This window comes from Ambystoma mexicanum, chromosome 2p, assembly GCF_040938575.1.
Source record: "Ambystoma mexicanum isolate Mex_15411 chromosome 2p, UKY_AmexF1_1, whole genome shotgun sequence".
Taxonomy (NCBI): Eukaryota; Metazoa; Chordata; class Amphibia; order Caudata; family Ambystomatidae; genus Ambystoma; species Ambystoma mexicanum.
The window spans coordinates 1059580388-1060087693 of NC_090923.1; the positions used below are offsets into that span (position 1 = coordinate 1059580388).

Here is a 507306-nt window from a genome sequence, read left to right on the forward strand (position 1 = left end):
CCCGGGTGAAAAAGAAAGAACCGTCGAATCAACTTAGGAGCATGAACACCAGAAGCAGGTTCCCAGGACCGTTCAGCAGGCGAGTAGCCCTTCCAATCTACCAAAAACTGCAATTTACCCCTCCTGTAACGAGAGTCACAAATATCTGCCACTTCATATTCAGATCCAGTAGCAGTGAAGACCGGAGGTGGAGGAGGGTTCCCCGATCTCCGAAAACGGTCTGGAACGACCAATTTGATTTGAGATAAATGGAACACTGGATGAATCCGAGACCAGGAAGTCGGTAGGGCGAGTTTGATCGCAGCAGGCCCAACCCAGGATAAGACTTTAAAGGGTCCAAAATATCTAGGAGACAATTTAGAAGGTACAAGATGCCGGGGAAGGAATCGGGATGCCAGCCAAACAGAATCTCCTGGGATGATAGTAGGGGCTGCCCGACGATGCTTGTCTGCGTTCCTCTTAGCCCGATCTTGAGCCTCTTGAAGAGACAGTCTAGCTAGCTTCTGTCCCTCTTGAATATCCGAGAGAAGAGTGCGAACACCAGGGCAACAGGAAGCAGGAATAGAAATGGTAGGTACAAAAGAAGGGTGATACCCATAAGAACAATGAAAAGGACTGGTGTGAAGAGCAGAATGTTTGGAGTTGTTGTAGGCAAACTCCGCAAATGGGAGCAATTCTACCCAATTGTCTTGAGCTGCTGAGATGAAACATCTCAAATATCCTTCCAAGGTTTGGTTTAATCTTTCCGTCTGCCCGTTAGTCTGGGGGTGGTATCCGGAACTTAAGGCTCTCTTGATTCCCAGAATGTGACATATTTTCTGCCAGAAAAGAGAGGTATATTGGGGGCCTCGATCTGATACAATGGTATCTGGGAGTCCGTGTCGAGAAAAGATTTCGGAAAGGAATATCTTTGCCATATCCGCTGCTCCAGGCAGTTTCACTAACGGGGTAAAATGTGCCAGTTTGGTAAAATAATCGATGGTGACCATGATAGTGGTCTTATTCTCAGAAGGAGGTAGGTCCGAAACAAAATCGGTGGAGATAAACTGCCAAGGTCGGTCTGGAATAGGCATTCTAGAAAGTAAGCCCAGAGGAGACATCCGAGGAGACTTAGACTGAGAGCAGATAGTGCAGGCTGCAACATAATCACGGATGTCTGCCTTTACTTCCGGCCACCAAAAATGTTGTTGAACAAGCTCCAAGGTTGAGGCGTATCCTCGGTGGCCAGCTGCTCGGGAGTCGTGACACATTTGTAGAACTTCCTGTTGTAGTGACGGAGTGGGAAGTAGAACCTGAGTTCCTCGAAAATAATAGCCCCTCTCTTCAGTGAGCTGATGATTAGCGGTGATTTCCTCACATAAGAGTTTGTTCTGATTTGTAGCACTCAGTACTTCTTGAAGAAAATCAGTTAGGACTGCGATAAATCGTGCTGTGGGGAACATCCTTTCAGAACAGAAATTAGAAGTTGGAGAATCTTTCCGAGAAAGAGCGTCGGCCCTTAAATTATGTTTTCCAGGAAGAAAGGTGAATTCGATCCGAAAGGGAAGAAAGAAATAGGCCCAGCGGGCTTGTCTACTGTTGGTGGTCTGGGCATTCTGGAGTACTCTGAGATTTTGGTGATCGGTTCGGACTTTGACAGGGAATGAAGATCCAAACAGCAGATGTCTCCACTCTTCGAACGCCCGTTTAATAGCTAAAAGCTCCTTCTCAAGAACTGAATAATTCAGTTCTGCTGTGTTGAATGTCCTAGACAGATACGCGACGGGTCTTTCTTCCCCCTGGTCAGAGAGTTGTAACAGCACAGCTCCCATAGCGTATTGAGAGGCATCAGTCTCCACTATAAACGGCTTGGTCTGATCAGGGGTGATCAAAATAGAGGCAGAAGTGAAAATTTCTTTCAGAGTTTGAAAGGCACTTTGGGCTGCTTCGTTCCAGAAGAATGTGACGTTCTTCTTTAGTAATTGTGTGATGGGCAGAATGATTTCAGAAAAACAGGGGATACATTTCCTGTAGAAATTTGCAAATCCTAGAAATCGCTGGATGTCTTTGACACAGGAGGGAATGGGCCAATCTAAGACTGCGGACACTTTCTTTGGATCCATAGATATGCCCAGGCTAGATAACACGAAACCTAGGTAAGTAACTTGCTCTTGGTGGAATACACACTTTGAGGCTTTGCAATAGAGATGGTTTGATTGGAGTCGACCGAGAACTATGTTAACATGATTGATATGGTCTTTCGGGTTGGAGGAATAAACAAGAATATCGTCCAGGTATACGATCACAAAATTAAACAAGATGTCAGCGAACAAGTGATCCATGAATCGTTGGAACACTGCTGGTGCATTCACTAGACCAAACGGCATCACATGATATTCAAAGTGTCCGAACGGGGTGCGAAAAGCTGTTTTCCATTCGTCCCCAGGAGCTATTCTGATGAGGTGGTAGGCTCCTCTGAGGTCGAGTTTAGTGTAAACAGAAGCCCCCTGGACTGCCTCTATAATGTCGGATATTAAGGGCATGGGGTACTTATCAGGAATAGTAATCTTGTTGAGACCTCTGTAGTCAATGCAGGGGCGGAGTTCCTCAGAATCTTTTTTGGGAATAAAAAAAAGAGAAGAGCCCGCTGGGGAGATCGACTCAGAGATTAGACCATTGCGCAAATTGGCCTGGAGATAGTCTTTTAGGACTGCCTTTTCCTTTTGGGACAAAACATACATTCTGCCAAAGGGAATGGGTTGTTCTGGAAGAAGGTTAATATGACAATCGTCCCTCCTATGAGGAGGTAGAGTGGCAAATATGGGATTCTCGAAAACAGACTGAAACTTTCGATGACACAGTGGGATGATCTCTAGTTGGTTTATGGTGGGCCCGGTTGGAAGGTTTGACACTTCAGTTGGAATGTGAACACCCACTGACTCCTGGGACAAACAATGATTTACATAGAACTCCGACCCTAGGAATAAAGTACCCGCTGACCAGTTAATATAAGGGTTATGGAGTCTTAACCATGGGAGACCCAAGATAACCGGGAAGTGAGCGGCTTTAATAAGGTCAAAAACCAAAGTTTCTTTATGATTGGCGACCATACAAGTAATCGGTTCGGTCTGTTCCTTGATCGGGCCGGAGCTCAATGGACTTCCATCCACTCCTTGGATGGGAGTAATGATGGATTTGGAAACAAGTTGTATCTCGTGTTTCGTGGCCCAATTATTGCCCAGGAAATTGCCAGCGGCTCCACAGTCAATCAAGGCTGGTCTGCCCGCCAACACTCGTTCTGAAAGAATCATAGATAGAGATACCACCACCATGGTTTGGCAAGTAGCTGTGTCAAGCGACATTCCCATTCGATATGGGGAAATAGGATTTGGAGCCACTACCGTTCTTCCCCTTAAGGTAGGGCTTTGAAGTTTCCCGATTTAGGATTTGGGGTACGTCGTGGAGGAACCAAGTGACAATCCTTCAAAACATGAAGTGAAGAACCACAATACATACACAGTCCACCGTTCTTTCTTCTTTCTCTTTCAGAGGCGGATAGAGGTCCCCTCACAGCTCCAATCTGCATGGGCTCTTCATTTTGGACGTGTGGTTTATTTCCTGTCGGATAATATTCACTAAAGGATCGGGTACCCTTGCTCTTTTTCCGTTCATAGGATCGTTCCTGCAACCGGTACTCAATTTGCATGGTTAGCGTTATCATGTCTGCTAGATTGGCTGGGCGAGGAACCTTAGAAATCTCGTCTCTCAGCTCGTCAGTTAATCCCCTACGAAAAAGAGTTAGAAGACCCTCATCCGGCCATCCCAATTCAGACGACAACTGCTTAAATTGGGTGATATACCCTAATAGGTCCTTTCCGCTCTGTTTTAAGTCAAGGAGTCTTTCCTGAGAGGATACCGTGATTTCTTTTCTCCCAAACATGGATTTTAGACTGTTAGAGAAAGCAGTATAAGAATCAAGGATTACATTGTTTGAGGTAACCAAGGGCGTGGCCCATGCCAATGCGGGCCCGGATAAGTGAGAAATCACAAACCCCACCTTATCTTTGTCCGTTGGGAAGAAACGAGGTTTAAGTGTAAACTGGACCGTACAGCTATCAAGGAATTCTTTGAGCTTGTAAGGGTCGCCATCATACATTATCGGAAGTAATGTGGACGGGGGAGTATCGGAAAATGCTCTAGCAACTTGTTGTCGTAATCGTACATTGTCTTGCTTAAGTGATTGTACCTCTAAAGACATGGCCTGCATAGCGGCCATTAGTTGCTGCACTTGTTGTTCCATATGGCTTTCGTCTGTCAATATTATGGGCGTCGCTTACTGTTATTTAATGGAATTACGACAGTAATGTCGATACTGTTTCCCACAATAATTAGCAAAACGTGAAAAATCTCACCTTGACAGATCGAGTAGACCGCCAGGAAACAACCAAGTGCAGCTGTGAAAGCTACCCTAGGACAGCCCTGTCCTCTCCGACCCGGAGTGGGATTAACCAGGGGAGAGAACATGGTAGCCAGGGAAACCCTCGATGGGGAAGAAAACCCTGGTAGAATCCGGAAGTGTTGTGGATCCGGATGGTTGATGAATGTCTTCTACGAGTGGCTGTGGGCAGGAAGGCTTCGTCTGGATGAATGAAAGGAAAATTATCAGAGTAGTAGCGTAAATAAGGGAATAGGAAGTGGAAAGTACATGGCACAGTAAAAGGGTTCTCACCAGCGGAGTGAAGGAGAGGATGATTGATTTAGGGCTTAGAAGGAGAAGAGATCGGGAGATGAGAGCTCTAAAAGAAATAATACTTGGGTCAGAATCTGAATCGGGAGCGACGGAACGGAGTTCCGAGTGTATGGCACTTACAGCTATTGGGTGTTTCAGCAAGGATGAAAGCAGGGCTGGCGTAATCGTGACGCCGATGGATATCTGGGCTTGATGAGAAATCCCGAGAGATAGCGAGACCGGAATGGGAGCGAGAGTCTGGAGATGAGAGCTTGAGAGACAAAAAAGGTTACAGGGTTAGTCGAAAGGCAAATGGTAGAGGCAGAGATGTTGAAATCCCTAGAGGCGAACTCACGGAGCGTCTGTAGAAACAGAAGCGACGCGAGGAGTTGCCGGCTTCCGTGTTTGATAAAGGATCACGTGAGCAGGCCGGAACGTCTCGGAGAAACGTGAAGAGTCTAGACCGCTACTTTCAGAACAGAAGTCATCTTGAGAAGGATTCTCGGGAGTCACGCAGAGAAGAGTACCACACAATCGATTGCGAGCCCATAGTGACCACCTCCCACAATGTGTAACAGGCTGAGTTTGAATGGTTCCTACGGTTCTATGGTGTCACGCACAAGCGTATCAACCCCTGCTGACCCGTCCAAATGGCGATGTGGAATGATTCATGAGGACACTAAATAAAGCCTTCAGGATCGCTGCCGACAAGGAGCAACCCCTGGACCTCGCTCTAATATCGTTTCTAATGGCATACCGAACAACACTGTATGCATCTACTGGGATGTTGCCGGCCAAGGCCTTTATAGGGAGGAAGGTTGCATCGCTCATCCCCAAACACCACTCCGAGGGAATTTCAGTACCAAACTCTGCGAGGTGAAGAGAGCGCCAGGAGAAGGCTAACAGGCACGAGTCGGTCATGCAGAGGCTGGGTGGTGATCCAGTGGTGGTCGGTGACTCTGTACTGGCAAGAACGAAGAACCCCATCCACAGGTTGTGCCTGCCACACGAGACTGCACCGTGGACAGTCGTGAGCAGAAAAGGATCAATGGTGACAGCATGAGGTCGCAAGTCAATGACCAGAAACTCTAGCTGGTTCCGATGAGTGCCGCCGCCCCTGGCATCTGGTGAGGAGGACTTAGACGCCCTGAACGAACACTGGGATGAGTCGCCCCTCAGGCCTGTGCCGGACGATTCTCCGGAGACGGGGTGCCCAGGAGGTGGCTCAGAAATCCCAGAGAGAATGTACCCCAGCGAATGGAGCCTCGACTCCCAGAGAGACTCGAGGACTATAATCTAGAGGCGTAACCAGTACCAGAGGCGCTGAAGCATATCCTTTAATTGTTGTTGTTTATGGTTTGTTTGGGGAGAGGTTTCATGGGATTTTGTGATGTGGGCCATCACGTAGTGCACGTGACGACCCAAATGTGCTAAAGAATAAAAAGAGGCCCTGCCCAGGCAATGGCAGGGATTTCTCGATAGTAATGGTACCCAGATGTGTTTCACTCTTGTGCTCTACAAACACGTTAATAAGCAGGTACTGAAATATTGAAATTAAAGTTAATCCCGAGTGGGAGGCCAATGAACGCAAATAACAAGATTTATGACAAATTCACAGGTTAACAGAGCTGTATTTTCCCGGACTCTGTTAGATTAAGGTCAAATCATCGTAAAACTACTGAACTGTTCCCCCTTAATGAAAACCGAGCTTTGATTTTTCATTGAAATCTCACTTATCGTCCCACACTGTGGAATGATTGTGGATGTTCCACCTGTAACGATGGAGTGACTAGGTCCAATGGAGGAGACTTGGATAGGGCAGTGAAGTAGCCTGTCATAGCCTCTGAAATGTTAAACTTTGTGAAGCTTTTCAACATATGTGCCCCTTTCAAGGGAGGGGGAGCGTTAGCAGCCACTGAGAAATGTGGACCTTCAGACACATAGGTTCTGGCACTCAGCTGAAATTGTGAGTGGGACTGAAGGTATTGGGGTAACATCAAACATCAGAATCCGCAAGGAGTCAGCCCTACTTGTTCCTGTGCTGGAAACATGGGCGGCTGTGTGGGCCGGGAGGTGGGGGAAGAGGGTTGGCTCTTTGATGTTATGTTATGTTATCAGGACTTCTAGAGCGCACGTACACCCGGAGGCATCTTGGCGCTGAGGAGGCGGGCAGAAAGGAGCGCAGCTAGAAAAGCAAGGTTTTTAATCCTCGACGAAAAGCAAGATGATTAGTGGTGTCGCGTAGCGGGAGTGGAAGGTCATTCCACGTTCTTGCTGCAGCGACAGAGAAAGCACAATCGCCCTTATGGGCCAGCTTGAAATAAGGTACAACCACCCGCCGGGTGGTAAGAGAGTGGAGGGTGCGTGAGGGCTGATAGGGAGTGAATTTATTTTGCAGATATTCTGCTCCAGATCCATAAAACGTCCGATGAACTATACACATGGACTTGAACAGAATGTGCTGAGCAACAGGGAGCCAGTGAAGTTGTTGCAATAATGGGGTCATGTGGGCTCCAAAAGGAGGGCGGATGATGGAGCGGTCTGCAACGTTTTCAAGCAGCTGCAGCCGGATTGATGGAGAGGAAAGACCCATTCTGCCTTTTTTAGCCATGTGTGTCAACCCCCACCCTTTACAGGAGCACTCTAGTCTTTTGCAGAATTGGTATGTAGCCCGTGGCCCCACGAGGCCTGGCTAGTGGGAATAAATGATGGCCCTCTGAGGGAACACCCAGAAAGGCTGACGCAGACACCAGAGTAATAAAAGCATTTTAACTAAAGTGTAATGTAGTGTGTTTATTTATGTGTATGTTTTATTGTGGACTAAACCATCCAGTCCACCATACAGCTGGATGGAATGTTACAAGAAGAATAGAAAATAATTACCCTGCCCAAGAATTGGATGAACAGAGGAGAGAGAAAGAACCCTGAAGCGTTTGAAAAGAGACAGTTGAAAAGGACAGTTAAAAAGTAAAGAAGGAGAGAGTGCCTTACCTGGGGGGCTCGGTGCCTCAAGTAGCCCTCTGTGGCCTTAATCCATTAAACGGCATCAGCTGGCGCATTGGGAGTCCCTACAGAGACTGTTAGCAGGGGAGCCAACCTGCTGTGTCAGTGGCTGCTCGTCTGTGCGCCCAAACGCCCCCCTCATGGCCAGCGAGGCGGGCCCGTCATCAAAGAAATCCTCACAGGCTGTGTATGCCAGGAGCACCCCAGGAGGGAATGCAAAGTCATGCAGCCGAAGCTCGCTCCAGCCCACCGGGTGGGGTGGTAAAGATGGAATGGAAGTGTGGGCGGTGAAGCCCCAGGTCGCTCCATTGAGCGGCCCAGGTGGAGAAAGCCCAGGCTAATCGAGTGGCCAAAGATCTATTGGGCCGCGGGAGCACAGTGAGCGTGGTGGCATCCCATAGCAGGGATGCTGCCCAAAAACAAAATGACACCCGGGCCACCTTGTGAAGTCAAGTGGGTCCCCAACCCAACTGGGGCTCGCAATTGAATAAAAAACACTGCGGGTCACAGTGGTGATGTCGGGTGCACCCCCTGGCAATGGGGCCCACCCAGAGTATTATTCACACCGTGGGTGCAGCATGAGGAGGGCACCAGGTCCCGTTAGAAGTGATCAGGGCAACACTGAAGCAGGAAGAAGGTCCTGGGCCCCATCAGGAGTCAGCACAGGACAGTCTCAGTTTTCAGCCGGACTACCAGCCAGTCACCACTCAGGAACATCTCTGCCCTCAGCCAGCCAATGCCACTAAGTCAGCGCTCATGGACAGAGCTTAAGGTACTGTGAAGGTGTGGCTGTCTGCAGCAGTCACCCCACTGTGACATAGTGTGTTTTGTGTTTATGTAGTGTGTGCAGATATATGTATGTTCTGTGTACAGTTATTTATGGCTAAGCAAGTTAAATGTAGGGGAGATTAGGAAGTTGGCCAATACTTAGGGGGAATGTTAAGTAGAAATAGGAAGTTATATAGATGCCCATTAGTTTAAGAAGGAGGTATAGGAGAGGCCATCTTCTGACCTCACACTCCATGTGGGGTGTACCTGAGGTAGGAAGGGGATGGGCTGTGACATGCTCATCCTTAGGGTCCCTGAGACCCCCCCTCCCCAAAGAAGGTGAGCTGACATAGCCGGTCGCCGCTCAAATGAAGCTCACGCCAGGGGAACCGCAGGGTTCAAGTTTTAAGATTAAATGTGTTCAATGAAGAGGGGTCCCGATTGGGATCTCTATTTTAAAAATCCACTCTTGTGTCTGGTGTCTGTGTCCAACCTACCCAGCGGGCTGGGTCTTGGGGGTGGGGGTTCTGGTATACATGGGAACTGTCCACCTGATATGTAACTTTTTTAAAATGTATTCTTCTCTTTGTTTCTTCTGTATGTTTGTCTGACATATGTTTATTTTTTATTATTTATTATTTATTATGTTAATGGTAAAGTTAATGTCGAAGCTATTTGTAAAGGTCACCGTGACCACCGGAGTGGTCCCCAGGCACTCTGGCGGATCTGAAAAGGAGGGTGTAAAAAGAGGGCTGTGGGGGGCTTATTAGGCTGTAGTGGGAATAGGAGATTGAGAGTTGTGATGTCCTGTTGGCAGCTTCAGTTTGATTTGCACCATTCGCTGAATTTAGGTGCAATTATCAGGTTGGTACGATTCCCATGTGCTGTTGTGCCAGGTTATGTATTGTTTGTATGTTGTTGCAGTGTGGTGAAGTACGTGTGGATTTCTGTGCAGAGAAATGGTTGTATGAGTTTCTTGGGTTAGCTTTTTTTTCTTTTCTTTTTCCATTTCCTTCTTCTTCTTACCTCTTTGCTGATTTCACAATTCTAAGTTTGCTAGGCTTCACAATTCTCTCTAGTGGTGGCGCATGCCAAACCTCCATTGTATTTAGGAGCAGCGTGTGGTAAACTTCACAATTCTGTCTAAGTGTGATACCTGCTAAACTTTACAATTCTGTCCTGGAGCGTCACATGCCAAATTTCACAATTCTGTCTGGGAGCGGCGCATGCTAAACTTCACAGTTCTGTCTAGGAGTGGCGCACACTAAACTTCACAATCTGTCCAAGTGTGGTGCCTGCTAAACTTTACAATTCTTTCCAAGTGTGGCACATGCTAAACCTCACTGTTCCCTCCAAGAGAGGCACAGGCCAAACTCCACAACTCTGTCCAGGAGCGGGGCATGCCAAACTTCACGGCTCTGTCTAGGAGCGGTGCATGCTAAACTTCACAGTTCTGTCTAGGAGCGGCGCATGCTAAACTTCACAATTCTGTCGCTGTGGTACCTACTTAACTTCACAATTCTAAGTGTGATACATGCTAAACTCCACAACTCTGTCTAAGTGTGGTACATAAGTTGGGACAGTTGTTCAATAGAAGTGGGTGCTTGAAGGCTATACGCTATTGGCTGGTGGGGAGATGAGATAACACTGACTAACTTTTCCCCTAGAGGTGAGAGATGGCTAGGCAGCACAGTTGACAGCTCAGTGAGTATATATGGGACAACATCTGATCAATAGGAATGGGTACATGCAGGCTGAAATCTAGTGGGGGTTGGAGGGGACAGGTGGTAATGAGAGAGGTGGGCCAGTTTGGTGGGGTACAGTGATTGCTGTGCCTCCTGTCCACACCCCACCTACTTTGTCGCTGCTGGTTGACGGCAGCCTGCTTCTCCTACTGACAACAGCCAACACCATCTAGAGCTGCTTTTGGAGCTGCCCCTTACCTCGGGGGCTCTTAGCCTCAGGGGCTACAATGGGCAGGAGCTGCTCTGGATTGTTATTTGAGGGTAGGGGGGGGCAATCTGGGCTCAGGGAAGGTGAGGGAGCCGGCGATTGAATGAGGAACAGAAAGAAAGGTTGTAAAGGGGCTGGGGGACAAGCAGAGAAGGGAATCAAACTCACCTGAACTCCCAGGGCTGGCAAACGGAGTTCAGGTGGGGCCAGCCCCGAGGCATTACTTGCAGTAGCAAGGTCAGCGGGCAACTGGGGGGGGGGGGGTTTGGGGAGAGGGAAAGATCAGGAAGGAAAAGGCATGAGAAGAGAGAGAGAGAGAGAGAGAGCATGGGAGAAAGTGCAGAAATAAATGGAAAAGAAAGTGTAAGAAACAAAAGAAAGGCTGAAAAAGGGGTCCGGTGACAAGCAGAGAAAGGAATCAAACTCACCTGACCTCCCAGGCCTGGTAAATGGTGTTCAGGTGGGGCCAGCACGGAGGCATTGCTCGCAGTAGCGAGGTTAGTGGCCAAATGGGGTGTGGAGGGATCGGGAGGGCTATGGGGAGGGGACAAGCTCAGAAAGGAAAAGGCCTGAGGAGAGGGAGAGAGAGAGCGCAAGAGAAAGTGCAGAAATACATGAAAAAGAAAGTGTAAGAAAACAGAAAGAACGGCTGAAAATTGTGGTCGGGGGACTAGAAGAGAAGGAAATCAAACTCACCTGAACTCCAAGGGCTGGTAAATGGAGTTCAGGTGGGGCCAGCGCCAAGGCATTGCTCAATGTAGCGAGGCCGGTGGCCCAATTGGGGGGCTATGAGGAGGAGGAAAGATCAGGAAGGAAAAGGCCTGAGGAGGGGGAGAGAGCGCCAGAGAAAGCGCAGAAAAAATGGAAAAGAAAAACAGAAAGAAAGGCTGAAAAGGAGTTCGGGGGACAAGCAGAGTAGGGAATGAAACTCACCTGAACTCTTATGAGAAGGTCCCTTATTACGGACTCGAAGTCCGAAATGCATTGGACATATTCCCTATTTCTGTCTCCTAAAAAAATCATTATTTTAAGGAAAAGGAAAGAGATGTTTGGATATATGTTGATGCAGTAATGGGAATGAAATTAAGAACACTTGTTAGAGTAGCAGCAAAAGTGTGCTTTTTGCAAAAAGGATAAGGTTGGACTACAGGTTTTTCCCTTGGTCCTTGATTTACATATACACTTCTCAGTCCTACCTTCCCTCTATGGCTTCTCTATCTTCACCCCTACCCATACCTGGTAGCTTCAAAGCATTCCAGTGATCAGCACCCTGATGTGAGGCTGCCTTCATTAGGTCACTGCTGCCTCTGAAGCACTGTTCCCAGGAGACTTCTAGAGAAAGGTTTATATGTCATGTAGGGAGTTGTTTAACTTCCTATTGGAGAATCAAAGGAGACAGCATCCTGCCTTTTGTTTCACAAGGGGCCTGTTGAGAAACGCATGCACATTCGATTGAGCCCTGCTCGCATAGTTGACACTGGTGTGATATCAAATTGACGTGGTGTCCTAAATGTATGCTCTTATCACTCAGCATGCCACAGCCAGGCATACCTTATTTTCAGAGATGAACCTGCCACCAGACTGATGAAAACAGACAATTAATATATTTTAGATCAGAGGTGCATAGATTTAAATGCTACCTCTGCCTGCCGGGACCTTGTGTCCCAGCAGCTGCCGGGAAGAATAGGTGAACTTTGAACATGCCCTGTGCCAGTGCAGAGCTGGTCTGGTCATATCAGTACCCAGGTTACAGCAAGGCACCTGTGTGCACTATAGTTTTGGCATGGAGAATTTTGAAAGGTGGGCAGATTAGCAGACCTCCCTTTCACAAACATAATTACCTGCATAATTTTATATTGGTACAAGTCAAAGAAGCTTGGGCTTTCACAATCTCGCAGATGGAAATCAGTCACAGCCTGGCAATTATGCTTTGCAGATGCAGTTTATTTATGGATTCCTATGAAATCCAACAGGTCTTTAGTATGTGCAAAAGTGCGATGGATTCCATAGGAATCCAGTGTTTTTACACCTGCATGAAAATGTCATGCATACGTGAAACGAAACACACTGACAAGATGAAAGAGGTCTGCCCGGCAGAGAGCTCATCTCTGCTCCATGCCCCTCCTCTGCCTTGGCACTGCAGAAAAATCGGGCACAGCAGGAAATGGAGGCATACAATCATTACACCAGAGTTAGCTGTTATGTGCTATGGGTTCCCTTGCATGCAATTTAAAACATTCATGAGACACAAAGGAGAAGAAAACAGTAAAAGCAAAGCAAACCTGCTGTTACGCTTTCAGTTTCCTTGCCGTCTTGTAAACAAGTAAACACTGGCTGCAAATTATGCTTTGCAGATGGCATTTACTAATGGATTCTAATGGAATCCTCCTGTATTTGAGCAGGAATCCATTTGTTTGATAAAAATCTCATGCAGATGTAAAACGAAGTGCTCCCACAAGACGCTTGGAGTCAGCACAGCGCTCTATGCTCCTCCTCCACCTTGTGTATACACGAAAATAGGCCAGAGCGGTAATGATGATGTAAAAGCATTCCACATCGCTTTTAGGCCTCTATTAAATGCACCACCCATTTTAAAATAAGACTGCTAGTCAACTTCAGAAAATTGAAACTGGCCTGCATGTTCTCACTTGAAGTATGTTGTTGATGGTGTACGCAGCTGCCAAGAGCTGAATCCAGACACTGCTGGTCTAAGGTAGAGGCAGAGTATGTACATATATGTAGTATAGTCCAAGGATGTGTCTATGTGTATTTTCACTGAAAAACTTTAGTTAAAGTGTAGTTAAGTTAAATGGATTTAGTGCAACAAAACCCTTGCAATTCAGCGCATGTAGGAAGTTATGACCAGTTTAGCTCGGCGGGTTCCCGTTGCATAGCCCATGAGCACATACATATTATAAGAGAAGGGCTTCACAGTTGTTAGGCAGAATTTTCAGAAATGTGCTAATTCCCTTCTACCTTAGAGACCCCCAGCTCTTTTGCTGGACTTTAGGGCTTTTCATTTTTATCCTGGAGAAAGTGAGACCTTTTTCCAACTCTCTCATGTATTTTTAATTGATTTGAACATTGTGTTTCTTTTGACTTTGGAGTCTGACAAGCTCCATAGGTATCATCTTTTTACATTGTTTCACACAGCACCTTCCGTGCAGTGACACCGAGAAGTCTTCCAGATTTCCCAAAGGTTTAAAAATCTTCTCTTGGTTAAACTACTGCTTCCAAGATCAGTGAAGTGAAATTGCTCAGTCACTCTACCAACTTGTGTAGTAAATGCGTATACCAAAGGTTGGGTTAACTACAGGGTACTGCATACAATCTTGCCTAACAACAGTGACATGCTAAAAGGCATTATGGGGTACAAAGCATTATGGACATGCATGTGCTGAATTTGAAGGGTTTTGGTGTGTTAAATCCTTAACTAAGGTTTTTTCAGTGAATATATTGAGGGCATTGAAAGGGTACACTCTTTGTAAAGAGAATCCGATAAAAGCAGGATGTGCAATCAGTTTAAATACATTTGTGTCTATCTGGGACAGTATTCTAGGAATTTTGCACCAGTGCAAGAGCAATTAGTACTAATGAAAAAATTGTCCTTATGAAAAAAGCATATGCTTTTAACAAGTTAAATAAATATAAAAGAAGGAAAGAATATGTTTTTTGCACTAGGGATTTTTTCCCCCTAGTGCTACTTTCAAATGGGCGGGTGCAAGGTTTGTGTAATGAAGCCCCTGTTTTAAGTGAAGAGCGTGAAGCGTGAACCGATAATCTGCATTGGGCTGGTCACAATGACCAATTCTGTGCATTGGGTATATCACGTTGCTCTGTATTCAATTTCTACACCTAAACTGTGTGTTTAGGTTTCCATGGCAAAAAGAAATCGGTCACCTTTTAACAGTGCTCAATTCAGGCTTTCTTAAGAGGTTCCCGAAAAGGCAAACAATGAGGCTAAGTGTCTTATTTGAGACAATAGTTCTCCAGCATAGATATCTTTTTGCCGAGACACCAGTTTAGAGTAATTGTCAACTGTCAGGGCAGACCAACAGCAAGGCCTTGCTTCTAATCTTGCAAATCTGAGAAGGGCCCATATGCAGGAGGAAATAGTAAACAAACGATCAAATTACGCGGCATCATCAGCCCTCGGGTGGTTTAAACCGCATTCTTCTCAACAAAATGAAGGCCTGCTCTTGTTCAGTAACAGAAAAAAAGATCTATGCCAAGAGGGTTAGTTACTCTTGCAGAGACAAGTGAAAGGCCGTTTAATTAATCAGGGAAATGCAAGGACCCCAGTTCGCTGCTATGTTGTGGGTACAGGAACGGCTGTACGTTTCCAGCTCCTGCATACATGTATCAGGTATTAATTTATGGGAAAACCCGGGATCCTGTCACCCCTTTTAACCAATAGCAATCTTCTCTCTTGGGGGAGAGAGGCGTTTCGTCTTCATGTTATGGAGAGAGCAATGTCAGTGAGAGAGGGCTTAGTGTCCAGGCCTATTACATCCATGGCATTGCCGTGGAAGTCTGACCTGTAGGATTTATAGGGGAGCGCACACCATATGCCCGTTCACCCTTGGGTCTTCCTGAGGAGACTTTGCCTGCAACGGGGAGAGGAGCCGTCAGACCACGTGCTCATTCAATTCCTGCCCTCTTTCTCTTGTAGCATCATCTCTAGTAGTGAGGGAGGGGTGGTTAAATTAGTAAATACTTTTTCTCACATTTCTCCATTGTGACAGACACCACAAATAAGGACACTCCTTATGAAACAAGAATTAAAACAGAGTTTACATTATAATTTAAAAAAAAAAAAGAAAAATCGTATACATAATCTATAGCAGCTTTTAGAACCACTACCATTAGATTATCGAAAGTGCATGTGCAACAGACTGGACGACAGAGCAAATAACTTCCTCAGTATTAATTAGCACATCCAGGTCTAGGAGGAGAGCACAACACACCAACCCCAGGATTCCAGATTGTTCTAATAAAAATTCTGAAGAATTTCCATAGCAGCGTTCTGTTTCCTGGGGTGGCCGCTGTTTTTCTATCAAGGGCCCCCGCCTCTGGAATTCCCTTCCATTCAATTTGCGCAATATTGATTCTATTGCTCTCTTTCGGAAAAAACTGAAAATCTGTTTCAGTGAGTCTTCTGCTATGGTAGTTGGATAGGAAAGTAACATCTGCACCTAGATGCAGGCTTCTGCTTGGTTCCGTAAGGATATGCGCAATATACATTCTCAATCAATCAATCAATCAATTAGCCTTTGGCCAATTTGTAATACCATACAGTAGCACGAAACTAATGTTTGTGTCAAAAAGTTCCTGGACTACTAAATCATACACACCCCAAACATAGTATTGCTGGGCCTCATAATATGCAGCATCCCGACACACACTCTAGAAACAGTAACCCCCTCCCCAACCCCAAAGGGTAGATGTTTATCTCTTCAATATTTGTTAGTGGGACACAAAAAAGGGACTTCTGCCCCGATGTAAATGCAACATTTTACTTCTGTCAGATTTAATGTGAAGTGGTGCAGATACATGTATTATTTGGGCATGTTTGAGTCCTCTCAGTATTCATGCTCCTTCGTTTGCCTTGTCTTTCTCCTGCAGAGTTCTCCTCTAGGCCTAGGTATTTCAGTCTGTATGGCCTTTCGTGTCTTGGCCTCACTCGTTCTGGCAGAGTGGCTCCAATGATGAGTGGTAGATTCACTCTGAATCTATGCATTTCTTGCTCTCTAGAGAGAGAACCCCTCTAGTAGAAAAAAAGAAGTTCAGTCTGTGCTCATTTGTTCAATGGCCTCCCTGAAGAGAACCCCTTTGAGGGCCACTGATGTTCATTCTCCATGCTGATTCAATCCTTGGGTTTGGCTGGGATCACCTCAAGTTTCACTTTGCTCTGCCTGCTCATTCAATAATGAGCTAATCCATCTGGAAAGATTACTCATCGTGAACAGAGGACCGCTAAGGGATCCCCAACTCCAGTTCCTGAGAGCTATATTTGTACCAGTTGTTCAAGATAACCACCGACTATGTAAAAACCTTGCTTTTACATTCGCTATTGATGTTTATTCTTTGTGGATATCCTGAAAACATGGCACAGATTCGGCTTTTGAGGTCTTCCCTCTGCAGGGATCCCATCTAGAAGTGAGAGCCGAGTTCAATCTATGCCCAGCATTCAATTCACCAGCTTGGAATGAGTGGGGAGAGTGTTCTTTGCCTCTTTGCCCATTGTCGGCTGTAATCACATCTGTTTGCTAAAGGGCTTACAGCCTTCCAATATGGTCAAACACTCAAATCAAATCAAAACCCCTTCATGAGGCTGGAGGAGACAAATTTACCAAGCCTCATCAATGCCAGCATATAAAGGGCGAAATGAGGGCAAAACCTGTAGTGGCACGTTTTCATTTCCCGTAGAGGAGAGCAAGCAGCTCCTCGTTCTTATGGCTTCTATTGTGGATATCAACAATGATGAAGGAAATTACTTGTCAGTTTTATTCAAAGATATACAGAAATAATTATCCTGTAGCCCTCATTCAATGGGACACATAGTGCCTTGAGCTTACTACATGTCAGGAGATGAAGGTAGGATGGAGTGAGAAGGGAGGAGAAATATAAAACTGTCACAAACTATCCCCCTCAGTAAATTTAATTCTACAACCCGAGGTGTGAAATATGTTATGTGGTGTAGAGAATGAAGAACGTTAAAAAGGTACACATATAAACATATGCCTGCAAACTATGAGATGTATATTACATGGTGTGCGGTAGTGGCCATGTAGTTATGGTTCAGTTGCTCATCTCATAGGAAGAGCACTTTTTGGACGGCTTATAACTTCGCTCCCCCTGGACGAATCCTCACCAAACTTTGCAAAAAAAGTATATGGGCCACTCTAAATTATTTTTGCAAAGTTTGGTGAGGTTTGGTCAATTGGTCAAGGGTGGGCAAAGTTATAGAGGGGTCCCAAAATGTCTTTTTTTCCCATAGACTGAATGGAGAAAACATTTCTGTCGCACCTACAGCCCAAACGGCTGGACGGATTTTCACCAAATTTGCGGTAGGAGCAGCGGCTTGGTCACGAAAGCGTGCTTTTGTAAATTTGGTGAAAATCCATCCAGTTATTTTTTTTCAAACGACCAAAAAGTAGGTCCAAAAAAATTAGTGATATCTATGTCCGCTCTGCGGACAGGACACCGATCGGATAATCGGCTTGCGTCATGTCCGCAGACACACTACGTGTTCGCTGATTGGTTGGAGTGAAGCGTGAGGTCCGTAAGATTGTTGGCAATGGCCACCATCTTGGATTCACGGGCAGCGGCCGGTGTCCGCAGACATTGCGGTAAAAACATATTAAAAACACAACATTGCACTTGTCAAACTTATCAAATAATCTCTGGGGACGTGAGGGGTGATGAGGATGGCATGGAATATGACTGCAAGAAGCAAAAAAACATGTGTTTTTCGCCACGAAAGTCCACAAACAGTTTGGATGGTAGCGACCGGTCCTGTGAAGTTCACAGGCACCTCTGCATTACTGGGTTTGTGAAAAGCAGTTCTTGGATGGCTTATAACTTTGGCACCACTTAATGAAACTGCATGACATTTTGCAATTATATTCCTGACCTGATCCTGAATGTGTTTACAATGTTTGGTGGGATTCTGTCAAGAGCGGGCAAAATTAGAGGGGGGGGCATCAAAATAATTTAAAGGCTTATAAAGTAGGTGCAATTTGACAAATCTACACTTAATTTGGCAAACTGATAATAGATCTAGATATAACTGTTTTTGCAAAGTTTGGTGGGATTTTGTCAAGAGGGGGCAGAATTAGAGGGGGGTTCCAAAATATTGTAAAGGCTTATAAATGTGGTGCCATTTGACAAATCTACACAAAGGTTTGCATAAAGATTATAGATCTAGATACAAATGTTTTCGTAAAGTCTGAATGGATTTCGTCAAGTGGGGTCTAGGTTATTTGACGATTGTATGTGCATACATTTGACACTTTTGAAAAATAAAACATGGGTGGATTTCCAGAAAGCTTGTGTAAGGAGCATTGAGAAGGATCTGAAAGCATGGTTTTGCAAATGTGCCTGTGTTTTATTTTTTGACAAGTGTCATAATGTAGGTACAAAAAATAGTGATATACCTTTGGTGACTGAGGTGTAGCCTGTGGCCATGGGCAGTGGCCAGATTGTGCGGGTCATGGAATAAGGTCATGATCCGGACAATATGGCTTCTGGCCATGACCACGAGGGACAAAACATGGGGTTGAATTGGCCATGTCCACCTGGGACTGGCTTTGTAGTAAAGTTATTCGAAATTGGGATAGATTTGAAAAGGAAGAAAAATGTGCTTGTGGTGATATGGTCATAGAGTTATCTTTTTGCCTTCTGCAGGCTGGCATGGAAAGTGAAGAGGGGCCCTGTATGGAACCCTCCCTTCCCTTTCCATGGTGGCCATCTTGGAAAAGGATTTTCCTTCCTACACCGAGACGCAGGAGGCATCCCGCTGTAGGAAGAAAAATCCTTTTTTTTAGCACCCCGGATTCCAGCTTTGGGTACCTAGGGTGCTAAAGGCCTTCATACCCCATTACAGAGGCTGGAATGGGGGGTAATGGTCAAGAGACCTCGCTATCCACCCTTGCTTCGCTTGGGCTGATAACTTGGGCTGCCGGGCCGGTATCCACCGTTCCAGTCCCTGGAACGGAGAATGAACGCCACAATATTTCCATTAGCATAACACAAAATTCAAATGGAAATGTTGGAAAATCTTATTGAGTCTATGTCCTTTACTGAGAAATATAAAGTAGATGGAGTCTATACGTTTTTTTTAGTTCTATTTTTTAACTGTGAAAGGTAGTTCCTAAAGGAACATTTCTTTTATTGTTTTTGGATGTATTTGTTTTTGGCAGGTGAGCTAAGAACGAAAGGTGGGGAGGGAAATAAGGGAAGAGGTATGAAGCACTCATATGGAGAGGTAGGTGGACAGGGGAAAATGTTGCGCGAGTGTTATTTCTAAGGTGGGGTGTTTCTCATGCTCCTTGATGACAGTAGTGGTGTTGGCTCTTGGGGAGGAGGGATGGCATTAGCTGATGCCATTTTAAGATAAATGGCAGTTTTGCTAAAAGTATGTACTGTGTACTAGATTGTTAATGGATAATGAGTAGGAATAGGTGTTGGAGCTGTGCAATGGAAATTTTGAAGTAGAAAGTTCCTAGATCAGTAGCAAATGCAGTTCTGAACTGTCCATGAAGCACAGATCTTATCGCGAAGTGCAGCCGGGTTCTCGGACACGTCATCATGCCGCGTCCCAGCGTATGGTCATGTGGCACTGTCTGGAAGGTCCTCAGTGAAGTCAAATGTTCGTAGAAGTCTACGGTTGCAAAATCAGTTGAAATAGTTGCAAAAAGTGCATAGAAGAGTTACAAAGTGATGCTAGAAGGTGGACAATGGCAGTTTTAAGGTGACATTTTGTAAATTAGAAACAAATATTGCTATATTGGGTAAGTATGATATTAGTAAGTTGTAGGAAAATAGCATGCACTGGTAAAAACCCATGAAATTCACTAAAAAACTTTGTAAAAGGGACGTTATGGTTACAAGTAAGCTAAGCAACCATAACTCGCGCCACCACCGTGCACTGCTGCTAAGACTAACACCCAGAACATCAAAGATGACCTCACAAATGTCATTGGGTTGATCGGGAGACCTATCATGAACTACTTGATCTATTAAAGAATGTACTCATCTAAAATCATTGTGTTGGAGTGTTGCTGTTAATACAGAAACCTAATCATATATAAACATAGGCAATGACTGCAGCATGCACCATAGAAGTACAATATGTATAATCTAGTAATTCCGGATAGTACAATAATGAATGCTAACTTATCAGAGCTTTGAGTAATGTTAAACATGTAATAACTAGCTAACAATTCAAGACTTACAACACTTGTGCTAGTACAAACAATACATCTGAAGAACCACAATTCATACTAATCAGAGACACATACAGGGAAACTAAAGTAAGGAAGAAAGAAACGGCATCATCAGGAAATGTTAATAACATTGTACTTTATCTTCATGAATACAAATTAATTCTGTGTTTGAGGCCTGTTCATTTCCCCATGAATGTGCACCAAGAGCTGAGACCAAACCCTAAGGAAAGTATTTTAAGAACATATGACAAGGTTCACGTCTAGATATATAGCACCTTTTCAATTTTAATATTCTGACTGTCAGTGAACAAAGCCACCTGGCCTATATATGTTAATGAACAAAAACAAGTGGCTGTTACACTTCGGCAGAGAAAAGCTTCCCTGCGGAGTACTTCTCATTCACATGCTCCTTTGTGGAACAGATATAGGTTGCCATGGCGCCTGTACAAGCTACGGCGGAACCCGTGTCAGCTGACACGTCTCGAACGTGAAGGACGTACAACAAGACACGCCCCCCATACGGGTTTAAAACTGCCGTCTTCCAGAGAGCTTGTTGCTGCTAATTAGTGTTTCTTACTATTTGCGGTTACGTCCGTTTTCCTTCGTGAAACCTTTGTCACAAAATCCCGACTTGATATCCTGGTTCCGACCCACGCTTGACATTTGGATTGGTACGTCTTCTACTCTATTGGCACTTCTTACAGACCACTACTGTATCGACCCAGACTGCTCCTGGACTGCCTTTTCTCCTTCCTTATCATTGCCGTGTTCTCCTGGTATTCTACGTGGAACGCTATTTGGATTGTCCTTTCCTGCTCCTGCTGCCTTTGCAGCTCATTCGCCAGTGGCTACTTGGAACACCTCAGTTGCTTCCATCCTCGTCTGGAAAGTGTGTGTTTCAGGTAACCTGCTGTGTTTGTTTATTGCTATTCCTGCCAGCGCCATCTTTGACTATTGTACCTCAATTACATACTGCTCTGTTGGTATTTCTCTCTACTGGATTTTGGGACATTCATTGGACTACAACACTCGGTGAACTTATTTTCAAAGTGCATACTGACGCTTTCCTGATCCTGCACCAACCCGGCTGTAGTGCGACCCTCGTGCCGCCCGGATTTACTTCCCTGTACTAACTTACCTGTTTCTTATTTTATCCTGTCGTTTTCTCCAATCCTGGTAATCGTTAACCTTTGAGAGTCCCACAATTCAGGTCTGTTGTTTTGGCTAATAACTCTATAGGAAGAGTCCATTAGACCATTTTCACTCATTTGGTTTTAATTCTTTACTTGTAGGTCCATCCCGGGGAAAGCTCCACTCCAATCCTTGCCTACGTATTTTCTGTCCAATATTGTTGCTTGATTGCTTATTTGTTCCTCTCAGCACTGTTTAATATATTTGTATTCCTTTGCAGCATTGGTATTGGTGGTGCGTGTTCTCCCCGCTCTTTTATTCAACTGACACCTCTGCCTGTTCCAATCGAAACAGCTGAGATGTATGTTGAAAAGAAGAGCCCCTCTTTGAGGAAGCCTGAGTCTTGTACTCAGGGGAGCTGGAATTGGAGGCTGAATATCGATTCCTGTACACATATCGACTCCAAGGTCATCTATCTATCTTCCTGACATGTTTACGGAGCGGTGAGTAACAGAATTAGCAGCCTTAACAATGTCCACGGAGGCCAGTGATGCTCTGAATCAGATCGTGCAAATGGTCACGGATCTGCGAACCGACTTGACCAACGCACAAGAGGCATTACGTCAACGTATGGATGCTATCCAGGCCTTGGTAACAACCCCAGCCTCACAGGTATCAGGCACTGGTGCTACAGCTTCGGGGTCCGGGTTTCCAGCTCCCACGCAGGAATCAAACCCTATCATGCTTACCACCCAGTTTCCTCTGGCTCCTCCTGTGTGATCCTAAACAATACAGGACCTTCATTAATCAATGCAAGCTGCACTTCTTGTGTCGTCCTGCTTCATTCCCTACTTCCACGACTAAGGCGGCTTTTGTTTTGTCACATTTGGGTGGCACAGCTGCCGCCTGGGCAAATCCATTGTTAGAATCAAATAGTCATGTCATCTACAATTGTGATGCCCTTTTAGCTATGATGAGTAAAGTATTTGATACATGTTATACTACTCAAGCTACCGACCTGGAACTGTTGAAGCATCGACAAGGGAACAATTCTCTATTGGTTTATTTGGCCCGCTTTAATCAGCTGGCAGCAGAAACGGATTGGCCCGAAGAAAAGAAGACTGCAGTCTTCTACCAAGGTCTCTCGGACTAACTAAAGGTCATTCTCTCCACAGTCCCAGTGGTCCCCACAGCATTCGTGGAAATGCTTGATTTAGTCCTTCAGATTGATGCCCGTAAATCTGAAAGGCATGGAGAGAATAAACCCGCCCTATTTGCCTCAGCCCCTGCGGATGCATCATCCTCAACACTTCCTGCGCCAGAACCTATGCAGATTGGTGTGGTTAGAGGTCCACTCACGCCTGCTCAAAGAGAATACCGTAGATCGCATAATCTTTGCATGTATTGTGGGGCCTCTGATCATTTGCTGCCCGAATGTCCCAAAAAACCTAAGAGAAAGGCGGGAAACGCAAATCCCGACAGTAGATGGAGTCCCTACGTCGGGAGGACCACCTTTGAACTCTCAGATACAGAATCAGGTTCAGCTGGTCCGCCTTCCTGTTACATTTTCTTTGAACCATGGTGGTTCGTTTCAGGCAATGGCAGTGATAGATTCGGGAGCAACCGGTAACTATGTTGACCAATGATTTGCCTCTATTTCAGGCATACCGCTAATTCGCAAAACCGTACCTGAAACTGTTAATGCGGTGGATGGTTCGATCCTTGTCTCCGGAATGATAACCCATCAGACGGTTACATTGCATATGAGCACTGATGAAGGGCATACAGAAGTGATATCAATCGATATTATCAAAGCTCCGGCCTACAAAGTCATCCTGGGTATTCCATGGCTGCAGTTCCACAATCCTGTCATTGATTGGTCGACATATCAGATCCAGTTCCCTTCCAACGTTTGCAATACCCAATGCACTTCATTGCATGGAATCAGCCAGGGTAGCCCTGCCAGGGTATCCTCTACCATACATATAGGAGCCATATCAAACAACACTGTGTCCACGGTTCCTTCTCATTATGCAGAATATTTGGACGTATTTGACAAAGGGATGGCAGAAACCCTACCTCCACATCGGGCCTATGATTGTCCGATAGACTTGATACCAGGGATAAAGATACCTGCTGAGAGGGTGTTCTCACTCACTCTCAAGGAAGATGCAGTACTCAAAGAGTACGTAGATAAGGCTCTTGCCATGGGGTTTATTCGTCCTTCAAAATCCCCAGTTGTGTCCCGCTCTTTTTTGTTCCAAAGAAAGAAGGGGATTTACGTCCCTGTATTGACTATCGCGCCTTGAATGCAGCTACCATAAAAAACCAGTACCCCCTTCCCCTGATCTCTGTTCTCCTTGATCAGTTGGGACCCTCAAAAATATTCACTAAACTCAATCTCAGAGGGGCCTACAATTTAATACATATGAGAAGTGGGGATGAGTGGAAAACTGCATTTAAGACACGTTACGGTCTATTTGAGTACTTGGTGATGCCCTTTGGGCTCTATAACGCCCCGGCCACCTTCCAGGCATTTATGAACGACATATTCCATGACATCCTTGATCAGTACATGGTAGTTTACCTGGATGATATTCTGATCTATTCGCAAAATCAGACGGACAATGTACTACATGTCAAAACGGTGCTCCAAAGTCTGAGGGATCACAATTTGTTCGTAAAAGCCGAAAAATGCATCTTTCACGCCTCTGAGGTGGAATTCTTGGGTTATGATCTCACTAGCAATGGGGTTCGTATGAGTCAATCTAAAATCAGTGCCATTTCGGAATGGCCAGTGCCCAAAACTGTCAAATCTCTACAATCATTTCTGGGTTTCACAAATTTTTATAGGCGTTTTATCAACAGCTTTTCAGAGATTTCTGCACCTCTTACCTCCCTGACGAGTGTCAAGGTACCATATGTATGGTCATCTGAAACCCAAAAGGCTTTTGACCAACTAAAGGTCGCTTTCACTTCTGCTCCTGTCCTCAAACATCCCGATCCTGATCTCCGGTTCTTTGTGGAGGCCGATGCCTTGGGTTATGCAGTTGGTGCTGTGTTGTCTCAACATTGTCCCCATTCAGGCGACATACATCCCGTTGCCTACTTCTCTCGCAAGTTGACCCAGCTCTAGCGCGACCCTCGTGCCGCCCGGGTTTACTTCCCTGTACTAACTTACCTGTTTCTTATTTTATCCTGTCGTTTTCTCCAATCCTGGTAATCGTTAACCTTTGAGAGTCCCACAATCCAGGTCTGTTGTTTTGTCTAATAACTCTATAGGAAGAGTCCATTAGACTATTTTCACTCATTTGGGTTTAATTCTTTACTTGTAGGTCCATCCCAGGGAGAAGAGTTATCCCATTACGGAACGTGAACTCCTAGCCATCAGAGATGCTTTTCTGGAATGGAGATATCGCCTCCTGGGGGCAAAACATCCTGTAACAGTATACTCGGATCACAGAAGTCTGTTAGCCTTCAAATCAGTGAAATGTCTTACTGCCAGGCAGGCGCGGTGGCACTTATTTTTTTCGCAGTATCAGTTTGTTATCACCGACCGTCCTGCTAAGGCCCAAGTGTCAGCTGACACTCTCTCCCACCTCCATGCGGGGAACCAGTTCCAGCAAACTGAAACACTACTTCTCCTACCGAACAGAGTAGTTTGTGGATGTTCTGTTCAACCGTCTTTACGTTCAAACAGCATTGATTCGGTCGCAACCCATCCAACGGAAATTGCTGATTTCAACCTGGAACTAGTTCAAGGTTTGCCATTCATCCAAGGGCGCATCTTTGTTCTACCGGGCCTGGCCCGGACCTTGGCTCTCCAGTGGTCCCATGATTCTCTGGCTGCAGCACATCCAGGAAGTCAGAAAACCCTTGAGGCATTACGTTGTTGGGCTTGGTGGCCTTCCATGGCACGCAACGTAAAGGATTACATCCTAACCTGTGCCATTTACACCCAATGTAAGACCTCCAGAGCCAAACCTGTGGGTTTGTTACAGCCTCTGCCAATCCCATACAAACCATGGCAGATGGTGTCGATGGATTTCATTGTTGACTTGCCTGACATACAGGGACACACCACCATTTGGGTGATTGTGGACTATTTCACAAAATATGCTTTGTTCATTCCTTGTTCCGGTTTGCCGTAAGCTCCCGGACTGGCTAGATTGTTCATGACGAACGTATTTCCTTTCTTTGGGTTGGCATCTGTCATTGTTTCCGATCGTGGACGCAATTTACCTCACGATTTTGGAAGGTTCTTACGGCTTCCCTAGGCATTGAGGATAGGTATTCCTCGGCATATCATCCTCCGACTGATGGGCAGACTGAAAGAAACAATGCTACCATCGAACAGTACCTACGTTGCTTATGTTTTCAGTTTCAACAGTCATGGTTCACTTCATTGCCTTATGCCGATTTTGCATACAATAATACTATGCATACGTCCACACCCGGGTTTACTTCCCTGTACTAACTTACCTGTTTCTTATTTTATCCTGTCGTTTTCTCCAATCCTGGTAATCGTTAACCCTTGAGAGTCCCACAATTCAGGTCTGTTGTTTTGGCTAATAACTCTATAAGAAGAGTCCATTAGACTATTTTCACTCATTTGGGTTTAATTCTTTACTTGTAGGTCCATCCGGGGAAAGCTCCACTCCAATCCTTGCCTAGGTATTTTCTGTCCAATACTGTTGCTTGATTGCTTATTTGTTCCTCTCAGCACTGTTTAATATCTTTGTATTCCTTTGCAGCATTGGTATTGGCGGTGCATGTTCTCCCCGCTCTTTTATTCAACTGACACCTCTGCCTGTTCCAATCGAAACAGCAGAGAGGTACGTTGTAAAGAAGAGCCCCTCTTTGAGGAAGCCTGTGCAAAGGTTTCCCCCGGCTCACCTGAGTTCTCTTCTTGTGGCGTTCCGCGGAGGACTCCTTCTCCCGGCCGGACCAGGACTTGTATAAGTGCGCGCGAGTCGAGTCTGACACCAGCGCGAGCGTTCAGAGTTCCAGGAAGTCGCGTGTTCCAGGACGTCCAGGAAGAGGATCGAAGAAAGGTAACAGATACTGGAAACCGGGGAAAAGGGAAGAAAGAATAAGGGAGTTGGCCAGGAACTTGAAAGGGTAACGCTGAGCAGCACACACAAGTGAAGACACTACCTAGAGATAGCGTTGAGACGCGCGGAGGCGCGGGGGCATGGCCCATTTATAGAACGTGCTGTGTCCGACGTACAGGCTAGTACGGAACACGGCACTGGGCACGGCCATGTTGGAAGTATCAAGGAGCACACTCTCCGTCTGGACCAGGACCAGGAAGACCAGAAGGGGCTATGTCCATGGTTCATGACAGCATGCCTCCTCTGAAACCCCGTCTCACCAGGCTTGCCAGGGTGTATGAGATGGAATCTTCTCAGCAATCGAGGGGTGTTTAGGTTGGATAGTGGTTCCCATGTTCTCTCGCTAGGAGGATAGCCTTTCCACTCGACCAGGTATTGAAGCCGACCCCGTTTGTACCTGGAGTCACATATTCTGGATACTTCATATTCCAGCTGATTGTCCACTATCACAGGACTGGGTCTGCCGGTTTTCCGGTTGGAGTGGATGTAGGGTTTGAGTAGAGAAGTGTGAAAAACTGGATGTATTCTCTTCTAGGAGTCTGGTAGCTTGAGCCGATAAGAAACAGGATTGATGATTTCTTTTATGGAAAATGGACCATAATATCAGGGGGCTAACTTGTTAGGGCGTAAATGTGGTGGTAATAGTTTCGAGGACAACCAGACCTGGTCACCAATAGAATAGGAGGGTGCTGGTCTTCTTTTGGAATCAGCATATCGCTTAGTGCGAATCTGGGCCTTTCCCAATTGTTCCTTGGCTTCCTTGTGGATGTTGAGGAGAGTTTCAATCCAGGAATCAAGTGAAGGTACTGGAGTTGGATGTGGTAGAACTGAAGGTAACACGGAGGGATGAAAACCTTGACTGCAATAGAAGGGGCTAACGTTGATCGCTAAGTGATCTAAATTGTTATAGGCAAATTTGGCCAAGGGTATAAGGAGGGACCAATCATCCTGTACCTTGGTTGCGAAACAACGAAGATATTGCTGCAGGGTTTGATTAACATGTTCTGTGGCCCCGTTGGTCTGCGGGTGATATCCAGATGAAAGAGCGCGTTGAATCCCTAGAACACGACAGAGATGTTTCCAGAATTGTGAAATATATTGCGGTCCTCGGTCCGATATGATCTTGGAAGGGAGTCCATGAAGACGGAAAATGTGTTCTAGAAAAATTCCTGTGAGCTTTGAAGAGGAAGGATGTTTATAGAGAGGCGTGAAATGTGCCATATGAGTAAACAAGTCTATGGTTACCATGATGGTCGTGTAACCCCGGGAAGGTGGTAATTCCACGATGAAGTCTGTAGCTATACATTCCCATGGTCTTGTTGGCAGTGTAGGTTGCAATAGAAGGCCCTCCGGTCTCTTATTGTCGTGCTTATTCTGACTGCAGACAGTACAGGTCTTGATGTACTCTTGTACCTTGCATTTCATTTCCGGCCACCAAAACTGTCTTTGTATAAAACGGAGCGTGTTGGTTACACCACGATGTCCAGAATGAAAAGTATCATGGCAGAGAGTTATTATTTTATGTTGAAGTTTTGGTGTGGGAATGACCAAGGCATTGTTCTTGAATAAGTATCCTTCCTTGATTCTTAAGTTCCATGGATTCATCCTAGAGACGTCCTTCCAGAGGCCAGAGGACTGGGTTTTGGCTCGAATCTCTTCCAAGAGGTTGATCGCTTGAGCTATAAAGATTGTGTTGGGAAACATTGTAGGATAGGTCCTATCTTCAGTGGTTAAATAGTCAGGACGTCGGGACAAGGCGTCCGCAATCACGTTTTGTGATCCAGGAACATGAGTGATTTGGAATTGGTACTGGACGAAGAAGTAGGCCCAACGCGCCTGACGACTGTTCCTGCACTCCATAGATTGGAGAATTTGTAGATTTCGATGGTCCGTATGGACCTGGACTGGATATCTAGCACCCAGGAGTAAATGTCGCCATTCTGTGAAGGCTTGGCGGATTGCCAACAGCTCCTTTTCCAGGACGGAGTAATGGGTTTCGCTGGTTGTTAGGGTTCTAGAGAGGTAAGCCACTGGGTGGTCCATCTTGTCCTCAAGCACCTGTTTCAAGACTGCTCCTATGGCATGGTTGGAGGCATCCGTTTCCACTATGAAAGTGCGATCTAAGTCAGGCTCAGCCAGGACGAGGGCTTGCATGAATCTTGCTTCAAGCGTTGAAAAGCCTTCTCTTGCGAGGAAGACCAGATGAAGGGAACATCCTTCTTCAGCAGAGCAACGATCGGTTGGACGAGCTCAGAAAAGGTAGGAATGAACTTTCGATAAAAGTTAGGAAGTCCCAAGAAAGACTGAACCTGTTTCACCGATGTAGGAGCAGGCCAGGCCAGTATGACCTTTACCTTTGAAGGGTCCATTCCAACTCCTTCTGGGCTGAGGATGAATCCAAGGTAATGAACTGACGTCACGTGAAAAAGACATTTCTCAGGTTTGACCAAGAGCTTGTTTTCACGGAGCCGTTGTAGTACGGCCATGACATGTTCTTCATGTTTCAAGGGATCCTTGGAATAAATCAAAATGTCGTCTAGATAGACAATGACAAAGAGAAAAAGCATGTCAGAAAACACCCTATCCATGAAACGTTGAAAAACTGCAGGAGCATTAGCTAATCCAAAGGGCATGACTAGATACTCAAAGTGACCAAAGGGCGTTCTAAAGGCGGTCTTCCATTCGTCCCCTTCCCAGATACGGATTAAGTGATAGGCACCCCGGAGGTCCAACTTCGTGAATATTACGGCGCCTCTGACAGCTTCCAGGATATCTGAAATCATAGGCAGAGGGTACCGATCTTTGAGGGTGCATTGATTTAGACCACGGTAGTCGAGGCAGGGTCTGAGTTCCTTGGAATCCTTCTTAGGAACGAAGAACAATGAGGCACCCGCTGGAGATTTTGAAGGTCTTATGGTGCCATTTTCCAAATTGATGTCCAGGTATTCTCGGAGGGACTTTTTCTCAGGTTCTGAAAGGATAAACATTCTGCCAAAGGGAATTACTGCCGAGGGATCTGTCTCAATGGCACAATCTTCGGATCTGTGAGGGGGTAAAGCCTGGACTATGGCAGTCGAAAAGACATCAGTATATCCTTGGTAGGCCTCTGGGACTTGTACAATGTTGGAAACCATGAGTGAGGTTTTTTGCTCTCCTGAATGTTCAATAGCTGGTGTTAAGGAGAGATCCAGGGATAAACAGTGGGACATACAAAACTCAGAGCCCAGAAACAATGACCCTGCTCTCCAATTAATGTCCGGATTATGTCTTTGAAGCCAGGGCATACCCAGAACCATTGGGTAATGGGCTGATTTGATGATGTCGAATGTAATCTGCTCTTGGTGGTGGTTTATGGAGAGACGGACCTCTTTTGTCTGTAGGGTTATGGGTCCTGAAGAGAGAGGTCTCCCATCAATTGCTTCTACCGGCTGTTTAATGTTCCGTGGCTCATATGGTATTTTATGTCTGATAACCCAGTCTTCATCAATGAAAATTCCCATAGCTCCACAGTCTACAAGGGCCAGTATGGGATAGGTCTTGTGCTTGGAGGGCGATAGAAAGGCCTGTAGCACCACCAGGTTATTCTGTCCAGGAGAGTTCAAGGATGTGATTGATGTGGAGCAGACATCTTTCTCCCAAAACCTTGCTCCATCTAGGGCCGGGAGCTGGCGTTTCCCGAACGCCGTGGAGGGGCTAAAGGACATTCTCTAACGAGATGCTTGTCTGAGGCACAATACATACACAGGCCGGTGTGAATTCTTCTCATCCTTTCTTGTGGAGTAATTGGCCCACGAAAGGTGCCTATTTGCATTGGTTCGGAGTCGTTATCAGGGGTTGAGACAGGTTTGGATTTCACAGTCGACTCCGGAGGGGTTCGTTGAAAGGCAGCCTTAGCCTTTTTGCTTTCAGCCCTTCTTTCCTGGATACGAAAGTCTATTTGTAAGGCTAGATCTACCAAAGCCTGAAACGAACTGGGGCGAGCCACTCTGGCTAATTCATCCTTGATATCGTCATTTAGACCCCTGCGAAATAAGGTGAAACTCGCTTCAGGGCCCCAATCAGCCTCCTTTACCAGCTGTTTGAATCTGGTAACGAACGTTAGCATATCCTAGGATCCTTGCCGAAAATCAAGTAGGCGTTCCTGGGTGCTGAACACTTGTTCGGGGTGGTCAAACATAGACTTGAGCACCTGGATAAATGCATCATAATCGTTCAGGAGGACGTCTCCAGAGTTCACTAGGGGAGTGGCCCAAGATAACGCATTCCCTGTAAGATGGGAGATTATGAAGCCCACCTTGGCCCTGGAAGTTGAAAAATAATAGGGCTTGAATGTAAAATGCACCAAGCAGGAATCCAGAAATCCACGTAAGGATTTTGGCGAGCCATCGTATTTGTCTACCACTCCACCCAGTATCACGCTTTCCTTATGGGCAGAGTCACGTGACAGCACTAATTGTTTCAAGGCTGAGTTCTCTGCCTTTAAGTTCTGTACCTCGGTTGTTAGTTCCTGCATGCCGCGCATGAGGTCCTGGACCGCTTTCTCCATAGCGGTATCAGTGTTGATCGTTTGGCGTCTCAATCTGTCAAAGGTTTCCCCCCAGCTCACCTGAGTTCTCTTCTTGTGGCGTTCCGCGGAGGACTCCTTCTCCCGGCCGGACCGGGACTTGTATAAGTGCGCGTGAGTCGAGTCTGACTCCAGCGCGAGCGTTCAAAGTTCCAGGAAGTCGCGTGTTCCAGGACGTCCAGGAAGAGGATCGAAGAAAGGTAAGAGATACTGGAAACAGGGGAAAAGGGAAGAAAGAATAAGGGAGTTGGCCAGGAACTTGGAAGGGTAACACCGAACAGCACACACACGTCAAGACACTACCTAGAGATAGCGTTGGGAGGCGCGGGGGCGTGGCCCATTTATAGAATGTGCCGTGTCCGACGTACAGGCTAGTACGGAACACGGCACTGGGCACGGCCATGTTGGAAGTATCAAGGAGCACACTCTCCGTCTGGACCAGGACCAGGAAGACCAGAATGGGCAATGTATATAAATATTTTATAGGGCAACAATAATTGCCCTATAGTTAAAGTGAAATCTATGCATAGGAAATGTAAATATATGTGTACTAACTTTTGAGCTATACGACAGATCAGCATGAATTTTTGCAAACAAATTGGCTAGCCCTGGTCCCCTCAAACTGGAAAATTTAGTGTGCATCTGTGTAACAGTTCAAATGATATAAAGGGTTACAAAAAAGGTGTGCTGTTTAACTTTTGCATTGGTTTTCTCATAGGTAAAATAGCAATTCTTTCCTGAAGTAGACAAACCAAACCACTGGACTGATGTTCTCCAAATAAGAAACAAGCTAGGCACAAATCACTCAAAGGTAATCCTTTGTTGGTGTGGTGTATATCCGTCCAGTCATTTTCTTTTTTGTCATTTTTAATTATATGCCAGAAAGCGGTGTTCCCCAGTTACTCAAATATTTATATATATCTCCCACGAGACAGTGTTGGACCCAAATGTTTTCATTTCTGAAAACCCACCAGATTGAAAACTGCATTTAGCGAAAGCAATAGATCAAGATTTATTTTCTTGGAATTGGGTAGTTTTGATGCTGGGGAGAATGTTGGCAGGGTAAGGGAGAAGGGATTTGAAGGTTTGGGGGATGGCACAGTGCAGATTTGTTTTTTTAAGTGTTTTTCCAAGATTGCAATCTAAGATCTTGATTCTAATCAATCAGGAAAAAAGAGCAAATACTTAAACAATTGTAAATAAAATGATGTGGAAGGCACAGTACATTCTAGTAGGAGGAAGATCATTATTTTAAGTACATTTAGGAAGCAATCCCTGACTTTTAATTATAAAAGAAAATGCAGGGATTGCTTCCTAAATTCATCTGAAATGTACAGGCGGCTGGCGTAAGGTGTACCAAGCGATTTGAGGGTGTGGGATTGTGCAGAAATGTACCAGTGCGTGTTTCAAAATCCCTTCTTCTGATTGGGCATTGATTTCATGTGATTTAATTCTGAAGAGTGCAATCTTTGCGGTGCAGATCTACAAAGATCTTGATTTCTATAAAAGATCGCAATCCTATTTTAATACCCAGGTATTTAATTACATATATGAAGCAGCGATTTCAAATTCAGTGGAAGAAGGGAAGATGTAAGAAGCTTGAAATAGAGGAAGTATCGAGTCACTTTGGAAACTGAACCAGTGAAGAGAGAGGAAAATATGCAGTATTTTTTCAAAGACATGTCATTGCAATTCTGGGAGTGCGCTACCTGAGATGTTTGTGATAGGAATGTCGATTTTTATGTATAAAACATATATGTATAGTTTATATGGTAAGCAGAAGTTTAAAGTTCTTGGAGCGAAAGGGAACATGAAAGGGGGATGAAAGAGGTTTGCGATGGGCTAGAGAACTTAATGTTATCACAGAATGGAAGAAGTAAACCTACTATTTTTAATAGAATTGCGTGTGTGTCATTTTAGCCAGTGTAACAATCAGATAGAGATGTTCGATTTTTAGTAGGTAGAAAACATTTTGAAAAAAGAAAAAGGAATGCTTGCAAAATTTAGAATAGTAAGATTTGCTAGTTGTAGTAAAATGCAAATGTTACTTTTAAAATATCGTTTAAGTTGAAGATCTCAAAACTCCATCCTGTTTTTCACTGAATCACACATAAGAAAGAAAAAGTGAATAATAGCAAAATGTTGGCTAGTAAGATGTGGTAGTTTGGTGTATTGGAATCCGTGTTTCATCAATGAAGATCTTGATTTCCACAGCACTTCAGTGCTGAAGATAGCAATCTCTATAGAAGACCCATGCATTTAATTGAATACATAAAACAGCTTTTCAAGATCTATGGTATCAAGGGAAGATGTAAGGTGCTTAATGTGAGGTAGGGTGTTCAGTCACTTTGGAAACTGATACAGTGAGAAGGGAGGAAAATGTACAATATTTTTTTAAAGATATTGAGTCTCATCTTGATTTCGGAAGCAGGTCACCCAAAGATTGAGGTGTTTATGATAGAAATCTTGATTTGCATGTATAAACCATATATATAACGTTTATATAGCAATATAGCATACATCAGTTTAAGGTTTATGGAAGGGAGGGGAACATGAAAGGAGGCTGAAATAGAGATTTGAGCAGGGGTATTGTATATCATTTTACCATAGATAGGAAGAAAAAGCTATGGATATTTTCTGAAGAATCGCAATTTGTGTTATACTGGCCAGTGTAGCTATCAGATCGAGATGCTAGATCTCTACTATTTGTAAGCTGAAAGTTAAAAGAAAAAATACTTGCAGAGTTTAGTGTAGCAAAATTTGGCAATTGTACTAAAGGGCAAAGTGCAAATGTTAGTTTAGAAATATTGTGTAAGTTTAAGATCACAATCCTAGATCTTGATTTTCAGTGAGTTAAAAATAATTTAAAAAAGGAATATCAGAAAAATAATTTATAGTGGGATATGGTAGTTTGGTGTGTGGGAATCTGTGATTAAGCAATGGAGGTGGAATGGATTGAGACTTCCCCACCCCTGAAGTGCTGGTGCAAGCATTTTACTCCCTCCCTCTGCTGACGCTACTATAAGGTGCCGAAGGAAACGCCACTTTTGGAGGTGGAGCAGGCCAAATGTACCTTTTGCTGTCAGGTGATAGTGCAGAGGTTTGCGACAGTGTCAGCGTAGAGCCTGGGGACGACAATATTCGTGAACCACCTGATACAGCATCACTGGAAGCAGGTGGGCCAACCCTTTCAGGATACTTTCTGGAGATAGATTGGTTACATGTGGGAGCATTTTGGCCACTTAGTCTCCATAACGATACGCATGGTAAGGCTTCTGCCCCTGGTGGTTATGAGCTTTGTTTTTTAATAGTTTAACTGCTTTTAGCCATTACAATAATTTCATTTCCTTTTAGGTTTGGCTGTTTTCCAAACTGGCGCTTGACTGGGTGCTGCACTCCGCCACGCACACCATCTGTTGGTGCTAATATTTTATTTATTTGACTTGTATTGTGTTCCCCTTTATTATGTTTCCTTGTATCACTGCACTGCATTGATTCCAAAGCAGATAGAGGGTGCCTGGCCTCGTAGGACTCAGAGGCTTGTGCTCGGGAGCTAGTCCTGTTTTTCTTTCTTACATCCATGCATTGCCTACCTAGTCCCTCCTCTATTTCCAGGATCTCACAGGGGGACTGGTCACCCTTGAGTTTATAGGGCTATTCCTGCTTTCACTTTGCTGGATATGCATGGTAAGGCTTCTGCCCCCATTGTTTGTTAGCTTTGTTTTTTAATAGTTTTAACTGCGTTTAGCCATTAGATTAATTTCATTTCCTTTTAGGTTTGGCTGTTGTAAAAACCGGCGCTTGACTGGGCACTGCACTCTTCCACGCACACCCCCAATTGGTGCAAATATTTTATTTATTTGACTTTTATTGTGTTCTGCTTTATTTTGTTTCCTTGTACCACTGCACTGCATTGATTCCATCGCAGAGAGAGGGTGCCTGGCCTCGTAGGACTCTGAGGCTCGCGCTTGGGTGCTAGTCCTGTTTTTCTTTCCTACATCAGGCATTCTCTACCTAGTTCCTCCTCTATTTCAAGGATCTCACAGGGGGACTGGTCTGGTGACACCATGTGTGTATATGAGGCATTCCCTCATCAACAGCGCAGCGGGAAAGAGCTTGCTGTGCCAAAGTTGTGCCTAAGTTAAGCCCGTTTGGGCCCGTCAGAGCTTCAGCCAGCCAGGCCAGACCTATCACTTCCCCTCTGGTAAGCTACACTCACCAATCTCTTTTGGAGCTTGCCCCAATTAATACTGTGCTTTCACCCAAATTCCTCTCTTTATACTTAATTATAAACAATGTTTACTACCTGGGGAAATGTGCATATAGCGCCTGCCTGCTAAATACACGTTCTCTAGTGGTGCATGCAACTTTTGTATATGAATTCCTGCAACCTCAGTCTACGGATATCCTGTGCCTTACGGAGACCTGGCTGACTGATAGCTTCGACCCTACCTTCTCTGAGGCTCTTCCAGAAGGCTATAAACTGTTACACTTCGACGGGCTGCCTTCCATCCTGGCAGGGGAATTGTTTTTGTATTTAAGTCCAATTTGGCTATCACTGTTATCCTCCTGCCACACAATATAAAGATGGAAGCCTTACTTGTTAACCTAGCTATTGGTGCCTCATAATCTATTCATTTTTTGCTTGTTTAACGGCGTCCTGGCACACAAACTGCTTTCCTTAATCAATTTATGGAATTGGTTGCCTCACTTCAAGTTAGGTTTTCTAAACTGATTTTATTGGGCATCTAAAACATTAGATATAACGCCCCCACTAGCTCCTACATTTTTCTGAGTCTTTTGAGTCTCAACAAACTGTGCTGGAAGCCACACATAGACTTGGTGGCATCTTAGATCTTATTTTTGCGACAAAGGCCTCCATTACAGTGGCGCCAGACAGCCTGTCCTATGGTATGATCATTATCTCGACCGTTTTCAGATTTTCTATCCTGGTCTAGCCCCTAAAGCTATCCCATCTATTGTTATGAAACATAACTGGCGGAATGCCAACCTAGCCCACATGATAGCATACATTAATGACACCTGTCATAATACACCCATCCTAGACCTAGGCGCATTTTCTACAATCTTGCATGAGGCCACTGATCGAGGAGCCCCTTTAAAGGTTAGCCAGGTGAGGAGACGTTTATCTGCCCCTTGGTTTTCCGAGGAACTGAAACTCGCCCACTTGAAGGTCAGGCAGGCTGAGCGTAAATGGCGTGTGGCCTATACCCCCAGGGAGAGGGCGGTGTTCCAACACCTCACCCATCAATATCACGCAGCAATCCGGACTGCAAAACAAGCCTTTTTTACTTACAACGTTGAATCTGTACTCAATCAGTCTAAAGATCTATATTCAGTCATCAAATCCTTTTCCTAAGCAAGTCACTTTGTACCTGGTGTTAAATCTACTCAAAGCCTCTGTAACTGTCTCTCAGAGTTCTTTGACACTAAGATTGTTGATATTCGCAATCTTATTACAACAACCGCCTCCAATATGGAACTTATGGCAGTGCCTGAGCCGCTAGCTAGTCCTCAGGTATGGTCACACTTCCCTGTTTTTCCCTTTAAGAGGTCTCTGGAGCAGTTAGTAAACTGAAGTCGGCCTCTCCTTCCGATCTTATCCCCCTTGCCGTTCTTAAGGATATTCTGCCAGCCATCATTCCCTGGCTTACAACAGCGGTTAATCTCTCCTCTCAGCAGGGCGTTATTCCTAAAGAACTTATACAGGCTACTGGCATCCTGCTTTTGAAAAAACCCTCACTTGATGCTGCCACTTTGGCTAACTATCGCCCTATTTCACTTCTTCAGTTTCTAATGAGACTACTAAAATCCCTTGTCGCCCCACCTTTATCTTCATTTCTTGAGTTTTCTAATTTCTTGAATTCTTTTCAGTCTGGTTTCCGGCCGGGTCGGATGACCGAGAGTGTCCTGGTGTCTGTAGTTGACGACCTTACCAAACTGGTTGACCAGGGTGGAGTGAGAGCTATGATTTCGTTAGACCTCTCTGCTGCTTTTGATACTGTAGACCACGCCACCCAGCTGTCCCGCATGAAGTCTGATGGCCTCTCTGACCCTGTACTGATCTGGCTTTCCTCTTTTCTTACAGATAGGTCTCAATCTCTTTCACTCCACCCATTTAATTCATCTTCTTGTGCACTTTTCTGTGGTGTTCTTCAAGGATCTGCCTTGTCCCCGATGTTGTTTAACATCTATATTCAGCCATTGATCAGCCTCATCCACGCCCACCATTTTTCTGGTGCTATTCCTATGCCGACGACACCCAGATTTGAGTCCATTTAGATCTGGACCATGCTGAGGTGTCGAGACGGCTGTGTGATTTCCTGGCGGCTGTGGGGGAGTGGATGGGCAGAAACTGGCTGAAGCTCAACAGGGACAAGACAGAGTTTCTGGTGGTAGGGTCCCCGACTGACAATGTTCTTTGTTCAGCTTCTGTATGGCCCATTGCCAGAATCAGACTGGGACAAGAAATAGGCCCAGACACCCCAAAAAAAGTGTCCCTCAAACCATCATCCGTGAATCGCGTCAATTCACGACTTTACAGAAAATGTTACTTATGGAGGTTCATGTGTCTGTTGCATGTTATGTTTTGTGTAAACGTATGAGAAAGTGATAACATTCCTTTTGTTCTTTTTTTAAAAAACAACATCATCACATAGCTTAATAATATTTTGCAGAACCAGACTCAAAGCATGTCTAATCGTTGCCACCAGCAATGAAAATAGAGTTGCATTTAATAAACAGAACAGCCAAGGATTTCAAGGAAGTTGCCATGATCAAGCTCTTCGTTATCCAGCTCAACATGGACTCTGATTTCCCACGAAAACTGAGCCCCCTTTTCCCAATGACTTTTACAACGTTAATGACGCGCTCCAATATGTCTCTCCTTTTTCTGATTTGCTCACTTCAAGTTAATTTCTGTCAGTGGAAGAGTAGACCGCCTATGTCGACTCCTGAAAAAGTCAACATATATGAATCTGTGCACCTCCGATGACCTTGGCCTGCCTCATGTTCTACAATGCGTTGGTAAAGACGCCTCCATTTTTTCATCCCGTTGATAAAAGGACCCCTCTCTTCACGTTTAGTAAACGCTAAACAAACTGGCCAAAAAAGGGCCTTTTGTATTTCAGAGTAACTTAACCAATGCCGTTTACTCCCATCTTTCCTCCAAAATGCTAACTCTGCTTTAATGTGTGTATATTTGGGAGTTTGAATAGGTTGGTGCTAAAAGAAATGGAAAAGCTGATCTGGTTGTGGACGTTGAAACAAATAGTCTGCTACCGGTGGATCATCTTTCCGTGCTCTGTGCTGCACATGCAAATTCCCTGAGTCTTCTGTATGTAGTAAAGCAGAAAAAGATTCTTCCAAATGACTGGTACCTGCCACTTCCTCTGGGGGGGATGATGGCATCTCCAATTATTTCAGGCACATGGGTTTCTGCCACTTCCTCCTTGGGGGAATCTTCAATTGTTTGTGACAGACTGGTACAACCACTGGCTGCCACTCCCTCGAGACAGACATCCTCAATTATTTCAGGCACACTGGCTCCTGCCACTTGCTTCTTGGACGAATCTTCAATTGTTTGGGACAGACTGGTACCACCACCAGCTGCCACTTCCTCGAGACGGACATCCTCAATTATTTCTGGCAGACTTGACACTTTCGCTCGGGGGGCACCTTGAAGGATTGCTGACATTGTAATAAAACAGAGGGTTCCCAAAACACACTGTGCCAAAGATGCAAGAATTGAAATACAGTCTGGTATTTATTTAGAATGGTCGATCAGCCTGACACGTGTTTCAAGCTTAACTGGCTCTTCATCTGAGGCTGGTATTTCACATTAATATATCGGATATACAATATTACCACACATTGAATCCAAATAAAAGATAAAGGATAAAGCATTTGTAATAGCCATGGCAACATATGGGGTGGCACAAGGAACAGTGGGCCAAAAAGAGAAATTTAACTAGTCAATTGAGAATAGCATTGTTCATATAACATAAAAGGTCATTGAGCATGTTTATGCATATGTAGGTAAATACAATAACAGATCAAAGAAATTCAAAAGAAGATACGAAAAGGAGAAAACAAAACAAACAACAAGAAAAAAGAACAGGGTATTAATAACGAAAGTAGGAGTAAATAAATAAATAAAATAAGCACAATAAATAAATAAAATACAGGGAATGAGAGCGCTAGAGAGAGAAGTAGATAGGGGGACCGAATGGAAAGAGAGATAGATGATAGTAGTGTGAAGGAGAAAGACAGAGTGAGAGGGAGAAATAGAGGCAGGTGAGAGAGAGAGAGAGAGAGAGAGAGAGAGAGAGAGAGAGAGAGAGAGCGAGAGAGAGAGAGAGAACGAGAGAACGAGAGAGAGAGAGAGAACGAGAGAGAACGAGAACGAACCGTACCCGGGGGATTGTTCGGGTGACACCAACATGCTCAAAAATAAAACGCTTTTCAAGATCCCATGCACTCCAAGGCACAAGCTCCGTTTCCAGTACAGCAATCATCAGGTTGGCTCATTGATTGAAAGGAAAATGCACAACCGGCCTTAACAATCTGTGCTTACATTACCACTGTAACACATTTTGGCTATGGTTCAGGAGGGAACGGCACATGATCCTGTCCTATTGGTTTCCTTGCATTCTGTTTAGTCCTTTAGTTAGAGCAGCATTTTGATAACCCACCATGACTCTATGCTTCATGTCAGGCCAGAGTGGCACATCCTGTAGTATTGGTTCGCTTGCATTCTGGTCCTTGTAGTTTGCTTTCCCTTATGAATGTGATGATGTCGCAATTGACAAGAGTGTAACGGACCCGAGGCAGAGCTGGATGTGCTGCTCACTAGTGAAATGTAACAAGTTCAGATGTCTGCAAACTCTCCTCGGGTGTGTATTATCCATAAGTTAAAAAAAAAAACTGTAACGAACGGCCACCAGGGGGCGCGCGGATGAGTCGCCTCTCCGTGTGAGCGCTCTACACAGGGTCCGGAAAGTGGCAGTGAGCCCCCACTTCGAGACCCCCCCCAGAGCTGATTTTTGACCAAGAGACGTGGGAAGGTGTCCCCCCCACCTGAGAGAAAACCCGGAGAAAATCGGAAGCGGCATCGTGGTGAAATTAACGCCGGCGCTTTGAGGCCTTCGGCGCGGCGTGAGTTCCGCGGAACTCCCAACCCGGGCCTGCGTATACGCGGGAAGTGCCGCCCTCTGAGTCTGATCCGGCGCACTTCTCGGTCCTCCGCGTGGAACCGGCTGCACACCTCTGCCAAGGGCGGTTGATACCCCCACCGCGACACGGTAGGCGGACCCCTCACCCCCCCTGCAAAGCTCAGGAGGCCCTGGTGGCTTGGTCCTTCACGTCCCCCGCGTTGGCGGGTGCTAACGTCGCTTCACGACCCGAATGCTGTTGGAGGCCTCCCTTTATGGACCCTAAAACCAGGCTAGCGAAATATACGTTTTCACCAATTGCCAGATCCCCAGGGCCCTCCTTGATTTCTATAATGTCGACTGCAGGATCCGAGGCCACCGCGACCAAGGCGGATGTTGCTGATTTGCTTGCCGAAATGAGGGGCATGCGAGCAGATATTGGCAATAGGATAGACAAGATCACGCAGAGGATCGACAAAATGGACGATAGGCTCGAACAGGTTGAGCACAACCAAACATCTCTGAATGTGCTGGAAGCACAGATGGATCACCGAATCGCAGATATATCGGACAGAGAGAATGAACTGCGCCTTAAGGTCGATGACCTCGAGAACAGGGAGCGCCGGAACAATATCCGAATATTTGGTCTTCCTGAGAAAGAGGGCGAAACCGAACTGGACCTGAAGCAATCGTTGCATGCCATCCTGAAGCTCCTATACAACGATGACTCAATTGACGCGCCTAAAATTGACCGCATCCATAGGGCCGGAGGTAGACCGGGGGCCCCGAGATCGGTCCTGGCCCGATTCCATAACTATGCGGACAGAGTGCGAATCTTGGACAAGGCCAGAAGCGCCCCACAGCTGTCCTTGGAGAACTCCGTCATTTCACTTTTTCAGGATTTGTCATCCCTCACGTTGGCGATGAGGAAAAAGTGCTCCCCGATCACGAAAATGTTGAAAGACAAGGGCGTCAGGTATCGCTGGGGGTATCCATTTTCCCTCACTTTCGAATGGGAAGGCTCGACAATGAGACTTGTCTCGGAGAAAGACATTGCTGACTGTACGACGGATCTGCTGGGTGCGCCGGAGGGTGCTCCCTCTCATGAGGATCAAGGATCATCTGGTGGTGAATGGAAAGTCAAGGCTTCGCGGCGAAGAAGGATTCCAGGCTCTAGAAAATACAGAAAAATGAACACCTCCCAAGATATGGAACATTGACAGGGTGCCTGAGGTACTTTGACATACTATTTGGTTAGAGGTAAACTGGGAAAATTACTCCACCACGGAGGTTACGAACTCTCATGTGCGAGTCGACCTCCCTATATGTGACTGACTGTGAAAGGTCGCCTCCTCCAAGTGTGAGGTATTGTTAGCTCGATGTCTCGCAGATGTTAGAAATGTGATAAGGCATAATATCTCTGCTCCGCTAGCTCCTGGGGGAGGGTAAATGTCTCTGTTACTGAATTATTGTTATCGTTAAGTGCACACAAAAGTTGGGGGCTCACTGATATATATTATCCTATTATGATAGGACCGCCTGTTTTGCGGTCTTCACGGGTGGTCCGAGTTCGGCTGGGTGATGTCAACCTGGGCGAATCGGGCGCCGAATGTGTTGGGGACGGGGAGGGGGGTGGGGGAGGGGGTGGTTGGGGAACACACTTCTCACACTGATTTTGACACGACGTACACGCAGACACACCTTGCGCACACCGAGGCCCACGATATGCTCCAGACGAGTTGGTCGTCGGTCTCCATGGGATTCTCTGGGAACCAATCCCATCACGACGACCCATGCATAGCGATGGCCGACAGGAAATGTGCCGTGGCACAGAGGGAATGGCCGCCCACGATCAACAATTACACTCAAGATGGCACTCACACCCCGTAGGGACACATTACGCATTTGCACACTCAACGTCAAAGGCTTGAACTCTCCCACAAAACGGTCGATGGTGGCCAGGGAATTTAGAAGGTCGAATGTAGACATCTTGTTCCTTCAAGAAACGAGATATCGGAAGGGAGAGGAGAAAGCCATCCCATCACGTGAAATCGGGCTCACCTACTGGAGCTCGGGTATACTCAAAAAGGCAGGGGTGGGAATTCTGGTTCGTAAATGCCTCCGAATGACAACCCTTGACATATGGACGGACAATGAGGGGAGGGCGATCACGGTTGTGGGCAATATAAGGGGCACGACGATTACTCTGGCCACACTCTATGCACCCAATCAAGGGCAAAATCGCTTTCTCCATAGAATCTCTGAAAAAGTCTTCAATATGGCTAAGGGATACACGGTCCTGGGCGGAGACTTTAACATATGGATGGATAGCTCTATTGACAGACAGACCAGGGCTGATGCTTTAGACCCTCCCAACACTCGAACTGAGGCTGAAATTAAGTCTACCCTTGATCTTTATGGCCTTGTAGACAGCTGGCGACATCTACACCCGTCGGAAAGAGGCTTTACCTTTCACTCCCTCCCCCACGACACACTCACACGCATCGATTATATCTTTCTCTCTAACGATCTTCTACGTGTACTGCAAGCTGCCACTATATACCCCTCCGCTTGGTCAGACCACGACATGGTCACAGTTGACATATCCTGGGGTGAGCTGTCGCCGCGCAACACCAAATGGAGGTGTAATGACTCCCTCTGGGCCGACCCGGTCTTTAGAGAGACCTTTGAGATAGAGATTGAGCAATTCTTTCCGACTAATGATACTGGGGAAGTAGGGAAGGTAGCTGTATGGGAAGCAGCCAAGGCTACTTGGAGGGGTATCCTTATAGGGGAGGGGGCCCGAAAGAAAAGGGAACGTACAATATTAGAAAGGGGCATCAGGGAGAAGCTTGCTGTGGCACAGAATCTGGCGCAGACCACCCCGGCTGATAGACCAAAGTACTTAGCTGAAACTAAGCAACTTAGAGAAGAATTGAGGATTCTTATTGCTGGCAAAACGGCCCAGACCTTGCAATACCTTAAACAGAAATACTATGAGAAGGGGGACAAGGCAGATGCTCTCTTGGCGGCCCGCCTCCGTGCGCAGAGAGCAGAGAGATGGGTCGACCAAATTGAGAGGAATGATGGCACCCTGATAGATACAACGGTCACATCCCCGAAGGACATACAGGAGGCATTTGCCTACTTCTATGAGGACCTATATATGTGTGACCCCCCTCCCCCTGTGGGGAGCGTGGATGCATATCTTGTGGGGGCGCGTCTCCCCGCCCTCACGGGCGCGGAGGCCGAATCTCTAGACGCTCCGGTCACTGGGGAAGAGGTGGAAAGTGCCATCAAGAGGCTGAAAATAGGGAAGGCCCCGGGGGAAGATGGATTTACACCGGGTTTCTATAAAGCATTCTCCACCCTCCTTGCACCCTTCCTAGCATCCTTGTTTAATCACATTCTTGACACTGGGCAGGCCCCTCCGTCCTTTTCTCGGGCCCTATTGGCTGTAATTCCCAAGGAAGGCCGAGACCCTAAACACTGTAGCTCTTATCGGCCCATCTCACTTCTTAACATCGACGCCAAGGTGTATGCTAGGGTCATCGCGGCTCGGCTCGAAACATATCTCCCTAGACTGGTGCACTCTGACCAGGTTGGCTTTGTTCTAGGCAGGCAGGGCGCAGATACCATGCGAAAAACACTCCACTTATTATACGAGGCACAGGGAATGGAGGGGGACCCATTGCTCTTATCACTTGATGCTGAGAAAGCTTTTGATAGGGTGTCCTGGGACTTTCTAGAAAGAGTATTGGTCTCATATGGGTTGGGATCCAGACTCTGCCGTGCCATTAGAGCATTGTATGCCTCCCCTACGACATCGGTGGCGGTGAATGGGGGATACTCACGTTGGTTCCCCCTTGAAAGAGGTACGAGACAAGGCTGTCCACTGTCGGCGATATTGTTCGTCATGTCCCTTGAACCGCTGGCGCAGAAACTAAGAAATGACGGTAGAGTCAAGGGCATCACGGTGGGAGAAAGAGAGTACAAACTGGGGCTATATGCGGATGACATCTTGCTTCATTTGACCGACCCCTTGGCCTCAATCCCAGCTGCGCTTGAAATAATTGAGGAATACGGCGCGCTGGCCGGCCTAAAAATCAATACGGAGAAATCAGTCCTCCTCCCGATTGATAAGAGTAGAGATTCTGAGATCGCACGCTTTGCCCCGTTGGGAGTCCAAGTCAGCCTCACTACCCTCCGTTACTTGGGCGTTAATGTTACCCGTGACTTCGATTCCCTATATGGTGCTAACTTCCCCCCACTGCTACTTGCCTTACAGAAAGATAGCCAACGGTGGTCTAAACTCACAATCTCCTGGATGGGTCGTTTAAATGCCATAAAGATGGTCTTTCTCCCCAAGATATTATATTTGTTCCAGATGCTCCCCGTTAGGTTGCCCCCGGAATATTTCGTAGATGTGCGAAAAATGTTTTTGTCCTTCTTGTGGCAGGGCCAAAGACCCAGAATCCCAAGACCCTTACTCCAGCTCCGCAAAGACAACGCGGGAGTAGGCCTCCCGGACATGGAAACATACTACAGGGCGGCGCAACTTAGAGTCCTTGTCCCACACTTTAGGCAACGCTCGGAACCCCAGTGGATAGCCTTAGATAATTACCACCTTCGTCCCTTTATTGTGCCTGAATGGTTATGGGTCCCCAGATCCCAGTTACGTGAAAGTGTTAGATCTCACCCTATCCTAGGTACATTATGGGCTATTTGGAGACCAGGCAAGAAAATGGTTGGAGTCACGACGTGGCCATCCCCCCTGGGTCACCTTTGGTCTCCAGGGATCCGTGACGCCATACCGGAACCGGGAAGCTACGAAACATGGTACCAGGCGGGGCTGGAAAGAGCAGGCCAATTATGGCGTGGGGGAACCTTCGTAACTATACAAGAGCTCCAGGAAGCGCTTGGCATAGGAGCACTCTCGGTCTTCCTCTATCTGAGACTCAGAGGGGTGATGACAAGGCCTGTATGGAAAGACCAGCTGCAGAGGGACCTTACCCCTTTTGAGGCGATCCTTGATCGATGTACAGGCTCCAGTGGTCTGATCAGTGCTATGTATTCGGCCATGATCGAGACTGACATTTCCCCTTCTTTGGTGCTCAAGGGCAGATGGGAGGCGGATATGGGCAGACAGATCTCCGAAAAGCTGTGGCTACACATCTGCAGACGCACTGCGAAGTCCTCAATATCCTGCCAATACAAATTGCATGCTATAAAACTTTTGTATAGATGGCAGTATGACCCGATCAGGCTCGCCAAAATGTACCAAGGTGTTAGTCCATACTGTTGGAGGGGTTGTGGGGAGCGGGCTGGCTACTGGCATATGTGGTGGGGGTGTACCATGGTCCAGACTTACTGGTCGGAGGTTCTTAGCTGGATCAGGGACCTGGATGATGAAGAGAGGGTGAAGCAACCAATGTTTGTCCTCTTCGGTCTGATCGAAACAGAAGACGACGTTGTAAAAGCGCCTAGGATGGTACAGGGCCTCCTGATGGCTGCGCGAGCTTGCCTCACCATGGTTTGGAAGCGGCCCAAGCTCCCTAGTAAAACCGAATGGCTTGGGGTGGCACAGAATCTCTACAGAATGGACTGCCTGACCGCCACGTTACGCGGAGATCGTACTAATGTTGAAAGTGCCTGGTCTGAGTTTAGAGCCAAGCATGCCCCGTAAAGACAAAGTGTGCAATACATTGTTGTGATTTGAGCCAATAATAGTAACAAATGAAGATTTTTGTTGTGGCGGCTCTCTGAGTTGCGTTATGTGTAATGGTCGGTCATCATACTCATATTCGAAGTTCTCTGGTGTTGTCTCGCTGTGCAAGGAGGTTTCCCAACCATTTATTTGGAGATATTAGAGAAGGGGGGGGAGGGGGGAGGGGGAGGGGTGCGACTGGGCGTTGTTGTTCTTGTTCACTATACTGTTCACTTTTCAGGAAATACTGTACAGGATTTATGTTGATGATACTTCTCTCTTGTGCTCTTTCTACTTATACACTGAAATTTCTTCATCTCAATGTAAGTGAATGTTCAACTTGTATAAACTCAATAAACTTTGAATTTAAAAAAAAAAAAAAAAAAAAAAAACTGTCATGCAATAAGTATTGTTTGAGACGAACATACACGGTTTTGTTACGCATTATGCGAATCAAATGTGTGGTGCTGAAAAACAGTATTTGTTAGCTTGTGAAACACGTAAGCAGCTTTGTGCTCATTTTACATTAGCTTTAAGCTTGCAATGTCTTTATAAATGAATTCATCAGCTCTCGGCTGCAGTGGGGGTGGGGGGGGGGGTGGTTTTAAATTCAGGTGGCCGCCCATCGCAGTCTGAACAACCTGAACCACGGGTCCCTGCATGCCAGGCAGCAAGATGTGATGGCAGCAACGTGACTGAGGGAGACGTTGAAAGGGCAGATTAAGGCTGTAAGGCTGGGTACCAGCTGCTCCTGATGCCTCTTTCTGAACTGATAAGAGAGGGGTGCCTTGAAACACAATTTACTTGATGTATAAGCACTTTACAAATGCACGATACATAAAATGAAATAAATAAATAGGCCAAATAGACCTCTGGTGCCAGCCAGTACCATGCCCAATCACAGGGCCACACACACACTGCTGACGGCCCACTGAGGAACTCACACTCAGGGAGGGAGGACTCATGGGCGGCTGATGGGCTGGCTGTCAGCATGTGAGAGGAAGAGAAGAACTGCCAGTGGCAGGCCAGTGCAGTCAGTGCCTGGATTTTATTCATACCTAGGGCCGGCTCCTAGGCTGCAGAGTCTCTCTCCGCTGCTGCCTGCTGGGCTGGCTGCTCCTGGCTGCAGTGGGGACCGGACCGACCTGAGTGCCGCGGAACCACCGAGCAAGGTGGTGGCAGGTGCGAGGAGCCAAACCGAGGTGGCAGTCGCCGGCAGACAGTGCACCACTGGCTGCTGCTAGTGCCACCAGTGCTGCAGACTGAGTTGGCAGTGCCACTGCAAGCCGGCCCCTGGCAAGCAGCCGGATCAGCAAGAACTTTGGGCCGGGTGCTGCGGCCGGTGTGGAGTGAAGGTCTCGGTCTGCTGGCTGGCCTCTGCTGTGCTGCACGCACCGTGGTGTCGTCGTGGCTGGCTGTTAGTGGCCTGTGGCAAAAATCATCATGCTGGGCAGGGAGGAGAGGCCCAACTAATATCCTCTCTCTCCAGAGAGAGAGAGTCATGTGTCACACGTCCAATGGCGGCATGGAGTCCATTTTTAAATGGCCCAGCCTCGGCCGTGGCCCGCAGCGCCGCGCGGCATACTGTGACTGTGTGACTGGCTGGCTGCTGCAGCGCCGCACCGGCAACGAGTCAAATTTAATAATAAACTTTTTTTTTTTTTAAACGGCCCAGGGGTGGCTTCATTAAAAACCGGCCCCCAGGTCCTCAAGGTCGTTTGGCCGGTGGCCGAACGACCAATACTGCCAGTCCGACCCTGCCCACTGCTTTGGGTGCTGTTCCTACTCCTTGGTAAAAAATCTTGGAGTATATCTGTCTGATTCACTGTCTGTCAGCTCAAGTCAGTGCTGTCTGCAAAACTGGCCATTTTCTTCTACGGGTACTTCGAGGGATCCTACCTTTTCTCCCTGTCCATCTGTGTCAGTTGGTGGTAGCTTCTGCTGTACTTAGTTGTAACGACTATTGTAATGCCTTGTTCTTGGCACAACCTATGGGGTTGGTTCGTAGGTTGCAGCTCCTTCAGAATCTTTTGGCTTTGGGGGCCACATCTACCCCTACCGTGTCCATATCACTCCAACACTCCGCGCTCTGCATCGGCTCCCTGTTACTAAGAGGATTGATTTTAAAGCCCTCTGTCTGGTACACAGAGCAGTCTATGGGCGGGGAGCAGACTATCTCCATGAAAAATGTCTACCCTATGTCCCGGGTCACACTGTTTGCTCCAGTAATGCTCTCCTGGTGACTGTTCCAAAGTTTCACTTCTCTAGGATTGGTGGCCAGGCTGTTTCTGTTACAACTGCCAAACTGTGGAATGAATTGCCTGTCGTCCTTAGATGTGTCAAGAATCATCTTCAGTTTCCTCGTTTTCTGAAAACTCATCTCTTTTAGAATGCTGTTACTCATTACCATTTCCTTGTGCTATCCTCGCGCCATGATGCCCTTGGACGACCGTGCATGTTATAAATGTTGATAACATAACGTTCCACATTATCTGCTGCTCCAGGAGTTACTCTGGGCCTGTGCAGGGCTCCAGTGAGGTCAATGCTGACCTGCCGCACATGTTTTATCCCAGTTCTTATTGATGTGGCAATTTTAGGGGCATCAGAGCAGGCTTGGGCAGAGAAGGCCAAAGCACTGAGAACCCTGCATGCCTACAAGACCAAATTCCATGTTGTAGGCAACAGCGTGATATGTAGGGGAGGTGCAGCGGCAGAACCCGCTATGGGCTATGCAATCCCTCGTCACAGGCATGCACCGACATCAAGTGAAAAAAACTGCCACCAGGAAATCTACCTGCATGTACCCCTTAACCAAGAATACCATGCTGCACATAAACGCTTTTGTAAAGTATATGTGTCTTTGCTGCTAGATGAGTAGATACAGAGGATTGTTGCATAATAGGAAGCCACCGGACTTGATATAGAATCAGACACCGAACTTGTCTCCTATGTTTATTTTGCTCATGCCAAATATGCCCCTGTTTGGCACTGGGTTGATGGCATTCTACTTGCAAACCCGACAGTCTTCCTGCCTGGTATGTGCACTGGCATATGTCCTCGATGAGAGATGTGTGACACGCCCCTCTACTGCAAAACTCAGCACAATGGTATTTTCTTTGGAAACAAATCCGGGCCAATCAGGTACTACATGTCACAGGCTGAGCAATCAATGAATGATTCAAGAGCAAATAGGCTGTGTGCAATGGTGATGGAAGCAAAACCCAAGAGATCTAACAGGAAGTGGCTATATGGATATGGGAAAGGTCTTAATATAATAGTGTAGAGATTGAAAGAAAACACGAATTAGATAGATATTCAGATATTCAAACCCTAGTTTAAAGTAGAACTGTGGTCCTGAGTCGAGCTTCCGCTACAGCAGTACGTGGTCAAGGTTGTATGGGCCTGGGGGATTCACATAAAGTCACTCTTCTCCTTGAAGTGCCAAGAGTTCCATGGCCCTTCTTTCATCATACCCAAGAAGAATGGTCCACCATAGTGTGTACCACTGCAACCTGGCCTTAGCCCCACAACTCCAAGGTCTTGTGGTTAAGCGGTTTGACAGTCTGTTTTTTCATCGTCTTTTTTGGGTGGATTTTCAGGGTACAGTCATTATTTTCACTGCTTGGCCAAGAGAGGTATGCAGGTTCTGAAGTACATCAAAGACTGCAGTCACCATGCGCTGACTACAGGCTGTGGGCTCGTGGGAGCCCATCATCTGCTCTGGTAGCTTATCAGCTCTCTGGGTGCCGAGCTTGGCCTAAGGTCTTCCGTGGGCTGCCAATCCCATTCATCCCCTTGCTGAACTCAAGCCCGAAATGTCCACTAAATACTGTCAATTTCACTTCTCCTCCTTTCTCTCTCTTTTCTACTTCCAACCTTCTTGTGGTGGTCCTCCGCCCGACCTGCTATTCTTTGGCCATGTCTTCCCTGTCCTGTCGCTCAAATCTGGTATTTTACCCAGGGCATGCACAAGCAAGTCATGGGCAAGTTTCCTTTGGGTCAGCAAACGCGGTATTACTTTTGCCAGTCTTTGCCTTTTCCTTTCCCTCTTGCTCCCTCGCTCTCCCTCACATTAAAGCTCCCTTCTGTTGTTTCCCCAGCTGCCTCTCTCTAACACCTCTGCTCTTCTCCTCCACCTTCTTGATCCCACTCTTCTCAAGATCCAGTCAGTTCCCCAGACCTCTGCTTCTTCTTTCCACCCCCTTCCTAGCTCATTCTTCCCACTCGATACACTTTTGCTCCTATCAATGGTTTTCTAACTCACACAGTGTTGTCGCCTGCGGGTACACTTCTATATTCTGAAGCAACCAGTAAAGGGTGCTCTGATGGGAAGATTCAGATCACGTGGCTGTGTCAAAGAGGCCACCTGTGATTCATATGCTGTTGCCCATGTGTACTTTATACAATACCCTTTGGTCTCCATATGGCCACGACCCAGAGGCGGATTTAGCACTCGGATCACAGACAAAAAGCAAGCAGGTCCTGACATTTCCTGGTCCGACACCTTCCCATGTCATCACACCAGCCACAAGACACACGCCCTCCGCCCTCGTTGCCGACAGTCAGGCACATTGGAATAACAAAGAGCAGTTTTAGCGCCAGCTCACATGGCACGGATAAATATTTGACTAGGTTCCTGGGGGCCCATTTCAATATGAGTGGGCCCCCATGCCTACAGTTAGGAGGAGTGGACATAGTCATAGTGAAACACTAAACTGCCACTGAAAAGTTAAAATTGTTCTGTCAGCAAGGTGCTAACGCAGATGAAACCAGAGTAAAAGGCAAAGAGGTGTAGCTGGATGCTATCAAAAGCAGTCTGTAACCTGCTGCCAAGCACACATTTAAAGTCTTCATTTAAGGCTGTGGTCTTCATCTAAGGGGCCCAAAGGATGTCCGGGGGCAGGGGGAGGGGCAGCTCTTTAAAATAAGACTAAGATTAATGTTTTCAATTAATATCAAAAAGGATTACTGTGATTGCTTTTAATAGAAAATATAAGCAGGAGAAAATCTGCCTGAGTGTGGCCCCCCTCTGGACAACCTTTGGGCCTCCAAGGGCGGACTAATGCCTAGGAGGGGGGGGGGGGGGGGCGGCTCAGAATGTTTTCTTAATAGGAGAGGCACAGTAGGAAAAAGTTTGAATACCACTGAGTTACGTTGACAGCAGCCAGAAAAAGGCTGCCTGTAACATGCATACAAGGCAAAGTGCACATTTAATGCCATGAAAGAAATCTGTTGCTGTGTAGTAAAACAGCCAAAATAGGGGCAGCTGCATGGGCCTCCCCTTCCTGAGGCCATTGAACACATACAGTACAACAAATTCACAACACAGTGGGACTGTTAGGCATACAAGTCACTGATATGTTCCAATTTGTCTTCCGGACATGTCCAGCAAAAGAAATGCAGAACCCTAATTTCCACAATATGGATTGAAATGATCAGTAGTAACATCACAGTAAATAACATTACAAGCAGTGACATCAGTCTTCAATACTCTAGGATACCTTTGGTTAAGACATTAAAAGAAGTTTTCATGTGTAAGCCAAGAGAATAATATGCTGTGCAATATATACATATTCACTATTACAAATATACAAAAACTCAATAGCTTTGATGAGAAAATGAGATTTTCCTCATAGCATAAATTGCAAACTAAATCACTTCTAACAACACCCAAAGTCTGCAGATCACGCACAGTAAGATTAAATGGTTTGCCCAGGACTAAAGTAATCAAATCAGTATTTGGAGACAGGCTGTGATTTAAGCACTTGACTATATATCTTCTCAGAGATAGGTCACGTAAATATTTGTTTAGGTTTGGGTTTCCAAAAACAAAATAAATTGTTTTTCTACAAATGCCTTGAAAAGTACACAAATCACATAAGAAACCAACCTGGCATTACATAAATTGTTACAGAAATAGGTCAAGCAAAAAGACATGCATAACTTTATTATTATTTTTTTTTATTTGAACTTTACTCAGTAAAGACTGAGTTTTGTCAAAAACCTTCTCTATCTTGCATATCATAAAAGAAAGCGAACCCACGAATGGTAGCTTCTCACCATCTTGAATGGGCACTTGCAGCAGCAGCCTGCAAAGCAATGTGGACCTAAAAGCAACATATCTGTTTGAGCCATCATTTTACACAGGATGCAGCATTATACTCCCCTTCCATTTATTATCACCCACCATCCATTTATTATCACCCACTAATCACACTTTTTAAGGGACAACAGTTCTTACCAGGTGCCCCTGTGTCTGGATCATCAACCTCTAATTTGTTTATTGAAATTAGGTTGACACAAAGCTGAAACTGAGGGTGCTGGTGGAGCATACATTCTTAACTAAGTGGCTGCATTTTAGTTGTTTACCTGTTCATTTATCTATTGCAGCTGTAACTGTGTATAGGTGGGCAGCTAGGGCAAGCACCTGGCCATCCCGCACCACAGATATGCTCCCCTGTTACTCCTTTCCCTGTCCCTACCGGAAGACTCAGAGTATGCTGGTCCAGAAAAGGTATCGGTACACGTTGTTACAGCACCTTTTTCTAGACCGTCATACTCTTAATGAAGCTCTATGTCATCTCCTGTTCTTGCTTTTTTCCCGTAACCCTCCTCTTGCCTTTTCTTTCTCCATTTATGCCAATGGTTCTTTGTTATGAAGATACTGCTCTCTTCCTCACGTTGCCCCTATTCGCATACTCACCTGCCTTCCTTCACTCCATTTTCCCCTCACTCGTTTGCTCATGCCACACCAGTTGCCTTTACATTGCTGCCCCTCCACTGCGTATTCCTCACTCACTTGCTTCCCTTCTCTCCCTTTGTCCTGCCGTCCATCACTCTTCATTTCTCCCTGACTCTTTAGACCTCCATTATTCCCCATTCTCCTTACACTCCTGAACCCCCTGCTCTCTATTTCCCCACCCTTTAATCCTAGTCACCCTGCATTTCCCCACACTCTTGTGCCTTATTAACTATTGGCCCATTCTCATGCCCTTGTTCATTCTGTGTACCCATTCACCCTTTTACCCTCGCCTGGCTCCGTTCAGTCACTTTATCTCCTGCCTTCCCTCACTCTCAATCTCTCCCTCATGCCCACCTTCCATCTCCACTCTCCTGTCCCTTCTCTACTTTTCTCTCTCACTATCCTGCCCTTAGTCCCTCTACATTTCCATTAATTGCCCTGCAGCAGGGCCCTGTGGATTTGGAGGAGATATGGAGGTGGTGGGTTGGGGTGAAGGGGTCTTTCAAGTACTACAAGCAGCACCCACAAACAAGGTAACCCTGTGATATGTTTTGAGATTAAAAGGCAAACTCCTTTAAGTTTGTGATGTTCAATGACATTTCAAGTGTGTGGGGTAAGAACAATGGCGACATGCACAAAATGGTTGTGCATGCTGTAGGAATTATCTGTGATATCACCTCCCGTAATGTCCCCTCCCATTGTCTTGAACCCTATAATTTCCAACATTAGCTGCAGACTTGATCTTTCAATATTACCACCATTGACAGCAAAGCGTGGCGAGGGGTGCCAGCAGTCTCCAGCTAGAGTCAGACCTCTAGCAAAGAAAACTGTAAGAAAATACAACTTTAAAAAAGTAGCATTTGCTCCTAAAGTTCATCATTGTGCAACCTCACCCACTCTAGGCTCCGCCTCCATGACTTGCCAACCTGGTGTCCTCTGTAATTTTTGCCCACTGGGCCCTTTGCCTTACATCTACCATTGCGACCCTGCATCTGGAGTTTACAAAAGATGGGACATTGTCCTTACTAAGCTGCCCACCTGACGTTGCTATGGTTCCACATCAGGTTTGTGTGCTGGAATCACTCCAAGTGGCCAGTATATGATGCAGGAGCTGGCTGCCCAGCAGTTTGCTTGCCTGGCTCCCAACTCCAAAGTGAAAGAGAGTGTCTTACGCTCAAGGAAAGCGGAGCAAAGTATTTTGGAAGCATCAGATGTAGTGTCTTTTAGCGAAGAACAATTAGCTGAAGCCAACAATGTGCCTTCCTTTTTTGACAATATTGAAGGTGCTTCTATTTTAGGTTATGGCTCTACTGTCACTAGCGACAGCATTCTGAAATTAAAAAAGAAAAAATTCAGAAACGAAATGCATTGTCACTTGCTGACTGAATACCTTAAAAAGAATATAATTCCTCAGGGTTTCCTGGTTCAGAATGAGCCCTGTCTCTTTATAGATGATGACGAGTATAAGACCCTTTTTTCAGGTGTCTCGGCTAAATGTAGTCACGACTGGATGCTGTTGACTATAAATACGGCCCTCAAGTAAAGTTCCATCATAGGAGAAGAAATAGATAAAGCAGAAACACTATTTGGTCTTGATACCACCATTATTAACATCAAGGAAAAGCTTGAACTCATAGAGAAATATACTAAGGAGTTTGTCAAACTTACTACGAATAAAAAGATGGACAAGCTAAGGAAAGATATTCAAGCTTTTTCTAGAGAAGTGGCCTATCCTTATCTTTCTCCAGACAACCAAGGTCCTGGCCACTGGCGTGATCCCTATAATCAACAATACGGATTGAATCCACCCCAAAAGAGAGTTACATTCTCCGATACATCATCTGATTGCAGTGGATCACACCCTGTTAAAAATTACAGGGGTAACAGAGGCCGGAACTGGAACAGGGGGTACAATAGGGGTCGAGGTAGACCATATTGGCACTACCAAAACTATGCACAGCAACCTAACTTCGTTCCACAGGGGCTGAATATTCAATTTCCCCCACCCAATCTCCCTTTTCCACCCCCAGATCAAGGGCCCCCCCATTAGTCAATTACTTTGAAACCCGGAGACGGGCTTATCGAAGGTAGCAAAATCTTCTGCTGTCTATAACATCTCTAAAAGACAACTGAGTGAACTAGAAAAAAGTGTGTTAGAGAAAGGATTGTCCTTTGTCCCCATGAAAAATCCCACTAAAATGGAAGTTAAATAAAGCTACGTAGCTTATTTCGTAAAATACGCTTCAGGGACTTTTTTGGTAACAACGACTCCAGTGATAGGAGTGATGACTTACATACTCCTTTCAAATGCAGGTCCTCATTTACACCTACTCTACAAATGGTTTCAGATGAAACCGCCATCTTTGAAAAAGTTGTACTTAGGGATTTTAATTCCACCTACAATGTCCCCAATGAAACCAGACAGGGGCCTTGCTTCAATTTCACCAAACAAGAATGGGCTAGTTTACAAGAACTCAAGCAAGACCCAGCTATTGTGATTAAACAAGCTGACAAGGGGGGCGGCGTAGTAGTGGTGGATTCAGACCAATATGATAATGAAGTTATGTGCCAACTTAACAACCCTGAATTCTATTGCAAATTGAGAGGCAGCCCCACGGACAGCATAAGGAACGAAATGTTGTCAGTTGCACTACGTTCACGTGATGCAGGGGCTATAAATGAGAAGGAATTCCTATTTCTTACAGCCAAAGGTACTATAACCCCACTCATCTATATTTTACCCAAAATTCATAAAGCTCTACTAAATCCACCTGGACGCCCCATTGTGTCCCTTTGCAGTTCTGTGTTGGAACCTATCGGCCCATTTATGAATTATTTCCTTAAACCCTTGGCAGCATCCACAGATACATATCTTTCTGACACCACGGATGACATTACGCACCTAGAAGGTTTACCCTTTGACTCTAATACAGATATTTTATTGACACTTGATGTGGAATCTCTTTATTCCTTGATCTCAGACCTGGGGTTCAGCAAATTCCAAGTGAATTGTTAATAGAGCTTTTGGAAATAGCTCTATCAAGGAATTATTTTCATTTCAAATCCACCTACTATCTACAGGTTAAGGGGACGGCGATGGGGTCTGTCTTTGCCCCTAACTACACCACACTGTACATATGGCATTTCAAAAGGAGGCTTATCTTAACAGACACCTTTTAGATCCGCTATTAGACTCTATAAGCGATATATTGATGATATCATTATTGTATGGGACATATCTAAAGGTGATCACCTTATATTCTTCCATGGGTGAATACACTGAATACTAATCTTAAATTCACCATGTCTGCCAGTAATTCATCTTTACCATTTCTTGACCTCCTTATTAAAGATGGAGGCGGCCACATCATATTGGATCTGTATCGCATAGAAACTGACCGCAACACCATTTTGAGGTTTGATAGCGTTCACCCTCAATCTTTGCGGGAAAGTATCCCTTATGGCCAGTTCCTTAGAGCCAGGCATAACTGTTCAAGGATTGAAGATTACACGACACAGGCAGATATCATCCAAGAAAGACTGCAGGGACGAGGTTACCCCTCCCATTTACTTAGACAATCACGCAAAAGGGCTAAGTATCAACACCGGGATACCCTTTTGACTAAGCCTAATCGTGATAATATCACTAAGGAGCGGATAGTTTGTGCCATGACCTTCAATAGAAAGATAATTGCGAAACACTGGCACCTTCTCCAAATAAATATTCCCAATTTGCAATGCCCATTATATGCATTCAAAAAAAGAAAAAAATTTGACAAACTGGCTTATTAAAGCAGATAGACCATTTCCTGCCACTAAACAAAATACTCTCACGACTCTATGGGGCGCCAAGGCTATTATTGGCCATTTTCCATGTGGATTTTGCAATCAACCTGCATATACCACTGCCTGCACATCAGTCACAATCAATGGCAAAACTTGGCACCTCAAACAACATACCACATGTAACACCAAAAATGTTATTTATGTGATATTTTGTCCGTGCTTAAAAACATACATCGGGAAAATATCTAGACCTATTCAGATGAGGATTGGAGAACATAAATCTAAACTATGTACTAAGACCCTTATAACCCCCTTAGCATCTATTTATTTATTTATATAGCGCTAAAGCCCGCAGGCATCAGAGCGCAAACCAAAAAGACAGGACAGTGATTACAAAAACGGGACAAGAATAGACAAACAGAAGATCATATCGTGGGGTGCTGAGAGAGGTCGCTGATCCAGTTTATTTCAAGAGTAGGGCCTTTAACTTCTTTCTGAAGAGTATGTAGTTGGTTTCTAATTTCAAGGATGCGGGCAGTTCATTCCATTTATGGATGCTTCTGTTTGGAAAGGCCTTGCCCAGGCCGTTTTGCTTTTTAGCTGGGGTTGTCTGCAGAAGACCTTTGTTGGAGAATCTTACATTTCTAGATGGTTCATGCCACTTGAAGTGTTTTTTCAATAATAATCATAGCTGTAATGATCTGAAATGGTGGGTTCTTGAGAAAGTATTTGGTGTTGATTCCAATAATACAGCATCTAGATTGGCACAACGTGAACAATGGTGGCTGTATAACACCAATAGTTACGATTTAGACCTCAACCGCCAAGAAGAGTGGGTTCCTTGTGTTCCATGAGATATCTCTTGGCTATGGATAGTTAGGCAAGGACGCTATGCTTTAAGTTATTCACATTCAGCAATCCATTTTTTCTTGCTATAATTCTCATAAAAAACAAAAACTACTTCTTTCCTTTCTTCATTGGTGTTCCAGTTCTATTTTCTTCTTTTTATTTATTTATCTGTTGATATTAGGGACAGTACATTCTCAAGCTACGAGCGCTGGCTTCTTGCTGGACGCCCGTTAGCCCTTTCTTTATTTTTATTATTCTCTCGAGTCAGCGTCCAGTCCCATTTATTTTTCTATTAGCTCATGTAAATGGGGCTGAAATATATTCACGGTGTGAGTTCCAGTCGCTGCAACATGCGATTGAGGAACTGATAGCGTTACTTTTTTTAACGCTTAGAACGTCCATTCACAGCACCACGCCGTCGCCTTTCATATTACATTTGACATCCAGCATGGTAAGCGCGGCTCTGCTCCCATTTGTTTTATATTATTCTTTTGCTATGGGTTAGCCTTCAAGAGTTACATCTCAGCTTTAGAGTGCTTCTAGTTTCGGCAGCAATGAGTTAAACCTATGTGGGGCATGTCCTTACATTATCCATTTATTCCATCTTAGCAGCTTTTTCAACCCTATACCAATTGGTTTTATAACTATAGAAGTACACTATTGTGGCTATTTTTTGCGCAAACCGAGTAGCGCTCTCTCGCTTTGCACCTTTCAGTGTGCTACTTTGATACCAACTAACATGGCCAGACATGGTAGATGCGGCTATTTTTGCTTTAAAATGCACAAGATAGCTACCATTTGCCAGTTTGATGGTTTAACCTTTCTTAGCTTCGAGTTTCTATATTAAGTGATGTTTACACATATTCTTCTTTTTGCTTAGGGTTGACACTGGTTGGTTTACTTCTACACTCCACTCCGCCCCAGTGCCCCATTGGCACACCAAAGTGCTCTCTAACTTGGCACTTTCTGAATACCAGATGGGAGTGTGTTTCAGCTGCTTGTGGACATGTCTTCAACTGGTATATTTTGAAGGATAGTATGCTTGTAGACATGCAGCCTACTACACGTTTTTAAGCCAGTCTCTTTGCATAATTTGGCTAGAATTTGGGAGAACGTTTAAATCCCAATTGTTTTTTGGCTCCACAGATGTATAATTATTATCATCTGTTTTCTAACGTGCTGCGTGAATGAAGCAATTGTTTTCTGCGCCCTGCACGGACTCATCAAGGTGAATATGGTTTACTTGATTTTGGTAGTCCTCTAAATTGAATTCAAATTAGGTGGTGGGTGCTCTGAGGTACAGTCAGGTTTAATTTTAGTTTTTAATGGTTCTTTTTCTGTTCTTGTTTCCCCCTCCCCTTTTTTCTTTGCTACATCCCTTTTGGGTTGGCGTTCTACTAGATCTACAATCAAGTTTGAAATACAGTATATGTGCGATCAATGGACCTATTGGTTTAATTACATTTTGTATGCCGAAAATGTTGTGGGCTCTCCAATATTAGATGTCACTCCATTTGTGTGCCCTGACGAAACGACTATCAGTTCTTATGACTGAACTAGACTAATTCTGTCATCGAAACTACGTTCTTGATGATACTTTGTAATTATGTACTCGTAGTAGGCACTTGGCACTTTTTTGATAGCACCTTTCTATTGATTATTGTACAATGCCTTAGATATATAGATGGATATGAATTACATCTATCAGTGTCGGACAGGTTGCTTTTAGATATTTTCCTAGACTTTTTCTATGTTTATATACATTTATATGTATTTTATGTTATCGTGTGAATGACTTTTTTACTCTGTTATATTTTTGATAAATAATAAAATATGATGATATATCTGTTAAACTGACTGAGCCTCTCTTCCCTCCACACCTACACGAGTCAATTATGAATTGAATAATTGTTGTATTTATCCATGTGACCCCTTGCCTTGTTTTTTTACATATATTGCTCCCCTTGTCCACGGTTTAGGGGATACCCATCTTTTTGCCCTCCCTCCAAGGCGCTTATTTACACCTTTCGAAATATGCACTCTTGGGGTCTCCAATCCCCTGAAAGTGAGCAGGCCAGGTGGGGGTAGAGAGGCTTTGGAGGATGGCCCATTTACCAGCTCTATGGGTTGTATTGCACAGTGGGCGTATACCTGGGGGCTGCCACATGTGATTTCATCATGTGCACCACCGCCTCACAGCTGTTTGCTCACGAGTTGATTAACCACAGGTGGGTGAACTGTACATAACACAACTTAACAAGCACTATTCACAGTGACAGCATTTCACTAAAATGCCAGGCGTAGCAGAAGTGACATCACATGACCTTTGACATCTGATGTCATTTACCCCCCCCACCCACCCTGAACAGACATCACAGGAAGCGATGGAACACAACCTTTCACCCTTTGACAAAACAGTAAGGGACATCAAATAGCAAGTACACTACGAATAATATGGTTACACTATCACTATAATGTGATATACATGTAATACAAGAATGGATAACAATATGTATCGTTAATATCAGTGTGTATGGGCCCATATTACCAAATTACTTTGAATGCAAGCAGACGCCCAAGGCCAAATGATAATGATGTGTTATTATATAGCACTTGCGCTTAAGCACTTTATATAGAACATATACATCACCCACCCTGTGTTGGTACTCATTTATCAACCTCACAAGGATGAAAGACTGAGTTGAGATGTTTAAGAACTGACTAAATCAGTGACTCACCCCTGATGTGTGCATAAAATAAACCTTTAATGAGTCTAGCAAAGGATGTAACCATGGACAACTTGCTTATGAAAGCAAAATTGAAACACTGCCACTTCCAAAGATAATCCAGTGACGAGGAATTGAAATCACAGGCTGTAAGTTGTCCTTTCAATGAAAATGACTGCAAAAGAAAAAAGCCATGAAGATATCTTAATGTTAAAGGGTACTGGTACTGTGCACTATCACCACTGCAGCGGTCCCCTGGTGCTCTGGAGGATCTGAGAAAGGAAGGTGTGAAGGGGAGTGTGGGAGGCAGTTAGTAGGGTATAGCGGGAATAAGTAAAGTGAGAGTTGTGTTGTTATGTTGGCAGCTTCAATTCGGTTTGCACCGCTCGCTGAGCTTAGGTGCAATTTTCTGGTCAGTCCAATTTTCATCTGCTTTGGTGCCTGGTTATGTGTTGTTTGTATGTTGTTGCAATGTGGTGTGGATTGCTGTGCAGAGCTGTGGTTGTTTGCGTTGGAGAAGTGTATGCAGAGAATTGAGGTTTTAGAGTTGGGTTAGTGTTTTTTTTGGGGTGGGGAGTTCTTACCTTGTTGCTTTGAGCTTCTATGCTCATCATCTCTGACCGTCCTGTGTTGTTGGATATTATGTATGTGGCAGTAAAGTCGACAAGCACTTCGCTGGTCGGTGGCTTTCCCCTATTGGTTCTAGGGGTATGTGGGCATGAGAGGTTGAGGGGGCCTTCCCCTGGGCTAGAAATGGTTAAGTTAGGGGATTTGGGTCCCTCCCTGGGTTTCTTGTTGGGGGTTCCTATCTGACGGGGTAAGATGCAGTAGGGCTCCTTGTGCTACCTGTATTGGTCAATGTCCCTGTCTGTTTCCAGCTGAGTCTTTGTTTTCCTAGTCATTCACTTCTAATTCTGATGTGAAGAGACAAGTTTTAAGTAGTTTTCTGAATTCCAGGTGATTCCTTGTATTGAGTATGTTTTTCGGGAGGCATTTCCAGGTTTTTGCTGCCAGATGAGAGAAAGATGACCCTCCAAATGTTCTTTTATTGTATGGTTTTGGTTCTAGGCGAACTTCGTTGCTTGATCTGAGTGGTCATGCTGGAAGGTAGGGGGTTATTTTCTTGTTTAGGAACGCTGCTCCTTGGCCGTGAATTGCTCTGTGTGTTATGTACATTGTTTTGAACCTTATCTATTGTTTTACCGATAGCTAGTTTAGCATTCTCAGTGCTGAGGTGATGTGTTCTCTTCATGTTAGTCTGAGCAGGAGTCTGGCCGCTGCGTTTTGGATGCGTTGTAGTTTTTTTTAGTAGGTGTTTGGGCATTCCTAGGTATAGGCTGTTGGTGTAGTCTATTCTGGACATGATGTGGGAGATGATGGTGATTGTTTTATGGGTGGAGAGGAACGGTAGGATCCTTTTTACTGTGTGCAGGAGGAAGAAACATTTCTTGATTATTGCGTTAACTTGTGTTTCCATTGTGAGTTCGCTGTCCATCAGGATTCCAAGGTTTTTTACTGTAGTTGATGGTGTCGGTGCTGTTCCTAGCTCTGTCGGCCATGGGGTGTAGTAGTTGTTTTGGCCGTTTTGGAGAAACATCAATATTTTGTTTTGCCTGGGTTGAGTTTGAGGCTGTTTGTGTTCATCCAGCCTCAGAGTTCTTGTAGACAGTCTTCCAGTTTTGTGTTTTCTTCAACTGTGTCTTGTATTTTGTAGATGATCTGTGTGTCATCAGCGTAGTTGTTGCATGTGAAGCTGTGTCTTTTAATGAGCTTGATTAGTGGAGTCAGGCAGATGTTGACAAACAGTTGGGATAAGGAGGATCCTCGTGGTACTCCAAAGGTGGTTTCCCTTCCACAGGTGGATTGAAAAGGTTTAACTCAGACAGTTTCTGTTCTATCTGTTAGGAATGATTTAATCCAGAGTAAGGCTAGGTCAGTGATTCCTATTTCTTCCAGTCACCTAATAGGGATGTCATGGTTGACTGTGTCGAATGCTGCAGAGAGATCCAGAAGTATCAGAGCTGCACTTGTGTCTGTATTTGTCTTTAGGGCATCCCATATTGAGAGGAAGTGCCGTTTCCATCCCTCTCATAATTCTGAAACCGACTTGTGCTTGGTCCAGCAGTAGGTGTTTTTCTATGTATTCTTGTGTTTTTCTATAGACGTAGGTTTTGAGTAGTTTTGCTGGGTAGGGGATGATTGAGATGGGCCTATAGATGGAAAGGTCTTCCAAGTTGCCTGCTGTGTCCTTGAGGAGTGATTTGATGTATGCTGATTTGAAAGATTGTGATATTTTCCCTGTTGAAAGTGATGGGTTGAAGAGGTTTCTGCAGTATTCCATTGGTGTGCCATGAGTGAGGATTGATTTGTATATGTTTGGGGAGGTTGGCAGGGGTCCATGTGGGAGCCTGCTGTGCTGCTATTTTTTTTACCAGCTTGGCAAATATCTCTGCTGAAATTTGGGGGAACCTTTGGAGTTGGTTCCGATGATACTCGGTTGGGGCGGGGTGGGTTGTGTATTTTGGTTGACTGGTCTGCTTTGTATGATTTGGTGGACGGCGCATATTTTGTTTTTGAAGTGGTCAGCAAGGTTGTTGCATAGTTTTAGTGAGGGTATCAGTGTGTTGTTGCACCCTAGCGGGTTTCTCATTTTTTTAAATAATATTGAACAGTTCTTTTGGGGTATTTACAGCTTTGGTGATTCGGTTGTCATAATATTTCCCTTTGACCTTATGTGTCTCCTTTTGGTATGAACGGATTTGTCGTTGGAAGTGTGATTTTTTTGCCTGGTCATACATTTTTCTCCATTCTAGTTCAAGCTTCTTGTTGTTTCTCCATTACAGTTCAAGCTTCTTGTTTTTTCTTTTCATGGCGCTGAGTAGTGGGGTAAGCCATGTTGCCATGCTCTCTTGAGCGATGAGGTGAAACGTTTTTCCTTAGAGATATCGTTGATTGTTCTGGTGATCCATTTGTGAAGTAGTTCTGTTCTTCTATCGAGGTCGACTTCGTTCAGATTCGTGGTTGATGGTTTGATGAATTCCAGTTGTTCTACTAAATTGCTAGCTTTGATAATCCTCCAGTTTCTCTTCATGATAGTCGGCAGTTTGCTGGTTGCCTGGCGGCTTTTGTAGGTAGCATGATCACAAATGGAATAATGAGGTGATCACTCCAGAGGATCTGTATTGGTGGCGTCGTGGTGATGAGGTTTTTGTTGGTAAAGATTGCATCTAGTGTATGTCTCGCTGTGTGTGTTGCTCCTTTGACTAACTGATGTAGATTCATTGTCTTCAGTTGTTTGTCTAGTGAGTTAGCGGTTTCCTCTTCAAACAAGACATTGAAGTCTCTGAGGATTATCAGGTGTTCTTGCTCGATGGCTAGGCTGGTAATGGCTTCTGTGAAGGTTTCCACGAAGGTCGCGTCATATGTCGGTGGTCTGTAAACCAGAATGAATTTGAGGTTTCTTTTGGGGTCTGCTGTCAGGTGAAGGATTAGGGATTCACAGTTTTTGACGCTTAATGGTTCATCTCTTTTAATTTTCAGGTGTTCTTTGTATAGTATTGCAAGTCCTCCTGTTCAGTATTGATAGTAGTTCTTACTGGAAGAGGGTGGGGTTCCATTCAGTTTGTTCATTGTTCCTTTTTCTTTGGCTTCATCCTATTCTGTGTCGAGGTTTGTTGTGGTCCTGGGTGGTAAGATGCTTTGGAATTTGGAGTGTAGGTCACAGGGAATGTAGCTCGCCTGTAGGGCCTTACAGGGTTTGGATGGGTATAGCGGTTTACACTCTGTGGCCTTGCGACTTTGTACTTTGTTTATAGCCTGGAGGCGGTGGTGATAGTGGGTCTGCTGTTGGCAGGTTAGCTGGGATGTCCTTATTCTGTGGTGTGAATTTTAGGGTGTTTCCAGGCTTGATATAGTTTTAGGGTGTGGGTGTTTCACTCAGGGTGTCGGGGGGCTGCCCAGGTTGTGGGTTAGCATTTGGCTTGCTGGTTAGTTTGGGGCAGTGGCCTAGCTATAGTCAGTTGTTTTCAGTGGAAGTGTGAGAAACCTGAAGGTGTCTCACCAGCTAATCCCCGGGGATCTGTCATTCAGGTGGTCAGGACATGGCCATCACTATTGGATCCAGTTCCTGGGGGTGGACCAGTGTGGGAGGATTACTTGGATGGGGGGTCTTCGGGGAGTGGAATTGGGACACCAAAGGGTGAGATGCGGTATCCCCTTCCTTATGACACCTTTTCCCCATCCTTCCCAGTGGGATACTTGGAAAATCTACCCCCCCTTTTCCAACAAGAACACTTTCTCACAGCATGAACGGACTAATAACCGAGCCGTTTACCTGACATGTCCCAACTCAAGGGTCAGGCAAAGTCAAGCAATTGCCGACAACTACACACACCTGACTACCCTTTCCCTTCCCCATTGGGATAAAAGGCGAGGCACAAAAGTACACTCCGGGCAAGGCCGAACGCACGAGGTAGAAGCCATTACAGGATGGCAGTTCAAACAGAGAAGAAAGGGGGTGAGACCTGAAAGGACGTCAAGGAGGGAGTTGCCCTTGCCCTTTTCAACCCAGACACGCAAAACCTGAGATGAAAGAAACATAAGACCGGGAATTGCAGCTGGGCCATAGTGTGACGGATGTCAGCGGTACATGGCACCCTACCACACTGATAGCCAGGGCAGGGAGATGCTGTTGCCATCGTGGCACCGTCCTTGACTCCGGCGGCAAAGGAACCGCCAATGAGTTCAGCACAGCCGGTGAGTCGGAAGAAGCTGATAGTCAACAGGACTGTGTTAGGCTCAAGGTTGCAGTGGCAACAGTAAGAAGATAATTAGACAAGAGGTATTTTGTGAACACATTTGGTACCAGAGATAGAGTGGTCCGGCACTACGTGGTCGCTCAGTCGAAGGTCTCTAGCGGGTACCGCTCTTATGAACAAAGGGACTGTATGTCACGACCCTCGCCCAAAACCCACTCTGGCAAACCCATTGGCCAGGTGGAGTCAGGACTCGGGCCTCTAGAGCCTGGCATCCTCTTCAAAAGCCCTCATGGGGCCAGTCCTGGCGCCTATGGCGCAGGATCATACACCATGAAAAACAATGTGCTTGGGAACTACTTTATTGTATTGTATTGTCAGCCAACATGGAGGCATCCACATATCTTGGTTCCTAAGAACTAAGCTATGCGGTCTAGTGTTTTGGGTGTGGTAGGCTAGGGACTACTTTACCTGGACTATTTTGTTGGGGCTATTTAAACCACATCCGAGCAAGACAACACGCTTCGCGTTACTTTGCAGCTTGCAACGTGACGCTCACCGTGTCCAGCTATTCCCTCGAACCTCGGAGAAGCAGAACCTGCAAGGAGACAAAAGGAACATCATTAGCAGCAGCATCTTACCTGCAGTCTTCATCTTTAAACACTCGCAGCTACTGAGAACAGCTTCCTCGAATCTGCACGCCTCCCGGACAGAACGACCTGAAAGAGGAAGATAGAGGCAACATTAAAGAAAGCAGTAGAGACATTTACAAATTACGAACTGCTCAAAAAGCTTACCTGGCTGGTTGCCTCTCGGCTGGCACCACTCCGGACATTCCACTCGCTCTGAAGAACACCGCGACCTACAAGGAAGGAAAACATAGGTTAGCAAAGGCGCTTACTTACCGCATCATAGCGCTCTTAATGTGCCATCATTTACAATATCAAACGGCTGGCGTCAGTGAAGTAACTCGCCCATGAAAGACAATGCGCCCCTTAAAAGAAAGCAGGACGGAGAGCACGCCTAATTCTACCACAAGGTGAGGAGAGGGCGCCAGAGGGACTGAAATCATACGGGGGTCGAGGTAGGATATTTACCCCAGTCGATCAGTCGTGAACACAGTCCTCCTGTATTTTCAGGCGGAACCTTCCCCGCAGACCACATCAGGGCAAAGCTGAGAAGCATACCAGCGAGTAACCCGGCTGGGTGGAGTCCCTGTGGATACCAGGTGAGCGTAACACTCAGTGCTTAATTTGTGGGGGTGGTTGCCGGTGCCCAACACCGGCACTCTTTTTTGGGCACCGGAACTCATGCGAGGCCAACGCACATGCAATTGTTTTGTTTGTTCTTCCACTTTGCTTTGATTCGATTATAAATCATTGGGATTTGTCATTCTGATCTCGATCTCTCTCGTGCTTGCAGGTTGCAGGCCATGTCTGGCTGGGCCTGGGAGGCAAAAGGGATGGGCCCCAGCCACCCAAATATATGTTTTTTCTTTTAAAATCTTAACTTCCGTTTGGCCGCTGCACTGTGCACCTATTTTTGTCACCAGGCTCAGCATGGCCGTGGCGGTGGTGGCCCCATGGAAGGTAGCCTAAGTGATTAAGGCAAGGCAAAACCCAGGACCGGGGGGGGGCCCAGTTGGCAACGTGGTCCCACTAGTGTCTGTCACAAAAGGAATGAAATGTTGTTTGCAACTTTGGCCACTTTTTCATTGGTGTTGAGCCCGACTCGAGACAATTGTATGCCCCAGTCCGACCCTGGATAGCATTCATCTAAGCGAAACATGAACTGTGAATTTGTGCCTGGGTGTTTCCATTCTTCCTTTTAATATTATCGGCCTCATTAGTTCACAAACGTCATTTCAGGCTTAAAGATCCACACATGGAAACTAGACAGGGACAAACATGGTGCACGTGCCCACTAATCTATCGTCATAAATAAAAGCACTAGTTGAGTATTCGTGTATAGTTCTCAACCGTCTTTTGCTGTCATTTTTTTTACATAATTCCAGCGCATTTCTTCTATGCTGATGTGTGTTTTATACACCAGATGTGGCCCCTTAACCTGGGTACAATACTCTCCGAGCATGTGCTCCGAATGAGAGCACATGCAATCCTCAGATAGGAATCCTCAGATAGGGAGGTGGGTGTCTGTTACACCCTGTAGTTTATTGAAGTATGTCAAGAACAGGTCAGTGGGAAGGAGATACCCGAATATGCATTCTCCTCTGGCTCCTGAATATTGGGTGACAAAACAAATTTAGTTTTTTTAATATGTGTTAAGGTGGAAAGAGGCCCTAAAGCAGAAGTAGCACAGGCTGTTGATTTCACAACAATGTCTTGCAGAAATGACTTTTTCCAAGTTATACAACACCATGCTCATGCTTGAAGGAAGGGTGAAGGGGGATGCATTTATGAGATGTGATGACTGATAAGGGCTTGAGAGTAAATTGATTACACAAAACACCTGGATGAGGTGACTGAAGAACGGGCTGAGGGGAGGGTGCTCTTCCTGGAGGTAACCGATTAACAATACTTGGTGTACTTTAACAGACTTGCAGATGGGGCAGAAGGGGTAGAGACAAATACAGTGCAACAGTGACTGAAACAGAATGCTTTTTTATTTATTTGAATTTTTAAAGCGCTCACAAAGCATTGAGGCGCAGTTACAGGAGGAGCATGTCTTAGTTGCATATTTACTACTAGCCTGTGCCAGCAGTTGCTGCACCAAACATGTGACATGGACTAGCAGCAGTGTGATGGGCTGGTGGTGGGCTGATCTAGATAGGTCTAACACTGAACTGGCGCGGCTGGTGCGCCCGCGCTGATGGGAGGCGCCGCACCCGCGCTGAGGGCGGCACCGCGCCCAGCATTATGGGGCCAATATTTTTTGGGCACTGGCACTTATTTTTGTACAAATTGAGCACTGGTAACACTGTATTGAACACTGGGAAGAAAGAAAACTACAAGTACCAAGAAGTCACAGGGAAGGCCCTTATAAAGTGTTAAGGTGGTCATAGAAGGATCGAGCCAAATCCCTTGTACAAACAAAAGTCCTTGACCCATTGCAGAAGTTTTGATATTGTGAAACAGCGCCCAGCTGAGGTATATGCGCCCAGCTGAGGGAAATGCTGTGCGAACTCTGAATGTGTGAAAACCACGCTTGCTGTAGGAAGAGTGATCGAGCAACATGAGATCGTCCTTTGTAAGTCTCTGTTTTGGAAAGTGCTCTGGTTGGTCTGAGCCCAACTGAGGGAGACTGACGACTGAGAGAAGGATCAGAGCCTGGCTGAGGGGGATCCAAGAGTGAAGGGTTATCACCAGACATAGAGGTTACCGGAAGGAACTTTTGTTTTATTGTTTTGGCAAACAAGGCCCTCTGAAGCAAGAGACTTTGCATGTGAAGAGACTTGGACACAGATGGTCCTGATATTGAGAAAAGGAACTGTAAGCTCATGCCTGAGAAGCCCAGGAGTGTGCTGTGATTCGAGTTTCCTGGACAGAGGGGAAAAGGCCTAGGATTCACAGAAGGCACACACGAGAGACATACCTAGATTCGAGTTTCCTGGATAGCAGGAAAAAAGGCCTAGGATTCACCGAAGGCACACATGAGAGACACATCTAGAGTTTCCTGGATAGTGGAACAAAGGCCTAGGATTCACATTACAGTATTCAATGAAGTGAGATTTGATATACACTTGATTTCCTAAGGTTGTCTTGTGTTCCTGCCATGACTGGTTGGTATTATTATTGCAAGTGTCGGTGTTTTGAAAATAGGATGGAGCGAGCCTTAACTGTTAGTGCTTGTATTGTGCCTACCTTGTTGTTTGATGCTGGTTGACGGCTGCTTGCTCCTTGTCTGACACGTGCGGTCACTGTTGGAAGCCGCTTCTACAGGACTAGTCTCCTGTCTTGGCTCTTTAACCGTGGGGGCTTCAATGGGCAGAGGGTTGCTGTAGTGCGATGAGTCTTGTGGGAATCTGGTCCAGTCATACCTGCGTGTGATTATGATTTGGCAACCACTTTAAGGAACTCATGGTGGCAACAGTAAAGACAGACACAAGTGATCACGATTCAAGGGTGTTTATTAAACAGTAAGTGCAAGATCATCCTGGGAGGATAGCTCAGCGGCAATGTGCTCGTCCAGGAAGCAAGACGACACGAAGCAACACAGGTTCGATCCCCAGGTCCATGCTTAGAAACCTCTAGGTATTTAAGCTCGTTATAAATACGCAACTAAGACAAAAAGAAAAAAAAACAATTACACAACAAAATCAAGAGTTCTTGTAACAGCGCCTCGATGCCCGCGGGCTGTGTGAGCGCTTTAAAAATGCAAAATAAATAAAGGTTGAAAAACGCCTAACCTAAGCCTAAATCTAAAATGGGAGCAAGCGTTGACCATGAAGTGAAAAATAAGGCAGTCCTTGTGGCGTCTTTCAAAGTAAAAGGCCTATACTAAAACTAATTACAGAAAGAGTGTAAAATAGGGTTTTCACTAAAAAAAGAAGTATTCTCAAATAAAAAGTCAGCATGTGATTGCCAGGGGTCTCCCAACCCCATGTTTTCAGCACGGGACAAGGTGGGTTTCCTGAGCACAGCACACACTCAAGCTTTCCTAGAACAAGCCGACAGTTTCGTTCCAGCTACCAGGTTCTTCGATGGTTTAGTCTCCTTTCAAAAAAAGTCTCTTGCCTTCGGGGGCCTGATATTTTCAGCAAACACGAAGTTCTATTCCACGTATGGCTTTGAGTGAAGGTCTCATCCCTGGGTCCCCCTCTTCCGGGCAGAGACCTTTCACAGTCGTACTCGATAGTCCAATTTAACAGTTCCTTTCTCAACAAACGTGGTGATTTTTCACCCCTGGATCTCCCATTTTCGGGTTCGGACCCCTTTTCAATTTCCAGCCTCCCTTCTTCGGGTTCACAATGAATGGCTTTTCTTTCAGTTCTTCCTCTGCCGGACTCGGATCCCAATGCCAAGGGGGGGCACTCCACTTTCCCATGTCATACAATGCTTTTGTATTCAAAAACACCTAAATAGGCCTCATGACAAGTTTGCTGGTCCGGAAATAAGGGTGCTGGTAAGCTCATCGGCCCTGCAGGGCACAGCGGTAACAGTAAGCAAACCCGTCGCGGAAGCACTCGCAATGTTAACAATGGTGCCAGTGCTTCTGTGTCCCCACTACCATAGAGCCTTCTGAGATTCTATGGGAATGGGGATTAACAAATTACTGGCGTCTGACTTCCCGGTTGCCGGACTTGTAATAGCCCGGTGGCACTAGGGAAGTCAGGCGCTGGTAAATTATTACAGGTCCAGCAGCAACCCACCGGTAGCATCGGCAGGGTTAGCGCCGGACCAGTAATGAGGCCCAGTGTCTCTTTAAGAAGTTCTTTTAGGCTTTGTCTATACTGTGGACATCCCTCTGCAGGGTTCACTGCAGTCAACACACTGTTCATAGAACTTTAATCTCTTAAACTCATGAGTCTTAATGGGCCTCATTACGACCCTGGCGGAACGTGTTAAACAGCGCTGTAAAAGGTGACGGCGCCGTTCAACCCATTCCGCCACATTACGAGGTCCCCTCGCGGAACACGTTAAGCACGCCTGGGAAAACCAGGCGTGATTACCGGGTCCCGCGAGGGGAAGAGGGAGCAAACAACGGGCCATCTCGTTATGGCCCGTTGTTTGCTCCCTCTCCCATTCCCATTCAGCCCTATGGGGGCTGAATGGGAATGGGGAAGGACCATGTCTGGGTCCTTGAGGGAGGAATTACCGGGCCATCCGAACTCGGAATGGCCCGGTAAGTCCTCATTCCGAGGACCCGGTCACAGACACGGATGCGATTTCGGCGGCAGCCATGCGGCCAATAGCGGCATGGCTACCGTCCGAACTCGTAATGAGGGCCAATGTCTTTTCAAACAATTCACTGTGGACATCCCTCTGCCGGGTTCACTCCTGTCAACACAATGTTCATCCCCTCTTGTTAGAATCCCACTGCCAGGTTCACTCTTGCCAATCTTTACAATGCACTGTTTGTGTATTACTATTACCATGCAGGATTTGTTTCCCTTAATTTCTCAATCATCTGTTGGTTAAAGACTTTCGACGGTACGGAGGGTTTCACAAGACCCCCTTATGACCACTTTGACCCCCTTCTGCCTTTTCTAAGGCCTTCTGGTTATTGTAATTCAATTGCAGGGAAATCGCCTAGAGCTTCTCGAATGAACACCCATGTGGTGTTTGATTCTGCTAGGCTGGCTTTCATCTTTTCTTATACCAACAGTTCTTTGTTTATTTAAAGTTTAATTAGCCGCTTGCTACTTTCGTTCAACACAGTTTGGTTTCTTTATCAGCTCTACCCTCGACTCACAGGCTTTGATGAACTGCTTTGCTTTCTTGTCTGTAGAGTCAGGGTCGGTAACATTTGGCCATTCGTCTCTCCTCGGTTTGGCTGTTAGCAGAGGAGGCGCCTGGGTATGGCGATTGTCTGCAGTCTTACAATTCCTTCTCTTGAGGTTTCACTGGTCTCTGTCTATAAGGGCAAGGTCACTTCTCCCCTTGGTTTCCTCTCGACTTGCACCATCTTTCTCCTCCTCTTGAACTGCTGTGCTGAGTTAGCTCTCACATCGTGTGATTTGCCTTGCTCGTAGTGTGCTCTCTTGCTTCAGCTTTTATCCCTGTGGGGAAGGGAAAGGGTCGTCAGTTGTGTGTGATTCTGATCGATTACCTGACTTTGCCGGACCCCTGTATTGGGACATGTCAGGTAAAAAGCTCTGGTGTTAGTCCGTTTTATTTCATGTTATGCAAAAGTGTTCTTGTTGGAAAAGGGGGGGGGGCAGTGTTTTCAAATATCCTATGTTGTAGGAAGGGAAAAAGGTGTTTAAAGAAGAGGGATACTGTATCTCACCCATTGGTGTCCCGCTCCCACTCCCCAAGGACCCCCCATGCAGGTGATCCTCGTGCAATGGTTCACCCCAGGAACTGGATCCACAAGTGTTGGCCGTGTCCTGGCCACCTGGATGACAGATCCCTGGGGACTACATAGGGAGACACCTTCAGGTTTCTCACACTACTCAGAGGAGTGTTGGAGGGAGTGTGGTCAATGGGTTGCTGCTTGGATGGAAATTAAACAGAACACACACAGTAACAGGGGGCACGTTGTCCCAGACACAACTCTCCTGCACCTTGATCTTAAAGTGGTGTGGAGAGGCATCCAAATAAGGGGCAGTGAGGGAGTCTGTAATTTGCTTTTCGGTTAAAAAATGTGAATGAAAGGTTAATATGCTAGTGTGGCAGTTGGGGTGGTCCCTTTTCTGTGGTGGGACATTGTTGGTATGTGGCTGCCTGCTTCCCCTGCTGACAACTGCAGACACTTCTCTGGGCTGTTTCTTTGCGAATTGCCCTTTGCCTTGAGGCCCCTCACCGCCGGGACTGCAGTGGGAAGGGGCTGCCCTAAATTGATGGTTTAAGGAGGCACTAGTAGCCAATCATAGGTATTGTATCTCAGAGGTTGGAAAAGCCAATCAGGGCCCGGGGGTGGTCCGGGAGGTGGAACCTCCACTCCAAACATTTGCCTATGCCGGGGAAGCACATGGGCAGCGCAGGGTGAAGCACGATCCAATAAAGATATTTTATTCACAAAACTATGGCAGGGGGCCAAGACCAACCTTACCTCACGCTGTGGGACCAAAAGTGTGGACGAAGGTGGCAAACTTAGGGCCTAGACCCTCGTTGCAGCTGATGGAAACAAGTAGACAATCAGGACCCTGGGTTGGTCTGGGAGGCGGATCCTCCACTCCAAACACTCACCTACGCTGGGGAAGCAAACAGGCAGCACGGGGGTGGGGGGAGGGGGAGTGAAACACAATCCAATAAAGATTTTTTTTCTCACAAAACTAGCGCAGGGGGCCAAGATCAACCTAACCTCATGCCCCATGTCATAACCCATGTCAGTACTTCAGGACACCATCTGCAGATTATAGACAGGCCTGAAAGCATAAATGCCTTGGGCAGGGACTACGGTTATGCTTAAGCCGAACATCCTGTCAAGGTAAAGACAAGTCACATGCACCTTCTGTGGAAGAAGTAAACACTTATGGTGGTCTGTCACGCCCTAATCATTCCCAGAGTTAGGGAGACAGGAACAGAAATAAGGCTGGCGTTGAAATAGGAGGAGACCTTGTAATTTCCTCTGAGGCAGGGGCACAGACTTTTGGTTTTCCCAGCACGTGCTTGAGTGTGTGGGATGGCCTGCAGGGAAAAGAATATGACACATTATAACATATGGGGACTTTCATTCTATCTGCTACAAGGGGTTTGAAACCTAGAGATACATTTCTGCACTTAGAAAAAGACAAACTCTGTAAACTTCCTCCGGCGAGGATTACTCTCCATACTATGTCACATTAGGAACTGACAAAGCTTCTGCAGACAGATCCTTCATGTCACTACAGATAAATAGCCATCTTGTTGAATTTTTTGATTGATTCTGGGGCTGCAAACATTGTGGGAGAGGAAGACTACAAGGGCTCTGCCCGAAGGGCATCACATGCTCCCCCCTGACATGGCATAAACCTATACCTATACAGGTCAGACAAGCCATTCAATGCATATCTTCGCTACAAAGGACACATAGGTAAAATTACACGTGATCAAAGCAAAAGCCGACAATGGATGACTTCTTCGGTTCAAGTCTGTAGTACACAGGTGCCTTCTTCATAATTTCTGCAAGCTAAATAACTAAGAACTGTTGAAAAGACATTTTCTTCACCATGCTAGGACTTATGGAAACTGAAATATTCTATTACAAAGCACATCGACTATGTTGAGCATTACTAGCCCAACCCTATTGTGGAGTGCCATTGTACAGGAGAGGGAGTGACCCCTGACCGGCCCATAAAGTCAGAGCTCGCCCTCGAGTACTTTAAAACAAGATAGCTGCACCTTGAGGTGGATGGGGGTGCAGGATTTCTTACTCCAACACCAATCAATAATGACAACTCAATGGTTTGGCAAAGGGGAGTCTGTTTAATGACAAGTACAAAAAACGGGGAAACATGGAAATCAACAGTGATGCAATAGCCCGTCTCGCTTCAACTCCCAACAATCTTCATTCAAACAGTAACAGTTATACCCAAAATGTGTCATCATTGATGTGTAACACTCATAAGTTTGTCATATAATTCCTTTGGTTGGAAAAGGTAACTTAAGTATAGGTGCAATATCTGTATATGGTAACGGAGTGTGAGGATTGGTTAACCCTTATCAGGAGGGTGTCTATGCCCTTCCCTCTAACATTACACATGTAGACGTAACTAAAAGTACGACGTCTCATTGGTTCTACTAGCTATGGGACTCTAGATTATTTGGTCCACTGTGATTGGGTTAGTTACACCCCTAGGCATAAATCTCCACTGTAATTAGCAGCATGCAGAATGGTCAACCAGGTGCAGGATGCTCGAAGATTCACCCAGCCTCCCTTCCATCTCTCAGTACTTTATTGCTATGTGTCAATTAGTTGGCTGTGGTTGGCCTCGAAACTGTAGCTTCTTGTCAGGAAAAGTTATAGTATCTCCGGTTTTTTGGGTGATATCAGACATTGGTGCCTCTTCGCGCTTGGCTGGTCATGTGTTGGTACACAGTGAATCTGCTTCGTTATCCTTCTATTTGTGCATTTAATTCTCATTTCGGCCTACCACCTGCCTCCTTATCTTGACCTTCACGGGGCAGGCTGCTCTGCTCTTAAGTTTCGATTCTCCGAAGCCACTGTTCCCCTCCCTCTCTTGGTTTGACCTTGATTTCCCAGGTACGGCATGTTCTTGCTGAGTTTCGATTCTACTGTCTTCCTCTTGTATTACCTGGAATATGAGTTCTGTCCTGTTTGACCCTTAGTAACCTGAGTTAATTCTGCTTTTGTATAAAGTGGACTCACACTTATATAGTGTGCTTCGTTGAGGTAGGTATATAGTTGGTGCTTGCCACTCTATTCTTCTGCTAAGCATAGCAAGCTGCACTGTTTTCTTAGCTTCTTGCGGTTACAACATATGTACAGGCGTTAACTGGTTGGATATTTTCATCCTGCTTTACAGTTTAAGTTTCTTTATATTTCAACATTGTTTCTCCTTCTAAGTTCATAATATCCTTATTCATGACATTTTGTGTGTCATCTTTTGATTGTCGTTTCATCTGTGAGTCTGTCCGGGCCCTTGTGTCTTCACCATTCGTCTTCAATTAAGGCCTTTTAAGTTTCTTCTGGGACAGTGTTTAAGCATTCTTTGTTTTGTGTCATTTGCTGGTAGGGTTGTCTCAATGGATACCTTACTGTCCATGGCTGTCTGGTTATTGACACTTCAATAGGTGTTTCTCTTCTGATGGGCACTGGGCAGAGCCCTAACACGGCTCTCTGCTGGTTTATTTGCTCATCATACTTCACATATCTTTGTGTGAACGTTCCTGGTACTTCAAAATGGGTGGCTGGAGTGCAGGCCATATTTGGGACCTCCTCTACACTCCTGCCTGTGGTCGGTTTATCGACCACTTCCACTTCCTGCTTTGGATTCGTCTTACTTGGTTCTTCTGTATCTATTTCTTCTTCGTCTTCTGGGTTTGTGCATGATGGTGTGAAGGAGTGTCTCTTTGGAGTCCATATTTTTATCACTCCTTTCAGGCTTCCTGCTGTCTTTACATGTTCATCCTTGTTCCATGTCATTAGCTGACATTGTCCATTTGGGTACAATAGATCCATTTTCGTTCATAATTTCTGCGTTTCTGTTACATCTTCCACGTCCACGTCCTCTACCTTACAAACTCCTGTGTTTCCCACTGACTCACGTTTCCACACACCCACATTACGCAGCCCCCGAGGCTTACCTCTGGGCGCGCAGACAAGGCGACACCAGTGCATTCGTAATGTCAGGGGGGTCCATGGCGGACTCGGTGTCTATCGCCCTTCTCTCCGTTGGCAATGTAATTGGAGGTTCCCATTTGGCCGCAATCACCGTTGCCCATGTGGACCTGATCGTCACGTGAAGAGACCAAACGCAATCGGTATCACGTAACGACCTCCACGTTCCTTGTTGAACATCACGTGACTTTCCCCAATGGTTTAAATGCATTCGGAAACACCGACACGGTGCTTCACAGCTGGTCTTTCTCTTGGACAGTGCCACACTTTGAATCTACCAGGAAATTTATGGTTACTCGACAACGTTTTGCTTAACGGATTGCTCTCTCTACGCCCTGAACTTGCCTTGAACCCTATAGGAACTCTTGGTTACTTGACAACGGCTTGCTTAACGGATTGTTCTCTCTACTCCCTGAACTTGCCTTGAACTCTATCGGAACTCTTGGTTACTTGACAACGGCTTGCTTAACGGATTGTTTCCTCTACGCCCTGAACTTGCTTTGAACACTATTGGAATTTTTGGTTACTCGACCACGGCCTGATTAACAGATTTTCTCCACGAACCACGACTCTTTGGATCCTGGGCCTATGGCCTTTCACTAGGCGTTTGCCTGATCAACACCTATCCTAACCTGAGTTCAGGTCCATTCACTCACCCACATACAGTGCACATAGGTAAGAATGTTTAGTTTCCATTTCTAGATACTCTGTGAATTGCATTTCACCTTGTACTAATCCCTCCTTGCATTACAGCACTCAAAGGGTCCTTCCGGCAGTTCCTGACTACAACCTCGACGAACTACCACACTTGTGGCTCCAAGGACTGCACAGGCAGTATTCCTATAATTGCCTGTGTGGTACTTGGGGACGGAGGTATTCATATCTGCACGACCGGCAACATTGTCACAGACTGTGAAGCCTTCCCGGTTCGTTCGGACTATGAATCCCTCTGCCGGGGACCCTGTGACCGTGTTAATGCAGGCCCTAGAGGCCCTTAGGACTGATATGGCCACTGCCACGACCGCCATTCACCACCGCCTTGATGCCCTCCAGAGAACACGTTTTTCCTTGCCCGGTGATGACGATGAACCCGGACCTGCCTCTCCAGCCCAGCCTGCCCCGACTTCAGCCCCCGTTCCCGCTCCAGTGCTGCTTCCATTGACCCCCCCTCTTGCTGCTCCAGAATGCTTCCAAGGCGAACCCCGGAAATATCGCACCTTCATAAATCAGTGTAAATTAGACTTCTTATGCAAACCTCAGGCTTTCCCCGACTCTGTCACTAAAGCCGCTTTCCTTCTGTCTCATTTGTCCGGGGTAGCTGCCACTTGGGCAAATCCATTGTTGGAAAACAATCACCCTGCTTTATACGATTTCGATCTGAATGGCAAAGGTATTTGATACCCGTTACAAGGCCCAGGCACGGGACCTGGAATTACTTGATCTCACACAGGGTAGGCAAACACTGATAGACTATATCACCCGTTTTAACCAATTGGCCGCAGAAACTTCTTGGCCAGAGGAAAAAAAGGCAATCGTTTTCTACCGGGGCTTGTCCAATGCCATGAAGGATGCTCTATCGGTGGTTCCTGCTCTGCCTTCTGTTTTTTCGGATTTAGTTGATCTCACCCTACAGTTAGATGCCCGCAGATCCGAGCGGAAGGCAGAAGCGACATTCACTAGTCACTCTTCCCCGGCCCCTCCATCTACCAGTCCTGAACGTTTTCTTCGTTGTGAGAAGGTATAAATGTGCAACATGATTCTCCGATTTTTGCACAAACACCTCCATCCATAGCTGGGATCATGTCAAGGACATATCTGTTCTGGAGAGTCATCAGTCGGATTGCTCTTAACTCTTCCTTGATTGCATCGAATCCTTTTATTGTCGAGTTGATGGTTTGCAGTAATTCCCATCTGGTTATCTTCAACCATTTGGTATTTGCTCCAACTTGGAATCTTGGCATGAGGATTGTCGAACACTGATGAGGTGAGGCTGAACAGCCTGGGCTCATATGGGATTGCATGAAATGCTTCTTCTGATTTGGCAGAGAAATAATTTTCTCTCTTCACTCGAGTTGTCAATTTCATACATCTCCTCTTCCTCAGGTGAGCATCTGCTTTCAGGAAACTGTCAATATTCAGGTCACCTTTCGGCATCACTAGTGCTGGAACATGGACATTCACTGTTGTGCATATGGCTCCCCAGTTTTTTGGCAGTCTGATGTATGCTTTGGATCCACACGCCCAATAATGACCCATAATTACTGCAGTTGTATGCGTCATTCCTGGAGCTTCAAAAATTTGTCCGCGGTTCTGATTCTCTCCCATCTTCCTTGTGCCATTTTTCCTGAAACACAATTTCGGGCTTTCCAGTGGCACTATCTGCAAGGTTCCTCCTCTGTCTTTGACCCATGTCAGTAATCTTGTGAGTTTCAGCCATAAAGGTTTGCACAATCTCTGAGTTTTCTATTGCTTCTTTGCAGGCTCCAAGGACCATCCGTGCTCGGCAGATCACCACTCCTTCTTCCCATCCGTTTGGTGAAAGCACTGTTCCCCAAATCTGCATTTGGCCTCTGTTTTTCCAAATTTGAGCCTCTTCTAGAGTTTTCCCTTGGACGTTAAGTCTCAGGATTACTTCCCATCTTATTCCTGCTCCTTTAACTTCAGGTTTTTCATACCTGGATTCCTAGTATGAGATCTATTTCTTGTCTTGATGTCTTGAACATAATCGTCTTCATCGGGATAATCTGTTTTAGTTGCCCATATCAATGAGGCATCACTTCCCATGAACTGGCCTCTGGTGTTGCACATTGCTATATGTGACAGACAATGTGCTGTCAGGACATCAATTTCTACAGCCACGAAGATCTTGGATTTCCCCATGCTGTATGGTAGAAGTGCACAAACAAAGCATTCTCCTTCTGAATTTTGCTTTCTAACTTCTTTAATGTGCTGGCACCAAATGTTGTTCCCTAGATGTGCTGTGCTGGCCAGGTAATCGTTCAGTTCATTATTATCTTCATGCAGGCTTCTCTTGATCCTTAATGATCTCTTGTAGTTTGCTATAACTACATCCCTGAATGCATCTGTATGGCTTTTCCTTGTGGGAGGGTTCTCAGGTATTCTGGTCCACAGTGCAGGTCTCCTTATCTTTATCAATGGGGTGGATAGGAGTCTGCCAGCTCTTTCCTGGTCCTCGTATATTTTTTCTTTGCTGCGTGCAAGTGCCCATGCCAACCAGCTTGACACCGGTCCAGTATATGGCTGTATTGTAGGTCTGGTATTTGTCCCCTGTGTTGGACTATGCATGCTGGATGGTACATCTTCTTTTGTTCTGTTCTACAGTTCCTCTTGTCGATTTCTCGGTCTGCTCAGGTGTGGAAATAGAAGGTCCACTAACATGTGTGTGCTTGCGGAGAGTTTTGCTGCAGCCGCTTCTGTTTTCTTAAGGGCTTCTGACAGGACTGCTTCTGTTGGCTCTCCTCTTAATTCTTCTTGTTTTTTCTCATTATCTCCTGTGAATTTTTTTTTTCGGTAGGCAGTCTCGTCTTCTCTGCTGCTTTCGTCTAGGGTTCTATGGTTCTTGCCATCTGGCCTGGTTCATGTGCATTCAGTGTGTGTGCGCGCGTGTAGTTGTTAGTGCTACGTTTTCATTCATCTTGTGCTGACCCTGTCTCCCGCTTTTCTCTTCATTCATTACCCCAATTGTGTGTGTATCACTGCTAATTACATAATTCCCAGTTCATTTACCTTACCATTGTATTTTCTCGGGAATGGAATGACTATATAAGGTCTGGGAGCTTTTTTGGGTTTCGTGCGTACATCATCAGGTGGGAGCATTGAAATTGGAACGCTTCGTGCACCAATCAATGACAGTAAAATAATGATAAATACAATGCATAAGTACATTATAGTTCGATATGTGAGGCGACAGCATTTTCTTCCAGAGAAGCGGGGTTGCCTCTCTGCTTGTGGGAGGACCAGGTTACTGTTCTGGGCCCCCTTCTTGATCATTCGCCAAATGTCAATGTTATTGTTCCCCCATTCACTATCGTTCTCCGAGTTTTGTGTCAAAAGTGTCAAGTGTTTCACAGTGTCCCCCCTCTTGCGGGTGACGATTGTCTCTTGATACAGGATACAATTATTTTGCTAAACTATGGGAAAAATAGATTATAATACTACTTTCGTTGGGACACTCTTACTGTGCATGTTCAAAATGTGTGAGTTCCCAGTTCACTCCTTTAATCTGCTTCAGTCCTGAGGACATGTTGGACACTGGTCAGTATGAAAAAAATAGGGAAAAATGACAACAAATATAACAAATAAGGTTGGTGATCCGACAACCTGATCCGACTAAGAAACGCATATTTTTTTGATTAGTGGCGGCCCAAAAAGGATGTGCAGGCGTGGGAAGGCACAGAGCACAGCATGAGCAGGTTGACTGCAAATTTATGGCAGAGGAACGACCGCTTTGTTACCTTGTTCTGAGAGGCTGGCCGCGGAGAGGGCATCAAAATGGCAGCGGACGAGAACAAAGAGATCCCGAGGGGTGCACCCCTGAGATGGAGGAGCTGTCTCCGTTCGACGACGGCAGAGGAAGATCGCTAGGGATACGAAATATTTATCACATTGCCCAGTGCGGGTGGCCGCAGAGAAAGAAAAGCAAAAGGAAAAACGCTGGTGGAGTGCTCCGAACGAAGAGTGGACGATCGAAGGAACTGGCGGATATCACTGGCCCTTTGAGGACGGTGAGAACCCACCCTTGCTGGGACTGAGGACCACGAGTGAAAGGGCTGATCCAAGACTCATAGGCACAGTGCCATGTCTAATAAACCTCCTAGACTGAAGAGTAAGCAACCCACATTAGAGGAATACACAAAGACGCCACCAAGCCCCGAGGGAGCCAGGATCAAAGACAAAGCCCAAGTTGGGAGCAGTGCCACCATGGGCGCGAATCAGGAGGTCCTTTAAGCGATCGCCGATGTGAAGGCGGCTTGGGAGACCAAGCTCGAACTGGCGGTGGCAGAACTAAAAACATCACTGGAGCTCTAGGTCAGGGCAGTGCAGGAGGATGTGAATCTGCTACGGCAAGACGTAAGGTCTCTGGCGGAGCGCACGGAGAACCTCGAGAAGGAAATGGGCCCTAACACGGCGGACTGTGCTTCCCACCGGTCGGAGCTTCGCGCCCTGGTACAACGAGTGGGTAATCTGGAGAGTAGAGCAGAGGAGGCAGAAGGACGGGCCCGGAGGAATAATAACCGTATTGTTGGACTACCAGAAGGAGCGGAAGGCCATAACCCCACGGAATTAGTTGAAACAATGTTGCTACAAGAAATCACCGGAGGAGTGCTGTCTCAGGGGTTCGCGGTGGAAAGGGCACACAGGGCCCTAACGAGGAGACCGCCACCAGAAGGCCCACCTAGGCCGGTGATCGCTAAAATACTTAATTACAGGGATCGAGAAAAGATCCTGGAACACTTCCGCAAAGGTGGGACAATACAAAGAGGTTCGGCAAACATAACGGCTTACCCGGATTACACCCTGACGGTGCAGCGGAGCAGAATGAACTTTGGGGCAGCCAAAAGTAGATTGCGAGAAGCGAGTCATAAATACATGCTGCCTTACCCGGCCAAACTGAAGGTTTTTCACAAGCACAGAACCTTGTTTTTTGAAACTCCGGAAGAAGCCATGGGATGGCTTGACACGCAGGGATGCCCCCAGGAGTCGGACGTTCGGACAGGAGAATGAGGTGTCGTGGATAAGTAATGAACGAGAGGGGCACCAGGGGGTCTCAGAACTTAAGACTATGGGACTTGAATATAGTCACTCGTGATCCGTGAATACTGCGATTTAGACTTTAACTAGGGGCCTTGCAGGACCAACCTGTACATCCCCCATTTAGGTTTAGTTAGGTCGCCGATAGTGTGGTGACACCCTGCTGGGGTCTTGCCCGGGGTACCAGGGTAGACCCAAACGCGGGGGAGCCTGAGATCCAGGGATGGAGCTGGCCAACTGTTGTGGTTGGGGTACATTGGGGAGGAGGGAGGGAAGGGGTTGTGTGGTGTGGTTTGTTATAGTTGGGGAAGAGTTATGGGGTAAGCCTACACTTCACGGAAAACGAGATGAACCATGGGAGACCTTAAGATAGCCACTTGGAACGTTAGGGGGCTCAATAGTTATCTAAAGCGGAACAAGGTAATGATGTATCTACGCAGACAGAAAGTGGACATAGCCCTGTTACAAGAAACTCATTTAACGAAAGACAAACTAGAAGTGATACGGAAAAAATGGAGAGGGACAATGGTGGGGGCAACATACTCCGCCTATGCAAGAGGGGTAAGCACATGGGTAGCCCCGCATGTTCCGTTTCAGTTGCTGAGCTCGCAGGTAGAGGTGGATGGTAGGATGGTGATTATGAGAGGGATGGTGAAAACAGAGAGATCTGCATTGTGAATACTTATGCTCCGAACCAAGATACAGCTGCGTATTTTAGAACCCTGTATAGTAAACTCAGTGGCGGCGTGGGGGGGGCATATTGTGGGGGGAGACTTCAACTGTGTGTTGAACCCCACCATCGATAGATCAGACACTAAAATAGTTAGACCCACACCGGTTGCAAAGGCACTACATGCACTATTGGCGGAGTTTGGGCTTACGGATTTATGGAGAACATGCCATCCGCAGGATAGACATAATTCACATTACGCGGCCCCACAGGGCCTACACACAAGATTGGACTACATATTTGTCACGCAGGAGTTGCTGACCGAAATACCGCAGGCGGAATACAAAGCTAGAGTCCTCTCAGACCACTCGCCACTGTTGCTAACATGGCAATACCTACCCCCTAGGGGAAGAATACCCACATGGCGATTGCGCGCAGAAGCTCTTAAAGACAGCGTATTTAGGGAGGATATGCAAGAGGAAATAATACGTTTTTTCGAGATAAATACTGGCAGTGTAAAGACAGCGGGCACACTCTGGGAAGCCTTTAAAGTGGTAGTGAGAGGAATAGCCATAGCCAAGTCTAAAGGACTGCAGGATGGGATTCTTACTGAATTACAGGACTCTCAGAAGGAATTGGAGAGGGTATTGGAACGGGGCAGTAACAATAAGACAGATATAGAAAAGGCTCTGGGCCTGCAGCAGAAATGTGCAGGATACAGAGATAGATTATGCAATCTTAATTATAAAAAATACATAGAAAGACAACATGCTGGAGTCGACAAACCAGGAAGACTCCTCGCATGGCTTTACAAAAACGAGACTCCTAGGCCCCCAATCAGAACAATGGTGAGAGATAATGGCGATGTAGTGGATACGCAGGAGGGGGTTAACCAAGAATTTGTAGACTATTATAGATGCTTGTACGGAGACGAGGCGGGAGGCAAGAGGGGGGAAATAGGAGACATATTGGAAGATATTGGGCTACCCCAGATTAGTGTAGAAGAGAGGGAGGAACTAGATGCCCCGATCACTCTGGAAGAGTTAGAATAAGTGTTGAGGCAGCTGCCCACGCGTAAAACCCCGGGAACTGACGGACTCCCGAGTGAATTTTATAAGGCATATAAAGCAGAGATTCTCCCCCCACTGCTGGAAATGCTTAACGAAGCATATGAAGTTGGGAGACTACCGGAATCACTACGCAAAGCCGTTATTATACCACTCCCCAAGCCCGACAGGCCTGGTAGCGACTGTGGTTCCTATAGACCCCTATCGATGTTAAACCAAGATAGTAAGATCTTAACAGCGGTGTTAGCAAACAGATTGAAAAAGGTCATAACCACATTAATTCACCCTGATCAAAAAGGATATGTCCCAAACAGGAATATTTCGAATAATTTGAGGCGACTCCACCGAGTGATTGAACATACTGAAGGGAACACTAGCGAAATGGCGATAGTGTCGCTGGATGCGATCAAGGCATTTGACTCGGTCGGTGGCCCTGGCTGAAGGCGGCCCTAGCCAGCTATGGTATGGGACCAGGATATCTCCACTGGGTGGAACTTCTATATAGCGAGCCATTAGCGAGAGTGAAGACAGGAACTGTGATTTCTGAAAGGTGGCAACTTGGTAGAGGGACCAGACAGGGATGCCCCTGGTCCCCCATGTTGTATATTCTGGCTTTGGAACCTCTGGCAATTTATCTAAGGCAGCAATATGACGAAATAGGCATTGCAGTTGGGGAAACATCACACTTAATTTCTCTATACGCAGACGATATGTTATTGTATTTGCGCTACCCAGAGGAAAATCTGCAGTATGTATTAGAAGTGGTAGATAGGTTTGCGGAACTCTCAGGTATAGCCGTGAACCCAAGTAAATCCTGTGTGTTTCCGCTGGGCAGATATAGAGGGCACTTGACAGAGAATTTGCCGGTACTTCAGATACCGTGGGAGACCACAACCTTTAGGTATCTTGGGATAGGTATATATCATACAGTAGAAGACAAACATAGGCATAATACAGTCAGAACGGTTCGGAAACTGGAAAATAGCATGAAGTTCTGGGCGACACTCCCCTTGGCAATGATGGGACGGGGTGATGCTCAAGATGGTGGCATTGCCCAGACTGTTGCATTGTTTCATGAACATCCCATACTCTATACCCCGGCAATTCTTTACTAAGCTGTATAGCATATGCAGGGAATTCCTATGGCACGGGATGAGGAACAGGGTAGCCCTATGGAAACTCCAAAACCCGCATGAGAAAGGAGGCTTCAAATTACCTAACTGGGAAGTATATTATGTAGCGAGCCAGTTGCAACATGTAGCCAAATGGCTCTCTGGAGTCCACCTTAGAACATAAGCTGCATCAGGGTGATTGCACCCCATACTTTGTGAGAGAAATGATATGGTTACCCAAGAGGGAGCTAAGAGGCTGCCCGGGGATGTTGGGTCTTGGGTGGGGGATGTGGCAGAGGGCGTGCCGGTTGATGGACAAGCCGGCCCTGTGCTCGCCGCAAATCCCACTGGTTACAATGATGGGAATAGATGTGCAGCTTAGGTTAATGATTAGGAAGTATTGGGAACCAGTGGGAATAGCAACATTGGGGCATGCGTGGCAAGAGGGGAAAATACTGGAATTTGAGGAGCTGGTGGAGCAAACGGGGTTGAGCACAGGGCAATATATTACATACCATGGGATGGTGCAACGAATTAAAGATACCTGGTCCGAGTGGAACTTGCAGAGGAACCGGACACCACATTAGATGTGATATAGCGGAAGGTGGGCATGAAATGTCTAGAGTGTACGAGATGATGATGACTCAAGTGGGCAAGGAGGTGACGCCACTTAGACTGGCCTGGGAGGAGGAAGTAGGAGATGTGATGAGTAACGGGATGTGGGAAAGGGCTCAGGGGTATCATAAGAAAGTGTTGAGAAATGCTAGGCTGCAACAAATACAGTTGTGTATAACGCACAGAGCATATCTGACGCCACTGAAGGTAGCTAAATTTAAGAATGCTGGAAGCCAGGTGTGTCCCAAATGCAATGAGGAAAACGCAGGAATGGTGCATATGTTCTGGGCATGTCCACAGATAGCGGAATATTGGAGAGATATAGCACAGAATATGGAAGACAAGGGAATCCGCATGAAGGTGGAAACGGCGTGGGCTTGTTTGTTGGGAGGGTTCCCCAGACCGCGGAAGCTTAAACATGTGAGCAAATTGAAAGATCTGGCATATGTATTGGCGAAGAGAAGGATTGCAATGGGATGGAAAGCATGCCACAAACCCAAAGTGGAGACGTGGTGGAGGGACTTGCAGAAGTGGGCAGAGGCAGAAACAGTGGCATGGCAGAAAGCGTGCAAAGGGGACATAGAGGGTCAAGCCGGAGCCCTAGAGGGTTGGAGACAGCTAATAGCAGAGCTATTTGGGCCCACGTTTGATGGACCAAGTGATGATGATTCAATAAGCATGGCGGGAGAGGTCTCCCCACCACAAGAGGTGGAGACTAACAACGGGAGAAAATAGGCTTGGGTGGGGGGTGGGACGGGAAATACAGTGGGTGAAAAAGTAACAATGTATGTGTACCTACGAGCAAGATATGTAACCACTGTAAGTTGAGTTGGGTTTGTTATTTGTTGTTTAAATAAAATCAATAAAAATTGTTTTAAAAAAAAAGGTTCTTGACTCTGCTCCCTCGATCTGTCCCTCAGTGGAAAGTTTCTTCAGGGTCTCCTAAGGAGTCGATGGACATTAGTATTTTTAATTTGAGCTACGATGGCATGCAAGAGCATGTTGAGCTGAGCATTCTTTACTGGATCTCCGAGGAATGTAAGTATGCCAACGTTGGTTGGTCTTCCCACTAGCTCTGGAAAGTTCTCAATGAGGTGAAAGAAGACGTGGTATGCAAATCTACTGTCTTCTGGTGATAGGGACATTTGTCCAGTCTTTGTTGAGATACAGGATTATATGTTGTTTCCTTGACGTGAACAATGTTTGCACTGCCCGGTCGTGTGGAGTGCGACCAAGGTGCTAATTTTATGTAACAAATTAGTCAAATGTTCAGTGTTTGCTGGATCTCGAAGAAAGGTCAATGTATCCCTTGTTCTTCTGACAATAGATGGGCACTCTTCGATTATGCGAAAGAAAAGTGTATTGATCAGTTCATCTAGTATCGCCTGTGGTGGAAGCATTTATGTCCTTCTCACCGTAATACAGGAGTACGATGAATGCTTCCGCAATGACAGTAAGCAGGTGTCTGATTATTTTTTTGTTGTCAGGATCTTGAAGAAAGTCTGTGACACTAGTGAGCCTCCCTACCAATGACGGGTAGGATCTTAACACTAAGTGGAAGTACGTGACCACGTCCTTTGTGATATCTCTAATGTGGGACACCATATGTGCTGTCAAAGAAAGTCTTGGTTCTGGATGAAACTGGATGCTGTATCTGTTTACAATTTAACTATCTTTTGATCAAAAGTTTGTTATAGTCCTTTCCTCATCAAGGCTTAAGTGTGACTTGGTTCAAAAGTTCATGTCACCAAAAACGTGTTGTGGCTTATATGCGCAATTTTCTTCTTCATCCTGCAACTAGGATGCACAGAGTGTCCGTTTTAATGTCCTTATCCCCTTTTATGTTTAGAGGAAATGTCCAAGTTAAGCCACAATTTGTAAAAAGGGTCTTTTGTCTTTACTTTACAGGTCATGCATCTTTCTTCCTCGTCATGGATCTCGTCTGCACGTGCTGTGGTTCTTCCCCGTTGTCTGTAGTTTCTTTGCGGTGGGGTGCAGGCTGGGGGGTTCCTCCAACGTATGGCCTGATATCACCCAGGAAGATCCATGCTCTTCTCCCTTGTAACTTGACTGCGGCTGGAGTAACGTCTTCAACTATGAATGGTCTGTTGAATCTTGGCTCATCCCACTTTTTCCTTGAGAAATTTCTCACCAAAACAGTATCTCCAGGGAAGACGAGTGGAGCATGTAGACCCTGAGCTGTGTCTGATGTATTGTCTCTTTCTGTGTCCTGTGCTGCCTTGCACCCTGTACGTCGTCGCTGCAGCTGGTCTGAAATTACAGTAAGGCAAGAGGTCATGCAGTTGAGATAGTTTTGCATTTCGGTTCCCAGAATCTCCCTGGTCGACTGGGCATCACATCTAGCTCTATCTCGGGGTGTCAGGGGAGTGCGCATTCTTCTTCCTGTGGCTATCTCATGTGGCGTAAGATGATGGTCGGAGCCGGGTTGGTTCCGAAGAGCATATAATGCCAGAGGAAGGCAGTGCAACCATCCCCTCTTTAGAGTAAGCTTCAACTTGGCTATCCTTTCCTTTAACAAGCCGTTGAGCCTCTCACAGATCCCCTTACCTTCTGGATGATACGCCAACGAGAATTTGTGCTTTATACCAAGCAACAACCTAATCTGCTCAAAGACTGCATTTACAAAATGAGCCCCATTACCTGATCTAATTACTTCACACCCCCCCACCTAGGGAACACTTCCCTCACAAGGAATTTGGCCGCACAGGTAGAGTTTGGGTGTGTACATGGACCTGCTTCTATCCATCTAGAGAATGGACACACCACAACAATTAAGTACCTGTACCTGTTGCAAACTTGAATCATGTCGACGTAATCGACATGCAAGTGCTGAAAAGGACCATTTGGCCTGTGGATGACTCCTCTCATAACTTTAAATGTGTGCCCAGCAGTGCATTGCTGGCAGATTATGCAGCTCACCATAAAAAATGCAACGTACTCAGATGAATTCGGTATAAACAAGTCTTCCGCGAGCGTTGCTGCTAGATTCTCCTTTGTCATTTTTAGTAGGGCTACGTGCATTACTGGTTTACCAGAGCTGTCTTGTCGCCACAAGCTGTGAGAGGGGTTTAAAGAACACCCTCGACGTTTCCACAGGTTTTTCTCTTCCTGTGGTGCCTCCCCTTGGAGCTCCATTAGTTGCATTTGCCCAAGATTGCTATAGTCTTCTGGTGTGGTTCGTGCTATCATCATCCTTTCATGGGTGCACGCCACTTCCACTTCCATGACCGTCTCATCTTTGGATGCCATACGCTTGGCTTCAGTCTCTGCTGCGTGATTTCCACGTGACACAAAATCTGTCCCTTTCGTGTGGGCAGCGCATTTCACGACCACTATGCCCACTGGGAGCTGTAGTGCCTTTATCAGCCTGTCCAACAAGGCTGCGTGCTGCACTGGAGTGCCGTCAGCTCGGAGGTAGCTCCTCCTTATCCAGCGTGCTAATCCTGCGTGCACTGTTGACGTCACATAGGCAGAGTCACTGTACACCGTTACTTCCTGTTCTGCGTGATTCTCAATGGCGAGTATCAACGCCAATAATTCTGCAGCCTGTGCTGAGTAGTGAGATGGTATTCGTGCACTAACAAGTACTCAAAATTATCCATTTGCTGTGTGTTTCATCACAGCAATGCCTGTGTATCTTTGCCTGTCACTTTGATCGATCTCGAAGAACCGTCAATAAAGACGATCTCTCCTCGCGCCTTTTCTTTTACCCTGGGGATTTCATCATAGAATTCTTCGTAATTTGTGCAGTCATGTATCGGCTCTCCTTCAGTGACTGGCTCTGCTATAAAGACAGCTGGGTTCGGTTTATAGTGAAAGGGTCGAATACATTGTTCCGAAATGCAATCGTTTCGAATCAAAAGGAGCGAGAGAAAAAAAAATTCAAAATGCATGTTTTTTTTGGGGGGTCCCACCCAAAACCCCCGTTTTTTTGGGAAAAAAAACAGTATTTTTTCCTATATGAAAGCCAAAAAAAAAGACATTTAAAAAAAGGCATTTGAATTTTTTTTCTTCGATCCTTTTGTTTCGAAACAATGTATTCGAAACTTTGACTGTGCACCGCTGGGTTCACTATCTTACATCGGACTATTTTAATCAATGAATTTGATATGATCACTTCATAAGCGGAAGCTTTCTGAGATGTCAATATGCCCTTTGGTTTCTCTAAAATGGCAAATAATGAGTGCTCGACGTATAACGTCATGGAACATCCCATTACAATGGTTGTCGCTTTCTCTATGGCGAGCGCTGCGGCAGCTAAACTTTGTTTGCATGGGAAGTGGCCCTTCATTACTGGGTCCAGGTTCCCTGTAATATGCTAATGGTTATACCCCAGCGAGGTTCTTTGGGCGAGCACTGCCGTCATAACGTTACCATCTGTGTGCGAAAACAGGTAGAATTCCTCTGCATAATTAGGAATTCTGAGAACTGGAGCCGTACAAATCGCTCTCTTGAGTTCAGTAAACCCTTTCTCCATCATCTCAGATCATTCAATTTTTTTCCTTCGTCACTTGGGCCTTCTTTAGCACCTGAAGTAAAGGCTTAGTATACGAGCTGTAATCGAAAACCCATGCCCTAACATAGTTGCACAGGCCTAGAAAGCTCTGCATTTGCTTTATTGTGTGTGGCTTAGCCGTGTTCAATATTGCTTCAGCCCTTTCTGGGGTCACCTTCTTTCCTTCATGAGAGATCAGCTGGCCTATGTACAGCACTTCCTGTTGACAATATTGTAACTTTTCCTTGTCAACCTTATAACCCTTCTCAGCCAGTATAGTCAGTAGCTGAGCAGAATCGTGCCTGCATTGCTTTTCTGTGGTACTGCAAATTAGGATGTCATCCACGTATTGCAAGAAGACACTTTCTAATGCAATATTGCTTAAGTCCATCTGCAGGACTCTGTTGAAAATGGACGGGGACTCACAGTACCCCTGTGGCAGCCTCGTACTTTTCAGACGCATTTGTCTGAACGTGAATGACGTCAGATCTTGCGAGTCACGGTGCAATGGGATTGAGAAAAAGGCATTTTCAAGTGAATCACCGTGAAATATTTTGCCTCGACGGGTATATTAGAATTGTAGATGGATTAGGGACTAAAGGGAACTCGGCTTCAACAATGTCGTTTAATGCTCGTAAATCATGGATTAAACGCCAAGACCCCCCCTTTGATTTCTTGACAGGATAAACCGCTGTATTACATGGTGATTCTGACGTCACTAAGATGCCCTGGTCCATCATCGCAGAGATTGTCTTACAAAATCCCTTCGTCTGCCTCTCTGGACAAGGGATATTGTCGGACTCTCTGCAAAATCGCTCCTCGCGTTAGTTTGATTTTCACTTCTCCCACCCCCTTCAAGAGGCCTACGTCATAGGGTCCAGTAGTCCACACTGAGACAGGTACTTTAGCTATATCCTCCTCAAAATATTCCGGGCGTTTCAGTGCCAACATCATTCTCTGGGGCACTTCTGTTTTGATCATTTTTACCCAAAATACGAAACTCACTTCCACCCTTGTCTCTTCCGTGTCTGATTGTTCTGATTGATCACTCGATACCCTTGTTCGATGGCGATGATCGTGCACCATTGTCTGCCTTCATTATCGTATCTGTCAACCAATACTACTTTCTCTCGCACTGCTGCAGTATGTATCATCAAGGGAAATACTTGTCCCTCCTCCTCATGCATAGGTATTCTTGGCCTGAATAAAAACTCATCAGGAGTTCTCACGGTTCTATCTGCAAGGCCTGGCAATCCTGCCATAAACACACGTGCGCCATATGCGAAAATATCTGGCTCCAATGGTATGGCCCTCATGGCTATGTATCCTGAGTATGCTCTAATTATTTTGCATACATTTGAATAGTGCATTCCTGGAGTGGAGCATATTATGCCCTCCTCTGTGAACAAAATTGTCATGTTCAATTTTGTCATCAAGTCTCGACCCAAAATGTTTACTGGGGTCTGCCATGAATACAATAAAGGTACATTCATTTTGCACTCTCCTATGGAAACTGGGAGAGCGTCTGTAAAGGGAACTCAACTGTGAGCTCTTGTAAAACTCTGAGTATCTATGGCTTCGCCGGACAAGGAAAACTTGCCTTCACGTATGCACGAGCGTGTTGCACCCGTGTCTACTAGGAAGGAATACTCTTTACCCCCTGTAACAACATCCACCCTAGGTTCCCTAGGAGGGTCTAGTGTCACTGATCAGATAGAGCACATCAGGGTTCCCAGTGAGCTGTCCTAGTTTATATATAGATTTGGCCCACTGTGCACTTGTGGATTTTCCCCATTCCCAGGGTTTCTTCCCCTTCCAGGGTTCTGGATCTGTGGCAGTTGCAGTGGTGCCTGTTGGGTTTGACCTTGTGGAAAATTCCCCATGTTCTGTGGTTGCACCCCTTGTTGTGCATCTTGTTGCACTCCTGGTGCTTGCTGTTGCACTGTGTGATTCTGTGCAACGCCCTGTTGTGAGACTGCAGGTGGATTCGCTGTGCATGCTCCCATTCCTTGGCTATTCTGCATCATGCCTGGACCTCTGCATGTGCTCGCCAAATACCCTGTCATTCCACACAGCCAACATACTGGCGGTGGTCGGATTATTTGTCCATTTGACATATCTGGATTACCAATTTTCAGATTTTGAAAGCCTCCTTGATTATCTTGGAAACCTCCCTGATTGCTCTGCCTTCCTCTTCCTCTAAATCCTCTTCCCCTCGGGTAAAATCCTACATTACCCTGGTTATTCTGTTATGGGTTAACCACCTGCTGCATTTTTTGTTCAGTTGCATTAGTTAGCATGGCTCCTTTGAGAGCATACTTTGATAATTTCTTTTGCACCAGCTTCGCTTCCTCACCCTTTCGAGTCGCCTCTTTTTTCCTCGATTCTTTTCTTGCAACAGTCTACAGTAATGTGCGATAGTCAACTGTATTTCAGCCCAAGGTTCAACTCCTACCAATTTCTTGAGTTGTTTCTGCACTGGTTCTGGCAACCCTTGGCACAATATGTGATAAAACACAGGTATTGATTTCATCCAAGATTCATGCGTTTCAAGCACCCATTCTGGATATAAATTAACGGGTCTTCCGACTCCTTCATTTTGAGAGTCATTATAGCTCCCATATCGGAAGTGTCTGGGTACAGCATTCATAGTGCTTTCCATACTGCTGCTCTGCAGTTGTTGAATGGCGCTGGGTCATGCGCAGTGTTAATTGTGGTTACACCAGGGTAGCCTGCCCGTGTCCACACATCATCTGCTCTCTCACCAAGTATGCCAAACAGGAGACCTTTAATGTCCCCTATAGCTAGCGTGTTTCCTCCTGTCATTTTTTCTAACTCATGTATCCATTTTCCGGCTCCTGATGTCAGCATTGGAAGCTTGTTCTTCAGGTTTTCTCGAGCCAGGTGTGGCCATGCAATATATTGTGGTCTTGCTCCCCCTTTTTCTAGTAGCGGAAATTGGAGTGCGCAGCCCTCTTTCTCTTCCCTCATTGTTCTCCTGTCTATGGCAGGGGTAATATTTCTGCATCGCCGTCTACCTGCCAATGTCCTTAATCTGTCTACATAGGGCGGTGATGACACCCCCCTCTGACCATGGGGTATTCCTTCATGCCGGTCAGACTGTGCGGCATACTCTGATGCCCTCGGTGCAGACTCGCTAGCATCTGACCATCGTACCCCTCTTTCCCTTGGAAGTCGTCTTTCACGCCGTCTCCCTTCTGCATTTGTCTCACGCTCCTCCTCTTCGGAGTCGGACATTGTTTGTTCCCAATTCACGCAACTCCTTGTGTCATCATCGTTTCCACTGATTTCTAATCTATCCAGGGACAGTTTCCTACTCCCACTACTTCGGGTGACATCCTCTATGTCATAAGATGAGTGCTCTCCAGGCGCTCGTCCTCCCCCTCCCCTTGGGGTAAATGTTCTAGCCCCATTTCATCATATATTTTATCGATCGTTTCCCCGATGCTTCTGGTGTCGAAGTCATCTTCAATATTTGCCCTAGACGTGCCTGGTACTGAATCGTACGCAGGAAAGAATTCTTCAATGTATTCCCAGTCTACAACTGGATCGGGTTTTTTAACTTCCCTCTCCAAATATTCGAGATTGCGTGCTTTCTGTCTACGCTTACGTTCAATATCATCATCAAATTCTTTGTGCTTCCTCGCCTCTTCTCTGACCCGGTCTTCTTCCCTTCCCTTTTCATTTCTACGTTCATCTGCCCTTTGATTTTCCTCATCTCTTCGTCTCCTTATCCTTTTTTCACATACCCTTTGCTCTTCTTTTAGCTGTTTCTGTCTGTCTTGATCATAGGCTGCTCTCGGTTTGCGATCAAGCTGCTTTTCTTGCTCTTTGCGGTATAACTGTTCTCGCCTCAGCCTGTCTTTCCTTCTTATCCTTTCGTCCCTTAACTCCTTTTCCTTCTCCTTCCTCTAACCTCTCTTTAGAGCTCACATCATCACTTCCTTTCCCATCGAGTTTCAATAAGATTTGTCCTCCCATCCATTCGTCTTTTGCGAATGCTATCTCATCAGTTCTGTCTTCGCTTCCTTTCCATTTCTTTCCCTCTCTCTCTTTGTCGAGAGATGCACTTGTCTGTGCCTGATCCTTTCTTTCATCATCGCGTCTCTCCTTGTCCCTTGGGACTGCGGAGGTAAGATTCTTGTCCTTATCTTTCCCTTGATTTTCGTCACTACTGTATGTAGGTGACTCATATGCGGGGTTGCTGTACCCTGTGGCTGCTTTAAGCTCTCTTAATGGGTAGAGTCCCTCAGTCTTACTCTCTTCGGTTTCTGTTTCAGGCGGGGCAGGTGGTGCGGTAGGCGTCTCACCCCCCTCTGTGCATACATTAAGTATCCAATCTGCTGGCGGCTCTTCCTCTTTTGCTTGTTTAAACATCTTCCAAAGCTCTAGAACAACCAGACGTTTCTCTAGCTTTTTGCCTGTATATGTGGTGTGCAAATATGTCGTCATGTGTTGTAAAACGGCTTTGGCATAAACATCTTGTGGGCAGTACCCTTAACCCATTCGGTGCTATACTTCTTTAGTTTGGGTGTGTGTTTCGGTAATTGTTTGCATAAGTGTGCTATGGGAGTTATGTCTTGCATGTTTCAATCTGTTCTCTTTCCTCTTGTACAACACTTGTCAATACTAAGTATGATTAAAACACCTTGTAACAACATGAGCGAGCACCAAACACTGCAAGCTCCAAACCAAAATTTCCACCAGACAAAAATCTCTTATATCACCACTTTGCTCAAAACATTTAGTTCAGGTGCGATTCAGTTTCAATTATCGAATCGCTCAACAATTTTTCAACCAGTTTTCGTAATAACAATTTCACAATTGATGCAAGACAATACATATAGGACAGAGACACTTAACATACTAGACAGACACCAGCTGGACACAAATATCTCTGCCTCTAATCATTACCCCTACGTGGAGTTTAAACGAACCCCGTTCACAACGTCTTTAAACGTGGTGGTAGCTTAATTGTTCCCCATTATATGGGACCCTGGGTTCATGTTTCTTCTGACCGCTATATTAAAATGCAGGAATAAGGCCTATCCTGTCAGTTCTCAGGTGTCCGCCCTAGTATCCTCTCTCTTCTCGGGTGTCCACGCTGGTATTCTCTATTTGTTCAATTATTCTCAAGTCATTATCCCCTTATATATATATAAATATACAGTCTTCTCTACTTCTGACTATGTTGTTTTCCTCCTCCCTCCATTACCTTTTCCCTTTACTTGTTCTAAGGCATACGTTGTTTGCCAAAGCACTCAATTTTTCTCTTTTCACTCACCGTTCGCACCATTCGTCTCTGGACACTCGGGATCACCGCCTCTTTTACCGCCTCCTTCAGGTTTTTCGTCCAATCAGCTGCCCGTAGGAATGGGAAGAGATATGTTTTTAAAACGGGTCCCTTCAGGCCCCGACTGCAGTCTTGGGTCAGTTACACTACCATTGTCCACAGGGAGCTTCACAGTCTACTCAGCCGAATGGCGAAGGACTCATGATATTGCCGAAGACCTAGAGTTACTTCATGTTGACGGTCAATAGGTGTCTTATTTTAATCAATAATCAATGGTTTCCAACCATCCTCTGCTACCAAGTGTACAGGAGAGGGAGTGACTCCTGACTGGCCCATAGAGTCAGAGCTCGCCCTCGAGTACTTTAGGACAAGATAGCTGCACCTTGAGGTGGATGGTGGTACAGGATTTCTTACTCCAACACCAATCAATAATGACAACTCAATGGTTTGGCAAAGGGGAGTCCGTTTAATGACAAGTACAAAAAACGGGGAAACATGGAAATCAACAGTGATGCGATAGCCCATCTCCTTCAACTCCCAACAATCTTCATTCAAACAGTAACAGTTATATCCAAAATTCGTCATCATTGATGTGTAACACTCATCAGTTTGTCATACAATTCTATTGGTTGGAAAAAAGTATAGGTGCTAAATCTGTATATGGTAACGCAGTGCGAGGATTGGTTAACCCTTATCAGGAGGGCCTCTACGCCCTTCACTCTAATATTACACATGTAGACGTCACTAAAAGTACAACGTCTCATTGGTTCTACTGGCTATAGGACCCTAGATTATTTGGTCCACTGTGATTGGGTTAGTTACACCCCTAGGCATTAATCTACACTTTAATTAGCAGAATGCAGAATGGTCAACCAGGTGCAGGATGCCCCAAGATTCACCCAGCCTCCCTTCCATCAATCAGTACTTTATTGCCATGTGTCAATTAGTTGGCCTCAAAACTGTAGCTTCTTGTCAGGAAAAGTTATGGTATCTGGTAGACGTTGGTGCCTCTTCGTGCTTGGCTGGTCACGTGTTGAATCTGCTTCGTTTTCCTTCTATTTGTGCATTTAATTCTCATTTCGGCCTGTCACCTGCCTGGGCCTCCTTATCTCGATCTTCAAGGGGCAGGCTGCTCTGCTCTTAAGTTTCGATTCTCCGAAGCTATTTCTGCCTCGCTCTCTTGGTTTGACCTCAATTTCCCAAGCACAGAATGTTCTTGCTGAGTTTCGATTCCGCTGTCTTCCTCTTGTATTAGCTGGAATATGAGTTCTGTCCTGTTTGACCCTTAGTAACCTAGGCTAATTCTGCTTTTGTATAAAGTGGACTTGCACTTATATAGTGTGCTTCATTGAGGTAGATATATAGTTGGTGCTTGCCACTCTATTCTTCTACTAAGCATAGCAAGCTGCAATGTTTTATTAGCTTCTTGCGGTTACAGCATATGTACAGGCGTTAACTGGTTGGATATTTTCATCCTGCTTTACAGTTTAAGTTTCTGTATATTTCAACATTGTTTCTCCTTCTAAGTTCATGATGTCCTTATTCATGACATTTCGTCTTTGTGTGTCCTCTTTTGGTTGTCGTTTCATTTATCTGTGAGTCTGTCCGGGCCCTCGTGTCTTCACCATTCGTCTTCAATTAAGGCCTTTTGAGTTTCTTCTGGGACAGAGTTTAAGCCTTCTTTGTTTTGTGTCATTTGCTGGTAGGATTGTCTCAATGGATACCTTACGGTCTATGGTTGTCTGGTTATTAGCACTTCAATACGTGTTGCTCTTCGGATGAGCACTGGGCAGAGCCCTAACGCGGCTCTCTGCTGGTTTATTTGCTCATCATACATCACATATCTCGGTGTGAACGTTCCTGGTACTTCAAAATGGGTGGCTGGAGTGCAGGCCATATTTGGGACCTCCTCTACACCATACAATGTCCAAACGCATGTGGAGGCTGAGGTCAGTAGAAGGAGGGGTCCCCTTTACTCCCCATCAAAATGTTGACAGGTGGTCACGCCCCCTGCTTCTCGTCTTAGTCCCTCCTCTTTTGATATGCTTTGATATAAACTTCATACATTTGATCTAAAAAGGATATAAACAATGATTGATATTGATTTAATATCAAATGTATATTGGCTATAAAGTGTTTTCTAATTTATATCGGTTTTGATATAAAGTGAATATACATTTAATATAAAATCTATATATAGATGGGAGTGGCTGGGAGCGATGCTCGCCGATGTTGCTCGATCGAGCGCCGAGAGCTCTGAAGTGAGGTACTGTGAATCTAGGGTTTCACAGAGTGACGTAGTGATGACGTCATAGAGGGGTTCCACACCGGGGTGATAGGAAGCAGATATACATTTTATATCAAACTGATTAGCCCCCCCCAAAGTTTTTGATAGAAATTTTATTGAACCCCAATCATTTGTGTATAGACTTTATAGGAAGCGATAGATATATATTTAAAAAGTAATATTTAAATCATATTTTTCAATATAAAAATGTACATAATTCATATTTTTTTCGCTATAAAATATTCATTTACATTATTTATATAAACTCCCCCAAAAATGTTTGATATCACAAAAATGTTATAGCAATTTTGATCTAAAAATGTACACCAATCCTGTATGAACTAGCTTTGATACAGAATGTAAATAATGAAAAGCAGTTTACTTTATAAGTAAATTCTGCTTCCCAGAGCCCGTACAAAAGTAAAACTATTGTTTCTAAGGGGTCTACAGCATCTCATGCGTGGCATACATCTGTAACCCACCAAAGAGTTGTGAATCAACACTGCAGGAGTTTTATATTATGACAAGGCCTGGGGAATCCTAGGAATGTGGTGACTCATAGAGAGGTATTCTAGCCGAATCAGCCGAAAGCATGGATGGGGTTTTAGATTACCGGAACACAGAGTGTTTGTGCCAGCTGGATAAACAAACCGTCCATTTAAATACACATGAACAGTTTTTAGCAACTAAAACGAATGGTCGTCAGCAAGGCTATTTTTCACTTATGACCGAAGGACGGAACAGGAAGCAGCTGCAGGCTGAACTTATTTTGCTGAATATGTAGGAAATAATATGCTCTGCTCCTGCATAAGAAAAATGGCTGCTGGGCCCCAGGACACAGCCTGGACACATGAATCATCTAAAATTCGATTTGTTACAGATTTCCTGAACTCATATATGGGTTTTGTGTCTGTTGATAAAAATAAAATTAGATTTGTAACAAAACCCATACATGAGTTCAGGAAATCTGTGAGTGTTGATAATTAAATAATATTGAGCCTCATTATGAGTATGGCAGTAAGTGGTAAAATTGGAGGTAACTCAGTTACCACCAACTTTACCACTATGCCAAATTATGAGTTTTGATGTTTACTGGAGGATTCACCTCCAGCAAAACCCTGGAGGTAAATCTTCCCACTCAATGCCCAAAAATCGGCAGAATTACTGTGGCAGTGATTCGCCGTGGTCATTCAGCAAAAAAAGGGTCCAATGGACCCAAAATAAATGGGGATTTACACTGCTACGACCACTTGTAATCAGTACGAAATTCCGCCTGACCAAGTGACGTTAATGGTAATACATTTTCTGTGGATTTACCGCAGAATTACTGCCATACTCGTAATGAGACTCATTGAGCATTCACCCCTTTAAAAGGACCCTTCTGACTACAGCATGCGGTACTGTCAACCACAGTTTCAGAGCCCTGGATTAATAAACCCCTGCGGACGCGGGCTAATTGGTTTGGGACACTAGATTGCAACTCTGCGGGGTACCGTGCTTCTCAGCTGGATTTGATCATACGCCTATGTACCCCTGCAAACAGCAGCAGAAAGTGGAGTTTGGGGGGTATTTCAATACTTTAACGTATTGTTTTTGTGGTTTGTACAATTTATGTGGTTTTATTCAAGCTTGATACGTTTTATTTACTGTATTTATCAATAGGCAGGCCCATTTTGAGGCATGCCATGAGGCAGACCATGAGGCATGCCCTTTTTGAGACAGGCTGTGCATTTTTAAACTAAACGGCTACATGCTTTTAATGACGTGTTTGAAAATGTATAGTTTGCTTAGGATGCTCTGTGGTTATGCATGTTGGTTCGGATAGCGCATGTATATTGGTAGTGCCAGATTCAGTTTCTATATGTGGAGCTTATATTCTAGAAATGTTTTCGAGATTTTGACTACAACGCTTTGGAAAAAGTTGAAAATGTGTGTAGAGGGTTTTTTAAGTGTTTAGTGCTTAGGGCGCCGCTAAACAATCATTCAGACACTTCGACATTAAAGGTTGGAACCCGCAGCTCTTATTGCCATTCCAAACATTAAATAAACCCTGGCTTCACTTTTGGGGTACTTGTTTTTTGATGCAACATATTTGCATGCGCACAATGACTTTTCGCAGCTTCACAGTGCTGATAAAGTTGATGAAATATTTCAAATGCGTGCAATGTGAATTTACCGTTTGGGTATTTGCAGTGTGTACAATATTTAGCACAGAGATAACGTATGTGCCAAAGATCCCACATGTCGCACAAAACACTATAGCCGAGATTTATTTTGTACAAACTGTCGGCAGATTCGGAAGGGCTGCGAGTGTCAGGGTGCTACATCTTACTTAATATGTTTGGGGAGGTGTTATGTACTGATCGACTGTGCCAGTGCATGTTTTAGATTGTGGCGGAATCGTTTTGTACTTCCAAGTAAGGCGCTACATTTTCTTTTATTCTGCATGCAGAGTGGTACAAAACAGAGTGTGTCCATTTTCTGTCTGCAAGGGAAGGCCAGCGTGTTGCCCCGCATTAATGTGAAAACTACATTGTATGCTTTAAAAACACAATTGGGAAATAAAAATGTGTCAGGACTTTTTAAAATACGGTTTTGCAGTGTTTTAGGCAATCTTGACAATGCTGCTAATGTAAAGTTGTATTTGAGTATGTGCCAGAGATCAAACATGTTGTGCAAATGGTGTAGCAGGGATTTATTTTGTACAAACTGCTGGCATGACAGATTTTTTTTTTTTAGTTTATTTTAAAGGGGACAGGGGCTGAGGTGTTACACCAGCCTTGAGATGTTTGATGTTGTGCCTTGTATTGATGGAGGACTGTCTCTGTGTAAAAGATGGCCTTTCCTGATTCAATGTTATTCTGTTTTTATAGAAATGTTTTCCAACAACTGGATGGCAAAGCTGGACGATTCTGAAAAAAACGACCTGTGGCAACCAACATGCGTCACCCATTAAATTAATGGATTCATTGAGATTTCTACACCTAATTTGATGTTTGGGGGGCCCAACAAACCATCACGTTTTCTGTGCTGAGCCCACAATGTGTGTAGCATGTGGCCGCTCTCAACCAACAAACGCCAACTCCATGGTTCTAGGGTTGCCCATGGATATGGCTAACAGGGTTCACGCAATCATCGAGGCTGGATCTGCGTGGCATGGATTTGTGGAGTGTGCAATTTGCTGGTTCTCAGGGGGCTTCAAGCCACAAAGGCCTGTGGTTTCCACTGACAATGGAGAATGGCTTTTGGGCTAGTTTAAGGAACCCCAGTAACAAATGTCTTGAATTGGACTGGGTTTTTGGACCCCCCGTCCCTATCCGCAAGCACAAGGTATAGATGGGGTGATGGCGCCCATTGCTTTATCATCGTCAGGGGTTATACACTAGAGGAGCTGCTGCTACCAAGATATCAATCATGGGGTGCTACAGATAGTGGTTCTGATCTCCAGAACCGGCAATACAGAATGTGAAGCATTGTTTTGAGGGCCCGCGGATGGGTCATCTTTGTTGTTGATCAAAAGGGCCGCTGTATTGCCTGGGGGCCCCGATGCATCGGGGGGGGTTGTTTTTTTTTAATTCATCAAATGGCACAAGTAATGCCTGGGGTTTCCCGACAAGCAGAGTTGTTCTTTTTCTTTGTTTTTGCTTCATCCAAAGGTGCCCGAGGAATGCCTGGGAGGGCCCTGATGCTTGGAGTTGTTCTTTTTGTGGATTCATCAAGGGTCATGCAATGTCACGGGGTCCCGACAAGCAGAGTTGTTCTTTTGATTTATCAACAGGCCTCGAGAACAGGTGTTATGGGGTGTCTGACAAACAGCAACCTATTGTTTTCTACAGGGGTGATGGGATTAGGGCGCTATATGTTGGATGATTCATTATAACTTCTAAAGATATGTTGTGTGAGATATACAGTGGATGTGTATTTTATATAGTCTTTAATGTCAGATTGTTGAAGAAAATATGCAAAAACAGTCACGTTTTTATTCGCCACTTCTATGTTTGCTACAGAAGACCATGCATTTCATTTGAAGGCTTTCACGTGGCGCTTAAGCGCCGAATATACACGCCCAGATACAGCTGTGTTTGTTTTACCAACCCCTAGAAAGTTGAAAGTCTAACCACCCGCTGTGATTTAACCTCACTCGGGGTGCTCGCACGTAGATAAAAGGTACATGGTTTGTTAGCAAATTGAAATGTATAGTCGGTGTTAAATTCATGATGTTATTTAGTTATACCACATATGGCATTTATAGTAAATCAACCCCTAAATAGATATTTTACACTTTTTATATGTTATTTGTATGTTACTAAATACATGTCTAAGTAAAGATATAATAAAGTGCATTGAAAATAAGCTTAGAGGACACCCGCATTAGATACAATAATATCTACTACCTTAAAGATTATTGTTTTCAAGAACGCTAGTAAAAGAAATACGTGGAAGTGACATAATAGATATTGGGCCTCATTACAGGTCTGGCGGTAACCGTGCCGGTGCTACCGGCGGGTTGCCCCCGGACCTGTAATGATTTACCAGCGCCTGACTTCCCGGTAACACTGGGCGATAACAACCCTGGCGGTCCGGGAAGTCAGGTGCCGGTAAATTGTAAATCCCCATTCCCATAGAGTCTCATAGGACTCTATGCCTGTGCCTGACAGGGTTAGACCTATCGGACACAACGGCCCCAGCAGGCAAATACGTAGTGTGCTGGTCCGGAAACAACGGTGCCAGTAAGCTTACTGGCACCGTTGTTTCCGAGCACACTTATGAGGCCCATGGTTTTAAACGTTTAGAGCCTCCCTGCCAAAAGTAGCACCATTCAAGCCTCAACATTTAAAGCTTTCTTCTCACAAATCAGGTGTGCCAAACACAAGACCATTGGGTTGGACCAGGTCCCCGTTACGCTCACCTGGTCTCTGCAGGGACGTTGGGGCACGGTTGCAGCCCTCCCAGGATGTAGAACCCCCGATCTGCTTCCTCCCGCTGCAAATAGTCTGTGGGCTGCTGCAAAGAATTGGAACCCCGTTCCTGTGGAGATATGAGAGGATGTAGGTTTACTGGCCTGCGAGCAAATTCCCTCTCAACACCTTCCTCCCATAGTGTGGTGAGCATGCATCGTCCCATTAAGGCTCACCTGTGGATTATTTAGGGCGAGCTCTCCATCCTGCTACTTCTGGCAGGGGCGCATGTAGAATGAGGACCGAGTTCCTTCACTGGTCCTTTATACGTGGTGTCCATTCCAGCTGCAACGATTCCATGCCTTTCTGATAAGTGTCTTTCTGTTTTCTGTTTGTCGTGAAGAATTGATATTGTCTTGTTCTCAGCCTGTTGTCAGCTTTGTAACAATGTCTATCTTTCTCTCCACATAGGTGTGATTTCTGTACCGCAGAGCAACAGAGCCCGGAATGGCTCTGGATGGAGAGCGGAGGGTTCAACGGCGTTCCGGCAGTAGGTAAGTGTGCTCTTTAGAGCAAGTGCAAAGTATTTTGCAAGCACGGCCTTTAGATTGCAGGTTTGTATGTCTAAACTTGTCTTTTGTCCTTTTACAGGGTCCGCCTTCGTGGAAGAAGAAGATGTCATGCTACGGAGTCCAGCATTGAAATTCTGCATGCCCGAGATGAAGAGGATGCCATGCTGCGGTGCCAGGAGCTGGAGATCTGCGTGCCATAGATGAAGAAGATGTCGTGCTGCGGGCCGGGAGCTGGAGATCTGCGTGCCGGAGATGGAGTCCTGCGATCCGGAAGATGGAGAATGGATGCCAGGCTCAGCGGAGAAGGATGCAGGTGTAAGCTGACTCCAGGAGGTAAGCGTAGGAACAGGAGACTGGATTCCCCAGGTAAGGGCTAGTTAACCCAGGCGGCCGTGAGTGTCAGGCTGCATGTGAATGCAGAGTAATGCGAAGCGTGTGCCTTGGGGTTGGGCTGGCTTTTATAGCTCAGCTCTTACGGCCACGCCCACTAGCTCAGTCCTGCTCGCCACATCCTGCCACTACTAGAAGTTGCACATGCAGCTGCAGATGGAAGGCCACACCTGGACTAGTTACACACAAGTGGAAAGTTCTTGAGAGTATTCCTGCCCATAATAAAAGAGTTCCGTTTCCATTCAAAGCACTTCTGCTCATAATAAAAGTGTCTTGTTTAAATTCTTCCATGATCCTGGCGCCAAAGGCACCAGGACTGAGTCCAACCGGGCCCCCATGTATAAACTTCCCAAAGGAACGTGGGTGAACCATGGTGCCCCCTGCTCCCTCCACTTGATGGTGCCGCTCCTGTGATCCTGGGCAAGTGGTCATAACAGCACTCCCCCTCAAGGCCCCTCTCAAGGGTCCTCCTCCTATCCTGGTTTGATGGGGTTATTACAATAGAACTGCCTAACCAATCGAGGGGCATGAACATATTCACTGGGGTTCCAGGTTCAGTCTTGAGGCCCATATGCTTTCCAATCTATGAGGTAGTATAATTTGGATCGGACTACCTTTGAGTCTAGGATACTTTTGACTTCGTACTCCAGCTCCCCCTCAATTAACTCAGGATCTGGTGGAATGCTGATGCGTATACTAGGTTCTATTGGTTTTAGAAGTGAAACGTGAAATACCGGATGAATTCGCATGTTGGATGGCAACTCCAATTTCATTGCGGCAGGATTGAGTATGGCCTTGATTGTGTAGGGCCACAAGTATCTGGGACAAAATGCTCTTGGTCCTTTCAGAGGAATGTTCCTTGATGCCAACCAGACTTTGTCTCCGATTTGGTAACTGGGAGCTTCCCTTCGATGTCGATCTGCAAACCTTTTCTGTCTCTCCTGGGCTCAGGCCAGGTGTTCAGTTGCTTCTTTTAAAACCTTGGTGATGGTTTTGTGCAGGTTTGCTATTGCTGGCATTACTAATGTGTCGAGTGGATCAAACCCAGATGTCCGTGGGTGTCTTCCGTACCTAATATAAAATGGACTTTGCCTTGTACTGGTGTGAATGGAATTGTTGTATGCGTACTCTGCCAACCAATGGATGTCTTTCCAGGAGTCTTCAGATAGTTGTAACATGCATCTTAAATATTGCTCAAGGGTCTGGTTGGTTCGTTTGGTGTGACCATCGGTTTGGGGGTGGTGACTTGTAGATAGCCGAAGGTCGAATTTGGCAATTTTACAACACCGTCCCCAGAATGCCGTAACAAATTGGGTTCCACGATCCGATATCAATACCGATGGGAACCAGTGCAGTCGCAGAATCTGTCCTAGAAACATTGTCGCGAGAGCCGAAGCGGTGGGGAGCACTTTCAAAGGAATGAAGTGGGCCATTTTGGTGAACAAATCTACAATAACCAAGATGGTGTTGTAACCGTTGCAAGAAGGGAGATCTGTAATGAAATCCATTGTGCCAAGGTGCTGGTGGTACCATCAGTGGACGTAATAAGCCGGCAGGATTTTGCTTTTGAGATTCGTGTTGAGCATAAACACCACAGGTCGCAATGAAGTGGATAATGTCCTTCTTCGAAGTGGGCCACCAATAGTGTTTCTTTATTTTAGCTTGAGTTTTTACTATTCCTGGATGCCCTTCCACCAAGGAATCATGATAGTTGGCAATGATCTGGTTTTGTAGTTTCTTATCTGAGATGTACAGTCAGCCTTGAAAGTGGGGTAAATCGCCTTTAATGGTGTATTGGTCTCCTTTTTGAAGCCATTCCTGTCGGACAGTTTGATTCATCTGGCATTGTACGTCGGAATGTAGATCATCCAGACAGGTTGCCGTGACAGTCATAGCGTGGATCCGCTCTTCAGGAATGATAGCCACAGGGTCCGGTGTAGTGAAAGCTTCCTTTTCCTCGCTCATGCCGGAGAGGGCATCCGCTTTCCCATTACGAACTCCTGGTCTATAGGTAATGATGAAGTCGTATTCAGCAAAGAAGAGGGCCCAAAGAAGTTGGCACGATGATTGTGCCTTAGCAGATTTTAAGTATTGTAGGTTGCAGTGATCCGTGATGACAGTGACTGTATGCCTGGCTCTGAGAAGATAATGTCTCCATGCTTTAAACGCTGCCTTGATTGCTAACAATTCTTCGTCAGTGATTGCATAGTTCAATTCGGGAGGAGAAAACTTACGGAACCAGAATTCCACGAGGTGCAATTGTCCGGTTTCCGGGTTCCGTTGTGACAATACCGCCCCCATTGCTATGTTAGAGGCATCAGTTTCAACCACATATGGCAAATCTGGTTTCGGGTGTCGTAGAATGGGTGCTGTGGTAAACGCTTGTTTTAGTTTTTGGAAGGCTTCCTCAGCCTCTGGAGACCAGCAGAATTGTTTGTTTTTCCGCAACAGGGAGGTAATACCATGGACGAACTGAGAGAAACTGGGTATGAACCGACGATAGAAGTTGGCGAATCCGAGCACACTTTGTACTCCATTTGTAGATGTCGGTGAGGGCCATTGGAGGATAGCGTCCACTTTGCGTGTATCCTTGCGAACGCCTCTTGGTGTGAGAATAAAGCCAAGATTTTCGACCTCTGTTACATGGAAAAGACACTTCTCCAACTTGGCAAATAGTCGATGTTGCCAAAGCTTTTCTAAGACTGCCCAAACATGACCAATATGCTCTTCTTTGGAAGTTGAATAGATGAGAATGTCATCAATATAGACAAGTGTGCAAACATCCAGTAATTCACAGAGCACGTCCTTCATAAAGAACTGGAATGCTGCAGGGGCATTACAAAACCCAAAGGGCATCACCTGGTATTCGTAGGGATCATATTTACTACGAAACGCTGTCTTCCACTCGTCTCCTTCTTTGACCCTTACAAGGTGGTAGGCCCCTCGTTAGTCCAGTTTGGTGTAGATCGGAGCATTTTTTACCTGATCCAAGAGTTCTGGGATAAGTGGTAACGGGTATCTATTCTTCACAGTGATCTGGTTGAGTGCTCTGTAATCAATGCACGTTCTTAAGTCGCCCTCTTTTTTAGGCACGAAGAAGAGCGCTGAGGAGGCAGAGGATTTAGATGGACAGATGAAGCCATTGGCTAGATACTGGTCTAGGTAAGACTTTAGGTGTTGGTTTTCCTGCTCAGTTAGAGCATAAATTCGACTGCAGGGTATCTGGGCTCCGGGTATGAGGTCCATTTGCGGAGGAAGGACGTTTGCTTGTTCCTTTTGAAAAACGTCCTGATAATCAAAGTATTCGGGTGGCAAGGAGCCAGTGAGACCCAGTACAGTTTCTTTCTTGGTCTTCGGGTTGGTGGGCCTTCAAGCATAACAGGCATAAAAACATTCTTGGGGAAAGGTCAGAACTCGTTTCCGCCAGTCAATCTTAGGGTTATTGGTCTCCAACCAAGGCATTCCTAATATCATCTGGAACTGAGGAGCACCAATGAGATCAAAGGTAATGTCCTCTTGGTGGCCGTCCTGACACACAAGCTTGATTTTTTCAGTGTAATGTGTAACTGGGCCAGATGAAAGTTGAGGTCCATCTACTGCTGTGACATTTTCCGAATTCAACTTTTGCCGGAGAGGAAGGCCTATTCGGATAGCCAGATCTTGGTCGATGTAGTTTCCCACAGCTCTGCTGTCAATGTACGTTTCCTAAGCATGTATTTTTGACGGTTGTCTTTGCTTTACTTAGAACACCGGAATGACTAGATGTGAGTTCTGTACAGGTTCCTTTTTACCGCTCAACAAGTGGACCCCTACGCTTGCCGGGCATTGGAGTTTTCCGAGTTTTGTTCTCCTTCGTCTTTGTCGGTTGCTCCGACTATTTTCCTGGGCAGTTTCACCGGGCATTCTCGAAGAAAATGACCTGCTTTTTCACAATACAAGCAGAGTTGTTGTCTACTTTTGTCCCGTTCTGCTTTGGTTAGAGGACTCCGTAGTCCCCTAAGCTGCATGGGTTTGGCCTGTTCCTGTGACTTGGGTGGATTATCACGAGACCGCACATAGACCGATCACCCTTCCGCTCTATTTCGATCCATTTTTCGATCCTGCAGCCTGTGATCGAGTTGTACAGTTAGGTTGATGTATTCAGCATAGCCCTCTGGGGGATTTACCACTTGAGCTAAAACGTCCATGAGTTCTCATGCAATCTACGATAAAAGAGCGTAGTCCTCTTCCCTTCTGCCCAATTTGTTTGAGCAATAAGACGATTGAAGGACGCAATGTAGGTTAACAAATCCTGATTTCCCTGTCTGAGTGACAGTAATTCGTTGTCCAAGGCCTGTCCTTGAGTGTGTTGTGCAAACAATTTCTCAATTTCATGCTGGAAACCCCCTAGGTCTCGAAGCAAAGGATCATCTTGATTTACCAAAGGTATAGACCAGTCTGTTGCACTGCCTCCTAAATAGGAGCGTATGAACGCCACTCTGGCTTGGTCATTGGGAAAGGCCCCAGGCCTGCACAAAAAATGTAAGCAGCATTGGTTCATGAACATGGCGTGCTTGTTGGGGTCGCCAGTGAAATATTCAGGCGGGCCAGAGGAACTGCTCCTGGAAGAACAACCTGGACTGGTGGTGACTGTTGTGGTGTGGGGGTAGCTCCTGGCAATGGAACCTGGCCAGCTTGTGCCTGGAGTAAATGTCTTTCCAATCCATCAGTGCGCTCTCGGTTCACAATGAGGTCCCTTCTTAAGGCATTGGTTTCCTGCCTGGAAGCATGAACTTCAGCCCGTAAATCACCCAAAAGTTGGGCCAATAGGTCATTCTCAGAGGTATCCATAACGCCCAGGCAGAGATTCATAGTGGCTTTGCGTTCTGTTACGCTCACCTGGTCTCTGCAGGGACGTTGGGGCACAGTTGCAGCCCTCCCAGGATGTAGAACCCCCGGATCTGCTTCCTCCCACTGCAAATAGTCTGTGGGCTGCTGCGAAGAATTGGAACCCCGTTCCTGCGGAGATATAAGAGGACGTACGTTTACTAGCATGCCAGCGAATTCCCTCTCAATACTTTCCTCCTATAGTGTGGTGAGCATGCATCGTCCCATTAAGGCTCACCAGTGGATTATTTAGGGTGAGCTCTCCGTCCTGCTACTTCTGGCAGGGGCGCATGTAGAATGAGCACCAAGTTCCTTCACTGGTCCTTTATACGTGGTGTCCAGTCCAGCTGCAACGATTCCACACCTTTCTGGTGTCTTGCTGTTTTCTGTTTGTCGTGAAGTATTGTTATGGTCTTGTTCTCAGCCTGTTGTCAGCTTTGTAACAATGTCTATCTGTCTCCCCACATAGGTGTGATTACTGCCCCGCAGAGCAACAGAGCCCGGAATTGCTCCGGATGGAGAGCGGAGGGTTCCGCTGCGTTCCGGCAGTAGGTTAGTGTGCTCTTTAGAGCAAGTGTGAAATATTTTGCAAGCGCGGCCTTTAAATTGCAGGTTTGTATGTCTAACCTTGTCTTTTGTCATTTTACAGGGTCCACCTTTGTGGAAGAAGAAGATGTCGTGCTGCAAGTCCAGCGTTGAAGTTTTGCGTGCCGGAGATGAAGAGGATGCCGTGCTGCGGTGCCCGGAGCTGGAGATATGCGTGCCGGAGATGAAGATGATGTCGTGCTGTGGGCCGGGAGCTGGAGATCTGCGGGCCGAAGATGGAGTCCTGCGATCCGGAAGATGTTGAATGGATGCCAGGCTCAGCGGAGAAGGATGCAGGTGTAAGCTGACTCCAGGAGGTAAGCGTTGGAACAGGAGACTGGATTCCCCAGGTAAGTGCTAGATAACCCAGGTGGCGGTGAGCATCACGCTGCATGCGAATGCAGAGTAACGCAGAGCGTGTGCCTTGGGGTTGGGCTGGCTTTTGTAGCTGAGCTGTTAAGGCCACCCCCACTAGTTCAGTCCTGCTTGCCACACTCTGCCACTCCTAGAAGTTGCATATGCAGCTGCAGATGGAAGGCCACACCTGGACTAGTTACACACAAGTGGAAAGTTCTGGAGAGTATTCCTGCCCATAATAAAAGAGTTCCGTTTCCATTCAAAGCACTTCTGCTCATAATAAAAGTGTCTTGTTTAAGTTCCTCCAACCGGCCTCCATGTATAAACGTCCCAAAGGGACGTGCGTGAACCATGGTGCCCCTTGCTCCCTCCACTTGATGGTGCCGCTCCTGCGATCCTGGGCAAGTGGTCATGACAGCCCCTGAACCCCCTTCTCCAGGCTCCCCACACAGAGTACAAAACGCAACGATATATTAAAACAAGGTAGTCAATAGCGTGATAAGTGAAAATGTACTCATTGAAGCAAAGCGATAGAAATAAACAGTGAACTTAACATCATTTCTGACTGGCACACTGCAATGCCACGCTTTCACTTATTTGCATGAGAAAATGTCTATCCACTGCTTAAGATGTTCACTGGCCACCACTATGCATCAGTATGTGTTTAATTTTCATAAATCAGTGGTGCGGCCCACAGGAGGTGGTTTTGAATCCGCTCCATTCAACTTTTCAAATGAGTCCCCTGACCTCAACACTTTTTTTCCTTTAAATGTGAATTCTAACCTATCTATACATGCCGCACTACGTGAAAATAGATCACTTGATTCTCACTGCCTGCCCTTCCGCGGCCTTCTCTTTCACAGCCTGTGATTTGTGCAAATAGTCTGATTCAGGCTGGGGCTGCAGGAAGCACAATCCAGATTCAAAATATGGTTCTTGCATAGAGATGAAAATTATACCGAAAGATGGCAAAACAGATGTTTGCATTGACTGACTAATAGGAGCATCTTTACACATTACACATTAGAATTGCTCATCTGTTGATGAGTGGTTACAGCCACTTAACTTACCTGTCTGATGCTCGTGTGTAAAGATGTGCGGTCTCACAGCTTCTGGACAATGGGTCAAGGAGCATCAGAATTATACTGTATGAATATTATTTATTGTAAGCTCACCATTCAGCATACATAATTTAACACTTTCTATGATCACTTTCCATAAGAGATTGTTGAGGTATGTTGTGAACTTTGTGTCGTTCAGCAGTGGTAAAGCTTGTGGAGCTAGGACATTTTTTACAACATGAAAATATAAGAACTCAGATGTTTACATTTCCACTGATGCTTATACTGCAACACATGAAAAGTAAAGAGACAGACCAACAAACACACTTTAGACATGAAGTGTGAACATTTTGGAATCTATGGTGAATGCTTTGAAATTCACTATTTTCCACTGATTATAGACTAGTACCTTAATATGGTAGTGGCTGAAGTAGACAATTGACCTCAGAGGCGTTGCCTATTTAAAATTTTGAAAAATGCCCGTTTGGTTATATCCAGAAGCGATCGAGCTAGCACACCACATGCATCAACACCCCAGACACTGAAATCTCCTATTTATTTGAAGAGGTTGTGGACCTATCAAAGAACTTATAAAATGTTCTTAGCCATGGAGCATTACGAGGAATTTACATTCATGAACTTGTACCAGTTGTGCTCTCTGGGGAACGGACTAACAGTTATACCTAAGGCTGTGAAAGCACTGGTCCAACAAATACTGGAAACTGTTGGCCCCAATGATTTTGTTAAAAAAGAATGGGGGCTGAAGGTTTAAACAGACCCTTGTTTACGAGGCAATCCTCTAAGGGTCTTTTCTGCATTTTGCAGTTTTTGGAGAATTTGCAGAGGCTTCTGCAGAGTACAGCTGAGATTTAGTGTTGTGCGCTGCTAAAAATTATTGTGCTGGTAGTCAGGCCTCGTTCTGGCAGTGCTTAGAAACCTTTCAGCTAAATTATGCACAGCCACATCATAAAATCCAGAGGCGATGGTTATTACGTTTTGATAACAGACCCTTAAATCTCTGCCTGGCGTCTAGTCTCATAGGTTTAATCGAGCCGCAAAGCATAACAGACAAAATAAGTGCAAAAGCTTTGCAAGTACAGCTGTCCCTCTTTGAGGAATATTTTGATAGACCCATCAAGATACTCTCCCTTAACAATGGAGTATTGTGGTATTTCCTGCTAACGGCTTAAACAGCCAGAAACACTTTGTATGTTTTACACCACGACAGCCATTTCTATGGTCTAATCAATCTAAAATGTTTTCCTGTGGGCTAAACATCTCTGTCAGCACTGCCACCACATTTCCAAAAACAGACAGACACAGTTGTCAATAGCACTGTGATTTGTGTTGTGTTTAAGAGAGGAATTTCAGACGCTTAAGGAAAAACCTAAAAAATGTCCTCACTGTCAAAACATTTGCGAGGTCTAGGAGCGGTCTAGACGCGCACATTCAAAAAGTGGTATTGAAGTCAGCCGTGTGCTAGCCGCGGATTGCTTGCCCCGCATGCACATTTTCTTTTCCTGAGAGTCATAACTGTACTGGAATAATCTATAAGGTGTGTAAATTTTCTGTTGTCAACACGGATTAACACATGTGCTACATGTCAGTCAGTAGACCACAAGATAAAACCGAAGACTAGATAGTGTATGATATGGATGGAGGACCATCAAGACAATGCAACCCACAACCAAGCTATATCCATGCCAGACATCTAACAAAGAAGCTATTGAAAACATACAGGTGACTCGTGTGTGGCAGCCTTTGTCAGCACTTTTGTAACAAGCAAATTCATGGGCTACACCTTTCTAGCACATCATTCCAAATCCTATGATGGATACTTTGTGTTGCGATAACTGGTTCGGGAAAACATGTGAGTAAAACTTATCACCCAGGGTGCTAAGCTCATGGCTGTTTTTGTGGTACCTCCACAGATATGCTTTATTGACTCCTTGAACTTTTTACCCATGAAATTCAGCAAACTACCAGGAGCTTTTAGTTTCCCCGGTTCAAAGGGTTTCTTTTGCCATCTTTTCACCACAGTGGTTAACCAGAACTAAATAGGTCTGATTCCAACCCCAGACCAGTATGGCATTCAATACATGATGCCTAGCGAGAAAGATCAGTTTATGGCATGGTGTTACGCTCACCTGGGCTCTGCAGAGGCGTTGGGGCGCGGCCGCAGCCCTCCCAGGGATGAAACTCCTCGTCTGTTCCTTCCTCTGCGTCTGTGTGGGGAACTGCGGTGATGAGCAGTGCGGTTCCTGCGTGAATATAAGAGGAGTCGTATGAGTATGCAGCCTGTGGTCCCTGACCCCTTCTCCAGACCTCTTCTCCCTGGATGTGGCTTCCCTGGGGTAGCACTACCCTTGAGGCTCACCTGCTGAATGATGAGCTCTCTGTCCTGTTGCATCTGGCAGGGGCGCATGTTGAAGGGAACCGAGTTCCTTCACTGGTCCCTTTTCGTGGCAGTCCAGGGCAGCTGCGACTAGTCCACTTCTCTTGTAGGTAAGTGTTTCCCTGGTTTCCCCTTGCCCGCTTGTCTTTCGACTGTTGTAATTGTATTTGTAAAGTTTGTTCTCTGTCCTTTGTAAGTAATATCTCTTTTCTCTGCTCTCTCCCCTTGCAGGTGGTGTAGCAGTGCCGGCGGTAGCTGTGGTAGAAGAAGTGGAGCCGGCGGTACGGAAGAGCGGGGCTGAGATGGTCCGACAGCTGGTAAGTAGCCTTTCATGGTGCCTTAGGGTGCGCGTTGGGTTTTAAATGCGGCGCGACCCTGGGTTGGGTGTTTTCGGGAGTTCTAACCTTGTCTTGTCTTTTCTCGTTTCAGGACTTCGGCTTTGTGGGACAGAGAGTGCAGGTGCTGCGCGGCGATTCGGGATCTGCTAAGAAGATGGAGCGTTGCCGTGAGATGCGAGCCAGGGTCCAGGTAAGGATGCTGTTGTTGCAGGATCACGAGGTAAGCAGGGTGGTGAGCATCATGTTGCACGGAGTTGCGAAGTAACACAAAGTGTTTGCTTGAGGGATCGGTGGGTTTATATAGTCACGCCCTGCCACACCTGATGAGTCAGCACCTGAAAACCAGGCCTAGGGAGCCACGCCTGAGGAGTCAGCACATGGGGATGTTCTCTGGAATAAAGGCTTTCAGCACCTGGAAAGTTCTTGTAAAATAAAAGCACTCCTGCACTGAAGTAAAATAAAAGCACTCCTGCACTGAAATAAAGTGTTCCTGCTCACACCTCTATATGAGCCTAGCGCCAAAGGCGCCAGGACTGAGTCCAGCCAGGGCCCCCATGCTTATGAGTCCCAAAGGGACATAAGTGAGTCAAGTGACCCATTGCCCCCATGGCTAGATGGTGTGGTTTGTGTGTTCTCGGGCCCGTGGCCATGACACATGACATAAGGCAAATGAGCACAGCGTGTTTGACTTTTGCCAAAAGTTAAGGACCTACTGCCAAGAAGATGTCAAAATTTTAACACAGGCTTGTCATTTGTTCAGGAATGGGATAATTTAAATGACTCATTGTGAAACACCAATAAAGGGTGAAGTATCCTTTTCAAAGCACTACGCTGGCTAATAGTTGTATGTAGATCAACAATCAACAATAACTAAAACCTACAACAATCACGCTGCTGCCCCATGATTCATATCATGGATATCAAAAATGTTATTCGGGGAGACCACCGGTGGGGCAGGCAACATGGCTGCCTAGGGGCGGGCCTCCTCCCCTGCCCTGGTGACTTGTGGCGATATTGGTGGAGTTGGAGGCTCAGAACCCCCAGAAAGAGGATTCCCAAGTGTTTGAAGGGGGCTGCGACCCCGGTTTGAAATCAGCGTTGTGACTCCCCCAGAGAGAGGGACAGTGGACAGCAGGCAACTGAGGCCCGCAACATTGGCGATCCCTGGCACTGCCAAGGGCCGGGAGAAGGAGTAGCAGCGCATAAAGCACAGCTCGCAGGGAGAGCTGAGCCACAGACCGCCCCGAGACCGACCCCCCCCGCCCCAGCCGAGCCAAGTTTGGCTCCTGCAGAATAAAGGGGGGGATCCAGTCTGTAGGCGCCCACCTGCAGTGCGTAACAGCAGTGGAGTTCAGCCCGGGCAGGGAGGAGGAGCCCGGGTGGAGGCTGAAAGGTGGGAAGCGAACCAAGTCTCGAAGCAGGCCGCCGGGGAGAAGTGGAGACAAGGAGGCAGGCGTGTTGGCGAAGGACACCCTACCAGCCTCTAAATCCCTGTGGCGATTTGGAGCAGTGGCCTGAATAGCCGGTGAGCTCTGGGAAGACAGAGCGACCTTGGAAGCCAAGAGACACTGCCTCTCCCTAAGGCTAAGGCGATTATCAGAGGGAGCAACAGCCGGTGTGGGCCCTGGAGCAGAAGCACCAGCGGCAGAGCTACAGACATTGCAGCACCTCATGTGGTGACCCAGGGCAGGACCCCGGCCCAGAGTATGAGGTGAGGGGAGCTGGGGCAGAAGTGTCGATGGTGTAGAGGTGGCCATCCCCAGGAGTCCTGAGAAAGCACGCCCTGAGGGGGCAGGTTAAGTCAGAGTGCCTCGCAGGTGACTGCATCGCCAGTGGAACCCGCATGGGAGCTAACAGGGACTGTGTGCACCCCCAGGGGGGGCGCAGCTGGGCCCTGGGTCCCAGGGAGCCAAAGATATTTTGGAGGAAGGCCTGATCTGCAGTGGGGGCTCTAAGAGTGCATAAGCCACTGCCAGGGGCTGTGGGGTGCCCAAGGACACTGTGGAGAGAGTTGAGGTGGGTGAGAGGCCAACCACCAAGGCCCAGGAGGGGGAAAAGAGTGGAGTGGGCCCCTAGAGCAAGCTGCAAGTGGAACTCCCCGACAAACAGAGTGGAGAGGGGAGAATCGGACAGTGGTGAAAAGGAGGCACCAGGGGCCAAAGTGGGCTGCTGGGAAAACAGTGAGCTAGGACAGCCCCCTCACCCAAGGTGTGTAGAGGTGGGAAGACCGGAAGAGGGCAAGGCGAATGCCCACATGATCTGGAAGTTCCCCACGCCCGCTGGTGGACAGGAGAAGGCGCAAGTGAATGAGCAGGCCCCACGGACACCAGATCACAGAGTTCAGGGGGAGTCTCCTCAGGGTCAAGGAACATGGAAAAGCGGTAGCAGACTGGCCAGGGAGACTTGAGGAGACATCCGCAAAGGGGGACGCCAGAGAATAAGCCGGCGGGGGAGGGCAGCGCAGCAGAGCCAGGTGGTGCTACATGAGTTTGTGTTGGCAGGTTCGACTGCGTTAAGGTGGTCTCAGGTTAACCAGCACTGTACGCCCCACCAGGATTAGTTGGAAAGGAAAACTCCAGCAATACAGGATCCCAGAGACAGTGGAGATGGAGGCGGGAAGGGGGATGGCAGGTCCCACCCATGTACGACTGAAATTGGCACCACTAAGAATGACATTCAAGCGATCCACAAGGAGATATGGGGTATGAGAACCGATATTGGTGTGAAAGTGGTGGACCTCTCAGTGAGAGTCACTACCCTGGAGGACAAGGTGGAGGGCTTGGAGGCAAATCAAACATCCTCAGTGGTCCTAGAGACTAAGGTGGGGGCACGCCTTCAAGAAATGGAGAGGCGGGAGGAGGAACTGCGACTAAACATAGAGGACATCGAGAACAGGGAAAGGCGCAACAACCTCCACTTCTTCGGCCTACGGGAGAAGGAGGGCGAATCCCTGGTTGGGCTGGAATGAAAGATACAGGAAATTAACGGGATGGTCCTGGGCTCCAAGGAAGGAGAATCTGTGCCCCTGGACAGAGTGCATTGGGTGGGTGGTGGAGGCAAGGGGCCCTGCTCAGTCCTCACCAAGCTACATTACTACCTAGACAAGGTGGATGTTCTGAAGAAGGCTTGACACATGGGGGATATTGAATATGAAGGCTGCAAAGTGGCCATTTTCCAAGATCTAGCATCCCAAACACTTCTCAGGCGCAAGCAATGTGGCCCCCTGACGAGATGGCTCAGAAAGAAGCGGGTAAGATACAGATGGGGATACCCTTTTGCGCTTATCTTTGAGAGGGAAGGCGAGAGGCGCCAGGTGGTGACAGACAGCGACATCAAACAGACCCTGAAGGAACTCTTGGCGCAGGGGTCAGACGGCTAGGGAGCTGAAAAGGGGCCCAACCAAACCGACGGAGCAGCTGGACTGGGGACACCTCAGGGGCGGTGTAAGGACCATGGTGCTAGGAAATTCCAGAAGCTCGGCAACTCGCCCTCGTGGGGGAAACCACCTGAGGGGAACAAGGCCGGTCTGGTGAGGTTTCGGGCAAGACCCACAAGACATCTCAAGAAAGGTGGGGTGACCCCCCCCCAAAGTTGGTCAAGTTGATCGATAGATGTATTTTGGACGTGGGGTGAGTTGAACAGTTTTGGGGAAAATGTTACATAGGAGCACTGTTTGCTTGGTTCAATGTTTCAATATGGGGAGAGGGGGAGCTACTCTGGGAGTCCAGGTTGGGGGGGGGGGGTGGGGGAGACCCACAGGGATGACTTGAGGAGGAGGAAGGAGGGAAGGAGGCGAGGGGACCCTATATGGTATGAGTAAAGGGGAGGTAGCACCCAGGGGTAAGGACAAGAGACGCCAGATGGGCCAGGGCAGGGACACATGCCCTGGTGGTGCAGTCCGTGACACTATAATACGAGTAGTGTGGGACCGCGGACAAAGGGGGAAGAGAGGGGTGGAGGGGATGGAGAGAGGAAGGGCAGATCACATGCAGTCAACTTTACAGAGGAGGGAAAGGAGGGGCTCATGTGACACCCGAGGAGACACAGCAGGCATAGTGACAAAGGGGTATGGCTGAGTTGAAGATAGCCACGCTTAATGTCAAAGGCTTAAATTCCCAGACCAAAAGATCGCTGATGGCCAATATGTTTCACAAACAGCATCCGGCGATCTTCTTTTTACAGGAAACTCACTACAAACGAGGGGCTGAGTCCCAATCAAAGGGAGGGATGTTGGAGCGATGTACTAGGCTTCCCACAAGGACTGCAAGAAGGAGGGGCTGGGCATCTTATTGGCAAAAACATTCCGGCTGTTGGTGTTGCAGTTCAAGAAGGGGATTGGGGGCTGGTTTCTGAGGCTAAAAGGGGTCCACAAGGGGGTACAGTTTTCCTTAGCCACGGTGTATGTGCCCAACGCGGGGCAGGTGATGGTGGAGGGCTGCGCGGAGGGTATTACTGTCTTGGGAGGGGACTTCAACCTGGTGGGAGACCCCAGGCTGGATTTCTGGTCGGTTAAGGGGGACAAGCAGAGGGTCGAGTCCAAAGACCACGTCAATTTTAGGCACCTGCTACAGGACTATCACTGGACTGAAGTATGGGGGAAGCACATTCTTCTCCCCCCACACCAAACTTACACCAAGATATATATGTTACGGTTACTCCGGGAACAGGAGGAGAAAACACAGGGGCTTAAAGTGGAAGCGAGAATGTGGTCAGACAGCAAATTACTGGTGGGAGTTTGGAAGGTAGTGCGCCCCCCGAGAAGGCCAACACGATGGAGGTATAACGATACACTGGTGAGAGATCAGGTGTTCAGGGACATCCTAGGGAAGGAGAAAGGCGCATACTTTACCACAAACGATAACGGGGAAGTAGGCATGGCCACTGTGTGGGAGACAGCAAAGGTGACATTCAAGGGGCTGCTCATTGCCAATGGGGCGCGAAAGGAAAAGGAAAGGCGGTTACTGGAAACCAGGTTACGGGGGGGAACTGAAAGCACTTAGAGCATAGATGGTCCAATCGAATGCAGACAGGGGAAAGTTCCTGGGGGAGATGAAGCATAAAAGGCAGGAGTTACACTCAAACTCCATAGGGGAGGTGGTCAAGCGGATGAGGTACACATGACAGAAATACTATGAACATGGGGACGTGGCAGGGGCTTTCCTGGCTAATAGAGTGAGGGGTGATAGGATGGCGAGGAGGGTTGTCAGGATACGTAAAGCAAATGGGGCCATGGTGGAGAAGGTGGAGGAGATTGAATCCCAACTGGAGGAAAACTAAGGGAACTGTACTCCAAACCCGATGAAGTATGGCGTGAGAAGATCCGTGGCTACCTGGAGGGTGTACAGCTCCCCAAATTGGTAATCCAGGCGTGGGAAGTATTAGACAGAGAAGTGACAAGGATGGAGGTGCTCCTGGCGATTCACAAGATGAAGGACCGGGACAACCCCGCGGGCGGACGGGTTCACCACGACTTTTATAAGCAGTATCAAGACCTGCTGGCAGCAACGCTGACCAAACTATTTCATTCCATAAAGGGGGGAGTGATCGATCCTGCTGACACTCCTCCAAGTGTGAATTGAGGTAATCCCGAAGCCGGGCAACGACCCACCCAGCTGCGCCTCCTACTGGCCCATCTCGTTATTAAATGTGGATGCCAAGATCTTTACGAGTGTGTTGGCGTCCCATCTGCAGTCCCATCTTCCGGGACTGGTGCACACAGATTAGGCCGGATTTATACTGCATAAGCAGGGAGCCGATAATATGCAGAAGACGCTTCATATTCTTAACTCACCAGAGGTGGCGAGGGAAGGTGCCATAATGCTAGCTTTAGATGCCGAGAAGGCGTTCAACAGGGTAAATTGGACCTTTATGGGGGGAGTCCTCTCAACAATAGACCTGTGTGGGAGATGGAAGCAAAGGGTCACAGCCCTCTACTCGAAACCAACAGACAGGGTGGTGACGAACGGGTGTGTCTCGTAGACTTTCCAGCTGCAAATAGGTACAAGACAGGAATGTCTGCTCTCCCCCTGCACTACACGCTTGTGATGGAGCCGTGGGCCAGAGGGGTGCGCAGAAACAAAGGGATCAAGGGGGTGTCGATTGGAGGGCTAATGTATAAACTAAGCCTCTTTGTGGACGATGCCCTGATGTACATTGCGGACCCGATACACGTGGTACTCACATTATGGACAGCCATGAGCAATACGAAGACTCTCTGGGTTTAAAGTTAACCTTGACAAGACAGTGGCGCTGCTGGTTGAGGGGCTCATGGGAACAGAAAAAGTCTATATGAGGGAGCTCCCATTCCACATACAGGAGGAGTACTTTCGATATCTGGGAGTGCAGGTATACAAATAATTCAGGGACTTATACACAGGGAATTACCTGCCAGTATGGACAAAGGTGCGCAAAGATGTGAAACTATGGGATAGGCTGGGGCTTTCATGGATGGTGCGCCTGAACTGTATAAAAATGATGGTATTACCCAAATTCCTGTTTTTGTTTCAGATGCTCCTGGTTATAGTCCTGAGGGCCTTTTTGAATGAGGTAAGACTCTCCTTGCTTAAGTTCCTGTAGGTGGGGGACCAAGCACAGAATCGCATACAAAACACTGATCTTACCAAAAGAGGAAAGGGGGTGGGTTTCCCGGATCTCCCGACCTACTACAAAGTGACCCAATTGCGCATGCTAGTGGATCACTTGGACCATGCTCCTGAGAAGCAATGGGTGCCACTGGATAATGGGGTCTTGGCACCAGTCCCCCACTCGTGTATCCCTGGGAGGGTGCTGACTCACCCGATCCTTGAAGTCTTATGGGTCCTGTGGAAGGATAGAGGGGAAAATAGATGGTTGTCCACATGGCCGTCCCCCCTGAGCTGCATCTGGGCACCACCAATATGAGATGGAAGAGAAGAACCCCTTGCATTCCAAACGTGGTACGAGGTGGAGTTGTGCAGGGATGGCCAAATGTGGGAGGGCGGGCCTTCATTACAATAGAGAGGCTACCAGAATGCTTGCAGAAGGCACCCTATCCTACCAGAGGGTAGGTGGGGGGTGAACCTACAGAGGGGACTGATGGATTCTGAGACACTCCTGCTCATGAGGAAGGGCTCCAGGGGAGGCATAGCCCGACTACACAAAGGGATACTGCTGGCGGAACCCAAGGACCCACTCCCGGGCAGCACTAGATGGGGGAGGGGCTAGGGAAGGAAATAGACTACGCCTTATGGTCATTGATGTGTAGAAAAGTGGCAATGTTGACAGCATCCCTGTAGTATAGATACCAGGCAGTGAAGGTCCTACACAGGTGGCATTACCCACCAGCCGTTCTAGCAAAGATGTGTAAGGGATACGACCCACGCTTTTGGAAATGTGGGGAGGCTGAAGGGGACTATGGACATATGTGGTGGAGTTGCGGAATAATGCAAACATATTGGGGGGGGAAGTTCTATTATGGATTAAAGGGGTAGACGGGATCAACAACGAATTTCCCCAGTGGCGGCTTCTCTTTGGGGTAACGCTGGAGCAGACGAGGGTGAGGATGGGCACATGGTAAGGGTAATGTTGGTGGCTGCCAGATGCTGCCTTGCCCAGATGTGGAAAAATAAAAAAGGTGCCAAACTAAAGGGTTTGGGTGGCGAAAGTGCAAGCCATATAGTTTTATTTTTTATTTGCTTTAAAATTGAATAATTTCTTTCAGCAAAAACTAAAAAAGATACAGTTTATCATGAACAATTTGTAACTTAGAAATATTTGACAGTTCCAATATCTGGCAGCACCTCCGTCAGAAACTTCACCACCATAATTACATATTTGGTTTTTTGGCCTGACATCAGGGACGACCACCATCCTACTTCGTCAAGTAGTTCAACGTTAGAAAAAAAAGAGGTCTAAAGTATCTTTAGCAAGTGTCCTTTAATCCTTTAAGGCCAGACATGATGTCATCAGATGACGGAGAGATTCAACTTTGGAATGGTCTTTACAATGCCGACAGTGTTTTTCTGGGGCCTGCCCCTGAATTCAAATTGCTACGATCTCATTCGTAGGGTGTAAATTCAGGCGAGCTCTCATGAATTGGTCCCTGATCCGTTTATCGGCAAACTGTTTCAAGTACTCACAGACTGTGTTCTGTCTCCTCACTTCTAGTGGAAGATGAGCTACTGACTGGTAGTTGCTAGCCCTCTGCAGCGTTAGGATCCAATCGTGGCTTTGGAGTTTTTTTTTTTTTCACCCGTGTCGTGTTGGACAGCAATTGCCCTAAGGAGCTTCCGATTTCATCTAACAGGTGCATCATAGGTAGGTGCCATCTAGTCAAAGTTGGATTTGTGTTGGAAGACAATTCCTTGTACACTATTTGCAAAATGTCCGAATGTGAGGGATGATGGCATTTTCCGAACAGAACAAGCTTGTTCCAGTCAACCGTGTATTTCAGAGAATTCAAACCCAGTTCCCTCCGTATGATGGCAATCGGGGTAGACATGAGGGTGCACAGTACCTTCTTCCAAAAACTCCCCTCAAGTTGGTTCCACAAGGAACCAGAGAGGTTGAACAGGGCTTCCGCCCCATACGTCACAACGGGTACTGCGTTGGCTCGGTAATACTTCACTGTTGGCAAGATTGAAAACCACCCAAACTTTCTGTTTAGTACAGATGCTTGGCTAGCCAAAGATTTCATCCTTCTAACAAGATAATTTGACATTGGTGCTTTGACAGTGTAATTGCTCATCCAGACCCCCAGGAATTTCAAAGATTGCACCTGGTCGATTTTTTCCCCATCAATGGACCAGGTGTGGCGATTTTATGCATTCGAGGCGACACAAAACATCAACATTTTGGTTTTCTCCTTGTTGATTGCAAGGTCGTTTTTTTGGAGGTAGCACTGTAGGGCGTTAAGTTGTCGTTGCAACCTGACCGGAGTCTGGTCGATTAACAATATATCATCTGCATATAACAGGCGGGGTAGCTGCGTTCCTCCGACCCTTGGGGGAAATGATCTAGTGGTCAGAAAGGCATCCGTCATATACTCCAATAAAAAGTTGAAGAGGCCAAGCGGCACCCCTGTTTGACTCCTCTGTAGGTTCTTATTTCGTTAGAGAGGTTCCCAGCTTTATTCAATCTGATCTTTAAGGAAGTGCTGGAATGCATAGCTTTAATCGGATGGAATATTGATTTCAGGCCGGTCTTGCCATTGTTTACCATAGTTTGGATCTGTTAATTCGGTCAAATGATTGAACTGTGTCCACAAAAACCATGTAAATCTTAGGTTTCTGTGGTGCTAGGTTCCCTTTCAGCAATTGCAGCAAGAGATTGTTTATCGATGTGCCCAAACCTTTAACAAAACCAGTTTGGAATTGGTCGAAGGCTGCGATCTCCCTCCATCACAGGTTGAACTTATCCAAAATGAAGGCGCTGTAGAGTTTGACAATGACGTTGAGGAGAGAAATGGGGCGAAAATTCTTTGGCTTTCCTCGGTCGTCCTTTTCGTGGATGGGTACCACTATCTCTCTCTCGAGAGCAAGCTATTATGCCAAACAGAGTAGATATAAAAATGTCCCAATCGTCTGGAAACTCCTTTAGCATACAGTTTGATAGCCCATCGGGGCCTGGTGCTCTTGAGCCTTTCATCTTTTTAATTCATATCGCTAACACTATTAGGGGTAATCCAAGGACTATTAGGGGTAAACCATGGAAATGGGCAATCGCTTGTTTCGCTGAGATCTTCATTCTCGCAATCTAACATGTACAGAGATCTGAAGTGAGGAGACCAAGTCTCTTCACTGATTGGATTTGATTGGTCAGCTCTTGTTGATGTCGCATCAGCCTTAATTAGTGTCCAAAAATGTGTTTGGGTCCTTGCCTGCCAGTGCTTTGAGCATTTCTTCCGCATCGTGTTGGTATCTTTGTTGTTTCAATGCGGAAAGCCAGTTTTTATACTTTGACTTGGCAGTCCGGGCAGTGAGATAGGCCTCTCGTGATCTTGATTTCTCCACTATGCGTAGAAGCTTTCTTTACTCCGAGCAACCAGTTCCACATTAAAGGCGTGTTTATGGTTACAAACCAGATTGCCCTTTTTTGGACAGTATGAAAATTGTTCTAGCAGTGGTAAATAGTCAACTGTTGCGCCAAGTCAACCTTGATTCCTCGTTTGTGATTTTATCTTTGGAGAAGAGAGTTTCAGGCGCAACCCCCTGTTGCAGGTGTCAAATTGAATAGGCATTTGATCACGGGCCTTAGCACCCGTAGCCGTCCAGTCGAGCAGCAAAAGATGGTGGTCACTATGTAGTGTCTTGATGATTTGGAATTTCTCTACAAAGGGTAGGAAATTCTTAGACACGTAGATATAGTCTCTGACTGAGGTTTTGCCCATATTTTCCCATGTAGGCTGGGACAGAATGTCACCTAAGCAATTGCCGTTGAGCAGGTGCATGTCTCTTGAGTTCATGAGATCACACCACAGATTTCGTCTCATGTGGCGTTCATCGTTAAAGTTCCAGATGTGCCCGTGTGTTAGTAACTAGGTCCGGTTTATTGAGTTTGCCGCATATAATGATATATGATGCTTGTTGATAACTAAAGGCGACCTCCGAAAGTTGGCAACTTGATCCAAAAATATTTCTCTGTGATCAGAACGGGATTCCAATAGACGTTGATTATTGTTATCTTTGGTGTAAATTTGGAACCTGGACAAGTTACCTAGGTTTCCCATTCGATCACTGAGACTTGAATGAGCAAGTTCGTGTATGTACATTTCCCAAGTGTTAAAGGGTTGCCTGATCTAACCGCAGTCAGGAGGCCCGCAGATGGCAGACCAATGTTCCCCTTAGTGGCAGGGTTGATGGTCGCCTGGAAACCATCAATCACAGGAGTTTTCCTCAACCAGGTCTCCTGTAAGCAGATCAAGTCATAGTCCCCCAAGTTTATTTTGCTTGGGAATGTAAAATGAGCGAACCCCCTAGTGTTCCATGAAACCAGTTTTAAATTAAGACGAGAGGGGGTTAAGGTGACACTCACCTGCTCATGTAGTTGTACTTTAGTAGTAAGTTTGGGTGGTTACAAACTACTTGGCCCCGAAAGAGCTCGTGCCATCCAGGACCAGTCTGGCAAAACCAAAGAGGACTTCTTGATGGTATGGTTTGGTTCGACACAATTTACGTGGCGAGACGGACAATCAGGTTGAAAAGTGACACTTATCTTTAGCCCCGGGCCCATCAGTGTTCCGCCCGCTCCCAGTGGGCCCCTGTACGTAGGTGTTAAAGGTGGGCAGGCACTTGTAGCGTAGGCGTCATATTTTCTTCCTGCCGTAAGGCTTAGATATTTGATTCTCTCAGCAACCAGAGGGTTACCCATCCTCGGTCTCTCTGCATCGCCAGTACCCACATGATTTAAAGATGAAGGTGGGAAAACTGGTAAGTCCTCAGATGAGGTGGTATTTACAGCTGTTGGTATTGTTGTATCTACCTTTGGAGGACTTTGGCCCACTTGGGATATTGTCGTCCCAAAAGTTTCCTGCTGTCAAGTCCTACCCCAAAACTAGGAGACTCCAGGTCAATAACCGCAGCCACTGCCACCCTTACTGGTGACTGGCTACCTGTTGAAGCGTCGATTGAGTAAGCGGAGAGGTCAAGCAATGCTGGTGCGGTTGGACTTAATGGCTCCGTGAGGGGGTTGTACAATGGAAGTAAAAGCTACAACATTTTTAGGTGATTTACCTGAGCTCATTGGGGCCAGGCTTCTTTGCCTTGAAGATGTTTTTCTTGGTGCAGGGGTCGGTGCTCCCCACGCAGTGCTCACATTGGATTTTTGATTTTGAAATTGTGGAATGGATTTGCATCTTGTCGGTAGATCAGAGGGCTTTGGGTGATTGAAGATTGGGAATGCTACATTACTGAAGGGCACATCTGTCTCTTTTGCCACCAAGATGTTTTCTAGGCTCTCCTCATTGCAGATACAGGGACCTTTTCCTAAGCGCGTGGAAGATGCAGTTTTCTTTTGTACAAGTTTAGGGCTCCCTTGTAGTTCGAGACTGTCTTCTGTCAAATCCACGGGGAAAGGCACACCGGTAGTCGGAACAGACTTTGAGCTGGTGGGGCAATCTGTTCTGTGATCTGTGTCGACTATGTCACAGTGAAGGTTCTTCCTTCTGGCCTTCCTTGGCAGTGACAAATCCTTCCAGAAATTAGTTTTCAATGGATCATTGCCAATAACGTTGTATGGTCCTTAAGTGTGTCATTTAATTGTTCATACAGTTTAGTGAAGGGGACCAAGGCAATGGTGATTGTTGACATGGTGTAAAATAAGTCAAGTTTTTCTTTTTTATTTGAGGCAGAGGTCCATGGGTTACCGGAGGGAGAGTCGGTGCCAGTCCTGGAGGTATTAGTATGGTCAACCGTAGGTGATAAGGAACTACGTCCTACAGCTGCAATGTCTTCAGGATTATAACTTGTTCTCCCGAAAGGGGTTCGGTAGTTACCAATAACACCGGTCGGCTGTGCTCCTTCCAGCCCAAACTGGTTACGGCCCCCAACTTGCCCCACATCTCCGCTAATAGAACCAACCTTTTCTTTGTCCAATGCCTCAACAACGGGAAGCAGCACTGGCGGAATACCCAACTCAGGCAAACCAGTCTCCTGTAGGGCCCCCATAGGAGGTGGTAGCCCATTAACTGGGCATCCTGCCCCCCCAGCTACAGGCCTCGTCTGGCCTGCTATCGAATGGCTCACGTCATTGCTGCCCCATGCTGAACTGCCTTTCCGACTGTGCTGCCCCGGCAGCAAGGGTGGAAGCTGTGGCTGACGGAGCGTTGTGGCAGAAGCAGTGAAGTTAAATGGGATCATGAAATTCTGGGCCACATCGCTATCCCCAACGGGGTCCTGGAGGTCTTTAGATAGCCACCCCCGGGCCTCCACTCCCTCAAAAGGTCTGCGTCAGATAGGCCGCCGAGCTTAGGTTCTGGGGTAGACAAAGTTGTTTTTTTGGTGAACATGTCTTAGTTACTTACCTGTAACTGTATTTCTCCAGCATTGGTATCTTTCATAGATTCAGATGCTTGAATATTCCCCGTCGTCAGACTGGGAATCCTCAGTGATAAATTTAATAATAATTTCTTTTTTTTTTTTAAATATACACACACTGCTACCTAGCAGTGCATGTACATAGCCCATTATGGCCTATGAGCCATTTCATTGTGTAGTCCCTCCACCTCACTTTGGTCCTTTATGGCCCAGCCAATGAGGTGGCAGGGCTTAAGCTCCGCCCCTGGCAGCCATCTTCAGATTTTGAACCGTAGAGAATACAGTATGATGGATGCCGAGCATAGGAGCAGCCTCTCAGGGGAGGCGGGCGGGCGCATGTGAATCTATGAAAGATACCAATGCTGGAGAAATACAGTTACAGGTAAGTAACTAAGACTTCTCCAGCATTGGATCTTTCATAGATTCAGATGCTTGAATAGAATACCAAGCAGTTAAAACATGCCACCATAATATACATATATGCATAAATACAGAAAAACATATTTCTGGTCAAACCTTTACCATGCAGCAACACAACGGCTACATACTTCGGGAAAGGTGGGAAAGGAGGCTGATCCTACCTTATACAAAGAGATGGCGGAGCACTGCCTGTCCAACTGCAGCTTCTTTGTTGGTATCTTCAGTCAGGCAGTAGTGTTTCGCGAAAGTATGCAGAGTGCTCCACGTGGCGGCTCTGCATATGTCCTTCAAGGCCACCCCTGCGTGGAATGCTGTTGACGCCGCTCTTCCTCTGGTGGAGTGCGCAGATGGCGGTCTAGTTAAAGGGTCGCCTTTCAACTGATGGCAGTGGGTGATGCAGGACGATACCCAGCGTGCCAGACTTTGTTTAGATATATGCTGACCCTTGGTACGGCCAGAGAACGAAATGAATAGCCGGTTTGAGGAGCGGAACTGCTTGGTTCTTTGCAAGTAAAACTTCAACACTCTAGCAACGTCTAGAGAATGTAATGTCTTTTCCGCTTCAGAAGCGTGATTCTGGAAGAAGGTTGGTAAAACAATGCGCTCAGTGAACGACATCTCCGAAAGTACCTTGGGGAGGAACTTCGAGTGAGGCCTTAAGATGACGCGGTCCTTCTGGAACAGAGTAAACGGAGGTTCTGAAGACAAAGCTTGTAACTCACTGATCCTTCTGGCCGATGTGATGGCTACCAGGAAGGATGTCTTCCAGGACAAGAATTTCATATCGCATCTGTGTATGGGTTCGAAGGGAGGTTGCATGAGGGCTGTTAAGACGGTGTTGAGACTCCAGTCCGGAACTGGTGTAGGTGTAGGCGGATAAGTACGCATCAGTCCTTTCAGGAGGATTTTAACCGCTGGTAAGGAAAGTAAGGCTTGCGTCTCCGCGGTTACTGTGTAGGCCGCTATGGCTGACAGATGGACCTTGATAGAGGACAGTGAGAGCCCTGACTTAGCCAGGTGCAACAAGTAGGGCAGAATCTGATCAACCGAGGCCGAGAGGGGATCGATCGCAGAGGTCTCGCACCATTTGGAAAACCTGGTCCATTTCCTGGTGTAGGTAAGTTGCGTGGACGGGGCTCTAGTGGCCCTGATGATATCCCAGCATTCTGATGGTAACTTTAGGTGCATCAGTTTGCGCTGCTCAGGAACCATGCTTTGAGAGACAGGCTCCTCAGGTCGTGGTGGAGGACCTTGCGGTTCTGTTGTGTCAGTAGATATTGATGTGACTTGAGACGAATCGGGGGTCGGCAGGATAGGTGCCTCAGCGTCGGGTACCAGACTTGCCGTGCCCAATCCGGTGCAATAAGAATCAAAGAACAATCCTGTTCTTTTACCCTGCAAAGTACCCTCGACATGAGGGGAATGGGTGGGAAGGCGTAGAGGAACTTCCCCGACCAATCCACTGAGAACGCGTCTCCCAGTGTTTGGTGCTCCGGGTATCTTGAAGCAAATCTCTTGCATTTTTTGTTGTTCCTGGTGGCAAAAAGGTCGATCTGCGGATGGCCCCATAAGGCAAAGATCCGTTGGGTTTCTTTTTCGTCCAGCTCCCACTCGTGTGACGCTGTGTGCTCTCTGCTTAGTCTGTCCGCTAGGACATTGTCCACTCCTGGAAGATGCTCTGCCCTGATCTGTATCCCGTAGTGCAAGGCCCATGCCCATAGCTGTTGGGCTTCTTGCGACAGGATCTGAGACCTCGTGCCTCCTTGCTTGTTTGTATAGTGCATGGAGGTTGTGTTGTCTGTCTGGACTGTAAGAACTTGACCAGCTATAACCGGTAGGAAAGCTTTCAGCGCTAACCTTACGGCCCTGAGCTCTAACACGTTGATGTGGAGCTGGGACTCTTGTGCCGACCAAGACCCCTTGGTTTGGAGGTCCGCCAGATGAGCGCCCCAGCCTGATAAGGAAGCGTCCGTCCGCAGCAGGAGGGTCGATGTCGGTGCTTGAAACGGCATTCCCTGCAGAAGATTCCTCGGAACATTCCACCATCGAAGGGCCTTGTGCAACGTCGATGGAATCTGGACAATGTCTTCCCAGCATCCAAAAGCTTGTTTCCATTGGTGGTCCAGAGCTTCCTGAACCGGTCTCATGCGAAGCCTGCAGTTCGGTATGAGGAATATGCATGATGACATCATGCCCAATAGGGATTTGTAAGAGCGTACGGATGTTGTCTCTTTCTGTAGGAAGTTCGAAGTTGAGCGTAGAATCGCTGCTATTCTTTCTGTGGATGGCCTCACTCTGGGAATGCTCGTGTCGAGTTCGGCTCCCAGGAAGAGAGCTACCTTGCTGGGAACGAGGCAGGACTTCGTCTGGTTTATGGCGAAACCTAACTCTTTTAGGAGGTTTACAGTCCTCGACACTGCCGAGCGAGCCTTTGCAGCAGAACTTGCCTTTATCAGCCAATCGTCCAGGTATGGAAAAACGTCCGTTCCTGCCCTCCTGAGACTTGCCGCTACCGGTGCCAAGCATTTTGTGAAAACTCTCGGAGCCGATTTTAGCCCGAACGGGAGCACTTGAAACTGAAAGTGGAGCTCTCCCACTGTGAACCTGAGGAACTGTCTGTGCGCTGGATGGATCGGAATATGGAAGTATGCGTCCTCCAAGTCTAAAGTGGCCAAGAAGTCGTGCTTGTTTAACCAAGGTAGCACCCCTTGTAAAGCTACCATCTTGAATGTTATGCGCTTGATGAATTTGTTGAGTGCCCTCAGGTCCAAGATGGGTCTCCATTGACCGTTTTTCTTTTTGACGAGGAAGAATCGGGAGTAGAAACCTTTTTCCCTCTGAGAATAAGGTACTGGTTCTACTGCTGCCTTCTGGAGCAGTTGTTGCACTTCGGACATGACCTGTCTTAGCATATGCACTCTGCGAGATGTTGGAGGCAGAGAAGGAGGTTGGTCCAGAAATTCTAAGGTGTGACCCTTTCGGATCACCTGCAACACCCATCTGTCCGATGTAATTGACTGCCAGCGCTGGAATAACTGGCTCACCCTTCCCCCCACCGGGGTGTGGTGAAGGGGGGGAGAAAATTGGTCGTCAGTTTTGCTTGCCTTGTGACTTCCCTTGGGCGGAGCCACGTCTGCCTCTATGGGCGTATCTGTTGGATGACTGATATTTATTGTCTTGGTACGTGCCGCCTTGTGCTTTTTGACCATAGGAGGAACGACCGTATCCTCTGAACTTGGAAGATGAACCTCTAAAGGGACGAAAAGACCGATGGTCCTTACTTTTGTCCTTTAAAGAACTGATGGCTCTGGCTGTGTCCGTGTCTGTCTTGATTGCCTTCAAATGGTCGTCTATCTTTTTTCCAAAGAGATCTTGGCCATCAAACGGCATGTCTAATATCTGCGCCTGGACTTCAGGTCTAAATTAGTAGCCTTCATCCAGGCCTGCCTTCTGAGCACTGTGCCGTGCACCATCTGCCTGAAGCCTGATTCGGCCACATCAACCGCTGCGTCGATCATGTGATCCGATGTTGCTTCACCATCCGCGATTATCGATTTTGCCTCCTCCTGGAGCTCCGGTGGTAATTGCTTCGCCAAGTTAGACATGCGGAGCCAAAGCTCGCGATCGAACCTTGCGGTCATGGCCAGCGCATTGCCCGCTCTGATTGTAAGGGATGCAGAAGATGATACTTTCCTGCCCATGGCTTCCAGTTTACGTCCGTCCTTATCCGGTGGTGCCGACAACGGTGAGGAGGGGTTGGCGAGTTTCTTTCTGGCCGCCACTGTAACAACCGAGTCTGGTTTCGTATGACCCCTCAAACAAAGCGGTGCCGAATCCGGAGCTTTATATTTCTTTTCTGGCTTGGACACCAACGCCGGAGTCGATAAGGGCTTGGATAGGATCTTGGATCCGGAATCCCAGATGGTATCGAGGAGAGGAATTGTGGTCACTGTCCTCCTTCGTTTGTCCCTGTGCTCATAGAGCACTGATTGCCTTTCCTCCGAAGAAACCTGAATTTTAAACAATTCTGCGGCTTTACCTATAATGGTGTGGAAAGAGACGAGATCATCCGGCGGTGAGGCCTTGCCTGGCGAGTCTCTCCTCCTGGGCTTCTCGACTACGTAGTCATCCCACTCACTGGGTGCGTCTGGCTCCTGTGTTATTTCTCCTTCTTCTGGTTCCGAGAATTCTCCAAAAGGATCCTCCTGCCAGTCTGATACCGAGATGGTGGACGGTACCATCGTAGGATCCACGTCCGGAGATCGCGGTCTGTGCGATGACTGTGGTGACGGGACTCTTGTAGGTGAAGCACTGTGGGTGCTGCTCCTCGGTCTTCGAGCAGGTGATCTCATCCGTTTTTGCGGTCTACTCCTGTGAGGAGAGCAACCAGATGTGCCTGGAATCGGAGATGACTCTCTAGGAATAATTCCTGCTTCTAAGGGATTAATCGGGATTTGCTTCTCCCTTTGCCGTTTGTAAAATTCTTCTACAATCCTCTGCACGGATAACATGAGTATCGGGTCATGAGGATATTCGGATTCTCCCGTGGACGGGTGCCAAGGAGGGCTGTATTGTTTCGGTAAGGGACCGATGGACTCTTCCACCACTTCCGCATCAGAGAATTCTTCCTGAAGAATTACATCCGGAAGTTCTGCCATGTGCCCCAAAGGTGAAAATTGCTGTACCAGTGGTTCAGTCTCAGTATTCTTCTCAATGATATTGCTTTCAATGACAGGAGTTTCAAATGTGGACGGCAGTAATTCCTCCGTAACTGCTGAAATTTGTGGTGCCTCTGAAGGTGTTATGGACGATGCTATCTTCGTCGACGGCTGAGATTTTCCCGTTGACGAGGGCTTCGCTGCCGACTGAGATTTTCCCGTCGACGAGGGCTTTGCCGTCGACTGAGATTTCCCCGTCGACGACTGAGATTTTCCCGTCGACGAGGGCTTCGTTGACGAATGTGGAGTATGTTCCGTGGACGACTGCGTCATGGATGAATGCTTCTTGGACGAGTGGTGTTTCTTGCTCTTCGACGATTGCTTCGTGGTCGACATGTCCGATGACGATGATCTAATTGTCGACGATGTCTTAAGCGTCGTCGTCGATGATGGTTTCGTCGACGGTATGGCCGATGACGGGCCTTTACCTTTCCCTTCATTCGTGGACGGTTTACCCGCCGACGACTGCCCCCCGCCCCCCGTTTTCTGCAAACTCCTCCTTACCTCTGGAGGCAGATTTTGCTGACTTTTTCTGGCTTGGTAAGTCAACTGGAGGCAGAAAGGGTATCAATTCCAGCTTCCTCTTTTTGGACTTGGGAGAGGAACTCCTTTCCACTGAAGAGGCCCTTCTCTTTGAAGTTTGTCTCTCAGATGGAGTGCTGGATTGGACAGGAGCTGTTCTGACAGACTCTTCGTCCGAAGATTGATCCCTGGATTCCAGGTATGAAAGGAGTCTTCTATGCCTGTCATGAAGGGTCTTGGTGGAAAAAGTTCTACAAATCTCGCATTTTTTAATGTCATGCGGGTACAGACAATAAATGCAATGCTCGTGGGGGTCTTTGTAGTAAACCAATTTCTTCTTACACCTCGTGCAGTCCCTGAACAGGGAAGGCTTCCTGACAGCCTGAGGTGCCTCCATTTCTGAAGAGAAGTTCAGTCGACGATTTTGAGAGGAAAACAACGAGTTTTGTCTCCAAGGGTAATTGAAAACAAAGCTCCTAAGAAGGGGAACAAGATGGAATATATTTTTCCAAATATATTCCACACAAAAGTAGAAAGAATTTGAAAAAGCTCAGAGAGCTTGAGGATTCCCTGTGTCTGTTAGACTGCGGTGAAAAATCTGAAGATGGCTGCCGGGGGCGGAGCTTAAGCCCTGCCACCTCATTGGCTGGGGCCATAAAGGACCAAAGTGAGGTGGAGGGACTACACAATGAAATGGCTCATAGGCCATAATGGGCTATGTACATGCACTGCTAGGTAGCAGTGTGTGTATATTTAATAAAAAAAAAAAAAAAAATTATTATTAAATTTATCACCGAGGATTCCCAGTCTGACGACGGGGAATATTCAAGCATCTGAATCTATGAAAGATCCAATGCTGGAGAAAGAAGGCAAAGTGGGACCCAAAGCCGGGCCACGTTTTGTTTTGTTAGTTTGTGAAAAATGCAGGGCATCTGTGCCATTTTCATGGATGGTTTCAAAGATTTTGTTTTCTTGGATCCGACCACACATCCTGGCGACTTGTCGCTAGTTTGTGTTGGGGTGTTTTATGGCAGTCCTTAGCGCTATATTGGTTAGGTCGGGGGGGGGGTTAGAGTTGATCATAATTATTACCCCGTTAGAATCCAGGTTGTCGCAGACTTGGTCGAACGGGACAAGCCCAGGGGCAGGCACTCCCTCGTCAGCCGAATGAGGAGATCCTGGGGTTTTGTTGTTAGGATTTATGGCAGTGATAGTAGAAACAGACATCACATGGAAGTCCATTGCATTGCTTGCACTCCCTATCATAGGGTGCAGGGGGCTCTGCAAAGTTTGGCATGAAGGTGTTGAGTTGTTGTGCACTTGGGCCCTAATCGAAACCCATGTACCTGAAGCACCAGCCAATTGAATAGCCGTCACCACAGAGTTTAAGTTCTCACCGGATAGGGGGTCCGGAGCTGGAGCCGAGGTTGGTATTGCCAAAGGGATGCCAGGCAAACCTGAACCCGGAAAACCAAAAGAGTCACAATGGCTAGAATCTACCAAGTTGTTGAGTGGCTGGGGCCCCGGGGAAGGCTGCCGGACTTCAGCCAAGGAACCTTCGTGAGGAGACGTTTGTACTAGCAGGGCCAGGCAATGCTGTGCATTCAAAGTTTGATGGAAACGGTTCCCAGACTGTGTCGACAGATGTGAGAGCCATGTCCGTTGATTGTGGTGTGACTTGAAGCACAGGAAGAAATAAGGGGTCTGTCTTCTGTGTGATAGTTGGAGAAACCAATCTCCGCACAGACCACGGCGTAGGTGATGAACGCATAGTTACATTTAAAGTTGAAGTCATTGGTTTACTTACCAATTGCCATTCCATAGCAGGGTCAGATCGAGTACCAGATGATATTGGGGTCCGTAACAGGGAAGGCCGCCCTGGATCTGCCGTGATCAGCTGCTTGTAAATCCTTAGCGTCATGGCCACGTCCATCGGGCACCGGACACCAGACACTCTGCCACGCTTCGCTACTCAAGATGGTTAAGAGATCAAGTGTGAGCAGGAGGGGGAGTGTCTGTAAATCAACAGCAAGGGCAGACTCCGCGTGTCTGCAGGATCCGAGAGAAACGAAAGTGATGAAAAGACTGAGCGAGTCTGCTGGGTCCACGGCGAGGTGCCCAGCCGTAAGAGTAAATGCCAATGAAACGATGTAGCAGCAGCAGGGGGATTATCCGCAACACACCAGACACTCTGCCACGCTCCGCAAGCCATATATATGATATGGAATACCTTACACACCTGATTGGCGAGTCCTGTACCAATATTGAGAGCCAGCGGGTGCCCTTCTTTGGGAAATATGGGCGTTGAAAAAAGTGGTGGGGAGGAGATGGGCCAGGAGGGGTTAGGCCCGGGGACCGGTTGGCAATGAGTGCCGCGTCCCCAGAACTCTCGGTTCAGAGAGGGACCACAGGGGGATAACGGAGGGTGAAACACGGTAGGGTGATGGGAGGAAGGTGAACCTAGCCATGAGGCTCCAGGGCCATCCGCTGGGAGGTTGGTTGTCCCAGTGGAGGGGAGCCTAATGGAAATAGCATGAATTGGCTGCATGGGGGAGGGGGAGGGTACAAGGTGCAACGGGCCTACAGGAGAGTCGGAGGGGGGGAAATGTTCCAGAGAGGTAGGGGAATTAACGTATGGACACTACTTGGTCCGCAAACACGAACTCCTGCCCACAGACTGATGTTAGTCAACGGGATGAGATTTAGAGTGGGGGGGGGTGTTATAGGAAAGCAGTGCTCATTCAAAGTGTGTACTGTTATATTGAAAATACCAATAAAATTCAATTTTCAAAAATGTAAATCGACGTAGTCTATTCAGTGGCTCTTATACATTTCAGAAATAGACATCACCCAACAGCACCCCCTAACTCGCTGTGGTGAAAAACGCTATGGACAATATTGGTTGGACGGCTATGCAGTGGTTCATGGAGTGGGCTCACATTGATGATGATCATAAACATCAGGGCATACACTTGCATATGGAACACATGGAGGACAACCCCTCTCGACGGCTGTTAGCAAAATTATGCCGGGTAAGTTTGCCCAACACATGCGCCATCACAGCCCCTGATGTGCTTCACGCCTATCTAGTTGATAATTCTTATGATGTAAGCAGCTGCATGTTCATAGACAATGAAAAGATGAAACAGCGCTTCTGTGCTGGCGCTACGCCATGGAATATCCAACGTCTTCAAATAACACAAACATGTTCATAGCAGCGTTCACAACCGCTCATGCATGCTTAAAACTGTTTGGTGTGACGAAAGAAATACAAGAGCAGTTTCTGCATCAAGATACCGATAGCATTATTTTTGTCAACCCGCCCACCGGCAATTATCTAGGGGATCTAATTTCTGAGCTAGCTTCTGAAGAATAATTTGTGGAGTTTGCATCTGCTGGCCCCAAAACATATGCCTCTACGCACTCTAGGAACCATCAGCATTAAAGTAAAAGGTAGAACGTTAATTGTTAACAACACAGCCACAATACATTTTGATAGTTTGAAAGAGTTGGTACACTCATCTTTTTGTATAAAAGATTGCAACACCCCACAGTCCATCATCGTTAAACATCTGGGAATAGCGTGTGATAAAAAACATTGGGCTATTAGCACTGTCACTCTACAAAAGAAGCTCAGTGTTGCGTTTGATAAAAGAACACTGGTGCCGGGCAGATTGACGCACCCCTATGGCTAGTAAATATTTTTTGTTAATCTTTACCAGCCCTTCCACTATTCCACAGCGCCCCTGCCATCTCGCTATCTCTATATCATCTATGCCACGTAAGTGACATGTTCTTCTAGCTGTTTGTCTGAGTATAGAGTATTTGAATGTGCATGTTTATTTTTTCTTTTGCATTAAATGTTTTTCTTTCTGTACTAAATATGTCTTTTATCTAAACAAATATTTTTACAATTGATATGGTCTGGCTCTTTATTATGCAGGCCTATTCATTATGTATATTAACACAGATCCCTTGTTCATTTTTAAAGTTTATTTTATTCATTCATACGTATAGTGCTAGGCTGTGGTGTAGTTTAGAGAAACAGTTTTTAATCCCACTGTGTAAGTTAAGACACAAGCTAAAACTCTGATGTTGTTTTCAAAAATGTTTTTTTATTTTCACAGTTCATGTTACAAGCTCTTAACGGCCCTTTGTCTCAGTATATTTTTGGCATCTTCAGGCCAGACATGTTTGCCACATAAACGCTCAATATAAGGACACAATCAGTTTTTATAAACAACACATTTTTATTCACATTTAAAACAGCCATTTTTATTCAGATTTTATTCACAATAGTTTGGGTTAGCAGATGCTGCACGACGATCAGATCGGCTACAAATTCCGATGTATCAGCAATTACTTCATAGGCACACTGTATTTCACTGCGTCGATAAGCAAACTTACATAATAGAGAAAGGGTTGACAAAAATGTGTAAAGTTCCCTGTCAAACAGCCAGTGTCCTTTAATGCATCAAAAACTCTGTTGCAGGTTGGCTGCCTTCAATCACAATGAGGGGCCAACCGGTGACCTTAAATAGCAAAAAAACCTCTTTGTGGTGCTTTTGCCAGTAGTTGTCCATTCGCGGGTGGCTAGTGATGACGCATATGTTTGTGATGCATCAAAGATTGTTACATTCCCTTCTGTATATATCTCTGTTGGTGCTTCCATATAACACAGCAGCCTTGGACATATAGTACTCAAATGTTCCTTAAGTAATTCAGCAATAATCATACACATCCAACGGCAGGTTTCACATTAAATTAATCGCTTTCCAACAGGTGTTCATTTTTTATTTCCTGCAAATAAGCACAAATACATATGAAAACATCTACAGCCTCAATCCTCGTAGGTCAGTTTATGGGGCCCCATGCACGTTTTTCTACCATACTGTCTTTGACATGCTTCATCCTGGTACTTGCGAACTGTTTTCTCAACGATGCTTCCAACACACATCAGCCACCCCGCCTAAACTTCTTCATTTTTAAAAGGGGGTTACGCGCTGATTGTATAGCCCATGTTTTAAAAAATGCATTGTTCCATCCCTACACCAAACCTTAGCTGTGTTAGCGGCTGTGTCACTCGCTTCATTTCTACAAGGTGTTGAGAGCTCAATAGTGGCATAATTTACGCAGCAAATTATGCATATAAGATATTTCCAAACACTCATAAGGATCCTGGCGGAGATCATCAATTTTATGTCCTGGGCACCATCTGTGAAAGTGTTGCTTTAAACATGTTTTCACCACTATGGCCATAAAATCTTGCATGGCCAGAATATCAATGCAAGTCACACTGGATTTGACCGTGTCATCTTTAACGCTGCCGGTCTCCATTACCAAAACACAAGCCTTACACATGTTATTATCGCTACAGCCTGGGTTTTCAATTTGGGTTGAGCAGCAAACACTAAATATTGATAGTTTCTGCTACAGCATCGCTTTCCTCAACGGCGTCCACTTTATCAGTTAGAGACCGTAAACAAAACAAAGATACATGGTGTTTACTATAGTTAGTTCTTACGCACTACAAAATACCAACGCTCGTTTTAAAATATACCCACCGGATATAACAGGCTGTCCAATAGCCAATGCGCTTGGACCCCCGTTTTTCCCAATGCTCCAGTGGGGGGAAGTCACTCCCCAGGGTCATGGCTGCCTGCAGAACCATAGATTCATATACTGTCTTTAGAACCCACATCGGCCGCGGATGGTCGCACCGCTACCATGCCATCACCATTCCAGGTTGCCATTTCCAGATTAGCAACTGTCATGGGCACATGCTCATTAATGTTTTGAATGCAGTCTCCAACAGAGCGTCGCATAACTAACGGTGAATGGCGGCTCGCTGCCGACAGAGAGGGCAGACATGTGTTCACCGAGCTCACTGGTCTCGTGTTCCGCCATCAAGTCCTACTGATCTTCCAGCTCATCACCCCCATCATACAATAAGGGGAATCATTTTCCTCAGAACCCCCAGGGCTTCCAGGGGGCGTTTTCCCCTGTAGCTGTTCATAATGGTCGTTTCCTGGATAGCCCCTGGAAAGCTGAAAGAGCGCCCATGTTTCCTAGGCCTACCACATAGGCTATATATCAGGGTTGTAAGCCCCCCTCCATCTCACGCCATCTCACCCTTAGGGCCGTCCCTTTAGATAAAAATTGATATCAAACATTCTTGGGATTCTTGAAATATATAAAATGTGTATAACAATTATTGAGGTACAATAACATTGCTATAAAAAACCCTTTGGGGGATTATCAATTTGATATAAAATCTACATGTACTTACACCAGGCGGAACCCCTCTGTGAAGTAATCAGTACATCATTCTTTGAAACCCTAGATTCAAAGTACCTGTCTTCAGAGCTCACTTCACTCTCAACATCAGCAAGTGCTGCTCCCATCTATAGATTTTATATAAAAAAACGTATATTCACTTTAGATCAAAACCACTTTATAGCCAATATACGTTTGATATAAAATTGATAAACATTTTGTATATCCTTTTTTATATCAAATGTATATTAAGTTTATATCAAAGCATATCAAAAGGGGGATGTACTAAGACCAGAAGCAGGGGGCGTGACCACCTGTCAAAATGTTTACGCCCTGACCTAGCTTCTTTCAACTCCAAGTCTCCTTCAATGCCTTCCAGCCAAGTCTCTTTGGAGAATGCGCTGTCTACTGTATTCACCACCTTTGCAATCCATTAATTGCCCACCACTCCAACCTGTTGAGGCCCTAACGTGGGAGAGCTTGACAAACAATCAGCGACTGGATTACAACGTATTGGCACAAACTGGACTACAAAGTTAAATCCCTGCAAAGCAGACAATTACCTTGCTATCCTTGTGTGTGGCTAACTCAGAACTTCTTGTGGTGAACAAATTTGCCAAGGGTTTATGATCGCTTCTTAGGACATAGGGAATATCCCACACATATGTTTTGAAATAGTTTGAGGCCGAATAGCACGCCAAACTCTTGCGCTCAATGGTGGAATACCTAGATTCTGTTGCTGTAAGGGAATGTGATGCAAATGCTACCGGCATCTCCACACCTTTCCTAGATGGATTTAGAACAATACCCAGACCCCGGGCGCATGCATCCACAGTAATCTTAGTTTCTGCCGATAGATTGAACCTGTGGAATATAGGCACATTAGCTACCTCTCGTTTCATCCTTCTGAACATCTCTTTTCCTTCATCCCCCCAAACAAACACTGACTTCACTTTTAACAGGTCTTTTAATACAGAACTATTCGCCGAAAAATGTTCAACAAATTTGGCATGAAATGCCATAAGACCCAGGAATGACCTCACTTCACCCTTAATAGATGACGATCTAATCTCCAATATAGAATCAACCATTTCAAGGAGAGTCTCCAGTCCTTTACCAGATAATCTATGATCCAAGAATGACACCTGATAGTCCTGAAAATGGGACTTATCCTTCTTTACAGTTAATCCTTCCCCTTCAAGCCTTCTCAAAACCTCATGTACTCTTGTATCATGATGTAGCTCAGATTTTGCTACCACTAGGATATCGTCCTGGAAGCGTCTAACTCCAGGAACATCTTTCAATAAATCCTCTATGATCTTCTGAAAAACAACAGATGCTGATGCCAAACCAAAAGAGAGTATCGTGAATTGATACTCTCCCATCTGTGTGTAAATGCTGTGAGCACTCTTGAAGAATGGTGCAGATCAACCTGGTGGTACGCCAATGAAAGGTCGAGCGTAGAATACCACTCTGCTTCTTCCATGGTAGTGAGCATTTCACTGACTTTAGGTAATGGGTATCTGTTAACTAATATATTGCGATTCAAATCCCTCAGAACAATGCATAAACTTATCCGACCATCTGGGCGTTAGGTAATGACAATAGGCAGGGCTTTAAGTGGGCCAGGGCTTTAAGTGGGCCGGGGCCTACCGGAGCTCGGCCCCGGCAGGCTCCAAAATTTCTTTATGAGGCGGGGCCCTGCCGGGGCCCACTAATCTCCCCTGCCAGCCCCAGCCACTACACGAAGAGATTTTTTTTTTAAGCCTGAAGCTCTCGCTCGTGTGCGAAAGCTTCAGGCTTAAGAAAAAAAATGCCTTTCAGCCATAATGGTGGCACCGCACCTGCGAGGCATCCCTTTAAGCAGGAGATGCCCGTGGGCCAGCACCACCATTATGGAGAAAACGTGAGGCCGCTGGAAGCTGAGACCGTTTTCCTTAAGGCTGAAACTCGCAGGAGTTTCATTCTTCAGGAAAACGGCCTCAGCTTCCAGCGGCCTCACCCTTTCAGCCTTAATGGTGACGCTGCCCCTACCCAGCTGGCGAGGGGCAGCACCACTATTAAGGCTGAATAGACGAGGGGCTGTCCCCTACCAGGCAAGCCTATAGAAAATAAATGCAGAGATCAGCACCCTCTCCCCCATGGAGAGAGGGTGCTGATCTCTAGAAAAGGATGCCTGGCAGGGGTGCTAGTGGCCCATTGAGCCGCGGCTCGTCATTGGGTGTGGCCTACAGGGCCAGCAGGGCCCCCACCATTAGGCCACGCCCCCTTGATGAGCCCGGCTCATTTTGTAGTGCCACTTAAGGCACTGACAATAGGAGATAACCACTCACTACACTCAATAGGTTCGATGACACAAACCATGCAGCTCCGCCCTGACCTTTTCTCTCACCCACAAAGGAAGATTCCTCACTTTGTGCACCCATGGCCTAGCATTTTCAACCAGCTGAATTGTGTGGCAATAACCACGTAATTTACCTATCCTCTTCTGGAATACATTTTTGAATCTCCGTCCCACCTTGTCCATGAATATTTCAGACTTTTCTTTACCCACCGCTCCCACTTGCAACTCTTTTGCAGGGTGTAATTCCAACCCCAGCTTACCCTGATGCTTCTACCCCAACAATCTCCTTTGGCGGCCACATACACTTTAGCATGAATTTGTCTCTCCCTATATGCAACATCACACCAGAGAAAAGCCAGGATGCAGGGGTCAAGTCCTAAAAAAAAAGAGGAGGGACACATTAACATACCAATTGAATGTGGTGTCACCAGAAATTAGCATATCAAGGTGCTCGCTGAGAAAATGTGGGGGATTCCTGAACAAAGTGGGGGGACTCCGTCCAACCTCATGTACCCTTGACTTGAGCCCTGCCTGGATGTCAATCTTACTCCCCCCATACACCTTGGGTCGAATATCCGATGTGTGTAAAGTGTGACACTTTCCACTCCAGATATCCCTATATTTGTCCTCCAAAATGATAGTGGAGGGAGAAACTGAATCTGCAAATGCTTAAATTGCAGACCCAGCCACAATAATTCCCACCTTGTGAGGAGCATACTCTCCCTCCTCATCATCACCTACTTCCCCCACAATGTGGACAATTTTGTTTCTCCTTTTACACACTTTATGCTTGCCTCTCCCTCAGAGACATTGCTGTGGAATTTGTGCAGCCTGGCAAAATGACCCATTCTGCCACAGTTCTTGCATTTCCCTCTCATAGCAGTCCACTCTTTGGGATTAGGTGCATGCCTCTCAAGCCTACACCTTGGACAATGTCCCTTATGCACCATATGTCGTGAACCTTGACTACTGCCAACAAGTTTACCAAACCTTTTTACCACACACACCTTAGCCTCATCCCTGTCACTCTCCATTTCCCCCAGTGGTGTTGACAGCATTTACACTGACCTTCCCACTTTTAGCATTCACCTCTTTTAAACAGCTACTTGTGAGTTCCATACCCTTGGCTATAGTTAACGCCTTCAATAGAGGGGTGTTCTTTGCCTGTCAAAGCCGCTCTTGATTCTTAGGATTGGATGTGTGCATCATCAGTTGGTCACAGATGTACTCATCCTCTCTTCCCGTAAACTCACATGATGCCATCAGCCCCCGTAAATCAGCTACAAAAGAATCCACTGTTTCACCAAACCCTTGCTTCCTATACGGAGCTTCTGGCTTCCTCAGGACTTTACCATACAATCCATCACCATCACCACTCCCACCATCTTCACCATCACCCACCTGCACATCAGGTAATTTTTTTCTCACCCCGACAGCCTCTGCTACCACACAGCACACGAGTGTTGAGAATGTCCTTTTATCAGAGAACCTCTTGAACCCTGATGCCACAAAATAAAATTTAAATAAATCCTTCCAGTCCTCCCATGGAACAGGCGGCTCCCATAGGGTAGCCAGAAACTTGGGAGGTGGATCCAAATTCTGCATGGTGAAAATATATTTTGAGTAACACAATACGGCAAACCGACAAATGCACCCCAAAATGAACCAGATTAAATGCCACCCATAAAGCAAGGTACACTCCCACAGGTCCAGGAAGGAGTGTTGGGGAGAACACCTAGGGATGCCAGAGGGATACTGGAAGTTTGCGGACTTGAAGGGCCCAACATCCTCCCCCAGAATACACAGAGGACTGAATCAACAGCAAGTTCAAACTGTGGTTTATTACAGCAAAAACCAACAGGGCTCGATACAAGAACTCCAAGAAATTCCAGCATGTCACACAGAAAATGTCGCGCAGGCCACTTTTGTTCAACAAATGCGTCATTACTCTGTCATTACTCAGGCCGTTCTCCAAAAACCATTTGCGGTGTGGGATTGGAGCTGATGACCTATACGGGTACCAATGCGTGTTATTCTACTGGCTCTTCCATGTCAGGTGGCTGGCCTGTCCCGTCCCCAAAATCCAACTTACTACATTGTTGCAGAGTAGTGGAACTACCATTGGCTCCTGCCCATTGCTACCCACCCTTAGGGTACTAAAATGTGATTGGCTAGAGCTGATATTCCATGCCTAAAACCCGATACAGTTCTCAGCTCACTGTGTTCCTTTTCATGGTGATAAGAATGATTATGTGCCTGTATTGTAACTTGTGTGCACCACGTTTGCCTCATGAGATATTCTCCTGCTTGGCGCTACACTTGTTGCATACTGCTGCATACTTGTACCTGGGATCGGTTCTCCTTTCTCACCATCACTGTCTGCTTCAGCTGTATCATGTGTTCGGAGACCACGAAATCGAGCTCTGCAGGTCCGAATTATGAGGATGGATTCCCTTTTTCTGCAGCTTGTCCCTATGTCGTCTGGGGATTGGAATGTCATCCGTATCTCACGACCTTTGCTGCGGGTCCTGTCTCGCACGTCTTGCTCTCTGTCCAGCCTGAATCAGCACAGCTCGCTCCTTGCTCAGAGGCCTGAGGCCTGCTGTAATTTGCCTAAACCTTATAATGCGGTTTCTACAGGGTTCATGCTATACTATATTCTCCAAAGATTAGTCACACTTGGCTCTGTCAGTTCCCATAGGCGCTCCTGCAGCCCCAAAGGTTATTCACGTTTAAGCATCTGCAAGCTCTGCTCAGGATCTCTTGTGCTTTGCAGTTTCTGCATTTGGCTAATGGCAAAATAATAAAAGCAATGACAGTATTTATATGTGTTTGTCCTCTAACTATAGAACTGTACGATCGTGTTCTGCATGTATTCGAGTGTGAGTTTGTGTCGCGAAGTGCGATTGGCATGTGTGCTTCATGTCTAACGCTGCTATATCATGGTGTCTCTAACGACGTCAGCAACATGGCTTCTTGGTGCTTAGAATATATACAGAGAACAGAAACAATTAAACATTCAAACAAATCACAAGAGGGTCCAAGGGAATAGACACGTTTCTGTCTATAAATGTTTTGTTGCCTATGAGTTTTTTTTTGTGGTATTAACAGTACCAATGTTTTTTGTAGATTGTCTATTAAAACTCACCTTGACCAGGATCAACATGGACTCTTATTTCTTGGAGTAAGAGAACACACTACCCCTGATGAATGTCGGACATCTATTAGTCATTAGACAGAAACATATTGGGTCTTTTTGGTTGAACTGCAACAAATCTATTTGTGTAAAAAAAAATATGAAAAAACTTGTGTTTTTTGTGTTAATTGGTTAGTTTTGTATGTTTATTCGTTTTTTGATTTCTATATTTGTATTCTGTTTGTAATTGATCGTGTTTTACCTGGTTTTAAGGGATGTCTAATTGTGTTTAGACATTTTTAGCATTATATGTCTAAAACAATAATAAAAATGGAATTGCGAATATTTTTTCTATAGAATTGGTGTTTTTGGTTTGGCAATATCGTGTTTATTCCCTTTGACCCTGTTTTGTGATTTGTTTGAATGTTTAATTTTTTCTGTTCTCTTTATATATTTTAAGATATTTATCCCAGCGATCCTAGACAGTAGGGAACAGTAGGTTTGGCAATAGACCTGAATAAGGGGTTGTCTTCTCCTTACTAGATACACACCATTTGTTACATAGTTCTTGGTGCTTAGTCCAGGCTATCCATACAGATGTCTCTGACCATGACCTGCGTCCTTTCATCCACACATGGGTAGATTTGCACTGTGCCATGTCGGTATGGCTGAATGAGGGGATACCTCTCAATGCATTTGTCAATCATTGGTGCGCTTGTGATTCGTCTGAAATAGAATGGGTGATTGTGGTGTTTTCTGGCCTCCCGTCTTGTCATGAACTTGATGGGAGGGCAGGTGGGGTGGCAGGATCCCGACTCCTTCAGTAGCGACCTCCCACTTGCACCAATATCCCCAACAAGATTGCAACCAACTCTGAAGAAAAAATTGTCAAATACTGTCAGTGTTTCTGAACCCAAAAACTAAAAGTACCTTGCAGGATGCTGTCCCATTGTCATCTACATATATAACAGTGGAATATATCTTGGCAAAATGGTCAAAAGAAATATAGAGCACTAAAAATGTGCTGAAACTAATACCTAAAAGTACCTGGCAGGACGATGTCCCACTGCCACCTAAACGGAAAACAGGAAACTAAACCATGATGAATATGGTACTTGCTTCCAAGGATCATATAACAGCACTGAGCATTTGCTGAAACCAACACCTGTACCTGGCAGGACAATGTCCCACTATCATCCGCGTTAAGGTTGTTAAGCTTAAGTATGTCAAAACATGAGCATATTTCACAGCATAGAAGAGATATACACTGGCTTCCTGTAGAAGCAAGAATAGGAGTTCAAAATTAATATATTGGACTCATAAATGCTTGTTTGGTGATGCCCCTAAATATCTCAAAACGCGTATCACTGTCCAAACTTCAGCTAGAGACACCAGATCAAAAGATTCCATGCAAATGAGACATCTTAGATCCTGCCGAGCTAGGGGGAAAGAAAGGTCATACCCTGTAAAAGCGGCAATTGCATGGAATAGGTTGCTGGTGAATTTGCCTTGTGAAAGAAGTCTACCAGCTTGAAAACTGTCTTATTCTCTTAAGTCTGATGTATCCTTATGATTCTTCTTTCTTATCACACTGTTGCAGGTTTTTTCTTGATCTCTTCTCCGTGCCCCGATGACTACGGCGCGTTAGAAATAAATAATAATCATCATAATTAAGCTGCACCTTACTGATCTTGCCCGATTTTAAACTGGCACTGCATGGGTCCAGATGGATCAGTCTGAAAACTTCACTGTAGTAAAAACGGCTCACAGCACTACTCACAGCGCTTATTCAGCCACACAGTTGAAGTGCTGAGCAGCGTTGTTGTGGGTGTAACCATATGTACGTGCTCCCATAACGCAGCCCTCCTCCTCCTCCTCTCAGGCCGACACCTTCCTGTACATGTCAATGCACAACGCTTCACCCGGGAAGCACTGAGACGACGCCCACAGCCCCCCAAGCTTTTCAAAATATTTGTGCCAAGGAACAATGCCCCCACCTTCCGAGCCCCAGCCCCAGCACAAGCTCTGCTCGCCAAGAACTGCAGCCTGCACCAGAGGAATTTATTTATTAGCATTTATAAAGCGCAAAGCAGTCCTTAGGCATTGTGGCGCTGAAAACATCCTCACTCCAGCCCTCACTGCCACAGCCACTTGTAAGCGACGAGGATCAGGGAATCCCGCGCTCATCCCACTGGCTCAGAGGCACCAGCACCAAAATGACTTGGGTGCCCACCCTCGACGCCACCCACCTCTTGATCCCCCACCAAGGCTCTGGTCACAGGAGGCTTCCAACTAGGCTAAATACCAGCCCCAACACCAGCCACCAGCAGATGCCCTGATGTGTGAGGGCACTCGCCGCCACTGCCACCGGCAAACAAACCGTATGCGATCACCAGTGAGGATTCTCCTTAATGGGTCACACCAGGCAAGGAGGTACAGTGGAGCTAACCCCAACAAGGGTCCTGACTCTTCACTCCACTACCAGACCTTTCTTCACCGCAAAGGGTCTTCCTTCTTCTTCATTCCTCGTTGCCACAAATGCTGTAATAGAAGCGCCAGACCAGGTAAGTGTAGAATGGTACCTCGTTTATTATCATATAAGTATTATAGAATATAAGATGCCATGCGGGACCCACAACTGGCAGCTGGAGAGTAAATAGTCGTTTGAGGAAACAGCCAACTGTCACTTTCCTGAGTGCACTCAATGGCATTCAAATGTGGAACGTTGGACTATCCTCGCGTATGGGGAGAATCACTAGATATGACACCAAGCCAATGTTTGCTCCAGTCTGACCCTCCCCAAAACGAGCCAGGGGAGGTCGGGGGTGTTCTGGGTGGGACTCGGAGGTGCAGATACTGGGTGGTAATGGCCAAAGGAATTAGAATGGCCATTGGCAATCAATGGGTGGGTAAATATCAAACAACATCTACAAGCTGTGTGTCCATTCTCACATACCATCTGACTCCCAGCTTTCCTCCAGTGCATTCGTTTTGGCTGATAAGTAGCTCTGAAGTGCCACCCAATTGTCAAAACTAAAGAGTTATGCACACGGAAGCTTGATCTGGGAGTGACAGCGAGTTGGCAGCGTTCTTTTCCACCGATCGCACTTGAAATGTATCCTGGCAACACGTAATGCTGGCACGCAGATCATGAATAGGAGTCCTAGACGGGCCCAGACGACACCCACCCTTCTCTGATATCGAAACGCTCAACTACTAGTAAAGTGAGACGTTTGGCCTTCTGCCCACGTCTTTGCTGCGGCGATCATGCATTCGAGCTCAGCGAATGCTTTTTGCTGGTTAAACGGTCCCTCTGATATCTTGTACATAGCCTCGCAGAATTTGAATGTACTGGCCGCAAGGAACAAGGTAATTGAAAAAGGATAATGATTTAAAACAGAGCAAAGGCTCTTCACGAGTTTTCTGCACGGACGACTGGACGACGTAAAACAGGATACGTTAAATACATAGACGATGGTCTGAGGTCAATAATTGGGGCACCATTGAATTGGGGAATAATTACACCTGTCACCTTTAACTTGGATAACAATTACAAATGTCATTACTAATATGGTGTCCCAGGACTTGACCTCGGAGTTCCCACAACCAACAATTAGCAAGTAAGTGCGTGTGTGCGTGTTTCACTTACCTAATACAATGTAACGAGGCACCTCCGTCTGTCCAGTCACTGAGACATTTTATTTATATATCCTAAAGCTGTAAAAGAGATGTTTCTCTTTTCTGTTTCTTCCCAACCCCCACTTTTTTGGTCTGGTTACAGCTCTCGGAGTTCACGCGAGTGTTTAAATTAATATCAGAACGTTTAGCAGGGTTTAAAATGGAATGGCAAATTATTTTGAAGGTCACTATTGCTCAAGCATGAAAAGCCAGTCACAGTATGTCAGGCTACTGTCTAGTTCTCCCTTACCATAAGTAATCGCTGCAAACGAGTGGTGTGTCCATTACGGCACTCATGTGGGGGTCATGGACAGACAAGAATGGGTGGTCATTTTAGGGTTCTTTCATGAGCCGTATCCAAACATGGCTGCCACACTGGACAGAGACTGGGGTAGCAGCAGCTGCTTCCTGTGGCTCACTGGCTACCACCCTCTACTGGTTTTGCCAATTGTAGGGATTTGGTGGGGTTGTTTGCATTGTGGTGGTTGTTGCTTGGTAAATACCTTCCCAAGTACGAAAGGAAGCTATTCCTGGAATAATTCTGAAGTCATCCTATGACTACATCCTGAAGAGGTGCATAGCAGGTTCTAGAAATCATCTGAAACCGACCCAAATAATTTAAATGAAATTACTTTAGAGTAAATCGCAATAATTACTCCAGCAAGAGTTTATAATTAGTTCACAGTCAGGTGCGTGATGATAATCTACCACAGGAGGATTCTGTTATGAGTTCAGGATGGATTGCATTACTCCAGGATGCAGGGAAATCATTTCGACAAAATGCCTGGGTTAGCTGAAGTGACATCACACAAACCTTTACCTCTGATGACATCACTTCTCCCACCAATCCTCTGTCCCTCAGATGTTTCACTCCTCCTGCCTCCCGCCTCCACTTCTCTACTCCTATTAGTAACACTCTCCCTCCTCCCATTACTACCACTCCCCCTACTTCTATTACAAGCACTCCTCTCCAACTCCACTACTCATGCGATTCCCTGCGGTCTGCATCAATCTTCTCACATACACTCCTTACACTAACCTCTCTTTACACGTCTTGCAAGCACACTCCCACTGCAGACCCTCTTCCACTCCGCCTCCTTCACAAAACCTGCCCTACAACTCTCCTCCATATGCGGTCAGTCATCCTCACCTCGTCCTAAGTGCTAAGTTCTAAGACAAGGAAGGGAGGGGGAGAGTGAGAAGGAAATGGAAACAGGCAGGCGACTACCGTACTAGGCCTGATGAAATTTCTGGTAGAGCCGGAGGAAAACAAAAGGTGAAGGAGAGGGGTGCAGAAAGGGAGGGGAGGAACAAAACAAGTGACTATCGTACTAGGCCGGACAATGTTTCAGATAGTGCTGGAGGAAGGGGGGCAACAGTAAGGGGATAGAGGAGCGACTGATGACGTTGCTATCATAGTAGGTCCTGGGATAATTCTGATAGAGTAAGTGCATAGAAGAAAGTAAGGGGAGTAGGGGAGGAGATGGGAAAAGGGAGAGGGGAGGAGAGAACAGAGAGCAAGCAGTCAAAAAGAGTGGAGAAGCAAGAGAGGAGAGCGAATACAATTGCAGAAGTCAGTAGTAACACATAATGTTGCAAGACAGGATAAAAGATGAAGCTGGAACAGCATGATTCAGGGCCACCATGAGTACAAGATGCAAAGAAAATCCAGCATGAGAGTTGAGAAAGGGTGGCGCACCGTGAATCAATGAAGTCCATAAAAGTAAAATCCAGCATTGGCCACAAGACGGTGATGGTGAAACCAGAATGTATCAGGACAGACTCCTGTGTGCAGGAAGGGGGGTGGGGGTTGCACAAGGGAACAACACGGGGGGACCAGAGAGGGTGGTGATGGCCTGTTGGGACAGAGGGTGTAAACACATATCTCTGGGCTGAGCCTGGGTCCCAAACTGACTCCCTGTCTAGTTCTGGGTTCCCCCTCGCTCTTGCTCCCTGGGCTGGATCCCCACCTAACTCCTTTGCTCTTTGGGCCGGGCTGGTTCTGGGTCCACACCTGACTCCCTTGCCCTCTGGGCCGGGCCTGGGTGTCCATCTGACACCCTGGCTGGTTCTGGGTTCCCCCTTGCTGTTGCTCACTGGGCTGGTTCCGCCCGGACTCCTCTGCTCTCTGGGCTGGTTCTAGGTCCCCACCTGACTCCCTTGCTCTCTGGACTGGGCTTAAGGTCCCACCTGACTCCCTTGCTGGTTCTGGGATTCCCCTCGCTATTGCTTACTGGTTTGGGTGCCCACCGGACTCCCTTGATCCCGTGGCTGGTTCTGCGTCCCCTCCACCTTGCTCCCTGTTTTGGCTACTCTGGTTCCCTGCTCTTGGGACTGGCACTAGTCTCCTATTCCTCCCAATCATACCATCCCCTCTGTGGGTACTGGGCTACCCTCCTCCCATTCCTGGGAGGGAATTCCATTGCATATAGATTCCGTCTTACCACAGGCTCTAACCTTCAGTAATAGTGTTAATTCATTCATGTCTACAAATTGTAAAGCACTTCCTTTCTGGTATTGCTACAGTCATACTTGTGTGCTATGTACACAGTTGCAGGTTGAACCTCATTGTGCCTCTTTTTTATTAAATAAAATGAAGAAAAACAAACAGTCCTTTTTTCAAAATATAGATAACATCCCATTAACCTTGCTCGACTTTTATGGCCATTTTACACAAATGACTACTAAGACCTAATGAGTGTAATCGCTATGGTTCTAATGGAGGCAGCAGTCTAAAAGCATTTCAAAATAAAACTCTCTGAAACGGGCAGCAAGCCACAGTGATCCTGCCCATTATCTTTCTGCTAATTTTCGGGCCCAACTCACTTTTAGGGGGTTTCTTTTCAGGATTATAGTTAACATTGTTCTTGTATTCAAACTCCTAAAATACATTGTCCCTTTTTTCCAGTTCATAAACCAAAAAAATGCCTATATATTATTAAAGGATTATTTGGGGATTGCATTGCTTATGGATTTTTAAAGGATCATTTGGGGATGGCACTGCTTTGGGATTTTTAAAGGATTATTTGGGGATTACACTGCTTTTGGATTTTTAAAGGATTATTTGGGGATTGCATTACTTCTGGATTTTTACCAACAAGGATTGCTAATTAACATATTGTGTGTGCATTAAGCCAAAAGCAAGCCAAATGCAATACACTGAATACAATTGGATTTCCTGTATTTAAAGAGGATTTAAAGACCATTTAAATCATTGGAAAAATCCAGTATTAATGAACTTTCAACACATAGGAGTGTAGGATTCCAAACACACACTGTATGGGAAGGTGTACAAATGAGCACCAAGACACAACTGCATTCATGTGCAATGTGTAAAATATTCGAGAGAAAATGTGTGATTCACATCTTGTCAAGCGAGACCACCACACATGCACCTTCCCTTCTGCACAGAAACAGCACTAGCCTCCTGTGCAATGTCCCACATTCAGGGGTCACTCACGCTCTTCACTACTCCATTTCATTCCGTGTGCTAGGGTGCTGCTTCCAGGCAGGGTTTACAAGCAATAAAGGCATATGTAGGGGTGCATTTAATTATTTATGGCTATATACATGTTACACATTTCAAAGCACATTGATTTGGTGCCCCAGGTGACCAGGCAAGTCCATCCTCAAGTCCGAGTTCTATGGAAGATAAACATTGATATACCCTTCAAGGTGGGGCGAGCACATGAAATGGCAGGGGAGAAGGTGATGTAGAGTGCTATGTTTAAATGCATCTGGTGCTATTTTCTGATCATAAAAGTAGGCATGCTGTAAGAGACAATGGGGCTGTAAGAGATAATGGGGGTACTATATGCGATTGCCTTTTATGGTACAGGGAAAGCGTAAAAGAAGATGGCCTTTGTTTAAGGCCAGACTAGCCAGTCTGAATAATGTAGGTTAATAAATGTGTTGATCCATGGCAAATGGAGACTGGAGGGGATGCAGATGGTGGTGTGTGAGGGAGTTGTACCTTGATTTTGGTGTGGACAGTAAATTGCGAAAGTCAATTAACTCCCGACAAATGGGTGCAAATGGCTAGAAAAAGGCAGTGCAGAACTTAGTCTGCATGTACTGGTGCAGAAGGATGCGAAATGCTTAGGGCCAGACTTAAAATGACATTGACGCCAGGGAGCAGAAAATGGAAAGAACAGGAGGGTAGGGAGTACAAAGATACTGATCTGCGTTGGGATAGGAGGTGGGAAAACCAGTATAATGATAGGGAGGGACGTAAAGGGAAGTAGGAGGTAGGTGTGATTATTAGCTAAAGGAACTTCCAGTTCCTGGGGGTAGGGTGGGGAGGTAGTGGTTGAGTATATGGGTGGTCTTCTGTTTATAAAACCGAAGAAAGGCTGAGTGTATGCAAACTGGCATGGTGTTAGTGGTTCGATTTGTTCTGGGTGGAATGGCTGAGAGCATAATTTAAAAAAAAAGGAAAGGCGGGTGAGCCAGAGGGCAGATGAAACAACTAAGTGTCACTGTGCTGCCCCTTCCCTCTCGACAGCGCAACCACAGCCCACTTCGTCCCTCCTCCATGCATACATTACACTAGGCTAGAAGAGGCATAGCACAAAAACACACTGCAAAGGTAGACATCAATCTATCTCCCAGAACTGGTACCTCCACAGATAAGATGATAATGCTCAGCATACTATACTAGTATATAATTGTCACGTTCCGCTTCCCTTTGACTGCACTTGAATAAATCATGCCAAAAATGCATCCCATGACTCTGCCCAGTAACTCCCCTTTCTTGAACGGAATTAGTATATTTACTGTAGAGTCACTGCAGTAGGGCAAAACACAGGTAACCTTCAGACCTGCATGACGATCCAGGACCAGGCTGCTCTATACATCATATGCAGAAAGTGTACAAGTCTATCTGTGTCCAAAACCTATACTTAGCCACCACACCTAAATCTATGCAACATGTAGGGATGTTAGCAGCAACATAAATAGTGTTCAAAAGTAAAGTTCCATGCTTCTACAAACTCTTTGGCTTTCTCTCAGCTTCCCCTTTCCAGAGTTCAAAACAGTTCCACAAAGTCCTCGGGGATCCCTTCCACAAGGGTACAACACAGTTCATAAAATCTCAGGTGATCTTTCCCTAAGACGCCAACTCTTTCAGCTTGCAAAACCCAAAGGTCAGTTCAAATCCTCTGGCTCAAAATCATACCAGTTCAACTCCTTGTTCACTCCTAGTGGGGCCGTTCGGTCTAGGTGCAGTTGTCGGACCATGCGGTCCCCCCATTACAGGTTAACACAACCGATAACACTGTGTACTTTGCTGTACTTCTGTAGTCTTCAGGTTCTAGCCAACACAGATTTTTTTCTCTCTCAACCTGTAGTCTTGTATCTTGGATCAATACTTATTTCACATTCTTCTTGGCAGTATTTTTGGCTTTGCCACACCTTGTACCTCATACAGTTCAGTCCGGGATAATTAACCCTTTTCTCCTTGGCAGTTTTCTAGACCTTGCCACAATTAGAATCGCATGCAATTTACTCTGTGGGTTTTCAGCCCTTTTTACCTTGGCAGTCTTCTAGGCTTTGCCACAACTGGTATATCAAACAATTCACTCTGGGGTATGTTGTTCCTTCACACCACCTTGCTTTAACTTCCTTCATAAATGCTCATAATGCTTTGCTTTGGCCGCTGTATTCAAAACATACTCAAAACATCCTTCAGTTAATTAGGTATTCAGTAATGCTCTTTGCACCTTTCAAAAGTACTTCATTTGCTTTATGAACATGTTCATCATATCTTTCAGTCACTTTGGTATTCAATACGGATTGTTGCACCTTTTAAAAGTACTTATTATACTTGGTAGCTTATTCACAGTCATCTAATTTGACCTTCTGTAGCATGTGCAATAAGACTCCGTTCGTTCGGCATTCTGGTATGCCCGTCTCCCAGCAGCGGAGCACCCCGGTGCAAATGTTCCCTTTGCTGCACTCACCGGTAAGAGTTCGCTCCTTCGGGCATCTTGGTTAACTCTTTGCTCCGCCTTCCCGCCGGATCCCCAGCGGGCAGCGCTTGCTATTCGGGGTAGTTTGCAGCCCCGCTCTTCCACGGCAAGAGTCCTCAAGAGCCTCTCTCGCCCCTTCAGTGGCCGTTAGAACCTTGGAGGCTTTGGTGGCCCACAGCTCCTGCTGTGGGCATCAGGTGGGATGGCTGGCAGGAGTCCCGATCCTCTCACAGCCTAGTCTTGGCCCTGGTGTCTCCCTCACACTCCCCTGCTTTCCTCCAGCCGGCTCCTCTACAGCCCACTCCTCTTCCATATGTTAATGTTAAAAGGTATTTGTACCGCGCACCATCACCAACAGAGTTGGTCCCAGGAGCTCTGGTGGACCTGCAAAGGAGAAGGCGGGATGGGATAGCGAGGTGAAGAGGGAGTAGGATAGTGAGAGGGGTGGTGTTCTGTTGGCAGCTTCATGTAGGTATACGCTGTGCGCTGAGCTTTGGTGCAAGTATCAGATCGATGTCATTACTCGTGTGCTGTTGGGGCGGCTTGTGTGTTGTTGCGGTGTGGTGAAGTGCGTGCAGCTTGCTGTGCGAGAGATGGTTGTGTGAGTCTTTGAGTGAGTTAAGTATGCAGAAAGTTTGAGCTTTTTGGTTTGTCGGTTATATATTTCAAGCGAATCTTCACAGTATAGCTAAATGGCTAGATTTCGAGAATCCTGCATGGGGTGGAAAAGCCTCGGTCCCATTGTACGCTCTGTATCAGCATACCATGGACAGATGTGTATGCCACACCTAGATCCAAGTGCCCCTCGGAAGTCATGAAGAGGTCTGGGCTTCACAATAAACTACATTTCACGATACAGCATGCAAGGATGGAGGCTATCCCCCGATGCGAGAGTCCTGCACAGTGGGGAAAAAGGTACAGGCCCCACAATAGTTGGGCCTCAACATGCGACAGGCAGAGACTGAGGCCACATCCAGACTTGAGAGTCCTGCCGGGTGAGAGAGAAGCCCAGGAATCACAATGCATTTAATGCACTTGCTAATATTCAGAAATCCATCTTTGTGCGATGCGGGCCAGCATCCACAATTCTATCCCAATGTGGCACTTGATAACATTCTCAACTCGATCCAATGTGGTCCACGCTAATGTTCACAACTTAAATGTGTTGCTTGCTAACCCTCACAATTCTATCCAAGTGTTGCACTTGCCAACACCCACAGTCCAATCGAGATGCAATGCAGGCCAACATTCACCACGCTTTCTGAATGTGGCACATGCTAATATTCAAAGTTCCAAGTGTGTTGCTTGTTAGCTTTCACAAGTCTAACCAGGTGTGGCACTTGCCAACACCAGCAGTCCCATCCAGAAGCAGGCCAACATTCACATTATGTCTAAATGTGGCACATGCTAATAATCACAGATCTATCTAGATGCGACAGATACTAGTCTTCACAATTCTATCCAAGTGTGCTGCTTGCTAACATTCAAAATACTGTCTAGATGTGGCACATGCCAACATTCAGAAGTCCGTCCAGATGCAGCACAGGCTAACATTCACACTGTGTCCCAATGTGGCACATGCTAGTGTTCAGTTTTAAGTGTGTTGCTTGTTAACTTTCAGAACTTTAACCAAGTGTGGCACTTGCCAGCAATCTCCCCCAGACGTGACGTAGGCTAACTTTTAAAATTCTGTCTAAGTCTGCCACTTGCTAATATTCACAAATCTGTCTAGATGTGGCGCAGGATAACATTCCCACTTCCGTCAGTGTGTGTGGCACATGCTAATATTCACATTTCTAAGTTGGACATATGCTAATATTCACAAGTTCATCTGGGTGCGACGCAGGCTAAAGTACGCGATTCTATCTAAGTGTGGTATTTGCCAATGTTCACTGTTCCTCCAAGTGTGACACATGCTAGCATTCGCAAATCCATCCAGATGCGACGCAGGCTAAGGTTTGTGATTCTATCTAAGTGTGGCACAAGGTAATATTCACATTTGTAAGTGTGGTACATGCTAATATTCCCAAATCCATCTAGATGCGACACAGGCTAAAGTACGCGGTTCTGTCTAAGTGTGGTACATGCTAATATTCACATTTCTAAGTGTGGTACATGCTAACATTCCCAAATCCGTCTAGATGCGACGCAGGCTAAGGTTCATGATTCTATTAAAGTGTGGCGCAAGGTAATATTCACATTTGTAAATGTGGTACATGCTAATATTCCCAAATCCATCTAGATGCAACGTCCCTCGCTTCAGGCTGTCTCTCCCTCCACAGTCGCTCTCTCTCTCTCTCTCGCACTTATACACCTGGGGCTTATTAATAGGTTGCAGTTGCAAGTCTTCTACATTAATTGCCTGACCTTGGTGAAGCTTATTAGTTGGACATGCCTGGCTATTGTAGTTGAACTCCTCAAAAGCCCTCTTCCTCGTCTCAGTATCAAAGTGGTGTGAATGCAGGGAAGTGTGCATAGCTCCTAGTTCTTTATTTCTCCATTTGGCATTAAGTTGATATGTGTCTGTATTATCAAGAACAGGCTGATATTTGTTGATCCCGTCCAAATGAGGATGTGTCCTCCTAGTTGGCATATTCCTCGACCCAGTATAAAAATGGCATTTCAGAAAGCCATTTGGAAGGGAAAGGGTTCACAGTAACCTATAAAGGCAGTTTGGATAGAAGCTTCATCCTGAAAAGGGAATGGGGTGGGGGTGTACAATGTTTCACCCAAGGACATCCTCTCCCCATTCCCCAGGTTCCCTCCCTCGCATCTCCACCCCCAGGTTTGGGATCCAAGAGCAATGGCCTTTCCCTGGCCTCCTGAGCAGAGGATGCTGGAAAAAAGAAGTAAGGATGCCCTCCGGTTCCTCACAACATGCGGAATGAGCAGTGTAACCTCAAGTGTCATGTTTGTGAACCCAATGGCCCAGGCAAACGATACAAACAAGGTATGAAATTACAAAGGGAGAAGCCCCTTTCCTCCCAAAGCACACCACAAAACAAGGGAATTGAGTACTTTCTGTATGACTAATCAACAAAGATGGATAGCATGCAAGAACGTAGGAAAAAGAAATAGTACTTCATACCTCTGCTCAGGAGCATTTTTCGTGAAAGCAGTTGGTGGCTGCCAACACACCAATTCACACAGAGTTCCTCCATCATCCACAAACTGGCCATATGGGCAGGCGAGCAAAGGACGGGCCGCATGAGAACAGACCACATGGGCAGCTGGCACAGAGAACAACCCTGGGCCAGGGGAGCTCTCACCATCTAACCTGGACTACAAGCCGCATATGGGCAACAGGACCACCAGCACCACACAGTAGGGGAATGAGCATGCAGCCACAATCCAGCAAACAAACCTCCCATGAAGCACATGCAAGGCCACAGTCAACACCAAAGTTCGACTCAGAGGCAGTGTGGACCAGAAGAAACCTCCATCCAACATAGCCAGGCACCCACCTGCTCGCCCTCCAGGCATAGTCTAGGCAACTGTGTTCCCAAGTTGCTATGAACCCCTCTACTGACACAGAAGTTGTCCATAGCCCAGCCTAGGAGCCTCCAGTCTCTGCATCATTCAATGAGCCCAATCCCATGAAACCAGAACCTTCCTGAACGGCTGACCTGAGGAGAAAAAGCAGAAAAGCCCCAACCGCACCGCCAGCTGCTTAGCCCCAAGCATACTCAACCCCCGCACCCCAACACCCCTCTTCCCCCATTGGATCAAATAGACTTGACCGCACAGGGTCCAACCTCAAAGGGCATACAATACAGGTGCACATCAAAATACAGCAACACATGTTCCCAAATATTCCTGACCGACTCCCCCACAAGGAAATCTGCACACAAATGTTTAATTTCTTACAGTTAACATGTATTAAAAGTGGATTTCTTACCTTGTCTTTGGCGCTCTTGTGCAGCCCTACTTACAATACGCCATCTTCAAGTCACCTTCTTGTGTTGTAAAGGGTTATCTTTGAGCCTTTGTATCCAATTAACTTGAGAATATTCACCCCAAAAAACACCTTCATTGCAATTATGTCAGCAAGGAGGTTGGCTGAAATGGGTGCCCTTTTGTGTAGTCCCAGTTATTCAAGATACAGTCCGAAGCCCTCTAAAATTTCATTCAACTCCCGGGTTTACTTGCGGTTCAAGTATGTGCTCAGCAGATTTGCCAGCTGCCTCATAGCCATCTTTGTTTCTTGTGCTGGCCAGAGTCAAAAATATTCTGGTGTACATTGTTTCCTGCTAGATGTAGCACCATGCAGCGTTTGGCTGCCATCTGCCTTTTTAATAGCGTTCAGACAATTTGTGAATCTGGCCATCCATACTTTTATCCGGATCCGTTGGATGCTGTTATAGTGTGAGGCAGAAAGGAGGAATTGCTGCCATGGATAAGGCCTGTATTGATCTGGCCACCACCTCAACATTATATGCTATGAGTAATTTATAACGCGCCTGTACACAAGTGTTTCTAGGGCGACAAGACAAGGGAGGGAAGACAGAGGGAGGACAAAACAAACTATCTTACTAGGCCTTGTGCCATTCAGATCATGCAAGTGCAATAACACAAGGTGCAGGGGGGATAAGGATGAAGTGCCAGGGAGAGGGAAAGCGGATGTGCAATCAGGGCAGCATTGCTCTGAGTAAGTGCAAATTTAATATAGATGAAAAAACCAAAGAAGCGTTCCCCTCAATAGGGTCTATTACACAGATCTACTGATTTCCACTGTCTGGGAACACCACGACAACATACATTATGTTCATATAAAGAAACCAGACCCTATACATTTTATCTTGTTGAAACACACATGGTGGTGTTGAGAAAGACTTGTCCATGAAACCAAATACATGTTTTCAACAATAAAGCAACCTAGATATAAAAATATACATTTTTATTTTGAAATACACAATTTCGTACAATTTCTTTTATATATAAATAAAAAATAGATTTATAACCCTAAAACCAGGTTAGAAAAGACGATCACATATAACACATAAATGCAAAATATGACAACATACATTGCACATTTAATTGAAAAAAAACCAACAACCTAAACATCAAAAACCTTTAAAAACATTTGTTGCGTTCTTCATATAACCCAACATGGTTCTGTCACATGACTTGTTAATGTCTGACATTCATCAGGGGGTTCTGTTTCTTAATTTCAATTCTGTGAAACACGACCACTCGTATCCTGGTTTGTGTAACACTTGTTTGAGATTCTTATTCAAGATCTAGAAAAAAAACATATAAACACTTATGAGCAGCTTGTTCTGACACCACCACGTGATTGTCATTTTCCACAAACTTGATTCATCAGTAATTGCTGGGTATTTCTTAATTAATAGGAAACCCTTTATCTGTCCCAACTGGACACAATAGCATGAAAATCTATTATAAAATACCTTCAAAATGAAAATGTCATGTCCCAAAGATCCATTACTGGAGAATGAAAATCTGTTTAAATAGGATTTCAACGACTCCTCAAAAACCCCATCCAACGGGCATCAAGTAGATACACTGCATATAAAAATAAAAAATGACGACAGACAAATTCATTGTCACCTCATTCACAAACCATACCAAATTCACCACCCTCTAATTCCTAAAAAAGTGCCTAGACAGATACCTCTGAGAGCACATACACTGTTTCGTGCTTCGGGGCTACATGGCCATGTGGGGACACATTATCTTCTTGGAAGTAAATCAACCACCTTTTACTGTCTTGCTTCTTTAGATAATCTAAACCAAAAATTACAACAAATTCACAAAAAACATGTCTTATTCAGGCATAATGCTACCATGCATTTAGCTGTTACACAACTTTGAACGTAAGGGCATCAATATGTATCCCTGTTGTAAAACACGTGTATTTAATGAAATGGAAATCCGGTTATTGCTTCAAAACGGAGGGGGGGAGGGGGAACACTCACAATGGGACAAAATGATTTTACTCATGGCCCCGAAACTGCGTAGTGGTGTCAGAACAAGCTGCTCATAAGTGTGTCTATGTTTTACATGTTTTTTTCTAGATCTTGAATAAGAATCTCCAACAAGCGTTACCCCTACCAGGATACGAGTGGTTGAGTTTTACAGAATTGAAATTAAGAAACAGAACCCCCTGATGAATGTCAGACATTAACAAGTCATGTGACAGAAACATGTTGGGTTATATGAAGAACGCAACAAACTTTTTTAAAGGTCTTTGATGTTTAGTTTTTTTTTCAATCAAATGTGCAATGTATGTATAACCTAGTTTTCGCGTTATAAATCGCGTTAGAAATTGTGTATTTCAAAATAAAAATGTATATTTTTATATATATAGGTTGATTTATTGTTGAAAAAAAGTTTGTGGTTTCATGGATAAGTCTTTCTCAACACCACCATATGTGTTTCTACAAGATAAAATGTATAGGGTCTGGTTTCCTTATGTGAATATAATCTGAGTAAGTCCAGCCATGGCAGCGCGGCTCTGAGTAAGTGCATGGAAGCAGGGGACTGTAGGGTTACAGGTACAGCCCCTAAGTGCGCGGTAGGCATGGAGGCAGTGCAGGGGTCACTGGTTGTGGAGGAGCCTGGTACCCAGTGAGACTCTGTTGGTAGCCAGGCCACCAGTCAGCGCAGCAGACGGGTAGTTCAGCAGGGGAAAGAGAGAGAAAGCAGAGGCAAAAAGGAAGGTCTTGAGCTGCTCCTGGGAACTTCAGGTGGTCCAGGTCGGGTTTGAGAGGGGCAGGGAGGCCATCCCAGAGGCAGCCACCTGCAGAGGAGAGAGATCTGCCCCCACTCTCTGCCTGGATAAGCGCCTGACCCTCTAGAGAGTTAGAGGCATCTGAGCGAAGGGCTTGAGAAGGAAGGTGTTTTGGCAGAGCCAGTTAGATGTAGTGCGGGCCCCGGCCCCAGAAAGCCTTGTGGATGGTGCAGAGGGTCTTGTACTTTATCCTTGCAGCCACCAGGAGCCAGCAGATAGATTTCAGGGCTGGGGAGATACGGTCCCTAGGCTTGAGACCAAGGACAAGACTTGCAGTTCTGTTCTGGATTAGTTGCAGAGGTGGGATTGAGAAAGAGGCTGTTGCAATAGTCCAGCCTAGAGAGAACCAGGGCTCTGGAGACAGTGGGCTTCTGGGGGAAATTGAGAAAAGGAAGAACACCTCTGAGGAGGTGCAGCTGGTAGTGGGTCTTCCATGCAAGGTCCGTGATGTGAGGAGAGAAGGCGAGAGTGGATTCAAAGGTGACACCAGGGTTTTTGCCTCGCGAAAGGCAAAAGAAGAGGGCCCAAAGAGGGCAGCCAGAGTGAGAGAGGGAAAGCGGGAGCAGGGGTCCCAATGAGAAGGCTCTCAGTATTACTGGAATTAAGGCAGAGATCGTTGGAGGCGCACCAATCCCGAATCGAGGATATACAGGAATGTGCGAGAGTGGAGATGAGGCTGACGAAGCCTGAAAGAGAGCTGAGTGTCATCCGCGTAATACTGAAAGTTAGAGGAGAAGGTAGAGATAAGATGGTAGGGATTTGGGTTTGAAACCTCGGTTGGAATGGCGCTGGATATGGTGGTTGCCAAGTGGTATGGTAGTACCCTGGTATGACTGTCCAATAACTACTGGACACAGTTGGATGCTTGCGGTTGGTTGAATTTAATGTATCGTTGGTCAAATCGCAGTGACTGCCCAGGTTGAGCAGACAAACCTGTGTTACAATTGCACATTAAGTATATGCACATTTTCATGTCAAGAATACACCAACACGTGTTTCAACCTAGGGTCTTTCTCAAGGTTGTGCGTGGATGTGACAGTGTGTACAAGTGAGATGGATGCGTACTGTGAGAGACATGGTTTTGGTGATATTTGTACATATTTTCACAAATGGTTAATACACAGGGAAAAATAATGCCACTACGCTATCTGCGGCAGTTGTACGTTTATTCACTGGTTCATTAGTAAATTGCCAGTTTACTTCTGTATGTTTGTTCTTGGGTTCATTAGCAAACAATCATAAAATCAAACTATCGTGCCCCATTGCGTCTTGGAATTTGGTGCTATCCTGGTGTGCATAACGACACATGGTACATGTGCCACATTTGTAGAAACCTTTTACTCTCGTGTTCAACCAACTTGATGTATTCTTGGTGGCTGGTGTTCTTAGTAGTGAAGGACTTAGAATATTCATTATTGATTGGGCCCTTTTGAACATAATACAAGGGTGTGCATCCAGATATTTAGTTAGGTCCTTTTCTAGCAAAAAGATATGCCAGTGTTTATTCAAAATCCTTCTTAATCTGTAATGATTGTCACATTGTTTAGTTACAAATTGTACTGTTTGGTGTTGTGATTCTGGTGATTTTTGTTTAGTATTTCAAGTTTCTTCTCTGTTTGTTTTTTTTGCACGATTGTGTCCCCCCTCAGTGGCTGGCTGTTGGATGGTAGCCTCTCTGGAGAAATCATGACAAAAGTTTTGTGCACCTATTCATAGACAATACTTAATTAATACAATAGTCACACGAGATCCCCCAGCTGCACTATGAGCACAGAGTGAATCAAACACGTAGATAAGCTAATTCAAGTACTTAGCCCAATTATGTTAAATTCCACAGCATGGTGAATGTACACCAACATACCGATTCTACCTAATATGAAGTGTGGCAATCATTAAAACCCAGAAGGGCAAGTCTCACCCATAACATTTATAAGATAATATATAAAATCAGCATGGTTTACGCAGGACCAGCGCAAGCCAATCACGTTATGTAATGTTGATATGTCGAGTATTAATTAGGAAGACTGTATGCGCATTTGACCTAAATTGCATTTAGCAAATGAATGGAGGGTATGTTAAAGTTTTTTGAAGTTTAAGTTATTTCTGCTAATAATGTGAAGGGATGTACTTATGATTTTTGTTTTTCTCTTTTTTGTTTTCTCTCATCTAATTTCCTAACTCTTCCTACCCTGACCCAACACTTCAATCTCGGTCTCCATGCTCATACAATATTCATATTATCTCTTACCCTGATTTGGGGGTTATTTGTTTTTTGTATGATATGATTTATATGTATAGGAAGGATAAAGGATCTTTTTTCGTCCAGCTTTGCGGAAGGCCAATGGGCGAAACACGTGTCGCACACTGGACACCTTTTATGATGGTTTGCTAATGAACAAACATACAGAAGTAAACTGCCAATTTACTAATGAACCAGTGAATAAATGTACAACTGGCGCAGATAGCGTAGTGGCATTATTTTTCCCTGTTCAAAACGCGAGTACAGAGGGTTAACCCTCATGCCCACACGCATTGTGACAGGCAGAATCAATCATATTTCACAATCTTTACGATTCACACATACAGTGTCGCACTAAGATCCTTTCCACCTCTCCCACAACAGATTCATATGGTTAATACACATGTTTACAGTTTGCCAAGGAAATACAGGTTGGTCAGATGTAGGAGAAACATAGCAAATATTTCCATGTATACAGTTTAGCGTTTCGTGGTGGGATGCGCGTTGACCGTGAGTCGTGAATGGTGTCAGTGATGTGACCAAAATGCAATAAGAACGAATAACAATGAGCATAATGTTCATAAAACAGCAATTGTAATACTGATAGCACAAAGGAGGGGAGAAAGGAGAAAGAAGGAGTTAGTAATGGGACAAGTTAGGAGCCAGTATTGCGCTGGGTAGTTGGAGTGGGTTCTTACCATGGGCAGGCCTGTTGTGTCCTGAAGTATATGGCTGAATAGCTTCTGTTTGGAGAAAGAGGGAGCATTAGCTGTGGGAAGTCTGGTGAGTGAAGTGCTAAGGTGCACACAAATGGCTGATGGTTGGGCTTGATAAGCATATTGGTGGTGTTGGGGCGAGGAGGTGAGGTCTTGAAGTATATGCTTGAGCTTCTGTTTGGAGAGGGGAGAGCATTCAGTGTGGAGGGCCTGGTGAGTGAAGTGCTAAGGTGCACATGAGGTCATTTGTTGTGCTTGATAAGCATATTGGAGGTGATGGGGGGGGGGGTTTAAGAGGCGTAGGTTAGGGAGTGCCTGGTGGGTTCTGACTGATGTACATAGGTAGTACTGTGTGGCCGACTGTATAGGCATCCTGAGTAGGCAGTGAAAATGCAGGGCCGGGTGGGCCCTGCCCAGTGGCAGTCACCTGATATGTTGCTGCACAAAGGAGATTAATACATTTTTGGAGATCTTTACGTTACAAACCTATCTTCGACAAGTCAAAATTTCTCGGGCCTCAGAATCATAATTTTCCCAGACTTCAACAACCCTGAGGATGCTGACCTTGCCACAAAATGGGGGAGGGGGGCGGACCTGACACATGGATCGCAAATCATGTTGAAACTCTTAATTGAACACACCGAAAGAGAGCACAAGAGACTGATAACGGAAATTGACAACCTCAAGTCAGAGATTGAAGCCAGTGATGCACAAACAAGCACTAAGGAACGCAACTTTAAAATCATGCATGACATCTTGAAGAGCCATCAGGACGAGGTAAAGTTTAGAAAATGCCGTAAATTTACTTGAGATGAACGGGACTACAGAGACAACCTTGTAGACACCTTTGAGCCCAAAATTGATGATAATTACTGAACGAACTCTCGGGAAAGCACACCGCCAGCTCCCCTGTAGGCTCTGAGATAGACAGTGACAATGAGACCACACCCAAGACCGTAACCCAGCCATAGAGTCCAAAAAGTGAAGCCACCACAAGCACCAATATCCACAGAGAAAAGGGGTACCATTTTCTAGACGAGATAAGATGCTACAAATAAGGGGCCAAAGTTACCAACAACACCAAAAGAGTCTGCTTCCGAGAACCCTTAGAGGATGCACATCCAAGAAGAGATACAACAATTGAGGCACGGGAGGAGGGTCCCAGAAACATGAGCTTAGAGTATGAAAGTGCAATAAGACTTACAAGGTCACAGACACAATTACAACAAAGGGAGCCCAGATGCTAAATTTGGTGCTTAACCTTTTCCGGCTATCCGCTCAACAATACAGAAAACAACATGCTTAACAAGGGCCTCTCTTTTGCGCCGACTGACCTTGTAGAAGCCCATATTGATCTTTTCAAATTTACTTGAAACCTCAAATTTAAAAAATCCTTTGCAAAAAAGGTGAATTGGCAACCACCTAATATTCAGAAACAAGTCATCAGCGCAATGGACATGCACAATCTTGACCTCACACATCTACTAGTCAATTTGGAGGATAATACCATAGACACTGGTCTGATGAAACAAGACATTCTTAAGGAACTTAATGTTGACGAACACAACATGGACATTCCGGAACTTTGCAAGAAATCAAAATTTACGCCAACCCTCTATGGAGACAATGCGATTGACATCTTCCATCAGGCTGTAACACGCAATCTACACCACCTGAAACACAGAATGTCTCGCCAGAGAAACAACGTTCGGCATAACCTCAACCAAGAAGAACGCAAGGCGCTCATAACGCTGCACGACAACAAAAATATCATAATCAAGGTGGCCGGCAAAGACGGCAATATTGTCATCTTGGACAAAGCAGATTACATCCATATGGCTATGACTCACCTTTCGATCCCTGGTTGCTATGACAGACTGGCGAGCAACCCAACAACAGCGGTTGTCAAACATGCAAGAGAACTAATTACCGAATGGCACAAGCGCTAAACAAACACCCAGAGATGCCAACTATATACTTTCTGCCCAAAGTACACAAGGCCTTTCACAAAATACTAGAAGGGAGACCCATCCTCAGTACCATCGGGTGGGTCACCAAACCTTTTTCAAAGTACATTAACAATGTCTTGGCACCAGAAGTTACCAAAATACCAACTTACCTTCGCGATAGCATGCATACTCTACTTATAATCCAAAGCGTCAACTGGGAACCAAACTATCTACTTGTGACCCTCGACGTCAAGGCCCTCTACATGTCAATAGATCATGTACTTGCTCTCAAAGCAGTGGACTACACCTTTGCCAAGGCCTCAGCATCATTTTTTTCGCACCTGGAGCTTACCAAGGAGTTGCTAGAATGTTCCTTGTCCAATACCATCTTCTTGTTTAATCGGACACATTTCAAGCAAATCAAAGGGATTGCCATGGGGGCAACCTATGCACCATCCCTGGCAAATCTCTTTATGAATCATTATGAGCAGGTGCATGCCTTTGCGAACCCAGACTTCACCAACATGATACATAAATGGTACCGGTACATTGACAACGTACTGATGATCTGGACAGGTGCTCAACAACAACTCTCGAACTACAATACCTAAACACCAACCAGTTTGGCATAGAACTGACAGGGACTCACAACAGCCAGACAATAGATTTCTTGGATATCAATATATCAGTGGACCACAAGACCCTGAAAACCACTACCTACAGAAAACCAACGGAAGTAAACTCAGGACTGTTTGCCACTAGCTGTCACCGTAAATCGGTCAAACAATATCCCAAAAGGAGACTTCATTAGGGTACAGAGAAATTGCAGCAGTACCTAAGCCTTCGAATGTGAATGTAAACTCTTTTGCAACCGCTTTAATGAGAGAGGCTATAATAAAGAGATAATTGACTCCGCAGCCAATTTTGCAAAACAAACTGCATGAGAAACCCTGCTGACCCCCAGAACCAAATTGAGGCCCAAAGACGACTCATTAGATATGTCACCAGATACCATTAGGATAGCCACCAGGTACAAAAGATTCTGGGCAAACACTGGCACCTACTTAACATTGATGAGGATATTCGACCATGGATCTCCATCAGACCACAGATGTCCTACAGCAAAGCGCCAAGGCTCCGGACACTCCTCAGCCTGTCCTTCATGTCAACAGAGACATGCAATAAAGGCAACTGGTTATCCTCCACCAAACCCACTGTCTTCTACAAATGTGGCAATTGTTCAATGTTTCCACATGCCACGAATACCAACTGCATTGTATTCAGGGGAAACCCCAAAATCAGACTATATTAACTGTAAATACAAATATGTAATATATGTCATCTGTACATAAACTCCTATACATCGGCAGCACCATCAGAGAGTTACGCACAATGATCAGAGAGCACCTGGGACTACTCAAATCACAGGACTCAAGATACCCAATGGCCCAGCATAGGCAGGAAAATCACCAGTTGGAACGCAAAGAGGACATTCAGTTTGTAGAATTGGAACACATCAAGGGAGAGCCAAGAGGAGGAGACCGAGAACTACGACTGCGACAACGCAAAGCTAAACTTATTTGTAAATACAGAAATGTGAGCCTGGGCCTCAATACTGTCCATGAGCTCAATGTTTTTTATGAAGTCTATCTTTCCATGAACCCAAAACCCCACACCAACTCCTGCATCCCTGTACCTCCATCCCCTTGGCTTGCAGACCCATCACACTTGCTCTCAAGCACACAGGCCTTACATTGATTTTCGCCATGGGTTAGTGACGTGAATACCAACCAACCCGGATTCTTAGGCAACCTTCGCTGCCATAATTTAGGCCAATTACCACTGGGGCCTCGCACCCTCACACTACTATAATCATGCCCACTTGCCACCTTCAGCAGGCCATCTGCCTCGGACTGAGGCCCCAACACATTGCCTAGTGGTTATTATCACTGGCTAACCTCGTCCACCCCCTTCCCGAGAAGGGGCTCCGCTCGCACTCCTTATTGCCATCATACATCAACCAGCATAACAATACCACATTGCAAAAAGCCCCGACCCAAGTCCATTTTTATAATATAGAGAGCTACCACCTGTGCTTGTTAATACAAACAAATTACACCCACCCAGGACACTCTGACAGAACGGGGTATCCAAGTTAACTCCTGGCACACACCCGCTGCATTTTTTAAGAGCAACTATTAAATACTCCCACCCATGCTGCTGCATACCTTTATAGGCACCCACCCAAGACCTCAGGTGCCACTACTCTACACCCACCCGGAATTCCCTCCACCTCCAACTGCCTACTTAGGCCCCAGGCCAACCGAGCAATTAACATTGCCTCTCGCTACACACAGATGCCATATTAGCCAGGCTACACATCACTTTGCATCATCATCATAGACACCGGAGATGTACCGCCGTTTCAATAACCGTTCCGTGACGTTTTATATTTCGGGCTCTTCTGCCATGATGTGCCAATCAGCATCAACCTGGCATTGGCTTCGCTTCTAACCAATGACTACAGCTTTAATGAAAGCAGTGGTTGCGTGGCATAACGGGATTGCACATCTGACAATCGCTGTGAGCCTGTGTTTCTCTACAAGCCACGCCGGGCTTCATGTAAGTTTATTCCCTAACATTTGGTATGCAAACTAGCTGAGAGAACTGATTTAGTTGCATGGCCACTTTAGCAGGGTACATGGATACAGAGTAATTCTGATCCACCCTTATCCCAGGGACACCCTTTTCACTCCTCACTTGCCTTTCGCATGGGCACAGACATTTGTAATTTTCACAACGTTCCCGGTCTATGCCGCTTTTAAACCCTATTTGCCTCTGCCGGAGGCCCCATGCCGCACCTCGACCTCGGGTCAAAAGCTCCCCCAATTATACCCCCCACACACCAAGGATCCTCCTCATCAGACGGGTGGCGAATCCTGTTTCATCTTGCCTGCCCACGCAAGATCGGGACTACGCCACGCGACTCCGCACCCACCACTCCTAGATTCACCCCAACGCGACTTGGTTGACCCCCCCCAATCGGGAAGCCAGGACCCGGGACAGACTGCTGTTTTCAGGGCCACAGCTCCTTTATTCAAGTTTGCATGCGATCCTGCGTGCCTGCGTTCGCAAGCACTCATACCCAACCGGGCTAGACACTCCACCTTAGTCAGCCATTACCATGTGCAGCAACAGTATTGGCCCGCCATACAAATGACACATGTATGCAATGAGTGCAAGCACACATACCCAAGAGAGTCAGACACACACCCAACCGCCTCTTATGTCATGTGACCCCCCCCCCCCCCGGGTCCCCAATTCCGTTAATCTAGAACAGCAGACTAAGCAGGCCATCTTAACCATGGCCCACTTAATTGCAGCTCAAACCTGGACCCAGCCACTGGCCTGGATGGTCCACCAACCCGGGTTCACGACATTGACCTTATCTAGCCTGCTAGCATGCACCCAGACATATCACGACACTGCCGCTGGGCAGGGCCCAACCGGGCCTGCATTTTCACCGCCTCCTCAGGGTGCCTATACAGACGGCCACACAGTACTACCTATGCACATCAGTCAGAACCCAACAGGGACTCACTAACCTACGCCTCTTCCCCCGGCAATATGCTTACCAAGCACAACAAGCGAACTCATGTGCACCTTACCACATCACTCACCAGGCCCTCCACACCAAATGCTCTCCCCTCTACAAACAGAAGCTCAAACATATGCTTCAGGACCTCACCTCCTCGCCCCAACACCATCAATATGCTTATCAAGCCCAACCATCAGCCATTCATGTGCACCTCAGCACTTCACTCACCAGGCTTTCCACAGCCAATGCTCCCTCTTTCTCCAAACAGAAGCTATTCAGCCATATACTTCAGGACCCAACAGGCCAGCCCACGGTAAGAACCCACTCCAACTACACAGGGCAATACTACCTCCTAGCCTATCCCATTACTAACTCCTCCTTTCTCCCCTCCTTTGTGCTATCAGTATTACAATTGCTGTTTTATGAACATTGTCCTCATTGTTATTCGTTGTTATTGTATTTTGGTCACATCACAGATACCATTCACGACTCACGGTCAACTTGCATCCCACCACGAAACACTACACTGTCTACATGGAAATATTTGCTATGTTTCTCCTATATTTGAACAACCTGCATTTACCTTCGCAAACTCTAAACATGTGTATTAACCATTTGTGAAAATATGTACAAATATCACAAAAACCATGTCTCTCACGGTACGCATCCATCTCACTTGCACACACCGTCACTCTCACATCCACGCACAGCCTTGAGAAAGACCCTAGGTCGAAACACGTGTTGGCTATTCTTGACGTGCAAATGGCATATACTTAATATGTAATTGTAACACAAGTTTGTTTTCAAAACCTGGGTAATCACTGTGATTTGACCAACGATACATTAAATTCAACCAACCTCAAGCATCCAACTGTGTCCAGTAGTTTTTGGACAGTCATACCACGGTACAACCATACCACTTGGCAACCACCATATCCAGCGCCATTGCAACCGAGGTTCCAAACCCAACTCCCTACTTTCCAAATCCCTGGGACTTCAGGAGCTCTGTTCCAGTGGAAACTCAACATCTGGCTGCAGGAATAATTTAGGCCAACTCAGAAAGAACAGATAAGTGTGGGGGTCCACTCTTCCTATAAGCTCCTACCATCCCTAGAGATAAGATGGGCCAAAGGATCTGCGTGATTTTACCGTCGCGGAATGGTTCGCAATGGAAAAGTCTGCATGGGAAATGTACGCAACACCAAAACGTTCGTACATTTCCCATGCGGGCATCCATTAAAATCACACAGATTCAAACTGACGCCCATACACACACACTCACTCACACCCCCACCTCCCTACTTACCTTTCCTTCAGACACACTGTCTCTGCGGTGCGTGATCAGGAACCAGTGCTGGAGGGTCCTTTTTCTTTTTTTACTTTTGGTGAGCTGTGGGGGTGTCCCCCGCAATCCCCCACCCACTATACTGTATAGTATGCTGGGTGTTGCGGGGGACACCCCCGCTGCCCCTGGCTTTTTTTTGTTCTGGTGGGGCCCTGGTGGGTCCCCCCCGCAACACCCCGCTCACTTCAGGGAGCGGGGTGTTGCGGGGGAGACCCACCAGGGCCCACACCGACCCCACTGAAAGACCTAAACACATACCACAAAACGTTCGAACTTTTGGTAGTTTGAACTTTTTGTGGTGTGTGTTTTAGGTCTTTTGGTGGGGTCGGTAATTTTGATACAGACTTTTCGTCTTATTCCATAGAGCCAGGGTGTGACGTTAGAGCCCTGAGGAACACCCACATGTGGAGAGAAAGGACCCAAGTTGGACCTGGGAGGTCGGTCCAGGAGGACAACCACTCCAGTGCCTGATCCGTGATGCCCAGGTTCTCACACTGAGTTGAATGATCAGGATGGCGTTATTGACCGTGTCAAAAGCAGAGGAAAGGTCAATGAGGATGAGGACAGAAGGAAGGCTTTAATCAACATTAGTGAGCAGATCTTCACGGCACAACATAAGCAGGCTCATCTACCACTGGCCAGTTCCTTTTTTTCTGGTTATTGCTATTTTCCTAAACATGGAAAGGCTCTCTACACTTGATGCAAGTGTTGTGTGTTGCCAGAGAGGTTCTGGGGAGCGCTTGTGACATGCTCTCTGCGATTAATGGGGAAATGCAATGGATTGATTGTTAAGACAGTACTTCCCCTTTTATTATATCTCTGTGCACTTGCCATCCAGCGTACGGTGCAGGCATACATTCATGCAAGTCTGCAGAATGAGGCAGCAGTCTTTTTCAGATTACTCACTGGCAATCTTCTTTACAACTAGTCCTTGCCTTGGTCCTTACGTCAGGAAGGTCATCTAATTCACCACAATCCATTCCATATTTTACTTTTAGCCCCTCCCCTCTATAAGCAGGGTGTTTTCCTCCAAGTAGTAGGATGAGGAAGAGTAGGACTATGTATACTGAAGATTACCGTTAAGTAATCAGGCCAGTACCACCACATCAAATGTCCTCATCCCAGTCATTATGTCATAAAGCATACCCAACTTGCAACACATCCAGTGAAACTAAATGATAGACATTGGACATTTACATGAACAAATATTCCAAGACAGAATGGGCAAAAACGCTGTCGCTCTGAGCAGGCAGATGCAATTAGTAATGATGATCGAAAGTAAGAGGGGAGGCACACGTGGTTGCCAGACAGATGTCCAAGACAGAGCCGCCCCTTGCCTAGGCCCATGAAGCCCCTGGTGGAGTAACCATGAACCCCAGGATGAGGGGGAAATCACTCCAGGGAATATATGTCAGAGAAATAGGGACCCGCAACCACCAGCTGAATGGTCAGTTGATTTCCTTCCCTTCCTTGAAGCCCCAAAAATGTACAAACTATTAGACCTTTAAAGGACACAGTCCTATCCAAATAGCTCAAAAGGATTTCCCTTACATAGAGATGGAACCAGGGCAAGTACCTCATTGGGAGGGAGGTCATTTGGAAGTGAGGGAATGACATACTACTTGGGGCATATGAAAGGTTGACACCACCTTGGGTCTAAAGGTCGGGTCACAACATAGCATGATAAACGCTGGGAAAACAATCGGATACAGGTGGAAGCATACGAGAGCCCTAAACTCATTAATCAGCCTCCCTGAGGAACTGGCCACCAGAAAGGTTGGCTTCCAGATGAGAAACTTCAGGTCTGTAGAACCCAAAAGGACAAAGCGGAATATCTGTCCTGCCCTCAGATCCTTGAGTAACTCCCAGGCAGGAGAAAGGGACATGGCCCTCGGAAGGGCTAACGCAAAGCTTTTCAATAATCTGGTCCAATCTGGACTTGATGGAATCCGCGTCCTCCACCCACCTCAAAGGCTTCTCAATACTTTGATTGCCCACCATTGAGCCCTAAAGGAAAGAAGGGGCCATGCCCAACTGGAAGCCATCCTGTATGAACCGGCCAAATTCGGGACACCCGCAATCGAGGGGCAGAGCCTCATGAACCTTGCACCAAGAGACAAAAGATCTCCATTGACACTTGCAACAGCGACAGTTCGAGCCCTTGTGGGATGCCCACAAGGATGAGGACATACCTCCACCTTATCCTTGCCTCTGTAATTCTTACCTTTTAACAACCAAGCCACCCAATGCCTATGGCTGGGAGCCTTGTGGGAAGAGTACGGGAGAGGTAACGGTGCGTGGACCAAGAAAGGGGCCAGTTATATGGCTTTCAGATGGGGGAACCAGGTTCTTCTGGGCTACTAAGAAGTGGCCAGAATTACTTTAGCTCTGCTGCAAGAGATCTGCTGAATCGTCATAGGAATCAGAGGGACAGGGAGAAAGGTGTAAACAAAATCTGCTGTCCAAAGGAGTGGGAGTATCCACCCCATGACCACTCCTTCCCAGTCTGAAAGCAAAACGAGAGACAAGAGGGATTTCTCCCTTGGAGGCAAACATGTCCATCATGACAAGACCCAGGGTGACAGCCTACATTCTGCTGAAGATGCAAAGGATCATCTCAAAGCATCTGCCGGCCTATTGTCCACACCTCTCTGGTGCCCTATGCTGAGGGACAGTAGATAGAAGCCAAGTTTCCAAGTGACAGCTTCCAGATGACAGGATCTCTTATCCCCTTGTCTGTTCACGTAGGCCTCGGGTGAGGAATTGTCTGTCCGGATGAGGACCGCCTTCCTGCAGAGATCCTCCTGGAAGACACACAGAGCTCTGAAGATGGCTTTCAACTCCATGCAATTGGAGGGCAGACACTTCTCTGCTGGTGAGCACCGACCCAGGCATGTTCTGGACTCTAGGAGGGCTACATCAACCACCATCATTCGTGGCAGAGATCATAGAGATGGACTGGGTCCAGAGGAAAGCCCCTCAAAAGGTGTTCCAGGACCAACCACCATTATAGCAAAGCCCTTAGATCATCTGACACAGTGATCCATGCTTTTAAATTCTGCGAGCAAGGAAGCCGCCTGCTGTGCAGATGTGATAGCAGGGGGCGATGATTAAGTGGAGCCCAGAGTGGTGACAAAGACTGTGTCTGCCATGAGACCCAGGACTCTCAGGAAGCATCTGGCCGACACTTCTGGGAGTAGACACAGATGGGAGATTGCTGACCTGGGGGGGGAGTCATCCTGTTGCCCGGAAGATGAACCAGGCCTTTGCTGGTGTGGGATACAGCTCCTGTAAACTACGTCTGAACCAGATGGGACTTCTGGAGGTTCAGCAGTAGTCCATGTGACGGAAGTAGGCTGCAAGTCTGTGCGATCGAAGCCTCCACCTGGTGCTCGGAGGTCCCCTGGAGCAGACAGATGTCTAGGTATGGCTATAGACGTACCCCTGCCTGTTGTAGAAGGCCCACTAGAGGGGCCAAGATCTTGATGAATTCCACAGGGCTTGATATGAGGTTGAAGGCAAGGGCAAAAAACTGGAGATGTTCTGGATCCACTGCAAATCAAAGATAGCAATGATCAGCCGGGTGTATAAGGATAGGCCTGGTAGCAAGGTCTAAAAGTGTCCGGCCGAGAACTTCTGGGGTTAGGATCGGGTTTTGCATCTCAGTGTATCCAAATGCTTACCCTGCTTGTGGACCTTATACACTGTATGATGTTTTAATCGGGCAGCGTCTAATTCAGGAAGAGCTCTCCCACACAGCAAACCAGGTGTGCACAATTTTACTTTATTTAATAAAAGTTATTTTTATGAATCTGGGACCCCCCCCCCATTTAATAGCATTGATTCCATACAGATTCCTTCCCCTTTCAGGACAAGAAACACACAGGGCTGCACAGAAGTTCTATTTATTAACTAAATGGAAATAATTGAATCGGTTTAAAGATAAACAAGTTCTATTTCCATATATATGTCAAGGCCAATGAGGAAAAACAATCAATACATTATTCACCTCCATTCTCAATGCTATAGTTATAGAAATAGAAACTTACTTCTGTAACACACACATCACCATAGGTATCAGGTATCAATATATTTAATTTACCCTAAACGCGCATGCACCATGGATTGAACACACGAGTGTGCAGGAGGAATCTTTCCCTTGTGAAAAACAACAAATTAATCTAAAGTATCCCTGTTATCCAATTCTTGCTACTTCCCCTTTACTCAATAGACATGTCAGAATTTCAGCAGCAGTGTAAGAATTCAATTGCAACAGACCACTAGACCTCCATTTATGTAAATAGATTCTAGAAAGGAAAATGGATGTTCAATATGTATGTAGTCTGGAGTCCCTTCAGTGAGTTTTCTTTTTAATTACCGGGTGAAAGCGTACCACTCTCATTTTCCATGGGCACCTTAAAGAGCAAGTGAATGGGTAGCAAATAACCATCCTCTCCCTTTTGTCTAGAACAACTTAGCTTTAAAAAAAATATTCTGCTTGATGGTATACCCAGGAATTATTTCAGTTATAATCTTTTTCTAGGTATGCACACAGTGAAATGGCCATTGTGAGAAACCCAACGGTATTTTCCCACCTACTCCCTCAGGATATTCCATTCACGTGCCCAGGTAAGCGCCATCGCTTTTGGATCCCGCCCTGGGGGTGGACAAGCGAGGGAGGATCAGCTGAGTGGAGGGTCACGAGGGATAGGGAGGAAGATACCAAAGGCCAAGACGTGGTATTCCTCCAGTCCCAATAATACCCCAGCCTACTTACTCTCCCCCTCAGCCTTCATGGGGTATTTTCAATCTCCCCCCCTCATAACCTCCTCCCCATTTCCAACAAATACTGAGACAAGGAGGAGGCAACTGAGAGCAGTAAAGACTACCCATAGAAGCAACATGGGGAAAGTAAGGGAAACCTACTATGGAAAGAACTCAAGTTGTCCCACTAAGAGTCAGGCAGGGTCCGGCATTTAATAATGACCACTTGACCGTTTTTTTTTTAACTATAAAAAGGTGTGGGTTTTCACAGGAAGGAGAGTGAGCTGGGGATGCTGTCAGGAACAGTGAAGTCAAGTAGCAGAGAGCAGCAGGAGTTAAAGTCTGGAGTGGAACGGCATGCTAAGACGCTGGCTGGTGTTTGTGAGAAGCTGCAGCGTGCCTCCAAGGAGCCAGAGTAAGGCAGCCTGTATCCTGCTGGTGGCGTTTGGGAAAATTCTTGTTCCTTAGGACGTCCTTGGGGACGTGTGCCGGTCTCCAGGGTATCTGAGGTGCAGGTGGTGAGATCCTGACCTCAACCCTGTGTATCAAAAGGAACCGCGTGTCAATGAGACGCTACCCAGTGAGAGAGAAACTTGGGAGCGTGCATTTGACTGAACCGGAGTAGGAGAAAGACACAATTTTAAAGCGGCACAGAGTGGAAAAGTTTAAAAGTGTACGAAAGACAGTAAGTGTGAGAAATAAGCAGAAGAGGAGAAATAGAAGGAAATGTTCTAGTGGCGCAGAAGAAAAGTAAAAGTCAAGAAAAGGCATTTGAAGAGTGCAAGGAGTGCAGAGCGTGCACGATGAAGAGAGGACAGTATCAAGCGTGCAGGCGGCACGAGAAAGAAACAGACAGGTGCAAGGATGCACATAAAGGGAAGAGAAAGTATGTGAAAGTGCGCAAGAGGCGCAATAAGAAAGTAAAGGCAAGTGCCAGAGTGCACAGTAGAACAAAAGGAACAGAAAAGGGAAGGTGCAAGTGTGCACGAGGAGAAAGCCAAAGAAAGCAAGAAGGGGTGCAGGAAGCACATGAAGGCGAAAGGTTTAAAAGGAAGAGCAATCAGTGGTCATGTCTAGGAGGAGCAAAGAACCAGGCGGTTTCAAGTCTCTGATTGTACCCCACAAGTGAAGTATGTGTGAAAGATCTGTGAAAAAAGGAAAGGAACATCCTGACAAGTTACATTTGTGTTGGAAACTGAAAAGGGCCTAAGCTTGGGGAAGGGAACCCTCAGAGGCCTACATAAGTTGGAGACTTACAGTTTTATAGTGTTGAAAGGATTGACTCTTGGGGAAGGGAACCCTGAGAAGCTTCATTAGGAACTGTGTTATATTTCTTTTTTGGTGTTTGGAACTTGAACAAGTTGAAGCTTGGGGAATGGAACCCCAAGGAACCCAAAGACACTGTAGGTATTTACTGCAAGGGTTCTGTGGAGAAGGTCTTACGAACAGCCCTTTTTGAATAAACTAATTTGTGTGACATTGACCAAGCTACACCTGGTAACAAGATTACCTGAAACCAACCTTGGTTTCCTATTTTTTGTTAAACCACTATTTTTCCATTTTTTTTAAACATAATTTTGTATTAACATTTTTTAACATAGCAATTCAATCTTACGAATCCCCCTTAGTCCCCGTTCTTGGTCCGGTGATAATCCTTAGTCTTAATCTGTGCTCCAGTACCTCCCTCCACTGCGTTATTGCTGGGGAAAATGCAGTGTTGCATTCCTGGTCACTGCTTGGTCCACTTCCCATCCTTTACAAGAGGGGTATGACGGTCACACTAGCCCTAAGAGGCGCATTCTCCTTGGGTACCAGGTCCCCCTTGAGCCTGCTTGTAGGTAGTCCAAAACCCTAGACCAGTCTGTGCGACAGTGTCTATGGTCTCCCTGCAGGGAGTATGTAAGCCACTCAAAGGCCGCAAAGTTCGAAATGTTCCCTACCCACTCGTGCTCCAGCGGGGGTTCCTTAGATTTCTATTTTTGTGCCCCCGCCATCATCAGGATGACGTATACCTTGCAGTCAGCTCTCGAGGTTAGGTCGTCCAGGGCTCCATCTAGGCCAAATAGAGCCAGGCCTCTGTTGCCCTGCTTCTTCAGCCCCACGGTTTGTTGTACCGCCTCCTGTATAACTCCCCAATATTCTTGTATTTTGGGACAGTCCCACCCTATGTGACTCCACATTCCTTCCAACTCACAGTCCCTCCAACAACACTTCTTCCAGATACATTTTGTGGAGTTTTGTTGGTGTTAAATGCCACGGTGCAAGCAATTTTACCCACATTTCTTGTATCTGGAGGGATCTTGTAAGTTTGGGGATGTTTGACCATAATTGTTCCCAGTCAGTCTCCTCTATTGTCTGACCAGTAGTCAGTTCCCATTTTTTTTCATGTAGCTCCTTTGAACCGAGTCTTTGCCCCTTTTTATGTGTGCCAATATTGATGCTACCACCGGCCTATCCCCGTGTCTGTAGTTCGGTACTTCCCAAATGGGTTAAGTGGCGTGTCGCTGCCATTTTCATCAGGGGGTGTTGAAGCCAATGCCTTATTTGCGTATATCGAAATCGCTCTCCCTCTCACACTGAAAGTCTAGTTTACATTGGGTGAAGGGATTCACTTGTGCCCCTTCGAACAAGTCCCGGATCTTATGGCATCCTCCCTCCTGGCAGTGGATGAAGGCGGTGGTCCTATACCCCGGGGTGAATTACGGGTCGTCGAATATTGGGGTGAGCGGAGATGGGAATGAGGTAATATGGGCTTGTTTGATGGTTTTGTCCCACAAATTCCCGACTAGGGAAAGTATTGTGCTGCTATACACTTGGGCCGGTCTCTCTGCCTTGGGCCTCCAGAGGACGCCTTCCAGGTTCTCCCCCGCTACTGCCCTGACCATTGGTGTCCAAAACTTCTCTCGATCCCCCTTCTGATCACTGTAATCTGGGCTGCCAGATAGTAGGCTTTGAGATCTGGTTCCCCCCAAGCCCCCTCTGGTCCTGAACATCTTCATTACCCTGCTTGCTAATCTCGGAGTCCTATTATTCCAGACAAATCTGCTTGTATGTTTTTGGATGGTTCTAAATGGGGCTGATGGTACTTGGACTGGGAGCGCTGAGAAATAGTAGAGCAATTGAGGCAATATAACCATTTTTAGGACATTTATGGATAAGGGCCCCAGTCGATCATTTTACTCTTTGGCCTTTCCAGCAGTGGCGGATAGTTTGCCCGTAGAGGTCCTCTACTGATTTAGCTAGGTTGATTCCTAAATGGGTAATAGTTTGTTCTACCCATCGGTAAGGGGGATTCCCCTTTTGAGTTCCAATACCACCACAGCTTCAGTACGTTGTGTCTTTCAACAGGAAATGGTCAGGACAAGATTCACCTTGGAGTACTTCAACACTTTTAAGGGGCAGCCTCTTTGCCTTTCTTGTCCATCTGCAACCAACAACAACCCGGAATTGCCTTTGAAACAGGCTATTCTCCTTCTCCTACAGTCTTTGGCAATATAGATTGTATCAACTTCAAGGAATATTTATTAGTGGCAAGTTTCCCTACCCCAATCTTGCCTTTATCCTTTTGCCTACTGTTAGCTAGAATAATTACCCAGAAGCTTTGGTGCCACTCTCCCGACTTCAGGTAATGCTTATACACTTGTATATTAGGCAATGCTGAAGTTCTTTTTGGCCTACAGTATTGTTTGAATTGTTCTTTGGATTTGGGAAAGGCTGGTTTTAGTCTATATTGGGGCATACCCGATTCACTCTTGGCTTGGGCCATACTTGCTCTCTCCAACTTCAAATAACAAGGTTTCAACACTTGACTTCTCTTTTGAAGCAATTGTAGTCTGCGTTACTGAAGATTCCGAGGTCACTCTCCCTATGAGAATCATAAATAGTCACACGCAACCACTTCTTCATAGGTTTTACCACGTTTAAAGATGAAGAATTGCTTTCTGTAGTGCTTGCTCTTCACGCGAATGAAAGAGAAAATACCCGATCACACGCGAGTGCTACCTTTCAAGTGTCCAATTGTTAAAAGACTCAACAAACAACTTTGCCTCACTTCTACTGTTATGCCAGTGATTATTAAGTTAGATACTGCTGCCGGCAGTGTTCGCGCAAGGATTCAGAATGCCAGGTTTAACTCACAGGCTTCTGTATTCCTGTCTCCATGTGTTGCACAACTTCTACGACTTCTGGCTTCACTTGGTACCCAAACCCTTCCTCGCTGAAGGAGTCTTTGGTCCGGCCACTCAATTAAAAAACAGGGTGTATTGGCACAGGATGATCTGACTGCATACCTGTCCTGCTATTGTCCCCTTCTCTTACCTCCGTCAGTGAATGTGGACTCCCGAATGACAGCGCCTTCCTGTAGCAGTAGAACACTAAGGCCTACAAGTTTTTCCACTTCACCAAAATAGCATCAATGTCATTCCCAGCCACAATGCTTTGCCACAACTTCCAGTTGTCCAAGAAGAATTATTACAATTCAAAGGAAATACAACTTCTGTACATTTTTGTGAAAACACAGTTCTTGGTTAACAATTGTTATGTCTCTATTTGCAAGATTAGGAATCACTGTATGTTTCTTTGTCAGGATGACGTCACAGAACTCTACTCACACTTCAACTCTTCTTCACGCGAGTGAAAGAGAAAATACCCGATCACACGCGAGTGCTACATTTCAAGTGTCCCATTGTTAAAAGACTCAACGAACAACTTTGCCTCGCTTCTACTGTTATGCAAGTGATTATTACGCTGGATACTGTTGCCGGCCGGGCTCCCGCAAGTAATCAGAATGCCAGGTTTAACTCACCGGCTTCTGTATTCCTTTCTCCACGTGCTGCACAACTTCCACGACTTTTAACTTCACTTGGGACCCAAACCCCTCCTCGCTGAAGGAGTCTTCGGCCCTGTCACTCAATTAAGGAGGCCCTCTCGCTCCTGAGACTTACAGCTTCATGACAGCTGCTGACCACGGTCTCTGATATGCTTCTTTCTGCGCAATCTCTGTAATTAGGCTCACATCGGGAAAGTAAGCCTTCATACACGTCTTCCACTGCGCAGCCTCTGCACACCAGAGTTTGGGCACGGGATAAGCAGGTGGAATCTGCTGCCATCAGAATCCCGACGTCCCTTTGGTTCTCGCACTTCTGCCTGGATTGGCAACACTGTGCCTTCTTTCTGCTTCTGCTACTATTGCATACACTCCAGCCACAGTTCCAGCTCCTTCTTACTGCCTGCACCCAAGGGGGCCTTTTAAGCCCCTCAGCTTCCCTCAGGTGTGGGCTATCAGGATTAACTGCCTGACTACTAAAACAGCATCACTCTTCAGCTCTCTTCCGTGTCCCAGTACTTATGGGATTATGGAACGTGTAGTCCTCAACAAAAAAGTTAGTTCTTTTTAGTGACTTCTTGGTTTTAAGGGTAAATGTATTTCCCTTAGAGTTATTTAAGGATAAACCATTAGAATTTGTTGTTATAGAGGAAGACAGTTTACTTAAAGCAACTTTTAAAAATTCCTTTCTATTATACCTTCGCTAGCAAGGAGGGTTTTTATCCTAAAGAACCTTGAATGGTCTTTCTGTTGTTAAGGTCTGTCCAGGTTTTATGGCATTTCTGCCCAGAACCACAGAACTTATATGTGGTTCAAATACATAATAATGGCAATAAGCCATTACTTGTTCTGGCAACTTTAAAAGGTTCTCCCTTCTAAAGGACAAATACCATGGGCCTCATTACGACCGTGGCGGTCCGGAAATAACGGTGGCCGTAAACCCGCCGCCACCGTTGTTTCCGGACCGCCTGATCCCGACCCCTGCAGGCGGGAGGTGATGTTCCCGCCAGGTCTGACCTGGCGGGTTTAACACCGCCTGCCTGCAGGCGGACGAGGAAACACCGGCAGCATTACAAGATGCTGCCGGTGTTTCCATGATCCCGATTCCCATTGATTCCCATAGGACTCAATGCGAATGGGGATTTACACCATTCCGCCTCCGTGATTCCCGGAAAACCGGGGTTGTGATGCCCCGGTAATTCCGGGAATCACGGAGGCGGAATGGTAATACGAGTCCGGCGTTAACCAGGCGGTTTTACCGCCTCGGTTAACGCCGGACTCGTAATGAGGCCCCATGTCTCATCCCACGGGATCTCCTCACCATCATGGCCCTGGTCTCTTCTCAGGTGACCCTCCCGCAGTACACCACCCCCAAGGTCTGGATCAGGAAGTATCTGTCTTTCGCTGGCCACCTCTGAGGAGACTTTAGGCAGGGGTTTAGTGAATGATCCGTAGAATTAGTCAAAGGAGTCATTTAGCTTCTGCAGGGATATTTTACATGAATAGGGCTGATGGACATAAATGTAAATATATGGGTGGGGGACTCTGAGCGCATGTTCTAAAGTCAGGTGGGGACGTCAGTATTGGAACATTGGTGGGTACATTGATTACTCATGGGGATCAGCTCATCCTGTTCATTAAGTTAATTCAACCCATGTGCAGTAAGTCTTTTAGTGTGGAGTGGGGCAGGCAGGCAATCAGGGAACGTGGATAAGCTTAATCCTCTATGTATATGTGTCACTATGGGGAAGTAACCACATCAATTCATTGTGAAATTCAACTAATCATGTTTGTTTAGTCCCCTTCTGATGGAGTCAGTAACTGTAATCCAATAAGCTTCCCTTTGAGTTTTTTGTGATATCACCCTTTCTGGGGATATCTGTATTCTTTATACTACTGTCTACCAGAGATCTTCTGCTTGGTGGTATTTTGTGTGCAATGTTCTGTGATTCTATTGGATGCCATACCTGTCCTGATGCGTGGGCAATGTTCATTAAGGAGGCGGGTGGAAACTATGCATGTAGTATAGCCTATGTATATCATTTTGCAGGGGCGGTAAAGTGCATACACAACATTCTTAGTGTTTCAATTCGAATGGACCTTCAGTTCCCACTTAATTCTATTGAACATGAAGAATGTGTTAGGTGTGGTGGAATGGTATGATGTACAGTGGCCACAGGGCTAATGTCCCCAAATCTGGAGTAGGGCCCATAGTTCTGAGAGTGTTTGTTCATGTGGTTTCAAATAAGTACTAACCAGCCTTTTGTGTAGGCTTCTCCCTTTCTTGAATGTGAATAGTTGACTCTTCTCTATTTGAGAATTTTGATGGATGAGAGGCCAATTTTTTTTGTTTGATGGCCCTTCTAAGCAAGTTGCTGTGGGGACTGTATGTGATGATACATGTCATTTTATTTGATTGCTCTTTCCTGTTCCTGGGTGAGGAAGAGCATACACCAGATGTGTGATGGGGACCACGGCTGACCACGCTGAACATTCACAGCCATACCGGTCCAGGAACTGGTATCACCAGGCCCAAAGGAGCATTGCAGGGCACCTGCTGCCAGAGAAGCAGAGAACCAGTGTACCAAGGTGCTGGCCCCAGGGTCCCATAGGAAGCCCAATGGGGGAGTAGGCAAGTTCCGCCCATCACGCAAGGCATGACGAGAACAGATGAGGAGGTGCTGCAGCCGCTGAGCTCCCTGATTCTCAAGAGGAGCACTGGCCAAGGAACAGAGATAGTCAGTGGCTCCAGGGAACCGGGAGAGGTGAGGAGAGGCCCAGAGAACGCCAAGGCAGGGCAAGGAAACCCAAACCCCAAGGGTGGGCGGAAGAGACCCAAGATCCCCAAGACAGAGTGAGAGAAAGAAAACCCCAAGGCAGGGTGAGAGACCAGAGAACCCAAGGTGGGGCGAGAGAAACGTGACCCCAAGGTGAGGTGAGAGAAATGATAGCCCAATGCATGGCAAGAGAAATAAGGCCCCAATCCGGGGTGAATGCAACTGAAACCCAAGGTGGGACTGTTGTGATTTACCAGGACTTCGGCTCTTGATGACTCATGCAGTACTTCGCGTGATCCAATCACTGTGTACAGTAACCTAGACAAATTAGGTCTCCTCACAAGAGGGAGACCTTTCTATTAATGTACCCCTCTTTTATTCTGATTTACCAAGAAGAGGTTAATTAATCGAAAGAGCAGATTGAAGAAAAGTTAACGTCAATGGACACTAGCTGTAATCAAAGGACGGGTGTCAGAGGAAATAATGCCAGAACTGACAAGACGATGAACCGATCGTAAGCAACTAATCTGTTGCGTCAGGGCACCAATACTAGGAACAGAATGCTGTCAGGGTGTTCTGGGAACTGTGTGTCAGCGTACTTGGTTCTTCTGACCAAGGAGGTTCTATGGAAATGATATGAGATGGTAAGAATCTACAAGAGGACCAGTAACAAGTGTCAGTTGTATGAGGAATAGCCTTACCGATCTGATATGGAAGAAGAAAGGATCCAAAAGGCAGTGCAGTCCAGGTATTCCGGTAGGAGAAACAGAGTAATGGAGAAGGAAGGGAAGTTAGTGTTGTTAATGGGACCCGATTCCCGGGCAGCACGAGGGCGCTCTATCGACCGGGAAGGTGCATGTTGATGTACCGCAGAGCGTCTCTAGTTCTTTGCATTATCTCCATGAGGAGTCAAAGGAAGATTCAAAGGCAGTCCGTTGAACAAAGGTAGGTCGGCAGCGAGCGGGCAGCAGAGAAACAGAACAGCAGGCAACCGAAGTCCAAGAAAAGTAGCAGGAAGTCAGCGTCGTCCGGGCAGCAAATAAGCAAGAACGTTGAGGCAGACAAGATCTGTATTCAAAGCTAAATTGGCAAAGAGGAAGCAGGTAGGTCAGAACTGAGCCGAGAGGGAGGCTATGACTGGGTAACAACAAGGAATACAACGAACAGGAACAAGGCAATGGAGTCGCAACTTCAATCAGAAGCAGTAACGTTCGTGTCCAGCCGAGTTTTTCGGAAAGTAGGAGTCGGGCACATGACCACGCTTGCGTCTGGTACCCTTGACAACGGTACGCGCGAGCGCCCAGTCCCTTCTCCTACAAGTGGGTCGCCAATGTTGCTAGGGTAACCTCCAGCGTTGCAGGAAAGCGGAATAACTGATGCAAGGAAAGCGTGTTAATGTGATTGTTCGACGTGATGCTGCAGGCAGCATATGCTCAGAGTGTAGGGCGTTCGTGAAAGGGATAAATACCAGAACTACCTAGCAGGAGAGAATGCTAGGATCTTTCTTGAGAGAAAGACTACTAGGAGGGACATTTATTAGACTAGATTAAACAGTACAGACAAGAGAAGCTAAGAGAGACTTTCAGACTAGAAGCTTAGACTGTACATCAGGACAGGGAGATCCTGGGGAGAAAGACACATGAAAGAGGGGTATGGTGGTCAAAAGACCTCCACCAGTCATTTACACAGGGCCACTGTCCAACTGTACCTTTGTTAAATGTATATGTTTCTTTCATAGTGGTATGGACAGAACTCGGGTAAGCTTAGGATTCTGGACAGAAGACTTTCTTATTTCTAACGGACATTTTGACAAGCACCGAGTTAGGGACAGTATAGGGTTTTTTAAAAGTGCAACCACAATGCCACCTTGCCGGATTCTGATAAACCACAATATACACACACTTAATTTCAAGCAACTCATATTCACTTACGTGTTGTCAATAACTGAATCCTTCATTTTGTTCGAAAAACCATAAAAGTAAATTCATACATAATATAATTTAAACATTGTTAAAACATTTAAAATCACCTTCCAGAAAAAATAAATAATTTTTTTTTATATATACACATCATATTACAACAAACCTCAGAACCTATTCTTAATTCATAAACAATCACTGTTACAGAATTGTATAACACCTATTCCAATCATCATATTTTAAATGTGTTTCTCCTCATGTCCCAGACAAATCTTGGTCATCTTGAAACTGCAATTATAACCACTTGATCCTCACTATGTCTATATACTGCCAATGCCTCCCTTGCTAATTAAAAAATTGGTGTTAACCAACGTATTCCTACGTCTTTATAAAAAGGCCAGAAAAGCACCAAAATGAGCAAGGTTTTTCAAAGTAGCGGATTGGGCAATAAACACCATCTGGGTTCCCATTTCACCAATTATAAGTGAAATCTTTCCATAGGAGAATCCCTAAACTCATGTTATTAGGATTAATAACACGCACTGCTGCCATTGGCGTTCTCTTATGGTTTGTCCCAGCTCTTCAGGTTTGCCCCAGTGGCTTGGTGTGATGTCTTACAGTCATTTTAGTTTCCTAAGTGGCATGTGATGTGGTTTAGGCAGAAGGACAGTGGCAAAATATGCTGTTCCCTTACGTTGTCTCTGTGCACGAAAGATGAATAATTGAGAAGGGTCATTTTCTCTGCTTGATGGGTGTAGGTTAAACTTTTGTTCTGTTCAGCATTGAAGAGCCAGGTATTTAGAGGTTTCCTAAATTTCAGGTGGTCCTTTAGGGTGCAGATTTCCCTCAGTAGCACATTCTAGTGTTTGGACATCATAGTGAAAAAGGCGAACACACCATGCCTTTCTCTGCAAAATCTTCTAGTTTATAAAAGTATGTTGTTTCTCGATCTTAGGACTCTGGATGGTTGATAGATCAAGATTTTATTTTGGGAAAATTCTGCTCCTTGACCTTCAAGTGCTCTGTGGGCAATGCACAGGGCCTTAACTAGATCCTTTTTTTTTGATTGTTAGCCAGTGGAATGCTCCGAGAGCAGGAGTGATGAGTCTGGAGTACGAGTCGAGCTGCTGCATTTTGGATCTTTTGAAGTTTTTTTGTGAGGCAGCCTGGGTTACTTGGTAATGTTGCGTAGTCTTTTCTTATAATATACATTTGGCAAGAACATGTATGATCATATTCGGGTATTGTTCTATATCCCATTTTACCTTTTTGTCCATGTCACCTTTTAATAAACTGTTCACATTCTCTCTGAGCACTTCCGTTATTGCTGATTCTTTATACCTACATTGAAACTCCACCTTTGAAGGCAACCACCCAGTTTCTGGAGATTCCCACAAATCATGGAGACCGATCTTGGCTTTAGAATGAGCTAAGCCCTTCTACGTGCTAAAAGATCAGAGACACTGTTTCCATATTGTTCCAGATCAGATGACTATACCTTATCTGTGCTTCATATGTAATCCCTACTTATCAAATTACAAAAGTGCACGCTGATGTGGGTGTACTCAGAGAGGAGATAAACAGGGATTTGAAAATGTTTCTTTTAGTAACCTGAATTTCTTTTAGATTTCTATCCACCGCAAATTCAAACCTGATAGAGAGCCGTGGCCTGGGATGTCCTTTTTTATGTCCCATTCCATATCTCACTGCGGCATTGTTGTGGCTATATAATTCCACAATCATTCCCAATAATAATGGACACCCATATATTTTAAAACGCTCTATAACGGACTCCTTGGAACAGCATCAAAACCTGCTTTCTGGTCAATTAATATAAAAAGGTGGCTCCTGCAGAACTGCAAACTTAATTATTAGAATTTTAAAAATCTAATCAAAACGTACACCCTCAATTGCGGAAACCTGCTTGAAAATTCATACAGGCATTGTTCTTTCTAGAGAGGGGCGCCTGCTACCTTTTTTGTATTGTTTTCTTCTACCCAGTTTTCTCATTCCTGTTGCAATAACTTTCCAAAATGAGAGAAATGTGTCAATAACTAGAAGGTTTATTTTATCCGATTTTTTTTACAAGGGAATAATTTCGGCTCCTAGCAAGCTTTCTGGCTGTAACTGGGCAGCCTGGGGACCTCCCGGAACTGATTTACAATGATGAGGCAGCACAACTTTGAGGACTGCTTCTGACCCAAACTACTTTTCCACGTCACTTCCTCCTTACTTCGCCAACCCGCTGCTCCTGCCGCACATAACGAGGACTTAGATTACAACATTACATCTCCCCCGTTTTGAAGCAAGAAGTTCAAACTAGCCCATTTCCTCAATTAACAGCACTGGTCTAACTCGGATGCACTTGGGACGAGCTTCTCGGGACTGTTCAGGGCTCCTTAGCGGCGGAACTCTCCACACCTCATTCCACTCTCCATCTGACATTTCACAGTCTCCTAAATATGAGTCTTCATCACTCCCCCTTCCTCTACCCCTTCTACTGTGCCACACCTCTCCTTTGCTCCCATCCAGAACCTTGAAGTGGTACATGTTCTGGGTAATGCTTCTCTCACAACCCCCTGCCGTTACCCTGATTCCTTTCTCGTGGGTCACTGTCAAGAGTTCTGGCAGAAATGTCAAAACTTCCTTCTTCTTCTGTGGTTTTCCCACCACCACCCGATTCCCTATCTGTATGTCAGAACCTCTTGCTCCTCACCACTCATCAGCATATTGTTTCATCTTCTGCTTCTCTCGCTCATCCTTTTCCTGCATCTGCTGATACATGTCCGGTTGGTCCTCTCACCATTCAACCTGCAGGAGTAGAGTCCTTACCATCCGCTGTGAGAAACCTAAGGGCGTCCTCACATTTACTACCCCCGGGATACTTTGCTCAGGTGGCCAGGGAAGGGCCATCACACTTGGATCCCAACCCTGCGGTTGGACAAGCAAGTGAGGATCACCTGGGTAGGGGATCCTTGGGGAGTGGGACAAGGATGCAGTCAGGTGAGACACAATATTTTCCCTATTGAGCAAGTCAAATTTCTCCTCATCGCTCTTCCTTTACAGGAATAAGAAAAAACACACTGCCCCTTTAAGCTCCAACTCAGCTAAATTCTCTGTGGCCAGGAGTGTCTGAGGGGCAGGTGGCGACACCCTGACCTCGGCTGCAATGTTCTTGAAGCAGATAGCCTGGAAACACGAGCAAAATCCCTACCAGTAAGTCTGAAGTACAGAGAGACTAAAATGCACTGTGGACATTAAGGGAAAAGACAAAGTGCTGCTTTCTGAGTTCAGTCAAGAGAAGCCTAAAAAACTAAATGGACATTTGTTGTTTGGGCATCTGAGGAAACCAAACAGGAAGATTGTGAAGCAGAGCATAACAAGACCGGTGGCAGGTTTTACCAAGAACTAAGAGCTTGGGCTGTGGCTTAAAATAAAGTAGAACAAGAACTTCGAATTAATAATGATAGTTTTTTTGGAAGTACAACCAGAGAAATCTGTGGAGCTTTAAATCCTTGAGTGTCGCAAACTTAGGGGAGGAGAGCCGGGTAGGAAGCTCCTGAAAGGAACTATTATAGAGCGAGGTTTGGAAGCCTAACCTAACAAGTACTGTGAGCTGTTAAAATACTGTGACATTTACTTGGAACTTAATCCTAAAACCTACTACACCCTGAGCGTCCTGAACTTGGGGAAGAGGTACTGTGACATTTACTTGAAGTGAATCCTAAAACCTTGTGGAACTTTATTCCGAGTGTCCTGAATCTGGGGAAGGGAGTTGTGTGAGATGCTCCAGAATGACACTGTCATGTGATTTTGGAACACTTATTTAGTTTGACCATTCTAGCACATTGTTAGTATTAGAAGCAAGGGCAAGTATAGGTTGTGACACAGACAGCATTTTATGTTGGACATTTAGACACAGACTGGCCTTAGATACATCAGTTGAGGGAAGTTCCCTCTTAGAGTTAGGGCAAGTTAGGTGTCACTCCCATCCTGAAGTTTTAAATAAAGGTTTTCCAACTGGATCTCTTGTTTCTAGCTGTTGATACTATGTCTGTCTCACACCGCCCAAACATTACTTCTGCTGGACACCTCCCTGTCGTGCTGTGTGGGGTGGTCCTATAGACACGGTGCAATTGATACATTTGTTCAAACGACCTTTGTAACACTCTTTTTATGTTGGCCATGAACCTTTCAACCATTCCATTGGCCTGTGGCCATAGCAGTGTTATCTTGTGGTACGTAAATCCCATACAGGCCGCGTAATTTGTAAAGTCTTGTCTGGTAAAACGTGGACATTGTCGGATTGGACAATCCCTGGGCTGCAGTATGCAGTAAATATTCTCTCCAACTTGGGAATAGCCGTCGTTGACTGTACAATTTGCACCTCTGGAAATCGACATCCCATCTCTCTCAGCCCCAAATAAGTCTATTGTCACCTCCTCCCACACATTTCCTGGCAGCTCTGACATCTGCAATGGGTTAGGATATGGCCCCAGGGATATCACAAAGCACGTGGGTCAGTTCGCTGGGGGATCCTCCACTCTTGTGTCTAGCTTATGAAATCACATCTTTTGTCACAGCATCCTCTTGGTGCAGTCTATGCCCATGTGACCTTCGTGAGCCAGATCAATGGCTGCCCTTTTCTCCTGTACCATTCCTTTTGCGTATCTCATTCTTCCTTGTGTGATGCACCCTGCAATGATTATAAACTCTGTATAATTTTTTGACTTTCTTTGTAGAGGGGCCCAATACAGAGCAAATGGTTTGGTGGATAACATAATGTATGTAGGTGTCAACTATTGAAGGTTCCACTCTAGCCGACCCCGTTGGATGAAGAGACAAATAGTCTGCAGGGTTTTCCTCTTTTCCAGGCCTGTGCACAATCATAAAGTCATAGTCTAGGAGTCTCAGGCCCACCTCGCGATTCTTGGTGGTATCCTCGCGAGAGCGGCACTGGAGGAAGGAGACAACATTACGGACATGTTTGACCCCAACAGCATAAGGCATCTGAAGTATACAGAGTGGTTTCCATCGCCAAGGGTGGCACAGTACATGGCCCAGCGGATTAGGAAGCTGCTTGAAAAAGAAGTCAGTTTTAGAATGAAATCCGAGTGTCTGAGGTCAGAACTCCCCAACAAGGTCACGGACATACCTGAACTGGATGCCAAAATGGTCACCTTTGTTGCAAAGGTGGCAAAAGATGTCAGGACGGCGTTCATCGCGCCTGGAAAAGTTGTCAGTACAAGGTCTTGGATCTAGCTGGGAACCTTGCAAAGATAATGGACTTGGCAGAGAGGACTAGAGATACCGGCAAACCGGTGGACGTCAGCACTCTAGCCAACTGGACACACAGGGCGGTGTGCCTTCTAGGAAACGCCAGCTGCGCCCTCTCCTCAGAAAGGCGGTGCATCCTTTTGCTAAAAATGTACAGCAAACTTGGAGATCTAGCCAACTACGAACCGGGAGAGTCTCCACAAGGCATGCTATTTGCTAAAGTGTTGTCCCGGTTTGTGGACACATACTGCCCTAGAAAAAGCGCAGTCTTCCATTTGCAAAATATTCCCCGGACGGGTTTTTGGTGGGACCGTCCTACACAGGTCGAATCAGCTCAACAAGGAGGCCCCAGGCACCCAGAGCCCAGTACTAGGAGAGTCGCTAACAAGACGGCTTCTTCCCTTCCAGAGGAGTGGTCCGTGCGGATGTAGAGGACGCAGTGGATTTAAAAAGCAGAATGCTGTGAGCAGTGTGTGCGCCACAAAAGCTACCCTAGGGTGGAAGTCAGAATGCAACAATATATAGCAAAATGGCGGAAGCTATCAGGCGATGCTTGGGTGCTGCAGACAGTAGCAGGCTTCAAGCTAGAATGTGTGGGCTGTCCGCATCAGAGGTACTTCCCAGCGAGACTCGAGATGTCGGGAGGAGGAGCAGCAACCCCTCAATATGGAGCTAGTAGAAACGGGTGCAATAGGGAGGTGTCCACTAGGGCAATCAGGTTTCTACAGCAATATGTTCCTGGTAGACAGGAAAGGGAAATACAGACCAAAATTCCACTTGAAGGACCTGCACAGCTGGATAGTTTACAGGTACTTCAAGATGGAGGAGATTCACATCCTCAGGGACATTCTTTTTTTGTTTACTTTATTTAATATAGTGGCAGATAGTGAAAGATGTGAAAGCACGAAGTAATATTTTGACGAGTAAATTACAACAGTACATCACATTAACATCAGTTTTCCGTAGCAGTTTCAGAAGTCTAGTAACATAATATTAATTAGTATACATTATCACATATTTTACTGTTCATCGTTTGTTATCAGTAGGTATTCTCGAAATGGGCCTCAAATGCCCTTTGGTCTACATCTGAGTACAGTCATTGAGATATAGCCTTCCTCCCTTTCATTAGTATAAGTTAGTTCCTTAAGCCATTCAGATACACTGGGGGTTGTTCTGGATTTCCAATATTTCAGTATACATTTTTTGACGATCAAGAAGCCCATATTAAAGAGTCTACAGATTTTTACTGTTACCTTCCCAATATCCCCCAGCAGGTATTTAGGGGGTGAGAGTATAAGGGGTATCTCGATGTCATATAGGACATCGGCCCCTTCTTGCCAGAACCGGGTATCCTGTGGGCAGTTCCAGTACATATGGAGGGAATCCACAGCTGCCGCTCCACACTTTGTGCACTCATCACTGACATCTGGTGCAAATCTCGAAATAGGTGCAGCTGTGTAGTGTAGTTGGTTAAGTATTTTAAATTGTAAAACAAAGTGGGGTCTGGCAGTCTCTCTACCAGCACGAACACGGCCCATTGACCTGTTCTTGTGCTGATGGATGGCCCCTGGAGAGTCTCAACCAAGTCTTTAGCTCAGTGTCCCTTTCACAGAGGAGAAATATCCCTGCATATCAGTCTTTGTCCTGCCCAGGAGCAGACCAGCACCGAAATGCTAAGCAACTCTTCTCTGAACAAGAGTACCAATAGCAACCCCATACACGCGTTTCAGCCTTGTTGAGCATCATCAGCGAGGTGGAGCAGTGCCTCTCTGAGAACAGCGAGCAAGGGGTCCACATCTGGATTCCCCTGGTAACTTAGGGTGAGGTTTTGCATATTAAGTAACTTTCCCTTTGGCTCCATTGATGGACATTTTATTGGCCTGGCATGCTTTGTATAGTCTGGACACAAGTGTCCTGGGGTCTTCGCTGCCTACCAACATTTGCACTGGCTCACAAATAATTGCTTCTTGGGGGAACGAGGGCCATCGGCGACGGACTGCCGTCCTCATTCTGAAATATTGAAATTATCTGATTGGGTTGTTGCCCAGCTTTGTCACAAATTCCTTGAGTGTGATAAATGTCCCGTCGGGGAACAGGTCATGTAAATTCAACTCTTCTCCGGCGTCCCACATATTTTTGATGTCTTTGTCATATGCCGGGGGAGCCCCGGGCAGGAACCAATCCACAGTATGGTGTCGCCACTCTTAGTCTCTTAAACAGTCTTGACCAGGCGTTTAGCGTTGTGTAGACCGGGTCAAACAAACATGAGTTCTGATGTTGGTCAGTTACAATAATTGATTAAGTTTGTAGACGAAGCACTATATGACTCCAGGGCTTGGTGTATTGGGGTATCATTGGTGGAGTAGCAGTGTTCTGCATATTATGACTCCGAGACAATATAATAGAGCTCAAAGTGAAGCGCCGCTAGGCCACCTTGTTCAAATGGTTCAGCCATTCCCTCCCATTTCATTTGTAGAACGCCCGTACATTTGATTGCTAGTGAGCAAAGTTTATCAAAGAATGCTCGTCCAGGCCACACCGGGAAATTGCAAAAATAATATAGCAGTTTGGGAACCACTACCATTTTAAGTAATGAGAGTTTGCCATATGGTGACACAGTAATCTTTGCCCACAGTTGTAATTTGGTTGCCAGTGTGTCTAAGTAAGTTTCATGATTATCAGCGAGTAGGGAGCGGTGTGACCGCGAAATCAGTATGGGCAGGTATTTGAATTTATGTGGGACCCATCTAAATCGCATCAGGTCTGTTGGGATATGTGTGGCGTCAGTCAATGGGAATAGTTCCGATTTTGCTTCATTGATTCAATATTTGGAATGTGTTGTGAATGTACAGACCTCCTCCATCAGTGGGGTCATATTCTGTTCCGGGTTGCAGATATATAACAGTGTATCATCAGCATATAGGGATATAATCCGTGGTGGCCCCGCTTTGTGGAGACCCCTATGCCTGTGTTTATCTCTCATTATTCGGGCAAGAGGTTTAATCATTAATGCAAAAAGCAATGGGGATAATGGCCAGCGCTGCCTTGTACCGTGTCCCATGTAGAAGGTGGGTGAGAGCGTGCCATTGGTACGGACTCTGGCGATGGGTTTATGTATAGTAGTCATATACATTATATGATATTATCCCCTATTTGCATCCGGCAGAGGACTATAAAGAGGAACTGCCAAGAAACAGATTCGAAAGCCTTTTCTGCGTCGAGTGAGGCCGCTACAGCCCTGGCCTCGACGTGGATTAAATGCTGTAGAGTGCCTGCGGATAAATCCAAATTGGTCTGGATGTATCAACACCGACATGCAAGGTAGAAGGCAGATGGATAAGATTTTGGCAAACATTTTTGAGTCTGTTCCGTTTCAATAGTAATGTAATTAGGGCCTCAGAGAGCGTGGGTTGTAATTGGCCGACCTGCAGGGACTCTTCCCAGACTTCAGCAATTTAGGTGCTAGGATTGTCGGAGTTCCTTATATAGTTCAATTCCTATCCCATCCGGGCCTGGGGCCTTCCCAGACCCGGGCCTGGGGCCTTCCCAGACCCGGGCCTGGGGCCTTCCCAGACCCGGGCCTGGGGCCTTCCCAGACAAAAGAGCCATTATTGCATCTGTGACCAAGTGTGAGCAGCTGGTTGAGTATTGATTGTCTCTGGAGGGAGTGATGGGAGAGAAATTGCATCTAAATAGCATGACAGGTCAGCGTTGGTGCACCCGTCAGCATTAGCATACAGGGTTTTAAAGTATTGGTGGAATTCGCTGTTAATCTTTTCGTGTGTAGTTAGTATGTTGGCTGTCTGCCCCTTAATCCTGGTGATGTGTTGTGTCCCCTTTTCTCCCCAGATCATGCCCGCAAGGAAGCAGCCCAGTCTTTCTGCTTCCCCATATCGATGTGCCTGTGCGGGATGGTTTATCAGGCGGACCTCCCTATCCGCCAGTTCTCTAAATTTCAGCAAGTTCTGTTTAATAAGACCCAGCAGTGCTCCGTTATGTGTTATGCCATATTAATTTTCGAGTTGCCTCAAGTCTATTTCTATCATTCCTAATTCTCTTCTTGTTTCTTTCAGAGTTATAGTGGTCATTGAAATCACCTCGCCCCTCAGCCATACCTTAAATGTTTCCTAGACAGTAGAGTAATGGGGTACAGATCCTTTGTTTCTTTGGAAGAAGACCTCCATCCCGTTCCGCAGTGTCTCAAGGAATATTGGATCGAGTAAGCATGAAGATGGCATTCTCCATGGCGGGCGGGAGGCACCAGGACCTTTCCATGATATCAACAATGAGACCATGAGTGATCAGAAATGGTTCTAGGATATATCATGCACTCCTGCACTCGCTGCATCAGTCTTGGAGAGACCAACCAGTGATCAATCCTAGACTGTGCATCATGGACCAACGAATAATAAGTATATTCGTGTGCATTAGGCTTATGATCCATGCATCTACCAATTCCATTTGCTGCATAATTTGCCTTACCGTGTGGCCCGTGTTTGTCAGGTCACACTGGGTAACTCTCGAGCGGTCCATTACACAATCCAGGATTGTATTAAATTCACCTCCCCATATAAATCGGGGAGTGGTGTCCCCCAATTAGGATCTCCATTATCTGCCCATAGAACTCAGGGTCATCGAGATTGAGGCCATATGTGCCACGATCCATAGAACGCGCCCCTTTTGGACTTCCTGGTCTCTGTCACAACGGGGCTTGCACTCCTTGGTGCTCCCAACATGGCCGTCTAACGTGGTACGCTCTACACCAGCCTCCACGTCAGACGTAGCTCATTCTACAAAGAGATCACATCCCCGCTGCCCCGCGCATCTCAACGCTACCGCTTGCCGTGGCTAGACGTGTGCTCCGTAGTTCGCTGAACTTATCTCTTGTTTCCTGGTTCCCGGACCCTCGATTTCCCCCTCTTCCCTTCCTCCCTCCTTACTCTGCCTTGATTCCCGGATCTCGTGTACCCCCTCTGGGTACACCTCCCTTGTTTCCCGGACTTCCTGGAGACTCCGAATACCCCTGGACGCTGAACGCACGCTGGAACCAGAAGAGGCTCACGCGGGCTTGTACAAAACCCGATCTGTACGCAAGAAGGCTCCTTCCAAGAATTCCTGCAAGGATCGAACTCAGGTAATAAAGGGGGAAATCCTTGACAGATTGAGACGCCAAACGACCGAAGTTGAATCGGACATGGAGGCGGCCGTTCAGGATCTCATGCGTCACATCCAAGAATTAACCATGAGGTGCAGAATCTGAAAGCGGAAAATGCTGCATTAAAACAATTAGTTTTGTCCCGTGATTCCACTACAAAGGAAAGCGTACTACTGGGCGGCATTGTAGATAAATAAGATGGGTCTGCAAAAACCCTTTGAGGATTCCTTGACTCCTGTTTATCCACTTCACCTTTAAGCCCTACTACTTTTCTATCCCCAGGGCTAAGGTGGGCTTTATCATTTCGCACCTCTCCGGAAATGCACTAACCTGGGCCACACCTTTAGTCAATTCTGGAGATGCCCTCCTGGATGATTACGACGGATTTATACAGGCCCTTAAGACCATGTTTGAATGCCCAGAACAGGTCTTTAGCACCCAGGAACGTCTACTTGATTTCCAGCAAGGTTCCCAGGACATGCTTATGTATGTAACACAATTTAAACAATTGGCTAAAGAAGCGGCTTGGTCCTCAGGAGCATGCTTTACTCTTTTCCGAAGGGGACTAAATGAAGACATCAAAGATGAACTAGCCAGAGTGGCTCGCCCAAGATCATTCCAGGCCCTTATGGATCTCGCTATGCAGATAGACTTTCGTATCCAGGAAAGGAAGGCAGCGAAGAAGAAAATCAAGTTGCCCTTCCAGAAGGTTTCCATTGAGACCTCCTCCAAGTCTGACCCCACTCCTGCCTCTGTTAACGATCCAGAACCCATGCAATTAGGGGCTTTCCGTGGACCCATATCCCCGCAAGAAAGGATGCGAAGGATCCACACAGGGTTATGTATGTATTGTGCCTCGGATAAACATCTAGTTAGAAAGTGTTCTCTAGCCCCTCCACGGCGTTTGGGAAACGCCAGCTCCCGATCCTAGATGGAGCAAGGCTTCGGGAGAGAGATGTTTGCTCCACATCTATTCCATCCTTGAACTCGCCTGGACAGAACAACCTGGTGATTCTGCAGGCCTTTCTATCGCCATCCAAGAATGAGACCTACCCCATTTTGGCCTTGGTGGATTGAGGGGCTATGGGTATATTCATAGATCAAGATTGGGTCTTTAGCCACCACATTCCATATGAAACTTGAGGCATCATGCAACCTGTAGAGGCGATTGACGGAAGACCTCTTTCTTCAGGACCCACAACCTTACAGACCAAAGAAATCCAACTCTCGATAAACCATCATCAAGAGGTGATCAAATTTGACATCATAAAGTCAGCTCATTACCCAATGGTACTGGGTATGCCCTGGTTACAGAAGCACAACCCATATATTAACTGGGCAGCAGGATCCTTGTTTCTTGGTTCTGATCATTGCATGTCTCACTGTCTATTCCTGGATTCGTCCTCAACATCTTCCGAAGGCACGCCAACAGACCAGTAAGGCCCATTCATGGTTTCAAATATCATACAGGTTCCTAAGGCCCATCAGGAATACGCTGACGTGTTTTCAACTGCTATAGTCCAGGCCCTACCCCCTCACAGACCTGAAGACTGCGCTATCGATACAGAACCTTCAGCAGTGATTCCCTTTGGAAGGATGTTGATTTTATCCGAACCAGAAAAAAGGGCCCTCCGAGAATACTTGGATACCAACCTTGAAAATGGCACCATAAAACCATCCAAATCTCCAGCTGGAGCTTCGTTGTTTTTTGTTCCCAAGAAAGACACTAAAGAGCTTAGGCCTTGTCTTGATTATCGTGGATTAAATCAATGCACCCTCAAGGACCGCTACCCATTGCCCTTAATCTCAGATATCATGGAAGTGGCGAGAGGAGCTGTATTATTCACGAAATTGGATCTCAGGGGTGCCTACCATCTGATCCATATCAGGCAAGGAGACAAATGGAAAACAGCCTTTAGAACACCCTTTGGTCACTTTGAATACCTGGTCATGCCCTTCAGACTCGCTAATGCCCCAGCGGTCTTCCAACGTTTCATGGATCGGGTGTTTTCTGACATGCTGTTCCTCTTCGTCATAGTTTACCTGGACGATATCTTGATTTACTCCAAGGACCATCTAAAGCATGAAGAACATGTTAAGGCAGTCTTACAACGGCTATGTGAACACAAACTCCTAGCTAACCCCGAGAAAGGCCTTTTTCATGTCTCTACTGTTCACCATCTAGGATTTGTCCTTAGTCCAGAAGGAATTGGAATGGACCACTCAAAGGTAAAAGCTATACTATCTTTGCCTGTTCCCACTACCGTGAAACAGATTCAATCCTTCCTGGGGCTTGCCAACTTTTACCAGAAATTCATACCGTCCTTTTTCTGAGATAGTTCAACCAATCATTGCATTGTTGAAGACAGATACTCCCTTTCTCTGGACATCAGCTCAAGATAAGGCATTCCAACGATAAAAAGCAGAGTTTACTCAAGCCCCCATCCTAGCTCAACCTGATATTAATCGACCATTTCTAGTGGAGACGGATGCCTCCAACTATGCCATAGGAGCAGTGCTAAAACAAGAATTCGAGGACAAATTAGAACATCCCATTGCTTACCTTTCACAAACCCTGACTCCCAGCGAGACTCATTATTCCGTCTTGGAAAAGGAGCTGTTAGCCATCCGTCAAGCCTTCACAGAATGGCGTCATCTACTTCTGGGAGCTAAACATCCTGTTCAGGTCCGTACGGACTATCGGAATCTTCAAGTTCTACAATCTTTGGAATGTAGGAATAGTCGTCAAGCCCATTGGGCCTTCTTCTTTGCCCAGTACCAGTTCCACATCCATCATGTCCCTGGATCACGAACATAATTGCTGACGCCTTATCCCGACGTCGCGACTACGAAACTCTTGAAGATCAGTCCTTCCCAAAGATGTTTCCCCACACAATTTTTGTAGCCCAAGCAATCAGTCTCCTGGAAGACATTCGGATGCAAACCCAGTCCTCTGAGATCTGGAAGGAATTTACGGGGAAGAATTGGTGGAATCTTAGAACAAGAGATGGGTACCTGTTTAAGGGTAATGGCCTGGTCATTCCCACACAAAGACTACAACAACAGATTATTAACCTCTGTCACGATACCCTTCACTCCGGACATGGTGGCATCACCAACACCCTCCATCTCATACAAAGACAATTTTGGTGGCCTAAAATAAAAATTGACGTTCAACGTTCAACGGTACATTCAAGCCTGTGCAGTCTGCAATCAAAACAAGCATGATAACAAGAAACCGGCAGGTCTCCTACTTCAACCTACGCTACCGTCTAGGCCCTGGGAATTCATCGCTACGGACTTTATTGTAGAATTACCACCATCCAGAGGTTACACGACTATCATGGTCACCATTGATTTATTCACCCACATGGCTCATTTTACACCATTGTACAAATTGCCATCTTCCTCAGAACTCGCTGGCATCTTCCTGGAACACATATTTCGACTTCATGGACTCCCTTCCAAGATTATATCAGACAGGGGACCTCAATACATCGCTCAATTCTGGAAACACTTATGCCGTATTCTAGGAATCCAACGTGCCCTCTCTTCAGGTTATCATCCACAGACTAACGGAGCTACTGAACTTGTGAACCAGACCCTGGAGCAATAACTTTGTTGTTTCGCCACCAAGGTACAGGACGACTGGTCACTCTTAATACCTGTGGCTGAATTCGCCTACAACAATTCTGAGCACTCGGCAGTCAAGACCAGCCCTTTTTTTTTTCAGCCAAGGATTCCACCCTTCGGTTCTACCTTCCATTCTCCCACATCCCACACCAGTACCAACAGTCGACTCCTGGATTGAAACTCTCATCAACGTACACAAGGAAGCCAAAGAACACTTAGAAAAGGCCCAAACTCACACCAACCATTGTGCAGACTCCAAAAGAAGACCAGGACCTTCTTATGCAGTCGGTGATAAGGTCTGGCTGTCCTCGAAACTGCTGCCTTGACATTTACGACCAAACAAACTGGCTCCCCGGTACTATGGCCCTTTTTCTGTGACAATATGTGTTTAATAACAGTATATCTACACCGGAGAGCTTCCCCATAAAATCATATCTCCCCTGCGGGTCTATACAACGCCTGTTTTCTCAAAGCATAATGAACGATGTATCAGTCATCACCTCCCTGGCCTGAGTTGAATAATCAGGGTATCCCCGTTGGTTCCTGTGATGCTGGAAATGCATTGGAGGGACAGGGCCTCCCTGTCCTTGTCCTGTAGCCCTTTTTCATTTGTGTTCTGTATTGTTATCTGCCCAGGAGTCCATGTGGGACTCCTGGCAGTGCAGCTCTTCCTGTTTTTGGTACAAGCCTGTGCCCCTAGTGTATGTTTTTGGGCACCTGTGTGTGGCCCACAGAGCAGGGTATGGACTGGTGGCATCTCCATGCTGAATTTGACAGGTGCTCCGAGTATCCTCAATTTTAGGACACCCAGGCCCTGCCATTGGAATCAGTTGATTCCTGATAGGAAACAAGATGGCCCCTGTGGCCTCTTGCTTTCTATTGCCTGTTACCTTGTTTTCCCAAAGTCCTGGGAAGCCCCGACTCTGTCCCTTCCTCCTGACTGGCTGTTGGGTGGAAGTTCCATATATAGTGTTTTTGTGAAGTCCAGGCCAGACTGGCTGGAGCCTTCCCAGTGACTGTATGTTGTGGGTACACCCTGTGGGTGGGACCTGGGTGAAGGGAGTGTGTGACCAATATGCACTTCTTGTTGTGGATGTCTGCTATCTGGTGTTTGACACCATGACTGAGAAGCCCTGCCCGAAACTGGTATGAATGCAGTGTGTAGTGTTGAATGGCTGGGTACTTGTCCCAATACACATTCCTTGTTGCGAGTGTCTGAGAGGGAGGAGAATGGCCTGAATGCACTGTATGCCGGATTGGCTGACTGACTGCTGAATGCCCTTCTGAGTGATTGGTTGCCTGAGCGTGACCCAGCAGAATGAATGGGAGATCAACTAGTATATCTGGGGGCCGCTTACTGCTAGAAATCGTTCAGAAGCTGGAGTTGAAACTGACATTGAAACTGAAGTTGAATCTCAAAGCCGAGCCTGAAGAAGGTTGACTGCTGTCTTCCTTCACCGAAATCCGAAAGCCACTGAGACTGATCCAAGAGAGGACCTGGTTAGGCGCCCCTCTTCCCGTGCTCCGAGGGACCATCGAGCACCGCTAACCTTTGCCGAAGCTCCCTGGAAGTCAGACCCTCGACAGGCTGCCGACCGGAGACTGGGACCGCTGAGGAGAATAAAGATAAGCACCGGACAGTCCGTCCACTGTCATCGACCAGGGTTTGCATAACGGCTGGAGGCCCGTTGAAGCCGTGTTGCCCAGACGAGGGGACCGATTGACGCTGTGCCATCGACGACTGGAGCCGCACATTCCTTTGCCTAAGACTTTTGATACACGGACTCGCTCATCCGCATCGCCGCCTGCCTTATCCTGCCAGAGAAGGCCAGGCCGTCGACGCGCCGAGGGGCATCTGCCGGTGGGTTTCCTGCCACCCAAAGACCGTAGAGACGCAGGACGACTCGACGCCCTTGCTGGGCCACAGTTCTCACAAACTCTTTGCGGTCCTGAACTATCGACATTGAGGTGCCCTGCATGCCTCTTCCTTGCAGGACGTCTTCAATGAGCACCGCTGGGACCGAAGCTGCCGCCTCGACGCCAAGTTCACTTTCTTCGAGGGATCTCAACGATCCGTGGCTCCTGCTTTAAAGGGAGCCGCTCAAGAAGGATCCGTCGACAACTCTGCTATCCCAGGACAATTGGAGTGGTAGAAACATTATAGAAGGAAATAAGACTTATAAAGCAATATATGGACTGGGTTTATAGTGTATCTTTATTTTACAGGTTGCCCAGGTGGGAGAGATCTCCACACAGAACTGTGTCCAACGGTAGAGGCCAGTATTCTGCCAATTGTTCTAACCAACTGCTTTCCCTCCTATGTCTATTGTTGGTTACCTTTATTAAGTGATTTGTGTGACGTTTAACCAGAGTACAGTTGATGCACTTTAATGAAATCTAATAATTGTGGTACCACTTAAAACTGTATATATTTGCCATTTTAGATTAACTAAGCACAAAGTGAGCTATTGTGATTGTGTACATAACCTTGAACTTAATTATATAAAGACTGTGTTTTAACTAGTGGCATACTTGGGCCTGGAGAGTCAGCCGCTGGATATCAACCTCATGTAGATTGTTGCCCATTCAAAGTGGCTATTTAGGTCATGAACTTTTGTCCAGGGGATGACCAGAGTTATGCAGCTGTATTCATCCCGGTGTTGGGGTCAGTACAGTTTGAATTTGTGCACAGGTCTACCGGCCATTCTTTGTGCGATGCTGCAGCGTCTAGGCGACCTGCCTGTTATGCTTGATCTAAAATGGCGCTGGTGCGCAATGCATTCTGGGAGAGCGCTCAGAGCCATGATGGATATTTACTTCATGCTGCAGTGAAAAGCTGCACACATTTTGCTGAATGTTAGATTCACGGTGCTGAGAAAAACATGCTTTCCAAACCTGGTATGCGGTCAAGGACATTTCTGCTGGGAAAGCTAACTTTGTTATGGTTTGCTACTGTTCTCCGTGGAGTGTGTTTTTAGAGAAGGGAGGCACTGCGCTTCTTGGGGGGAGCTCTCGATTGACCCAGCTGGCAACCGACGGCTGTTCCTCAACTGCGCAAGTGCTGTTTCCAGAAGGTTCGAGAATTGACTCCCCTTTGTGGAGTGTGTATATATGCGCAAGCCCGGAAGGGGTCAGGTGAGATGCCGGAAAAGGATGCTTACGTCCGGCCCTCCTGTGAGCTGTGGTGCTCTCGGCCTGGCTGTTCCCAGGGTCTTCCAGCCGCTTCTGGGCGAGATTAGGAATCCTGTTACGCTCACGATGATGTATTTCCTTTTGAATTCTTTACTTCTTCTGTGATTTATGTCCATATTATTTTTGTGAGGTATTTCTATGAACTTCTGAGATTTCAATAAATAGCCGTATAAGAGCTGATTATCTTCTAAGAGTGCGTGGCTGTGAGTTATTGCGTCTGTCTACGTTCAAAGTATTTGCTCTGTAATTGCATTGGGGATTTATGTTTGTTCCGTGCACTTTGGGGAGAGCAATACACTGCCCTAATGGAGAAGTTGCCCTGGTCATTTAGTATCAGTGTGTGTGGCTCAGTAGGGTTAAGGCTGGCAGTCTCCGGGTGTGACCGGGGTACAGGTTGCAACATACAGCACGACTGCACGTTCCACTAGCCTCTGAGGGCTGTGTAATAGGCCACAATGTGTCCCGGCGCAGGCAGTTTCTCGCGTGGGTCTGCCGCACTCCAGACAATTAGTTATTTGCTTCAATGTCGCAGGGGTCCTGGCCCGGCCTTCAAACTGAATGGGGCATCCCGGGCATTAAGTATTATCATGGCCCATGATAGGCATACTCAGTAGACTGGTCTCTTGTAGTTGCTGATCCAGTCTGTGGATGGCCGTATGTATATCTCTGTGGGGTTAATGGGCGAAGTCTCAGGTGAGAGCCAGGCCGTATTCGCCCAAGGTCGCTCTACGGCACCTAGCCGCGCTTCACGTGTGATAGCCAGGTGTTTGATGGTCTATTAAATGTTTATGCGTTATAGGCAGCAAACCTGCTAATGGACCGTTGCTGTCTGATATAGCTTGAGGTTTTCCTTGGGTTGCTCTGTCTCATGAGGTGCTGGTCGTGTGTAGCCAGCTGTGCGCATTTACCTTATGGATGGATGAAGCGCGTACAGAGCTTGCAGGCATATCCCACTGTGCCCAGATAACAGTACGCTGCTACTGGCAGGCCGGTTCAGGCTCCTGCCCCCTGCCCCGCTTACCGTTTGCACCGCCAAGTGTTTTAGCTAGTTTCCGCATCCGGGTTCCATGGCTCGCCACGCCAGCGCGTCTAGAAACGCCGACAGGTCTCCTCTCCTCCTCCCGCTGACTCGATCTTCTGCTGCACGTAGCTCAGCGGTCACAGCGCGGTTCTGCTCAATGTTTGAGCCACAGGTTCCTCGATCTGTCCACTGTGTAGGGAGGCCATCTGGAGGTGGATATGGTGGTGTAAAACATGATATATGTCTATTCGGGATCTTATGGGACCGGAGCTTCCAGCTCAAGCCGCCATCTTCTTAGCTCCTCAGCAGCAGCCCCCCCCCCCTCCTCAGGGACATTCTGCACAAGTTAGATTGGCTGGCAAGAATAGATTTGAAGGATGCCTACCTGAAGATTCCGGTTGCATCGGAACACAGGCAGTCCCTCAGGTTCTGTTGGCAGGGACACAGCTGGCAATTCACCGGCCTACCTTTCGGGCTAGCCTCAGCTCGCTGGGAGTTCACCAAACTGATGAGGCCGGTAGCAGCAGCAATCGGGAACAGGGGAATCACCAAACTGATGAGGCCGGTAGCAGCAGCGATGGGGAACAGGGGAATCAGGATGATTGTTTACCTACACAACACCCTGATTCTAGTGCAAGACAAGACAGCGTTAGTGATTCAAGTACAATGGGTGAGTGAGCTGGGATTTGTGATCAACTAGAAGACGCAGAGTTGGTTCTGAGACAGATGGAATTTCTGCGATTCGTGATAGATACCAGAAAACAACGTTAGAACTGCCTCAGCAACAGATGAGAGCAATCAAGAAGGAGCGGAGAGGAGCAAGTCAGAAGGTGCCTATTTTGCTTCGGAATCTAGCCAGGATAGTAGGGTTGCTGGCGTCATCGATTCGGGCCACATTTCCCAGGCCCATACACTACAGGGCGCTGCAGAGGCTAAAAATCAGGCACCTGCAGAAGGGGATCAGATACCATCAACTAGTGCTGTTAGACGATGACGGGAAAATAGAGCTAGACAGGTGGCTGCTGAACGTGGAATCCTGGAATGGCAGGGCCATTTTTGGGGATGTTCCAGATTTAGTAATACAATCGGCCGCAAGCCACTCTGGCGGGGTGCAAACAGGAGGCAAGTGGTCAACGGAGGGGCTGCAGCTGCACATAAACTGCTTAGAGCTCCTAGCCGGCTCCTTCGCAGTAAGAGCTTTCGCCAAAGAAAGTAGATTGTTGCATTCTGTTGAAAATGGACAACATCTCAGTGGTGCAGTATATAAACCGGCTCGGGGGAACCCGGTCGAAGATGCTGGTAGAACTAGCAAAAGATTTCTGGCACTATTGCCTAGAGAAGAGAATAGCGATTGCAGCAGAGTACCTTCCAGGGACCAAGAACTTAGTGGCGGATTGGCACTCTAGATACCTGGAGGACGCCAGTGATTGGAGATTGCACAGACCAGTGTTTTTACAGTTACAGAGTCTATGGGTGCAGTTAGACATAGATCTGTTTGCCTCCAGGTTGAATGCGCAAACGGCCAGGTATTTCAGCTGGAGGCTGGATCAGGGAGCACAGAGGACAGACGCGTTCCTCTACAGTTTGGCGGGAGCTATGCATTTCGCCTTCCCCTCCCCGTTTATTATGCTGGCAAGGCCTCTAGCAAAGATTCGCAGAGAGTGAGCAGAAGTAGTTCTGGTAGTGCCCCTGTGTAAATCGCAAGCATAGTTTCTGATTCTGATGGAGCTTTCCTCCGATTGTTCGAGAGTGATTCTGTTTCAGACGTACCTAATGACCAGGCTGGTCAGGAACATCTTCTAATATGGACGGGGGTCGCTGCAAGAGTTTCAGGCAATGTTGGAAGTTGCCAGGCCTTTTCGGAGGCTGCTGCTAACTGTATCAAGATATTCATGGGCACCCTCCACCCTGAGGCACTACGACGCAGTTTGGGCCAAGTGGAGGGAGTGGAGCGCATTGTGACGTATTCATCCCGTTTCGGTCTCTGTAGTCCATGTTCTGGCAGAATTGGTGGAAGATGGTCGTGCATTCCGCACCATAGGAGTAGATCGATCAGCAATTTCTACGGGACACAAAAAGTACAACGGGCTGCCGATCGGAGAGCACTTGGCTGTAGTTAGATTATTGCAGGGGATAAAATTGTGCAAGCCCCCCCCCCAGTCAAGTATTCGGTGCTTTGGACTTGGAGGTAGTCTTCCGACTCTTCAAGCAGTGGCCAACTAATGATCAGCTATCGGTTCAACGGCTAGCTGGTATACTAGCGATGTTGCTGTGTACAGTGTCCTGTAGGAGAGTTTCTGATGGTAGAGCACTTGATGTTGATAGGAAAGTCTTCGACCCGGGAGGGGGTGGCTTTTCATGTTGCTAAGAGGACTTAGAGCGGGTCATCCATTATTTCACACCTATATTTCCCGAATTAACATAAATTGTGTGTAGCTCAGTGCATTAAGGATTATGAGAAGGCTACCGAGAGTGTAAGGCCACGAGGAGTGTACCATCTTCTAATTGCGCATAGGAAACCCTATCATGCGGCAGCACTCACCAACATAGCCAAGTGGGTTAGAGAATTTAGGAATATTGCAGGTGTAGATTTGGGGATGTTCGGAGCCCCTTCTGTGAGAGGAGCGATGGCATTCAAGACATTTGCAGCAGGGGCGTCTTTGGCAAGACATTTTGAAATCTGCGGACTGGTCCACAGAGGCTACCTTTAAAACATTTTACTTCAAACCCATTTCATCAGTGGAGTCGAGGGTTTTAGACAGCTTTCAACAAGCATAATGCTTGCCTCCGGTCTTGACATAGAACGAGGATTACCCAGGGAGTCTTGATTCTATTAAAGAGACAGAGGCGACCATTATCCCACCCGGTATATGCAGGGAATGGGGTACTTTGTCAGAGCGCTTGTATAGCTGTGTTGATGTCACAGTATTGCTGTTTGAATAGGTGACTAAGTAGCTGCGTATTCCCACCCTAATAGTATTCTTTTTGGTTGTTCTCTAGGTGATGATCATAAGAATAACTGAGCAGACGGAGGGACTGGAGTTGTGGCTGGTGCGAACAGTGGGACTGTGTTCGAGTTAGACCAGGCTTCCGCGCTGGTGTTCAGTTGATTTTGTGTTATGGATCTAAGTGTAATGGATCCATAAAATGAAAGTCAGTTGGACTGTTGGTTTTCTCGTTGGATCGCCAAATAAAGAGGAGTCTCGGGCAGGATATGACAGGAAAGATGTGCTGAGACAAGATTGGTTAGAAAAAGAGACCCCAAAAATACAGAACACAGAGGACTTCTGGGGATTCGTAGTCCCTTGTGACATAGTTTTGTGGAAGTTGCTTTACTGTTAAAAAAATATATATATTTATGTATATGGGTTAGTAAGGTGAAGAGGGCGTAGGATAGTGGGAGGAGTGGTGTACTGTTTGCAGCTTCAACTCGGTAGACACTGGGTGCTGAGCTTTGGTGCGAGTATTGGATCGGTGTCAGTCCGCGTGTGCTGTTGGTGCGGCTTATGTGTTGTTGCAGTGTGGTGAAGTGCGTGCAGCTGGTTGTGCGAGAGATGGTTGTGTGAGTTTTTTTAGTATGCAGAGTTAGAGTTTATATTGGTTAGTGGGTTATGTGACATTTAACATGCAAGCATTCACAGTTCTATCAAGTGTGGCACTTGCTGCCCTCATTTACAGATCCTCCAGAGCGCCTAGGGACCAATTCCGTTGGTGACGGTGCGCTATATAAGTACCATTAACGTAACATATGCATACATGATATTTTAATAGGCTGCTGTGGAGAGTGGCATTAAAGAGTTAAAGCATAATGGTTGCTTCAGTATCTTTAATAGAATCAAAACTCCCTGTGCTGTAAGCATGGGTAATCTTCATTGGCAAGCAAACACCAGCAGTTGTAGCCATTGGAAAGGTTTAATGCAGATCGTTACTATAAGTGGAAATACACATCACAATTCCTTTGAATAAACGCCATTGTGTAGCCAAGAAGAGGTTATATTTTTAAAACAAGGCTCATTTGCCATTGCACACTGAATTATTTAATATGGGAAATAGTCCACTGGCCTAAAGCCCGTTTCCAGTTATTTGTATATTATTTTCACTGTTAGTTCTTGTTTTTCTTCTCCTCAATTATCGGAGGCGTGGGCGGACCCACGCAGGCGCTTCCCCATCCTAAAGGATGATGTGCACCACACTGTTAGTTCTTAGCTTTTCTACTTAGTATAATTTACGTTACTTCCCGCCGCTTAAGACACTCGAAGCTGCTGTTCGGAAGGGATTTCATTAAAAAGCCAAAAGGCGGTAAAGTGACTTATGAAGCACGGAGAGGTCAAATAGCCTGTACTAGTACACCTACCCTCCCTCCTTCTGAGCCTCCCGCCACTTCTTCTGGAATAGCCGGCCATATTACAGTCAGGCAACACTCCTTCACGCAGCATGATTCGGATTAGTTTTTTTACTAGTCAACGAAATATAGACTTTGGGGTGTTGTTTTATTTAAAAGCCTGAGGGCGCATGCTGGCCTGAATAGTAATGAAGCGGTGCTTACCACAGTGTCTCGCTTAGTGGCACTGGCACGCCACCGCCAGCTGTGCCGTTCGCACTCGCGCAACACGCCCTGCCTCCCTCTCACTGGCGGCGAAGTCCGTGCGTTGTGAAGGGTGTGGCTTGTGCTATTTACTCCAGGGGGCGTGGCTTCCCCTCACTTGGAGCTTGACGGTCGAAGTGCCAGAACACCTACTTGGAGCGCTGAACGTCTTGGGTGTGTCTCTCCACAGGTAAAAGATAAGCGATATCTTGTACACGTTTTGTAAGTATATAACCCGCAGGTGTCATGGATGCCCAGTGTAGCGTTTCGAGACTCCTGCATGTCCCATAATATTTGTGTAGACTGTTTTCAATGTATCGTATAGCGAGTGCCTCTTCAACCAGCCTTACGTGATCACGCATGTCTTAAAATGTCAAACCTGTGTATTGCCGAAGCGAAGTAAAAAGTACCCCGTGTTCGGTATAGACGTTTAGGCTTACTTTAGCTTTATTTACGCTGTTTTGCGGTATTGATATCTCGTCTTGCTGTGGTAATAAGCGCCCTTTAAACTGGTACTACTTCGCAAATTAGGTCTACTCTGTTTATCGTCTTTGGTGGAATTAACGCTTAAATCGGCCCTGGTAAACTTTGATCTTCAGCTTGCGCACAGACCATGCAGTAAGCACAGAAAACATTGATCAATGTTATGTCTCATGCATCGTACAAAAGTATAAATATACTTCTACCTTGTATGATCTGTGAGCATGTTAAGGGTATGTGTGTGCATTATATATGTATATCTGTGTTGATTGTTTTAAATGTCTATATCGTATGTCGTCTCTAGTACTTGGGTGCTCACTGCGTGCTCGCTTGCCCTTTCTTCATCGCCCCTTTTTTATATGGCGAGAGGACATGACATGACGGTTGACCATGCTCTGTGGTTGCAGCGCTAGCACCTGATCACGAGTTTTGAGCTAATAATGGGTGTTTTACCATTCCGCCAAAATCCGAGTTTAATTTGTTTAACTCTTAAGTGACTGTTGTTTTTGTGTGGTGGAAATGTACTGCCACATAAAAGCATTACATCATGGTGTTATTTCCGAGTGAGTAATTCCCTGACTTCATGGAGTCCTATGGGACTCCCAAAATTGGGAATAAAAGAAAGATCAACATGACTTGTAATCGTGTAGACCTACTGGGCACTCAGTAATTACTGCATGCAGTAACGGTAACTGAGTTTGGGGGTATTATCGCTGGGAACACCGGCACACTTGCAATCAGGCCCCAAGAGCGGCCCTGCCCCTGTCCATGTTGTGCATAGGAAATAGCTGAAGCGCATACCCCTCAGCCCTAGAGATAAGGGGTGTATTGGCCACTTTTACTCTCTAGAAAAATGGTAAATACTCCCAAAAAATAAAACTAGGGGGTAAAAATACTCCTAAGCAAAATGGGAAACTGACATATTGTAGCATGTCCTCTTGCTTTCACCCACAATGCAACAATGGATATATTAGGACCAGTAGTAAAGGTAGTGCCACAGAAAAAGGTTCTACTGTTACTGCCTGATCTGAAGAGGTAAACACGTACCCTTCAGTGTGTGTGAATAACTTGGTGCAAAGAAATATTTCTTAAAGAACATTTTTTTTACGGGTAAAACATATTCTTACTCTCTTATTATACTCCCCCTGGGAATGGGACTTACTTTTTCACTCCCTAAAAAATCATTTTACTCCCAACTTTAAAAAATGGAGAGCACATATTTGCACTTCAAAATCTTATCTGGAGCACTGCATGTCCTGCACAAAGGACTTGTCTGCAAGCCCAAGAGCATTGTATAAAGAAATCCACACAATTAACGTGAAAACATGAGTTGCCTACTTACCAAGAAAGTCTCTGCTGTATCAGTTTAAAAACCTTAAAACGCTGCTAAAATTTGACATTAAATAACGTTAAGATTTTAAAATGGGTTAGTTGAGGAAATTTAAGAAACTGGGATTTGCCCCCGTACCCCATCTACTCCACTCAAATACATCAATCCGAGTAAAATCAATGCTGAAGGTGTGTTGACAGACAAAATACCTACTGAAAGGGAAGTCAAGCAGGGGTGCCCCTTAGCAGCTTTAATTTTCAAGTTGTACACTGTGGATCTACCATTAGCACTATTGGAGTGTAATTCCTTCCCACCTAGAATAAATGTTCATCAGATAAGTTGGGCGACATACACGGACGATCTGGTGCTGGTGGATTCCACACAACTAGGTCTACAGCGATTATTGAAGAACTTGGAGGCTTACTTGTAAAGAAACAACCTATAAATAAATGTCAAAAAGTCACTATGAACTTGGGCTACAGTTCTTGTACTCTACAGTGCTCTGGAAGTCATTGTCAATGATGAGAAAAATGACAATGGTCATCAGCGATTCCTTATCAGATATTGAATTAATCTCCGGAAAAGCCCTACCAAGGCCTGTTGAAAAAGTGGACGGATCTGATTCATGCTTATCTGGCTAACGCTGGAACAAACATCGAGACACTCCAGGAAAACCTGTGTGCTGTCAAGAAAAAGCTCATGAACTGCGACTGGATCAAGACTATTAATAAAAGGTCTAAACTTGTATCCAGTCTAGAATTAAGTGGTGAAGCTCGTGGAGTAAATCAAATTCCGATAGATCTGGAATTGTTTCCGTCCAGATATCATCGGGACCAGTTCTTGCGATTGCGTCTAAATTTGCTCCCAACTAAGATGCTATTTTTAAAACATGGCGAAAACTCCTTAACCGCTGTCTGTTTTGTGACACCACCGCTGAGTCCTTTAAAACATCTGGTTATCAAATGTTTGGCTGTAAAAATCCAAAGAAGTACCTTTTTGGGAAAATGTGTGCCCTTAAATAGAAACATGGAGGACTGGTGGTCTCTACTTTTGGCTGGCAAGAACATTATGCTGATCTGCGCAGTAATTGATTACCTTGATAAGCTATTGATGAAATGAAAAGGAAACATTCTTCCTTGGATTAATTACAAAAATTACTTGATACATTTAGATGATGGGTGTGTAAGGGGAGTTGATGACAAAATAATGGTGAAGAATTAGTAATGGCGAAATTAGGATGATGGCGTTCTAATGTGAGCAACTAATTTTGGTACTTCCCTTTCTTTTTCCTCTTTTTTTTTTTTCTTTTTCCGGTCCTCAATTTTGCTGTTGTTCGGGAGTAGAGGAGAGCATGAATATGAGTGAGATTGAATGAAATAAACGGATTGAACTGTACATTTTTTTTTGTAATAAACTCAAATTTAAAATAAAAAAATAAAATAGGTTATAATTTGAATCACATAAATTAGTCAATAAGGTTTGCAAAGCAACCTTAGCTCTCTGCCCCTCATCATAACCACCGCATCGCAAGTGACTTAATTACCAGTAATCTTAATTATCCAGAAACTGAGGGCCTCCCTCGTCAGCTTGAGGTTATTATTCAAGAAACTCCTACAGTGCCCTTGTCACCAGCGCTCCTGGGCTCTGCCTTCTGCAGACCGATAAAACGACGGGGAGACGGCATGAAAACAGAAGTGTGCTGCAGTGGTAGGGTCGCTGGGTGGTTCGAAAGATGCCGGCTCTCCAAGCAAGTGTTCCTGCCTTCACCAGGGCACAACAATGAGGGACAAGGGAGCCTGTGGCCGTAGTGGCCACAGGCTGGGCCTGGATCCCCTGCAGTGCTGCACAATTACAGCAGGGCTTGCAGTAACAAGGGCCGTGTTAATCAGCGACCTGCTGCTCCGGACACCTGGCATGACAGGGCCCAATGACAGCTATGGGTTGGAGGTGCGATAGAAACAGGGCACCTGTGGAGCTTCAAATGATAAGCTTGTGTGTGCAGTGCCTGGTTTTTTGGATGTCTTGTGCAAGGCAATGAGGAGAATCCACAATATGGGGACGTTTTCATGTATATCCAGGTGACCAGGTGACAGGCAGGAGAGTCCCACTCCATATCTAGCACAGCTCCCCCCCCTAACCCCACCCAAAGAAGGATGGAGCCTTCAAGATCCCTATCAACCTAGCATTCCTGGCATTCTTCCCATTATGAATTGCAGCTCCCAAGGTCCTCCCGGGCAGAGGAGGGTGCAGAGCCCTAGAAATCCATCCATCAGAGGGGCTTACTACAGTCAAAGGCAAACTATAGGCTATAATTGATAAACGGCTATCAAAGTTGCCCTTGAGAAGGAGAACGTCGCTGCTGGGAGGCTAGAGGTCCAGGAGGATGCATATCCAGGTGCCAAGGGCCAGTAATTTTAAAAAATGCTCTCTGTGAAAACTCTCGCTCACCTGTGGACTGGAGTGGTCCGAAGCTGGACTGGCCTGTGTCCTGGCATGTGATCTTGAGTATTCAAGGGCAATACTGGTTCTGTGGGGGAGTCGTAGTTGTGAGTCCTGTAGGTAGGGACTATCCTTTCTGGAAGCCACCCTGTCCAAAGATAGGAACAGCAGAAAGGGTAAGAACCAGAGCAAACCCCCAAGTTCAGAGGAAAAACCCAGAGGGGAAAAAACCTCTATTCTAATAGGTTGTGCTGCAGTCTTCAGTAAAACGCTGATGGCTTCCGTTGAAATGTTTAGGTCTTCATAGGGGGTACTGAGGTCTGGCATAGGACCAAGAGAATGCCTCTGAGTGGCAGCAGGAGGCTGGGACTAAATGCAAAAAGAGGTAACATGAGGAACAGGTGGAAACGAAGGAAGCCAAGGAACAAGGCAGGGCAGAATACTAGGAACAGTGTGGCAATAAACGTGGAGCAAGTACCTGAAGTGGTGATGCATGGCCGAAAGAAGCTCATGGTCGACACAGAGAGAAACTATGACAATAGCGACCATGCAAGTCTTTGTTGGCCACAGAGCTTTCGATCCATGACACTCTCCAGCAATGCTGAAACATATTTCAGGAAACCCTGGAGTAACGTGTACACAATGTTGACAAGAAGAGGACACAGACTTCATTGCCAGCTCAGAAATCACCATGATTAAAGATATCAAGTAGGCCGTTACAAGACAATGGGCAAATCTTGAGAAGTTTGTTGTGCCCAAGTTTATTTCCAAAAAGTATCCGGTCAAGGCCAAGTGAGCAGGCCTTGTTCGATCATGTGAAGTTGGACTCTGTCGTGACTTGGTGGGCAGATGGGGTCCAAGCACACACCAGCTGTGAGCCACTTGATGTATGAAACCAGGTAAGTTTTATTTACTCATTTACCGTCCATATGTTCCAGTTACTCTTTAGCTATATACATGACAGAGAGACCACCCACTGGCCATTGTCAAACACACTAGCTTGGGCCCAAACTGACACTCTCAGAACACTCGCCAGAAAACACTCGCCAACATTCTCCTGAGCTGTCAATCACCTCAGACACCAACATTCTAACAGGTTTATAGGTGGCCAGCAGACAAGGCAGACTACATTAACACTTCATAACTTCCCCCTTCATACACAAAATCACACACACACCAATTGATACCACATACACACAACCCATCACACCAGAGCAACACACTGCCACAAACTCAACCAATCACACAAAACCAAAACACCCGCCCATTCAAGACTGCCACTCTTGGACCTAGAGCCTGCCACAATTTAGCAGGAACATCCCAAAGGAGGGAAACCATCCAGCAACACAAACACCACACACTAACTGGTGCAGGAGCAGGCCAACTAACGCACAAACCAAAGGGTGGTGCCACACAATTCCTAGTGCAACAGCATAGTGAGATGCATAATCCATCACTTCCACCTTCACTCAGAACTCACACCAACAACCTTCTGTGATTGGTCAAAAATGCGAGGCGGACAACTTGATAAAGGTTTTTCATAAGAAGCCATTTAATTAAATTAAAAGGGTGAGATAAACGCCTCGCTTTCTCTAATCTGAAACTAAGACTGAAAGAAAGCACTCTTATACACAAGGCTATCTGTTCCTCACGCTTAGACATACAACAAAAGCATTTCAGGTATTCAGATGGCTGTTCAAATTCAACAAAATAATAATTGGAACCACGTATTCTTCAGGGTCGGATCCCTTCCCCAGGATCAAAGCAGATTTACCAAAATAAAAATTCCAATGAATGTAGTACATTCCATGAGTCCGATTCTACTTCAAAAGACAACACACAAAGGTTTCTCCTAATATCCAAGGTCTTTTTCCGACACAAAGTTCCTTCACTTTTTGGAGGGTTTCACTTGTCGTCGTGATTGTCTTATAATCCAACAAAGTTCATCCTTCTTCCAATTAGTATTTCGGTAGGATTTCTCTTCTCTTGAGAAAGACAACTAAAACACATTTCTTCTTTATACGCAACAATGTTTTCGTTAGGATGGTTTTACCACAGTCCATCAAACACATTAGTGGAATTGCCACAATCTTTCCACCACAATACAGTACTTCAATGTTTTCTTCCTGGTTCACTAACATGCCAGGACTACCACTAACCATCCCTTCTCTTGTGTAATCTCCTGCTGGGAAGGTTCTCCCAACACTACAAAAAGTACTCTGCTGCCGTTAAGATGGATTTCTGAACTCTGACCTGGTGGGCAGAGGTTCAGAACGCCAGCCTAGTTTCTTGGAACAGGGTAACCTTCTGGACAAGCCAGACCAATCAAGGTAGCATTTTGTCATGCCTGCTGGACATATCTCTGGACCAGGAACGATCTTTCCATACAAAATGAGTTACGCCCATAGAACCACTAGACCATTCTACTCAAAATGGAGGTTGTTTGATGCATTGCCCGGAAAACGACGTCTGCATTTTTCATGTCGCTAAAATTCACGTGACTTAGTTCCGTCACGTGTATCACGGCAGTGCGTACATAAACAGCGTGGAAACTCAGATTGCTGCTTCTGATTAAGTCAATTTTGGTGTTTTGTAGCTGAACTCCGGACCTGCGTTCTCGCATTCCCTTCAGCAACTTCTTTGGCCTATTTTGAGCGTGTTTTCCTCCACACGCTAATTCCTGAGCTGCGTGAATCCTGTTTGCGTGCCCAATCTCCACGCGGACGCTGTCTGCAAGCGCGGCTGTCCTGAGCTGCGTGTATCCTGTTCGCGTGCCAAATCTCCACGCGGGCGCTGTCTGCAAGCGCGGCTGTCCTGAGCTGCGTGAATCCTGTTCGCGTGCCAAATCTCCACGCGGACGCTGTCTGCAAACGCGGCTGTCCTGAGCTGCGTGAATCCTGTTCGCGTGCTAAATCTTCACGCGGAAACGCTGTCTCCAAGCGCGGCTGGCCTGGCTGCGTGTATGCCATCGCGTTCAATCCTGCACGTGTTTTTCTGAACTACTTTGAACCTTTGGTACCTGTGACAGTTAACAGGTGAAATTCTAATTTTTGTTCTTCGTGGGAAAGTAAGTATTTCATGAACTATTGGAAGGTGATTGTGCACAGTACATTGGACGCTATCCTGTGGTGCACCAACCCGGTATCTAGCGAGAGCCTCGTGCCGTTCGGGATAAGTCTCCCTTACTAATCTTCCCTTCCTTTGTCGTTTGTTCAACACCTGGTTTTCTTCAAGAAACTTTCGTGGATTACTTCAGTTTTGCCATAAGGTCAGTGTCTGAATTAATACTAATACTGTGTTATCTTAGTATTCGATTGGGACAGTTTCTTATGATACTTTATCTATCCGAGGCATACTTCCTACACAATTCCCACGCCCTTTCCAGTGATCCATCTCTCTGCCTGTTTCATCCAGTCAGAGAGTTGTATCATTTGGAAGGTCTAATTTGACCTGCCTACAATCAAGTTGCGTGAAAATAGGATCCGGAAGAGCCCTAACAAATTGTATCCTTTTTTGGTTACCGTATCCTTTTCAGTTGATACATTGGTGATTTTTGACACATTTGCAGCGGTCAAGACTAGGTCTCTGGAGGGGTGAGGGTGATCGAAAGTCCACAATGAGCACACACAGTAAACAACACCACAAATTACTGGTGTATATATCAAAAATACATATGCATTTATTAAAGGCCTTTCAAATCCAACACAGGATGAAACCACAGCAATATTAACACAACACTATACTAGGGAACATATATACAGTAACTATTGGCCTAAGGAATATTTAACAAGTAAGGATTCACAACCTGTAACAGAAGAGGGTCAGACAGTGCAAATATACTTTAGGCAATTCTTCAGGAGTCTCAACCCTAATTAATAGGCAGTCCAATCCTTACAAAGTGTGGATCCTTGTGCTCAAAAGTATGTTCAGTGCGGCGGCACTCAATTGTGCGTAAAAGTACAAAACGGGTCTCTTGAAGAATAGAGTTCCACTATTCAAAGAGTATCTCCACAAGGGCGCAGAGCTGTTTCCAGGAATTGGAAATAGGATGGTAGTTCAGACTACCCTTAAAAAGGTGAGTGGCCCTTGGGGGACAATCATGTGTAAAAGTCTATGAATGCGCCAGGGGCCACTGATAAGTGTTGCAAGTACTGACCGACCCTCGACGCAGTCTGGACCAAACTTCGCTAATCAAGTCCAATTCGCTTGCAGGTTTGAGTCCAGCAGTTGCGCGTCTCTCTGGCTTTCAGGGGCTGTGTTCCGGGACCTCAGTCTGTGGCGGGACAGTGGCGTTTTCTCCACTTCTGGGGAAGGGAACGGGCCAGCTCCACTGCAGCTCGTCTTAAGGCACAGGGGGGCACAGCAGCAAGGCACCCATGAAGTTCGTCACCACAGCGGGGCGGCACGGGTACCGTGTAGGCTCTGGTTCAGGCAGAGACTCCTAATTCCAGACCTAGGAGTTACAAAACTCAGCAGGAGAATGCCTTCTACCAAGAGCTTAGGTTTCCCAAAGTCTCAGGTCGAAACTCGAGACGGCAACAATTCCAAAGCAAAGGACCCATACGAGCTGGTCAGTTCACTGGGCGATCTAGGAACACTTCGAAGGGGCCCTTTTGTAGGTTAAGCAGGAGGTGCTGAGAGTAGTTAGTCCCACTACTCCCAACAGGTCGAAGTGCCCTTGCAGGCCTTCTATGATCGATGATGAGAAATAGGGGATCCAACGGGACAACAGCGGGGCCAGGGTGACAAACCTTCCAGCGGGTCACCAGCGGTTCCACGGATATGTTTCTTCGGTTCAGGATACTTGGGTCCTTTTACTAAGTTCGGTGTGAGCTCAGAAGATCGACCTGGAATAGGTCTAAAAGGTTAGAAGAGCTTGTATTTAACAAACATGTTGCACTACTTCTATAGTTGAGGTATGCCAGCAAATAGCACTTTACAGTGTTACTTTATTAAACATTTTAACATTTTCCATGTCTTGTAGAAATGACAAAACATGTGTATATTTATGTTAAGTTTCTCTGGCCAGCTCAGAGTATATACTGTCTTGATTACTGCCTTAAATTGCAACAGTGATGTCCTTTAAAATACTCCATATTAAAGTAGCATTGTCCAAATTCAGATGAGCTGCAAGTTTTTTTAATTGCCCATCAGTCATTACCGGGTTTAGCATGCTAAAACTATGCTTTTTGCTAGCAGAACTGCTAGCAAAAAATGTATTTTAAATTTGAGTTTATTACCAAAAAAAATGTACAGTTCAATCCGTTTATTTCATTCAATCTCACTCATATTCATGCTCTCCTCTGCTCCCGAAGAACAGCAATATTGAGGACCGGAAAAAGAAGAAAGGGAAGTACCAAAATGAGTACAAGCAATGCCAATTTGTAGGCCCTGGCTAGGTGTGGGTAAATATGACCTTTGCCAGAGAGGATCTGTGCAATTTCATAAAGAGTTATTTTCTCTAATTTACTCACTCTCCAAAATATCCGAGTCAGATTCCTACACATAATCGGGTAAACTATGGCACAATTTAGTGGAGACTTCAGAAGACGCCTTTAGGATATTCTCAGGCAAGAGCAATAACAAGAGCTTCATATGCCCAAACAATAGCTGGTGTGTGTCATACTATTAAATTATTTTGGCGATCTCAGATTTATAAAAGGGTTGAAATGCCTGCTGTACAGGGGTACCAGGATTTGCATTCAATCTTGATGATTGCATGGGTGACATTGTATCTCAGACCTCGCTTCAGCATCCTCACCTACCCTTTCAAAGCAACTTGTGTAAGGCCACTCTTTCCATTTTCATGTTTGCAGATTTGCTGCAGAATCTCAGCTGTTTGATGCACCACATAATTTGCTTGTAAAATGGCAAGCCCCACTTGTAGAAGTTAGACAGCAATTTTTAATTTTGATCATGGTTTCCATTTGTAACAATGTCAAATTAGATAATTTGGTACAATAAATGACTTGCTCTTAACTCTGAATAATTGTCGAATTTCTTAGCATCTTTTTTTGTATTTAAGAACATCTATCAAGCTATGGAAATAGGTGCAGGCAGCCTTAACAGATTGATATCTCATGAACAAGCAGGTTTCTGGCAGAGATTTTAGGAGTGTTACTTTGCCAACCTTTTTGATGCCTTCTTTAAAAGATGCCACTTGCAAACTAACTTGCCTTGAGAATGCTGTGAGGCCCTTCTACCACTGCCCTGTAGGGAGGCCCTGCCAACTTTCCCCAACCCCTCCACGAGGCCCTCTCCCCTGCCTCCTCTGCAGCCCGTCAGACCTGTTCCTTCTTTGTTATCGGCAGAACATTTAAATAAGAAGCTCTTTATTAGTGATGGTTCATTTGCGTAACCATAGTTTCCGAAAAAAGACACTTGTTTTAAGCTTTGGGTGAGAAAAACGGATAGTTGTGTTTTTGCTTTGTAAGCACACACAAATCTCAAGTTAACTGCACATGTCTACCTTCTTACAAAACAAAATGTGCCTCACAACTTTTTAAACCGTCACCCTTATTTTTATGTCTGCTTATTTGGCACACCATAAAGCGTTAGCCCTTTTTTAAAACTTCACATTTTCTTCACATCATATATGTAGCAGTGTTAACTAATTGCTCTCAGGTCTAAAACGCTAGTCAAAATATCAATTATAAACAAATCTCCATGTACATTGCAAATTGTGCATATGGTGTTTCTTTATTCAATGCGCTTACTATGCCGATACATGGTTCTCAAGGCTACAGTTGCGCTTACAGAATCACTATCTTAATAAATGTTACATCACATTCATTGTTGGATAACCCAAAAAAACATTGTGATCAAAGACCCATTGGTGATCATACATAAAAAAGTGGTGGTTAACATTATACCCATCGTTCATATTATACATGTGGGTTGAAATGTAAGCAACAATTGAAGATACGCGCAGTAGTCGTGTCCATTTAAAAAAGAAAATTGTATCCAAATTCATGAATGGTCGGCCAAATAATATCAGAAAAAGGAAAAAATAATTGTATGCACAAATGGAACAAAGAATTAGAAAAATTGAGAAAAAAGAAAAACACATTAACAGTTATTAGTAACCCCCCAAAACATGTCTCCTCCTTCAAAAGATCCAAAGCCTGAGGCTCCAGCTTCCAACACTTAGCACCCAAAAATTGGAATGCCCTTCCCACAGCACTCAGAAGCGAAACATCCTACACCGTCTTCCAGAAAGTATTGAAAACCAAACTCTTCAATTAACTATGCCTCCTCCCACTTCTCTGTAACCTTCAACAATTGACCATTCTTGCTATGCTGTTTCACTGTAACCTAGGAACATGTACTATCCTTTCCACTTTTGTCAATATTGTTTGCACTGTCATTTTATCTGAAGCAGGTTCTTAACCAGGCAAGTAGTCTGTAACTGCGCCACGATGCCCCAGGGCTGCTGTGCGCTTTATAAATTTAAATAAATAGATATATGAAACATATTGTAGAGGAACTGACTATGGTCTAATTACCACATTCTTCACCGTGCAGCGACACAAATAATTTTATGTAGATGCCCTGTTGAGGTACAGTAGTTAAGGCAGATGTTAGCTTTGTATTAGTTGGCTCCATAACACTCTTGATGAACATTCAAATAATACATGTTTAATTCTCACCACTGGCTTGTTTCCTAAAGTCTCCTGTGGGGGCAGGTTTCTTATTCCTTGATTTTTCAACTTTGAAAATATATGAGGTTAATACATCTAGAAGAAACATGAAAGAGAATACTGTATGTTTGATGCTGCACTTATATTTCTAAAATATTGAGCTTTGCTTTCACTGTATAAAGTAGTTTAGCTGCAGCTTGTGATGGCAATGATGAAATAAAACACTCCAGGAGTGACTATGGTTAATGATCTCAGAAGTGCCTGGGTGCGTGCGTGTTCACCAAGCTTTAGAATTCGTAAGGAAGGGGTTGAAGAATGGAAACATTATAGGTAGGGGGTGTATGGGAATAATTGAAGATGGTGAGAATGGACTTATTGGAGAATCATAAGTTGAGTTAGAGGGGGTGCATAGAAAATGTATATGCGAGGTCCAAGAGTTGACATAGAAAAACTGGGAAAGTAAATAGAAGAATGAGGTGAGGTGGTGGAGGGAGGACGGTTGGCATGATTTTTAGCAGCACAACATACATATAAATTATATATGACCTCGGCTATCCGCTGCCCCAACAGCCAGGGTCACAAAGGCACAAACCCCGCAATTATGGAGTCACCGGGTTGGGCGGGCAGGGGGTGGCCAGGAGGGAAGGAGCAGGCGGATGCCTGTTAGAACCGGCTCCCCAGAGTGGAATCGGTATCGAGACAACTACTTGGAGGCTGTAGAATATGAAGGCATGTCACCCAATAAATAGAAAATGTTGTTGCTGTACTCTAGGGAAGGATGGTCAGAAGAAGTACAGAGAATTGCCTCCTCTGATGGATGCCCATGGGGCGGGTGACATAGATGTTTTCCAATAAGCTTGACTCCAGTTGAATGCCCACTATGCGCCCAAAACGAACATGGCAATTGTTACAACTTTTATACTCGAATGCAGGAGTACAACGAATCGGTAGAAGAGTATGTCAGTGCGTTGAGGAGTCTGGTGTGTTTGTGTGAATTTGCAGCCACGGTGGGGGACGGATGAGTTTATCAAAGACCAGATCATCAAACACGCGTACAATCAGATTGTACAAGAAAAACTATGGAACTGTGGTAATCCCACTCTCGAAGAGGCCATAGCTATTGCAAAAAATGTGGAACACACACAATTGTACTCCTGGACTATAACAGAAAAGAAAAAGAATAGCACGGCTGACAACTGCCCCAGGAATCCGACCAACAGGTTCAAGTGAATCAGTTTACCAAGAAGGATGAACCGCAAAAGGACGTTGATGCTGGCAGCGATACGAAAAAGGTTGTAGCAGCTTCAGAGGGGGAGAGAGCAAGATGTGGTCTGGTGGGACACTTTGCAAGCTCCAAGCTCTGCCCAGCCATCAACCAGAATTGATCGAATTCTGGGCTCAAAGGCCATTTTGTTGTCTGTCTAGGAAGCAGAGGAAGAAGAGAGCTTGGAAGGTGAGGAACGCATAGTGATGGTGAGGGAGAGCTCTATGGACTACACTCGAATGAAGTGTCCCAGCTGCAAGATCAGAGTGGAGGGTTTCCCTATGAAAGTGATGGTGGACAGCTGTTCGCCTTAATCAAATTTGACCGAAAGCAGGTGGAAGAAGCTACAGGAGGCAGGGTTGAGTGCTTCCCTCAAGTTTTTCAATGTCAAGGACCCATGGGGCGTATGAAGGTTCCAGGATTGCCATCATTGGGATGTTTCAAAGCGTTGTTGAATACAAAGGAAGGTTTGCGGTAATCAGTGTTTGGCAAAGAAAGACGTGGACATTCTGGGCTGGAGAGATAAAGCAGCTCTAGGGGATTAGACTGGATCCCAGGAGCGCTGAGCCGGTGTTGTTGATGCAGGGGACCACCACTGATGAGGCACGCTTTCCCAAGGTATTTTCTGAAGAGGTGGGGTGCGTGCGCGGATTCACTCACAAGATCGTAGTGAAGCCTGGGTCTAAGCCGGTGAGCCATAAACTTAGACATATCCCGATGTCAATCATGAGTGAAATCGAGTCTAAACTGAATGATGAGGGCTACTCCCAGGATTGCTTGCATGTGTTTGTGGGTGCAAGAGTATGATTTTCAGGGTGGAGTACGTGCCTGGAAGGCTTAATCGTGTTGCCGATTTCTTGTCAAGGATGCCTTTTAGATGTGGACAACACTAAAGATGAGTTGGTTGAGGGGGAAGAGGAAATTGTTGCCTTTCTGGAGGAAGTAGTTGTGGATGAATATGCAGTCATTGAGGAGGAGGAATGGAAGGAAGGCATAGAGGAGGATGGCGCTCTTAACAAGGTGGTAGAGTGGACAAAGTCAGAATGGCCGTCCAAAGGTGAGATTGCTGAGGATTTCAAGGGCTTTTGGAAGGTTAGGGATCAGTTCACGCTGGAAGATGATCTCCTATTGTGGCGGAGGAGTACTCGTCGTGCCAATGTGTTTTAGGGAAAGGTTGGTTAACAAGGCCCATGAGGGGCACTCTGGTGTCACGTGCACTAACAGGAAGTTTAGGGCAATATACTGGTGGCCTGCAATGGTGGAGAGATTAGTTAGAGAATGTGTCGAGTGCCAGAATTGCGACAAGGCTTTGAAGACACACAGGCAGGAATTGTTGCCAGTGCTGTTACCGTTAAGCACTTGGTCTTGCATGTGTTTGTGGGTGCAAGACCAAGTGGTAGATATTTTGGGGCCATATGAGATTTTGGGGAAGGAGAGTAGGTTCTTGATTGTGTTGGTTGACTATTTCTCGAGGTGGCCAGAGGTGAAGTGGGTCAGGAACGCCACGAGCGCTGATATTATAAAGTTTTTTGGAGCAGGTTTTCAGGAGAGAGCATTATCCTGTGGAAGTGATAAGCGATAATGGCACGCAATTCCGAACTGTTGAGATGTCTAGCCACGCTCATAAGAGGGGGCTCAAGTGGAAGTTCACATCTTTATATAGGCCTCAGTCGAATTGACTTGTTGAGCATTTTAACAAGACACTAGTAGGTGTGGTAGAGCAAGCTGTGAGAAATGGTGTTGGTGCTGTGGACGCTGTGAAGACACTGCTTTGGAACGTGTGGGTGTCACCCAATGGAGTCACTGGGGTATCACCTTTCAGAATCATGAGGGGTAGGGAGGCCAACTCGCGGGTCGATCCCATGTGGGTGAATGGTGTGGCTGGTGCCAACTTAGGTAATGAGGAAACGGAAGAGGACCTTAGGCGGAGGGCTATAAGGCCTCAGGAAAAGTATAAAAGGTACTTTGATGACAGGTTAGGTAAGAGGAGTCACGTATTGGTGTGGCGGTTGGATCATGCATAAGATCTCGTGACCAAAGAGAAATCGAAGTTCTTAGAGCCCAAGAAAGTCATTGAATTGTTAGGCAATGTAGTGAGAGTGGAAGATGGCTCCATTTGGAACTTGGACAGGGTGGTTGCTGTTGAGGGGCATGTGTGGAAAAGTTGGCTTACCCTGAGTTGAGCAATCCTTTTGGTGAGTTTGATAGTAGTTGGGCACCGCGTCGGGGAAGTCCGGCACAAGGTATCAGTTTTAGGGTTGTGAGGGATGGTGCTGCTAGTGGCACGGTCTTGTGGAGGCTATTGGTAGTGTAGGTGGTCGTATCAAGGGGAGCAAGAGGTCTGAGCCGGTGTGGATGAGACATTATGTCAGGTAGTGCTCATTTAGACCAGCTCTGTCTCTGGATATGCATTTGCTCTTGTTTGACTTTACTTTGCTTATTTCATCACTTGTGCATTGTTCTCATGTTATTCCCTTATTACTTTATCACTAGGTGCAGCTCAAATATCTGTATATGTATTAATGCTTATTTCCTGAATCCTCCTTCCCTTTCCCTGTTTTCTTATTCCCCACCCCCAGGGATTGTTCCTCTTCTGCTCCTGTTGTGTGGGTGCGAGCGGGGTGTTGTGGCTGGGTCTTGCTGACATAGCTACCATGAGCCTTCCCTGTGGATTCCACCCTGAAATTGGAAGCAGGGTGGAGGGGAATCAGCGGTTGGAGTCTGGAGGGAGGGCAGCTGCATGTCGTGCTAGATCTGTGGCGGCGGGGTGCTATTGAAATAAAGACCGACCTGTTCTTTGGTCTCTGCGTGGTTCGCTTCACTGTAATATACCATAAAAGACGTAACAATGTGCATATCAGTCTGTCTTTTTGGGTGTCATCATTGAGATGTGGCTGAGATGCACATGTTTGTACTTACCCAAGGGCTCTCGCCTTTTTGCCAAACTTTGAAGCGCTTTGGTATTCACCCAGTCCTGGGACCTCAGCCACGTCTCTCCAATATCCCAAACGGTTCCATATCATTTCATCGCGAGTTGTTTTTGCGCTGGCTTTTTTACCGTGTTTTTTTTTCTCGAAAAAAGCCATCACATTTTTTTTTTGGAGAGAGGGGGTTTCCCACCCCCATTTTCTAAAAAATTTGATGGGGGTTTTTCAACACAAAAAAACATCCTGCAACAAAAGGACGTCTTACCGCCCAAACAGGGCAGAAATCCTTTCTGGGTCCCCTGTTTGTGCTCTTCTTCAGAGCAGTATTTCCAGGCGTTTTGGTGCTCGAACTACCCTTGTGGGTGGGACCAAAGTGACATACAAATGGATAGTTCTCCTCTGGTATGGTACAGAGCTACAACGTGATTGTACACGTTCAGGAGTGGGTACTGCACCCCTGAACCCAGCGGTCAAAGTGGGCGAGAACTAAAAGGTACGATATGTCCTTTTTTGAGAAAAAACGCCATTGTTCCTTTTATGGGTCCCGGAGCTCCTTTCCAAGACGCCTGGGAAGAGTACCTGTTTTTTTTTTCCTCATTTGTATTTGTTTTACTTATCCCCTGCCAGGAATTCAAACCTGGTCCCTACTGGTCAGTGGCGCACCGACCAATGGGCTGGTTGGGCTTTACACCCCCTGCTGAAATTTGGGGCTATGCTGATTTGGCCTGGCTGACATACAGAGCTGTGGCGGGACAGGACACAGCTAATAAACGTTGCCTGCGGCTGCACAGTTAACAGAGGCCCAGCAATTGCTAATGTAACACGTTTAATTGTTTGCACCTGCATTCATATGCGTACATTTTTAGGCAATTGAAAGCGTGATGGAGGTTAGTACTTGCGGGTGAGTGATTGGAAGGGTACGGGGAATGGTGAATAGCTCATTCCCACAGCAGTGCTTAAGTGTGTGATTTCAGACGTGAAGGAGAGAGTTAACTGCTTTTAACATTGAAGCTTCACCGAAGTGTCTCATTAGAATGTGTAAAGAAGTTAGATGCCAGAAAATTACCATGGTTTGCACTACTACCCATATATACATTTCACATTTTTCATCGAATGATCAACGCTTCAATAAACCTTAGGTGCCCTGGGCAATTACCAACTACTAGGACAAGGAAAATCACATCAAACAATTGTCAAATAATTGACAAGTGACCGAGTCACTTTAATGGTGGTAACTACCCCTATTACATTCCTCAAAGGAAAATTAGATTGTTCCTCAAACAAAAATGGTTTATTTCACATATGTATTGGTGTCAAAATGCATTAGTTTAAATCAGGATATTTTCATTGTATCACAATCTCAATAAACCTAATTTTCAACACTAACACGTACAATTTCCTTTTAAAAAAGAAGCTAAAAGAAGAAACACAGAAAAATCAATCATAATAGTCTAATGAATTCATACGTATGTAACACTTAATATTGTTCTTGAGCGCCCTACTGTTTTACATCATGTTGGATCACTGCTAAACTTATATCAAAGGAATTAAATATAAAAATAGATGGTGTATTATTGAGTTATGGAGTTCTTCTAAAACTTATACTCTACGCGTTTCGGGGGAAAACGCCCCTTCTTAAGGTGTTGATGTTATCCTTTTCAATATCTAATGGAGTAAAAGATAAATAATAAGAGGTCACATTTTCAGCTGTTATCTATATTGTTTTTGTGGAATGAATTGAATCAGAGAGGCACTAACATGTATGATCTTTGTAATATCACAATGATTACTCCAAAACAACAATAACAGTTATTGCTTAGGATCGCTAAGGCAACAATGGATCAGCCACCTTCAATGCATTGGATCTCATCTGCAAACGAGATGGGCATAATGTCCTAAATATACTGTAATGTATAAAACGAATAGTGTTCATCTTTCAATCCTCATCTACTCCGTCATGTTAATGAGTTGACCAAGTATTGATCTGGTGCAAAGGAAAAGAGTTGGCTAAATTGTTGCTATCATAAGTGCAAAAACGTGTCTAGTAGCTTCCAACATTACACGTAGTGAATGGGTCATAAACACTGACCACTTTATTATTGTTGTACAGAGAGCATTAATAAATGAATATCTCACCATATTAGCAAGTATAATTATGCATTGCTCTATGTCGCCAAACACATCAATTGCAAGTAAACATGTCTCTAACTCCAGTAATCGATCGTCTTGTAGCCCCCCACAAGTTTTCCCTCCCCACAGTCTCTGAAGTTAACGCCTCTCCCAACATTTGAGGGGTTAGTCTCCACCCCCTTGGAAATTTTAGCCTTGATGCTGGTAACTAACACTCCAATGCAACATCATTTGTACAGCTTTGTTTTATTGTATAGACTGCCTAAAACAGGACGCCCATTTCAGAGCAGACTCAAAGCTCCTCTAGGCAGTGATCTGTTTGTCTTCTGTAATCAAGTATGGATTGCTGCAGACACCGTGGCCCTCATTAAGAGTTTGCTGGTATCCCGCTGGCATTACCAGCGGGATACCGGCAAACTACCCTTCCGTTGTCCGCGGCCCGATATTATGGGCGGTGGAGAGCCGGTAAGTTCCCAGGACACCATGGTATGGGATTGCCTGAATAACTGGCACTGGTATTACTGGTGCTGGTGATTAAGGCATTTCTTTGTCGGTAGGTGCCTGATCTACCAACCGGCCAGACCTGCCAGGAGATCCACAGCCCTCACCAGCAAACATGTGTCTTGCCGGTTTTGAAAAAATGCCAGTGCCTGAATTACTGGCATCTTTTCCAGATCCACAAAACTGTAATGAGGGCCAGTGTCTATACAGGTAATGGAGGAGGGGTGGCTATAATCCTGGGCATGTCCCTTAAGAGGTGCGACTGGTGGGTGATTGAAAGTGAGAGGCTGCATGTTGTGTGGGGGAATGAGAAACGTAATGGTTGCCATTTAAATGCATTTGTTTTTCATTGTGTTTTCGTCAGTACTTCCACTATTTATTATTTTCGGACCGTGTTTTTACACTTTGACCCCTACTTGAATCAAATCGGTTCGGCCATTTTAACCCCCTAGGCCTTGATTGGTACTTGGTACTTAATATATAAGATATGGTATGCTAAAGTAGTCTAATGTGGCCTTTCAAACAATAATGTTAGCCTCGCTATGCATAGCTATCCAAAGAAGAAGGGGTGTTGAAGGCAAACGGGCAATCCGAAATCAACCCTGTCCCCTTTCCTTGTCTCTTAGTAATCATAATTGCTTCCAGTTCGCTCCTTGCTTCTCTTTTTTGATCCGGTCATGTTAATGCTACAGCATGCATATATGGTGTCATTATCACTGGATCTAATTATGAAAAAGTTAAAAGAAACAAAATCCCAATGAATGACAGCTATTCGGCCATGCGCGTTGTCAGTAGGTGGGCCCTCAAATTTCTGTCTCAACTTAAGTCCTGTTTTGCATGATTGCCACAGCTGTGTGCCACACGTTATGATGTAGTTTTTGGGAGTGGACACTTCGTCCCATATGATGCCAAAAAGACTGCTATTCTGTAAAATCCAAGTGTAGCCCAGTGCAACAAGCAAAACGGAGCTTTTGTTTTCGCCTGAGAGATCCATATATGTCAATCAAAAATGTGCAGCCACAATTTAATTCCTGAGCCCCATTCTTTAGGTAAAGCCTTATATCCTCTGGATGTGAGACGGTATTACTCGCGCTCTTTGTCACATTCCATCGACAGCTTGTTTTGGTTTCGACAACTTTAATTCGGTGAGCGAGGTCAAAGTAGCGTTTTCATTATGTACGTTGGTCACTGAGGAGGGTGAATGGCCTGCCTGCGTTCAAGAACAATCTACGAACTGCTGGTCGGCCAAAAGCATCACACGCTGCGTGCAAGTGACCAGAGCACACGAGTATCTGTGCCGCTTTTTGTAGAAGTACACCTGACCACAACATGCGGGGGTGGGTCCTGGGGCGGCACAAGAGTCACAGACCCCGCCACCCCCATATGCTCTGCAGTTTACATTCAGCGGGCGGCAGCCTGTATCATTAATCTGCTCTCTAGTTATGCAACACAGCGTCCGCACGCCGTTGAAACGATTCAGTGTCAACGACGGGTAATGTACGGACAGACTGCAATGCTCAATTTGGTGAGACTTCCGTCTTTTCCTTCTAAAGGGGTGTACAGAATACTGGAGGACCATAGGGTGCACTGCTGTAGCACATCACATGTTTCTCTTTAAGATTCAGTTTAACACCCTCCCATTAGCGTCGCCTCTGGGGAACGCTCCAGGACTGAGTTCTTGTTTTTCTCGGCCTAATCCCGGGTAGATGGAAAATGCGACTCCATATCTAACGTGTGTCGATTTGCCAGGAAGATCTACAAGTTGTCCGGTGTGGGCGTTTCTTGTTGTGACTCCCTTTTTTTCGAAATAGTTGTGTGCAACAGGCTGAGCGTAATTCATAAAATAGTAGATATTGTCGGCTGTGGGGTCGTGGAATGTGACCTCTGCCCAGTGCCGGCTGAAGATGAGTCATGGCATGTGGGGTCCCATTTCAACATGTTTGTGGGCCCCCCCCACCCCTAGAGCAGAGCAGAGGAGAAACGGTCTGAGGCGGCCGCAGGGTGCATAGAGTATATTAGAGACAAGGGAGTACAGCTGGATTAATAGCCGCAAATTATCACGAGACGGCCAGCCAGCAGATGATCTAGCCGTCTATATTGCCCGTCATTGAAAAGTTATTAATCATTCTTTGTTAGCAATAGGGTAATGTAGGGGAACTAGACTTTACAGGCAACGAGATGATACAATATGTCCTATATTGCAGAGGTCTCAGTGAAGTCACTATATGAAGGGCTCCAACAAATTCAGTGCGTAAAGTACGCACTACAAAGCATACATTTAAAGTTCAGAACAAAAGGAGGATATTGTGTTATCATAAAACTGCAGACTGCCTACATGGGGGCTTGCTTCTGAGCTTGGGTTGTGTTGGTGAGGCCCCTGAGGCTTGGGTACCCTTTGAAGGGAAATGGTTGAAAGGCTCCAATGCCGTCTCTGGCCCACTCAGGGCCATTTTAAGCAGGGGAGTATCCAGCATGGCATTGCAGTGAACCATGGAAAACATCAAGTTCAAGCACTGTGTGGCCAAAGAAGTGAGCAAGGCCTAACCAGCCATTTCATGTGCGTCCGTGTCCCACTCCGACAATAGCACTACAGTCTACAGTGGTTGCAGCTGGTGAGTTTGTAAAGTGGAGGAGTGTGTGTAAAGGTTGTCCTTGAACTGACACGAGCGTGCGCATTGGAAATAAGCCAGTAAGGTTTTAGGTGTTCCTTCCCCTTTTGATTTTTTTTTAATAATGTGTTAAAATCTCCTTTTTTCGCATCAAAAATTTCAGAAAAATTGGGTAACGTGCAGAATGTACTATCCATTCTGCAGGAAAACGAATGAAGCACTCCAATATATACCAGGTCACCAATAGTACACAGGAACATTTTGCACACATGTTGGGGTCCCCCTCAATAATTCTTTCAAGCACGTTTTGCCCAAATCGGGCCCTGTCTATCCTTCAAGTTTCCAAAGAAAGTAATGAGGTTTGTCTCAACAGCGTCCAAATTACATCCTGCAGTCTGTCTCAATATATGCCTATGCCCCCAAAACTGCATCGTGTTGCTCTCACTGCCCACAAACTGCACCTTTGCCCCAGAGCACATCCACACACGTATTCATGGAAACAAACGTAATGAAACTTATTTTTTTAAAGTTATCTTTTTTTCTTTTGTATGAAACTAAACGCCTGGATTGGTTAATTATTTCACAACGCCATTGTTAAACATGAGATTTCCTTAAAGTCTTCTATATGTCTAAATAAGGTCAAGACTTGGGTGTAGTCATTTGATAAAAGTGCGCAGCACATTCGGAACATTTGCCCATCAGTCAACTAGATTACTTAAGGAGAGCAGATATTTTTTAGTAGAATGATACACCTCTGTAGTCTGTGGTGTGTTTTGTCAGGGGCGTAACTAGACCAAAATTTTGTCGGGACAAAGAGGACTTAAAGCTTCACATGGTGAAGGAGGGGCTACCTTCAGAGGCGTTGTGTGGTAAGGACAACCTCAGTTGTATGGGGCCTGCGTCCTGTTTTCAACAAGGAATGTTTTTGTGAACTATGTCAAATTAGTTCAAATTAGCAATTAGAAGCACATTGGACCAGTGACATTGCCCCGAAAAATGATAGGATTAAAGGACAAAATGTACATTTGAAGGGTACCTGGCAACATGTTAATGAGTGGTGCGTGGTTGGCTTTGCCAACTGCTAGTTTCATGTCTGTCTGCATTGTACCGTAATCCCATGTAAGACTCAGTGGCACTACAGTTGGAGTATCTTTTGAGGTGTTGGAGGTCAGTAAGAAGGGAGGTCCTGAGCAACTGGCTACAAACCGCAGGTCTTGAATTTGTACCACGGCATAGTGTCACTTGACAACTTGGCCTAACATCACATAAGATGGCATAACAAGTCATAAAAGGTTGAGCACTCATGTTTTGCATGAGTATAAACCAATAAATGCAACCAACCGTGAAATTTCCAAAGTGAAAAAGGTTGTCCCAAGTTATTGGGTGGACTCTTGGACAAGGCATGGTAACAGCAACCACATCTAAATCGTTCTAACGCCTAACCTAACCGAAAACACATCCTGACACACATCTCCAGCACTGAAACGCAGGTTACACAATGGAATGCAGGGTTCAAAATTGCTGGGAGCTGTTTAGCTCCTGGGTCTAGCCCAGGAAAGCCTAGTTAGCTTGAAACGAGCAGCTACTAGCAGCTCTTTTTGGCTCACCTGGACAGCTGGTGTCTTGTTACCATACACATGGTACATTAACTGAGTATTTCAGAATGTTAATAAAGAATAATTTGGACACATCTAGTACACATTTAAACATAATGGATCATACATAATGGCAAAAAGTGAAAGTGTGCCTCTCCTGGGGAAATTAAACCCACTGTGCGTTGGTTCTCTAGCAGTAGCTCCTGCCTACTGGGTGATGCTCAACACCCAGGAGCTGGTTTTAGGTCCTGCCCATCAAACCTTATTTCATACCCTGCAATGTACATCCCAGAAAACCTGTTTTCACACTAAAATTCCCTATGCATCACTGCCCACCACAGATAGACCATTGCAGCTATCACACACCTTAAATACCACACTGACTGACACCACAGGCAACAGCACAAACAATTTGCAGTAGCAACCTGGAGGACGCATTAACCAATTCTCCAGAATTTACCCAACAAAAGACTAAAACGTACACTCTAGAGAGTACCCTATTTTTTTGTACAGATCTAAACACATCAACATTACTTCAAAGCAACCTTGCCCCAGTCCCCCTGCTTCCACATCAGTCTCCTACCCTCTTGCAGATCATAAAGCTCTAAGGACATGTGAAAACAGAAGGTTTGCTATACAACACTCCATATAGCACGGCATATGAAAAAGAGTTTCACTCCTTTGCCTGTGGGGTAGTACTTGTGACGTCTCAAGCAATTGGTGATTAGCAACAATAGGGAGAAACATAAATGTTTGGTTCTGCTACAGTCACTCTTCTGTGCTCGAATCTTTGGTGCACTGAATGGCTGGTGAGACTATATATCTGCCTGTCAAATCAAGTGGTGTGGGGCAGAGGGAGAGCTGGTGCAACAATAACGCAGTTCTATGTGATGGTTTTAGGGGACACGGTTTTGTCCCTACTATCATTAATTCTTCACCATTGTCGAGGAGTCTTTTCTTTCGAATTGAATTCGCTGAATCGCTTCTAACAACTCAATTTTCTGCAGTTAAATCACAGTGAGATAAAATGATTTGGCCAGGATCACACACTTTGGTTAAGCGATGAAGCTGGCATTTAAACTCACTGTGCAATTTAGGCTATTGACCACATACTTTCTGCACTTTTCTTGTTAGAAATATTTAAGTTTTGGCTTGCAAGGACTTCAATGTTACTTTCTTGTGTATTTTGCAAGTAAATACTATAAATCACATAGTAAAGCAACCTGTCCATAGATGCAACCTTGTAGAAAAATGTTAAGCCAAAAGAATATTATTGTGGCTTCATTTATACATCCTGAAGGGAAAATTACAAGGCTCAGAATGCAAAATAATGTAAGTTTAAAAATCTTCTGTTTTACACCACTGTACTTTGAGCACTTTAAGACACGGACTAAAATAAATGATTTAGTAATGTCACCCGAGTATAGAGATTGTTTTCATATGATTTCACCTTGATGTTATGCACAATGTTAAGAACATTTGATTGTACACATATAAGCCAACCCTTGTTTCTTTGCAATTGTGATGCTGGAAATGAATTGGAGGGACAGGGCCTCCATGCCCTTGTCCTGTACTCCCTTATGTGTGTTCTGTTCTGCAAAGGAGTCCAGTTGGGACTCCTAGCAGTGCCGCTCTTCCTCTTTTTGGTCATGGTGAACAGAGACCTTTGGGATACCCTTGAGGCACCCAAGGGTGGGGGTACAACCCTGTACTACTAGTGTATGTATGTGGCCCACACAGCAGGGTATGGGCTGGTGGCAGCTCTATGCTGAATTTGACAGGTGATCTGAGTATCCTCCATTTTGGGATTCCGAGGCCCTGCCATAGGAATCTTTGGATTCATGATAGGAGACAAGATGGCCCTTGGGGCCTCTTGCTTTCTATTGCCTGTTACCTTGTTTTCCCAAAGTCCTGGGAAGCCCTGACTCTGTCCCTTCCCCTGACTGGCTGTTTGGTGGAAGAACCATATATGGTATTGTGGGGCAGTCCAGTCCAGACTGACTGCAGTCTTCCCAGTGACTGTATGTTATGGGAACACCCGGAGGGACCTTTGTGAATAGAGTGTGTGACCAATATACATTCTGTGTAATGGGTGTCTGGTTTCTGTTTGTATAACACAATGAATGAGACAGCCCTGCCCGAAACTGACATGAATGCAGTGTGGTGTGCTGAAAGACTGGGTGCTTGCCCCAATCCACATTCCTTGTTATGGGTGTGTGGATGGAAGTGGATAGCCTGAATGCCTGTGAGCCTGATTGGCTGCCTACCTGCATGAATGCCCTTCTGTCTGATTGGCTGACTTAACTTAGCTCAGCCAGATGTGTATATCTGGGGACCTCTCGCTTCCCAATTTGTTCAGAAGGTGAAGTTGAAACTTAAAGCTGCTTATCCTTGAAGCCCAGCTGGAAGAAGAAGAATTGCTGTTGCTTTCCTTCAACCAAATCTAAAAGCTGTCGAGTCAGTCAAGGACTGATCCGAGAGAGGACCTGGCTAGGAGACTTCTCCCCGAGCTTCGAGGGAACATCGTGCAGAAGCTGATCTTCGCGGCACCCTGGAAGCCAGTCCCGAAAGGCTGTCGTCCGGAGAAGGGGTCCACTGAGAATCTTTAAGTAAAGCACCAGGACATCGAGGCCATCGAAGTCCATTGCTGTGAACCGGGGTTTGGAGGATTTCCGTAACCGCTGGAAGTCATTCAAGTCGTGTTTCCCAGAAGCAGTGACAGCTTGACACTGTGCTGCTCGACGACCGGAGCTGCAACGCTCCACCTTGCCTAAGAACATTGAACAAAAGGCTTCCTTGCCATCCCTGTCGACCGCTTTGTCCGGTCGGAGAAAGTCAAGGTCGTCAATGGCCGAGGAGAGTCCACCGGTGTGTTTCCCGCCACCCGAAGCCAACAAAGACGCAGACGAAGTCAAGATCCAAAGTCCAGCCCGTGGTAGAGTCCCGATCACCAAAGCTATCCCAATGCCCGCTGCTGGGCCTACGTTCATCACCAAGTCTTCTTTGTGGCACCAAACTCTTTGCATCGAGGTGGACCATACGCCTCATCTTCACAGGACTTTCACGATCGATCGTCGAAGAGCACTGCGAAGGTCGAAGCTGCAGTCTTGACGCAAGTCTTCACGTTTCTTCGAGGAATCTCAACGCCCTATGGGTCCCGCTTTAAAGGGAGTCCACCCTCAAGGGATCCGTCGACGAAACATTGAAGAAACTCTTCTAACTCGGGTACATTGGGGTAGTTGGACATTTTAACTAGGAAACAAGACTCTTTAAACATTAATGGACTGGGCTTGTTAATACTCTTTATTACAGGTTGCCCAGGTTGGGGGATCCTCACTCAGAACTGCATCTTGGTAGCGAAAGAAAGCATTCTGCCATTGTTTAACCTAACTTGCCTTCCTTCCTATGATCTATGCTGCTACACGTTGCTGTATGATTTGTATGCCATTATAACTGTCAGCAATTGGTGCATTTTAAAGGAGTCAATAGCTAAGCGTGGTAAGACATTGTATATATTTGCCATATTAGAATTGCCAGAGTACAAAGTGTGTTATTAATCGATGTATACATCTTGAACCTTATTTTTATATAAAGAAGTGTGTTAGCACATAACATTGTAAAGACTGGTAGGGGGTGTCTGTACTTCTGCTCTCTATATGGTAGAGGAGAGGCACAGAGGACCCCAGCCAAGATTCTCTATAAGGTAGCAATGGACGAGCAATCAAGGCCTAGCTTTTCAGGAGGTGATGCAGGCTGGTTCTTAGTTACAGTGTAGTCCCCGAACCCCCACAAAGGAATGTGCACACACTGTATTCCTGAAAATACAGTCTTTATATAATTAATATTCAAAGGTATGTACACGATCACAATAACGCACTTTGTACTCGGAAGTCAATAATGATAAATATATACAATTCTAAAGTGGTACCACCAATGTTATCAAATCTCATTAAAGTGCATCAACTGTACGGTTAAAATGTCACACAGATCAATAACGTGAAAACCAGCAATAGAGATAGGCAGGAACGTAAGATGGTTGAAACAATAGGCAGAATGCTGGCCCCGTTACCTAGACACAGTTCTGTGTGGAGACCCCCTCCACCCCACCTGGGCAACCTGTAAATAAAGATATATAACACAAGCCCAGTCCATGTAATGTTCAATAGTCTTATTTCCTCCTATTAAGGTTTTACCCCCCCCTCCCCAATGTACCTGGTGGAGTAGAGTTCTCCGAAGATGCGTCGACCGATCCTTCTTGAGTGCCTCCCTTTAAAGCAGGAGCCACGGATTGTTGAGAGGCGTCGGGGGAACTTGGCGTTTGGTGTCGGGGAATCAACGGCCCTTCTTGAGTGCCCTCCCTTTAAGGCAGGAGTCACGGGTCGTCGAACGTCCGACGGCGAACAGGTTGAACTACGGCAGTGAAGTGGCAGCTTCGTTCCTAGCGGTGCTCGTCGACGACAGAGCGTTGGCGTCCTGCAAGGAAGAGGCGTGCGGGGCACCTCGTTGACGATAGTTCTGGACCGCAAAGAGATGATGAACAACTGTGGCCCAGCAAGGGCGTCGAGTCGTCAGCGTCTCTGTGGTCCTTAGGTGGCGGGAAACCCACCGGCGGATGCTCGTCGACGGTCGGGCCTTCTCCAGCGAGATAAAGCGGGCGACGATGCAGACGAGAGCGTCCGATGATCAAATTAAGTTCTTAGGCAAACGGGAGCACGGCTGCTCCGGTTGGTGACAGCGGTCGTCGACAGTGGCGGACAACAGTCCGGGTGCTTCTCTTTGAGATTCCGCGGCAGTCCCCGTCTCGGGTCGGCAGCCTGTCAAAGGTCTGTCTACCAGGGAGCTTTGGCAAAGATCAGCTATGCACGATGGTCCCTCGTAGCTCGGGAAGAGGGCACCTTACCAGGTCCTCTCTGGGTCAGTCCTTGGAGACACAGCAGCTTTCAGATTGTGAAGGAGAGCAACAGCACTTCTTCTCGTCCAGTGGGGCTTCAAGGTCAAGCTTCAGTTACTCGTCGTAGTGGACTTCAGCTTCTGAACACGATTCCTAGCAGTGATAGGTCCCAAGATATACTGTTGATCTCCCATTCATTCCGCTGGGTCACACTCAAGCATCCAATCACGACTAAGGGCATTCATGCAGTCAGGCAGCCAATCGGGCACACAAGATATTCAGGCCATTCACTTCTCTCCAGACACTCACAACAAGTTATGTGTATTGGGACAAGTACCGAGCCATTCAACACTCCAAGCTGCATTCATACCGGTTTCAGGCAGGGCTGTCTCAGTCATTGTGTCAACCACCAGATACTAGACATCCACAACACAGAATGCATATTCGTCACAAACTCTATTCTCCCGGGTCCCACCCACAGGAGGTACCCACAACATACATCACTGGGAAGGCTCCAGCTAGTCTGGCCGGGCCTTCACAACAACACCATATATGGCACTTCCATCCAACAGCCAGTCAGGGGGAAGGGACAGAGTCAGGGCTTCCCAAGACTTTGGGAAAACAAGGTAATGGGTAATAGAAAGCAAGAGGCCACAGGGGCCATCTTGTTCTCCATCAGGAATCAACTGATCCGAAATCGCAGGGCCGGGGTAACCCCAAAATGGAGGATACTCTGCGCACCTGTCAAATTCAGCATGGAGCTGCCACCAGCCCATACCCTGCTCTGCGGGCCACCCACAGGTGCCCAAAAACATACACTAGGGGCACAGGGAGGTATCCCCACCCATGGGTGCCATAAGGGTATCCCTCGGGTCGTTCACCAAACCAAAAGAGAGAGGGCTGCAACGCCAGGAGTCCCACATGAACTCCTGCATGGAAAAAACGACAGAACACACGATAAAAAGCAGCAAAGGACAAGGATACGGAGGCCCTGTCCCTCTGATGCATTTCCAGCATCACAAACCTAGTGTGTAGACATTCCTTCGTGGGAGCTTGGGTACTACACTGTACTTAAGAACCAGCCTGCATCACCGCCTGACAGCTTAAGCCTTGGTTGCTCATCCAAGCTACCAAATATAGAACCTTGGCTGGGGTGCTCTGTGCTTCGACTCTGCCATATAAAGGGCAGGAGTACAGATAACCCCCCTCCAGTCTTTACAGCATGTCAGTACAAACACCACATAAAATCTGAACATGACAGTAGTAAAAAATAAAGCTTTACAGAAACAGGTTAAAAAAGATGAGAAATACTGTAGCATCCTTTTCTCCATTATCACTGGAGGCATGCAAGTACCAGAATACTGATGTAAGCTTAACAAAATCTCATGTAGACGTACTACTGTATTTATAAGCTTCAAATGCACCCAGCACACAGACTTGGGAATCATTTATCATGATGTGCAGAAACAAGAATTACATTTTAAAGAGTTTGTGTCAAATAAGCAGACCAGAAAATAAACTAGTCAGCGGCCTGTGACATTTGGTCATCTCTCTTATTTATGCCTCCAACCCTTACACTCAAATGGCCGATATTAAAAGAAATAGCAGGCAATGAGCTTAATGATTCCACCAAAATCTGAGTAGGCAAAACATTTCAGTGAAGATAGCACTGCCCTGGCAGTAAGATAATTGATTTGTCCGGGATCACTATTGTCTGGTGGCAAAGCCGGGATTTGAGCCTCAACCTTTTGGTTTTATATTCTATAATTTAGTTACCTAATCACCTCTAACAACTAACAATGTATACTAATCACTGGAGATGGCTGCCAGTTTTTACAATCATCGTCTGCCCACCCGAGCTCTGGACCTGTACATTGCTGCTATGTTATTTTTTTTATAACCAGTGGTATCTGGTTCAGATCCATTGTTTTGTAGCACAGTAGGTGTTGCTATCACCAAAATATATATACAGTCAACTTGATCAACCTAAGCGAGAGGAAAGGCTGAGTTGGCCTAGCCAAAATGTGGTACTGTGATCGGGAATAAGAACAGAGATCTGTGGGACGGGTGAGGGGAAAAAACGGGTCTTGAAGGAAGCGGTCTTTTTACCTGCCTTCATTGGCTAAAGGAAAACCTGGAGGATGACTCCATCGGACACCCCGCCCTTTTCCCCCGATACTCCGCCCACTCGCGCCACCCACATAACAAAAAAAACACAAAGCAATGTCAAATGGCACCAATCTGAGCGATGTTTGCTTATCTGCCCATACCTCGTTGTGATTGGCTCCTATTGGCCTGTTTGTAGCCAACCACATCGAGGTGTGGGCAGAGTTAATAGAAGGGCCAGAAATCCCATGGACTCCATGCTCTTCCCCGGAGAAGAGCGTAAAAACCCTGAATCGCCGGAATAAACCCAGAGAGTAGGCAGGCATGACGGTCTTGCGGGATGGAAGAAGGTGTTGGGGAATGGTGCTGGGAGGATAGGTCAGCGGCAATATGCTCGCCTTGGAAGCAAGACGCAAAGCAACACAGGTTCGATCCCCGGGTCCGCACTTAGAAACCTCTGGGTATTAAGCGCGTTACAAATAACCTATCATATTATCTCATGTCATACCACAGTGGCATCCAAATGTATTCATATACATTTCAAATTCGGTTATTGCACATGATCAATATATTTGCCACTGAAAGGTGAAAACTACTCAACAAGGTAGGTGCGTTTCTGATAGGGGTCAGCAACTACTGCACCACTCTAAACTGGCCCATCCCCCCATTTACCCTCTTCTCCTTTTTTCACCACCCAATAGCATTCCTGTGAACTGTATTGGAGCCATCTCTATTCCCTCCAGGGAAGTTGCATCCTGCATTGCTGTTGTGTTAAGACTAGGCCTTTTTTCCTCCTTTAGGAAAGTTGAAGCTGGGTGTGTGCAGCGCGCTGCCCCCACCCTCTGTCATCCGTCCACTACTCCTCTGTTCCCCTTGGGTGTTACCTACCTGCTGCCTCCTGTGTACCTCCTTCTGTGCGAATGACCCTCCCCATCACGCCCTCCCTCCATTGCTTCCTGCAGTGAGCGGCTTTGGGCTGTGCTTCTCCCTCCCTCATACTCTCTTCTTGCCTCCTTGCTCCCTCTATGGTGCTCTCCATTTCTCCCATCTTCTCAAACTGCTACTCGATCTCCTATCCTGCCCCTCACACTAAGTCTGGAATGAAAAAGTTCAAGAGGGATATCCCCGTCTCCAACTCAGGCCTCCCTATCTCAGATACCCACACCAGCGCTTCCTCCAGACAGACTCCCACCGACATCCTCTTTGTCGTTCCCTCTCCAGACCTATGGACCCTTAAATATGGTCTCTGTCCTCTCTCCTCCTTTCCCATTAACGGCGGCATCCGGTGGGAGGTCCTCTTGGCCTCCTTCCATTCCTCCAAAGCCATCATCAGTGTCTATCTAAATGGTACCGTCATGGTCCAGGACTCTCAGCCCAATCTCCTCCTTTTCAATAGCCATTTCCCATTTCAACTTTCTACTGCTACTCCCTCTAACACTTCTGTCTCCTGCCTCCTCCTTCCTCTGCTGCTTCGATGGCACCTACTTCCTCCTCCTCCTCCTCCTCACACCACCTCCGACTGCTGCCTCTGCCCACTCTCGGGCCCAATGATTGAATGGGTTTTTTTCAATTGTTCTCGAAGTTTGTCTACATACAGTGCTATTTGTTGTGGGAATTTGCTTAGAGTTTGTATTGCAGGATTCGAGTATAGATTTAAAATGATTATTATTATGGATTCTTTGGTGTTATCAGTCAGTTTTCCACTTAGCATTGTGTGTGTGGATTTGGATTGTTTGTTTCTTTTAGCTCAAACTGTAGAGTATTTTTAATTGCAATGAGAAGGCCTGATGTTTGTTTACCACGAGGCCCCTTAGGAGCTGGATTCGGGTATACAACGATAGGCGAGGTTTGCAACCAGGTCTCCTGTAAGCAACTGATATCCTGTGTTAATTTTGATGAGCCATTATTTGCTGTCAAGTGGATAAGTCCTCTTGTATTCCAGCTGGCTATCATCGGAGACAAGCTCTTGTTTTGTTTTATATTCTATGTGTTTCTCATTTTCGCAGCAAACAAGCCAGCGAGCCATTTCCATTTCTCTGCTGTGCCTTTTTCAAAAATCTGTGTGTTTGGTGCCAAGTTCAAACGTTTGGACAATTGTTCGTGGGCGGGATTCGGGTTACGCTTTTGATCTCGTGGTCGTTGTCTCTCAGTGGTTCCGTGATTCCCATTGAGACTGTCTCGGAGCATACTTCTGATTTAATATCCGATTTCCATTTTGTACAGAATCTTGTTTGAATAGATCAAAGCCATCAGTCTCAAGTTCTGGGCGTCGTCTAGTAAGAGATGTTTAATAAGTGTACCGGTTAAGTGGATGATTAACTTTGTCCAGTCTGTCGTCTTCTAATTCAATGATTGTCAGATCTTGACTTGTTAGTAGCCTCAATGCGGGAAGATGATGAAATAGCCTGATGACATTGGCACGGTTCAGGGTTAGACCATCGCCATCTGAGGTACGTTCTAGTATTACACGGAACGTTGGTTCTCTTCATTTTAGTAGGTTTGTGTGGGGAGATAACTCAGTTTGGGGTTGGTTAGGGTTTGTTTTCGTTTCATAATTCTTAAAGAAGATATCGTCTGCCAATCCTACCTGTCCACCAAGCTGTCGCCCGATTCCTTTATCTCCTTTCCTGGGCAAACTTCTGTAAAAGCTAGCAATCGCCCAGCTTGCTCTCCCCACTGAATCTGTTGGCTGCCTCCAAGACCATCAGTCTGGCTCAGAGCAGTCAGAGGCATGAAAACTGCTCTCCTGAACACCCATGAAGATCTGCTCTCTAATCTTGATTCCTGCTCTCCTTCTGTGCTCGTCCTCCTTGATCTTTCATCTGCTTTCGACACGGTCAATCATGCACCCTGATCAATCAACTCTGTGAGAACCCGGCATCACGCATCAGGCCCTGGTGTGACTGTCCTCCTGGATTGACCCTCCCAGGTCTAACTTTGGCCCTCTCTCTCCACATGTGGTGTCCCCCAGGGCTCTATCCTCCCACCCTAGCTCTTCAATGTTTATCTGGCCTCTTTGGCCCATTTGATCTCCACCCATTCTTCTAACTTTGAGTTATGCAGATGACACTCGACTCTTTCTTTCAGGCTTCCTTCAGACGCTTCATCTCCCTCGCTCCTTCCTGACTGTCTATCCGCAATCCAGGGTTGGTGTGCCTCCAACAATCTCTGCCTTAATGGGAGTAAGACGGAGATCCTTCCCATTGGGACCCTTGCTCCAGCTTTCCCCCTCACTCTTGCCACCCTCCTTGGGTCCTCTTCCCTCGCCTTCCTGTGAGGCAAAAAACCTTGGTGTCATCTTCAACTCCACTCTCGCCTCTCCTCAGATCACTGACCTTGCCAAAAAGGACCACTTCCAGCTGCACCTCCTCAAAGGTATTCTACCTTTTCTCACTTTCCCCAGAAGCTCTCTGTCTCCAGAGACATAGTTCTCTCCAGGCTGGTCTACTGCAACAGCCTCTTTCTCAATCTACCTGCCTCTGTTCTTCGCCCTCTGCAACTAATCCAGAATTGGACTGCAAGACTTATCCTTGGCCTCATGCCCAGGCACTGTATCTCTCCAGTAATCAACACAAGAGATGACCACGCTGCTGTGTCTCTCCAGCCCTGAAATCTCTCCGCTGACTCCCAGTGGCTGCAAGGATCAATTTCAAGACCTGCTTCATCCACAAGGCTTTCTGGGGCTGCGGCCCGCACTAGATACAACTCTGCCGAAATACCTTCCTTCTAGAGTCCTTCACTCTGCTACCTCCAACTATTTGACGGTTAGACGGTTCTTTAGACAGAGAGTGGGGGTAGAACTCTCTCCTCTGCAGGTGCCTCCCTCTGGAACAGCCTCCCTGCCCCTCTTAGACTTGAACCGGATCACCTGAAATTCTGCAAGCAACTCAAGACCCTCCTTTTCAACTCTGCCTTTTCTCCTTCGCTTCCCTGCTAACTTTCCTCTCTGCTGCGCTGACTGGTTTCATGGTACCCTCAGTCCTACTAGGTACCAAGCACTTTCTAGATCAGTCTTCCTTGCACTACCTCCGGGCCTACTGTGCACTTAGGGGCTGTACGCTGTAACCACTAACGCGCCCCTGCTTCCTAGCACTGATCTAGGGCCGGGCTGCCCTGGCTGCTCTTCCCCTACACATCTCCCTTGCACTTCCCCCTCTCCTCTCCCCTTGCACTTCTCGTTGTCGCACTTGCACGATCCGAGTGACACAAGGCCTAGTAGGATTGTTTTTCTTGCCTAATTCCCCTGTCTTCCCTCCCTGGTCTTGTGGCGCCTAGAAACACTTATGTATAGGCGTGTTAAAAATGCCATTTCATATCATAACTTGTGCTATAGTGAACGCACAAACTGTGTGTGAACACAGAATACTTTACAGGATACATTCATTAGATCTGAAAGTATTTGTCATCAGCTAGATGACAGTCTCAGCTAGATGACAGTCTCAGCCCTTGTCCATCACACAGTACAAGATAGGTTATTTATGTTTTGTAAAAAAAAAAGTGAGCACTGACATGTTTAAATCAGACAGCCAAGTGTACCCCACCTCTGGCTCCAAGAAAGGTATGTGGGGCCGTCCGGGCCGGTTCCCCTATTGCCCTCCCCTAAAGGCTTCCCTGTCTCCACTCTTCCATGCCCATGTTCCCTTATCTGACTGCCCAAATTAAATGCAGTCATACATATTCACATCATTCTTATTGCGCTCAATAAAACGGAACATGTACATTATGTTGATTTGCAATAATTATTGTCGTTTGGTGGGCGCTGATATCCCGAAGTTGACAGCATACGAGCGAGTCCACTTTTAAGTACAATCCACACTGTAGCGGCTCTAGGCGCTGTGTTTGAAGGCTCGCACTTTCCACTGTTCTGCCTCAAAAGGAAGGCACGCATGGAATGCAAATCTTTTGTCAAGACATGGATGACGGATTGGGTTTTACTATTAGCGGTTAGTGTGAGAGTGTCGTGCTTATTTGCCTACCCACAGGCAAAGGCTGCGCGCTTTTTTTGGGGCCTCGCCCCTGGTTACATAGATTAGGTCTGTAGAGGGACTTTGTGTTTGCTCGAAGGGCTGCAGAAACTGTATGAAAGAGGGACAGTTGCTGCAAAGAACGGGAGGCCAAGCAGGGAAAATCCTTTTCACAGGCATGGCTTTGGTAAACTCCAATAGCAGCAGGAAGGCCCACAGCCCCCCCTCACAGAGGAACTAATTTGCATATGAACAAACTCTAAATGAACTTGATTCTTTTCTCAATTTGGGACGCTGGCTGCTAAGCCTCAGTGGGGGTGGGGAGCGGTGGTCGTTTTGTAAAAAGAAAAGTAGTGGAACGATGTTCCCTCTGTCGCACCCCTTTTCTGCTCACCCTCTTTTCTGATCCCTGTACTCACCGTCACTCTCCCTTCCCGCCCAAATTCAAACCCCATACCCGTGTCCTTTCTTTCCCACACCCAATCCCACAACCCTGTGTTTTACAAGAGTTCTAGCAAGACTGAAGAAAACGCAGTGAAAGAATATTAATTTAAATGACCAGCATAGTGTCATTGCCCCACTCAGCGTGCAGCCTTACACAGCCTCCCCTTCCAATCACCCACCATTTGCACCTCTTAAGGGGCATGCCCAGGACTATAGCCAGTCACCCACCCACCCCTCATATTCCCTGCAAACACCTCTGTACCTACAGCAATTTGCAGATCTCTACAGAGCATGGCGTTTTGACTGCTTGGGCTTGATCTCCCATGCAGTCTATTGAAATAAATAAAGCCAATCTAGACAGATGGCGCAATTCGATGGGACACTGGATGGTTACATGTAGGGCAGAGACAAAGGTGGCCTTCCCTAAAGTTCTGGAATGGTACTGCGGTTCACGTAAAGTAAGGGAACGATGACGGATTTCCCTGAAAAGTAAGGGAACGTCATAACCCTTTAGTTCCCGCTCAGTCACTGACTCCCTCCAGGCACCACTTCCATTAAAGATGCAGCAATCACCCTGAACCCAGGTGATTTCCCCCACCCTCATCTCTAGTAAAAGAGGTGTCTGGAAGGGGGTCAGCGCCTTAATTAAAAACCTAGGTAACACGTACCTGACCTGAATGCTGTCATTTAGGCCAAGGCCAAGGCCCGGCCCTTTTTTTTTTTTTCAAAATCGAGCAAGGCCTCTTACAGGCGCGTGTCCTAACAGGCAGCATTGAGGTGAGAGAAGTGTTGCCCCATAATTGAGATGCGGACCCCCTGCCAGGCCACACTTCCAAGAGCCCTGACTCCAGTCTGCAGGCCACTTGGGTACTGCTTTCAGCTATGCTCATTGCTGAATGTCCCTCCCCAGTGGCTTTGCAATGTTCTTGTGTAGTTTCCAAACTTCCAAACTTTACTTTCTGTAAAAGAATGTCGGAGCAGTTATTTTATGTTTGTCTTTCGTGCCTGCCGCGTTGAACCTATAATCAGTCTTGGTTCTAAGTTATGGGTTAGATTTGGCAAATTTGTATTCATATGTTCTAGTCATATACAGATTATTTTGATGAGTAATGTTTCATTGTTTGGTTGTTGATAGTGGCGAAGCCTACAAGATCTTGCTAACGAGCCTACTTCAGTCTCTATTCACGTTAAGGATGTTCATGTTTTATTATGTTTTGAAGGTCGGCGGGTGGGGCGCCTACAAGATATTAGACATTTAGGCAAGGTAGTTTCTGAAAGAGGTGCACTGTTTGGCTGGGATCCGGTGGCGTTCTCTCAAAAACTGGTAAATAGGAATGTTCGACCAGCTGGGTTTTGAGCCAGTTGCAGTCTCCTAATTCGGTTGTCAAGAAGATTGGGGCAAGGCTGCATTAGCACAATCTAGGCAAAAGAAGACAATTGAGACGTTGCCATGTGCTTTTCTCGTTGGATAAAAGGGAGGATTTTCCGCAGAGGCTTAAGTTGGAAGAAGTAGGAGTTCACTACTGGTCTAGTTTGTGAGTTCATGTTTAGGTCGGCATCTCGCATTACTGTTTTTTGGCTTTGTTTAGAGGATATAAAGATGAGAGCCAAATAATTTGAGCTTTGAGTAAAGGCCCTGGTGTTATTTTTGCAGCTATTTGATGCCAATTAGATTAACTTCAGTTTTGTCTTCGGTAGGGCTCCAGCTAAGCATCCTACCCACATTTTTTGAAACTGTTAATTCAAATAGTGTTCCTGAAAAGGACCTCCTATGACTGGCTAAGCAGAATGCCCTGCAAGATAGGAGGACATCTTACTGCTAACTGGAACTGACAGTGGGGCAAGTTTGCCTTTTTGTTTCCCCCCTTGATTTGTTACCCCTTTGAGCATCCGTGTCCCCCAAATCCGCAATATCTACTTGTACAACCAGTCGCAGGGGTAGAAGTAGTTAACTGGACGGGTGTTGAGCAGCCAAATTGATACTGTGAAAGAGACCTAGCACACCCACAAAGGTCACTTATACCTTTGAGCACCAGGAGATGTATTCGGAGCAAGTCGCCTCCTTGTATTTATCAATAAATTGCTTCCTGCAAGCAGTCCAGCACTTTGAAGTTGTCCTTAAAGGTGTCCTCTTTTCAGAACTTCTCCAATAAGGCCTCTCGCTTCCAGCTTGTTGTACTAGCTGTTAGTCCGGTCAAACAACTATGAGATGGTTGCATATTGGCAAATGCTGAAAGAATGCAAACCAAAAGAACAAATATACATTTTCTTTGGATCAATTTAAATATTTTCTCACATAAAATTGACATAAAGTCGTGGCCATGCTTAGAAATGAGAAATGGTTTTCTGTTAATGGATATTTTTCATTTTTTCCAATGTTTGTGATATTTTCTAAATCCATCAGTCTTTGATATACTGAATCTGTAGTGACCTGATGGTTTTGAGCTTCAGAAAAATGTGTTACAACATTATAACATTGATTTAAAAAATATTATTTGTACTAGTACTCTATATTGACGATGATTTGTCAATATCATTCTATATATATGTAGTAGGGTGTAATGCATCCTGAATAGAATAGCAGCAAAGCTACATGAATGCAAGTCTTTTTTGACACGTTGGATAGTCTAATACTAATCGGGTGAACCAGACTATCCAACGTGTCAAAAAAGACTTGCATTCATGTAGCTTTGCTGCTATTCTATTCAGGATGCATTACACCCTACTACATATATCTGGTTTTTATGTTTTTTTTATTTTAGATTTTTTTGGGTTTCGCAAGTTAAAAAAAAAGTGTTTATATAAAAAAAAAAAGTGTTGTCGGGGGGGGGGGGGGGGGGACCCCCCCGATTTAAAAAGAAAAACCATGAAAAAAAAAAGTTTTCAGCAATTTTATGCTGCCAAAATGGCATTTCGAAAATATTGCATTTGAAAAAGTCACCGTGAACCGTCAGAAGATGGTGGGGGAATTATTGAAGAAGGACATCTGGATGCTTATGTAGCGCTGACCACCTCCAAAACATGCATGGGGCCTGCAGCCTTCTATCTTGGGCAGTTGCCAGTGTGATGTACAATCCAGTTTGATTTGGTGGCCTTGACCAGTAAAGACTCCAAGCCTGGTGCTAAAAAGAGGTAGGGGTCTTGATTAGAGCCCATTCGCGCTTTCATTCCCGTTCGCATCTTCCGTTGTAGCCGTGGTCATAACCGCAGTTTATCCCCAGCCAGTGCTCCAGATAAGATTTTGAGGTGGGAGTATTTTACTCCCTGTTTTTAAACTTTGAGCGTAAATGTGATTTTAAGAGTAAAATGTGTGCGACATTCAGCCGACTTGTGCAACAACTGTATGGAAATCATTGCTATGCGGCAGCTTTCTGCATTGTGACTGAATACACCTTTCATTATTTCTCTAAGGTCTGGCCATTTGAGCTCTCCTATATATATTTAAATGTTGAAAATACAAAAACCTAGCCAATTACAGAATAAAGCAAGCATGAATGGTATTGTGTGTTTTGAGGTTCAATAGCAGAATTGTCTTTTGATGTTTAATGAAAGTCCTAATTTCCTAGAGCTACTACCTAATGTTATGCCAATGTTATGATACAACAGTGCAGAGAAGCAAGGACTCCATGCTAAATTCTATATCTAATCTTATGGTCAAATGGTTAGTAATATAGCGCTTTTGGCAAAGCCCTAAACACAGAACATATTTATCACAATTATCACCAAACCGAAGTCAGTACTCCTTTATCGACCTTGAAAGGATGAAAGGCTGAGTCGGCCTTGCCGGGATAATAACCTGCAACCGACAGATTGCAGCAACAAGTGCTCAACCGGCTGATCTATTTTATTGGCAACCATCCTTCAGAGGTCGGTTAACGGAGTCTGAACTGAGGTATAATAATCAGTGCTTAAATGTTGGATGAACCATGTAGGAAGCGCTACATAAAGTTAAATACCTGTCTGGATTATCATATGTACAGGTTTTGCTGAGTTTCTATTTCAATTACAAATGTAACTTTTGTTTGTTTTTAAACAGCACTTGCACTTCCTGGAGAGTCAGGTTTTGGATGTTTTAATTGTAGTCTTGAAGATTTGAAAGGCTAGAATACCTGTGATTGTTTTAATGACAATCACTCACTCGTGAACAAAGACTCTGCTGCCACTTAGTAATGTACCCCATTGACTGCAAAGTTGAGTGGATGTAAACTAGGCATTATAAGTGTAAAAATGATCTGCCTCCGCATGATTATGCACACAGCACAGGAACTCTGAAAAATACAATTGTGCAATACTGGTTTGCTTTCACTGGGGGAAAAAAGCATAATCTGTTACAAAATATTCATTTGCAATTGCAACTTAGTTTTCCATTTTATTAATTTTACAATCCTAAAATGCTAGGAAAATAAATATGCACAATGCTTCCGTTTGCCCCATGAGCAGTAACACAGCAGAAGCTGAATGGAAAGAAACCATTCCTTTTATCAGTGTGTAGTTGTTTATTTTGTTTTTATTATTTATTATTTTTTTTTTTGAAAGGCTTCAGAGAAATACATTCTGTTTCAGAGGCTTTTGCCCATAGCTTGCAATTACATCCATGTAGATAAAAATAAAAAGAAGCCTTCTGGTTTCTGTCAAGTAACCTAACCTTTGCACTGCCCTCTTCTCTAAACGTGTATGTAAATGTACACAGGAAAATAATAAAGCTGTAGTATTTACAAGATTTTCATGCGTAAAAAGGCTCTTTATGCACTTTTTCTGGAGGCCAAACTGTAACTCTGTCCCCTGACCACCCCCAATTTCGCATGGTGTCCACTTTCCTCCTCCCCACCTTTCAGTCTGATGCTATTTCATCCTTTCTCCTCCTCCTCCAAGTGGCTTTTTTTAGCATTTTTTTTTTTTTTGGCTAACCCAGGTTATAACCACGGGTATCTCTAGCATCGAGCAAAAATAAAATGACGGCTTCTTCATTTCTGAAAAGCCTCACTGATGCATTGTGGGAAAGTCTAAGTTAAGGAGTTCTGTCTGTGTCCAAAACTTATACTTGACCTCACAACTAAATCTATACGATGTGTAGGGATGTCGGCAACCAAAAGAAACCGTGTTCAACATTTAGTTCTGAGCTTCTTTCAGCTCACAGCTTCCTTTGAGCTCCCTTCCCCAAGTGTAAAACAGTTCCACACAAGTCTCAAAATTATCTTTCTTAGGTTCAGGGTGATGCAGTTTTAAACAATACTTGGGGTTCCAGTTCTTCCAAGTAACAGTTAAAAAACACAAGAATCTTGAGGTTCCGTCCTCAAGTCAACAAATGTAGTTCCTTAGGTGTCAGGGTTCCCTTCCCCAAGACTTTAATTTTATCATCACATGTGTCCTTGTCTTCTTAAGATTCTCTGCCAAACTTGCACCTCTTTTCCAACATTTGTTTTTGCGTGAGCCTCTTGGCTATATAAGGTTTTGCCTTCAGGGTTTCATTTTATTCAATCTTCAGTGTACTTTAAACTGAATTTATAAAGTTCCATTCAATTCAGAATTCAACATGGAGTAGTTTTTCTTAATTTTAAGGTTCCATTCACATTTTGGAATTCAATACGCATTCATTTGGCTTAATTTCAAAGTTCTGTTCGCTTCGGTTAACATGTATTAGGTTTTCTTAATTCTAAGGTTCCATTCACTTCGGAATTCAACTTGCAGGACTTTTGCTTAATTTCAAAGTTTTTATTCAGTTCGGTATTCAATAGACATGAGTGGGGCTTGAGATTCAATTTATAGTCAGCCTGATGTTCAATATTCATTCCTTTTACTTTAATTGAAATGCCCAGCACGCGAAAATGTTCTCCCTGAGACACACAACCCCTCTGATACAAAGTATTAATCAACAATGGAAATGTTCAGGTATTCGCGCACTGGGTTTCTCATTTGACAAAAACTCACTGGTCGATTTGGTAACTTTCCCAGCAGCGCAGAGCACACAGCCTTCTGCTGTCAGGGGTCCAACTCCTGCCGCTCACACTCCTGTGTCGGCTTCTTGACAAAGGGGGATGAGCACTTTTGATGCAAGGGAAAGGGACAGCGTCTCGCCACAGCTCCCTTCCCAGCTCCCACGCCACCCTTCCTGGGACCCTCTCTCTGCAGCCCCCAGCGTCTCGGTGTGCTGCACATGGTGGAGCGACGCACAGCAGTTTCCTCCAGCGGCTCGCCTCTCTACTAACCAGGTGCCCTGCTGATCACACCGGCCTCCTTGTTGCTCCTCTGTGTGTTGCTTTCTCTTTCCTTTAGACACCTACAACCCTTTAACAGGTTGCAGGTGTGCTTTTTCAGTTAAACTCGCCTATTCCGGATTGCGATTTAGCCGTTCCATTTATCCAAGTAGCAATTTCATATTCTTTTTTGTCGTTTACGAGGGCCAGCTCAAGGGTTTTCTGGTAACATGCCCACTGACGAGTATGCCGATGTTGGTAAGAGTAGTCGTTCAACGGGCCCTAGGCATTTAGGTCTCCCACAAGAAAAATGCCACCCAAAGCTGACATCACATGCCATTGTGTAATTATTTCATCTATTACAGCATTTATGGCTTTGTCTGTATATTTCCAGGAGGGTCGTATACATTTGCTATCGGGATAGGAGCTGTTTTTCCATTTGCAACCTGGAGTATCGCTGATAATATCTAAGGTGACATAGATTTGTCAAGAAACCGCAGGAGAGAGTGTGTTAATCTTGCATCTTTGGCAAGACCACCACTTGCATGGCCTCTACATGAGGTAAGGGCTCTATTTTGAATTATTTGAAAGCCATTCATACTAAAAAAGTTTAAACACCAGGTTTCCTGCAGCATGACCACATCGCTGTCTATGATAGTTTCCAACCCCTCTGGGTGAGTGAGGAATGAGTAGAAGCCATGCTTATTCCACAATATCGAGCTTAAATGATGGTCTGATGTACAAAGTCCATTTGTCCTGTTTATTGTGCGTTCGGCTGCCAGAAGAAGGCTGCTTGTTCGTCCATCCTAGCCTGTTCCATGTTTGTTTGTAGATCCCTGAGAGTTGTTCTTTCTGATTTGTTACTGTCTTTTAGGGAATCATGTTTTTTTTTGATGCGACTCCCAATTGTTCCTTATGTTTGGCTTTTCGACCGATAATAAGAGATAAGCCAATATCAGACACAACTGCCATACATGATTTGAGTAGAGACACTACTAAAGGTGAAGAAAATTCAATTAAGGGCCAGTTTGTAGAATTGCCATGTAGGGCAGTTCAATGCGGGCAATGTCAAGCGAGCTGAGTAGTTCGAGCTGCGTCAGGAGTCGAACGATTCAGAAAGGGGCTGGGTTAGTAGGATAGAGCTACTCCAGAATATCCCATTTCCCCAAGAGTTGTACATTGCAGAGGTCGTTTGAGGTTTTTGGCGTAGCTTGATGTGAATTTGTACACACTGTTTTAGTAAGAGACTCGTGTATAGGAGAATCAGAAGCCCCTGCAGTGTTATTTTCGGTGGGGCCCGGTTTCTTAGATCAGTTCCCTGGATTTAGACGGGAGCATGTAGTGGTCCTGCTTGGATTAGTGCATGGCATAACTTGTGCCCGTGTTGGCACGCATTCAGTAGGCTGCTGAGATGTCAATTTGGGCTGGGGGCCCTTCAGGATCACTTGCCTTATCTGGCCATTAGCCAGTTTATTGGTTACTGCTTTACCCTTGGTTTGTGAAACAGGGGTAATCGTCGGATTCTCAGCCTGATTAGACGGCTTGAGCAGTCTTCGCCTTTTTTATCGTTCGCTTATTTAGGTGGTGCGTGTTGAATTTAACAGACTTCAAGGCTTCAATGGAGCTGATTTGAGGCATGGCTAGGAGGAAGAGTTGCAGGAATAAAAACCTCCTCAAAGTCCCATTTTTCATCGTGAGCATTCTTCTGCATTGAATGTATGGAAGGGCATGGAGCAAAGGCGTGGTATGGGCTCTTTTTCTGCTTTAGTAGATGATGTCCTCATAGTATTTGTTGCGATGACTGGTATTTGCTTGCAAGAAGGGGGAGAAAAACGTGGAGGCTTGAGAACTTTTGCTGCGATCTTAGAAGATATTTGAGCCAATGTAGTTTTAATGGACTCTTGATCCGTAGCCATTTTTTCCATTTTTAATGCTAGAGCATCCATTTTGGCAAGAAGCGTAAGCAAGCCGCTGGTGGACGGATTAGCACTAGTGTCAGATTCCGAGTCCTGTTCCGACGTGCTATTTGCCTCGGATACCTGGCTTATTGTAGACGTGGTAGTTGAATGGGAGGGCGAGTCCTGAGCCCTTTGAAAATTGTACTTTAATATTTTATCGCAATACTTGGGCACTCTTCGGCATATGTGGTACCAGGGGGCTATCTAGATAGGCCATCATTCCTCTACGTGCTTCTTTTTTATCCCAGCTCCATGTATTTCCTTCCCCTTTGTTCCCCCCCCCCGTTATACACGCACTCACTCCCAATCTTACCTAGTTTAGCGTTGACTGGTGCTCTCCACAGGCCCAACCACTCACTCTGTATTAGTATCCAACAGCCCTCCCCACGGCCTACCCGTTCCCTATGTTAGAACAAATAGGTGTTGTGCCTTCTCTGAACCGTCTGCACACAATCGTCGCTACAATGCCAAGCACCCTTTTCTACATGAGGTACCTCTTGGTGTTTGCCTAACTACCACGTGTCCCTCTCTATACCCCAATAACAGAAAAATTAAATTGCGCAACTCTTACCCCAATGACGCAACTATACAATCGCCGGTACTACGTGCAACTCCCCTCTGACTGGGTTTGCCACACACTAGGCACCTATCCTACTCTAATGCAGGTGGGCCCACACTTGCATTCACTCCCTATTGGGTGGCACGCACTAATTTCTAATACTACTACGGCTGATCATCCTTCTTCCTTGAGGATGCATCCTGGACACCATGAAAATCAATCCATCCCCTGCTGTGGGCATGCAACCATTATGCAGCACATTCTTGCATGGTTATACTCGCGTCCTAGAGACGCTCGAGTTCCCCTCGGCACTGAGCCTCCAGTGCAAGCTCACCCCTCCCACTGAGCGCGGGTGGAGGTCTGGACCAAGCAGACCTTTGTGAACTCGGCATCTGCAGGGTCTCCTCGGTGATCTGTGTTGGTCAGGTCTGAGGTCGCCGGACCCACACCCCTGGGAGGACAGCTTGGATACCCTCAGCTAACCGGGAGGACTGAGGATCTCACCGGGGCCTCAGAAATTATCTGGGGTCCTCCGATCCACCATATAAAAATTGTGATAAAAAAAGAGCACACACCGGGCAAGAAACAACACTGTTTATTACAGTTGGGCGAGCACAAATCAAACAGAACAGTGGATTGGAACTGATTAATGAGAGCCGACATCTGGGCATGCAGCGAACATTGGTTTTATACTTCTGATACAATGGTCAAAGCATTAGAAATAGTTGCAGCTCGAATGTTCATATTTTCCAACGTTCCCATGAAACTCATTGGATAAACCACGTCCTATCCTTGGTGCTAGGCTTATATTAGTGGAACGTGATTGGAGCAAGCAGATCAACAGTATCCCAAACATCACCCCACTATGTGATGCCACATTGCTTCTCACTCCTCCGAGGGACATCTTGCAATTTAGTAAAATAACATTTGTGTTGACCGCTGGGACTTTTATTTTGCCATTGGTCAGCACCATTGCAGAAGAGACACGAGACACCCTGCTTATGGTGGTAAGGGAAATATATAAACAAATGTGTGTACCCTTACTGGTAATGATAGAAACACAAAACCTTTGGGTGGACAGAGACTGAAATTTAGAGCTGTCCGCAGGTTTTTAAGTTAGGTCTCCTAATGTAGAGATCCTGTGACTAAATCAAACAGTAATAATAGTAACCACCTACTGTATCAATGTACTGGATGTTATTGAACAGTATTTATTCTGTTCTGCAAAAAATCAAAAATGAATATCTAAATATACAATTGTAACAAATTACAGTAATATTTTGAAAAGAAACAGCAAAATATTGCATGGTATACGTAATTAAGTACAATTATCAATAATGCTTCATTCACAAAAATGAGACGTGAATAAAAGGAAAACAATGCTTATTATTTAAATCGCTTTTGAAGCTATTTTTGGGGCTCAGGTGCAGACTGATGGTTCAATGGGTCCACTGCACTGTTGAGCCAAGTAGTGCTTCAAAATGACCCTTAAGAAGTCAATATACTTTCAAACAATCAATGTAGCAGGGTTGTGGGGTACAGGATATCTTTGCCTTACCAACGTGGCAGAAAATTGTTGGACAAAAATCTGTAAGCAGGGAAGCACATTTTTTTCCAAATGTTCCCTGTACTCTTCACGTTTCGGCAGTAGTAGGGTGTGGCAAGTCCGCCTTCATCAGGGCTCCTAATCTGGGACCCTGTGGGGGGTACAGAGGTATCTAGCGAGTGGGGTTATAATACAGCTGCCAATAATTACTAGGCACTATTGTTGTTGTTGTTGGTGGTGGTAAGGGAGACAGTCACACAGCGCCTGCCGGGTAGCGGGCCTCGCAGACCTTGTGGTGGATAATCTGAAGGCTGGCCACCTCCCAGGGACGTAGAAACTTACCGTAGCCATGTCAATGGTTCTCTGGCTCAGGTCCACTTCCTCTCTAATCCCGAGTGCCCGTGGGATTGGCTTTCTGCCTCAGCGTTACACCACCCAGTGCTGTCTCAGCTGCTCTGGTCTGCTTGTGACACACAGCTTGAGTTTCCTCTCCCTCCACCCTAATCTGAGGTGCGCTGATCATGTGTTCAGAGAAGATGTCCTGGTCAAGGCCCAACCTGGGGGCATCCCTGCTAAGTGTGTCTACCTGTGATTTTTCCCTCTCTCATAATAACATACAAAGGTACCCTGGGCCGATGGCATCAGTGCATCCCTACCTCTCGCTTTTCCCCACAAGGCCTTTATTCATGGCGTTACTTCAGATCATTTGTGTGCCTGTCTTTTTTTCCACCCTAGGAGGTGCCCTACCCCCTCTTATTCCCGTAGGTGGCAGGTGCGCTCCCCTATCTGGTGCTGAATTCGCACCTTTAACACAAGAGTATCAGTATTGTAGTAAACATCATAACAAATATAGCATGATTTCTATGAAACATCTCTTATACAGTATCTCAACCATCATACAACCATAAAAAATGTATCTCAGCAGTGACTTAGTCACATGACTAAAACATTAAGATCTGTGATACACACCCAACCAGACATGGACACAAAACATACAATGCAACAAAAACATACTAAACCATATATTAACTATGCAGACCTCCGGTGAGGTACATGCTCTATAAGAATACCAGTATGTACATTGGGCATCCGGTAATAAAATGTGATCTATTGCTCCAGATTACTGTGCTCCTCTCTATGAAGTACATTGCTATTAAAAATCGCTCCTCCCATTACATAGAATAACCAAGACTCACCCCAAGCTGCCACATTGTCCTCACAATTCAAGTTTAATCCAATCATATAAACATATTCAATACCAACATTATGTACAGATAATTGACCAGCAAAAGAAATGGGCACTGGTAAAAGGTGCATAAATAAGGAATTGTATGCATGCTGTATTTAGATGGAACGAGGATATCAAAGACGTGGGAGGAGGTTGGTGCGAGTTGGGTTTTGGTAATGAAGATAGCATCACGTTTATTGGCAGTGATTGATCAAGTCTGAAATGTCTTATTCGTGTAGGAAGGTTGGTTGGGCTAGATGTGCAGTGTCAACGAGTATGTTTGCTCAGTCGGTCCCATGGGAGTGTTGGAGACTAGCTGGGCTTGTTAGAAACACATAGTTAAGTCTTACTAGTTGCGAGGTAGAGAGGGTCCAGCCCATGGGCCTGCCAGGCCTGTATATGTACAAACTGGCAGAGTCCTGGTCTGTGTACACCCTTTGCTGCAGGTCCCTGACGATGGGCACACCAACGTGAGACTGCTTTAAATAAAGCCCGCGTGGGCATTGTCAGCAGTGGAAGGTCGGTAGAGGGTGGGAAGAGTGACGTCGCATGACCTGCTCCCATGTCTGCTGCTGGAGGCTGGATTGTCTTACACGGCTGGTGTCACTTAAGTGAAGCCTGGGGTGGGTGTTAGCATTGGTTGGCATGCAAAAGGTGGGAAGAGCAAGGTCATGAGTATGGAAAAACGCATCCGAGGGTCCTGTCTACTCTAGGCTTAATTGGGTAGAAAGCAAGAAGTAAGAAGTGACCAATGATCGTATAGAAAACTATTGGTCTAGATTGGTAGTTTTTATGCAGAGATAATTTTGGACTACTTGGGAAACATTGAGTTGTTTCAGGAGAATTGCGGTGTATCTGTGTAAATAAAAAACAAAGGAGTTGTTTTGGGGATGGGAAGGGCAGATGTGAGGAAGGTTAAGAACTATTGTTTATTTCCGAGTTTTAAAAAAGGGGTGTTTGTAGTACAATAGTGGAAAGTTTGGTTCATTATAAATGGGTCAAAGAAAGAAAATGCACCTGTGGCTACTTCTCAGAAAGTACTCGTAGTTGTCTGCGACTTGTGCCTTATTATTAAAGTTGAAGCCCTTATTTACTGCCAAGTTTATATTTTAAAGATGCAACCAGTTGCAGAGGAGCAAAACGTATTGAGATGGGAAGAAGGAGAAAACAAGTGTGTATGTGCGTGATGGAGCATGCACTCATTTTCAATGATGGTGGCTTAGTGCCCCATACTAAGTAAGAAAATTAAGGTTTTAAAGGAAATTGCATTGGACCCTTATTACTTTGGAAAGGATATGACTACTGATACCTAGAGATATAGCTCCACAAAACCCTTGAGATTCAGTGAAAATGATTGTTAATAGTTAAGGTGAAACATCTCAATGCAACAACACCCTTGAAATTCAGGGAAAAAACTTTAGCTGAAGTGATTTTAAGGTGCTTGAAGTTGGCAGGTCTTGGAAGCTACGACAACTTAACTCTGAGTCCCCCTGTAGCGCACTTAATGAACACATCGACGACTTCACCAACATCATCACATTTGACATCATTTATGACCTCACTTATGACATCAGTGGAAACTAGAGCACACTGATGAGAATGTCAGCGTCACATATGCGCCACTTAAGACACTGCTCATTGCATAAAGGACTTTGCTAAGAGCATCCTCAAAGACATCTATTATGATGTCACGTATGGCATTTTTAATTGTCAGACATAACCTCACTAATAAGATCAGTAAGGAAATCACTGCAAAGTATTTGTCTAACTGAAAAAGTATCTAGCATGACAAAAGAGAAGAATAGTCTGTGGGTTTGAATATGAACATGTGTAAAAAACAGATCAATAATGAGCAGAGTTTTAGAATTCCTGTGTGTGCTGCCTCCAAAAACACAGAGAGTGGAAGTTTTAAGCTACACTCGTGCAAACAGAAAATATCTAATTTTCAAAATGAATTGATACAAATAATTCTGTAGATACTACATGTCCTTGACTCCAAATGAAAATCATTACACTGAAAAATGTGAGTTTATTTTAAAGTTGGACATACAAAGAGGACTATAATTTAAGGATATCAATTTACAAATAAAAACTTGGTATCGAAAATATCATCTGAAATATTCTGTGTTTCAAGGATAATAATTAAAACTGTCTGCACTACTTGTAAAATTCAAACTTCGTATCAAATTCAATTACTTATTTAAAAAATATATCAAATGTTTCTTTTTTCATACAGTGTATTGATTTTCATTTGGAGTCGAGCACATTTGTTAAGAAAGGAAGAAGGCAATGAATATGGCAAGGGAAATGTGCACGGAATCACACAGTGAACAACTTTGAATCTAACAACGTGCATACAATACCCAAGACTCGTGTATACTAAAACCCAGGAGTGCAAATAGAGTGAAACAATAATACCAATATATGAAAAGGGATGTGGGGTAAGCACTTAGTAACTCCTTATGACTGAAAGGAAAGTCGGCAAACTCCTTACCCACTATGCTATTACAGATACTGACAGCGCTAAGCCCACGTAGAGGGCAAGCAAGGACAGGATCTGTGAGCTGACACTCTGGATGATACTGAATAAGGAACTTAGAAACAGTACTCACGAGGACCGGAAAGACCACTTGAATGTCAGTAAACCCACAAACCCAGTTGATCAAACAGGGACCCTGAAGGCTATAACAGCAATGGGTGGAGGAAACTACATACATAAGACCCTAGTCAAGGGGCCAGTAGGAATAGTGATTATAGAATAGTGAGGAAAACAAAGGGCATTCACACTGGGACTAGTTACAACAGCACCCCACACCTAATAATCAATGGGAAATAAATGCAGAAGTGCAATGAAAAACATGGAATGGATCCCAATAGAAAGTAAGGATCAGGAGCAGGGAAAATGATATCACAAAAGGAAACCTTTCCCACCCATCCAAGGAGAAAAAGCAGGAAGCTAAATCTATAAAGGGAAAGACTAATACATCAAGTTTTTCAGTAGCTAAAGACAGCTTCAAAGAAACAGAGAACACAGGCAAATTGGGCAGCATCAAAGGGTAAAGCACGGAGAAAGGCTGCCTGCAGACAGAGGAAGACAGAAAGCGAAATCCAGAAAGCAGAAATCAATTAAGCACATAAATTCGAAATCCAGGGCAGAGGAACAAGAAACAGGAAATAGGAACCAGGCACAAAAACTAGGAACCAAGAACAAGGGACCAGTCACAACAGGAACACTGCAACAATGACCAGCGCTGGACTGAAGTAAACTGAGGCTTTTAAAGCTCCTTAACGAGCACACCCCTCAGGTGTGCCGCCTGCTGCACCTGCAGCCACAGGTGTTGCCTATCCTCCACCCAACCTTGTCCTGCAAGGGAGGAGGTGAGGCAGTGAGCCAGGCATTCTGGGAAGCATAGTCATTAGATTAACGTAGCATGCTGGCTGCCAAAACCCTGGAATGGATCCGGAAGGGAAGTAACTTGGAAAATAAGGTTTTAGCGCTCCCAATTCTTCACAGCACTGTAGCATAAGGTTCGGAGGAAATGTCCAGTAGGGAAAAAACCCCAAAACATGCCCCCAAGTGACGGGAACGGGAGCGAAGGGAGCGAGCCGTGACAACATTTAGCATCCATATAGTCATTTTTACATTAAAAAAAATGTCAGTATGTCAAGCCTAATTCATTAAAAAGAGAAACGTACTTTTCGAGTATCAAAATGATGAAATGTCACCTTTTAGAAATGGGTTCATGCACAAGGTACCCTACAATTTCAAATACAGTATGACGAGCCAGAGGTTCAACCAGTAGACTACTTGGCTTTTATTTGTAGTGTTAAGATTTCGGCCTTGAACCACGTAATTATATTTCATTGTGGTTGACCTTTACAGGTCACTCAAAATAAACGCTTTCCTTTTTTACAGTGACATTTACTTTGTTGTCATATGTAAAGAACATTGAATCTTAAAACTGTACTTGTAACGTTTGTAACCTTTTGTGGGCTGCTGCAAAGGCATAGGGTTACTATTTACAATGTGTACTAGGTTATTCCCCATGCTAAGCAAGACAGTTGACTTTTTCACACACACCTGCATCGATGGAGACTCCTGGTCAACATTCCGAAGGCCCAAGTTACTGAATAACACCACTTAGTAGTACTCTGTATTTAGATGGAAAAGATATCCTGATAAGGACAACATTAAACATGCTCTAGAATGCCTTTTGTAAATACTTATATATAGTGCTTGTCTCGTGTCCAGGACAATGTCATTCTTGAAAAGAGATCGAACTTGAAAGTTGAACTGAATACAAATATTGATCCTGACACCATACACTCTTATTACCTTTACGCGTTGTAGTGATCTCCATTAAACACTACGCGTGACACACTTATAATACATTTCGTTCACTCTGTTACTGATGTCTTAGATGTCATAAGCGAGGTCTTGTGATGTGAACTTTGATGTCAGCATTGTGCTCTAGTTACCACTGATATCAATTATGTCATATGTGATGTAATCAGTGTGTTCATAGGCTGATCAATTGGGGTCTTGGAGTTCAGGTGGCATAGCCTCCAACACTTGCTGAATTTCAAGGTTCTTTAGCGTGAAACCGGCACCTTAACTTCACTTCACCTGATGTGTTTTCACTGAAATATATATATAATGCTCTCTGGGCAAAACATAACCATTTTTATTCTGAGTATATACAATGTCTATATAAGCAATGTCAGGGAGTTAATATGTTTGTTATTCTATAAGTTCCAATTGAAGGCCTCCCATGCAACCCGATTATCTCTCACCGGATCTGCATTGTCCAGGAAGTGATCTGTTATTCCTTTGCCTAATTCCCCCTGAATGCAGCATCCCATAGTGTTACTGCAAGCAGTCTCCCTGGTGGGAACTATTGGGGCAATACCCACGTCTGCCGTGTGCATCACTGTCGAATGTCCAGAGTATTCTGCCCTAGTAGCAGGGTGTTTTAGAGGGAAAACGTGATGGTTACATACATACCACAAGTTCCAGTATATAATAGTTGGTGGACAACCACGGACGTCAACCTGGGAGAATGGAAAGTCAAGAAGGTCGATATGATGGTTAACATCTACAATAACAATTAAAAACGTTGCCTGTTTAGTTTGTTAGTAATCCTGGTATTGTGTTTCTATTTGTAGTTGGCTTATTTTGTTGCATGGCCCATGCTAGAATGCATCTCACTGCACATGTTGAGGGTAACGTGATGTAAGGAGAGGGGAGGTTACAATATGTGCCATGGAGGTTTCAGCTATGGGAGTTGAGGTGTGATGAGGGAATGCAAGAAGCCTAGATGGCACCTCGGTATTGACTAAAGAGTAAGTTCTTGATTTCCTTCCTGAACTGCAAGAGCATTGCCGTAATACAGATTGCCAATTTCTGCTATTTGGGCACATAGTAAGGGTATCTAAGAAGAGCTAGCTGGATATATCTCATCTGGGGTGGGGATCTGCACACCAAAGGAATTTCGTAGCATGCAAGACTCAAGTTGGTACACTTGAATTACCTGCATAGCACATACCCGTTGGTGTTGTAGACAAAGTGAATGAGTGTGCAGGGATGTATGCCCTCTGTGCGGATGCAGGGCAGCTGGCTTTATTTATATGACATGGACAGGGCTAGTTACCCTGATCTTGTAACAGACCCGCTCGGAACACACGATCTGCATGAATTGTGTGTGTCCTGGATTAGGTGCAGCATCAGGAAGGCGACCGATTTGTATATATCGGTATGCAGTGGAAAAGGAGAATGGCAATAAATTGGAAACCAAGTGCTGTGGCTGTGTGGTTGCACACCTGGGGACTTTGCCCCTGGAATGGTGTAACGCATTGTCTATTCTCAACTCTCTACCTTCATCTCCAACCATTTTCTCTTACCCCCCCACCCAATCTGGATTCCGCCCTCTCCACTCCCTATCAACCATGGCGTTCCCCCAAGGCTCTGTCCTCGGTCCCTTTCTCTTCTCACTCTATACCTCCTTCCTAGCTCCCATTATCTCCTCCTTTGGCGTCTCACACCATTTCTATGCTGATGATACCCAGCTCTTCCTTTCTTTCTCCTCCTTCTCCTGAAATCCTGAAATCCACCTTAAGCTTACTTCTTGCCTCTCTGCTATTAAATCTTGGATGTCCTCTCACTTCCTTACTCTTAACACTGATAAAACCGAGCTCCTATTCTTTCCTGCTAACACTCTCCCTCCTCCCTCCCCTCCTCCTTTCATCTTCTTTCCCCCCTCCCAACTCCCCTTCTCTCCTCACGCCTGCAACCTTGGTCTTCACATTGACCCCCACCTTTCTCTTTCTAAACACATCTCTCTCACTGCCAGATCTTGCCGCTCCCACCTCTACAACATCTGTAAAATTCACCCTTTCCTAACCTTTCATGCCACTAAACTCCTAATCTCCTCCCTCATCTTCTCCAGACTCTTCTACTGCTCCACTCTTTTCCTCGGACTCCCCTCCTCTCACCTCTCCCCCTTCAAATCCGTCTACCACTCTGCCATCCGCTCCCTCTGCCTTCTCTCACCTCACGACTCCATCTTCTCAACTCTTTAGGATGGCTCCCATTTCACTCCCTGCTCAAATTCAACTTCCTATGCCTAGTTTTCAAAGCCCTCTATTGTCTTGCCCCTCCCTACCTATCCTCCCTTCTTAATTTCTATACTCCTTCTCGCTCTCTCTGCTCTGCAGACCACTTCTTTCTCTCTTCTCATGCTTCACCCTGTGCCCTTTCCCGCTTCCGCTCCTTCCAACTTCTCGCTCCTTTCCATTGGAACCGCCTTCCTCTCCCCATCCACTCTATTACCTCCTACCCTTAATTTCGCACTTCTCTAAAATCCTATCTCTTCCAATCACCCCATTAACTTCTTTTTCTTCCTTTTCTCCTTTGAAACCACCTTCACCTCATACCCCCCCCCTCTCTCGCCCTGGTCTCTCTCCATTTGCAATTAACCTCATAAATAATGTAAATTGTTCCTTGTACTGTTTTCTGGTTTAGATTTAATGTCATGTATTGCTTGTTGTATTTTCTTGTTCCTCGTGTAAAGTGCCTTGGATTAAAGCGCTATATAAATTAAAATAAATACAAATACAAATGGTCGACATTGACGTGCGCAACTTAAGAAAGGTCCCGCGTGGGAGGAGACTATGGGCCTCATTCCGAGATTGGAGGTTGCCTCCAATAACGGTACCGAGTCTGCCCTCATTCAATGGGGACTTACCGGTCTAGTCGGACCTTTGCGGGACCGGTAAGTCCCCATTGAAAATACCATTCCCATTTGAGCCCCCATAGGGATCAATGGGAATGGGGAAGGTGCAAATAACGGTACCGCAATTTGCGGTACCGTTATTTGCTCCCTGGACCCTGTGCGGCTCCCGCTAAGGGCGCCTGGTAGAACCAAGCGGCCTTAGCGGGACCCGCAAAGGGACCTCGGAATAGGGCACAAAGGGATTACTGGCACCGGTGTCCTTACCGGTGCCCGGTATCCCTTTGCGCCCAACTCGTAATGAGGCCCTATATGTGAAGAAGCTTCTTTGGAAGGGTGAGGTGGCAGGTGCAATTTAGGGGCTTACAAAACATGCACCACTTTCATAATGGTAGTGTGCATAAATAAACGCGGCCATAAATAGGGTTACAAAAATCATAATATCTCAAAGTATTTGCCTGCAGTTTCTAGATCCATAACTGGTATTCTGTTAAACCAACAAACATAAAATGTGTTTGATGATAAGAATCCTCAGAGTGGAAAATATCCCAACACAAATACCGGTTGTATTAGTTTTTGAACAAACATTCGTTGTGGCCAACAGTATAAAGAAAGACTTAAAGCGGGTTGTGCAATCTCTACGTTCATATCTTACCTGCTATACTTCCAGCACAGGAAGTAAGGAGGCAAGGAAAACACATAGATGTTGGCAGCAGTTAAGGTCAGCCACTCCTATCCACTATCTCCGCTTCTATGCTTGATCGAACATGGTAGAAACCCCTTAGCCTCTTTTGGACTATGTAAGAATGTGTTATTTTTTAAAAAACATCTTATTGTAATTAAACACCTAATTAGGAGATGGGAATGCATGAGATATTTACAGCATGAAGTTCATAGGGTTAATAACTTACATTCAGCATTTTCTGTGTACTCATGGGATAAACATCCAATGTGCTGACAATTCATTATTAGGTGGCGTTTTCAAAACGGAAGGTATTTATTTGGGTATTTTGAAAAGTGCTGAAAATGCAGAGATAAGTCAATGTTGTGAAAGAAGAGATGAAAGGGAGGGCAAAGTAGTGGGAAGAGAGGGAGGTGGAAGAGACAGAGGAGAGGGACGAGGACAGAAACATCTAGAAGGGGTGTAGGTGAGAACACAAGTCTGCAGACGACTGGTTCAAGTTACCGTGGGGAAGGTTAAGGGCCACTGGGTCAGGCACCCTGAATCGTGTCTCCAGAGGTGTGGAGGTGAGTCAAGTAAGGAAATGGGCCAACCCTTATCTGAACCTTCCTGTCACTTTTACGTTGGGGTTAATGAAGAAGGCCAGTGTGTGAGGATCTAATTTGGAGCTTACTGGTTTAGACCTTCAACCAGGTTCCTGGGCTAAATGTGCTCAATGTGTTGGTGGGCTGTGCAGAGAAGCTTGAATTCAGTCAGGGACGACCTTTCACCAAAATGCCAGGGGTAGCGGAAGTGACATCACATGACCCTTGACCCTCTGACATCACAGGAAGTTATGTCATTTGATCCCACCCCCAAGTGACATCACAGGAGGTGATGGTAAACGACCTTCAGATTTTTCAGATGCGTCTAGCACCCCTGTTTCCAGGTGCTTTCATTTCAGCCAGATAGAAAAAACAAAGGCACAGAGAGAGGTATGATTTGTCCACAATCACGCATTTGAGGAATGTAATTTTCCTGATTCGACTTCGGGGTCTATGTGTAAAACATACTTAATGCAGCATTTGTAACAGGGTAATCAAAATCTCTAAAGCAGACTACAGATAGTGTATGAAACACTGATAGATCAATGGCCACAGAAGTATGAGTTAATCTGTGGCGTTGCTGTGTTAAACCAAAAAAGCACTGACCTGGGGAGGCGCGCGCTGCTGTTTACCCAGGAACAAAATGCTGCACGAGCAAGGCCTGAAAATGAAATCATTGACCAGGATTTAGTATCATCAAAATACCCTGATTATAAATGTATCTGAGAGTCAACTACCACTACGATAGAAGAAACCTATTAGACTGGTCTGCGTGCACGCAGGGGCGTCCAATGTTATCTTTGCTGGAATAGAATACCTGGTAAAGGTTCTTTCAATATACCCCCATACGTTTTATTATCTAAGCATACTACTGGGTGCCAGAGGACTTAAAACCCCCCACCATGGAATGTAATATCATTGCTGCACACACAAATCCATGGCACCACACAATTATTTTAAATTGAGAACACCCATGAGTTACTTCTAGCTTGGGGACTCACTGGCAGACTTCAAGGCGTGCACTGCACACTACTACCCCTTTGTCAGACCCAGTGGTGCCCAATGGCGTAGCACAAAATTTGGTGGCTGCCATGTGAGCCACGCTGTGGGGCCCTCCCACCCCAGCTCCTTAACAAAGAGTAGGGCACTCCACAGGTACGCAATGTCTATGATGATTATGTTGCTGCAGGGGCATGCTAGTGAAAGAAGTACATTTATTCTTTAATCGAAGCTTAAATGGTTAACATAACATAGAAAGAAGGGACGGTGTATGGTCCACAAATATACCAGTAGTGGCTGGTTACTTCTTTTATTTTTTCCTTAATTTTTTTTTTTTGGGGAGTGTGTAGAGTGTGTAAATATTTGCCACAAGTATGTCATAGCGAGGGAGCCCGAACTAACGACAATGGGTTTGGGCGGGTAGGTTGGGGGGGGGGGGGCACTAGGGGATTCTTCTCCCTCCCCTGAGAACATTTTTTGAATAATGGGTTAAAATGGTGCATTACACAGCACACTCTCTGTGAAAATTTGGGTGTAAGGCCAACAATCGGTTTTGTAGGGTGCAAGGTAAATCTTGAAAAAGTACAATAGATGCAAGTCACTAAAAGTGCGCAGGGTTTTTCCAGTTCATTTTCATGCCAGTCCTTGCAATATATGCCAGTATAAAAACATTTCCAAGCTGGCTCCACTAACATATGCTAGTATTCCCATATAAAACCATACTCATGTTTGCTTTACAATGTTTTTTTATAGTATTGTTACTGGCACTGGGTACAAAACTGGCAATGCCAATATATGCCAGTACTCCTATGCAAGAACATACTCCCGTTGGTTTGGCCATTAAAAGTGACATTTCACAATATGAAAACCTGTCCAAACTGGTTCAAATGTAAGCCAGTCTAGACCCCTAAGAACACTTATCATGCTTGATTCATCATGGATGCTCAGTTACTAAGTCATGCTACAGTAAAAAAATATACACGTCGCTATACCAAAACATCAGTCTAGCGAGGTAACACTACTTAACAGGGTTGCTTTTTTTTTTTTTTAAAGATGCTGAGTAATCAATAATAATGTCATGCCACAGTAAGCAATGGCTGGACTGGCTGCGCCAAATGACAGACTAGCCAGGTAATGGCACACATGAACTTTGCATGTTTTACTGGTATTTTTGGGCACCGCAAAGTCAATAAAGGATGTGGCAAAAAATTAGCCAGTGATTCCCCAGGCTCCAAAGGCCTTACAAATTCATGCATCCCCTTTCACCCACTGGTCACTCACCCATACATCCCCTCTCACATTCACTCACACTGGATTCACCACTCAGGCACATAACAACCCCCACCCAGAACATTCAAACACACACTACAACAGTCATACTCCTTCACCCACCAGTTACTCACTCGTGCACCTTTTCTTACCTCCACCCATTGCATTCTCTACACAGGCACACACTGATCCACTCACTGCATTGTCTACACAGGCACACACCCACCTACCTAGAACATTCAAAACACACATCACATCACTTCTCATTCGCCCACCATTCACATACATACATCTGACACTCACTTCACACATGCAAAAAACAATTATTTTAAAAAGCATTCTTACCTTTTTCTTGCAGATTCGGTCTGTCCTTCCAGGCCACCCTCGGCTCCTCCACGCTGCTCACAAACAGGAAACAGGTAGCTGCTAGAGCTTCTTGGTTCCTGTTTGTGAGCTGCAAGGAAGCTGAGGGAGAAGGGGTTGGAGCTGAATGTGGCATGTGACATGTGCCTCATGTCACAGTCAGCTCCAACCCCTACTGAGCGCCTCCCGGCCCAGCCTTCACCCTGAGGAGGTCGCAGGGATTCGCAGAGGCAACCTGTGCTGACTCCCAAATGACCTCCCTGAATTCAGTCCTTCGTTCTAGAGTATTTAATATACCACATGTTTTTACCCTTTCCACCATTCTTCATTATGAAGCCCTTAGTTTTATCTCAATTCTGACATAGGCACTGGGATGTTTATGCTTTGGGCTTTACGTGGGCCGGGGCTAGCCCTGTCGGAGCCCCTGGAATCTCAAAAAAGTACTCCTGAGCTAGGGTTATCCTGGGTTACCCCATTATCTCTAGCCTGCTCGATCAAGTATGCATGCAGTAATGATATGATATGGCATTTATAACGTGCCTATACACAAGTGTTTCAAGGCGCGACGAGGCAAGGGAGGGGGAACAGAGGGAAGACAAAGGCAACAATCTTACTGACATTGAGATTGTGCAGGGGAGAGGCGAGAAAGGGAAAGTGTGGGGGCAAGGGGAGGGGGCATTGCAATACATAGGATCAACAGTAAAGAATAAATAAAACAATAGGTAAAGTGCGGCCAGCTTGTGGCAAGTGCAGGGGTAAATGCAAACATCAAGTGTCGAGAGCTGGGGGACTGTAGGGATATATAAACAGCCCCCAAGTGCAGGGATAGCAGCCCGGGAGGCAGTGCAGCTCTGCAGCTGGTGGGGGAGGGGACTTGGGCCCAAGATCAGAGGGTAGCCAGGTGACCAGTGCAGTTTCAGTCAGGAGTTCAGCAGGGGAGAGGAGGAGAGAAAGCAGAAGCAAAGAGGAAGGTCTTGAGTTGCTTCCGGAACCGGAGATGATTCTCCTCAAGTTTCAGGGAGGCTGGTACAGAGGGAGGCCCCAGCCGAAGAAAGAGATCTACTACCAACTCGTTGCTTGGAGAAACGACTAATCCTGAGGGAGCTGGAGGCGGATGAGCAAAGTGCTCGAGAAGGAAGATATTTAGGAAGAGAGAGAGTTGGAGGTATTTAGGCCCCAGAAGGCCTTGTGGACAATACAGAGGGTTTTGAACTTAATCCTTGCAGCCACTGGAAGCCAGTGCAGAGATTTCAGTGCTGGAGAGATATGATCCCTGGGCTTGAGGCCAAGGACAAGTCTTGCAGTCCTGTTCTGGATGAGTTGCAGAGGGCGGAGATTAGAATCAGGCATATTTAGAAAGAGGCTGTTGCAGTAGTCCTGCCTATAGAGAACCAGAGCTCTGGAGACAGTTTCTGGGGGAAGGAGAGCAAAGGAAGAATACCTCCGAGATGGTGCAGCTGGTAGTGCGACTTCTTAGACGTCTGAGATGTGAGGAGAGTGTGGAGTGGAAGATGACCCCAAGGTTTTTAGCCTAACAGGTGGGGGAAGGAAGAGGGCCAAGAGAGGCCGGCCAGAGAGCGACAGGAAAGGAGGGAGCAGGTGTGCCGATGAGGAGAATCACAGTCTTACTGGCATTCAGGCAGCGATCATTGGCAGCATACCACTCCTGGATAGTGGACAGACGGTCAGAGATGAGAGAAGGAAAAATGGTGGTGGAAGGGAGGCTGAAAATGAGCTGAGTGTTGTCCGCATAGCACTGAAAGTTGGGGCAGAGAGTAGCAATGCGATGGGCAAGAAGTATTGATTAAACAGCCAGGGAGAGAGGTTAGACCCCTGGGAAAAACCACAGGTAGCGATAGAGCTAGAGGAGAGGAAGGACCCAAGTTGGACCTGGGAGGGTCGATATCAGAGGAAATGGGTCAGCCAAGCCAGGGCCTGATCAGTGATACCCAGGTTATCACGCTGACGATTGAGCAGGATGGCATGGTTGACTGTGTCAAAGGCAGAAGAGAGATCAAGTAAGATGAGGACACAGGGGTAATTGGAGTCAAGGTTGGAGAGCAAGTTATCACTGATGTTCAGGAGAGCAGTTTCCGTGCTTCTAGCAGCTATGAAGCCAGACTGATGGCCATGGAGACAACCAACCAATTGAATGTGAAGATTAAGCTGGAAGATGGCCAGCTTTTCCAGGAGTTTGCCCGAGAAAGGAGTGATGGAGATTGGGCGGTAGTTAGCAGGGCAGGAGGGGTCGGTTGAGGGTTTCTTAAGAAGAGGGTGCACAAGGGAGTGCTTTGGGGGGGGAAGGGAAGACTCCAGTGGCGAAGGAGTGGTTGCAGAAGTCAGCCAATGCAGGAGCCAGGGTGTCAATGTGGTCCTTGATGGTTTTAGAGGAACAGGGGAGAACCTGTTTTGATGAGACCTTCATAGATCAGACTTGTCTAGAAACCTTGTTTGGGGGGGAACAGGGGAGAGGCAGAGAAGGGGGGAGGAGAGGTGGCCACAGGAAGGGCCAGAGGAAGAGAGGGGAGTAGAGGGAGGAGGGGGAGAGGAAGAGAGAGAGGACAGGATGTCCTGAGTTTTAGAGATGAAATGATAAGCCCGGGACGTGCAGCGGGCCTGAGAGGGGACCGGAGAGTTAGAGACTGCAGCAGGATTGGCCAGCTCCTTGCAGATTTTAAACAGTTTGGCCGAGATGTTGGATGCCACAGAGACGCAGGCTTGGATGAGGGCTCTCTTCTTGGTGCAAACAGAGCTGGTATTGCCTTTGGAGCAGGCGGCAGGCCAGTTTGTTAGAGGATGTACAGGAAGCACGCCATTTCCTCTCAGCTACCCTACACTTGCGTTTAAGGGTGACTTGGTCGGAGTCGTACCAGGAGTTGCACTTAGCGTTGGGTTTCAAGCAGATCATCATTGCAGGGGCAAGAACATCAAGAGTATCAGATATAGCAGAGTAGAGCAAAGAAAAAGCTGTGTCAGGGTGTGAGTCAGCTGGAGGAGAAAGGGGGGTGAGAAAGTGGCAGCGAGAGCCTCAACTGGCACACGCTTCATGGGCCGGATAACGGAGAAGGTAGATGGCAGTGCTGGAGTTGGCTTGGCCTTAGGGGTGAGAGAGTGAGCTAGGAGGAAAGGAGAAAGTGATCTCGCCAGGAGAGAGGAGTGGTGAGAGAGATAGAAAGCGGAAGGTCTGTAGAGATCAGAACATCCAGAGGGTGCCCTGCAGAGTGAGTCAAGCTAGAGGGTCGAATAGAGAGTGAGCGAGAGTCACAGAGGTCGTGAAAGAGTCCAGAGGAAGGACAGGAAGCATCCAAGTGAATGTTCATGTCTCCAAGAAGAAGGATGAGTTGAGTGGTCGAGACCAGGAGGGAAGAGGAGAGGTCTGCCCACTCGGAGAGGAAGAAGGAAATCTGACCAGGTGGCTGATAGATGGTAGCCACAGTGAGGGAATGGCTAGGAGAGAGAGAGCATGCAGATAAGGCATTCGAAGGAGGACTAGGCCTGTGTAGGAATGACAGAGGCAGGAATCCACTCAGGGAAGATCAGGGCTACACCCCCTCCAGACCGATTGGACCTGGGCACGGAGAGGATCTTGTAGCCGTCAGGGAGGAGAGTGTCAAAACTTATGACAGAGCTAGCCATGAACCATGTCTCAGTGAGACTGAGGACATCAAGGTCAAGTTCTTTAAGGAGGCGGCAGATGTCGGAGGAGTGTGCGACAGCTGAGCGAGAGTTGAGAGGAGCAATATGGAGAAGGTTGCCATCCTTGAAAGACGTCCGGGGAGGGGGTACAAATCAGAGGTACACCCTGCAGAGGTGTAGAAGAAGCCTGAGGGGGTCCTGAAGAGGAAGGAGAAGAAGGCAAGGTGGCCAAGGAGGAGACAGCAGGGGGAGGCAAGGAAGATGTGGAGGGAAGAGAGGGGACAGCAGGAGAAGAAAGGAAATTGATGAGGCACGGGAAGCGTCTTTCAAAGAGGAGCAGGTTAGCCTGAGGGCCTTGGACCAAGACGGTACCATTGAGGTAAACATTAACGATGACCTTCGAAGAGTGGAAGGAGGCCAGGCGGGCCTCAAACCGGGTGTCACCATTAATGGGCGATGAAGAGAAAGGAGAAAGCACACAGACAATATGGAGAGTCCATAGGTCTGGAGAGGGAACGACAGTAGATGTCGGTGAGGGTTTGCCTGGAGGAAGCACTGGTATAGGTGTCAGCGATGGGGAGACCTGGGTTGGAGACCAGGATGTCCTTTTTAAACTTCTTCCTACCAGATTTAGTGAGGAGAGCAGGATAGTCGATAGAGAAGCAGTTAGAAAAGAAGAGAGACAGGGAGCACCATAGGTAGGGAGAGGAGCGAAGAGGAAGGTGGTGGGGAGAACAGTAGGGAAGGAGACAGGGAGGGGCGCAAGCAGACGAGACAAAGAGAGGCGAGACAATAGTAGACAATTGAACAAGATGAAAGGAGCTCAGACAATCGTAGAATTGTTTGCTCGATAAATGCATTAGAGCTGCACTACTTTCACAATGTAGTTTAAACACCGAAGACAACACCCAGGTTTGAAAGTCCCGCATACTGGGAAAAAGGCCAAGGTTTCACAATGTAATTTAAATACTTTCACAAAGCAATTTTTAGAAAAAACACACCTAGGTCTGAGAGTCCTGTTAATTGGGAAAACGGTCTAGGTTTCACAATGCAATTTAAATGCCGTAGAAAAAACCCACCTAGGTCTCCCTTCACGGAGTGAGAACAAGTTGGATAAAACAAATGGCTTGCACCTCCCGTTGTCGACTGTTGAGTGGAAAAGGGGTTTGTAGGTAGAAGATCACTGCGGGGGTCAGCATTTCCGTTAATGAACAAAAGGAGTGGTGGGTGCAGCAAAAGGACTGATTGTAATGATTGTAATGTGCTTACGTCTCTGAGCTACCTGAATGTTCTTTGCAGACCGGGAGGATTGCTCAGGGGCAGCGCATTTGTTTTGGAAGCAAGACGACGCATAGCAACACAGGTTCGAATCCTGGTCTCGTGCTTAGAAATTGGTCTCCGGTAGTAAGCGTGTTATAGAAGAATTATAACTCTGGATATGGAGAGGACATTAAAGTGGGGTAAAGGGAATGAGGCAGGTGGCGAGGTGGATAGGTAAAGAGAGCTGGGGAGTGAAAACAGGCAGAGAAAAAAAGAGAGTAATGCTTTGTTTGGAGGCCAACCCTCTTTAGATTCCGATTTCGTGGTTAGTCTCATTAAAGATCCCAATTTTTCCACATGGAGCATAACATTTGTCTTCTATTGGCACTACCATCATGAATAGCTCTGAAGTTAAACCCAGTTAATGTAACAGTTACTGGACAAACGGCTTCCTGCCCACTCCTGCAACCAGGTTATGCACTGTTTGGGCTCTGCTGCCCTTGCCTAAGCCGCCCATCTCCCCCCCTGCTCCTTTAGGCCGGACCCAGCGCGCGTAAGCCATGCCTCCTTCTTGTTGGAGCTTTCCCTCGATCACCACTTTAAAATGGTCAGAAATTGTCAAAGCACATGTCACCGGGTAAATACAACCGCTTAGCACGGATATTCCCTTGCTCGCATGGCAAGCAGCTGCCTGCCCTTCGTTGGGCTACATCCATGCATCATGGTGAAAGGGATGTGCGCTATTCACACAACATAGCCAATCTATATTGGGGCACTTGGGAGCAGAACCCTCGTGTGTGCAATGCAACACTACATGTGCGTGCGTGCACGCACTACTGGCATGAGCGAGGTGTTGGTGTGTTGGGGCCAGCACATACCAATCGAGTGGCCCGGCTGCCTGGTCATTCGGTGACCCTTCCATTTTCAAAAGCCTGGGACATAGGCCCTTATCACTCTGCTTTGTGGACCTTGCCCCCTCTGTAACTCTTGGTCGGTATCCTAATAAGGGTTGAGCGGCTATTTATATGTATTAATTGGCTTCAGTGTGTAGCTATTTCACTGCAACCAAAATATGTTCCCTTCAGCAGACGGGTTGCTGGGGCTGTTGGTATTGACAGGCAGGGATGAGAGGCTCCAATGACCCTCTTTTATGCTTACTGAAAATAAAGAATTATGTACAGACTCCATGAATATTTTTAGACTTGGAAGGGCAGCGTTCTAAAAGTGCATGAAGTTCAGAAGGGTAGGACATCGATACCTCGCCCATGACGCTGGAATACCGTAAGGGTCCTGTTGCTGCCTGGTAGATATATATGGCTAACGGGTAGAGCGGAGAATACACGCTCGTGTGTCTGACATGACCTGTCTTCGCACTGTGGAACAGAAGGATTCTGTCTATTTTCAGATGGCACCCATTGAACATGTTAAACACGAAAATGAAATCAATCTTCTAATGTCTTCGTTGTAGAATCATACTGGGTTTCATTTTTTTTTAAATATATATATTTTTTGCGTGGAATTCTATGAGCAATTTTGTTCTTCAGGCCCTGCCACCTGTATATTTACGATTTCCAAAATGTTTACTCCGAATACACATAGCAATATTTTCCAGCCCTGATGCATGTTTGAGGAGCCTCATGTTTGCAAGCCCGATAGAAATTTGCAAATGGGCTAAATTGTTTACAGATTGTCAGCTCAGCCTGTCCACCCATTCTGGTGCCTCTGTAAAGCTCGCCCACCCCTGAAATGCTGGGCATTCACAGGTAGAACATAACTGCCTTAAGCTATATAACCAAAATATGTCTAACTAAAAAGATAAATGTGTAATTTCAACAATTTTACAAAAATATTGGAATGGTGCTAGTTTTTTGTATGGAAGCCCTATCTGGGTATCCCGCACAGAGCGATCTGGCAGGCAGCTCTTTGTAAACTACCTTTAATACACAGCCTTCAGAAAGTCCATCTGCCCAGGTTTACTGTAGTAAAAATGATAGCTTGTCCCATCATAAGCTTGGCGTCTCACTACTGTATCATGTTGAATGGTCTGGCCTGCTAGAGTTTATGATTGGAAGTAAAAAAAAGTGCTTTGGAGTTATTGTGAGTAAATTAAGTCAATCCCAGAGAGATACTATTTGATGCACAAAGAATTTGCCAGTAGTAACTATGACTTGCTCTTCTATTCTAATGAGTAAGTCGAGTTACTACCGGTTTGTGCCCCCAAGAGTTCAAGGGTGTGACTGTGTAATCAAACATAACTATATCTGTATTGCTGATCCCTTATTGAAGATAGTACCCCGCTTCAGAAGCGGTGATGGAATCCTTTTTACTAAGGATACTGCAGACACTGATTTGTAAGGCGAGCAGTGTCCTGGGGGCATGGCATCAGCCTTGGTCGATTACTTCATGCAAGGCTATCCGTTGAGAAAGATAGATTGGTTAATATTTTTTTTTTAAAAGAGAAGTTCCTCGACAAGATTGTTGATTCCAAGCAGGCTTTGTTTTTTACCGTCAGAAACAAACTGGCATTCTATGCTAAATTGGCCGACTTTACAAGTATTTGAGGGCTCTTACCAGTATTTAGTTCTGTAATGGCTAATTACATACAGTAATCCTCCTTACTCCTTGTCCACCCATCATGTCACAGCCCTTATTAAAGTTACCGTTCCTAGACAAGGAGACAAAATAACCCAATTGGGAGGGTTCTAAGTAGTGGGACAAGATGTGTGGACTAGGATTAATGGGTGACAGTTGCATTTGAGAGGGAGTCCATAAATGGTAGCTCCACTCATGTATGAATAGACGTGGATCTATTCATGCATGTTAGTGGACATGTCTGTAAGTATGACGTGCGCATTGCCCAGAATGTATCCTTGTCTGTTGTAAGCGAGAGCGATGGTCGTAGTACGAGTTCTTTTAGGATGATGAGATATAATAATTTAACTAATGCCAATAAAAAATGAAAATGTAGACCGGCTAAACACAGCCTGTAATTTCCAAAGTTGATTCCCAAGGGAGAATGTCGTAGTGAGAAACAAAATATCTACTTACCTGAGCAGCCGCATTTGAAAGCTATCATCAGCTGATCTGTGATAATTAGGCTATGTCATATGTGGTAGATCAGAAGAAGGAGACGGACCAAATGGTGGCATTCTTTCAAACTCTTAATTTAAATTATAAAGAAATAAAGCCTACTGATCCCTAACCAATAAGGGTTTGCCCTACCGAACATAAAACTAACTGGGGTGCTCGTCATCAGTGATGTAGTCCAAATAAATAGTCCGTACTCTTGTCAAACACGAACATATGACCCTACCACTAATCAAAACTTCACAAGAAAAATGCCCAGGAGAATGACTCCCTACTCCTGTACATGCTGCTTCAGCCTCTGTAGTCTACCTTCAGATAGTTCCTTGTGATTCCCTGAATTAGTTTTTAGTTCTTCAAATGGGCACTTCGACCTACTGAGTGTCCCCTTTTGCTCTTTGTACAAAGTTTCTTGGTTTATCAAGTCTTGACCCCTGTTCCTTTGGGATTCTTGCAGTGTCTCTTTTCTATTTTTACCCATTGGTTGGATTTTGCACCACTCTAAAATGGATAGATTGAGTTCCAAAGTATTCTTTACTGTCTTTTTCGCCAGACACACTCACCAAGACAAGTATCTTGAGTCCCTTTATGCTCTTGGCTTCATTTAATATGTTTGCATGCACTGCATGAGTATGAGGGCTGTCTGTGCTTTTCCGTTTCTTCAGTGTCCTTACTGTTACTGGGACTAGTATGATAAGTCCCTCTTTATTCGCCATTTTCTTTAACGTATTCTTCCTGCCCTGTTCCCAACTGGGTCTCCCGCCGCACCCGTTCCCTCTGTTCCTTCAGGTTGGCGTCACCGGCTCTTCCTGTGGGTCTCGGGCCCGCTCTGTTTCTCCAAACAATTCCAGTGTTTCCTTCTTGTTTTCTTCTTGATGCCGCTCCATTACAGTCTCATTGTTTGAGGGCCACACAGTCCACCTCTTCTGGGCCACTCAACCGCTTCGAGCTGTCTTGGCATACACGGGTCGGCTCCCTGCCATTTCCGTGCCTCCTTTTTCTTTTCGGTTGCCAACGTCCTCTCGACAGAGGACCTCCCGGATCCTTCCTGGTTTCTCCCACTCTCCAGGTTTGAAACTGCCGGCCTTTGCCAACATTGTGCGTTGGTGGTTCTTTCCTTTTTATTAAGTGCTGGGTCCTCCCCGGGGTAGACGTGTATTCCTTTGTCTCTCTTCCCTGAGCATCTTTAATTTCTCAGTTTTCTTCGTCCTAGTTTTGATGGCTTCCAACCACAGTAATCTTCGTTTTTTGCATATTCTTCTTCTCAGTATGCATGTCTCTCTGTTGGTTATTTGGTGGAATGTTAAAATAACAAATAGTGACTAGTCTGGGATGACTGATATTATGATTGGCTCCTCAGAAAGGTGTCTAGGGAGTACCTTGATGGAACAGGAGTCCTTGTCCCCAAGAGGGGAGACTCTCCCTGTGAGGTCCCACTTACTGCCACCCCTAAGGGGAATGTTGCACAGCTGGCTCACCTCCCCAGCATCGCAGGAAAGGGACTCCCTCTGGGGAGATGTGATGAGATCCTATGAATCAAACACATACCATTCAATGAAACCCTTAGCCCACTGTAGCAAATGATGCCATGAACTGGCCACCCCAAGACATTGGGTACCGGATGTTCTTGGACCAAACCTGTAGTCTACTTTTACTCCTGACAAGAACTTAACACATGTGCTGTAGTACAAATGTCAAGTAGCAAGCTGCTAGCCAGCCATAAAAAGTCACTTGCCACCTCAGTCCTACACATACACACAGGATACTGTTTCTTACTCACCAAGAGTCATTTATCACTAGCATTGGTTAATGCCCAGTGCACATTTTGAGCCTGGTAAATATGCATTTGAAGGATGGCCATGGTTCATCAAATAGACACTTTTGGAACTTTCTCACCAAATGTGATTCTGAACAAATGTTAATATGGCAGTATGGAACAATTTAATACATATATGACATTAGCCATCCTTGGATGACTCATGAACATTCCCTATAATTTGTGGGAAAAATCATTTTGTGTAGGAAGAGATACATTTCTCCATAGTTAACAGCAGGTAGTTAAACCTGGGGCAGGTATTAAAAATCACATGCATGTAGATAACAGAGGATAGCACGCAACATGCTGGTCTTGAAATCCCAGTTCCGCGCTTAGAAACCGAACTCGGGTATTAAGCGCTTTATAAAAAAAAAGATAAAATAAATAATCTGCACATTGCTAGAAATAACCTAGAAACCACACGAAATGTACTTATTTGGAACTTTCTGAGTTGTGGCTTATCACTGTGACTCCACCAGGCCTTCTATGACAAAGCAAACTCCTTCTCCCTGAATCCGTAGCCTCTCAATTGGAGAGAGAAGCAAAAATTGCAAGAGGTCAGGGTGAACCCTGCTGATCCATGCTTGGCTTGCCAGTACCTGAGTGCTGTAACCTAAACCAAAAGACAATTAAACTTCATGTATGCAACCTGTCGTGAAGGTGAACATGTCACACTAAACCTGCAAAACGGGGTACCAGGACGACGCATGCCTCGCATGGACAACTATTTGGCTCTCCAACTCAGTGGTGAATCTGTGCAGCACACAAGCATAGAAACAAAAAAACAATATAGGAATAGTATTAACCAGATAGATGTTGTGAGTGAAGACAGGAGAACGGAAGCCATGAAGGAAGGAACCCTGCAATACTCATTACAATATGGAATAACTGCGGGAGTAAGAGTGCCACGTCTTTTGTCTGGAAAGGTGGGCAAGGTACACCATGCCCTTGGATTTATATGACCTAGCATTACTTTTTATGAAGAGGTATACAAAGGGTTCCATGTTCTTTTGCCAAAAGTAATTACTTTCTTGGTACTTTACCACAAAATTACTTAGATTTTTTGCATTTCATTTTTTACATTTTATTAGGGTTCGTTACCACCCCATCCCAAACCCCTCTGCGCCCCCTTTTTACCCCTATATCCCACAATGCCCTAAAGAAATGTGAAGCAATTACCTCATGGTAAAGTACCACAAAGAAATTGCTGTCGGCAAAAGAATGAAATGCCCTACCAAGCTATTTGCATAATTGGTTGTCAACAGTGCCACAATGCCCTTGGGCTGTTTGTGAGCTATACAAATGTAAAAAATAAATTAATTAAATCTACTGTAGAATCGGCAATTTAATAGTTAGCCTCCACCTGTTTAATCGCACCATTTGAATTAATATGTAAGTTGCATTCTTTTTTTTTTTTTTACTTTATTTGTAAGACGGTCAGAACATAAAGAACAATGCAATTTGGTCAATTCATTACATGTCAACGGTACATTTGTGAAAACAAGGGTTTCAAATTAATTAGTCACATAACCTAGTTCTCAAGCATTTGGGGATACAGTCTCAAATTTGGCAAGAAAGGATCTGATTGGTGACCAGATGTCTTTTGGTCGGCTCATAGGAGAAACATTTTGGATAAAGCCTTCTTCACATTCGTTTATATATATCATGTTCTTAATCCAGCAGTTCAAAGTTGGTGCAGTTTTAGCTTTCCGGCATTTAAGTATATTCCTTTTTGCCACTGCACAGGCCACTTTGAATAATCTGCGTGTCTTAACGGGGACCTTTCCAACGTCTCTAAGTAGGTATTTGATGGGGGAAAGGGAAATTGGGATATCAAGGAGGTCCTCTACAGCCCTGGCCACCTCTCTCCAGAATTCAGGTATATGAGGGCATGCCCAATACATATGGAAAGAATCTGCTTGCTCGGTCGGATATTTAGGGCAGCCAGGTGACACATAGGGGGAGAATTTTGACACTTTTTGGGCAGTGAGGTGCAAGCGGTTCAGGATCTTGAATTGGATCAATCTTAAGTTGGCGTGATTGACACTGCTTTGGTAAATTGACAGTATTTGGCCCACTGCATTTCGTCAATGGACAAGCCCAAGTCCCACTCCCATACTCCCTTCATGGAGTTGCGAGGGGGAGTATGGGTCTGTATTATTTTGTACAATTTGGAGGTTCTGCAGCTATCCCCGCTAGGCGCCATGATGTCGGTTATAAATGGGTGTCTCTCCGGCACGCCTGCAAAGGAGGGCCATCATCTACGAAATGCTGCCCTCATTCTGTGGTATTGAAGGGACCGCAACTGTCTGTATCCCAGCTTTGCCACAAAGTCAGTAATGACACAAACTTCCCGTCTGTGAACATGTCGCCTAGTTTTAGTTGAGCATGTGGGTCCAAGGGGTTCCTGATGGCCGGGTCATATGTAAGGGCTATCCCAGGGAAACGACATCGGGGGGGGGGCGAGTGCTGCTGTAGGGTAAACTGATGTTGAGCCTCTTAAATATTCTGGGCTACACATTTACTGTGGTCTTAACTGGGTCAAAAGAACTAGTATTCGAGTAGCGTTCAGTGAATAAGACCGAGCGAAGATCAGTAGGCAATGCTGCATACCTCTCTACCCTGAGATGAGCAAGGTTGTCGGAGAACCAATGCCCCACGTAGTGGGCCTGAGCGGCTAATTAGTATACCTCTAAGTCGGGGTGCTGAGAGGCCCCTAGTATTGTATTGTTCGGTCATTTTCTCCCAGCTTATTGTAGCCGTTAACAGGACTTCAATGAAGGACACGCATAGTGGTTATAAAGCGAGTGGCTGAAGGCAGACCTGGTTAAGACATTTTGTATTGCACCAGAAGTGGGATTACAGCTCCAATGAAGCCATTAACTCTCAAACGACTGCTTTGGAAAAAATGGCAGTCACCAAGTGGATGGTAAGGCTTGATTAGGCTCAAAGGGTTCCCATGAGGAGGTGTTCTGGGCTGGGAAGGGCAGAGACTGGGTGGGAATGGCCGTAGGGATTAGCAATGGCCATGGACAGTCAATGGGTGGGAAAATAGTCAAACACCTACAAGCTGTGTCCCTCTTCATGTGCCATTTTTCCCTAATTGTACTCCAATGCAATAGTTTCTAATTGTAGGTGGTGCTTGCGCCACCTAATAGCGCAAAATAATTTTTTTTTAAAAACAATGTTGGTCCAAAGGAAACTGACCCAGCAGCACCCATCCCTAAGTAAGAAAGGGATCTTTATGTAGCTCAAGGGAACAGGGGTGACCAGCAATGCCTATTTCTGATTAAGAAAAGGGTCTCGGAGGATTTAAAAATATTTCTATTTCTCTTAGAATCCACCTAAACCACTGCCATGCACCTTATGAGGGCCAGGGGTGTGTCCTAACTGATAGCCCTACCCGGAATTTGGAGTTGTGGGTCGGGGAGGGAGATGTGAGGAGCAGTAGTTAATATTTGCCCAGCAGTACCATTTTTCCAGAAAGCTCATTGAAAACATGGGTAGCTATTGCCTGGATGCAGGAAGACTCCTTTCTAGTCCGAGTGCCTGTCCATCAGAAAGCTATAGCCTATTTTAAAACTAGAATAATTCCTGACATGCACAGATGAGTCCTCCAATATGTTAAAATTCACTGATGCCTGATGACTTATTGTACCCAATCCTCTGGCCCAACTGGCTTGGAAATATCCTAAAAGGAAATAACATATTTACAACAAAAAGCTAACTTGTCGTGTCCAAATAACATGCTACTCCTTTCCTATGACCTCCAGCGAACACCGAAAAAAACGAGAAGTCTTGGTGAATCAACAGTGCTTTTTTGTACCAAACTTAGGGGAGGAGTTTTAAAAAAAGAAAAGGGATGATTTAAACATTTTAGGGGAGCTTGTGAAGCACCGGTCTCCCAGGTGAGTACTCAACTGGTTGAGTAATGACTGTGATGAGGAATAGAGGTATTAAGAGGTAATGTTCTTCACGTTTTCTTGGTTTCCAGGCTTCACGCCACCTCTGGCAGGCTTGCTTTCCCTGCCCGCTTTCTGTTTGTTTTTGCATCATGTTTAAATGTGCTCATGGTCTTGCGCCTTTCTCGCTCTCTTCTCTTGTTTCTCTTTACTTGCCTATTCGCTCCCTTCGTTTATCATCTCTTTTTCTGTTGTCCCATCTCCCCCTCGTGCCCCCTACCTTTTGGCCCATAAACTTTGGAATACTCTCCACTGCACTCTACATTATGCCCCAACTCTAGTTTCCCTTTGGTTATGGTCTACTGACCCCCCCACCCCCCGTACCATCCCTAAAATGTTATCATCATGTCGTTTGCCTTTTAGAATAGCTTCTATTGGCCTACAAACTGATATGTATTTGATCGAATGTTTGTGCTAACATGACAGAAAGTTTCTGGAAAGAATCATGAGGGTTGGGGGTGTTACTTTTTAAATATTACTAATTTTTAGGCAACCTGTAGCTATAAAAACATATACTTTTATCCAGATTGGGAACTCCAAGAGGGAAACTTTGTGGATAAGAAAGAGAAGAGGCTATCCTTGAGGGCAGCGGACCATAATATATGCCTCGGGTATGGCTGCTTAATGGGCTATGCCGTCCAACGAGTGTAGCATAAGACATTTTGGTAGTAGTGTAGATCGGCTTGACCACACAACACTTCAGACATTTGCAATCTCTATGCATGGCTCTGCACCTTTCCCGCGCTTTCCTCTTGTTTCCGTTTACTCACCTATTCGCACCCTTCGCTTGTCATCACTTTTTCTATGAACTGTTCACCCTTCCCTCTTGTGCCCCAGTCGTACTTCGCCCTTTTAGCCCATACACCCTGGAATGATTTTCCCAGCACTCTACGTTATTCTCCCATTCATGTGTTCCTTCAATTTTCTTCTACTGACTCGTTCCTAAAAATGCATCATGTCATGTGCCTTGTTATTCCTTCTGAAACATGTACAGCACATTTAAAGATAAAAAAAATGGCATGAGTTAAAAGGAAGTACAAAATGTAATTTAAAAAAGTGTCCTGCCTATGGCCAGTGATCCGTTAAATACACTTGCACACATTGCCGGAAACTTCAGATGTCTCCAACAAGTGTCAGAACATTTGAATCAACCTTCCTATAAATACAGCGAAGGAGTCCTGCACTTGCCCACCCCTCTCTCTGGGGCTGTCTTGTCTTTGGCCCTGTCATCCGAGCATGTTTGATGATCCCGCTGTCCTCATCAAAGAGGAATGTGCTGCGGGCTTAGGCCCGGCCTTTAGGGCGTGCGAGGAATGTGATAGTGACTCTTATCACGCCAGGGTGTGCCTGTAAGAAGGCCTCTCTGGCTTTCCCTGTCCCATTTATCTTAACTGATGTTGACTTTTCGGCAAATGCCCTTGCGAGGTTTTTCGTTGAACCGTAAAAGCTGGCTCCGAGCGCCGGTTCGTATGATAAGCGCGTTGTCTGTTCCCAAGTTTACATTTCACTTTCGTGTGTAAAGTGCTATTATAGACATATGTCAGTGCAGCTGTACGCAGAGCCCTGTCTGTGTGAACAATATACATTCTTGTTTGTTGTCGGACAAATTAGTTGACTGCACTGATTCATCTAACATTGAAGTCCAGGATTTCAGATTCCTCTTCAATTAAGTGCAGCAGAGAGAGGCGTTTTAAATCTGCACATGCCTCCTCCCTGGTTCATCGTAGCCGTGCTTACTTAGGGCCTGATGCATTAGACTTGCTAATGCCTAAATTGACACCCGGGCAAGCAGGGGGTTGTTGACTCTTTGATCAACCGTAAAACTTGTAAAATGCAGTTTCAGGAACGGGTACGTATAGATTGTATAATGAGCAAATTACTGCGATATGGACTGTGCTAGCATGGTGAAATGGCGATGGCGATGACGACGTGGGAAGCGGGGTCGACCGTGGAGGAGGCATAAACCCAGTGCTTTAAGTGGGGTAGGAAATTGAGGGTGGGGGTCTTATTTGGGGGGCGTGGCTTGCCCAATGGGTGTGGCCTAAAGAAGAGCATGTAAAAATGAACCGGGGTGGTCTTGTCTACATAACTAAGCGCATACTACAACACTGCTGGTACAACCGAAACGTGTGGTCCTGGGCAAATCATTTAATTGCACTGTTTCTTATCTGCAGCACTTAGTCCTGGTGTAGTAAATAGTGACAGTGCGATATAATGCTACAGTATACAGCAGTGTAGCCCCACAGCGTACAGTAGCGCCTTTTTCATGTGAAATTATGTTGTGAGTCCCCTCCTGTGAATGCAGAAATTACAAGAACCAGAATGCAAAGTTAAGGAATCGTAGCATCCAATAGTGGCTCGTCATTTCATACCTGAAATGGGATAGGTTGCGTTTTTGAGTAATCATAACTAGTTTTTCAGAATGTTTTTTTTTATTTTTATTACAGGAAGTCAAAAACCTAAACAAATCTAGCTAGGTCCCAATGGTAGAACGGCCAGCCAATGCTGAACCTCTGCTACCTCTGTCCTATGGAGGACATAAGTCACTCCAGACATGCGTAAGCCTCATTGGTTGCCATGAGTGAAGCACAGCCAGGAGCTCTGGGCACCGCCAGCTAAGGGCCACATCTAAGCATAGCCGTGCCACCCAAGGCATCTTTCCATCCAACACTTTTTGATGTTGTTCATTTAGTGAGTCCCCTTAAGTGGGACAAAAAGGGATCCCCTGCTCTTTTTGCATACTGAACCGAGCTGCACTTCACCGACGAGGCCCCAAACAGTCCAAATATGTTGGGGGGTTTTGTATTCCCTTGCAGAGTGGGGCATGAACTTGCATTTAGGATGGATAACTCCCGGCAGTGGCATGACGAAGACTGATTTGCGTTTGGTTGGTACCCTTAAGCAATGGTCCTGATTGACTTAGAATTCTGGAATGGAATGTATCCGGAGGAATTACCACTGGCTCTGATTAGCTAAGAGCTTTGCATCCACCAAGGTAAGCCGAGATCTCGATTCAAGTGTTGTGATTAACTTTGCATTCATCTGGTGCAAGTGACTAGAATCTTGAGATGCAATGCAGGGCTTAGAATGTTTATCTATGAGTGAGTTCCAGGTTTGTTAGTTGCAAGGATGTAAGCCCTGAGAGAGGATGCCGGTGGGTGTCCTATGTCCCCTTTTACTTACCTGACTCTAAGAACTGTATTTGATGTCCCTGAACTTAAGTAAATAAGTTAACAGTTCACTGGAGTGTCAGAGTCATTTATGGCCGGACCCTGAATTCAACACTGGCGACGAGGATGGGATCTGGCTGTGCTGGGGGGACAGCACCAAAGGGAGACACCCACCTGAATAACAAAATCTCAAGCAAGGCTGAAACATGTCTGGGGTTGCACTTTGGGTGGAAAGGATGTGTTCTTCAAATACTGTCTGCCATAACATCAGGACCTCAAGGTGTATTTCCATAATGTTCGATAGAGGTAATTTATAGAGTATAATGCTCACACTTTAGAGATATAGTATCACTAGAATAATGTTTTTCTTTGCCGGTTGAATTTTAGAAACCTTCAGTAAAACAACAGAAGTGTCTTGAGTGACGGAGTCCTCGTGTTTTATCAGCTGTTTTCAAATCCCAATCCATACCGGTTTGACAATACTGTACCGCCCTTTGAGGCACTTTCGGTCTGCCTGGCAGGTTACTCAATGACAGACTTTCCGTGAATTGAAGGCTTTCAGAAGCTAATGTATCTGTCATGGGGTTAATGGGTCAAACATTAATACCCCTTTGTCTCCACTCCTGTTGTGCCCGTTATAGTGCACAACTGAAACGGATGTCTTACTCTCAGCCTTATGCTGTAAAAGGCACAACAGGGAGTAGAGACAAAAGGGTGTTAATGGTGGGGACGCTGTGCGTTTCCTGAGCTGGGACTATCACATGTGCCAGCCAGCCACAGCTTTGCGTAAACTAGTTTGAGCAAAGCTGTGACTGCCCTGCGCTTCTGTCAGTCACAGCTGCCTGACTTAATAGCGGCAGGCTCATCTCCCGTCGTGGCTGCTGCCTTGGCGGGACAGCGACCTGCCGTGAAGTGGTGGCACCGGGGGGCCCTGGCAGGGCCCCAGCCCAGCCTCACATTTTGGAGACTGCCGGGGCTCAGCCCCGGGAGGCCCCGGCCCACTTGAAGTACTGCATAAGCTTAACCGGGGCCACAGTCCTGAAAGCTAACAAAAGAAATGGCAGAAGCCCGAGAAAAAAGGCAAGGCCTGGAAGAGGAGAATGTGGCCAGTGGGGGGGCTTGCCCCCCCTCCATGTGTATATATAGGGGACCTGCCTCGGCAGGACCCTTTTTTCTGTTTGTGCGGCTGCCGAGAAGCATAGAAGGCAGCGTTTTGGATAGCGCATTGGAATGCAAAGTGAACTGGCCCTCACTGTTCACTTCCAGCTTTGGGAATTTGTGGTGAGTGGGGTTTGAGGGTCACAGATTCCTCGTGGACCCTGTGCTGGCGGTGCTCGCCAACTGCTGAGGCGGGTGGGCCTTTTGAGCATCGACCACCCTCTCCCTATTGCCGTCACCCTAACTTGAACTATAATTGGGGTGCTCGGAGGGCCCCTTAGCCTTTCCCCTCCACCATGTTTTGCTCCCACTACATTAATTTAACATAGGGAGTTAATCTGAACGTGCCTACCTAGTTTCGGCTGGGCATCCACACAGAGGGCATGTGCTAGTTCTGGAACGGCTGACCTATAAGTCTCCCCCCCAGTCTGGTGTTTCACAGTGGCAGCAAGGGAGAAAAAAGGGGGGAGCACAGACCAGAAAAGTCAAGAAGAAAGACGATCAAAGGCTTCAGGGGTGTTAGGGTTGGGAATCTTGTGTTCGGGCTTAGTTGCGAGGCTGCAATATATGCAGCCAGCATTTGCGCAAACAGATTGCCAATGTTATCTCTGCAGTTGTTTCTCTTTAAGAACTGCCCACCCACCCTCCTCAAAAACATCTTGGCCTCAACCTGTCCAGGCAGTATCGCATGCTCAATACTCAACCACTCCTTAACATCAGGAACGTTCCCAGAAGCCCTAAAACCTCCTACATCAAACCCCTGCTCAAACCCACACCTGATCCTCCCCCCCCCCCCCCAGAACTACCATCCAATCTCCAACATCCGCTTCGTGGCCAGTCATGGACTGCATAGCAGACAAGCTCCTGGACCCTGTGCAATTTGGCTTCAGATCACTCAGAGGAACAGGATCCTCACTAGTGTCCTTCTGGGACGACCTAAAAAGAACAGCTGTTGCAGAAGGCTGCGCTGTACTCATCCTTCCTACAATCATTGGGAATCAAAGACACAGCCCTTCCATGGATCTCCTCTTCCATCGATCACAAATCATGCTCCTCCACCCGTTCACCTCCACCTCACGATCAGTAACAAAACATCTCCCTACACCCTCAGCCCACACTCCTCTGCTCCAACAATCTCACTTGCTACAACTACACAGGCGGCACTCAGATCATCCTTAAAATCCAACAATCGCCAGTCTCCAACTATCCAGATCTGTCATCATGCCTCTTGGATATTGACTACTGGATGACAACTAACCACCTCATCCTCAATCCTGGAAAAAACTGAAATCCTAGTCAGTGGGAGAACAGTGCTCCTCCCCCAACCTATTCCCTAGCTGTAATCCCTAAGCCCCCCCCACCTGCAACTTCCATCTTAGTGAAAAACCTTAGATGCACTCTGGACACGGATGTATCCCTCTCCCAACACATCAACTCCGTATCCAGAACCTGTTTCTTCCATCTATGCATCCTCTGGCGTGCGTTCACTTACCTTACCTCACCTATCCTCACAGTTTCTCCGTCATCCTCTCCATCATCCTCTCCCGCTTGGACTACGCAAACCGCCTTTACCTAGGCACACTAGCGTTTCCGCTAAAAAACTGTGAAAAATCCAAAACGCTGCAGCCTACCTGCTCATTAACCTACCTCACAGAGAACACATCAGCCCTACACCAAGTGTCCTCCATTGGCTCCCATTTGGTCGACGCACTACCTTTTTAAAGCCTTGTGCATCACCCACCGATCCATCCACAAGAGCGGCCCGGAATTCCTTCATGACAAAATCACTCACTACCACCCCTCTAGGACTCTAAGATCTCGCGCAGCATCTCTGCTAGTGTTTCCACATTACAACTCCAGACTGGGCGGATCCTCTTTCTGCATCCAAGCACTGTATATCTGAAACTCCCTACACATTCGCAATATTGACAATCACCTGGCATTCAGAATGGCTCTCAAAACCTGACTTTTCCCTCCCTCCTTTTGAAACCCTTCCCCTCTCTAAACCCTAGATAGGCGCATAGAAACGCTGACCCAAACACAACACCCCATCCACCAATACCCCACGGATGCCAGCAGCGTTTGCAGCAGCACAACGCGACAAGTATTGTCCTCCCCATACACAACACTCCTACCCATCAATAAATACCCTATGGATGCCGACAGCCTTCACAGAGGCACACTGTAACAAACTATTGTCCCTCCCTCATTCCCGGCCCACTCCTCCCTCCCGGCCAATCTCCCACTGCTCAGACTTTCGTTCCAGGGAGACCACGAATAGCGAGAAAAGCCAATTGCATTGGACCAAGGAAAAGAACACTGCAGTCGAACTCCATCCCAGCATACAGTACCTTACACCACATCTGTGGACACAGGCACAGACAGCCATCCATCCATGCACCCTAGAAGGCAGCTATGGCTACGCCATTCTCACCCATCCATGCACCCTAGAAGGCAGCTGTAGCTATGCCATTCTGGTTTATAAGCGCACTTAGCCGTCCGCACTGAAACCCCTGACGTACCTCAACACCTCTGCCATTAGTATACAGCGACATACCAACGAAAGAAAATCGGTTTACGCGGGCACACATAGAATCTTGGTATCTGAAACCACCAACAGCGCCCACCCACGTGTCTGACCTCCGAGCTGGTTACTGGAGCCTAGCCAGGCTACCTAAGTCCTAACGTGGCAAAAAATGCACACAAGCGTCTTCTAATTTAGACGCCTACACGTGGACTGCAGTCACTTGGGGCATTCCAACCACAAAGCTCATTAAGGCCATACGCATGGGGAAACGGCGCTATATAAATAACAAATAAGATGCAACAGTCCAATACAACTGCAAATTGTTAATTAAAATGCATGTGTCGCCACTTGCTCTCAATGGCTTGGGCCTGCTTCAAACTCTTGCAAGTTTTGCATTTTAACCCGGGCAAGTTAGTGATTTAATAGGTGGTGGTGGCAATAAAGCAAATCGGGAATGGCGTCATTTGTCTCCGTAGTGGAACCAAGTCTCCGGGGGCATATCGGTTGGCTACCTGTTGCTATTGTTCGGCGAGCCCGCACTGATTTACATGACACCTTGTGAGGTCGATCACCTGTCGATCACCTGTTTTGGAGTTTACATTTGCAATGACTTAAGGTGTCCTGGGGGCTACGCGTTGTTTGTCTCCGACGTCGTTTTATGGGAACCAAACAATTTAATGTTATTGTTAATTAAAATGCTGTGTGTCGCTTTATAATTTAATTGGTAGGGGTCATTGTTATTGGTGGCTGGCGATGCTGTGCTGCATTATTACAGCTGGCCTTAGGACTAACGGAACGCCATTATCGGCAAGGTGCTTGTGAGGCGATGCCACGTTTTGATGTAACAGCATTGCACCGTCTCATGTTTTTATGTGCATTCAGAGTGAGGAACGAGCATACAAAAAGGATCCCCAGCAATGACTTCTAATGACTTCAAAGTTGCCAAATGAGGGCCATTACACACATCTAGTTGTGGCTTTAATAATCATGTATTAATGTCAATAAAAAGGCATAAAGTTTCCAAGAATACACACAATTTGCAATGGCAATACATTCAGCCTGCCAGGCACAACGGCACCTGCAGGTAGACTTTTCATGGCAGTACCGGCACCGTTAGCAACAGTGCTGGTGCTTCGTCTCCCCGCTCCCATGCAGTCCTATGGGACTTAACGGGAATGGGGAGTTGCCGAATCTGCCACCCGACTTCCCGCGTCCCTGGGACTTGTAATGTCCTGGGACTTGTAATGTCCTGGTGGCACCAGGAAGTCAGGCGGTGGATTCAGTGTTTCCGGGACGACAGCAACCCGCTGGCTTGGAGTGAGGCACGTTGTGTTTAGCTGGATGACGAGGAAAAGAGGGCGATTCTCTGATGTCAACAGTTCCAGGCACTTTCAACAGTTATGAAGTATTCATGCTGACCCGTGCATCATCCAGGCTCTAGGAGTTTACTGAATTGGAAACTAGAAATTAGAGAGTGAATTAAAGTTTGCGAATGTCGTGCTGTAGCGAGTTCAGGTTTTCGCCCAGTTAACGCTTGATGGTTATTGGTGAAGTTAAGAGGAAGGAATGCACCCAATATCAGGGTGGTGTGCGAAAAAACAAGGAAGGTTGATATGAATAAGTGGCAGCAGGCTCTATGAGGGTGTGATATTGGTGACTCGAGTGAGGTTACTTGAAACAGATCAGTACAGTCCGCTGCTCCACACATTCAGGCCCCGAGGAGGAAAAACGTAATTTCAGCATAACTGTAAGCCGTCAAGTTATGACCACGTAGGAGATCGAGGTAATGTCTTGTCGTTGAAAGGGTAAATGTCAGAAAAGGCGTCCTTGAGGTTCTGTGGTGGGCGGCCGGGGGCAGCTACAGGCTCCCATTTTGCTAGTCGGCCTTTTTTTTTAACGCAGCAATCATTTCATTTGGCTATCTTTGTTCTGGGGTTGAAATGTGTGCCTCCCAGCGTCTGCATACAGGCTGTAATTTTCCCATCACACGTGATATGCATAATTATTTGTCCCAGGGTGGTTCTCGATCTGGAAAGTTGACAGGTTATTATTGGTATTGGAGCAAGGGTATCGAGCACGAGGTTTGAACGAGAGGAGTGCTTGCGAGGGTGGTTCCCAGATAATAGGGATCCAATGGCGAGATGGCTCAGTGGGTGGAGCGCTCGCTGTGACGATCGGTGTGTGTTCTACAGACTCGAATCCAGTCAAGGCCAACTCAGCATCTCATCCTTCCGAGGTCAATAAATTAGCATCAATTGTGGTTGGATGATAATGTAGGTAGATATGTTCTTTGTAAAGTGCTTAGGTGAGCACTGAAGGAATAAACACATCATTATTATTAAATGATTGAAGGGAACATTGCATTCTGCGCAGCCAAAAGGGGTGTCTCAAGTTTCACCAGTATGTTTATTGAGCAGTGGTATCCTGACACTTACCACTAATGGGGTGGGGGGAATTTCTACAGGAACCCTTCAAGACGGGCAATTATGGGAAATTGTGGGAGACCTAAGCAGTAAGAGTTTTTGCCAGTAACTATGTGTGCTTTGTTTTGAAACACTTTTTGGGTGTTTTACTTTCTATATTGGAACTCTGTTAAGGACAACAGAAAGATGCAGAGGAACAGCCAGCAGAGAAACACTTTATTTTTACCTTGTAGAAGATTTTGTAGTATGTTAGTGTGAGGGTCAAAATAGGTTTTTCTACAGGACTGTGAATATTATTTTAGGACATTCTGACAAGAACAGTATCATACATTTGTTTTGTTGAGGCAGGGAAACCCCTCATAGAGTTAAGGCTATTGAGGCATTCTACCAACCCCTTTTATTTGTATTAGGTAAATAAAAGTACTACCAATACTGTGTCTGTCTCCTTACTCTGATCCCTCACAGTACGCACACCCCATAGAAGTAGGGACAGATGGGCATTCCCTTTCATTTAATAAAGCGCCTGTAGAAATGTCTGCATCGTCCTTCTGACCCGCCAGATGGGGTGTATTGCTTGCTGGCAGACCTCCCCCAAATGCTAGGTAAAGTGAGTGGAGGTTGGGCTGTGGCTGAAGGCAAAGTGGGCACGCCCCATGGTCGACTCGAAGGCCAACTTTGGGTGGCTTGGAGGTGGATGAGGCATGGCACGTCTGTGTATGCTAATTCTACTGAGAAATTGGGTCTTATGTGTTTTTTGGCAGTGTTGTTCGCCTGAAATGTAAACAAAACATTAGCATTTTCATTGTTGTTTTCGTTCTTGACCCCCAGTTTACAGTTTGGTTAAGTGCATGCCATATGCATTGTCGAGCCTTGAAACACTGTGTACAGGCACATTATAAATGCCATATCATATCATTGGAATGTGGCATTATGAACAGTGCACTGCAGTGGCCGAGTTATGCTCGTTTTCCGATAATGGTTGCACAGTCATGGTTGCATCAGAAACTACAACTGGTGAATTATTTAGGTTTTATTTGCTTGTGCTGCAATCATAACTTTTCTTTTTTTCCCTCAACTTTATTTAAATTGCAAGTCTAAAGATCTTGGCCAGTGTAGACTAACAGAAGTCGGCGAAAGGGCCCCATTAATATTGAAATTAGGGTAGAGTCCCATTCAGGATAGCTGTCAGTCTCTCCATCGCCCATGTGCTCCACAGTTTGCACCATCAGATTGCGATGGTCGTGCCCCCAGATTCTTCCAGCACTGGGCTAGTGCGACTCTAGCCGCGTTTAAGGAGTTTAAAATTATTTTGGTAAAGTGGACAGCCATGCTTTCTTCTTCTGTGTCTCCTGAGCTGTCCAGGGCTAGAAATAATTGGTCGATTTGTCGAGTCATCCCTGTTATATCTTTGATTCTTGCTAGAATTTCCCTCCATAAGAACAGAGTTTTTGGGCATGCACCCCACATGTGGACAAGACTGCCTGTCATGCCGCAACCACTTCAGCATAACAGGAAAACAACAGGTATAAAGCTGTGGACGTGCTGAGGTTCATAATACCATTACAAGTAGATCTTATAAAGCCATTCTTTTGTGGTGGTGCATCTTGACGATTCTGTCGCTTTGCTCAAAACTGCTACCCAGGACTCTAGAAGGATGTCTACACCCAACTCTTCCTCCTACTTACTCATATAAGGCAAGGTCTCCTCAGTGTTGGCTCTATCAAATGGACACTATAACCTTGTAATTTTCCCTCTGTGGATATTGTCCTGTTTGAGAAGCCATCGTGGTCATAAGGTGTGCTATCCAGTAACGTAACTGAATGTATTTGTATTGTTCAGTTTCAGGGTTCAGTTTCAGGAATATTAAACTTATGTGGACTGCTTGAAAAGAGGGGACCTCCCTGGTGATGAGTCTCCCAGCCTTTTCGTGCCTCGGTCGACCCATCCACAGTAGGCCTCCCGACTAAGACACAGAGAGAAGTCCTGGTGGTCCATCACACATGAAGAATGGGCCCATGCCTGGCTCCATCAATTAAAACTGGGCCATTTCCCAGTAACAGAGTGAAGCAATGGTCTCCAGAAGTTGGTGGTATGGCGGGTCAGAATAAGGATGCAGACTCTTTGAGGACATTTCAAAGACAGATTTTTTTAAAGAATTAAGAATAAAGGCTAACTTTCCCTACTGCTATTGGGTGTTCCCTACTTATCAAACTAACTAAGGTGCTCGTCAGTCTGGGAATGTCCCAATGAATATGTCCACAGTCCAAACTAACCCAACCAATATTGTTGGTTCTTTTGAGCTTGGACTAATACTTTGATCCATATTAATGGGTTTTGCATATCTTTGGTTCCCCGGCTGGAATTGCTTTTCTGGGTGATTATTCAGTTCTTTCCTGGATAGTCCTTCTTGTCTAGCATTAACTCTAGGGGTCTCTTTATCTTTCAACTCATTACATTCTCTTTCATCTAGGTTCCCCTCTTTCCTTTCAAATAAAGCAGTATTTTCCCAGGTAATGATATCCAGCCTCTACAACTTTGGGTTTTCTTCTCTTCTTCTTAATTCATAGGGCCTGATCACGAGTTGGGCGGGATACCGCCCAATGTTAATTGCGTTAACTCCACCTGGTCTGGCGCTAATAGCGCCTTAGCACGGGTTGGGCGATAATGGGAAATCCCCATTGGGTCCATTGGACCAGACAGGCATTTTTGGCGCAGGTATGTGCACTAATATCGCTGGTGGTAATTGCGCCGAAAACGGGGCGCTAAATGGGATTGTTACCTCCAGAAAAAGCTGGAGGTAACACAGCCCGTTTAGCACCCAACTTGTAATCAAGCCAGCCCTTAAAAGCAGCAGTATTACCATTACCGCTGCATTTAAGGGCTACCGTCCAACTCATGATCAGGCTCATTGTTTTCTTTCTCTTTATAGTCTGTCTTTTAACATATATAGAACTTTGCCTTCTCCCTAGGTGCCTGTTTCTTAGTATTAGTTTCTCAATATTAATGGCATTCAGGCTTCTCTCATTACCATAATATTCTTTCCATGTTATGTTTTCGTTGATTTAACTGGTAAGAGAATGAGCAGTCCCATAACAATTCCCCGGCGGCCTCTCGGATCGCCCGTTGTCTACTTTGGAACAAGTTACTTATCTGTAACTGTTGCTCTCCAGCATGGGTCTGGCATGGATTCACATGCTCATGAATATTCCCCGTCGTCAGGCTGGGAATCCTTAGTAAAGAAAAAATCAGTATCAGTTTCGTTTCTGATTTGTCTTTCTTAGTAGTAACCAATCACTGATCTCTGGGTCATACTGCCCCCAGCCAATGACTGCCCTCGCCCTAAGCCCCGCCTCTGGCAGCCATCCTCAGATTTGGTAGCACGCAAAGTGGCAGTATGACCAAGTGAAGAGCCGCAGAGGGGTAGGTGGGAGGGTTCGCATGTGAATCCATGCCAGACCCATGCTGGAGAACAACAGTTACAGGTAAGTAACTTGTTCCTTCTCCAGCATGGGGTCTGGCATGGATTCACATGCTCATGAATAAAAGAATACATAGCAGTATACACATGCACAACCACGGTAGGTGGCAAAGGCTCAACATTAAGCATTACAACCAAAACTCAACATTAAGCAATTCTTACCTCCTCACCAGGCTCACCTTAGGCGAACAGGTTGCGCAGCACTGCTTGGCCGACCCTGGACTCCTCCCTGGAGTCCCGATCGACGCAGTAGAATCTTTTGAAGGTGTGCGTCAGCCTCCACGTAGCAGCCCTGCAGATGTCCAGCAGGGGCACACCAGACAGGAACGCTGTGGTAGCAGCGATCGCTCTGGTCGAATGGGCTCTTGGACGGCCGGGTAGCGGTCGGTTTGCCAACCGGTGACTGTGCATGATGCAGCCGGAGAGCCATCTGGAAATGGAAGGCTTCGAGAGAGCCTTCCCTTGATTCACAGACCCAAAGTTCACAAACAGTTGTGACGTCTTCCGAAAACTCTTCGTGCGGTCCACGTAGAACTTCAGCGCTCTAGCTACATCCAGCGAGTGCAAAGTCCTCTCGGCCGGCGTCGAAGGCGACGGGAAGAAAACTGGTAACACCAAGGGCTCGTTGAGGTGGAAGTCCGATGGCACCTTGGGCATGAAGGAGGGGTGCGTCCTCAGCACCACCCTCGTGTCATGAAAGGATAGGGCCTGGATCTCTCCCACTCGTCGTGCAGAGGTGATGGCCACGAGGAACGCTGTCTTCCATGATAGGAACTTCAAAGGCGCCGAATGCATAGGCTTGAATGGGGCCCCCATGAGCCTGGTCAGCACCACATTAAGCTCCCACGCCGGGGCAGGAGCCTTCACCGCTGGGAACGATCGGAATAGTCCCTTCATAAATTCCTTCACCAGGCGATGAGACCACAAGGACGCCCGTCCCGTAGCCCTGGTATATCGGGAGATGGCAGCCAGATGTATTTTGATGGAGGCGTGAGCCAGTCCAGCTTTGGCCAGCGACAGTAGGTACTGCAGTACTTGAGGGGCCGTAATCCGCAGAGGGTTAATCTTCTGTGCACGGCACCAGACAGAGAACCTCTTCCACTTATGACCGTAACACTTGATAGTTGAGGACCCCCTGGCTTTTGCAAGAACCTCTCTTCAGTCAGCCGGGATATCGTACCCTCCAAACTCTAGTGCTGCAGGAGCCAGGCCTGCAAGTTCAGCGACTGTGGGTCCTGATGGAGAATGGCGCCCCCTTCTCTGGAGAAAAGATCTGCGTCCACCGGCAGCTTGACTGGTGGGGACGTTGACAAGTCCAGAAGGTCCGGGAACCAGATCTGCCTCGGCCACACCGGTGCGTCGAGGATCATACTGCACCTGGACTTCTTGAGCTGGTGGTTGAGGCGGAGCAGCAACGGAGGGAACGCATATAGAAACGGGCCGTCCCAGGGGGACGAGAAAGCATCGCCCATGCTCCTCGGCTGCGGGAACCTGCTGGCGAACCTCTGGCACTTGGAGTTCGTCGCTGTCGATGAAAATGACGATCCGGGGTTTGCCCCATCGTCGAAGGAGCCGATCCACCTGGTCCTGACGTAGTTCCCACTCGTGGCACGAGCGCAGCTCCCTACTGAGTGAGTCAGCGTTGGTGTTTTTTATTCCTGCCAAGTGGAAGGGAACCAGAAACATCCCCTGGGCGACGGCCCCGTGCCACAGATCCTGGGCCTCCTTGGATAGGGCTGAGGATCTGGTGCCCCCCTGCTTCCGTATGTAGAACATTGTGGTGGTGTTGTCGGTGAAGATCCTCACCACTTTGTCCTTGAGGGACGGAAGGAACGACTTGAGCGCCCAGAACACTGCTTGGAGCTCCAGAATGTTGATGTGGAGAGACCTCTCCTCCGGGAGCCAAAGGCCTCTTGCGTGGAGATCTCCTGTGTGGGCGTGCGTCGTCACCGTCTCCTGAAACGCTGGAGTTTTAAAGTCCGTGCCTGTAGTGCGGTGAGCACGGGTACCCGACCATAGGATCGCCCGACGGAACTCCTCGTCGAGAGGGATCCTGTCCTCGAAGCAGCCCGTCGCCTGAAACCAGCGGGCGTCGAGGAACTCCTGTAGCGGACGCATCCGAAGTCTGCAAAGGGGTACAAGATAGATGCATGAGGACATCATCCCAAGGAGGGACTTGACGGACCTCACCCTGGCCACGTCCGTGGCTAGCAGGCGCTGCACCTTGCCCAGGATGGTCTTTGTCCTCTCCTCTGATGGGGAGGCGAATTGCCCCACTGTATCGAGCTTCGCTCCCAGAAACGGTGCTACTTGCGACGGAACCAGGTGGGGATTTGGGGTAGTTGATGGCGAACCCCAGTTCCGTGAGAAGCCGGACGGTCCTCGCTGTGTGTTCGACGGCGAGTTCTCTTGTTCTTGCCCGGATTAGCCAGTCGTCTAGGTAGGGGTAGACGTGGATCCCCTGCAGGCGCAGCCGCGCCGCCACTGGTGCCAGGCACTTGGTGAATAGCCTGGGTTCCGACTTTAATCCGAACGGTAGGGCTCTGAATTGGTAGTGGCGTCCCTGAACCACGAACCTGAGAAACTTCCTGTGCCCTTTTAGAATGGGGATGTGGAAGTAAGCATCCTCCAGGTCCAACGACGGTAGGAAGTCGCCCTCCTCCAGCTGTCACAGCACGTGCTGGAGGGTGACCATCCTGAATTTCTGCGCCTTGATGTATTTGTTTAACTGATGCAGGTCCAGGATGGGGCGCCAACTGCCTGTCTTCTTTCTGACGAGGAAGTACCTTGAGTACACTCCGGAGCCCCGGAGCCACCTGGGGACGAGCTAGATGGCACCTTTCTTGAGCATCGCCCTTACCCCCAATAGCAGTTGAGGGACGTGATTCTCCTTCCTGGCCACGGGAGGAATAAGAGGGCACTTCTTTTGGAATTCCAGCGAGTGCTCGTTGGCCAGGGTGTCCAGCACCCAACGGTCGGTGGAGATGGACTCCCACACACTGACGAACTTCGTCAGCCGGCCTTCCACCGGGGTGCTTCGGTGGGGGCCCGACAACGCGGCCGGGTCAGTCTTGCTTGGAGGCGGCCTTGGCGACGACGGCGGGATCCCCCTTGCTTGCCGCGACCTCTGTAGGCCTCCTGGGAAGAGGAGCGGGCCGCCTGGCGGTATGTGGAAGAGCCACCGCTGGATCCTTTGGAGGCACCCTGTCTGCCTCCGGAGCTCCGAAAGGGCCGTCGTTGTTGAAGTACCCCTAGGGCCGGGGCCGTCTCCGAGTCGGTCTTGATGGCCTGGAGAGACTCGTCCACCGCCTTTCCAAAAAGGTTGTTGCCGTCGAACGGCATATCCAACACTCTGGTCTGGACGTCCTGGCGAAAGTATGTCGCCTTGAGCCATCCTCGTTGTCGGAGGCAAACTCTGTTGCCCAGTTGGCGAAATCCGGTATCGGCAATGTCCGTTGCCACCGTTATGGCGTGATCCTATGCCACCTCGCCTTCCGGCAGAATTTGTAGGGCCTCCGCCCTCTTGTTGTCAGGTAGGAAGTTTAGCAGGGGAGCTATCTTGAACCAGAGCTCCCTGTAGTAGCGGGCCACGAACGCTAAGGCATTGGCTGCCTTAATCGTCGTCACCGCCGACTAGATGACTCGTCGTCCCATGGAGTCCAACTTCTTGCCCTCGCTGTCCGGCGGGGAAGTGGAAGTTGAATACGCCGCACCCGCTGCTTTCTTCTTAGCCGCTGCCGAGACAACAGAGTCCGGCGTGGGCTGGGCCCTGAGGCACAAGGGGGCGGCATCAGAGACTCGGTACTTCTTCTCGTACCTGTCCCTCTTGGCGGGTGTCGTGGAAGGGTTCTTGAGGACAGCAAGCCCCTCGTCCCAGATGTCGTCGAGCAAAGGCACCGCGGGGACCGTCTTCCTCTTGGCCTCTCGTCGTTGGTAAAGAAACCCTTCCTTTTTTTGTTCTTCAGGGCAGGGCTGGAAGAGCTCGGATGCCCTGGTTATCATGGCGTGAAAGGAGCCAATTTCGTCGGCTGGAGAAGCCAGAGGGGGTGGTGATGAAGGGATGTCCGCTGTGTCATCGCCGCTGTCGTCGTCCGTCCCGTCGCTGTATCTGTCGCCGTATCCGCTCTAGGGTCCGGCGAGGGGGATGAGGGATCCACAAGCCTCGCGGGCACGAAGGGCGGAGAGGGGTGGACTCTCCTCCGCTTGTTCGGAGGGTTTCCCGACGGGCCTGGTTCTGGATCCTCCGTCGGGGTCCGTGGTAATCTCGTCCTTCTCTCGGTAATGGCTGCGACGGACTTGATGGCTGCTCCACTGGGCCCTCTTCGTCGCCATCATCGCTATCTTCGATCACGTCAGCGGGGACCGTCCCCTGGGATCGAACCTCTCGTTGAGGCCCTTCTCGGTTTCCACCAGATCCTCCTCGGAGGCTTATTCCGAGTCTGTAATGGCCACGCCCCCCCACCCCCCTCTCTTTTTCCGCCGGGGACTTCACAGGGTTCTTAACGATGGGCTGGAAAGAGGATTCCCTCTGCGGTGGCAGGGATACTCTGGGCCCAGAGGCCGTTTCCACTGGCGTAGTCTCAGCCGGCTTTGCCAGGGTCGCAGCGACCACTTCAATAGAGGCCTTTGCCGGCTGGATCAAAGCCTTCACCACCTTAGGTGCGTCCTGGGCCTTCGCCTTGGGGGGAGGGTCAGCGCATCGCTCCCCCTTCGAGATCGACCGGGGCCGCTCCAGCAGCTTACCCGGGTTCTCGGACTTCCTCTACCCTGAACCAGAGCGCTGGCTCGTGGTTGAACGTGCCGGGGAAGTCGTGCCCTGCCTGGCAGCCGAAGAGCCTGACCTTTCGGCGCTCCTGGTGCCCGCGGCCTCGCGGTGCTTGGCCTTCTGTTGGGCCCCCTTCGCCGGGGCGCCCTCACAGGACTTAGAAGCCCGCTCAGACTTTTTCTTCGCCTTCTCACCTGCTGTGCCCCTCTCCAGCCAGGCGGCAAGGCGGGAACAGCGATCTTGTTTGGTCCGTTCCGAAAGGTTCTTGTAGAACGCACAGTCCTTCTCCATGTGCGTCTTTTCCTCATGAAGGCAGTAGAGACATTGCGAATGCTCGTCCTCCTTGAAAACGTTTTGTAATCCGCATCCAGGGCAGCACCTGAACAGCTTGGATCCGAGTGTCGAGCTTCCCTTGTCCTGGGCCATGTCCGTTGAGATAGGCCGCACATCTTCCGGAATCCTCCAAGAAGCATAAACTCGATGAAAACTTCACCCTTGAAGGGCGTAGAAGAATTCCGAAACGGGTCCCCGTTATCGGAAGTAGAAACGGTGGAGCTTGAGGCTCGATTAAACCCAAAAAATGAGAAAATCTCCTGGAAATGCGCAAAAACGCAGCAAAAACTCGAGAGCTAAAGCACGAGGACTCCCAACACTTGAGCGTGTGGTAAAAATCTGAGGATGGCTGCCAGAGGCGGGTCTTGGGGAGAGGGCAGTCATTGGCTGGGGGCAGTATGACCCACAGATCAGTGATTGGTTACTACTAAGAAAGACAGATCAGAAACGAAACTGATACTGATTTTTTCTTTACCGAGGATTCCCAGCCTGACGACTGGGAATATTCATGAGCATGTGAATCCATGCCAGACCCCATGCTGGAGAAACCTTGGATACTGTGGGACAACGTCACCAGAGTCTCTGTTCGGTTGGGGTTCATTGTGTTCTTTTCTTCTTTGGCTTCTCTGGTTAATCCGGTGTCCAGCGCTCCGTACTCTTTTTCTGGACAGATTGACAGCTCTGCAGGTATCTGGGTGGCATGTGGCTTGCATGCCTTGTGGTTTCGGTGGTGTTCTGTCGACTGCCAGCCTACCACAAAAGCTCTGTGCTCATCCCATCAGCTTCTCACTCTTTCTAAAAGGACGGTGCATGTCCAGCGCTCTGTTTTCGTCTCTCAAGCAGTTTCCAAACTCACAAGCTTTTCTTGTTATAGAGTCTCCTCTACTCTTGGGTGTTATGTCGCCAAGGGGCTTCCCCGGGTTACTTTCCGATCTCTCTTCATTCGCTTGTTGCAGCGTCTCTCCCTTTCTTAAAGGACGCTTCATGTCCAGTGCTCCGCTTATGACTCCCGGGCAGTTTCCAAACTCGCAGGCTTTGCCAGTTGCAGATTCTCCTCTCCTCTGAGGTGTTACGTCGCCTTGGGGTTTCCCCGGGTGATGTGCCTGTCTCTCTTCCTCCACTTGTTGCGGGGTCCCTCTCTGTTCCAGCCTCACCATTCCAGTTGAATGGGAATTTGCATTTAAAGTGACATGCTCTGTTTCCTGGTGACAATAACATATAGTAGCTCTCTCTTCATACACGTCTCTGAATAGTATATTCTTTTGTAGGTCTAATGTTGCCAAGTAGGCCACTTTGGGGTATGCTTTAGGGAGTTCCTGACAGCAATGTGAGTCCTTGTCCCCACAGGGGAGTCTCCCCCGGTGAGGTCATACTTGCCTCGACCCCTAGGGAGGGTGTTGCAGAGCGGGCTCACATCCCTAGCCTCACCGGGATGGGGGGGGCCTCCCCCCCCGGGGAGACGGGACAAATTCCCTTTATTCATCACAGTGGCCAGTAGTTTCGATGACCTCCCCTCCTCATGAACTTAAGATCTTTCAATGTGGTCTGTGTGGACGATTGCTCCATTTGTACCCTGCCAGTGTTTAAAGGGTTATGTAGCCAAGTGAGCCGGTTTGCTATCTTGGCGGATCAGTTAACATTCAGAATACCATGGCCTCCCAGAGCCGCTGAACACAACAGGACTCATCAGGGCAATAAGAGAGGGCCTGCCCTTCTAATTGAAGTTGTACATTTTCCAACGTAGTGGGGCAAGAAGCCAAGCTTGTACTTTGATCAGAATGCTGCTAAAAAATACAGAGCAGCTTTGGGATTAGGTTCATTTTCAGGGTTTGGACCCTGCCCATCCAGGACATTTCTTGGGTGGTCCATCGATCTAGCTCTGTCATGAGATCTTTAAGAAGATCGGTCAGGTTGTAGTGGAAGAGTTTTCCCCCATTGTTTGTTAGTTCAACCCCTACGTAGTCTACTGCATCGGTTACCCACTGTAAGTGAGTCTCTCTCCTTAGGGCTCTAATGGTATCATCTTTGACAGAGATATTCTGGCCTCTTGACTTGGATTATTAATAGCGAAGCCCACGGCTTTCTCAAAAGCAGAAAGCGCAGCATCGCCTCTGGGAGGGGGTTGTCTGGCTGCACCAGGAAGAGGAGAACATAATCAGCATAAAGTGTGATTTTATGCTGAATGCCCCCTGTTACAGACCCCTATTACCTTCATTGTATCTAATTTCTATGGCAAAGAGTTCCATAAAGAGAGCAATGAGGAACAAGGAAAGCAGACACCTGAATCTAATTTGGGGAGACAGGTGGCTGGTAATTTTCAACCTCGTTGTGGGTTACTCAAAATCGCTTTGACCTATGTCATAAATTTGGGGCTGAATTCCATACCTTCCATTGTCTCCCATGAAAACCGCCAATCTACTTTTGTCAAATGATTTCTTAGCATCCAACCCCACAAGGGCCAGGGAGGATGGTGTTGGGAGTTTAGTGCAATTATATTGATTGCTCCTTCAATATTGGTATGTGGAGAGCGCACCGTGATGAAACCAGTCTGGTCTTCGATTATAAGGGAGGGAAAGGGTGTTTGGTAGTCGGGTTGCTAACATTTTCCCATCGATTTTTCGCTTCTATATTCAGGGGGGGAGATTGGCTGATACAAGGAGCATTCAGCTTCCTCTTTGCCCGTTTTAAGGATGAAGGAAGTTGGAGATTCTCCCGTAGATCGGGGAAATAGTTATTTTAGTCCTGGAAGGTGTTAAATAATTTGGTTAGGTGTGGCACATCAGTTGGTATAAAAATGTTTTGTAAAATTGGGAAGTGAATCATTTTGGTCTGGCAGCTTTGCATGAGGGTAGGTTTTCAACGACCGGATCGCCCTCCTCTTTCATTATTAGGGCTTCTAATGTGTAGTAATGGGGGCCTGTTAGCTGTGGGAGAGTGATGTCCTGCAAATATCTCTTCTGATGAGTATCAAGTGTTTGCCAATCATTATTTGGGTATACACTTGATAAGCAATGTTGATTTTGATTCCTCATTGGAGTGTTCCCATCTGGGTCTTTTAATTTGGGAATATACTTCAAATTTTAGGGTTTTAGCAATTTTTGTATGCTAATCTGTTGGCTTTGTTAATTAAGGTGCAGTCGATTTCTTTAGTAGATATTAATGATGGAGCAGTTCATTTTGAGAGAAGGGTTTTTAATTTTGCACGGTTGACTTTAAGGTTTTTCTGCGCTTTAAGGGAGGTTTTATTCTTTCTCGCATTTCTCTTGCTCTCTCGCATTTTCTAACCTCCATTTCTAATTTACTGCAAAACTTTTCCCTGTTTTAAAAGCATCCCAGATTGTGTTAGGAGTCGTTTCTTTATTGATATCGAAAAATGTGTTAATCAGGGTAGTGATGCCTTTTTGAATGGTAGGGTCTTTCAGAAGGGAGTCTTACATTCTCCAGCGGTGTATGGGTGTGCGGCTCAGATGGTCCACCGATAGGTATTTCCAGGGAAAACCGGTGCGAGAGGCCTCGAATTCCTAGGGTGAAGTTCGAGGTCAAGGGAACCAATGAGGCGGAAACCAGGACAACCTCTATTCTTGAATGACACCTATAGATATGGGCTAAAGAGAGATTTCTCTTATGTTCATGCTGGAATTTCAAACGTCAATCCGGTTGAAGTCTCTTATGAGGCATGTGCTTTTCTAAAGGCTGTTGGAGTCGTGGGCATTGACTTGTCATTCATCGGATTTAGAGTCATATTGAAAACCCCCATTTCATTTCATTTGTCTTGTTTGTGCCCCCCTGGGAGTCTTGAGTAGTTGCTTTTATCATATTCCATATCAATTCACTTCAATTCAATAAGTATATGATCTATATTGGATTTATCGTTAAAGTTTATAGTTCTTGTTTTCATAGACTTGATGTATTGCATAATACCTTCTTAATTGTTTGATATAATCTTTTTTAATTATCAATTCATTATACTTGAAAACATTTAATAAAATGATTTAACAGAAAATCCCCTGCATACCATTAATTATCTTTTCATGAAAGCTGCACTTCTACAAGACAAGTCTAGGGAAAAGCTATCTTGTTTCTCGCTGGGGGCATAGGTTACTACTATAGGGACCAAACAAGTTATAGCCCAATGGGTCCCTGCGGAAAGACTGCTTAGAGAAAAGTAAGGCCTTGGAAAGAAAAAGGGCTACTCTTTTCCTTGTCCCACCAGTCTCAAAAAAGTGGGAAAGGGAAAGGCCTAGATCTCATGCAGCATTCATCAGCTTTCAGGACATGTCTCTTGCAGTAGTGCCATTTGGTGCATTAGGTGAGATAGGATTCCTCTGAGCTTGGAAGGAGAATTTAGTCACTGGACGTTTAGAGAGGTTATTCAGACATCAATCAAGTGCCTTGTGGCATATGAGATTACTTAGTTTCAACTGTCTTGTTTCCCATGGGACTTATCAATAGGCTTGCCTTCTTTTTTAATCAATCTGACGCCAATATTAACTTGAGGTAAGCTCCTTCCCCAAAAAGGGGGTCCACTTGTAAACTTTCAATAAACCAACGAAAGCAAAGAAATAGAAGAGAAAGGAAGAGACAAAAGGCAATGAGTTTATGGGTGGTCAAATTTACATAGCCCTTTGTGGGCACGTTTTCAGCCACAGTTACCCATACAGCAATGAGTTGTTGTATTTAGGGTCAGTCACTGCGGTCCGATCAGAGCCAAAAAACTAGAGCCCCACAGGTGGAGGTGGGGTATCAATTCACAGTCCTTAGAGGGTGTGCTTCAAAAATCACTTGACGGTCGAGATTGAGGCAGCGAGTGGTTTAGTGACCTTTGCACAGCATTCCCCTTATGCGCCTTTTTGGTTGGTCGGGTCCACTGTTTAGGCATCTTTCCAAATCTTCTGGACTTTAGTCTAGTACTTTAGTCCTGGGCTTAATGAGTTTTCCAAAGTAGGGGTGGCATCAGGTCAGAGTAGGGCTTTGGCGTCTCGAAGAGTGGGTATGGACTATGCTTGATCGTTATAAGTGAATGTGAGGGTGCTAAGTGGGTACCAGCGATATTTAATTCCCTTTGTTTGTAGCAGGCTGTGACTTCCCATAAGACCCTGCATTTGGATTTGGAGAAACAAGTGGTAGATGAGAAATCTTGGAGGATTGTGAGTTTAGATACGCGGAATATGATAGGCCCTCTTGTTCTGGATGTTCTCAGGATCGTCTATTGAAAGACTTGCCCCTGTGTGAGCACATCCAGCAGCATTTTCCTCTCTTTTGGAATGCAAATCCTCGAATCCGAGTGATGATAAAATGTCTCGAAAAAGATCCTGGATGTAGGCTTTGATCTTGAATGTCTTTTGGCCACCGCAAACACTGAGGTTGTGTCTTCTCAAGCGATTCTTAATGTCTTTCTGCTTAGCCGCCATAAATTCACTGAGTGATTCAAGGATTTCCACTCTGTTGGTGAACAAAGATTGTTCGAATTTTCCATCTCATCAATCAAGTGTTCCACCTTCATGAACTATTTATCTAGGGAAGTCACTTTTTGAGAAGTTTCTGCCACACTATTATGTATTTCTTTCTGGAGGTCTATCTACCAGGAGGTTTTGAAGATCAATTTTCCTGGCCAGTGAGTCCACAGGCGGATCAGAAAGAGGTGCAGCATCTGGATCTGGGCTGTGGTGGCTATTTCATGGCTTCGTCTGTTTCCTGTTTATTTATTTCATTTGTAAAGCGCACATACAACCCGGAGGCATTGAGTAACAGTTGCACATACAAATCACATAAAGGCAGGGGAGACACAATTATTCCGACAGTAAGGTATAGGTGACGACAGACGGAGAGCATAAGTAAGGTCACTTAGGTTACTGTTACTGAGGTAGGGCGTCAAGGAGTAGCTGATTAGGTGGTCAGGGAGGGGAGTTGGGAAAGAGCTGGGTTTTGAGGTCTTTGCGAAAGACCCAGTAGGATTTCTCAGCCCTCAAGGATGGGGGGAGGTCATTCCAGTGTTTGGCGGCGCAGTAGGGAAGGCTAGAGCCTCCCGCTTTACATCTTCTCACTTTTGGCACGAGAAGTCTGTCCAAGTAAGGGGTTGTGGTGGGTCTCGGGGAATGGGCTTTGGTGATTCTTTGTGGGCGTAAGGAGGCGCTGTGTTAGCGAGGCACTTGTGGGCGATGGACAAAGTTTTGAAGTGGATATGTTCCTGGATGGGTAGCCACTGAGCTTCCCTTCTGGCATTGGAGATGTGTTCTCGTTTTGGGGTGTTCAGGGCTGCTCTCAAGGCATTATTTTTAATAATTTCCAGTTTTCTGATATAACCAGCGGAGGTTCCTGTGAAGAGGACGTTACAATAGTCTAACTTTTAACCAGTGACGGCCTGGGCGATGGTGAGACAAATGTTTCTTTGTGAGGAAGAGTCTGGCTGCATTCACACTTGTGTTTGCTATGGTATCTTATGCTCCTTGACCATCTGACCTTCGATATAGGGCTCAGAATGTGAGAAGGCAGAGGGATCTGTGGTAGGCAGTTAAGTTCAGAAATTGGTGCAGGAGTATTCAGTGTGGTCACACTGGGCCTGTAAGTAGACAGGCTTCGTCGTTTTAAAAGATGACCTCTGTTGACCAAAGAGGAAGCCGTTTGATCAGGGTCAAATAACTTTCACACATGCAGTTTGTGGCTGCTGCAGAGGTCGATTATTCCTCAGCTCTTCCCTCGCCGCCCTGTCTCCATTCTGTACCTCCAGCTTGAAGACTGCACATGTCGGCAGCACTTGCTGAGTCTGCCACATGTCCGCCAGAAGGCTCCTACACAGAATTCACCACTGGCAGGATTTGGAAGGTCCATCCATGAGTCTAGAGATGGAGGGGGGGGTGCCGGTGCGGTCAGTGCTCCTCTCTCCATATCTGGGGTAAAGAGTGTCCAAGATGGTGGTGTTCAGAGTCTGCAGAGCCTTCCTGCAGTGTTGATTGCTGGTGCACCAGCCCACAGCACGGCGAGATGGCGAGCTCCAGCAAGGGTCTCAATGTAGGTTGCTACACGAAGGGAGACCTCCTCCAGGGGGACCACCACGGATGAACATAACATAAAACATAACGGGTGTATTTGTAAAGCGCACGTTCCCCCCCAAAGGGGCATCTTGGTGCTGATAACAGATGTTTATTGTTACTCAACTTAATGGTACTCATTTTATCGACCTCAGAAGGATGAAGGGCTGAGTGGACCTGCCAGGATTCGAACCTGTGACCATGAGGTCAAACTCAGGTCCCTGTAGTAGATGCATTAGTCCACCGAGCCACTGACCCTCATGAAGGGCATATGTCAGGGATCCTCCCAATCTGTCTTGTGCGGCTCTCAACAGATTGCACTTAATTCATGACTCATTGTGCTGGGTTCGGGCCGGTGCGTCGGGCTTGGTCAGAAGGGGTTTGCCATTGCGCGCACCAAGCCACTCTTTCCCCTTTCAGATAGTTTTACAGTGCACGAAATGGGCCGGAACAAGACGGAGCGGCGCTCTGGCAAAAAATGTCTTGCCAGAGCACCCCCCCCCCCCAAAGATCCTGTGCCTCATCGAGCAGACCCCTTTCAGCGTTCGTGCCCAGTCTTTTGAAAGCGGTCTGCTCGTTGTAGCGCAGTCTGCTCACGCTGTACAGCCCATTCTTCAACGAGCGTTCGGAACACGCAGTGCTGGAGCCTGCATACAGAAACTGCCGAAGCCTCACATGCAGTTTTGTAGCTGTTCAAGCTGGTATATATGTCCTGCATTTTACAGATACCTCTTTGTTAGGGTGAATATTGTGACCAATCAAAACAGAAGAGTCCATTATTTGCTTCAACGGTTTTCTTAATGAATCCTTTACAATTGTGGACATTATGTTGTTGCCATAATGCTCTTTGCTTTCATACATATCGCAAGGATTTGGTTCTATATAAAGATACTGTGTTGCACAACCTGGTCAGGGAACACGTCCCCTTGCCTCCGCCCCCTTCTTCCCAAAGCCCACCCCTCCTAAGAAGTGACGGTTCCCCCAATTAATGGTTTTCATTTCCAGCAGTGGTTTTATATGCATATATTATACACGCCCACACCCCACCAAGCATTCCACATCGTGCTCTGTGCTTGTCAAAGAAGCTGTCCCCATGTGTGCCAGGAATAATCCTGGTGATACACTGTGACCCCTGATGCACCCCGGCGCAAGCAGATACCATCATTTCACCAGACCACACCATGACACCTCTCCTTACAGCATGAAAATTTCTTGACATGAGGGGGTGTCTTACTAGGCACACCCAGCTCTCTCAGACTCTCCCCCACTTTAAAGGCTCACATCTGGTGTTTCTGCACCTTTGTTTCAGGTGCGCCGAAGCGAGCAAACCGGTTTCCCCTCCTGCCTCTTCCGCTTTTGGCAGCAGCCGATAAGGCGTCAAGGATGTGGCATGTATTGTTGTTGTCCTTGGCAGATCGTATTTAATTCAAGGAAAAAGTGATTTCGCTATGAAAACTGGGCTATATTTTCCGCAGAAGACAAGCTATCCGGTACGTCTCGCCCTTCCCAGGTACTTTGGGTCCTGGGAACAGGTGCAATAAGTGAAGTGTTGGGACTCCTCTGGCACACAGAAGAAAGCAGCCACTTAGGCCATATTTGATTAATGGTTAGACGATCTGAGATGACGTCCTACTCCTTTATATGTGGTCAGGTGCACTGCCGAGGAAAGGTGGGCCGATATTTTGGCCGCTCTCCATCCACCACAGAGCTTTCCAATCCTCCTCCCGTGGAAGTGCAGCTTAGATTGAAGCAGCTTAGGTGTACATTAGACAGCTGGCCCCAGAAACGACACTAGACTTCCGAGGCGGGCCATTTCACCAAAGTTGGCGTGGGGGTGGGTGCAGCTTGCTCCATCCACTCCCCTCCCCTCGTGGCTCTTTTGAGTGTCTGACCAGGGCAGTGGGACACCTCTCCTGTTCGGCACCTGATTGGCAATGAGGGTGCCGAACCGGAAAGGTGTGTCGCTGGCAGGACAGTGAGGGTGCCGAACAGAATCGCAGTGTTGCTGCTCGTCAAAAAGGGTGCCGAACGGGCAATGAGGGTGCCGTCCGAGCAGCACACAGCAAACAGGTGTCCGTAGATACCCTGGTCTGGGCCACTGCAGCAGCTGTAGCCTGGAGTGGTGCTGGATATGGTCACCAGACTGTTCTGTGTGCTCTGCCTTCAGCTCCAGTCCTGGGCGCATTCACTTGTCTGACTTCAGAAAGAAGTCAGGCCATTTCTTTCTAGAGTCAGAGTGCATCTGACCCCTGAAAGAAATAATGATTTCTTTCTTGAGTTGGACTAGGGAATGCGCCCTGGGACTTAAGAAAGTAACTGTGGTATCATGACGTTTTTTAAATGCCGATAAAACAAGTCATACCACAGTGTGGCATTACGTTTTTTACAGGCATCTATGATCAACCAATTATGGTATGTGCTATCAATTGGCTAGATGGGCATTTGGGGTCTGGCAGTCAAGCCCTTTCTTACTGTGGCGTGATGACTTTTTTGTGGACATCCTATCCAGGACAGAAGTGTTGCTGTGTGCTCCTCCTCAGCCTGGTTCTTGGCTCGTGTACAACGGCCGCCTGGAGCAGGACAGCAGTGCTCCTGCTCTGCACCCTCCATGCACAATGGGCCCCCCTCTGTGTCCCACTCCAAGCCCTTGACTGCACTGCAGGCCCAATAAGGGACAGAGCCAGATGCAGAGCAGGAGCAAACAGCTCCATGTCCCACTCTTGTCTATGTTTCAAGAGAGGGTATGGAATCAAGCCATCATGTGGTGGGCAGGAACAATTGTGTGACAGTTTATCGTTAATTTTCCAAGGTGCATTGGGGGGTGAGGGAGAGCAAGACTTTTTTCGTGGCTTGCCTCCCACAGAGTCCCCCCCCCCACCATTCTTGCAATGCTGGATACTCCCCTGGAGCCATGTTTTTGTCTCCCCAGACACCACGCGTTCAGAAATGAATCCATGTTTAACAAAATAAAGTAGAAGTTAATAATGTCAAAAGAAATCCTGGAAAAGAGGTAGCAGTACATACAGACTATCAGTAAGTCCATTTTCTAGGAATTCAATGGGGGAGGCTGTATACAAGCAGTGAACTGACTCCAATGTGTCCAGAAGACAGCCCTCTGACACATAGTGGCATTAATAACACGGGAGCCAGTTTTGCTGTTCGCATGAAATCTCCACCATCGCCCTTTCAAAACTAATGGCAAGCAAATCTCATAGTCCGAATATAACCTAATGCCCTCTAACCTTCCCAACAAAATTGTTCCTACGACTGTAGCCAATGCCCATGCTCGGTCAACAACCGTATGTTCACTTCCTTCCTCCTCCGACTTGTATTCTGGGGCTAAGTCTTGTGAAATCATGTGCTTCCTTCAGACCACAAAATGTGCACTTGCCACCAGCCTATTCTCACCTAAGAAATAATGTGCTTTGCATGTGGAGAACTGGCATTTCATGCCCACGGGCGTGGCCCGTTTATGTCTGGGAAGTAGCTTGCACCTTGCTATTTTTCACCCCTGCTGGATTTGTCCTGCACCTGTTCTACAGAGGATGCCCTGGTGATTGCCTGCTTAGGGTGCATGCCATTTCAAGGATCTTTGTAAGGGAAATCCGATGTTCTTGCAGTGTTTATTTTCTGAGGCGGGTCCATTCTCACGCATGGATTAGTTGTGCACTTATTTCGCTTCAGCAGGGGAGTTGCTAGGTCTGGAAAAGACCCGGGGCTAAGCTGATGTGAGAACTGTTGGGACTGGGGGCTAGCTAGTCTTTTGGCTGTAGCTCCTGAGATTCTATCCGGGGCTACAACCAAAAGATCAGGGGCTATAGCCCCCTTGGCCCCCCCCAGCAACGCCCCTGCGCTTCAGCATTATGTATCTACATGACATTGGTATGCCCCTCACCTTTGCATGGAAGCTGCCAGGTGGCTCACCTGATTCAGGTTGAGACAGTCAAAATCATGATTGACTTGTAGATGAAATAACACCATGAGAGCCACAGTCGCTGTATCATGCTTCTTTGCTTCTGATGTTTGGCAAGGGCAAGTATAGTTCATGTACATCGTCACTCACCAGATGAAATAGCTTGGAGAACTTTGCACGTGGGTCTGCTACTCTTCTGACGGGGAATTTGTTATTAAGACAGCCCAAACGTATTGTCCAGTACGGTCCCACAACCAAAGCATCTTCCTGAATTTTGAGTGATGAGAGTATGGAGTAATTAGGTGCTATTTGAATGTGTAGGCGTGGGTGAGGAGAAGTTACGTTGGGTGGGATTTCTGTAGCGCACCTGTCAAATACACAACACTGGGGCACTGATGAGATGATTTTTTCAGGCATTGCTGAATTCCTGAGATGCTGTGGCCGTTCATATTGCACGTCTGAGGGTAAGCAAAGGGCAGCGCTTGAAGGTGGTAGAAAACACAACTTTCCCCGTTGCATGTGTGTGTGTGTGTGCAGGGGCGTTGTTAGGGGGGGGCTAAGGGGGCTATAGCCCCTGATATTTTGGTTGTAGCCGCGGATAGAATCTCAGGAGCTACAGCCAAAAGACTAGCTAGCCCCCAGTCCCAACAGTTCCTACATCAGCGTAGCCCCGGGTCTCTAGCAACTTGTGTGTGTGTGTGTGTATTTCTGAGGCTTGTGGAATCTGCTTAGATCACATGCTGTGCATAGGCCGACATCTAGTGGAAGCTGCGGAGTATTACAGTTTGTTTTTCGAAACTCGAAAATGAGCGTCGACACAGGGCGTGCCAGTAATACTATCCCTAGTGTGACGTCCACTGTACCCAAGATCCCTCACGCGTCTAGGATCCTCAGATTGTTTTCTTTCGCCATACTGGTCGGAAGAATTTTGCAGAGTCCCCTGGCCTTAGCCATACTTTTGCTAAAAATTTAATTTAATAATCTATTGACATCCTTCCCCACTTCGACACTCGACGCCGGCTGGAGAAGAAATTGACCGTCGGCTGCTGCACGACGGACTTGGGCCTCGGCCCGGGCCTTGGAAGGCCTCTGGCCTCGGCCCTGCAAGTAGGGAGAGTGGGGGGTGGTACATACTCTACACTCTTGGTATATAGGTACACCTTATACATTTCCTACACTTAACAGCCCGCTGCCTCAAGGTGCGTATGGAGGGTACCCCTTTTCAATTCTGCCCCAAGTGCAATCGCAAATACCCCTGGGTCGACAGGCACGCCACGGGCAATCTCTGCTTGCCGAGGGACCACCCCGAAGCGAACTGCAGAGCGTGTAGTAGGTTTAAACCTAAGACACTTAAGGACCGTTCGACGCGTTGGGCCCACCACGCCAGGCAGGCGACCATGGCAGCGGAGGGCGCCTTCAGCGACGGCAGTGACGCCGTACTTTCGGACGGCGAGGGCATTACGGTGTCGAAAGACAGCCGAGTGCAGGTCCCCGACCTCGGAAGGTCGTCCGGCTATGGGGAAGACCCCTGGCGACACAAGCGCTTCACATACTACACACACTAAACACACTAAGTCCAACCGAGACTCAACAACGTCAAGTTCTCGGAAAGAGGCACAAACAGAACGGTCCGATTCGGTGTCCTCTGGGCACTCTCGATCAAGATCACCACATGACTCCAGGCAATCATCCACTCTTGCCAAAAGTGCCTCGCTCCCTAGGCTAACAGAAGTTCGATCGTCGGAAGACGAAGACGACTTCCACCCCCAGGCCGCTCTCCAGGAGTCGGAGCCCGCAGTTAAAACCAGCGAGGCCCCAGGCTCGAAGGACAGGGACACCACCCCCGATCCTCGACACCAGGCGTCGAAAACCTCCGGAGCCACTAAAGGACAGGGAAAACATTTTTCCACTCGCGGGAGGGGGGAAAACAGCAAAAGAAACAACCTTTGCACTCTTCCACACCTGTGAAACACACCACTCCCCCTAAACAGACAGACAAGAACAGGTTTGCTGATATGTCTAAAACCAGCAAAGCTACTCAAGATAAATCCCATAGACTTGCTGAGAGAGTCATCCCCAGTTCCAAAAAATGGTCCAGTAAAGACATAGATAGGGTCATGTCAAGAATGTCTTCTTTGGCAGATTTTTATGATGAAAATCCAGAAAATTTCCTCTCGTATGATCCACAAGGGGCGACTCCCTCAGGCTCTACTGATCCTATCCCCCCGAGTAAGAAGCCCCGGTTTGAAACTCTGATGAGGTCAGAACCCTTCGAGGTACAACCATACGCAAGACCATACTCACTGTATCAAGGAGAGACTTCCTTTTGTGAGGACCAAGAATTTGGTATGATAGAAGAGCAAACCGGGACAGGCTACTATGGGGATGATGAGGACCAGGAAGAGGAAGAGGAGGACCCGGAAACATACAGAGTAGATTCCCCGGTAGAGAACGAAGCCCCGGTTACCGACTCCCCGGTCGATAACCAACCCCTCCTAAACGAGGTTCTCGCACGCGCAGCAGAACATTTCCACATTGACACCCACGGTGTCCAGGAGGAAAGGGACTTCGCAGAAGAGTTGGTGGGAGAAAGGAGGCCTGTTGCCCAGACCATCCCTATCCTTAAATCCATTCAGCAGAGAATAGATCCGTCCCTGGTGTACCCGAACCTCACCAGAGCAGTCAATCCCAGGGTTGAAAAACTTTTCAGGGCGGCCCAGTCTGACCCTCTCTATATAAGAGGACATCTGAAGCCAGACTCCCTAGTTGTCACCAACACTCGTAAGAGGGCTGGAACACCCTTGTCATCGTCCGAAGCTCCTCCCGACAAGGAGAGCAAAAAACTATACGGTTTCGGCAGGAAAGTAGCCTCAACGTCCGCCTATCAAGCAAGGATTGCAAACTCCACCACCCTGTTGGCCAGCTACAACTGCCATCAGTGGGAAGAAGTCGCGGCACTGATAGCCTCTGCTCCTGAACCTTTAAAGGGCCAGTTAGCTCGGATTTCCGCAGAGGGTAGAGCCGTGTCTGGTTGCATTTTGAAAGCAACCTTCGACGCCCCGGACAACGCAGGCAGATTGATAGCGGAAGGCACTGTTATCAAAAGACCTGCGTGGTTACGGCAGTATGGTTTTAAGGCAGAAACCCAGGCATCATTGTTGGACAAACCGGTGGAAACCGATCTGTTTGGTAAGGCGGTCGAAGACGCACTGAAGAATGCCAAGGACGAATACGAAACACTCAAGTCCCTTGGCCAGTTAACCAATAAACCCCCTAACCAGAGAGGGAATAGTAATTTTCGTCACCCACGCGGCCAAATTCCCAGAGAGGATCTACCTATTCCCAGGGGCAGGGTACACAGTGGAACAACAACCAACAGTCTACCCAGGGTTACGGCAGGGGTAATAGGAGAGGTCGTGGTAAAGGCAGAGGCAGCCCCAACAAGGCAGGCGGCACGCCTCCACCAAAGCAGTGACGCTCAGTTCAGGGTCCCTTCTCATGCAACCCCAGTAGGGGGACGCATTTCCAACTTCACCCAGGCTTGGGAAGGGATCACATCAGACAGATGGGTGCTGTCAACAGTATCCACAGGATATTGTATAGAACTACTGCAGCGTCCCCGGAACCATCCTCCACGACAAAGAGTACACTCTTTAGAACATCAGAAGATTCTCCTCGAGGAGATCACCATTCTGCTAGAAAAGGACGCGATAGAACTCGTCCCGGGACACCAGGTTAACAAGGGTATTTATTCAACTTACTTCCTTGTGCCAAAGAAAGATTTGACAATGCGCCCAGTATTGGACTTACGGCCTGTCAACAAGTATGTCAAGCCCCAAAAATTTTGTATGACCACGCTACAAGAGGTAATCCCCCTCCTAAAAAAGGGGGATTACATGGCAACCTTGGATATGAAAGATGCATATTTTCATATTTCCATGTTCCCACCGCACAGAAAGTTTTTGCGCTTCAAGGTGGACAGTCGACACTACCAATTCAAGGTACTGCCCTTCGGGATAGCTTCAGCACCAAGGGTATTCACCAAGGTACTGGCGGTGGCGGCTGCACACATACGCAAGGAGGCAGTCGCAGTGTACCCTTATCTGGACGACTGGCTCATAACGGGGGAAACCCCAGGAATTTGCAGGACAAACATTCAAAGGACTATCGACCTCCTTCACAAGTTAGGCTTTTCAATCAACGAGAAGAAGTCGAGCCTAGTGCCAAGCACCTCAAAACAGTTCCTAGGAGCAATCCTAGATACCCAAGAGGGGTTGACCTTTCCTTCAGAAGAAAGAATTCGGAATATACTACTGCAAATTCCGCATTATCAGTCCGGTCAACAAATAACGGTACGCAAAGCAATGCGTTTACTGGGCATGATGGCGTCATGTATTTACCTGGTCCCCCACGCGCGCCTGCGCATGTGTCCCATGCAGGAATGGTTGGCGAAACAGTGGTCTCAGGCAAGTGGTCAGTGGGACGATCTAGTGGTCGTTTCACCAACACTGGTACAAAGCCTTTACTGGTGGACAAGAGAGAATCTCGCACAGGGGAATCCCTTTTACGATCCCGAGGTACAGGCAATAGTCACTACAGATGCATGCCTGACGGGGTGGGGAGCTCATCATCTCCACCACACAGCTCAGGGTCTCTGGTCTCACTCAGTGGCCAAGAACCACATCAACCTGCTAGAGCTTCTGGCAGTATTCAGAGCGCTTCAGGCGTTCGAGCCCCACCTACTAAACCTGTCAGTGCAAATCCGGACGGACAGCACAACAGCCATGTTCTACCTGAACAAGCAAGGAGGGACTCGCTCGCCAAATCTGTCCAAGCTTGCCCAGAAAATCTGGATATGGGCACTCAGACGGAACATCTTCCTGTCATCACAACATGTTCCAGGGGAGCTCAATTCCCTAGCGGATGCTCTGAGCAGAGACTCTCTCCCAGAGGAACACGAATGGGTTCTACACAGAGAGGTCGTAGAAGATAGCTTCTCTCAGTGGGGTTTCCCCACTAAAGACCTATTCGCCACAAGCGAAAACAGACAATGCCCAGGATTTGCATCCAGGTTCCCCCAACCAGACTCCCAGGGGAACGCCCTGTGGATGAACTGGTCAGGGATGTTTGCGTACGCTTTTCCACCAACTCCTCTCATCAGGAAAGTGGTGAACAAGATGAACAGAAAGTCGATGACGCTCGTCCTAGTTGCTCCCATGTGGGCAAGACAACCGTGGTTCCCACACCTACGCAGGATGGCGGTGTGCGAGCCCATCAAACTTCCAGCCTGGTACAACCTATTGTCCCAGCACCAAGGTCAAACAGTGCACCAGCAACCCAACTCAATGAACCTGGCAGCATGGCTCCTGAGGTCATAGAGTTTGGACATCTCAATTTGCCACAGAGGTGTATGGACATCCTAAAAGAATCTAGGAAACCAAACACAAGGCACTGTTACTTTGACAAGTGGAAGAGGTTCGTTATCTGGTGCCAAAGTAGATCAATCAACCCCGTTGATTGCACTCCTTCCACTATTGTTACATACATGCTCCACCTGCTGGATGCAGGATTGGTTTTTAACTCACTGAAAGTACACCTGGCAGCCCTGTCGGCTTACACCACTTCCCATAGCAAAGTTTCCTGGTGGAAAGTACCAGTAGTTAAAGCCTTCATGGAAGGAGTAAAGAGACTTCACCCTCCTATTTCAAACCCACCACCAGGGTAGGACCTTAATGTGGTGCTAGCCAAGCTCATGGACCCCCCTTTCGAACCCATGCATAAAAGCAGTCTCAAACACCTGACTTATAAAACAGCCTTCTTAGTAGCTATTACTTCTATAAGAAGGGTCAGTGAAATTCAGGCTCTGTTACTGCAGGATCCCTTCTTTACTGTCCATAAAGACAAACTGGTTTTACGCACACACCCTAGGTTCTCACCTAAATTTATATCTAAATTCCATGTAAACCAGTCCATCGAGCTTCCGGCTTTCTTCCAGGACCCGCAAAGCTCGGCTGAGGTGAAACTACACACCCTAGATGTGCGTAGGGCGGTCCTCTACTATGTAAATAAGACCAGACCGCTAAGAAAAACAAATCAACTGTTTGTCTCCGTAGCTACAGGCAGAGAGGGGGATTGCGTCTCTAAAGGTGCCATCTCGAAGTGGATTATTAACTGTATCCAGCTGTGTTACTCACTTTCTGAAAGAACTATGCCTTTCACGCCAAGAGCCCACTCTACTAGAGGCATTGGGGCCACTCTGGCATTCATTGCAAATGTACCCCTTGACACCATTTGCAAAGCAGCTACTTGGAGCTCCATTCACACTTTTATTCAGCATTACTGCATTGACACCCATTCCAAGGCAGATACACAAGTGGGACAAGCGGTTCTAAGACACTTATTTGCTCATGACCCTTCTCAAATCCCACCTCCTTCTTCAGGTACTGCTTGCTAATCTATGCACAGCATGTGATCTAAGCAGATTCCACAAGCCTCAGAAGGGATACATTACTCACCGTAATCGTATTTCTGATGCTTGTATCTGCTTAGATTCACATGCGACCCACCCTTCTTCCCCTCTGAGAGAAGGCGCATGATGGCTTGTAGTCTTACCTTTCTGTCTATCTGCTTGGAATATCTGTACTCGCGCTACTCCTCATGCTACCTCATGTCAGAAAAAATACAATCTGAGGATCCTAGACGCGTGAGGGATCTTGGGTACAGTGGACGTCACACTAGGGATAGTATTACTGGCACGCCCTGTGTCGACGCCCATTTTCGAGTTTCGAAAAACAAACTGTAATACTCCGCAGCTTCCACTAGATGTCGGCCTATGCACAGCATGTGAATCTAAGCAGATACAAGCATCAGAAATGCGATTACGGTGAGTAATGTATTTATTTATATATATATATATATATATATATATATGGCCAGGGTGCCTGTAGGGACCTCAATTCCTCAAAGTATTGTGGTGGAGTGTGTCAGAGCAAGTTCTTGGTGTGGGTGGGCAAGGGAGCCAGTAACGTGTGATGTGGCTTTGAGCAAGGCATTGCAGAATGATAAACATTTGGCAAATGTATATTATTTACAAATGTGCATTAATACAACATTGCATGCTGGTACCTTCCAGCATGGTAATGCTGGTGTTGGAATGTTAAGTTATCCAATGTTTATACTGCGTCCATCATCACTGCAGTGGTCTTACAGCACCTGGCCTTGTCCGAAAGGTGGCACACTGTGACCCTGCCAGGTTTTTGCCAGGCCTTAGTATGTCTAAAGGAATGGAAGGTTTGGGGAGAAGAGAAGGGGATAGGAAAGAGAAACTAGACAATAAAATGACCAAACACAGAGAAGGAAAATAATTGGAATGAGTCAGAGGGGATATGTTTGTTGAAGTAGTGATGCGTGTTCCTCAAATGTGATAAATTATGGTAAGCAGGAGTGTAGGACTCGGGAGGTTACAGCTCTGATTAGAGCAGAGTTCTAGTGTGATGACAATATCTAGAACCTATATAGCATGGTACTAGATGTAGTTAGATGGTGGGTGGTTGCGTGATGGACTCGAGCAGTGCTCAAGCGGACCTTATTAGTGTAGAGGCTTTCACCAGATTAGTTTGTAAGGAACAATGCCTATATCAAGGGAGAGCACTGGGTTTGCCAAGCCGGCCGACAAGATTGTTGGCGCCAAGTGTTGAACATGTATAGAAGTATTCTTGGGGAGAATATGCAGTAAGTGGTGGGGGAGGGGAAGAGGAGACACGATGGACTTGTGTTCAGTAATATTAAGTTCTGTTAGCTATGCGATGGGTATAATTCACTGTAACATAATAAAATGACATTTATATCAAAATAACTAAAGTGGCCAGCTATTCAAGCTAGGAAGCCAATTTCAGTCCTAGGCAGAATCTTTATAGTATCTTGCAAGAGAAACTCAACACACGCTAGATAACCAACAGTACCATCCTTTAGATCAGATCAGAATGAAAGAAACCATAGTGCAAGTTGCATTCTCATTAATGCTGATTCCAACCCCAAATGACAAAACATCTATTAACTACTAATTTAAGGCAGTACAAGTTTACTCTTTGTTCTACCCGATTTAGTCACTCTCACTAGCAAGAGGAAGGGAAGAATCGCTTTCATAGCCAAGATTATCTAGACAATGACATTATGCTCCAGCATCCCGGTTATGAATCTCGCGTGCATTTTTTAAGTCATGGTTACCACAAGGATTTTATACTTGCCCAAGGCCCTAGGTTTGTTCTTCTGTGTACAACATGCTTAAGGACACCAAGCCTTTCTTAGCTAAGCAGTAGTCGGACTTGTGAGCCATCCATAATGCCATTGTGAGCCTGGATTAGTTGAAGCCATGCCCAAGAAAACACAGATAGCCAAGCCCTTCTACCGACTCTCCCACAACATTTGGGAAGTGCTGCATGTCAGAAATCCGAATTTGCCAAGATTGCAATGGTTCCCTGAAAAAACAATCAAAACAACCTCTCTTTTTTTTGTTCCTTGGGCTCAGCAGTGGTCAGGCTCGTGAGCCTTCCAGAGTGTCATGATAAGCTGAGGCGTGTTGAATCCATGCCCAAGAAACACAGCGGGCAAAGCCCTTCTACTTACTCCTCTGAGCCCTGACCGGCCAAGTTCTATAGATGGGAAAGCTGGAAGAAAGTATGGGCACGTTTAACTGAGGGCGTGATCTCTGACGGTTTCCTTGGGAGCAGAAGACCTGGCCTGGGCTTTCTGGAGGTTCCAGAGTTCTTCTAGGACCTTTATGGGATTGGTGGCCTTGGTGTGTGTGAGGCAGAAATACTCTTGGACTGAGGCTGGGTGCTTGTGGGAGTTAAATGATCCAGCCTTTGACTAGCCGCTTCCATCTGGGCTGCAGTTACTGTGCTTTAATAGAGGGCATCATGCAAATGTTATGTCCAAAACAGGTGTGTAGGGTCTAGTTAACAGATTAGATTTCGAGTTCCTGTTTTGTGATTGTTTTTGTTCAAATGTAGAGGGTTTACGTGGTGCTACCTGCTGCCTTACAGCTGCTCCAAGGCACTTGAATATTAGACATTTAAAGCAACTCATTATAGTTAAACCTCAATATAATCTAACTTGACCTAACCACCTAGTATAAAAGGAAACGGATATCATGTTCACCCCTCACCCCCACAAAAAAGTGAATAAATACATACAAATGCAAGTACAAAAACACAGCAACACCCAGGTGGGGTTCTAGTTAACTTGTGTTAGCTTTGGGAAAAGAACACATTGATCCCAACAGAACAAAACATTACACATGTTTCTACAGCTTCCAAACATGACATGCTGTAGCATAACATAATACAGCATAGCATACCAACCCTGAGTGTAGCACTTCAAAACAGTGCAGAGCCTACTAGACCATATAGCTTATTGCAGGCACATAGCAAGATTTGCCAACGCTAGGCATCCCAAACAAATAATGAAGCATCCCAGCAGAAACAGCACAAAAAAGGTAATGTGCCCCCCAGAAAGCATTTGGAGTGGGCACACCTCTCTCTCTTGTGGAGGCTGCATCAGTTGCTAATGCAAGGACCTGACCCAGTCACATAGTATCACCTCATGCGAGGCTGAGTGGCCCTACAGTTAAAATATCCTAGAGGTGTTGATGGGCAGTTGGAAGGCAGGCCACTGCAAACTCCAGGGATGGCGTAACTTCATCTAGCTTGGTATAGCCTAATATTGTATAATGCAACATAATAAGGAACAACAAGGCGCAACATGGCCTCCTTCCTACTCTCCTGCTGCTGGCTTCTACAAACAACTCATATTTTCACTCTTTCTCTTTGCCAATGCCAAACTCTCTTTCTCTAATAGATAGATTGCGCACTTTGTGTGACATAAATCGGGTAATGGCAGATAAGGAGAGGTCAGGGTGCCCCTCTGCAAGAAAGAACACGGCATGATCACCTGTTCTGTGGCATTGTACCCACTCAAGAGTCCGCAGCCACATGTTTTAGCACACTGTACCTTTCACAAAGGGGGACTAACTATTTGCATATCAGTCTTTTTCCCGCCCACTTGAGCAGTCCAGCCCCGAAATGCTATGGTAATCCTCCTTTGAACAAGAGTACCAACAGCAAACCCAGACGCGTGTTTCGGCATAGTCGGGCCTCATCAGTGAAGTGGTGGAGCTGTGCCTCTCTGAGCACAGTGAGCATGGGGTTCACATCTGGATAACCTTAGGTAACATATAACAAGAGATCAAGGTGGCCCCCTGCAAGACAGAATGCAGCATGGTAACCTGTTCTGTTGGAATGTACCCACTCCGAGTCCGCAGCCGGATGTTTTAGCTTTCAGTCTTTTTCAAATGGTTTGTGTCCTCCCACGTATTCCTGATCTTTGATAAATCTACTTCCAGGCAGTGGGTCATCTCAGATATCATAGAACGGCATTGACCACATGTAGGCACCGACTCTAAAGTTGCAGGAAAATATGGCATATATGTGGCCTGTGAAGGGACCCTGTTGTGCTGCTTCCTTGTCGCTGGTTGTTGTGTGGACAGTATTGTGCGGTGCTATGAAATGATTCCCCTCTAATCCTTTGGTTTGAGTTATTATCTAGCTGACAGATTGGTGATAGTAACTCATGACATCATAGCAACGGGAGCCGTGCAAGGGCACGTAAGATAATACATAGAATCCAGTTCCATATACCCCGGCATTTCGCATTTGTTCAGTGAAATGTTTATCTGTGTCGTCTTTTTGCTCTGCGTCACCCGACACTTGGCGTTTTTGCGCACCTGTACACTGCACCGCCTTTTTCATTGCAGCAGCAGCAACTTGTCCGTTAGTTTCAGAAGTTTGTCATAAACGCTATTTTTCGCTGCCATGAAATCTGATCTTCATTGACCTGCCTTACTTAAATTACATACTTGTCTCGTGTTGTTAGTGACCCGTCAGCAGCAGCACGTTTGCATGAAGCGTTGGCGAAGCAGCACAGTGCCACCTGCTGGGCCTACATGTTTGCAGTGGTTGAAAGTTATTATTTTTTTATTTTTATTTTTTACATTTATTTTCAAAAAATTCACATCATAGAAACATATGTACAATAACATAACATCATGCCATAATTATAACAAAGCCAACACAAATATATACATCAGAAAATACCCCACTGCCCCCAAGGAGTCACAATATAAGCAATAAACCGGTCTAATACAATAAAAGAAATTTGCCCCAAATCTTATTAAATAACGCATCCTTCTTTTCTCTTCGATACAGCACTCTCTCCATATCAGCTAGAGAATGCATCTCTGCCATCCATTCCTCAATAGTAACAGGGGTAGATGTTTTCCATCGTCTCAAAATTAGTTTCTTCCCCACCATTGCCCCACGAAAGATCCCTTTCTTCTGAGAAGTAGTCGGGTCGTCCAACAAATCCCCACTACCCAGTACTATGGTCTTAAAATCCATATGAACGTTCTCTCCAAGAATCTTTTCACAGATCTGGTCAAATTCGAACCACAGACCCCTCACCCTTGAGCATTCCCACAACATATGCTCGAAGGTGCCCACCTCGTGTAAGCCTGCCCAACATTCAGAATTGTCACACATACCCCTCTTCATCATTCTCTCAGGCGTCCAGTATGTCCTATTCAAGATCTTTGTTTGACGCAACCTGTCTGAAAGACTCAAAGAACAGTTTCACATTTTCACAAATACACATCCAATCATCCTTCGTAATATCTTCACCAATTCTCTGATTCCAATCTTAAAGCATCATTAGCCCGATAATTGGCCACAACCAGTCTATAAATGTAACTAACTAGGCCACATCCACTCACCCCTGGCTCCCAACCAAGCATGTCTGTATTGATTTTCTTTTCCATATCCACAACCCCCACCGCCCTCCTGATCTTCCGATAATCTGCCAGGCGAAAAGTAGACATGTCAAACTTCAACTGTATCTCCCTAGCCTTCATCCAATTCAAGCCATTGAACAGATCACCAATCCACCGCACCCCAGCCAGGTACCACTCCTACCAGAACAAAATTTTCCCCTCATGTGTAATGCTTGGATTCAGCCAAATGGAAGCACTCGGATCTTTCAATGCATTGCAACCCAAACACTCACACAATGACACCCATGAGTTCTGCAAACTCCTGGTCAGTGGGCCTACCATCGTAGCTCGACGTGGCCTTCTTGTCAACACAGCTCCAAGCGACAAAGGGCCTACATGGCTAGACTCTGCACACACCCAATCGTCATGCTCCGATTTGAGAAAAGCGAATATATTCCGTGACATAAAAGCCAGATGGTATGCCTTGAAATTAGGGACACCCAGCCCACCCTTGGACAAAGGTAATTGCAGTTTGCTAATTTTCAGACACAGAGGTTTGCGATCCCACAGAAACTCCTGCATGAGACTATCCAACTCACGCCAAAAATGTTTCCCAATATCTAATGGGACCATACTCAGAACAAAGTTTACTCTAGGAGTCGACACCATCTTTAAAGCATTCACCTTCCCCCAGAGGGAAAGGTTCAACAAACACCATCTTTCCAAATCCAATTTGAAATGAGTGCACACCATAGTCATATTTACATTCACAAAATCAGCAACATTGGGCAAAATCCAAACCCCCAAGTACAGTAGTTTATCAGCACACCACTTAAAGCCCAACCTGGAAATAAATTGTTTGTCACACAGCGGCACCAATGGTAAAACCTCCGATTTTGCCCAGTTGATCTTGTATCCAGAGCACTGGTGAAATGCCTCGAGAATGTCCATAAGAACCGGCACTGACTCTCCAAGGTTCTTGAGGACCAATAATAAGTCATCTGCATATAACCCAATTTTTTTGCTGCATTCCCCAACAATGTATGCCCTGTAAACCCTCCTAATTTCTCAACGTTATAGCCAAAGGTTCAATTCTAAGTACAAATAATAAAGGTGACAATGGGCATCCCTGTCTTGTGCCGCGTTCTAATTCAAAAGGTTTGGATCTCAGACCATTAGTTTTAACATCAGCAGTAGGCCTGGTATACAACAGTTTAATCCAAGAACAGAACTGAATCCCAAAACCCATCTTATCCAATACTTTAAACATGAATTGCCAATCAACTCTATCGAATGCCTTCTCCGCATCAAGTGACAGGACAGCCGAGTCTTCCGACAACTCTGACGCTTTCGCGATAGTACAAAGCAGTGTCCGCATGTTACTGCATGTCATCCTACCTTTTACAAAACCAGACTGATTCCGATCTATCAATTTAGGCAAAAGATTTTCTATTCGCAGAGCTAGAATCTTAGCCAGAATCTTATAGTCCAATCAATCGAACTAATCGGTCTGTAATTGGACGCCAGTAATTCATTTCTGTTTTTCTTTAAAAAGACAGAAATAGTAGCATGTCTAGTAGTGTCAGGAAGTATACCCCTAGCCTTGGAGGTTTTATACATGTCCGTCAACAAAGTCAACGCACAAATAGGCAACCACCTATAGAATTCCACTGGCAGTCCATCTGGCCCCAGAGACCTACCAACATTCAATTTCGAAATTGCCTTCTTAACCTCATCCACCGTGATATCTCCCTCTAGTAAAGAAGCCTCCTCCTCTGAAATATCTGGTACTTGAATACCCTCCAAAAAGTCTCCATTCGCTGCGTCAATATGGGTTTCATTCTTATACAACTCCTCGTAAAACTGTCTGAATACATCATTTATACCTTCCGTAGTGAAAGTGACCTGGCCATTAGAGTCTGTAATAGTCATGATCGAGCGCTCAGACTCCCTCAATCTGTACGCTAACCAGCGATCACATTTCTCCCCATGTTCAAAATAAGCACATTTTTGATGAAAATACCTCTTATCCACCCTATTAGACATTAGCTCTCAACTTTTTTTTTTCAACCTGTTTAACTCGGGAAGCAAGTCCACTCTCGTAGGATCCACCATCAGAACCCTTGACAAATCCCTAATCTTCAGTTCCAGTACATTCTGTGTATTCTCCCATTTTCTCTTCAAGCCACTCGCCAGACTAATAAACAGTGGTTGAAAGTTAGAATTCCGCTGCTTGGATGTATGTTGGAGAAGACCGTAACGGTGGTCTGAGGATCAACCATTCCTTAGGAAATGCAAGACATTTTGAATCGTGGTTTGTACTCTACCTAGGAAGCATTTCTAAGTTTAATGTTGCTAGCTTTGTTTCTTAAAATTAGATAAGACACTTTTCTTGAACTTTTCTTTGGTAAACATGCTTATTCATCATCCTGGCCATACTCCCAAAATTTGGAACCCATCAGTTTTCTTTCCTTCTGCGTGGCTTGTAAAGTCGTGGTGACCTATAAAGGGCTGTGCTGGTGAAACGTTTCTCTGCTACACCGGTGTCCAAGGTTTTCCATAGACCCTATGTATGTTGGTCTGAGTTGGCCCCGATAAACCTTCGAATGGCCTGTGTACCTTGCAATAAGTCGCACAGAACATGCATTTTAGTTGAACTTGTAAAACACCTAAGGCACGCAATTCACAAAGAAGGTGCACTGCGCAACTGTCACTTACACTTGACTTACTGTCAATAAGTTAGTCATTCACAGTTTTTTTTGTGTGAATAGCCCTCTCCATGGGTAAGCATTTTATTTGTAGATCTCTTGGTATTTAGTCATGTGGATTTTATCCTACTTTTCTTACTTTAGTTTGATTGAACAATCTCCAACCACTTTTCAGAAATCTGAACTTTAGTCTTTTCTCTGTGACCATGGTCTCCACTCTATCCATAACCTACCTACCCACACAGGGGGTAACTCTTTGGATTTCTTATTCATCTCCACCACTCTCTCAGCCACTAATACTGTCACAACATCCATATCTGATCACTCAATTGTTTCCACCATCTTCTTTCCACCCTCTGACCATCCCTCACCACTTGCTTCACCTATTGCTAGAAGGGAATTTAAAACTTCTGCCATTCCCACCTTTCTCTCTTCATTTATACCAATGCCTCTTGCACTATCGCTGCCTTCTCCAGCTTCCAATCCTTACTATATACACCCCTTTCTCTCCCCGGCCCCAACTTCCTTCTCCCTCTGTTCCATATCCATCCCGCCTCCCTATTCCTCCCACCACCCCTGATTGGCCCTCTGCCCAGTCTTATCAAAAGGGCCCTAAGCAAAGGGCAGCTCCTACAGAGGCAGCTCCCGACAGTGTCTGCGGGTGTTAGCAGGGGAAGCCAGCGGCCAGCCGTCAACAAGCAGCGACTATGAAAGTAGAAGTGGCCTGTGCTAGGAATTGAGCCTCACTCTATCCGGGTTAAAACCTGGCCGCATAGCAGATTCTCAGACTTAGGTGCGTTATTTGCTCCATTATTAAAATTGCATTGTGAAAGTGTTTAAAATTGAACTGTGAAACCTAGGCCTTTTCCCCACTTACAGGAGTCTCAGACTTGGGTGTGTTTTTCCTCCGTTATTTTACTTGCATTGTGTAGTAGCACCATCCTGAGGTTTTGCCTACTAACAAAGTATTCATCTAGTAAACTCTTCTACCATTATATAAGCTCCTGTCATCTTATCCAATTGTCTACTATTCCGTTTCTCTCCATCGCTTCTGCTTGTGTCCTTCCCTAGTGTTTCTCCCCTCCTCCTCCCACATCTTTCCTCTTCTCTCCTCTACATACCTTCTCTATTGTGCTCTCTGTCTCTCCTATCTTTACTAACTGCTTCTCTATCGACTATCCTGCTCTCCTCATTAAATCCGGTAGGAAGAAGTTTAAAAAGGACATCCTGGTCTCCAACCCAGGCCTCCCTATCGCTGATACCAGTACTTCCTCCAGGCAAGCCCTCACCGACATCCTTTTTCATATGGTCGCTGTGCTTTCTCCTTTCTCTTCTTCTCCCATTAATGCTGACCTCCTTCGACTCCTCCTAAGGTGATCATTAATGTTTACCTGAAGGGTACCGTCTTGGTCCAAGGCCCTCATGCTAACCTTCTCCTCTTTGATAGATGCTTTCCGCGCCTCATCAACTTCCTTTCTTCTCCTGCTGTCTCCTCTCTTCCCCCATGTCTTCCTTTCCTCCCACTGCTGTCTCCTCCTTGACTAGCTTGCTATCTCCTCCTTCCTCTTCTGCCCCCCCCCTCGAGTTTCTTCTACACCTCTGCAGGGCGTACTTCTGATTTGAACTCCTCCTCGGGAGTCTTTCAAGGATGGCAACCTTCTCCATATTGCCACTCTCAACTCTCGCTCTGCTGTCAAACACTCCTCTGACCTCTGCCGTCTCTTGGAAGAACTTGACCTTGATGTCCTTGGTCTCACCGAGACATGGTTCACGGCCAGCTCTGTCACGAGGTTTGACACTCTCCGTCCTGATGGCTTAAAGATCCTCTCTGCGCCCATATCCAACCGTTACAGAGGGTTGTAGCCCTGATCTTTCCTGAGTGGATCCCTGCCTCTGTCATTACTACGCAGGCCTACTCCTCTTTTCAATACCTTGTCTGCAGGCTATCTCTCTCTTTCTCTCTCTCCTGTCCATTCCCTTACTGTGGCTACCATCTATTGGCCACCCTATCAGATCTCCTCCTTCCTCTCTGATTGGGCTGACCTCTCCTCCTCCCTCCTGGCCTCGACCACTCAACTCCTCCTTCTTGGAGACTTTAACATCCACCTGGATGCTTCCTGTCCTTTCTCGGTGACTCCTCTCTATTCTCCCCTCTGGCCCGACTCACTCTGCAGGGCACACTCTGTATGCTCTGATCTCTTCAGACCTTCCCCTTTCTATCCCTCTCTACCCCTCAGGCCAAGCCACCTCCAGCACTGCTCCCCACCGTCTCGGTTATCCGACCCATGAAGCGTATGTCAGTTGAGGCTTTTGCCACCACTTTCTCACTCCCCATCCCCCTTTGGCTGACTCACACCCTGACGCAGCCCTTTTCATGCTCCACTCTACTATATCTGATACTCTCAATATTCTTGCCCCTGCCTTGAGGATCCACCTGAATCCCAAAGCCAAGTGCAACTCCTGGTATGACTCTGACCTCATCACCCTCAAACACAAGTGCAGGGTGGCTGAGAGGAAATGGCGTGCCTCTGGTACATCCTCTGACAAACTGGCCTGCCACCTGCTCCAAAGGCAATAATGGCTCTCTGTCCACACCAAGAAGAGAGCTCACAACCAAGTCCGCATCACTGCGGCATCTAACAGCTATGCCAAACTCTTTAAAATCTGCAAGGAACTGGCCAATCCTGCTGCAGTCTCTACCCGTCCTATCTCCTCCCAGGACCTCTGCACAGCTCTGGCTTCTCGTTTCATCTTTAAAACACAATACATCCTGTCCTCTCTCTTCTCTCCCACTCCTCACACTACTCCCTGCATTTCCTATGGCCCTTCTTCTGACACCTCTCCCTCTTTCTCTGCCTTTCCCCTGTTCTCCCCAGATGAGGTTTCTAGACAAGTCCGATCTTTGAAAGTCTCATCAAAACAGGTTCACCCCTGTTCCTCCAAACCATCAAGCACCACATTGACACCCTGGCTCCTTCTCTAGCCGACTTCTGCAAGGACTCCTTCACCACTTGAGTCTTCCCTTCCTCCCCTGAAGTACTCCCTTGTGCACCCTCTGCTTAAGAAACCCTCTGCCGACCCTTCTTGCCTGGCTAACTATCGCCCAGTCTCCATCACCCCTTTCCTGGCCAAACTCCTGGAAAAGCTGGCCATCTCCCAGCTTAATCTTCACACTGATACTGTTGGTTGTCTTCATGAACATCAGTCTGGCTTTAGAGCGGCCAGAAGCACGGGAACTGCTCTCCTGAACATCCACAAAGACCTGCTCTCCAACCTTGACTCCAACATCCCCTGTGTCCTCATCTTACTTGATCTCTCTTCTGCCTTTGACACGGTCAACCATGCCATCCTGCACAACCGTCTGTGATAACCTGGGTATCACTGATCAGGCCCTGGCTTGGCTGACTTCGTTCCTCTCCGATTGACCCTCCCAGGTCCAACTTGGATCCTTCCTCTCCTCTATCCTATCTCTTAACTATGGTGTTCCCCAGGGGTCTAACCTCTCTCCCTGGCTGTTCAACCAATACCTGGCACTTCTTGCCCACCGCATTGCTGCTCTCTGCCCCAACTTGTAATGCTATGCGGATGACACTCAGCTAATTTTCAGGCTCCCTTCAGCCACCTCTTTTCCTTCACTCATCTCTGACTGTATGTTTGCTATCCAGGAGTGGTGTGCTGCCAATGATCTCTGCCTTAATGCCAGTAAGACTGAGACCCTCCTAATCGGCACACTTGCTCCCTCCTTTGCTGCAACTCTCTGGCCGGCCTCTCTTGGCCCTCTTCCTGCTCCCACTTGTGAGGCTAAAAACCTTGGCGTCATCTTCGACTCCATACTCTCCTTCTCCCCTCCCATCTGACGTCTGTAAGAAGGCACAGTACCAGCTGCACCAACTCAGATGTATTTTTCCGTTCCTCTCCTTCCCCCAGAAGCTCACTGTCTCCAAAGCTCTGGTTCTCTCTAGGCTGGACTACTGCAACAGCTTCTTACTAAATCGGCCTGCCTCTACTCTCCGCCCTCTGCAACTCATCCAGAACAGGACTGCAAGACTTGTCTTTGGCCTCAAGCCCAGGGATCGTATCTCTCCAGGACTGAAATCTCTGCACTGGCTCCCAGTGGCGGCGAGGATTGAGTTAAAAACCCTCTGCGTTGTCCACAAGGCCTTCTGTGGCCTGGGGCCTCAATACCTTCAACTCTCTCTTCCTAAATATCTTCCTTCTCAAGCTCTTCGCTCATCCGCCTCCAACTGCCTCAGGGTCAGTCGCTTCTCCAAGCAGCGAGTTGGTGGTAGATCTTTCTTCTGCTGGGGCATGCCTGCCTCTCTGAAACATGGAGAACCATCTCCGGTGCCGGAAGCACCTCAAGACCTTTCTCCTTTGCTTCTGCTTTCTCTCCGCCTCTACCCTGCTGATCTCCTGGCTGAATCTGAAACTGAACTGGTTACCTGGTTACCCTCTGATCTCAGGGCCAGGTCCCCTCCCCAACAGTTGCACACCTGCACTCCCCCCGGCAACCCTTGCACTCTGGGACTGTTCTGCATCCCTACAGCCCCTACTTGCACTTGACACCTGATGTCTGCACTTGCCCTTGAACTTGCCACCAGCTGGCCGTACTTTTATTTATTGTCCTCAGAGATGAGTGAAGGAGAAGAGGTGGCGTAAGGGAGCCTGAAAATGAGTTGTCATCCGCATAGTACTGAAAGTTGGGGCAGAGAGCGGCAATGCAGTGGACAAGAAGTTCCAGCTATTGGTTGAACAGCCAGGGAGAGAGGTTAGAAACCTGGGAACACCACAGGTAGATATAGAGATGGAGGAGAGGAAGGACCCAAGTTGGACCTGGGAGGGTCGATCGGAGATGAAGGAGGTCAGCCAAGCCAGGGCCTGATCGGTGATACCCAGGTTATCACGGAGACGGTTGAGCATGATGGCATGGTTGACCGTGTTAAAGGCAGAGGAGAGACCAAGTAAGATGAGGACACAGGGGGTGTTGGAATCGAGGTTGGAGAGCAGGTCTTTGTGGATGTTCAAGAGAGCAGTTTCCATGCTTCGGGCAGCTCTGAAACAAGACTGATGGTCATCGAGACAACCAACAGATTCAGTGTGAAGATTAAGCTGGGATATGGCCAGCTTTTCCAGGAGTTTGCCCTGGAAAAGAGTGATGGAGATTGAACGATAGTTAGCCGGGCAGGAAGGGTCGGCAGAGGGTTACTTAAGAAGAGGGTGCACAAGGGAGTGTGTCAGGGGGGAGGGGAATACTCCAGTGGTGAAGGAGTGGTTGCAAAAATCCGCCAGGGCAGAAGCCAAGGTGTCAATGTGGTACTTGATGCTTTTGGAGGAACAGGGGTGAACCTGTTTTGACAAGAATTTCATAGATCAGACTAGTCTAGAAACCTCATCTGAGGAGAACAGGGGAAAGGCAGAGAAGGGGGGAGGAGAGGTGGCCCGAAGAAGGGCCAGAGGAAGAGCAGGAAGTAGAGCGAGGAGGGGGGGGGAGAGAGGACAGGATGTCCTGGGTATTAGAGAGGAAATGAGAGGCCAGGGCCGTGCAGAGGGCCTGGGAGGGGACAGGAGAGGTAGAGACTGCAGCAGGGTTGTTCAGCTCCTTGCAGATTACGAGTTCAGCCGAGTTGTTAGATACCGCAGAGACGCGGGCTTGCATGTGGGCTCTCTTCTTGGTGCGAACAGAGAGCCGGTATTGCCTTTGGAGCAGGCAGCAGGCCAGTTTGGCAGAGGATGCACCGGAAGCACGGCATTTCCTCTCAGCCACCCTGCACTTGCTTTTAAGGGTGACGAGGTCTGAGTCATACCAAAAGTTGCAATTGGTTTGGGTTTCAAGCAGATCCTCATGACCGGGACAAGAACATCAAGAGTATCGGATATAGCAGAGTGGAGCATGGAAATGGCTGTGTCAAGGTGTAAGTCAGCCAAGGAGGTTGGGGCAAGGAGGGGGAGAAAGTGGCGGGGACAGCCTCAACTGACGCACGCTTCATGGGTCGGATAACCGAGAAGGTGGGTGGCAGTGCTGGAGTTGGCTTGGCCTGAGGTGTAGAGAGGGTGAGCTGTGACGAAAGGAGAAAGTGATCACTCCAGGAGAGAGGAGTGGTGAGAGGAATAGAAAGGGGAAGGTCTGAAGAGGTCAGAACATCCAGAGTGTGCCCTGCAGAGTGAGTCGGGCCAGAGGGGAGAATAGAGAGTGAGAGAGCGAGTAGAGTCCAGTGGAAGGACAGGAAGCATCCAGGTAAATGTTGAATTCTCCAAGAAGGAGGAGTTGATTGGTTGCGACCAGGAGGGAGGAGGAGAGGTCTGCCCAGTCAGAGAGGAAGGATATCTGACCAGGTAGCCGATGGATGGTAGCCACAGTAAGGGAATGTCCAGAAGAGAGAGATCCTGCAGATGAGGCATTCAAAAGAGGAGTAGGCCTGCGTAGGAATGACGGAGGCAGGGATCCACTCAGGGCAGATCAGGGCTACAACCCCTCTGACGGCTGGATCCGGGCGCGGAGAGGATCTTTTAGCCATCAGGGCGGAGAGTGTCAAAGCTCATGACAGAGCTGGCCTTGAACCATGTCTCGGTGAGACCAAGGACATCAAGGTCAAGTTCTTCCAGGAGACGGCAGATGTCAGAGGAGTGTTTGACAGCAGAGTGAGAGTTGAGAGTGGCAATATGGAGAAGGTTGCCGTCCTTAAGACTTCCGGGGGACACTGCCTCGCTCCCCCTCCGCCTTCGAGCTCGACCGGGGCCTCTCCAGGAGCCTCGCCGGGTGCTCGGCCTTCCTCTTACCCGACCCATAGCGTTGGCTCGTGGTTGATGGTGCCGGGGAGGGTGCGCCCAGCCTGGCGCCCGTAGAGCCCGACCGTTCGGCGCTCCCGGTGCCAGCGGACTCGCGGTGCTTGGCCTTATGTTGGACCCCCGTCGCCGGGGCGTCCTCAAAGGTCTTAGAAGACCGCTCGGATTTCTTCCTCTTCTTCTCGCCGGACGGGCTCTTCCCTTCCAGCCAGTTGGCGAGACGTTGATGGCGGTCCTTCATGGTCCGCTCCGACATGTTGCCGCAAAACGCACAGTCCTTCTCCATGTGCATCTTGTCCTCATGTAGGCAGTAAAGACAAAAAGAGTGTTCGTCCTCCTTGAAGACGTTCTGCAGCTGGCATCCAGGGCAGACCCTGAACAGCTTTCCGGGCGTCGAGCTTCCCTTCTCCTGGGCCATGACCGGGCCTGAGAAACTTCTGGAGTCCTCCAAAAGCGTAGCTCGACGAAATCTTCACCCTTGAGGGGCGCAGACGAATCCGACACGGGTCCCCGTTGATCGGATGGAGAGTCGGTGGAGCTTGAGGCTCTTTTGACCGAAAAAACGAAGTTTTTGAGAAAAAACGTGAAAAAATAGCACTAACGCTCGAGAGCAATAGCACGAGGATCCCAACACATGAACGTGCGGTAAAAATCTGAAGATGGCTGCCAGAGGCGGTGCTTAGGTAGAGGGCAGTCATTGGCTGTGGTCAGTATGACGCAGAGACCAGTGATTGGTTATTACTACGAAAGACCGATCAGAAATGAAACTGATGCTGGTTTTTTCTTTACCGAGGATTCCCAGCCTGACGACGGGGAATATTCATGAGCATGTGAATCCATGCCAGACCCATGCTGGAGAACAACAGTTACAGGTAAGTAACTTGTTCCTTACCAATTTACCTCCTTGTAATGGGTTTAACACAATTCTAGTTATTGTGGATCTTTTTTCCAAGATGGCCCACTTTATTCTTTTAAAAGGACTACCTTCATCCTCAATCCTGGCCAAAGAATTCCTCAAACATTGTTCGCATACATGGATTTCCGTCCGTGTTGGTCTCTGACCGGGGCAGTCAATTCATTTCACATTTTTGGAAAAAATGCTGTCAATTGGCGCAAATCGATGTGAGGTTATCGACCAGTCACCACCCCCAGACCGATGGTCAAACGGAGAGGACCAACCAGACTCTCGAACAATACCTGCGTTGTATGTTACAACAGATGGAGAGTAATTGGAAAGACATTCTTTGGATCGCCGAATATGCATACAATAATTCAGTACACTCTGGAACTGGACAAAGCCCCTTTTATATCTTATATGGGCACCATCCTCGAACCTCAGACCTTGTCTCACCCCAAGACTTAGAAATGCCCGCGGTGGACCATCTGCACGTTACGATTACACAAGCCTTTAAGGAAGAAACTACACATTTAAAACAGGCGAAAGAAAAATACAAGAAAGATGCTGATCGGCATAGAAGTGATTCTCCACAATACCAAATGGGGGACCAAGTATGGTTAGCCACAAAACATATACCTCTAAAGGGAACACGGACCTTTAACCCCAGATATTTGGGACCTTACTCTATTAAGGCCATTATCAACCCGGTGGCTGTCAAGTTGGACTTATCTGCTAACATGCAAATTCATCCCGTCTTTCATGTGTCACTTTTGAAGCCAGTACAACCAGGGACAAGACTAACCAAGCTACCAGACAAAATGCTTGTAGATGGAGAACCCGAATTTGAAGTTAAGAACATCCTGGACTCCAAGCTGATAAAGTCCAAAACTTTTTTATTTAATCGACTGGAAAGGTTACGGACCACAGGAAAGGTCATGGGAAACTAGTGACCATGTTCATGCACCCCGATTGGTGAAAAAATTCCACCGAAATTTCCCAGACAAACCGAAACCACAGAGAAGAATGACTTTAGGAGGGGCCTTTTTGCTGTCATGATGCCTACCCCCGGGGACCCAGACCAAGTCCAGCAACCCCGGAAGCAGGCATCAAGTTACCCCAAGCAAGCCCAACAACCCCTGCTAGGGGCTATTTGGGTGCAGTCTTGGCGCCTATGGCGCCAGGCTCATATTGAGAGTCAGTCCTGGTGCCATAGGCGTCAGGCTCATAGATTAAAACTTACCTGATGCAGACCATGCTGCAAGAGCTCCAAGCCAAACAAGGCTTGGAAGGGACTATTTTACCTAGGGACTATTTTTTACTCGGGTGGGGTTGGGGAGGAGTACTTACCTGGAACTACTCTGGAGGCTATTTAAACCACGCCCGAAGAGCAGCACACGCTTTGCGTTATTCTGCATCCAGCAGCGTAACGCTCACCATGCCTGCAAGTCTGCATCCAGTCTTCTGCCACGCCCGCTTCAAGTTTGGAGCTCCTAGAAAAAGGGAGAAAAGGTTAGAACAAGAGTAATACCTTTGATCCATACCTGAATTCCCGATCCATCGCGCCTTCGAGCTGGAAGAAAGAAGTTATTTTATGCGCGTCGCCTCGCCTGCTGCAGCGCCGCGCTGAACTCACCGGCCTTCGCAGCATCTTCACATTTCACCGCATCCTCCTGCATGTTACCGCCGCGCTCCGGCACCTAAGGAGAAGACAAGAACAGCAAGGTGAGTCAAGGGAATACGCAGAGGAATACCCACTATAGACTTAACCGATTTTACCACCGGGGGTACTATTCTTCTTCACGGGTCGGCACAGCTTCCACTGCATCCTAGCCGAACCCCGGCCCCTAAGGGGAAACAAAAGGACAGCAAGGTAAAACAAAGGACTAACGAGGGGAACCCTCCTCACCACAAAAGACTTACCTGATTTTACCGCCGGAGGCATTATTCTCCGAGACTTCATACTTTCTCCAGCATGGGGTCTGGCATGGATTCACATGCTCATGAATATTCCCCGTCGTCCGGCTGGGAATCCTCGGTAAAGAAAAAACCAGTATCAGTTTCGTTTCTGATCTGTCTTTCGTAGTAATAACCAATCACTGGTCTCTGCGTCATACTGACCACAGCCAATGACTGCCCTCTACCTAAGCACCGCCTCTGGCAGCCATCTTCAGATTTTTACCGCACGTTCATGTGTTGGGATCCTCGTGCTATTGCTCTCGAGCGTTAGTGCTATTTTTTTCATGTTTTTTCTCAAAAACTTTGTTTTTCCGGTCAAAAGAGCCTCAAGCTCCACCGACTCTCCATCCGATCAACGGGGACCCGTGTCGGATTCGTCTGCGCCCCTCAAGGGTGAAGATTTCGTCGAGCTACGCTTTTGGAGGACTCCAGAAGTTTCTCAGGCCCGGTCATGGCCCAGGAGAAGGGAAGCTCGACGCCCGGAAAGCTGTTCAGGGTCTGCCCTGGATGCCAGCTGCAGAACGTCTTCAAGGAGGACGAACATTCTTTTTGTCTTTACTGCCTACATGAGGACAAGACGCACGTGGAGAAGGACTGTGCGTTTTGCGGCAACATGTCGGAGCGGACCATGAAGGACCGCCATCAACGTCTCGCCAACTGGCTGGAAGGGAAGAGCCCGTCCGGCGAGAAGAAGAGGAAGAAATCCGAGCGGTCTTCTAAGACCTTTGAGGACGCCCCGGCGACGGGGGTCCAACATAAGGCCAAGCACCGCAAGTCCGCTGGCACCGGGAGCGCCGAACGGTCGGGCTCTACGGGCGCCAGGCTGGGCGCACCCTCCCCGGCACCATCAACCATGAGCCAACGCTATGGGTCGGGTAAGAGGAAGGCCGAGCACCCGGCGAGGCTCCTGGAGAGGCCCCGGTCGAGCTCGAAGGCGGAGGGGGAGCGAGGCAGTGTCCCCCCCTCAAGGATAAGGCGGTGAACGCACCTAAGGTGGTGAAGGCCTTAATCCATCCGGCCAAGCCCTCTATCGAAACTGTCGCGGCGGCCCTGGCTCAGCCTGTGGAGGCTACACCAGTGGTGGCGACCTCGGGGCTCAGAGTCTCCCTGCCACCTCGGAGGGAGTCCTCTTTTGTGCCCATCGATAGGACCCCCGTGAAATCCCCCGTGGGGAAGAAAAAGGGGGGGCAGGGCGTTGTCGTAGATTCGGCCTCAACCTCGGAGGAGGAGCTGGTCGAGGTCTTAAGCCACGGCCTCGGCGTGGAAGAAGACCGGCCCGTCGGGATGGATCCCGACGCAGGTGACGACGACATCGTCGAGGGTACCGACGGGGCCCCTGATCGCCCGTCAGATTCCCCTCTGCCAGCGCCGCGAGACAACTCGGCCGCCATTTTGTTGGCTATACAGTCCTTATGCTCAGAGATAAGGGCGAGACTACCGTTGCCGACGGAACCTCTCCCGTCGGGGGACCCAGAACTGGGACCTTCTGGTGTTCCCCCTACCAAGAAAAGAAGGATCCACCCTCCGCCTCCTTTTCAGCCGTCGCGCCCCTTCCAGCCCTCCTCCCCGTCCACCCGAGGGGATGATACGGGGACTGACACGGCAGCGACGGGTACGGACGACGAGGTATATGACGAGGATGTACCGTCGTCGCCTCCCACCAGGGCTTCTCCGCCCAACGAGATTGGATCGTTCCACTCCATGATCACCAGGGCATCCGAGCTTTTCCAACTCTGCCCTGAGGAGAAGAAGGAAGGTTTTCCTTTATCAGCGGCGCGAGGCCAAGAGGAAGACGGTCCTCACAGTGCCTCTATTGGACGACATTTGGGATGAGGGCCTCACCCTCCTCAAGAACCCTTCCACGACGCCAGCTAGAAGAGACCGGTACGAGAAAAAGTACCGGGTCCCGGACACGGCCCCCCTGTGCCTCCGGGCGCAGCCTACCCCGGACTCCGTCGTCTCTGCGGCGGCCAGGAAAAAAGCGGGGGGGGTGCGGCCTCCACATCGACTTCCCCACCGGACGGCGAGGGAAAGAAATTGGACGCTATGGGACGCAGAGTCATCTCGTCTGCAGCGACGACGATTAAATCGGCCAAGGCCTTGGCTATCGTGGCCCGCTACGACAGGGAGCTCTGGTACAAACTGGCCCTTGCTGGACTTCTTGCCGGACGACAAGAGGGCAGAGGCCCTGGAGATCCTGCAGGAAGGTGAGGTGGCTTCGGACCACGCCATTACCGTTGCGACGGACATCGCCGACACTGGGTTCCGCCAGTTGGGCAACGCCGTTTGCCTTAGGCGGCGTCGATGGCTCAAGGCTACGGACTTCCGTCAAGACATTCAGACCAGAGTCCTGGACATGCCCTTCGATGGGAACAACCTGTTTGGGAAAACAGTGGACGATTCCCTTCAGGCCATTAAAGCGGACACCGAGACGGCCCGGGCCCTTGGAGTTCTGCAACAACGACGGACGCCCTTTCGGAGCAGCGGAGGCAAGGGCGCCTCCAAAGGTTCCGGCGGCGGTTTCTCCACCTACCGTCAAGCGGCCCGCTCATCGTCTCAGGAGGCCTACAGAGGACGAGGCAAGTCTGGCGGACCCCGCCTTCGTCTCCAAGGAGGTCAAGGCGGCAAAGCCTCATCGAAGCAGGATTGAACCGGCCGTGGGGTCGGGCCCCCACCGAAGCACCCCGGTGGGAGGCCGGCTGGCGAGCTTCCTCAGCGTGTGGGAGTCCATCTCCACCGACCGTTGGGTGCTGGACGCCTTGGCCCGGGGCCACGCGCTCGAGTTTCAAAGAAGGTGTCCGCGCGTCCCCTCCGTGGCCAGGAAAGAACTTCACGTCCCTCAACTTCTCCTGGAGGTAAAGGCGATGCTCAGGAAGGGCGCCATCGAACTCGTCCCAAAGAGGCTTCGGGGCTCCGGAGTTTACTCGAGATACTTCCTTGTGAAGAAGAAGACGGGGGGGGGATGGCGCCCCATCCTGGACCTGCGACGTCTGAACAAGTTCATCAAGGCGCAAAAGTTCCGGATGGTCACCCTCCAGCACGTCCTGGGTCAGCTGGAGGAAGGAGACTTCCTGTCGTCGTTGGATTTGGAGGATGCCTACTTCCATATTCCCATCCTAAAGGGGCACCGAAAATTCCTCAGGTTTGTGGTCCAAGGGCGTCATTACCAGTTCAAAGCCCTCCCCTTCGGACTGCGGTCGGCACCCAGGGTGTTCACCAAGGGCCTCGCACCGGTGGCGGCGCAGCTGCGCCGCGAAGGGATCCACGTCTACCCCTACCTGGACGACTGGCTCATCCGAGCCAAGACGAGGGAGCTTGCCGTGGTTCACACGGCAAGGACCGTCCAACTTCTCATTCGAGGAAAGGATCACACTCGACGAGAGTTTCCGACGAGCGATCCGGTGGTGGGGCACCCGCGCGCATCTGACGGCGGGCATGGACTTCCAGACCCCAGCCCACCAGGAGACAGTGACCACGGATGCCTCCCTGGAAGGGTGGGGAGCGCACACCGAAAATCTGCACGCAAGAGGCCTTTGGCTCCCGACGGAGAAATCCCTACATATCAACGTCCTGGAGCTCCGTGCAGTGTTTTGGGCTCTCAGGTCCTTCCTTCCGTCCCTCAAGGGCAAGGTGGTGAGGATCTTCACCGACAACACCACCACCATGTTTTACATCAGGAAACAGGGCGGAACCAGGTCCCCAGCACTGTCCAAGGAGGCGCAGGACCTGTGGCATTGGGCCGTCGCCCAAAGGATATTTCTGGTGCCGTTTCATCTGGCAGGGATAAAAAACACCATCGCCGACTCGCTCAGCAGGGAGCTGCGCTCGTGCCACGAGTGGGAGCTACGGCAGGATCTAGTGGATCGCCTCTTCCGACGGTGGGGCACACCCCAGATCGACCTGTTCGTGACGGCGACGAACTCCAAGTGCCTGAGGTTCGCCAGCAGGTTTCCCCAGGCGAGGAGCATGGGCGATGATTTCTCATTCCCCTGGGAGGGCCTGTTCCTCTACGCGTTCCCTCCTTTGCTGCTGCTAATCCGGCTCGTCAACCAGCTCAAGAGGTCACGGTGCAGGATGATCCTCGTCGCACCTGCGTGGCCGAGGCAGATATGGTTCCCGGACCTTCTGGACTTGTCAGCGTCCCCGCCAATCAAGCTGCCGGTGGACGCGGATCTACTCTCCAGGGAAGGAGGCGCCATCCTCCACCACGACCCGAAATCGCTGAACTTGCAGGCCTGGCTCCTGCAGCGCTAGAGTTTGGAGGATACGACATACCGGCCGACTGCAGAGAGGTTCTTGCAAAGGCCAGGGCGTCCTCGACTCTTAAATGCTACGGACACAAATGGAAGAGGTTCTCTGTCTGGTGCCACGCACAGAAGATTAACCCTCTACGGATTACGGCTCCCCAAGTACTGCCGTACCTGCTGACGCTGGCCAAAGCTGGACCGGCACACGCGTCCATCAAGATTCATCTTGCTGCGATCTCCCGATACACCAGAACCACGGGGCGGACGTCCTTGTGGTCTCATCGTCTGGTGAAAGAGTTCATGAAGGGACTGTTCAGATCGTTCCCGCCGGTGAAGGCTCCGGCCCCGGCGTGGGAGCTCAACGTGGTGCTGTCCAAGCTCATGGGACCTCCGTTCGAGCCTCTGCACTCGGCTCCGTTGAAATTTCTGTCGTGGAAAACAGCGTTTCTTGTGGCCATCACCTCTGCACGACGAGTGGGGGAGATCCAGGCCCTTTCCTGCAAGGCCCCGTACTTGACTTTTCACGACACGAGGGTAGTGCTCAGGACGCACCCCTCCTTCATGCCCAAGGTACCGTCGGACTTCCATCTCAACGAACCCTTGGTGTTGCCTGTGTTCTTCCCGTCGCCTTCGTCGCCGGCTGAGAGGACTTTGCACTCGCTGGATGTGGCTAGAGCGCTGAGGTTCTACGTAGACCGCACAAAGTGTTTTCGGAAGACGTCACAACTCTTTGTGAACTTTGGACCTGTCAATCAGGGGAAGGCTCTCTCGAAGGCTTCCATTTCCAGATGGCTCTCCGGCTGTATCATGTACTGTCACCGGTTGGCAAACCGACCGCTGCCTGGCCGTCCGAGAGCCCATTCCACCAGAGCGATCGCAGCTACCACGGCGTTCCTATCTGGTGTGCCCCTGCTGGACATATGCAGGGCTGCTACGTGGAGGTCGACGCACACCTTCACAAAATTCTACTGCGTCGACCGGGATTCCAGGGAGGAGTCCACGGTCGGCCAAGCAGTGCTGCGCAACCTGTTCGCCTGAGGTGAGCCTGGGGAGGAGGTAAGATGCTTAATGTTGAGTTTGATGTAATGCTTAATGTTGAGCCTTTGCCACCTCCCGTGGTTGTGCATGTGTGTACTGCTATGTATTCTTTATTCATGAGCATGTGAATCCATGCCAGACCCCTGCTGGAGAACAACAGTTACAGGTAAGTAACCTGTTCCTTCTCTAAGCGCCTGAATAAGGGAGAAAGCAACAGGTTACTTATGGACATTATTTTATCGAACTGTGTTGGATAATACAAATCCTTACCAGAACATTACCGGTTGCCACGAGGAACTCTTCAGTAGGGTCAAGCTGCAACCTGCAAGGAATCAGACAAGAGTGAAAGTCAGGCATTTGAACTCTTACGAACTACATACTTACAGCATCTTGCCGGGAATATCGGAGTCCATATTGTCCTGAAACTCACCAATTCCTTCGAGCCAGTGAAGCAACTGGTTATCTACGCGCTCCTGTGCTCAATGCAGGATGGAGAGCTCATCTTTTCAAATCATCAGGTGAGACTATAAGAGGGAACATCCAAGGTGATCAGTGGGGAGAACAGCGGCGTGGGGGGGATTTACGCTCAACTCCACGTGTGGTTAATTCCCTTTCTCCACTTGCAGAAGAATATTCCTACGGGCCAAGCAAACGAAGCTAGGCGAGCCAGTCCAGTCCGTCATCTCGGCCCTACGCGTTACATTGGTGGAGACCGCAGCAGTCCAGTCCAGATCGACGCCTCTGTGGGAGCCAGGTGAGCGTAACAATTAGTGAAAGCACGGGCCCTAGGCCAATCAGGGAAAGTCTGTCTGCAGGATGAATTCTTCTGAGCAGTAAGGCATGATCAGCACGGAGCTATTACAGCACTTATCCTTAAGCTGTTAAAACGTCTCTTGGGTTGCGTTGTCCTAAGCAATGTCATTTGGTTGTTTTTTCCTAAATTTGTCTGTCAGGGGTGCCACAAGGGTGGAGAAATGTGGGACAAAGTGGCGGTAGCACTCCACCAACCCAGTGAAAGCTCTAATGTCCTTTTTGGTCCTTGGGCTGGACCTTCTGAGAGTCTGTTCCCAATCTGAATACTTCACTGCGTTCTGTATCAGATGACATTTAACAGAATCGGCAGGGAGGCTGAATCTTCTTAGACGGTTACAAACTGCATTGATAGGTTTATGTGCTCTTTCGAGGGCTCACTATGTACCAGAACGTCATTCATGTAGGCCACAGCTAATCCTTAGAATGGTTCTCAGATTCAATCCATGAGCCTTTGGCAGGGGCTAGGGCTCCATGCAACCTGAATGGAAAACCAGTGAAATTGTTACTCTTTATCTTTTTACTCTCTGGAAAAATCCCCACATGCGAACTCGTCGGAAAAAACAATACAACAAGGCCTACCTTGTCTTCGTCCAAACCTGAAGAAAGGATGGATCTACCTGGAACCTGCTTCCGACCCCTTCTAACTCAGGTATCGAAAGGAGACTCCCGGGAAACCCTCGTGGGGGAGAAAACCCGGCTGCCGGTAGAGAGCGTTGGGTGCAAAGCTGGTTTCAAACTCTCAAAGATCTTGCGGGATGAAGTCTTCTAATGGTAAGTAAGTCGTTGTCTAGGAAGTATCAGGCTCAGTAGAGATCTGGGAATAAACGTATAGAAGTTAGCGAAGGTAATGGTGTCGGACTTCCTATGAGGGTTGGATGAGAATGATAATACCTGCAAGTGGTAGGGACTGGGTGTCGGTAGAGGATTTCCGATCGCTGTTTGTAAGAGTGTGTGCCTTTAAAGATGGATCCCAGACGGGGTTCCGATAAGGAGCAGGACGGTAAGCTGAAAAACTGGGTTTCTTTGGGAGGAATAAGGAAAGAGTAATTTAGAAAAGTCTGAACTATATATCTGATAACCGGGTGTAAAGCGGAAAGAAGCTTACATGAGTGAAGGCTGAGACACACCGGTGGTCGAATGGAGTCGATAATGCAAGCGTGGTTGACGGAGGAGGAGGGGCTTCTCTGCTCGAAAAGGAAAGGAGAGAAATCAAGGGTTAGTAGATGCAAAGGTTCTAAGGCAATAGTAATGAGAGGTTCCTAGCGGCAACTCACGAAGCGAAGCCTCTGATAGCAGTAGCAACGCATTGTTGTTCAGGAGCCGTGGATTCTTGTAGTGTTTCCGGGATGGGAGGCGGAGCTTCGCTTCCGTCCCCCGTCCTGACAACTAGACCATTGAGACCGAGTATAGGCGCCATGTTGGAGGAACACAGCCGCAACTTTGGTTGAAGCCGCCAACGGTTCCATAATAGACCGCGTCGGAGACCCATCGTAACAGTATGCCCCCTTCCAAGGGAGGAAAATCCCGGTTTACCCAGGTGGAAGCGATAAAAAGCACGAACCAACCGCGGAGCATGAACCGCGGATGCAGGTTCCCAGGAGCGGTCGGCGGGGGTATAACCCTTCCAGTCCACAAGGTATTGAAGAACCCCTCTATGGTAACGGGAGTCACAAATCCCCGAAATCTCATACTCCGGACCTGAGTCCGTCATAACAGGAGGGGGAGAACCACACGTAGAGCGGTGGAATTGGTTACACACATCTGGCTTTAGTTGTGAGACGTGAAAGGTGGGATGAATGCGACTCCAAGACCTAGGGAGTCTCAGTTTGAAGGCTACCGGTCCGAATCTGGCAATGATGGGAAAAGGACCGAAATATTTGGGTGACAGTTTAGAGGGAATGAGTCGCCTGGGGAGAAACCTGCTGGCCAGCCACACATGATCCCCGATGTTGAATTGTGGGGTAGGAGTTTGATGTCTGTCGGCTTGTTTCTTGCTCCTGGTCTGGGCTTCTTGTAGGGCCAGACCTGCTTTGATATGACCCTGGTGAATGGTATCGATCAAAGCGTCGATGTCTGGGAATTTGGTAAGGGTGGAGGTCACATGAGGAAAGCCTGAAGGATGAAATCCATATGTGCAAAAGAAGGGACTGGTCTTGATGGAAGAATGTGTCGTATTGTTATAGGCAAATTCTGCTAAGGGTAGCAGATCCTTCCAGTTGTCCTGGGCCGACGAGACATAACAGCGAAGGTACCCTTCCAGGGTCTGATTCAGCCTCTCCGTCTGTCCGTTGGTTTGCAGATGAAAGCCGGAGCTTAATGCTCTCGAAATTCCCAATGCCTGACAGATGTCTTTCCAATACCTCGAAGTATACTGTGGTCCTCTATCAGAAATTATAGTTTCTGGGAGGCCGTGAAGAGAGAAAATGCGTTCCAAAAAACCCGTGCCATAATGGCTGCTGAGGGAATAGTAGGCAAAGGGATAAAATGAGCCATTTTAGTTAAACTGTCCACGGTGACCATGATGGTGCTACACCCCTTAGAAAGAGGTAAGTCCACTATGAAATCAGTAGAGATTATCTGCCAGGGTTTAACTGGTAGTAGAGGTGTCACCAATTCCCCCAAAGGGGAACACCGAGGTGTCTTGGTTTGTAGACAGACAGTGCAGGAAGCGAGATAGTCTCGCACATCAGTGCGTACCGAAGGCCACCAAAAATGTCTCTGAATGAGTTCCAGGGTATTAGTAAACCCTCGATGTCCTGCCGCTTGAGAATCATGGCATAATCGTAACACCTCTTTTTGGAGTTCGGGATCAGGAATGTAGACTTTTTCTCCTTTGAACAGAAGACCCTGACTTCTCATTAATCCATAAGTCGATAGTAGGGTAGAGTCTAGGATCTCAAGGTCTTTGGATTTATTTTCCAGTCTTTGTAGAAAGAGACGAACTACAGATATGGACATTGTCCTTGGAAACATAGGTTCGGGTTTAAAAGGGACCTTTTCTTGAGGAGTCTTTCTGGATAAAGCATCTGCCTTCAAATTGGAGTTTCCTGAAACAAAAGTAAATTTGATCCGATACGGAGAAAAGAAATAGGCCCATCGGGCCTGCCGACTATTGCAGGTCTGTGTGTACTGTAAAGATCGGAGGTTATGATGGTCAGTCCTGACCTCTATAGGGTGTTGGGCCCCTAGAAGAAGGTGACGCCATTCTTCAAAAGCCCGTTTGATGGCTAGGAGTTCTTTCTCCAACACTGTGTAGTGCAGTTCAGCCGGTGAGAGAGTTTTAGATAAATAAGCCACTGGTCTATCTATGTTCTGCTCGTCTGGTGGAAGTAAGACGGCCCCTAAGGCATACTGGGATGCGTCGGACTCCACAATGAATCTTCGACTTTGATCTGGTACTTGTAAAATAGGAGCCTGAGTAAAAAGAATCTTGAGTTGTTCAAATGATCTCTGTGTCTCAGCGGCCCAAACAAATGGGATGTCTTTTTTCAGCAGATACGTTAAGGGTTTGGTCACCAAGGAGAAATGAGGGATTAATCTTCTATAAAAGTTGGCGAAACCTAGAAATCGTTGAATGTCTTTAATAGATCGAGGAGAGGGCCATTCTGTGATTGCCGATATCTTGTCAGGATCCATTGCAATACCTTGTTGAGCAAGAACGTAGCCTAAGTAAGAAATGGTGGTTTTGTGAAACTCACACTTCTCCAGTTTACAGAACAGATGATTCTGTTGCAGTCGTGTTAACACTTCCTTTACATGTAAAACATGTTCTTTCCAGGTAGAAGAAAAAAATCAAGATGTCGTCCAGATAAATGATAACATAATGTAAGCTGATGTCTGCAAAAATGTGATCCATAAATCTTTGAAAAACTGCTGGGGCATTCATAAGTCCAAACGGCATGACTCGATACTGATAATGACCAAACGGTGTGCGAAAAGCCGTCTTCCATTCATCCCCAGCCTTTATTCGAATTAGGTGGTAGGCTCCTCTTAAGTCAAGCTTGGTGTAAACTTTAGCTCCTTGTACTGCTTCTAATATATCGGGAATGAGAGGCATGGGATATTTGTCCGGGATGGTGATTTTGTTTAAACCCCTAAAGTCGATGCAAGGACGGAGCTCGGTGGTGTCTTTTTTTGGTATAAAAAACAATGAAGCTGCTGCGGCGGAAGTGGACTCGGAAATCAGACCGTTCTTGATGTGTGTGTAGATATTTTTTTAGTACTTCCTTTTCTTTGGCTGATAGGATATACATTCTCCCGAAAGGGAGTGGACGATCTGGGATGAGGTCTATCGCACAATCGTCCCTCCGGTGAGGGGGAAGTTCTGAAAACTCAGACTGAGAGAAGATAGAACGGAATAAATGATATTCTGCTGGTAGGGAAGAGACTTCATTTACAATAGTATTGGCAATCCCTGCCTCCTGCTCCGGATTTGGTGAAGGGGGTTTCGCTAAAAAGTAACCGTGAACACAATGTTCGGAACCTAAGAAAAGAGTACCCGCCGTCCAGTTGATGTAGGGGTTGTGGACCCTTAACCACGGGATACCTAGAATGACCGGATAATGAGCGGTCTTAATGATGTCTAGCTCAATGTTCTCATGATGGGAGACCACCGTCATCTTTAAGGCTCTTGTGTGATCCTTAATAGGCCCAGATATAAGAGGGCTACCGTCAACGCTTTCCACTGGGATGGCTACGGTCTTAGTAGTACGTGGGATAGCATGTTTCTTAGCCCAAACATCATCAATAAAGTTGCCCGCGGCTCAGCTGTCTATTAAGGCGGGCACGTTAACAAGACACATGTTATCCCAAGCTAATGAAACACTTAAAGTAATCATGGTGTTTCCATCTGCTAGGGTAGAAGGACTGATAGTGTAATTTGGAAGGGGACTAATAGTAGTTAAAGAACCCGAAGCCGTTGTCCCCTTTACGGTCGGGTATTGGCGTTTCCCGGTTTCCTCGGGGGTGCAACCATACATTCTTTAACAGTATGACTGTTTGATCCACAGTACATACACAATCCTTGTGTCTTTCTCCGTGTACGTTCTGCAGGAGAGAGAGGACCCCTTGCGTTACCTAATTGCATGGGCTCCTCGCTAGTATTCGATTTATGAGGAGAAAAAAGAGATTCCATTTGGTATCCAGGATTCTTTCCTTTTCGCTTTTCTCTGTTCCTTTCCTGGAGTCTATAATCTAACTGCATCACTAGAGCAATAAATTCAGTCAGGTTGGGAGGTCTCGGAACTCGAGACACTTCGTCTTTTAGTTCTTCCGATAACCCTCTTCTAAAGAGAGTAATCAGTGCATCGTCTGCCCAAGAGGTGTCGGCGGCCATCCTTTTAAAAGTAGTTATATAGGCTAGGATATCCAGGTTCCCTTGTTTTAAGTCAAGGAGCCTTTCCTGAGAGGCGACAACCACCTCTTGTCTGCTGAACATGCTGCGGATACTGTTGCAAAATGCCGGATAAGAGTTTAAAATGGGGTTGTTATTGATGACTAAAGGAGTGGCCCATGCTAAGGCTGCTCCTGTCATTTGTGCAATCATATGGCCCTCTTTGTCTCTGTTCGTGGGAAAAAAGGCTGCCTTAAAGGCAAACTGCACTGTGCAAGATTCAAGGAAGTCTTTCACGGCTTGGGGATTGCCATCAAATCGACCGCCTGGTAAAGGCCCGGGAGGGACTTCTGAGCTTCGGGCTGTCTGTCCCCCTTGCTGTCGTAATGCAGTATTTTCCAATTTTAACTGCTGGACCTCTGCAGAAAGGTTCTGCATGGCGGCCATCATTTGTTGTAGCTGTTGTTCCATTGTTAATGCCTGTCGAGTATCCCCTGTGAGTCTTCCAGAGCTTTATTTTTTCAGGCGTTGCTAACTGTTACTCTTTATCTTTTTACTCTCTGGAAAAATCCCCACATGCGAACTCGTCGGAAAAAACAATACAACAAGGCCTACCTTGTCTTCGTCCAAACCTGAAGAAAGGATGGATCTACCTGGAACCTGCTTCCGACCCCTTCTAACTCAGGTATCGAAAGGAGACTCCCGGGAAACCCTCGTGGGGGAGAAAACCCGGCTGCCGGTAGAGAGCGTTGGGTGCAAAGCTGGTTTCAAACTCTCAAAGATCTTGCGGGATGAAGTCTTCTAATGGTAAGTAAGTCGTTGTCTAGGAAGTATCAGGCTCAGTAGAGATCTGGGAATAAACGTATAGAAGTTAACGAAGGTAATGGTGTCGGACTTCCTATGAGGGTTGGATGAGAATGATAATACATGCAAGTGGTGGGGTCTGGGTGTCGGTAGAGGATTTCCGATCGCTGTTTGTAAGAGTGTGTGCCTTTAAAGATGGATCCCAGACGGGGTTCCGATAAGGAGCAGGACGGTAAGCTGAAAAACTGGGTTTCTTTGGGAGGAATAAGGAAAGAGTAATTTAGAAAAGTCTGAACTATATATCTGATAACCGGGTGTAAAGCGGAAAGAAGCTTACATGAGTGAAGGCTGAGACACACCGGTGGTCGAATGGAGTCGATAATGCAAGCGTGGTTGACAGAGGAGGAGGGGCTTCTCTGCTCGAAAAGGAAAGGAGAGAAATCAAGGGTTAGTAGATGCAAAGGTTCTAAGGCAATAGTAATGAGAGGTTCCTAGCGGCAACTCACGAAGCGAAGCCTCTGATAGCAGTAGCAACGCGTTGTTGTTCAGGAGCCGTGGATTCTTGTAGTGTTTCCGGGATGGGAGGCGGAGCTTCGCTTACGTCTCCCGTCCTGACAACTAGACCATTGACACCGAGTATAGGCGCCATGTTGGAGGAACACAGCCGCAACTTTGGTTGAAGCCGCCAACGGTTCCATAATAGGCCGCGTCGGAGACCCATCGTAACAGAAATGCACCTAGATGCCCTCTGGCTATGAGCGCTATATAAATAACCAAATAAATAAATAAAGAGCCTATCCGCTTTATTAAACGCCGTTTTCTTCTTAGCCTTGTGGTCCAGAAGCACTTGCCAGAAACCTTTTGTGAGATCCAAGCTTGATCTGAAGCTGTCTCAGCCCAAAGTTTCAGGTAACTAGTCGATGTGAGGCATTGTGTAAGCATTGAATACTGATACCTCATTCAGTCTTATGAAGTCCATGAAAAATCACCAGCTTTGGTCGGGCTTCAGCACTAGCACTATTGGTGATGACTAGTTGCTTGGGATATTTCAGTGACCCCCGGTCCAGAATCTTCTATAGCTCCTCACAAACAATATTCTTTCTTGCTTACGACAGTCGGTATGGTTTTAATGGAACTGCCCTTCCGGGGGGGTGCTGATTTTATCGTAAGACTCCTTGCGCTTCCCCTGTTTTTTCCCAAGAAATGTCAGTTAGGACTTCCAAACTCTGCCAGGTTTTTGTGGTTCTGAAGAGATAGGACAGGGGAAATTGCTACCCCATGGACTTTGATAGGTAGGGGAGTTTACCCGGTGTTATCGTACTGGGCCAGCAGGACAGGGCTGCTATTATCCTTCCAGACTTGACATTTTGTTTTATGTTGGAATTGCTTCCTTCTCTCAGCTTGATGGACTTCATGATTTAGACGTGATGCCACTTCAGAAATGACATACTGACCATGCCACCTAACCAATAGCTTGTTCTGGGTTGTGGGAAGGAGAATCATCCCCTTGTCCCCCATGTTGAAGCTTCTTAGTTTTGCCTTTCAATTGTAGGAATTTTCTTTCCTTGCTTGTGCTGCTTGGAGATGGGATTTCAAGACTCTGACTTTCTCCTTATGTTCTTGTGTGTTCTGTACCAAGGAATAGTCACTGGAGTGTTGGCTTTCTGAGTTCTCCCACTCTGTCTTGAGCTGAGGCTTGTGTATTCTTCAGGACAGCGAGTTAGGACCCACGGAATCAAGTCAACCCAATTCCTTCGCTCATCATTACCCGGTGCGCCGCAAAAACAAAGAAAGCCACTTACCTTTTGGTCCATTTGAGAGCCTTACCTTCTGGTAATCCTGCTCACATTGTGCTGCGTCCCTTGCGCCGATCCTCGTCTTTCTTCAGTGTTTGTTCAGGCCACCGTGGAACGGGAGAAGTCCCTGCTCCATGACAGACTTTTTTTTTTTTGTTTACTTTTTTTTACATTTGAGTCAATGGCCACCATAGAAATGGAAAAGGGACCACGTGTAGTTGCTTCTCCCGTTCCATGGCGGCCATTTTCTTTGTTTACTGTGGCCGCCACGGAAAGAGAACAGACTATGTTTCCCTGAACGCAGCAAATATTTTTTGATTTTTTTGGGCTGCGAAACGCGACACGTCTCGCAACTGAAAAAACCCACCATTAGTACCCCGGTCTAACGGGCCGGAGTACTAATGGCAATAAGCCTCTCGCCGTCGGGCCATTACCACGTTCGGTAATACCCCCGGGGCCTTCATTAAGTAACTATCGTCCGTGGGGGCATTATCGGACGCGGTAATAGCCCGCCGGCTCAGGGCTTATTGCCTTATTATCTTCTAGTTTTCTCAGGATCTTTCTGAGGGTTTGATTGCACTGTTAAAATAATCCATCGGTTTGGGGGTGTTACATAGATGTGGGTAAGGCTTTGATGTTTATAAGCTCTTTCATTTCCCCCCCCTTAAACTTGAAATCGACATCTTTAGAATTGCCTTTTTGGTATTACTTCTCAACGGGAATGCTTCAAGGTAGCGGTTGGCACAGTTCAGGATGACTAGAGTAGATTTGTTTTCAGCTCGAGAAAGCTCAAGTGGGCCCACAATGTCCATACTGAGGCGATGGAACGGAACATCAATGATGGGTAACGATTGAAGAGGTGCCCTTGGTACATTGGGCCTCATTACGAGTCCAGCGGTAACCGAGGCGGTAAAACCGCCTGGTTACCGCCGGACTCGTATTACCATTCCGCCTCTGTGACTTCCGGAAATACCAGGGCATTACGACCTTGGTGTCCCGGGAATTCCGGAGGCGGAATTCGGTAAATCCCCATTCCCATTGAGTCCTGTAGGACTAACCATAATCTTAGCTTTTGGTGCGGTCATTGAATTAAGATGGTGTCCAAATCTGGTAACATGTACAATACCCACAGCAACACATATCATGGCACGGCAGCTTTGCATGAGCAATGCAGACTTCTTCATGAACACAGACCTCAGCCTTACATGTGCACACCTAGCCTTTCATATGCAGCATTGCTTTTCAGGCACACAAACTGTAGCCTTTCACATGCATGCACACATAAAATGCACACGTGCACACTCAGCCTTTCACATCCTTTCAGATGCATGCACATGTTTGCATGCGCACATGAAAGCCTATCATTTTTAAGGAAATTGCAGTCTGGGTGGAAAAGTAGACGGGGAAGAGAGGGGAATTAGACATTTGATTTAGGAAGCATGATGTGTGAGAAAAAAACAAGATGAAAGAAGACCCTCTCAGAAGAGATCAGGAGAGATGGGCAAGAGAGAAAGTTATAGGGTCAGTGAATACATGAGAGAAAAGTGAGAAAAAATGGGGGTAGCCCATAAATAAAAAGTGCAAAAGTGAGCAAAAAAATTATGAAATCGAAAAATGCTGGGGAACAGAGGTGAAAGCAATGACAGATCAGCGAAAAAGAGCTAACTTGTCTAGTACCATCCTGACTCCCTCCAAAAATGCACAGTGGAAGACCAGGGCCGTCATTTAGGGGTCGCCAGAGGTCGCAACTGCGACCTCTCTGGTCTCCCTTGCGACCTCTGTGGTCTCCCTTGCGACCTCTAAAAAATAAATTTTTTTTTTTTTTTTGTAATGCAAGCTCCTGGGCTGTGACTAGCACCTTATGACTGACTATTCACTTCTGGAGTGGCTGGCTTTCTTGTTCAGGCCCCTTAAAAAAATAAGAAAAATAAGAACAGGAGTCCCACAAGTATAACACTTTCATCACTGACTCTAAATAAGAAAGTATAGGAATACCAAATAATGTGTCTTTCTGGAATTCTATACAATAATTGCTAGACTCATTAAAGGTTTATTTCAGGCACACTTCAGGGGAAGAGTCACTGATTTAGTCTGTTCTTAAACGCCTCAACTCAGCCTTTCATCCTTCTGAGGTTGATAAATGAGTAGTGACACAGGTTGGGTGATATTTGGTGCATATTTTTTCTATATAAAGCGTTTAAGCGTAAGTGCTATATAATAACACATCATTATCATTTGGTCATGGAGGTCTGCTTTCATTCACAGTATTTAGCTAATATGGGCCTATACACACTAATCCTAACGATACATATGGCGATCCATTCTTTTATGAAATGTACATCACATTATAGTGATATCGTAACCATATTTTTCGTAGTGTAAAATGCAATGTGATGCCACTTCCTGTTTTGTCAACAGGTTAAAGGTCGTGTTCTATCGCTTCCTGGGATATCACTTCGGGGTGGGGTCAAATGACATCACAGTGGGTCAAGGGTCATGTGATGTCACTCCCGCTACCCCTGGCATTTTGGTGAAATGACGTCCCTGTGGAAGACAGACACGCTCCCACACAGTCACCCTTATCTGCAGTTTCCATCAGCCAAAGTGCTCATTAAAAGTGAACTTTGGGGTCAGCCTGCAGCCTGGATCTCTGCTTTCCTTTGTATAGGCCCTGTTCTGTCCTGGGGCATGGTACAAAGAATAATAAACATGCTCATCTTCTCTGAAATTACATTGCAATTAATGCAACATGATTTATAAAATGAAAAGCAATCCACCATTCTTGTCTAGTGAATTGCCATGAGATACCAGTTATTTTATGCCTTTGGCATAAAGGCGCAGACTAGACAGACAATAAGGAAACCGGGAAAGAGACACAAAAGAACAGCGGAAAAAAAGGAAACCCTGAGTAGTGTAAAACAAGGGTCCCCCGCAAAGCAACCGAAAACGGCATCACTTCATAAAACTGCCTTACTAAGAGTCAGGAAGGTATGATTCCCGATTCCTGGTGAAACTGGATCAAAGAAAAGAAGGTGTCAGGAAAAAAGGAGAGTTTTCAATTCTTTCTTGAAAGCTTGGAGGGAGATAAGGCTCCTTAATCTGACAGGCAATTTGTTCCACAGGGAGGGTGCCTTCACATTAAATGCCCCATTTTCTGCCTTTGAGGTCTTACATCTAGGCTGTATTATCAGATTTTGATTTCCTGATCTGAGAGTTTGTTGATTACACTTCTCTTTTATATGGCTTTGTAGATTAACCGGCATTACTTGTAGCCTGCATTTGAAAGTAATGACCTGCACTCTAAAAGAGATCCGGGATTTAATTGCTTCGATTCAAGGCTAGGAAATTATCCAACATCTGCCTTTGGATCAATGCAAAGATTCTATTAACCTCTAATCCATCAGTCTCATGATGTCCGGTTAATGAGATGACACGTTGGGTGTCATCTGCATAGTTTGAGAATACGACCCTCTCTTCCTCTAGCATGAAGAAGGGGGTCATAAACAGATTCTATAGGCAGGGCTACATACTTGCCCCTTGTGGAACCCCATACAGCACTGATAGCGGAGTGGCTTCAGCGGAGGCCGAGCAAACTCTACTGCTTCTGTGCTCCAGAAATGATGCAACCCGCTTGGCTGCCGAGTCAGAGAGAATTGCCACCTCCTGTAGTCTGGGAAAAAGAATGGAGTTTTAGATTAAATCGAATGCCATGGATTGGTCTATTGAAATAATTATAGACAAACCGCTTTTGTCCATTTCTCCCAAAAGTTTAGTGTTCAGCTCTAGAAGAGCGGTTTCTGACCCATATTTGCTTCTGAAACCTGGCTGGTTAGGATGGAGGATAGGATGTAGCTCCAAATGCTCAGCCAACTGACCATAGGCCATCCTGCCAAACATTTTAAGTAAAAAGGGTGTATTGGAGATGTGGCGAATATTTAATGGATTATCCATTGCCAAGTCTGGCTTCTTAAGAATTGGGGTAACCATCGTAGATTTGAGCTCATCTGGTACATTGCTTTCCTTCAGAGAGGTGTTTATGAAGGTACACACAGCTTCAATGAGACGCGGAGGGCATGTTTTTATGATCATAGAAGAATAGGCATCTCCTCTGCACTGTGAGGGTTTCATATGCTCGATAATTATTTTAGTTCACTCTCTGTGATGGGATGAAAATTGAATTGAGGGGTCATGACTGAACCCTTTGTTTGAGTCCTTACTAGGAGGAGCTCTTTTTTTTCTAACATTGTTGTCCCAATTTTCTGTAGCTTATTGTGTAAACCTTCTTGTATGAGTTGACACCAATTCTTATCGTTTTTAACTTGAATGTCTACTGGAGCGGGAGTAATCTCCTGTTCCTTTAGTATCTTAAAGATTTCCCTTGCATTTGATTTTGCTGTGTTGATAATGTCATTATGAAAGTCTCTCTTTGCCTCGAGAATTTGAATATTGTACTCGCCTACTAAGTTTTTATACCTTGCAAGTAGTGCTGGGTTGTGTTCCTTTTTCCACTCAAAGAAAGCTTTACTGACTTCCGATTTCTTGGTTCTGAGATCCGCAGAGAACCATGCTTCGAGGGGATTGGGTCCTCCGACGTATTCCATATCTATGACATGTAATCACCACAGCTGTGCTGCTTCGGAAACTTTTTCGGCGTCTGCGTCCTGCGTCGATGACGTCGATGCGCCGCCGTCGAGGACCTCCTCCGACGTCCGACGTCATCCGATGTGATAAGTAGGACGCACGACGCCAGTAGCCTCAGTTCCGTTTTTTCCGCGAACGTGTTGCTTCGTGTTTCTCGGTTCTAGCCTCGACTCATTAGAGTTCTGTTCTTTCCGGTTCTTCGAACCTGTTCGTTTGTGAATTGTTCCTTCGACGATGTCTTCCACTTCGTCTTCAACCCCGCGTCCGGGCTTCAAGAAGTGCGGGGAGTGTGGGTCCAAGATGTCGGTGACTGACTCGCACGATGCCTGCCTCTGGTGCCTCAGGGAGGCCCACGACACGGATGACTGTGTCGACTGCCTGTCGCTCACGTCCAAGGCCTTACGCGAACGTAAGAAGAAATTGTCGGTAGGTCGGGTGTCCAAGCCCCGGAAGTCGAAGTCGGCGGGGCTTTCGACGGATGATTCGAGGGGTGACTCTCCGCGTCATCGTCGGAAGTCTCGTCGGTCTTCTTCTAGGAGTCGGTCTCGCCACTCCTCGGCCTCTTCGAGGCATTCTCGGAAGCGCCGACACCGGTCGCCTTCCAGGTCCTCTTCAGAGGACTCTGCCCGGCACGTCGGTTACCCCACCAGCCGTGCGACGCCGGAGGAATGGGCTTCCTTCGGGAAGAAGATGTTGGCGATTCTTGAGTCGCAGGGTACTCAACCGTCCGCGCCCCCGAGTGGGGTCGGCCGTGAGAGGTCGAGAGCCACCGCTCGCAAGAGTGGTCGGCGCGAGTCACGGGAGAGGTCCCGTTCGGACAAGGGGGCTCGTTCTCGCCGTACCCGTTCCAGGTCCCGGTCCTCGACGCGATCGAGACCGTGTGCACCTGTGATGTCTTCGAGGAAGACATCGACGTCTGGGGCGTCGAGGGCGTCGACAGGCTTTCTCGAGGCTCCGGCTCCGAGGAAGTCGTCGAAGCCGTCGACGGTCAGGTCGTCGAGGGACACGCTCGGAGCTCCGGCTTCGAGGGCTGTGTCGACGCCGCCGATACTGGAGGCGCTGCATCTGACGTCGACGCCGATTTCCTCGACGCCGATCCTCTCGGCGCCGTTGCCGGTTTTCTCGACGTCGGCGCCGATTCGCTCGACGCCATCGACGCCTTTCGTGTCGGAGGTGCCCCGTGTCTCGGGTGTTCCCCCTAGGAAGGCTCTGGTTAAGAGCAGGCACTCTCGGGTGCCTTTCCACCACTTGGATTATATTTCGGAGGCGGATGAGGATTCGGATGGCCTGGTTCCTAGTCAGGTGCCGGATGACATTGTCTCGGGCCATGGTCAATTTGACGATTTGAGGCAGTCGCTGCATGATGCCAGTGGACTGGACACCTCTCCGGAGGTGGAATTTGGTCGGCCTGAGCCTGGCTCCCATGCCGATTCCTCATACCGGCGCCTTATGGCTAGGGTGTCTGAGTATCTGGGATGGTCTGCTCCCCCAGGTGAGTTTGTGCAGGATGATCTGACGGACATCCTTGATGTTGGTCCCCCAACTGACCCGGTACTGCCGTTCCATATGGCTTTACAGCGTAGGGTGGCGGCGGCTTGGACTGCTCCGGAGAGTCTCCCGGCAGTGGGCAGATCCTTGTCGCGAAAATACCGTCCAGCCAGTGGCGACCCCTGCTACTTGACCAGGCACCCCACTCCGGAAAGTTTGGTGGTGCAGGCGGCCACGGCCCCGGCAAAGCAGGCGTCGTACCCTACCATCCCTCCTGATAGGGACGACAAACGTTTTGATGGCTGGGCGAAGAAGGTGTTTTCTTCTGGTGGTATGGCGCTTCAGGCGGCCAACTCCGTTTGTGCCTTGTCGCGTTTCACGCACACTCTGTGGAACTGTGTTGCGTTAGCGGCTGAACATATTCCCGAAGGGGTCGAACGGGATGGTTTCCTTGCTATGGTCCAGGATGGTAAGGATGCCATGTGTGAGTCCGTTCAGTCGGGTTTGGACTTGGCTGAATGCGTCAGTAGGTCCATGGCGGCGAGCACCGTGATACGCAGGTTTGCGTGGTTGCGGAAGTCGGGGTTTGCTCCTGATGTGCAGTCCCGGCTCCTCAACATGCCCTTTGATGGTGAACATCTTTTTGGCAGCAAGGCTGACGAGAGCCTTGAGAGGTTGCAGACCTCAAAAGCTGCAGCGAAGTCGTTGGGCGCTGCAGTTCGCCAACCTCCGCTTTTTCGTCCTAGGGGACAGCAGTGGAGGGGTGGCTCCTTTCGCTATTACTCGTCCTTTGGTAGAGCGAGAGGAGCTGGCAGTCAAAGGGGCCAACGCAGGGGTACCAGAGGTGGACGACAGGGTACCCGTGGTGCCAAGGCCGCTCGGGCAGTTGCCTCTTTGCCCTCAGGTAACGCCGCAGCCGCTCCTACTCAGTCATGAGGCCATGTACCATGGTTCGCCGGTTGGGGGAAGGCTGGCGCAGCATCTTGTAGAGTGGCGTGCCATTACTTCAGATGTGTGGGTTCTGGAGATCATTTCCCACGGCTACTGTCTTCCCTTTCGGCACAGGCCTCGCGACAATCCACCGGGGAACCTCTCTTTGAAGAGTCCGGATCCGCTCCTTGCGCAGGAAATTCAAGCCCTGCTGGAGAAAGGCGCCATAGAACTGGTGCCTGTAGCGGAGAGGAACAAGGGATGGTATTCCCCTTATTTTTTTGATTTCGCAGAAAGACGGGGGTTTGAGACCCATCATGGACTTGCGCGGTTTGAACAAACTCCTCAGGAAGGACAAGTTCAAGATGGTTACTCTCTCTCAAGTCCTCCAGGCCCTTCAGCTTCAGGACTGGTTGGTGTCACTCGACCTCAAGGATGCTTACTTCCATGTGCCGATCCATCCCAAGCACAAGAAGTACCTGAGGTTCGCGGTTGGCGACTCGCACTTTCAGTTTCGGGTCCTGCCGTTCGGTTTGACCTCCGCCCCAAGGGTTTTCACCAAGCTCATGGTGGTGGTGGCAGCGCATCTCAGGCAAGGGGGGGATTCACGTCTACCCCTACCTGGACGATTGGTTGATCAGGGGGAGCTCTCCCGAGCAAGTCCTGGATCATCTGTCCGTCGCCTGCCACTCCCTTCACAGGCTGGGCTTCTCCCTCAATTTAAAGAAGTCCCATTTGACGCCAACACAGAGGCTCCAGTACATCGGAGCAGTGCTCGACACTTCCCTGGGGCAGTGTTTTCCTCCCCAGGTGAGGGCTCTTCACATTCAGCAGATGGTGCACAAGTTTCAGCATGCCCAGACGCTCCCGGCGTTCGAGTTCTTGAGGTTGCTCGGCCTCATGGCATCCTGCATTCTTCTGGTGCCAGAGGCTCGCCTGCGGATGAGATCTTTGCAGTGGGCACTCAAGACGCAATGGTCGCAGTCCTCCGGCAGGATGTCGGACCCGGTTCAGGTGCCGCCCTCGGTCGCCCGGGACCTTCTGTGGTGGGCTGTCGAAGGCAACTTGATGAAGGGGGCTCCGTTTTGGCTACCCTGGCCGGAGGTGACGATCGTGACGGATGCATCCCTCACGGGATGGGGAGCTCATGCCAACGGGCTGACAGTCAGCGGTCGTTGGTCTCCGTCGGAGTCCAGACTCCATATCAATCTGTTGGAGCTGAGGGCCGTCAGGCTAGCCCTGAAGGCTTTTCTGCCGACTGTGCGAGGAAAGGCTGTCCTGATCATGACGGACAACACTGTGGCCATGCACTACCTCAACAAAAAGGGGGGGGCAGGGTCACTTCCTCTGTGCAGGGAGGCGATGCAGCTCGAGTTCTGGGCCATCCGGCAGGAAGTTTCGATCTCGGCAGTTCATCTGGCCGGAGACGAAAACGTGACGGCGGACGCTCTGAGCAGGCAGAGCGCGATCTCTCACGAGTGGGAGTTGGCTCGGAGATTCTCCTGGAGATCTTCGCCCTTTGGGGGACCCCTCAAGTGGATCTCTTCGCCTCCAGTGTCAACCGGAAGTGCGAGAGGTTTTGCTCGCGGGAATTTCCTCCGAAAGGAGCCTTAGGCGACGCGTTTGTGGTGGAGTGGTCATTCCCGCTGCTGTACGCGTTTCCTCCAGTCCCCGTCATCCCGCAAGTGCTGCGGAGGTTGCGGAAGTTCGGTTCCCGGATGATCCTCATTGCTCCGGCGTGGGCTCGGAGGACGTGGTACCCGGACCTTCTCGACTTGTCCATCTGCCCTCCACGTCGTCTTCCCTACCGAGACGATCTGCTCTCACGGGAGGGGGGTCAGGTTCTCCATCCAGAGGTCGGATCCCTCAACCTTCACGCTTGGCTTCTGAAAGGTTGAGGTATAAGGATTGGGACCTCCCTGAAGACGTGATGGAGGTGTTGCTTTCGGCCCGAAGGCCCGCAACTAAGTCTCTGTACCGTTGCCGTTGGCGTAAGTTCTGCGACTGGTGCAGAGTTCAGAATGTGGATCCTTTTGCATGTGACATCCCCATGGTTCTGTCCTTTTTGCTTTCTTTGGCCCACAGGGGCTTGCAAGTGGGTACCATTAAAGGTTACCTGGCGGCGCTGTCCATCTTTAAGCGCTCATCTGAAGAATGTTCTTACTTTAAAATCCCTTTAATTTCAGTTTCTGAAAGGGCTCACTAATGTGTTCCCTCCGTCGCCTTTCCTGGTGCCCGGTTGGGATTTAAACCTTGTTCTTAGGTTTCTTATGGGTGCTCCGTTTGAGCCTTTACATTCTTGCCCTTTGAGACTGTTGACTTTGAAAACTGCGTTTCTAGTTGCGGTTACTTCCGCTCGCAGAGTGAGTGAGTTACAGGCACTTTCTGTTAAGCCACCCTTCACTGTATTTCACAAGGACAGGGTTGTCCTTCGAGTTCGTCCTTCTTTTCTTCCAAAGGTAGTGACGGAATTTCATTTGGCCCAGAAGATTGTTCTTCCGGCTTTCTATCCTCCTCCGCATCCTGGTAAGGAAGAGGAGAGGCTCCATAGGCTTGATCCTAGGAGAGCTTTGAGCTTTTATGTTTCTCGCATGTCCCGGGTCAGAGTGGACGATCAACTCTTTATTGGTTACGCTGGTAAGCGCTTGGGGCAAGCTGTGACGAAACAGACTTTGTCACGCTGGATTATTTTGGCCATATCGGAGTGTTACCGCTTGGCGGGTAAGGACCCACCGGCTGGCTTGCGGGCCCATTCTACCAGGGGCGTGGCTGCATCTACTGCCCTGCAGAGGGGTGTTCCTATTCGCAACATCTGTGATGCTGCCACCTGGGCTTCAGTACATACATTTGTACGGCATTATTCCCTCGATTCCATCAGAGGGCAGGATCTGGCCTTTGGCAAGGCGGTCCTTTGCTCTGCTATTTGATTGGCTATTCTAAATTTTGTTTCTAAATTCTTTCCCTCCTCCTTGATTTGGTACTGCTTTGGGAGCCTGTCATAGATATGGAATACGTCGGAGGACCCAATCCCCTCGAAGAACAAGTTACTTTCTTACCTGGTAACGTTCTTTCGATGGGATGGTCCGACGACGTATTCCATATCGCTCCCACCCTGCCTTCCCCGCTGCAGAATTTCTGTTGCGATTGCAGCTTACGTTCCGCAAGGCTTTGTGTCGGACTGGCAGTTGACTAATGTCACACGTTCTGGGGGAAAAAACTACAACTGAGGCTACTGGCGTCGTGCGTCCTACTTATCACATCGGATGACGTCGGACGTCGGAGGAGGTCCTCGACGGCGGCGCATCGACGTCATCGACGCAGGACGCAGACGCCGAAAAAGTTTCCGAAGCAGCACAGCTGTGGTGATTACATGTCATAGATATGGAATACGTCGTCGGACCATCCCATCGAAAGAACGTTACCAGGTAAGAAAGTAACTTGTTCTTTGCTTTTATATTCAGTATCCTTTATCTTTTTTAACTTGACCGGTGCCAACTTATCTGATATACTGGTCAGGTTGTTTATCAAGAATACAGCCGTGTCCTGGGAAGACATTTCTGTTTGAGAGTTTAAGAGTTTATTATCTAATAGTGGGTCAATGTTCTCTACCCGGATACGTTTAAGATTCTGCAACCATAATTTGGGTTGCTTGATCGGAAGTTTGGTTGGAAAGGGTACATGCAGTGTAAAGTGCACAAAAAGTGATCAGACATGGACTGGCATCAACCTGGCTGCAATTAATATTAAGACTACCAAGCCAATCCAAGGTGTGACCGGATTCGTGTGTTGGGGTTGTCTTAAGTTGAGAGAAACCCAAATTATCTAGTGATTGTTTAAATTCTGTAGCCAAGAGATCAGTATCTTCTCCCAACCAATAATTAAAATCACTAAGGATTATAAATCTAGTCCTTATTCCCCAACAGGTTGAAGCACTACGGTCTGCTTCTATCCTGGCTTTTCGAGAGGGGCATAAAGGCAGTAGCATTATCTACCTAACTCCCACTTAGACTTTTTAAGGCATCTCTACTCTGATTATGTTGCACAGTATAACAAAAGCATAACACATGTTATTGATGCTTATGTTTTACTCGTGCACGCTTTACTTGTGCATTTTTCCTGGATGTCATTTTCCTACAATTTTTTTAATATATTTAATGTGTGTGTCTGGGGCTAGGAGGCAGGGGGGCTAAGGGTTTGTTTAGTGGGTGGAGCTGGTGGATGCCCCACAATTTAAAAACAAATTGGCGGAAAAAAGCATTGAGGAAAAATGCACGAGTAAAGTGCAAACCAGTAAAACATAGGTGAGAATAACATGTACAACCAACACATGATATTCAAGATGGTGCCGTCTTCCTTGCATGCTCTCTGGTTCTCCTCCTCTCTTTCACCTCTCTCACACTCTTCCTGTGCCCTCTCTCCCTCCTCTTCTATCTCACTCCTCTTCCTATAGGCCCTCTTATCCACCTTCGCCTCTCTATCTCCACCATATTGCACCCTCCTGTCGCTTTGTCTCTGCTTCTGTCCCACCAATCTGACACTGCTCTATTCTCTCTCCTTCCTAATGCTCCCTCCTGTTCTCCAATATCCTCCATTATACCCATTTCTTCTCCTTCACTCACACTTCCTCTCTCTTTCACTCTTGCTCTCTCTATACCATTCTCATATTCCACTATCTTCACCCTCTACTCTCACTCTCTCCTACCTCCCACTCACCTTTCTACTATCAAACATTTTTACACACACTCTCACAACAACCACTCCATGCTCTCAAACTTGCTACCACTCGCCCTCTCACACAGAAAATCATCCTTGCACGCTCATCCCCCACTGCCAGCAACTCCTCAGCACTCCGCCTGTTCTCTTTCAATCAACTCTCCTCCTAGCCTCACCCAAAAGCCCTTCATCCACGCTTGTGAGTGCAGGTCTTTCAAACCGGGCTTCCCTTGCCTTCTACCTCCTACCCATTCCCATTGGTCTTTAATATAACTGCTCTGGCCAATCTACCCCAGTGATTTTCCTGGGGGATGTGTTACAATTGAACACTGTTTAAAAAAAAAAATAAATTAAAAAAAAAAATAAATAAATAAAAAAACTTGGCCCTGCCCCCTTTTTGCTAACATGGGGCTTCTGCAACCCAGTCTGGATGACTTTCGCTGTGCGCTTTTCCTTTCTTCGGCCGGGGGAAGTAGGCATTGCTGCCGGTGTCGGTGGAGCGAGACTCATGTCGGCAGCTTTGCTTCTCTGCACAGTGAGCTCCCATGCTGACTGATGTGTTGGATTCTGGTAAATGTGATCGTGTAAAAGAATTCGGGCCAGAAAAGAAGCTAGAAGGCAGGGTGACCTACATTGGTCCCAACCTTTGAATCATACAAGGAACATTCATAAGGTCCAGCGATTGGAGCCCCCACCCCAACTCCCTCACCCCGCCTCTGGGTTAGGATGAACTATGGCACATACCCTGGTAGGACGCTTACCCCAGATCACGATGGGTCCCTGCACCCTCTACCCCTCTGACAGGGTGAAGCCCCTGACCCAGTCACAGAAGGTAAAAATGCAGTGTATATGAAAATCGGGGGGCAGCAAAGAAACACAATTTCAGATTCTCTTTGACAAATAATGATGCAGATGATAGGTTGGGGAGCTGAAGACTAGGTAAAGCACCACTATCTGTATCCCTCTTCTGGCCTTCCACTCACACGTTTTATCATTTTTGTTTTTCACCTCAAACCCTTGTAGGCCGCAGTTTACTACTGCTACTTGTTGGGAGGCACTGGAGCAAATGGCCAGGGATTCTATCCCAAACCACATGACTAACTCATAATAAAGCGCCATTATTTGCTATCAGTGCAAGCGGACTAGGAGGTTCCACTGGACACAAAACCTGTGCACAGTGGTGTGAGACCTAAGAATACATCCAGCTACAGTTTTCATATCCCAGGGAGCACTTAATCTCAAACAAAAAGCTCTTGTCTCCTTAAAGCTTACGGCACTATGGGAAGTCAGAAGGAGGAGACAGCCCAGTTTTTGTCATTTTATGTTTATTTATTTAAATAATAGGAAAAATGAAAGCTTACTGTCCCTGCACTATGGGGTTTCCTACCTAACTAAACGAACTAAGGTGCTCGTCTGTAGTCCAGTCTAAAAGTGAATAGTCTGTCCTCTGTCCAACTCCAAACTGTTCTGTCCCTACCACTATGAAAAAAAGGAGAATCGCTCCCTTCTCCGGGAAAGCCTTTTACAGCTTCTGCAAAACAAGTCTAGGAGAATGACTCCCTTCTCCTGGAACCTTTCCTTGGTTTTAATATGCAATCCTCAGATTTTATTGAGCTATTTCTTGAAGTAACTGATGTAGGGTAAGGGACTTTTCCCAGTCTCTCTTTCCCCTAATTGCTTTCTGGTTAGGCCTCTCCTCCTTAGCCCTGTGAGCGTAAGGAAATCCTGGGCAAAAGTCTCTTTCAGTGTCTCTGAAAGTCCATCTCTTCCTAGTTCCGACAGGAATAATGACTCCCTTGTTGTATCCTTCTTAATTTGGTTCAGTTTGGTGTATATCAGACAATGAGTGTCATATGTTCCCCTTCTCCGGACTCCTTGTCTTCTATGTGGCATTTCTTTGTGGCCTTTCTTACTCTTGGGCCACTTACTAGGATGAGTAGGCTGAGTCCCAGGGTACTTATTACTCTTCTAAACTTCGGTCTGATTACTGGGACGAGTAGGCTGAGACCCAGAGTATTTGTTACTCTTCTTAATTTCGGGCCAAGTACTGGGATGAGTAGGATGGCAGCACTCTCAATTGCTGTGATCTCTCCTGGGTCTCCCGCCATCCTGGTTCTTGTTTCATAGGGTTTGGCGTCCCTGGACCTGTTCTCCGAAGCAGGACTTCAAACCATGTCCAAGTAACTTGCTTTCGTGTGTCGTTGCTATTCAACCTCGGTCTCCTTTGAGGTCTCTGGCCAGCAGCACCTTCGTTCTTCCTCCCAACTGAAGTTTGTTTGATCCTGCCTGCCGGCCACGACTCGACTGGTTTGAAGCTCCCAGGCGTATTTCCTTCATCTCCCTAAGAGGAGTCCTTTCTCTATTTTTATTACAGGTGGCTGGATCCTCTCCAACAGAGGGTCGTAGTCCCTCCTCTGTCTGATGAATGATCTTCATTCTCAGTTGATAGTACTAGGAGTAATCTTTAATACTCTTCCACCACTCCTCTTCTTCATAGCATTTGTGGTGGGTCGGTTTTCAAGAGGAAACCTGAAACCAGTAACACACATTGGCTTGACTTGGTGGTCTTGTGCTGTTAGGGAAAGTAGCTTTAGGTAGTTACTCTGTGGAACGGGAGTCCCTGTCCCTCGGGGGGGGGGGGGGGGGGCGTCTCTTACTGCCACCCCGAGGGGGATTGTTGGCTGTCTGGCTGGTTCCCTTCTGGCCTACTCGACGGCCACTCCCCCTGCTCGCTTCTTTGTTCAGCGGAGCTTGGGAGAGCGGTCGGCGGTAGCCCTGAGGGAACTGCAGGCCAAGGAAGCCCTGCCTGGCCCTTGCGGGCCCCCGTGTGTGGATTTGTGTTTTAATTTGAGTATTTGCTTCGCGCTCTGAGCGCGTTGTTGTGCCTGTTCCCCCCCCCCCTTTCCATTTCATGGTCCTCCTCTCCCTGCCGCCCCCCTCCCCCTCTGATTGGCTGTCTGGCTGGTTTCCTTCTGGCCTACTCGACGGCCGCTCCCCCTGCTCGCTTCATTGTTCAGCGTAGCTTGGGAGAGCGGTCGGCGGTAGCCCTGAGGGAACTGCAGGCCAAGGAAGCCCTGCCTGGCCCTTGCGTGCCTCCGTGAGTGGATTTGTGTTTTAATTTGAATATTTGCTTCGCGCTCTGAGCGCGTTGTTGTGCCTGCTCCCCCCTCCCGTTTCCTGGTCCTCCTCTCCCTGCCCGCCGACCCCACCCCCTCTGATTGGCTGTCTGGCTGGTTCCCTTCTGGCCTACTCGACGGCCGCTCCCCCTGCTCGCTTCTTTGTTCAGCGGAGCGTGGGAGAGCGGTCGCCGGTAGCCTTGAGGAAACTGCAGGTCAAGGAAGCCCTGCCTGGCCCTTGCGGGCCTCCGTGAGTGGATTTGTGTTTTAATTTGAATATTTGCTTCGCGCTCTGAGCGCGTTGTTGTGCCTGCTCCCCCCTCCCGTTTCCTGGTCCTCCTCTCCCTGCCCGCCGACCCCACCCCCTCTGATTGGCTGTCTGGCTGGTTCCCTTCTGGCCTACTCGACGGCCGCTCCCCCTGCTCGCTTCTTTGTTCAGCGGAGCGTGGGAGAGCGGTCGCCGGTAGCCTTGAGGAAACTGCAGGTCAAGGAAGCCCTGCCTGGCCCTTGCGGGCCTCCGTGAGTGGATTTGTGTTTTAATTTGAATATTTGCTTCGCGCTCTGAGCGCGTTGTTGTGCCTGCTCCCCCCTCCCATTTCCTGGTCCTCCTCTCCCTTCCCGCCTCCCTGCCCGCCCACACCCCCCTCCCCTTCCTCTCCTCCCTCTGCCTATAACCACCCCCTCCTGGGCAGCCCTCTGCCCGGCAGCCCCTGCGGCTAAGGGCCCCAAGGCCAAGGGCGACTCCTACAGTTGCGGCTCCCTGTGTGTCTGCAGGTGTCCGCAGGGGACGCTTGGCGCCGGTCCACCTTGGTTAGCTCCACCTGCCTACCGCATTTAGACCTGTCACCTCCTTCGCATTGTGCCCTGTCTTCACTATGCCTTGCAAAATGTGGCAAACTAGGGTTCTTCTCCCCGCGCAGGATTTTCAAACTTAGGTGGCCTCTCCACTGGGTACCTGATATGCATTACTGTGTTCTGAATCTGTGGTAAACTAGGGTTTTTCTCCCCTCGCAGGATTTTCAAACTTAGGTGGCCTCTCCACTGGGTACCTGATATGCATTACTGTGTTCACTGTGTTCTGAATTTGTGATAAACTAGTGCTTGCTGCTCTCTTCCTGCCCGCTCGTGCTTGTCCTCCTACCCCCCCACTCCCTCCTACCCCATGGTGCTCTCTATCTCACCTATCTTTTCTAACTGCTTCTCCATTGACTATCCTGCTCTCCTCACTAAATCTGGTAGGAAAAAGTTTAAAAAGGACATCCTGGTCTCAAACCCAGGCCTCCCTATCGCTGACACCTACACCAGTGCCTCTTCTAAGGAAACTCTCACTGACATCCTCTTTTTCGTGCCTTCACCTGACCTATGGACCCTTCATATGGTCTCTGTGCTCTCTCCTTTCTCCTCTTCTCCCATTAATGGTGGCACCCGCATCCTCTAAGGCCATCATTAATGTCTACGCTAATGGGACCGTCTTGGTCCAAGGCCCTCAGGCCAACCTTCACCTCTTCGATAGACGCTTCCCGCGCCTCATCAACTTCCTTTCCTCTCCTGCTGTCCCCCCCCCTCTGTCCTCGGCTACCTTGCCTCTACCCTCCCTCCCTGCCCCCTCCCGTGCTCCTTCTTCTCCTCCGCAGAGCGTACCTCTGATCTGTACCCCTCCCCGGAAGTCCTTCAAAGATGGCAACCTTCTCCACATTGCCACTCTTAACTCGCGCTCTGCTGTTAAACATTCCTCTGATATCTGCCGCCTTTTTGAGGAACTGGACCTTGACGTACTCGGTCTCACTGAGACATGGTTCACGGCCAGCTCTGTCACCAGCTTTGACACACTCCTACCTGATGGCTACAAGATCCTCTCCGTGCCCAGGCCCAACCGTGCTGGGGGGGGTGTGGCCCTTATCTTCCCTGAGTGGATTCCTGCCACTGCTATTCCCGCGCAGACCTACTCCTCTTTTGAATGTCTTGTCTGCCGACTCTCTCTCCTAGCCATTCCCTTACCGTGGCTACTATCCATCGGCCACCTGGTCAAATTTCCTCCTTCCTCTCCGAGTGTGCGGACCTCTCCTCCTCACTCCTGTCCTCAACCACTCAACTCCTCTTTCTTGGAGACTATAACATCCACCTGGATGCCTCCTGTCCCCCCTCTGGACTCTTTCGCGACCTCTGCGACTCTCTCTCACTCTCTATTCTCCCGTCTGGGCCAACCCATTCTGCTGGGCATACTCTTGATGCCCTGATCTCTTCTGACCTTCCCCTCTCTGTCCCTCTCTCCACCCCTCCTAGAGTGATCACTTTCTCCTCTCCTCTCACCTCACCCTCCCTACCCCACAGGCAAAGCCACCCTCATTACTGCCATCTTCCTTCTCGCTCATCCGACCCATGAAGCGTGCGTCAGTTGAGGCTTTCGCTGCCACCTTCTCGCCCCCTCTTCCCCCCTCGGCTGACTCCCACCCTGACACAGCCCTCTCCACTCTCCACTCTCTACTCTGCTATATCTGATACTCTTGATATCCTTGCCCCTGTTATGAGAATCCGCCTGAAGCCCAAAGCCAAATTTAACTCCTGGTATGACTCGGATCTCGTCACCCTTAAATGCTTGTGCAGGGTGGCAGAGAGGAAATGGCGTGCTTCATGTTCATCCTTTGACAAACTGGCCTGTCGCCTGCTCCAAAGGCAATACCGGCTCTCCGTTCTCACCAAGAAGAGAGCCCTTATCCAAGGCTGCATCACTGCGGCATCTAACAATTCGGCTGAACTCTTTAAAATCTGCAAGGAGCTGGCCAGCCCTGCTGCAGCCTCTACCTCTCCTGTCCCCTCCCAGGCCCTCTGTACGGCACTGGCCTCTCACTTAATTTCAAAAACTCAGGACATCTTGTCCTCACTCTCCTCCCATCACCCCCCCCCCCCCCTCTATTCCCTGCCCATCCTCAGGCCCTTCTGCAGCCACCCCTCCTCTCTCCTTCTCTGCCTTTCCCCTTTTTTCTGCTGATGAGGTTTCGAGACAAGTCCGATCTATGAAAGTCTCGTCAACACAGGCCCACCCCTGCTCCTCCAAAACTATTAAGGACCACATCGACTCCTTGGCTCCTGCCCTTGCTGACTTCTGCAATCACTCCTTCGCCTCTGGATTCTTCCCATCCCCTCTCAAGCACTCCCTTGTGCACCCCCTTCTTAAGAAACCCTCTTCCGACCCGTCCTGCCCAGCTAACTATCGCCCTATCTCTATCACTCCTTTCCTGGGCAAGCTCCTGGAGAAACTTGCCATCTCCCAGCTTAATCTCCATGCTGAATCTGTTGGTAGCCTTCACGACCATCAGTCTGGCTTCAGAGCTGCCAGAAGCACGGAAACTGCTCTCCTGAACATCTGTGAGGACTTGCTCTCGAACCTTGACTCTAACATTCCATGTGTTCTCATTTTGCTTGATCTCTCTTCTGCCTTTGATACTGTCAACCATACCATCTGCTCAACCGTCTCTGTGATAACCTGGGTATCACTGGTCAGGCTCTGGCTTGGCTGACCTCTTCCCTCTCAAATCGACCCTCCCAGGTCCAACTGGGGTCTTTCCTGTCTGACATCTTTTTCTCTACTTGTGGTGTCCCCCAGGGTTCTAACCTCTCTCCCTGGCTGTTCAACCAGTATCTGGCACTTCTCGCCCACCGCATCGCTGCTCTCTGCCCCAACTTTCAGTGCTATGCGGATGATACCCAGCTCATTTTCAGGCTACTCTCGGCCTCCTCTTCTCCTTCCCTCATCTCTGACTGTCTTTCTGCTATCCAGGAATGGTGTGCCGCCAACGACCTCTGCCTTAATGCCAGTAAGATCGAGATTCTACTCCTCGGCACACCCACTCCCTCCTTCCCTGCAGCTCTCTGGCCGGCCTCTCTTGGCCCTCTTCCTGCTCCTACCTGCAAGGCAAAAAACCTCAGGGTCATCTTCGACTCCACACTCTCCTTCTCTCCTCACATTTCTGACGTTTCTAAGAAGTCACACTACCAGCTGCACCTCCTCAGAGGTATCCTTCCTTTCCTCTCCTTCCCCCAGAAGCTCACTGTCTCCAGAGCCCTGGTTCTCTTGAAGCTGGACTACTGTAACAGCCGCTATCTAAATCTGCCTGCCTCTACTTTCCGCCCTCTGCAACTCATCCAGAACAGGACTGCGAGACTTGTCCTTGGCCTCAAGCCCAGGGACCGTATCTCTCCAGGACTGAAATCGCTACACTGGCTCCCTGTGGCTGCGAGGATTAAGTTCAAAACCCTCTGCATTGTCCACAAGGCCTTCTGGGGCCTGCGGCAAAATTACCTTCAACTCTCCCTTCCTAAATATCTTCCTTCTCAAGCACTTCGCTCTTCCGCCTCCAACTCCCTCAGGGTCAGCCGCTTCTCCAAGCAACGAGTTGGGGGGAGATCTCCTCCGCAGCAGGGGCCTTCCTCTGGAACAGCCTTCCTGCCTCCCTGAAACTTGAGAAGAACCATCTCCGGTTCCAGAAGCACCTCAAAACCTTCCTCTTTGTTTCTGCTTTCTCTCGCCCTCTCCCCTGCTAAATCACTGAAACTGTACTGAATCAGCAACTGGGCCACTCACCAGTCTCAGTCCTTGGCCCAGCCACTCTCCCCTGCACTGCCTTCCTGGCAACCCCTGCACTGTGGGACTGTCTCTGTATCCCTACAGCCCCCCTTCCCAGCACTTGTCTGCACTTCTCTTGCACTTGGCACCAGCTGGCCCTTATTATTTATCTTGTTCATTACTAACCCTGTACTGCACTTTCCCCTCTCCCTTTCCCCCTTGCGCTTTTCCCGTCCCCCTACCCATGCACTTGCGCGATTTGAATGACACCTGGCCTTGTAGGATCGTTGTCTGTCTCCCCTTGTTCCCCCTTCGTCGCACCTTGAAACACTTGTGTATAAGCGCGTTACAAATGCCATTACATATCATGTAGTGGGCTCATCTCCCTAGCCACACAAGGAAAGGCTCCCACCTGGGGAGAAGTGACTGAATCCCACAATTTGTCACAGCACAGTGTGTACAATGTATATGTTGTCAGGAGATGAAATCGACTGGCAGAGTGAAAGAGTTGAAATTTCATTGGGGTGTAGATATCAACTGCAGGAGTGTATATAGATGTCATGTTTTGTTTTTGGAGTGACAAAAAAGAAGAGAAAAAGAATTCATGATTACTGGTCTTGTTTACAGAAGCGGCTCGTGGTGACGGGTCGTCGACCCACCAGCCCCGTCACCCATCATGGAGGAGCTAGCCCAGTGAAACATTGAGTGCTCCATCAGCAGCTTCTTCCTGCGGAGGGAGCGCTCCTGGGCTAGCTGAACTGTGTGAGGGGTAAGCTATGAGAGGCGGACAGAAAGTGGTAGTGTTCTCAACATCAGACATCTTTATTAAAGTAAAAGGGTTGGATAATGGCCTATCTGTCCCTATCCTAAAGAAAGTTTCCCTGCGTAGGAAACTAAAACTAAAGATCAGTCTGTGTCTCGTTCTCAAGATATACACTGTACTTGTGTCCAAAACATTAATCTGACCCTCACACTAAAAGGAACAACTAAGAGTGTAAGGAAAACGTCTCTGATTGAGGCTTGGCAAAAAGTGTTAAAAACAAGTAAATACATCCAACAAAATATTCTTTGGATCCAGAGGGTTGTTGCCTTCCCCTGGATGTCTTGGGTAGGTTGGCAAAAGTGTCTTTCTCAAGCAATGACTTCTTAAAGATGGCAAAAGTGTCTCTTTCAAACAACTGCTTCTCAAGGATGGCAAAAGACTCTTTCGAGCAGCCACTTCCTGAGGATGGCAAACGTCTTTTTCAAACAGTAGTTCCGTAAGGATGGTGAAAGTGTCTCTTTTAAAACAATAACTTCTTACGGAGAACCTCCTGGTGTACTTCCCTGCCAGAAAGCCTTAAGTAGGTTTATCATATCCTGTTACGCTCACGTGATATCCATGGGGACGCCACTCAGCTCTGGCTGGAAGATTAGCACTCTCGAACCCTCTCCCTTGATAATGTGTTGAATGTGGAGAGCGCCTTAATATTAGGTATGGTGTGCTCTCCGTCCTTCGTCTCTGTGCAGGGGTATGTTGGAGGTGTGGGCGTTCTGCGACCTAGTTTCTTCACTGGTGCGTTGCCCCGTGTTCGGGTCCAGGCCTGCTGTGACTCCGATTTGCTTGATGAGGTAGGTACTACTGTTGTACAGTCTTTTTGTTGTTATTAATGTCTAGTTTCTTTCCCTCAGATGAGTTGGAGAGTTTTGGCGTTGCCGTGCTGTATAGGATGAGAATCCCAGCAAGGTAAGTGAATGCGCAGTGCGCGGCACCTTCTTGCCTTTTCTTTTTGCTAAGCTGTACCTGCGCTGCTTCTTTTGCAGGCCCTTATAATGTTCTGGGCCGCTGTGATGTTCTGAGATCAAGGAGAGATTGCACGTGGTAAGTGGTTTTAGTTGTCCTTGCGTGGCCGTGAGCGAGTGCTCACTAATAATGTCTCTCTTGCCTCTTTCAGGTTGCTGCAGAGTTCTGAAGATGGATGTGACGTCGTGATGAAGAGTCCCCGGATCGCGTGTATTCAGGTGAGCAGCTGGTGGTAGTTTGAAGATGGAAGATTCGAGACCAAAGCCAGGCTGCTACTTACAGGTAAGCACTGAATAATGGTGTTCTTCTTCCAGATACAGGACTCAGCACGTGGCAGGATAGAAGAAACACTGGAGATCAGAACTGGATACGGTGAGCGATACGCTGCGAACTGCAGAATAACGCGAAGCATGTGCTGCTGTTTGGGTGTGGCTTATATAGCCCAAGTAAAGTAGTTCCAAGTAAAGTAGTCCCAGGCCCGGCCACACCCGAAACACTAGACCGCATAGCTCAGTTCTGTGGAACTGAGCTATGTGAGTGCCTCCATGTTAACTGAAATCCCAATCCAAATGTTGTCCTTCACATAACAGTATGAACCTGGTGCCAAAGGCGCCAGGACTGGCTCCAAGAGAGTCCCTGATGGTGTTTTGTGGCCCTTGAGGCCACCATGGAAGCCTGAAACCCTGCACTAGCCCAAATGCTGGTTTGGCCATGATGACCTTGGGCATGAATCATGACACATCCCCTGGTATACTTTCCTGCCAGGTATCTGCCCACAAATTATGTGGTATTTGAAATGGATTACCTGGTATACTCCCCTGCCAGGAACACCTTTCTGGGGTCCGCAGATCCCCAGGTATGCTTCTCTGCCCGGCATCCTCTCCCCAAATGCTTACTGCCTGATGTGCTCCTTTCACCAGGGCTTCTTTTTAATGCTGTCACTGTCCTTCAGCATAGCACAGTTGTATTCCTTCAATGTATTTACTTGTCCCAACTTTCCCCTGTTAGGGAGAATTCTCCAGAATGGCTAATTTCCCTTACCTACTGAGTCCCTCAAAAGCTTTGCTGGATTTGTAGGATTTATTATTTTCACCTGGTAAGAGTGTGAGCCTTTTTTCCCACTCTTACATGTGTTTTGCTATGTGTGTTTAACATTTTTGTGTTCATAGACTGTGGAGCTTCACCTACTCCATAGGCATCATCTTTTGACTGTGTATTACAGAGCACCTTCAGTGCAGTGACACAGGGTTGTCTTTTTCAGACTTCCCACTTTAACTTCCATTTTCTGGTACTGACTACTGTCTCGCAGAACATGTAAAGTTACAATTGACTTCATTATTCTTTTTAAATCCACAGACCCAGTACAAATTATCTTACATAGAGTTCTGGAAAGGGTTAATAGTTATCCCTTTTTGTCCGTTTCTCATGGAATATTATTTTGTTCCCTTTTCATTAAGATTTGTCTGGTGGCAGTGGTATCTACCCTATTTTTCCTACAGCGGTTTATTTAAATAGGCTTGGTACTGTTTTAGGCTATCTTAGTAGCCTCGAACTTAAACCCGCTGGACCACATTTACTTTCATTTGGCTCTGGCTGGGTTTATAAACCATTTCTTTTTGTAAACGTCTTTCTTGTGTTTTACTCTGCGTGCCAGACCAAGTTTGGTTCCTTTGTTCGCCGTTCTTTGGCGAGCTTCTGCACAGAAGCCCTCATTAGGTGCCTGAATGTCTGAGGGGGACAGGATGTGAGAGAGGGTTTTGAGACTCCGTGCACAGGGTCTCCTTGGAGACCCATGTCGCACTCTGTGTGATTGACTGTGGTGACTGTCCCGCCGGGACAGCCACCCTGCTGTTTGATTGACAGCCAGGCTGTGTGAATGGGGGAACACTGCATAAAAAGCAGGTCTCTGGGACTGAGAAGGCAGAGTCGCCACTGGATCGAGAGAACTGAAGAGAAGCTAACAGAAGAGGACCTCTATCACGACTGAACCTCCCGGTGAAGCCCTGCTGCAAGTCCAAATCTCCAAACTTCAAATACAGGGAAGATCTGCAAGGAATCTTTTCCCCTTGAGCTGGTGGGAACACCCAGTTCGCCAAACTGAAAGCCAGGCCTCCCTCCTCTGGTCGAATTTGCTGTGCACAGCTACAGTGAACCGGATAGCCAGGAGAAGCGGACCCTGCTTGGGTTTTAAGGAGCGCACCTTTTATTTGTTGCTTTGCTCTGCTGCTGGTTTCTTCCCTGGGCAATGCAGGACCCTCCAGTCTTCCTACTTCGTGTCAGTCCGACAGTCGCTTCAGAAACCGTGAGCCTGCAGGACCTGCCAGGAACGTCTGCCTCAGCTACAGCCTTCTTCTTCATTTAAGGTACTGTTCTTATCCGGTTGTTCGTTCCGTCCGACCGCGGTAAAAGTGTTTACATCTTTTGCCAATCCGGGTGCTTGTCCTTCTCTATTCTTTAAAGTAACTTTTCGTCCGACCAACTTCGTTCTGAACTCTTGGCAAAGACTTAACCGCGAACTACTCTGAACTGTGTGATCCTCTGCAAAGACTTTGGCCCTGGCCTCTTGATTTGATTTCCTAACCGCAGTTGCCTTTTCTAGATTGTCCTGCTTACTTACTTGTTGGTGCTGCTCAACTTCTGTCTAACTTTGTCTTTCCCTCCCTTTTAAATTACTGGAGTGCCTTCGAGTCATGGCGGTCGGTTCGGCTCTGTGAGAGCTCCCGGCTGGCGCCACGTTACCAGCCACAATGCCCGGTGAATTTTGAGTTTGGAGCTGATAAAAAAGTGTTGGAGTGCGGCTCAGACGAAGGAGCATGCCCTGAGTCTTCCGACTCGATTCCATTATGCCTAACGGCTGTTCCGCCTGAGGCAGACCCACGAAGAGTCCAATCGAGGAGTGAGGTCAAAATGGCGAGCGCTGCCTAAGCTTAACTCGGCCTCTGGCAGATCTTTCTGAGGGAAGCCCGTTAATCAGACGGAGGGCTGAGGAGGTGCCGGGACCCGACCACGACACGGTGAAGACGCTCCGGTCTCTGAGCGGGAGGCCCTCGGCGGCTGGCTTTCTCATCTCTTCCCGCCCCCGGCTCCCCCACCTCTCCTCTCCGAGGGCCGCCGGGTGGACGCTGCCGGCGTGGGGCATCCACTGCTGGGTCTCAGGGGGGCCCGAAGGCTCTCCCTCCCCCCCGCAATGAACAGCGGGAATCACCCTTGGTTGCTGCGACACCAGCATGCCCCTGCAGCCAACGGCCCCGGACATAGCCTGGAACTTCTACAGGGAGGTCCTCCGCTACACTACTGGAGCACCCAGACACTACAGACCTGCGGGTCCGCCAGTGGAGGGGAGTCGGGCCGGAGCCTGGCCCCTGCTGTCATCCTCTCCCCCCCACCCCCGAGATGCACCTACAGCTGGGGGCCTGGCGACTGGAATTGCCCACGACGAAACGGCCCGGCCTGCGTCCCGGACCCGGCCCAACTGCTGCACAGGCCCCGGTGCTCTCCCCGTCATGCGCAATTTCCAGGGAGGCGGCCATCTACCGCGGCGGGCCGACTGAGGGCCCTGCCGACCTCGCCGCTTTTCTGTGCCTTCCCGCCGGGTCGCAGCGGTCCTCCAGCGGGGGTCCATCGGAGCGAGGCACCGCTCCTACAGAAAAGTGATCCCTCGGGGCGCTTCCCCCTCTCACATTGCTCCAAGCAGAAGCACACTCGGGACACTCCTTCCCGGATAACCTGCATCCTCCTACGATCGGGCTGCAAGAGGCGGCCAGCTGGTCTCCGGTTCCCCCTGGACGTTCTGTGGCCTCCTGGGACTGGCCTGGACCGGGTGCTCGAAACAGACTCCAAGTAATCCCCTGATAGCAGGGGTTTAGCGCTCATCCCACATCACCTGAACTATCGAGCCCCCTCCCCCCCCGTCGAGGATCATAACCGAAGAATAAGCACCTTAGGAGGATCCGCTAGAATCCGCAAGAATCGGACTGAACCCCCTCCCTATCCTACTGGCACGGGGCCGCACTGAAGCGGCATGGCCAAATCCAATAAAACCACCAAGCAAACAGACATCTCAGCGCTACTAAACATGCCTGCTTGAGGGGGGGAAACAAAAAGGGTGAGCACAACGAAGGTGGGATGGGAGATGCCCCCCCTGGAGGACCAGGCAACCAGGGCATCCCGGGGAGTTACAAAAGCTGACTTGCATGACCTCCTATCAGCCCTCACCAGGGAATTTCAGAAGGGCAGGGAAGAAGTAAAGAGTCAAATCGCTCGTCTGGACAAAAGAGTGGGGGAGATCGAATCGAGGACTGAGGAAATGGAAACCACACTAAGCGAACAGAATTTTGAGATCGGAGAAGGAGCTGACAGAATTAGGGCCTTGGAGCGCAGGTTCGAGGCTCTCGAAGCCAAACAAGAAGATGCTGAAAACCGCTTGAGGGGGAACAATATCAGAATCCGGGGAATTCCAACGGCAATCCCGGAGACAGACCTCCCAGCATACGTATCCGATCTCCTCCGTCATATCATCACCATTCCAGATAATTCTCCCCTGGAGCTCGATAGGGTGCACAGGGCAAGACCCAGGCAAAGTCCTAACGGGGCAGCTGACGTTCTAGTAAGGGTCCATTTCTATAAGCTCAAGGAGGAGCTAATGCAAGAGGCCAGGGCCATGGAACACATCCACTTCTGGGATTCAGAGATAGCCCTCTTTCAAGATCTGGCAGCATCAACCCTGGCTAAACGAAGAGCCCTCAAACCCATGGCGGACTGGCTGCGTGACCGCAAGATACCCTTCCGCCGGAGCGTTCCCTCTGGCCTCACCTTCACCTGGGAAGGGAAGATGCAGCAAATCCCCTCCTCGCGAAAAGCGGAACTATTTATGAACCTGCACACGGAGGAGGAGGTCCAAGGGGGTTCGAACCGCTCCCCCGAGGGGGCCAACAGGGAGTCTATCCGCTCCTGGTCCCGGGTGGCGGGCCGACGTAGGGTGCACAGCCCGTCTTCCAGGGCGGGGAAGAACATCAACAATCGCTGAGGGCCCCATCTGCCCATACCCTGTTGTCTCCACCTGGGAGAATTGCTCTCACCGAATTCAGCAGCCTGGGACTTCCTGATTTACAGTCTCCAGACAATCGGTCAACCCCCCACCCTCCCCTGGGGGCTCTGACTTGAAACCTAGAACCACACAAACGATCTGGCCTCCCAGGACCCTGCCGGAAGGAACCCAAATTAGCAATCTCCTTAACGACAGTAATCCACTGTGCTCTCTCTCGCACTGCATTGTTTTCACCTGTACAGCACAAGACCCCCTTGGCCTCCTATCCAGCTGGTAGCCACGGCCCAGCCGACAGCCCTGTTAGTAGAAGGCTGGTCTGGATACTGATATTTGTCTGTTTCAAGTTTTGTTCTAGTTTCTTTTAGTGGTTCATCTTGGTCAGAGGGAGAGGGGGAGCTGGAGTTGGGGAGAGGGCTGGAAGCAGGGGGGAATCGGGCATCAAGACACAAGATGGAAAGGGACTCTTCCCTTTGCACGGAACTTCCATAACAACAGCAATTTGTCCCACTGGAGGGGGGGGGGGTCTCCAGCCTTGCAAATAGTAAAACGCAGGGTAATGTACCTATCCAACCTAACCAAAAATGGCCCGGCCGAATAGGGAGCTCTCGATCTTGTCCTGGAACGTCCAGGGTCTGAATGCCCCTCGGAAAAGGAAATCCGTGGAGCACAGGCTCGCCCAACTGGCACCCGACATTGTATGCCTGCAGGAGACGTACCTCCTCGGGATGGACGAGCGCCGCAAAGCCTTTCAACGCTACACAAAACAGTAATTTGCCTCTGCTGGTCTCAAGAAGAGAGAGGTCGCCATCCTTCTGGGCCGAGACTTACCCCTAACAAACATCACCATCAAGAGGGATCCAGAGGGTCGGTGTCTTCTGCTGAAAGGTCTACTAGTTGAGCTTCCCATCACTATAGCAGCCATATACTGCCCAAACACAGTGCAAAGCCCATTCCTTCGCAGCCTCCTCCCCATACTCCTCTCCTTCACTGAAGGTCGGCTGCTCATAGGGGGTGACTTCAACTTGACTCCAGACCCAAACCTGAACAAAACGCTCCCTCCAGCCAAGGACGACTTTGGTAAGGCTCTTGCAATGGCAGAATTCCTGAGGGAAACCGACACTATAGATGCATGGAGATGGGCTAACATGGGGGAAAGGGACTACACTTTCATCTCCCATGCCCACCTGGGGCATTCTAGAATTTACCTACTGCTACTCTCCAGCGCTCTTATCCCCTGTGTCGAATCCATCCAAATTGGACACAGAGCCCTTTCGGACCACGCACCAGTCACAATGAATCTGAGGTTAGAGAGCTTCCCCGAGCCGCCTCAGCGGCAATGGAAACAAGACCAGATCTTGACAGACATTGCGATCAGAACGGAAATAGCAGAAGCCCTCAAGAACTACTTTAGGGAGAATGCCACCAAAGACACATCAATTGCCACGATCTGGGATGCCATGAAACCCGTCCTCAGGGGCATGGCAAACGACTGTACCGCCCCGGCTCAGACGGCTGCGCAAGCTGCAACAAGACTCACTTGAGGCGGAAGTGACAGAAGCGGAACGCATCCTCAAACTGGGCCAGAATAGGAAAGTGAGCCGCGTGCTCCAAAAAGCGAAACGCTCCCTAGAAATGCACTTAGCAGACAAGGCGGCCAGAGCAGTAACATATACCAAACAGTTCTACTATGTGCACAGCAACAAAGCAAATCGGCTCCTGGTCCACAAATTGAAAAATCTGCAATCGAGAAACACTATCCAATGTCTCCATGATGCACAAGGGACTCCTCGCTACTCCAACAAGGAGAAAATAGAAATCATGACAGCACATCACAAGGGTATCATGTTGGGTTACCCCACGGCCGCACCCGCACAAGCCAAATACCTAGCAGGAGCACAACCGGACGGCCCTCACCCGCAAATCAAGGCTCTAGAAGCCCTATCTCGGCAGAAGAAGTGAGCAAGGTCATAGCAGGACTGAAGAACTCAACCCCAGATCCGGATGGGCTCACGGCACAATTTTACAAGACATTTTCATACATACTCGCACCCCAACTGGCGGCCCTCTTCAATTCGTTCCTATAATCGGGAACGACCACCCCATCAATGGAAGAGTCATTAACCGTGTTGCTACTGAAACCTGGAAGGGACCGGAGTCACTGTGCCTCCTACCGACCCATCACCCTCTTGAACTATGACGCAAAAACTTTCACCAAAACCCTTGCGACCAGGCTGGCTCCAGCCATTATCCACCCGGACTAGACCGGATTCATTCCCGGCCGTAGCACCCATGATTATATAAGGAGAACCATTAACATCATCGAATCAGCCAGCATGAAGGGGCTGGAACTGATGGTACTATCCCTCGACACTCACAAAGCGTTTGACATGCTTGATTGGGGTTACATCCAAAAAACATTACGACATTTTGGCTTTGGTCCGAATTTCATAAAATGGACATTAGCGAACTATCATCATCCCACCACCAGACTAAGAATGAATGGGTCCAGGTCTGACACAATCAACATCTGAAGAGGCACAAGGCAAGGATGTCCCTTGTCCCCCCCCCCTAGTCTTCGCCCTCTCCATGGAGCCATTCGTGCACAGGGTATGACAAAATGCAGAGATCCAAGGCCTGACAATCAAGGCCCAAACATATAAAGCCGCCCTGTAGGCCAACAACGTCCTCCTCATGCTGACCAAGCCAAGGGATCTATGCACGCCCTATGGAGGGAATTGATTGAATTTGGGGAAGCATCGGGATTCAAGGTCAATCTATCCAAGTCGACAGCATTGAGCATAACTAACTACAGACTTGGAAAAAGAATATCTTATACCCTTGGCGGAAAAGCAACTACCATACCTAGGGGTCCAGCTGCCATGCGCTCCCAGCAGACTATACAAAGCCAACTTCCCGGCGCTTCTCAAAGAATTCAAGAGCGACCTGATATGATGGCAGAAACAAGAGATCTCCTGGTTCGGGAGAATCGCGGCTCTGAAAATGAACCTCATTCCTAGACTTCTTTACCAGTGCTCAGCCTTACCCACCACCATCCCGAAACAAGCTGTCCAGAAGTTGCAAAAAACATTATGAAGTATATTTGGGAAGGTAAACGGCCACGAATCCCAAGGAAACTCGTGCTCCGAGGACGGGCGATGGGAGGATTGGGAGCGCCCGATGTTGCCAGATATATCCTGGCTGCACAGCGCTCATATGCGTTCGCCTGGCTGTCCTCCACCCCAAAACCCTGCTGGCTGGAGCTGGAAGAGGCCTGGAGCCCAGCCCTGATAAACTGTAGCACACATGAAATGCCCCAGCGAATGCGAGGGCAGGGGGCCTCTGTCGGCAACCGAAAACATGGTGGCGAGCTGGAGGAAGGCGGCGTGGTTGTGGAAAGCCCGCAGTACAACAGGCCCACTCACCACGGTCTGGAGGAACCCAGAATTCACACCGGGCTACAACCCCAAGAACTTCATGAGGTGGAGAAGAGGAGGACTGGAGAGGGTGCTAGACTTTTATGAGGAGGGAAACCCCCTGGATTTCGAGGCCTGCAAGTTGAAATTCAACGTTCCGGAAAACGAGAGGTTCAGATACACCCAGCTTTGTCACTGGCTCTCGAGCAGGGACATGAAGCACCTCGGAAGCAGAGCCCTCACAGCCCTGGAGCTCACCCTCACAGCATCCCCCCCCAAAGGGCAGAATATCAACCCTCTACAAGATCCTCGACAGAACGGACCCGACCCAGAAGGAGCTGTACATGCTCAAATAGGAGAAAGACATTGGGAGGCCCATTGAACCGGAGGAGTGGAACCACATCTGGACGAGAGCACATAGAAGCTGGAAATGTGTATCCAACAAGGAGGGGGCATTCAAGGTATGTTACAGGTGGTACCGGACCCCGGAAACGCTCAATAAATGCAATCCGTCAATCCCATCGACGTGCTGGAGAGGATGCCCAGACAAAGGCACACTATACCATCTGTTCTGGACATGCCCCAAGGCCACCCAATTTTGGAAATCGTGTTAGATCAAATCAACAAGATTACAGGCCTGACAATCCCATGGGACCCGGGTATTGTCCTACTAGGATCAAGCGGCTAGGGCCAATTCCCTCTATCAGGGCACACAGCTGAACTATGCGCCCACCTGCTGACGGCTGCAAAGATTTCGGTTGCTAGGCTTTGGAAAAACCCAGAGGGCCCGGCAGTACAAATGTGGTGGACGAAATGTTGGGACATAATTGCAGCGGAAAAAATAACTGCCCTCCCGGTTTGGGAATAGAGACAAATTCTTCCAGACATGGGCCCCTTTCCTGGACTATACTCAGAAATACCCAGGCCTGGCCCGACAACCACCCGCTCTACGATGGATGGATAAAGCCGACTGAAAAATAAGGGTGGAGGGGCACAATAGAGGTGCTGACCGGGGGGAGTTCCTCCCCTGCTCGAGAGCCCAGAGACAAAACTATGAAAGCCCAGGCCTCTGTGGAACCCTTCTTCCACCCCCTACACAAGCCTGAAGCACGAACAATCCCCCTGCTCACCTTCACCCAACTGAGAGCTACCATCTTCGCACCTCCCCCTCCTGGCCTTCCCCACGAACATTTCTCTGACCTGTTGTTGTTTATGTTCTTTCTGTTTATTACACGTACAAGCACTGTAACGCTGCTAGCAGCGCTATTAACTCATATGCCACATGTTATATGATGCGTGTACAAAATCAATAAAAATATATTATTTGGAAAAAAAAATTACTGGAGTGCCATATTGCTCACACTTCATTTTGAGCTTAACTTGTCCGGAATTCATTAGATGGTGTTTAGTTTATTAAGATAGTGATTTGTTAACTGCTTGATAATAGTGAAATGTTTTTATAACTGATGTGTAACTGATGTGTAAATAAATGTTTATTCTTTTACTCAGAAACCTTGAGTCAGTGTTTGCTTGAACCATAGTAATTGCTGTCCTTTGTGCAACTATTGATACTGCTCACTTTACTCTTGAGATGTCTGGCTGCTCATCCATCGCTACCACTTTACTGTGTAGAACAGGCTTGTACCAAAGGTGAATTTGTACTGTCACTTGTAGTCCTAATTGTGTGTGGTGTTCCCAAAGAGTACTGCATATGATTCTGCCTAACATCCCCACATTGACATCTGCCATATGGAGACTTGTTCAAGTTTGACCTTTTAACTTCTTCTGTAGTATTCATCTGTTTTTTCATCTGCTTTTGGTAACACTTGTTCCAACTTTCCCTATATTGATATCTCGTATATGGAGATGTGTTCACGTTTTGTCTTTTATCTCCTTCACTAGCATTCATTGGCTTGTGGCAATACTTGCTCCAACGTTCCCCATATTGACATCTCTTACAAAATTATTTCTTGTTTTCTACTTTGTCGGTTTTCAAAATAAGTTCTTAATAGCTCACATGCCTGTCGGTAAGCCCCAGGATCCCCAACATCTTTGGGCAGACTCACCATGTCTGACAGCACCTGCGAGCTGTGGTATGTTGCTGCAGTAAAGCTTTCACTTCGGGATAGCCTTCTCCGCTCTCAGACCTTCGATCGGCTCTTCTGCTGGCTCTGCGTCCGTCTGCCGGTAAGCCTGCTGCTTCTGGACTCGACTGTTGCTGCCGGGTCCCTTACGTTGCCTGCAGTGTATTCTGTGGGCTTGCACCACGCCGGTAAGTATTGCTTGCAAATGGCAGTCTGTATAAACCTGCTCTCGCCAGCAAGCTCCGTTCCCGTGCTTCTGCCTTCTCCTGGGGTCCTACTTTCTTCGTCTTCCATTGGCATTCTATCTCTCTTGCAAATGTGGACACCATTTTTAAATGTCCCTCAGAGTTGGGCCTCATTACAAGTAGCCTGCATGTTCATTTTAGGGATTACTTTGATCTATATTAACTCCTTCCTCCTCATCCACGTCTCAGTACTTGACACTTTATGGGAGGTGAAGTCCATAGGATTTATAGAACTTCTAAGGTGGTTTTGTTTGGGATTTCTGGTTAGCACAAAAATGTCAGAGACAGTAGGTGTTGTGTGTGTTATGTGCATAGGAGGTGTATTCTGTCTAGAATGTCTGGCATGAAGGTTTTTCAGAGATTTGTAACTGGAGGGTTTTCTATAGTGACAATATGTCATCAGGAATTTAGGAATGATAGGGTCTTCTTCATTTGGAAAGGAAGAATACTGCGTCCCTCCTGATGGGGTCACGACTTCTCCCTGACGGCCATCTCCTCCTTTGTGATCCTCCCTCATAAAACCACCCCCAGGGTCAGGATCAGGAAGCGGCTGCCGTCCCCTGGCTACATGCGAGGAGATCCCTGCCGGGGGTCAGTGATGATTCCACAGGATTCATCACAACTGTCAAAGAGAAGAACTAGTTACTCTTACCTTGTAACGTTCTTTCGATGGGATGTTCCTCCGACGTATTCCTTATCTTAGATAGAAATCCTTCAGCTTTGCTGGCCTCGGAAAATTTTTTCGCCAGAGGGCGCTGCGCGTCGATGATCGCCGAGTCGATGACCCTCGACGGCCTCCGTGCCGACGTCGACGTCATCCTGCCTATAAAGGCCGCGCGCAGCGTCCGTTGCTCAGTTCCGTTTTGTAGTCCCCAGTAATGTTTTTGGATTAGACTAATCACCTTGAAGGAGCATAGGCTGCAAACCCACAGGAAGTCATACTGCGGGGATGGATGGATGGGAGGGTCGATAAGGAATACGTCGGAGGAACATCCCATCGAAAGAACGTTACAAGGTAAGAGTAACTAGTTCTTCGAAGGGATTGTGTCCTCCGACGTATTCCTTATCTTAGATAGACTCCCATAGCAGTGGTATTGTGACTGGAGGCGGGAGTAATAAAAGTTATGTTACCCTTCCAGAATGGACAGAGTGTAACACAGCCTTGCCGAATCTAGTTTCTTGACTAGAGGAGGAATCCAGGCTATAGAATTTGGTAAATGTATGTGCGGACGACCATGTGGCAGCCGCACATATATCTCGAATTGGCACCCCTCTTTGAAGGGCTGAGGATGTTGCGATACCCCTGGTAGAATGAGCCCTTAGATTTTGAGGAGGCTCCTTTCCTGCCAATTTGTAGCACTCCAGAATGGCTAAAATAATCCATCTGGAGATGGTTTGTTTTGTTATTGGAAGGCCCAACTTATGTCCTGCATAACCTACAAAGAGTTGGTCTGCTTGTCTGATCTTAGCCAATCTGCTGATATAGAAGCTCAAGGCTCGCTTAGGGTCCAGCCTGTGCAGTCTCTCTTCCTCCTTCCCCGGATGAGGAGGAGGGTAGAAAGAAGGTAATATAATCTTCTGAGTGATGTGAAACTCCGAGACTACCTTCGGGAGGAAGTTAGGCTTCACCTGAAGAACAACTTTGTCCTTGTAAAAGATTGTATGTGGAGGTTTACACGATAAGGCTTGCAACTCGCTAACCCTTCTAGCAGATGTCAATGCTATTAGCAAAACAGTTTTGAGGGTGAGAAGCTTCAATGAACAAGAGTGTAGTGGTTCAAAAGGGGCACCCTTTAGGAAGTTTAAAATTAGGTTTAAATCCCATAAGGGAACTTGAAAAGGTTTCGGGGGATAAACATTAGTTAATCCTTTTAGGTATTGTATTACCAATGGAATTTTGAAGTATGAAGGCTCCTCTGCAGTGCGCTTAAAGATTGATAGCGCTGCGAGATAGCCCTTAATTGTGCCAACCTGTAGGCCTGAATTAGCCAGGTAAAGTAAGAATGACAACACCATAGGTGTACCACAAGAAAAGGGTTCAATATTCTTTTCTCTGCACCAGCTGCAAAATTTGTTCCAACGGCAGCGGTATAGAGTTTTAGTTGCCGGCCTTCTGGCCGAAAGCAACACCTCCATAACATCATCCGGAAGGTCCCAATCCTTGTACCTCAACCTTTCAGACACCAAGCGTGAAGGTTGAGGGTCTTGATGGCTGGATGGAGAACCTGACCTTCCTTCTGCGAGAGAAGATCCTCTCTGTATGGCAGTCGAATTGGAGGGCAGATGGACATGTCTAGAAGGTCCGGGTACCACGTTCTCCTGGCCCAATCCGGGGCAATTAGGATCATGGTCTTCCGAAACCTTCTCAACCTCCTGATCATTTGAGGAATGACAGGGACCGGAGGGAACGCGTACAGAAGTGGGAACTCCCAGTCCACTACGAACGCATCTCCTAGAGCTCCTCTCGGGGGAAATTCCCTTGAGCAAAATCTGTCGCACTTCCTGTTGATACTGGTGGCGAACAGATCCACTTGAGGGGTTCCCCAAAGGGCGAAGATCTCTTGAAGGACTTCCTGAGCTATCTCCCACTCGTGAGAGACTGTGCTCTGCCTGCTCAGAGCGTCCGCTGTCAAGTTCTTCTCTCCGGCTAGGTGAATTGCCGATAGAGAGATTCCTTCCTGAATTGCCCAAAACCAGAGCTGCATCGCCTCTCTGCACAGTGGTAGTGAGCCTACGCCTCCTCTTTTGTTGAGGTAGTGCATGGCCACTGTATTGTCCGTCATTATTAGGACGTTTCTTCCCCGTACAGACGGCAGAAAAGCCTTCAGCGCTAGTCTGATGGCTCTCAGCTCCAACAGGTTGATATGTAGTTTGGACTCCGATGGAGACCAACGACCGCTGATGGTCAAGTCGTTGGCGTGAGCTCCCCACCCCGTGAGTGAGGCATCCGTGACTACTGTTATCTCCGGCCATGGTTGCCAAAACATTTCTCCTTTCAGGATGTTCTCCCGACAGGCCCACCACTGAAGGTCTCGGGCTACTTTGACCGGGATCCGAAGGAGATCTGTCATCCTTCCTGAGAACTGTGACCACTGAGTTCTCAGTGCCCACTGGAGGGATCTCATTCTCAGGCGAGCCTCCGGCACGAGGAATATGCAGGATGCCATGAGGCCTAGCAACCTCAGAAAGTCGTAGGCTGGGAGATATTGGGCATTCTGAAATCTGATGACCATCTGCAGAATATCTCGAGCCCTCACCTCTGGTGGCAAGGCTTTTCCCAGGGAAGTGTCCAGGACTGCTCCAATGAATTGGAGTCTCTGTGATGGTATCATCTGTGACTTCTTTAAATTGAGGGAGAAGCCCAGCTTGTGAAGGAAGTGGCAAACATAATCTAGTTGTCTCTGAGCCTGTTCCGAAGATACAGCTCTGATCAACCAATCGTCTAGGTAAGGGTAGACATGAATCCCTTCCCTCCTTAGACTTGCAGCCACAACCGACATTAGCTTGGTAAAGACCCTCGGGGCGGAGGTTAGCCCAAATGGCAGAACTCGAAATTGATAATGAGAGCTGCCAATTGCGAACCTCAGGTATCTCCTGTGCCTGGGATGGATCGGCACATGGAAATAAGCGTCCTGGAGGTCTAGAGATACCAACCAGTCCTGAAGCTGGAGGGCCTGAAGGATCTGAGAGAGAGTCACCATCTTGAACTTGTCCTTTCGGAGGAATTTGTTCAATTCCCGTAAGTCTAAGATGGGTCTCAGTCCTCCGTCCTTCTTCGGTATTATGAAGTAGGGGGAGTACCAACCCTTGTTCCTTTCCGCTACAGGTACCAGTTCTATGGCACCTTTCTCTAGCAGGTCTAAAACCTCCTGCAAGAGGAGCGGATCTGGAAGCTTCAAAGGGTTGTTCCCCGGTGGATGACTCTGAGGGATATGTAGGAAGGGCAGGCAGTAACCTTGGGCCACTGTCTCCAGAGCCCAAGCATCTGACGTAATAGCCTGCCATTCCGTCAGATGGTGAGTTAACCTGCCCCCTACTGGTGTTCTGTGAGGGGAGACCTCAGAGTGGTTTTGAAGCGGCTGATGCAGTTGCCGAAGGTAAAGTGGCTCCTGCTCCTGCGGGTGCGGCTTTCTTTCCCCTACCCCGTCCACCACGGGTAAATCTTCCTTGGCCTCTTTGAGCCGGTCGTCCCCTGCCCCTTCCATATGAGGAATAGTAACGAAAGGACCGTCCTCTCCACGATGATCCCGAAGGACGAAAGGTATTCTGACGGATAGCAGCTCCCAATGACTTGGCTGCTGCCTTGGACGTTTGCAGTTTCTCCAAACTGTCATCCGCCTTCTTTCCAAAGAGGGTAGAACCGTCAAAGGGCATATTCAAAAGCCTGGTCTGCACGTCAGAGGCAAAACCAGACTTCCTCAACCACGCATGCCTGCGGATTGTGGTACTTGCCGCCATGGCCCTGCTGATACTGTCAGCAGAATCTAGGCCAGTTTGTAGGGTCTCGCACATCGCATCTTTACCATCCCTGATGATGTTTAAAAATGCGTCCCTTTCCTCTCCTTCTTGGAGGCAGTCAGCCGCTGATGAAGCGCACTCCCAAAGGGTGTGGCTGAACCTAGCGAGCGTACAGGTCGCGTTAATAGACTTTAACGCCATGCTACAGGCAGAAAAAACCTTCTTAGCCATGGCATCATACTTTTTGTCATCCCTATCCTGCGGAGCAGTGGGGTATGCAGATGTGCTGCCTGATGAGGTTGCAGCCTGTACAACCAAGCTCTCAGGAGTAGGGTGTTTTGACAAATATTCAGGGTCAGAACTAGCCACCCTGTATTTTGTTGACAGTTTTTTATTTACTGCCGGGATAATTTCTGGCGTTTCCCAGTTTGTCAAAATCCTTCTCTGTAGAGCAGAGTGAAATGGAACCACAGGATCCTCCTGTGGGCCCTTGTCCAGTATGTCAGTGAGGTCATCCTGCTGAAAGGCAGGAGAAGGTGCAGACCAACCCATAAATTCTATGATTCTAGACATCAGAGCTCTATATGGAGTCTCCGCATGTTCTCCTGGGTCTGGTTTGATAAATTCTGCTTCAGGAGAAGTGTCCAAGCCACTAGCTTCCTGAAGTGCATCCTGAAGATTTTTTAATCTTCCTTCCTCAGAGGCGAAAGTCTCTGGCTCTGGTGATGTGGTCCTCTGTAAATCAATATCTTGGTCTGAATCCTCCCTTTCCTCAAAAATCGAGGTTAAAGGGGGATACATTGGTTTTTGGAATGGTATAAACCCCATTTCCAATGCAGAAGGAGCCATCATCACAGGCCTTGAAAACGTCGATGTCGTCGACACCGACGTGAAAGTACTCGAAGGCGCCGTGAAAAGCGTCGAGAAATGTGTACTAGGCCTCGAAGAACTCGAAAGGATCGGAGTCCTGCTCGAGAACGACGTCGACGTTCTCGGCGTCGAGTCGGAGGTCTTTTGTCTAACCGTTGGCTGTGGAGTAGCCGTGGTTATTTCCTTCACCGGCGTCGATATCGGCGTCGACGTCGGCGTCGACTCGATCGACTGATGCGCCGATGAATCCTTCGACAACGGCGTCGATGGCGCCGACCTCTGTTTCGAAGGAGTTTTCGACGATGGCGTCGATGATGCTTTATCTCCCGATGGCTCGAGGCGCTTTCGGGTTGACTTTTCCGCCGGGTACTGCGACTCGCGGCGTTTAGATTTTTTGGGTTTTTTACCCGGGGTATCACCCTCAGCTGTCTTCGAGGGGGACGAGGCCGCTTTCTCGAAGACGCTTAGCATCTTTTTCCTGAATTCCTCCCACTCAGCTTGCGAGCTGCGTTTTGTGGGGCAATGAACTCTCTCAGGAGAACTCGACGAAGATGACGAAGGGGATCTCCTACGTCTCTTCTTCGAGTGTCTCGATGTCGACGAGTGGTGGGAGCCACTTCGTGATCTAGATCGAGAGTGTTTTTTATGGTGAGGAGACGAACGTCTCGACTCTACCGAAGAAGCTTTCGAGGAAGTTAAAGTTGACCTACCTCTCTCGAGCTTCCCCCTACGCTCCTTCAAGGCTTTCGCCGTCATGGAAAGGCATTCCTCACACTCCGAACTCTGGTGCGTGATTCCCAGACACCACAAACAGACCCTGTGAGGGTCCGTCAACGACATTTTCTTCCCGCAGTCTCGGCACTTTTTGAAACCGGACCGAGGGGTCGTCGGGTCGGAGGAGGATGCCATCGATATCGAGGTAAATAGTAGTTATTATATACGTTATCTTGACGAGAACTGAGCAACGGTGTTCCGAGGCACAACGAAGCGCGGAAAAACGGAACTGTACAACGGACGCTGCGCGCGGCCTTTATAGGCAGGATGACGTCGACGTCGGCACGGAGGCCGTCGAGGGTCATCGACTCGGCGATCATCGACGCGCAGCGCCCTCTGGCGAAAAAATTTTCCGAGGCCAGCAAAGCTGAAGGATTTCTATCTAAGATAAGGAATACGTCGGAGGACACAATCCCTTCGAAACATGGTTTTCCCAGGGGTGTTTTGCTTCCCCAGCCTTGCATAGCCCATTGGAAATGCTGGCTGTAGAAATGCAATCTGTATGTGCGAGGGGATGCTCCTGCCTCTGGCAATCCACGGAAGACACGTGGATAAGGCCTGATCCCGCAGCAGAAGGCTGCATTGTGTTCCGAGGACACCAGCAACCCCCCCGGGTGAAGGGCAGAGTTGGAGAGGCAAGGCCAAGCCTGTGGCACTATCCTTGACTCGTGACCGGCATTTGGAAAACCAAGGAAGAATCGCAACCTGAGAGACCAGTGTGTTTTAAAGAAAGTTTGAAGTGGTAACATTTTATCGCAAGTGAAGGTTGCACATGTGTGGATGAGAGGCGACGAAAGGCAAACCTGCGAATGAATATTTGAAGTAAGGACAGCTGTGGAATCAGTGATGCTGAGTAACAGAGTGGTCAGACCAAGGAAACAGCCCACTCAAAGGTCTGAGCCTTCGGTGGTTAAGTCTCATTTCTACAGAAAGTATCTTGCCTTTGAGGATCTGAGGTGTTCCAAAATTGTAAACAAAAGTTACTTTCTGTTTGCACGTTGGGTGATGTCTTTTAACTCACGGATGCCCCTCTTTCGGGCTCAAACCCTATTGAAAGTTTCTAGCGATATTGGATCTTCAGTTTTTCAATCTGGTGGTTACGACGGCCTGATATATTGAAAACAACAAAACAAAAGTTATTTTCTACTTGTCTTTAGAGTGATGCTTCTTCATCCCTCGTCCCCCTCTTCCGGGCTTAGACCTCTCTCAAATGTCAGCCTCTCTCCGTCGGGTTCACAACGTCTTTCAACACAATCTTCTCTGTCATTCACACATCTTAATGTCTTTTTAAACGGTTCACTGTGGACAACCCTCTGCCGGGTTCACTCTTGTCAACGCACTATAAATTGGGGCTTCAAACTTTGCCCCCTGTTCATTGGCATTCCAATATCGTGTTCACTCTTGCCAACTTTTGTAATTCACACATTTCCTTAAACAGTTTTTACAATGCAGGATTCACTTCCCTTAGCTGTACCTCCATTTGTCAGTCAAAGACTTTCGACTGTACGGAGGATTTTACTAGACCCCCTGTATGACCACTTTGACACCTTCTCGCTTTTCTCCCAAGGCCTCCAAACACCCATGTGGTGCTTGACTCTTCTATGCTGGCTCTCCCCTTGCGTATCATATAAACAGTTCTTTGTACTTTCTTCAATTAGCTGTTTTGCTAATTTTGTTCAAGCACAGTTTGGTTTCTTATCAGCTCTCCCCTCGATTTACCGGCTATGATGAACTGCTTGGCTTTTTCTTGTCTCTGTAGTCAAGGCCGGTACAACGCTGGCAAACGTCTCCCCTCGGCTTGTTTACCAGCGGAGGAGGGCCTCGTTTACTGTTGACATCTGCTGCAACACACGCTGGCTATTGTTCACGGTGTTAAAATTCCTTCTGCAGAGGTTTCATGGGCCTGGCTCGGAAAGGGCAAGGTTGCTTCTCCCCTTATCACCCTCTAGGTTCGCGCCGTCTTTCTCCTCCTCTTGAACTGCCGTGCTGAGTTAGCTTTCTCATTGTGCGGTCTGCCTTGCTCGTATTGTGCTCTCGTCCTCCACCTTTTATCCCTGTGGGGAAGGGAACAGGCCATCAGGTGTGTGTGATTATGGTAAATTGCCTGACTTTGCCTCACCCTGGCGTTGGGACATGTCGGGGAAACCGTTTTGCTGGTTGTGCGTCTTTCGTGATGTGTGAAAGTGTTTGTGTCGAAAAGGGGGCAGGGGTAGAGTGTTCGAGTAACCTATGGGGTAGGATCGGAAAAAAGGTATAAGAAGGGGGATACAGCGTCTCACCCGTCAGTGTCCCACTCCCAGAGAACCCCCATCCAGGTTATACTCCCTCACTGGTCCACCCCCAGGAACTGGATCCAATAGCGATGGCCGTCTGTCCTTGCCACTTGGATGACAGATCCCCGGGACTAGTCAGGGAGACACCTTCAGGTTTCTCACAATGTGCTTGGAATGTGTGAACACAACTGCTCCTCAAACACAGTTCGTTTTTTGTCTTTGTTAATGTTCAGTTAACATTTGCCAACCTCTTCTGGTTCACAGGTCATCTTCTAGCAGATATCACGTTAGGTGATATTGTAAGTCACTATCTGGGTTAGATTTTTCCACTTTTGGTTTGTTTCTTGGCACAACTTGCAGCATTCGTAGACTGAAAATGATTGTTGTATATCCGAATCCTCCACGAGTCATTGGGCCTCATTATGGGTCTGGCGGTAACCATGCCGGTGCTACCGGCGGGTTGCTGCCAGGCCCGTAAATATTTGTTGCAGTGTGTTGTTTGACCCTTCCAAAAGGAGTCCATTTAGTATCACATTTACACCAGGCAGGCACAGATTTTTCAAAGCAAATCCGGAAAAAGAACATATTGGTGTTGACAATCACTCTCTTAAAAACATTTATTTGCAGGTACTTAGTCCAATCTGTCTTTTCTTCCAAGGCTCCATTACTAAAACTACTTGGTCCCTGCTGGAAGAAATGACATCTGTGGGTACGGGTGGGCCACTTGGTTTCTCTACCCACACCTTTGCACCCGTTACCATGCCGTCTGATGAGCCAAAACCACATTCACTACGAGTAGTTAACACTTTAGGGGGTGTCTCCTACATGGATAGGCAGTATTTGGTCTTCACTGTTCATTAAAATTACTTTTATTTCCTCCCTGATGATCAGCATCTATCACTCCCCCCCAGTACTTGGATGCCCTTCAATGCTAATCCAGATCTAGGACCAATACATCCTTTGTGTTATGGTGGCATCTGTACTCCAATCCCAGGTTCAATTACTAGTATACCTCTGTGTTCTAATCTGATTACTTGATGAGAGTATAGGTCTACCCCTGTAGATTCTGGATTTGATGGTTTGGAGCTAAAGCACCTGGCGTAACCTCCCTATATATCGACATCTCTTCAGCTGAATTAGGTTGCATCTGTAATGCAGGTGACAAACAAGTGAATCAACGGTGTTTCATTCTTAGTCACTGGTCTATTATTAAAAATGTGCACAACATTAAACACACAATAACGCCAGACTGCCATTGCCTGATTTGCGCAATTGCTCTTTCAACAAACCATTCATGCGTTCAATCAAAGCTGCCGCTTGTGGATGATGTGGTACATGGTAAAGCCATTAAATATTCTTTTCTTGACAAAACTGACAAAGCTCTTGAATCAACTTGCCTTTGAAATGTGTGCCATTGTCACTCTGAATTTGCAAAGGCACACCGTAATGCAATATAATCTGATCTAACAATTTAATAGTATTTAATTGTGTGGCCCTCTTGCATGGCAGCACCATCAAATATTCAGAAAAGTTATCCACAATGGTATATGCCTATTGACAACTTTTACTGATTAGCATAGGACCGATATAATCGATCTGCCAGATTTGACATGCAAATTACCTCTTAGTAAAGTGCCCTGGACAATATTAGGGGTCGGTCTATGCTGTTGACGTTGGCACACAGGACACTGCAAAATAATTTTCACTACTTCTAAAGGGATACTAATCCCTTGAGCTTGTGCCCACCTGCAAGTAGCTTTCTCTCCAATGTGCCCACATTTCTGGTGTGCCCACTTCGCCAAACCCTCAAAATCACCTTCCTGATGCTCTGTGTCCACAGAGGAAATCTTGGTGGGTTTGTCTGCAATAGAACTGAACCAACGTTCTAGTGAGTCAGTAGTACAGTGTGCATCCAAATGATACTGATTCCTCACTTTGTGATAACATTTGCCAGATATCGTGCCACAGTTCCTTTCCCCACAATTCTTTGGAATTAATTTTCCACCCATTCTTTTGCCATGTCGGCAGCCACTCAGCTGGCCCATTGGCCATTGACCATGAATCTGTTTACAAATGAAATTGACCATTGTAAGGAACTCATGGTGGCAATAGTAAAGACGGACACAAGTGATCACAGTTCAAGGGAGTTTATTAAACTGTATATGCAGGTTGGAAAACCCTAATCTAAACCTAAATCTAAGAGGGGACCTAACTACAACCATCAAATAATAAAAAGGCAGTCCTTGTGGCAATGTATCAAATAAAAGGTCCTATACTAAGAAAAAAACCTATTGCCAATCCTTACAAAAGAGTGCAGAATAATGTTCACAAGAAAGAAAGAAGTGTTCACAAATAATTCAGTATTTGATTGCCAGGGTTCTCCCTTCCCCACGTTTTGAGCATGAGACAAAGTGGATCTCCTAAGCACAGCACACGCTCAAGCTTTCCCAGCGTGAGCCGACAATTTCGCACCAGCTATCACGTTCTTCGATGGTTAAGTCTCATTCCAATAAAAAGTCTATTGCCTTCGAAGCCTGATGTATCCAACAAACAAACACAAAGTTCTGTTTCACGTACACTTTTGGTGGTGGCTTCATCTCTTGTTCCTCATTACGATTCGTATTAAACAAATGCAAATTTACTTTTTCAATGAAAAATTGGGGTGTTGACTTTCCACCCCTGGATCTCCCTCCTGGGTTTGGATGCTTTTTGTACATCAGCCTCCCTCCTTCGGGTTCACTATGGCTTTTTCTTGATTCACAAATCTTAATGTCTTTTTAAACAGCTCTTTAGGCTTCGCCCATGATTGTCGGCTTCCCTCATCCGGGTTCACTCTCGCCAACATCTACAGACAGTTAATGTATTAACTTTCACCATGCAGGATTAATTTCCCTTTCTTTCACAATCATCTGTCGGTCGAAGACTTTCAACGGTACAGAGGATTTTACAAGACCCTGTATGACCACTTTGACCTCTTTGCCTATTCTCCTACGATAGTCTCTTATCATTTGATAATCGCCCAGAATTTCCTGTGTGAGCACTCACGTGGTGCCGGGTGCCTCTGTTGCTGGTTTTCCCCCTCTTCTCTCAATAGTTTCTTTATATCTTGTGGGATGTATTGACCCACTAGACTCTGCCCTGCGACATCACTGTCTGCTGGTGACACCAGAACCAACAAAATGGCCGCAAAAAGCCCTATGCGCGCTAAAACTCTGAAAATTGCGCTGTGTAACCAGAAAGTTGGCTGCCAATCTACTTTGCCTGTGTCAGTGGGGAACAGGAGACCACACTGCCAAAACCTGTCATTGGGTTGCCCACAGAGTGCACATGGAAACTTCATGAGAGGCAGTGCTTTATTGCCAGGAAAACCAAAGGTGCTTTGAAATCCTTTTTTCCTTGGCTGCTGAAATTGCAAAATCATGGTTCAAAACATCAGGAAGTATCCAACATCCTAGCTGGGTGTCAACCATCACCTTATTTAAAAAATCCACATAAGCACACAATGTCAGGAGAAGCAGAATTCATCATAGAATATTCACCTTAAAAAGTGTGCTTGGCTGTGGAAAATCAGTCAGAATATGGGCGCAGTACCGCCGGCTGCCTGTATGAAAGCTGTCAGTCAAGTGCATTAGAAGTTAAACTTGTGCATTAAAATCAAATCGTGGAAAAGAAGTGACTTGCCACCAAAAGCAATATAGGTTGCCACTATTCAATGTCTACGTTTTGAAAAGACTGGAATTAGAGATCTGTGTGTCTATTTTTGAAAATGTAAAGTTTATTTTAGCGAAGACAATTTTAAACAAAGTGTGTTAAAATAACCTCCGATGCCAGCCACAGAACTTCATAGGCAAATTCCACAGTGTGCCCCAAACAAAAGGTGCCTTCCTTCTGCTCTCTGCCCCAGGAACACTCCGTCAGATGCTAATAAAAAGGGGAGGGGATTTTGCTCTGCAGCCCCTGAGAGAGACAAAGGATTTCCTTGGCTGAAAAGAATATGCTGATGCAAGTGTCAACAGAAACTACTGCCAGAAGGAAGAGAGGCAGAGATTGCTCTTGACTCACCAAAACTTTGGAGGCGGGACAGACAGATGTGTATACTCAAAACACAAGAGAGTATGTTTTAAAAGGACTGACAGAGAACTGTGAAAAATTGTAAAAGTTTGTAAAATATAGTGTTGTTGACATGAAAATCCTGGTCACGGTTTTAAAACTACTCAGAACTCTGCGGTATGTTCAGGGACAAGACTACAGAATTTGTGCTTTTGTAGCAATTGTGGTGATGCAGGAAACATGAAACTTCATATGATTATGCCCTGATGTCATGTGCACATGTGTAAAAAAGTGGACAAATCTGACATTGGGTACCAGACTAAAAGTGCGAAAAACTGTCAAATATGAACCAAAGCTCTCACCCAGATGGCGCTCGGATGAATATTGCTCCAACAAATATCTGATATAAATATGCTATTGGTATTAAGGTTGCAAAATTGTAAATATGTAGGGTATGAAAAATAGATTTTCTGTGCAAAAACAAAGGGGAGGTTCTCCCTGGATCATCAAATGCAGCATCATCATGACACCATGTTTTCTTTTCGAATCAGGAGACATGAAATATCCTAATCAATAGAATCCCTATGGGTGTGCCTAGTATAATTCAGCCTACCCACTCCTTTAGAAAATACATAAATAGAGACCGCTTAGGACCTAAGGAAGCACAGACAGATTCACCCATCAACTGATTGCTAGCCGAGCACTTTGCAAGAGAAATCCATATCCAAGACTCCAGACTCCAGAATTTTTAAAGCAGAAAGGCCCACTTCCAAAGCTGAACCCTTTCAGCTTGGCCTTATAAAATCCTGAACCCAGATTTTACCCCAGACCTCCAAGGGGGATCAACAAAAAGAACAGCCTGGCTGAGCGGTGCTGCTTTCTTGCTCCAAACTAGTGCCAGAGATCCAACCCAGTAGAGCCGAGCTGTAACCAGATAGCTTCGAACCAGAACCAACCCGTCAGATCCAGTCCAATTTCGCCATGCAGTGTCCAGAGTGCCGTGCTGAGCGCAGAACCAGAGCACCTTGAGTCCAGTCCGGCGTGCTAGCAGAATTCCAGTCCAGAAAATATCCCTGACCAGATCTCTGACGGGTCCATTCCAAACAGTGGTAGTGAGTATCCTTGGCATAGGATTGTCGCAAGCAAATATCTTATCAATAAGTAATCCTATCCAAACCCACTCTTAAATCCAGAACTGCATTGTAGAACATCTTTTGTCTTACCTGAATCTTTCTCTCATCCATATAGTCCTTTGATAATAGTAGTGTTAAAATCATCTTTGCGCTAATATATTTGCTGAAGAAAGACAAGCGTCTCGGCAGGTAGAAACCATCCAGAGGCGATGCTGGGTTGGTGGCTGTGCTGTCGTGTAGTTTGTGGCTTCATAGACTCCCTAGTATAAGAAACTTGTTTGTAATTTTAAAAAAGCGCAACCTTGTTTTACAAATTTTGACTTTCTGAAAAAAACGATCCATCTTGATTTCCTTTTACTTTTCGTTCAACATAGTTCGGTTTCTTATTGATTATCCCCTCGACTCACCGGCTGTGATGAACCGCTTGCCTTTCTTCTTCTTTGAGTCAAGGTTGGCACTACAGAGACCCGCGTAGCTCCCCAGTTTGGTTATCAGTGGAGGAGGGTCTCATGTACCGTAGACATCTGCTGCAACACACATTGGCCTTTGTTCGCTGTCTTATGTTTCCCTCTGCAGAGGTTTCACGGTACTTGATCAGAAAGGGCAAGGTCACTTCTCTCCTTGTCACCCTCTCGGTATTCGCCGTCTTTCGCCTCCTCTTGAACTGCCGTGCTGAGTTAGCTCTCACATTGTGCGGTCTGCCTTGCTCATCCTGTGCTCTCGTGCTTCACCTTTTATCCCTGTGGGGAAGGAAATGGTCCGTCAGGTGTGTGTGTGTGATTCTGGTCAATTGCCTGACTTTGCCAGACCCTTGTATTAGGACAGGTCAGGTGAACGGCCCAGGTGTTAGTCCGTTGTCTTTCGTGTTATGCAAAGTGCTCATGTCGGAAAGGTGTTGAAAGAAGGGGGATACCACGTCTCCCCCGTCGGTCTCCCACTCCCAGAGGACCTCCCATCCAAGTGATCCTCCCTCACTGGTCCACCCCCAGGAACTGGATCCAATAGTGATGGCCGTGTTCTGGCCACCTGGATGACAGATCCCCGGGGACTAGCTAGGGAGACGCCTTCAGGTTTCTCACACCAGGTATTTCTTGTTTCAATGCTTGATATACTGTATAGAGTTCTGCAAATTGACCTATCTCCCCTTTACCTGACGTTGTTAGGATCTTTTCTGTCTTGGGATTATATGACACTGCTTTCCAACAGTGCTCACTTCCTATTTCGTGAACAGAGCCAACAGTGAACCAGGCATGTTCTGTCTGCTCCACTGTCATATCCCCATAAGGCATTCCCCATTTCAATGGAGATACATGTACTTCTGTCACTTCCTGCTGTACTTGGGTGGCATATTAGCCACTTGCACATGTAATAGGTAGGAGCTTGCCTACGCCTGCGCTGGAGATTATATCCTGCTCTTTGCTACGTTGGAAATTGCCGTACATTGCTTTGTATTGGAACCAAAGAAAGTGTTGCGGTGCCTTTAAGGGTACTTGGAGCTCTGCTTGCCTTGCCTGCTCCAGTCATTTAAATCAGACAGTGAATCGAAGCGTAGACAAATAGAAGTCAAGTACGATTTGCCGGAGTTCTCCGGGAGGAGCGAGGGAGAGGGAGAAAATGCTGACGTCAGCACCAACGAGCCCTCCGGGAACAAGAACACACCTCCAGGTAAGGGGGGGTGGGTGTTCCTAAACTCACGGAAATTGAAAGCCTGGACCTGGGAGTCTAAAAGTGAACTTGGAAAGCTCCATGGGGTAGTTGGAGTTGACAGATATGGCTGTCTGTACAGGAAAAGATCTGGAGTGAGGTGGGGGGAACCCACAATTACTAATATTAATTCGGCTGACAGTGAAAGGGTGACTTCAAGACCCGTTGTAAATGGGTCGGATGCAATTAATAACGAAAACCCTATTGAAGTGCAGTTTATGAACCTGGCAGCTTAACTAGCACAGATAAAGGTGGAATGAGGTTGCCTTTTCGGGAGATGTTGAAAGAAGGAGGAAATTTAAAAGAGAATTGCCAGAGGCACAAAACAAACTCCCAGAGCTGGTCAGGCATACATTTACTCCCAAAAAAGGACCAAGGATCTTTAGAAGGGGGGAAAATGCAGGTTTGACCGCCCACCTAATAATGGAACTGTCTGCTCTCACTGTAAAAATTATGCCACAAAAACGCAGGAGTTTATCTTGTATAACTGAACAAGTGCGCATTCTTGATGAGTCACTAAAGCAAGCGAACCTAAATGTGGAAATGGAAGCTACGACAAGTACTAACCAAAATTCATGCAGGTGCACTATAAAATGCATGGTAGAATGTAAATCTGCCTCTCAACAAACGTCAGAGGAAGAAGGAAAGAAAAGTTGGTCCTTGGATAAAGTTCAAGAGCAGATCCTATTCCCCCCGCCCCCTGCTCGATATTGATACTGAGAAGGCATCTCGGGTGATAAGTTTTTGAAATCAGAGCTTGGTGGATGAACAGGCCTGGTGGATGAACAGGAGGTTGATTCAGTATTTAAGGGGAATGATGCACAAACAACACAGAGCTTGTCAATATCTTCCTCTGACTCATCCCAACAACGATCTGACTGAGTGAGTAAATCTAGAGGGAATGGAGAATCCCCTCTGAGAACAAAGGAGTAGGCCCACCTACAACAACTTATGACCGCGTCATTAACAACATCGCTCTTGCCATTCACAAAACTATACGAGGCAAGAACTAGCTTCCAGGATCAGTTTACCACCATTACGGGAATATCCAATAAACTGATGGGGATGGAGGCTTTTGCAAAAAAGATGGAAGTTAGAATGGATAAAGAGGCAGAAGTTTCGCCAAACTGGCAAAATCGCCTTTGCGATCTAGCCAGGAGGGAAACGATGGAGAAAACTATGATGGAGGTGCGATTGCTGGATGGTGAATGGACAAGGTCTCAAATCAAAGCCCTTCAGAAATCGAGTGGGAGGGAATCCGACAGCTGTGTAGTAACTGAAAATAGACCTGATCCTAAAGAGTCATAAGAGCCTATCCTGCCTACACAAGACAAAGTGCCAAAACGACTCCTAAAGAAGTAAATATCTACTTGATGTCTAAGCCCTCAGGAGCAATGGAGGAGAGATCAACCCCTGTGAATACTACTAAGAAAAGCCAGAAAAATATAAAGAAATCTAAAAATGTGCCCCAAGCACAAAAAGGAAATGAAACGGTTCAAGGGCATTCTTAAGACACTTATGCACACCACCTCCGAGTGATAATAGGCCAGAACCAAAAAGAGCTCGGATGGAGCTGGCTGTTGAAACCCTCAGCATAAATCCAGTGAAGCCAGGTGAGGTGGAAACTGATGAGGAAGTGCTAGAAATATTGGATGTTGATCTGAGTGATCTCATAGAAGAAATTGAAAGAGTAGAAGATGAGATGTGGAAGGAGGTCAGCAACTCCGAGTGGGAGAAAATACAGTCAATTGGAAGCTATGATAAAGCCCCTCCAGAAGGAGGGGGGAAAAACTGAGTGATAAACAGCTAGCACCATTATCATCACAGGACCAGAGACCATTCATAACGTTGGAGGAGAAGAGGAAGAGGTCTCCAGCAAATGAACCCACCGAGATGAAGATAAAGGAGGGGGGCAGAAATCAAGTAAGGGCACTACCTGTGGAGAATGTGGGGAGAAGTCAGAATCCCACGAAGGAAATAAGAGCTACTTCTGAAAAACAAGATAAAGTAAAACACAAGGAAAAGGCGAAGAATCCCCTTGGATCGAGTTATAAAATCTACTTGGAAAGAATTGTCGGGAGTTCTAATTCACCAGTGCATAACAGAAGGAACACTCTAAGATTGTTCAACTGTATTATACTTGCACATCTGATTTCCACGAGAGACATAAGCATTGTGGAATTTGTTGGAGACAAAAGGACTGATTGGATTATATTTCATTTGGCCACGCAACTGAAGAAAGAGCTAATCCTTTCCCTGAAGGATAAATTGCTCCCATTAGGGTACGAGATGAGTGACTATCAGGAACAAATAAGAGCGAATTGGAGAGAAGTGACAATACAGATAGAAATATTGCAGAAGGATATAATAGATAACACTCAATGAAAAGCATGTACCACTGAACAAAGATGCCCGATCCCTACAAAAGAAAGCTTGAAATCCCTGAAATTCACAATATCTAACCGGGAAAAAAGGGGTGTTAATAAAAGATGCGAAAACTGCTGAGCGTGATTTATGGGGTTGGCTAGCGGGTGCCCTGTGTAATGACCAGAGAGAATAGATCCAAACCAGGGATATGGGGAGGCTACTAAGGATAGCCTCTTGGAACACAAGGGGGTTTAGTTTCCTCTTTACAGTAAAAATCTCGGAGTTAGAGTGATTTGATGTGCTGTGTCTCCAGGAGACATGGTTGAAGGAAACGCCCCTATGTGACAGCTATGCAGCTTTCCTAAACCTGGCCCCTAAAGGGTTAACTGGTCGCCCATGTGCTGGTTTACTAACCCTTGTTAAATTGGACTCTGGCTGCAATGCTACAAAAGTGGAATATCCCAATCCATATGTACAGATTGTGATCTTGGAACAAATGAGGCAGGCACAACAAACCCCACTCCTGATTAATTTCTACTGGCGAGTTATTATGGATAAATGTGTCAGGCTAATAGTCAATTGGAAAAGTGATGGATGAAGCGTCAAGGGTAAAGGGAGGATATAAAAATAATCATATTTGGTGACTTGAATATTAAACTACTGAGTAAAAAGGTGCTTCCACTGAAAGAGAATGAATGGAATTCAAGGGAACTTGAATGGATGAGTAATGTGGGATCAAGAGAGATAGTTATGCTTAATGGCCAGACATTGGGGGATATGCCAGGGAAGTGTACTTGGAAACATGGACTACAACAATCATGTTTTGACTATTGCTTTGTTTCTGGAAATATAAGAGAGAAGGTGGAGCACTTTACTATACTTCCACAGGTATTTAGCGATCATGACCTGTTGGCCATCTCTATAAGAGATGAAATGAAGGGAGACGAGAGGAAAAAAATGGGTGAGGTAGAAATAGAAAGAAGTGGCAACCGCTTACGATTGAAGCAGGGTGAGGTGACACGGATTGCAAATCAATATATACACTTGACCAGAGTGGATCCCTTATATGTAGAGTATCGGGGCATTCTGCAAGTATATGGCAAACTAGGAGGGGGTAAAGCAAATAATCAAGGGGCACAGAAGCAAAGTTATGATCTGGCTTTGGTAAAAAGGAGATAACTCCTCCGAAAGTCCATTAGTCTGATAAAGAAGTGGACAGGACTAAAAGAAAGGAGGGTATTCGACTAGCTAGACAGTAGTATAGAAACAGGTGCATCAGCACAAGGGCTGTTAGGGCGCAGAACGATGCAGAATGCATGCTAAAAAGTGGTCTGTGCATAAAGCTACTTTAGATCAGAAAGTACTGCTAGCATGTTATCAGAATCGGACTGGGTTCAGCATTATACATCCTTGTTTGCTGACCCGGGATGGGTTTCAACTTAGTTGAAAGAGGTTTATAGTGATTGCCTCAAAACAAAAGTTTCGAAAACAAAAGCTTCGACATGCTATTTTTGACATGCAAAAGTGCATTGTTATCAAAACCAATCCATCGACAATAGACATGGACTGGTTTCAATAGAAATGCAATATTACATGTTAAAAGTAGCATTTCAATATTTTTTTGTAACTTTAAAATGTTACATGGAGCTCTGCAGCGCTGAAATTTCAGCACTGGCCAGCCCCTTGTTATGTTTTAAAGTTTTTGTGTATATATAATGTAATCCTTAAAGGATAGTTCCGGGACTTTTTTTTTATTGTCCCTACGGGTCGGCCATGTGTTTGTAAGCATAAATCGGTAGATCGTAGGAAACTTTCCTATGGACCTTACCCGACTTTTCGCCCATTATCGCACTCGAAATCAGCCTCCATTTTGTGATAATCCTATCATTCCGCCGCATCGACCTGGCTCACCTGCCTTTGCGGCACTAAATCAAATCCCCCGCCCCTGAGCCTGACATCAGCAGACGCGTACTGCCCATTTCAAGCACGTCTCGTGTCAACAATCACTGCGCCTCAGCTATTGACGTGTTGCCATGGAAATGGCAGGACGCCTCTTTCCCCAATAAGTATAAACAGACCGTTTCACAACATACAGCAGCAGATTTTCGATTCCATTCCTCTCTCTGTGTTACTTTGAGTATTCTGTGACTCGTTTCAGTGCTCTGGTCAGCTACCTTCGCCGCTTGTAGCCCGTGTGAACACCTGTACCATCTCTGTAAATTATTTTACTATCTTTACCGCACAATGGCCACAATAATGCCGTATATGTACGAGCCCGAGTACACCGAGGAGGAACTACTGGAAAGGCAAGCACGCGAAAACGATGGGGATTCGGACGGCAGTTGGGAGGACCAGTCAACGGATGAAGAGCCTGGACCATGTCGCATGGACGGCGTCTCCACCTGGTGCACGTGCAATCGGTGCGAGCTAATGCCAACTGAGGAGGAGAACTGCTGCTGCCGTGAAAATTCCGGGTGCTTGGCCTACATTTCGGAAAGCGAGCAAAGTCTGCAGGAAGGCGAGCAAAGTCCGCAATGCATCACCGAGCTGCCAGAGTTCAGGGAAGCCTGCCTCTCACGGACAGTGTTGAGGATGATGATGGTGCTTATGCATGAACTTCGTGGCACTGTTCGTCCGCGTAATCCGAGTAACGAGTAAGTATACTCTGTTTGTGATGTCAGTGATGCCACCACTATTTCATGGTCGTCTCCCACATATAAAATTACATTTACATATCATTCGAACGCATGTAAATTGGTTCCATATAGTGCATTTTCTAGATATAATTTTTTTCTAAGAAAAATGACATGTGTTACCTGAATCGACATTGATAAGAAAGTTTGGTCAGTTTAATACAGTTTGCATCTTTTTTTTTCACAGGTGGTACAGGCTGGTGGCCTATCGTTGCTTCACTTGGTGGCTTCACGGGAGGCTCGGACACTGCGTTCGGAGAGTAATACCTGCCTGTGCGGTACTTGCCATTAGACAACATTTCCCCAGTGACAGTGGACAATACCGCGGATTTTCCCTCGATGTGCTGCAACCTCAACTTTACAATGTGTAATGTTTATTATTTATGTTTAACTAAAATCTAAAATAAAGCCCAACATATATTTTAACAATGGTTGTTTTGATTTTTTAAATGAATCTAGTGTGTCTCCGTTGAATAGCCTTCCAGTGCCTTGTCTTGTCACACCACATGTCTCCGGCCAGCATCCTCCCTCACGCTGGCCGCACACCTTCAATCCACATAACCGTTGAACCCATAAATGCAGCAGTCATACATATATTATTTTGTGGGTTGGCATCAAGCGTTGGCAATAAAAAGCTGTTGGATTTTATTGATACAAAACATGGTTATAGGTAAATAATAAATATGGTTGATCATAATAAATCCTCTTTTTGGGCACCGGGTACAGAGATGACCCCCATATATTCTCCTGGGAGGGTGAGGTATTTATAAACTCACCCCCCTGCCTTCCATGTAGTAGATCCTGCAGCCATCCTCTTACATTCAGTTAGATGGCCTCTCCTTGGTGAGGCCCTGCGGCAAACGGGTCTTGTCTGCACGACCACCGCCCCGATCCACCCCCCCGCCCTATCAAAGGCAGTTCGCACCGGGGTACTTGTGCTGGCAAGTGGAGCTGTCAGGGAGCGATAAAGGCCAAGAGGTGCCAAAGACCATGTACACTTCAAAGTGGTCTATAGAGCATGGGTTGTTGTTCCCATGTCTACCTCCAGACCCCGTGTCTCCTGCCAAGCATCCCCCCTCACGCTGGACGGCCCCCTGCAATCCACATAAGTGTGTCTCCATTCACGAGTCTTCCTGTGTCTTGTCTGCACAACCACCGCCCCAATCCACCCCCCGCCCTATCAAAGGCAGTTCGCACCGGGGTACTTGTGCTGGCAAGTGGAGCTGTCAGGGAGCGATAAAGGCCAAGAGGTGCCAAAGACCATGTACACTTCAAAGTGGTCTATAGAGCATGGGTTGTTGTTCCCATGTCTACCTCCAGACCCCGTGTCTCCTGCCAAGCATCCCCCCTCACGCTGGACGGCCCCCTGCAATCCACATAAGTGTGTCTCCATTCACGAGTCTTCCTGTGTCTTGTCTGCACGACCACCGCCCCGATCCACCCCCCGCCCTATCAAAGGCAGTTCGCACCGGGGTACTTGCGCTGCTGGCAAGTGGAGCTGTCGGGGAGCGATAAAGGCCAAGAGGTGCCAAAGACCATGTACACTTCAAAGTGGTCTATAGAGCATGGGTTTGTTGTTCCCATGTCTACCTCCAGACCCTGTGTCTCCTGCCAAGCATCCCCCCTCACGCTGGACGGCCCCCTGCAGACCGCATAATGCCACGACATATACACGTCATTCATTCACAAACACACCCCTGTTTCGAATTCTTTATAACCCACTTCATATTTCTAATGAGAACTTCTTTGCGCTTTGCTAGTCAACCCGTGAAGGTGCTGGTTATCTGCTCTTCGTCTCTGTGAACTTCCGTGACCACTTTGAGCAAACTCGTCAGTTTGCAACCTGTGAACTGCTCCCTGTTCTACGACAAGAAACTACTCTGATCCCTGCATCTAACTGTTTGTTCGTCAAGGTAAGTCCATGTACCATAATCATTTTGCGTCCAATTTTTTAATTTATATCTATTTGCTAGTAGTCATCAAATTGCATCCATGTTTTCTTTTCGTTCACGACAGTACATGCAAGGAACTAGTCACATGTTCTGAGTTTAGTCAAATTACTTTTTCTATTTTTTGAAAGTTATTGAAATACTTATCCGCATGTGAATAACGTGTATAGTTCCAAGAACCAAAACGGACCTTGAATTGAACCTTTTATGTGTCATTTAATGTTTTAACACATTGGTATTCATAGAGAATTGTTGATCTTTACTTTTCAGAACTTTCCATAATGCCTGCCTGTTCCATTGGCGGTTGCCCTTCGAAGACCCATAACAAATCTGAAGATACTATAATGCATGTTTTCCCTAAGACAATAGATCAGATAAGAGAATGGGTCCGATATTGCGGATATCCAGCCTCTGAGCTAGAAAGTAGAGTCCTTGAAGTCTTTGCGGACAAGAGGGGTGATCGATACCGCATCTGCAGCAGGCACTTTAGCCCAGACATGTACTCCACATCATTGCTAATAAAGAAGAAAACACCGCGAGCGAGGCGAAAATTGCTCTCAACCGCTATTCCCACTCTATTCGTCCACATCCCTCCACTGGTGAGTCAAGTTTACGTATTTGTCTCTCGGCCTTGCGGTAGTGTGTAGCATTAGCTAACAATAATTTCCCCATTTATGTATCCACTCAATATGAAGGCGGAAGATTCTCCATCCGTGTCGTTATTGCAGTCATCAGCCACTTCAAGCGCCTATCGGGTAATCTTACTTAGCTATTCTGACACTGACTTGTTTTAGGCATGTAAATCAATAGTTTTAATTGATCGTGTAATCATTTTACCTAATGGTACACCACAGTACTCGTCCTCTAGTCTTTGTTTTCAGTTATAATTATTGTTATCCAAAATAATGCAAGTACTGTCTTTCAGGGAGATGCTGAGGAGTCCAACGCATTGACGACAACCGTAGATGTCACTCAGATGCTCGAGGTACGTTTCCGGACAGTTCCATCGATGGAGATCATCAGATCTTGCATTCTTGTAGCGTGATTGTTACACACAATGTTTCTTTCGTTTTTAGCCATTGGTATGTCCTTCTGTCGTCGCCCTCCTATGTGTCTTCTTTTTTCAATATTGTGTTCATTACTAATGAAAGTCCTATGTTTCAGGGAGTCGATGGAGCATTAGTCCAAGAAGAAGGGGGAGCATGCAGTTACGGGTCGGCGCAACAGCTTGCAGAAGTGTGCACCGCAGTTACAGCGTCCCTTGATGTTCTTATGCATTTCGAGGTATGGATACTGACAGATCAATCATGCGAGATCAAATGACGTGATTACATCCGCTATACTTCCTTCTTTATTAACGCAAGTACTATGTTTCAGGGAGCTGACGGAGCTTCTTCAACAAGAACATCACCCCTAGTAGTTGATGCAGATCTCTGGGTGGTGACACTTCCAACGATGGAGCAAATCGAATCATATTTAGATATCCATTATTTATTTTAGACAACTGATCATTTGTGCAGGTCTATTTAGATGAGCCGTTGACGCCTGCAGAAAGTTTATGTTCTTTTAAACAAAATAGAAAACCATACTAATGCAATTACTGTGTTTCAGGGAGTTGCTGAAGCGTCATCTTCAATAATATCATCAATGGAAGTCTATGCGGAGCCCGAGGTATGGATCTTGACAGTTCAATCTAACTAGATCAACAATGCGTGAACTATTGTCGTTTGAATGTTCTACACAATGCGTTCATTCGTGTTTTGCTATTGAGATGTACGTATGGGTATTGGTCCCCAAGTACATTTTGTGTTTTCAATATTATTATACATACTAATGAAAGTTCTATGTTTCAGGGAGTCGATGGAGCCTCAGTGAGTGATGGATGTGCTTATCATGAAAATATAGTCGTTGCAGCGCGAGAGGAAGTGGAGACATGCACACACGAGTCGGAGCAACAGCGTCCAGATGTTGAAGTTCGAGGCAAGAAAGTTTCAAAGAAAAGAAAGCAAAAGAAGGTTAGTGTCCTGTTCACTATATTATGTTGTCTTTCACTGTCAATAGTTCAATACTGTAAGTTGTGTTTAAACTGAACATCCCTTTTCTAATCTGTCCTCTAGTTGCGAGTGGGTGTAAGAACTAGATCTACACAGACAGTGAAGTGAACGAGAGATGTTGCTTGTCAAACCTTTTGGCAGGGACTTGAGACTGGAGATGCATCGTGCCAATGGGAAGAATATGAAGTGATTGACAACGGAGCTATACCACCACCAGCCATTGATAGTGAATGTCCTCCTGGTAGTTTGGATGCAGTCGGAGATCAATTCACAGAATCCACACCCGCAAAAAATAAGAGCGCGCGAAAGTTGAAGACATTGTTTTTTTCTCCCATCTCCGGACAAGGAACAGATGTTGCAATGGAAGAGAATGAAGTGGACGACAATGAAACACCATCAATATCACTCAGCATAGCGGAAGACGATATCAGAGATTGTACCTTTCATGCGAGTGACATGTCCTCAACGTTACAGGCCGAACCAGCTGGGATGCAGAGTGACAGTATAAGGAAAGAGGCCAAATTCATTGTATTCGATAGCTGTTTGATGGATATTATTATGATGATGAAATGTGGGCATTGGGTTGGTGGGGAAGTATGTGGGGAGCCATTGATTAATGTGACTCGTGCAATTCGAGGCACTAACCTTAAAATACATGCCACCTGTACACAATATCATCCGTTCGCATGGTCTGCACAACCCATGCTGGGGCAACTGCCAGCAGGCAATCTACTTTGTGCAGCGGCCGCACTTTTTAGTGGTTCAAGTTTTAAAAAGTTACAGTATTTCTTTCAGTTTGTGGGAATCCATTTCATTGCGAAAAGTCAGTTCTACAAATACCAAACCGATTATCTATTTCCAGCCATCAGCGAAGCTTGGAGAATGGAAAAAATGTCAATGGAAAGTACATTCGCGGGCAAACGCTTCAGGCTAGCCGGTGATGGACAGTGCGACAGCCCAGGATTTTCAGCCAAGTACTGCACCTACCACTTTCAGGACATGGAAAGTAAGAAAATTGTGAGTTCGGTGGTCGTGCAGGTGTCACAAAGTACATCCTCAGTGGCCATGGAGAAAGTTGGCTTTGTAGCATCATTGCAAGAACTACAATCGCGGGGAATGGTGATCGACCTGATAGCCACGGACAGACACGTTTCAATTGCCAAGACAATGAGAGAAGAGTACAAAAATATAAATCACCAATTTGACGTATGGCATCTTGCAAAAACAATCAATAAAAAATTGTCGGCTGCAGGAAAAAAAAAAGATATGCAAGGTATTTCACAGTGGTCCAAGTCAATCAGCAACCATCTTTGGTGGAGCTCAAAAACATGTGAAGGGTCGTTGGAAATTCTACTGGAAAAATGGCGGTCAGTAATGTTGCACTGTAGCAACGTACATCGATGGTCGACAAATGAGCATTTCCACAAATGTGAACATGGCCATTTGTCCACAGAGGAGGCACGGAAGAAGAAGTGGTTGATTCCTTCATCACCCACTCACAAGGCCATTGAAAAGATTGTATTTGATAAAACTATAACAAGAGATTTGAGGGGACTCACGGAATTCTGCCACACAGGAGATTTGGAGGTGTTCCACAATATGTGCCTAAAGTACAGGCCCAAAAGATTGCATTTTGGCATGGAAGGCATGATAAATCGGACTCTTCTAGCGGTCTTGGCACATAACCATAATGTTGGCCGTCAACAAAGTAGGACGACCGGAACTTTAGGGACGCTTCGCTACAATAAGGCCTTCACTAAAAGAAGTAAACAATGGGTGATCAAACCAGTGTTTGAGGATATGCAATATGAGTTTGAGAGACTTATCGTAGATGTCCTCGATAGGCACATACATGGAGTGGTGAACGAACCTATGCAGGGGACAACTACATTGCCACCCAACATTGCCTCTGTTCCATGTCCACCTAAAGCAGAGCTCATTGAGAAATACACATCACGGTTTAAATGATTGTAATTTGATTGTCTGTTCTCTCGAGTCTCCTCATGTTGCAGGCCCATTGCAATTAAACCAAACAGTAATATAAATCATTTTTACAAAAATTATAGAATGTTTCCGTATTACAAACACATGGCCGACCCATAGGGACAATAAAAAAAAAGGCACGCAGACAAGATGCCCTTACACTAACTGCAGCTAACTAGAAATGTGTGCTCGCTCAAAGTGAAGGTCAGCTGCTTTGATGTTTTGCTCGGGTGGCGGAACGGCCCACGACCCAATATAAGGTTCTATTGTGATTTGACCTTGACAGGCCGGGACCATCCTGAAAGACTAAGAAAAGATAATGAATAAAATTTCAGAAACGAAACGATGAGCCACGTTCATTAGAAGAAGTAACGTCGGCAAAGAAGGAGTGGTGTTTCGGGTCTGCCCTACACAGAGACACAATGGAAAATGCAAATATAATGTAAGTAACTTTTGATGAGTTTATACCGCAATTTCATTACTATACAGTGGCTTTAAAGACGGGTTCAGTTGTACTTGTTCGTTCTATGTGGCATATTGTTTTCTACCGCGCACTATCTTGAGGAGAAACATCTGCTTTTACTGAAGCACCTCAAAACCTTCCTCTTTGCTTCTGCTTTCTCTCTCCCTCTCCCCTGCTACAACTGGTCCACTGTCTGCGACCTCGGTCCTGGGCCCTTCCACTCTCCACCTGCACTGCCTCCCTGTCAACCCCTGCACTGGGGGACTGTCTCAGTATCCTACAGCCCCCCCTTCCCAGCACTTGTTCTGCACTTACCTTGCACTTGCCACAAGCTGGCCCTATTTATTTATTATTTTATGCTACTTACCTTGTACTCCACTCCCCCCCCTCCCTGCCTCGCCACGCCTTTAAACACTTGTGTACACCCAGTAGCGCTGTCCTCGCTATGATTTTAATAAGGATCTGATGGTGAGACTAATTTCATTTTTTATGTTTTTAGGTACATCATTCACTACTGTCTGTGTCACGAGTACCAGACACCGGCGGACGGCTTCTACAGCCGCCAGTTGCTTCTCCGCGTGAACAACGTTACCACCCTGACCATTTTATGGGACGATCGCCAAGTACAAGTATGCCCTTACGCGGTACTAACGGTTAGATGCAACATACCTACCGTTGTGGTGGCCTAGTGCCTCGTTGTTGGAACAGCCATGCGATTATCAGTGCGACCGAAGAGCTTATTTTTATCGTAAACCAACACCCTATGTACTGCACACGAACATCGCTTCCCTCAAGACGAACTAATTTGGATCGAGAGCAAAGAAAAATGCAAATCGCTGAATATTCTCTAAACATTTGATGTCCAATAAACGTACTTTGCCAAATGTACAATCTTGCCGTTTGCTTTTAAACCACGGTTTCACATTCCGAATTGTGGTGCTGTATTGTGAGATGCTCTAAGACCCTGTGTACAGCAAAGGACCATCGCGTTCCTCAATACGAACTTTTTGGAACATGAGCAAATAAAAATGCAAATCGCTGAATATTCTCTAAACATTTGATGTCAAATAAATGTACTTTACCACATTTACAATCTTGCGGTTTGATTTCAAAGTACAGTTTCATATTCCGAATTGTGGTGCGCTGTATTGTGAGCTGATTTGTGTTGATTTCCGGGGTCTGTGTGGAGTCGCGTAGAAGACGCCTGGGCGCGTTTGCCTACGCAGCTCAGTCACGTCACGGATAGAGGCGGGGAATATGAATGTTTTGATAAAGTCTGTTTCAGGGGCGGGGGATTTGATTTAGTGCCGCAAAGGCAGGTGAGCCAGGTCGATGCGGCGGAATGATAGGATTATCACAAAATGGAGGCTGATTTCGAGTGCGATAATGGGGGAAAAGTCGGGTAAGGTCCATAGGAAAGTTTCCTACGATCTACCGATTTATGCTTACAAACACATGGCCGACCCGTAGGGACAATAAAAAAAAAGTCCCGGAACTATCCTTTAAACTAACCCAAGCCCCAACCCTGCATTAATACTTACCTGCATTTAGATACCATATTCAAATTTTTTTCGGAATAATGACTAGTCAACAAAATGACTATTAGAAAACATGTATTCTCAAAAATTGCATTCGAAACATTTGCTTTCAAAAAAATGACTGGACACTGGTGAAAGAGCTGCAATCCTGTTCTTGGAAATTTCCTTTTGATGAATCGGAGGCAGAGATGATGATAAATAATCTGTTCATCTCAATTTCCCCGTTCTTCCACTCCCACGTCGAGACATCGAAGTTCGAATATCGACGCCGGTCCGGAGAACAAACAACCGTCGAGAGCTGCACGATGGACTTTGGACCTCGGAAGGCCTCTGGCCTCGGCCGGGGCCTTGGAAGGCCTCTGGCCTCGGCCCTGCAAGTAGGGACAGTGGGGGGTGGAAACATACTCTACACTCTTATTTTTCCTACACACACTAGCCCGCTGCCACAGGGTGCGTATGGAGGGTACCCCATTTAAATTTTGCCCCAAGTGCAACCGCAAGTATCCTTGGGTTGACAAACACGCCACCTGTAACCTCTGCTTGCTGAGGGATCACCCGAGGCGAACTGCAGAGCGTGTAGCCGGTTCAAGGCTAAAACACTAAAGGACCGCTCGACCAAACGTTGGTCCCACCACGCCAGGCAACTTGAGGCCATGAAAGCGGAGGGCACCTTCAGTGATGGCAGCGACGCCGTACTTTCGGAAAGCGAGGGCCAAAGAGGTGTCGAAAGATGCCCAAGCGCAAGTCCCCGACCTCAGAAGATTGTCCGGCAGGGCAGTTATGGGGAACACACCCGGCGACACGAGCGCTACCCACACCACTTCTACACCTAAACACTCTACACCTAAACATGCGTGTCGAGTTCTTGGAAAGAGGCAAGGAGAGAGCAGTCCACCGAATCAGTGTCCTGGGCATTCCTGGTCAAGATCGCTGCACGACACGAGGCAACCGTCCACAGTTGCCAAAGGTGACTCACTCACCAAAGTCACAGAGGTACACTTGTCTGAAGACGAATCCGACCTCCAGCCCCACACCGCACACCAGAAGTCTGCTCCGGCAGACCATTCGGCGGCTGCTTCCGAGTTCCAAAGTGCTCACTCGAAGGAAAGAGACACTACCCCCGAATCTCAACGCCAGGCGTCAAAAAGCTCAGAGAAGGTGAAAACATCAGGGAAACACTCTTCTACTCATGGGGAAGGGGGTAAACGGCAGAAGAAACCATCTCACCCTTCTTCTGCACCACAGACACATAAGGATAGTACAAAGTCTTCAGATAAGCATAAATCCAAGACCCCTGTCCAGGCCCCTACGTCCAAACAAGGAATAGAAGGGGAACCGTCTCGGGGAATGGTCATTCCCAGCTCCAAACATGGACCAGTGAAGATATAGACAGGGTAATGACTAGAATGTCCTCCGTAGCTGACTTCTACTTCAAGAACCCAGAGCACTTCCTCACCTATACCCCGGACAGTGCTACTCCTTCATGATCCAGAGACCCTCAGCCCCCTACTAAGAAACCTTGGGTTGAGACTCCAACTCAGGGACTGATTTCAGACCCTTTTTACATGCAGCCTTACACTCAGTATGGTGAGGATCCACAACAGTTCGATGAGGATCCAGACTTGGTAACCTTGGATTATCAAACTGGGGTGTACTATTATGGGGATGACAAGGCCAAAGAGGGGGAGGAAGATGACGTCCAGAAGTGTACAGGATAGACTCTCCTATTCACAAAGAACCTCAGGTTACCGACTCTCCGGTAGACACCGAGCCCCTCCTAAATGAGGTCTTGGCTAGAGCGGCAGAACACTTCCGCATAGACACTCTGGGGGGGCACAGGAGGAGAGGGACTTTGCAGAAGAACTAGTGGGAGAGAAGAGACCCATTGCCCAAGCCATTCCAATTCTAAAGTCCATCCAACAGAGAATTGATCCTTCCCTTCTTACTCCTAACCTCACCAGGGCCGTAAACCCCAGAATCGAGAAACTCTTCAGGGCCGCCCAGTCAGACCCTCTTTACATAAGGAGTCAGCTGAAGCCCGACTCCTTGGTAATTACTAAAACCAGAAAGAGGGCGGGGACACCTCTATCATCATCCGAGGCCCCCCAGACAAGGAGAGCAAGAGAATTTACAGGTTGGGAAGGAAGGCAGCCTCCACTTCCGCTTACCAGACAAGGATTGCCAACACCACCACTCTGCTAGCAAGTTACAGTTGCCACCAGTGGGAGCAGGTAGCTGCCCTCATTGACTCCGCAACTGAACCACTAAAAGGTCAGTTGGCCCAGGTTGCGTCAGAGGGGAGAGCCGTGCCCGGTTGCATCCTTAAAGTAACCTTTGATACTGCAGATAACGCGTGCCGGCTCATAGCAGAGAGCACGGTCATTAAGAGGCATGCTTGGTTAAGACAGTCGGGGTTTAAACCTCAGACACAAGCATCCCTAATTGACATGCTGGTGGAACCGAATCTCCTATTTGGCAAGGCGGTTGAGGACGCATTAAAAACTGCCAAAGACGAGTATGATAATCTGAAATCTCTGGGACAGTTGACCAACAAGCCCCCTAATCAAAGAGGCAATGGTAATTTTCGTCGCCCACGCGGCCAATATTCACAAAGGGGCTCCAATTATACACAGGGGCAGGGTACATCATGGGGTAACAACCAGCAGACTACCCAAAGTTACGGCAGAGGAAACAAGAGGGGCCGTGGTAGAGGTAGAGACAGCCCCTGCAGAGGCGGCACGCCTCCTGCAAAGCAGTGACGCTGCGCTCAGGGTCCCTTCTCGCGCATCCCCCAGTAGGGGGACGCATTTCCAACTTCACCCAAGATTGGGAAGGGATCACATCAGACAGATGGGTGCTGTCCACAGTGTCCGCAGGATACCGCATAGAAGTGCTCGAGCGTCCCCGAAACCACCCTCCACGTCAAGATACATTCCTTGGACCACCAAAAAATCCTCCTTCTAGCAAAGGACGCGATAGAAATCGTCCCGGGCAACCAGGTAAACAAGGGTATTTATTCAACCTACTTCCTTGTGCCAAAGAAAGATTTGACAATGCGCCCAGTATTAGACTTACGCCCTGCAAACAAGTATGTCAAGCCCCAAAAGTTTCGCATGACTACTCTCCAAGGGGTAATCCCCCTCCTAAAAAAGGGGGATTATTTGGCAACATTGGATATGAAAGATGCCTATTTTCATATTTCCATGTTCCTAGCGCACAGAAGATTCTTGCGCTTCAAGGTGCTGCCCTTTGGTATAGCCTTGGCTCCAAGAGTATTCACCAAGGTACTGGCGGTGGTGGCAGCACACGTACGCATGGAGGCAATCCCAGTGTACTCTTACCTGGACGACTGGCTCATCACGGGGGAGACCCCAGTAATTTGCAGGTCAAACATTCAAAGAACGATCAACCCCCTCTTCGAATTGGGTTTCTCCGTAAACGAGAAAAAATCAAGTCTGGTGCGAAGCACCTCCAAACAGTTCCTAGGAGCTGTCCTAGACACCCAAGAGGGGTTGGCCTTTCCATCAGAGGAAAGAATTCGGAATCTACTACTGTAAATTCCTCTATACCAGCCCGGTCACCAGATAAGGGTGTGCAAAGCGATGCGTTTGCTAGGCATGATGGCGTCATGTATTTATCTGGTCCCCCACGCGCGCCTGCGCATGCGACCCATGCAAGAATGGTTGGCGAAACAGTGGTCTCGGGCAAGTGGTCAGTGGGACGATCTAGTGGTCGTTTCTCCAACACTTGTACAAAGTCTTCACTGGTGGACAAGAGAGAACCTGTCAAAGGGGAAACCCTTTTACGATCCAGAAGAACGGGCTGTAGTCACAACAGACGCATCCCTGTCAGGGTGGGGAGCACACATCCTTCACCACACAGCTCGGGGTCTCTGGTCTCACACAGTAGCCAAGAATCATATCAATCTACTAGAGCTTCTGGCAGTATTCAGAGCGCTTCAAGCGTTCGAGCCCCACCTTTTGAACCTGTCAGTCCAGATCCTGACGGACAGCACAACAGCAATGTTTTACATAAACAAACAGGGAGGGACTCGTTCGCCAAATCTGTCCAAGCTTGCCCAGAAAATTTGGATATGGGCACTCGGACGGAACATTTACCTGTCATCTCAACATGTTCCAGGGGATCTCAATTCGCTAGCGGACGCTTTGAGATCCCCTCCCAGGAGAACACATATGGTGTCTACTCAGAGAAGTCCTACAAGACATCTTCTCACAGTGGCGTTTCCCCACTACAGACCTATTCACCACAAGCGAAAACGGGCAATGCCCAGGGTTTGCATCCAGGTTCCCTCAGCCAGACTCCAAGGGGAACGCCCTGTGGATGAACTGGTCAGGAATGTTTGCCTATGCTTTTCCACCAACCCCTCTCATGAGGAAGGTGGTCAACAAGATGCACAGGGAATCAGTGACGCTCATCCTAGTTGCTCCCATGTGGACGAGGCAACTGTGGTTCCCACACCTACACAGACTAGCGGTGTGCGAACCCATCAGACTCCCGTGCTGGTACAACCTACTGTCCCAGCACCAAGGTCAAACAGTGCATCCTCAACCCAGCTCAATGAACCTGGCAGCATGCCTCCTGAAGTCATACAGTTTGGACATCTCAACTTACCACAGATATGTATGGACATCCTAAAAGAATCTAGGAAACCTAACACGAGGCACTGTTACTTTGATAAATGGAAACGATTTGTTATCTGGTGCCAGAATAAGCAAATCAACCCGGTTCATTGCACTCCTTCCAATATTGTCACATGCATGCTCCACCTGCTGGATGCAGGGTTGGTATTTAACTCACTCAAGGTACACCTGGCAGCGCTGTCAGCCTACACCACCTCCCACAACAAGGTTTTATGGTGGAAAGTACCAGTGGTTAAAGCCTTCATGGAAGGGGGTAAAGAGACTACACCCTCCAATTTCAAACCCACCACCTGGATGGGACCTTAATGTGGTGCTTGCTAAGCTCATGGGCCCTCCCTTTGAACCCATGCATAAAGCCAGTCTCAAACACCTGACCTATAAAACTGCCTTCTTAGTAGCCATTACATCCTTAAGAAGGGTCAGTGAAATTCAGGCTCTGTCAGTGCAGGATCCTTTCTTTACTGTTCATAAGGATAAACTGGTTCCACGAACACACCCTAGGTTCTCACCTAAGTTCATTTCTAAATTCCACGTTAACCAGTCCATTGAGCTTCCGGCCTTCTTCCAAAAACCCAAGAGCTCTGCTGAGGTGAAACTACACACTCTAGATGTGCGAAGAGCGGTCCTCTACTATGTAGACAAGACCAGGCCGCTCAGAAAAACAGACCAACTGTTTGTCTCCATAGCTACAGGCAGAGAAGGGGATTGCGTCTCTAAAAGTGCCATCTCCAAGTGGATAGTCAATTGTATCCAGCTATGTTACTCCCTTTCTGAAAAGACTCTGCCTTTTACGCCAAGAGCCCACTCTACAAGAGGCATTGGGGCCACTCTGGCTTTCATTGCAAATGTACCCCTTGACACCATTTGCAAAGCAGCTACATGGAGCTCTATTCACACTTTTACTCAGCACTACTGCATTGACACTCATTCCAAGACAGATACTCAAGTGGGACAAGCGGTTCTAAGACATTTATTTGCTCATGACCCTGCTCACATCCCACCTCCTTCTTCAGGTACTGCTCGCTAATCTATGGAGAGCATGTGATCTAAGCAGATTCCACAAGCCTCAGAAGGGATACATTACTCACCGTAATCGTATTTCTGATGCTTCTATCTGCTTAGATTCACATGCGCCCACCCTTCCTCCCCTCTTGAGAGAAGGCGCATGGATACTTGTAGTCTTATCTTTCGATCTATCTGCTTGGATAATCTGTACTCCTGCTACTCCTCATGCTACCACATGTCAGAAAAAATGCAATCTGAGGGTCCTACACGTGTGAGGGATCATGGGTACAGTGGACGTCACACTAGGAATAGTATTACTGGCACGCCCTGTGTCGATGCCCTTTTTGGAGTTTCGAAAAACAAACTGTAATACTCTGCAGCTTCCACTAGATGTCTGCCTATGCACAGTATGTGAATCTAAGCAGATACAAGCATCAGAAATACGATTACGGTGAGTGATGTATCATACACGAAAAGACTCGAGGCAAAACAATTAGCTAACTTAATACGTAAATACACATTTCAGACTGCTGGGTACTCGTTAGAAGGGATTTTGGTATTATACAAGCAGTGTTTTTGCCCTATGATACTCTGGGTTAGAAGCATTGGCAATGCAGGATATGCAATGGTTAGATAGAGTTGAGAGTTATTTCTGGAAAACCGTCCTGGGATTGGCACAGTCTATGCCTATTGAATATATTAGGCTGGAGCTAGGCCTTACATCATTGAAGGGACAGGTCATTGCGAGACAAGGAGTTTTATATCTTAAAAAGAACACCTCCCCGCATTGCGAATTATTATCTCTCCTGGCAAATACCCAAGACAGTACCTCATAAGTTGTTAGCCAAGGGCTTTGATAGCTGGGTTGTAAAATGTCTTGGTAAAATTGCTTGGAGCCCTGATTTCAGACGTGGCACTAGCTTCAATGTATAAAAATTGATATTTAAAAAGCTGTGCATTTGGGACCGGACTAATAATTATGATCATTTGTATAGATTAAGTACACTTGTGGAAGTAGCGTGTGTCACCCATATATCTATATATATATATATATATATATATATATCTCAAGGCGCAAAGATATAAGTGCTGTCAGAGTCCTGCTCTGAGAATGTTTTTGTTTAGACTAAGAACCAACTAGCTACCTATATTGTTGAAGTTAGGTCCTTGCTACAATATTCCCCGTAAAGAACGTAAATGCCGATATGTAACAGTGAGAGTATACTAGAATCCTCGAGACATCTGTTTACGGAGTGCTTAGGCCTAGCACCAGTAATTGCGGAGATTCTTGGGTGCTTTGTTCATAACCTTGAGTACTTACAATCCGATCATTTTTGGACATACTGCCTAACACAGAAAGCCAAAAGGTACATTTTGCTTTATTTCGTCCGTGGAAAATAATCTTGAATAAATTGCCAAGTATTCCCCCCCCCCCCCCCATTTAACCGCGGGTGATAGGGAGACGGTAGATTGGGAGGGAGTTGGCCCCTTTTTTCTAATGTGAGGTTTATATATGTAAACTGGAATCTTAGAAATGTTTAAGTTCTACAGTTTATTTATTATATTAAGATTAATGGAATTGTGTAATGAATTGATAATGAATTATGAATTCTTGAAGTGAGTTTACGCATGAAATTAGATTTTAAAGAGTAGTACTGACGATGCACACTGCAAGAGAAAGGAAAAGGAGAAACAAAAGGAAAAGGAAAGGAAAAGCAAACAAATAACCAAAAGAGCATAAACCATGTTTTGGTAGTAATGTTAAAGGTTTATGTGTTTGTGGCCACTGTGTGGTCTTTTATTCCTGTTTAAACCAATAAAACATTACAAAAAAAAAAAAAAAAAACATGTAGTTTCGCAACCCCACCCTTTCCTGATTTTGCTCTGTCTTGATTTAAATTGGCTTCCTGGGTGTGACCTATCCTGTGTGTCTTAAGCGAGCTCAACACCCACTGCATAATCAGGATTTTAGGCCTGATCAGTACATCATGACTCACTGTCAGTTGATCAGTATCAATAAGAGCCCAATAACACGCTAGCAATTGTTTTTCAAATGGATTACTTATCACCAGCTTTGGGTAATTTGTGACTCCAAAATCCCAAAGGAAAACGCTTTTTGTCTTGATTTTGCCATAGGCTCCAGGTAGCATAATTTTCTTGTACAGACACGTTTAACTTCTCCTGACTTCAAAGGCCACAAATCGAGCACGTGCGGCACTATGTCTTTTGCCAAATGAAATGCTCTATGCTGCTCCTCGCCCCACTCAATTTCAAACTTCTTTCGTGTCCGTTTGTAAATTGGTGCCAATATGTGCCCTAAATGTGGTATGATACTTCGCTCATCCTTGCCCTGGATCAGAATATCATCAATGTAATGTGAGATTTGTATGTAGGGCTTGCATGGTATTTTATCTTAAGTGTTCTGCCACCAGCTGGTGACCGAGGGTTAGGCTATGCAAGTACCCCATAGGTAATCTCATGAAGTGTACTGACGCCCACCCCAGGAAAATGAAAACTGCCCCTGACACTCTTTTGTAATTGGCACAGAGAAAAAGGCATTTGCCAAATCTAACACAGCGTACCAGGTTGCCTCTAGGGGAGGGACGGGGTGTTTTTGTTCAATTCTCTATAATCGACAGTCATTCTCCAGCTCCCATACCCTTTTTCACAGGTAAGACCGGATTATTCCAAGCAGTAGTGACTGGGCGTAAAACTCCTGCCTCTACATATTCTTTAATGGTGTCTGAAATTTCCTTATGACCCCGGGAATGCAGTATTGGTTCATAAACGCACGCTTCGTGGCCAAAGGCACATGCACCAGAGGGATTTTCAATTAGCCTATAACTGGTGTACAAGTCAATGCATTCAAACCAAACTAAATTTTACCTCCCAGTCCTAAAGGCAACCCTCCCAAAATGTCAAAACCAATTATATACTCCGGGATCACAACATTCATTTCCACTCCTGTCTGTACTGCTGGCGTTTCTTTTCCTCCCAGCCCAGTAATGGTAAAGTGTTGACCTTTAAATTTTGAATGATTTCCATGAATGAATGAGGCCTCCGCCCCGGTATCTATCAAGGTTCTGACCTCTTGTGTGTTTCCAGGCTTCCAAAATATCTTAACATTAACATGAGGTTGTCTGTCAACTTTTATACGAGCTGAACCTGCCAGAGTTTAGCCATAATCCTAGTGAAATTTAGGAGTGTATCCAGGCTCAGCTCTAACATTGCACTCACTGTTTTCCTTAACTCTGCAAATGTTGGCTGGAACTGGGAAGGGATCCCCATGGACCCTTCTCTGGGCACCTCCTCTTCAGGAGGTGCTGAAAGTGAAGTGTCCCTTTTCTGCTTGAACACCACCTGCCTCGTAACGTGTTTATAGCGCTCCTTCCCTGCAAGCTTTCTTTTTGTATAACTCATACATTTCCCTGGTTTCAATACCATCAATCACCTCCCGTGGCTCACCATCTTTCAGCAATGCCAAAAACATGTCCTTTCTTGACACCAGGGAGTCTCTACTACCTTGTCTCCTGCCCTCTATCCTTCTCTCACTGCGCCCCTCTCTCTCTTTCGGTCTGTCCTCACCTTTGTGCCATTCACCCAGATCTGAGCATGCCAAATAGCATCCGCTACCTCATCAGTTGGCTTACCAGTCATACCCACTAACAAAGTCATAATGACACTCTTGTATGCGGGTGGGGCAGTTCTAACCATATTTCTGGTTGACAGTGGCACCACCCCACATATACCAGTTCATCGACATGAACTGCTTCCTTCATTGCATATTCTCTGATTTCTTTTTAACTGCTATCCTTTAATGTTTACCACTTCTTTTCCTCAGTGGGCCAATCCGTAGTGATAGAATATTTGTGGTTACCCCCTTGGGCTGCGAGGTGCAACAAAGAAACCTGCGAAGCTTGGCCATTCGCATCTGGAGGAGGCCCAGCCTGTAATGCTTCTTGTATATTGGTGTCACTGGATAACGGTAAGAAGCGCAGGGAATCTGTGGAATCCACCAACAGGCCCCTGCCCACCTCAATAAACATTTGCCCCATCCAGGTGAGTAAGGGCTCCCCTAACTTCTGCCTCAATCGAGTAATAATCTCACCAACCTCCTGTTGTGTATAATCTTGTAGTGTAGTAAAATCCACAACACCCCCTGGATAATGGGTTAGCAGTGACTGGCTTCTTGTCAGGCTTCAATTCAGATTCTGCTTCCACCTCTGGGCTACACTCTGAGTCAGTAGAATTCCAAATATCACCATCCCATTTATCTGGGTCCCAATCTGCCCCTGCAGTGGCAATCACACCAGCAACTTTTCTTTTGTTGACACTGCCACAGCACTTTTTATATTTGTACCGAGCCACCCTGACAGCTGCTCTTTCAGCAAATTCTTGATTTGCTTTATCATGCTGGATTTTCAATTGTAATTGCTGCATCAGTGCAATGTGCTTCTCAGCAGCCAATTCCTTTTCTAAGTGCGAAATATCCTCACTTAATTCAACATTCCTCTGGTGCATTTTTCTATTAGCATGCAGTAAATTCTACCACCCCCGCCCCTTTTCCAACAAAAACACTTTCACCCATCACGAAAGACGGACGGACAAACACCAAACCCATTTACCTGACATGTCCCAACGCTAGGGTCAGGCAATTGACCAGAATCATACACACCTGATAGGCCTTTCCCTTCACTGGGATAAAAAGTGGAGCACGAGAGCACAATAAGAGCAAGGCAGACCTCACGACGAGAGAACTCAGTACGGCAGTTCAAGAGGAGGAGAAAGACGGCGCAAACCGAGAAGGTGAAGAGGAGAGAAGCAGCCTTGCCCTTTCCAAGCCAGGCCCTGGAAGCCTCGACAGAAGGAAACATAAGATAACAAACAGTAGCCAGCGTGTGTTGCAGCAGATGTCCACGGTACACGAGGCCCTCCTCTGCTGATAACCAAGCTGAGGCGAAACGCTTGCCATCGTGGTACCGGCCTTGACTCCAGAGAAAAGAAAAGCCGAGCTGTGCATCACAGCCAGTGAGTCGAGAGGAGAACCGATAAGAACCCGAACTGTGTTTGAACAAAAGTAGCAAAACGGATAATTGAAGAAAGTACAAATAACTCTTATTCTGATACGACAGGGGAAAGCCAGCTACAGGGGTGCCAGGCACCACGCAGGTGCTTTCTTGAGAAATACCCTATGGTTGAAACTACCGTTACCAGAAGGCCTTGGGAACGGCGCAAGAGACTTGGGTCGAAGTGGTCATACGGGCGTCTAGCAAAATCCTCCGTACAGTCAAAAATCTTTGACTGGCAAATGAAGGTGAAGCTAAGGGAAGTGAATCCCACATTTTGTGAATTGCAAAAGTTGGCAAGAATGAGCCCGACAGAGTGATGTCGATGAACAGGGGTAAAGTCTGAATGAAGTCCCAATATACAGTGTGTTGACAAGAGTGAACCCGGCAGAGGGAAGTCCACAGTGAACTGTTTAAAAAAACATTAAGATTGTGTTGAAAGTCGCATTGAACCCGACGGAGAGAGACTAACATTTGAGAGGGGTCTGAGCCCGGAAGAGGGGGATCCAGGGGTGAAAAGACATCACCCAACGTGCAAGCAGAAATTTTGTTTATTATTTTTGGAACACATCAGATCCTCAGAGGCAAGAGACTTTTTTTTGTAGAAAAGAGGTTTAACCACGAAGACTCTGATGGAACTGTTAGCTCGTGCCAGAGTCCTACCTTGTCCTGTGCTCAAAACATGTGGAAGGGAGACCACGATTACCACATCCTGACTTATTATTTGTGAACACTTCTTTCTTTCCTGTGAACCTTATTCCACACTCATTGTTTGTATTTAGCGTAAGGATTGGCAATGGGTTTTTCTGAGTATAGGGCCCTTTTCTTTGACAAGACGTCACTAGGGCTGCCTTATTATTATTTATTGATGGTCTTAGCTTGCTCCCATCTTAGATTTAGGTTTAGATTAGGCATTTTTCCAACCCGCATGTACAGTTTAATAAACGCCCTTGAACTGCAATCACTTGTTTCTCTCTTTACTGTTGCCACCATGAGTTCCTCACAGTGCCCCCAGAATGCACTGCACACAGATGCCATGTTTATTTTAGTTAAAAAGCATTACAATCCACCCTTGGACATTTGATTTCCATAACTCAGTGGCACTAAAGCCGGCTTCTAAAACTGACGAAAAATCATAACTAAACTAAAAATACTTTGAATACAACACAGGAAAAAATGTAAATCATAACAATTATACAAATACAAGCAAAGGCATAACGCAAAATTCCTCCATCTGGAATCCAAGAAAACAACCCATCCCACCAATTTCCACTGCGGTATTGTGTTATTTGTTTTGTCCTTCAAACTTTGGATGTCGTTTTCCACAGACTGGGAATGGTCACTCAAGTTGAAACAATACATTCCTTCAAATGTATTACACCCCAAATTATGTTTCAATAACAAATAATCCATAGCAGCTCTATTCTGCAAAGCTGATTTTGTCATATCCTTGCTATCTAGAAGCAGTTCCCCAAAAAGGTTGAGAGGTATGATTCAACCCTTTCACTACTAAGCCTGCTAACTTAATCAAAGATGTATAGCCCCCAGCAGCTAATCCCCAAACTCCCACCAATGAATATGCATGGGCCAAAACCTCTGATTTTGACAACAAATGCACATTTGAATCACAGTCTGGGGATAGCTCTATAGATTCAAAAGATCTTTTCATTCAATGTAATGCTGGCTGCAAAGGAAACCTCATTAAAGCGTGTTAAAGCACATGGTCCTCAAGAAATATTAGCTGGAATATAGGTATATGTAACATTACCGCACAAGAAAAGCCATCCTATTGTATGTTTTACATGGTTCAAAAAAATAGCAGCTACAACTCACAAATCGTAGTATTAATGTTGGTACAGGGGCTTGGAGTGTGTGAACTCCACTGCTCCTCAGACATGGTTCGTTTTTGCATACAGAAGCCATTTTTGTTTATTTAAAAAGCATTACAGCTCCATAAACTGGTTATTGGCAGTTCTTATAAACTTTGCAAAGTCTTTTTAGTTCTTCTCTTGAACTTTTAAACAATAGAGTCCTGGCCTTATTCCCTCTTCTCCTGGTTCTCAATACCTCATTGTATAGGTTACTTTCAACCTCTTTCTGGTGTTTCTCACATAATTTAAAGATAGCACTGTGGCAAGGGAGCTCATTCTCGAAGCACTGTTGAACTTTGTAGCTTTTTATCTTTACAATGCTCTGAGGAGGGTCACCTCAATGAAGAGTTGACTCTCAGATTTCTGGGTATCACTATTGTGATGTGGTATTTTATTACTGTGAGCGGAGAGTTCACTCCTGAGTGCTTCTTGACTTAGTTCTCTGGATATCACTACTGTGATGAGGGGGATTACTCCTGAGTGCGTTTTGACTCCTCCCCAGACCCTACCCTGCTCTTGCACAGCTCCCATTACCTCTATTTCGTTGCTGAAGCGTTACCTGTTTTCCCAGGGTTGTTGCTTGGGGTTTCTTCTGCACGCGTCCTGTGCATGTACTTCAGCAGCTTCTTCCTTCACGCTGCAGATCCACAGAGCCGTTGCGGCACTCTCAGCGCTATTAATCGACCACACAGTCCACCTCCTAGAGGTCAGGCCACCACCGGGTTTCTCTGCTTCCAATAGTGAGTCGGTCCCGCACCAGCTTGCACAGCTTCCTCTCGTCCAGAGACCAGCTGTCTCCTTGGATTCTGGTTGACATGTGTTTCAATTTCCTGGGCAATGCAGGTTTGACGCCAGCTACCCTTGCTGCTCTTTCTGCTTCTCTCCTCTAGACCGTTCTCAGTTTCCACTTTATACAGCTGGGTCCGCCCCAGCGTAATGTCAGAGGTGTTGCCCAATGCCTTTGATATAATATTCAATTGGGGCCACCTTGTCACAGTTCTTGGTTGATTCCTCCCATTGTTAGTCTGTATGCTTCTTTGGTTCGTCTTCGTCTTCATCGCAATACTATCAGGATTTACCAATGAGACAGTAGACACCTCACAATAACACACAGGAGAGGAAAGGGAAGGAATCAACAATGGGAAGGCTTCTGGGGCATTGATTTAGGGAGGTCTTTCACCAGACGGAGTCCCTATTCCCAAGAGGGTTGTCTCGCCCTATGAGGTCCTCCTGCTTTTTACCACCCCTTGTGGGATTATTGGGTAGCGGCCTAGCCTCATGGAGAAGGGCACCCCTCTGGGGAGAAGTGACGGGATCTGGTGAGTTATCATACTACTCAGAACTATTTCCAGAGACTATCAGAAGGCTGATCCGGCCTGGTCAGGAGAAGGGAGTCATTCTCCGGGTCCATTTTGGGGCAGTGAGTGGCGAGAGGAGGATTACACAACAAAGGCATTTAAAAAAATGCCTTTGTTGCACAATCCCCCTCTCCACCGGCCAAAATCAGCTCTCCTTCTGCTGTGGGGCTCAGGGGACATGAATGTTACTTTTTTTACTGGACCTCTATCACAGATGTTTAGTAAAACAATACCATGCTTGCCCCCCTGTTCCCCCCAGCACCTTGCATACACACATACTCACGAGTGTTAGGCACTGTGGGGCCCAGGGGACAGGGAATGGTATTTTATTTACTGGATATCTATCATAAATGTCTAGTACAAAATACCATGCCTCCTCGTGACACCCTAGCGCCTCGCATAAACACATAATCACGTTGAGTGTGTGCATCTGTGAGGCGCTGTGGGGCCCAGGACACAGGGATGGTATTTCTTTACTGAACATTTATGATAGATGTCTAGTAAAAAATGCCATGCATGCCCCCCTGGGCACCTCGCATACACACCTAATCACATTGATTGTGTGCATGTGAGGAGCTGGGGGTTCAAGGGGCAGACATGTCATTTATTTACTGGACGTCTATGATACATACCCATTAAAAAAATGCCATGCCTGATGGGGCTCTCAGAGATATTAGGAGGGAGTTAAACACAGTGGAGGGCCGGCTGAGGGACTTTGAGAATGTGCATGGTAGGACTCAGGACGGGGCTATGTTGGGTTGGATTCAGGGAATCCTGGCACACACGTTTAATGAAATGGCTGACAGAAAGGTCCTGCATATGGCCATTCCCATTAGGGCCAGGCGTTATAGTGAAGGAAATAAGGCAGGTAGCCTGCTAACTAGGATGTCTAGGGCTGAGAGCTCTTGACCACCTATTACCAGTATCATGGGGCCAGATGACTCTATCCTTGTAAGAGAAGGGGATATCAATGACACGTTTGTTCATTTCTATTTGAAATTGTATTCTAACTGTTATAGCGTGTCAGATGCTGATCTTACCTGATAACTGTTGGACATTGCTTTGCCTACATTACCGGCAGAGGGTGCCCAAGACTTGGAGCAGCCTATCACAGTGGAGGAGGTGGAGGAGGCAGTGAAATTGCTGGCATCCTGCAAAGCTCCCGGTACAGACGGTCTGGGGATTGAGCTCTATAAAGAATTCCACAAAGAACTCGCCCCCCCCCCCCCGATTGCTAAATGTTTGGAAGGAGTACTTGGTGTCAGGTGCACTCCCCCCGGTCTATGCGCGAGGCCATCATAACTGCATTACTGAAACTGCATGGACCTGCCCAGGATGTGTCCTCTTATAGACCGTTGTCCTTAATACGGACACAAAGATATTTTCTAAGGTTTTGGCTGGTTACACGTTGCTTTTTTAACATTGCATGTGTAGTGGCAAATCAATCGATGTATACTTAAATACTGGAAATCAAAATGTTTCCCTAGCAATGAGGAATGGTTGCGAGAACTGGTGTATGTTAACTATATGGAGGAGAGTTATGTGAGAACGATCACTCCTGTGAGCTGGCATAAGGAAATTTGAAACCCACTCAGGTTATATCTGACACAAGCCTATCACAAGGTGCGGCTGAAAGGACTGTAGCTTCTGCATCGGATTAATGCCCCCTTTGATACCGCTGTTATTTCCACGTGACATGCTGTGTGACTTTGATTACTGCTTGTTCTATATTTCACCATACAATGTATGCTCTGTAGTGTCTTCATAGAAGAAATTGGTTCAAAATTCTGTAAACCGCTTGTTTCATGACTGTTCTATGAATAAAGGTTTTTAAAAAAAATGCCATGTCTGGGCACCCCAGCGCTTTGCATGCACACAAGTGATTGTGTGCCTGCGAAGCACTGGGGGCACCAGGGGGCAGCCATGGCATTTTTTACTGGGTATTTATGGCCAGTAGAAAATGCCATGGCTGTCCCCTTGGATCCCACTGCCTCGTACACACAAATAATCACATTCACAATTAATATGATTATGTGCAAGTGCGTAACACTGGCGCATCAGGGGGCATGCGTGGCATTTATTTTATTGGGCAGCTGTGATAAAGCAAGCATGATAAGTGTTATGTAGCTAGACTGGTATATTAATGCAGACAGTGTAGCCATTTCTTACTGTGGCATGACATTTTGTATTGGGCATTTTTGATAAAGCAAGCATGATAAGTGTTACTATTTCGCTAGACAGGCATTTTTCACACTGCGGCATGCATTTTGGTAAAGCCAATATGAGTATGTTGTGGGGGTATTGGTATATATTGGCAGAACCAGCAAGGACATATTTTCTTACAGTATCATTACTAGCATTGTGCGCAAAGCAAACATGAGTATGTTCTTAAATACTGGCATATTTTGGTGCTGCCAGTCTGAAACTATATGGACACAGCCAGAATGGAAATGTTTTCATGCTTGAAAATATGTTGGAGAAATGCTCCTGTGCACGTTGGTGACTTGCATCCATTGGATTTATTTCATGAGTTACCGTACACAACCAATTGCATACTGTTTGCCTTTTTGCCCACATTTTCAAAAAAGTGTGCTGCAAAAAGCAGCATTTTAACCCGTGAATTAAAAAAAACGAATCTTGAGGGGTGAACATCCCCAAACCCTCATTAATTGAATCGGGCTCCCTAGCTACGCTCGGTCTCTAAGAAAGATTTGGGGGAAATATTTACACCCCTCCACTTAAGAAATTCATCAGACATCACTGCTCGTTTAAAATGTGTAAACTGTTCTTTAATGTGGCGTTAAGCCCTGAGACGGCGGGCCATTACCGCCTAAGGTAATGCCCCTGCAACCCACAGTTAACGACAGCGGTAATGGCCCACCATCAAGGCGCTTATTGCCATTAGTACCGTGGCCCGTTAGACTGGGTTACTAATAGTTTTGTGTTTCGTAGCTGGAAACATTTTATTTTTTTTAAAGTTACAAAAAATGTCCACCGTGGACAGAAAACATTGGCCTTTTTCTTTTTCCGTGGTGGCCATAGTAAACAATGAAAATGGCCGCCGTGAAACCACGGCGGCCATTCACTAACATTGGAAAAAAAAAAGTAAACAGAAAAAATGCCCACCATGGAAAGGGGAGGTCCCTTCTCCGTTTCCATGGTCGCCTGAAAGAAAAAAAAAAGACTGTCGTGAGGGACGCACAAGTACATATGCGGGATTACCGTCTGGTAAGGCTTGCAAATGTACCAATAGGTACATTTGTTTAGAGCGAAAAACCCTGCGCCGGGTACTAATGTCCCTTAGTCACCTTTCCTGTTGGGTACCTTTACACAACGGCGAAGAATGAGATCTTGTATGTTAGCACAACCGCTTGCACAGAAGCGTCAGACTTGCATGCAGAAAAGGATTGCATGCCTCGCAATAGCAGAGACTGCGACCACATTATGCCCTCTGTGTGACAGACCAAGAGCACCCACTCCAGAATATAGACACGTTATTGAACATACTCTCATGCCAAAAATACACAAATCACAGACAAGCAGGCATGTGGGCAGGGTCTTCTCAGGCCTATGACATCACAGCTCACCTACCAAACAAACCTTGACTATGCCAACTTTCTACAGGCTTGTACACCAACCGTACCAATGAGAGCACCAATCAGGAATGTCATTTGCTGTCTCTTCAATGAGCCAAGGTGGATAGGATATGTATGGGGAAGGCCTTCTATGCATACAACCCTCATGGCCAGGACCAACACTGGCACACAGGCAGACCAAATGTCCCAAAGTCTGTCCACCCTCTGTGAACGACCTGAACTCCATATACTCTCTAAAGACCGAGGAAGCACTGTTACTTACCCATGTAACCTGCATGAGGTCAGCCCAACTCAAAATAGCTGTTTAACCCACAGAGACCACCAACAGTGCCGAGAAGCAATGTAAATGGTTAATGTTGTGCTTCAGAAAAACTGCCTAACCTACCATAACATTAAATAGGGATGTGAGCAAACAAATGATTGTGAATCGGGAGCTCATATGAGTATTCGGGAACACGTGTAGTTCGATCAGTTTCTTGATACACAATGTAACAGCATCATGAAGTAAAACACAGACAACAGATTCAAAGTTCAAAATAAAATGATTTATTAACACAAATGTCAGGATGGCTGAAGGCTTAACTTGTCCTATGCTAAGGTGGGATTTCCCTAGCTGAACCAAACTAAGGAAAGTCAACGTTCAACTTAAAAGTCTGTCTGTGTGATGGACTTCCAAGATGGCGACCGAGGTGAGGAGTCGCTGATTAACACACTCTGAATCCCCACCATTCTAAAATAGAACAACAAGCCTAAAAACTCCCACCCCAGGCAAGGTTTGGCTCAGAAGAGGCTGTGGAGGTAGGACCGAGGCTCGGTCACATCCTTAGATGAAAACCCCTGAGTAAAGCGCTGTCCAGAGACACAAGGCTCCAGGCAGGGAGACCGACGGCAGGGGAGGTGCCCAGTAAATCGGAGGCGTGCGGCGCAGATCTGACAAAAAGAGCTGCACAGAGGACAAGCGGAAGCCCCTTGGGGATGGATTCAGGAGAGCGAGGAGCAGAAAATGGAGGGGAATGTTGTGCCGCTAGAAACACCTGGGTGGAGGAGAGCGGAAGACCTGCAGGGCGGAAGGAGTATGGCACATGAGCTAAGTGGCCCCAGCTGGAGAGGACGGATCGAGCCGGCAATACGAGTGCCAACGGCTGACCACCCAGAGGGAGACCGGTCCAGGCGAAGGGCTGCGAAGAGTGGAAGAGCGGGAGCGCCCTAACGTAGGGCAGCGAGGTGCGTAAGTGAGTCGGCCGGCACCGCAGGGAACCCGATTGCAGCGGGAATCGTCAGCTGGGGCATAAGACCAGAGCCGCAGGGTAGCTGGAACTCTGTCAAGGAGAGGCTGACAAGGAGACGGAAAGTTACTAAGAGTCCCAATGGGGGGCGGAGAGGAAGAAGGGAGGAGGAGGCAGTGAGGCTGCACACGCGCACAGTAGGGAAGCAGCGTTCCAACTCCGGCCCCTGCAACAAATACGCAGTAAGAACCGACGGCGGGGGCGGTCGCATAATGCCCCAAGCCAGGCCAAAAAAAAAAGTATACAAAAAGGAGAGGAGGAAGACACGGCAAAATCACCCAGCCTCCCCTTCCCCCAGACAAGCCATAAGGCTCGATAGTTAAAGAAAGTCCAAGAGAGGGGAGGGGCTGAATAAGGTCGCCATATTTGGGAGGGGCAAAGAGCCCCCTGCCCCCCCCCCCCCCTCGAACAAAAGTCAACTGATCAAGGCAGGGGGCAGCCTAAAAGCCCGGACTGCTCCAGAGCACAAGGCCCCAGAAGAGTATGCAGCAAGGGGTATAAAAACCTTTTCGAGGGAGAAGGTGGTAGGAGAAGTGGCCACAATCAGACGGGGATAAGGCCCCAAGCCCAGCCAAAAAGGACACCGGAGAGTAGGAAGACACAGGAGCAGCATCACTCAGTCTGCCCTAGCCCCTTAGACATGGACGGAGGGATGAGGAAAGCCTAAGTGGGGGGGGAGGGGGATGGCAGGTCAAGGACACCAGAACTGAAAGAGGCGAAGAAGAGCCACAAGGGGGCAGCAGGGTTGATGGACCTACACCAAGGGAGAGGCAAAGGACTAGCAAACCGCCCCCACACCCAGATTGTGTACGAGGCTACAACTCATAAATGTCAAAAACCAGGGGAAAGGAGCCCCAGACCGCAGCAAAAGGTCACAAGAAGAGCGAGGAAGGGGCAATACAGAAAATATGGAGGAGAGATACCATTCCAGTCAGTGAATTGGGAGAGGGCCATGAGGAACACCAGGAGGAAAGCGGGGTAACGCAAAGATTCATGGAGCAATGCTTCCAAGACTTCGGACCATGTTGCAATCGCAGCTAGACAGAAGGAAGATCTGACCAGGGCGATAAAGGAGGTCAAGAGCGAACTTCACTCTCTGGAGGCAAAAGTGGATACTGATGAAAAAGCCCTGCAGGAACTGGCGGATGACAATCGCAAGGTGGATGAAATGATGGAACATCTGGCCAGGGTCACACACAACCTAGAGTTCCAGACTGAAGAGCTCGGAAATTGCTCTAGGGGTGTGAACATCCGGATTAAATAATTCCCTGAGTCAGTGAGAGATGCCGATTTGCAATAAACGGTGAAACAATTATTTGCATCCCTGAAAGACTCATCAGATCCCGAGGAAATCCTGACGGATAGGCTACACACTGTCGGGCCAAAGAGGTCGAAGCCAGGTACTAGAGCTAGGGACGTTCTGGTGGCGATGCACAAATTCACACAGAAAGAGAAAATGATAGCAGCAGCTAGAAGATCTGATGAGCTGAATGTTAACGGGGCCTCAGTCCAAATTTACCAGGACTTGTTCCAGACCAGTCTCGCCAAAAGAAGAATGATGCGTCCGATAGTCCAAGAACTGGTAAAACGAAACAGTCAGAAAGAGGAGCCAAAGAGTAAAGCTTGTCAAGACTTTAAGGTACAGAAACGGAATGCCTGGGGAGAGGCAAACAACAACATGAAAGGAGGGCGGGGAGGAGAAGCGGGACATTTTGGTAGTGCCAAATGTGTCAGGGAAGACCCGCCACAGGGAGCTTGGGGAGGGGGGGTAGAGTGTTCCACTCACGAGAAGGAGATTCAGGGGGAGGGGGGGCTAGAGGCCGGTCGAGCCACCCCAGAGTAGGGGGGGGAGAGAGAGGGAGGGAATCAGGAAAGCAAAATGAGGCCAAACGAGTAAGGGGAAAGAGCGGGAAACCAATGAGCAATGGATAAGGAAAGGGTGATAAAAGTTATTTCATTGAATATAAGGGGGCTCAACTCGCCAGTCAATAGGAAAAAAATGCAACACTATCTAGCTTGTGAAACCCCGGATATAGTGGCCTTACAGGAAACTCGCATACAAGAAAAAGACAAACTCAGACTCCGAATGCGAGATTATGACAGAATACAATGGCCCGGGGAAGAAAGGGGGAACCCTTATAGCGCTAAAAAACAATCTGGAGCTTAATGTAACAGGGGTGAGCAGGGACAAAAAGGGGAGTCTCATAGCAGTAATGCTTCAGGGACGAGGGGAGACAATAACCCTAGCCTCACTCTATGCCCCTAATACGGGACAGGACCATTTTATAAAGGCAATGGTACACAAACTGGAAGGGTTTGCCAAGGAGAGCAGTATACTAGCAGGAGATTTTAATATTGCTTGGGAGCCAGAGAGGGGCAGGAGCGCGAGAACCTGCCACACCCAAAGTAAGCCCTCGAAGCAACTAAAGGAAAAAATGGAGGGCTTATCACTAGTAGACACCCAGAGGGAAAAGAAAGGGGACAATAGGAGGTACATGTTCTATTCACATGTCCACAGATCAGTGTCAAGGATGCACTACGTATGGGTGTCGCGACTGCTGATGGGGAGAATAAAGGAGACAGAAGTGGGAGCCATTGCCCTATCAAGCCATGCCCCTATCACACTGTCAATCACAATATCCAAACATACAGCAGGGCTGTGGAGGTGGAGGTACCCGGCAGATATCTTTAAGGATGAAATTCTGAAAAAGGAACTAAGGGAGGGGATAGATCAGAACTTCCATATAAATGAGACTCAAGAATTAGACCACTGAGTTATCTGGGATGCATTCAAGGCTACTATTAGAGGTGAGATAATGGCGATTAAAGCAAGACGAGAGAGGGCGATTAGGCAGACCGAAAAATACCTGGAGGATAAGCTGAAGGTTCTCACCCAGGAAATGGCTTTGAAACCCTCGGGGGAAGTAAGGAAGGAGTTCAGACCGGTTAGAGGACAACTGGAAACGCTGCAAACAAGCAGGGCAGAAAGGTCCCTGATGCACCTCAAACAGAAATACTATATCGGAGCAAATAAGGCAGACAGGTTGCTGGCCAGAATGCTCAGAAAGTAAGAAAAAGAGAGAACCATTCTAAAAATATTAAGGCTGAGGGGGAGGAGCACACCAACATGAAATCCATCAAGAGGGAATTCACACATTTCTATGGGAATGACCACTTGAGGGGAGCCAGCAGGAATTTTTAGAGAAATGTAACCTACCTAAGATAACATTACAAGAAAGGGATGAACTAGAGAAGGAGAGAACAAGTGAGGACATGCTTAGAGCAATCGCAGCACTACCCCCCCAATAAAGCTCCGGGACCAGACGGCTTCACAGCAGAATTTTATAAAACATACAAGGTGACTCTGGTCCCGCGGCTGACCACCTTATTCAACGAATTTGGAAAGGGAAGGAGGATAACCCCTTCAATGGAAGCGGCGAAAGTGATCCTGCTGCCAAAACCAGGGAAAGATCATACACTATGCAGATCATATAGGCCATTAACGCTTATTAACCTGTTCACCAAAAATATACACTAAAATCCTACCATCCAGATTAGACCCCCTACTCCCCAAGCTGATAGACCCTGATCAGTCTGGCTTTATACGCGGGAGACAAATTCATGATGACACTAGAAGAATTGCCTACATTATAGAGAAGGTCAACAAACACAAACAGGCTATAGTACTGGCATTAAACGCAGAAAAAGCATTTGATAGGGTGGAATGGGGGTTTCTCTTTCTCCCCAATGCGTAAAATGAGGTTGAGGGAGGCATTTATAGCCAAGATTGCAGCCAATTACCAAAACCCATCTGTGCGTCTACTCATAAATTGAAATCTTTCGAAGCCGGTGGCAGTATCTATGGGCACGAAGCAGGGTTGTCCCCTGTTACGGTTCCATGTGTTAATATCCCCGCAAAAATATCGCAATACAAAAATATCGCCATATTTTTGCGGCAATATTGACCTATGGACCCTGCGGGAGACACCCCCGCAACCACCGCTCCCACAAATTATCACCCCCAAAAATATCACCTATGGCGAGACAAACGGCCATATGTACGGCAATATTTTTGGTGGGGATATTTTGTAGGGATACCCCTCTTACTATTTGCGATACATCTAGAACTTCTCCTGAGTAAGATTGGGGACACCCAGGAAATACATGGGGTACCATTCGGGGGGGGGGGGGGTGCACAAGGTTGCAGCATTCGCGGACGATACGCTGCTGACAATAACCAACCCAAAAGAGTCCCTAAATGCGGTGGGCGCAGTCCATGACCAATTTGGGCAGGCAGCAAGCCTGAAAATGAATAAGAGCATGTCGAAGCGAGAGGGAGATTAGACCCGAAACACCATACAAGTTGGCCCCTAACAAGCTAAAATATTTAGGAATATGTATCACAAAAAACATAGAGCAATTATTTGAAGTGAACTACCCACCACTACTGGACACCATCAAAAGTATGCTACACAGATGGGGTCCTCTCTCCATATCCTGGCTGGCAGGATAAATGCCATAAAAATGGCTGTGATGCCGAAATTACTATAGATGTTTATGGCAATCCCAGCAAGGGTCCTGATGTCATTCTTCAGAGCTATACGCAAACACACAGGCATATGTATGGGCGCAGAAGAAACCCAAAATTTCACACAGTGAGATGATGCAACCTAGACTCAAAGGGGGACTGGAAGAATCGGACCCTGTTGCATACTATCCAGCGGCCCAAGTTAGAATATTGAGAGAGTGGTCAAGTGAGGACAGAAGGAAAAAGTGGAGGGACATGGATAGATTGGTGGTGGGGGAGTGTATGTAGGGGGTACTGTGGTTGCCCAGGGAGGACAGGTCGAGAAACATGTACTGCAGCGACATTGTATCCCTGGTGGGGCAAACGTGGGATGACCTGGTAAAAAGTGCAAGGATAACCACGTTCCCCTCCCTGCTCACAGCGATTTTGAGGACCCCACAGTTCTCGCCAGGCTGGGATAGGTGGGGCTTTAAAAAGTGGAGGGATGTTTGAAGATAAAGGATATGTTTGAAGGAGAAGAGAGAAAAACCTTCCCCAATGTAAAAGCGACTTTGTGCTAGAGGAGGGGGAGAGATTCTGCTATGTCCAATTGAGACACTGGGTCCTTAATCCCAAGATAAGATAAACGGCGGCAAGAAAGTTAACCCCATTTGAGAAATGTGTGACCTCAAACTCTGGGGACAAACATCTGGTGGGGGACATCAATAGAATGATTAAAGAGGGGGAGGAAACCGGGGTAAGAAGATTTATGACTAACTGGGAGGAGGAAGCCGGGAGAGATATAGAAATGGACCAGTGGAATGATCTATGGACAGGCATTCCTAGGCTGGCACATTCGCTACAAGAGATCTGGGTCAAAATGATGCACCAATGGCACCTCATCCCTGCTAGGCTGTCAAAAATATACCAAGCATCCTCGGGTTTGTATTAGGAGGGGTTACAGAGAGGAAGGAACACAGGGGCACATATGGTGGCAATGCCCAGTTATATAGATCAATTCTGGGAAATGATCCAAGGAGCGTTTAGGGTCATGCTGGGAACGGCGAAGTCCCCATATAAGGGCTTGTTGTTAATGGGCTTGGATGGAGAACTGGACAAGTTATCAATGAAGGCACAGAGGAAAATGTACTTGATCCTGGTAATGGCAGTGACTCTGCTAGTATACTGTAAATGGAAGGCAATAGAGGTGCCCTCAGAACATGAATGGGTGGCCAAAATACGAGACCTGACAGCCATGGAAAAAGTGACGTATGCAATCGGGGGAGAGCAACAGAAATTCCTCATGGACTAGGATATGGTGTTTCAATTCCTAAAGAAAGACCCAAGTAAAGCATGGTGTCAAAGGAGGATGCAACCTTTGGGCCTGGTCTGAGGACCACCACATTTAGTAGGCCAAGAAGGAACTCTGTAGGACCCGCCGAGGAGAAGAGGGATAAAGATGACGTGGCAAGACTGTCAAGAAAAGGTGGAAGGGAACGCATCGGACCTGTGAAGAAGGGGGGTGTATTTGGGGGTAGTGAGGGGGTGGTTATCTGTTACATGATATGTTTGAAAATGCCAATAAAAATGAATATGAAACAAGTCCGTCTGTGAAGCTAAACAATGTGTAGGGATGTCAACAATAAAAGAAATGGTGATCAAAACAAGCTAATTTTTTAGCTTCCCTTACCCAAGTTCAAGAAAGTTCCACAAAAGTCTCAGGATTATCGTTCTCAAGTTAAAAACAGTTCCACAAATCCTTGGGGTTCCCTTCCCCAAGTTCAAGTCAACACAATTCCAAAGAAAAGGGTCTTGAGGGCTCCGTCCTCAAGACAGCATAAAGGTTCATCAAGTCTCAGGGTTGCCTTCCCCAAGACTTCAATGTGTCAACTTATAATTTGTTTCAGACTTTCAGTGTTAACGAACAATTTCAATCAACTTAACCCTCCTTCTGGATAAGCTTAACAACTCAATCAGCATACTCCTTGGTTTAATTCAACAAAGTCTTTGGCTTTCACACTTGAGAGTTCCTTGGTCTAGGCGCAGTTGTCAGACCACACGGTCCACCCATTACATTTGGCGCAACCAGGAACCCTAGGCTCTTTGGCCCACACAGGTTCTTCCCCATCTGCCCCTGTGTGTAGGTTCACCTTCACTTGGCTTCTCCTTGTCAGCCTGTTGGCTTTACCACAATGTGTCTCATATCCTTGGGCAGTCTTTGGCCTTGCCGCACTGTATTCATGCATAAAGTTCTCTTTGTGGTGTGGCGGATTTTCTCCTTTACCACCTTGCGACCATGCTCTCTCGCAATCTTCCACTCTGGCTCTCTTGCCTATTACTTTGCTTTCAAACACGCAATATCTTCTTGCCTCTTACTTTGCTTTCAAACAGGCAATATTTGCATTTCATATTCATTTGTCATCTGGTCATAACTTTGCTCATAAAGGTTTCATCCAGTTCGGTATTCACTATTTGTACGCATTTGCTTTGTCGCTTAATTTTTATCCAGCCCACGGCTCCGGGTTTGTTTCATTATTAATATGTGGTTTTGTTCGTTCAGCATTCACCTTGCTTTCCCACAGCCCCCAGGAGCAACCCCGGTGCAAGTGACTTTCTCCCTTCACTCACGGGTACCCGGTATTCCCTCCGGGCAGCTGTACTGTTTGGTTTTGGCTCTGCCTGCTGACTGACCTTTAACCGCGAGCCCCGCTCACACTTATTAGGCTCTTCTGACCTTGCTTCTGCGGATGCTGGTGTCTGCTCTGCTTCCTTTCCTTCGCCCGAAGCTCCGGCTGCATTTCTCTGACCACAGAAGCTCCCAAACCTGTGGCTTCCTTATGGCCCGCCTGCTCCTGGGCTCCACAGGTCCTTGGGATCATCTGTCCTGGCTTCTCTGCAGGACCCACCACGGCTGCCTCCTCGCACACAGGACTCCCTGCTGGTCTGATTGTTGCTGGTTTCCTCCCTTCTTATACACCTGCAACCACTTGACAGGTTGCAGGTGTGAGTTCCCAATTGGCATTCCCTGACTGCAGTTAGAGTAGAACGTGGGACATGTCTGACCTTCACAGCACTCTGCAGGCATCTTCCTTGTCTCAGTACTAGAGTGGTGAAATGACTTAATGGTGTTCACTACTCTTAGTTGCCTCTTGCTCATCCCAGTACTATAGTAGGTTGAATAAGGAAAATTGAGGGATCTGTTTCATAGTAGCCCATAAAGGCCGGGGGAGGGTTAGGTTGATTTTCATAAGGAAAAGGGGGGACACCTTGTCTCTCCTGTGGGCACCCTCTTCCCAATCCCCAAGGACCCTCGACCCAGGTGATCCTCACTCGCTTCTCAAGCCCCATGCTCGGGATCCAAAAGCGATGGCCTTTCTCTGGCGACCTGAGCAGAGGATCCAGGGGGAAAGTAGGAGTGAGGATACCCTAAGGTTTCTCACAAAAATGCCTTTTGTGTTTACTGCCACCATGTATTTCTGATAGTCCATCTTTCTTTTGCAGTTGCGGTCTTAAGCCTCTTTCTGTGGACTTAAACAGGCATGGGTGTGAAACATTGCCACTGTCTAGAACATCTTGATGAATAAACATGACCAAATGGATTATTTTTAATACAACGTTTTCACCTGTTAGGTTGTCATATTGAAAATAAACAATAAATGAACAGTCTTAAGATGTTAGCTACATACAGCGAGGCTTCTGTATATTGATCTTGCAAAGGACACCAGTACTGACTTATTTTTTTGTGTACTTTTAGATTGGGGCCTTAAAAAGCAGAGCTTCAGAAGTAAAGTAATATTTCCGAGCTGTGAGTCATCCCATCTGCAAGAAACAAGAGAAATGGAGAAAAGCAAACTTTACCTAATTGAAGCTGTGTACTAAGTTCCATGTCTAAGGCACTCACCACGTCCTCAAGTCTTTGGCTCAACATATACGCCCATTCAACTTTTTTAAAGTTTCCAATCATACTATCCTGGAAACCTTTGTTCGACTCATTTCAACAAAAGTCAATTTCAGGGACTCAAAAAAAAGACAACTGCCTTTGACACTTTCAAACATTGTAGAAGTTTATTTATGATTGGTGAATTAAGTTTAGAGTGTGACCTCGTATAATTCTGGTATTTCTTCCTGGAATTGGATTTATGTTTGTTGAATGCTTGCTTAGAAAAACAAAAACAGCAGAGATTCCTGAACCAGTAGGATGTCCACAAAAGCTCCTATCTACCTCAAACGAGGGAGTCGCAAAGGAAAGAAGGAGAAGCTGCGGGACATTCTGTCCTCTGACATGATCAGCCCTCCTCTGGGTGATTTCAGGCACACAATCCACATTGGGAGTGGTGGAGAGAGTGACATGTTCGGCGACATCTCCTTCTTACAAGGGAAGTTTCACTTGCTACCACAGACAGAAGGGAGCCGGGGATTGCAAAGGAGCAGCCAGTATGAAGTGCCCTTTGAGTTTTTACGCACTGCTACTGTTGCTGGTCACGAGCAGGCCAAGGCAGAAAACTCATCGCCCATCCTAAAAAATGCCATATCACTGCCATTCATAGGCGATCCCCAGGCTGTCAATCTGTCCTCTGCCCAGGCTCCACCACCGAAGCCGCCTCGGCTGCACCTAGAGGATAAAGGTCCAACCTCTCCTGTCAAGGATCTGAAAGACACTGAAGGCCTCAGGACTTTTGCAGAGCTTCTGCCACCTTCAAACAGCAGGACTGAGCAGAGATCTCAAATTGTGCCCCATGTTTTAAAGCCTGTGCCTGTTCTTCACAATGGATTCCCTAAGGAGACACCGGGAGATGAGACTTTCCTCTCCCATGCAGGATCAATGCTCTCACTTCATGTTGATCTTGGGCCTTCCATCATGGATGACGTGCTCCAAATAATGGATAAGCATCATGCTGGTGCCAGCCCCACATCCATACATGAGCCCGGGAGACAGGAAATCTTGACGTAAAAAAATAAGTAAAGTAGTACATCTGTATTTGTGCTGCAAGAAGTGATTTGGGGGATGAACAGCAATGCCTGGTATGATTTAGAAAGCTCCCCCGGGCACTACAGCTTTCTACTTGTCTGAAAGGGACTGAACTTTACACACAGACGTAAATTTGCTTCGAGGACTTGTAGTTAATGAATGTACATCCTGTAGCTTGGTGCAGGAATAGAAAACGCAAAGGATGTTTAAGAAATGAGTGCCGAATGTCAATTTTTTTACCATATTATTTTGTAACCTTCTGAAAATGAACTGTTTTATTTGTGTTCTAGATCTTCTAATCAAGCTTATAAGAATACATACAAACTGTTAAGAAAATGCAGGAATATTTTACAATATAAACAATGTGAGGATCCAACCACACGAGGAATTGGTCTCCTTTGTATAGAAAGAAAAAAAAAAGCAGAATGTGATTTTCAAAAGGTGTTTTGTTACAAACGTGATTACTGTCAGAGCTCTACACCAGACCACAGGATTCCTTATCTTCAATTGCACTTATTCACTTTGGGGATCGTTTTGTTAAAAGTAAAAATTGCATAGAGGCTAGTGCCAATGTCTGCACTTAAGTATACTTAGTTCTTCCGTGTACATTTCCTTGTTAAAAACATTTAAAACATTAGTTTGTACCAGCTAGTGCAAAGGAGTGCAAATGCCTCCTGCAATCTATATATGTGGGAAGCATTTATGAAGTATTCCTATAGAATCTGCTTGCCTTTAGCAGGTGATAAAAGTGGGCGGATTCCATAGGGAGGCAATGCTTTTTCGCCAGCATATCAATGACGCTCTGGCTGTAAAACGTTCAGGTTTGATAGGCGGAGCGGTAATGATAGGTTGTCACGTTTCATGCCACCACTTGCCTGCCAAAACATGTAAAATCCCCAAGAGTGCAAAATGTGGCGTTAAACCAGGGGTCTGCAACCTTTGGCTCTCCAGATGTTGGACTACAACTCCCATTACCGCTGACCAGCATAGTCACATGTTGTGCGTTAAACCATGCATAATACCTTTTTGCCTGTTTTTTGTACCACTTGTTTGCTATCCAGGTGATTCAGAAATGTTCCTTTTTTGTGTCCTCCCTGCCAAAGGGAAGTGCTCCATATGCCGCATGTTGCCCTTTTATAGAAAATCACATGAGAGTTTTGCAATCTGGTGTACAGAAATTAAATTGAGTGGCATTACTGTTATTACGTTGGTACCATTCTAGTAACAGAATGAGCACAACTGGCACTGGGCTTGGTAGTCTGGGGCTTTGCTTTGTTGGCATCAGCTTGGCACTCTCATTTCACCAGGGTTCATTGCTCACCTCTTTACATTTCATAATGAAGCAATAAAAGAAAATGGCTGAAATGAGTTTGCTTTGCAATAAGCTGATATCTCTCCTGTATTTGGGGCATTCACTCCGATACTTCTCTCTGATTGCATTTGTTCACTTAATAGCTAGCCATTCTCCTGAAACAATGAACCGTGAAGTCCCTGTGACAAACTGACTGCTGCTCTGCAGGATTACTGGAATGAGTAGTGACTAAAGCACATACTCGGCCTCAAACCACTACTAAACCAGCAGTGATCTCAATCACAAAGGTAAACCAGGCACAACATAAATGATAGATCTCCTTCACGTTTTAGGGTACCGCAAGCTGAGGGCAGGCTATACTCCTCTTCAGAAGGTTTGTGATCCAGCACATAAGCATCCAAAACAGCATTAGTATTCTGGTACAAAAACAAAAGAAATGTCCAATTAAGGTTCTATGAAAAAGCTTAACTTAAATTAAACTAAAAAGGCACACGACAACTATAACTCGCCTTTGCTTAGCTCTGTCCCAAACTCTCCAACACTCTTCTTTGCTGTTCGTCCTCCCTGTCTATCGGTCCACCTCTAGCGCCTTCTGTGACAGAGAAGGGGATTGCCATTGTTTAACTGCAAGTACAGAAAAATAGTGACATGCAGTCCTTTCACTTTTATATGTCGGCACTTAAATTGGTCCGTCTTGTTGAGACCTTAGAAGACAATTAGGGGAATATTGTTGCACTTTCTGTGGAATACGTAGCATGCAATAATTTATGGACTAAGCACGTTGTCTTAAAAAAAATGTTGCTTTGGAACAGGAAGCCAATACACAGAAACGGGACCAGGCGAGATGTGCTCAAATTTCTTTAAGTTGGGCAGAAAACTTTCTGTGGTATACTTGCAATAGGGTCAGCAGTTTCCCTGAAAGTCTTAAGTTGATACAATTGTTAAAATCTAAATGAGAAGAGACAAAAGCGTTCATTTTCATAACTTGTTGAGGAAAAGACAGTATTGGGAGAAGGACCTTTTATTCTCATCTGGTAAAAACATAATTTAGATAATGAGGCCACCTGATTCTTGAGTGTGACTTCATTTTTCCTTTGGTTGGAAGCAACGGCTGATCTGGTAAGGCCAGAAAGAGAGGTTGTAGTAAGGTGATGCTGCATTGGCAACCAAGTTGTCTGTCTTATCGAGATTTATTTCCATCCATTGCTTCTTGGAAAGTAGCCATTCCCTCATGCCTAGGGACAATGTTGTATTTCCGGATAAAATGATCAAAATCTGACTGCCAGTTCTATAATTAAAAAATGCAAAGGCAAACTGTCGGAGTATATTCAACAGAGGTCAGCTATATAAGTTAAATGGGCGAAGAGTCTTGTAGGACACCACAATTCACTGATTTCAGCTTAGATGAAAACATTACCCAACCGCACTAAATGCGTTCAGTTAGTCAACAAGGAGTGCATTTTAAGGCTCCTCCTTTAATTCCAAGACTCTAATATTTGGATGTATTTGATGGTCAACAGTGTAGAATGCTGCTGACCGATGCAACAACATCGCCGCTTCTGTTCTCCTTCCATTATACTCCTCAGCTGGTCCAGGAAAGCTGTCCTCAAGTACACCATGCAGGGCTGAAGCCAAATTGAATAGTCCAGTAGGTGTGCCTCCTTAATAGGCTGTTGTAACTGGTGGCTACCGCGCATTGGAGTTGTTTTACTTGGGTCTATGGGACCTAGGGAAGCCTTTTTTCAGAAATGGGCACACTACTCCTTCTTTGCAGGCTAGTGAGAAAATACGAAGACTAAGAGATTAATTAAATAATGAGGTGACTGGGTGACCCTCATTCAGCCTAAATCCTATTCCAAGTAAGAAAAAGGTGGTTTTCTGAGTTTGAAGTTTGAGCTCATGTAGGCACAATGTCTCTCCCCACTGAGAAAAATGACTTAAGAAGTGCCACAAAGAGAATACCCTAATCCCTGAGCTTAAAAACAACTTTGTAGCCCATGTGATCCTTTGTAGGGAACACGTGCAAATGTGATGAAGACCCCGGTCTGTCTATTGGGCCATTTAGTGGAGTGACCAAGGGATCTGTGTGCTTTCCTGTCAAGCACACGGTCTTAAAAATAAATAAATAAAGAGACATCAAATGGATGTCGATTTGTGGATCCTATATAAAGGATTTTCTAATTGATATGATAGGTTATTTATAACGCGCTTAATACCCAGAGGTTTCTAAGCGCGGCCCCGGGATCGAACCTCTCTTGCTCCGTGTCATCTTGCTTCCAAGGTGAGCACGTTACCCCTGAGCTATCCTCCCGAGAAATTGTTGGGAAATGTCTATGGGTTTTTCCAAAATTACTTCTTATTTCTGCAGGGGTAGTATATTGAGTTCTTGCAGGTGGTTCTCCGGATTCTTCGGTTGTCTTGTCCTTAATAGGCACCACTGTTCCTCTTCGGGTTGCTACAAGGAAAACAGAACAAAGTTGCCATCTTATCCAGTGCTTTCATATTCCTCCCCTCATCTGGATTGTGCCTTCTGTGGAATTACCCTTCCTATGTTCTCCTCCCTCGTTCTCAAGAACCTTACTCCTGTGCCATTTCAATGTCTATAGGACCGCCCCTTGATAGGCTTGTGGCATTCATGGCTGGTAAACTGCATGATGGTGCCCGCCCACGTTTTCCCGTCAGTGAGCTGATTATCGGGCATGTGTCAACGTTCTGTCTCCAGAGGGTGATTACTGTCTCTTGGCATATATATTCATGCTCCCCGCAACGTCTGCCACAGGGAGTGTTGCCAGCATTCATCCCTCCTTTGTGTTGGGTGTTCCTCTCGCAGAGCTTCCAGGTTTTCTTTTTGATACTACACCGTCGTCCTTGCGTTTGAGGTGTCTTCCCACAGGTCAGAGCATTTTGCCATTCCTGATATTCTACGCTTGAATCCAATTAGCTTCACAATTGTGTGTTCCTCACACTCACCAAGCCTACCAGATGAGGGGCCCAAGCGGGATCTGGAGAGGATACTCTGATCACCCCCCGTATTCTCTGGCATAAGGCAGAGGAAGGTCATAATGGAAAATGGTGACACTCTTTTAGAGACTCAACTCTGGTTCTAGGTAATGTGAATCTGAATGATAGTAGTGATACCAGGATTTGTGTTACTATGTGCAGAAATCGGTCATTCGTTCTTCAGGGAGCTGACACAGTTGCTAACACTATTCCTTTAAGGGAAGAGTGTTTTCAGATTTCAAAATTGTAACGTGCAAATCTGCTTTCTCTGACCCTGTGATTAGAGCCCACTCGGAAATCAGACGCTTTGAAAACGTCTATACAACTCCCAAAGGGAGGCTTGTGGGGGCCACACAGGCAAATCACACTTTCCTATGCAGCTCACTTGGTGAGGTCATGTAGAAAAAACAATCAGTGGGAAATTTGGCCGACTTGCTTGGAGTCTGCACAGAGCTCAGAGGCACCCTGCATTTTCAGGCAGTTCTTGTTCAGCAAGCCCATGAGATCCAGGAATGCAGCATCACTGGCATGCAGGAGGCTCAGAAAGAAACAGCAACACATAAAAGTGATCTACTTTCGCTCACCAGTAACAGACTCCTGAGGTCTGTTAGCCAGGCGCCAGGACACCTACACCTTAGTGAAACGTGGTAGAGAGGCACAAGGAGTGAGAATGGCATGGAAAATGGTAAGTCAACATTATAAAAACGTGGTCCAACCTCCCAATCCCAAATGACACACATGTGACTTAATTACAGCAAACCAATCACTACCAGTCATACATACATTTGTTCACACAGGTGCAGATATTCAGAGACAGTCTAAATCTAGGGAAGGGGGTTAAAGGGTTCTCCTTCTCTCCCATTACCTCTTCTGACATGAACACTCTGGTTATGCTACATCCCTCTCAGTGTACTGAAAATGTACTTCCACCCAACCTCATTCTGCAGAACAAAAAGAATCTCTGTTCCATTTCTTGTTAGGTTGGTCAATGCCTCTTTTGGAACCAATCCGGTTCCTGATGACATAAAAAAGGTTACCATCACACCCCTGAATAAAAAACCCAGCCTCTATCTGAAAAATCCAAACAATTTGAGGCCTGTGTCGTCTTGCTTCCAAGGCGAGCACGTTACCGCTGAGCTATCCTTCTGAGAAATTGTTGGGAAATGTCTATGGGTTTTTCCAAAATGACTTCTTATTTCATGCAATTTTTTGCTGAACATTTTAGACAAGAGTGCCACTACTCCATATCAGCTATTGGTAGAAACCACAGGTATTCTACACTCAAGACAATCGGGCTTTCGCCCCCACCATAGCACTGAAACTGCCCTTTTGGATCTCCAAACCTACATACTGAACATCATGGACAAAGGAAAAACTGGAATGCTGGTCTTATTAGATCTATCGGCAGTATTCAACCTCTTGGACCACAATCGATTTCTTTCTACCTTGAAAGATACAGGACTATGCAGCCCAGCATCTGTTACCTAGGTACAGTAATTTCTATCTCACCGGAGCTCCAGTGTCTGCTGTGGTGACTCCTCCTCACCCTCGGCCCGATTAGTTGTGGCGTCCCACAGGGGGGGGTCTGTATGTCCCCGCTGTTGTTCAACCTTTACATTAGGCCCCTATGTGACATTCTTGACGAGCTGAAAGTGGGTTGTTTTTACCAACTACACTGACGACACCCAACTGGTGCTGGAGCTCACAGGTGACAACGACCTTGTCACTTAACTAACTGAAAACCTGTTACAACTGTATAGGTTCCTGGATGAACACAAACTGGATGAGTCTTAACTGGAAGACAGAGCTACTGATTTTTGGATCAAGGAAAACCGGAGCTAAACACCAGATATCAGGCTTTTAACATCTATGACCGCAGCATCCAAGTCTCCAACAAGATCAAAATTCTGGGTTTTCACATACACTCTCTGGTAAGCTCAGAGAATCACATCAATAAAACCATACACAACTGCTCATACGTTTTGAAACTGTTAAGAAATCTGCGACCCTTACTTTCTGAATTCAACTGTGGTGCAGTTGCTCGGGCTAGTATCGTGCCCAGATTGCACTATGGCAACTCTCTTTCGATTGGTGCCTCGAAGAAAAATGTCACTCAAATGATGCACATTACTAAATATCGTCAAGATCTCCACTAGCTCCCAATCGCAGCCAGCCTAAGCATGATCCGCAAAACACTACACGGCACAGTGTCAGGGTACATCAGAAGCTTGGTAACTCCCTATGAGCCGGCTAGAAATCTGCGTTCCTCTAACCTAGCATTAATGGTATGTCCTAAATTCAAACTGAGTAACAGAAGATCCTTTCCCACTTTCGCAGCAAGGATCTGGCATTCGCTACCACCAGATCTTGGATTACAAAAGGAACACAACACCTTCCAACAACTAAAATTGTTTTTTTTCACTAAAACAATATCTACCGTTCTACTGGTCCTGTCATTGGTTGTAGGTCATATGGTCGAAAACAAAAGGATCGAATGCCTTTTGATCGACAGTAAAATGATCGAAAAAAATTGTCGATTTTTTTTTAATGGGGGGGGTTCCCCCCAAGCCCTCGTTTTCTTTATTAAAAACATTTTTCTACCAACCCAAACTAAAAATATATATATAAATAAATAAAAAAATTCGACCTTTTTTTTCCGACCATTTGACTGGACACCCCTGTCATTTATATGTTGTCTCATCGTGTCTTTGTTGGTGCCCCGATGCCTGCAGGCTTTCAGCGCCATACACAAACAAATAAAATAAATAAGCCTAGGTTCTGATCCAGTTAGTGGAAAGGGCGAGGGGGAAAGTTGCATGACTTAGAAAGAGAACTCTAGAGCCCATTTGGGGCTTCATGTGTGAGGAGCAGGAGATAAGATCCATCCAAGGAAGGAGTCTGGAGTAGGAGGCAGGAATCCAAGTTGAGGCTAGAGCTTAGGCCCATCCTATGAAGAAGTCAGGAGCAGGAACTTGAGCCAATGGTGGAGCTGGTGTAACATCCGGCCCAAATGGGGCCCTTAAAGATAGTGGGGTTTACAGATAAATATATAAATAAGTATATAACAAAAGACAAGACAAAAAGGGGGTTTCAAACCATCTTTATTTATGGTAAAAATGTGTTTGTCAGTAGACTTACCTGACCATACTGAATTCCCCACCATGGAGGACAAACATGGAACACTAGACTGTGGGACAATGGGCAGGTCTCCCCTGCCCAAAACAATAGACCTGAAGAATACTCCGGAGAAAGGGAGAACAGTTGGAAAGTGTCAGTTGGAAGAAGGAGCCCAAGGGTAAAGATGGAGAAGCTGAAGTGCAGCAAGAAAAAGACCGGAAAACACAGAAAAGGAAGAGCTGCGTTTCCAGGGGGGTCACAGTCTATAGCTGCCTCCTGAAGGGGTTCCGCCGGGCTCTGTCTGCCAGCTGAGCCCCAGCGTGAAATAAGACCCAGGCCACATGTGCCGTGCAGCCTGTGTGAAAAGTAACGCCTGGGGCCATGTGTGCAGGGCCGGCCCACAGTGAGAGCGTGGCCTGGGAGGAAGTGGCCAACCCGGGTGGGACAGAGGATATGAAAGTACCGGGTCGCATGTGCCGTGTGGCTCGGGTTAAGATAACACCCCAATCTGGCACTGCAAGCTGATCCTAAGCAGGGCGCAGCCTGAGGGCTACATGCCACCTGGGGGCAGAAATCCTGGGCCGCGAAGATCGTGGCTGTACGGGGAAAGCAGCCCACCTGCTTCGTGGCCAGGCGGGGCGGGTGGTGAAGAGGAGGAAAACCCTGACGGCGCCAGCTTGAAAGAGCGAGATCGCCAGCGCCACCGGGGCACAACCCGCTCTCGCCGGGTGGAGAACTTGCATGCAGCTCGGCCACATCATGTCTGGTGCGGCTGAAGTGTAGCGCAGGCTGCTGTTGATGGGGAAGGGCCCCCAGTGCTGCAGGTGGGCAAGGCCTGGATGGGGCCCAAGTTGAAGGTAACACTGCCACAGAGGAAAATGGATCAAAGGGCTCATAAAGCCCTAGGGCAGCTCTCACTCGAGCATGTACCACCAAAGAGGAAAATAAAGGGTTCGCAAAGCCCTCTTCAATGAAAGCACCACCACAGAGAAATAATTGAATTTTGGCTAATAAAACCCAGCCAAGGACTCTCGGGGCTGCCAGAGCCCCAATGAAATTAACACCACAGCCATAGAGGAAATCGGGGCTTCAACAGCCCATGTGGACACCGGGCCTCTCAAAGCCCTACCAAGGAACAGGTCTGCCAAAGCCACAGCTAATATACCTGTGGCAGCCACCTGCAGCAGACTGAGGCAGACATTACAAGACTGACACGATCAAGGACTGCCAATGGCAGAGAACAAAAAGGTATTGTGTTTTGGGTGGCATGGTATGGGACTATGGAGACTAAGACTGGGTAAGCAGTCCTACAGATAAGGGGTGTATTGGCCACTTGTACTACATAAAAATAGGCAAATGCCGCCAAAAAATACTTCCCAACAAAATGGGAAACAGACATGTGGACCTTGTGCTCCTGCATTCACCCACACAGCTCCATGGATATATTTGGACCAGTAGTGCACATAGTACTGCAAGAAGAAACTGCTATTAGTACTGGCTGATTGGAAGAAGTAAACTTGTATCTTTTAATGTGTATGAATAACTAGGTGCAAATGAATAATTATTACAAACACATTTCCGTTTTCCAGTTAAAACATTTTACTCGCTTATAAAATCCTCCCATTGGGAGTTGGACTTATATTTTTACTCCCTAAAAAATAATTTGTAACTGTAAAAAATAGGGAGTAAAATACCCTTATCTGGTGTACTTGGGGGATTTTTGGTTTAGAGCAGACTGCAGCTGCTAAGGGGTTCAAGGTGGTAGCAAGCAGGCAATGGGTTGGTGGGAAGTGGGAGGTTGGGGAAGAAAGGATGGTGCCTATGGGAGATGTGCATAGAAACTTGCTCAAAGTTAATTAATTGACAGGCTTACGCAAAGAGTAGCTATTTCCTTGATTAATGCATTATCAAACACTGAAGGGGTAAACTGAATTGGGGCAAGGGGTTTATATCGAGAAAGGGGATGGATTTTGTCTGTTTTAATAAGTTGACTCATTTTTATATAAAAGCCAGAAAAGCACTTCAAAACTCCCCTCTGGTTTGCTGTCCCTTATTTAAGACCAGGAACTCAGTTGTGGCCCATCTCCTGAACTACAACATTTTTCTTTGCAGGTTGCTCAGCACCTCACCAGAGCAGCTGATCTGGGATGGTGCCAGTATGGCCCATCGCTGGCCTGTAGTAATAATTCAATTATTGGGCATCCCGGTTCAGGGTAAAAAAAGATTAGAGGTTGAACGTCATCCAGTAGCCAATCACTTGAAGCGAAACCAACAAGCCTGTGATGAGCAATAGATCAAGAACTGGAGGAGAAATCCTTGAGATTGGTGGGAAGTGGCCTGCTATGCTGCACCTAGACGTAGGTAGCTGGAGAGTGGTAAACAAATGGAGGGAAGGGATTCAGAAAAAGAGGGAACGTGGATAAGAGGTTGTAGTTGTTATCCTAAAACTAGCAGAAAGTAATCCCAAGGAAGCAGGTAGAAAGAGTAAAGTATTGCCCAAAGTAAAGAAGAAACAATTGTATGGAAGTGGTAAGTAGCCAAAAGGGGCGAAGAAGGGTGAAGAATGTAAGGAACAAAGATATCGAGCTCGTAAGAGCTCTAATTTGAGAGCTTGAGGAATTTGGAACTAGAGGACGTTCTGTAGGGGTGGATCAAAAGTTGATGGGTGGGGAAAACAAATTCTCAGATGACCTGCCAGGTTCAGTATCGGGCCTAAAACTTCGAAAGACAAAGGGGAAGGGGGGGATCAGTGAAGTAGAGTTTGAGAACACAAGTCAGACAGCGCCCTTCAAAGACCTCAGAAAGCGGCTGTAGGTGTCAGATGGCTTGTGGTACAGGAAGAGAACAAGACTATTGATAAAACCTGCTGAGAAGACCTAACAAGCAAGGAAGTGGAGGAAAGCTATGGAGAGAGTTTTTTTTAAAGGAATTCTAGAAGGGAGAGGCATTGGGAGGTGTCCTCGCAGAAGGGATCAGGAACACGATGCAGTGCCAGAGGCAAGATGAGAGGAGTAAAAATAAGAAGAGTATGCTAGGAGGGGATGTATTGTTAAGAGTAGGTGGCCCCCTTCTCCCGTCACCTTCCAGTCACTACCCACTACCGAGCCTGTATGCAAGGACCCCCTTCTTGGTCCTTTATTCCGTTGCCTGGGGAGCCAGAGTGAATAAGAACAGAGGGCATTGGAGAAGTGAATTACTACTCTTTTTCAAGCCAACAAGAAACTACAGGATTTGCAAGATCATGTCTCAAAGAAACAGCAAGACATTCTGGGGAGACAGTATCCTAAGTAACCTACTCTGGGCTGTGATCTCCAAAAATCTGGAAGGAGCAAGTACACAGGCCTTGTGGAAAATACAGAGCTACTGAATAGATCTTAGGTTGGGTAACCACCAACCCACTAAGGGCACCCTAGAAGGCACAATGCAGAAGTAATTTTGAACATATCTGTTCCTGTCAACCAACACATCTATCCTGTTATGTTAATTGAGTGGTACACTATCCCTGTTTATTATGTGGCCAACCCTGTAAAAGTTCCCTAATAAATAACCGAAAACTCCAACTCAGTCTTCTCTAGTCTTTGATCCGCTGTCAAGCCTATGACACTACTAATGCAGTAAGCTGTCATGATTCCAGGAACCCCAAAGGCTCAGGGAGGCACCTGAACCGAGAAACTGGCTGCCTGGCGCAGACACAGGCTTATGCATGCCTTTAGCCCCTTCCAAGATGGCCCCCAGGTTGGACCTGGCAGTGACATTCAACATGGCCCCTAGAGGGCCACTGTATATGTTTCCATGGTGGTCTAGTGGTTCTGGGTGGGCCCAGGGCTATATAAACCCCGCCCTGGGCTGCACCCAGTGCTTAGAGTTTTCTCTGGCTGCCAGCGTGACGCTTGCCTGTCACATCCCGCTTTGTTCTGCGCTTCGGATCAAGATTTGAACTCCTGATCACCGCGACGTGTCAAGGCATCGAGTTTCCAGATCTGCACTACGTGGGAAGCCAGGGACTTCACTACGTGGGTCAAGATCTGCTACTTACCTGAATGCGGGTCGCAGAACTCTTCTGACTTCATCTGCAACGCCCACTGGATTCCACTCGCGCAACGGCGTTCCGCATCATCCGCATCTGAAAAAAGACAAAAGACATATGGTAAGCGGCGGACTAGTCATACTGAAATAACCCCACCCTCACATTGTTTTACCTGGACAGTAGATCACAGCAGCAGTGTCTGCGATCACCCACGCCAACCTCTTCAATCAGCATACGAATCCTGGGAAGAAAACAGAGACTGAGTAAGACGGCGCATTAGCAGGCACAAGAACATATTACCCACTATCTTATGGAGAAGTGCCTATAACCAAATACAAGAACATAACTGAAGGCGGATTGGGGGTTGCAGCAGGCCTGGGCACCCATTAACTAGTGGAGCAACTGGTAAACCGCCTACCCTCAGTTAAGGAACTGGAGGCGAGTGTACCGGGGGAAATAATCAAAACTCAGTGAAGGAACTGAGCAGGACTGGTACAAGTCCAGTGAGGAAAGTGGGTAGAAGCATCAACGAACCAATAAAGAGACTGAGTGACATTGGTTCACTACGCCTTGGAGGCGCAACATAAGAGTGATCCAGATCCTGTTCCTCCGGGCCACTCCTACCCCTCTGACCGCTGGGTGAATTCACCTGCAGCGAGCAGAGTGGAGGCAGTGTTTTGGGCAACATCAGAAGGTGTTTACAGACCGGACCTGAACTCGCCGACAGACCGGACCAGGCACTCCTGCAGTGCCTCAGAGGTAAGCGTTACATAAACAGACTACACTGGCCTCTGACCCCATCCCCATTCTGATCGGGAAAACTAGGTCAGGGACAACATGGTGTACAGTGGAACTACCTCTGCTTACGTAGCCTTTGACCTAGTTGCCACCTTAATTGCTAGCAAAAGTAAGTGCAGGACACGAGAAAGTCTTCAGAAAGACTGGATGACTCAACGTTCGCAAAAGGAATCTGAAAAAATGCTCTCTGCACCGAACACTAGTTTCGTCCTCGTCAGTAAGAATTAAGAATGAGTCAACTCGTTAGGGATTCAGACATGTTTCCTCGTGGTTTTTACTGTAGCTTCTTTAACTGACTGAGCGAAGTACTGGCCTAGCTCTTCAATTTCTGGATTTGTTTATTCTTATTCTGGTATTTGCATATAATGTAAGAATGCACTTAAGTCCTAGAATACAATGACAAATCCAAAACTGGTTGAGGTCCCCATGCATGACATTAGACAACTTGGGATTTCTGAAATACATAACTGGGCGGATGCACAATATTGCACATTATTACACTTTTAAGGGAGGCATGGTATCGCAAGTATGACACTGACACAAGAGCTACAAGTTTCAAAACCTTTATTACATTATTGGGGTTTGGAAAACTCACCCTTTTCCCAATAGCGACGATGGGAGTAGTTGTCATGAACCATCGAACTCGCCCCTTCTGGGCCTCCTGGTCCCTGACACGTTGGGCCTTACACTCCATAATACTACCAACATGGTGGCAAGCTCAGAACGCTGCTCACAGATTTCACGTTCTACGCAGCATACTCTATAAAGAAACCACACCCCCGCGGCCCCGTGCGTCTCAACGCTGCTGCTAGCTGTGATCGGACGTGTGCTCCGTACTTTCCCTTGTGCTACTTGCTATTCCCTGGCCCCTGGATTCCCTTCTTCCGACTTTCTTCCTTCTTATCCAGTCTTCCCGGAATCCCTGCGCCGTTTCCGCGTGCCCTCCTACTCCTTCCTGAAATTTCCTGGAGTTTTCCCTTGATCCTGGACATCGAAGCTGAACGTAATCTGGAAGCCGAGGACGGCCGAGCGGGCTTATTTAAGTCCCGAACCATACAAAAGAAGACTCCGCCTAAAGAGGACATCAGGCAACACAGACAGGTGAGAAGGGGGGAAACCTGTGACAGTAGTCTCTACTAATCAGTCTGTCAAATCTAAATAGCCTATGCTAAAAATAAAGAATGCCTGCCCTATCAGTTATACAAATATAGTCTAAAGGGGAATATGTACAGCACGGAGTAAGGCAGCCCGAATAGACAGGATGACGCACTCTGGCTCAGGTTATCAAAAAAAAAGGCAGTGCAAAACGTGGGTCGAGGTTGTTTGGCCTTCCGCGTTAAAGTCACTTGTTTTCAGTTCAACAAAAGTTCTTTTACAGTTCAACAAAAGTTCACGTAGGTCTCCCTCTTTCGTGCTCGGACCTCTCGAGGGATCAACAGTTCACATAGATCTCCCTCAGCCTGGCTCGGACCACGCAATCACAGCACTTGCAGGGGTTCCCTTGCCCAAGCTTCATTCACATTCGGTATGGGTTCCCTTCCCCTAACTTATTTCACATTTCAGGTCTCCCTCAGCCAGGTTCATAACTTTCAATGATGTCGAAGACTATCGAGTGTGCAAAGTTTTTTTCATATACCTCTGCAGGACCACTTCGACTTTCACTTGAGCTCTCCCTTGTGTTATTATGCCCCAGTCCCTCTTGGTAGTTCCATAACACAATTGTAAAAGTTCAAGGAAAACTTTCTCTTAAAGCATTCACCGTTTAACTTCCCTTTTCGTCGCGATTAATCTTGACGATTGCGCATTTCAGAGTTTGTTCACTTTGACGCTTTATAACAAGACATCAAACATTTTGTGAAGTCTTTTGAGTGGGCTATTTCCTTTCACCGGACCACTCTGCTACTCTCTATCACTGGCTTCAAAGTTATCAGAAGTTTTAAATTCACTATTAATTTGCTTTTTCGCATCTCATCAGCACACGAGTAACCTTAAATTGTGAGAAACTGTTGCGGCTTCAATCTTTCCTTGACACATAGCAGCCTTTCATGTCTTTCGCTAATTCACTGGTTGTGTGCATTCCTTTCTTTTTTCTGCGGCTTTGATTCACGAGTCAAGGTCGATACGATAGGCTTGGCCTTGCCTCTCCAACTCTGCTGTTCACCCGGGAGGGTTGCCGGCATCCTTGAAACACAACGCAGGCTTCTTCTGGTCTGGGATTTGGCTTTCTCTGTGTGTCCTTCACAGTTTCCCAGAGGCAGCGACCTCCTGCAGGGATCTTTAGGGTTTCCATAACCCTTCTTCTGGTCCCTCAATCGGTTGTCCTGCTCCAGTGGGTTTGCCTTCGTCCCAGAAGATCTGCTCCTTCTCGTGTCTCACTATGCTCAGAGTGTCTCAATGTTCCGCCTTTTTATCTGTGTGGGGGGAGCTAATGGGTATCCGCTGTATGTAATTAAGGTCAAGTGCCTGACTTCATCTGATCTTATTAATGTGACGTGTACTGAGATAGGCAAGTGTTAGCCTCTTTACTCTGTCCTCCTCTTCCTCGGCCCAGTGTTTGTGTAGGAAGGGGGGGGGTTGGAACTCTGGAGAATCCTATAAAATAGGATGTGCTATGGGCACGGGAAAGGGGGGGGACTGCGTCTCAGCATTAGTTGCCTCACCCCCACTCCCCGAAGATCCCGCATCCAGGTGATCCGCCCGCACTGGTCCAATCCCAGGGTCTGGATCCAAAGGCGATTACTGTGCCCTGGCCACCTGATAGAGATCCCCGCCGACTAGCAAGTGATACACCCTTTGGTTTCTCACACACTACAATAAGGAGTTGCACTTTTACAATATAAAAGGAGTATGACCTTGGCTACCCTGCAATCAACTTGCTTCTGTGGCTGAGATTGCAAATCACGGTCCCTCAGTATGAACAAGCACTGTTCGTATACAGATATTAACTTCGCATACTGGTGAACACTGGTTTGGTTCATGGTTTTTCAATTACGAGTCACTGGATCTTCTCTTCCCCAGAGACAGAAACGAACTGTCATGCAACAGTAAACGTGTTATTTGAAACTAGGTGGACATTTAGGATGTAACACACCATCAGACTTGGTTTCTTGTTTGCAGACAAAACTTGGGGTCAGTAGATTAAACTGGTATTACCTCTGGTCTGTATGCGCTCCCATTAGAACTAAAGGTACATTGATGATATGTTGTTGGGACGTGTCCATTGCCCATTCTGTACTTGGTTGGTGAGCAGATGGGGTCCTTACATTTCTTACCGACCACCAAGTGCAGATTGACATTTTTGCCTATGTTTGGCTATGATTAGTAGAGGTGAAACCTTATTTGGCGCAGATGCTCTACACACGGCCCCTTATTAATAGTGACAGGCTGGCACATTGCAGCACCCTGACCTGTCTGAACAGCACATCTGGCACACACATTTGAGCTGTTTTTCTCAGCATCCAGAAATATTTGAGCAGCTTCTTGATGATATTGGTGGGGCTCAATAAGGTAGGGGGTTTAATTGGGAACAGAAGAACGAGTTTCTTACAAACTGTAACATTCTTCCGATTGGATGTTTGTCCCACGTATTCCTCATCTTAGATATTCCTCATCTTAGATATTCGTATCTTCCAGCTTGCTGAAAACTTTAGAGGGCGATGTGCTCAAGGCTGTGGCGTCGAATTTCCCTCGAGGGTCGCCGTCGAACATCGACCTCATCCATAGTATAAAGGGCTCTAGCCGCACCCATTAGCTTCAGTTCTGTTTTTACAATGTTATTTGCCGCATCAGTTGACCAGGCTTTTATTGACCTTTGCCTCTGAAGGAGTTTGGAGTGCAACTGGCGTAAACTGTACAGCGGTGTAGGCTGGGAGGGTCATTGAGGAATACGTTGGAGGAACATCCAATCGAAAGAGCGTTACAGTTGGCAAGTAACTTGTTCTTCGAATGGATTGTGTCCTCCCACGTATTCCTCATCTTAGATAGGCTCACATAGCAGTACGAATTTGGAGCAGGGAGTATCAGATAAAAAGAGTTAGTTATGCACTGTGTGTAGGACTGCTTTCGCAAAAAGACCCCCTTGAAACGATTTTGAATCCAGTGGCCGCTGCGCATATGTCCTGCACTGGGACACCCCTCTGAAGAGCCGTTGAAGTCGCCATGCCCCTAGTTGACTGAGCCCTTAGTCCATCTGGGGGCTCTTTTCCAGCCAATGTATAACATTCAGAGATTGCCAATATTATCCATCTGGATAACGTTTCTTTTGATACCGCTAGACCCAATTTCAGCCTGGTATATCCGACAAAAAGTTGGTCAGATTGTCGGAATTTAGCCAATCTGGAGATATAGAAACTGAGAGCCCTTTTTGGGTCCAATCTGTGTAATCTTTCTTCCTCCTTACTTGCATGCAGAGGAGGGTAGAAAGAAGGTAACGTAATTTTCTGTGACAGGTGGAAGTCAGAGACTTTTTTTGGTAAGAAAGAGGGTTTGACTCTAAGGATAAATGTCCTTATGGAAAATGGTGTTAGGAGGCTTACAAGAGAGCGCCTGTAACTCACTCACCCTGTGGGCTGATGGAATTGTTTTCAAAGTAAGAAGCCTTGACGGGAAAGAATGTAATGGTTCTAAAGGTATACATTTGAGAAACTTTAGGACTAAATTTAGATCCCAGACTGGTACCTGAAAAGGTGTTGGGGGGGATACACATTTGTCAGCCCTTTCAGGAATTGAATAACCAAAGGCATTTTAAAATAGGATACTTCTTCTGAGGAGCACTTGAAAATAGATAGGGCTGCTAATTTTCCCTTTTTTAGTGCCAAGTTGGAGCCCCAAATTAGCCAAATGTAAAAGGAAAGAGTACCAAAGGAGTATTACATAGGAATGGATCCACATTCTTGTCCCTGCACCAGTTAATGAACTTGTTCCAACGACACCGGTATAAGGACTTTGTTGCTGGTCTTCTGGCCGAAAGCAAAATCTCCATTACGTCGTCCGGGAGGTCCCAATCCTTATCTCAGCCTCTCAGAAGCCAAGCGTGAAGGCTGTGTGTTTTGACCTCTGGATGGAGAACCCAGCCTTCCTCTTGCGAGAGGAGTTCCTCTCTCTGTGGAAGACGTATTGGAGGGCAGATGGGCATGTCTAGAAGGTCCAGGTACCACGTTCTCCTGGCCCACTCCGGGGCAATTAGGATCATGGTTTTCCTGAACTTTCTCAACTTCCTAATTACTTGAGGAATCACGAGGACTGGAGGAAATGCGTACAGAAGAGGAAATTCCCAGTCCACCACGAACGCGTCTCCTAGAGCTCCTCTTGGGGGAAATTCCCTTGAGCAGTACTGATCGCATTTCCAGTTGACCATGGTCACAAACAGATCCACTTGAGGGGTTCCCCAAAGGGTGAAGATCTCTTGAAGGACTTCCTGAACTAGTTTCCACTCGTGGGACACTGTGCACTGCCTGCTCAGAGCATCCGCCACCGTGTTCTCCTTCCGGCTAGGTGAACTGCCGACCGAGAGATTCCTTCTTGTATTGCCCAGAACCAGAGCTGCATTGCCTCTTTGCACAGTGGTAGTGAGCATATGCCTCCTCTCTTGTTGAGGTAGTACATGGCCACTGTGTTGTCCGTCATTATCAGGACATTCTTTCCCAGTAGAGGGGGCAGAAAGGCTTTCAGAGCTAGTCTGATTGCTCTCAGTGCCAAAAGGTTGATGTGTAGTTTGGACTCCAATGGAGACCAACGACCACTGATTATAATATCGTTGATGTGGGCCCCCCACCCCATGAGTGAGGCGTCCGTCACTACTATTATCTCTGGCCATGGTTGCTAAAAAGATTCTCTTTTGAGGATATTGTCCTTGCAAGCTCACCACAGTAGATCTTTAGCCACTCTGACTGGAACCTGCAAAAGATCTGACATATTCCCTGAAAATTGTGACCATTGTGTTCTGAGGGCCCATTGAAGGGATCTCATCCTCAATCTGGCCTCGGCACCAGAAAAATGCAGGATGCCATGAGACCGAGCAACCGGAGGAAATCGAAGGCCAGAAGATGCTGGGCATTCTGTAACTTTGTTACCATCTGCGGAATGTGATGAGCGCTCTCCTCGGGAGGCAAGGCTTTGCCTGAGGACGTATCCAGTATTGCTCCGGTGAATTGGAGCTTTTGAAGTGGTATCATTTGTGACTTCTTGAAATTGAGGGAAAAGCCCAGTCTGTGTAAGAAGTGGCAGGTCATGGTCAGATGTTCTTGGGCTTGTTCAGGTGAACTCGCCCTGATTAACCAGTTGTCCAGGTAAGGGTAGAGGAGAATCCCCACCTCCCCTGAGGCTCGCTGCCACTACCGCCATCAGCTTGGTGAAAACCCTCGGGCGGAGGTCAACCTGAATGGCAGAACTCAAAACTGATAGTGAGAATTGCCAATCGCGAACCTCAGCTATTTCCGGTGCTTGAGATGGATCGGCACATGAAAGTAAGCATCCTGAAGGTCCAATGATACCAACCAGTCTTGGAGTTGGAAAGCCTAAAAGAACTGAGAAAGGATTACCATCTTGAACTTGTCCTTCCTGAGGAACTTGTTCAAAAGTTTGCTAAATCCAAGATGGGTCTCAATCCTCTGTCCTTCTTTGGGATGAGAAAGTAAGGGGAATACCAACCCTTGTTCCTTTCTGCTACAGGTAAATGTTCTATTGCACCTTTCTCTAGCAGGATTAAAATCTCCTACACAAGGAGCGGGTCTGGAATTTTTGTAGAGCAGGCTCGATGGTCCCGAGGCCTTTGTCGAAAAGGAAAGCAGTAACCCTGGGCTACTGTTTCCAGTGCCCAAGCATCTGAATTAATGCCCCGCCATTCGTTCAGATACTGAGTGATCCTGCCTCCCACCAGGGTCTTGTGGGTTAAGGCCTCAGAGGGGCTTTGCAGCGGCTGCAGCAGTAGCTGAGGGGACAGTTGTCGCTGCTGGGGCAGATCAAACACCTTTTCTTCGTCCACCACGAGATAATTTTCTTTGTTGTCCTTTCCGACTGGCTTGTCCCTTCCCTCTCCCAAATGAGGAGTAGAAACAAAAGGGATGACTCCTCCAGGAAGATGACCCTGAGTAGGAGTGGTCTTGAGATTGTTTTATAGAGGCACTAAGTGATTTAGCCGCCACTTTTGAGGTCTGCAGCTTTTCTAAACTTTTGTCTGCCTTGCTGGCAAACATCCTCAAACCGTCAAAAGGCATATTGAGCAATCTGGATTGCACATCCAGTGCAAAACCCTATCTCCTCAGCCATGCAAATCTGCGCAGGACTGTGCTAGACGCCATGGACCTGCTTATGCTATCAGCAGTGTCCAGCCCTGATTGGAGGCATTCCCACATAGCCTCCTTTCCATCTCTGACAATTGCGAGAAAACCTTCCCATTCCTCACCCTCAGGAATGTGTTCATCCGCTACCGTCATACAATTCCACAGGGTGTATGTGAACCTTGCTAGAGTGCAAGTCACATTTGTGGATTTCGGGGGTTTGAAGGCCATGCTGCCTGAAGAAAAAGCTTTCTGGGCCGAGGCATCAGTCCTTTTGTTGTCTCTATCCAGGGGAATGGAAGGGTAGGCCGACTGTCTCGTAGATGTGGCCGCCTGCACCACCAAACTCTCAGACGAGGGATGTTTTCATAGATATTCAGGATCCTGTTGAGGAAGGCCTATACTTCCCTACCCATTTTTTATTTATAGCTGGGCCAGAATCTGGGGTTTCCCATGTGGCCATGACCCTTTTTTGTAATGCCTTATGAAAAGGGAGGACAGGGTCCTTTTTAGGGCCTTCATTGAGGATGTCCGTCATGTCATCTTAGTCAAAATTTGGCGAATTTGCATTCCATCCGATAAATTCAATAACTCTATTCATTAAGTTTCTGTACCCCGCGTCTGCATGGTCTGAAGGGTTGGGTCTATCAAAGTCTACCTCAGGGGAGGTATCCAGACCACTGGCTGTTTGAAGGCATTCATATAAATCAGCCATTTTAGAATTAGGGTCTACTAATTCTTCAGTAACATCTCTAGTCCCAAATTTTACTCCAGCCGGAGTAACGTCCTCTTCAGAGGATTGCTCCTCAAATATGGAAGTCATTGATCTGAAAAAATCTTGTCTAGGCTGTGGCTTGTACACTTTTTCAACAGACATCGATCTCGGCTTTGACAAGGGTGTTGATTTTGGCGCTGGAATTAACAATATCCTCGATAATGGCGTGGAAGGTGTCAAGGTCATCAACGCTGGCTTCGAAAACGTCGAAGGAGGCTTCGATGTCGTCGAGGAAGGTGTCAACGTCATCTTCGATGTCTGCTTCAAGAGCGCCTTCGAAGGATGCGTCAAAGCAACCTTCGACATGGACTCCGATGGCGGGTGGATTCCTGACGCCATCTTGCCAGATGTCACCTCTGATTTTTGCACTGGTAGGTCTGATTTCTTATTAGGTGTCGGGGAAATATCCTCTGATGACACCCTTGACGACTTGTCAGATCTCGCGCGTCTGGTCTTTGACCTCTCTATGTCACTTTTGGAGTGAGTCCCTACTGCATTCTTGAAAAATTGTTCCGAGAGCCTCCCATTTTTCAGGGGACTCATGTTTGGAAGGTAGGGGATGACCCTTGTGTCAGCCGACGAGGAGAAGGAGATCGGTGTCGTCTCTTCTTAGATTATTTCGACGAAGATTTCCTCGAACGACTTCTCGATCTCGATTTCCTCGACCTATGTCGAGACTTTAAACCTGATTCCCTCGATTCTTTTATTTTTATTTATTTTTTTATTTGTTTTAGTTGAAATGAATCAACCTTTCAAATATAAATACAAATACATACACATTTAAAACTTTTATAATAAACAATTATACTTAAAAATAAAAGAGAAAACAAAAAAGATAACAAAAGATAACAGAAAATACATGAATAATCAAGAATAGTTGAATAATCAATAGACTCCATAAAATGGTTGAATAGCAAATCGTTCACTTAGGCTCTAAGTTTAGACTTAAAAGAAAATTTACAGTGGCAATCTGTAATGGCAAATACCCTGAGCCCAAAATTAGAAACCAGGACAGGTCTTGAGATGCAAGCTGTAAATAATTACAATATCGCGCAAAATGTATTTCGCGCAACGGGCGAAGTACTGAGCATTCTGTAATGAGATGCCTCATAGTTTCACAACTGTTCATCGATATGCAAAAGCGGCAAACGTTTTCAGAGTGGCTCAACAGTTTCCTTTTTGATAGCAACTTTCTGGTGCCCCACAGGTTGAAGCGTAATTTCAAAATGTGGTGCTGGTAATTAGGGGATGGACAGCGTACTAAATAGGATGGCAAAGTACGCATTTTTTTTGTGTGGGAATCGATTAGCATCATGATAGCAAGACATCCATGTCGAGTTGAAATCCAGTCTGTATAATATACTTTTGATTTAGCTTTATCTGGATTTCGAATCAGTAGATCTATTGATACCTCTGCTTTGATTAGCACACAATAAACAAACATTAACCACGATTTAATGAACAAATGTTTACTTGAAAAACTATATGATGAAATATATTTTAGAAGGACTTGCGATGTTGTAGACATCAAGCATTTCCTAAAAAAGGCGCATTTGCGCCAATTGAAAAGGGCCTGTAATGAGATCAATCCAAGCTCATACCTTAACCAAGCAACTGGGATGCAATTTGGAAGATGCAAAATACGACGCCAATATTTTGCCTCCCATTTTGCCAACTGAAGAGATGGAATGTCTTGAAAGGTTTCCAGGCCATATAATAACGCTGGAACAGTTTTTGCGGTCCAAAAGTGCCTAGCTGGTAGTACTGAAAATTTGCCATATTTATACATTAGGATGCTGGCTTGTGATGTAAAGGATGTTAGTCTTGTTTCCAGACGTCAAATATGGCCTGTTGGATGTTTCACATTCTCAAACATGATGCCCAGATAATTATAGAAAGGCACCCCGTTAATTGGAAGGTTGTTCATTGACCATACATAAGAAATCGGGCTATGACAAAAAAAACTACAATTTGGGTTTTGGTGAGATTCACTTTTAATTCATGGGTCACAGTGTAGTTATAAAAGGCGTTAGTAGTCGCTGTAGCCCCACTTGTGTTCTGGAGATTAAGACTAAATCATCTGCGTAAAAAAGGGTTTGAATTAGATGGCCGTTCAGTTTGGGTGAATCCGAAACAACTTTTGATAAGTCACGTCTTACATCTTGAATAAAGTAATTGAAAATGGCAAACGCTAACAGACAACCTTGTTTGAGTCCTCATGAGGTTGGAATTTGCTGTGACAACAAGCCATCTAGGGTTAAGCGGACTTTAATCAATGTATTTGAATGGATGCCATGTATGACATCTACAAGGGTTTCTGGGCATTGATCTCTTTGTAATTTTGCCAAAAGAAGCACCCGACTGACAGAATCAAAGGCTGCATCGAGATCAATGAATGCAAAAAATACTGATTGTTTTTCCTGAAAACATTGCAATTTAATTGCGTTTAAGGAGAATACATTTATTGAAGTTCCCATACCTGCCACAAATCCCGTTTGATGGGGATCGCGCAAGTGTGCATGAAGGGTCCAGGCATTGAATTTGTCAAGGATGATTTTCGCGAATACTTTCCCGGGGGCGTCAAGAAGGGCGATCGGCCGGTAGTTCGCTGGAAGGCAACGATCGCCCTTCTTGAAAATCTGGATTATAATGGAAGTTTTCCAAGAGGTAGGTATTTTACGAGTGAGAATTATTTTTAAAAATGAGCTATAAAATATGTGCGCATTTATTTGGAAATGTCTTAAACATAAAGTTGGACAACCCATCTGGACCTTGCGCTCTTGATGAGCTAATTTGTGTTATGGAGGAGAGAATTAACCCTTCTGACAGTTGGAGTTGCCAGGGAGAATGGGTAGCCGATGTGTATTCCAGGTTGTCAAACGCCAGATCAGCATATAAAACCGAAAAGTGCGTGATCCATTCCTTTTCAGTAACGCTGTTAATTTGGGCGTCTCCCTGTAAATTGTTCTTATGATTATTTAGCATCTGCCACATTTGTGCTGAGTTTTTGTTCCTCATAGCGGCAAGCATGGAGATGCTATCATGCTGGAACTGTAGAGATTTCCTCTGTCTGAGCCAGTTTTTGTAACGACATTTGGCAGTGTTCAAAAGTTGTTGACAAAACGGACCATTCTGGGAGAGTATTTGTTTCCTGATTTTCCGGTATTCAGCTTTTAAATTCTTAATTGCCGGATCGAAGATATGAGGGTGGCATACACGGTTATGCCGCAAAATGGTGATATTTTGCATAAAAGGTTTTAAAAGATCTTTGTATGACACCCCATTATTGCACCACTCATTATCTTCCAGAATGGTCGTTAGAGTCTGTATCCTCTGAACGTTCCATTTGAGTCGATTTCTTGCAGTATTGACAGTTGCCATGGCGTTGTGTGCCTGACGACACGAGACGTGTGCAAATGACCATGCAAATTGTGCGACCACAAAACAGTGTTCGCTATTTGGATCGGGAAGGATGGAAAGGCGTTGAACATTTTGGAATAATATTGGGCTCATGTAGATAAAGTCCAGGGTGCTGGTACTAGCTCCCCGATGCCAGGTATAATTTGATTGTGTCTCCCCCTCCACTGATCCATTTAACCTGTGTAGATTTCTGTCAGACATCAGGTTTGACCATTTTAAAGCCGATGGTGAGGGGTTGGATATGTCGCGACAGTCCAAATTGAGATCCCCTGCAACAAGATGTGAGTATCGGAATTTCTGGAGAGGGTAACATTCAGTATTTCGTTCATACCATCAAAAAAATCTACATCACTCATAATGAGGGGATTGCAATAAATATTTACTAAGGCTAGTTCTTGAGAGTGGCCCAAAATAAGAACTAACTGAATCTGGGCACCTACTGAAGCCCAAGGAGCGATGGTAAAACCACTGGCACTATGAACACCCACTAATAAACCTGAAGAGGGACGACCTCTACTTGGTATGGCCGGAAGGAGCTAGATTTCATAGCCATCCCAAACCGGGCGAGTGAGTAGCCAGGTTTCTTGTAGGGCTATTAAATGATACACAGTGGTAAATTTTGCAAAGGTGGAGGGTAAATGAGAATGCCCCCTCGTGTTCCAACTTAATAGATGGATCTCATCTGCCTCATCTACTATTAGTGGTTACTGATGATTAACGCCATCAGTCTGGGCCCCATCAGGTTTTCGCTGAGCTGCACTATAGATGTTGGATTTGTGCCTGAGCTGTTGATTTTTCAAGGGCACTTTTTCGGGGTCTTCAGCTATAAGGAAGCCCATACTGAACAGTTGCATTTTGCATTACCGGATAGCGTCTCGAACTAGGCCTGAGGGAATCCATAATCTGACAATCGACGTTGATAATTCAGAAATGAATTCTATTTGTTTGATGTCATTTGACCCAACTTTTTCAGATCATTAATGTCTCTGAAAATGTTGAGAACACTGTTCCGATTCAAGTCATAGCAGGGGAAATTTCCCTCTCTGCATTTGAGAATGAGTGTGAAAAAATGTTCACGTTGTGGGTTTAAATGACGTGAAACAGCCTGGATGATGTTTTTCGGAGGAGTCCTCTGCAAATGAGGAGTGTCATGATGTATGTTCTCATAATAGTCATTATCAGCTTCCCTCGCTTGTTGATGTCTATCAGTAAAATCCGATGTACATTGATCTTCTGCAGCCACTGCAGATGAAATCAAAGAGTTTTTTTCCTGTTCTAAACTGGCAGCCAAATAATCGTCTATCTTTTGTTTGAGATTTTCCAGCTGAGATATGGGCACAGAGTTAGCTGGGGGCGTCTGTCAACTTTTGTTTAGTTTGTTTGCCGAATTGAATTGTATTGGCATCTGCAACCACCGATGGCCTATTATCACTAAGGGTGCCCACTGTATCTCCGTTCGAACTTTTGTTTTCTTGTCCAATGCCCATTGTTTCTGGAGTGCGATTTTCCATAAAAAATCTCCTGTGTGCATCATTTTGCGATTTTAGGGCCGCAAGTTGTTTGTCGGCCTCAATATTCCGATCTATGGAAAGTACTAGCTGCGACAATGGCGATAAAGGAACCCCAGAGAGTTTGACATTATTCTGTGCTGGTATCAGCGCAGGTATTGACAGAGGCTCTTCAGGTAACTTTGGAAACGCTGGATAGGCTAAATGTTGTGCCTTACTTGCTTTGGGCTTGTCGGCCCAGTCTGTGGCTGTATTCGGCCTTAGTGGGCCGAAAATCAACGCGGCCTCCTGACCAGCCCTCTGCAAAGGATGACTAGTCGAGGAAGCACTAGACAAAACTGGGGGTTGCGCAACCAAAGGCAAAGGATCTTTTGCTGGACCTGTTGATAAGATTTCTTTTTCTTGTAATGCAGTTGACTTGCCTAAAGCTTTGAAGATGGAATTCAAAGTTTTTTTGGTTTGTTTTAAACTGGCCATATTCTTTTTTTTTTTTTAATGCCAATGTTTTTTTTGGAACAACCTTTGGGTTCCGGGCTTTCAATGCATCTAGATGACTAGATCCTTGTCCACTTTTTCTGGTGCGGAACGACTCAGAAGGTGGACAGGTCACTTCAGTTTCTGATTGACGAACTTGAGTCGTTGAAGCACGCTCTTTGTGCACGGGTGTCATATCGGGTGGTAGCTCAATTGGACGAATGATGCCGGTGATCAAGGGTAGAACACTGAACCCAGCACTGGGTACCTCGGCAGCATGAGCTACAGTGGCTCCAGGCGTCAATGATTTCAGTGCTCCCTCCCTCTCAAGAAAATCATCACTCGTTCTAGGCCTTGTCGGTGAAGATACATTTTTGGCGAGAGAGGAGACGTAATGAGCCGACAACCATTTCATTAGGTCATCAAACTGTCTGGATTGATGTGACACTTTAGTGTCCAAGGATTCAAACAGCTTACACAGGCTCATGATAGTTGTATTGATGGCTGTCATGGCTGGTTGCATCATGATTGTATGTTGTAAAAACAAATCTGATGCAATTTCCTTTGGTGGTCTTGGGGTTGGAAGAGCAAAAGAGTGTAGCATAGAATGTGAGGATTGTGATTGTGAATGGTCTATCATGGACGACTTGCTGCAGTGTGAATCAGCAGGTGGATAAACTGACATGCTCCATGCAGTGGGAGACTCACTTTGACTGGTCTGTGTAGACAGATTTGTCCGATCTTGCAGCAATGGGGGAAAGGAAATTGGAGAAATGCCAGGCCGAGAGGAAGAGAGGCGTGGACAGTTTCACGTCGAGGCCAACATTGTGATGTCTGATAATGGATGCGGATTTGTCGTCACACTAGGAGTTCTTAGGGCAGGGGGAATTTCCTTTGTATTGGCGTGTTCGCCCTTCTTTGAAATCCCCAAATGAGATGTTGACATAGAAGAAATAGATACTATAGATTCATCTACGTCAACATCAAAAGAAAATTTGGGTTTCACTAGTAGCATATTACCTGTAACAATACCAGAATGTGTCGAGTAAAAATCTTGTGGGCAAGGATCAGCCTAGCCTGACATAGATGGATTTGGGCAACTTGAAGATGGAATATACATGTGTCATGATCTCTGCTTCCAAAAGGTCAGGGTTTTCCCAACTCCCTTGGAAGCAGATCCATAACCCAGGTTCCGAGTGCCAACCAGTCCCAATTGGGACCTTTTGGACCCAGTCCTGGCGCCAGTGGCACCAGGCTCATAAATATGCCCAGTCCCAGCGCTGGAAGCGCCGGGCTCATAATGCTTGGGTGGACTTACCTGCAGTAGACCATGCTGCTTACTTGCCTGCCAGTTGAGCCTCTGATCCTCTTCTGTTTGGAACTACTTTTCCTGTTGGGTGGGGCAGGAGCCACTCCCTAGATTCAGAACACTGGAACTCTTCTGGAAAGCAGGAACTCTTTTCTTACCTAGGCATGGCTGTGGAAGGAGACACCTAAGCACTACAGGAGGCTATTTAAACCACACCCGATGGATGAATCCTGCTTTGCGTTATTCTGCATCCTCTGCAGCAGAACGCTCATCGTGTCTTCTGCATCTGATCCTGGACCTAAGGAAAAAGGCTTTCCATCCTGAATCCAGTCTTCAGCAACACCTATAAAGACAAGAAAGAACAGGTTAGCATTACGGTCTTCAGTGACAGCTCTTCACTTACCTGGTCCATCGGCTGTCACCAACGCCTTCGGCGCTGCATCCCGCATCTGAAAGACAAAACAAGGTGCGTTTAAAGACATTGGGGAACTTTAATACTCACGTGCCATTACTCCTTTCCACATCTAACCCAGTGGGTATTCCGGCACCCTGCAGCCCCTCCGAACTTGTACCTGCAAAATAAAAAGACAGTTAGAGCGCATCGTGAAGCAGGCAACAAGCGCTTACTTACGTGCTTCCAGGCGCTTCTATTCATCACACGGGCTCCATCTTCAACTCACTTCAGCCCGTCATCCGCCATTGCCGGAACCCTGCAAAACAAGAAACATCATTACTAAAGACTTTAAAGACATTAGAATTACTCGAAACTTACCGTTTGTGCAGTGAACGACGGACAGCAGTCCTCTGAAGTCAAGAGGCCTGCTCCCCTTATCCAGTGAAGAAACTGGTTACAGCACCCTGCCCCGAGGCAGATGGAGAGCACGGCGTTCACTTACCTAAGGAGAGAGCGTTAACCTTTGGGGTTCTACAGGAGAAGAGAAAGGGAAGAAGAGAGAGACATTCAATAACCCAGTTCCTTAATCCCATATTTTCTATCTGCAGACATCTTACCCTTCAAGTCAGACATACAGTGCACAGAGGTCCAGCCCAAAGAGCCAGCCGTGTGTTACACATCACCTTTGCAGATACGGTATACGCCCAGTCAAGACCGGCGCCTCTACGGGAATCAGGTGAGCGTTACAACATGTTTGAAATGTGTGGAGGCATATTGGTCGTGAGCTGGTACGTCATGACTTACTAAGTTTAAATGCCTAGGAAATTATCCCAAAGCTAAACAAACTTCAGTTAGAAAAGTCGGCCAAGCACAGAACTCACTATTGGTAGGTGAAGCTCCCTTAGCCTCTAACAAATGATAAATGCCAGCCCCCCGCACCGCGCACCTCGCACAGCGAACAGTAAACAGTACTTGCTGTACTCGCACTGTGCGCAGCGCGTGTGTGCAATGGGCGGTGTTAATAAGGCCGGTGGGGGAGGTGTGGCCAAAGGTGAGGAGGGCACTCTGGGTGGGAAACCTAAAAGAAAATAGAAACAAGCAAAGGAATGAGCAGAAGAAACAAACACGATAATAAATTAATTTTGGAACGTCCACCTAACGTGGCGTTCGGCGTGCAGGAGGCACCAAACGTAGTATACTACGTTCCTAACAAAGTCCGCCCATTGACATGTAGTGTGCAGGAGGCTCCAAACGTGATAGTACAAAGAAGCCTCCCCTCCACAGTTCTGGCGTAATAAGCCACTTGAGTTACAGTCACCATGGGGCTTCCTGTGATGAAAGTCAGGCACGCTAGGTGCAACCGGTAAAGACGTCCTCCAGGCGGAATTCAGGCAAAACAACATGAGGAGCGAGGGAGATCCAGGCAGCAGGACTCGCCAGTAAACAGTACTCACTGTACTCGCACTGTGCTCGATTCTTTTAGTTTTCTCGAATAAGACTTCAAGGATTCCTCCCCCACCGCCAGTTTACCTCTACGTTCCTTCAGAGCCTTGTTGGTCATTGACTGACATGAACCGCACTCGTCGACCTGATAGTCAGGGCCCAAACACCAGAGACAATTTCGATGGGTGTTGGTGATCGACATTTTCTTCCCGCACTTCTGGCATTTTTTTAAAGCCAGTTTTGGGCGTGGAAGGATTCGATGATGAAGACATAATGGGCCTCATTACAGGTCAGGCGGTCCGGAAATAACGGTGGCGGTAAACCCGCCGCCACCCTTGTTTCCGGACCGCCTGATCCCGACTCCTGCAGGCGGGAGGTGATGTTCCCGCCATTACGAGATGCTGCCGGTGTTTCCATGATCCCCATTCCCATTGAGTCCTATAGGACTCAATGGGAATGGGGATTTACACCATTCCGCCTCCGTGATTCCCGGAAAACCGGGTTATAATCCTCCGGTAATTCCGGGAATCACGGAGGCGGAATGGTAATACGAGTCTGGCGGTAACCAGGCGGTTATACCGCCGGACTCGTAATGAGGCCCAATGACTTGAAAAACTGAAGCGCTGTTTACGTGTCACGAAGCAAGCTATCGGAAAAACAGAACTGAAGCTAACGGGCGCGGCTCAAGCCCTTTATACTACGAATGACGTTGATGTTCGACGGCGACTCTCGAGGGACATTCAACGCCACTGCCTCAAGAACAGCGCCCTCTGGTGAAGATTTTCCGAAGCAGCAAGCTGGAAGATAAGATGAGGAATACGTGGGAGGACACAATCCAATCGAAAAGGATTCCCGGAGCACCTCGGCAGCAGTGTCACTACCTGCCTTAGTGGCTACAACCAACGGCTCTCCTGTGCCTCTCTAGAATCCATGGAGGACTCCAGAACGCCACAGGATGAGCTCAGCATATAACATCCTAACATCTCCCCCCTTAGACAGTTGAGAAACAGAGGGGGAAAAACAAGGGAGTGGGGAGAGGTTTTGGAGGGTAAAGAAAAAATTGGCGGATGTAAGCCGAGTTTAAGCAGCTGTCTGTTTTGCTGATTTGGTGTGAGCCTTTGAGAGCTGCTGGGAGTCTGTTTTCCATGCTTACCTATGCTGCAAGGAGGAGCCTACAATAACTCGGTACACCTGCAGAGAGAAGTGGAGTGTCAGCCGAGTGTAAGCAGTTGCCGGCAGTTCACTGCAGGGTAGCTGCAACAAGAAGTCGTTGAACATGCTGGGACCTGCTCCAGAACCCCTGTATCGGGAATAATTTGGGTCAACGGAGAACTGAGTCAGATTCATAGAAAGCAATGGCTGTTACAGAGGTCGGTGACTATTCCAGTGAAATGTTTAATCCATCTAAGCCTCATAATGTCTCCTGTCCTGCTGTTGATGGTCATATGAACAACCAATTAAACAGAGATTCCATCTGTGTACCTGGCTCCCTTCCGGTCCCCTTTGTGATCGATGTTTTGGTGGCCGCATACATGGCACAGTATTTGGAGGGACAGGATCCTGTTAAACAGGCTCCCCCAACCTGTGCACGAACACATGATTTGGAACTGTAAATTGGGCCCGGGGCCCCCGTACGCGCACTAGTACAGGGGGGTAAGAAGGACCCCCAACCAACTAAATCTGGGGAAGTCTGCAAGGGACCACTGCTGCAGTCTCTACAGTTTCTGCTATTGTTATTGCCGGTCGTCAGTAGGAATTACCTACTTGCAGGGACAACGCCAGGGGCATTGTCGCCCAACTCCTGGTAAACAACTTTTGGGGCACAGGGGCCCACATTCCCTCTCTACGGTTGTCACTAGCGCAAAGCGGTGCAGGGGCCAATTGTGGACCTAAATTGTTGGATCACACCTTAAACACTTCTAAACTAAATTATGACCTGATAGGGCTAAATAAAGTAAAAACATCACTGCAATCTAATACATCGCTGCAGAGTGGGCCAACGCGGGGGTTCCAGATAAACCCTAAAACGTTAAACTGTTCTAAAGGAGTGACTTGCTGGCAACCAGTGGGTTTGGGATCCAATATGGGTCTTGCATACCATAAGTTTCCTTATAGAAATCAAGTTAATTTGGACAAAAGGGGACTCCAAACCCACTAGCTATCTTTGGAAAATGTGTAAGTGAAGTGGAAGACAAGGTGCTACTGGAGAGATCAGATTTGTTGGAACAATTGCAAGGAAAGACCTGCGGCCAAGATGACACATTGCAAATGGAAAAGGGAAAGGGAACTGAAGCCAGGAAGGTCAGCTCCAGACTAGAGGAGCAACAAGGGAACAAGGACCCAATAAAGAACTGGGAGGCTATTTCCTTTCAGATTGAACCTGCTCAAGTTCGATCAGAGGGCTAATAACAGTTGCAGAGTGCCTCTAATCTTAAGGGGGATAATAACCCGTTACGACGGAACATCCCAAGACGAGAGAACATTTGAGCACCCTCGCCCCTAGGGGATGCCGGAGTGAAAGAAAAGGCAGAGGGCTGACAAAGTCAGCACCAGGACTTCTTCCTCTTCTTTCGAGTTATTCTTCAAGCCCTGACTCCTCCAATACCCCTGATGGGGCAGTCTGGTCGAAAGAGCATTTTGAACGGGCTAAAGCGGACTCAACTGGGCCAAGAATTGACACAGGCACTCTGGCAGCTTTAACGATTACCTTGGCCATATTCGTGTAACAATATGAATCCATAAATGACCAACTGAAAGATCAATGAACTCTCATTGCAATGCTGCATTCTAAAATGCTGTTTGTTGAATGATTTGTATCAGCGGTCCAGGGAAACCTGGATAAAATTAGGGAAGAAACCACAAATATATTTAATAGCATCATGGACCCTTTAATTGAAGAGAGGAAGACAAAAAGACAGTCGAAAGTTAGATGTGATATAGGAGAACAAAGTACTTTGGGAGGACATCCTCGGTTGTTCTGGAAGGGATCTCCACGAACCTACAGAAACGATTGCAACTTGTTGAGAACTTATAATTGAAACTCCTTGGTTGGCCATCTTGGAAGGGGGCATTAGGATTTCACAGAACCAGTCACAATTGGCTGACAACATTGACATAACTGAAATCTTACATGAAACATCACACAATTCGAGTCAAACGGAGAACTTGGCCCACCAGGAGAAAAAGGCACAGGATGGCCAAGAATCGGAACTCAATGAGATAAAGGTTTTACCTGAGGTTGGGAAAGGTCACGATGATCAAGATCCCCCTCTGCCCCCGTGGCGCCAATTAAAGAGTATCTAATGTTTGCAAAAGCAAAAAGCAGAGCAAAAAAATATGCCTTCAATCACAGCAATATCATGATTTTCAAAAACAAAATGAAAAATCAAACAACTTAAGGTTCGAAATCGAATGATTCTTGTACGTTCCTCAGAAACTTGCATATCACAATTAGTCTGAAAGTTAACAATGGGCAGAAATCGGGGAAAATCCAAGGAAGCCCAGAGAGGGGACAGGGAAGGGAAAGTTAATACAATCTCTAAAAAACTACATGAAAGGTCATCTCTCGAAGAGGACGGTATTGAAGCACTCATAGATTTATCTATGTATTTGTATGAGGAGGATAAAGAAAAAGATTCCAAGATCCTTTTGAAGTGGTGAATTGTCTGGTGATGGATCAAAGGGTTTGTGGTAAAAACAGCAAAACGTATAGATCATCCCCAAGAAACAACTTTTGTAAAATCAGTTGACTCCTTCCTGACACTAGAAAACAAACATTTGGCAAAGAACATGGAACAGAGGGTTATGCAGGTGCTTAATGGGGCCTGCCTTCCCTTCCATTCAGATGGAAACGCAAAAGTAACCTCAGCGCCACAGAAGGGGTGTGGGGCAAACTCATTGACCTTGAAAGGAAAGGGTTTGGTTACATCACCTCAACCAACTAATTACTCCAAAGAGCAAGACATTTGATTGTTAGCCAAAGAGGGAGTAAAGGAGGCAGCAGTGGAAAAAACATACATCATCTTGGAGAGGATCCTTCACTTAGATGACGGCCTAATAATGAATAGGTCTAACGTCCTTGGACTGCTACATCATATTCCAAGACTCTGACTACTCACAACCAATGGCCTTACAAGAGTGGAATTCCTAAGCGAAGGGTGCCTTGATAAAGTAGCGGTCCACTTAATAAAGCAAGCCATTTTAGAAGACGCTCACTTATTTCTGCCGCTGTGTTTCGATTTATTTGAAAGGCCAGGTGACAGGATGTGTACAAGTAAAGTTCCAGCGGGGAAGAAGACTCAACCTAACAATGAGCCCAAAGAAGCATTGGGTAAAAATGTAATTAGACAAGTCGATTTGAATCGTAAAAACTCTGGTCCTGCGGTGGGAGTATAACATAAATTCACAATTACCATAGTAGTGTCTGAAGCAGTAGTTATAAAAGTTATACTGGACCAGGGCGAACAGTTCAAAGTGAAGGAGAAAGACTCTTGGTCCTGGGTGGCTGAAGCACTCGTGGTAAATACAAGAGGAGCCTGACTATGCAATTGATTGTTGGTAGCCGGAACACGAGAGGCTTTGGATACTTGTTCTCGACTAATGAATTGATATGGCATGAGTACGAGATCATCTGCTTACAGGAAACTCTGGTTACTCACAGTCCCAACATTGAAAGGTTTTACAGCTTATCTGAATTCAGCAAAGAAGAGTAGTAAAGACAGACCAACATCAGGGTTGTTAACATTGGTATAGAAAAGAAGTTCATTAGAAATAACGAAAACATGGAACTTGAATCCAGATACCCAGGTGCTACAGATTTGAATTATTAATATAAGAACAAAAGACACTGAATAGTTGATAGTATGCAATTTATATTGGAATTCAATGGGAATTGAAGACGTAACTTTCATACATGCAATCATGGGGCTAATTGATAATCTCTGTGAAATTGTAATAGTATGTGGAGATTTCAACATGAGTATCTGAGAGAAAAACCTGAAATCCTGTGTTAAGAAAATGAGCCCCTTACAGAAGCCGACAAAAAAAAGGATTTTGCAGGGCAGAATAAGCGAGTACAAGAAGTTTACAGCTCTTAAAAGGGCACACCAGGGTAGATATCTCGGCTCATTCGACATGGAAAAGGGTGACTACAAGGTTTTGTATTATTTGTGTGTCTGGGAATTTACTCCCCTGGGTGTCTACTTTGGAAGTATTATCCACCTAGAATAGCTACTGTAACATAATGAGGCTAACTTGTACTCTCACACAAGTAGTCTCTGCCGAAATATATCTTTTTCCGATTGCCATTTACGAAGGCCAAAATAGTCTTATTATGAAGTCTACAAAAATAACTTTGCTGATAGAACAACTCTCAAACCGCATAGAAAAACCAAGAAATGGGGATCAGCAATTAGCACTTGATTACTCTAAACTTTTACTGACCTTTGTGGAAACTAGGAAAGTGAGCTTGAAACCCTCTTTCTTGCACAAGCACTGTTATAATGCAGAGATAAAAAAGGGGGTGCACCTAACTTGTTCAGCTTTAGTCAAAGACGCTGTCATGACCCCTGCCCCCACAACCTTCCATCATGGCCTTAAAGGCCTCACCATCTCACCCAAAACTCTCGTGGAGTCAGTCCTGGCCCCTTTGGCGCCAGGCTCATATGTGAAGCAAAGAGAACTTGAGAACTGGGCTTGAAAATAGCCTTTTGCACAACATGGATGCCCCCGCATAGCTCAGTCCAAGAACCGAGCTATGCGGTCTAGTGTTTTTGGTGTGGTCAGGCCTAGGGATACCTTGGGGCTACATAAGCCACGCCCAGGCTGAGGAACACGCTTCGCGTTACTCTGCGCTTTGCAGCATGCCGCTCACCATGTTCTGCTCGGATCTTCAGCAGCATTCTGGAGCCGGTTACCTGAAAGAACACTGTTAGTATACACTTACCTGTGAGTGAATCCTGCTCCTGTCCTCTACTCGTGGGTCCTGAGAATACAGCATCAGATCTTGAAAGCCGCAACCTGAGAAGAAAGAGAATGAAAACAGCATTAGTAAGCGTTTATACTCCAATACTGAAAATAACCAAATAATCGCAAGCTTACCTGAGTTTGAATCGCCCTCAGCCCACGTCCGCTCTGGGCCATAATAATGACCTGCAAGAGAGAAGAAACACTGATTAGCAAACAAGAGATCAAGAAGGCGGCGCGTGCTACGCTTTACTCGCCGCTCTCCATCTTCTCAGCAGCATCCATTCTGGGACATCACAGCGGCCTGCAAGGAAGAGAGAATAAACAGGTCGGCATAAGAAAAGGTACATAGCGCCACGCATCGCTCTTTCACTTACCATCTCGTGCACAGCCCCAAGCAGCACGGCACCACTAGAACTCTTCTTGCACCTAAGGAACAAGGAGAGACATTAATAGGGGCAATTGCAAAGTAAAGTACAAAACTGCCAAACCAGCAGTCTTGCCTGGGCGAACTGGAGTCGCAGCAGGTCTGGACTCTGAGGGCCCGCACCAGTGAAGCAACTCTGTTGCGACACGCCCATCCAACAACGCACCCCTGCACAAGAAGCAGGACGGAGAGCGCACCATACAATAAAGCAAGGTGAGGAGAGCACTAGGGGGGAAGTTGGGTCCACAAGGGAGGTGGGCTCCAGGCAGGAAGAGACAATAAGATTAATCCCAAATTCCTGTGTTTTCAGACCCGGTCCTCGGCCGAACAAGAGTCCAAGGGAGGGAGTTCAAGGTCAGAAGTGGTCCAATGAGACTGAGTGGTATCCCTGTGGATACCAGGTGAGCGTTACAGAACGCAAAGCCACACAAACTATAATCCACCTGGGCGTCTTGGAATTTTGGAAACGTCAGAAACCGACCAGTTTTCTCAGGTGCTGGGGCAGTTACGTGCTGAGGTGCATTCGGCCAGACAGGGGACCAAAGCCCTGCAGAGGGAATGGATAGTGGCTAAGGAACACACTGACGACCTGTGTAGGCAACTCCTCCAGTCACAGGAAGGACAAGCCCCATTGCCTGGGAACGTCTCATCAATGTCAGTGCCATCAACCAATCCGGTACAGATAACCCTTCCAGGAACAGTTCCTTTAGCCCCACCTGAGCGCTTCACGGGAGACCCCAAGAAGTATGCAACATTTATGAACCAATGTCACCTCCATTTTCTTTGTAGGCCTGAGGCCTTCCCTAATGACCAGTCACAGGTTGCTTTTGTACTATCTTATTTGAGTGGCAGTGCTGCGGACTGGTCTGTACCTTTTGTTAGTCACGATGATCCATTGCTATGTGACTTCGGGAGCTTCCAGCAGGAGATGGAAAAGCTCTTTGTTCGTCGTACCCATGGACAGGCACTAGACAACAAGCTTTTGTCCCTTCGTCAAGGAAACCAAGACCTATTAACATATGTAGCGACCTTCAACAGGCTCATGGTTGAAGCAGGGTTACCTGTGGAGAAGAGAACTACGCTATTCCACCGGGGCTTACGGGGGGAGCTAAAAGATGTTCTTGCCCAAGTGGTTGATCCACCAAAAGACTGTGCAGAGTTTATTAACCTTGTGGTTCAACTAGATCACAGGTTGCAAGATCGAAGGGCAGATCGGAGTAGACTGGACACTCGCCCTATGTACGTACGGTCAAAGGACAATGCCTCACGAGTGACGGACAATTCGGTGGAGCCAATGCAACTAGGAGGGGTAAGGCCCCCTTTAACCAAAGCCGAAAGAGACAAGAGAAGGGAGCAGCAGCTATGCCTATACTGCGGAAAATCAGGTAATTTCCTCAAAGAGTGTCCAGTGAAACCGCCGAGGAGACTCATAGGAGCCACGGACAAAGAAAATACGAATGAGGAGTCAGAAAACTACCAAGCCCGGCAAATGTAGGGGTCCATTTGTCGAACGAAGAAAGTGTACTACAGACCTCACATTTTGCGTTGCCCGTGATCCTAATCAACCACCACCAACCGTCTAGGATGCATACCATAGAGGCATACATTGACAGCAGAGCAGTTGGGAATTATATGGACCAGGATCTCGCAGCAAAGATGGGGCTCCCTCTATGCCTTAAATTGACCACTGAAACAGTCACCACCGTTGATGGTACGGAAATAGCTTCCGGTCCAGTATCCCAATGCACAACAGTCTTAACCCTTCTGTATCCGGATGGTCACCGGGAATCTATTGCTTTCGACCTCTTCAAGGCGCCCCCGTTTCGGTTAATCTTAGGGATGCCGTGGTTGGTAGCTCACAATCCGCATATAGATTGGCGTGCAAGGGAGTTGGTCTTTTCCGAAGGCTGTACTCATACTTGTTACTACAAAGGAAAGCAGTCAACGAATACAAGCCCATCTGTCCATGGAACAGCGACAATAACTCTGGGTGTGACCGGTACCCTACCAAGTCAAAACCAGGACTTTCAAGATGTGTTTCAGAAGGAACAAGCTAATACCTTGCCACCACACAGGCCATATGATTGCCAGATCGACCTAGTACCTGGTGCACAAATCCCTTGTGGTCGAATCTATGCACTTACAGAACCAGAGAACCAACATTTGAAGTCCTATTTAGATCAATACCTGGCTAATGGTTTCAACCGCCCTTCGAAGTCACCAGCAGCATCTCCCCTATTCTTCATGCCGAAGAAGGAAGGAGATTTGAGGACTTGCATCAACTACCGCGCATTGAACCAAATCACCATTAAAAAGCGCTACCCCCTGCCGCTTATTCCAGAACTGTTAGATCAAGTCAAAGACGCCCAAATCTACACTAAATTAGACCTTAGGGGAGCGTACCATCTCGTTCGAGTGAAAAAGGGGGATGAATGGAAGACCACTTTTCGTACCAAATATGGCCTATACGAATACCAGGTAATGCCTTTTGGACTTTGCAACGCTCCCGCTGCATTTCAGTATTTAATGAACAATGTCTTAAGAGAGCTAATTGACGTCTGTGCCCTACCTATATTGACAATATTCTTGTATATTTGGCTTCAAAACAGGACCACGTCAAGCATGTCCGTTCCGTTCTTACGAAACTCCGCCAACATCACCTCTATGCCAAACTCCACGAATGCTCATTTCACGTCACCGAGGTACAGTTCCTCGGCTTCGTCCTCACCAGAAAAGGAATCCGAATAGATGTGCACAAGGTCGATGCCATTCTAAACTGGCCATCACCAAGTTCTTTCAAAGGAATCCAGAGCATGTTGGGTATTGCAAATTTCTACCGCCGATTTATCCCGGGATTTTCTCAAATAGTGCATCTGATCACATCACTATTAAGGAAAAGCAACAAAAAATTCCAATGGGCGGAAGAAGCAGAAAAGGCCTTCCAAGAAGGTGAGGTTCACTTCTGCCCCGTTCCTACGACATCCTTGCCCAGACCTTCCATATGTGGTGGAAACGGATGCCTCAAGCATGGCAATGGGTGCTGTCCTCTCGCAAAGGGACCCACAAACCGGTCAGTTGCATCCTGTAGCCTTCTGGTTACGTAAATTCTCACCCCCTGAACTCAATTACGCTATCACGGATAAGGAGCTCCTAGCCATCAAATCAGCCTTTAAGGCCTGGCGACACTTTCTCCTAGGTGCCAGGCATACTATTACCATCATAACTGACCATCGAAATCTCCAATATCTAAAAACAGAGAAGGCTCAATCCTCACGACAGCTACGCTGGGCCCTTTTCTTCGCGGAGTATGATTACGTGATCTCGTTTGGACCCGGGGTCAAAAACGGAAAAGCCGATGCCCTTTCCCGTATGAGTATTGATGAACAGGTGTACACGACCACCGATCCAGTGGCCATCATCCCAAGCGACAAGCTCCTGGGCATTACAACAACAATGACTCAGAACGAACTACAACAAGAGATCCGACGCTTGAGGAGCCCCGAGCTGTTACAAGAATGGAATACACGGGGAGAACACTATACAATCAAGGACCAATTACCATATTTCAGGAACCGTTTATTCTTGCCCAAAAAGGAACTACAGGAACAGGTCATCTCAGGGTATCATGACTCTTTGATTGAGGGTCACCCTGGGATTGCTAAAACTCTAGTCAAGGTAAAACGAAGCTACTGGTGGCCCATGTGGCGTAAGGATGTCATTCAATTCATCCTATCCTGCGGCGTATGTGCGCAAAATAAGTAATCAAAACAAAAACCAGCTGGACTCCTTAGACCATTGGAAATTCCACCGGTGCCCTAGCATACATTATCTCTTGACTTTATCACCGATTTACCGCCCAGTCAAGGATACAATACCATTCTAGTGGTCATAGACTTATTTTCAAAAATGGCACACTTCCTGCCGTTTAAAGGTCTCCCAAATACATCTAGCCTGGCAAAGGTATTCCTCAAACATTTCGTACGACTTCATGGGTTTCCTTCGGTACTAATCTCAGACCGAGGTATCCAATTCGTATCCAACTTCTGGAGAAAATGTTGTTCCATGGCTCAAATCGATATCCGACTATTAGCCACCACCCCCAAACGGATGGCCAAACAGAAAGAACGAACCAAACACTCAAACAATACCTACGCTGTATGCTACATCAAGTGGAAGGAAGTTGGAAAGACTTGCTGTGGATAGCTGAATACGCCTATAATAATTCCTTGCACAGCAGTACGGGACAGACTCCTTTTTACACAATATACGGCAGACATCCACGCACCTCCGAACTGGACGTGCCCACTACTCTGGAAATGCCAGCCATTAAGACTTTGAACACCATAATTTCTCAGACCTTCACAAAGGCAGTTGAACATTTACACCAGGCTAAAGATCGCCAAAAGAAATACGCTGACCAGCGTCGTGAAAGGGCTCCCAACTACCAGGTTGGAGACAAAGTTTGGTTGGCATCAAAACATGTGCCTATAAAAGGAACCTGGACATTTTGTCCACAATATTGTGAGGAATAAGGGCTGGAAGCGCACGGGACTAACACGTTTTGTCTCCTAAACCTCCTAAGGCAAGTATGGAGGCAAGACTACAATTCCCAGCAAGCCACGGGAGGTATGTAGTTCAGGCCACGGCCACGGGCGTATGTCACGTGCGCGTTGCCAGCTGCAGTGATTACGAGCAGCATAAAGGGCAACGGCGCGTGAATCAGGTGTGGCTTATTAATGATCTGGGTGCGGTTGGTGTGAGGAGCAGGTCGGCGGAGCACTGCGGAGCCATGGACGGCGAAGCTCTGTCCCTTTGATTACAAAGCTGCAACGAAGCTCCGCCCGATGGACCATTGAATCCGCCAGTGTTCGCTCGCACAGTGCAGAGCAGGCAGACCGGCTTCGGCTCACGGCGTGCTACCAATACTCCGAGGAGTCCCGCGGGGCCCTCGGAGATCAGATAAGTGCTGAAGCCATTGCGGGGTGGGGGCTCGTTTATGTACATGCTTTCACTCGCATTGGACTTGTGCTTGGCAATCACAGAAAGTCTGAGTTGGTTGCTAACAGTTGGTTTTGTTAATATGATGCAAGGACTTCACGGAATGCTTATGTGGGCATAATCTCCATCAAGTACTATTCACTCCGGGTCACAAGAGTACCCGCTCTAGTGGGAGATGGAAGTGCATTCACTTGCCTGTTTAAACTTCAAGGACATGAATTTACGTGTTTATGTATTGCAGCAAGCTTGCCCTACGGGCCATGTGTTTCGTCCTTCATTTGTGGGAAAATTTCCCTTGTTCTGTGTTCATCCCGCTTGCTACTACATGTGAATGCTTGGTTCTCTGTGTTTGTTCTGAAGTCAAGTGCATACGTATTAAGGTGTGTCTTGGTCTATGCTACAGTGTGTTCAGGTATTAGGAAACAGGTACCAGATAGGAAGGGTTTGTCCCCAGTGCTTCCCCCTACCTATCCAATTTAGGTTTGCCCTAACCCTTTTTCCGGTTTTCCTAACTTCCCCACCCCATCCACAACCTCTCCCTAACTCCTCTTCCCCCCATTGGCTGCCACGTGGTGTCCTGTGTATTACTTCAGGCACCTGCTCCAACCACGGCAGGAGGGTCGAATTAATTCGGCTTCTGTGGTTCGGGGGAGAGTGTCGATTCCTCTCCTCCATCATTGTAAGTGTGTTCTGACATATATTTAGGTCCTTTCACCATCGTATCCATTATAAACCCAGTAGCAGTTAAACTGGCCTTGCCTTCCAACGCACATTCACCCTGTGTTCCATGTGTCTCTTTTGAAACCTGTCCAACCTGGAACTCGAGTTACAAAACCACCCAAACCAGTAATGGTCAATGGGGAACCGGAATTCGAGGTCAAGAACATTCTGGACTCAAAGTATGTCAGATCTAAACTATATTATCTAGTGGACTGGAAGGGCTATGTCAAGCAGGCAGGACATGGGAACTCTGCGATTATATTCATGCACCACGTTTGATACAGCGGTTCCATCACGACCATCCCACCAAGCCAGGACCAGACAGAAGAACTACTCTGAGAGGGGCCTTGTGGGTGGAGTGATGTCATGACCCCTTGCCCTGGCCCTAATAGGCAAGCCATTTGGGCTGCGCCATGACCTTCAATCATGGCCTTAAAGGCCTCACCATCTCGCCCAAAACTCTCTTGGAGTCAGTCCTAGTGCCTTTGGCGCCAGGCTCATATGTGAAGCAAGGAGAACTTGAGAACTGGGCTTGGCAATAGCCTTTTGCACAACATGGATACCCCTGCATAGCTCAGTCCAAGAACCGAGCTATGCGGTCTAGTGTTTTAGGTGTGGTCAGGCCTAGGTATACCTGGGATACCTAGGGGCTATATAAGCCATGCCCAGGCTGAGGAACACGTTCGCGTTACTCTGCGCTTTGCAGCATGACGCTCACCATGTTCTGCTCGGATCTTCATCAGCATTCCGGAGCCGGTTACCTGCAAGAACAAGAACACTGTTAGTATACACTTAACTGTGAGTGAATCCTGCTCCTGTCCTCCGCTCGTGGGTCCTGGGAATACAGCATCTTGGCGACGTTCCCTCAATCTTGAAAGCCGCAACCTGAGAAGAAAGAGAACGAAAACAGCATTAGTAAGCATTTATACTCCAATACTGAAAATAACCAAATAATTGCACGCTTACATGGGTTTGACTCGTCCTCGGCCCACGTCTGCTCCGGGCCATAATAACGACCTTCAAGAGAGAAGAAACACCGATTAGCACAAAAGAGACCAAGAAGGTGGCGCATGCTACGCTTTACTCGCCGCTCTCCATCTTCTCAGCAGCATCCATTCAGGGACATCGCAGAGGCCTGCAAGGAAGAGAGAACAAACAGGTCAGCATAAGAAAAGGCACATAGCACTGTGCATCGCGCTTTCACTTACCATTTCGTGCGCAGCCCCAAGCAGCACGGCACCACTAGAACTCTTCTTGCACCTAAGGAAGAAGGAGAGACATTAATAGGGGCAATTGCAAAGTAAAGGACAAAACTGCCAAACCAGCAGTCTTACCTGGACGAACTGGAGTCGCAGCAGCTCTGGACTCTGAGGGCTCGCACCGGTGTAGCAACTCGGTTGCGACACGCCTATCCAACAACGCACCCCTGCACAAGAAGCAGGAAGGAGAGCGCACCATACACTGAAGCAAGGTGAGGAGAGCACTAGGGGGGAAGTTGGGTCCACGAGGGCGGTGGGCTCCAGGCAGGAAGAGACAATAAGATTAAACCCAAATTCCTGTTTTTTCAGACCCGGTCCTCGGCCGAACAAGAGTTCAAGGGAGGGGGTTCGAGGTCAGAAGTGGTCCGACCAGACTGAGTGGCGTCCCTGTGGATATCAGATGAGCGTTCCAGACAGCAAGCAAAAGTACAAAAATTGGGTGAAGGCACAACAATATAAATGTGGCAAGGGGATGCAGAACAAACACTTGTAGAAATTGCAAAGAAGAAATTGGAGAAGATTTAGAAATTAATACATTCACTGAGTTCTTTGCAGCAGTCACTTCAGACAAATGCAGTAGCTGTTATGACTTGAGGTCCACTTATATTATAATGCCTCCGTCCCCAAGTACCAGTCAGAGATGAGTAAAATTACTCGCTGACCAGTTATTGGGGCCGCAGGAGATAGGCAGGAGCAGGAAGCACCGGGTCCCCGGGTGGCTGAAAAGAAAAGCAAAGTTAGAATGCAAGTCTCAGAACACTGCAATGACTAATGGTCAAGAGGAAAAATTATAAACACCTACCCCAAGGATAACCAGTGCTAGCGTGAAACCTAACCGCTCCTGTCTGAAGGAATGGAGGACGGGATGTTGGTAATCAAGGTGGTAAAGGTGGGGCTGAATACTTGAATCTTGAAGTTCCAAGAATGTCCAAAACAAACAAATCCAAAGGATAATCCAGGTAGCTGTCCAGTGGTCAGCACAGTTCCAGTATACCAGGTTCAGTGGGAAAATCCAAAGCAATCCAGGGAAGCAGAAAAACAAGGTACAAATACCATAGATCCAACAAGAAAAGGTCCAGATAGAGACTTGGCGCCGAAAACAGCTAAGAAGCAATGAGAATATGGACCAACACTCTTTTTAAGTGTCTCTTCCGGGTCACGTGACCGCCCACCTAGTCACGTGACCGATTTGTACAAATCTTCCAGGTCACGTGACCCCCTGCTGCGGGGCGCTGGATTCCTGGGGTGCCCGTATCGTCGGTGGGCACCACTGTATGCCCACAAGCGCCAAGACAAGCCCCAGGACAGGCGAGGACAGAGGCGCCAAGGACTCCACAGGTGGCGAAGTGCCACCAGCGGCCGAGCGGAAGAGATCTGTGGCCTGCGCGAGCGCCGAGGCTCCAACCTGGCAGGTAAGGAAGGAGCCAAGGGGGGAGGTGGACGATGACAAGGAGGGCGTGACAATAGCGGAATCTACTTGGATTCAACACTTTACCACATTATTCAACGTGGAGAGTGAAGGATTAATCCAAGTACATGAGAGAGGCCAGATAGAATGGACCTTTACTATAGATAAGGAGGACATCTTATTCTTAATCAGCAAAGCAAGTATTTTGGGGCCCCTGGACCCGGGCGTTTGATGAACACCATCTTTAAGGAAGAACCAGAGCTGTGGTCAGACTTTATGTGGATCCTGTGTGACCAAACCAAATGACCAAAGCAGGGTACATTAAGATCATGGAAGACATCGATAGTGGCCCTGATTTTCAAGAAGGGGATAGGTTGGACCCAAAATATAAAGAGAGCACTGATTGGGGGCGCTGACTTCATTCTGCATGAGTGGAAGAATGCTTGTATTGAAGCACTGACAAATTTGGATACCACAGAAGGGCAATTGCTGACCAATTCAACGTCAGTAAAAAAAAAAAAAAGAACAGGATTTGGCAAAAAGACTGGGTTGAGGCGCAGGAGTAAAAGTATGCATTTTGAACTGTATTCTCAATTGGTGCCATTGTGCAGGCCTTATAACATCCTGCCAAAATACTTGGAAAAGTTTCCTTGCAGTTTCTATAGATTCAAATATATGAGATTGCAGCTAAATCTTTATCTGGCGATAGAGGTCCTTAGTTCCAGGAACAAAGGAAGTGATAAATGTCTTTGCTGTCGGCTTTGCAAAGTGAAAATGTGTTGTTTTGTGAAGTTTTAACAGTAATAAGATCCCGATTCGTGGACAAACTTTTCCATCTTCGAGGACCACATTCTTCTTGCCCAATTTGTCAATCTTCTGCAGATTCTTGATGCTCTCTGACCCAATTGCCTTCCTTGAACAGAATATCACGGGAGTCAGTGACACAGTCATAGTAATCCTTGTACTTTGCCTGTTTCACTTTCACTCTCTTGAGAATATCATTCATATCTACCACCTTGACATTTCTCTTTAACAACCACAAAGGACTTGGAAGGTTCAATTTCAGTCTTGGGATGAGGAGTTGTCCTGTATGCATTCAATGACTCCTTAAGTGTGTCCCTCCAGGGTAAAGAATTTGCCACCACCAACTGAATCATCCCTCTCATGAAACCATTCATGCGTTCCACAAGACTGTTTGCCATGGGATGGTATAATGACATGTGCTTATGTTTTATGACCTGATCTTTCAGAAATCTTAGCATATCTTGAGAAATGAACTGTACTCCATTATCGGTGACCAATTCTTCCTGATCTCCATATCTACTGAACACTGCTTCCAGAAAGCTCACAATCTTCATGGTGGTAGTATTCTCTTCCATAACACACCATTCCACCCATTTTGTGGTGTAGTCCATCAGAACCATTATGTATACTTTGCAGGTCTCCAAACCCTCAAACGGTCCTGCTATATCCATCACCAATTTTTTCATACAGAATCCGGAACTTGTACTTGTAGAAGAGGTGTGACATTTGTCTTTTTAGATTTGTCGCTGACGGCACAAGCTTGGCACAACTTCACCACCCTCTCCCAGCATCCTAGGCCACCAGTAATTTTACCTCAATTTCTCTTTGTACGATTCCTTCCTAAATGTCCTTCATGTGCCACACTGAGAATTTTGCCTCTCACGAATTTCAGTGGAATTATTCGATCCCCTCGGAGCCCACGCTCTTATGCTTGCAGCAATTTCATCACAAACTTGATCATATTCAGGGAGTGAGTTTCCCACAGTCTCCCATCCATCATGGATAGCTCTTCTGAGTAGACACTGTCCGTCTCTTCCGACTCTTTAATCCATTCCTCCTTTGCAATTCCCAGCTGAATGTGTGCAATGATACTCTCCTCAGCATCTTCCAGCTCTGACGGCAGAGCCCCACCAGCCCACAGCAACCTAGAGAAAACAGTTGGCGATAATGTTTCCCTTCCATGGGGTATACACAACTCTGGCAAGATATTGCATAATCTCCAACTTCAATCTACTAAATCTTGTGGAAGCCAAATGCAGGCTTTTAGAGTTCATAATGTCGATCAAAGGTTTGTGATCCGACTTGCTTATTACAGGCAAGCCCCAAATGAGGGCTCTGAAGTGCTCTAATGCCCATTTCACACCTAAGGCCTCTTTCTCAATGGTCGATTAGTTCGACTCGACCTGCTTCAAAACCCGAGGCAAAGGCAGTGGTCAATTCTCCCCCTTCCTGAATCTGCTCCAGAACTCTGCTCAGACATATGTTGCTAGCATCCACTGTGATGATATTTGTAGCTGTAGTACTGAACATCTGAGAGTCGGCGCCTTGCTAACTTTCATTCTTATGTCGGCCCATTCTTTTTGGCAATGTTCTGACCATACACCTTTTGTGAACCTTTTTAAATAAAACGTTTTAAAAAGATGTGCATAATTTATCATCTAGTACTTAATTTGAGGACCATGCCTCGAATTTGAAGTCCTAGGCAGTCTTTTGTGAATGTTACTGCTGCGATAGTCTGTGAGGTTTTTTCTCCTCTTAGTAATATTGACCACCATTTCTCACATGAGAGAGAGGGTGAGCTTTCGACAAATTTTGCAAAATAGCGTGTTGTTTTTCAGTTAGTGCATGGTATCGAGTAAAAAAGATGTGAGATGCCCTTGCAGAATCTGCAGGATGGTGTTTCTGAGCTCAAACCCCCTCTTGCCACTCCTCATAAACTAGCTTTTATAGTGAGGGTTGGGAAATTTCTTAATGTAGGCCGGGGGTGTCTCCAAGTGTTCTTACCTCCTTTACGAGGTGTCTAAACAGTTTGTATTTATTTGCCTTTTCGCAGGTCTTATTCAAATCGTTTTCCCACAAACTTGTAGTGAAAAACTGCAAAATCTACACTTCAAGATTAGAGCTTGATTAGCCAAAGCAGTCATTTTCTTTTTCATTGCCTGGGTATTTTTTGTTTTCCGCCGAGTTTTTAGAAATGTGATCACCCAGGTATTTAAAGGAATCAACTAGCTCAACTGTCTTTGACACCAAGCAAATCACTTTTCGGTTCCCTCTGCTTTTTTGTAGGTCTATGATCTTTGTTTTCCCAGTGTTGATCTTCAAGTCATTTCGAGCAATGTATTCTTTAAGTCGCTATAATTGTGTCGGTGAGCCTATAGAGGTAGTATCCAATAAAACTAAATCGTCTGCATAGAGGAGGCGACTAACTTTTACACCCCCAATTTTTGGATGGAAACACCTAACTGCCTCCATAAAAGATGGCAGGTCTGAGATATAGAGGTTGAAAAGGGCCGGTGATGGTGGATATCCTTGTTTTACACCTCGGCCTATCGGGATCTTTTCGCTCAGTAGAGGAGATGTATTAAGCTGTACTCTGCAAGAAGTGTCTGTATGCAGAGCCTTTATTTGAGACACCATGTCAGCAAGGCATTTTCACTATAGTAATTTTTCCAATAGACGTTGCCTATTTATCCCGTGGAAAGCTTTTGAAAAGATAAAATTTCAAGTCCATTCCTAGGGCTTTGTGCATCAATAGGGAAAGCAAAAAGATCAGCAGCGAGGTACCCAGGCCTTTTACAAAGCCAGACTGGAATGGGTCCTGATGTCTTTCAGTCAGTGATCACTCCCCTAATCTTTGCAGTAGCAATGTTGCATAGTTTCCCCATAACATCTAACAGTGCAATTGGGAGATAGTTGCCTGGGTCGTCCCTATCACCGCTCTTAAAAATCAGGACAACGTTTGCCTCCTTCCACGAGGATGGCAAAGCTCTTGTTGCTAAGATGTTTTTCAGAATCAAGTCCAACACTGTCACCCATTGTTCTGGGTTTTGTTTGAGGGTCATATTAGAGAGGCCATCTGGACCTGGTGCTCGAGAGGATTTGGCATGTTTTATCAAGTTGAACAAGTCACCCTGGTCATACTGCAGGATTCAAGGAGATGGATTAAGAGGAGACTTTTCCACTACATGTTACTCAGAAAACAGGGTCTTAAAGAACCTAACCCACTCATTTTCTATAACACCGTTTATTAACGGCAGTGTCTGACAGGCTCTGTTAGAGTTAATGATAGCCCAAGTTTCAGTTATATTCTTTTGCTCTAGTGCTCTCAGGGTCATGCCATGTCTACTGGTGGGGATGTTGAATGGGACCATTTCAACAGGTCCAGAGCTCGTCTTAGTGCCCTCTTTTCAAGTGCTACCTCTTTGTCATAGTCATGATAATGGACTGCGCTAGGTCCCATAGTTTGCAAACTCTGGGCCAGATACCAGTAGTGGGACGTAGTTTACCATAAGATGTTGAAGTCGGTGATTTGTTGCCACAGTGTTTGTCCGAATGGTAGATCCGAGTTTCTCCACATCTTGCTTAGACATCTATAGCCTGCAGCCCTTGCTTGCTGGTTCTAAGGCAGTAGATGTTGTACACACAGTTCTAGCCCGTTCCCCTTGCCAACACATTTTAAGCAAGTTATGGTTGCTTGCTTTAGTTGGAAGTACTTCGACAGACGTGATTAGATCAATCATGTCTACCGTGCCACCTCTAATAAACCCAAGTGGGCTCAGCATTCCAATTCGCTCCTCATCCCTACCATTAAAAGAGCCAAAGCCGGAGGTGTGAGTTTTCCTTTCCTAGCACCTAAAAATTGGAACGTTCTACTCACCTCCCTTAGGAATGAGACCTCCCTCACAGCCTTCCGTAGAGCACTCAAGCTTTTCAATTAGTCCTGCCCTCCTAGACAAAAGATTAGCTGGTTCTGTTGTAACCTTGGAACCTGTTTTTACACTGTTACTAATGCCCACTGTATGTCATGTCTCTCTAACCATTGTAACTAAGTAAGCTCTATTGTAACAGTGCCACGATGCCCCAGGGCGGCCTGTGCACTGTATAAATAAAACATATATTTTTAAAAATCTCCGGACACAAACACAACGTCAATCACAGAGGTTTCCGCTGCTCATTTCCAAGTAGGGTGGCAAAACGTTCCCTTTTCAAAGTGGCCATTTAGAAGATGGAGGTCCCAAGACTTCATTAGAAAGTTCTAGTTTTGGCCTCTCTGGATCTACTGGTGACTGGCAGACAAGGTATTTCGTATTTTATCTGTTGCTGTCCCACATAGTGAGCTTAAGTCGCCACATAAAATGATTGAAGGTTTTCCTAGGCTATTTGCATCATCAATGGCCTCTGCAATGTTGTCAATCATCTTCTTTGTTCCAATCTTAAATGGGTTCCAATAGGTGTTAATTATCGCTAGGCATTTGTTATGTGAGGTCTGAACCTTTCCCTTTTGAGGCCCCTGCTTAAGTGTGGTTTGCTGGATGAAGCTTCCAAGATTGGTTGCCAGTTAAATCTAAATCAGTTAGATCGAACCCCAGTAATAATAAACTTGTTGCTGAGGCCAAAAGGAGTTTCTTCACGGTTGAGCGAAGATGGAGGTAGACCATGTCAATGCGATCTTCTTGCAGGAACTCAATTATTACAAACTCTTCTGGGTTTTGCAAGCAGCATATAATTCCCCACTTAGTGTGATATGATGAGTCCTTTATAACGCGCCTATACACAGGTGTTTCAAGACAAGGAAGGGTAGACAGAGTGAGGACAAAACAAACGATCTTACTAGGCCTTGTGTCATTCAGATTGTGCAAGTGTGAGGGGGAGGGAAGAGGGTAAGTGGCACGGGGGAAGATTGCAGTGGCAAGACGCATTGAGTGCTGCCAGAGTGGTGGCTCAATAAGTGTGATATCGTCTTCATCCGAAACTATGCGTTTTGGTTTATTTTTATTCAGAAAGTCTTCTGACTTTTCCTTTTGGCTCTTTGGTTTGAAAAGGTTAGCCGACCCCAGTTGCAGACTATCAAAGACCCGGTTATTCCCTTGCGGTTGCTGAGCATGCTTCGAGGTATTGACCGTGGACAGACATTTGATGTAGTTGTTGAGACTAGGTCCTTTAGGGGCTCTATCCGGGGAATTTGGTGCGCCACCGTTTTCATGTTTCCTTGCCATTGGCTCTCTTTTTTCTGCTAGAGGCAGGAAAGGGTTTGAAGCTGGTAGTCTGTTTTTGGAGTCCTGTCCAGTAGCCAAATCAGCGGGTGAGGCCTGACCAATGGAGTCTGATTTTTCTTCATGTAATGCACTGTCTTCCTCTTCTATGGAATAGGTGGACAGGTTTAAAAGAAGAGCCATGTCTTCCTCGCTGGTACCTTCAGATTGACCTCCGCACCCCCATCTCGGTCGGGAGGTGGATTTCCAGTTTTGTCTTGTGGGTTAGTCACTTACTTTCTAAATGAGGTTGGGTAACTTTTCTCAGGAAACTTCAGGAGTCCCTAGTATGAGCCAACAGAATATGTTTCTTAGTTTTGACAAAGACGGAAACGCCTTGAAAGTAGACATCTTTGGAAGAATTTTAGGTTTAACCATGCTCCCTGGGACTGGGGTTACGTTTTCCCTTTGAAGGGATAGATCATCTGAGGCTTTGGCGGTGGTTGACAAGGGTTGGGGGTCTGCAGTTAGCTGGGCCCTTTAATATTTTCAACTTCAGTACTAGCAGAAGCTTGGGCCCCAGCCTGAAAGCTTTATCTATCACGTCTGTGGGGGTTAAGCACAATGTTTCTTGGATTTCCTTCCCAGTGCTTGGCCGCCTCATATTAGGATTTAGCTTGTATGGGGCACCACGATCTCCCTGTTGCCCCGAATGCTTCCTGCCACGATGAAGCCTTCCAAGTAAATAATTTTGGTGTGCAGCATTGGTAGCAGAGTTGTTTTTGTTTTTTAAGCATGTCATTTATCGCCTCATAAAGTTGCATGAATGGCACCATCATTATTTTGGGTCGTAACTGCCAAGTTTAGGGTCAGAGGATCAAAAACTACTAGTCCTTCCAAAGGTTTGCCGTCAGTTGGCTTTTTGTTGCTGATTTTATATACGGTTTTTGAGCCAGCACGTTGTATTGTCGGAAATGGGAGTGTTGGGGGGGGGGGGCACAGTCTTTTTGAGGCCAACCCATGCTCATGGCACGCGCTTCTGAGTCTGCCTTCCCATCCACCTCCATTTTGCCGGTTTTTGTACAAGGGTTGTTAAACTCTGGCCCTGTCATTTCCCAGCAAAAGATATGGCAAGTAGGTCCTTTGGTTTTTGTATATTAGTGAAAGACGCTGTTTCCTGAGGGCAACAAGTTCATCAGCCTCCCAGGCTGCTTGTTCTGATTTTTTTGTTGTTGGATGCAGTAGCTGACCTGGGGGAGGGGGTCCTCTGGAACAAGTTTAATTGATTTTGCCAGGGGGTGGCTGTCAAGATCTTGTGTTTCACTAAAGCCGCCCCTATTTGCCGCAATATCCGCAAGCATTTGGATTTCAAGAATGGTATATGGAATGGATGGGCAGACTTGCATTTGGTCTGGGGGCAGAGTAGGAGGGCAGTCTGCTTCTGTTGATGTTTGAGAGTTATCAGGTCGGCTTTCTAAGTTCACCAGGGTCTCGTTAAGTCTCCCTGGTGAATAAGGAGCCTCACATGTGGATTGTAATGAACATTCTAAAGGCTCCCATTGAAAGGTTTTGTGAGTCTGTGCAATTGTAGGGGAATTTAAAGGGAGGTCCATTTCAGGGGCGATAGCTACCCTCCCTAAACAGCAGAGTCTCCAATAAGGCCCCTGCTGACCCTTCTGGGGTCAGCAGCCCTCTATCCAGTGTTAGGGGTAATAGACAGGAAGACGGCGACAAATGCACTGCTGACATCATTAAAGTCTTACTCGCTTGGTTGATCACTTGGGTGTTTTGCCTCCCCTTGACCTTTATGAAGTCCTGCTCCTCTGATCGTAGGATAGAATTCCACCAGAGGGTAGTCAATGCGGAGACTTTAAGCCTGCACCGAGGCGTCTGTCAAAAGGCAGGGGTCATGGCAAGGATCGCACTTCATAAGTTTTCTCGTTATCTTGCAGGGGGTCCGGCTCCATCGAGACTTCAGCAACTCGGCTACAGTCGGCTGACTGGACTCAGCGGCAGACTTCGCACAGGTGCTCCACGCCTCCCCAGCAAGTTTAAAGATTTTCTTAAAGCAACAGTTGCAGCAGCAGAATAAAGGGGTTAGATTGCTTCTCTGCGCACAGGAGTACAGTTTTTCATCAGTTCCCTAATGCTGAGTTTGTTTCCGTGAAACATGGGACAAACTTTGAATAATATTCTGCTAAACCCAAAACAGACCTAAGCTGTTCTTTATTACTGGGGTTAGGCATGCTGGTTATCGTTTCCACAAGTTCCTTTTTTGGCTTACTCCCCTCATTGTCAATCACATGGCCCAGATATGTAACTTCATGGACTCTGATCTTGCATTTCTCAATTTTCAAAGTAAGTCCCCTCTCTCTGATCACTTGTAGGACACCCAGGAGTTTAGAATACTTTTCATTTTCCGTGAGTGTGGCTATCAATATATCGTCCTGAAAGTAGTAAACTCCTTTTAGACCTCCAAAAAGCTGTTGCATATATTTCTGGAAGACCGCAGTGGCCAATGCCAAGCTGAAAAGGCATAGGCATGTGTCTGTATGCTCCCAAAGGTGTAACAAAAGATGTTAAATGCTTTGCATCTTCATCAAGAACCACCTGGTGAAAAGTGGAAGATAGATCTAATGTTGTGAAAAACTTTGCTGGTTTCATTGTGGTCAATAACTAATTGATGTTTGGAGCATGGTGCCTATCTGTCCAAATGTTTGCATTGAGGTCTCTGAGATCCACACACATCCGTATTGAGCCATCATTTTTTTGTACAATTACTATAGGTGACAACCATTCCAACGAGTCAATCGTCTATGATGTCTTGACTGCATAGCTTCTCTAGCTCTTTCTGTAATGCACCATTAGTGCCAGTGGGGATGTTTCTCACTTTATCCACAACCGCCTTTTTTTATTGAACATTTGTAAGGCTCCTATACATCAGAAAGTATTTCCAAGTGCCACAAACAAGGGGGAGGAGGAAACGGAGGAGGATAAACAACCATTAAATGGTCCTACTAGGCCTTGTGACATTCAGATTGTGCAAGTACAGCAAACAGGATGTGCAGAGAGGAGGGGGAGGGGGACATAGGAGGGAGGGGACCCCAGGGGCTGGGTAAGTGCTGGGGGTAAGTGGAGCATGGGGACAAGTATGCAGGGGACCGGATAAGGGTAGCTAGTGCAAGGAGGTGGGGTGGACCAGACTCCGTAGTCCAGTCGGGAGGGTGCCCGATGGCAAGTGCTGGAAGGGGATATTGAGGCAGACTGGTCGAGGGAGGGTCTGGCCCCTGTATGACTCGGAAGGGACCAGGCAGCCAGTGACAGCTGCAGCGGAGGGGGGCATTAGCAAGGAAGGGGGAGAGGGAAGGAGGAGGAGAAAACAAAGTTCTTGAGAAGCTTCTAGAACTTAAGGAGATCCGGCTCAAGTCTGAGAGGGGCTGGGTAGCCATTCTAGAGGGAGGCAGACTGGCAAAAAAAGATATGTACTCCCACTGCATGCTTGTAGAAACGGCTGACATGCAGAGAGTTAGAGCCAGAGGACCGAAGGACTCTAGCAGGGGGGTATTTTGGGAGAGAAAGTTGGATTTAGCATGGCTCCAGGCCCCAGAAAGCCTTGTGGGTGATGCACAGGGTCTTAAATGTTGATCATTGCAGCCACCAGGAGCTAGTGGAGAGATTATGCGGCTGGAGAGATGAGGTCCCTGGCCTTGAGGCCAAGCATAGGTCTTGCAGATGTATTCTGGATTTGTTGAAGATGGCAGAGGGAGGAGAGAGGCAGGTTGAAGAAGAGGCTGTTGCAGTTGTCCAGCCTGGAGAGAACCAGGGCTCTAGAGATATTAAGTTACAGGGGGAAGGTGAGGAAAGGGAGAATGCCTCTGAGGAGGTGAAGCTGAAAGTGAGCCTTCTTGGCAAGATCGGCGATATGTGGTGAGAAGGAGAGAGAGAAGACGAAGATGACACCCAGGTTTTTTGCCTCACGGGAGGGTGAAGGAGGGTGGCCAGAGAGTAGGGAGGGGGAGTTCCAATGAGTAGGATCCCGGTCCTACTGGCATTAAGACAGAGAGCATTAGCAGCGCACCATGCCTGAATAGCAGTCGGGCAATCTGTAATGAGGGAGGAAGGAGAGGAGGCAAGCTTAAAGGAGAGCTGAGTGTCATCCGCGTAACATTGAAAGTGAGGACAGAAGGTGGAAATCAAGGGGGCAAGGTAAGTATTGAAGAGCCACGGCAAGAGGATAGACCCCTGAGGGACTCAACAAGTAGAGAATGAGGTGCACGAGAGAAAAGGGCCCAGTTGAACCTGGGTGGGGCTGATTCAAAAGAAGAGGTCAGCCAAGCCTGTGCACAGTCAGTGATGCCCAGAGTATCACAGAGTCAATTTAAGAGGGTGGCATGGTTGACAGTGTTAAAGGCAGAGGACAGATCAAGGAGGATGAGAACAGAAGGAGAGTTGGAGTTGAGATTAAAGAACAAGTCTTCATGGGTGTTCTGTGCATCTGGCTGCTCTGAAGCCAGACAGGCAGTCGTGGAGACAGCCAACAGATTCAGTGTGGTGGATTAGTTGAGAGATGACCAACTTCTCCAAATTTTTGCCCAAGAAGGGGGTAGTGGAGATAGGGTGGTAATTATCCAGGCATTAAGGGTTCACAGACAGTGTTTTTAAGAGGGGGTGCGCAAGGGAGTGCTCAAGAGGTGATGGGAAGGTGCAGGTGGCAAAAGAGTGATTGCAGAACTTGGCCAATGAGGGAGAAAAGGCAGCAATATTCATCATCATATTAATTTATTTTGCCATAAGGCCATCAAAGTAGAACATAACACATCAATAATTACAGTAATTCAAATTACAACCCATCCTACCTAACGGGGAAGATGGTAATTAATCCCCAGATACTTTGTTAATGTGTCCGGTCCTTATATCAATTAGGATCAAATGTGTTAGTTAATTGAGTGAGCTCTTCACTTCCCTTGTTAAATCCCCAGAACCTTTTCACCAGTGGGAATGTATTGGCTCCTGATAACAATAGGTGTTGTGACCTAATTCCCAGGGGGTAAGAGCTGTTAAAGAGGGGATATAATGTAAGGAACTCATGGTGGCAACAGTAAAGACAGACACAAGTGATCACAGATCAAGGCTGTCTCACCCCTGGATCCCCCTCTTCCGGGTTCAGACTCTTCTCAAGTGTCAGCTTCCCTCAGTCGGGTTCAATACAGATTTCCTCAAATCAACTTTGCTTGTGGCATTCATAAATCTTAATGTCTTGTTAAACAGTTCAATGTGGACATCCCTTCATCGAGTTCAATTTTGTCAACACAATGTTTATCAGGACTTTTAGGCTTCGCCCCTTTTAATCTGCATCCCTGTAAGGTTCACTCTAACCAACTTTTGCCAATCGCACAATTCCTTCTGCTTTCTTATGAGGCGGGGTTCACTTCCCTTAGCTTTGCAATCATCTTCCAGTCAAAGACTTTCGACTGTGCAGAGGATTTTACTAGACTCCTGTATGACCACTTTGACCCCTTTCTCACCTTTCCCAAGGCCTTCTGGTAACGGTACTCTCAACTATAGGGTAATCGCCCAGCATTTCCCGAGTGAGCACCCACGTGGTGCCTGACTCCTCTATAGCTGGGTTTCTCCTTTCGTATTAACAGTTCTTTGCACTTTCTTCAATTAGCTGTTTGTTACTTTTGTTCAACATAGTTCGGTTTCTTATCGGCTATCCCCTCGACTCACCGGCTATGATGAATCGGTTGGCTTTTCTTGTCTTTGGAGTCAAGGATGGTACCGCGGTGGTAAGCGTCTCTCCTTGGCTTTGTTATCAGCAGAGGAGGGCTCCGTGTACCGTTGACATCTGCTGCAACACACACTGGCTATTGTTCGCGATCTTACTGTTCCTTTTCTGGAGGATTCATGGGCCTGGGTCGGAAAGGGTAAGGTCGGTTCTCTCCTTGTCATCCTTTCGGTTCTCGCTGTTTTTCTCCTCCTCTTGAACTGCCGTACTTCGATAGCTGAGTCGTCGTGTGGCCTGGCCTGTTGGTATTGTGCACTCATGCTCCACCTTTTATCCCTGAGGGGAAGGGGAAGGGAAAGGGTTCTCAGGTGGGTGTGATTCTGGTCAGTTGCTTGATTTTGCCTGGTCCTTGTGGTGGGACATGTCAGGTAAACGGCTCTGGTGTTATTGCGTCATCTTTCGTGGTGTGCGAAAGTGTTCGTGTCAGAAAAGGAGGGGGGGTAGATTGTTTGAGTATCCTACGTGGTTGGATGGGGGAAAATGTGTTGTAAGAAGGGGATACCGCGTCTCACCCGTTGGTGTCCAACTTCCACTCCCTGAGGACCCCATCCAGGTGATCCTCCCTCACTGGTCCACCCTGAGGAATTGCATCCAATAGCGATGGCTGTGTCCTGGCCACCAGGAGGACAGATCCCCGGGGACTAGTCAGGGAGACACCTTCAGGTTGCTCTTAATAGCCACTGATTTCAATAGCACTGCATGGTGATGGGCAGCGTCTCCTGGGAATACCAAGTATTTCATCAACAACTATTTGCTCCCTTAATTCTGTAATTACATCCTGCATTGTAGTGGAATCTAGTACAATTTATGTGTCATGACCACAGGTTAGTTTTCCCATACTAGTCCTAAGAGATGCAGGTTCATAGGGAATTCATTTGCCCTATCTGGTTATTGATTCTAATTCCCCATGTTAATGGTTGGTTGGAGTTTCGTTAATGGCCGCTAGGTGGTGCCTCTGGGTCAGTTAGCTAGCGGGTCTAGTTGTTTTCATGAGCCGGCTATTTAAGCCCCGCCCATCAGGAGGCTTGCGCTTCGCTTTGTTTGTCTGAGTTCAGATGGAACGCTCGCCGCGCACCTCCGTTTTCCTGTCACAGCTCAATATTCCTTGTCCACAGATAATTACTGTTCATTCCATGAGTAACTTTTATTAGATATCAGTTCCCTTCCTGTATTTTCCAGTTTGCTGTCGTCCCGGCTCAGTCACAGTCCATAGTCCGGAGTCCTGTCATAGCGGTCTCCTCATCTCACAGTCCGTGGCAGTTTTCTCTCACGCAAGTACTCCCAGTGATGTGCGAATGTATTTGCTTCATTTTGCTGCCTTATCAGATAAATTGAATTGTGTATAAATGTTATTAGAATCCCTCACGCATTTCAGGGTATTACGTTGTTATTAGCGGGTTCATGCCCTTTCTGTGGAGTTTGCCTTGGAAGTTTGTTTCTAGTCAGATATTTTGGTCACACTCATGTTCATATTACGCAAAGTCATAAGGTGCTTCCACGTTTCCGACCGAGTAGTTCTTTGACTCTTCTACTTGTTTCAGGGGTTTACTATTCCGTCACGCATTGTAGTGAGGAAGTTTTTCTGTAATTTTACACATGCATTCACCACAGCATTTTGCCCCTTTAGGGTCTAATTAGGGTCTAATTAGGATTAGGATAGGGTTTCTGTAATTTCCTTTTTTCCCAGTGATAATTGCTCTCCATAAATGCCCATTTAGCCCTTATGAAAGAAACTATTCTCCGGTGTCCCATCTTCAGGACTTGCGCCCCTGTATTGTACAGGATGGAGAGCTCAACAAATTAAATACCAAGGTGAGCTATTGCTGGTCCCTGGGGTATTTCCTTCTGATCAGGCCAAGGTAGCGTTTATATTATCCTATTTGGGTGGGTATGCAGCTGATTGGTCAATCCCGTTAGTAAATAGGGATGATCCGATTTTGAGAAATCTTGCAGACTTTCAGAAGGAGATGGAGAGATTGTTTGCACGTCATGCTCAGGGTCAGGCTCTGGATAATGAGTTGCTTTCACTTCGCCAAGGTAACCAGGAATTGCTGGCATATGTAGCAACTTTTAACAGATTGGTGGCAGAAACAAATTGTCTCACAGAGAAAAGAACCACCTTATTTCAGAGAGGACTACGTAATGAATTGAAAGACGTCCTGGCTCAGGTGGTGAATCCTCCAGAAGGAATTGCAGAATTTATTGATTTAACGGTACAACTTGATCAGAGATTGCAAGACAGAAGGATGGATCGCTCTCGCTCAGAAAACAGAACTTATTTTGTGCGCCCCAAGGAAAATCAGTTGAGAGCCAGTTCAGAGAGTTCAGTTGAACCCATGCAGTTGGGAGCCGTCAGAGGACCGATATCACAAGCTGAAAGAGACAAGAGACGCCAACAACAGTTGTGTCTTTACTGTGGTAAGGCTGGTCATTTTCTCAAGGAATGTCCTATTAAACGTTCCCGGAAGCCTATTGGAGGTGTTAACCCAGACAAGAAGGACTTGAATCCGGAAAACTCCAGTGCCCGACAAGTGTAGAGGTCAACTTGTCGAGCATGGAAAAAGGTTTGGTGACCTCACATTTTGTTTTTCCCATTAACTTATCCAGTACGAAACAGCCCACCAGAATGCAGACCTTGCAAGCCTACATCGATTGTGGAGCAGTTGGAAATTATATGGATATCGATTTGGCAACTAGGATGGGTTTTCCTCGTGTGAACAAGCACGAAGCTGAAAATGTATCAGCAGTCGATGGTACGCCTTTGGCTTCAGGTCCTGTTACTCAACGCACGGAGAACCTTATTATGTGTTGTCAGGGGAAACATGAAGAGAGAATCACGTTCGACCTTATTAGCGCTCCTCAAATCCAAATTATACTTGGCTTGCCTTGGTTGGAGAAACATAACCCAAGGATTGATTGGCGAACTCGGTCTCTGACCTTTGCTGCTGAGTGTAGAGAATCTTGCTGTAAAATAAACACCCAGGATAATTCCCGTTTAATGAAGAAGGTCTCTGTATCAATGTTAGGAATAATCGGCTTACTACCTCCCGAGTATGCAGAATTCCGAGACGTCTTTGAAGAGAAATTGGCCGAGGAGCTTCCCCCACATCGACTCTATGATTGTCAGATTGATCTTCTTCCTGGAAGTGAAATTCCGTGTAGTCGGATTTATTCATTAACGGAGAAAGAAGATTCTCACCTAAAGAAATACTTAGACCAATACTTAGCCAATGGTTTCATCCGACCTTCTGAGTCTCCTGCTGCTTCGCCTCTTTTTTTGTTGCCAAGAAGGAAGGCGATCTCAGAACTTGTATCGATTACCGAGCACTCAACCAGATTACTGTCAAGAATCGATATCCTACTCCTCTCATTTCAAATTTGTTGGACCAAATTAAAGGAGCTCAGATATTCACCAAACTAGATCTTAGAGGGGCTTATCACCTGATCCGAGTTAAGGAAGGCGACGAGTGGAAGACTGCATTTCGCACAAAGTATGGCCTCTTCGAATACCAAGTCATGCCATTCGGGTTATGCAACGCGCCAGCAGCATTTCAGTGCTTTATGAATGACGTTTTGAAAGATTTGCTCCATGTCTGCGCAGTAGTATACATTGACGATATCTTGATTTTTTCAGCAACCCCCTCGGAGCATGTGAATCACGTTTCAGACGTTTTGAAAAAATTGCGAGAGAACTCCCTTTTTGTGAAAATGGAAAAATGTTCATTTCATGTTCCTGAAGTAGAGTTTCTAGGTTTTGTGCTGTCCTCTCAAGGAGTGAAGATGGATGTTCGTAAGGTGGAGGCAATTCTATCATGGCCAGTTCCAACTTCGGTGAAAGGAGTCCAAAGTTTTTTAGGCTTTGCAAATTTCTATAGAAGATTTGTGGAAAATTTCTCGCAGTTGGTTCATCCCATCACGTCTTTGCTTAAAAAGAACCAGAAGTTTGCCTGGACCCCGGAGGCCACAATTGCCTTTCAGACTCTCAAGTCCAAGTTTACTGAGGCTCCTATATTGAGATGTCCTCGTCCTGACTTACCTTTCATTGTAGAGACAGATGCCTCGAGTGCTGCCATGGGGGCTGTTTTGTCTCAACGAGATCCACAGATTCAAATTTTGCATCCAGTGGCGTTTTGGTCGAAAAAAATTTCAGCTGCAGAACGGAATTATACAATTACAGACAGGGAACTGTTGGCAATCAAGTGCGCCTTAAAGGAATGGAGACATTATTTGCTAGGTGCTCAACACACAGTCACCATCCTTACTGACCACCGAAACTTGCAGTATCTCCGCTCAGTCAAGGCCTAATCGGCTAGACAACTGCGATGGGCTTTATTCTTTGCAGAGTACGACTTTGTTATCACTTTTCGGCCAGGAGTTCGAAATGGGAAAGCTGATGCCTTGTCCCGGATTGGCAATGAAGACGAGACCTTTGTTCCCCAAGTTCCAAACAACATCATTGCTGGAGAAAGGGTTTTAGGATTACTAAACACTTCAGACCCTTTTTATGAAGAACTACTGAAGGAAGACAAGAGGAATGTGGTTCCTGAAGAGCTGCTTGCCTGGACTAATCGAGGCGCTCAATTCACCCTGCAGGAGGATATACCGCATTATCAAAATCGCTTGTACCTACCTATTGAAGAACTGAGAAGACAAGTAATTGCTAACTACCATAGCTCCTTGATTGAGGGACACCCAGGGGTCACAAAGTCTTTGGAAAAAATCAAGAGACACTACTGGTGGCCTAGGTGGCGTAAAGATGTCATTCAATTTATTCAAACCTGTGGAACCTGTGCGCAAAATAAGAATACTAAGAAAAGACCGGCCGGTCTTCTTCAACCTTTGGATGTACCACCAAGTCCTTGGCATACCGTGTCAATGGATTTTATTACCGATCTTCCTCCATGTAGGGGTTTTGACACCATTCTAGTGGTGGTTGACTTATTCTCCAAGATGGCACATTTTATCGCAGTCCAAGGACTTCCGACTGCTTCTGGATTGGCCAAGATATTTCTGGAGAACATTGTTAAAGCGCATGGTTTTCCCTCCATTGTAATCTCAGACCGAGGTAGTCAATTCGTTTCTAGATTTTGGAGGCAATGTTGTGCTCTGGCCAAGATTGATGTTCGACTATCCACCAGCCATCATCCCCAAACCGATGGTCAGACGGAGCGCACCAACCAGACTTTAGAACAGTATTTACGATGCATGCTTCACCAAACAGAAGACTCTTGGTTGGATATATTGTGGGTGGCAGAATATGCTTACAACAATTCAACTCATTCCTCTACTGGGCTTACTCCATTCTATACATTACATGGTAGACATCCTCGAACTTCTGCCTTTGACCCTCCAGAACCTTTAGAGATGCCTGCTGTGAAAACTCTCCATGAATTCATCTCAACAGCCCACACTAGGGCTCAAGCTAGCTTATCTGCAGCCAAGGAAAGTCAGAAGAAGTTTGCTGACCGCCATCGAAGTGTAGCTCCTAAGTTTCAAGTCGGAGACTCTGTGTGGCTATCCTCCAGAAATTTGATGTTGAAAGGTTCAAAGAAATTTCTTCCCCGATTTTTGGGTCCGTTCTCCATAGAAGCCATCATCAACCCAGTGGCAATGAAATTGACCCTTCTTCGGAAGATGCTAATTCATCCAGTTTTTCATGTGTCTTTACTGAAACCAGTAACGTCAGATACTCGTTTAGAACCAGCTCCTGCTCCCGTCGAGCTTGAAGACAATCAATCTGAATATGAAGTGAAGTATATTTTAGACTCCAAGATTGTTAGGCACAAGGTTTTTTATCTGGTTGACTGGAAAGGTTACGGTCCCTTAGATAGATCTTGGGAACCTAAAGAAAACATACATGCCACTAGATTGTTAAAGAGGTTTCATCAGAATCACCCCAATAAACCGGGAGGAGAGTCCTTGAGGAGGGGTACTGTCATGACCACAGGTTAGTTTTCCCATACTAGTCCTAAGAGATGCAGGTTCATAGGGAATTCATTTGCCCGAGCTGGTTATTGATTCTAATTCCCCATGTTAATGGTTGGTTGGAGTTTCGTTAATAGCCGCTAGGTGGTGCCTCTGGGTCAGTTAGCTAGCGGGTCTAGTTGTTTTCATGAGCCGGCTATTTAAGCCCCGCCCATCAGGAGGCTCGCGCTTCGCGTCGTTTGTCTGAGTTCAGAAGGAACGCTCGCCGCGCACCTCCGTTTTCCTGTCACAGCTCAATATTCCTTGTCCACAGATAATTACCGTTCATTCCATGAGTAACTTTTATTAGATATCAGATCCTTCCTGTATTTTCCAGTTTGCTGTCGTCCCGGCTCAGTCACAGTCCATAGTCCGGAGTCCTGTCATAGCGGTCTCCTCACCTCACAGTCCGTGGCAGTTTTCTCTCACGCAAGTACTCCCAGTGATGTGCGAATGTATTTGCTTCATTTTGCTGCCTTATCAGATAAATTGAATTGTGTATAAATGTTATTAGAATCCCTCACGCATTTCAGGGTATTACGTTGTTATTAGCGGGTTCGTGCCCTTTCTGTGGAGTTTGCCTTGGAAGTTTGTTTCTAGTCAGATATTTTGGTCACACTCATGTTCATATTACGCAAAGTCATAAGGTGCTTCCACGTTTCCGACCGAGTAGTTCTTTGACTCTTCTACTTGTTTCAGGGGTTTACTATTCCGTCACGCATTGTAGTGAGGAAGTTTTTCTGTAATTTTACACACGCATTCACCACAGCATTTTGTCCCTTTAGGGTCTAATTAGGATCAGGATAGGGTTTCTGTCATTTCCTTTTTTCCCCAGTGATAATTGCTCTCCATAAGTGCCCATTTAGCCCTTATAAAAGAAACTATTCTCCTGTATCCCATCTTCAGGACTTGCGCCCCTGTATTGAACAGGATGGAGAGCTCAACAAATTAAATACCAAGGTGAGCTATTGCTGGTCCCATAGTTACCAGTCTCTTCTTCCTATTTAACAAGAGAAAACTAAGGAAGGGAAAATTGTTATTTTCTTCACAGAAATCCTGTGTCTAGTTCCCAGGAAGGGAGAAGTCAGTTGGAGTTCCAGAAGGTTCCCGCAGAGTTCAGGTGAGCGTTACATTATGATGTCCTCTTGAATTAGGGACAAGCACCTACGCACCTCTCAAAACCAGTGAGTACACTTATTGGCGAGCGATTCCCTGGATTCTTTATAGTCGGAGGAGATTTTAGGTACTCTGTGAAGAAATATCAAACCCACTTTCTGACCTGCTCTCATACTTACCTTTGGGACACTGTGCCCAGTCTGCAGTCCATAAAACGAGTGCCATTAGTAGCTGAACTGGGTTCTCTGTTGGCTAATCCTCTGCCCAAACTGCCACCAGTGTGCACAGATATAGATCCCTGGTTAGCCTGCCCACATACAGCCATCAATGCTGGCCGGGACGCAGTGTTTTGACTGCCTAGGGTTGCGGCACAGGGCCTTGGATCAGCTGATGTTGAAGGCCCTGGCTCAGGTAAACATGGATTCCCTCTGGGAACACTAGACAAATTAGGGTTGGTCACCAAATTTACAATAAGCTTCTTCTGGCGATGACAGGGACTGGCAGGCCCCTATGCAGGCCCCTATGCAAGCTCTGTTGTTGGTTGCTGCACCCCCACTGCAGCTCCTTTACTTTGATTTGTAAAAAGAAACAAACATATCTTTTTTTATAGCTGTTAGTTCAGAAGCTAGCACAAGATCACACTTGCATCCTGTTACTCTTGGGGGTTCCTCCTCATCTTGATGGATTGGAGAGGTTAAAGACATTCCATGGGAGGCTGGGGAACAGGAAGGATTAGCCCACAACCCGGGATCATGATGAGTCTGCATAGCTGCCCCCTCCTCGTGAATGAAGTTTCGTATAACAGTTAAAGGGCTGGACCTAGACAACAACATTCCTCCCCCTGCAGTTCTTTTAACATGATACATGATGCAAGGGTTTGAGCTGCATTAATTTCAGTCATGTCAGCTTTATTTGGGACAAGGTGAGGAGCAATGTCAATACCAATGTCGTCTGTACAGGTCCCCTGTATCTTGTCTGCAGTAGAGTTGGTGAGAGTTGTAGTTCTAAAAGTGGAAACATTAGGCTTGTGACTGTTTGCATACATTTTTGCTCAGGTTACACCACAGTGGAAAACTGAAATGAACCTCGGGCGGCATTCTGCTGGTTCTACTGATTGAATCATTATCGGCAGGAATGTCAGAATTATCAGCAGTTCCCCTCGAAAGACTATTTGCGGCCCCTTTGTGGTCGCTGCTAATCGATGGGGCAGTGTCAATGCCTTCAGCCCCGTAACTCTTCATAGTGCCCTGGTTGTCCCCCCCCCAAATTGGTTGATTTCCTTAATATACATGTATGCCACACCAGTAATCATACACGGCTTCACTTTAAGGTTACTAAAGACTGGGTCTGGATCAGGTACAGGCAATTTGCATCTCACAGTCTGTATCTTTCGCTTCAAATGGGTAGACACCACAGGGCTTCGTTTTGAGAGTGGTGAGACCCTGGCACCTCCATAGTGCCTGATGGTTGTAGTTATCCCACAAATTACTGGACAAGAATGGGTGAGTAGGAGTGTGTGATTAACAAAGCAAGCTATTCACAAGTCACTAGACACAGGGTACAGTTTCCTCACCTTAAGAGGTCCAATAAGCCACCTCCCCAGATGGGTATCGGGATACAGTTCATGGCAGCAGCCCCCTCTTCCCCTGCGGGCACCGAACTCCCTATGGGAGCGCAACACCCGCGCCCTTGGTCCCCGCGGGCTTCAGCCCAGGCGGGGTGAACTGTGGTCCTTATTGGAGGTAGGTGATTGGCCCAGCCCACAGCAGCAAAGAGACGCGCTCCTGGGCCAAAATGGCAGCAAAAATGGGACGCAACATCCGTACCTATTAGGCCCGTGGGCTTCAGCCCTGGTGGGGTGAACTGTGGTTCTTATTGAAAGTAGGGGCGTGGCACAGCCCACAGCAGCATACAGACGCCCTCCTGCATATACTGGTGATGTCGTCGACCATCGAACGGAGGCCCTCGAGGGACATCGAGTCGGCGAGACAAGCGGCCTCTATCGAGGGCATTCTTTTCCCAAGCAGCTGAAGCTGGAAAGGAAATATCAAAAGGTGAGGAATACGTGGGAGGACACAATCCATTCGAAATATGTGTTTTTCTTTTTCTCTTGTCTTCTTTCTTTTTATTTCATGTGTCCTTGCTGGAGAAATGTTTTTCGTTTTCTCTTCTTTTTATTTATTTTGTGTGTCCTTGCTGTAGGCTCCTCTTTATGCTGCAGATTCACCAGTAGACACTGACATGAGGAAGATTGCGCTTGGAGGAATGCAGATCACTGATCAAATTCTCCCTTTTATACTCTGGTGGGTACCAGCACCAGTATGAGCGCTTTGAAGCACAGATGATGAAGCCAAACCAAGATGGAGGCACGCACACTCAAGACTTGAAGTGCTAGTGTACACTGCTACACGCTCATCTGTAGCAGCATAACAAGCTAACTAAGCCTTGTGCCTTCCTTTCAACGGCAGAGCTCGGGCTCCCACAAAACTGGCTGCAGAGCTGCCTGCAACGTCATGGGCGGTCTGCACAACTCAGTCACCGCTCACAAGCACAGGGGGCGCACAGCCAAGGACCAGCTGTATTCGCTCGAAGGGGATCCCTCAACCTCTGTCCCACAGCACTCCAGCGGTGCCGCTCGTCTGCCAGCTCATTGCCAATTTGATGAGGAAATTAAGTCACAGAGAGATGAGGGCTCAATAAGGTAGGGGGTTTATTCGGGACAGAGAAAGTCCCTTGGAGCACCGGGGCAGCAGTAACACTGCCTGCCTTAGTGGCTGCAACAAGCGTCTCTCCCATGCCACTCTAGAATCTATTGTGACTCCAGAACGGCACGGTATGAGCACAGCTTATAACATCATAACATAAGGTTGTCCATGTTTTCCTTGGGAAGAGATTTTTTGGATAAGCACTGCTTCTCCTGTGATATGCATTTTTGGCTAATGTGTATTCAGGGTCATAGAGATGATCCTGTCAGGAAGAGGTAGGGGCCCCTCTCAGTCTGGGGTGGGAGGCCTACCAGAATTTTACCAGAGCCAGTCCAGCCCCAGAGACTGGCTGCGGGAGTTGGGAGGGCCCCAGTCCCTGTCCTTTCTACCTCTGCATGTATGTTTGAAATATGTACCACTTCTTCTTGCCCCATGCCTGCATTGCACATTGCTGCCCGGTTTCATTCTTCTCCGGTAGGAATTCAAGAAGCAATGTGAAAAGCGGTGGAGGAATGTGTGAGCATCCTGCCTGAGAGGCAGACCGTGGAGAGCCCCTTGGCCTCAGAGCAATCTCCACCGCAAACTAGAAAAACAGATAAACTAGTTGTCATCGGTTAGTACAGTGATCTCCAACGTGTAGCTCGGGAGCAACATGTTGCTCGCGGCACCCTAAATTGTTGCTCACCAGTTGCTCTGGGTCATGGTGTGGAAGCCTAGAAGGAGGTGCTGAAGGGATGAAACCTCATTAGCATTAAAGCCAGGAAAGAGTCCTGGACTGTGCGAGAATGTTGGCCAATGAGCCTGCTGTGGTTCCAATTGGCTTATTTTTGTAGATGCAAGATTTGAGTTTGCTGCCACCATGCAAATCATTTTTCAGTAAATGTCCTTACTTTTTAAAGCATTGTCATTGTTAAATCACTGTCATCTTCAGATACTTTGCGCAGCTGACAAATGCATTAATGAGCAAAATAATTAAACCATGTTTGTGTCCTGAAGGAAATGGTCCTATTATGTTCCTTTGTATAGCTAGGAGGAGCATAATGGACAAATAAGTGGCACGCATACCCAACTTTCCTTTATTAATAATTTGCGTGCACTGTTTTTTGTACAAGTCAACGTTTGTGCTTGATGCCACCATGCATTACATTTATCAGAAATATTAGAAGTTTAGTCATCTTTAAAACGTACAGGTAATGACCAGTATTACTCAATCAATATGTATTTAATTTAATGTCTTCATTAAGTTAGCAACATTTAAACACATGTATCATATTTCATAAAATTCCTATAGAACAATTCCAAAATAAAAAAACAGCTTTAACATAATTATAATTGGGTATTTATAACGTGCTTAATACCCAGAGGTTTCTAAACGCTGACCCGGGGATCGAACTTGTGTTGCTCTGTATTGTCTTGCTTCCTAGTCGAGTGCGTTGCCCCTGAGCTATCTTCCCAAAACTCCCATATTCAAACAAGCTATATATAAAAACCTGATAAACGACAAAATAACAGAAAATTAATCAAGTCTATATCGACTCCCATTGTGCAGGCACACTGTGTTTCCACCTGCACTCCTTCATTCATTGCGGGGTGGTGGGTACATTTAAATGTACCAAGAGCATTCTGAGGATCTTATTTCACAGATTTCTCCTTGCCGTCTTCTATGCAAGTCTGCATATAAAGCGAAAGAAGGCAGTTTATTCATATTTTGGACATCTGACCCGCTTCCCATCGGACAAGCATTTCCTTTAAGAAATATTTTGCGTCAATTTAATGTGCTAAATATAGTTATATCCCACCCCCCTATCCAAATGCACAGTGCCTTACAACACCCCCTCTAGCCCCCAGCACCACAAGTATTTTTCTTCTTTTTTTCCCCCAGGGGAAGCCTTCAATCATGTGCTTTTAATAAATAAGTAAAACATTGTAACTGGCCTGACGCCTTTAAACTAACACCTCCAATTCAGCTCATATGGTGCTACGAGGTGTAACTTGAGGTTCGACCTGGTATTTGGCACATTAATTTATTTTGCAACTACTCCTGGACATTATAGTTTGAACCACCTCAGATTTTTCTGCCATAACATATCATGGAGCAGTCCTGTGCCTTGTATACCTCCAGGTACTTGTCCAATCTGAAGGCCCCAAACTTGAAATGTAAATAGCCCTTTAATCCTTAATGATGCCCTTTCAGCTGTCTCCTTAAAATTATTGACCCAACTACCGCTCTTTGAGAAGAGTAGGTGCAAATAAAAATGAGAATACCTCTTCATCTCTACATTCATTTAAAACTAGCTACAAGGCTATACCTTTTTCCAGAAACCCATCATTCTTGTTTTTATTATATTTAATTTCCAACAATAGCTCCCAAAATAGTGATTTGTTGATATCAGGCCCTGTTGAAATCCTGCCAACGCCAAGTCCAAAATGCAGTTTCATCATCATAAAGAAGCATGCTATAAAATGTCCCCTTCAGAGAGGGTGGATTAATTTTCCTAAGAAAAGTACTAGAGTCAAACTCTTAAAGGAGTACATTGGGGCCAACTGACATCCCTGCTTTTCACCTTTATTGGCAGGGAAAAACTATAATTCCCCTATCTTGTATATTGGACAGACGCAGAGATGTCAGCGTATCACATTTGGACAAGATTTAATAAACCATTAAGGACCCCAATAAAATGTAAATTAAGCCACAATATGATTCTATCAATCAAATCAAATTCTTTCTCCAAATAATCTTCCTCCCTTAACCTTATCATATTTCTCCATGATGTTGCTCAGAGTAAAGCAGTGGTCCTCGTACTTGAGCCCTCCCTGAAACTGAGGGCTTCAAGATATATCACTTTGAGTCCACATCTCTAGTCTAAGCAGCAAACATTTGGAGAATATCTTACTGGCAATATACAGTAAGGAAACCATGCGGGGGGGGGGGACTGGTGGTCCAAGGACTACTTGTCCAAGGAGATGGCATAATGCCTGTCTCGACAATTGCATTAAACATAAATCAATTCGATTTCCTTCGAAAAGCTTACATTATTACTCAATATAGTCTTTTTTGTGTTTCTTTCGAAACTATAAATCTGACCAGCCGTGTACACACCATTCATTAAATCATGGTTACATTTTCTTTTCGAGATTCTACCTTCTGCATCAATCCATGAGGCATTCCTTTCTATAACCTAGACCTCCTGAACTGGGAGAGGCTGTTTGCCAATATGCTTGTCTTGGATACTTTTAACCTTAGACTCAAACAAAGTGACACTTAGGTTTGGTGCCTCTGATCTGTTTCATAGTTTTGAAAGAATATCTTAATTTCTTGTGAATTAGTAATTATTTCCAATGCCTCCTTGTTGATGTCATGATGCCTACCTCCAAGGAGCCAGGTCCGACCCAGCAACCCCAGAGGCAGGCATCATTCCCCCCAGGGAAGTGCCAGCGGGCCCAAGCTGGGGCCCTTTGGACATAGTCCTGGCGCCTTGGGCGCCAGGCTCATGTTGGACCCCTGTCCTGGCGCCTTAGGCGCCAGGCTCATAAAGCTAGACATGTGTTCAAGTGTTTTAATGTGCACTTACCTGATGCAGACCATGCTGCTACATCCAGGCCCTCTTGAGGCCTGAATGGAACTACTTTACCTGTGGGAATACTTTCTACCTGGGTGTGGTCGGGGAAGGATACATACCTGATCGGTGGAAGGATACATGCCTGGAACTTCTTCCAAAGCTATTTAAACCACGCCCGATCAGCAACTCACGCTTCGCGTTGTTCTGCTCCTCGCAGCTGGACGCTCACCGTGTCAGCTCCTGCATCTGGACTTCAGCCACGCCTGTCAGCATCCTGGATCGCCTGCAAAGGGAGATAAGAGAGAATTGGAGAGAGAAAGAAGACCTTACCTGCTAAAGCTGCATCACGGGGACATCACACCGACGATCCTGAAAGGGAAGACATCATTTTAAAAGCATTTCGCTTCGATCGCTGCAGCGCTGCATTTCAGTCACCTTTCCTGGGCGCCTCCATCTTCAGCAGCGATCATCCAGATCTGCACCCACTTCCCAGAGCCTAGAGAGAAAAGACAAGAAAACAAGGTGAGAGAAGGAAGGGAAATAGGAAAAGCTCAGTTTCCTTCTAAGACTTACCTGTTGGGTCATTCCCATTTCATTTCGGGTCCTGCCGCTTCCTGGCATTCCGGACCCCGGCCCCAATGGGGAAAAAAGACAAAGACATTGAATGAGCGAATGCAAAGACATTACCTGAATGCTCATCCAGAATTTACACTTCGGGTCGGCACCATATCTCCGGCATTCCGAACCCCGGCCCCTAAGGGGAAAAAGACATAAGCATTAGCGCTTGCTGCAATAAGACAATGAACATTATTATTAAGCTTGAACTTTTGAACTTGCAACAGAACTCTTACAGCGCCTCACCTGAATAGTCAAGCTTATTTTGAACTCCCATCAAACCTCAATCCAGTGAAGTAACTGGGTTTCAACGCGCCCCTGCATCAGAAGCAGGATGGAGAACTCATCCTTCCAGACCCTAAGGTGAGACTTCACGGGGAATCGTGGAAGGGTATCAAGGAGGGTGGAAGGGAGTGGGAGGCTTGAGCATTATTCCGTCAGTAGGCAATACTCCCTTTTCACGCACAGGGGAATATTCCTGCGAGCCAGAAAAGCCAGAGTAGAGGGGCCCTTCCTGTCCATCATCAGAGTCCTGCGCTTCACCATTGAAGAAGCATCAGCACTCAAAGCCAGACCTGCGCCTCCGTGGGAATCAGGTGAGCGTGACAGAACGCAAAGCCTACCCACAATTTCCCACCCGGGCGCTATGGAGACTTCCGAGACAGATCAGCTGGCCCAGCTTTTGGGGGAATTATGGGCAGAAGTGCACTCAGCCCGCCAGGAGACCAACGCTCTCAAAAGAGAACTGATCCTATCCAAGGAAAGAACTGATGACCTGGCCAAAAGGTTATTGCAGGCCCAGACAGGGCACACTCCTTTACCTAATTCCGGAGGTACTTCCACATCAATGGGTTTGAATAACCCGGTACAAATCAATCTACCTGGACACATGCCTTTGGCCCCGCCTGAACGTTTTGCGGGGGATCCCAAGAAATATGCCGTCTTTATGAACCAATGTCGTTTACACTTTCTATGCAGACCCGGGGCCTTCCCTAACGACCAGACCAAGGTAGCCTTTATACTATCTTACCTCAGTGGCAGTGCTGCCGATTGGTCTATTGCATTGGTAAATCAGGATAATCCCATTCTCCAGGATTTTCAGGGCTTCCAGGCCAGCATGGAAAGATTGTTTGCTCGACACTCTCAAGGACAGGCCCTTGATAACGAACTGCTATCCTTACAACAAGGTAATCAGGATCTCCTGCCCTACGTTGCCACCTTTAATAGATTGGTTGTGGAAACTGGATGACCAGAAAACAAAAGGATCACATTGTTTAATCGAGGCCTGCGCGGAGAGCTTAAGGATGTTCTAGCTCAGATAGTAGATCCACCCCAGGTCTGCGCAGACTACATAGACTTGGTGGTTCAACTTGATCACAGACTTCAAAATAGAAAAGCAGATCGGTTCAAGTACGAAACCCGAGTACCGATCAAAACCCACGCTAACTCCAAGAGTACCGACATATCCGAACCTATGCAAATCGGTGGTGTTAAAGGACCATTAACGCAGAAGGAACGAGAGAGAAGGCGGCAAATGCAACTTTGTCTGTATTGCGGGACTTCCGGTCACTTTCTTCAAAATTGTCCGGTTAAACCACCTAAGAAGGTGGTTGGAGCCACTGATAACGATTTATTGACACCTGATTCGGGAAACAACCTAGCCCGACAAGCGTAGGGGTCCGCTTGCCGAGCTTGAAAACAAACTCTTTGACCTTGCATTTTGTCATGCCAATGGTGCTCGTGGACCCAAAACAGCCTCAGCAGTTGCATGCTGTAAAAGCGTACATCGACAATGGAGCTATTGGAAACTACATAGACCGTGAATTGGCTTCCAGGATTAAGCTCCCTCTCCGCCCGAAAGTAACCCAAGATGTCATTACTACAGTAGATGGAACCGAAATAGCCTCAGGGCCTGTAACGCATTCCACTGTTGAAATGACACTGGTGGGTCAGGATGGACATCGGGAAGCAATCGTGTTTGATGTGATCAAGGCCCCACAATTTCAAGTAATTCTTGGAATTCCTTGGTTAGAAACACATAATCCCAGAATCGACTGGCGAGCAAAGAAGATAAGTTTTCCTGATTGTGAACCAACTTGTTATCCAAAAAATCCAGTTATGGGTCTAGCCTCAGCAACTTCCACCCCTGTACAGCTACCATCAGAATACCAAGAATTCCAAGACGTTTTTCAGAAGGAACAGGCTAACACGTTACCTCCCCATCAGTCTTATGATTGCCAAATCGATCTGGTACCCAATGCTCAACTACCTTGTAGTAGGATTTATGCTCTTACGGAACCTGAGAACCTCCATTTGCGTCAGTATTTAGATCAGTACCTAGCCAATGGTTTTATTCGCCCGTCCAAGTCTCCCGTCTCCTCAGCTCTGTTCTTCGTGCTGAAAAAAGAGGGCGACCTTAGAACATGTATAGACTATCGCGCCCTAAATCAAATAACGATTAAGAATCGTTATCCTCTGCCCCTGATCCCTGAGCTTATCGACCAGGTGAAAGACGCTTGTGTGTACACCAAGTTAGATCTCCGAGGAGCTTATCACCTGGTGCGTATAAAAGAAGGCGACGAATGGAAGACTGCATTCCGCACCAAATTTGGGCTCTTCGAATATCAGGTGATGCCCTTCGGTTTGTGCAATGCACCTGCCGCCTTTCAGTACTTTATGAATGATGTTCTTCGGGAACTTATCGATGTCTGTGTCATTGTTTATATTGACGACATCCTGGTGTACTCTTCTTCAGAATCCGATCACAGAAAACATGTTAGGGCAGTTCTTGAGAAATTGCGCCAGCACAGACTATTTGCAAAGCTCGAAAAATGTGTTTTTCATACCACAGAAGTTGAGTTTCTCTGATTCATCCTGACACCTCAAGGAGTCCGAATGGACTCGCGAAAGGTGGACGCCATCCTCAAATGGCCATCTCCTAGCTCGGTGAAGGGAGTTCAGAGCATGCTCGGCTTCGCCAATTTCTATCGAAGATTCATTCCGGAATTTTCCCGAACAGTCCAACCCATCACAGCTCTCCTAAAGAAAAACAAACGCTTTGAATGGACTCTTGAGGCCGAACAAGCCTTTCAGGACCTGAAAACCAAATTCACCTCTGCACCTGTATTGAAGCACCCGCACCTAGATCTCCCTTACATTGTGGAAACCGACGCATCCAGTTCGGCCATGGGAGCTGTCCTGTCGCAAAGAGACCCAGAAACTAACCAACTACACCCTGTGGCCTTTTGGTTCAGGACATTTTCTCCTCCTGAAATCAACTATGCAATTACCGACAAGGAGTTACTGGCTATTAAATCTGCTTTCAAGGCTTGGCGTCACTACCTTCTCGGGGCAAGACACACCATCACCGTAATTACGGACCACAGAAATTTACAATATTTAAAGACGGCCAAAGCTCAATCTTCACGACAACTCAGATGGGCTCTATTCTTTGCGGAATTTGATTTCGTAATTACCTATCGCCCAGGCTGCAAGAATGGTAAAGCGGACGCCTTATCCCGGATTGGCATGGAAGAACCCAATTCGAGTTTAGAACCTGTGCCAATCATACCTGAACAAAGAATCTTAGGCCTAACTTTATTGCAAACTATTGAGGACATCCAAACGCAAGTAAAACAACTTCTAGACTCTTCAGCCTTACTGGAATGGAGTCAAAAGGGTCCTCATTACACCGTTAAGGATGATTTACCCTACTTCCAGGAGCGGTTGTTTCTGCCAAGTAAAGAATTGCAAGAACTTGTTATTGCCCATCATCATGAATCATTAATGGAAGGACACCCTGGTACCGCTAAAACGGAGGAAAAAATCAAACGCCACTTCTGGCGGCCTTCTTGGAGAAAAGACATAAAGTCTTTTGTATTGTCTTGCGGAATTTGTGCCCAAAACAAGGGTCAAAAGAAAAGGCCAGCCGGCCTACTTCAACCTTTGGATATTCCACCGGCACCATGGCACACCTTGTCAATTGACTTTATAACTGACCTGCCTCCTTGTGCTGGTTACAACACTATCCTTGTAATTGTGGATCTATTCTCCAAAATGGCCCACTTTATCCCTTTAAAAGGTTTGCCTTCAACTTCCACCTTGGCCAAGGAATTTCTGGAGAATAT

At 46.6% G+C, this 507306-nt stretch overlaps 1 protein-coding gene and 1 long non-coding RNA gene across 2 annotated transcripts; one reads left to right on the forward strand and one right to left on the reverse strand.

Moving 5' to 3' along the window:
• Positions 1-135548: 135548 nt before the first annotated feature.
• Positions 135549-206531, reverse strand: LOC138567105 (uncharacterized). Its single transcript, XR_011302102.1, has 2 exons — positions 206432-206531; positions 135549-136118 (listed from the first exon to the last, which is right to left on the reverse strand). It is a non-coding gene; the product is annotated as an uncharacterized lncRNA (long non-coding RNA).
• A 30-nt stretch (positions 206532-206561) lies between these two features.
• Positions 206562-434181, forward strand: CDC42EP2 (CDC42 effector protein 2). Its single transcript, XM_069644976.1, has 2 exons — positions 206562-206660; positions 432591-434181. Exon 2 carries the CDS (start codon positions 433035-433037, stop codon positions 433785-433787), a length of 753 nt encoding a protein of 250 aa, XP_069501077.1. The 5' UTR covers positions 206562-206660; positions 432591-433034; the 3' UTR covers positions 433788-434181.
• Positions 434182-507306: the final 73125 nt, after the last annotated feature.

Excerpts from the sequence above, each read along its gene's own strand:
- CDC42EP2 (XM_069644976.1), top strand. The coding sequence starts at position 433,035 with ATGTCCACAAAAGCTCCTATCTACCTCAAACGAGGGAGTCGCAAAGGA.